Source organism: Puntigrus tetrazona, chromosome 6, assembly GCF_018831695.1.
Source record: "Puntigrus tetrazona isolate hp1 chromosome 6, ASM1883169v1, whole genome shotgun sequence".
NCBI lineage: Eukaryota > Metazoa > Chordata > Actinopteri > Cypriniformes > Cyprinidae > Puntigrus > Puntigrus tetrazona.
The window spans coordinates 6,916,014-7,424,516 of NC_056704.1; the positions used below are offsets into that span (position 1 = coordinate 6,916,014).

At 38.0% G+C, this 508,503-nt stretch overlaps 21 protein-coding genes and 1 pseudogene across 57 annotated transcripts; 8 read left to right on the forward strand and 14 right to left on the reverse strand.

Moving 5' to 3' along the window:
- Nucleotides 1-28,054: 28,054 nt before the first annotated feature.
- On the forward strand, nucleotides 28,055-43,956 carry tmtops2a (teleost multiple tissue opsin 2a). Its single transcript, XM_043243016.1, has 4 exons — nucleotides 28,055-28,930; nucleotides 39,020-39,345; nucleotides 39,881-40,114; nucleotides 43,667-43,956. The coding sequence occupies exons 1-4, from the start codon at nucleotides 28,561-28,563 to the stop codon at nucleotides 43,850-43,852; spliced, it is 1,116 nt and encodes a 371-aa protein (XP_043098951.1). The 5' UTR covers nucleotides 28,055-28,560; the 3' UTR covers nucleotides 43,853-43,956.
- On the reverse strand, nucleotides 40,119-55,600 carry st6gal2b (ST6 beta-galactosamide alpha-2,6-sialyltranferase 2b). Of its 3 annotated transcripts, none has more exons than XM_043243011.1 (7): nucleotides 55,301-55,600; nucleotides 51,149-51,292; nucleotides 49,705-50,460; nucleotides 47,495-47,592; nucleotides 47,289-47,390; nucleotides 46,782-46,956; nucleotides 40,119-41,428 (listed from the first exon to the last, which is right to left on the reverse strand). In XM_043243011.1, the coding sequence occupies exons 3-7, from the start codon at nucleotides 50,453-50,455 to the stop codon at nucleotides 41,181-41,183; spliced, it is 1,374 nt and encodes a 457-aa protein (XP_043098946.1). In that variant the 5' UTR covers nucleotides 50,456-50,460; nucleotides 51,149-51,292; nucleotides 55,301-55,600; the 3' UTR covers nucleotides 40,119-41,180. The 3 variants fall into 3 exon arrangements, with proteins under 3 accessions (XP_043098946.1, XP_043098945.1, XP_043098944.1); XM_043243010.1 differs by having other exon boundaries at nucleotides 51,086-51,292; nucleotides 55,301-55,599; XM_043243009.1 differs by lacking the exon at nucleotides 51,149-51,292 and having other exon boundaries at nucleotides 55,301-55,597.
- Nucleotides 55,601-67,231: 11,631 nt separating this feature from the next.
- On the reverse strand, nucleotides 67,232-94,482 carry lrrfip1b (leucine rich repeat (in FLII) interacting protein 1b). 19 transcript variants are annotated; one of them, XM_043242219.1, is made up of 22 exons: nucleotides 93,837-94,477; nucleotides 82,382-82,468; nucleotides 81,441-81,458; nucleotides 81,104-81,151; nucleotides 80,578-80,622; nucleotides 79,305-79,355; nucleotides 78,646-78,711; nucleotides 77,797-77,841; nucleotides 76,652-76,717; nucleotides 75,308-75,385; nucleotides 74,988-75,017; nucleotides 74,792-74,917; nucleotides 74,539-74,709; nucleotides 73,744-73,836; nucleotides 73,515-73,607; nucleotides 73,210-73,302; nucleotides 72,905-73,049; nucleotides 70,555-70,604; nucleotides 70,309-70,426; nucleotides 70,070-70,149; nucleotides 69,758-69,862; nucleotides 67,232-68,930 (listed from the first exon to the last, which is right to left on the reverse strand). In XM_043242219.1, exons 1-22 carry the CDS (start codon nucleotides 93,924-93,926, stop codon nucleotides 68,820-68,822), a joined length of 1,809 nt encoding a protein of 602 aa, XP_043098154.1. In that variant the 5' UTR covers nucleotides 93,927-94,477; the 3' UTR covers nucleotides 67,232-68,819. The 19 variants fall into 19 exon arrangements, with proteins under 19 accessions (XP_043098154.1, XP_043098156.1, XP_043098160.1 ...); XM_043242221.1 differs by lacking the exon at nucleotides 80,578-80,622 and having other exon boundaries at nucleotides 93,837-94,478; XM_043242225.1 differs by lacking the exon at nucleotides 73,210-73,302 and having other exon boundaries at nucleotides 93,837-94,478.
- Nucleotides 94,483-94,869: 387 nt separating this feature from the next.
- mlpha (melanophilin a) lies at nucleotides 94,870-103,902 on the reverse strand. Of its 2 annotated transcripts, XM_043241363.1 has the most exons (15): nucleotides 103,777-103,902; nucleotides 103,010-103,137; nucleotides 101,468-101,689; nucleotides 101,236-101,348; nucleotides 99,936-99,977; nucleotides 99,716-99,777; nucleotides 99,357-99,446; nucleotides 99,158-99,272; nucleotides 98,313-98,509; nucleotides 97,512-97,595; nucleotides 97,142-97,360; nucleotides 96,509-96,679; nucleotides 96,189-96,353; nucleotides 95,933-96,004; nucleotides 94,870-95,829 (listed from the first exon to the last, which is right to left on the reverse strand). In XM_043241363.1, exons 2-15 carry the CDS (start codon nucleotides 103,117-103,119, stop codon nucleotides 95,776-95,778), a joined length of 1,716 nt encoding a protein of 571 aa, XP_043097298.1. In that variant the 5' UTR covers nucleotides 103,120-103,137; nucleotides 103,777-103,902; the 3' UTR covers nucleotides 94,870-95,775. The 2 variants fall into 2 exon arrangements, with proteins under 2 accessions (XP_043097298.1, XP_043097299.1); XM_043241364.1 differs by lacking the exon at nucleotides 96,509-96,679.
- A 5,757-nt stretch (nucleotides 103,903-109,659) lies between these two features.
- Nucleotides 109,660-111,264, reverse strand: trim63a (tripartite motif containing 63a). The gene has a single exon (XM_043243025.1). The coding sequence runs from the start codon at nucleotides 111,141-111,143 to the stop codon at nucleotides 110,103-110,105; it is 1,041 nt and encodes a 346-aa protein (XP_043098960.1). The 5' UTR covers nucleotides 111,144-111,264; the 3' UTR covers nucleotides 109,660-110,102.
- A 23,906-nt stretch (nucleotides 111,265-135,170) lies between these two features.
- Nucleotides 135,171-139,833, reverse strand: ackr3b (atypical chemokine receptor 3b). Its single transcript, XM_043242416.1, has 2 exons — nucleotides 139,663-139,833; nucleotides 135,171-137,036 (listed from the first exon to the last, which is right to left on the reverse strand). Exon 2 carries the CDS (start codon nucleotides 136,986-136,988, stop codon nucleotides 135,900-135,902), a length of 1,089 nt encoding a protein of 362 aa, XP_043098351.1. The 5' UTR covers nucleotides 136,989-137,036; nucleotides 139,663-139,833; the 3' UTR covers nucleotides 135,171-135,899.
- A 418-nt stretch (nucleotides 139,834-140,251) lies between these two features.
- iqca1 (IQ motif containing with AAA domain 1) lies at nucleotides 140,252-172,438 on the forward strand. 2 transcript variants are annotated; one of them, XM_043241237.1, is made up of 19 exons: nucleotides 140,252-142,047; nucleotides 143,357-143,684; nucleotides 143,940-144,059; nucleotides 144,181-144,360; nucleotides 146,520-146,591; nucleotides 146,760-146,962; nucleotides 149,907-149,991; nucleotides 150,154-150,303; nucleotides 152,495-152,570; nucleotides 159,049-159,155; nucleotides 159,466-159,564; nucleotides 161,652-161,719; nucleotides 162,074-162,156; nucleotides 163,853-163,960; nucleotides 168,819-169,018; nucleotides 170,581-170,667; nucleotides 171,348-171,525; nucleotides 171,636-171,874; nucleotides 171,978-172,438. In XM_043241237.1, the coding sequence occupies exons 1-19, from the start codon at nucleotides 142,037-142,039 to the stop codon at nucleotides 172,128-172,130; spliced, it is 2,547 nt and encodes an 848-aa protein (XP_043097172.1). In that variant the 5' UTR covers nucleotides 140,252-142,036; the 3' UTR covers nucleotides 172,131-172,438. The 2 variants fall into 2 exon arrangements, with proteins under 2 accessions (XP_043097172.1, XP_043097173.1); XM_043241238.1 differs by lacking the exons at nucleotides 171,636-171,874; nucleotides 171,978-172,438 and having other exon boundaries at nucleotides 170,581-170,711; nucleotides 171,348-171,501.
- Nucleotides 172,439-185,068: 12,630 nt separating this feature from the next.
- Nucleotides 185,069-187,943, forward strand: gbx2 (gastrulation brain homeobox 2). Its single transcript, XM_043242443.1, has 2 exons — nucleotides 185,069-185,933; nucleotides 186,772-187,943. Exons 1-2 carry the CDS (start codon nucleotides 185,423-185,425, stop codon nucleotides 187,287-187,289), a joined length of 1,029 nt encoding a protein of 342 aa, XP_043098378.1. The 5' UTR covers nucleotides 185,069-185,422; the 3' UTR covers nucleotides 187,290-187,943.
- Nucleotides 187,944-192,148: 4,205 nt separating this feature from the next.
- agap1 (ArfGAP with GTPase domain, ankyrin repeat and PH domain 1) lies at nucleotides 192,149-329,166 on the reverse strand. Of its 4 annotated transcripts, none has more exons than XM_043241590.1 (19): nucleotides 328,013-329,166; nucleotides 261,581-261,639; nucleotides 260,891-260,978; nucleotides 258,232-258,246; nucleotides 255,130-255,215; nucleotides 254,219-254,360; nucleotides 252,858-252,992; nucleotides 243,728-243,855; nucleotides 243,287-243,442; nucleotides 242,135-242,227; nucleotides 229,448-229,552; nucleotides 226,746-226,911; nucleotides 224,898-225,059; nucleotides 220,319-220,480; nucleotides 210,425-210,579; nucleotides 209,574-209,664; nucleotides 209,125-209,347; nucleotides 196,246-196,501; nucleotides 192,149-195,134 (listed from the first exon to the last, which is right to left on the reverse strand). In XM_043241590.1, the coding sequence occupies exons 1-19, from the start codon at nucleotides 328,173-328,175 to the stop codon at nucleotides 194,928-194,930; spliced, it is 2,592 nt and encodes an 863-aa protein (XP_043097525.1). In that variant the 5' UTR covers nucleotides 328,176-329,166; the 3' UTR covers nucleotides 192,149-194,927. The 4 variants fall into 4 exon arrangements, with proteins under 4 accessions (XP_043097525.1, XP_043097523.1, XP_043097526.1 ...); XM_043241588.1 differs by lacking the exon at nucleotides 328,013-329,166 and adding an exon at nucleotides 291,506-293,351; XM_043241591.1 differs by lacking the exon at nucleotides 258,232-258,246.
- A 1,076-nt stretch (nucleotides 329,167-330,242) lies between these two features.
- On the reverse strand, nucleotides 330,243-332,103 carry faimb (Fas apoptotic inhibitory molecule b). Its single transcript, XM_043241867.1, has 4 exons — nucleotides 331,671-332,103; nucleotides 331,127-331,355; nucleotides 330,854-330,903; nucleotides 330,243-330,646 (listed from the first exon to the last, which is right to left on the reverse strand). The coding sequence occupies exons 1-4, from the start codon at nucleotides 331,782-331,784 to the stop codon at nucleotides 330,497-330,499; spliced, it is 543 nt and encodes a 180-aa protein (XP_043097802.1). The 5' UTR covers nucleotides 331,785-332,103; the 3' UTR covers nucleotides 330,243-330,496.
- A 339-nt stretch (nucleotides 332,104-332,442) lies between these two features.
- ccdc80l1 (coiled-coil domain containing 80 like 1) lies at nucleotides 332,443-337,887 on the forward strand. The gene is made up of 7 exons (XM_043241860.1): nucleotides 332,443-334,573; nucleotides 335,143-335,299; nucleotides 335,392-335,528; nucleotides 335,651-335,802; nucleotides 335,896-335,999; nucleotides 337,207-337,290; nucleotides 337,375-337,887. The coding sequence occupies exons 1-7, from the start codon at nucleotides 332,888-332,890 to the stop codon at nucleotides 337,659-337,661; spliced, it is 2,607 nt and encodes an 868-aa protein (XP_043097795.1). The 5' UTR covers nucleotides 332,443-332,887; the 3' UTR covers nucleotides 337,662-337,887.
- Nucleotides 337,888-338,850: 963 nt separating this feature from the next.
- slc19a2 (solute carrier family 19 member 2) lies at nucleotides 338,851-344,758 on the reverse strand. Of its 2 annotated transcripts, none has more exons than XM_043241865.1 (6): nucleotides 344,514-344,758; nucleotides 343,321-343,887; nucleotides 341,580-341,817; nucleotides 341,102-341,294; nucleotides 340,071-340,212; nucleotides 338,851-339,991 (listed from the first exon to the last, which is right to left on the reverse strand). In XM_043241865.1, the coding sequence occupies exons 1-6, from the start codon at nucleotides 344,640-344,642 to the stop codon at nucleotides 339,857-339,859; spliced, it is 1,404 nt and encodes a 467-aa protein (XP_043097800.1). In that variant the 5' UTR covers nucleotides 344,643-344,758; the 3' UTR covers nucleotides 338,851-339,856. The 2 variants fall into 2 exon arrangements, with proteins under 2 accessions (XP_043097800.1, XP_043097801.1); XM_043241866.1 differs by having other exon boundaries at nucleotides 344,492-344,628.
- A 151-nt stretch (nucleotides 344,759-344,909) lies between these two features.
- On the forward strand, nucleotides 344,910-350,926 carry zgc:161969 (uncharacterized protein LOC569044 homolog). Of its 4 annotated transcripts, none has more exons than XM_043241862.1 (4): nucleotides 344,910-345,381; nucleotides 345,659-345,855; nucleotides 347,915-348,175; nucleotides 348,724-350,926. In XM_043241862.1, the coding sequence occupies exons 2-4, from the start codon at nucleotides 345,688-345,690 to the stop codon at nucleotides 350,482-350,484; spliced, it is 2,190 nt and encodes a 729-aa protein (XP_043097797.1). In that variant the 5' UTR covers nucleotides 344,910-345,381; nucleotides 345,659-345,687; the 3' UTR covers nucleotides 350,485-350,926. The 4 variants fall into 4 exon arrangements, with proteins under 4 accessions (XP_043097797.1, XP_043097796.1, XP_043097799.1 ...); XM_043241861.1 differs by lacking the exon at nucleotides 344,910-345,381 and adding an exon at nucleotides 345,429-345,578; XM_043241863.1 differs by lacking the exons at nucleotides 344,910-345,381; nucleotides 345,659-345,855 and adding an exon at nucleotides 345,898-346,268.
- Nucleotides 350,927-353,257: 2,331 nt separating this feature from the next.
- On the reverse strand, nucleotides 353,258-356,464 carry psmb3 (proteasome 20S subunit beta 3). The gene is made up of 6 exons (XM_043242920.1): nucleotides 356,315-356,464; nucleotides 355,531-355,715; nucleotides 355,319-355,426; nucleotides 353,714-353,891; nucleotides 353,531-353,625; nucleotides 353,258-353,431 (listed from the first exon to the last, which is right to left on the reverse strand). Exons 1-6 carry the CDS (start codon nucleotides 356,315-356,317, stop codon nucleotides 353,383-353,385), a joined length of 618 nt encoding a protein of 205 aa, XP_043098855.1. The 5' UTR covers nucleotides 356,318-356,464; the 3' UTR covers nucleotides 353,258-353,382.
- Nucleotides 356,465-356,577: 113 nt separating this feature from the next.
- si:ch73-193c12.2 (vicilin-like seed storage protein At2g18540) lies at nucleotides 356,578-358,287 on the forward strand. 2 transcript variants are annotated; one of them, XM_043242918.1, is made up of 4 exons: nucleotides 356,578-356,748; nucleotides 356,929-357,022; nucleotides 357,114-357,201; nucleotides 357,715-358,287. In XM_043242918.1, the coding sequence occupies exons 1-4, from the start codon at nucleotides 356,733-356,735 to the stop codon at nucleotides 358,222-358,224; spliced, it is 708 nt and encodes a 235-aa protein (XP_043098853.1). In that variant the 5' UTR covers nucleotides 356,578-356,732; the 3' UTR covers nucleotides 358,225-358,287. The 2 variants fall into 2 exon arrangements, with proteins under 2 accessions (XP_043098853.1, XP_043098854.1); XM_043242919.1 differs by lacking the exon at nucleotides 356,578-356,748 and adding an exon at nucleotides 356,804-356,856.
- Nucleotides 358,288-358,826: 539 nt separating this feature from the next.
- LOC122346787 (protein unc-80 homolog) lies at nucleotides 358,827-398,761 on the reverse strand. The gene is given in 93 exon segments (XM_043241644.1): nucleotides 358,827-359,312; nucleotides 359,315-359,606; nucleotides 360,800-361,017; nucleotides 361,679-361,796; nucleotides 361,877-361,958; nucleotides 362,667-362,723; nucleotides 362,900-362,951; nucleotides 362,954-363,046; nucleotides 364,075-364,254; nucleotides 364,815-364,980; nucleotides 365,403-365,587; nucleotides 365,704-365,910; nucleotides 365,994-366,117; nucleotides 367,003-367,128; nucleotides 367,206-367,246; nucleotides 367,249-367,328; nucleotides 369,162-369,392; nucleotides 369,483-369,618; nucleotides 369,621-369,659; nucleotides 369,662-369,699; nucleotides 370,309-370,401; nucleotides 370,511-370,681; nucleotides 371,075-371,142; nucleotides 371,145-371,181; nucleotides 371,278-371,408; nucleotides 371,516-371,650; nucleotides 371,734-371,990; nucleotides 372,572-372,661; nucleotides 372,664-372,781; nucleotides 372,990-373,091; nucleotides 373,202-373,291; nucleotides 373,382-373,476; nucleotides 373,566-373,640; nucleotides 373,643-373,748; nucleotides 374,219-374,305; nucleotides 374,397-374,497; nucleotides 374,588-374,731; nucleotides 374,888-375,019; nucleotides 375,583-375,769; nucleotides 375,875-376,006; nucleotides 376,118-376,299; nucleotides 376,487-376,625; nucleotides 376,724-376,831; nucleotides 377,917-378,117; nucleotides 378,192-378,290; nucleotides 379,061-379,148; nucleotides 379,150-379,211; nucleotides 379,214-379,281; nucleotides 379,366-379,416; nucleotides 379,419-379,545; nucleotides 380,431-380,441; nucleotides 380,657-380,781; nucleotides 380,911-380,942; nucleotides 380,944-381,024; nucleotides 381,026-381,130; nucleotides 382,275-382,318; nucleotides 382,321-382,357; nucleotides 382,359-382,403; nucleotides 382,405-382,468; nucleotides 382,943-383,064; nucleotides 383,883-383,992; nucleotides 384,863-384,971; nucleotides 384,973-385,020; nucleotides 385,023-385,071; nucleotides 386,641-386,713; nucleotides 387,194-387,208; nucleotides 388,188-388,238; nucleotides 390,299-390,530; nucleotides 391,885-392,009; nucleotides 392,246-392,403; nucleotides 392,405-392,464; nucleotides 392,576-392,630; nucleotides 392,633-392,679; nucleotides 392,681-392,706; nucleotides 393,495-393,544; nucleotides 393,547-393,592; nucleotides 393,594-393,668; nucleotides 394,600-394,699; nucleotides 394,701-394,728; nucleotides 394,864-394,912; nucleotides 394,915-394,931; nucleotides 395,058-395,112; nucleotides 395,114-395,181; nucleotides 395,612-395,633; nucleotides 395,635-395,789; nucleotides 395,792-395,827; nucleotides 395,830-395,895; nucleotides 395,991-396,002; nucleotides 396,005-396,040; nucleotides 396,043-396,142; nucleotides 397,874-397,921; nucleotides 398,318-398,416; nucleotides 398,708-398,761. Coding segments are annotated over 93 exon segments (8,919 nt in total). The 3' UTR covers nucleotides 358,827-359,274.
- Nucleotides 398,762-400,933: 2,172 nt separating this feature from the next.
- On the reverse strand, nucleotides 400,934-413,552 carry nomo (nodal modulator). The gene is given in 54 exon segments (XM_043241290.1): nucleotides 400,934-400,963; nucleotides 400,966-401,030; nucleotides 401,033-401,066; nucleotides 401,157-401,249; nucleotides 401,694-401,746; nucleotides 401,749-401,810; nucleotides 401,937-402,034; nucleotides 402,112-402,125; nucleotides 402,128-402,221; nucleotides 402,319-402,330; nucleotides 402,332-402,404; nucleotides 402,521-402,587; nucleotides 402,590-402,631; nucleotides 402,634-402,653; nucleotides 403,139-403,213; nucleotides 403,215-403,264; nucleotides 403,512-403,573; nucleotides 403,576-403,620; nucleotides 403,728-403,757; nucleotides 403,760-403,858; nucleotides 404,079-404,121; nucleotides 404,124-404,207; nucleotides 404,210-404,241; nucleotides 404,658-404,735; nucleotides 404,894-404,973; nucleotides 404,975-405,032; nucleotides 405,035-405,096; nucleotides 405,214-405,287; nucleotides 405,289-405,310; nucleotides 405,451-405,526; nucleotides 405,610-405,684; nucleotides 405,801-405,867; nucleotides 405,869-405,939; nucleotides 406,532-406,663; nucleotides 406,752-406,930; nucleotides 406,966-406,996; nucleotides 406,999-407,060; nucleotides 407,062-407,137; nucleotides 407,260-407,331; nucleotides 407,334-407,394; nucleotides 407,396-407,418; nucleotides 407,543-407,648; nucleotides 407,800-407,889; nucleotides 408,663-408,694; nucleotides 408,697-408,799; nucleotides 408,961-409,085; nucleotides 409,088-409,112; nucleotides 409,273-409,345; nucleotides 409,677-409,783; nucleotides 409,863-409,876; nucleotides 409,879-409,962; nucleotides 410,133-410,178; nucleotides 412,875-412,964; nucleotides 413,393-413,552. Coding segments are annotated over 54 exon segments (3,609 nt in total). The 5' UTR covers nucleotides 413,531-413,552.
- A 3,457-nt stretch (nucleotides 413,553-417,009) lies between these two features.
- On the reverse strand, nucleotides 417,010-421,875 carry LOC122347322 (poly(rC)-binding protein 3). Its single transcript, XM_043242505.1, is given in 14 exon segments — nucleotides 417,010-417,064; nucleotides 417,572-417,620; nucleotides 417,623-417,740; nucleotides 418,116-418,168; nucleotides 418,523-418,601; nucleotides 418,871-418,912; nucleotides 419,840-419,916; nucleotides 419,919-419,985; nucleotides 420,643-420,771; nucleotides 420,958-421,089; nucleotides 421,189-421,305; nucleotides 421,388-421,417; nucleotides 421,527-421,550; nucleotides 421,801-421,875. Coding segments are annotated over 14 exon segments (1,047 nt in total).
- Nucleotides 421,876-433,248: 11,373 nt separating this feature from the next.
- Nucleotides 433,249-439,536, forward strand: slc19a1 (solute carrier family 19 member 1). 2 transcript variants are annotated; one of them, XM_043241849.1, is made up of 6 exons: nucleotides 433,249-433,418; nucleotides 433,665-434,207; nucleotides 435,275-436,055; nucleotides 437,531-437,723; nucleotides 438,011-438,152; nucleotides 438,343-439,536. In XM_043241849.1, the coding sequence occupies exons 2-6, from the start codon at nucleotides 433,935-433,937 to the stop codon at nucleotides 438,541-438,543; spliced, it is 1,590 nt and encodes a 529-aa protein (XP_043097784.1). In that variant the 5' UTR covers nucleotides 433,249-433,418; nucleotides 433,665-433,934; the 3' UTR covers nucleotides 438,544-439,536. The 2 variants fall into 2 exon arrangements, with proteins under 2 accessions (XP_043097784.1, XP_043097785.1); XM_043241850.1 differs by lacking the exon at nucleotides 433,249-433,418 and adding an exon at nucleotides 433,435-433,558.
- A 798-nt stretch (nucleotides 439,537-440,334) lies between these two features.
- Nucleotides 440,335-466,792, reverse strand: col18a1b (collagen type XVIII alpha 1 chain b). 6 transcript variants are annotated; one of them, XM_043241848.1, is made up of 41 exons: nucleotides 466,617-466,792; nucleotides 454,842-455,374; nucleotides 454,566-454,661; nucleotides 454,363-454,419; nucleotides 453,457-453,529; nucleotides 452,324-452,370; nucleotides 452,068-452,094; nucleotides 451,757-451,942; nucleotides 451,636-451,662; nucleotides 451,478-451,540; nucleotides 451,073-451,156; nucleotides 450,745-450,780; nucleotides 450,369-450,512; nucleotides 450,221-450,274; nucleotides 450,084-450,128; nucleotides 449,848-449,910; nucleotides 449,099-449,218; nucleotides 448,922-448,990; nucleotides 448,820-448,846; nucleotides 448,613-448,711; nucleotides 448,504-448,539; nucleotides 448,270-448,353; nucleotides 448,137-448,169; nucleotides 447,964-447,999; nucleotides 447,692-447,751; nucleotides 447,364-447,432; nucleotides 447,130-447,183; nucleotides 445,377-445,448; nucleotides 445,238-445,303; nucleotides 445,067-445,100; nucleotides 444,848-444,901; nucleotides 444,692-444,726; nucleotides 444,479-444,592; nucleotides 444,208-444,373; nucleotides 444,003-444,076; nucleotides 443,787-443,915; nucleotides 442,809-442,841; nucleotides 442,328-442,681; nucleotides 441,633-441,830; nucleotides 441,415-441,530; nucleotides 440,335-441,337 (listed from the first exon to the last, which is right to left on the reverse strand). In XM_043241848.1, the coding sequence occupies exons 1-41, from the start codon at nucleotides 466,693-466,695 to the stop codon at nucleotides 441,133-441,135; spliced, it is 3,951 nt and encodes a 1,316-aa protein (XP_043097783.1). In that variant the 5' UTR covers nucleotides 466,696-466,792; the 3' UTR covers nucleotides 440,335-441,132. The 6 variants fall into 6 exon arrangements, with proteins under 6 accessions (XP_043097783.1, XP_043097782.1, XP_043097781.1 ...); XM_043241847.1 differs by having other exon boundaries at nucleotides 454,842-455,377; XM_043241846.1 differs by lacking the exon at nucleotides 466,617-466,792 and adding an exon at nucleotides 460,297-460,724.
- Nucleotides 466,793-469,705: 2,913 nt separating this feature from the next.
- Nucleotides 469,706-472,286, reverse strand: LOC122346455 (tensin-1-like). Its single transcript, XM_043241072.1, has 4 exons — nucleotides 472,099-472,286; nucleotides 471,493-471,561; nucleotides 471,341-471,370; nucleotides 469,706-471,251 (listed from the first exon to the last, which is right to left on the reverse strand). The coding sequence occupies exons 1-4, from the start codon at nucleotides 472,233-472,235 to the stop codon at nucleotides 471,110-471,112; spliced, it is 378 nt and encodes a 125-aa protein (XP_043097007.1). The 5' UTR covers nucleotides 472,236-472,286; the 3' UTR covers nucleotides 469,706-471,109.
- A 32,907-nt stretch (nucleotides 472,287-505,193) lies between these two features.
- LOC122346788 lies at nucleotides 505,194-506,700 on the forward strand (annotated as a pseudogene).
- Nucleotides 506,701-508,503: the final 1,803 nt, after the last annotated feature.

Sequence of the window (508,503 nt, forward strand, 5' to 3'; positions counted from 1 at the left end):
CTCGAACGTTTTATTAAATTTTTGGCTGTTATAATTCATTTTTATAATGAATTGTATAATGAATTGTAATTGAAATTATAATGAATTATATAATCCAACCCTATTCAGCATATTTATCTGTATGATGCAACAACGTTGTCTTTAAACACAACTAAACCATCAGAAACTAGAATACTCATGAGCTGTTAAGCATACTTACAGTTAGCCAATGCATGTGCTGAAGTTGAGTTTCAAATATGACAAATTAATACTAAACCTTCAGCTTTAGTGAATAGCTTTATTACTTTAGAAAGTCTCAGGCTAGTTCCTAGAGATGGTAGCCTTATTCCTAACCTTGTGTGTTGAAGAAAAAGCAAAATTATCATAAAATGTTTGATCACAGCAAACTGAGGACAAACCTGCAAAGAAAGTATACATCAAAGACTTGACCTGATGAACGGAGTAAAACATTTAAATGTACAGTATATAAGAAGAATGCAAGGCGAGCATGGCCTTCATGTTTAGACGATCTTGCCGAATGCCACTTTTGACCAAGAAGAGCACAAAAGGTGGCTTGAACGCAGCTAAAGAGCAGAAGGTCAGACACGGAGGAGAACCGGTTTTGTTAAGGGACGTTTTACTGTTATAGAAGTGGAGATTGTGGACCGTATGAAGGGGACATCGTGGATTTGGCAAGAGTTTAGATGCCTCTGGTGCAAAAGACTTAACGTAATGATCAACGGACTTTCCTGCAGTGACAATCGTACCAAAAAAATGTGTCGAATCTGCTTATGCTTGGTTCAGGTTAAGTCTCCAGATTTACATCCCGTTTACATTAGTGCGTCTTCGTTTCAAAACGGCTTTTTATAATGATTTATACTGGCGTTTTTACACTACACAGCCGAAAACAGTGCTCACGCGTTCAGCGCCACACATCCGTTTCTCACGCAGAAAAACGTCCCTGTTGTGTATTTGGCCTTTAACTTCCGGTGTGTCTGTTTAAAACTGCTCCAGACAGCGCTCGTCACTGGCGGATTGATGTAGACGGTCAATCAAATCAAAGAAGTGCGCGGGGCTTACCGTTACAGCGCGACATACCGTGGGACGTTTAAACCGTGCGTAAGATTGTTTAACGACAACAAAAACTAAAAACACCTAATGAAAACACTATTTCGTGAAACTGAAATAATAAAATTACCAAATATTTAAAATAAATTAAAACAGAGGAAACAGAAACTAACAACAATGACCTAAATTCAAACTGAAATAAAATAATAACTAACAAAAATAAATACGCGTTTTTGTGTGGTTTTGTTATGACCTTAAATATGCAGGCTGTGTGTGGCGCTTTAGGAAATATCTGCAAATATGGCATGTGTAATGGGTTTATAAACGTCTTGGGTCAAGGGGTTGAATAATTTTTGATTGTAACTGTATACATTTTCCACATGAAATGTTCTCCACGTAAAGAACTGACACGCATACAGACGACACTGTATTCTTAAAAAAAAAAAAAAAAAGTTTTCTTTAGTCTGTGAATTTTTTGGACAGTGAGGCCTTTACTTTAACAAGGGGTTCTTTCAGCTGTGGAGAGAAGTGTGAGGATCTCCTGCAAACAAAAAGAGTACAGAGTAAACAGAAACAAAAAGAAATGTAAGGTATGACCTGAAAGGTCCATGTGAAAAATCAAATAACACCGCTCAGCCATGACAAAGATCTGGGCACCAGACACACCGCAGTCTCCAGGAACAGATGCTGCAGGTAATCTCCAGGCATGATGCAAAGATTCATTTCCGTGCTTTCTTTAATATATTTTTCCTTTCAAAATGTTCTATGTTTAAGGAACCTCTTTGAAGTTTGACAAAGAGGGTGAAAAATAATTGCCTATTGCTTTCAGTGGGTGACCATGTTTAGTCTGTGCTTCTCACTTTCCTGTGTTTGGTTTGGCTCTGTCTCAGGTAAGAAAAGCTGACAATTTGGGCATACATCACTTTTTAAGTTTGAGTGGTCGCGATTTTTAATGCAGACCTAAATTATTATCTTATGTTCACAAAGTCTGCGTTCGTTTGGTTGGAATTACAAGTAAAACTAGAAATCATTTTAATAGACTGAAGCGTTTTCTACTATTATCTGTGTTGAAATACTTCAGAAATAACAATTTTGAGAGAAATTATATTTTATATTTTCAGGATTTATCATAAATACAATGTTCAAAATAACATTTAATTTAAATGTACAAATGTTTCTAAAAATTTATTTTACTGTCACTTTTGAGAAGAAATTGAATGCGATTTTTGCTAAATAAAGTTTACATTTCTTTTAAAAATACTTATTGACTCCAAAATGATAAATAATGGGTATCTTACGACCATTAATCACCTTTGTAATATCACGATGTTTAGTTATAATTTCTAAGCCTGCAATTATAAGTGTATTCTAAGACTTTACTATAATTCATGTAACTTGGCGTACCATCATTAATAATCGCAGCATTAGTAATAACGCATTATAATACATATACTGTGGTTATAACTTGTTTTTGATTAACAGTAAAATGAATGTTATATTCAGTTATAATGGATTATAGTTCCGTAGTTATAATGTAATTCTTCATGTTTCTCAAATGTATATTGCACAATATATTTTCTGTATGAAGCTAGTTTGAGCTAGTTTAAGTTACTGATGACTCTGTTGCAGCCAAACAATGTAATATAGTTTGTTGATGTTACAGTAAAATACTTTTAGTAAAAGGTATAGAAATTATTAGCGCATTTGCTGCTTTTGAGGTGGGATACTGCTAGCGTCATTACAATTTATCATCTGATGATACAATATGTTTTTGTAAGGCATTATACACGCATTATAACGATCAGAAATATTCTTATAATGCATTGATATAAAAAGCTTTTCTGAAATATTGCTTTTCGCTCTCAGAGCTGTTACATTCATTTATTTTGTTATTTACTGCGATAGCTCTTGTGACTATGAAATTGCAAAGATGGTTGAAATAATGCAAAAACAGCTAAAGGGTTGCTAACATATTCTGGTTTTGTCCCACATGCTGAAAACTGGCAGAAGGGGTTGAGAACAGACAATAGCTCAGACTGCAAGTTTAGCAGTAAGCTGTGAATACAGAATCTGTAACGTACAAGGATGACAGATGAATGGAAGCTTATGAATAATGTGATATCCTTGGCATTAATCAAGACCTTCCGCTCTGTATATATGCATATACTCTCTATGCATACTCTTGAAAATATTACATTTTCAGAATAAAATGACCTAATTGATTTGTCTTTAGAAGCGGTACTGGTGAAATGATTAGTCTTAAATGCAGTAATTTAACATGTCATATCACTGCTGTCACTTTCCACCAGATATGCTACCTTCCATTTCAACTTACTTACACCTTACTTAGAATGTACTTAAATCGATTGGTTTCTAACCTTTTTATATTTTTAAGATGTATTCATTAACTTTGTCCGTCTGTTTGTTTTCCTTACAGAGGCAGCGGAAAATAAGGTGAGTTTAAATTGTCTTTATAAATGATCATTCTTAGAATTATTTTATTTAAAATCCACTGGAGAGGGACTCTAGTCTAAGAAAGGGCATCATTTAGATGGCTTTTCAATCTATTTAATTATGAAACACTTTATAATAACCTTTTAGACTATGTAAAAATAGTCACGTTTTGGATGAAATCAAAAATGTACAAAACTGTTATATAAGATTAAACGTCATATTTGATTTGCTGAGCTTCTTAGTTCATAGCCATCTCACAGACACACGCATTAATGAAATAAAACAGTCTGAATCTGTAGTTACATAGTCTAAAACTTCGGTCTGCTTTCATGTAAGGCGCAGAAGCATTTCTATTGGCCCGATGTAACTGGCATTGCTCAGCCAATCAAAACCGCGGCATTATGTTATGCCGCGGAACTGGGATCGCCGTTTTCTTTCCGTAGTCTCTTGCATGAGATGCGACATAAATCACTTTGTCTTTAAATAAACCTAACCAATTGTAAGCAAATTCGAGAATTCCTCCCAGGACTCCATCTTGACCTCTCTCTCTCTCTCGTGCCAGCCTCTTAGCTTTGCCACAGCTGAATCAAAGGGAAAAAAGGAGCGTGCCTAACTGAAGTAGCTGTCATCTTCAGACTTTTTTCGCCTGGATTGAGCTGCATTCTCCACGCTGGCTATGACAAGATTGAGGAGGTGGCCAGAACCTACTGGGCTCACTTCCCTTCCGCCAACCGCCTGGGTTACGACCCTCCGCTCCAGAAGAATTAATGCCATCTGAGTGGGGTCGACAGTCTTTTCTATTTAGCGTGGCAGTTTGAAGTTAAAAGTTGTTAAAAATGACGTAAAACCCCTTATGCATCCAAAATTGTTAAAGTAACTTGCTCACAAACTCTTTACAGTCAACATACTTTCTCCAGAGTACTCAAGTACACTCTGGTTTGTGTGAATGAAATCAAAATATACCAGTGTAAATGTGTGCTGCTGGGTGTGCTGTTATCAGTGGGAATGCGGCCAGGTGCACAGACCAACCTCTGGTGAGGGTCAGCCCCCCTCAGGACAAGTACAGTACATTACAGGAACTCGGTCTGAATGTAACTAATTCCTCCGGTACACTGGAGCATGTAAGAAAGAGAAACTTTGAAAATGCCAAAGAAATAACATGCCACAAATGTTTCAGTGATTCTCTTTTAATTTTGGATATTTTTGATTTTGTCGGTTAAAAGGTTTCATGCATTTTATAAGGATGAAAAAGAAGTTACCAGATTTAAACATCTATCTTGTGAAGTGAAAAGCTGTGAGTAATAAAGCAAGTCCATCCATATACCTGTGGTTTTGATGTGAGAGGACAACAGGTGGGCATTTTTTCACTGGAGCAAATGTTATTGTGGAATTATTATCTGATATTTTGACTAGTAGATTCATTTGCATTAGTGGTCTGATTGGTTACTTTATTGTATTTATTATTTTTGAAGTTTAATACGTTAGAATATATTAATCTAGGCTAATGTTTTATATTAATATTTGATTTATAAACACATATTAAGCAATGTTAATGTAGCATTGATTAGAAGTGAACAAAAGCGTCGATTCATAGTTAAAATGCATGCTCATAAATGTTATTGTAAAAAGATAAACATTTTACAACACGGAAGATCAGAAAAATATGATTCATTTATGTCATAATTTGATAAAGAATGAAATCTACTAACTTTATTAAATGAATAACATCTGGTGCATTTTAGAAATCTGCTTTGTTATGTAACAGATGGCTTGAAAACCTACAGTTTTGTTTGTATATTCACATGCATAAACATCGCTCACACGGCTACTGCCACAGTTACTATACGTCTGGCTCCCTGTGAAATAGCCACCATGCCAGCCGATGTCCTGCAGTGCGTGCACTTAAAACTGCGGCCAGGGGTGAGTTAGAGAGAAAGAAAGAAGATGTTTATTACATCTGGAAATCTGTCTCCCTCCCAGGATGTGTTTGCTGCTTCTGCCTTCAGACTCGCCCTCTGGAAGCATAAAATAAGATTATCAGAACTTGCATTACATCATTAAATTCAACAATCTGTTTGCTGGGCGAATGTCAGTTTATGAACCAGAGTTTGCAAATATCCCTGATGTTAATAAATAACGCTGTTTACGCTTATGATTATCGTCCTTACAGCAAGGTGCGAAGGTTAATGCTTTTGATCGGTGTACAACATCACTCACGCTGTGGTATGTGTGAGGGCAGGGGTTTCTGTTAGCTCTTCCTGTACATTCCTCCACAAGCTATAACAGGTCGCCAGCAAAATGTTTGCCTGCCGGTCAGGATGGCGCCTCGGCGTTCGTCTCATCCCCTGACCGAATCCTTTCCAGCGCTCAGTGCAGCCACATCTGATAAATTACAGCATGTGTCGCTCCACAGCCTCTGTGTTCAAGCTGTCCTTCTCATAAGCGTCCTGTCTCTCTGCTCACCCTCAGGTATCAATTACAGATTTCTGTAGTACTTGAGGCTTTCACGCCACTTTTCAAGGCTTCACAGTTAATGCGGGGGCAAAGCCTTGTAAATAGGATTTTATATGGTGACATCAAACTAAAAGCACAAGTCTAAAGCATTGAAACTTTTTAAGCATGTGTAACAGTGACTCAGGTTGATTAAAAAGAAATGCAAATGTTTAGTTAAATGTTAATATTAATTAACATTTGCTTAATTTAATGCAGTAAAATACAAAGGAATGCTTTATTTTGAAACAAATTGAATACATTTAAACATTTCATTGTTCGTTCGTGACCTGTTTACAGTGAATTTTGTAGGAAATCAGATTTTCTTTTTTAAATAGAAATATTTTTAGAATGCACAGAACCATTAAGACGGCGTCAAGCTGCAAATATATATTAAATTGAATTGAAAAGCATAAACAGGTAAAAGTATAAACTGTTGTTAGACTAAAGCAAAAATCTCCAGTCACATGGAGTTGCATTCTACATTGAATGAGTGTTCAGCAATTTGTACAAGGAATCTCTTTGCATCCTTCACATGTTTTTTATAATATTTTAGCAGGCATTACAAAAACATGCATTTTGAGTTATGGGTGAGACATTTTACTCTCTTCCAGAAAACAAGTACAAACTGGAGCACTTTAGCCAAATATTTTGTCAATCAGAAGGGGCCCCTGATTCCCCAGGGCCCTAAGGACACTGCCTGACTTATTGTTATAGGTCAGCCTCTGCGTGTGATTTGGTTTGTTTTGTGACCGTTCTCAAGTCACAAAATATACTGACTAGTCCAGTTTTAATTAGTTTGTTGTTGACAGTATGTATGCACCAAGTTCCCAGAAGTTTGGACGATATAGTTTAATTATTGTGAGGCAACATTTACAAAATGTAAAACTTAATTTATGTCAGTTTATTGTGTGTGTGTGTGTGAGAGCGTTTTGTACATCCCACAAGCGTTTGTACATCCCCATGAATTCCTAGCTCGTAGACAGTTTTCAAGCACAATAATAAATAAAATGGGAAGTAAAGTTTCAGAAGTCAACTGTATAAAATAGATATTACAGATAATAGCAGTCTGTTTGCTTGTTTTTAGGTGGTTCTGGGTCACGAGGTAGGCTACAGAGGATCCTCATGAAACGAGAGGGTGAATGATATCGGCCTTTCATTATATATCATTTAGTAATATATGATCTATATCTCCCCTCTCTTTCATAATCACCCATCATACCAATCAAACCAATAGTTTTGGTCATTTACTATAAATTTTTAGTATAGTCTGATGCCCTCCATCTTTTCATCCGTCCATGCCAACGTCAGAATCTACTCATCGCTTCTGACCTCCAAAACTGACAGAGTGACGGCTGATATGACCAAGGGAAATAACGTGGGTGTTATAAACAAAAGACATCACTGATATTTATAACACGAGTGTGGAAGCTTTGGGCTGTAGATCAGGTCACAGTCTCTGCGTGTCATCGTCAAGAGAAGATAATTGGACAGTGGTTCTGTCCCTTAGGGCTGTTATCATCCTCTGTGCTTAAAATATGCTTCTCTTTTACACTGATAGGGGACCAGCCCTTCTGGTCTGTTGAAGAGTAAAATAGTTTTGAATTACACAGTATGGCCTTGATTTTTCTTCTATCTTTTCCATAGCAAAGAGCGGGAGAAGCAGGTCTAAGCACAGATCTGCAGTGTGCGGTCAAGGCTAAAGAGAAGTTTCTTTCAGTTTTGCGCAGGTCTAAGAGAAATGTATGGGACGGAGCACGCCACAATCAGCTTAGTGGATCAGCAGTTCATGTACATGAGACTCTGACGAAGCAGTGAGTAAAAGCTGCAGTGTGATTAGTACGGTGTGCTATTGTTATTGATGCACAATACAACACTGGCTCGACTTACACCTGTGTCCTGCTGGAGCGCGGCACTGCTCTTGCATGTCGTGTGGTTGTCTTTCTTCTCTGAAAGGCCTGTTCATGCAAAAATTAACTGAATTTGAATTAATTTGATTAGCTGCATTTGTGGATGTTTGTTTCTGGTCACGTGCCAGTGCAACTTATAAACTATAGCTTGGTGGCCTCGAATGGAATCTAAAAACAGAGGCATTTGCCATTTTTACTGAGAGTCTGAACAGGCGAATCTAATTGTATAAAAACACCTATATGCTCTTCCCTTTTTTTCTATAAGAGTCTGTATGTACATATGCTGAAGCTTCTCAAACTAAGCAAAATATTTTTATTTTATTTTATTTTTCTAAATTTAGAACAAATTTTCCTTAACTATTATGAGGCACATGCCTTGTCATAGCAACGCTTGATACTTCCTGTTTCCACTTTGCATCGTGCCTAACGACGCCGCTAAGCTATGATTGATTCACAATAGAGACACAGCCTCTCATTCCTTATTGCTTACATAAGACGAAATTAAGTCCGTGGTACCTATCCTTACCATATCCTTTGAAAATGGACAGGAAAAAAGAATACTTATGCTGATAATTACCAATACTTAAAATTCTTCATTTTGATATATGAGTAAATAATGAGTATATAGATAAATAATGAAGTAATTTCATTTTTGTGTGAACTATCCCTTTAACGCTGTAATTTTAGTTATTATTTTATCTATTCATTTTGGTTTCTTTAATCGAAATCTGTCGTTTTCCCCTCTGAGGCTAAATCTGAGCCCCTGACCGTCCGCTGTCTCATTTCACCATTATGTATTTCAGAGACTTGAGACTGATCTCTCCTATTGGATGGACCAAGCCAGATCAAATGACCAGGGTCGGCAGCATCATCATGATGAAGCACCTGTAGATCCAGCAGGATCCCGGTTCCTGAACTACGGGGCCAATGTCAATTATGATTACTATTAAAACCCCTAGAACTAAAACCCTAGACTGTTGCCTGACTTGTAAATCCACTTTATTGCTTTAAGCCATGTACATATCTGAAATAGTATCTTCTGCAGATTAACATATTTATTATGATTATGCAATCGCTTTAGTGGAAAAAGCAAATCAAAATAGATAGAGGAGATAAAATACAACAGTAAGATTGCTTTTTCCTGTTTGTATTCTATGATGTATTACATCCTGACTGTATTGTAAATATAATGGTAGCTTGGAAGTGGCTACATCTTAAATAAAACTTAAATTGATGTAACAGATATTGTGACTCTGACACACTTGCACAGTACAGGCTGAAGTTATGTACAAAAGGATATGAATATTGATAAACATGACTCATTTTAATCTGCACAATGAATGGGATCCTGATTAGCAGAGAGAGATTTCATGACTCAGCTTTCATGAATGGTAGAGGGGACAGAAATCTAATTTAAGAACTACTAATGACTAGAAGACAATAGTCAAAAACTACTGTCCTCCAGAATTCAGTTAATCACAAACATCAGACACAAGTTCTGTCCCACTTTTAGGGACTGCATCTGTGTGAAGTCTGCAGTCTAAGACCAAATGCAGTGGCTGATGATGACATGATTTTTATTATTTTTTGGAGTGAAAATACTACATCACACTTTTAAATGCAAGCAAAGTGCAGCCTTGTTGAAAAAAAAAAAAATCTTATTATAGACAAACTGTAGTATAAACAAACCAAAATATATGACGTATCAGTCATATGGTGCTCCAAACATCCTGTAGACTTATCTACATTTCTTTAATTCCTCAAAATTAATGTACACTATATTGCTAAGAGTATTCACAAAGTATTCATCCAAATAATCGAATCGCTGTTCCAATCACTTCCACGACCACAGGTGTATCAAATCAAGCACCTAGGTATGTTTTTACAAACATTTGTGAAAGAATGGGTCTCTCTCAGGAGCTCAGTGAATTCCACCGTGGAACTGTCATAGGCTGCCACCTGTAGAAATTTTCTCCATCCTAAATATTCCCCAGTCAACTGTCAGCTGTTTTATAAGAACGTGGAAGTGTTTGGGAACAGCAGCAACTCAGCCACATAAACTGACAGAGCTGGTTCAGTAGATGCTGATGGGCATAAAGTAAGAGGTTGCCAACTTTCTGCAGAGTGAATCGCTACAGACCTCCAAACTTCATGTGGCCTTCAGATGCACTGAACAGTGTGCAGAGAGCTTTATGGAATTGGTTTCTATAGCTGAGCAGCTGCTTCCCAGCCACACATCATCAAGTGCAATGCAAAGCATCGGACACCAGTGGTGTAAAGACCACCGCCACTGGACTCTGTGGAGATGCGTTCTCTGGGTGGCGAATCACGCTTCTCTATCTCGCAATCTGAGGAGAACCTTACTTGTCTGACTGTATTGTACCATGTGTAAAGTTTGGTAGAGGGGATTATGGTGTGGGGTTGTTTTTCAGGAGCTGGCTTGACTCCCTTAGTTCCAGTGAATGTTCAGCATACCAAGACATTTTGGACAATTCCATGCTCCCAACTTTGTGGGAACATTTTGGAGCCTAGCCCCTTCCTCTTTCAATGCACCAGTGCACCAAGAAGACAGAGTCTGGTGTGGATGAACTTGACTGGCCTGCACAGAGTCCTGACCTCAACCCCACAGAACACCTTTGGGATGAATTAGAAGCGGAGACTGAGAGCCAGGACTTCTGTCCAACATCAGTGTGTGACTTCACAAATGTGCTTCTGAAACTCCTAAACCTTGTGGACAGCCTTCCCAGAAGAGTTGAAGCTGTTGTAGCTGCAAAAGAGTGGGCGACGTCATATTGATTAGAAATGGGTTGTCACTTAAGTTCCTATGCAAGTCAAGGCAGGTGAGCAAATACTTTTAGCAATATAGTGTATAAACTCACACACTGGTCAAAACTTTAAATGTTTTGTGATCAAGAAGAATAACCAATAACAGATGCTATTACTCTGTATGCCAGGCTCTGAAAGTTATTGTTGTTCAGATTTGGTAGGTCTGGTTGAGTTGTTACAGGTTAAAAATCAAGGCCCATAGTTTCATTCCGTCAGACAACAGACAATAAAAAACAGTCAGAATCAGGCCTTTTTTTCATCTTGTTTTTCACACCAGAAGACAAAATTAAACAGTGAAATGTATTACAGATGTTTTAAACAAGAGAATGTTTTGTTTACATTTTCCATGTTGCATTGACATTCCACAATTATTATCCTTATTAGACCAGAACAAAAAAAGAGCTTATAAGACTATTGATAAACAGCAGACAAAATACATTTGTATCACACTGCCTGATACTGCTTTATATGTAAAATAGCATTTGTTATTACAGTAATTATCCCAGTCGTAAGGTCCTTTATCATGTGTGAATCAGAAGAACATGCACACAGGAAACCGTGTTTTTTATGCTTGAAAGTGTGAGCGTGCAGATGTCAGTGTGCGTAAACCTCAGGGTTGAAGTACAAGACTACAGTGGATCAGAGCCCTGGTTTAGTTGCCATCTTGATGTTATTGCTTCAGAATCCTTCATTTATATCCAGCTCTCTGAACTAATACCGTTGGTTTCTCTCTTTAACGCTGAGAGATTTGTTATATAACACTGCTACAAATACCAGTGCATTTGAAGATCAAACACACCTGTGGAAACCCTATTTGACAAAATTTCAAACAAAAAATATTGCTCAGGCATTATTATTACATCCAGACGTACTCCATTACCCTTTTGGCCATGTTTAACGTTAGTCTTTGTATGTATTCGTATCATCTGGTGTTATCTTAAGTTCTCTATGTATCTTTCTCTTTACCTTTATGCCACATTTTAGTCATTGATTTCCAGTTGAGTCGTCAAGATGTTGCTACAAAATGATTCCAATGTGTTTTGCATGAAAAAACGCGCACCATTATGTCATGGTTTTGTGGCTGAGAAATTAATTCTTCTCTTTAATTCTTCTGAGCAGCACACATTAGTCAGATGAGCTGGAAGAAACCTTGTCTGTTGTCTTGGCTCTTGAGATATCTTCTGTTTTGTGATTTAAAAAGCGATAATGTTCAATAATTCAGTGTCGTCTTTATTAGAGTGATGGAAGTGTGGACTTTAACATAACGAAGGCTTTGCTAACCTTCAACAGGGAAATGGTGATTGCAGCCCAAAGGCAGCGCTCTCTTCATAGTGCTGGAATCAATTACTGTCAACTCACATCTACAGAATGCTTTTTCAGCCCAAAGACTTGAACTTGTGCAGGCATTAATGAACCTGAGTAGATTCTGTTGCTTAATAGTCCCAATTGAGGCTTTGACTTCAGTTAGCTTGACTCAAGATAAACTGAATTTAACCAAAATCACTTGCATTGTCTGTTCACGCAAGTGCAGTCGGGTTGAGCCAAACAATAATAGGAAAAAGAAATCCATCCAAGGATGCGAAGAGTTATGATTTAGAGAGAATTAGCCTTAGACGCAACTGAGTTTGAATCAGATTTTTTTTTTTTAAATCCAGTTCTTGTCCTGCTCCCAAGTTACATTTAATCTCAGGCATCTATTTTTAAACAAAAATGATAAAATATTCAGAAACTCCAAATAAAGTTCTTAATGTATATTTAATAGGCTTATAATTTACATGGTGTCTTTGTTATTAGGTCTGGCTGGCTCCTTTACTAGATTATGGGACCTGGCTTTCAGAATAGGGACAAGTCAAGTTCTAATAAGTCAGAATGCATTTATGATATTGATAATGTCATCATATACACATAATAGGTTGTTGTTATCATTGCACATTAGTACAACATGCTAAGGTACAGATGTATCATTGTTTGCGCTATATTTGTTTAACACATCTAACTAACATACTATTTAAACATTTCTTTTGCTATTTACAACATATATCACTAATTACACTCAGTGTGCTTTTTACTTTAGCAGTGTTTTGCTGCTTAGTCTCAAGATCATTATCAAAATCAACTAAAGACTGTCTACATCAAAACAACTTTGAAGGATCACGCCTCTTATAAAAAAAAAAAAAAAGCATAATAATCACTGAACTCTACAGAAGCAGGAAACGCATTACTTTAGGTGAATTATTTAAAAAAATGCAAATTATTGCATGTGCATGATGCACAAACTTCCTTGAGTGTCATGCGGTAAAAATACTGATGGATGGTGCATGTAATCAAGGTAAAGACTGTCGTGCATTAGGCACCCTTCAGTCTGTTATTACTTATGCACAAATATGTATTCAAGTATTTGTCAAAATTCGTAGTAGTTCATCATAACATGTCGAGTAAGGTCAGCAAACTCAAAGGTCTTGTTCTGTCAAAAACTTAACCTCCAAAATCTCTGCACGGCCTTCCTAGTTAGAAACGCAAGGTAGAGTACAGCTTTCATTTTTCTTCACATTTCATAATGGACGTGCCTTCACTATTATCATTATCAAACCACACAACATGCTGTAAAGGAGGGTGTGATTGTGGTGTGATGTAGCCAATCACAGGCGGTTCATTGAAAGTTATGCAAAGTTATCACCCGTTTGAAAAAGTTGAAAAATGTATATTTTTGCAGATATTACACAAAAACATATTGGTGCAAACAACTTTGCAAATTGTAATGTTGGAATCTTTAATATTCTGAAATTAATCATTTATTATTTAATTATTTGAAAGCAAATTTAAAAAAAAAGGTAAGCTGTAGGCAATTAGTTGATTTGGTGGTTTCTGAAGAAATGGTTAAAAATCCCACTAACGACGCATACAATTAAACTTGAGATATGTTATGGACATTAAGATTGTCTATATTTTTGACTTTTACATCATGTTTCTACAGCTTTCGATCTCCTGCAGCTGACTTAACCGAATCGCGCTAAAATGATATTCTCTGCGCACCTATAGAGCAAAGTGAGAGATCCTGCGGTCTGGTCAATTTGAAAGCACTCCCTGCCTCTTCTCACACGCTGAGATCAGAGGAATGTGTGACACACAGACTGAGAGTGTCTCTGGAGCCTGCTTTTCTATGACATTGGCGAAGAAACGCAGTATCCTATAAGATATGAAAGAGATTATCGCACACGAGCCCGACAGTCGGCAGCTAATATGTACATTATCCGCTTGTTACATGGCTGTTTTGCAATAAAAGCAAATAATCAGATGCAGTTAAAACATTTGAATTCAAAGCTTCCACGAAAGAAATTGCTAGCACGCAAGCAGCAAATTCTAACTAGATGGAAATTTCAGGGATAAGGTGCAGTCATAGCGCTTACCACACAACATTTCACCACAAAATAATATAACACAAATTTAAGACAAAGTCAGTGATTCTGATATTAGAGGTCATTAGGATAGTTTAGACAAAACTAAATCAATTTAAGTAGATTCATGGAAAAAGTTACCTAGTTTAAACAAGTTCCCCTGACATTTTAATGTTGTGTATGCAGTACCCGGAAACATCGACATCAGACTTCTCCCAAATTCTGGTGTGAAGAATAACAGCTCCTCTCTGTAATGCAAAAGCCATGTTCTGGATCCCCGCTGTCACTAGACATGCCAGCATGCCGTCATCTCCGGCCTTTAGATGGATTCATGGAAAGGTAACAGTTGATAGAAACACACTGGCATGTCCTCAGGGAGCTTGCGGCAGGTGAACGTGTAGTAAACTCCTTCACATCTCTCATGCTCTGATAATGTCAGTGACGGTGTAAATCAACACTTTCCATGTCCTTAATAAACAGACAAACAAACAATATATATCTAAACATAAAATATTTTTCTTTCTTTTATTGTTTACATGCAAACTCTAGTTGCAACTGTAGAAGAAATGGAATATATTTTTGAGATTAAAATAACAGATACAGTCATTTTATTATTATTATTATTATTATTATTAATTTTAATTGACAATAAATGTATACACTGAGCACTTTCAGATTTCAAACTTTGCAGGATGCTTTTATTCACTTCAGTTACACACTGCATGGAAGACTCCAAATTCTCCAAAATGTATAAAGGGCCTTTTAAAAAGGGAAATGAATACTGATACAGGTGTTTCAACTGTTCTGGGATGGATTTTTACTTTGGGGATTTACTCCATCCAGACACAAGAGCATCTATAATGTCAGGCGATGAGTTTGAAAGGCATTCCAATTTATTCTAAAGGTTTTCTCTCTCTAAGGAGTACTTTGATGGAGTAAGCAGTTGTCTGATATTTATTCATTGTGTTTCATATCGACAGTGTTAGAAATGTAAGAACGTCATTATGATTTTAAAAAACATTGATAAATGTTATCGCGGGTAATGGGTTTAGGACACACTCTAAGAAAGGTACATAAAATATGACAGCAACATTTTTCCTACGGATTTCTCTCCAATCCAGGTAAATGATACATTGACAAATCGAGAAGACTTATCCATTAAAGTGAAAGCAAATTTCTCTGTATTTTTCGAGGCACATTTATATTGACATTCAAGCCGTTTTGCAGATGTTCTTACTCAGAGCACCTTAGAAAAACCGCTTTAGTTTCACACTATCGCATGTATGCAGAAAAGGCCTTTCTTTACACATATGAAAGTAATGCATAATACAAAAAAACAAGCCATAAGCATACTTTTGTGTGACATGTAATTGTCCTTTACATTACTGAATTGCATTGCAGACACAAAATAATGTGTTTCAATTGATTAAAATTTCAATTGATGGGTCTGTCGAATATGTGAATTACTGCACACGTTGTTAAAGATGTTATATGCACAATATGACCATCTGAAATAACTGCTATCGATTGGTGCACGTATTGTTTTCTCCCCGTTTCTTTGCCTTTTGTTGTCCCTATTTTTCTTAGCTCAGTATACAGTGGTAACTGTTTATGTACCCACGCTTCTCTTGAAATGTTTGTGTAAAGTAGCAGCTTTCTTGTTGGCACCATAAGAACGCTACTTTGACAAGGGCTTATTATTTCGATGAGTAAAAAATCTATTGCGATGGGGTTTATATTCTCACTCTTTTGGCCAGACCAACAAGTAAAGGAATCAAAAAAAACTGAAAAAAAAATACAAAATACAGATCTCTAACCACCATGTCCGACTCTGTCAAAAACAGAGGGTTTTTTTTTCTATTTTTCCAACCAGGCCAAAAATGCAGCACAATTTTCCCTTTGTCTAGATTCAGAGCTATCCTGACTCTCGTTTGAGGAAAGCCTAGATACATTCAGCTAGACAGAAATTTAGATTACTGGTATTGTTTAAGGTTTAAAAGGATTGAAATCGTCGGGATTGAAATTATCGTCATGTTGAGAGCTTTTGGTGATGAAGAAGGCTTATGTGTGTGGGATTAGTTGTTCACATTTTATACATTAAAATTCATGAGCCAGTAATGGTTACTGTAATGGAACCATTAGGCGTCATTAGAAAATCACAAAGAGCACATGCAGATATTTTTTATTATTTATTATAATGGACTGTTATGCAAAGATTACTACATAGTATTATGCAATTACATGTAGTCCTATGCTGACTGGGTGCACACATTATTAATACGTGTTTAAATAGTTTGAGCGGATGTCAGGTTTGATTAATGGTCGGCGCCATATATTTCCCATTTTTAAATAAACCGCTACTAGGACGTTCAGTTTAGCTGCACAACAGGGTGATTGCTTATTTATCACAATTATTCAAAACGAGCTTACAATGGACACTAAACAGAGTGCTGAACCCTCAGAATAAAAATATGAAGAGTTATTAATAAATTCTGTCAGGTTCTGGTTGCTGTTTTTACAGTGAAGCGGTGCTGTTTGTTTATCTGTAGATGTAAGAGAAAATAAAGTGGATGCTACGGTGTTCAGTGCAACTCCATTTAACTTATAAAATCTCAAACTGAGAAAAGAAACTTTATTTCCTATCACACTGTTTTTAATGTACACAGTTTGAAACATAGCACTTTCCACATTATTTTACCCAAAGTGCAGGTCAAGAGATAGCTGCAATGTAATAAAAAGGGCAAAACCATCACATTGTTCTGAATGCATTTGGACCTTTGTTTGATTGAAGTGACTCATAACTTACTGATTTAGTAAATGTATTTGCATCATGTCATAGGAGTCAGGACAATCTTTCATATTAAGAAAACGGAAAATGATTTATTTAAACTATACACGTGCTAACTGAAGGCTACATCAGTGAGTATATATATATATATATATATGTTTGAGATGCCAGTAGTGCACATCTTTCATTTCTGAACAAAGAAAATCACAGATTAAAATATAATAACAGACGGTGACGAGTTTGAAATAGCTTTGAAATAGCATCTTTTGAAAGTTAAAATTAACTGTCTGCTTTTAGAACAAAAAAAGAAAAAGATTTTCTAAAGGGGCGCCTGAAATAAATTATCCATTATCCAAACGCTGATTCTTTGATCTGATGGTATACATCCTTACATATAAAACAACACATCTCCATAAAACACACCTCAGAGCTTCTGGCTATGAGTGGAATAACCATGAGTTCTTCAAAGGCTTCAACCATTTCTACCGAGAGACCATGCAGCCCGTGTACCCTGAGGACAAATCTATAGCTATTCATTACCTGTTCTGTGAGAGATAACGTACAAGTCTAGTCCATCATTGCATATGCATTATTCTGTGTAGCAAATCAAGCAGCATCATTAATATGCAAATGCTTTTGCCTAAAAAGAATACATAGTTTTTTGTGATGATATAATGTTAATATCCTGAGTTTAATTATACCATCATACATACCTGTCACGATTAGTAGTATGTGCTTCGCATTTTCCTAGATCACCGAATATCCCTGGGAGAGGAACTGTCATCATCTCATGTAAACCTCTTCTTTTCTTCCGTTCGCAATCTGTTCAATAAATACGTGTTTGGGCTCAGCCTGGCTCCTATCCTGACAGCAGTGTATTAACTTTTTTTCTTTCATAATATCAGCTTGACTGTAATGTAACTACTTTCAATTATGGTCTTGCAGCTTGTCTTAGTATATTTTGAAATAACCTTGAAAGGAGACAATAATTAGAAGTCCATACAGTTTCACCAAATACAAAAGATCTCTGACTTTGCCAGTGGTACCAAGCAACTGAATGAACTAATCAATTTTCACTAAAAAATAGTTATTTAACAGACATTTTAATTCATTCTTATTTGCTAATAAGCTAAAACAATTTTTTCATACGTCCTTGAAAATAAATGGGAATTGTGTAAATGAACAGGAAAAATAAATGACCTTACTAACCCTTTGATCAAAAAGCATGACTGAACTTCCTTTACTGCAGACTGAAAAAGGGCTTTGTAAGCCCAAACTATTTCATAAATGGCACATTTGTCTCCCTTTAGCATAATAAAAGCATATCTTTCTACTTGAATATTACATGACCTGAATATTACATGATTATTACATGAATAAAACACACACACAAATGGAAGAGAAGAGAAGAAAAGTCCAACTTGAAAAATATTGATGAATTATTGGCACCTTGTCAAAATTGTAAAATTTCAAGCATGTGATGCTCCTGTAATTTGTACTTAGACACACCTGTGGCAAGTGACAGGTCTTTTGGGTTGAAAACATTAATAATGAACCAAATAATTATGTGGGCTATCTGGGTTAAAGCAACAGTTAGTCTCCCAAAAGCGTGCTTTCGAATTCGAGCTCCTGCAAATATTGGACGCACTGCAACCTGTAAATGAATAAAATCACGGTAATATTTACTGTATTACCAAACCAATTTGCCTCAGCCCTCAGGAGATATTGCACATATGGGAGAGCTACTTTCACTTCAGGCCAAAGTACGCCATATGATGCACATGTCCATTACAGCTGTGCCAAATATTCATCATCAGCCACAACTGTGTCCTGGAATGTGTCAATTTAGCAAAGTGACCCCGTTATAATTGTCAGCGTAGATTCCTATCAGATGAGCACAACGAGACTTGCCAAAGTCACCCTGTCAAAATGTGAGTGAGAAACCAGAAATATCTTCTCCGAGCTGGATGCAGCTTGGCAGTGTTTCGCAGAAAAATAAGAGGTTCAAGATGACGCCAAGCTCAATTAAAGCTCATCCTACTCCCTGCGGTTGGATGGCTCCGACTGCGTTAGCGTGGGGGCAGGAGCAGCACTGGTGCCTGTGCAAGCGGGGGATCATCTGTATGGTATCACTAGGTTATATAATATCTCTTAGACTCAGCAAGCAGCCATACGATTTCCATCCCCCATGCCATCACCTCACACTTCACACCTCTGTCTTACGTTGTGAATTTATTAATGTGCGCTTATTAATTCCTTTTCAGGAAGTTCACATAGCGTATAAACGGTGTACTGTCAGAGAAAGTTATAAGCCCGTCTTTCTCAAAATCTACTAGAAAGGGCTTCTGAAAAAGCACACAGTATCGCCAACAAATCGTTTTCCCCCCTTGCACATCACAAAGCAGAGTGTTCTGAATATTTCTTTTGGGAAATCGTGTTCCCAGAAGTTGCAGAGGGCAGAGTGCACGGGAGCTTCGAGAACTTTTGGCTTATCTGCTGTTTTGAAGCACCGGGAGGGACCGTGTGTGTCTTCGGTCCAACTGAGCGTAGCATTCTGGGCGGCACCCAGCTGCATCCCCCAAGCAATTGAATTAGCCAACATATTTCTGCCCTCACACTCTTCCCGTAGCAGATCGTGAAGGCAAGCGTGAAAAAGAGTGAACCAGCTATAAAAGAAACCACACATCAGGCTATTTTAATCATTCTTATAAAGGGATTTATCGAGGTATATAAAAGAATCCTTAAATTGCCTCAGAAAAGCGTATTTTTAATTAGAGAAAACAATGTCTTAGTGGCTTTCCTAAAGCACCTGTTACACATCGTGCTCTTTTGTTTTCTTTGTGTTTTGTTGCTTTTGCTGACGCGTATTTCTTTCAGAGCTGTGAATTAATTGTATGGGCTCTTTCAGAATAAACTACATCCCTGTGAAGTAAGGGGATTAAATAAAAGTGGTTTAAGAGATCATTCTTGAATTTCAGACATCTGTGACAAGATTTACGAAACAGATTAGCATGAGACTGCAATCCCAAAACAGCACAGACGGGAACGTGAAGCTGTGCAGGTGATTTACTGACAATGTGAAAATGAAGGAACACGGATTAAGCCAGATCATAAATACCACCAAAAGCAGTGCAAATTAGAGCAGGGTTGATGATAATCAGGTGCGGGCACTAACAGCACAGACATGCTTAAGACATGCTTTTGGCGACATTAAATACCCTGATATGTGTTTTGCTTCTGTGTCTTTATAGTGCAAGCTAAAAATGTGTAACATTTTCTACAATATTTTGGACTTCAGCCCTCTCAGGTTGCTCTCAGAGTTCCTTTGAACCCTCCACTTCCCCCAGCTCCACCTGTCTAGATTTGCTGTGTTACCAAATGTATTTTATAAGCATTACATCCTCAAAGCAGCTTGATCTGCAGCAGCATGTGGTTCAGATTTAATTTTTAAACCCTCTTGGAACAGTACAAATAAACGAACAGACAGATAAATGTGCAGGTTTTACATTTCCAAAATGCAAATGTTACATACTGTGTACTTGCTGATATTTGGTGAGCCAAGAAGCAGTCCTTGGATAGCAATGAACAAAATAGGGCAATTCAATACATCAAGGTACCACGTGTTTACAGAAAATTGTGACAGCCAGACATGATCTTCAATTCGTGGCAGACTTCAATCAATGGACCTAACATTTAAATGTCAGTTTCTCCACGACTGAAACTAGCTAACATGACGTGAGTGTGCTGATTTGGTCTTGTTATGTTGTGCTATTGTCAGCAGAAAGAAATTCATAAGAAATTCCTAGAAATGACAGGCCAGAGACCCGCCTTGCAGAGGGTCTGGAACACAGCGGGGTTCTGAGGAGATGTCGGGAAAGATCAGCAACTGGGTGCCAGCTAGACTCTGTGCGCTCTCCTTACGGTCACATCCAGATGATATGATGGACAGCCATGCCAAATTAGTCAAATTATCATACTGCACTAATGATAGTGGTGAAGTGATGGAAAAGGTCCTTTGGCCATAAGACCTATGAATGTATCGATGACGCATTTTACATGTAATAAAATGCTCTTGATTGTAATTAGAGACAGCAAGAAAGAGTTTATGTTTCTGATTATCGCACAGTGTTTTGTCTTGACGCAAGATTTGTTCTGCTTATTAGAGTCTGACATAGAAAAACAACACCGGGACTACATAGAGACAGCAGATTCCACTTTACACAAAAGACTGGATAGAACAACTCCCCATGAGGTGACTGATCACGGACACACAGGGTTTGGGTAATTCAGTTGATTCTGTCCTTTTGGGCCGTTTTGTTCACATTAAAGTCGTAAATGAGCCCCACACAAACATATTTCGGAGTATTTCCCAAATTCATGTAGAATAAACTTAAAAGTAAAATAAATGATATTGTTTGTAATGGAGCGTGTCACGGTTAGTATCGCCAAATACTATCAAGAGCATCGGCAATACAAATACCTTTCTTAAAGGAATAGTTTGCCCCCAAAATGACAATTTTGTCATCATTTACCCACCAAGTTTTTTTATTATGTTTTTTCATGAAGTCACTATTGACTCCCATGGATATACAATGGAAGTTAATGGAGATAGTTAGGAAACGGTTTGATTACCAGCATTCTTCCAAATATATTCTTATGTTTAACATTAGAAAAAAATGTACACGCTTGGGAACAACATGACTCCTAATGATGACAAATTACACTTTTCGCTTTAAATCAATTTTTGTTTTCAGCATTTGAGGATAAACAGCTGATTGTAGGTGATCAGTTGTTCAAAAATATATTTTAATCATATATTTGAATTGCAACTTTTTGCAAGCAAACAGTAAATTATTAGTCTACTGTTTTTGTTTAGCATTATATATACATCCCATAAATATTATAATAAATATTTTATAGCTTTCTCTTTGTTTATGATTATTACCTCCAAATGTGTCTCTGCCTCTGTCATTACTGTCTTTGCTCTTCTGTTTGAATATTTATTTGAGATATTTATTTAACTTTTAAGAATATTTTACCCATTTGTTCATCAAAATTTAAATACTTAAGTAAATGCACATTAAATGCAAACTTTGAAATGCAATCTTTAAAATCATAAAATAATTGTTATTTACACCGCTGTCATTAACAAAACAGATTGCTAAAACATACAAATACATCAAAATGCACTGGTGGGAATTTGTATTATATATATATATATATATATATATATATATATATATATATATATATATATATATATATATATATATATATATATATATATATATATATATATAATTTTATTTATTTATTTTATGTTTGTTTGTTTTTGTTTGGAAAAGATGGAAAAAGAGTGTAATACCAGAAAAGGCAGAAAAAGCAGACTCCAAACTAACTTATTGTGGGCACAAACAAAGAAACTCCAACTGAAACATGAATGAGTGCATTTTTAGATATGTAATCTCAGAATAAAGATTGTATTATTGTATCTCTGCAGCATCTTTACAGGCAACTCCATAGTCTCTTGATTGTTTGGCCAAAAACAAAAAAATATTTATGCTGATTCATGCTTGACAGGATGATTTTAATGAGTATAGTCAAAGGAATTTCATTAAACCTCATCAGTACCACAACTGCAAAATACACCAAACATTTGTTAAAGTGACAAACAAGTTAATAGGAAACAGACCAATTCTATAATCATTTATGCAAAAATGGGCTTCATTATTTCGTGAGTGTATATTGGTGTCCTCAGCTGTGTTGTTCCTAAGGAGTGGAAGCCTCGTGACGGCTAATTAAGAATTAACATGATTGATGATTTATTATCCTTGTCAGGATACTCAAAATGTCTCTATATACTTCTAACCTGAAGCATACACCAAGCGGCCTGTTTTCAAATGTAGGACAGGCTTGTCTTTGGATCCTCCGAGCATTTAAAGAATAAGCAACCTTGGTCAGAGTATGATAGAAATGACTTAATTTCCTTTGTAGCATATCACAAGAACCTGAAAAAGTCTCTCTGAAAATCAAAACACATGCAGCATCAACAAATTTGGATGGCTGCTTTTGTCCAGGTGGTTCTGGGTAAGACCGCCAGGTGTGACCTAGTTATCCCTTTAGCTATATTTGATAGACCAAAGAACATGGATCAAAGGAGCAAAAATGATTTCCTTAAATAAACTGCTTTTACGGCTACATGTGCATCCACTTCTCTGCCCACTGGCAAATCCCAACATCCTACCAAGTCTACCGCCTCAGGCCCTCCAAATGTTTCATGTAGACTCAACCTATAGGTTCAACTCATTTTGCTGAATAATTCAAATGGAATATATTTCCCCATATCTGTTAGAAACATTTATGCCTTCAGATCTTTGCACAGTACGCCTTAAAAATAAAGGTGCTTAAAAAGTGCTTTGCTATTATTGCGATGTGCCCAGGACCAGGCTTGAGAAACACACGCCATAGTAGAACTATTTTTCTTCCACAAAGATCAGTCATTGACTCTTTAAAGAACCACTTCTTTTGCCACAAAGAACCTTTTGTGAAACAGAAATGTTCTTTTCCTTCGCACCATGAAGCATCTTTATTTTTAAGAGTGCATGAATGACATCCTCATGTAGTGTGTGTGTGTGTGTGTGTGTGTGTGTCAGAAAACTGCATTATGTGTTACAGAAGGGCAAACAAATATCTGAAAATCCCCAAAATGATTAACATCTTTCCATCCACGGTGTCTATAGTTTCACGCCAATACCAAAGTATCGTCAAGTAATTATTTATATCTTCTTTGAAACTGTAAATGATTTTTTTGTTATTACTTCTTCGCAACCTACAGCAACAGGGAAAAGCAAAACACTATTGTGCCTAATTGTAGGCTACAGTAGAAACAGGAGAAGATTTTTTTTTTTTTTTGACGTTATGCTGGCCTCGAGGATATCTATAAATAAAAAGTCTGAGGGCAGATATCTCAGGTGTTTTATTATGAAAGAAAACTTTGCTGTAGTGACAAGAAGCCTTTATTATAAGTAAAATAAATTCCTGGTCATGCTACCATGACATAAAGTGACACTGACATCTTATCGCAAAATTCACTTAAAATGTAATATAACGGCGTTCAGGGTTTCTGGTATGAACGCTTCTTTACTTTTCCAATATAGTTGGGTCAGCTAGGTTCATGGTCATCTGTGGCTGCCTGTAGACACTCTTTGTGCTTCCTAGTAGTGTGAATCTTTATTTGTTTGCAGGATCTTGCATCTCTGATGGTGAACCGATCCCTCGCCGAGCTTCCACAGAGATTCATTTTAATTAGCCTTCAGCACACGGGTCACAGAGTTCCTGAAGATTTGGATTTAAACCCCAGGAGCCGTTGGCAAGGCAGGACACTTCAGGGACTCAAAGAATGTCTTGATTTGATATCAAGACAAGTTCAGCCGGCTAATCAAACAACTTTTAAATGACACCCTGAGATGTAACAGCTGTGTAACAACATTGTAGGGATATTCTATCCAAACCAACGATGATTACTTATAATCATGACACAAATAGGTCTTCCATTCATTCAATATAAAAACATAGTCATCTGAAGAGATGTGTTCTGAATGTCTGTAATTCTGAATAATTTTGTGCAGCTTGATTGTAATACATGTTGTCCCCTTTCAGAAAAACGTGTGGCTTATATCACCCAAAGGACAGTAATAATATTCATTAACAAAACAAAAAATGGCAATTTTCTCTATTTTCATTATGTTAAAAGAAAAATATAATAGTTATAATAATAATAAATTAGCACGTTAACGCATGCGATTATTTTTTCAGCTATACATGTTTAACGCAATTACGCAACAAAAATAACCTATAATAACTACATGATGTGATGTCTATTAATCTTTTATAGCTTTAAGGATCTATCTATATTTAATTTAGAATGTGTTTGATAGCTTCAAGTTCATTTTCTGTATATTTCTGCATGTAAACATGAAATGTATTATAATAGGTTTATATGTGAAGGGTGTTTCACTTAAATATGAAGTTCTTTTTTAAGTCTAAATGTTAAGATTTAATTATACTGTAATGTTGAATGGCTATAGTCAGCGGTTAAATAAATGGAGAGGGGGTTGTATAGATAATTGTTTTATGTGAAGGTTGCTTTAAGTTCACTTAAACTATAAGTTATTTTAAATAAAATTGATGACTTTGCAATATTTAGTGGCTAATCAATGATTAAATAGCTTTTAGGGGGAAAAACTATTCCAGCATCAGAGCAAAAAGATGCCATCATACAAATATTAAAAATGTACTGTCTTTATGTTGTTTGCACATTTATTTAAATATTGAATGTATTGCTGTATAAAAGTATATTTAAAAACTTTTCTGTTAGTTGGGAATGATAATTATTGATTGCAATTCATTTCTAATAAATATAAGCAATTAACTAGTATGTTTATATATATATATATATATATATATATATATATATATATATATATATATATATATATATATATATATATATATATATATGTGTGTGTGTGTGTGTGTGTGTGTTATTGTGTCATCTGTTGGTCACCCAGTAGAAACTGACAATGGAATAATCTCTGTAAAGGAATATGTTTGCCAGCTCTTCATATTTCAGTTCTCATCGACCTCAACATAATACCGCTGGAGATATATGAATACGTCGATACACAGTTCACTTAAAGGGTCGATACCCCAATATCCTCTCTCGTTTGAGTCATGACAGGTTCTGCTGTCACCCTCAAGACATGAGCCACCCCCTCACACACTCTGGTTGAGCAACAATCTGAGAAAAACGGTTTCACCTCAACCTCAACCTTCGTTCCTGCTAGCAACTTCCCTGTTGAAAAAAAGCAGCATATGCTGGTTAGGTACATTTCGAAGCATAGCTACTGGTTTAAGCTGGTCACAAGCGAATAAAGCTGGTTATAAACTGGTTATGAGCTGGTCCTTCAAGAGGGATGGAATAAGTGTACCTAAAATTTATTTTCAGGAATACAATAGAAAAAAAACAGATCTATAACATCATCATTTCATTTTTTATTGTTTGAAAAGTTCATGATGGTCATATGTACACTTGGTCATGTTGTTTATCTCTTTGATTTTGTGTAAAAGCCAGCTAAAGCACGCACATCAATCTCAAATGGGTGCTCGACTAAAAGATGCGAAACCAACTCTTAAATGTAAAGTTGGCAACAAAAATTTTAAAAAGCATTTGCATAGTATGTGATCATCGTTGAAGAGCCTGTGTGCTCAATGCAAAGGTTTTTTAAATAAATATGGATTTTGTTTGTCTCATAGATTAAATCACAGTCTGTGTCTACTCTGTGTTTCTGCTCTTTTCTTTTTTTTTTTAAAGGTTTTACAACATTATATCTTCCAATAATAATATTATTTATCTGAAAAAAAATCTGCCTTTACCTTTTTCTTTGACAGTTAAAATAACTTTTATTTATTTATTTATATATTAGTTATGGAATTGTATCATTTGTTGTTTCTTGTGATTGTGACCTAATTTCTTTATTTCTATAACTCATATCTATAGTTGTGTCTGTCACAACTGAATTTATATCTCACAATGTTACTTTATTTCTTGCCTTTTTTGGCCTTTTTATGTGGAGGAAGCTTCCATTAGTTAGGGGATAAACTACACTGCACAAACAGACAGTACAGAACTTTGGTTTCTTAAAAAAATGAAAAAAAAAAACTTTTTGTGTTTTATGAAGGGTTTACTGCAGCATTTTATTGCGGCTACAAATGTTAACAAACTATGTGATGTTCTTATTATCATTATAGTCACAACCATCTGGCAATTAAAATGTGCTTAAAACAAAGTTCATTCAGTTTTCAAGTAAATTAGATTCTGTAAGAAGAAGTTAGAAGCTCATACATCGAGAAAATCTTAATCTTAACCTGTCAGGTGACTGACCTGCAGCACATTTTCTCAACTGAGTTCAGATCTGTGTGTCTTGCTACAGGATCCTGTCATCAGTTTCCTGATATTTGTTAAAACCATGCAACCTTTTGCATTTTTGACCTTTTGGTCTGATTTGGTTATACTCACTCCACACGCTATATGATCATAAGTGCTACAGAGAGACTCGTTAATAGACCTCTCTCTGATCATCTCAAATGTCAGACCTTTTATAATATGACGTCGTTGTCATATTGTCTCCCTTTCAGATGTCTGTGAGTCACGGCAGTGAGAAATCTTAAGGGTTGCTTTCACATGCAGAAAACCTGGTGAAAATTCTTAATCCTAATTATATGTTGCAACAATGCGATCTTTGTGGTCGCGTAAATAATTGAATCAACATTTCTGATACAGAGGTTACCTTTTTCTATCGAGGCAGCCTTGCTTTACAGGCGCCATGTGTGTGCTATGCTCTGTGGTGATGTTGCATATGTATGGCTGATGTCTGCATGTCAAACAGTTAACAAGGATAATCAATGCGTTATGAATTTAGAGGCCTTGAGTAAAACAGTTCAGCTTTATGTATGGAAAAATTTGCCAGAGCATGACTAAACAGACAGGGTCACGGTGAGCATAAATCCATGTATTAAGTATTCGGTATGTGATAAAATGACAGAACACGGTAACGAAACTTATATTCTTCAGAATATCAAGAGCCTCCGAAGTTGTACAGTTTAAGAAGAAACTTCAATATCTGATTTTCATGTATGTTTGTAATAAAATATATGTAATGAAAGTTAACAATGCGACGCAATTGAGAAGAACACTCAAGTTGGCCTTTGGTGATGCATCTTTTGTAACATATAGCACAAAAAATTTTGTAGTTATTAGTAAAATGCGCTATGCTTTTATTATTTAGAAATTAACCAACAATTAAGGACCAATATTCTCTCATCACCGCTGCTGCTACATGTATAATACAATGTGCAAATAATAAAAAAATAGAATTTGTGAATTCAAGCACATAATGAAACCATAGAAACTATTGTGATTGTTGTTATAATTACAGTAAAATGCCTGTATGCAAATAGTATATCATTGTAACGTAAAGCTTTACGCATGGTGATCATTTATGGAGTGTCTACGTCACTTATAGTCCTCTCAAGGCTTGTAGCACACACACACACACACACACACACACACACACACAGTCGCGCGCTCTTCTCTCGAGATGCGCAAATGAACGCGTCAGCAGCAGGACTTTCTCTCAGAAAGGACGACTCTTCGTTAGCTTTAATGTTTACGTGCACATGTCTTATTCACTTAAGGTCACGCCAAGATAAGATGAACAGTCTTTATGAGGAGAGACTTTGACTCAATGCCGTTGTTCAGTCTGCACAAGTGTTTGATTTCCTAGTCGGCTTGCTTTCTCATCGCCGTTAGTGACGGGCTCGAATCTGCGTCGCGACCGAAATCACCGGCAGATGAAGCATAACCTGCACGTTTGTTCACGATGGACCTGGAGGCTTTTCGTTTGGGCTGCTAAACCCAGAAACTTTATTCTCGCGCCGAAAGACACGTGTGAAGATTCGACAGCAACATTAGAAGCATGAAGTGAAACTCTTCCCAGAAGTTCTGGTGAATGGCTCGGCGCGGGGAAGCTCCGAAAGACTCCCGGAGCGTGCAATAAAAGCCACATCAGCTGAACGGTGCTGGGTGAAGATGTTTCCCGAAGAAGCTAATTTCAGTTACACTTCAAACGGCACGGACGAGGACTTGCTCTCGGCTCTGGGCGACGACTGGAGCGACACTCCGGCCGAGAAACTGTCACGGACGGGACATAATGTGGTCGCCTGTATTTTGGGATCTATTTTGCTATTCGGGATCCTGAACAATTTCGTCGTGCTCGTTCTGTTTTGTAAATTCAAGACCCTGCGGACTCCTGTGAACATGCTCCTGCTCAACATCAGTGTGAGCGACATGCTGGTCTGTCTGTTCGGGACCACGCTCAGCTTCGCGGCCAGCATCCGGGGCAGGTGGCTCGTGGGGAAACACGGCTGCATGTGGTACGGCTTCGTCAACTCGTGCTTCGGTGAGTTTGGACATTTGAAACAAAGAATGCAAGGTGCGCTGAGGTATGGTCACTGGGAACCTATCTATCTATCTATCTATCTATCTATCTATCTATCTATCTATCTATCTATCTATCTATCTGTCCGTCCGTCCATCCATCTATCCATCCATCCATCCATCCATCTATCTATCTATCTATCTATCTATCTATCTATCTATCTATCTATCTATCTATCTATCTATCTATCTATCTATCTATCTATCTATCTATCTATCTATCTATCTATGCTCAGAACTGAGATCACCACTCTCTCGTGATTCTTAAAGAAGAACGTTTTTTCTCTAGAAAAGCTGCACTGTGCACAAAAAAGTTATTTTAATAAAACGGTATCCTCGCCAGGTCTGCATTCGTTTGATACAGTAACATTTAAACTATAGACTGTATCATTTAACATAACATTTCAAGTCATTTCAGCGTCTTTACTTCAGTCACGTGACTCTTCAGAAATCATTTTAACGTTCTGACGTTCTTTGCTGCTCGGAAACAGTTATTATTAGTAATGAAGACAGCTGCAGAGTTTTTCATCAAACTGTCACTCAGTCACACATTCACAGTGATCACAAAATGTGCATAAAATAGACTTAATAGACTAGACTCAAATAGTAGGCTCAATATACTTATATATATACTTATATATATATATATACACCTTGGGTTGTAAGGCACTGATGACGGTGCATTTTTATCGTTGTATCAATAAGCGATTAAGATTTTTAGACCCCTTTAACCTACCCCAAACCCCAAACCTTTCCATTTTTAGCAAATATAAAATGATATAAAACACAATTGACCGAAAAACAAACTATTTTCGTAACAAGAAACATTGTTATAGTTGCTAATCCCACTCCTACCTCTAAACCTAAACATAACTACCTCTGCAATTACGATCATTTACTTTTCAAAAGCAGTACCAATAGTAACTCAAATGATGTCTTGCAGCTGCAGGAATACAGTAGGTAAGGTGCAGAGCAGAATTAATGTTGTAAATTGCTGAAAATATTATTCAGATTATTTCCGATCCTCTTTTGAGCTTGTGAAGAGGGCAAGACGCACCTCAGAAGAAACACTGCAGATCACAAATGAATGCTGGTGAGACCCAATGAGCGCTTGATCATCCTGCCTTTGACTATCCTGTCGCTTGAAGCGGCAACATTTGAATTCCTACCAAGCTAGTCAGTTTACAGCCGTTTACAGTCACTGGACTCCCTGTGATCACCGAATTAAGAATAAAGGCTTAAATTTGGGTCTGTTTATAGCGGTTGTATGGATTCGGAGGATTTGGATTTCAGCGCACTAATAAAATAGTTTCAGTTTGTAGTTATGTTGCGTTTTGGTATATTTTATAGTTCTGTTGTCTGAGAAAAGGCTTTTGTGGCCCATGGCAAGTAGATATTAAATGACAAATAAAGAAATTATATTTAGTAAAAGGGTTTACAGTGGAGTCTTGTTTAGCATTATAAATATCATATTGTTACTATTTCTTATCAAGCAAAGTTTAATAATGCAAATGGTGAAAATATCGTCACTGTTGTACGTTTTAATGCCTGTAAAACCGTAAGTAAATGTATGTTTTATAAAAACACTTTTTACGTCAAATGCATACAAATTTTAAGGAGATGATGTTGGCAGAACAGGTCATGCAGAATATGTGCTTTAGAAGTGCTTCTAAAACATGCATGTAAATAAGCAACTAACGGTGAGCACTGGCCCTTAACTCATGTGTTTCCATAAAGTTTTTTTATTTGTACGCATTTACAAATGAGGACATCATCAACATAAGGTTTTGTCCAATTTAGCTCACGTCTGAGTACAAATTTGGTAAAATATGGTTGTGGTATTTCTCTTTTTTTCTCCCATACACTTTATGTATCCTCTTTGGACTTTGAAAAATTATTTTTAAAAAGTCCCTTTTGAACCACCCCTCTGTAAATCACTCTGTAATTGCTGAAAAGTATCTTAGATTTAAGTTTCAGATGGATTAATGTAGCCGTTTAATCATGCAGGAGCTAATACATGTTGAATTATCTTCAGGAGATCATCCCTGGAGTGCAATAAATATTTTATAAAGCATTTACGTGTAAAGTTAAAAATGTACTGCATGTTTAATTTACTCGCAGTCCTTGGGAAGTTGGAAAAACATCTGCCGAAGTGTATTTGTGAAACACAAGACTGCAGATGCAACTAAATGTGCAGGGAACTTTTTTTTGCGTGTGTGTGTCCTTCTTTTTTCTGTCCATGTCACACCATTCAGAAGTGTATATACGACTTGCATTATCATGTAGTTATCAATCAAATTTGCCCCATGTTGAATTTTTAAGGCCTGTCCTGCGTCATAGAGGTAATAATAAACTATCAGATACACATTTTTTTATAGAGCAGCAAAGATGACAGGGATATGAAGTAGCCACCCTGGTCTCATATATGTACACCGCTTTATGTTTCACTGCAGTCTTAAAGAGAAAACACAGGTTTAATATGTGAACCATCACACGTTGACATAGGTAAGTATTGCTGTGTTTTTATTATTTTGCTTCGGTTGCATATTGCAACGGTTCAGAATTCAAATATCCAAGGACTGTCGCTAAAAGTTAATACTCTATCATGCTAAACCTACCCGACAGTGTTAACAAATGCAAAACTGATATTAAAAGGCATTTGTTGCTGCAATTGTGTTATTTTCGAACATGAATTGTTTCTCAAACTGTTTTTGACCTTTCCAGTGCAACGCCTAAGCTAGCGAGTAAACCTACCGTCTATGAAAACCCATAGATACGAAGCTGGATGTGTGTGATGCTAATGTTCAAGAGCACCAGTTTGCAAATCTCCCAAAATATCAATATTGTTTTGAAGTCGTAACAAAACACTGTTCAAGTAATTGTGCGAAAATTAAGCTTTATTAATCGAAACTCTGTAAATTTGTGTGAAAAGAATAAAAGGTGTCAGAGTTTTACTGCCTCTAGTGTTCATTTCTTTTGCACTGATGTACTTATTAGTGCTCATATCGTGGCTTGCTAAGAAGTGCACCTAGATGTGTTAGTGCCATGAGACCAGGTAGCACGTAGCCTATAGTCAAACTGTGTAATAAAGCTTGACCATTTAATTCTCGCATTACATTCCCATTAACTCGTGAATTAGAAAATCTAGCAGTTGTCATACGCTCTTATAATGTGAAAGCATGCTCATCTGTATGTGTGAGACCAGGCTAGAGAACCGCATGTATCCATGTTAATCTCAAATTGAGCTTATTTCTTGTCTTCACTCAAGCATGTTGGGTCTAAATCCTTATGAGCAGAGTATCCTCTTAAGCGCAGATAAACATGATTAAACAGCTTTGAAGATAAGAACATGCTGTCCTGTTAGAAGAGAGGCCTGAGGAGTGATTTGGGAACATTAGGGAATTGATTGCATAACTCACCTCTTCCCACGTAAAGCCGGGGCAGAGGAACTTCAGATCCGAGGCCAAGAAGTAGCTCAGGATCAGTCCTCGTGACAAAAGCACTTTCAGAGAATATGTGAATCCATCTTTTAATTGGAAATCATCAACAGATGATTGATGCTGAGAGAATATTTCCTCTCCAGAATTATAATAATGACAATTAAGGTCTTCAACGGACGATATTATGCATTATCCTGACACCCACCTGGTTCCTATTTCTGATCAATCTCTCATTTACTCAATTAGTAATTGCAATGTGGCAGATTATCAAATTTGATCTGCAAAACATTGTAATTACTTCATCTTCCACTCATTAAGAATGAGGAATGTGTCCAACTCTGTCCAGTCCACTGTTTCTCAGCACAGAAGGAAGTTATTTTGCGTGATTCACTTCTTCCGAATCATTACTATTAGTGAATTGAAGAAGAAGTTGGAAAACACTATGTATACAAACCAATGTGTTTTTGATTGTGACGACAAACGAAATTGATAAACCAATTATAAACCAATATTAAATAACAGCATAACGGACTGTTTTGTACATCTAGTTTTATGAAATAACAGGCCAGTAAGAACAATAAGATACCAAATACAAAAAAGACACTTGTGAAAATGGGTGAATGATGTTAGGGACCCTCAAACTGTTGAAGTAGAAGGACTTTGTTCAAACTATTTAGAACTGCTGCTGCAAACTAAGCTTGAAGACTCTCTAATTTCACAAAGCCACACAAAAATCATGATCATAAAACCTGCATAGACGGAGTACAAAAATGTACTTCAATCGGCTCAATCATCTGACTACAATCAAACTACTATTGAAAAGTGAGAGTCAGATTCCCCCCACAGCATATAAAACAGTTGGCGGATGTTCTGATGTTCATCCAAAAGTTTAATAGTTGTGAATCATAAGAAAGTTGAAAGCTGTATTAAAGTCAAATGGTATTAAAACACCTTAATAAAGTAATATTACCAGATGCTCACATAATTTGCAGGTGTTTCAAATACTCAACCCGTGTACATTGTATATGTTATTTAATGTCTAGGAGGCCGCCATTATGATAATGGGTCATATCTTTATGAATAAATATGCATACACACACATATAATCTGCAGGTTTTACATGTATTAGGTATACATTATACATATATTCATACACCATTATTTAAAACATCAACAGAGCTCTGCATATGAAAGCTGTGATTTTTTGTGACGTGCCGTTGCTTTGTGTTCCACAACGGCACAAAGCATTGTAGCGTAGCACGAATAAAACGAACGAACGGAAATAATGAATAATGAATGTAGGGGTCATGATGTTAACTGTGATGGGATAAATGACAGTTTACAGTGAGTGCTCAAAGGTATGTAGTTCACCATCAAGCTTTATGTTCACAACATGTGGCAGATAAAATATAAAGGATAGCAAACAATTGTTTTTAGATCAATTCTAATGATTCATATAACTTAAAAGTATAGATTTAGGGTGTATATAGCAAATAAATAATTGAGGAACTCATTGTCAAGCTGGTTAACAATAATGAACAATATATGAGCTCATATTTTGGTAATATAATTGTAAAAGTGGCTGATAAGACCAGAGGTGTGCAGATCCAAGTACAAGGCTTTATTACGAAACATGGACTAAAAGCAGGCAGAGTCAAAACAGGTACATAGGAGGAAACCAATGAGTAGTCTGAAAAACAAGCGAGGGTCAGCCCATGGCAAACGTAATCCAATGGGGCAAAACAGAGCAATGATCCAAACGAGGTACGAACAGGGTCCAAGACGGCAGGCAAAGAGTAAATCCAAATACCTGACGGGAATCCGAACACGGGAATCTAACAAGGCAAAACTGTGACTAGAACTTGAAACTGGGAATGGCTTTGTAGAGTCAAGATGGCTAGGAAAGTAATGTATGCTTGACCAGGGCTGTCCAAACTCAGTCCTTGAGGGCCTGCGTCCTGCAGAGTTTAGCTCCAAATTTCCTCAACGCACCTGCCAGAAAGCTTCTAGTATAACTAGTAAGACCTTGATTAGCTTCAGGTGTGTTTAATTAGGGTTGGAGCTAAACTCTGGCCCTCCAGGACTGAGTTTGGACAGCCCTGTGCTCAGGAACTGAGTTGATCTTGACTAAAGAGGATAAAAAGTTAACTAACAATGTGGGCAAGGAACAGGGAAAACAGAAACAATGGGGAACAAACAATTCAAAATAAGAGTCCACAAACACCAAACCCAGGGAACATAGACTGAAATCGTGATAATAATACATAAATGAGAGCAGCAACTGGTCTTTATATTCTTACTTCTTCATATTTCTTTTCTTATTTTCTTATATTTCTGTTAGAGATTTCCAGATTTTGTATCCATGGTATTGACACTTTCCTTGTGGAAGCTCTTAGAACACTATTCAGTGGAGTCTATGAATATAAAAGCATCCAGTTATGATGACACTGTTTATTAATCACTCTGAGACTCATTCAGATAGTAGCATTCAATCCCCTGTGAAGGGAGCAGCCAGTTGTTTGCTACTTAATGAACTCATCTGTGTTTTCATTATGTAACTTTACAATGAATATAAAGTCCTTTGTAGTGCAAGCGACTGAATGATTATATTTAGGCACAATGTTTTATTTTTGCTCTTTGGAATATGATTTGGGACACAAAAGGCTTTGTTAAAAAGAGATATTAGAGGAGAATTCTGACAGGTTCAACAACAGGAAAGCAACAGTAACTGAAATAGCCACACACTGCTGTGCAGAAGAGCTTCCTTGAATTGAACACGTTACGTTTTGAAGCGGATGGCCTATAGCTGAGGACCCATGTGAGCCCCCCTCCAGTACTTCGGGTTGCTCCGACTTCAACTAATCGGAGAAACTGTTAATTAAAAATTAAATCTGCTTGAGGGGGTCGACATACAAAGCTTGAGCTGTAAGAAAAGTGATCTTTCATCTTCCTCTCAGTTCCGTCAAATCAGAGTCATGGATCACTGTGGAATTACCTTATAAGATTTCAGATAGAAATGCTCTCTAGGGCAAAACCAAAACTAATTGGATAGCAAATCAAGATGTTTGTGCATTTGTAGAGAGAGACCTTTTATATTTTCCATTGTTTCACATGCATGTGGTTTTTGCAGTTATTTAAATCAGACTTACATTTTTTTGTCTAAAAATAAAAAGCCCCCCTAGGTGCTTCTAGCTGTGATGAGTATGATCTAGTCAATAAAACATTTCAGAGTCTCTTTTTAGTTGACTAAATCTTGCTATGAAAGAGATACTATTTAAAATGTCATGAACAGGAATAAAATATAAGCCATTATTTAGTACTAAAGGTGACATATTGGTGGTCAGATGAGGTCATCTATTCAATGTTTGTTATCCAGTCCCTCTATTTGTTTTGCAGAGTTTCTACGACTTTTCAAACCCCCTACAACTGATATGCAAATGCTGAAGTAGCCGTACCATATACTGTTGAACCTGACGCTATCATCCCTGACTTTGTGTATACTGCATGTAAGTAGTTGAGAACCCCAAAGGGCTAAAGAAAGACCAATAATAGTAGGGAGAAAGTAAACATGGGTAGTATAAATTTTCTCATGTATTTCTCCGGAAAGCTTAACCCTAAAGTTTACAAACTACTAAATGTACTAAATGTACAATTGGAGCTTAATAAATGTTCTGAGTTTAATACAAGTTCATCTTAGTTCCTTCCTTTTAATCTGACTGGCCAAGCAGCATTTCAAGATCATCAGTATTTAGTTCACTGTTTACTGCTCGTATCACTCCGCTCCATTCCACATACAGTAAGCAGTTAGTGGGGGGAATTTTACTGTAACCATATCACAGCAATGCAGTAAGTCTTTAAAGGGTTGGTTTTACAAAATGAAATAAAGTTAGGCAGTGTTTTCCTCACCTTAAAGCTTCCTAGGTGTATGTGATTTTCTTCTTTCAAACAAATCCACTGGGGGTTATATTAAAAACTGTTCAGACCCCTCTAAAATATGGGACTAAGCAGGTATTTGCTGTATAAACTTCAAAAGACGTTAAGCAAAGTCTGTAATAAAATGTCACGGCTCGAGGGTGAAAAAAGGCCTCCTGCTGCGAATCCCGCTGTCTGTAGTATGAGGAAGCAGTTCCGGCGCGTGACGTAAGATGCGTTGCATGATTAGTGACATGCACAGAGAGAGAACAAAACAAAATGTCACGAATTACAAGCACAAAATGAGGATTTGTAAAGAAAAATGTTGGAGGGTTTCGATATAAGCAAATAGGACACTGGTTTTCCTTTGCTAAAGTAAGGAAATGTTGTTCGCTTTGTTCCAGCATTTCCCAGAAACACCAAATCCAACTCTAAACCTACCCAATCGTCTTAACAAATGCAAAACTGATGAAAAAAAAGGCATTTGTTGATGCAACCATGACATTTTAACTTCCTTTTACAGATGTGAATTGTCGAACCATAGTTACACAGGATCCAAACCGGACCTCCTCACCTCTCAATTACCAAACAAACATATCTAAACAGACATAGATGTCTAAGAAAACCAATTTTAATATTGCTTTGAACATGATATTCTTCAAGTAGAGTCTTACTGCCAATTTTTTTTTTTTTTTTGAAATTGCAGTAATATGTACTTATTGGTACATATTTCGTTTCATGCTAAAAAGTGCACCAAGGCGTGTATATGCCATGAGAGCAGGAAGTACAGCTGTACAGACAGCACAGACATACACCAGAGCTGAGCAGTGTCTGGTTCTACTCAGGAACACACTCAAGATATGAAAATTACCCCGTAATCCCCTGCTGGGTGTTTCTGCAGTGCAAATATGTTCGGCTCTAGTCTTGTGTGAGGTTTATTGCAAACACAGTGACAAATGTGACAGCTTAAGATTCTGTCAACAGACTCAAATATTAGCAGATTTGCAAAGATCTTTATTAAGACAGGCCCTTGCATACTTAAGGGGAAAAAACAGAGGAACGGTTTATGTGCCCTTCGTAAATCTTTTGAATTAATGTTCATAATAAATTTTAAAATATCTGAATTTTAGAGACAAATCTGTTTTCGGACTGATATGAATGAACTTATTTGCATACACATCTCACATTTGCCTTTTGAACAACATCAGAGAATGAGTCTTGCTTAAAGGCATTTTCATTAAAAAAAAAAAAAAAAAAAAAGGTTGTGGTAGGTCTCCCTTCATGCTGTGCTTCTTGAAATAGCTATGCACCTGGGAGTCATTTATAATTTTTGTTTTGAAAATTGTAACATTGCTTTGACATTAAGTGCTTCCTTCCCATGGGACCAGTGAGAGTAGTAATGCAGATTGTATTTTTATTCCCTGTAATCATTCCCTCAAATTAGCAATTTATGTTTTTGTCAAGCAATAAACATACAGAAATAAATTTAGACAAACAGACATTTAAAATAAATCACTTGTGTTGTCAGACTGGTGCTGGTTTACTAACATTTATTATCATTTATAAAGGTCAAGAGTTCATTTATGTGGATTAGGATTTAACTTTAGGGTGTAGGAATGAATGAATGAATGAATACATAGGCTACATGCATACATATATGTGGCATTTATAATATTGGCATTACATTATATTGGTTCTAGTTTTTTAAGATTAAGAAATAAAGACAAGCATTAATGTAAAAGGCGCAAAAATGTTTATTAAAATATTACTTCCTTAAAATTAAAACTTAGAAATCTAGTCTTTTTGTTTTATCTTTATAGAATGTTTATTACATTTTTTTAAATATTGTCTACAAAACCTTAAAAATCAAAATGTTAATTAACAAATGTTACAATAATTATTATCGCTTGTTTTTATTACGATAATTATTATCGCACAATAAAAAAATAAATGCTAAATAAATAATTATTAATTCTAAGCTATCTTAAAGTAATAGTTCACCCGAAAATTTAAATTACGGCATATTTTCCTCACCCCCAAGCCATCCTAGGTGTATATGACTTTCTTCTTTGAGAAAAATACAAATAGATTTTTTTAAAAATGCCCTGCCCCCTCCGATCTTGGTAATGCTGGTGGATGGTGGCCATGATTTTTAAGCTCCATTGTTTTACTAATTTTAGTTCTAGTATAACATTATAATAATATTCATAGTTTAGCTTTTTTTTTTTTTTTTTTTTTTTTTTTTTTTTTTTAAGAATAAATCTAATGCATAATTGACATTTGGGGCTTGCTATATCAAAGCAATAAAGCAATGCAGTTGCTTTAAACTATCATATAAAACATCAATTAGAGATAATAGTAATTAATAACCGTTTCAAGACCATTAAGATTCTAATTAATTTAAATTCTAATTAATTAATTTGTTAAATAATAAACAACATCCCATTGAAGGCCATTTAAATTCCTCGAGTGCAACATTAAGACCAATAATAACAGTACAATACCATTAAAACATTTAAAATCAAACATGGCATTCTAAATTTTCTTATATATTTCTCTGGGCAACATAGAACACACTCATGGAACTTTCTGGTTCATTTGCATTTATTCTATTCTTTACATAACGTCGCGGCTCTGCAGTTTAATGGCGAGTGTGAACATATACTATATTGTAACTTCTTCTCTTTTTTTTAATGCAGGGATTGTATCATTGATCTCTCTGGCCATCCTTTCGTACGATCGTTACAGCACTTTAACCGTTTACAACAAGAGGGCCCCAGACTACAGCAAACCCCTGTTGGCCGTCGGGGGCTCCTGGCTCTACTCTCTGTTCTGGACGGTTCCCCCCTTGCTGGGCTGGAGCAGCTATGGACTGGAAGGGGCAGGAACCAGCTGTTCGGTGACATGGACGGCCAACACCCCGCAGTCACATTCCTATATCATCTGTCTGTTCATTTTCTGTTTGGGAATCCCCGTGCTGGTCATGGTGTACTGTTACAGCCGGCTCCTCTGTGCTGTCAAACAGGTATGCTCAATCACCAAGTAAATGTTACACTTTAATCATGCGTGTACGATTTCAACAGAGCTTAAACAAGTCAGATTTCTCAGCTCAAGACCACCGCCCCGCAGCACTGTTTCCAATCCCGTCTGGAACGAAACAACGACTCACTGACTTGTCAAGCCTAAACTAGGTCAATATCTCTGACTCCAGATAAAGTTTAAAGCTCCCCAGATGATGTTTTATTAAATTAGAAAAACCAGCGCTGTTATGCACTGTTAAAAAAGGATGTGACCTCATGAAAAATAGTGAAAATTCGGTTTTTAGATTCAACATACATAAAATATCGGTGCGTTATATTCGGTTTATCTCAGTTTATCTCTTTCACGTACACTACACTACACGTATACAATCTTTATAAATATCAATATTATCAGGAATATCAATATTCCTTAACCTGACAAGTCAGTGGTTCCTCTAAACCAGATGGTGGGTTCTTTTATTCTGAATCATCTGCCGGGGAAAACAAAAAATATAATTTAACGTATGCGTTTATCCTCAGGTGGGGCGCATCAGGAAGACGGCGGCACGGCGGAGAGAGTACCACATTTTATTTATGGTCATCACTACAGTGGTGTGCTACCTTTTGTGCTGGATGCCTTATGGGGTTGTCGCTATGATGGCTACGTTTGGACGTCCCGGGATCATCTCACCCATAGCGAGCGTGGTGCCGTCCCTCCTGGCCAAAAGCAGCACAGTCATCAACCCTGTGATTTACATCCTTATGAACAAACAGGTTAGACCTTTCCAACTTTTTAATGAGCTCTAAATCGTCTTTTCATATACACCGAACCGGCATGGGCGCACTAAAAGTTAACAGTTCTTCCTCAAATACGTTTCTGTTGATTTCATCGCTTAACCCAACATCTAGATCAAATCACCAGCCTGTAAGAGGTACAAGGTCAAGTACAAAACTGATTGTAAGAAAAGATAAATAACACTAAACTCCATTTACGATGTTCTTTAAACAGTAATAGCAGTTAGGTATTGGTACAGACACCGTCAAAATATAATGCACATTTTGAAATACATTTACTAAATTTTTACTAAAGCACAAAAAAATATAAAAAGATTAATAGAAATGAAGATCGGTTTTAAGCTTTTGGAAGCTAGACACTGTCTGAGTAGTTCACATTCATATTGCAAAATAAATAATTTATAAAACACCTTTAAAATTACAGATTTTTTCTTTAGTTAAACTGTAATGATCTTGGTGCTATGGAACAGTAACAGCTTTGAATTGTCATCTAACCAATGAAAACCACAACAGCACATTTAGACATCTTTTTCCATCCCAACTCACTCTATACCACATTGAATTTTTTTTTTAAAAGGTAATTGTCCTTTTTATATACAAAATGCGAGCAGCTTTAAATGACAGTGATTTCTAAAAAAATCCCAACATTTTGGAAACGTAAAACTTGTTATTCGATCTTTTTTCTATGATATATTTAGAAGACAAACTAGAATTTGATTCCTCTCAGGAAACGGTGTAAGCGTATATTTACCATCCACTTTCAGCACCTCTTCCAAGTATATCAAGAGTTTATTTCAAAACTCTCTTTTTGTCCCGCTACGATCTCTGAATTGAGGTCATTTTAAGGTCAACTGAACATTTCTGACAAGTTTTTCAATGTCTCTCAGCATAAGGATCTTAAGATGATCAGACTTTTGAAATGCGGTTAACTACAATTCCTCATGTCTCGTTACAGTTAGGGTAAAACCCCTATTAAATGATGATGTTCATACAGTCTTGAAGACCCGTCCATCTTTTTACGCTACTGTACATTTGAGTCTGTAAATCACAGTGGACAGTTGATCTTACTGAATCCCGGCAGTGTGACCTTTCCCTTTTTCTTGAGGTCCTCCTCAGAAGCTGTGCTTATCCGCTTGATATGCAGTTTCTCGTAAAGCAGAGGGTGGTATGCCCCAAATGTGCAGGCTGCGTCGTAATACTTCTCGTGGTAATGGCACAGATGACTCTGTCTCGTGGAAGGGATGTACTCGTACACATGAACCTCCTCACAAAAGTTCATCATCATGACTATACCTGTCGAACACACACGCAAAGATATAGTTGATATATTCATTGATAAGGTCAATGGTCTTGTGTGAGGAACCCATCCGTAGTCATTTTTGAAAATTGTGTCTGCCATAGATTTTATGAGAGGTTATTAGAGAAGTCGCCAATTTGTGAGTCAGTCATTCTTTTGACTTGGATCTTTTCAGTGAACCCAATCTGAATGATCCATTCATGAATCATCCTTGTATCAAAAACTTATAAATCACACAATATATTGCACTGTGCACTGTGAAAAAAACTCTTATACTCATCAAGGCTGTATTTATCTGATGAACATATGATAAAAAAAAAAATCTGAAAATACAACTTAAAATAACTGTTTTCTATTTGAATATTTTTTTAATGTAACTTATTTCTGTAATTATTGTAGAAATAATAATTGTAATTATAATTTCTCTATTTTATAACTGATAATAACTGAGCAAAACCCCAAAAAAATAGGAACCTTTCATAAACCGTATTAGAGGGACTTTAAATAAAAATGGTTATTTTAAAATGCAATACAATTTCACAATATATTTTTTTACTGTATTTTTAATCAAATAAATGCAGCCTTGGTAGGCAAAGTAGAAATCAAAATATGAATAATGGCATAACTTTTATCTGGTAGTGCATACGTACATAACTTAAACATGTATAAGACTTTTGTTTGTGTGAGTGAAAACATTAACTAGTACATTCACAGAAAAAAAGCCATAAAGATCCGGAATGACATAATTGTGAGTAAATGAAACAAACTCCTCAAAGATCTTATTTGAATCTGATGAGAAATTCACACATTCTGTCTGCTGTCTTTACTGTGGTCTATTGTTGGCCACCTCTCTGAATTGTTGTATTTTTGTTTTCCATCAAGACTGTCATATGCCCGTAGGCTGACAACATAGACGGGCTGAAAGCACCCTGCCGAGATCAGAGTTATCTCCATGCATACACGCACACATGCTGGTCATACACGCATCAAATACACGCTGTTTAGTCGCACTTCAATGTAAATGGCCAATCAGAGGCCTATGGGCCGAGACAAAACCAACCACAAATCGAGTCTCACAAGTCATGCACACCTTGGGATGGCAAATCACCTAAGACGGTTTGTTTGTTCAGTGTCCACGGTTATAGGTGCCATGGCAACAAAATGGTCCATTTATATTGACTAACATCAACCCAGCAGCTATCATTTGAGAACCAGCCTGCAGGGTGTGCATCATTTACTGCAGTTCAGGACATGCTACATGGACTTTTCACTGAACTCAATTTAATTGGCATCCTTAGGCATACTACAGAAGCTGTGAAGAGATGATCACATGACACATACATCTAGGTTTGAATGTAAACAGCTATTTCTGCACATAACACATAAGTGACATATCATCTGAACGATGAAGAAGCAATCAATCAAAAGTTCTATCAAAACGGTTAATTATTACTGGGTCAATGACATGACCCTTATTTTTTGTCATATATATATATATATATATATATATATATATATATATATATATATATATATATATATATATATATATATATATATATATATATATTATTTTATTTTTATTTTTTTGGTTCAGAAATACATAAAAAGAAATACACTTCATAAATGTAATGTTTGTTCTTTCTGGATTAGAATTGATTTTTAAAATAAATCTTTAACCAGTTGGCTTAATTAATATTAGCTACAACCAGTACAGAAAATAAAATAGGAAATGATATCATAGAGAAGACACATGCAATCCCTCAAGACCAACGGTCAAGGTAAATTAATTTAATGTCTTTAATTTTCAAATAATTTGAACTTTTATGATGCAACAACGTCAGTTTAGGTTGTAAAATCAGAAGTCACATAGTGTGAATTTAAAAAAAAATTAAAATAAAATAGTAATTAATGCGTGAATAATCCTTGTAAACTATATTTAAAATTATTTTATGAAAATAACAAAGATGTGTACACTTACATTTATTTGAGCATAAAGAAAATCTACTTTTGACTTGATGGTTACACCACGTTTTATACGTAATTAAACAATTAAAACATTTTAACTAGATTTTTACAGTATTTTTTCTTGCATGGCATTGAGGTACTCTCAAAAGAATACAGGATGCGCTCAGGTATAAGCTAAGAAATCTTTCACATGTGCTAAACTGAAATAGCTCTGTATCTTTTGCGTCTCAGAAAATGCTAGGGCTAATGTATTGTGTTCTGTGTAGTTTTATAGGTGTTTCCTCATCCTGTTTCACTGCAAACACAGCTCTCTAGAGAATGGACAGTCCTCTATGCCTTCAAGAACTACTGGCATCCAGCTCAACCGAAGGGCTTATAGCAACACAGTGGCTGGCAATGCACCTCCATCCATTGGTCTCCAAAACGACTGCAGCACCCCGGTCTCGGGCTGAACCAATCCACACAAAAATCACAATTTGATGTTCCAGCCCCATTCTAAACTGCATACTGTCCCAAATGATGCCAAGACAGAAATCATCCGTGTAGTGTTGTTGAGTGCCTAAAAATCAAAAGCTGAAAATCAGGACTGTAGCAAAGTGATCTCTATAGTCGTCTTTGTGATGACAAAACTGTTGTCTATCCGAACACATGCCATTTTAAGTAAGTATTTGTATGTGACGTATCGATATAAATGTTACAAAGAGCGAGAACAGTGCAGGCAGCCACTGGTGACTTGTTAAAATGGATGTTTAGGTCATGTACTGGTGCATTGCTTCTGAATGTGCTTACCCTCATGTTGTCTGTATGTTCCCAACCCACTTAAGACCAGGCCTGAACAAGAGTCTGAATAAATCTGTGAATTTAAAGGAAGCTGGAAATCTGGTAAAATCCCCAACACATGACTGCTTTGTACTCTTTCTCTGCTCTGCTTCTGATCTCACTATTACCTGCCGGAGCCCAAGCCCGGTGACATTTGGATCATTAGTCATATCATTGCGTCAAATGACAGTATTTCTAAACTTGGTCGCTGGCGGTAATGATAAAGAAAGATTTTCAAAAAACTGAAATGACCAAAAACCACCGACTCTCTTTGTCATTCCAAACTTTTAATAATTGACGTAACTTAACCAATTTAAGTTGGCCAAATTCAGTATAATGGCAATATATTTAAATAATAATAATTTCCCGGATTTGGTGTAAAACACTTAAAAAGCTCATCGTTGCTTTCCTGTCAACCATTAGTAATTTTCAGTACTATCTAAAAGGTACTATCTAAATGAAAACTGTATCATTAATCACTTGCCCGCATGTCTCTCCAACCAAAGCTTTGTTCGTCTTCGAAACACAATTTAAGATATTCTGGAGGAATACCGGGGGCCTTTTGACTGTCCCATTAAACTGTTAAGTAATAAGCTCTTCAATGCCATCTCTGGTTCAATTAGAATATTATGAAGCGATGAGAATACTTTTTGCATGCAAAAAAATAAAAACACCAACTTTATTCAAAAAAATGGTCTCCTCTATCTCTCTGCGTCTCTCCACATCGTTTTAAAGAGTATGCTCTTCTGTGTCAGCCGCGACACACGGATACACTGTTTTTGTTCCAATTAAACTGTAAATATACATAGAAAAATGTATACTCGTTTCGTGGACGACAGAGTGTGCATAGTTTGCATCCACAATGGCGCTACTTTTTATTTTCTTTGCATGCAAAGAGTATTCTCATCGTTTTATAACAATCAGATTGAACCACCGATGGCCTTAACAGTGTTCATTACTTGGCAGTCAAAAGATTTGAATTAATCACTATCAGTCTAGCATAGAAGCCTTTAGATGTAGTAGGAAGGATGCATGATACATCATCGTGCTGGGCGGTACACCGGATTATACCAAGTACCAGTGTTTATATTTATATTTTAAAAATTCATATCATAAGAAAAATAAACACTGTTATTCGGTATGAAACCAGCTTAACTTTGAAAAATCCAGTGATATACATTTTTGGTCACATTGCCCAGCATTAATACACCAGTATACCCCCTCGTCATCTTTTTTTGAAAAAGGTGGTTGCTAAAAAGTGAATAAAAGGGACTACAGTTTGTGAGGGACATTAAACCCCATCACACCAAAGAGTTAAACTCACACACTTCTAATGACTCACTTGCAAACAGAATTGTTTACTACATAAAGACTTTAGTCAAAGCTTACTGGTTGGTAATGTTGAAATCATTTTGGGATGTATTTTGTTCTTGTTTTCTAGTCTACGTTAAAAGTTTTACTTCTGGCAACAGCGTTTAGGCTTAACAATTCATAATGTAGTTGTGTTCGTTTGTGAAGATTATTATCATGAGAAAAATACGTAAGAAACTAGAGTTTAATTTTTGCAATAATCCAAAAGCAAATGGACAGGTCCTCCTCATTTTAAGGCAACCAAAAAGTAAATGTTGTCCCACGCCATCACTGCGGCACTTTATTGTGAAGCACCCTATCTCATTTTGTTATCCAAAGAAGACAGTCATGGAACAAGATTAGGGAGGAATACATGATGCGAGTTTGGTATAACAATTCCTATATGTCAAAACCAAAACGGCGCGTTAAAGATACAATCCACAGTCGCTCCTTCAAAACAATGAATGGCAAAAAGAGCACTTTTTGTAGTGCTCTCTTACTAGCAGATACTGGATTGTGCCCTAGATAGCACATTTGATGGGTTTAACAAAGTTGACTGTCTGTTTGAGAACCATCCACTTAAACCTTCAGTCGTACAAAAAACAAAAAAAAAGTCTGCAACATTTTTGTTTGTCTCTTTCAAATATTGAGTTTTAAGCCAAACCTTCATTTAGTCATTAATATTCAGCAGTGCACTCAAAAGGCAAGGGAGATAACAAGAAAGAGTGTGCATGTGTGTGTTAGCGCGCACATTCATTGGCTCTTTGCTGCCATAAGCGCTCAGTTAGCCAGTCAGTCACTGGCTTGCGGCAAGGTAAGCATCCTCTAGAAATGTTACGGAGAGTTTGCCTCCCTGATTGAAATAATCCTGTCATGCCCCCGAACTAGCATCTATCAAATTCGTATCACCTAACACATTTGAGCATTTGCACACACACATATCCTATGCTTTTCAGTTAAAAATGTATTCAAGAGGACCGGCGAGTACAAAAAAACACGATTATCATTTGGAAGCCGGCAGATTCCTTGGAAAAACAAGGCAGAGGAACATTTGATCTTGCTTAAATTAGGGTCGAATATGCGCGTCAGCTGCACAGCATGGCAAATCTCTCAAAATTGCTGTCACGACATGCGGCACAACAATTTTCCCGAGCGCAAAAGTGGCTAGATTGCGCGTCTGTGTGTGCTTGTGTTAACATTAAAGACACTCACCGATAAATCCTGAGGAAGGAGGGTTGGGTTGAATGTTCTCTCTCGTGTTGCTTTGAACAATATCCCAGAGTTTCCAGATGAATGAAGGATGTAAGATATAAAAAGGCTGTTCGGGGAAATTCTTCCGGTGCATTATGTATGGCGTAAACAGGTCATAATCGGGTTGCGTGTACCACTGTGGGTATTGAGAAAACAGGAACAATTTTTAGGTTGAATATAAAATACTTAAGAGTCGCCATGCCGAGAAAATTATACAAGCGAAATTGAAAGGGTTAGTTGACACCAAAGTGAAAATTCTGTCATTCCTCATGTCTTTCCAAACCTTTGTTCATCTTCAGAACACAAATTAAGACGTTTTTGCTATCTGACCCTGCACAGACAGCAACGCAACAGATAGCGCTCAGATTTCATTAAAAATATCTTAATTTGCCTTCCAAAGCTAAACGAAGGTACAGCGACATGAGGGTGAGCTAATTCTTTTAACGGGGCTGACTCTGAATCTGATACCTTGCGGAGATCAATGTTATAAGGAGCAGGATCCCAGGCTACCAAGGTGATGTTCTTATAAAGCAAACTGCTGCTGAAGTTGTGTTTGGGGTTTGCTAGAATCTGATAAACGAGAAGAAAACATGGCTATTTAGACCTTGCAGAGTGGGGAATGAGTCAGAGAGTGAAGGTTCGTGTCCGGGTGCGTTAATGCAAATGAGTCTAACCTGAGAGTTCATGATTCGAATGGTTGTCTTGCTGCCCACGTCCTTTTCATAGCCCTTGCACGGTGCAGCATTGAAACGCAGCACTGCATCATGGGAATCTAGAAAGGCAAAAACCAGCAACGGCCAAGTTTTAAAAGGAGAACAGAGGTTGATATTTTATGACAACATGCTTGAATAGCATTTTTATAGTTGTGACTCAGAACAATATGCTTTTTCAGGTAGAAAATTAAAACTGCACAATCATTATTGAACACACAAAATTCTCAAATCATTATTTTGATTAAGGAATATTTTAATACGTGGCATGAATTTACATATCAACTGTGAAATCTACCTTTATTATATAACTGACTCTGGAGTTAACGTATTAAACGTTGATATTAATAATTTTCGCAAACATTATTCTGTTAAGAAGTTTTTGGATTACACTGTAAACATTTTATTTTTTACCTGTCTTTTGTTTGTAATTATAGTGAATGTTCTAGTAGTTTCTGAGTAAAAGTGTATCCTACACCATTTTTTTTTCAGTGCATAAAATACAAAAAACAGGCGTTTCTTTCATTAGACATTTTATACAAAACTGCAATTATTGTTAGTTTTTCCTATCCATTTTAAAATTATTATTGTTGTTTAAAAAAAACTCATTAAATGAATCTGTCTGCAAAATGTGTAAAATATATAAAGTGTCATAAAAGTGTTATGGCCCAACTAAAATAATAAGATATTGCTCCCTCTGGTGTTTGTAAGGTAACTGCTACAATAATAAACTCACAGAAGGCTAATCAACAATTATATTGGGTTTTACCTCTGATATATCCCTAGTAAACCAAGTATTTGGGTATTAATTGGCCTGAATGATCAGAGAATCTGTCCACGGTGCATTATGATATCTTCCAACAATGTCTTTTTACATGCAAAACATTCAATCCCCACTAGATGGAAGCAAAAGGCAATTCACTCACATTTGTTCAGTAACCATTTAATCCAGACTCGCTTCCCAAACTTTTGCTTCATTAATACAAGTGTGAGTCTATTAAAATAAACATTTCAACAAAGAAAGCTAGGAATTTTTTAATAAATAAAAAAAAACTATGAATGCTACAAAAACCGCCGCTGTATGTGTAAGACATATGACAAAACTTTCCTAAATAAAAGGTCCTAAAAGACTCGCATAAATAAACAAAAACATGCAAAGACATGTTGTGGCTTCCAGCAGCAGCGCTTTGGTTATTTCTGACAATGAAGCAGGTCACTGCTATTCAAGGGCTTCTAGAGAGCTGGGAGAACTTCTCCAGTGCTTATCTGCCATTGGCTGTCAGCTGTGGTATTCATGTTCCAACACATTCAACAATCAGGCCTTGTGCATCAATGTCTCTATTCAAAAGCAGACCAAATCAAGGTCTAACGAGGGGGGGAAAAAGAGTGCTGATGAATTGAGTGGAAGAAATGGAACGAGGGAATGAAAGTAAAAGCAAGTGAGTGAGAAAGAGAGAGCAACGCTCCAAACAAGACAAGAAAGTGCCTGTTTGGATACTAAAAAGTCTGAAAAAAACAAATTAACGCAAACTTTGTGCAACTGGACACGTAATGACCAGATTTTTTATTTTAAATTCAGTTTTTCAATATTTTAACTTTAAATAATATATTAATAAATCAATTCCATTACTAAAAAATAAATTCCACGATTGTAACAGCACAGATAAAATAAAATAGTTTTTATTATGTGAATTAGTGCAAAAATGGATCAATGAATCGATGCGGGTCAAGTAAAATGACACGATCCTTCAGAATCCAGTCTAATTTTCTGATCTGGTGCTCGGTTATTATCAATTTATGGTTAATACTATATTTTTATTTTAATGCATCCTTGCTAAAATAGTAGTATTAATTAATTTTCTCATACTCAAACCAAACTTTTGAATGTTAGCGTATCGGAGTTTCACCAAATTGTACATGAAAAACCTTTTTATTCTTTTCCACTATGACAACAGCAAGAAATGTTTCTCCAGCACCAAACAGAAGAGACAGAAGACTGGAGAAAAAGCTGCTTAAAAAACGTTGTAATTACAGCTGCTAAGCTAAAATGCCTAAAATATATTGCAAGAAAACATTTAGCTTATTATAACAATATTTGACAGTATTACTGTTTTTACATGGTGAACGTAAGACTTCTTTATTCCGAATTTCTGACCACAGTATGTCCAACTCACCAATTTCACGTCCCAATGATGAATTCAGTATTGCCCCTGCTGAAGTCACCACGGCACATGTTGTGTACATCTGCTCCAATTTAGAAGAAGCCAGCTGATCAAAACCTAGATGAGCAAAGGGCTGTTCAGATCCATCCAGAGTCCTGAGTTGGGCTTGCCGTTTCATCTGACACAGCATCTCCTCTTTACTCTTGTTTGCCTTTCGTTGGCCTTTGTAGAGAACATTGTGCTTATTAGAGTGAACGTGGTCCCTCAAGGCTCGCTGTAGTCGATAGCTTAGCATTTTAGAGGACACCTGACCCTTCCACAGACCACGAACCACCGACCAGTCGTTGGAAAAATATTCATCGCTGTAGTCGCTTTTAGGTAGCTTCCTTAAGTACCTCATAGCTCTTGGACGACGTTTACCGAAATTCCTGAAATACTCTTCTCTAGAGCGAGGAGGTTGAAACACTTGCCGGTGCTGGACAGGACCCTTTCTGTCTGCATACAGACGCCAGCGGGAATTATGGGATGCCATGATAGCCCGGGAACTACGCTGAACGTAGTTTGAGTGTTGAGATTCGGAGTTGAACCTGGCAATTCTATAGGGCTGGTTCATCTGGGAGTCAGTGAAGTAGGTAAAGACAGCGAGGAAGAACAGCATCCAGAGCAGCAGGACCAGCAGCAGAAGCTGAGCCAGCTGCTTCGTGACATGCCTGAAGCCCGGCGATAGAGAGTCCTGGACTCCCATCACCCTGTTCCTCAACATTCACCCTGGAGGGAGACAGACATGGGTGACACTTCATATGTGCGCTGAAAAAACTGGCAACCTGCAGCAATTTCATTTCTTGCTTTTAAAGGTGCTATATGTAGGATTGACCACAGGTGGTTGAACTACGTATTGCTGTTCTAAGCCAGCTTTCTAGCTAAAATTATAACCTAAATAACTGACGCTGGCTTGGAAGAGCCAGAATACATTTTTTTTAAAAACTCTGGCTGTGTTCGTCTGAAAGAATGAAGTCAGATACACCTAGGATAGCTTCGGGGTGAGTAAAATATGGGGTGATTTTCATTTTCGATTTAACTATTTTTTTAAGCTGGACGTGTGCTAGTCCTAAGCACTAGTTTCTAGTCGTCCCGTTCAGGACCAGCTTGAACCAGTTTATACCAGCTGCCTTATCCAGCATATGTTTTTTCAGCAGGGTGCCGAAGCTGTGCCAAAACTAGCACAGCTTTGGCAAAACTTCCACAGTTTAGGAAGCCAATCTGACACTAGTATCTCTAGTTAAACTGGTAAAATACACTCATTTTCAATCAGCTTTTGATTGTTACAGTGTGGGTGGTAAAGGTATACGTTTTATTAAAATTTGAATGATATTTCTGTGTTACCTCAACTTACCTGCACCAAGATATCCCTGTTTATCTGTCAGCAAAATGCATCATCTGGCATAATATTACGTACTTTAACATTTCTGTATCCCCGCTGTCTTATTTAGCCGAAGTCATTATGGATGTTGAATGTTGAAGTATCTCTTCTTTTTTTATCGCTTCCCTTTTTTTGTTGTGTAGTACTTTTATTCAAATCTCCATCAGAAATGAATTATGCCTTTAAGAGATTAATACAGTAAATGCAAGACAATTTTTGCTGCTCACAAAGATAAATGGAAAAAAAATCCATGAAATTGGCATTCATTAAACTGAAATATGCAATAAATATGAATTTAACAACATTACAAGTAACATACAAGCCTAATAAACATAACTGATAACAAACGAACCATGAAGAAAAAAAACATAAAATTCTAACAAAATTTGAAAAGCGACGCAGGGAATTCTGGGAATGTCCGTTTACGGTTTTCACTGTAAATTTGACAGAATTTACCATTAACCATTTTACAGGTTTTTACCGTAGCATTATCATTTTTTTTCCGTTAAAATCATGGCCATTTTTTGCAGTGTCGAGCAAAATAACACTGACACAAAAGTGTGAGTGCGTGCATTTTTGTATGGGTATGGTGACAAAAATATTTTTTTAAATAGCACTATTTAAAACTGGTCTAGAAATAGTGAACAGAGCGTGACAGATCCAGAGATAACAGATAACATCTACAGTAAAAACAAGTTAAAGACCATGATAAAATGAAAGAAATATCCATATTAAAAGCTTAAGACTGACCAGTGATGTATTATTCTTTCTGAATTATGAAATACATTCATCAGCGCCTCTCATAAATCCACATATCCTCTTCTATCACTGTTAAAATTTAATTCAGCAGTTAATTTGAACCTTCTGCTTTATTTAGTTTTTTGTCGCTTCATTCTGCTTCAAAGAGACCCTTTCTTCCTGGCTGCCTTAGTGCTGATATCTGAATGTTTAGAATGATGCAGAGCCCACTTAAAATAAAGGATCATTTAAAAAAAAAACATATCCACTTCCTTTTGCTCCTCGTGAGCGTTAACACCTGCCCGACAGAGTCGATTTTTTCCTCTCTGTACTTTACATGTATTTTCTGTCAAATCACACCCCTTTCATTCTCAGAGAAATCTTCTTCACACAATAAAGGAATCAATTTGACACGCTGAAAATTGCTCTTGTTCACAGTTTATTCAGATCAGAGTTAAAGAAGAGCGCTGCAATATGCAGAGCAGATTAAACCTGGCAGTAATAACACCAGTGTCGATACCTTTTTTTTGGTTCTAAAACATATAATATGCTCATCTGTGGATATTTTTGAGAGCCCAACACTCGCTGTTTTCGCTGACCTTGAAGAGATTTCACAGAAATAACCTGTCCTGTGCTCATCCCGGTAATATCACTGAGATATTACAAGAACAACAGCTCTCGCTAACTCACAATAGCATAAATAACAGAGGTCAAATTACGGACTACTCAGTGCAGCTGCAATCTCCGACTACCACGTATATGTACACGTATACACTGGTTCGCAGAAAGAAATGGATGCCTGAAGTTCTGGGTCAGTTCTAGTTTTTAATTGCTGCTATTTCTTAGAACCGACAGCCAGACACTGCTAGCTGCTTTCACACAGCAGGGGGACCTGACCATCATTATACACAAAACAGCAGACCACAGAGAAGAGCTAAGGCTGCAGACAACCAACAAAGTATAACATTTCAAAACCTTGTTATCATTTCATTTTCAGAGGCTTAATTTAGATAACCTACTCAATGTGGGGAAGGTACGTTAAATGCAGTTGCTGAAACGTCTCTGAAAGCGCTTCAAAGCTGAAAAGACATCTGATGGTCAAATGAAACATTTTATTTTCAAATGACTGCGCATGCAAAGGAATCGTAGATGTCTTTAAAGGAATAGGGATTCCTTTGTTTAATGATTGCTGAACAGTGTCTTATACATGCAACCTTTCTAAGTTACAAAAAGACACGGCAAAGCTCCCTCAGACCAGAAAGACAAGTTTAATTTAAAACCAGTGTTAAATGAGAAAAGGGCGAAAGGTTACACATACGCTAGGTAGAAAAGCCTGGGGTCAAAGTGTCTTTTTACTATTGAAAGGGGTTTTAAATGATACAGAGGAAATCGGGGGGTTTACTGATGCTATTGTTCTAACCGCCATGTGCTAGCATATACGTATAGCGTGTTTTCTTTATTATCACTCTTTAAAGGTCAGAAATTGACCAGGGCTCGGGGGGAAAAAATACTTGATGGATTGCCATTACGGTACCGAAGGAAGTTTGGTTAGCTTAGAATGATGTGTCAATGAGATACACTATGTTTAAATCCCTTGCGTTAGTAAAAAGAAATGAGTTTGGAAATAAGCAGAGTACACCAAAAGAAGCATTAACCAACACATCCCCCCCGCCCCGCGGGACTGAACTGTTCGAGATTGTAGTTATACAGCCAGCCATGCGGAAAATGAATTCGTTCAGTCAAACTTTCTAGCTAGCAGAAAACGGAGAAAAGTTCAGTTAGGAAAAGTTAAGCTTCCTAGCGGCACGGGTGTGGCGTGTGTTTAAGCCTTACAGATGAACATTGTGCCTCTGAGCAGGTATCTAATAGATCGGATATCATTTATGCAAAACGTGCTGTCGCATGTACTTGTTTCAGCTTTTTGAATGATGGTCAAGGAACCCATGGGGTTAGGATATAGTTAAATGTGCTGCAGTATAGGGGAACTTCACAAGAGAGCGTCTCCATTCATATATCATCTCCTGTTTAAATATTCCTTTAATGCAAAGAGCCCTCGCTAATCATAGATTTAAACACCCAGGGGCTTCCTACACACACACACACACACACACACACACACACACACACACACACGCTACACACAGATACAAACACTTTGTAAGGCTTAAAGTGTGGGAGTCAGGTGCAGGTTTCCAGCTTTGTGCAGGAAAAAATAACTAGTGCAGTGGCATCACTACAGATATGCAAATTTTATTAAGTATACAAATTATTTTAGAAAAGCACCCGAGTAGCTACCTGGTGTTAGGTGCCTTGCTCATTGGCACGAGGTGAAGGAGAAATAATCTCAAGGTTATTTAATCTGCAAGCTTTCTGTTTTGAACCCGAGATCTGAACCATTAGACTACAGTACCACCGTCACGAATTAACAGATATAAATAATTTCACCTGCTCTCTCTTAGTCCTTTACGCTTGGCCTGCGCCCAATACCACTGAGAGAAACAAACGCCTACGCCAGCAAAGGCAGTTCACTGTGGAGGAGAATTTTAAACCAGCCGAGCTTTTAAACACATTTAAGTAAACCGGCCAAGATAAAAAAATAAAAATAAAACAACGACGGCGAGAAAAGCTTTCTCGAGCCAAACGGCTGGTTTGTGCGCGACAGATCTTTGGCGAAAAAGAAAAATGAACGAATGGAGACAGAATAAGGGCACATTTTGACGGGTAGTATGCAGAGAAACAAAACTAGTGCTGTCAGATGAGGAACAAATAAAGCGGTTTAACGATGTTGTATGGTCATAATGGATAGTCTTTTTTTTAGATCTTTTTTCTGAACCTATTCAACTGATTTGATGGTTTGTCTAAAACCAGGGTAGAAGACTAAACCTCTATATACGCACACTAGTACAGTCGGATTTATACTAAGTCGGAGTACTTTTCAGCCACATTTACAGAATGCAATTTTTACACAAATATCAGAGCACAAATCAGATGCAAACATAAGCCGGTTGATTAATATCAGTATGTAATGGCTAATGGTGGTATAGTGTGCTGCCCAGAGACAGAGACGGATGCCCTACTGTATGTACAGTATAATAACAAATCAAAGAAGAGGCGCGTGATAGTGCGGTAGGGTAGCCTAGTTCATTTTAAATGCAGTTACTTATCTTCATTCTCAACTGATTTATCTATAAGTAATTCAATTAGACAGGTCAGCATAACCGAATCGCTACCTAAATCGATTAGCCAAACATTATTTACAATGACAGGTAATTTTCAAAGTGAAAGTAGGCTATTGAACTCAAGCGTGTTAACACATATCCGGACGTAAACTCCTGACCCGACTCTCGTTTAAAATGCCTCTGACATAGAATCACCTCAAAAAAGGTCAGAGATATTTCTCGTGGCGTACAAGCAAACGTACACAGGTAAAAATGTGTAGTGTGTACTCACTGCAGCTGTAGACAGTTCTCGACGAGCGGCTGCATTCAACCGCTCTCTCCCTCCAGCACGCGCGCGTAATAAACTAAATAAACCGCGATAAACGTCCACCCGTCGACATGCGCTACATTAAAACGCGTTTCCGTTGCCGTTTCCTCGCTAGATAACCGGAGCCGAGTTTTTCTGTCTCTGTCATTACTTTAATCTTTGTCAGGTTTGTTACGCGGGATGTTATTGTCTCATGTCACGCTCTCCAAACTCTGGGACGAGATCTAATGAGTGCGTACTACGAAGAAGAGAGGACTAACCGGATTCACCCGCCTTCAGAGTGTTTTCCCACGCCATTCATTTTTAATAAAATGTAATCCTTAGAACTAACGTTCCCAAGACGTTCTAGCGTCTTTCACCCAGGACATATTGTTTAATGTATTATGCTAATGGTGGACGTTTGTTTCTTTATGCGTTCATATTCACTGAGGAAACGATGCAGACTTCCTAATTAAGAATTAATAGGCTACGTCTTTTCCTTTTCTCTGCTTTTTTTCTCTTTAGTACACATACTGTTGTTTATATTCCAAAAATAATCTAAAATAAAACAATCTGTTAATAATAGAAGGATTGCAAGAAGAATGCCACTTTTTTTTAGGTAAAAATAGTATATAAAAGTTTGACCTTGAGAGGACTTTTAGTTAGTCCCCATAATGTAGTGAATACCTTACTCTCTCTCTCTCTCTCTCTCTCTCTCTCTCTCTCTCTCTCTCTCTCTCTCTCTCTCTCTCTCTCTCTCTCTCTCTCTCTCTCTCTCTCTCTCTCTCTGTCTCTCTCTCTCTCTCTCTCTCTCTCTCTCTCTCTGTCTCTCTCTCTCTCTCTCTCTCTCTCTCTCTCTCTCTCTCTCTCTCTCTCTCTCTCTCTCTCTCTCTCTCTCTCTCTCTCTCTCTCTCTCTCTCTCTCTCTCTCTCTCTCTCTCTCTCTCTCTCTCTCTCTCTCTCTCTCTCTCTCTCTCTCTCTCTCTCTCTCTCTCTCTCTCTCTCTCTCTCTCTCTCTCTCTCTCTCTCTCTCTCTCTCTCTCTCTCTCTCTCTCTCTCTCTCTCTCTCTCTCTCTCTCTCTCTCTCTCTCTCTCTCTCTCTCTCTCTCTCTCTCTCTCTCTCTCTCTCTGTCTCTCTCTCTGTCTCTCTCTCTCTCTCTCTCTCTCTCTCTCTCTCTCTCTCTCTCTCTCTCTCTCTCTCTCTCTCTCTCTCTCTCTCTCTCTCTCTCTCTCTCTCTCTCTCTCTCTCTGTCTCTGTCTCTCTGTCTCTCTCTGTCTCTGTCTGTCTCTCTCTGTCTCTCTCTCTCTCTCTCTCTCTCTCTCTCTCTCTCTCTCTCTCTCTCTCTCTCTCTCTCTCTCTCTCTCTCTCTCTCTCTCTCTCTCTCTCTCTCTCTGTCTCTCTCTCTCTCTCTATCTCTCTCTCTCTCTCTCTCTCTCTCTCTGTCTCTCTCTCTCTCTCTCTCTCTCTCTCTCTCTCTCTCTCTCTCTCTCTCTCTCTCTCTCTCTCTCTCGTCTCTCTCTCTCTCTCTCTCTCTCTCTCTCTCTCTCTCTCTCTCTCTCTCTCTCTCTCTCTCTCTCTCTCTCTCTCTCTCTCTCTCTCTCTCTCTCTCTCTCTCTCTCTCTCTCTCTCTGTCTCTCTCTCTCTCTCTCTCTCTCTCTCTCTCTCTCTCTCTCTCTCTCTCTGTCCTTCTACTTGTCCTCTTAAAGTAGATAGCTAACGTTCACAAACGTAATGTTCTTTGTAAAATCACAAGAATGTTACTAAATCAGATATTTAGTCAGAAAGCAAAAGACCTTTAGGGTATGCCGCGGGAAGTAGAAAGAAAAGTGTGTTATGCTACAGTCGGCTGAAACTGCATCGATCTCTCTTTGACTATGCGACTTCAAAAGCCTATTTTAAGGACATGTGGCACCTTATGAATCAAAAAATCTGAAATGACTTCACATAAATTCACAGCATTAAATCTACTGACAGAAACATGTGAAAAAATGACATAAATGGGTGTTCTGTGAGCTCTTACTTATGGCATATTCATAATATTAGTACCCTTAAATTAATTTGAAGTGTATTTTTTTTATATAAAATGTCATTTTTTACTGTGCGTGCATAATCTTTTATATCAAATTCTTACATTTTATCACTAATAATAAAAAAGTACAACAATTGTTATCAGTCACATGGAATGGATATCAACAAAATCACAAATCACAAAGATATCCCCGGGCACTCTCTATTTTGCATTCCTTCAAACTGGTTTATCAAATCTGCATCAGGTCTTTATAAGATAGACTTACCATAGCTATTGACATAAAAGCAGACTTCTGATCCTTGTGTGAGATATGACTTGGCACTGTTGGGAAGCGGTGAGCAAAATTCAACAAGTCCAACACTCTTGTTGATCTTGGAATGACATTCCAACCAGATTCGAGGGATAATTTTTCAGAAAATAGGCTCATGATCAGGGTTAGGTGCTTTTTAATCAGTTAATAAGCTATCATTTCCCACTGATTTTAGTAATACATTTTGGGTAGGGTTAGGTTTAGGGGTAGGGATTGGAATAAGTTTATATTTTTTTGCCTCTTCATCTCCATCTTTGTTTTAAAACCTGGAATTGCAGTTCCTTGCGTGGGTTGTACTCTGGCACGGATGAATTTGAAGCTGTTTTGAGGTGAAGGTGTAGTTGTGAACGCACTGGTGTGAATCCTGTACTCAGTAATCACACAATGCCTATGTCTTGGAATATATGACACAAATAAGAACAAGTAACAAGTCTGCTACGCAGGAAAAAAGCATTACCATTAATCGCGCTTCCAATGGTTTTTAAATCTAACGATCACTCATCTCATATCACACCAAACTCTGCCAATAACTTTAATCGTTATGCTTTACTCTCAAATTGTTCATGTTAACAACATTAGCATTGGCTACGAGGTGTGTATCAGCGTGTAGATTTCAATTTATGTCTGTCACATCATTCGAATTTCATATTAAGAAATTCTTTTAACCCAAATAATGTTTCAAAGGCTGTCTGTATTCGGCCTGTAATAGGCTATAATTAAAGAATGCAGATTCTCACAGACAAGCCTATACTTGCCGGGACAGCTTCTTTATGTTTACAGACGTGATAATGACCAGTGTTTTTTTCCCTCAAAAGCCTGTTCATACCACTCAAATTAGAAAGCACTATTAAGCTATAAGCTAACCATTGTGAACCGGGCTAAAGTAAGGTGATAGTTCGAAACACTGGCTGGTTATGTGCTTTCTTGAATAATGATTCTGGATCATTTTTAACAGAAAACAGTTTATATTAAGCTGTTCTCTATGCTTTGCAGTGTAATTTGACGGTGCGCGGTGAAGAGTCAGAACACTGGGTGAACATGCTGTATGCGAGGACTATTAGCTAGCTTTTGATTAATCATTTACTTTTAAGTTAGCTTTTAGGTTTTAAAAATTCAGTTCCTAAAGAAATGTTCTTGTCGGTAGAGGCAATAGAACTGAATGCACCACAGCTACAGATGAACGATTTAAGAAAAGTGTTATAAATCTTGGAGAAAAGCAGTCACAAAATTTTTTTTCAGTAATGGCTATCCAATCTAAATCTCAGGAACGTCAAATAAAGCAATAAGCCCCTTTAAGCCATTGTTTACAGTGAATTTAAAACAGCTCTGCCTCATTTCTGTCATGATTATGTTTTGTTTGTGTTTTCTTTAGCTCTGTATTTGGCTCAAGGTTCCCGTTATTAATTAGTTTGATTTGAAAATTCAGAAAATAACACCTGTTTCTCAATTAGGTTCTTTGCTTTGTATATTCAATTGGTCTTGGTAAGTTCTCATTCACCAAATATTGTGTGTGTAGGTAATATTATGTGTGGGTTGGTAAATACAGTTTATATTTATTTGGCTATTCCTGCTTGCCTTCATTATCGTGCTTGCTTGCAACTATCACCACGGCCTAAATGTGACAGTGTCATGCCTAACAAAGCCCCTTAGCTGTTCTAAATTCACTGTAAACCACAGCTTCACTTCAGTGTTTTTGTAAAAATGGTTGGCATGTGCTTACACCGCCCATTAAGTCAACATTCACAAGTATGACATCGGAAAAAAAATAGTCCGCTTTGTGTTGTGCCTAACAATGCCCTTTAGCTGTGACTTATTCACAATACAGCATGGCCTCTGGTACCTTATTGCCTACTTAAAGGGTTACCCAACCCCAAAATGATCATGTTGTTATGAATCACTTGCCCCAATGTTGTTTCAAACCATAAAAGCTTTTTTTTGTCTACAATTTAGGATATTTTGAATGTAATCCGGGATACTGAAAAAATTCTCCAGAACTGTTCGCAAAGCTTACGATTAAATTTCATGCTTGAAATCACAAATGAAATGTGACAACAACTGTTTCATACATATTGTTTATTGTGCTCAAATACCATCCAGTGTTTCTATAGAAACCGGGACTTGTAACAGCAGCTGCAGTGACACGCTAACATACCAATTAGAGATTGGCTGAGAGTTGCATTCTTCCCAATTCAAAACTATATGAGAGACATGTCTTGGGGATTCTACAGACTCCAACAACAAAAAAGTTGCCCAGCTGTATTCTAGCAGAAATCTAAAAACACATCTCTTCCATCTTTATTTGACCCTCTAACTCTAGCACTCTCTATTCTAACTCTATTTTATCCAAGTTTATATATATACATCTTGAAATTACAGACATATCAATGCATGTGCACTAGCCCAGTGTGGTAGTAGTCTAGTTATTAATCTAGACTACTACCACACCATCTCCCTGCATGCTAAAAAAACTATTAACACGGAACATTTTACTTCCTCTAAAATGTTTTTTTCTATATCAAATGCATTTGTTTTCTTGCATTTTTATGTAAATAATTCTGATGTGAAATGTTGGTTTTGTTTTTCCAGCGGGTTAGTCAGTTTACACCTGCTCCCAACCACATACACATAAATGCTTTCGAGTTGTTTTATACATGCAACATCACACTATATATTGTCACGGTACGTATATAAGTGTGTGGGATAATTGACAAGACCTACACATAATGACACAGTTAAGGGGGGACAGAAACTGTGTCAAGGAACGAAAAATGAAAACAAACTCAAAAGTCCATAAAGGGTGACATATATACTGTATATAAGTAATATCACACAGTAGCAGTGCCATATCAGAATCGTGTCACTCGTATAGTTTTGAATGGGGAAAGTGCAATGCTCAATATGGCCACTCTATGGACCAAAGCCTTCTGAAGAAGTATAGTAACAGTCAATGCTCAAAGACGTGTGCTAAGGACTACACATGCGCACTGCCTGGTCTAGTCTGAGAAATACGTTTTTTAAGGCTATTTGAGCAAAATAACCAAAATATGAATTTCCAATATGAAATTTAATCATGAGCTTTGCGAACAGTTCTAGAGAATCTGAGGTTTCCCCGTTCAAATAGGTGCACTTGGATGTCCAAAGGCGTTACAAAAATGGCCGCCAAGTGACATGACTTGCCTTAAAGGGACTTTGGCCATATGGTTGTATATCGTCACATGGTTGTCGGTCATCACAGCGTGCAGATATACAGTCATATCACACGGCTATGAGTGAGACATGAGCAATAAAACCAAGTAGAAGTGTGATATGGCTGGGATTCGGCTGTAGGTAATCCTTTACTACCCTCTGGTGCAATGTATTCTGAGGAAATATCAAGACATCAAATTCTGCTTATCTCTTTTACCATTTTCTTTGTGTTCACATACTGTAGCATCAACAACTGTTCGATGGATAAGGTTGTTAATGCTGACTGTCACGACATGTACAGAGTTTGACAACAGCCAGTGCTCCCCGCAGAAATCTGACCTCATCATCATCCAGTCTGTCTGGAAACTAAGACTGACTACACTGTGGGAATGTCTCAAAGATGCCTCAAGAAACCTATTTTCAGTGCTGCAGTACTGTTAAAAATTTGAGGCACTTGTGTGAAACCGCCGTAAAATAAGGATGCTATCAAAAAAAAGTTGTTTCGTTGTCTTTAAAGCAGCTTTAGCCTATCACTGTAAAGGACGATTCTTTCTATTACTTAAAGCATTGCAATTAAAATGCTTTTCATATGAGATGTGCATTAAGCGCGGACATGCTAACGGTTGCTGAGTGCGATGTTTATCACCACGACAACTGTCCACCTTGGCTCTCTGTTCAGTGAGCTGCGCTTTCACTTAAAACACAGATATGCTGTTTTTTTTAAGTATTGCCGAAATAACAGCACAACTATTAAATTTTTAAATTAGGATTAAAATCTTGGACGGCATAGCTATGAGAGTTTTGTGGTCTTAATGGGGCGCATTTCAATCATTGTTACACATTCATCCCGTTCTCTTACACAGTAAATGAAAACAGATTTATTTATTTACTTTGAAAATTGTGCAAGAGTGTTAATTTAGTCCAGCAGTATATATGATGTCTAAATGAGACTGCGGTTATTCCTAGTTAAATATTTTGCTCTAATGGCTCTCATATCATTCCAGGCACATACTAAGATCATGCTTAAGCAGAAGTGTCAGCACGGGACTATTTAAATGAAGAGTTCACCCAAAAATAAAATTAACGCCATAAACTTTTTAGTAAACTACCCCCAAGCCATACTTTTTTCTTTCAGATGAACACGGTCTGTGAACATTTTTTTTATTTACTCAGAAATGTATTTAAATGAATTAAAATGTAATACTTGATAGAGCTCTTATCATTATAGTCCTCCACGTCTGCTGCATTCTCCACACTCTGGCATTTTGATAATACCTAGAATATCAAAATCAAACTTTTCCTATTTTCCTGTTTAGCACCCAAACTCTGAAACAATCTCCTTAACACAGTCCGTATCCAGATCAGAGAGTGGAGACCGCTATACAGGGGCCATGACAACTAGATGAGGCTTTCACTGGCCATCTGGCACAAAACCTCAGCAAAGACCACGATGACAAACATCGTTCATCAAGTCTCCTGACTCAACCTGCTTTGCGAGGTTTATTCTCCTTTTCGGCTTTGGCTTGCTTATTTGACTTCATTTACACTTATACACTTCATTTTTGGAAATATTAACAACTTGAGTGCAGAGACACTATCTGGAGGCAACTGACCGGAGCTGGATGATGATGACGACGTCGCTGAATCAACAATGAACTTTGACTGAAATATTGACTGTTTACTTTTGTTCTCTTTTTAGAGCTGCTTCACTGCATTGCTGAATGTTGTTTGCATTTTTTTTACTGTTTAACAATGTAAAACTGCTTTGACACAATCTGTATTGTATGAAGTGTGTGTATATATTATATATATATATATATATATATATATATATATATATATATATATATATTTTTAAAGGTGCATTGACTTGCTTTTGAAAAAAATTCTGCTAATTTTGTGTGCTGTTTTAAGTGAATACACAAATACAATAAGTTACTTATTAACTCAGGAAAACAGGTTTCCTCTATTCAATTAAGTAGAACTCACACTTTAATCTATTTAAGTTAGTTCAACTTAATGTGCTGTGGTGATGTTTTCTTTTTTGTATTTGTATATATAATGTAACTCAAAACTGTCAAGTTCACTGAACTTTTTTCCTATATTTAAGAATTTAACAGGTTTTAAGTAAAGTCGACTGATCGCTTTTTACATTGTAGGTGCACTTGGACACAGAGGTTTTTTTAGGTACCCTTGCAGGTAGGTTTCTTGAAACATCTTGGATACCCTCGCACAGTTCTTCTGCATTTAGTCTATCTCAGTTTGTTCTGTTTCTTTGTGTTATTCCAGACAGATGGATGATGATGAGATCAGATCTCTGTGTGGCACGCTGGCTGTTGTCAGATTTGCAAACAAAAATTACACTGGATTATTACAATTGTTTGGAAATGTAAACTGAATTTCTACTGACACCCTAGAGGAAAAGATAGAACAAACTGACTTAAAACTATTTTTTTGCTGCAGGTGAAAATACGGTGTTCTAATAATTTAGCCCACTGTATTTCAAGCAAACCAAAGCTCATATAATAGTTGCATTTTTACCAAGCAAACAGAAACATTATAAATTTAAAAGCTGATAAGAGTGCACTAAAGGGAGGCAAATTTAGTCAAATAAACCATTTTGGTTACCATTGACTTTTCGTTGTATGTACTGTTCTACACTGAACACATCTGATGATTTTTAAGTAAATAAATAGATGTGCTACAGAAGAAAACTCAGTACAAAGACGGGTTCTCCATTTCCTGCTACTCCCTTCTGCTTATTAGGAAACTAGAAAAGGATGTTCAGGCAGGCGACATCACGGGAACACTGGGGAGTGTGGCACACAGCTGTCCTGTGCAACTCACCATGTACAGCCCATTAACAATGCTCTACCAGAATGTGCTTTCTTTCTGCCTGCTGTCATCCAAATGGGTCAGTACAGCTGGTGCCCACAGTCCCCACGATGGCTTTGAAGGCTCCGTGCACGGTTGAATTCTCACTGGACCAATTACAGAATCTGGTTGGTCGTGTTCATGCCTGGAGCCAACGTGCCGCTTGGTGTATTTTAAGTGTAAGCATTATGCAAATTCTACTGGAAGTTGAATAGCACTGTGAAGGAAGAGTGTGTCAGGAACACACTGTTTTCCGCCAGTTCGAAAATCAGGCCACAGACATGCTTTTTCATAGTCTGCTCACAGATTGGCTTGAAAGCTTGTATTTGTGAGCAATTTTGCGGTCGGGTCTGATGGGGCATGATAGTTCACAAGAAGCATGGTTACTTTGAACGCATGGTCTTCCAAATACAAGTAACTGAAAGTTACACGCAGACGCCACTGCCTGTTCTTATTAGATTATCTCTAACAAACAATGTGCAACAAACACATTTATATGAGCTCTCAAAGACTTACACCTGACTTACGTGTGTGTGTGTGTGTGTGTGTGTGTCATAAAATATGTTTATTTATAATCTATGGAGCGATTTTCCAATTTAATATAATGTAAGGAAGCATGAACAGAACGTCTGAAAATTTATATAAAAATATATATACATGTAAAAATCAAACAGTTGTGAGATGTAAGGTCGCAAATGAAGAAAAAGAAAGTATTAATTATGACGAAAAACAAAACTGATTTTAACTTTTATAACGCATGAGAAGAAACCCACTCAAAAAAAATAATTTTTAACAAATAAAAATTAAGCCATAACTCTGACAGGACATTAATAAATCATGGAAAAAGGAATCTTAGTTTATATATATATATATATATATATATATATATATATATATATATATATATATATATATATATATATATATATATATATATATATATATTAAATCACCAAGCCTATTGTATTAATTATTAACCTTACAATAACGTTTTTATGCTTTTCCACTATGTCTGAGCAGAGAAGCTTAGTTCATATGTAGGCGTGATTCTGTTTGCTCGGTTTCTGGATATTTGTTCAAACATTTAAGTGTCTGATAATAAACTACCGAACAGCTGAAATGTGAATGTATTGCTCTTAACTTTCGAAGAAACAGGATGCCAAACGTTTCTTGGTACTTGTCAAAGGTAAACAAAAAAGACATAACTTGACATTAGCATGGCTTAACTGGACAATCAGGTTTAAGTCTGAAAAAATAAGTTTGTTGGAAAATACTGTATGCAATTGTGGAAAGCAATACGGGCATAAACAGTTTTTCTAGATATGATTTTTGTTTAGCCCACGATTATCACAGTCCTAAAGAATGTTTAAAGACACGCCGATGTTAACTGTCTGCTCGCAAACATGAAAGAATTCTTAAATGTGGAAAAACAATTGTTTCAGTGAAGCATATGTTGCTTTAACTGGGTGTGTGTGTGTGTGTGTGTGTGTGTGTGTTTCTCTTTGTGACTCATCAGTGTCGGGGCTTACGTAAAATGTAATAATAGAGATGTACAAAGGCCATTTGCTGTTGATTCAAACAATTAAATCATTGTCACTTTAGTTTGCCTTGGGCCATCTGATTGGCTCCTGATAATGTTCCTGCTTTTTTTTATTGTGTTTTGGATTTGTACACGAACAATTTCCAACCAGAATAGCTTTTTCTGCCATGACAATATACGATAGCAGAACTAAGGTAAAGATCGTGTGCTTTCATCATTCAAATTGCATAGACTTGCAAAGCAGCATGTCATCGTCAAACAGAGGGAAAACCCTAAGGCACAACAGTGTTAACTTGCAGGTATGGTTGTGTATATACAGTATGATGTTCTTTTGGAAAAGATAAAGAAAAACCCGCGACTGTAGTGGAAATTGTATTTCCATTTACCCTAAAACACAGTAAAACACCTGCATAAAAATACTGAAAAACACACTACAACGATTCCTTTTAGCCGCCCGTCTTTTTTCCCTTGTGTGTTGCTCTGAACTAGATCATTTTTTACAACTATTTAATTTTTTTTTCATTTTACCTGTGTGGAAGAACAGCAAAAATAAACCATGCACAAATATGCTGTTTACGAAAAAATCTCTTTAAATAAAAAGTCCAAAATCATGTTCCGTCGTCACTCATTGCAATGGATATATTATATATTCATGTAAAAATGAAGTGACATGCTTGTTCTGACCTGTGCTGTAACTATTAAAATATATAAAAGAAAAAAAGAGATCATGCTAAACTTTAATTATTAAAAACTTCTTGCTGACGCTAGTGTGAAATATTAATGAAAATGTTGAATTACAAGTGACAATCAGTGTTTCGTGTCGCCGAATGATCCTTGTTCTAAATATACATGCAGCGTTTTGGTATGTGAACTGTTTAGCGCTGAATGACGTATTAGCGCATGTCTTCTCTAAAACATGGTAAACATATTTGAAGAATGTTCACAAAAATAAAAATAAACAGAACATTGTTTTGAAGCTTGAAAACACTTTTGTCTTTAACCCAAATGTCTACATAGGGTGTATTTACTGTAGGTATAATTTATGTAAAGTATAGATCTGCAACAAATCTTGGATCATCTTACATGATACATGCATCATTATTATTAGTTCATGTATCTGATGTGTGTGTACCTGGTATTATAGGGATTATAGGGGTATTATATATATACACGTTATAGGGACCTAATGTCCCCACAAGGATAGGAATGCCAGTACATTTTGACCATTTTTTAGGTCCCACGAGGAAACAAGCTTATAAAACATACATGAAAATATCAGTAGTTTCCTGTAAGGTGTAGGTTTAGGTGTAGGTTTGGTGTAGGACAATACATACATTCTGTACAGTATAAAAACCATTACGCCCATAAAACATGGAAACACAGCGTGTGTGTGTGTGTAAACGTTCATCCTGCATAACCCTATCACAGTTATCATAATTATCATAGTTGTCGTTCCACATTCAGCGGTGCTCTTCTGACTTGAATTCCTGACATTTTCATTTGCTGTTGCTATTAATATATTTTCGATGGTTTCATCATCAAAGGACAGGCCTGCTGTGCAATTTTCTCTTCATTAGAGCTGTGCTGTCTCTATAGAAGAGAAGTTAAATCTCCAGGGGCCAGTATTCAGCTGTCTTTGTGTGTGAGGGCCAGCATATCTAAAAGACTTCAGAAGACTCGTTCTGGGCTTTTCTCTTCCTTTTTGTAATTCTCTCCTTCTCTTTTTTCACACGAACAGATATATTTCGCAGGACAGATAACGCAAATGATTATTACCACATTAGTTTAACAAAGAAAACTACACTGAATGTGCTATAAATGGAAAAGAAAAAAATATGCTAACAATATGGCTGAAAATCACTACTGCCCTCTGCTGTTCAAAGGCATGCTACTTTATGTTAAAAGGGAGCACTTCCATTCTTCAAATCTTGTTTGCTTGCCCTTAAAGTATAAATGAAACATTTCAATTATGCAATATGAAGTTATTGCATGAGTTTATTTCTTGCTATGCCATGTCATACAGAAGAGTTGTTATACAGGTAAACAATGTATTTGGTGTGCGTCTGCTATTTCCAAAGTCGTTTATTTAGAGACAGCATGTTCACGTTCGCTGGCTGTAAACGAGGTGGTGCATTGTCTCCAATGGTAGCAGAACCCAGGGAAGGGATACAAGTCAAAGTCACAATCAGCAAAACAGACTCATCTCCTCGCCAGACACAGCATCCTGACAGTCCTTATTATAGCTGTTTTCATAACGATGCGCATCTGAACGTTTCTGTGTAGATACACACTTAAAAAGCGTTACTGCGAAACAATTCCTTTTTTTCTTTTTAATAAAAAAAAGCCACGTTCGTTTGTATGAACCCCAAACGCATCGAGATTACTGTTACACTTAAAAGGAGTTAAATGGCATTAGTGAAAGTGCTACAACGATCAGCTTTAAAAAAAAAAAAAAAGAAAAGAAAGAGCTGCTATCTCATTTATTGTGTGGACTCGGCATGTTTTCAAAAGCAAGACTCAGATTACAGATTGCATCATTAAAGGCTGGTGACATCTCAAATGTCCATTTAGCCCTCAGATGATACAGCTGCACCGTGATCTGAGATTAAACTGGACAGGAAACAGTATCGATGATCAGCTGTGCTCAGTCTGTCTAACTCTACTAACCGTAATACAACGACCAGGACTAGCGTAGGGTTTTATACAAGGGAAGTAAACCTGCATGTTTAACAAAACACAAGTATTTTCATCATTTGGCCCACTGGACATGTGAGAAGAAAAAAAAGAAGAAAAGTTGAGCGCTTTCATAAAGCAAACAAGAAAAATAAGTGCAGCCACCGAGAACATTCGCTCACAATGATTCAAATCCTTCAAAGCCTGGCTTATACCCAAATACGCTCCGTAAAAATTATAATAACCGTTATTGCCTTATTTTTTTTTTGTAGTCCTAATCTAGTTATTCGGGATGTTGACAGAACGTCGGCAACATTATGAAGTATTCGTCCACTTTATTTAGGTATGGACCGATGCGAAAACGCACGCGCTCACACACACACGAATTCGGCGTGAAACAAAACGGACATTATAGCAATAAGTCGTTGATAGCTTCAACTATTCCCCATATGCGCAAAAAAATCCAAGAGCGCACACAAGTGTCTCCGCATGAGAACATACATTCAATCATAGTCACCTAATTTTGATACAGATATGTTTCCGCGTAACAAAACTTGAATACTGATGCAGGGATAAAGTGCATGGTCTAAGATTAATGAAAGTTCCCCTCACCACTGCTTTACTGTTACTGTGCCCAGCCTGTGCTGAGTTGACACAGAAAAACACATTTCGAGAGCTCACCGAGGGCCTGAATTCTGCTAATTCAAACCGAATGAGCCTCAGTAAGAATTAGTTTTTTGATATGTCCTCCGCTTGGAATCCCGCTAGCAAACAAATGAAGGTTGACGTTCGTGCCTGTACTTTTTAAAGTCTGAGTTAGCGTGATTATGATTGGGCTAGTTTGGTACGATCTTGATAGTTTTAGTGTAATATTGGTGCCAGTGGGTGATGGTCACTGCTGTGCCAGAAGAGCGCTCCGGTTGGCCTTCATCTTCTCCAGTCTCTTCGTAAGGTGGCTGTTGCTTGCTTCCAGCTCATCGATGCGGTCAAGCGCGGACCTCAGCTAAAAAATAAATGCAGCACTTGTTACGTCACACTCAATAAAAAAATATTAAATACACAACCTTAATAAGATCTCTGAATATCAAGTGTCAGATACTATTTGAACTGACTTTAATTAAGTTTACTGTTGTCCTCTTTCATTACCAACACAATGTTTAATACTGTAAAGCTGTTTTGACACCATCTGTATTGAATATTGAGCTATATAAATAAAAGGGGACTTGACTGTTTGGACATTAGTATTTGACAAAATTAGTATTATATCACATTCTCACCAATGGATCCTTTGCGACGAATGGGTGCCGTTAAAATAAGAGTTCACAGAACTTTTCGCCCCAAAACTGTAAATTATTCCCTAATTTAATGGTTTTATATACCTTTCTTCTTTCAGACGAATCATGAATGGCACCCAGGTTTTTGAAGCTCCAAAAAACACGTCCATCCATCATAAAGTTTTTAGTTTTTGTCAAAAAAGATTAAACTCAAGTCCTACGGATTACTTGTGCATTATTGTTATGTTTCAATCAAATGTTTAAACTCTAATTCTGACGGCACCCATTCACTGCAGATGATCCCCTGGTGAATTACTCCCCATCTGTCATCTATATCTTGGATGGCCTGAGGGTGAGCAGATTTTCAGCAACTGTTCTTTTAACCGTTTCTGTCTGCTCAGTTCATTCGTCATTTGACCAAAGGTAGTTTTTCAGATGCGCTTTGCTTAATTTATAAGGTGTATTTAATTGTTTTCACAGCTATAAAATGTACTCAATACGGAAAGTGCAAAAATGTTGCAGTTGCAGTGGGTTCCTTTAAAAACAAATAGTGTACCTCTCTCTGCAACTTGCGTTTCTCCACTTTTAATTCATCTTCCACTTTCTCCGCAGCCTCAGCTGACGTCTTATAGCGGCTCACCTGACCCTCCAGGCGAATGATCTGCCACATTACAGAGATCATAGGTTATGCATCAAACAATGCCAGATTTCTTGTGGAACTGTTTGCAACACAATAGGAACAAAATTAATTAATTAATTACACTTTAAAAAAGAGAACATTATTCACTACTGATGATGAAATTGCATGCACGAGCACGCTCTGTACTTTATAAAGTCTTTATAAAGTAATAATTATATCAGTGATTACGTTTTGTTCAAGTGCTGTGACTTCTTGCTCAGACTTGACCAGCTTGAATTTCAGGTCACTTATCTGCCTATTAGCATCTCCTGTAAAAAAAACAACAACAAACACACACACACACACACACACACACACACACACACACACACAGAAAGCATAATTAGATTTGAGAGCTCAAATGAAAACTTTACATCACAAACCAGCCTTAGTCAAGACGGTGAATGAAATGTAAAGGTGTATCTTACTCTGCAGATCTAAAATATGGGGGTCCAGACCATTCTGTAGGTCGTCTTCATCTGTGCTTCCTGTTTCTTCTGTCCCATTCTTTTGTTTCTGCTCTGCAATGGCTTTATATTTCCGCACCTGCTCATTCACATGCAGATTAGTCACGCTAACAAAGTCCCTATGACAGGAGTTTCACAATTCTCTCGCAATATCAATTATACGCATGACAATGATTCACCCGAAAAACATGAAATGACAAAACTCACCTGGTCGAGCAAACTCTCTCTCTCTTCCACCAGCTTCCTCAATCTGATCTCTGAAAGTTGCAAATAAAAAGTATTTACAACACATGAGCCACATAAAAGAACACACACACATATATATATATATATATAATTTAACACAATTATATATATTTAACACATCTTTGTGTAACACAAGATGATGTAGGCACTAAAAAAATAATAATAAAATTTATTTTGTAGCATAAAGTATAGAAATTGGAGTGTTCAGTTTAACATTATAATTTATTACAGAATTAATTATAAATCATATTATAATGCAGTTTACATGACAATAAATATATGACTAAATTGCAAAATATATTGCTGTGAAATGATAAGGAAATAAACAATGTATTCATTTATTAAGCTATTTTTAATACATTTAATGATCAGCATATAATGTAATTATACCTAATATACCTAATTTTATTTATTTATTCATGTATCATTGTGTATTAATAGAAAATGTGTATATTGGGATAGTATTAATTATGATAATTATCATGGCTTTTATTACATTTGTATGTGTGTTTGAACAAAACATTTCTTTTGCTTTTTATTTAGCTTTTTATTTGTGATGAGCACACGATGACAATTACAGCATTGGTAAACATGAAAAAGTGTACATTCTTCCAAAGCGCAATACATTGTTTCTCTTTTATGAGAAAAAAAAAGATTTTTTTTGCTTTTTAATTTCAAAATATTGAATGAATTCGAACAGCTTCTGCATGTCTCGGTCGGTCTCATTTGCATATTGCAACATTACATCATAACATCAATTTTTTTTTAATGACACTGAAATAAACATCACCAGTCAAAATAACTCCTACGACACAAAGCAGCTAAAGATCCTCTTCATCTTAAGCTTGGTCTTGAAGCACGTCTGTGTTTTATTTTCTATATTAAGTCCACTCGCGGTAGCTATTATTTCTTTTATCGGTTCACATCTATGCATATGTCCATCATCCCATGCAACGGCTTCCTCACAACTATCAAGAAAGAACGCTGTGCCCTTGTTCTCTACCGGCATGCTATATGTGTCCTCCACAAACTGTAACTCTGGCACAGCTTCTGTCTCTTGCTGGTTCCTGGATTGAGCCTCATTGTCTCCTGCGGTATTAAAAATATCCACTTCATTAGACTCTGCGGGTTTAAACATAGATCTTCAGAGGTTTTAATGCCAGCATTGATTTCTATGCAGTCATTTTTCTCTGCTTGACTGGTTTGTGGTTCATATACTGTAATTTCAGATATTATCTGATTTTAAGGTTTAAATAATCATAGTGGCACATTAGGTGGAGTTTCTGCATTGGAATCGATGTATTGTTTTATCTTCTGACCTGTTTCGTTTGGTTTGAACCGTAAATCAGTTCAGATATCATTGCATCAACTTGCAGTCCTCTCCCTTTTCATTTATTTTTTGGGAGGTATATTCAGTAAACATTAGATTAGGAAAGAAACGGTTTCCCTCCAACAACTGTGCAGTCTCTCCGTAGTCTTTAAGCAATCTCTGACTCGTTTTTGAAGCTCTGTCCGTAACATTTCTAAGACTGAGGTGAAACACCTCTTTATCGGATTGAAAAAGTGGATCACAATTATGATTCCATTAAAACAATAATTGAATTGTGTTAAGGAAATGGTTGATTTTTGTATTGAATTAAATTCTGATCAGTCATGAGAGAATTTTAGCATAACAGATGTGTGAAAAAAAAGGAGAAAAGGGGAGCAAAGCGAAAACAAACAGGCAGTTTAATATCTACAAAAGTTTTGCAGTTTTAATACTTTTTATACATTTTCAGAGTTTTAGATTTTTTATTGATTTCAACATAGTTTAAAATTAAGTTAATGATGAGTGGTATAATTTAAAGATGTCTAATAGTTAAGGTTTTTTTTGTTTTTATTGCCACCTAGTGGCATTTTCATGTTCAATGTTTAATAAAGTATCGAAAACCGACAATTTCATTTTACTTATTTTAGAAGAAAATGCATAAACATATATATATATATATATATATATATATATATATATATATATATATATATATATATATATATATATATATAATTATAATTATTATTTTCCAGGGTTTATTTTGTTAGTTATTTAACCTTTATTTTATTTAACGCAAATGTATTCATTTTTGCTTAGCTTTTCTCTCGTTTCTTTTAGTTTTTGCATTTCTTGCAGCATGTTTGTAATGGTTTCTAGAGGCTTAGATAAAACATGCAGCAAAAAGTACACTCTCAGAAATAAAAAAAAAAAAATTACAATATCAACATGATTAGATTATGAGTGAAAAACCCATAAAAATCTAGTAAGCATTTCTCTTACCTAGCATGCTGTCTCCGGTCACAGTGGCCGTGTGAGAGTCTTGACTCAGTCGGCAGGCTTTTTCCGCCTCGGCACGCACATCAATCGTCCTGTCTGCTAACTCCCCATTGGCCGTCGCATCAGATCCCAGCATGATGCCATGTTTCTGTGAAAACAAATACAATCTGATGTCAAGCTCCCGTTTATCCCAATACTTTTTGACGGTCCGTTATATTTTTATGGTTCTTATGGTGAAAACAATCATGCTAAATGTAACGACTGCTATATCTCGGCTGTGATTGCCGGTGTTTCTTCTATATCTCTACCTTTAGAGCATCCCTAAGCCGGCAAACCTCGTCCCTGAGTGTCTCCCGTTCATCATGGATAATGTCTGAATATTCCTTCTGCCTCTCTAAGGCCTTAATGCCACCATCCACAAAAGTGAACAATCAAGGAAGGGAAGAAGAAAGGAGTAAAGGAAACACGTAAGGTTTGGAAAGACTACAAGGGACAGTATCGAGCATTCAAGTTAATAAGTTAATGAGTTAATAAGTATCAAGGGTTAAATGCAAAAAGAAAGAATCATTTTAACGTGATACGATTAATGAATGGCCATGGAAGCTTATTGTACCAGGATCTTTTTATCTTTCCATTCCAACGTTTCTTGCAGGTCAGCGATCTCTCTAACATAGTCCGCCTGCTTTCCGTGAGACTGTTTGGCTTCCTGAGCCCGAGCAAGGGAAAACAAGGATAGGTCAAAGAATGTTAAGAGGAAAACGTGAGAGAAGACAACAGAATAAGCTCAAAATGCTGGGAGGAGAAGAATCAGAGGAGCTCTGAATATTCCTGGTGGTGCTCACCGTCAGCAGCTCCTCACTCTGCTTCAGGGTTTCCTTCATCTCCTCAAACTGGAACTTCATGACGTCGTGGGCCCGATGCTCTCGCTCGAAGTCCTAACACACATTAAACGGAAAAAAACACACACATAATAGATGAAGCATGCACTAAAGATTGAATTTCTGACTATTCACAGATATTTGAACAGTGAGCACTATCTATTCTATGATTTCTCAGAATTAAAGGAGCGCTGTATACTCTGACTTCACAGTGATCATCTTTAGTTTATTTCTTGTGTATAAGCAATCTGCTTATCATTGCGTGATGCTCACATTACGTCTGTGTGTATTTTAATTGTTGATATCTTTGTGTGCCCTCCTCTGATAACCAATATTCTAATAAACCTCCATAACAGTTTATGAAATACTATACCTTTTCATGATATAACAGAAAACACAACCACATAGTTTAGTTATAATAAAGGGGTCTGATAAGAGTCTTTTATCTATTATTATTCTTGTATGTCAAAACTTGCAGCATTAATAATACATTTTTTTGGTTATAGGTTCTAAACAACATCATTTTCATTTCATTATTCTAATTCTTCATGAAATGGGTAAAATCATCTTAGGTATCTCATATGGAATTTGGTCAAAATTAATTATTTATTTATTTGTACATGCTTAAATATGCTATATACTTGGTTATGACTATATCAGTTTCTTGTTTTGTAACCGAACAAAAATGAAACAGTTATGCATTTGCAAAAGGGTCAGTTATTCCTTAACAAAACGATTTCATCACTTGACAGGACTTACTCTGGCCTTCTCCTCACAATCTCTGCGTGTCTCACACAGAAGTTCCTCCAGCTCCATCAGGGTGTCTCTCAGTGTGTCCACCTGATACATCAGGTTTGTTTTCTCATTGTCCAGCTGAGCATTGGACACCATTGCCTTACGGTATTTCTCCTCCACCTCCACCAGGGAGTCCTACAAAACAAAAATGAGGAAACGACATAAAGGCCACGGTCATTATAATACAACACCATGTACAACGAATGCAACTAATCACCTTCATTTCCCGTATGGAGGCCTCGGTGTCCGCTGAAATGGAGGTATCACAGCTTCCTCTTCGTGATAAACCTCCACCCAGGGATGCTAGAGTTGCAGCAGAGAGGGTGGAGGCTGTCCTGGACCCCTGAGGATGTAGTTGAAATATTTACTTATCTATTCTATTCACTTGCAAATCTATTCAACATCCTACTCACCTTTTCCAGGAAATCTGACCTTTCCTCCACCTGTGTAAAAAAAATAACAAGAAACGTGTTCAGTAGACGCTACGTTCAGATGTCTAAATTAAATAATAAAATGCTCAAGATTTAAAACAATACCATTTAAAGAAATATTCCATGCTTTAACCACTCATAAACAAGATTCATGCTAAGTCCACATATGCTGAAGATTTTAGTGAAAGAAACAGGATACGCAGAGGAAGAAGAGAGCAGGTCGGGTTTTGCTATGGATGGCAGACATGACCTTGAAACTGCAGAACTAAAAGCTTGATCAGTTATAGAAAAGGGAAGCTCACCACTGGACTGGCACGGGCTGAACTCGCCCTAGAAGAGGCTCTGGAACTTGAGCCCAGAAAGCCATTGTAGTCTGAAGGCTGACCAGAATGCATAGAGAAAAATGGGATGAGGAGTAGATGTTAGCGGGAAGAGAGCATAAGGGAAAATCTATAGGATCTGACAAGGATAAACAAAGTCTCAGAAACACTACCATTCAAAAGTTCGGGGTTAGTCAGATTTTTAATGATCTTGAATAAAGTTTGATCAAAAATGCAGTACAAACGGAAATACTGTAAAAATTAGAATTTAATATACTGTAAAATGTCATTTATTCCTGTGATGGCACAGTTGTTATTTTAGCAGCACGGTGCTTCGTGCTGATCTCGTCCTAAGCGTTGTTTTTTAAAGTGCCCCTATGGATTAAAAAAAAGACTAATCTAAAAAATCTAAATGAATGAAAACATACTGCAAAATTTAAAAAAAAAAATGAAAGTGCACCAAATATAAAGTTATTGTCTCTCAAAAGAAAAAGTTGAGTCTGGATCACTGAAACGAGTCATTTTTAAAACAAGTCCCAAGCTGTTTAATGTTGACATCGTGTGCCCACAGACCTGGGAAAACATTTTTGAGCTGAATGAAAAGATGAAAGATGAGAGGTGCCGCTTTCGGAGTGTTAAAATATCACAAGACTGCTTTCAGTGAAATCGCTAAATTAGCGAAAGGGCTTGGAAAACGAATCGTTGAGCGAACCGCTTGGTAGTCGTTAAACAAATAAGGTCAAAATACAAGCATATTATAAGAAAATGAAAGTGTTTTTTGTCATTTCATGCATGTTGCTTGGAACTCACAAAACCAAAATATGAACCTTTCATAACCCATATTAGGGGCACTTTAATATTTTTTGTTTGTTTTTAACGTCCTTACTGTCACTTTTGATCAATTTAATCCTCCCTTGCCGAAAACAGCATTTCTTTTGAACAGCAGAGTAAAACCAAACCGAAACACACACTGACATACACACAGCGTTAGCGGGTTTCTGTGCAAAGGAGAGTCAGTCTTTCTCACTGGTAAACGACCATACTTTGACCGCACAAACGACAGAAAGAAAATCAATCCAAGATGATTAACCATGCTTTACATACAGTATATACGCCAACTCCAATCTCGTTACTAAGGGAAAAACGGCAGAGTGGAGGTGCCCAAACTTTCCTCCGAGAAACGTCAAGACAAACAAAGACACAAACAACACCTAGTCAAGCCCGTGGTCTGAAAACAGAACCATGCAAGACGCTCAACAGGCCCAGAGTAGCATTGGGTGTCAGGTCATGCCGCGGTCAGAGAGATAGGTAAAGATCGGGTCTTACGCCTCTAGCGCTGGAGCCACTGAAACGTCTAGTGGCAGAGTATGAACTCTCTTCATGCAGTGACCCCTGCAGACAGAACAGAGCACCTCACCATACTACATTCACCTCACACACGAGATATCTCTCACACATAACCACGAGAAACACAACGAACACTGTGTGCATCCAAAACGGGTTCACCACCATGAAATGAGATCTAACAGGGCTGCCGACAATCAGAGGAGATGCACTTTAAACACGTCAAGGACAGGAAACGCTCACTACATACAGAAAGCTTCTTTGCGTGTTTACAGAACGTTAACACGTTAGCCATCAGCCTTAATACGCTCTGATGTGCTCTGAGCACTTATGGAATGACTAAATAAAGAGTCGATTGCTGCGTTAGATGTCTGAGTAAGAGGCTTTGGAAGCCAGAGACTCGTCAACACATGTGCAACCAAAGAAGTTCTGTGTATTAGGTTACTAAACTGCATGCAGGTCGCACGAGGGACTGAACACAGACAAACACACGTCTCTAAATAAGAGAGTTTAACCAAAAATGAAACTTCTGTTAGAGCATTTTGCTCTAAAGGTTTCCCGTACATAAAGCTAGAGACGGAGATATCTATGAATCAATGTTAGAATGTCCAAGCGGCTCTTTTCTACAATGGAAATCATTAAAATAGCTTTTTTTTGTAATTGCACTGTAATACATTATAAGCAGTTAGCACACTGAATATCATACTACAGTTAAAATTATAATCAGGCACTTGACATGTCCTTTAACACATTAAAGCATGAAAAACAGCTTTCTGAAGCATGATCTAAATCTAAGTCAGTATCTATTTTTCTATTTTACAGAGAAAGTGTGAAACAGTCATGTTTAATAAAGTCATGTATGATATTATTCATATTTGAAGTACACTAAAAGAACAATACTTCCATTGGATAGAAAAGAAAAGATTGAACATTCTACTAGATCTCTCCTTTCGTGTTCCACACAAAAAAGAAGGCAATGCGGGTTTCAGTGACGACAGAATTTCTATTTTTGGATGAACTATATCTTTATGTTTGTTCGTATACGTGCCATGTATTCACCAAATAGAAACAGAGTGAACAAATGATCTGCATGTAAAGTTGCATGCAGATGACAACTGGAAACAAACCCTGTGACTTCTCGAACGGGGGGTTTCACTAAAAAGCACAGAGGGCTAAAAACAAACAGAGAGAGGAGGAAGAAATATGTGTATATATATATATATACTGTATATATGTGCTCAACACATTGCATTTCAATACTACACGTTCAAGTAAAACAAATCAACTATCCCTTAAATAAATATCAGATTTTCTTTTATATTACAACATCGAATCCCACCAGACAGAGACCACAATAATGACAGCTCACTTTTGCAGCTGCCTCGGTTAGGGTTTTCTATTCATTCCATTTCCTTTTCAAAAGTCATTTAAAAAAATACTTATTCCAAATAAATCAGCTCCCATATTAATCAGAGCAGTACAATATTTTATTGTAATTTTTAACTATATACCAGTCTGTGTATTTACATTTGCATGTAAATATTAGCTACATTCATTTAAAAACACAATTCAGAAATTCACCAATAGAATATCATCTTGCCACATCTGTCAGTTTTTAACACGCTATTTGAGTTTCACTAGTATTTGATGCCACATTTACCATTGTTTTATGAATTTTTACAGCTGAAATTGAGAATTTATGCATTTTTGTTTTACCGCTTTCAATGCTTATATCATCACTTGATAGATTTTTTAATCGAAAATTTAAATTAAATTAAATAATTAACAAAAAGGTCTGGCTATGGATGGTTTATTTGTGGTTCACTGACATTTGCTTAAAAACAAATGTTCCTGTGACTGAGGAAGGGAAAGCGGTCAAAACGAAGAAAGGGTTATAAGACAAAACAATGAAAAAGAGAACTAATTCTAAAGAAAGGAATAAAGAGGGATTGTTAGGGATCGTGAGAGGGACAGACCCGTCCATTTTGTAGTCTGGCTGAAGGCAGACTGCTGGTGCTGCTGCAGAGATCTGCGTGGTTGCCCTACGGTAAGCAGAGGAGGACAAAAGGACAATGTGAGAATGAGAAAAGGAGAAAAAAACCAAAAAAAAACACGAAAGCAGCTGAGGTGACAGACTGTCTCACAAGTGTGAATGAATGAATGAAAGAGGACAGGAGCAGTGACAGTGCTCTTTGTGCAAAATGCAGTTCTTGATTCATAAATCGATAATTAATTCCAATTAATTCATGCTTAATGATCTAATCAAATTGTTTCAAATAAGCAACTTTTAAGTCTGCATAACTTCAGTGTTTTGAGCAAAGACACAGACGCTTGACAGGTATAAATAAAAAAAAGCAAGACCACGCAAGCCGTTCATAACCACCATGGTTTTCCGTGCATGGATGATGCCAGAAACATTTGTCATTTAATTGTTAGAACATTAAAACTAACTGAAAACTGCTCTTATATTGTTACTAAATTATAGTTTTTCAACTTTCCCTTTCTATTACGTGAAGCTAGAACCTTCAAATGAGTCACCACTGAACTACTACCCTTCATTTTGAGTGGTAAACACTAGAAACTGGAATCAATGATACAATGTTTGTCATCCGAATGACATCAGAAGTCAACTAACCCTCAGACTGCCCCGACTCCCAACTGACATCCGCTCCTCATCGTCTGATATCTGACAGGAAGAGAAAGAAAACAGGGAGTTGAGTAAAAGCATGTTCAGAATTACTCTGTTTACATAAATGTGTAACTTGTACCCCCTATAAGATATAATTAGATGAATAGGTTACAACATGCATTTTTTTAGCAGTTGAAAAAAGGAAAACAAATGTAATTCATTTTTTTAGTTTTTTGCGTGAGTGTGCATTTTCTGGACAAATCTGTGACGGACAAATCTGACAAAACCTTTTAAAGATTTATTTCAACAACAAATTATTTTCGAATAAACTAGCTCGTTCTGTTGTCAATTACTGTACATTTTGAGCACAGATTCAGACTTCTTGTTTAGTTTAGTAGAACATGTGTCCTCCGATCATTCAAAATAAAAAAAAATTAAAATACAATAAAATAAAAAAACATAATCAAACAGTCCTAGGTTATTGTAACTATATGGAAATTATAGATTGCAATTTAGTTTTTTGCTCTTTTTAACCTGTTGTCATGACGAAAATGCACCTGTGTACATATATGTTGTCTAATGTCTAAAAGACTATTTTCTTCCCCGGAAACAGATGACGTTGGTTTGAACACATCCCCACAGTTCTGACTTCAAATGTCATTTAAGTGGCGATATAACTTAAGTATGCTCCATAACATACAATATTACGTTTTAAAATGTCATATTAACTTCACTACACCTAAACCTACGAGACAGGAACAAAACTTTACGTGACATAAAAACGCAATCGGAATCATGCCGTTTTAGCTTGTTTTTTAATCTCTCGTCTTTTAGCTTTTAGAGTCGCGTTTTCACCAAATTCGTACCCAAGGGTTCTGCATCCTAAGTGAGCGAGCTTTTTCACATCCGGGAAAGCTAAACGTGGAGCTCTAATCATAACATTGTTATCAAAAGCAATTATAAGTGCTCACTGTTTTATCACCTCTAGCGTTCATTTCTGTTGGAAACTGCAGTGATATGTGCTTATTGGTACGTGTTTTGCAGCTTGCGGAAAAAAAAATTCCACAGGACATTTCGTCACAACATCGGGTACGTCTTCTATGACGTAATTAAGGTGAATAATGAGATCGCAGTTTTTAGGTGACGGACATCTGAGGGCTAAACAGCACACTACAAAACTGAACAAACAGGGGAAAAAAGAAGCAGCAAGTAAGAGCGTGGTGTTAAATAAAAAGGGAACGAAACAGAAGGACGACAAGCGGAAGGGAGAGATACAGACCGAGGTGTGCCTCCGAGAGTGGCGGGAATACCGCTCACTGTCCTCCTGAAAAGCAGAGCAGGAAAATAGGACAGAAAGCAGGAAGTTTTAGGTCAGAAGGCCACGTGATTATCAAACACAGCAAAAACTGAACAAAGCATGCACTCAGAGATTACGCTGTCTGTCGTATGAGGGTTTATTACAGGGCTCAGACAGGGTGTCTGGAGGGGTGGGAGGGGAGGGTTGAGTACTTTAAGATGTGGGTCACGCGACCGCCCTATAATCCTGCTGTATGTTATGACCACCTCTGCTAAGCCCTAACATGTCAGATGGGCCTCCTGCCCCCCACTGCTCCAGCAAAGCCTGTGAAATGAGGATCAGACACAGACGGCCTAAGAGACATGCAACATCAACCAATCACATTTCATTCTCTGGAGGACATTACGACGGTCAGCTGCATTCGGGACCTGTGCTGTGTGAACTTTCTAATGCAAATTCTATCTTTGGTCTACTGCATGCGGCAGTGTGGTATAGTGACGGGTCATACCATCCACTGTTCAATATGGCCCCACTTGCTGTCCAGCCCATAGTATTTCTGGTGCAGAGAGGAGGAGAGCAAGACGATCAAATGAGGAAGGGTTATGAAAGTATCAGGAAGGAATATGAGGATATTAAAAACAGGTTTGAAAGAAAACATGGTTTGAGTGTGGGACTGGTCCTGCGTTTTGTTCTTCGGTCTTTGGTTATGGTTTTGTTAACTGATGTTTATAAAAGTAAAAGTTGCACAGATGTAAAGTGATGCAAAATACTACAGCTTATAATTCTAATAATCAAATCTGAGTAATGTTAGAAAGAAATGAAGAGTAAGGAGGGACAGATCTTACCTTTTGCGCTTGATATATCTAATAAACAGTGATGAGACCAGGGTGAAGAGAAAGCAAGAAAGAAAGTAAGACAGGAAAAGTAAGATATAAAAAGCTTATAGAAGAGTATAGAAAGTTCATATTTACATAAATCAGAACAGCCATAAAGAACAAAGCTCTGACTATTTTTTTAGCGTAGTCTGGTTTTTAATCTGTACAGAAACAAAAACATTGACTTTTATTAGATTACCATATATATATATATATATATATATATATATATATATATATATATATATATATATATATATATATATATACAATTTAAAATGTAATTTACATATGTTTAAATAGAAAACAGTTAGTTGCAAAAATATTTAGTTGCAAAAATATATTTCACAATATTACTGTGCTTTTTATCAATAAATGCAGACTAGGTGAACAAAAGAGACTTTTTCAATTATAAAAAAAATCTTATTTCCAATCCTGAATTGGGTAGTGTATCTAGCGCATATTCTAAATGACGACCCTAAACACTCTACCTATTTAGTCACGAGTATTATCAAAAGAGCTATTCTTAAATATATAACCTTAAAACACCAAAAAGGTCACTTGACATAAATACTAAATGGATACATAAAGTACATAAAAATGAACTAAATAAATAATACACCCCCAATGCATGTGAAACTGACATAAGCCATACTGGGTTTATAAACACAAGCCGATACGTATATGATATATACATTCATTTTACATTTTCTGTTTACTGAATAGCTACTTTCTAAGGTAAACACCAGCACACACACACACACACACACACACACACCCTATGTATTCCTAAGCTCTTTTCTCTGCTGTAAAATACTTATCATCTTATGTAGAACCTTGCAGGCCGTTCTGCAGATCCTAAGAATAAACAGTCAAACAGTAACAGCCTGCCAAACTGATTATCTCCTTACCTCTTTCTGTTGCCTCTCCAATTCCTTCATACGGATTTCTCGAGCTTCTGCCCGGGCTGCCCGTTTAGCTGCCAGCCTTGCCTCTGCCTGGTGGAAAGATACAGAGAAAGAGAGCGCTTCAGAACCATAAATCACAAATCACATCAAATATACAAAACTATGAACATCGGGTCTATTTGCTGTACCAGTGTGAGTGAGGAAGGCAGAGTGAGCGCTGTATGCAAAGGAAAAGCTAAAGCTGAAGTTGAAGAGAGTTCTTGGAGTCAGATCAAATGAAGTAATTCACAGGCTTCCATTGATTAATCCATTATACCGTAGTTTTAATCTAATCATTGACTTCAGCTGCAGATGAAAGCCAGTTTTGATGGGGCGGAAAGCCTATGGAAATGAGCACTGATCAGCAGCAAAACTAGAAGATTAAGAATCGTTAGAAATGATTGTTCTCCCTGTCAAGAATGCTTTATCTGTGGAAAAAAAAACTATGGCAGTGCAGAGAAAGTATAATAAGTATAATTTTGTAAGCATAAAAAAGGGTCATTAATAAATTGTAATATCATAAGCTGTAAACACAAACAAAGACAGTGAATTAAGACACACACACACACACACAAAGAGTGCCAGGAAGGAACAGCTCACTCACTGCCATTTCCGGTCAACATGTGAAACCCAAAGGATAACAGAAAAAAGGCTGCTCAGCAACCCAACTGACGTAAAACATCGTACCGGCTTACAAGCTGTCATCATAAAAACGCCATTGTTAAGAGGTCCGTTTTCTACAGCTGAGACATTTTTCGTTTTTTAATTTTGCATTTTTTTTGTCCTTGTCCTTAAACATAGTTTTTCTAATATTACCATGAAATGCACCATAAGTTTGTTTTCATCACAGCTTCTGTAACGTCTGTGTCATAAATGTCTCTTTAATTTCAATGGCAACAAGCTCTTGGCAGCCAATAATTTGCTGTAGAAAACAAAGCTATATTTATCACTCTTGCAAGTGAACCCATATTTAACGTGAACCTGTATCATACTCTTTGTTCTTTGAATGAAATGTCACTTGAAAATAGCTCCTTGTTTAAAAGATATTACACTGTTTACTACACTGTTTGTTCCTCTGCTGTCATAAACCAAATACAATTTGTATTAAATCATAATATTTTTATAATACTGTACAAATCTATATGAATGTTGTTATGTCAGTGTTGCTCAGTGCCGTATTTACTTATCCAAATAAGATAAATATAGTTTTTTTCATAACAATGATCAAAAAAGTAGCATTTGACTGTATTAGGTTTGGGGTGTAAAGTATGTCTTGGCAAGTCATTTAAACAGGTTGGTAAGTATGTTTTTGCTATGGAAACTATATGATAATGTATGACTCACTAGGGGGCAGTGTTTTCAATGTATTGCTCGTAAAATAGTGAACAAATGACACAAGCATTTCCTACAAAAACAAGAGAGACAGAGAGAGAGAGAGAGAGAGAGAGAGAGAGAGAGAGAGAGAGAGAGAGAGAGAGAGAGAGAGAGAGAGAGAGAGAGAGAGAGAGAGAGAGAGAGAGAGAGAGAGAGAGAGAGAGAGAGAGAGAGAGAGAGAGAGAGAGAGAGAGAGAGAGAGAGAGAGAGAGAGAGAGAGAGAGAGAGAGAGAGAGAGAGAGAGAGAGAGAGAGAGAGAGAGAGAGAGAGAGAGAGAGAGAGAGAGAGAGAGAGAGAGAGAGAGAGAGAGAGAGAGAGAGAGAGAGAGAGAGAGAGAGAGAGAGAGAGAGAGAGAGAGAGAGAGAGAGAGAGAGAGAGAGAGAGAGAGAGAGAGAGAGAGAGAGAGAGAGAGAGAGAGAGAGAGAGAGAGAGAGAGAGAGAGAGAGAGAGAGAGAGAGAGAGAGAGAGAGAGAGAGAGAGAGAGAGAGAGAGAGAGAGAGAGAGAGAGAGAGAGAGAGAGAGAGAGAGAGAGAGAGAGAGAGAGAGAGAGAGAGAGAGAGAGAGAGAGAGAGAGAGAGAGAGAGAGAGAGAGAGAGAGAGAGAGAGAGAGAGAGAGAGAGAGAGAGAGAGAGAGAGAGAGAGAGAGAGAGAGAGAGAGAGAGAGAGAGAGAGAGAGAGAGAGAGAGAGAGAGAGAGAGAGAGAGAGAGAGAGAGAGAGAGAGAGAGAGAGAGAGAGAGAGAGAGAGAGAGAGAGAGAGAGAGAGAGAGAGAGAGAGAGAGAGAGAGAGAGAGAGAGAGAGAGAGAGAGAGAGAGAGAGAGAGAGAGAGAGAGAGAGAGAGAGAGAGAGAGAGAGAGAGAGAGAGAGAGAGAGAGAGAGAGAGAGAGAGAGAGAGAGACAGAGAGAGACAGAGAGAGAGAGAGAGAGAGAGAGAGAGAGAGACAGAGAGAGAGAGAGAGAGAGAGAGAGAGAGAGAGAGAGAGAGAGAGAGAGAGAGAGAGAGAGAGAGAGAGAGAGAGTAGTAGTACTACACTATATAGTTGTGGTAGTTATTGGTCTAGAAGAGGGGTGTTTAAGATAAGTATAGTAACAGTATAAAATAAGTAAACATATTTTCTAATCTAACCTAAAAAAAGTTTTCTCTGTTGTCTGCAGTTTCTTTGCACATCCATACGGAGAGCGTGTATAATAACAAGCTCATGGTCGGAATAACAAGCTTGCCAAGCGACACAAACGGACTGTTAGAAAGCCGCTGGGTCCTTTGTCTGAACCAGTCACAACTCATTGAATGAGGGGCTTCAGACAAGCCTCTGCCCTAGATCCTGCCAGCCACGTCCACCGGCCTGTCAACAGCACGGGGAGAACCGGAGAGTTCACGCTGATCAGCAGAGATACTCCCACAAGCTAGCGGCTATCACAGACTGGCAGGATGAAGGAAAGAGAAATGACAGAAAAACACTGCTGAAATAAAAATCGGGTAACTTTATGTGTAAATGATTTTCAGACTGAGAATAGTTCATACGATGTGCAAAATTGTCTGCCTAGCAACAGGAAAAACACTATTAAAAATAATATTAATACTGAAGTGGCATTGTTTTTAAGGTCTGTTCAGTCCAGTAAGCATGTGCAATAAACATTCAAATTTGAAATACATATATTTTTTATTCTTATATACTACAAATACATTTACATTTATACCCTGAAACTGTGCTTTTGCTACGCTAAACTGGTATAATTTAAATCTATATTGATTTATAACTATAATTAACGACTAAACTGAAACAATTCATTTTGTACTTGTAATTTTAAAGTAGTCCCAAATAGTACTATTACTTTAAGTATCTTGCAAATATGTTAACAGATTTGAACTAAAATAAAAGCATTTATAAATATGTTACTTTTTTTACTGTGGTGGCAAGTAAGCTTTAAAAAGAAGACAAAATAGCGTTTTTATTCTAGTCGAAGGTGCAGTATAACCTAGAGCTAATTTCACATATACTACACAATCAATATATGGCATAAATATAACAAAGAAAGCAACTGTATATAGCGTACCTAATCTGAAAACTAGGATTTAAAGATACAGTGTAGGATTTAAAGATTACCTAAACAATATCATGTGACTTCAAAACAATATTAATATGCTTCATAACTATGGGTTGTCGTGGGGGTTTTTGTCTGTAGCTCAGAATGCACAGCGATGTACTTGAAAGGAGATGAGCTCCGGTTTGACTCCCGTGTAATGACGGTTCAACAAAACAGCTCAAATCTGCATAAAGTGTAGGGAATATTTCCAACATGGTGAAGCATTACCTTTTATCAACAGTCCCCGGATATTTAACGTAGTAAACACAGCATTATCTACCTATATCAATGCAATAAAAAATGTGCCAGGGTTCACATATTAAACTTGTGTTTTATCACCACTCAGTGGATATTTCTCTTTGAACTATGGCAATAAGTGCACTAAGGCACATAAAAACAGTGCTGCACAAAAAGTGTACGTATTTTTATGAGACGAGGTTGGCTAATGTTTACAGAGAGGTAAATAGCATTCTCTCCCTGAAACAGATAAAAAAAAACTGAGAATGAGAGCTAAAACATTCAGGCGCTAACAATCTCGACACTGTCAAAATAAAAGTCCTGCTTCAGAAACATTGGCCAAACAGAAAAACATACCGGCTGTTGCCAATCATTTTCAAAGGCCAAATAGCGGATGACATATCAGCCACACTTTTTGTTTTATTGTGGTATTATAATGTTAATAATCCAAGTGAAATATGGTCATCATCAGTATTAACAGAAATTACTAACTCAGTCCATAGGTTTGTGTTAAACAACAGTTTTAGGCTGAAGAAGCGAATAGCCATCCGACATTAAAAAAGAAACGAAACCCAACCACAGCCAGAGCAATGTAATTCCAAGAGTTTCCATTCCAGAATGTCTGCTGAAACACCACACCAGTGAAAGAGTCACAGACTAAACGCATCCACATGCCAGTGGACTCCACAGGTCCAAACCCTTTGATCAGTGACTCAGCATGAGACACATGTGCATGCGATAAACCGGTCCTAGAATCGTGTGCATTCTCTACTTCCGACCTTTTGTTGTTTTTGTGTGTTAGTGCAGATCTAAATTGTAGAGAAATAACATTATTACCGCTAATGCATTATTCAGCTTCTTTAATTATGAAAGGCTCCAGCCTCACTTACTGTCGCAGCTGGCATACATGAATGATTTCTAATGCACTAAATCTTCTCTCAGATATACTCAACTGAGAAAAAAAAAAAATGAAAGCAGTCAGTATCGCACTGGGTTTTCGTCCCTGGCCAGATTCCCTCAGAGGGCAAGCTATATTTTGAGCTTTAATGTTTAGTTTCTGGTTTCGTTAAACACCGCTCTGTAAAAACAGGCTACAAGTCACTGCTATTAGAGGGATTTGAGGTTCTGTGAGGAGAAGACAGAGTGCCTGTCCTAGATCAAGCAAGAGCGTGGCAGAGTCTGACAGATGTTCTTTTCCTCCTCAGCTGTCAGGACCTCACAGACCTCCCTATGGAACCATAAGGAACTAGATTCTTTCTGCGCCAGGAAAGAGATCAACTCTGCGAACTCACAAAAGAGCAAAGGGACAATTCAGTGTTACAGTTCCATTTAATAGTTATATTTATATACATATATATAGTTATATATATATATATATATATATATATATATATATATATATATATATATATAATTTAATTTTTTTATCATTTACTACCATTTTTGATTATATATTTTATTTATTTTTTTTTTATATATATATTTTTTATCATTACGTGAGGCATGACTCATCAATCAAAAATGGTAGTAAAGACCCTGATACGGAAAACAAATCTCAATTTAAAATAAATTCTGCTCTTCTAAACTTCTCTTTAGAATCCTGTTTTTTTAAAGGAGATATTTTAAATCAGCAAACTACATCATGAAATAATAAAAGCTATGCTATGCATAACAGGAATAAATAACAAATAAATAGCATTAAAATATTTTATAATACAGTTTCCAGTTACGTCCGATTCAAAATTAAAATTGTAAAATGATACTTTTTTTCCCAAATTGGCAGAAATATTCTTATAAATATCTATATGGCACAAAAAGAATCTAAATAATCCAATATAACAAATAATTAACATTTATTTTACTTTTTTAAATGATTTGTGTAGTCTAGAGCCCGGCTTCTACCACTAACACAATGCTGCTTATCATATTTTGCTGCGTGAAGCAACATATCTGTCATAATCCGACATACCACATAAGCAGTATTAGAAAGAGGTTAATCTTCACAGATTAAAGAGCAATCATTCAACTACTTGCACTTACAAGACGAGCTTGTACTTGGCATAAACTGTGCTCTCGGGACTGTTGGTGCGTCCATTTGCATGTGCAAATCTCTTCCAGTCATTCAAAGAGCTCCAAGGAGGGAGAGAGGTATAATTGGTTCAAAATGCCACAGTGGAACTCATGAATATCTGAGATCAAACTCATGATTTGGCAACCCCACGTGAATTAACTTTACCTCACAATCCGCTGCAGGCAGACCAGCTCAGAACAGACTGTCTTCCAATTAGACAATCCAATAACAAAATCGCATAGCCTTGATACACTCTCGATCTATTTCTAGAGAACTCCTAGCATGGCGATATTGAGTCAGTTTGATGCGCAGCGCACACGGCAGAAATAAAGCAGGCAGTTGTGTTTCAGGCCCAGCACATTTTGACTTATACTCTAGGCGTCTTTGGAGACCATGAGCACACATAGGATTAGGCTCCAAAGCAAACAAAGCCTGCACCTCATAGCCATATTTAACATATGTGGCTTGGAGCAAGATTGCAAATTGAACTTTGCATAGGGACTGATGGAACAAACAACAAGAGAGTACCTCCTCCTCCACAGTCTTGCGGAGGGGTTAATTTGAATATCAAGTATGCTGAGTCACACTTCACCCAGATCACAAATAAGTGTGTGTGTGTGTGTGTGTTTGCATTTACGTGGACTGGAAATGGATTGAATCAGCAATACAGATTAAAATACTGTTTTTGTTAAGAAAATGCAAGTGGATATAAAAACACTAGGGAGATTAATAAACTGTTTTGTGTGTGGTATTTTTAGATTTTTTTATGAATCTAAAACTGTCATGTGTTCTGTTATTTATTTATTATTTTATAATATAACTTTACACCACGAAGATGTACACATCTTAAAAAATAAATAAAAATTTAGAAAAAAAAAAGCATTTTTACAATTTTCATTCTTTTTATTATTAATTTGATATCAAGTGTTGCACCATTTTACAATATCAATTAACCTCGGCATGTCATGGAAAGTTTAAGATATTAACTACACGGTAAGTGTGTTCGGTAGCTCACAGAGAGTATGAAGACATACTTGAGTGTTGCACAAAAAAGTACACAGAGGTACATATTTTTATGAGAACAGCTTGAAAAAAAAACATTGATTAATTGAATTTTAAAGACACCTAGATCGCAGTAGTCAGTAGAACCCAGAACTGGCTTTCAAGATGGGAAATTGAACTGAGCAATAGGCATTTAGCTCTGAAGTTGTCACCTTATTTGTGGGTAATTCTGTTAGTAAATGAGATACTGAAACAGCCTATTTAATACTTAAACAAAAGCGTTTTGACAGTGATTCTGAATAAATATAATGTTCAGTTATGGGGAATGAGTTGTTTTTGTTTTCTAGGTGACAGTGTGGGAGATTAGACGGTCACAGTCGAGTGGCTCCAGACTAATCTGCTCTTAGAGCGCAATGCAGGCCTATAACGCATCACTTCCTGTCTGCTCCTCACCTCAGTTTACCCAGCAACTTAATCGCAGGCTTACTGCAACCTCCCCTCACAGGCACGCTCGCAATGGCCTACAACATCAGCTTTGCCTCGCACTGCACCAGAGAGAGCAGAATAGGCTGATATATGACCCCGCATGACTAACAGAAAAACTGCCTCTGCATTCCTGGCACTTCACACTGGAGGTCTTTCTCTGTTAAACTGTCATCGGTAGCCCTGAAAGGGAATACATTTCAGATGACTGTGGAGTTGCAAAGAAAGCGGCCAAAGTGATGCACAGTAGTGAGGCTCCTAGAGGGGCGATTAACACAGGATGTTGTGGAGAGGCTTAAAGGATGCAGGTCAGTGGGTGGTGGCTGGCCAATCTGTTGCTGCAGTGAGGCAGGGGTTAAATGCTCTTCTGCTACTAGGTCAGCTAAATTCCCTCCTCCGGCCAGCCAAAAACTGCACCTTTTCCTCCATAACCCCAACCGTTCTACAATAGTAATAAGTTGTAAATGCCATCCTGGTCTACCTCCAAATCCACGCTTCGCTAATGTAATGCCGCATTAACTGTCCTGTAAAGGTTCGCTTGAGCCAGCATCAGTGCTTCTGCAAAGTGGGCGGTCGCGAGATCCCTGAAATATCCAATTGGACGTTCTGCCGTCTCACAGGCACACGAGCCATGGCAGGTCTGCAAGACCATAAGTACATATCAAGAGCGCCATTTGGAACAAATCCTAAGACGAACAGCCTTAAAGGCTTTCTGCTTCCTGTCTCAGGAGTCGGAAAATACAAGGGCAGTAAGTGGAAAAAGAGACGAATGTGAACGGAGTCCAAAGTTCCAATGCACTCCACATGCTGTGACTGAGGTAGATGTTAAAAATTGGATCAAGAGATGTGATTTCTGCTTCTGTGCAACTAAGATATATGGTAAAGACATTCTACTTGGAAAGAAGTCGGTCACTGAGTTCGAATAATATCCACTTGATGATCCACTTGCTCTATTCTTCTCTAACTATGAGTAGTGTAGGACATGGATTGTAGCCAACACTAGACCTCTGGAGTAAGATGGGCCCCCAGAACTGATAAAGAATGTGGTATGTGTTACTTTTTGTTTAATTGAACGCTTATTGTAATTTATATTATTTATGCTTTAGCCTCTTCTTTATGTTTACAGACGTGACGTAATGACTCGAACATATTATTACAAGCTAACCATTGTATATCTGGCTAAAGTAAGGCTATAGTTTTGAACACAGGCTGTTTATGTATTTGCTCAAATATTGATTTTGGATCATTTTTAACCAAAAAAAAAGTTACAGACTACAGCTTTAAGTTTAAATTAGTGAAATCATTATGTTACAATTTAAATAAAAATGACTCCATAATTTACTCACTCTCAGGCCATCCTAAGTGTATATGACTTTTAGAGTTATATCAATAAAATATCCTGACTCGTCCAAGCTTTATAATGGCTGTGAAGACATTGTGAAGTGAATTGATGCATTTAAAAATAAAATCCATATTTTAAACGTTTAAAAAATGATGTGTTCATGATAGAGTGGCATTCCAGCACATGACGCAGAATGTAGGTATTGGCTTTTCTTAAAAATATCAAAAGATATTTTATTGGAAAACGGAAAATCTTTTTTGACATTCCTCAATTGTATAGAACTTTTAGTTGTTTTTACAAGTCACAGAGCCAAATAGTTTATTGGCTGTCCCCTCTCCCCAGCACCCAATAAAGAACCTTTGAGCCTTTCCGTGCTAGTTCACTTCACAGACTGTAATATGACGCACAAGACCAAAGCATCACTGTACATTAAAACAGAGATTGAACAGCTAAGGTGCATGCTGCAAAAAACTCTATTAACACATTATAACATTACTAAGCTAAATAAAAACTGAATTAACTATAAAATGCGTGGGAAAGACTATGAAAAGACTTTCACAAGACTGCCATGGCAAACACTAAAGTGCCATTCAGGTCACATTGAAATAAAGTCTCCACCCCAACCCCGCCGCTGCTGCAAACAAACAGAGGAAAGAAAGGTGCTCAGGTTTCTACAGAGATTGGCTGTTCTGTAATGCATTTCCTTGGCATGGCTGTTCCCTAATGCGTGGTGTATGAAAAAAGCTCAGCTGGCAGAGATGCTGATTATACTCATTACGGATGAACCTTGTGAGTCCTACATAACTGTCTGACTGGCCCAGCATCTTAATGACCCCATATCACCCTGCACACCTACTTCATGTCTTAACTGAGCAGTCTAATAGGATGCTACGTGATTGCGCCAAGGTGCACGTTTAAAAGATTAGTTCAACCAAACATTATTTCTGAAATAGAATTTTATTTTCTCCACTTTTTTTAATTAATTATAATGATATTATTATATTATTATCAGTCTAGTGATGAAATTATTCAGGTTTTGTGAATTGGATAAAGTGAATCACTGGAAAGATCAGACTTGAGTGCATTCATAAATCATTTTAGAGCCAGAAAGAAACTTGAACCGAGGTGTTTCTGAATTAGACGAGCAGGGTGGATGTGACTTACATTTCTGCTTGTAACTGGAAAACGGTGCACAAACCAACATGGACAACATTAATATTATTTACGTTGCAATTGTGGAGTACATTGAGCTTATTTTACTGAAAATAATATTTCAAGAACTCACTTTTGGCGTTTGAATAAAGTAATAAGCCCTAAAAAGCCATGGTTTACACTGAATTTATAACAGCTAAGGAGCATTGTTAGGACACCACACAAAGCAGTGACTAAAGCTGTTATAAATTCACTGTAAACCACGGCTTCCTGGGGCTTATTGCTTATTATTTTAAAACTGCTTGGAGTGCGGCTCGACCAATCAGTATCAAGGTCTGGAACTAAGAATGAACAATGAATGCCAGATAATGTAAAATAATGTAATGAACCAAGGCAACATTTACATTTTTGATTGAACTACTACTTTAACTTTATTCTCCCTTTGGCATTATGGCCGATTGTGCCGTTTCCGTGGGAAAGCAGAACAAAAAGAAAGGAAAACATCTGAGGATGTAGAGTAAGTTCTACTCTTTAGGGACTGATTCATCCTGTGAGAGGGGTGGTGAGTTTAATAGTGGGTGGGTACAGAGTTTTACAAGAACACAAGGACCAGAGGGCAAATGATGCAAAGCATCATTACTTTTTCCGTCCCTTTGCTGGAGCTGGAGACTAAATGTCCGTGATGTACTTCCATACCATACCCTGAGAGTTTGCCTATTAAAGGCACCAGCATCAAGATAACGTCAAGGTCAAATAAAAGAAAGAAGCATGTTAGTAAAAAATTGTGGATTCTTCATCTTCAGTGAGGAAATGCTTTCCAGATGTGGCCAGCTGATCCAAAAGGTATTTAAGTGAACCAAAGAACCTTAACATTGCTGTAAAAACTCAAACCTTTCGAAACATAGAATAAAGAGCCTTCAAATATCAATACAACTATATTAAATAACTGCTTAACAGTCATACTACTAATAAATGGGTGCAATATCTCCTGCAGCGTTTATTTTCTGCAGTCATGACACACAATCCCAAAGCCGTCTGCTTTTCATTAAGAACTGAAAACCGATTTCAGGACGATGCTGGGTCGCATGTGGCAGACCGTTTAAGCGATCAGCACGATCTGAGCTCCGCGCGTTTTAAAATACATCCTTGAGGCTATTCGGGCCATTTACTGGGCGTGATGTGCCGCATCAGAGCCGCTTCTGACGTCAGCAGTCTGGGTCCTTCTCTCGGCTCTTTCGTTTGATCTCTGCTTCGTGACGTCACGCCGCTGCGCAGGTATCTAAACGCGAGGATGCTGTCGCTGCGGAGGGACAAACGTTCGTTTACCGCTATAATTAACCTAGAGCTAGTCTTTCCGTCATGTAGGTCACGCTAGCAACAAAGCCCTGATTCAGACTGCGACGAATAATGTGTTTTTGTCATTCACGAGCGCTTTGTAACCGGGAGGGGAAGGGGCACAATGTTTCCCATTCACGTTATTAAAGGACGCCAGCGTCATCACATCCGTGTTCATTTTTTCTGCATGCAACCGACAAAACCCCTTTCGTTATTCAGAAAGACCTTTGGGGATTCCCATTGAGACTTACGTTTGAATAAGTCCAGCAGCTGGAGAAAAAAGACGACATTTTGCGCAGCACGATAGAGCTAGGTCTACGGGAGCACGTGAAATCTTACCTCGCGAGCTATTTGACTGAGAGCATCATCCTCCGCCGATAGTTTCTCTCGGTTGGGAATTCTTTTCCTCCCCGTTACTTGCGATGCCATTTTAAATTCCCTTATACTCTGACACAAACCTCTACAGAAAACGACCTCGCCGAACTGAAGTGCTGTCCAGTTGCGTGTATGTCAAAGAGCACCATTCAAAGTGTCGTGGTCGTAAGCGAACAACATTAATAAACGGTTATATTGTAACCACGAGCAAAAATATGTGGAGCACTAGGACACGTCCTCCCTTTGGTCCCCCATCGTCTCCATAAACCGCGTGAATATCTGGCGGGAGCCTGTTGCACATTCAAACGACACATCGATATGTCAAAACATCACGGAAGGAACGGAAGATGACAGTTCGCTGGTTCGCCGTGAGCGCGACAGACCGCGGGCACTCCTGAGAAGATAGCCGGTCATCCCTTAATATCCCCTCCTGCGTTAGTTCGGTACGTCAAACCAAACGAAAGAAGAATAAAGTCATAGGTCCGGAGCTGCATTTGTTCTAGGGCGAATCGAAGCCGGATAACGAGCGGCCCAAGGATGAGAGACACAGCAGCCCAGCGCCACACGGTCTGATCTCAGCCTGCGCTGGACGCTGCGCGAGAAGTGGGCGGGGACGTGTGGGCGGGGCCTGACCTCTGCGTTTTAATTATTTCCATCTTGTTCCTTTTTAGAGCAAGTTCGCAATTTTTTTGTATCATTATTCTTTTTTTTCGAATATTACAATGAATAGAATTCATGCAATGCCATCTATCTATCTATCTATCTATCTATCTATCTATCTATCTATCTATCTATCTATCTATCTATCTACCTGCATGCCTGTCTATCTATATGTCTGTCTGTCTAATTTCTGAACCTTATTCCTATTTGATTATATAGAACCATTATTATTAGACACGCTGTTTCTGGGCTGGTGCATTAGCTCCATCTAGTGTCTTTATTAGACAGCTACATTTATACAACATTTATTAACATTTATGTTGCTAATGGTGCGTCGTTTCATATCATCATTTTCATGGTCTTTATATAAAAAAAAAGAGCCACATTTTTTGATGTTTCACTTTTATTATGTGTCATTTGCGTTGTTTTACCGCTTTATTCAGCCTAATAATGTAATCTCATAATTCTAACTATAATCTAATATATATTAAATTCTGTTTACTTGAAGAATAGAATATTCCCAAATACATGGTTTGTGCCGTTTAGGATTGAACGCCTTCTCCTCTAGAGGGCAGCACGCGAATGCAGCAAAGAGGAGAAGTCTTGGCTCGTTAGCATCCAACGGCTATCCCCTTCTTGTAATGGTGCCTCAAACTTTGGGTTGCATTATCTATATAAAAAATAATATCTGATAATGTTCAGAAGACAAAAGCCCTCCTGAAAAAGATGCTCTCTTAGCCTCGGCCAGCTGTTATTTAAAGCTAGTTAACAGACTGGGTGACCAGCAAACCAGAGTTTACTTGTGCAAATTAATATCTTTCTTCAAGCAGGAAAAGCATGACAAAGAAGTTGTTTTACAATGTATTTTCTAAGGGTACATTTGAGTGTTAGATGTTTAATTTAACATTTATAGCTTGATTAAACAACCTTTTTTATTTATAAAATGTCACGTTTTTTCTTGACATGAATACTTGTTTGACACATGTTTACTGTAAACGTTTTTATTATTTTACTAATACTGATTTTAGCTAGATTGGCATTTGATTAACTTGCTTAATACAATTTACACAAGACAAAGGGTTTACTAGTATTAAGTCAAGATCGGTGTCAAAAATCTTGAACACATCGTGAAGTAAAATACTAATTTATAGGCACAGATATCAAGTGTCAGATAACATATCCACAGATATCACAACAGGAAATATGCAACGTGTTACAGAGGCGAACATGATGTCCTTTACACTTAATAGTGTACCCTGTCTTGGGAAAACTTCCTTTTTTGTTGTATACTCAGTGCCTGAAAGAAAATATTCACAAAAACACACAATGAGTTTAAATCTGAATGAAAACTGGGAATATAAATGTAATTTTACTAAGATTATTTGTTTAGATCAGATCACCTTTTTCTTGGCTTTATCAAATGATAATCCTTTAGTACTTAAAGCAGCTATCTTGCCCTCAATGTCTGAGACCTGATAAAATAAATAGATAGATAGATAGATAGATAGATAGATAGATAGATAGATAGATAGATAGATAGATAGATAGATAGATAGATGATAGACAGACAGACAGACAGACAGACAGATAGATAGATAGATAGATAGACAGATAGAAAGACAGATAGATAGATAGACAGATAGATAAACATCTCACCTCACTTTCTGTGCTCTGAACTTTGGCAGCTGCCACAGCAACCTGGTCCTCCAGTTCAGAGAGCTCTGAATCAGTTAATGGGCCTCCGTAGTGATTCTTGGCATTCTGCTCAATCATTTGCAACTTTCTAGCCATATCAAAGGACTTCCCTGCAGTCATGTACACCTGCAGTGAAAAGAAAAGAAGAGAAAGAAGAGTTGAACAAATGTCTTAAACACTCAAGTGATCTAAAACCGCTTGTTCAGGCCATTGATAACCCAAGTGACTAATCTCTCTCCTTCACACAAACATAACAATATCTATTAGAGGGACAATCTTACATTTTCCTCAAGTTCCCTGTATGCATCATCAGCCTGCTTAAGCTCTGTGGCCGCTAACTGAAGTCTGTCATTAGGATTTGAGGGGGCCAACTCGTTCATAGCGCTTTCTGTGGCATTAATTGTTCTTAGAATCTCAGTTGTGATGTCGCATAGGGCCGCCGCGGTGGATCTCTGAAAGCAATTAACCGAGAGAAGCCTAATCAGCATTAAAACCCTAAAAAACGACTGTAGTCAGGTATTAACATGGCTAAGGTTATAGCTAAATGAGTGTAAGTGTTGCTAATGCTTTATGGCCTTAAAATAAGACAATGATTAGTTAATAACCAATGGGTACCAGGAACTTCTTTCAGTTGTTTTTATTTTGTTTTTATTTGGATATGGTAATAAAGACTTAGCTTTTTAGGGTTATTAATAAAGTATTTGTGCTCTGGCATTCTATAAAATATTTTAAGGATAATATGGGAGCTTGTGGTAAGTTGCATCACTTTTAAAACCCACTTGTATTCCACTGAGATACCTGAATCTGCATTAATTGATCTACTGACAAAACATTAGATCATCGGGAAAACCTTACCTTGCACAAAGACTGCATTTTTTGGCCTCTGTAGATGTGTGTGTTGTCTGAGTCCTCACCTTTTGTGCTTCGGTGGGCATCTCATCGCTGGATGAACTCAAGGGTTCTTGGGATACTGGGGCCACTGGAGCCTGAACCCCCCTCACAGCGGACCCTTTGGACTGAGGAGGTCTCTTCGGCTCTTCCTCATCAGAGGAAAGCGCCTTGTCACTCATCAGCTCATCTAGTTTTCTCCTCAGCTTCTCCTCCTCCATCTGTCCTGCCGTGGGGTGGACAGGCTACAGACATACAAAATAAGCAGCCTACTTAACATTAAAATCATAATATGGACCTTCAGCCCAAAATATTTTTCATATGGAGGGCAGCTCTGCCATAACAAGATGTTCTGGAATAAATAAAAGTGCATCTGTTTTGAGACTCTGTTCATACCTGATCTGAAGGCAAGGTAATTTTCTCTTCCAGTCGATTTAAAAGACTCTCAATGGCAGACATTCTTTTGCTGAGTTCATTGATCTATCTCAGAGCAACAGGTAAAAGAAAAAAGAAAGAAAACAAAGATGGACACAAGGTACGCAAAGAAAGAAACCGTCTGAATGTAAATCATCAATTGTACTCATGAGAGAAATTTACACTAATCAAACCTGCAATCATTTATTAAAAGGTGCTTTTAAAAAATGCATTACTGATCAAATATCAAGTTTTTTTTCTGTAAATACCTTAATTTTTTAAGATTCTCATATTCACCAAGGATACATTTAGTTGATAAAACACATTTAAAATAATGTTTGTCACTTTTAATTTATTATAAAAAGTCATTTGTGTTGGCAAAGCTGGCAAAGCAGTCTTTGTTGTCACGGGATCCCACAGAAATCATTGTAATATGTTAATGTGGTGTTCAAGTCACATTTCTTTTTATTGTCTCATCAGGTTAAGAACTGCTGCACTGCTTATTATTTTGTAAAATGCATGATATAGTTTTATATTGTTCTATGAATGAAAAGAACAGAACAGCGTTTATTTGAACTGCAATTAGATGCGTTCTTACTGAATAAAAACATAATGGAATAAAGATTCAACAATTTTAACTGTTTAAAGTCGTGTACACCCAAATGAGGTGCAAGAACCAAATCATATCAATACCTGACATGACCTGCTGAAAGTGGCTCATTTTACCTCAGATACATAACTATATTTCAAACAGAAAGAAAGTCAGTTGATCTGCGATCATACCGGTGGGGCGCTCTGATGAATGTTTTCCTGAGAGGATGCTCGACTGCGGCGGCGTGAGGGCAGCTGATAGACGGGGTAACGGATCATATCCTCCTCCTCTGAAGTGTCCAGATAGATCTGGCGCGGGGCCACAGAGGAGTTGATTTTAGAGAGAGAGCGAGCACGTACCATTCTGTGTTCAGAGTATATGCCATCATCTAAAACACAAAAAATGAAGCAAATGGGTTAATCTGTTCATTGCTGTTTAAAACTGAAACTCCGTCAGAGGTCCCCTGGAGACTCTCCAGAATAGTGCATCTATACACAACTAACACACTAATTAAACAGGTGCTAAAATGTAATATTTTAAGACTACAAGATGTGTAGTAGTTAACGTCTTAACCTTTTAATCTACTCCGATTACCCACATTATGACCCCATGTGTTATGTCATCAAAAATGCATTAAAACAGTTTTTAAAAATGTTGGGTCCTTATGGCGTGAATAATATTATTATGTTTACAATATATTTAAATACATTTGACTGTAAATGTAATTTAAATATTTGATGTTTAAGTAAAATACATACAAAATATAAAAAATACATTCTCTGAAGTTTTTTAAAAACACAATTATTTTACTGGTGTACTACTTCAAAGACGCAGGCAATATTAATAGTTTTTCTGTGTAATTATAATATTTTGTGCAATCCTTTTACAAGAAAATCAAAAATCCCGTTATAACATGAAACCCCAGAGTTTTTTTAACGCTGTTCAGCAGAAGATTGTGTGAAAATGTGAATTTGCGAGAGAAGGAGTAAAAAGAATAAGCAAAGAAAGAAATGAGAGCCAACAGAACGTGCTTAACCTGGGCGCGAGAACCTGTCGAGGCTTTTCCTGCGGTTCATGCGATGATTGTGGTGATGGTACATGTCAGAGTTGTACTCTATATCGTTTCGCTGACCTCTGTCTTCATGGATGTACTGGAGAAGACGGAAAAGTGTGTATGATGCCCGAGTGGCCATTTAAAGCGTGGATGTTAATAGCAATGCGAGTCCTCTCAGTACCTGGACAGACTGTCTGCGAGAGTGAGCGCTATAGTCGTCCATGTCAAGATCCATGGGGTGGACAGAGAGAAGACGCTTAGTCTTTCGCATCTAAAAATAAGTTCATATTAGCTTACATGAGATATGAATGACAAAGTGCTTGATTAAGACAGCTTTGCGATTGTTATTGCACACTTTAAAATATTCTCAATCTGCCTCTAGACAATGATTGTAATATATATATATATATATATACTTGCATTTCATAGGGTACTGAACCCCTTACACACTACACAAATACTATATTGTGCACTAAAATAATGAGCCACTGAGTTAAGTATTGAAACATCAAATCAAATGCATTACACAATTTAGTCTACCTGCTTATACCGTTGAGCTTCAGTTACATCCAGATGTTCATCTTCATGCCCGTTATACGCATCTAAGAATGAAACATATTGCATATTACAATGGTACGCTATAGAAAGGGATTTAATAGCTTAAATACTGAGAAACGTTAACAATCTCAGTTTTGCTCTGAGACAGCTGTTTTTTTTTCCCGTAGATTTTTCTTCTTCGTGAATGTGTTTGTGTACTCACTGCGCACATCAGGCATGCTCTGTGTGTCATCATCACGGTGACCTAACAAAAAAAGTTTGAGTTCTGGTTTGCAAATGTAGCTAGGTCTCATGAAAATGTGTATAAACAGTACATCCAATAAAAATGATACGATTATTGATGAGCTTTGTCACATGTGTGACAACCAAGTCTTCGGCGTTTATATAATATGCAGATTTCACATGCATATGATATGAAGTCTGTTGCATATGACACACAGTTTTCACGTGCATACGATACTCATCTAACCCACAAGCCTACCCATCATGTAGCATGTACTCGCCAAAATCTATGTATCATTTTTAATTTAGAGTGCTGTCTATTCATATTCATGAGACAGGGTAGCTAAATAAGAACACAAGAAGAAACATGACCATGTTTTAGCTATTTTTAACTAATTAAACATTTGAGTAATTCGCTGTCATACACAATACCACAATAAAATGAATAATGAACAAACATGTTGAACCTACAAAGTCATAAACATAGAACATTAACATTTTCCCAGCTGTAAACAGTTGGCACTTCAACCTTGGGGTAAATAATATACACCTCTGTTTGCGCATTCATCCAAGGTTTCTAATTTTTCTGTTTAACATGTCCCGTCGTGCAAGTCCATAAACAACATCAGCAAGTTCTGCATTGCCCCAGACGCAGCATGTGACCCAGTTCTGGCCTCAGCACTTGGGACACAGCCTCTAGACAGAGTTCTTTGAATTCAACTGACTGATAAACAAATCCTCTTGGTAACTAAATACACACATGGGCCTAGCCGTTGCTGTCTCTTGCTGTGTTTCAGGCTTTACTCTGTTAAACTGATCATTGTCGATCATTCTGATTAAGCTGATGAGAGCAACGGTTTTAGAAATGTGTTGATAGTCAAAATATATATTTTATGCATTATGCTGAAATTATGCGGGCAGACAATACATTTTTGCTCTCATTCATTTAGTAGCAACTATACAGGCGAAACAAAAAAAAAATCAGTTGAAATTAATATTTCATGGTGAGCAGCTATCTAATAAGTGGGATAATGTACAGTTAGAATGTCATTATTGCAAAATAAACTCCTTCAGGGTGATATAAGAGCCCTCTATTGCGAGGACTAGTCATCACGCCAAGGTTTATTTTACATTAACGACCAGATGACTGTATATTATCTCTTCTTAACACTCACTTGCTTGCATAACCACTTAAAATGACTGGTGATACTAAAACATGATGACGTGACAGCTTGTATGAGCACAATACAGGTTATCAGGAAGCTTTATTTAGCGCTCACCCTCTTCGTTTAATCTCTTGTACAGTGACCTCATCACTTTCGCGCTGCCAAAGCGCTTGAAGCGAGAGCGGACGTTGTCATGGTACCACCCCAAGGTTCCGATTTTCAGGACCCTGCAAAAACAAACAAAGATTTCATATCAGTGATTCGTTATACACCTAAACGTATAGCGTGTAAGCTGTATACTTTTACACTTTTTTTTTTGTTATCTGATGTTGTAACTTTTTCTAACCTGGACATGCGGCAGGGGTCGCATACCCAGCCGCGCTCCTTTTTGTTGTAGCGGCTGCAGGTCTTGCAGGTGAAAAGTTTACAGTCGATACACTGCCGCTTGCTGTTCACCAGGAACTTAAAGGGCTGCAGACAGCGGATGCAGTGAGAGTCCGCCAGGTTGGACTGAGATCCCAGGAGCTCCCTCTTTGATTCTTCCTTATCAATCTTGGATTTAAGCTCCCTGCGGTGTCATACAAACAAACCAACAAACAAATTACTGCTGCTGAAATAAGCTTTGTGGTTTTAATTGTAGAGAATTAGGTTGCTTTCTGAAGGTTTGTCTCAGCCTTAAACTAAAACTAATATATACTAATGTTTAATATTAATCGTTAGCTTTAACAAAGCTGCATAGCTTCTGATCCCGTTCCCTGTTAAGGATGCATAATATATCTGTATCGCATTTCATAAACCAATTTAGGGATTTATTTTAAATCATCTATGATATGTTATTTATTAATACTTATGTTTTAAAATTTAAATTATATGGTATATTTTCTTTTTTCTCTTTTAGTATTGTTTTATTTACTTTTATTACTTGTTTGCATTGTTATCATTACTTGTTTGTGTATTATAAATTTTTTTAAAGCCTTAAAGGTGTTAAAATGTGTGCAAAAATACATGCAATTAATAATAATAACAACTCTTTCCTGCATTTGTTTTCACCTTTTTAACTAACTCTTTTACAAACAATCTTTTTTTAAATATATTGTATTTTTTTTCATCTAATGTCATGATGCCTAAACTTACTTGTAACATTCAAAAAGTCTGATAATAGTTTTTAAATATCCATGTTTGCTTCATTTAAACAAAACATTACAACGTTACTTTGTATTATGCATAACAATTAAATAAAATAATTATCAAATATTACTCTAGGATTATCAGCCCTGCCAGTCAAGACTCACATTGACCTTTAATGTGAACATCGTGAATGCAATGCTTTCAAAAAGTCATGCAAGTTCCACTGAATTTTCCAGTATATTAACCATAATATACCATCAAAATTAGCACCGGAAGATATAATGAATGTTTTTAAAACAGCCTGATCAAGAATTAGCTTGAATATAAGCCAACTATAACCGTCCTTGCCAACAAATGGAAAGAACATCATCTTTCAAATAACAATTCAACAGCCACACAGAGAGCTCCTTGTACAAAAAGAATAGAGCTCTGGGGCATCATGTTTTCCCAGCCTGTGGAATGGTGTGATCAGGCCTTGTGACTGTACCATGATCATCATCATGTCTTTACAACAGCAGCCTTTCACACAACCTTGGTCCGCTAGCATTATAGTTTAGAGTATCATATATAGACAAATAGCAAAGAAATGATGCAACTGTGAATTCGGACCTTACAGTACACTAAACCTCCTGTCTTTGGGAGCCATTGTTGGCTGTCTCCACCGACCGATTACTAACATTAACCGTTAACCAACGTTAAATCGTGTCAGATTTGTCTCTGCTGTAATATAACGTTTGATCATGTAAATTAAATTCCCTACCCAAGCCTCTCCTCTTCCTTTTTCCTAAGGACGAAGTCTCTCTGAATGACTTCCCACACATGTTTGGCCTCCTCTTCTGTTAGCCTGGACAGGTCCAACTTCGTGTCCATGTTCGGAGCTTAGTTGATCTTTTTTTTAAACAAAATGAACAGTAAATATGACATATATAAGAAGTCTAAGGATAACACGATTCTTCAAATCATTCATTCCGCCTTCGAGGTAACATGTTTCTAATATGAGCTAGCAGAACATGCAGCATGATCATATGAAGCACTGCAATCATAATCATAATCTGAAGTCCATTCATTGGGTGTGACTGTTTTCATAACTAAAACACATGTACAACGTAAATAAGCACTTCTCTCAATAATTAAAATGAAGTTATGAAATTCCATTCAAGTGCAGCATCATAAACAAACAAGCATTCTGAAGACTTTCTTTAAATATCAATGATGGAACAACACCACTCCTGTGTGTAAATGTGGTACTAGTCTCATTCTCATTAACAGTGCATTGATTGCCAAAGCATTCATGATGTGATCACGTAATAATTTTAGCCAGCGTGCTATGAGTAGCCTAACCTAGGAATTTGCGTTAGAATTGAATGCAAAATCACAGCAAACACGCATTCTTCACATTCATTACTTTAATGGCAGCAAGAAAAACTGATTTTATATCATTAAAATTATTTACTTATTAAAAAGTTCAAAAGTAGACTTTACGCTAACAGGAATAACTTCATAAGTGATCGTGAAGATTTAGTTTACCTTGCTTGCAGACAAGTAGCTGCTCTTGCCAAGTCTCTCGGGATGAGGCAGATAATGGGAGGATAGTCAGAGGTATGGCAATCGTAATCACATGTCTGGTTTTTCAAATGAAATGTTGTGGCAGAGAAGCTCCACCCTTTCCTTGTTTGAAATAAACAGAATAATCATTATTTGATTTTATAAGTTGTTGTATTTTTTGCTTGCTTTTTTCATTTCTTTTTCCTATTAATTCAGTAATTTTATGGTACGGTAAAAAGCTGGATGAATGTTAGACTATTTACGTTACTTTAGTTTTATTAACTTACTTGATTTAATTTAGCTTGTCTTTAAATCTTGCCTTTAAATTAAAACATTTTAAAGTAATTGTATTGTGTTTCATACAACAGACAGACAACAGCACTATGACTTTTGACTATTTCTCTCTGAAGTGTTGTAAATTAATTTATTTTATTTTATTGGAAGTTACATTGTTAACACAACAGGCAAGTATATTAGAGAAATTTGAGGTACGGCAATGTTCTTCTCAGACATTAAAATAAAGTATGTATTGTCAGTAAAGCTCATCAGTTCTTGCACATCAAGCCAGCACGCTTAATATGCTGACTGTATTTCATTTGCTCTCTCTGTGCAAGCGGTGTGGAAGAGGAGTAAAGGGCATAAGCCCATGGATAATAAACCCATGGGTATTAATAAACCATTCTATAAAAGCTGAATGACCCCCCAAAAATTATAATAATAATTTGACACCATGTTTAATCCAAAATAAAAATCAAGAGGTTTTTTTTTTCCTTTTGCAATATTCCCTGAATTTGATGTTTTATAATAACTTTCCTGTGACTTTGATAACTAAAGGTGCACCCTAGTTTCTCTGAGGCATATGGCAGGATGACAGAGTGAATGTTTCTATTTACTGTACACCCATCTACAGGCAATGTCTGTGGCGGCTAAAAATGAATGTGGGATAGCTTTACACTTCATAGAGCTGTCTTAGATGTGCACTCTGCAGCACCTCAGTAAGGTTTCATACCTTTCACTCTGAGCAAAATGACGCAGCAGTTTCTATCCTTGTGTTTAGCAGATAAACAAAACATGTTGCACACGCTGTGTCAGTCTTAGTGGTTATCAGAAAAGCCCCTCTTAGTAGCAGTGGCTCAGGCAAAAAAAGATAATTCAGAAATAATCAGGTTTTCTTTACATTGTAGGTTAGGAGGCTGGGTTAGAGAGTGCCCTTTAGTGCATTGGGGCTAGATTATGAGCGGGCTGATTCATTACTCTAAAATTAGCCCCCATGTACTGCCCTGGCCTTGGGTTCTGGCTAGGGGAAGTCCTGCTCTTATTTAGGGAAACATTGCTGAGCTTTCAGTGACTTTTCTAATGTACCAAATGGATCTTTGCACACACTGGTGTTTCACTTTTACACTGTAAAGTGGAGGTTTATTAACAGTAAATCTGCTAATATCATGTATCATGTCACAATATTGAAGGTAACAATTTGTATGACGTATAGTTAAGTTCACTCAAAATGAATGTTTAAAATATAAATTTAGCAACCAATATGATAAATCCCAAAGGTCACATATTTGAGCTTTACGATTATTCACTATTATAAAGTAAATGTAAAATACATTATTTAATAAAATACCTTATTTAAAAGTTATTTAGTCAGGGACAGAGTGCAAGTATTATTAATAATTAATATTTCTATTCTAGTGAGATCATATATGACCAAGAAGGTGCAATGAGTGCATTGCTACACTTTTATTATCTATATTCCGTTAATTTATTTAAAATGACGATTAATGTTGTTTATAAATCTTGTAAGAGCACCTTTAAATTATTTTGTTTTGGAGCTGAGAAGAAGGTCTTGACACACATGCACACACTTTATCTCGTGCCGACCTGGCCTCCAGTCTGTTAGAAACATGAAAGCTGAGCCTCAAGCTAAACAGATAAATATACATGACAGACATGCACAATGCTATTCACGGCAGCTTGGGCCAACATACTCGGAAATTTTTAAATCAAGAGGTCAACCCTGCCAACAGCTGTTATATTCTTTTGTTTAAAACCATATTTTTGTCTTTAAACAGACACAGAATTGTTATTGTTATTTAATTCAGTGTAAAATACTCAAATAGTTTTTTTTTTTATTACTGACGAGTATTATTTTGGGGTATGTGTACTTTATTATAGTACTGTTTAAACAGACTACTTGTACTTTTTTAAATTATATATTACAAAATCTTCATTTTATGTTCAGCTATTTTTAAAGCTTTTATTAGAGAGTGGATCCAGTGGCAATATAATGATATTCTGATTAATATTTAGAAGTCAATGCTAAATAATGAATCAAATTAGTCACAATACTAATATATAAATATTTGATAAGAATAAATGGCTAAATAAACTATTAAAGAGTCATTATTCACGTTGAATATACAACACACAAGAGTGGCTTTTAAATATTGGCTAGTTAATATTGAAGGTGAATTATGTCTCTCCTCATTAATTGTTCCTGTCACGAATCCGGATCATGAACCACTGTTTATCCTCCACCAGAGGTCAACCGCTTACTACATGGATGCTAGCACTACACTACTGTTAGACTTCAATTCCCATCATCCACTGCACTAACACATTCACGTAATGAATACCTTAGACCATCTCACATTGGATGCCGAGTATTGTCTAGCATGTATCACTGTTTCAGCTGATAGCTACCTTACAGAACCATTTCTTGTTTCCTTAGCCTTGTTAGTTTTCTGATCTGCTTTCCCCTGTGTTTTGATTCTCGCCTGTGTACCTCGGATTCTTCTCTTGTCGAGTCGCCTGGATTATGTTCGTACCTCAATTGGACTCTTTGCTGTTTGTGGATTTACTTTCTTTGCCTCACTTCCTGAATTAGGTTAGCTGTTGATTGACCCTGGTATGTTTTTTGGACTGTGTTTGTATCTTGTTCTCAATGTACCTGTTTGTCTACTCCCTTGACCCCGCCTGTTTTGACCATGATTTTTAAATAAAGCTTGCGAATGGATTTGAATATCTTTTGTCTTGCTAGTTCCATAACAGAATACTTGGAGAAACAAGGATCCAGCAGCTTTTGTGAGTGTTCCAGGCCAATCATTTGAGTGTTCCAGGCCAATCGTTGACCCAGTGGATCAGCTACTACATCTTCAGCAAGCAGATTCTTCAATTGAGGACTATGTTCGGCAGGTTTGTGAGTTGCCTAATCATGTTCCGTTTGATGAAGTCTTTTTAAAGAACATTTTCTGTTTTTGACTGAATGAGCCTGTGAAATCATGGTTTCCTGGAGAGGATCCGTTAGGCCAGAGAAGCCTGAATCTGAGCTTCATCTAGTCACATCTATACTTCCTGAGTCAAGTCAAGTAGCCGCTGATCTTCAGGACTCCAGTTAAGTCACAACTGATCTACTTGAGTCAAGTCAAGTTAGAGCAGATCTTCACGAGCCAAGCCAAGACAAAGTTGAGACACTTCACATAACCACTGAGTCTCTTTACATCTCTGATGATCATCCAGATGACTTCATTAATCTTCTGGAGTCAAGTCAGGTCATCGCTGATCTGTCACGGCTGTGGAGGTTGTTTGTAAACCCGCATACCTGCTCTGACGCAGATACAGAGGTTTCTTATGATCTTTTTCCTTTTCCTGACCTGGCTACCGGAGCTGTTTATGAACTCTTGTTCAGGCCCAAACCATCCATGGAGGCCAATTTTGAACAAATGTCCTATCCCGAACTAGCTAAATAGACTATCTTAGAACTTTCAGCCTGGTCTGTCATTACCAAGGAGACTATTTCTGAACTCTCGCCCAGTTCTGAACCATCTATGTTGTCAGTGACCTTACTGATGACCCTATTGACTCACATTATAAATACCTTGGACTTTCTACCATTGGTTTCAGCTGATGGCTACCTTACAGAGCCATTCCTTGTTTTCTTAGCCTTGTCAGTTTTCCTAGCCTGCTTTTCCCTGTGTTTTGATTCTGCAAATGGATCCGAATGCCTTTCATCTTGTTAGCTCCATAACACTTTCCCGGTTTTTGTGGACTCTTATTTTGAAGTGTTTGCTCCAGATCCTTCCCCTTGTTACCTGTATATCTAAAATCCATTCAGTTCCTGTTCAAGCTGCAAAACATTTGTCTAGCGTTTAGCACTCTCCTAGTGTTAGCTGCTTTATGGAGCTAAAGCCATCTCTTTTTTTCATAGTTTTGTGTCCATTCCTGGTTTTCTTATTATTTTCTTGTCCTGTCTGTTTTCCTGTTGTTAGACTATTTTGGATTAACGCTTTGCCTGCCATTTCAGACCATGCTTGCACCTGTCTGGACTTTTGCTTGAATGCTGGATTCTTTTTTTTTTTTGCTGTTTACTGTCATTTGACCCGGTCTGTATTTTGACCATGTCTGTTAATAAAAGCTTGTTGTTTGGATTACCATCTTTCCTAGCCATCTTCCCTGTGTGGTGGTGCAGTTTTGGTAGTGTTTCAGTGTTATCTTTGTACATCCCATACAGTTGCATTATATGCAGAGAGATTTGGTTTTTTAATCTTTCTTTGTATTCATTTTTAGGTTTAGGGTTTGAAGAATGAAGCATCCCTTTAAAGGCTGTATTTTTTGTTCGTTCCACCTTGCTACAATTTCTTTTATTTATTTCTTTTATTTTATTTTTTGCTTCTCACTTTGCATTGAGAGGATGGTTCAACGTTGAAGAATCTGTTCTTTTTTTTAATTAAGTACAATATAAAGTTAGTTGTTTTTTTTTTTACTTTTACTCAAATTTGTTTTGGCTAGATACTTGTACTTAAATTGAGCAGTTTTCTGTACTTTCAGAGAGTATCTGTACTTTCAGTGGTCTGAATTTGTTAATGAATGTATTATAGTCTTACATGCTGAGTAAGACACTGGGGATGCCCAGTCTTTATATTGTATTGCATGTTAGATCTTGTTTATAAGAAGGTATTGGTAGTAAACTGACAAGTCAGCGTTTACTAAAAGACAAAAAAGAGGAGGGTCTACACACATTACTTTGACTAGTTATACACAAAACATCTATTGAAAACATACATATATGAATACATATTAATAATTTGAGTAAATATTAATGATTAAAACAAGTTTATGTGGACAGGTCAGCAGTAAAAACACACAGCAGTCAATTATTTTTGCTTTGTAGTCCATTGAACATTTAACATCAAATGCCACATGATAGATGTGTTGACAGGCTTTGGCATGGCTAGAGGTGCCATTACAGTAAAGGTTAAACATTATCTCTTTACCTCTCCAGCCTTTATCTCAGCATCAGCAATTATTAAAATAAATAAATGCAAAATATATTGTAAAAAAATATTTCCAGGTCAAACGGTGATGGTGATCAGAGATTTTTAAAAATAAGCAGTTGTTGACTAAAATAACATAATATTGTTCAATCTGTGCTTAAAATGTACATTCTGTTTATATAGACATATAATGGCACTGCTTGGTTACATGTACAGCATTGTTATATCCCCTATCAAGTGTTAGGGTTTGTTTTAGGACCATAGCAACTATGTCTGTATCTGACAGCAGAGTCAGTGTTAACCTCTGTCCCATAACTTCGTCAAACATGCCTGTAAGCAGCTGTAATTGTCGGGGTCGGAAACATGAGGCCTGTAGCTCACTGTGAGTCTATTCCTGGAGTTCTGTGGCTTCTCTCATTCTCACCATGCTAAAATAGCCACCCACTTTAGCTGTGTAGAGCCATGCCTCACAAGGATAGGTTGGAGAGAATGCAGATATAGCAACCCAGTTGAAAGATGTAAAATGGCAAGAATTTTAAGGTCATCTGAAGGTGTGTGCACCTCGAGAAATGAATGCAGTAATTTAAATAAATGACGCTTTTTTGCAAGTCCTTTATTTCCACTGAATTATCCAATGAAAATGAACATTACATTACAGTTCATTAGTCAAGTGCATTGTTTAATATTTCAAGTATTCAAACATTTGTATCTCACATGACACTCTAGAGTTAGCAGAGCTGTATTCTACAGCTTATAAATCTAGCTTTAATTTTGCAAACGAAACATAAACGTCTATTTTCTACCAAAATATAAAAAAGCATAATTCAATATGAACATCCATATCAATAAAAAAGTACAAAAGTCAAGTGGAAAAGACATTACAAATGGTGCAATTTGTACAATTTGTACTAAAACTGCTTTAAGATTGCACTTCCCTTGTCTCACAGTTATCAAAAGCAGCTAGATTATTGTCCTTATCATGAAGGTTTCTACTGTCATCTCTTTTTCCCAACTAAGTCCTTTTTCTTCTCCCTTTTATTCTTCCTCTTCTTCTTCCTCCTCCTCCTCTTCTTCATCCTCATCATCATCTCCACCAACTCCAAAGTCCATTTTTGCAAGCATGGCCTCTACGTCTTCCGTGAAGAGCGTGAAGTGGTCCATACTCTCGAAGCCGGGCTCTGGCCTCTGTAGATGGGAGTTCTTGGATGCATCTTTGGCTTCTGTGAGCAGCTTCTTGGCAGCAATGAGGAACTCTGCCGTATTGCTGTTGTCCATGGTCTGGGAGGCTTTGTCCATCAGCTTGATGCTGGCCTGCAGCTGTTCGTTGTACTGCTGGATTAGCGATCTCACCAGAGCCACCTTCTCATCCTGTTCTAGAGTGATCTGCTCCAGGAGATGGCTTTTGCGGTCTTCTAGGATGGCATAAAGTAGGTCAAACTTCTCCCCCAACTTCTGCTTCTGCGCTTGGCTGTTTTCTTCCACCGTTTTGCAGGTTTCCTCCATCTGTGTCAACATTGCTTGCAAGCAGCTGTTGCTGGCGCCTAGCAGGTCGATTGAATTTTTAAGTTCAGACTTCTGGGCCTCATAAACACCTTTTAGAGTGGAAACTTCACAGTCTTTGTGCTGACCGAATACTTTGCACATGGAGCAAGTCGGTGTCTGGCAGGTTACACAGTAGATGTTAATTTTTTCATCTTCGTGTACCTCGCACATAGGTTCTTTTGTTTCTTTGGATTTCAAAGGAGGTTCTAGGGCATTACCTCCTTTCTCCAACTGCTGCTTGTAGATGTCGATGATGTTCTCCACCAAAAGGTTCCTCTGCAGACCGTAGACACCGTGGCGGTCAAGCACCACTTCAAATCGGCAGGTAGGGCATCGGAAGATGCCTCCAGAGAAGTGGTATGGGTTTTTGGAGTCGTAGAGGTCACTGGCACAGCTGCGGCACAGATTGTGCTGGCATGGAAGAATGACAACCGGCTTTGTGAACATGTCCAAGCAGATGGGGCAGCTCAGCTGTTTCTCCAGGCTCTCCATGGGACTCGGAGCTCGGACTATTTGACCCGTTTGGATGTCCATTGCTGTGGTTTGAGGTAGAGTCCGTATAACCTTCACAGCTTTGCCTTTGGTTGAGCTTGAGCTTTTTCTGGTCGTCTCTGCCTTTACTGAGGTTAATTTGATCTGTCGGGGCTGGACACACTCAGGGTTTATATACCGGCCGGCTGCCTGTGACACTTGATCTGTGAGGCGGCTGGGACAGGATTTCTCCCACCACTTGTTTGTGTGGCTTGATTCGGAGAAACACGCAGCCCTCCAACACAACCCACTAAAGAACAAGTCACATGCCAAACTTAGCAACACCGACCCCCTCCCTTTCCAAGCTCTCCATCTGTGGGAGAACGTGTAGGCGAATCACACAGTCAGGCCAAACAACCCCCACGTGATAACTGTTGGCATGTAGACATCCAGACATTCAGAACTTCCCAGACTGCAAAACAACATGGAAGATCAATTGCCATATTATGATATGATTTGATAGCTACACTTTTATTGTTTCCTAAGAGCATTTAAATCAGCTGTTGTACGGTATGTGAGAAATTCAAAAGGATTTTTAGCACAACTGAGCAAGGGGTGAGTTGTGCAACACATAATCTGTTTTAGCCTCCATTGTCCATCACCTGTTTTTCCTGATGGCCGCTTGCCATCAATATCTGTCTCGCTGGTTCTGGAAGAGATATCAGAGCATCAGACTTTCCACCTCGTGGAAGCCCTTCATGCCCCCATGACTGGGTGTTTCACAATTTTAGCACAGTGAATTTGTAAACAAACAGTCATGTGGTCGACGGCCATGCCACCCCTCGACAGCGACTTGAGCAATATCACGCTGAAAGTGTCATTGTCTCCTCCTGGAGATGGGCTTCAAAATAAACAAGGATCACTGTAGAAAGTAGTAGACCATATTTATGTCAGTCACGACTGTTGCTTCATCGCCTCTCTCACATGAGTGCTGAAACAACATGTTCAGACCGGTATGTGCCCATCAGAGGTTGAAGCAAAATGTATCATCAAAGAAAATACAGGAGAGATGTTTTCAGGCAGCTGTTGTGTATTTATTTCAATTTTTTTGAAAAAAGCTTTTGATTAAAAGTGGCAAACAGTAAAAGTATGTGGTTAATATTATAATTTATCAGCTTCAGATGTACAATCATGTAGTCTTCACTGCATGTTAGTATCAGAAAAATGTTTGTTCACCAAATAAATACCATGTCGTATGATGTTTTGCAACCAACATCAGAAGTAAAAAAAAATTTTGTTATTATCAACTATCAACTACATCATTATCGACCTGAAAAAGCGCATAATTAATGCTAATTATTCTATATAATAAATACTATAATTGTAGATGGAAGGAAGGAGGACACCCTCATGACTGATATTGATATTTAATGAATCATTAAATTATATGACATTAAAACTTTTTTGAAAATCAAGAAACAATAAGATTAAATATCACTAACACTTACATTCTTGATCCAGCTATCAGAACTAGTTGTCAGGTAATTGTTGTCATTTTGCTGAGCTGGTTCAGATCTGTTTAATTAGTTTGACACCTCTGATCTAGATCTTCACGTAACCTTTATGAAAAGTCACAGAGGACAGTTTGCTGGCCTTGCCACCAGTGTACATCATCCATGTAAATATAAACAAGCGTGTGAGCCAGCTGCAAACTGACACCTGCAGGGATGCTTATGCAACTCATAGACACAACTCATTAAATTTTGTTTTGCAAGATGTACTTATACTTCTAGTGTTCATGTGGCTCACTGGATGTAACTGGGGGTTGTTTTTGATATGCATGTTTTGGCAGTGACGCATGTTCCTGGAATGCGGTGTCTTGGTTCAACGTGAGGTTAGAATTTCAGAAACTAGATCAAATCACCATTCATTTTCTTGTCAGGGGTAATTCTAAGAAATTTTTAAAGTGACATCTGTGTTAATCCAATTCAGTTAGCAAGTGTGGTGACTATGATGACATATCCAGCTTTTTTGGATATCCAGCTTTTTTTTTCAATTTAATATCTTGAAAGCAGTCTGACCTTATAAAAAGAAAATCTATGAAAATCTTATAAGAAAAGTTTTATAAAGATCGCATTGAATATATATATTTTTTTAAATTAAAAAAAGATGTTTTTTTAAAAAAACAGTTTTTATTCTGTTATTTAATAATTCTATGCTGTAAAATAAAATTATGATATGGTTAAAAATATCTCAAAATTTAAATCTAGCACCCCTGTGATCAGTGGTAGTCTAATGTAGTCATTTATGACTTTAATATATATATATATTAAAACGATAATTCATATCACATATCAGAATAAGAATAACACATAAGAGGAATTTGTTTTAGTGACAGAAGCTCTTGACTTAATTTACTTAATTTAAGTTAATATGTATATATTTTAACAACATTAATTAAAAAAAAATACATTTAATTAACATGTTAAGGTCCACTTGGGCTCAAGTGCGCTGTATAATCGAAAAGCTTCCACTAGGTGGCATAATATACCTTTTTTTTTTAACACCTCAGTTTAGCTGTAGTTATTGGTATTTTTAAGTTTACAGCTATGGTATGGTATAAATGGGTTTAGGTTATCAGAGATTCTAAAAATAAATGGACATTAATTACAAAAATAAGCATGCATCTATGAATTAGAATTTTCCTCTGTTGCCTGTTTTTTAAAAGGCCGGGGCGAAAAAGTGTTGTCTCTCCAACAAATGTTTTTTCTTCAGTGTATGTGATCACTGGAGACCCATTATTTGTTTGGGGGCGGCAATCAAAGATAACTGATGAATGTACATTTCCTGACTGGAGCCAGCTTGGCCCCTATCAACAAAACCATCTTTGTGTCCCATAAGTCTACAATATGAGACCATTGTGGCTGTGTGTACAAGATACACAATGATTTGAATGACTTCTAGCAAGCCAGTGCTGATGTGATCACGCTGTAAGGCTGTGCAGAATCCCGCTCCTTGTGAGACGTGCCGGCCACGACATGGCGTGCAGACCAGATTCCTGTTCTTGACAGTGTGTTTAACTTCCGCCATTCAAAGAATGGCCATAAATTCAGTGTGTTTTCTACAATGGCGCAGTCAACAACAAAGTTGATAGCGGTTACAGTGATATCTTTTCACAGCGCATATATAAAACGTAATGTGTTCTTTCTGTTAAAGCCACGAAAGATTGCTTCTTGTTCTAATGTCGCCTTTCATTTAATCTTTGAGGTCATTTAAAGATACACGTAAATATGCACTTTTTACAGCATCAATGGGTTAGATGACCTAAAAATGACCTAAAAAATGATAAAAGAGGGTTTAAAACAATACGAGGGTGCGTAATTAATGAGAGAATGTTCATTTTTGGGTGAACTATTCCTTTAAGAAAATGAAAAAAATTGGTTTGTGGAAAAAAAGTTTCTTTTTCTTTTCTTTTTAAGACTGTTATTCCTGCAGGTTCTCAGATCTGTTGATCTTCTCTTTTTGGCAAGGAGGGGGTTAAAGTGTTATCTTGCTAAGTTCAGACCAGGTCACCAAAGGTCAGCTTCCCATTGCTGCTAAGATTTTCTGTCACCTCCTGACAGCTGTTAATAAGGGAACATTAAGCCAAAACGTCAGTTACAATTTAGTCTAATAAACTTAAAAAAAAAATAGTTTGGCAAGTTTTATATTTTTTACATTACTAAATATTAGATTTTAGATTTATATTTTATATTGCTACATTACTACATTCAAAGCATTACGCATGCTTTAAATCACATTATTGTGGTGCCATGCAACTGTATCTCTGTCTGCCTGCATTCTGAAAGACCACAAATGTTTAAAGGTAAAAAAAAAAAGTTAATTAAAGGAATACTTCTTTGTGCTTCTGAGAAAAGACACACATGTCGGGAGTCACAGAATGGAGGAATGTGTGAGGGAAGATGTCCAGACGAGGACCGTGGTTTTGCCCTCTATAAATCTCTGTCTGGATTAATCATTGTTCTAGTGGTTTCCACAACCACACTGAACCCATGCAGGCTTCTCTCATCACCTATATACTTAAATCATCCCACTGGAATATAGACTAATGGGAACCTTCTGGGACTATTAGAAATGTTAGGTTTCATCCAGATAAAGTTAAAAGCAAAAGACACCATATGGTCCACATAAAAATCTACAGGTGTTTGGGTCTGCTTGTCTCTTAGGGAGTAAAACTGGGTTTAAAAGAAATGTAGTACACTTTCAGTTACGTTCAGTGAAAACATCAATAAATAAAGCTTATTTATGTAAACTTATCAGCAATCAGGACTTAAATAACGCTTTTACTATTTACATTTATAGTTTAAGACAGTAAAAAACAAATCTGCGCAGCTTACATATGTTTATTATAACTTGCAATGTACATATTCTAATATTTTGTGCTTGTGTTACATATTTCTAGAGTTTATCCTTGCCACTGTTACTTTCCCAATGGGGATTTGTGCAGTATTATCTCTAAAGCTGGTTGGGAACAATATTTATTGTGAAAAGCGCTATATAAATAAATTGATTTTTTTTTCTCTGGTTTGGTTTATAGACTAACAATATTATGTCATAATTGGTAGAGAATTATATACCATTTGCAAAGCAAATATTATCCATATGTAATTGTTATAATTTCTTTTGGATTTAGTACAATGACAATATAAAAATGAAATATTTAATTTACCATTTTAAGAACTTATACAGTAAAAATAGGTTATGATACATCAAAATCTGTAGCAGAGTTTCATCTTTCAAGGGGATCTTCATGTTAGGAGGTCTCTGGAATCAAAATTTGGAAACCCATCAAAATGCACAGTACCTAATGGTCGAGTCATCATATCAGGAACTTTGATCTCCGAGACATTTTCCGTGTTTATTTGTTCAACTGAAGGATTTCTGAACTGAAAAGATTGCCAAGGACAATGAGGCAGGAATTCCCAGCTGAGCCATGTCTCTGTTTAGCTGCATTGCGCCCAATGGGAGTGCGTGAGAAAATAAAGCTGGGTGGTATTGTTCATTGCCATAATTTCCCTAAGTTTGATCACTCACCTCTATTTTAGAAGCCCTCTGCCCATTCTATCACCAGCATTAGGAGTGACCGTGTGCTCATGGCTTTGTCTGGATGCTGGCGTACATGCAGATATGGCCGCTTTCCACATAACCGTCCAACATGCACCTAAAATAGAGACTTTTTTGAGGTCACGGGTGGAGTGTATTGTGGTTTCAATGAAGTGCCAGTCATTTCTTCAGTCAAGACTCCAGAAGGTTTAAGTTTGCAGTAAAAACACAAAGACACAATGAGTATAAATTTGGCCGTATTACTTCATTCAAAATGTTCTTAATACACATATAGACTGCTGCATTTTAGCCTGGCACCAGTAAAGGAGCACAGTCAGATTGTGATATTTCAGTCTGAGAATAGTTTTGTGTCCACAGACCAGGACTGAGGCTTGACCTTTAAATATGATTATAAGATAACAAAAGAAATGGAGTTGAAGGAATCTGTGGATGCGGAAAAGGAAATGGCTCAAAAGAAAAGGGATAGTAAGGGAGGGTATCCATCATATCCATCAACATCATTCACCACGGTGGAAGAGTGGAACACTGTCACTCTAAACAGGAAGAGGTGGTCAGATTAAAAAGAGATTACTGACGTCTCTGCACCCCCTCAGTAAAAGAAAAAAGACACACCAGTGTAAACAAAAGATTAGCCTAGCATGCAGTATTTTCGGTTAAAGGCATTATTCACTGAACACCATTAGATTTTAAATAAAAGTGCTGTTTACAGATCTGTCAGGCCTAATGCAAATTCTCTTGGTCTTTTACTATATTTACGATCCAGGATGGAGGTATACACTGACGTAATAGTCTACACAACACTCTAACAGTATCTGCTTGACTATGGGCTTTGCTATTGTTCTTAGAAGTATTTGCTAGATGGATTAAGGGGTCCTGGTGGGCTTCCTTTCTTTTTCTCAGTTTCGTTTGCAGCCTTAATAAGTTCTCTTTGACATTTATTGTGGTGGTGAAAATTTACTTTTAACAGGTTTTAGGCTTAAACCCATACAGAGAGTGGTTGCGGTGTGACAGGCATTATTGGTTTATGATGTCACTGGAAAGTTGTAGTTGTGTCACGATGTCTTCTGAGATCTGCTGCCTTCATCCAAGAACGCTTGGAGCTCAGCCACACTTTTGCACAGCGCATTTAGTTTTGAGCCCTATCAGTCACATCAAAACTCAAGATTCATTGGTCTGGTTTAATCTGTTTTCTGTTTTGATTTTGTTCCTGCTTGAAATGTAACTCAAGGAATTCCGGAATAAAAAAATGGTTTTTTTTAAGTCTATCAAAGATTGCATGATTTGTCAAAGCGTGGTTCAGATTATCAGTTTTTCCCATGGCTGTCCAAAAGAACATAAGCTCTGCTCTGAGGGACAGCTGTAGAGTTAGATTTTCCCCAAATAGCCATAAAATTACCCAAAGTGTAGCTTGACCTCTATGTTGCTTTACCCTGGTCAGCTCCGTCAGATGGATTCATGGACCCCAGGCAGAGTCTCTAATTGAATCTGGAGCAGGTCCAGATAGTCACAATATAGATCAAAACAAGTATGGGATATCTATGCTTCACATTTATTTGCTTTTCTTTAGTCTTTAAGCAGCTTCTTATCCAAGCGCTCCCATCTCAGATGGAGTGTCGTTGAGATGTTGTTTTAAGACCAGTCCGTACCAACGATAACCTCTTTCAGGTGATAAAATTTACTCACTGATTACCAAGTGCTTATCACAAATCCCTTTCATTTGTTATGTCACAAGATTAAATAGAGGGCATCGGGCTGTATTTCCCTTTCCCAGTACACAGAATAACTAAAATAGGTTTAGCATTTCCTCAGCTTGTCTCCTTGTATTTATTAATGGGGCCTCGTAAGTGAACTGGAAAAGTGACTTATGAGTTAATAATGGGTTTTCAAAAAGCACTGCATAACTCGAATTTATTCTTACCCGACTATGTTGGGCACTCTTTGGGGATATTAATGACATAAATGAATCAAGCTTTCAACTAAAATATAATTAATGGTGTCTTATTCATCTTTTCATCAAAACATCTTAAGCGCTCCGCAGTGCTTGAGGTGCAATTATTCACCGAAAGCCTCCCCACATGATTCCAAGGTTGTAGCTCTTCTAATTGGGATGTTTTGTATCTGAGAAGGAAGCGGGTCAGTGCGGGGTCAACAGTGCTGCAATTAAACCATTTTCTGTAGGTCAGCGCACAGACGGTGGACCAAAGCCGTAGTTCAAGGGTGTATTGCTGGTATGCACCACAAGCAAGCGCTCCTCAAGACGTGCTTATTTGTGAAGTGTCTTTTCTCCATCCAAGCGTCTTTGAACTATGTCGGGGGAGGATGAAGCCAGACTCTAAATATAATAGCAAGGAAGTGCTTTATGATCTCGCTGATTGAATCTAAGCCCGTTTGTTTGCTGATTCTTATCTGCTCAAAGATGTGGCAATGGTCGTCTGGTCAGTGGGAGAGAAGGACAGGAGAGTATTTATGCCTCCACATCCCTTTTTTAGACTTAACGCTCTTTTCAGCACATGGCGCCGCAAAGTGAAGCACACAGTTTTTACCTTGTTTATCTCACTCGCTTTAGTCTAAAAGGCAGGAGGTCTGAACCTTCATTATGACCGTGTTTTATAGAGAGGCCTGGACTTGTTTGCTATTATCTGTCCGTGGTATTCTAAACAGAGGGGAATTCTGCGCTACGGCACTGGCTTTATTCCACAGAAGATGCTCTAATTATCCCTAGTTGTAATCATGATGTATCCTAAACACAAAAGCCGAATATTTGTTTCTTTTTGATTACACGAGGTTCATACAATATTAGAATAAAGAATATTTTCAGAAGGCTGTCAGCCACAAACAGGGCCAGACATAGAGTGGAACAAATCTTCCTTTGACTTTATTTATTTGTTTGCCCTTAAACCAAATTGTTTTTTGGCCAAAGCCCTGAAAGAAGAGATTCATGCAAGTTTCACAAAGAAACTTTTGGCACTGTCATTCAGATTTTGAAACAGTGACCTACATAGACTCTTTCTTTAATTTAAAGTGTTATTCCATGCAAAAAAAAGTCGGTTCTGTAATCATTTATGCACCCCCGAAAGATATTGTCTCTGTTTTATTGTCCTCGAAACAATGAGTCCTATATCTTACAGCAAATAAAAAACGTACGTTACAGCTCTCTTGTAAGTAATAATCATACTTACAAATGTGTACAGTGCTTGCTGTTCATGCAATCAGCAGACAGGAATCTCTATAATGTATGGTCAGTGAATGTAAATGCATGCACATACATTTAAGCATCCAAGTTTGCACATAATCAAACTATTAATAATGAATGGAGGGAAATGAGACCTTTGACCTCGTCTTCTACCTAATGTGGCCCCTAGCAGAATGTAGCTTTTTGGCAGCAAACATTAAACGGGATTTAGGCTCTCTTGTGAGACTACTGATCGAGAGGGTAGCAGAAGAAGTGATCCACAAATGTTCTGAAACCAGCATTCCATCTTTAATCCACGGGAGATTTAGTGCTTAAAAACAGGTGTGCATATCAACATATCTTCAATATGGATTTCTGTGTTATTTTGTTCCATGTACCGTAAAATTCTTCCATGACCTCAAATGAATAATGCAAACCAGAAGAAAGCATAAAGGCAGATTAACATCTTCCCCACTGTATCCACTTGGCTGACGTTTCGTTAGCATTACATTTTATTAGAATATTAGACCCTCCCTCGCTTTACAGACGAATTAGCTGTCAAAGTAAAACTCAGCTTTGATGAACAGATTAACCAACAGTATGAAGCAAGATTCTTAAAACTCTTGTCTTCTCAGTGATTTACAATCCTGTGAATTTGTGTATTGAAACTACCCAAATTACATAAGCAAAACAAAGTTTTTGGTCTATCTACTCTTATTTAGTTAGTTAGTTGTCTGGTTGGTTAGTTGGTTGCTAAATGAAATAATATCCCTATATCCTAAAGCCTTTGTTTTAGTGATTTCAGCATAGTTTATATACTGTTATTGTTTTTGTTAATATTTTTATTTCATTTTATATTTTCTGTTTTCATAAAAAAAAAAAAAAATCCATTGATTCAATCATTCATTAGTTTTAGTTTGCCTTGGATCAGCCAAATGAACCAGATGTAAATCAACTGTAAATTGAGTAAATGAGTAAACTTAAACTAAATCCAAAAAAAGGAATACTGTGATCCACGCTATTCACAAAAAGAGAGAGAAGGAAAATGACGCGGCCTGCTTAAATTTAGCTTTTGTCTCCTTTTGTTTGTTGAAGTAGATAAAGCATCCGTGATTGACAGCTGTCCACGTCTCTGTCTGTCAAAAGTAATAAAGCACCCACAGGATTTGTCTGAAATGGCCAGATCCTCGGTGCCTGAAGTCTATATAGTAGATCAGGAGGTCAGGATTAAATACAGTAGACTGACAGCTAAGCTACCTTTATCCCAGCGTTCGGCTTCTTTTTGAGTGTTCCCAGTGGCCTCTGGTCTTTTTTATGTCTTTGGGACTAATATTTACTCAATTTTGGAACTTCGCCAGAGGAAGGAACGCCAAGGAAGGAACCTTGAGTACAACTTCAAACATCGTAACTGTTGAGAGACGTCCGCAGGCTGTAAACCCATATTAAACCTGACACAAACACACACACTGAGTCAGATGTGTTTGGCTGAAACTGACAGGTCAGCGTGACTGAAACCAACACAGAGTGGGTTTGTTCTTAAGCGCTATTAGGAAAAGTGTTTTTGGTTACGTGAATGGCAGTGTGGTCCGGCATCATCTTTGGCGAATGCAATCTGACCCAGAGTAGCAGGGAGGGATGTTGTTTCAGTAAATACGGTGCTTTATCGGGTTCCTTTCTGGTGAGGGATGGACAGGTTATGCCATGGAATACGTAAGCCTGTGTGGGTGTGAAGATGAATGGGGTTTGCATGGCCTGGAGTCAAAGGCTTTTTATAGATGCATAGCGCTGCAAGGGCTGGTGGGTAAAGCAGACAGTTATGAATGGGTCTGACTAAGACCCCATTAGCAAAGAGTTATTAATTACAGCACGTGATAACAGATGAATGAGGGAAACTTATTGAATATTGCGCTGGGAAAAATAACCCTGTTTAATCTTCATCATTTGTACAATCTGGTTTCTTTGATTTACAGGTTCTGAAACCAGAAAGGGAAAAATCAGAAAACTGCAATCAAACTCTTGAAATATTCCATATGGTGAGTACGGAAGCGTGCATTTTAATGACAGAAAAAATATACAGATGTGATGAAGTCCAGAAAAAAATACTTTAATTGAAACACAAGATATTCTACACTTCTTTCTCTCTCGAATTCATTGCTTTCCCAGTCGATTTGAACTTTGGACCAAACTAATGAACATGAGAGATAAATTCATTGAATTTGTCATTGAGGAATGTACTTATTAAGGTCACATCAATCTCTCCTACAGCTGTAATTTGATCCACCATCTTTTTGTTACCAGACCAGGACACAAAACAGTTCTTTGCAGATTGGGAAGATTTGAGAACGGAAAAACACAGATTGCAATATATATTTTTCTCCACAGAATGTACTGTATATTGTAGTATTATATGTTATAACAAATATCAGATATACCAGCATCAAGCGAAACAAACATATATGACATTAAAAAGTTCAGAAAATTATGCTACATGCTTTTTTTGTTGTTGTTGATATCTGGTCTGAAACATGCTAAATGATTGTTAAATAAAGTGCCTATTGTTTGTGCATATCAGGTTTAGAACATCTGAGGTTTTATATAATAAATGTATTTAATAGCTTTATGCCAAATATAAACAACAGATTATCTATATAAACACGAATGTCACTTATCACAGACATAACCTATTTTGTACTGACAGATAAAACACATCGAATGGTGAATGATCACCTCCTTGTGATGCAGTTTGTGGTTTGTTGATTTGTTATTACTAATCTATTACTATGTCAGTTAATTAAGACACCATTAATAAAGTATAACTTGTGCAGAATGAAAGTTGTTGAATGTTGAACTCATTGAATGAATATAAATAAAACTAAATGAATGCATGCCTCTATTGTAAAAGTCCAGAATAAAATGTCGAGATGATGCTTGCTTTTATTCTTACTTTGCATTTACGTGTATCAGAACCTTTTGTCCACACAATTATTACCTTCCCATAAAGAAACAGCATTTGTATCCATGTCTACAGTCTGCGCTGTGCAATAGATACTGTGGCATTTATTTAATGAAATCATTTAGAACCAATAAACCGTCTGTGCATATTAATTCTAAAGAGCAATTCGCTCTGTAAAACTCTACAGAGCTCGCCAAGTTCAATATATGTTGTGGTGTGTGCAGTTCCACAGCAATCAAAACACAGTCTTAAATTTCTTTAAATGTTTTATACATCCCTGTTCGCCTAACGCACGTGTCTTTTGGCCGACTGCATGTTAAATTGCTTTAGGTTGCCCTGGGTCAGGATCCTGCAGAGAGTTGCGTGTTTCACTTAATTGTATAACTGTAACACAATACAAGGAAGTCGTTTCTGCGGCGGAAAATATTTCATCCATATCAACACATCAAGCATCAGAATCACAGCCATTTAAACCAGAAGCTTTTACCCTTTAATGGTTTTCCCTTATGTTAACATGTCATGTCTAAGTTCATCACATTTGAGCCTGCTGCAATGAGTCACAGAGTTTTCATGGTTTAAGTAATATGTCATGAAACAACCACTTCGCCCACATGTTCGAGAGCCTCTTGAGGGTGCCTGTCCTTCAAAGGATCGTGCGGTAAAGAGACAGCTGTAAATTCATTGTGGTTCCAGCAGTGGGAACGACCGGGGATCAGACGTTTGATCTTGTTCGTGTCTGTCTTGCAGCGTTCGAGTGGAAGCGGAGGCCGGGTGCCTCGCAGTTCATTTTCCAAGCATTGAGAGAAAGTCAGAGTTGATTGCCGTGACTTGCAGCAGAGTGGTGAAGGAGCTCTCTGTTTCTCAGCAGCAAGACCACAATGCCCAGCAGTATCCCTGTGGCAAGCCATAAGGGAACATGTATGGAAGGTTCAGAGGAGAACCGAATACAGGTCACTTTCCCTCAGTGTATGAGATTAAGCTTCGGGCCTCCCTCTCCTCTCTATCTGGCACTTTTTTGGCTCTGGCTACCATGAGCCTTTGATCTTACTCTCAATGGACCGCAGACTGCTGCCAACAGAGGGGCATGGTAGGCTATTATAATCAAATCTAATCTAGCCCCGTCTAACAGCAGAGATGGAATGATATATTTAGACTGTGAACATAAGTAATGAATTTGTGCTGTGGGGTACGAGGGAGAAGTAAGGAAAAAAGCTAATCAAGCGTTAGATGTTTTGGCAGGGCTTCACCAGCGAGGAGATTCAGTGAAGTATTGCTCACTCATTTGAAAATGATTAAGTGGATTCTGATGTTTGGTGTGGAGAGGGAAAAAGAAGGGAGAAATCCTGCTTCCGTCCAGAAAGAAAATACAATTCAAAAATAATTTGGGGTCAGTTTGAGGTCGGTACTTTTTTTTCTTTTTTTTTTTTGGAAAGAAGTTAATGATTTATTCAGCACGCATGTATTAAAAGGCGATGCTTACAAGATTTTAAAGAAATATATCTCAAATAAATGATATTCTTTGTCATTTTCTATCGAAATGTAAAAATAACATTTTCTACCACAAATATTAGGAAGCACAGCGACTTTTGATGACAATACGAAGTGTCACTTGACCACAAAATCAGCTTATTAGAATGATTTTTCAAGGCTTAATTCAACATTGCCATCATAGGAATAAAATACATTTTTTAAATGTATGTATTGTACGTCAGTAAATGTGTGTAAAAATATTTTACAGTATTACTGTATTTTTGACCAAACAAATCTAAAAATAGCAGTAATTTTGAGTTTAGGAGAAAGAGTTTAGGAGTAGGGTTAGGGTAAGGGGACAGAATATACAATTTGTACAGTATAAAAATTATTACACCTTTGGAAGGTCCCTATAACACATGGAAACTCAACATGATTATGGATGGCCATCATATTTCCTGTTGTAGAAAATAATTAATAATCCAATAATTAAATACATATTCATTGCATGTCTTAATTACGTATTCTTGGCACTGCAGGGATGGCACAGAGCAGACTTCATTTGGCAGAGTAAAGAACACTTTTGAGATACGAAAGAATTTGCCGTATCCCCAGACCCCTGCATTATTCTGTAGGAAATGTGAAGATCTCAGAGGTGCTCTGTCAACATGCAGCAGGGTTGCTGAAAGACCTATTTGTTAGGCGGTGACAGTATCAGTGGGCTCATATCATGTTTGCATATTTGTCTCTGTTTGACAGCAGCCCACAAAAGAGGGAGGCCTGGGGTTAAATCCTGACGCATTGAGCTTCCTCGAACAAGAGGAGTGTGGAGTGACATGTTTCAGACCCCCATACATCACTCTCTTTCTGTCACACATTTTTCGTTGTCCCCAACTCTCTCTTTCTCCAGCTTTCTTTATCTCAGAGTTTCTGTCACAAGCTTTGATCAACATATTCCTTCTGTATTAAATTCACTTTTTTTATCCCCCATTTTCGTTGTAATTTTCTGTATAATGCACACATCTTTCACTGATCTTCTCTTATTGTTCTCAGTTTGTCCAACAGCTGGTGTCGTGCTCTGTCCATAACTGTATATGTTCAAGGGACAGCCATTCTCTCTCCCTCTCTTTCTGTCTGTCTTTTTGTCTGTCCTTACATTCACGCAAAAAATAACACTGCAGCAGGTGATGAGAGCTCTGCTTCATCTCGTCCTCCAGCTTAACGGCCATCTGTGGCCTCCTGAAAAGACTCCACTGAATAAACAAGTCTCATTGCCTTCTCCTCAAAGGCTCCATTTGCTCTTATATTACAGGCCACCTATAAAATGCCCTGTAGGGTGTAGGCCGTTCTGTCTATTTAACCAGTTTCCCTTAGTAACAGTGTCAATCGCACCATACATCTGACTGCAGGGTGAAATATGATAATTGTATAGAGAAGTAACTAAATAGAGAAGGCTTTTCAGATAATAGCATTTGTGGAGTGTCTGGGTCTCGGTTCAGACCTTTTCAATGCAGCTCTATTCTAGGATAGCATATATTGACATTCTTACTTATACACACTCTTCAAATATGTTACTTTCTGAAAAATCCAACAAAAGACACTTTACACTTAAAAGGGTGTGTGTGTGTGTGTGTGTGTGTGTGTGTGTGTGTGTGTGTGTTTTAGTGAAGTCTCTTTTACATAGAAAAGCTGCATTTGTTTAATAGTAAAGTAGCAATGTTGTTAAATAGTATGGAATAAAATATGAACTGTTTTATGCTTTATATTGGAATATATAATAAAATGTCATGTTAATCCTGTTATTGCATTGAAATGTTTATTCATTAAATCCTGGAAAATCCGGTTTTACTATTTCCGCAAAAATAATGAGCGGGGAAATATATTGATTAATTAAATAATTATTATCAAAGAACCATTATTAATAATTTAGCATGTTCTTAATAACTGCAATAACTGCACATCAAATCAGCATATTAGAATGGTTTCTGAAGGCTCGTGTGACATTGAAGATTACAATATTATTAAACATGTTACAATATTATTGTTTTTACTGTATTTTTGATCAAGTAAATGCAGCTTTGATGAGCATTAAGATACTTATTTCTCTTGAACTCAGACTGAACTAGAATAAGGCCTCGTGTATGAGACAGATGTTTAAGTGCAGGACTCCTTAATAATCTTGTTTGGTAATAATAGTGATGAAGGTGATGTCTGTATTGCGGATTCCTTTTAAAACTCTTCCTTATCCATCACAGACAGAGAAAGCGAGAGCCTCATTTCCCCTCCCACTGCACTTCTGCCCTGATAGATGGGTTCCTGCCACCCTACAGTCGAGCTGCCTGATCAAACCAAGTTTAAAAGAGAAGCACCAGAATGGTGAACCTGTCAGCCAACTCCTCACTCCATATGCAACCATTAATAACATTAATAGCACCACAAATTAAGCTGGAAGTACCTTAATGCTTCTGCAGTTAAAAAAAATTATATCTGTGTTAAATGAAAGTTTAGGAGGAGCTTGTTGATCTAGTCCTGTAAAACACAACATAAGTGGCTGCTAAGCTAGTTCACTATCTCCATGGCCATCACCACTCCCAACGCTACCTTACCAAGCATAATAACTAACTTTAATTTAGTTATTATACTTAATAAGCAGTTAATTAAGTTAATTAAGACTCTCCTTTACATACAGTACAGCAGGCTAAATCTGTTAAGCTCTCTCATTCTCATTCTTAAGGATTAGATGGACCAGGGTTATTACAGTTTTAAAGAAGGATTTGTTTTTCAGTCTGTTACTTTAGTGTAGTGTTTGGTACTTTTCCCTCTGTTTTATAGATTTTAAATGTGGAATTTAGCTGTGGAACTTGCTAACTTGCACATTATTAGTAAAGGCGATATGCAAAGATTCATAAAAAAAAACAAAAAAACTTATACTCAACTCCTCCCACGATAGTTGATTGACCGTAGCTCCGCCCTGAGTGAGCTGTCATCAGTCCGCCATTGTTAAATGTGTGTCTCAGAATAAAGAGATATAATGCAAGTCAATGAGGCGTCTTGATGTTGGAAGTAATAATGTATATGTAGCGGTCGTCATTTAGCATTTAGCCTTTAGCAAGTTGCTGAAGACATGGAATATTAGTTTTAATTTTGTTTTTAGACCCTAAAGAGTCATATCAACTAAAATGGTATCTGATGACCCCTTTCAGAGTGCCTCTTTTGAGAGACTGGGAAAAGTGACTTACAAATGAAATCTTATGGAACGTGCTTTGACATACTTATTTGCACTTCTCTGAGCAAATGAAACAGACAGCAAAAGCAAATGCTGTGTCTTCTCCATTTCTGCGAAAAAAAATGCTATTTCTTTTTTCTGCCCTGCTGTTCTGTCTCTGTGTGTGTGTGTGTGTGTGTGTTTGTGTGCATAAGTGCACGTGTATGTGCTCTCACCCCACCATCTCGGAGTCGTTTAGTCTGGGTCTCACTGTGTAGAATGGAGGATGGGGCAGTTTGTGTGCCGTGGAGCATGTCTTAAAGCTGACCCTCAGCGTCTCTCATGAAGGAATGCGTAGGCTCCCTGCTCCGCTAATCCAACACCTGCCTTTAGTAAACCCAGCCTGGGCCTGACCACAGACCTCCCAGGTTAGTCAACCCCTCTCTCAACACTCAGGTGAGGTCTGCACAGCCACTGAAGGACTTGCATTCATCCGTCTTAAAAAAGAAACCTTGCATATGAGCTCAGAGATTTTTGTAGTGGAAATCGAGGGATACGTTTTCCTGATAGGGTTTTAGGGAACACATCAATCACGTGTAATGTCATTATTTCTGAACGCGTCAGCCAATACTGTAAAAACAATTGTAAAGCAAAACATTCGCTCTGGCTTTTAGTTCTTTTTAAAGACATATTTCTCCCTCTGGTTCTTTTTCATTTGCTTTGAATGAGCTTAGCTGACTTACATATATTCAAGCGATATTAGCCTTTCAAGACTGCGCCAACCAGCAAGAGCTGTTTGAGTTACCCCAGAATGCAGTTTAACCAAATGTTATTCAAACTAATTCTTGTGGGAATGCATTTCATGCAAGCAAACTTTTCACTTACCTTTTGCCACTGGTTTGATTAACTGTTTCCTTTTAGATCCCAGCGTGTTTGCTTGACTCTCTTAATAAAGTCACACAGTACATAGGAGTTTAAGGCCTGCAAGTTGTATTCTTTATAAAACTTGATCTAACAAGTCATGAAACTAATCCATGTTCTGCCATGTTAACACTAACACTATGAAGCCCTGTGCATTAAACGGTTATTCTTAAGGAAAGTAATGAAAGAATAATGAAAGAATCATCAATTCATAATGAAAGAATAATGAACTATAAATAACTATCTAATGTTGTATTATTTCTTGAATATTCACAAGAACAGTTTTTTTTTTCTTTCTATTCTGTCACAGATGGTACATGGTTGGTACCTTAAAGGTACATATTAGTACTTAATTTGAACTTATTAGGTATATTATAAATGTAAAAAAGTGGAGTTAATATGCTTTTCATTGTGTGTTATAAATAATTATACTCTTAAAAGATTTAATTACAAATAAGTAAATATTATAATGTATTATAGTTGTTGTTATGGTTATTCATGAGATGTTATATCATTCTAAACATTATAAGTTTTTAGTTTTTTTGTTTTGTTTTGTTTTTTATATTCATTATGCATTTATCATAATGCCTCAATGATTCCCTTATAATGTATTATAAATGCAGGCTTTATGAAAAGTTAGTTTATTTTGAAGAGTGTCGGTAAATTTGGTTGGTAAGTATTTTTGGCCATTGGGCTTACAGGTTTGCAATGATATAACTGGAAGTGAATGCTGTCAGTTTTTTTTTCCTTGCCACATAGTGGAATCTCAGTGATTGCCTGTTAAAGTGAAAGAGGGTTTCAGGATGTCATAGATGGGATATTGTGGCTTTTCATAGCTGTAGGCTGATCCTAAATATAAAAAGAACAGGAAGAAAATGGGAAACCAAGATCGAGAGTGCAGGAAAGAGAAAGAATAAGGTGTCCAGGTGCTAGGATTTGGTGTTGAATGTCCACAGAGTGCTCGGGGCAACAGATTTCTCACACCTGATCCGAGGTGTAGTCTCCTCAGAGTATCAGTCTGCTAGTTCTGTCTCTAGTACAAGGTCATTCAGCAGCAGCTGTGTCACATTTATTGACCGCGTGTCTCAATTTAGAATAGTAACAATTTTAAAAAAGATTGTTATTCCTTATGCAGCATATACCTGTAAATTACTGTCATTTCCTTCTTACTCTGGAATGTAAAAGTTACCTAAAAACCAAATGAGGCAGTTGAGCAGAGTAGCCTGTGCGCTTTTATTAGCATAGATAGAGCGTTGTGGTAAGCTAAAAAGTTAAGGTTTTCATCCTTTTAGCTACGGTATTAGCTGTGGAAATGGAATTGAATGTTATTTTAATGTCTTGTAAATATTTTACACAAGCAAAACATGTATTTTAACCTTTTCGAACCGTTTCAATCCTAATCGTTGTAAAAGTTTATTAATTAGCATTAGCAATTCGAATCTGTGGCTCTGTGGAACTTTGTCAAGTTTTGCCAAGCAGCGCCAACACAGGTCAAGGTCAAAACCCTGCTCTTTAATCACATCCCACACTGTTTTGAATGAAATGCGCCCACACTTTTCACACCGCTTCTCTCTTTTTTTTTCTTATCACGCTGCCTCTCACCGTGCCAGTGATTTAGCGAAGCGTTAGAAAGTAGTTCTTAATGGCTTCGCATACAGTCCTGCACACTTGGCGTAGGCTGGATAGCTACAATGGCCTCACAATTGCCCACTGCTCTAAACATGAGTCTCACCACAGCTAAATGCTGATAAGCCGGCCTGAGCTGCAGCTAGACCTGATGAGAGACAAATAGTCCCTGATAACGAAGTGGAATCCAGACAAAAGCAACCATCCCCCCTTCTTACAACGAGGGCCAGAAAAGTAAGAGAAGATTTTAAGAAAAGCAACACGCCACTGAGGAACCGTTGAACCTGAATAAGCCAGTTTAACTGGCCTTATAGGAGATTTGGTGGTGTAATGTTTCCCTAATGCTATGTGACAGTGAACAAGAGAGAGCGTTGTAATGAGATATGTAAGAAACTAAATGTGTTACATGCGTCATTAAGTATGAAACTTTCACCTCTATCTCTTTCTGTCTTGAAACAGTTTGTCCTTTAGGACACTGAGTGTTCCGTTAGTGAGTAACACACCGGGAAGGGTACAACAGTGTAAGTAGTATCACATGAACTTTAAAGCTGTCTCCTCAAATGACTGTAATGCTTGTGAAAGCAGAAGTCTGAGGGTTTGATACTTGGCCAAAATGTTATTTATGGACAAGGATGTGCGTAAAATTTAGCCAGTGGGCCCTTCCAAGTTAGTATGTGAGCTTTTCAGCATTTACCGCTTACTGAATCATCTCTCTGATGTAACGCATGATATTTTTTTTTAAATAATGCAAAGAAATGTGTGGGGCCAAATATAATATTTATCAGAAAAATTGCCTCCTCAAAAAAGAAAGAAATATGTAGTAGTATAATGTGAAATTTGACTTACGTGAAGTATTAATTACAGGATAAGTATGGAAACAATGAACAATAGTTATTGCTAAATGATCAAGATACCTTTTTTAATTGTTTATTAACTGATAATAAATTACCCATGTTTATTTATGCTTAAAATGTTTAATTACAGAAGATATAAATGCTGTATTGTTCATCTCATCATCATATTGGATTAGCTATTTTGCTGTTGCTGATATATTGAAGCTTACTGAAATCTTGTTTTATGAAATATGTTACATATACAGATCAGTGGCCCTCAATAGACACTTTTGGTCTATTATTACTATTTCTGAATATTCCTGAGACCGAGCTAGTTTTTGCCTCTGTAGTGGACTCTATATTTTAGTGTATTTCTCTGAGACTTCACATGTCACAATTTTAAGCCTTTATGGAGCACATTCAGGGCTTTACATGGAGATGTTTCACCATGACAACGCCTTCTTCTAGGTCTTTAGAGACGGCTAAAATGAATTTAGTGGGGAACAAATGACATATTTATGGAAATATGATTGATCAAATCTAAAAGAATTCAATTTGTTTGTCTTAAAGCAACATCTCAGGAAAATGTTAAAAGAATTTCAGTCCAAATATGACTTTCTGTTATGAAACAGGAAACCATTTTATACATGTCCACTGACACCAGGACTAAAAGCATGCTTATTGTGCATTTTGAGAGAAAAATGTGTATAAATACAATTGTGTTTAATGGGAAAACAAGTTTAGAGAAATCTGTTCACACATAAAACAAAACAGTATATAAAAAATGTTGTTAAATATTTTATAACATAATTAAAAATCGGCCTTGAACAAAGTTTGGCGTAAAAAAATCCTGAAACCTGAAACCTTTTACATTGAAAGAAAAATAGTTCTAGTAAATATAATATGAATAGAACATAATTATTAAAAACAAATCATTTTATTTTTATATCTAAACAATGTAATTACATGAAAAAATCCTTAATTAAAAAAACTTTTTTTCTGGGTCTCAGAACATACAAAATATCAATTGGCATCTGCAAACAATACGGGCTTTTCAGTAAACTAACTTTTCTAAGCCACTTGCTTTTAACCAGCTGGTCTCAATGTAATTTTCACGAAAGAATAAAGTCAGTTCCTATCTAAATACCCACATGTGTATTAACAATGGGAAAGTCCAAGACTTTTTGTCTTCACTTCTTCATATTTTAAAAAACGGTTGTCAGCATTGATAATAATAAGAAACATTGTTAATAACTGAGCAACAATGATTAATGATAATAACTGAGCACCGAATTAGCATATTTAAAAAACATTTTTAAAAAGCTCTATAATTCCAGACTTTAGACCGGAAATATTTATATAGATGTCCATGCATCCGATCCTGGCTGTCTAAGTGTGCGATGGTGGATTTACTGTCCATTGTACCGCATTATAAGATCATTTCAATATGAATGAAATCCGTGGCTGCATTTAAACCATGCAGTGAAACAGAAAAACCTCTCACTATGCCTTGCGCTTTCAGAAAACAAATGCGCCGTGTCTTCGAGGCCTTTCCCTCACGCTAAAATTCAGCCGTGTTTTTTTTTCCTGCCAAAGGCCCAAGCTCCAGGATGCGGGTCTCCTGTGAACTCTTTTTCTCCACACAATACCAGCAGTGCCCCAGCCCTTCACTCAGACTCAGACTCCTCCCACACGTCTGTCAGCGTGTATACCTCCAGGCACATACTCAGAGGAACAGCACCGGAGCTTAAAGCCTGTCGCTTATACTCGCTTGCGTTATGAATGCTGAGTAATTCACATGAAATGGTTACGTGCAGAACTGCTCCTTAAATTAATGCCTTAGCGTGTTTCATGCTGCTGTGTAGCTGCTTGGTCCAATTTTTATTCTGTTTTCGAATATGAGATCGCCCAAGCACGTCAGACAGCATGTCAGAATCATAGCCAAGCGTGTTGGTGCACATAATCGCTCAAAGTGTGAAGGAATTCTAATGTCAACATCCAGAATCAGGAGTTTTCTACCATTTCTTGCTGCGATTTTCATTTTCAAGACATTAACATTTTTCTGCTAGTGAAATCTATCAATGTAGCAGAAGGTTATTATTGTATGAAAGGTTAAAAGTGTTGGGGAAGAGAAATGACTCTCATTTGTTTCCACATCCACTGCCTAAAAACCCTAGGGGGGAACAGTGTCTCGCTCTTTTTTCTCTGTCTGTCTCTTTTTCCACTTCTCTTTAATCTATTTCTTCGTTCGCCCGAGTCCTCCTTTAATATATCTAAACGCGATGAAAGCTCACCGATACCGCGGTTACATGCAAATTTTGTACAAATAACCGAGGAAAGGAAATTGTGTCATGTCCTTTTTTGTGTGTTGCTGTAAGTGTACTTGATGCCCAGAGAAAAAAATGATTCACTGTAATAAATCTCTCCCCATCATTGTTCTTCTGCCAAAACAACCCTTCTCCTTTCAGCGAAGACTGTCGTAAGAAAATAATCATGTGGATCTCCTTTTTCCGCTTTTGCCCGCATCCTTCCAGATTCGGCTGTCCCCTTCGTCTCCCAACTGTGATTGGTTCAGAATCTCGGCTCAATCTGACAGATCTCGACCCGCACACAGACCATGTGAAATTGAACTTGCGGTCTCATTACCAAACAAAGGAACTGAATTGCGAGTTAGTGCAGTGTTACAGGCTAAACACAGTGAGATGGTTGAATGGCCCATTAGCTTCTCTCACAGGGTGGTTCCCAGCAGGGTTTATTAATGACCTTAGAGTGCTAATGACCTTTCAGTCTTCACTTTCTCTCTACCTGTAAACCGATCCACCGAAAGCAACTCTATTGTCTGATTCTCAGGGCTCTCTGTATCAGTCTCTCTGTCTCACTTGTGCCATTCTCTTTGGCACGGTGTTAGCATTGCCACCTTTCTCCGATTAAGAATGGCCCTGGGAATATAGCAGATGATAAATCACAATACTGACACGAAAACGTACACAATTAGAATCAGTCTGACATTTGGAGAGGCGTTCTCAGCGGGAACTGAACTGACTGTACCTATGCATTCTCGTTTATTTCTCTATAATAGATAATGGATCTATAAAATGTATTTTTCAGAGCAGATAAACTGCATTTACTCAGCAAATATCTAGCCCATTTAAAGAAGCTATAAAGGATTTATTATAAAGTGTTGCACATTAGCGCCTTTGGTCAAACTGCCATATTCACTGTTATTATCTATCTTTACAGATATTGAAATCACAGCTTGGACTAAATACAGCTGTCTTTCAGGAGGATGTGAAAGAAAGTTCACTGGGATTCTATTTAGAGGTAATTTATTTGCTCTGACAGTTTATGAAATCATTTAAATAAGGTATGTGGTACAGTGGGCTCTGAAAGATGCGTCGTGACCAGAAAAATGTGTTTAGCAACAAAAACCTTCTGTCTTTTAATTAAATGCAGTAAGTAATACTTTCTAAATCACAGGTTTGAACGCACATGGCAAACGGGTCAGGTTATGTGTCTATATTTCCTTTGATTCAGGGGATTCCCAAGTCATAATGCTCTCCTTCAAATACATTTAAGTGTTTGTGAAAATCATAAATAGGTGCTTCATAAAAAAAAAAAAATTAAGGGAGAGAATAAGCCTTATTATTTTCTGAGGACTTTCCAAGAGAACGGTAATAATGCCTTCTCTAATTTGCACTGTCTAGAAACCCAGTCTCGGGGAACAACGGCAGGGTATATTTGAAACAAACACCTGGAACTTCTTCAGAACTACAAAGGAGAAGCACAGAAAACGAGGCTCCTAGAACAGTTGGTATGGATTAAACAAACCTCCCTTCTCTTTGAGCTGAGCTCACTAAAGATACAGAATGAGCTTGACCTCCCTGGAGATTTAAGTACACACAAACGCATACACAACCATACCCGTATGAACCATCCCCATGGGCTCAGTAAGTAATGTCTGTTCATCACGCCGATATAAGCCATATGGGCAGTTTTCCACTAAAAATGATTTGTACATTTCTTTTACTTTGATAATATGTAGGTCTGAATGTGGGCTTTAGCTAAATAAAAAAAAAAAAAATGCATAGGGTGTTTTAGAAATGAATGCAAATTCACAAAATATAATTAATTGAGAATTTAAAGTAAGGTTTATGTATATATTATGATGGAATCCATGATAATAATCTTGTTTTCATTTTCTACATTTACTAATAAATTTGTAACATTTAAAGTTGTATAGCATTTGTTAATGTATTATGAAAAAAGTTGAAGTTTAACATAAAGAGTTTACATGAAAATACTAAGCTAAAAAAAAATGTATGCATTGTCCGTTGCCAGTTCATTCACTTTAAAACAGTGTTTTGGCCTAAAAAATGCAAACTTGTTTAAAAATAAAAAAGGGATTCAAAGAGCACGTTTTGACTCATTAGTCTCTGTGTTAACTACAAAAAAAAAATTTGTAACATTTCTGTGAATTTGTGTGATTATGCACAATAATCTGTGAACATGGATCATTTTGACAAAATCTGTATGAAGAAAAAGAAGCTAAATTGTCATTTAAATATACCCTTAACAAATTCTAGTGCATTTAATAATGTCATCAAATTAAACCAAAATGTAAAGTATTACTAATATTGTATATGAAAAGTAGTGTATGACTTCCAGATGTATTGTAAAACATATAACGCATAACAGTTAAAGTTAATAATTAAATTAATGCTTAAAATGTGTTCATGGGTTCATTTGTAATACATCCAAAAAAAAAACATAGTTAAGACAATTCTGAGAAGATTGATACATCTTTTAATGGCACATTTTTATATGTCAGACAATACTTCAAAACACGTAGCATGTACACAGAGTATATAAATATAATTTTATTTACAAAACATTTACAAATGCTGCTAGCATTGTTCTAGAAAGGTACAACTGATCAAAAAAAAATCATTTTTCACAAGCATAGCATGAAGCATGACATCAATTTACAATAGCTATATCTAATCTTGATTTGGACTTGTTTCTCTCCACACTTTCCAGTTGTTTCCAGTTGTTTTCAATATACCCCTCCATTTGACCAGACGTAACATAACTGTACGTTAATGTGTATGTAAATATGACTTATAGTTTAAGCATGTTGGAGTCTTTCCAGCAGATGTAGGAAAGCCACAGATAAGCGGAGAAAGGGTTATACGAGTCTCTCTGTGGCTCCAGGACCGGAACGGAGCCTTTTCCACCAATTTCTAGAGTTACTACGCTTACATGCGCTTACAAATCAAATCATTACAAGTGCTTTCTCAATACATCTACAACTGTCATAAAATTGTACAAAAGGCATAAACATTCATCTGTTTATAAAGGTAACCAAACTGTACGTATACAAAGTTGTTTCACTATTTTACAAGCATTTAATTTGGTAAAGCCTCAAGAGCAAGACGTCCAGAGAGATTTACAAGACTGTTCCCTGTTTGTCTCCGAGATTACAAGTTTGGTGTTGATCGGCGGCGCCACAGAATGTTCATAATGGTCCCTGGTTCTCCACAGCCGAGTATTCTGTCTCAGACACACGTGAGGCATCGATAAGCCTAGCGAGGCCAGTTTTGGTAGAGTACTTGAAGATGAAAGCTTTCATCAGGTCGTAGCGGTAGTTCTTGTTGATGAAGTTGTAGATGATGGGGTTCACGCAGCAATGAAGGAGAGAGAACCACTGGGTGAGATTCAGCGCTGCATAGAGAGCGTTCTCCAGTGTGCAGTTGAAGGGAAGCACGTTGAGGAAGGTTAGAGTGTCAAGCAGCAGAGCTCCATGGTAGGGAAGCCAACACACTAGGAAGACCACAATGTAGGTGAAGATGAGACGACGGCTGATACGGCGTTCCTGGTCAGCTGAGGGTTGGATAGTACCGGCCAAGAGGATGTAGAACACAGCTATGATAGGGAAGGGGATGGCAAAGCCGAGCATGAAGAAGCTCATTTGGATTCCAACTGTCCACTCCTTAATACTGTCCACCGGGTACACTGGTTTACATATGATGCTGTCCGAATGGCTGGATTTCTCCGCCTGGAGGAAGTATGTTTCGGGGAGGGCGGCAAAGAACGCCAGCAGCCAAACGCCAACACAGATTAGCTGCCTGGTCCTTCTCTTCCTCTGACTGGGACCGTCTCCGAAAAGTTTCACAGACAGGTAGCGGTCCACACTCATACATGTAAGGAAAAAGATACTGCTGAAGAGGTTGACACTGAAGATCAGGTGTGTAATTTTGCACATGGCATCACCGAAAGGCCAGTGGCCGAGCTGAAGCAGAGAACTAATGGAGACCGGCAGAGTGGCCACTACGCAGAGGTCAGCGATGGCAAGGTTGAGGATATACAGGTGAGTTTCGTATCGTTTCCTTTCAGTTCGCACGTTCACCCACACCACCAGAGCGTTGGCGGCGAGGCCGATGATGAAGAGGAAGATGTAGAGAATAGAGAGGGCATAGAGCAGAGCCCTCTGGCTGAAGGTGCTGTGACACACTTCCACATGGGAGACATTATCGTCAAGGGTTGAGAAGTTCAGATCACCCAGTACGTCCAGAATGTCATTAAAGTCGTTCACGTTCACACTCATCTTGGCACGTCTTTGTTATTACCGCTTTTTGGACACAATGGCAGTGACCTGGAAAAAATAAATAAACAATTACATGTAGGCAGACAAAAATTAACACGAATAGGGTCTAATTAAAGGGACAGAAAAAATGTATAACAATGAAAGTTTATTTATAAAACACGCATAATCTGAAACACATCTCGAAAACACAGGGTCTCTTGTCGGAGGGAAGGACCTTGTACTGGATAAGGGGTTGTGGGGGGTTCATTGCATGGGTTTATTTCCCAGAGTTACTGGGTTGTACTAAATATATGAATTTAGTATCACAAAATCGAAGATGGAAGAGTTAATAACAAACAAGAATAAAGGTACACGTATATTGTATTCATACTTTTTTGTATTCATGAATTAATGTCATATGGTGTAACCATCAAGTAAAAATTAAGAGCATATTTTGAATACTTGTGATGGTATACATACTAATTATTATTTTACTAAGGGGTAAAAAAAACTTTTGTTCACAAATAATGTATAATTTTTTAAGAGTCGCACCATATGACATTTTACAATGCATTACAATTGACATAACATCATGAACATCTGCAAATGATTTTGCAGACAACATTTTTTACAAATTGTTAAAAATTAGCTTTAGTGTTACTTTATTGTGTGTAATATTATCAATCTAAATTAATTAAAAAGGCAATAGTGCTTCATTGCTCAAAGGCTGTGTCGTACTGCTCTGCTGAACATAAGGACTAGATTCCCAGCAGCAAAACTTGTTGGCAGACCTCAGCTATCATGCAATGACCCAGTGAATAACTAAACAGATATCCATGGAAAATGGGAGGCTTTTTCCCTATACAAAAAGTTCAACATAACCAATGGGCCATGCAATAGAGTACAATGATAGAGAACAGAGTGCAATGCCTCTGGAGGCATTAGAGAGACTGATGCCTGTTAGAAGAGAGACAAGTCATAGACAGAAGAGAGGAGGATGGGCGGTGGCTGCTCCCTCTGCGACACAGAGGGGTGAAAGGTTCTTTTCTTAAAATTATATGCTCAGCTTGAGTGCTGAATGCCAGGCTTTGAACTGACAAAAGCTAAAGAGAACACAAAACAGCCACACTGGCGCTATGTCAAAGTTTTTCATTTACACATTCCCAAACACACATCCCTAATCACACAGTTTTGATCTTCAATCCTCAGGGCTTGCATAATAATAATAAAAGCATTGGACCGTTTAAGTACGCTTTTAAAAATTTGTGCGGTGAAGCAGAAATGATAAACACAGTTACGCTCTTACTTAATCTGTCATTTCTAAAGTGAACACGGAAAAATACGTTTAATATAAACAAACCATCCATTTCCAGTTGGCCTGTCGTGTTTTGCTAAAGAACCATCAAGTGATAGAATTTGTTTAGGCTTGTTTATTTTTATTCCAAATCAACCCGCTGTTTTGACCCTGGAACACAGTTAGCGGCTGACCTTAATATCATTAAAGGAAATATGAGAAGTGGCACAGCTGCTCTTAATGCATTCTGTGATCCTTACATGCAAAGATCTTCTAAAACAAAGACAGAGCTGGACATCATTAGATTACGGAGACAAAAAGGCCAGCGAAGCCTCTGACCGGACTTAGCTGCAATTGAAAAAATCAGGTGTCATAAAATGTGATGGTCCGTTACATACGGCCTCAAGCACCACCATGACGTCCCCCAGCCTTGTTGTAAAGCTATTGCATTTACACTGCTCAAACACAGCAGCCCCCTCACCTGATCTTACGGCCCCAGGCAGCAAGCACACTTGCCCGCACAAAGAGTTAGCTCTGAGGACACAGAGACTCTCCGTCCAGTGCCCTCCTTCCCCCTCTCTCCCCGTCTCTCTCACTTGAAGTCTCTAAGTTCCACTGAAACTCAGTATTGTTTCACTCCAAGCATTTTGCAAGGAATCGTCGGTCATGGTTAAAGCATGCAATCTTCACTGTAAGCATTATTGCGTGGAAAACAACTATTCAATGAGCAAAACAAATCCCATGAAAGTAAAATGCTGCAAAAAAAAAAGGTAGCTCATAATAATAAGTCAGTTGCAGAAGCGAATATTGCCCATCACCGAAACCACCTTTGGTCCTAAATTCCAGTAAAATTCACATGCAATTTTAAAATTGAACAAAACGCGACTTCTCCATACCTCAACCAACAAACAACCTCATTTTGTAGCATGAATGGATTCACAGGAACCAAGAAAACAGACCGAAAGGGTATCGAAACAAAGTGTTCCTCTACCTGGCCCCTTTACACAAGACGCAAGAGCGCACGTGCTTAAAATATGGATTTAAAGTGTTCTCTAATGTGCAACAACGTTCATTTTATGTCAAATGAAATACAAATGGACATTGCTATTAAAGGGACAAATCCGCGGGATGAAACAACTGCTAATCCACACCTCCAACCGAGAGTTTCGACTCGCGTTAAAAAGTGCTTTTTAAGTACCTTAACTTAAATCAGAGCAAATTGCGTGAGGCTATAAAGTCAATATTAAAACTGATAACTTATAACACCTTTTACGATTAGTTTGAACTGTTCGGAGATCATTAGGTACGGTCCGATGCGCGCACGAAAAGGCTGCGTTTAAAGACCAAAACCTCGCGCGCAGACACGCGCGCACGCAAACAAGACGTGGAAAACAGACTTACAATACTTGCGGTGTGTTCTGGTTCTCCTGGACTTCGGTAGCGAGATTCTGACGCCTGGAGAAGATGTCAACGTCTCGTGGTTATCCGTGCGAGAGGATGGCGTGATTGTTCCTCTGCGCTCCGACAGCACTTGCTGATATAGCGCCGCGAGTAACGCCTCCCGAGGCCGATCGGAAAAGTGAATCACTCAAGTTTCTGTCCAACAACAATGTGAGTGGAGGACGTGCGACACATCGGATTTCCACTCCCTGTTTAAATAGCGATATAAACAAAAAGGCTGTTCGACTTTCAGAATAAGCTTTTGTGTTTTTGTTTGAGTTGTTTAGAAAAAAAATATTCAGGAGTGAAATGTTCTGTATGTTCAAACAGTCTCCAGATTTTTATGTGAGTAAAGCATTTTAGATTTGCACTTTTCATTCACGAATACTGTAACAACAAATATATTATATTGCTAGCATTCCTTTTAAAAAGTTATATAAGTTACACATTTCTAAGAGAATGTAGGCTACCAACTGGTTTATTAATGACTAATTATAAAATAAGTATTCAAATATCATAATAATTTGTCGTAATGTCATATGACTTAGTGCTTCATGTTAAAGTCTCACTTAAGTTGTAACTTGCGACTTGCTGTTTGTTAGTAGCAGGTGAATTTTGCTTTGTTATTTTTCCTGTCCCACGACTGTATTATTCTTTTTGCATCCTCTTGGCAATCCCACAAAGACTTCCAGGCAGTCTGCTAAATTTAACCACAAGGAAGCTCACCTGTTCTGAATCTTCAGCTGGCCTCTGTTTAGCTTTATATTTTCTGGCTAAGGGCCAGCGCCTATTGTGTGTGATATGGAAAAGTGGAAACCCAAATAAAACATTCTCAACGTTATCAATGCAATCTTAATAGGATAAATTGTTTAGAATTACGGATTGAACGAAGCAGAAGCAGTAGTGCATTGATTCAACGTAATTTGGCTTCCTACCGATGGAAAGAGATAAGCTAGATGAATGCAACTGTAACCACAACGTTACATGGAAAATGTTGTGTTGCCAGCATTATTTTTTGACTGATCAATGCAAACATATCAACTGAGACTGTACAACTGCCAAAACAATAAACGTAAATTGTGTAGCTGACCCTTAAATGGGATTTAACACGTACACATGCAAGGACTTTCCAGAATAACAGCTCCCACATTAAAGGCAACTTCACCAACATTTGATTGTTCAATGGTCTCCGTTTGAAGACCACGCAGGGTGGAAACCATCAGGTCTTTTTGTGAGAAGCATGCATTGAAATCCAGCAGTCGAAAAACATTTGGTTTTGGTTAGGGGCGTAGTCTGGTAAACCGAGACATGTTCCAAATTAAAGATTGTTAAAATGGTCCTTCCATCTTATTAGGTTTCCACTGGAGTCCATACTATGTCTGCAGGAAAGGAAATAAAAGGTTTTCACAAAATAACGCTGGTTTTGGATTCAATTCTTTCTCTCTATAAAACGAAAACATCACAAACGGTTTTATTAACAAATTGCTATCAGCAGCCCGATGCTGTTCGCATCCCATCACAGATTGAAGCCTGTATAAAGGGAGCACTTTAGAAACCTCCATCCATGGCGGGACCACCAGCAAAGTAGGAGACAAGGACAAATGATGCGTCCATTGATAAATAAGTTGCACGTTGCTTTTCCACAGTCTGCGTTTGCATACCTACCTGCCCACGTGGTCTTTCGGCTATAGAATTCAAACAATGTGTGGCAGACCAGACATACGACAAAAAAAGGAACAGCTCGCTCTGCTTCCAACTTGACAGCAATTATTTCAAAACGTGCTGCGTCAGAAGACTTTTCCAAACTGCTTTGTTAACAAACGGCCAAACCTGCATTCATGCATTGAATGAGCCGAGCTACGCAAGCGTGGCGTCGCGTCGCGTCGCGTTGTGTTGCGCAGCGGGATGCCAAACAAGAGCTTGTTAGTAACAGAGGCTTGACGTGCTCGAGGCTTATCGGATAAGATAAGGAAACGACGAAAACGAGCGGCTGGTGCATTCATTATGCGTCAGAATCGCGTTATGCGTTATAGTTGATAGAGTATTGTATTCCGTTTTTGACCAGTCGCCTCTGTGCCCCCTTTTTTCAGAAGCAGTGAAGAGGCTTTGATCTGGTTGCCATGGCAGCTGTCAGAAGCGCAGAGCAAAACCGCAGCCTGCCTGGCGCGAGACTTGTCCAACTCTAGTTAGAAATGCTTAACTGATGAATTCTAATCGAGACTTGCTGCTTGGACGGTTTACCTCGCTTCGTTTAACCATTTCGGTTTCGAAAGCGGCGGCTTGCAATTGTGGCATCCCTCTGATATTCAGAAACTAGCGCGTGGAATCGCTAAGGATGTCGCAGAGGTGAGTAATAACCGTGCTTTGCGCACTCCAATGCAAAAGGGGAATGCTGACGTGACGCCAAGAACGTGTTTATAATTAACTAAAAACGCGTAATGTCTGTGTGAGAAAGTGAATATTTGTTACAGCTATTAACTCAGGCTTGATTTTGTAACAAGGTAACGTGCAACATTTCTATGAGCAAAAAAAAAGAAAGTTTCAAAAGAAGAAAAGAGTTATAGTAAGAACGCCTACTAGGAGAAAGTCTACATTGTATTGCAGTTCCTATGGCAACACAGAGCCAAACTACTGACAACCAGCAGTATTTTTGTGCTCAAATCGGAGCTATTCAAATCAGCTTTCGTGTAGGTGGAAGTATGTTATTTTCAGTCATCCTACACCATTAGTTTTCTAAAGATGACCATTCGATTTAGTAGTACTGCATGTGTAAAGTGCTTCTCATCATTCGCTGTCTTCTGTGGACATTCGTTAGTTTCTGCAGATTTGTGGTGAACTGTAGTATTTCCTCCTTTGTTGTCTGCCATATTTAAGATATCTCTAAGAGGCGCCTCTCTATTTTATTGTAAATGTTCTTTTACAACCACCCTTCTAACCTCCTCCCCCACAGCTCCTCCCCAGCCCCCCCCCCCTTCCGCTCTAACTATCCCGTCCCCTCCTTTGATTTTGCCATCCCTACAATTTGAGTAGCTCTTGGCAGTGCTAATGCCCAGAGGGGAACAATACTGTATGGGCCCATCAGAATAAGAAAAGAAGGTGGTTTCACCCTCGCCATGAACTCTTTCAACCATCACAAAAGGAGCACCCACACGCAAGGGAGTCAAAGAGGTCAGAGGACATCTGTGGAATTCATGTGTATTCAACTTTAGAAAACGAGGAACGGAGAAATAATGTTTGTCAGGGGATTTCTTCTATTATGTGGCCTAATATGCTGACTTACAGTGAATTCAGTGTGCGTTCTGTGGTTTTCCACATTTAGGTTGCACAGTCAGACACTGGGGCTAATTTTGGCCTGAGGGCCTAAAAACCGAGGGTCGGGAAAACTTCCCCAGAGGGCAGGTGCTCTCTACAGGTGTAATTAGGCCTGTTAACAAGCACTACTGCAGATTTACACGTCTCCGCTGATTTCATTTCAAAGACGGATTGCTGTGGAAGGCCATGGAGTTTTTAAATATGGAAAATCCTATATAAATTGGCATGCATAACAAACGTAATCAAACGTAACGCTATCCATACACTAATAAAGTGACAGCAGAAATAAAACGTACAATTTACGGGGTTATTATCATAAATATAATCTTTTTCCTCTACCCAGTGCATATGGCCAAATGTGGGATGCTGCCCAGGGAGCTTTGGAGGACCTTTTGGAGGATGAATATCCCACAATGCAGCTCCATCCTCAAAAGGACCGTCTTCAGGTCTTTCAGACGCTGGCAACTTTCTACCTGCGCTACCTGAAGATATTCCGTGCCCTGGAGGAGGTTTATGATCAGATTGTTCACCCCCAAAAGAGGCGCGTTGTGCACCAGGTTCTTGAGGGGGTGATGGGACGACTTGTAGAGCTGAAGAACGAGATGGTAGAGCTGGAGTACTCAGAGTTTCACTACTTTGATGACATGTTGCAGGATTTCAAAATGACACCTGTGAGTGAGATAACATGGGAATGTTTTGGTCTCTTGTGGTTGTACATTCAGAGCAGAGGGCCTGAAGGGAATTAGGAGATTTGGGTTTGGGGAAGATTTAGCTGCTCAATGTCAAAGTGGATTTTAGTGAGCTAAGCCTCTTGTTTTTCTCTGAATTTAGTGGAAACTAATTGGGGTCACTAGTGCACTAGTTTTACATATGACCTTCTCTATTCAGGGCTGTAATAGCTGAAAATGGTTTGACTCTCGTTTTAGGAGGATCTTGAGGTGCCTATTCCACGCTATTTTGTGAGGGAGAAGATGAGGGCACTGAAAGAGAGAGAAAAGATGTTGGCTCATATTTTGGCTAAAGGAGGACGTCAGGAACATAAAACTGTGAGTGTGTCACAGTCAATGAAATATAAAAGCTCTCCATACAAATGCATGTCATGCAAGTCAAACAATAATAGCTGTGCAAAGTACTGGATGTATGTGATTCTGGTGTCTGGTTAAGCAGGTACCAGTTCAGTCCATGTCTGTGGAGCGGGCTGTGTGGCTGCTGCAGGTCAGTGAGCGAGCTCGGCAGGGAAGACTGAGAGCTCACTTCATGAAGACAATTCGGCAGGAGGAACAAAGAAGACTTCAGGGTAACTCTAGCATGCTGGACCCTAACCAGGCAGCCACCTGCATTCAGAAGGTATCAGACATCACTGCATCAACTGATGCATTGCATAGATGGGTTTCATACTGCCAAAATAAATAAATGATGTGGGAAAATGTTAGGCAATAAAAGGAAATATTTCACTTAAAATGGTTTGCCTTTCATTACTTACTCACCCTCAAGTCATTCCAAAATCTGCATCTTTCAAGAACTCTGAAGCTCTACGTGCAATTAATCATTGTTTTAACTGGTATATATATCCAAGAATTGTTAAACAAACTAATTTTGCAAGCTTAAAAGTTTAGTAAAAGCAGTGATAACTGTCAGACAGTGATAAATATCTTTTGTGTTGCTGATTTTACAACTTTCTGTTATTACATTACTGTTAGTTAGTAATTCTGTTGTGATGTTAAAGGCTCGTATTTTTTACATTCGTCACTGTTCTTGAGATTTTGTGCATTAAGTGCTGAGGCGTATTTATATTAGAATCACTTTAAATTATATTCTAAATATCATTGCTTTGTATTGTGATTGCTCTTTCAGAAACAAAGATGGCACAGTTCGCTTTATATGTGAAAAGTTCTATAAAACCAACAATCTCACGACAAATTCGTATGTATATTACTAATTTGTGTTAATTCGTACACATTTTTTGTACAATTTGTCTGAAACCCCAGAGACGGATAGGTTTAGGGCTATATCTGTTTTATATATAATAACTATATTTGGTTAATCTCTGTTTTCGGTTATAGTGTTACTAACTGAAAGTCTGATGAACAAGACATTTGTAGTTGTTCAATTCACATTTTCACACTGACTAAACAAAGTAGCATTACTTAGGGGAATTACGACAATCGTTAGAGAATTTAAAAACATGAGTGCATCATATTGCCCTTAATTTTTAACCTTTATTTATTTATTGGTTGGTGAACATTTCTCACAGGTCTCACAGGTATTCATGAATGAACATTAGGACTACACATTCAGTGTCGTCAGAGTATGCCAACTGGCTGTTGAGGAAGTAAATAAAAAACAATTATGGACCTGAAGATTACATCGTAACATTGCATCAATAAATATATAACTAAATAAATAATAAGTGCCTGCTGCCCTACCTGTGAATGAACTCAAATGCTGTAGAGGTCAGGCCATCTCCTATCACAGTCATCAGTTGTCACATTTGACGTGAAGCCCACTCACAAAGGACTACGAATGACATGCGATCCCACCCAAGCATAAAAGATATATGTCCAACTCATCTGTGGGAATAATGTGCTTGTAGGCCCTTTGGCAGCAAGAGGGAGATTAGCATTGTAGTGTTGAGAGATGGGAAAAGGAAAGCATTCCTGAATTTTAGGTGTTTTTTTTCAGTACCGTCTTAATCATGAAATCTGAGCTCATGTATCCTGACGTCTTTTTGAGTGAGTGTTCGCTACGGTTGTTGAACCCAGACATAGATGTAGCCTGAAAGAGATAGCAGATATGATTTCGGAGCTCTGAAGTTTTTGCTGTGCAGGTGTGAAACTGACATTGAGTGAAAAGGTACAGAAAAGCATAGCCGGAGCTCCTCGTGGGTAGCTCATGGGTAATTCACTTTCAAAAAAAGCTCATACAACAAGCATTTTGTGCTGTGGAGTGAATGCGATTACAGGAGGTGATGAACAGAGATTTTGGGCTCTCACACTGCAAGGCTGTTTTCATACGGACTAATCCTCCCTTCGCTCTTATTCTGTAGCTCACAGCAGATTTCTGTGCTGTGAAACCCTGGAAACATAATCCTCTCTCTTCAGTTGGCCGTTGCTGTCTTAGCATAATTGTCGTTCAAAATAAAAAGGAGGATTTATTAAAAAAACACAAAAAAATTCCCTGCCTGCATTTATAAGTTGTGAGCTGAGTCTTGAGATTGATTTGCCATAGTTGTTGGGGTTATCTAAATACAAACCTCCCCACATCTTCAATGACAAAATAAATGATCAAAATCAGTTTGCTAGAATTTCAGTTGCTTTCAGTACATTCCTCTCTTTCAAAAGTCCACAGTGAATGCAAGAAGACGGCAGATTGTTTCTCACTAGATAACACAAGAGCAGAAGAATGTACTTGATGTCAAAGTGACTATGATAGTATCATTTCTGGTATGTGTCCTCACTTTTCCACCTTTCTTGCTATTATGATGTGTTTTTCGCTCTGTCTTCTAGGTTTGGCGGGGGTATAGAGACAGGAGGAGGATCAACAAGGAGTGTCTAGAGGAGATGATATTTTTGGGAATGGTAAACACCGGGATGCTCTGCCAGTTTTAAGTGAAAAGTGAAAGTCTTTTCTTGAATTTGTTGTTTTGTGCATATCTCCTGCTATTTTCGATCACACCACATTCTGAACTTTATGTACCCTTTGTTGTCAGTTTTTCCATCATTTGTCTCCTGGTGCCCTGTTTCCAGATACCAGCCCAGCAAACGACCCCCAGCCCCTTTCAATTGCATGCCCAGCAGGTGGAAAGCAGGAGGCATTGTGTGCAGGAGGAACATGAGGCTGAGTACCAGAGGGAACTGGTCAACATCAAAGAGTCGGTGTGGTCTGTCGATGGGCCAGATATTAAAGAGAGTCTGCAAGAACAAATACGCCAGTGGTTTCTTGAGTGTCGGTAAGCCATACACAAAATTTATGAATACACAGCAGGGTTACAGTTTTCACATTGTTTTTGTCCTGTCTATTAATTTATTGAGGAAAAATGCAATTCATACATTTGCGTTGCATGAATACATTTCTTGTGAAGGGAATGTATTTTTTTTATATGTGGGATTTATAAGTTAGTCAAATATTAGGTCAGGTAAAGAAGAAAAAAATTAGATTTTTAAAAATTACCCCTTGATAAGAGCAGATCATTTATTATAATAAAGTAATAATAATAATAATAATAATAATGTGCGTGTGTGTGTAATAAAAAAAGGACATTCTGCACAGTTCCTACTGACTATATGTCAAGGTAATAAAATAAATAATAATTATTTTAAAAAATTGCCTTTGAATGACCTTAAAAAAGGAAAAATTAAAAATGTTTGCTCACGATTTTAACCTGTAACAAAAAGTTTTTAATTTTTACTGGACACATTTTTGTAAAACTGTAAAACGGTAAGTTTTTTTTTAAAACCACATAAAACAAACTTGGTACGTATGTTTTAAACTAAAAGACCTGTATTTTTCTTTATTATGGACAGTACTATAGAAAGGTGTAAGTAATTGCACCAAACTGTTGCAAAATTTCGAAACTATTTTTTCCACCTATGAAAAAAAATGGCTTTTTGTTCCTTGGCATTCCTCCATTACTTTCTCAGAATCTCTTGAACTAATCACTTCTATGCAATCTTCTACCTCTTAGACTTCCCCCAATGTCTCCTTTTGCTAATCTGCTAATTTCCTTACACACTCTCAAGAGCTTTTGCTTGCATCTCCGTCCACTCAATCCATTATTTCACTCTAATTGTAAAGTACATTCCTGGTCTTTCGTCTCTTCCTTTTCTACAGAGGCTGGAATGTAAGCAGTCAAAGCGATGGTCACTTTTACCAGGGGCTGTTTATGCTTAGCTAATGCATGTGCTATTTTCAAGTGTGTAGAGTGAGACTGGGCTGATTAGTGCATTCCAGCCTGATTTACGGCCTGCCACTGCATGCTGCTGCCCATTAATGTGGAGACAACAGTCATAAGTCATCTCAGTCGGACAACACAATGTTGTGTGTGTGTTGTGGGGGGGTTCAGTAGCTTTGTCTATGGTTAGTGGCCCCTTTCTCTGGCCCCTTCCAATGACCTTGGTGGGCCCCTGCTGGTTGTATAAGGGATGTGTGGGATACCAGGTCAAGACCTGCAAGGTGAAGTATGTTGGTGTGGTTTCCATGTGCTGATGAAGTGGAAGAGTGAAAGGTGAAGTATTTGAACAGCCAAACAGATATATGCTGCAAAACATATAAGCACTTTATTATTACAATTTTCATCATGCTAACAAAATTCAGTTTATGGTTTGGAATCAGTATGATTTCTCTACCTGGTCTCATGGCATAATCATACCTCGGTGCAGTTTTTAGCAAGAGAAATAAATACATTCTAATATATTGCAGCAGTTTTCAAACGAAATCAACATTAGAGGCAGTAAAACTCCAAATCCTTTTACTGCTTTTCACACAAATTTACACAGTTTCGATTAATAAGGCATAATTTTTGCACCATTACTTGATTTTATGTTATGACTTCAAAACAAAATGCTGGGATATTTTAAAACTGATGGTCTTGGAACATTAGTATCACACATATCCAGCTTCTTATCTATGGGTTTTTATAGATAGCAGGTTTGTTCTGTAGCTCACGGAGTATCAGAGATGTACTTGAGAGGCAGGGAGCACCGGTTTGAATCTCAACAAAACAGTTTAACTCTGTGTAAAAGTTGAAATAGCACGGTTGCATCAGGAAATGCCATTTTATATCAGTTTTGCATTTCTTAACACTATTGGGTAGGTTTACGGTTTAGGGTATAGGGCATATTTCCAACAAGATAGAGCATTAACTTTTAGCAACAGTCCACGGATATTCCAGTTTTGAACCACTGCTAAACATACCTATATCAACATAACATAAATGTGCCAGAGTTCACGTACAGAACCTGTGTTTTAGCACCACTCAGTGGAAATTTGCCTTTGAATCTGCAGTGAAACACGCAGCAAGGCATGTAAAAATAGTATATATTCAATTTTCCAATACCTTTGTGTTTGAAATATTCTGATTCACCTTGTAGGTGGTTCAATGACATAACACTTCAACAAAGATCTGTATGGGAAAATGGAAAAAAATACAACATCACTGAACAATTGCGTGGGCACTAATGCACTCTGCACTGAGGTAGCTCAGCACTTTCATTGTACAGTCCCTTTATTTAGGTGTCGAATAAAAAACATGCTTGGATTATTCAGAACGAAGTGAATCTATTTTTCTTCAAGTGAACAGATTTAGTTGAAATTCAATCCACTGCATTACAGTAGTTCAGCTTTCAGCATGAGCTACCACATTGGAAGCGAGTTTTAGCAGTGTGCTACTGATTAAGTTAGCTAGAGCTCTCTGACTGACGCTTTTACCCTGTTATTCTAAACCTGCCCCAGCTCCCCGGAGAGTCAGCGCTGGACCTGGCTAATGTATCCTCCCCATGTGTGAAGTTCACAGTTCAAATATGATGGATTTGCCTTTGTTCATGCGATCTGCTCTGTTTAGCTATATGCTCACACAGAAAATGAAGTATGTGTTACCTCATCTTTAAAAAATCTTTAAGGAAAATTGTGTTTTTCACGTAGAGTTCTTCTCATATATTTTACTTTTTGGGAGTGAAATTTAAAAAAACTAAAAAAGGTTTATAGGTAATAGGTTTCTGTGTAGACCTTAGTTTCTCAATATAAATTTTAAATTCATCCTCTGTGCATTTCAGCTGTTAAAAACAATCTAGAATGTCACCTTAAGTTCAAAATGTAATTAAATTTCTAAATACACATATAATATAATACGCTTTTTAATTAAATATTAAATTGCATTATTGCTTTTGTGTGTTTAGAGATGCCACAGGGAAGTTCCCCGACCTCCCAAGTCCCGAGGATGGAGGGTCTGCGTCTATATTTGCTCAGAAGACACCAGAACAGGTTACTATCAGTCTGCTGCATCCATCCAGACGCTATCCATCATATATTTGCTAATAAATATTATTTGATTTCATAAGGATTTTGATTGGTACTTTTTTAGATACAGAATAACATTTTTCATTCATGCTTGTTTAAGAATGTTAACATGTCGTGTTTTTGAAGGTTGCTGCTGAATTTGCTGCTAAAGAGGAAGAGAAGGAGAAGAATAAAAAGTCAAAAAGAGAGAAAGACAAAAAAGGGAATGACCGCAAAGAGAAGAAGAAAGGGAAGAAAGGGAAGATGAAAGGAAAAAAGGGGAAAGGAGATACAGAGGTGGGGCCATGCCTTGATTAAAACGTATCACTATTGCACACAAATCAATAAAGTATTTTTAAAGTATCTGTATCTGCAGAATTAAATCAGCTGATGTTGCACGAATTTGAGTGTCCAGTGACTCAGATTACCTTTGTGGTCACGTCCACTCACAGTGAACCAGACTTGGTTGAACTGCATAGTGCTGACTTTAGGTGAAGAATTTGATTACAGACCACTTTGTTTTCCATTGTACATTCTCATTTAGTGTTACCTTGGCCGATGTCTTAAGTTCAGGCAGGTTCTTATAACCTTATTTGCATTTCAGTCAGATGAAATCAGAGTTATAGGCGTTCCTTTCAGCATCTGTGCTAGACAGTTTCATTTCACCGATTTCCCTGAGGCAAGAAGGCCTGAAGTTTCCAGCTATTAAGTTAAAAGAGTCATAGATGAGAGAATTATGACTTATCATAGCAGCACTTGCATCATTCCATCTTAGAAAAAGACGTTTAACATACTCAGTACGCTCATATTGTCACGCATAATTGCGCATCGCAAATGTCTAGAGAACTGTAACATCCTTGCCAGTGTTCTGTTCAGGGTAGATTAAAATTAGGAATGCTGGGGATATTAGTTTGTTAAACTCATCGACAGTCTCCGGAAATATCTGTGATTTCAGCAAGGCGTTCCAGCTTTGTTCCAACTAGATTTGACAGCATTCTTGATAACCTCTTGCTCTCCCTATTCAGAACTCTTCCTCTTGTTAAACATAGATATAGCTTCTGTTTTCTGTACCACGACATCCAGACTTCCTGTGTTCCAATATTTTATTTTCACAAAGAGTTAAGATAAACTAGACAAGCGATGTTTTGAACCTTACTGGTGGCAGGCAGCAGTCTTTCGTGTTTAAGTCCAAAGTGATTTAGGTTCATGTGAGGTTTAATGTTCTCTGAGCTGACCTCTGAACGTCATATGCTGACCAGTGGCTACTGTGAGGCAGTCAAGCGATTAAAATGCCCGCTCATGCTGATTGGCTGCGTTCCGGAGTTTTAGAATGAAGCCTTTGTTCTTGCTTTCCTTCATAAGAGCACCTGTAATCCTCATTGGAGACCCGAACCACTGATATCTGCTCACAATGAGGCGAAAGACCAATCTGACCTTTTTCAAAGGCTCACATCCTGTTTGAAAGCTGAGCCTTTCAATAGTTAATTAAGGAATTTTTGTCAGAGCTCTTATGTTGGCCTAGTTCAGGCCTAGTTTAAATTTTCAAGTGCCACTCAAAGGCTGCTTGTTAAAGATCAACTAAGGCACTACCAAATACATAGTTGTGCAAAGAATGTTTTTAAATCTGTGATTAGTAACGGATTTCCACCACTATTCAAACTTATTTGATAAAAACAACATGACTAAAGGAGATATATTTTGAATAATATAAAACATGCAGGTTGAAAATCTTTAAAAAAAACAATTTATCAGAAAATAAAAGAAACACATTTTTAAAACCTTGATTTTTTGATCCCTATAACTGACTAAATCAATTGAACCTGGCAAATAAATCCTTTTTGCACATAAATCCTTTTGACCTGGCCACAGGTTTATTTGATATAATCTGCTAGATCCATTTGGAAGTTCTGTCTAATGCCACATGAATAATCATAAATCACAGCTCCCAGGCTCTTAAGTACCTTTCATATTTTCAGATGGATTTGTGTCTCTTTTGGGGGTCATTAGCCGCTAATGGAGAAATGTGTTTAAAGAAAGACGGCCCATAAAATATACAGCATGCATTTGGCTTACTCTTTCTGAAAATGCTGTACTCCCAAGCAGACGCACTCTGCGGTTTCGAGTGTGTGCTTGTGACACGCAAGCCAAACATTCGCGTGAGTATGTGAGGACGTTGATTTACTTTTAATGCGCGACCCCTAGTTGAGAGAAAGGAAAACAGGAGGCACCGTAAATCACGCTCGCGGCATCGCGTTCAGCCCCCGCTGTGTATTCACATCATTAAAATGCCAGTGCTGAGGGTGACCCCGCAACAGAGCAGTGCGCCCTGGGAAGAGCCTTGATCGCTCATGTGCGATCTCTGCGTCTCTGATATATCCATAACTTGACTTTACTTCTGAGAACTTGTCTATGTGAAGTTCGTATACAGAAAAACAGTGATGCTGTTCTTGTGAAAGACCCACCCTAATACAAACTGCCTGTTTTGTAGGAAGAAGAGAAGGGATGGAAGATGACTCCCAGTAACTTCCTTCCTACAGTAGTCGAGGGAGCCAAACTGTACAAAGGTAAGCAGGAGATGACGGCAAAAGGGTGCAGTCTGCGCGTCCGTCATCGAAAATTAATGCAGCTTTTCCCTGACCAAATGACTGATTCTCAACAATGTCAACAGTGTTTGTGTGAGGTCAACGAGCGAGTGAGCTTTCATCACAATTGTGACATGAGATGTGTCTGGAATACGTCTAAGTAACCAATAATGATAGGGCTTTGTCAGATTCTCAGGTCAAGACCAGTCCAGATGGTTCCCCACCCCACTTGGAACTTTTTTCCTCAACGTTTTTCTCTACGTCTTTCTCCTTCCCCCTTCTTTTGTGACTACAGATTCGTTTTCTTGCCCTCTCATTAAAACCTAGTCTTTTGACGCCACATTGAAGTCCAGCTCCTCCTCGTTCTATAATCAACAGCAGTTGTCTGTCAATCCCCCGTTGCCTCGGTTTCATGACAAGAACTGTTTTTACAGGCCCATATATCTCAATATTTGTTTGTAGGCGTATATCCAGTTCTCTCCAAAAAACTGACACTATAAAACTACTGATAAATTTAAAGTAAAAAACTGGCAGTTGCAGAATGCCAGACACTCAGTAAAAATATGGTGTTTAGAGGATGCTTTTGGATGCTTGTATATTTTATGAGTCATGACGGTTTAGATCAGCCCTGAGAAAGAGTAAACTGACATAAAGTTCAAAAATTTGCCGCATTATACACTATATAAGCTCTGCTATAAGTAGCCAACATACTCTGATGACAACAATTATATTAAATGGCAAAATCATATAGCACAAATTGGACCTTGGATTATATGAAAGCATATATCACAGTCACGGTTTAGGGTTTGGGTAAAAGGTTAGGCTTTATGTTTGAATTTGAAACAGTACTGTCAATGAAAAAAAATGTAATTAAAAAAAAAAATTTGTAAGCAAATATAAAATCAGTTTATAAATCATAGCAAATAATCATTTATTGTGAACAACAATATTAAGATGTTCTCACTAGAAAAAAATGAAGTTAATAAAGGAAATTCGATCTTTTTTATTGTTTCTTTACTACAGACCTATGGTACCAATATACGCTATGTTTTAATCAAACAATAAAAATATTGTTGTTGTCTTACATTTTCACTGTAAACTAAATCGTTTTTTTTTAATTAGTAATTTTTACTTCCAAAAAAACAGTTTTCATATATATTTCCAGTTTTTATTATAGTCTGTTATTCAGCTCAGACGTGAATTTTATAGATATCATAGAGTTTGTATAAAATATATATAAAAATATTAGAGTTATATAAAAATATTAGCATTTTAATTCAACAGTCCCCTTCACACAAATGGTTTTTGCCACATTTTACATCCAACCTACCTGGTGCTTCACTTGTGTATTATTTTGCATGGCGCAGCGTGTGTTTAGGTACAATGATTCAACCTCAGCATTGCCTGAAGAACAGCAAATCAATCAAATCACCCCCCAAACCTTGTGACAAGACAAGCATGTTAATGACTGAGACACTACTTCCTGTTAGTCTAGAGGTTTAAGGTCTCTCAACAGGAAATGAGAAGACTGGACTGCACTTCTGTGGTTAAATGATCCATGAAGACAGGGTATAGAGCTAGATCTCAGATCTTCCGGAACCATTGAACGTTTCTGTGCATGTCTGTGAACGTTTGTGTCAGTAGGGAGCAGGTGAACCAGAGGTCTGCGAAAACACATTCTAAACATGTCATTCTAGTATGTCCAGGATAGATTGCTATGACAACATCCTGCTCTGTTGCCTGTGTTCAGTGATTAGAGAACTTCTATCAACAAACTGCTTTGTATATCACACACACTTTTAGCTGTGGTCCGGTCCATTACCAACCATCTCTAGGGTCAGCTACAGATTTATCTTCTACTTTTACTACAACACACTCATTTATTTTCGGTTACCTGAGAGAGGTGTGAGGTATTTTTTAAAGTCAACATCTGATAAGGAAAATGTCTTTTTAAAGTCACTGAATCTTACATTTATCTCGCAGCTGTGCATTTGGCTTGTAACTCTGAATGAGTCCATCATTCTTCAAAGAACATAGAGATTCACTAAAGCGGATCATCCACTTTACATCTGCTGAAGTTCTCTGTGTTCTAAGCCCCTCCACATGTATTCATCACGAGGCGCGTTGACGTCAAGTCACGTCAGTTCTATCATCTACAAGTCTTTGATCTACAGGTCTTTCCCTTTAAACCATCAAACTGCGGTGTGATTGTAATATTAATACAATCTATGCATTGAGAAAGACTGATTTATAGCATAAAATGACGTATTGTGTGATGAACAACTATATAATACAGTACAAGTAAGTTCGATACAAGTAAAGCTCACTTCAGACTGACGGTCTGACGGAGAGCTGCACTGCAACGTGAACTAAGCTGCAGTTTCTGGGTAACAGCTGCAGTACACTGGCACGGATACTGCTGCAGTTTTCATATTTCGCTATACACAGTTGCTTTTTCAGTAACCTACCATATGCTGCGGCTTCATTGACGCTGTCATTGCTGCTGTTGTAGCCAAGCAGTTATATTTTGCTATTTTATAATGTACATTGTTTTATTGTACATACCCAGATCTGCCCCGCGTCATACACATTTCAAGTTCAAGTATGTAAATTCAAAACTTCAGTTTTGCAGCACAAGTGCGGCGATTTGGATGCTGTAGAAGGGAATCTTTCAGTACCGCTGTTGTAATGCTGTACTTTGGACTGGAAAATCTTCAGCTGTAAACTTGCAGGAAGCAATTATATGCCCAGTCAAAGCTGCTTAATTCTTTTCGTTAGGATTTTTCCTCTAAACATCACCTTGCTCTGTCTACGGAGCAAAGGGTTACATTCCTGAGGAATGAAGCTTAAAGGTGTAATGAAAAGCAGAGATCAGAGCTTACCTCCCAAATATTTGACACGGTTGAGTGAATAGTGATCCATCTCACAGCGTGTTGCTTATGTCTGCAATAACCATCAGCTAAATTGCTGTCATCAGCATCGTCCATAGAATACAATTACATTAAATGATGAAACTGTCAAATGTTAGTGAAATGTTGCTGGTTTTTGTTATTTGCATCGTCTCCCTTTTGTATAAAGATGTGTGTGTAAATGTGCACTTGTTGCGTAGGCCTACTTTAAATCTTAAAAACTGTATGCAGATGCAAAAAAAGTGCCCTTTGCTTTACATAACATTTTAAATAATTGTTTTAATCTTTTATCCTTTTTGTTCTGCGTTAACTAACAAAGTAACTGTAGTGCAATATTGCTTTTTAAATATTTTAACAGAAATGATACTGTACTAAAGTATACTTTGGTTCACCCTAAATGCGGGTCAAGAACTTGAAGTGTATTTAAAAGATGACAGAATAATAATGAACCCCAAAGAGGTGTAAGTCATACACTGCAAGAAATAAGTGTAATTTTAACTGTATAATCTTATAAAAATGCTATGAAAAATTCAGATTTTCCCAGAATTCCCTGCATAAGCATGTTGCTTAAATAATCATGTTGCTTACATTTGGGATTGATATTTTTATTACATTTTAATTTCACAGACACTTCATTTAGTTATTCGAAACTTGTGTGGTGAACAGCGAAGTGAACAGCCATTCTGAGCTCCTAAAAGATTTGTATGATATGTTCAGCAGACAAACATGTTTAAGTCCATGTCCTACATCCGGCCTGTCAGACAGCTAATTAGAGCCGAGGGTCTTGGCTGCGCGAGTTAATCGGCAGCACACTGTTTTATCAGCTGTCTGTAATTGGGATATGATCATGTGGTGGGTTTATTTAGTTGTAATGAGGCGGAAAGGTGAACACCATATTTACCCAGAATCAGACAATAACCAGCATGATCTCTAGAGGGACAAGCTCTGTTGGAAAAGTCACCCGCACTGCAGTTGAGAATGGCTTATAGCGAAGCCAAGGAAGTCATTTGTAGTGCTCAGGTTAAGACTGAAATTGCCTGTTTGGACTTGTCTGGCGCTTGCTTCCCTCTCGCTCCCTTTTTCCCCCTTTCCCTTCCTGCATCCCAATGTCACGGTGCACTTGCTGGATGTGACCGATGCATTGCATTTTAGTCTCTTGGCAGAGAGAGCCGCGTTAAGGAAGTGTCTGTTTCTTGCTTTTAGCTGAATGACCGTAACAAACAGGCAAAACAGGCCGGCAGAAAGAAAGCTACTCCGTCTCCGCAGACTGACCGGCATACAAATCTTCACAAATGGTACAAAAGACCATACCATGAAGATAAGTGGCCAGTATGGAGCCTGTTGGAGGAGATACAGCTGACCACCCTCCAGCCCTGAAGTGTTTTTACATTCAGTCTCCATATGGTGGGGTGGCAAATGTGTTATATATACACACCATGTTCAGTCAGAGCAGATGTGTGTGGCCACCCCCCGTCCACAAAACTGGCCACCATGGCAAAAGTTGTTTTGCTGCGTTTCTGTTCATCCACAGTAGTGTCTGTTCTTCTTGCACCGTGTGGGGTTGAAGCATTCTCAGAGGGCTTCGGTGCCAATAAAGAAGGTTTAAAAAGCTGACCCCTAACAGTCGTGTGTTTTCAGTGGAGTTAGGTGGATGTTGTCTTTAAACAAACAGGCCAGGCTGCGTGAATGCATCCCTCTGAAGGAGTGAGGCAATTATGTGGATCGTATTGCCCCGGGATGTTTGGAAAATGTGACTTTGAAAAGGAGGCTTTGTGGACGACAGTTTGACCTCTGACCTCAGCAACAGATCTCATTTCAAAGTTTGATGCTTATTTTTAGGTTTCACCAGACTGAGCTTTAAAATCAGCGGCCTTTGACCTCTGCGTGAACTTGACAGCACTGATTATTAGAGCTGTGTGTAATTCAGAATTTAGTCAGCATTTGAACCGAACTGGTGGCAGGAAGTATAATTGAAATTACACACAATTTGGAATTTCCTGAATTGCAATTCTAAGAAATTTTAACAAATGTTCGTCCACCCTCGATTGTAATTCTGTCTGCAAAGCTCCTGACAAACCAAACCAACAATAAAGAACGAGCAGCGATGAAAGCTTACTGTGTTGTTGCCTCATGTCAGCTAAGCCAAAAATTTGCACTTGAACACACAGCAAAGACCGACAGTGCCAACAGCCAACTCAGCAGGAGGCAGCAGTCAACGTTCGTTATTCAAAAAGTGCAACCAAATTTTGAAATCCAGATATACAAAACAAAGCAGCTCTTACCGTTTTGAATATCAGTGCACCAATGGTCAAAAATTCACCAACATGGTCCAGTATCGATGCTGTAGAATAGCAAGCTTCAAAACTTGAGCTGACAGACGGTCAGTTTTCCAACTTTAGCCTTCTGCTTGGTGTGTCACTTAAAACTTTCTAAAAATGTGTATATCAGGAAAAAAAGTCGTCAAGTTGTCGCTGTAGTTTGGATCTTGTTTTGTCATGGGCCCTGTAAAACTTTCTTCGTTTTGACAATGATTGCTCCCCAGAGGTCAATGAGTGTTGACATTTAGAACTGTCCATTTTAAACTCCTGCTAACCGACTTCTTCAAATTCTGTGTGCAGCAGCACTGACCTGACAGCTCAGGGTTTCATTATTGTAGACAATTCAAATTACGTTTAGACAGGAACACCGATATGTACAGATATGTATACATTATTGCTCAGTAATTATATTTTATTCATTTTTAAACAAAAAATGAAGGGGTCTGTACTGTAGCTTTAAATTCACATGTGAATTCCAGTACTAGTTATGTTTTGATTTTTAAAGGCACACTAGTGTTTATGAGACTTATGTAGTTACATAAGTGTTCGGTGTAGCTCAAACAGTAGGGCATTTTTATCATAACTGATAACAATGTTTTTGTTGAATTCAGCTGCTTTGGTTACAGGCATCTACCAAAAGTACAAATATTTTTTAACACTTTCACAAACATTTGTCCTGTCAAGTTTAGATTAATTTTTCTGTTTATTTCCGTGCATCTGTGTGATATGCAAATGGATAAAACAAGGAAAAACAACTTCAGACTCATTGTGAAGTCAGAACCTGCCTTTCAGTCCAGATCCAGTTTCCAAATCAACCTGGCATACTGCCTTTAAGCCGGGACAGGAAGTGGGTGGAAAATGGACTTCCTGTCAGGATGTGGCTCGTGAGAGCGCAGCACGGAGTACAATCGTATGCTACGTTCTCACCCAGACTACAGCACCTGTGCTTCCTCTACGCGGGAGCTCTGACTGAGGCTCAACAGCCCTCTCTCAGAATTGTTTCCTCCTTTACACAGAGTGCTGACTGATGTTCTCCTGGCTTTACTTTGATGCTTTGTGTCCAACTCAGATTTGTTTTCACATGTCAGAAAGTGTCTATATGTTCTGCTCTTTAGATGAATGTAACGTCAAACATTATGCCGTTTTCCTAATGGTTTGATTATATTTTCCCTGCCGTTGCCATGCGTTTTATTTAAATATATACTTACCCTGTGGATTTGTTTTGTGTTGCAGAGGTTTGGCATAACCGTGAAGAAAAACAGAACTTCCTTCAACGTTTTGATGCTCAGTTGGTGCGTGAGGAGAAGAGATTGGAAGTTGAAGAGGAGCTCAGAGTTCAGGTGGGAGCAGAGCTGTCATCGGGGGGGAACCAGGGGCCTGTGATGAAGGAGGCCTAGTAAACACATATTAAACCTTTCGAAAGTATGAGGAATGGGGCCCTCAGCTTCATAATTTTGTCTTGTACCCCTGTGAATTCAAGCCCTGGTTGGGAGTAAAGAAATCAACACTCTCTCGGCACTACATTTTATAAAAGTCATAACACTCTATGAAAGCAAAACACCTCAGCTCCTTCACCTCCCTTGTGGCCTGACTAATTCCTTGCATTTTTTGACTTTTTTCATCTTTGGTTTTATCTTTCTCAATCTTCAGGTGGATGAACTGATGAGGCAGGAACTGAAGAACCTCAAGCTGGTGGTGGATAGAGACAAGGGAAAGAAAAAGAAAAAAGTCAAGAAAAGTAGTAAAAAGGTGAATGGCATGCATACTTCCTTAGATAAGACCTTAAGCAGATTCTAAATGCCCTGGGTGAGTGACAGTGTACAGATGCGGATGGTGACTGCTCTGTAAACCCCTGTAATGTGTCGTTTAGTCTAGATGGATGCAGATCTTGAGATGTACTCTCAGCCGTCTGTTTATGCACCTTGTGTGAGGGGCCCTGGGGTCATACAGTGATTTGCCCTTATGACCAGGAATGTGGGCTGGACTGAGAATTAGTAAAGGTGTCTTGCCCTCGTCGGCTTGTGTTTTGAGAGGGCCCCTTTTTCCCACCTTCTCTACCACACACACACACACACACATAAGCAATATATGTCTGGCGAAACAAAGACATATATGCCTGGGTACACTCACACACACAAGAATGTTAAATGTGACTTATTGACACTGGCATTTAAATATGCTTCCATAAAATCCTAAATCCAGAAACAGTGCTATCAGAATGTTGCTACGTTACGACTTACTACATCACAACGGTCCATACTACACATTCAAAGTGCACACAATAAACATGAATTATTATCCTAGCAATATCTATACAGAATAATAAACATGGACAGAGATAAATGTGAATGTGTGCGTGGCTGTTTAACTGTGACCTGTAAATACATGTGACTATATAGGTAATAAATCCATCTCTGTATTTCCTGCAATTAGTCAGTATTGTGTCTTTTTCAAAACAAGGCGATGAGAAAAAGGCCTCATCGCATGCCTGCACAAGAGCTAGAATTCCTCAAGAACATATTTGGCACTCTGCTTGAGATGTTTTACGCTGAGAGGTTTTGACAGCTAAATCGGTCACAGACGCTGTCTGTCTGATGTGTGTAATTTATACACAAAGATGTTTTATCATTTATCATCCTGCAAATTCAGGCACACGCAAAGCACATTCAGCTCTGTTGGCATAAGGCTGAATTCCATTTTCTCATAAGGTTGGTGTACAATGAACCTTACTGGAATTTAGGAAAACATTCAGTGAATTTTGGAAGCCATGCAATTTGGGTAAAGCAAATTAAACATTATGCAACAGGGAGGGTTTGTTTGTTAAGTGAACATGCGACGCCCAACTTGAGCTAACGCTAGCAGGAGTTCGCTCCGTCTGTTATATAATTGCAGGCATCCGTGTGTTTTAGGAGAAAGCTACTGACTTCTCCGTTCGCAGGGTGTTTTCGATCCTAATATCATTGACTCACAAACTCAGTCCTGCCAAGAAATGATCTAAAGTTCTCCATAAAAAATGTTTTGGGGGGAATCACAGTACAATCAGTCCAGTGGCTTCTGAGAAAAGGCAGTGGAAATGTTCTATTCCTCACCCAGTAAATATTTATAACGTTTGGTAAAGTATCATCTGAGAAAATACCTGGCTGCTTGTCCTGCTAGTCTGGTTCGTTTGTGGTTTGTAAAAGTCCTGAATTACAGCAGGTTCCAGGGTGTCTCCGGCAAAGCTGCATAAAAACGGTTATAATAACTTTTGGCACTCCAGCGGTTAATAAACAGAACTACGTGTGTGTTGTGGAAGAATATTTTAGCTGGAACTACTTCTCTCAGTTTATGTCTATGACGAATCACACAGTTACTGGGCTACTCCACAGCTGTACCAACCCAAATCAGTCTAAACAGTCTGAATATAAAACACTTATTACAGGTGTACTTTCTGAATAATCAGGAAAACACACACGTCTAGTGACACACAGTGTAATCGATCTGTCTGTTAAGTGAAGTCACCAGATGTTTTTCAGGATTTCTTCATTTTAGGTGCAAGCACATATGCCACACATCTGTATTACAATTTTTCATTGAAGGGTCAGAAGATTTAATATGCTGAAACAGACATGTACATATTCCTTGCTGTTAAAAGAAAAATAAACGTCCTTTACAGTCTGACACTAATCTAAGCACGCTTTGATTCACATTATGACTTATTTCAGTCTATTTTAATACGAACCAGAAACATTAATACTGATACTGTCATGTGACAAAATATTTTACTACCCTTCGTGATTCATAATTATTTTCGTATCTCGTTGTTCATAACTAAAAACATATTTTCTTCGCTTTAGAAAAAAAAGAAGGGGCGGAAGGCTGGAAAGAAGAAGAAAAAGAAAGAGAAGGATCTCACAGCTGAAAGGTTGGAATAACCGAACCGTTTTAAAATGCAATGTCTGTTTCACAAGAACATCGTAATGTGGTTTAATCATTGCTAAAAGAGCACATTTGACCCCTGCCACTGAGAGATGTGGATTATATGTTAGACACCAGTTCACTGAGAGAGTTTTGCAAGGGAAGGATTGTGTCTTTGGAAAGTGCTCAGGGTTTGGAGCTCAGGGGGTGACTGGCGGACATCCATGTGGAGCAGAAGAATTGAACGCTGTGATGTAATAGAAGGTTGCGTCAGATACAAAGCATGACTGATCAGGTTATCCTCTTGTTTGTAATGCTCTTTCTCTTGTACTTTCTGTCTCTGTTTTTGTTTTCCCTCTAGGACCATAGAATCTCTGTATGAGGAGCTCGTAATGGAAGGCGTCATAATCAGGCCAAAGAACATAAAGTTGTCAGATTACATTGGTAAAAACCAAACACAATCACATCACTTCTTTCTAGTCTCAGGCATTTCGTAATTACCACAAAACTGGTTTCATTTGGTCAGATCTGCATTGAATCAAATGATAGTTCCAAAGCCGTTTGACTTCCTTTATTATGGTTCCTGATTTTTTTGGGCCTGTGTGGCACAGATCAGATATGACCCACGAACATGTAAGAAGGAGAAAACACGTGGATTCCAACGTTCTCAGATCAGTTTCAGGCCTCATTCAATTGTGGAAATAACTGACACGTTTGCATCTGTGATGTTGTGGACAGATCGGATACTGTGCTTCCCTGTCAATGCAAGTTGTACGTCATTGAAAAAGAGACAGTGGCAAATGACTCAAGTGAATCAACTCAAGTGAACACAAACTGCCATTGTGTTGTTTAGCCAAATGCATAGTGTAATTGTATTGGATATGGATCACTTTAAAAAAGATGATGTAAACTGTCATCAAAGGAATCTGAATAGTGCATCAAGAACTGAAGCGTAAATGTGTAAATAGTATTTATGGATGAACTATCCCTGCTTAACCTAAACTATAATACCTAAATTAAAAAAACATATATTTAATTCCGTTTTGAATATGTAACATTTCACTTGTAAGAACAAATTATTCTAATTGAATAGTCTATAAATGGTGTATATACTTCTATGAAGAAATATAATAGAATTAGCAAAGTTAAGCACAATTAAATAAATGGATACGTTTGTTTTCTTGGATGATTTATTATAAAAACTATTTAAAAAAATTAAACTGTCATTTTATTTTCTGTAACATTTATTATCATTATTATTATTACTACTACTACTACTATTGGAAAATCAGATCTTATGTCTCTATCGATGGTACCAGAAAAGACTAGATCTTGGTTTGGCAAAACAAGTTGAAGGCCTCTTAAGAATCATTGCCTCCCCTCAGTTTCCTGGCACAGTGTAAGCCCACATGAAGAGAGAGACTCTTGTCCCAGTTCAATGGCTGTGGTCACACTTTTTGACTGCCTCTGAAGTCATTTGCTTACTAAACATTTCAGTATTTCTGCTGATTATTCTTGGAAATAATTAGTATAAATCACATAAATCACCAAATCGCATAAAGTATATAAAGTCCATCTCAAACTTTAAAGTGAGAGTTTATTGTACATTGAGAGGTCTTTCCTAAAACAGCTTGCAAAAACAGCTTTGAGTGGTTTTCATGTGTTACTATTTCTTAAGCACACTGAAATCAGAGTTAACTCAGTCGCATAGCAGCTTAAATGATGTTTTATGATGCAATGCAATGGCCAGAGATTCTAAAGTGACTTGATCACAGACACGTGCGCAGTGCTGAATCACATCCCTGTGAACGTGTGTGTATCACAATGGAGTTTATGACTCATCAACGGTTCAGTGTAGCAGCCTAATGTTGCTTTAAAACGGCACAAAATATGAAGCCTTAACATTTTGTTTCTGTTTAGTGTTTTCTTAGAGGAACAGGGTGTGGCGTTTCAAGTATAGAAACCAAATCGACTGTTATGTGGTGGAATAACTTTGTTACTCTAACAGTGTTTTTTTACATTCCATGGAAACCAGGGTTGTAACAGTGACGCGATTCAATGCTGGCAAGCAGCCATTTATGTCTGATGTTTGAAAACATATGTAAAGCAGTCTGGCAAATGCTTTTCCTTGTCTCTCCAGGCGAATATAGTTACCTGGGCACAACATTGCGGCAAGCAGATATTGAGCCCATGCCATCTCTGTCTGATGTGAGACAGCTCATGGCTCTGTATGGCGTCCTGCCTCTGGGTGAGTGTAACCAGCTCTGACTAGTCAGGCCTAGGCAACACTGCATCTCTTCATTTTAGTCATTTTAAAACTGCACAAAACACCTGGTGTCTGGTGCTACTCTGGTGATCTCACTACAATGATATGTTGTGCTGGTCTGCAAAATGAGAGATAAATATTTCTAAATAAATATTTATGTATTAATAGGCTATAAACATTTATACCCACAGTCTAGCAATTTTTTGCATTCCAAAGAACATTAGCCTTGTAAAACATAACAATTCATTAATACGTTAGTCCAAAGTATGTTTTAATTGCTACCATGTATTGCAATGTTATTGCAACAGTTAGCCCTTTTTTATTCATTCACTCATTCATTCATTCATTTTCATTAAGAACATACAGTCTGAGAATTAAGTTGCTCATGTATTACAACCTAGTTTTTATGTATTTCTTTCAAATATGAACAAAGCTAAACCGAATGCTTTATAAAGCAGCAAACAGCTTAACACTATAATGTCGAAGAGGTCTTTTAAGGGTAAAAATGTCACCATTGCGCTTAAGAACTTCTAGGGAACTTTATAGTCGCATAAATTTTTCAGGAGCAGTACTATCAGATACATGCACACATTTAGATATGTGTGTGTGTGTGTGTGTGTGTGTGTGTGTGTGTGTGAGCAGGTAACAGAATGCACTCTGTCTGCCCTTGTGAACTGTACTTGACCCTAATAAGCAGCTCACGGTCTTTTGTAACTTTCTCTGGAGCGAATGCTTCATTGCCATAGCAATGTCTGGTGTCCCGTATCACAGTATCAACACCAACATTCATGCCATACCACTCGCTTCTCATTTAATAACCCACCCTGGCTCAGAGAGATCAGCACAGGGATGAGGCGGATCATACACACTCCGTCCTGATGGGCTGTAACCTTAACAACACTTTGCAGGGAGAGTTAGGCTCCCCCTCAGTGATTCATGTCCCTAGGCAGAAAAGGGTTACCACACAAACAGAGTTCAGTGCTAAAACAGCAGCGGCAAAACAATCACACACAGGAGTCAGGACGTCTATATCCCTAAAGAGCTCTGTGGTATAAGAGAGTCAGAGGTCTCTCCAGAGGCCCCTCATTGCGGCATTCCCAGTGGAGAGTAACAGATCGTCTACACTGCAGGTACAAACCTGGATAGCTCCCGGTACAGCAAAAGCAGAGCAAACTAAATCAACGTTTTACCTCACCCCTACAAGCTCGCTTTCATCTGCCATCTTTGATAGCCATGGCCGAGATCTCACAATCTAATGAACAATCAATGCGTATGGAACCCCACACAAGTCCTCATTTTTTTCTTTCCTGATTTTTCTTCACACTAGAATATGCATCACAATATGGGGAAAAAATAAGTTTAGTTGTGACTTCACAAAGGTAGAGAAAAATCTTCACAATTCTTTACCATTGCTGTCAAAGACTGTGGCTCATGAAACTTAGCGGTGTTATTACTTTGTAATAATATACTAACACAATATCTGGTCAGTTTGACTGTTGAATGTGGTTTATGCATTTACAAAACTGGCTTTACAATTAAAGTATTAAGTATTATTCTATAAAACAAAATGATAAGCGTAAACCAACATTAGAGGAAATCATTCTGGTCTTAGCTTGCTAAAAAAGAGGGACAAAGAGAGAGAGGAAAGGTTAATCCTAAAATGAATTACCCACTTTCTCAATTCCTTCTCAGTTCTAACGAGACATAAATGTGTGTTTGATATGTATCCAGCCTTGGCCTGAGGTATCAAGCATTGTTAGAGCTACCCACCAGGTTTCATTTTCTTCCATTCATTTTTTTGTTCTTGTGTTATTACCTACCCATCCCTAGAAATAGAATAACTCAAACCGTTTTACTGGGCGGACCGGAGTAAATCTGATTTGAGCATATTAAATATGGCAGTGGTTGTCTGTGACAGTGTGAAACGTGTCATTTAGAGCAACCGCTTTGTAGTGGGTCGTAGAAAAGCGCAGGTTTCTCACAGTGTCCCTCACTGAGCTTGTCCGTGAACCATTTTATACTTGATAAACTTTGCAGATATTTTGAGGCCAAATTGACTTCCTCTACAGCACAATGGTCCTTTTAAAAGAGCTGTCGGGGGAGATTGGGAAGTGTAATTTCGTTTTGAATAATCATGTTTAAAACGGTGCTAGGGAAGTGTACACACATTCATTCACTCATTCACATAAACACAGGCTGCGCTCCATTCTGCACTTTTACAATGAGCAATAACAGTAAGAACTTCCCTGGTGATGGTGGAGTCCATACAAGTCCAGCGCACAGCAATGGATGGCTAATACGTTCCTTTGAGAGACACATTTCCTCAAGGGGGCGTTTACTGGGCTCTCTTTTTAACTCTCTTTTAAACCACACGCAAAACAAAGGATGTTTATTTAACCTGGACCGTTAGGATAGAAAGTTATTTTTTTTAAATGATTAATTCTGAGGATTCATACCTAAACAAAAGAACCTACAGCCTTTATAAATATTTTCCTAAATTCTTATTCAGCTTACAAAAACAACTGCGATCCAACCTCACTATCCAGTTGAAACAACTGAGCCTTGTTTGCGCCTGTCTGGTGAAACGTCATTTAGGTACTGTATCTCGATAGCTAAGCTTAATTCATTACCTTAGAAGCATTTCTTCACTTTAAACTTTGTATAATGAAAAAAAAAACGTTGTCAAAAGTAAAGCATTACAAACTCATCCTTTTTTTAATGCTTAAAATAGTCCACAGAAAGAAGTAGGCCTATTATACCACTTGATTGTGATTTTAGATATTTTGCTCGAATTTGAAATTAAATTCTGGTAATATTTAGGATAGGATTTCAATTAGGATGCATGCAATACTCGGCTAGGGGGAGATTTTTCTGTGTGCATCGCCCCCTGCTGCTTACAGATTTTAAAGGAATAGTTCACCCAAAAATTAAAGCTCATTCAAGATGTAGCTTTTTTTAAAAAAAACGAATTCTGAGAAATTTAGCACTACATAATTTACTCACCAAAAATCACAATAATAAATGAGTAGCGTACATGATTACAGCTCATTAATTAATGCCTTGTGGGGTGAAAAGCAGTGTGAGAAACAAATCCATCATTCAATTTTAAACCATCGACTCTGGCCAAAATATGAGTACTGATAGACTTATAAATGATGTTTGATCTGCATGTGCATATTTCTCTCCTGATTTAAATTAAACTACTTTTCTTTTCTTACTTTTTACTCATACAGCGTAAATAAGGGTTTAAATGTACAGTTTCGTGATGGATTTGTTTCTTACAAGCGCACAGCTTGATACAAACATTAACTGATGGACTGGAACCACGTTTATTGCTCGTGGATTATTGTGGTATATATTTTTTCATCAGCTCTCATTCTGACAGCACCCATTTACCACGTATAGTAGAATCCATTAGTGAGCAAGCGATGTGATGCAAAAATCTGTTTTGATGAAGAAACAAATTCATCTGCAATATCGTGGATTGCCTTCACGGGTAAGTACATTTTCAGCAAACTTTCTTTTCTGCGTGAACTATTCCTTGAAAGGCCAACGGTTTCTGGTACTGAGATGTCAAAGAGAGCTGGAAATGTAAGGAAAAATACAGAATATGAGCGAGTATCGCTACAGTTCTTCCTATGCTCTCCATGCCTGCCTCTTATCTTAGGGCAGGTTACACATGCTTCTTTTCACTTCAAGGAGTAGTCCACCCAAAAGACTCTCCTTCATATCACTCCAAACCCATATTCATCCGTGGAGCACAAAAGAATAATTTTAAAAAATGATAATGCTCTTTCTATTCACTTACAATAAATATGAACTGAGACATTCAGGATACAAAAAGAATGTTAAGAATAGGCTATAGAAAGTAAAAGCATTCCCTACTGTAATATTTACCAAAACTTTGTGTGATGACCAAACAGAAATGTGAGTTTTATTAATTCCCCTCTGGCATTTAACATTTTTGATTATTCCAATATGTTAACTAATCAGTTCATTCATTAAAAAGCTCCAACTCAGACATTGCTACTTCTATCATGAACACAGCAAGAACAGATGGGGGCATGCCAAGATTTTCTGTGAATAATGACTTACTTAATAAAATGTTGTCAAATACGGACCAGCGGTATAGATTTACAGTGCTTTTGGGACTCATTGAGAACGGAGACGTGATATTGCGCAGCACCTGTTACGTGCAAGCGTTCCATCTGTGCGGACGTGTTTGTTTGTGTGTGTGTGTGTGTGTGTGTGTGTGGCCGGATGTTTATGTGTGCGCTGGTAGCCATGTGTTTGCGTACGTACATCTGTGTGGTCTCACATTAATGCCCGCTCACTGCATCCTGAACTCAGTCCAGCCCAAGCCCTTTTACCACGGCATCCATCAGAAGGATCTAACACCACCTGCGTCTTAGCCCTAGAGAGCCATTAATGTATTGTTCTTCTATTACTGAGCACCGGCAGCCAGAGAAATCAACCTTTGCTGACACAGACTTCCTAATCAAATGTGTATAGAGTTCGCAGGATAGTTCCTCCCTGTCTTTAGATATAAATTAACGATTGGGTGAGGTGTATTAGAGTTTAAACAGCTGGAGTCAAAGGGGATTTTGCTTCTTTGTTACAACAATATTATATCGCAAATTATCTCGCAATGCTCTTGAGACGACTTTTAAACAATTGCTCTTATTCCACTGGTGTGTGCAGATGGTTATCTGATATACTGTATTTGTGCAGAATAATGTCAGTAATATTAACGATGATAAAAGCGTGAGAGGTCAAGATCGACGATGGGAATATAGAAAAAGGATAGAACGCTCACTGCTCCCTCTTTTGGTCTCCATAGGCTCTCAGTGCGTCCATGAAAGAGGGCCCCTGATCCGGGCTCTGCTGCTTACGGGGCCGGCAGGTGTTGGGAAGCAGATGTTGGTCCATGCCCTGTGCACCGAGACTGGGGCGAACCTATTTGACCTCTCCCCCGCGACGCTAGCTGGCAAATATCCAGGCAAAAGCGGACTGCAGTACCTCCTTCACGTGGTCTTCAAGGTGAGGAGAAATCATTTGAGGCCTCTCTCTAAAAACCTTGTGGGAATATAGAAAGCCAAGATTCCAATGTCGAAACCCCATAAGCTTCTTTAAGCTCCGCGTGTCAGGAAAACCGATAGAATCAACACATGTGATTGATTGCGGTGCATGTACTGTAGCTTCGCGTCAGGATTCATGCATCTTCTAAAATGGAGTGAGACTTCGGGCTTTGCGTGATGTTTTTCTGTTTATGAGAAATATTCTGGCATGGCTTCCAAACATAAACACTAATGCAAATGGAAAAACGTTCCTCTCTGTGTCATTATGGTAACAAAATACTTTTAAAAAGACGCTGTTTACTTGATGCTTAACATTTCAAGAAGTGTTTAGCACTGTGCATAAGTAAACTCGCGTGGTTAACCTAGAAGGCCAAAGCTGTATCCCCACATTACCTTTAGTATTAAAGCTTTAGTAATGAATCGCTGAGCATAGATAGCTCATATAAATAAAGCGCTGTGAAATTGGCCACCAGGATAGTTTATTGTGGCCGTATTTGTGTTCATAAGAGAGGGAAATACCAGGCTTGGAAATTCTACTTGAAGAACTGTTCCTGAGAGCATCTGGCACAGCAGATAAACAAGGCAGGATGATGAAGGGGGATCCTGAGATTCTGTGCTCAGCATTGTGTTGGATGGTGGTCTTTCAGCACCTCTCCTAATGCACGCTGGGAATAAAACCAGGTGCCAACATGACTTCCTGCTCACTTAGCATTTTTTGAGATGATTCACTTCTCCAAACTTTCCTTACAAACAGTAGATGAAGGGAGCGCTGTTCCTTCTAATCTGTTTTTGCCTGCATACACTGATGTTGCTGCCGCGGAGACCAGAACAAATCCCACTAAAACAAATCCGCAAATCCAGAAGGTTAAACTGAAAAATCTGTGGGAAAAAAATGAGCTAGTGATTTTTGAATTAGAGCTAAATGAACGAGCAGCGTTTCAACCGGAGTCAGTGCCCGTATCTGTTTGATTTTCATTATGGAACTGAATCAGAGAAATCTTGTGTGAAAATATGCAGCGCTGATTAATTCGCTACGGACTGCATCGTGAAACAGAAGCCTACAGAGATTTTCATAGCAGTGCTAAAAAGAGTTCTAACATACTGACAATTTCCAAACGCATAAAAGCCAACAAAGGCCATATTTTGAATCGGAAATCAAGACAGAAGGCAGAAACATCCTACTATGGCATACTAACACATATGTATATATATATGTATATACACACATACAGCATGTATTTCTTTAATCAAAAACAATGAAAATTTGAGGGAACATAGTTTATGCATGTATGAGGTTTACAGAAAACGTTTTTAATCAGTAGTGAACAGGACGCACTTTTTTTAATAAAACATGCAGTCACCTCACTAATGTGGTACCATGTGTTTTGGGGGCAGTGTTGATTACAGTCGGTGCTGTTTCTTCTCTGGCTGATAAGTGATTGTTTGTGAGTGAAAGAGCTGATGATTGTTTGCTCTGCTGTACCGTTTGGCCCGCGCTGGAGGAACACTGTGGTGTTTTGGCAGGTGGCTCGGCAGCTGCAGCCCTCGGTCATTTGGATCGGCGATGCTGAGAAAACATTCTACAAGAAAGTTCCAAAGCTGGAGAAAGAGGTTTGTCTACCAGCGGGAAGAGAACATGTCAGCTTATACTCACAGTCAGTAGAACAAGCGCTTACTAAATAAACAAATACCTTTCAGTCCATCCCAGCATACAACTCTAATACCAGACCATCAGCTGTGATATTCTTCTTCATTTGTTTAGTCCTTCATTCACCGTCATCCAAGGCATGCAAACTCGTTTGTAAAAACGTTGTCAATGTGAGAAGGTGGCCTCTGCTGACCTCCTGTGGTTAAAGATGAAGATACACTGTGGTCATTTTTGTAGTACTGTAGCTATGACATATTTTTTTAGGCCAAGCTGGAAATAAGCATCACCCTGATTTTTCCACAGGCTTTTGGATTATTAAGGAAAATAAGCTCTGTCACCACCAAAACTTTACAATTTCTACATGTTTTGTTCATGATCACATACGAACACCAAAAAATGGATTTTAAAGCCTAAATACACATTTGTGACGTAATGAACTATATATCCCCAAAATAAAATGTAAAAACATATACTTATGCTAACCACAGACATTGTTTCAGGCATTTAACCAAAATCCATTAAAAAAAACCTCTTGACTTTAAGACAATGGAATCAGAAGTGCTGTAATGTTGACTCATTTTGAGGTTTTGGCCTAAAAAAAATATCCCTCCATCAGCTTTTTCTTCATCCTGTTCATTTCTAGATGGAACCCAAAAGACTAAAGAAAAACCTGCCGAAGGTCCTGAAATCTATTAAACCAGAGGACCGTGTGTTAGTGGTGGGGACAACTCGTAGACCTTTTGATGCAGACATAAAACCTTTCTGCAAAGTTTACAAGAAGATCATTTTGATCCCTAGACCAGATTACGCTTCAAGATTTAGTAAGTAAACACCTGTATATTTCACGTAAATGCCGACATATATTTCAATTTGCATTGTAGGCACATTATATGAATTTAAGAGGTGGCAAATGTATTTTTTTAATGTTCAGCTCTGTGGAAGGAGCTGCTCCAAGCAGGTGGTGCTCAGCTGGACCCTAAGCTGGATCTGAGCTCTCTAGCTAAAGTAACAGATGGTTACACTCAGGGTCACATCCTTCAGGCGATCCAAACTGTCCTGAACTCTCACCGCCTCAACCAGCAGACCAAGAGACCCCTAACTGCAGTGGAGTTCATCCCCCCTCTCGCAAGACAAGATCCTGTCTACAAAGAAGAGGAAGAAGCCTTTAAGGTCAGCTTTTTGTGACGATTTCTGGACGGGTGCATGTGTTGAACGCAGCTATATTTATAAGAGGGCTGAGCGTACATTATGTCTGTGTTTTCTGTATTGACAGGCATGGTACAGCCGGACCCCTCTGGGGAAGAAACGAGCGCGAGCTGCCAAGGCCAGCGAGCAGGAGGGTCACAAGAAAGGGAAAACTAAAGGAGGAAAGTCACAAAAGAAAGAAAAGAAAGGAAAGACTAAAAAGAGAAAGAAAAAGAAGTGAAAATGGACACTTTTGTGCTCATCCAATCAGAGCCTATATCACATAGTGCCCCAGTTTCTCTTCTGGCCAGCAGAGGGCATGATAACACCTCCCAAACAGTCTACTTGAATCTACCAGTACTGTGTGCTCAGTCCATTTCTTTTTTGTTCAACAAGTACATTTTGTGGAGTGTTTTTTGTTTGACTTTGGTTCTCATCTGTGTGTTTTCTATCAGCATTGTGTATCTTCTCTACAGTTGTACTGTTGGATAATTATGATTTTTCAGACTTGAATAAAGGACTTTGCATTAGTACTACTATGCTGCTGTAGTTCACTGCTGTAAATTTGGCATTTTTATGAATTAAATAGTTTTCTAGGAGAAAAAAAAATAAGGTTTGGTTATATAGTTTTGCAATAAGAATTATTAGGACATCAAGTAACAAAACTGGGTGTATTGTTTAATATCTATTTTGCGGTACTTGTTTTAATAATGTGATTTGACCTGAAGCCAGAGAGCCATTAAAGGATAACCTTGAAGGGCAATTTGTTTTTAGAGAAAAACAGCATACCTTTCATGCAAAAACATTTTCAAACAAAGCATTTCATTAAAATATAGTTTATCAAATTTTAGCAGTTAATTTTATTATATAGTAGATTTAATATTTATACTCACTGTATACTCACTCACGTTTACTCACTCTTATGACAGTCCAAACATATGTAGAAAATTCCACTGTATTTTTTTGTCCATACAGCGGAAGTCAAAGGGTTATTGTGTACTGTTACTGTGTATCGTATAATATAAAGAAAGTTCTGTTTGGAATGAAATGAGGGAGAGAAAATTAAATTAAAATTAGTTTTTATGGGTGCAAAACACAAGCTATATGAAACTAAAGAATCCTACGTGACCGTACGGAGCTTACTGGCCCATGTGATCTTCAGACATACTGTGTCTGCCAGCAGGGCTGCAGTGCGACATCTCTGCCCAGGTCTCACAGTATTTAGTGTTCAACGCTTTGCCAAGCAGCTGACCCACTTCCCTTCCTCCTTTAGACTCCTCTTCCCATGGGAGCAGATGTCTGTTTTAAATTCCTTCATTCTCAGTAATCTGTGTGCTACCCCTTGTCTGCAACATAATCAACTCCCTCACTACTTCTCCCAGGTCATTCTTGGTATCTTCCTCTTACCTCTGTGTGTGTGTGTGTGTGTGTGTGTGTTTTGGCTTGCCTTGTTCTATCTTTATCCCACACTTTGACTCTGAATCTACCAGATCCCCTCCTCCTTCTCACCAGGTTTATAGGGCATGACAAACATAGTCACCTCAATGTGCTCTTTGTAGCTTCAGCTCACATCTAATTGAATTAATCAGAAATGTGTGTGTGTGTGTGTGTGTGTGTGTGTGTGTGTGTGTGTGTGTGTGTGTGTGTGTGTGTGTGTCTTCTAACCCAAAGAACAAAAAAAAGAGCCCTAGAGCTGGGTGACATGTTAAGAGGAGTATGTTTTTTTTTCTTGAATTGCTCATTTAAATAGGAGATGTTATGCACGTGCCCATGTGCACTGGCTTATATTTGCACACCTAATTACTGAAAATAAAAAGATGATTTGAAGTCGTCTTTTCCTGCAGTGCTCTTCATACTGTTTTTAATTAAATGCCTCGTTTGACTGTGCATTATCCTCATAGGTCATTTCCCCTACACATTTCTCCCCTTCAGGAGCGCTAATAATTAAACATTATTCAAATTGGATTAGTCAGATGCATCTTTTTGTCTCTCTGAGACCTGAGCTCAGACCTTTCTCGCCCCGTGGCCGTTGCTGTAAAATAAAGTACAGCAACTCCCTCATTTCAAGGAGCCTTTTAAACATTGTTTTGCAATTACTATTTATTTCCCTGTCCTGTGGCTTCGGGGGTCCCGGGCTTTCTTATGCAGGGCTGCCTTTCCTGCAGCAAGCGGTGACCTCTGAGCTACTGTTTATAGTGATGCAGCCTGCCTGGGTCTTTACAACTTTAGCAACCCTAGGTTTGGCCTAGGGGCTGATGGGTGAGACAGAGTCATTAAGAAGTTGTCCCTGATTTAATGGAGATTGTTAAAGTGAGCCTTCAAAAAGGCCAGATGACAGGAGATAACTGGGAAACTGACCCACAGGATAGCCTCTGTTAAGCTGTCACATTTGACTACATCCCTTTGAGCTGAGTGCACATGCATACACATGCATATGAGCTAGTGTACTGGTTCTTTTTATATGTAAAAAATTATTTATACTTTATACTTTATACTTTATACTTTAATATATATATATATATATATATATATATATATATATATATATATATATATATATATATATATATATATATAAATATATATAAAATTTACATTCAAACTGAATACCGAAACTTGAACAAAATGCTAACAAATCCGTGGACGTCTTTTTAGTTTTTGTTTAATGATGTGTCAAATGTTCTCTATAGGTGAAAGACCTGAACTGCAGGCAGGCAATTTCAGCACCCAGTCTATTTTACTACGAAGCCATACTGTGGTCTTCCTCAGAACACTTTTCCGCTTTGAAACAGTTCATTCTAAATGAGTCTTGGCCCACAGGACACGATGGTGCTGCTGGACTGTGTTCACGTATGTTTAGTGAGCATCTGCAGACGGCACGGTGGATTGCGTTTACAAACAGTAGTTTCTGGAGGTATTCCTGGGCCCATTCCTGGGCCATTCAATTACAAAATCACGCCAATGAGTGATGCAGCGCAGTCTGAGGGCCCGAGGACCACAAGCATCCATGCATTATACACTGTAGATTATGAGATTTGCAAAGTCTTTGCTGCTTAACGTTGAGAAGCATTGTTTTTAAACAAATTCCACAATCTTTTAATGCACTCAGATTGAAGAGCCATCTTTATTTCTGAGAGACTCTGCCTCTCTAAGACATCTCTTTTATAGCTAATCATGTAACAGGCCTGATGTCAATTAACTTAATTAGCTGCTAGATGTTCTCCCAGCTGAATCTTTTTAAAAAATTCTTGCTTTTATTTTGAGACCTAATGAACCTGTTAGGTGGATAAAAATGTAAAATTTCTCCATTTAAACATTTGTTCTTTATGTTCTGTTGTGTATAACATATTGGCTCAGTCTTTTGAGTCAGGTCTTATTTATTTAAATTTAAAAAGCATCCCAACATTTCCGGAATTGTATATATGTATAGACTTATGATAAAATGGCTGTTGAAATTGTTGTTTTGTTATTAAAGGAATAAATTGCATTTTAAAATAATAAAATTGTAATAATATTCCACAATTTTACTTTTAATTTTTACTTTTTTGTTTGGCCAACTTCTTATGTGAACTGCAGTTATGTAAAGTGACATACGTAAAAATCTAAGGTAAATAAACTAAATTTAATGATCTATGTTCCTGCTGTGTCCCAAACCAGTTTAAGAGGTAGGGATTGGGTCTATATTTTTGGACAGCAATGTTGATAATAAGAATAGTCTCTTATAAACTATACAGAGATCACATTTTTATCACAGATTTACATTTGTTTATTAATATGATCACGTGTAAATGACATGTACATGCATTTTGACGTTCCAGGGTCAACAAAACAGGTCTACAGTATAGGTATAAACGATGCGATAATTCACAATTTAATTTTTCTTAATTTTTTGTAAAGAGCTACTGATCTGCTAAATGCTGTCATCTGGAAGTGTGGAAAATGAGATACTATAGTAGCTTATAAGCTTATTATCCTTCCATTTGTTGGTCCAGAGATTTTTCAGGGTGCTAGATGGCGGACCTATGAATTAGCATCATGATATAAATAACGGCCTATTGATCTAATGGTAGTAAATTCGAGAGGTTTGGGCTTTAAACCTGCTGCTTTTGCGTATGTGGTGGCCTTACAGCGGGTGACATCGATGTCGTGGCGGTCTCAGCCTCATATGAATACTTCCTTTAAAAAGGCAGCTAACCGTGAGCTTCAGGAGCTCTCAGCGGGGTGGAGAGAAACCACAGTCACCTCCTTTCTGGAATAATTACGGAGAAGAGAGAGAAAGAACAATTAGCCAGCTGGGTATTATAAAACAAAGCAATTAATGTTATGCTAATTAGCCCAACATCGTGTAATTCCTTATGATTCGCTAATCATTTGTTAATTAGTCTGACTTTTTCATGCAGCAAATCAAGAGTGATTAATTCGAACATGTTCTAATATTTAAAAAATGCCATCGCGGAGCTGCACAGCGCGAGCTTAATTCGGCTTCGACCTGTTTTACACAGTGTTTGCATGCTGCGGTTTTCCACAGATGCAATAGGAGCCCTCTGAACTCACCTAAACCTTTCTAGGATTCGGGTCAGTCGTGTGGATGAGAAGCCTGGCTGTTCAGGCACTTCAGATAATCATTACTCAAACAAGGGCTTACCTGGGGAGGGGAACAGACCGGTTACGCCTTTATAAATACTTTAAAAGGTCAGCTAACGTCTGTATGACGGAGCTGTTTATGCTGCTAGCGACTCAGTCCCACAGTGAGAGTGACAGGGTAGGCAGTGCTACTTACACAGAGGGGCTGCTGAACCAGGTGAGTGAGCAATTAAAGTCCAGGTGTGCTTCATCTCAATTACACCACTGCCCTGCCACTTAATGACCAGCCAGCCTGCCCCGGTCAGAAGCTCCAGCAGGGGAATCTGGGAAATCACAGGCCACTGCTGCCGCCTTTCTGGACAGGGGTGGAGAAGCCCTAACATGACTGTTTTACGTCCTTGAGAAACAGAAGTGCAAGTGATTATCCGCATAGCTCTTTACTGAAGTCTACGTTTTCTTTTTTTGCCAGGTCAAAGCCTCACATCATTAGATCGTAAGAGACTAAGGGTATGTTTACATGACAACTATGTGCTAAAAAACGGTTTCACGTGCAGTTTTCAAAAACTGCCACCTTTTTCAAATGCATTTTCAGGCCCTCAAAATGAAGACCAAAATACACATTATTATAGATGAGCTATATCGACATGTTTTTAATACATTTTTTTTGTTTATATGTGTAATATTTAGCAAGAATGTACACAATTGTCCATAATTACGAAACAAAATCAGATAAATACACATTTCTGTGGTCAAATTTATATCACATCAGCAGCCGATGAGCTTGCTGCGCAGCGTTCAAATTCTTGCCCATTGCTTTTACTTAATTATTCATTTAATTTACGTGAATTATTAATTGCAATAATAATTCTAAATATTACAGCTTTTTCTGTATTTTTTATCAAATAAATCCAAAAATCTTCCAAATCTTACATTAATAAAATATCAGGGAACTATTAGGTGTTGCATTACACCTGATTTTAAAATAGACCCATGCAATTTTACAACAACGTTCCTGTACACACACCGTTTGTTTTTCTCTATCCTGAGGTTAAGGTCCCTCCATGCAGGGCCATATTTTTTGTGAGTACAGTCCTCAAGGACATCAGTTAACATAGGGAACGTAGATGCATAATTCTGACCTGAGTGGCATATTGGTGCTCTGAATGTATTCCACCCCTGAGCTCCCTCGTGATCAAGATCAAGGCACTGTAACCTTGAAGATCTGTTATTAAGATCATGGAAACATTATAGAACCCAATCTGACACAGTGACCTTGCCAACCACAGCCATTCAGAATCCACACCTCCTTGTCATCAGAGCTACATTAGAAAAACCCATAACACTCACACACCAGCACTTACACACACGGTTACACACATATTCTCATATGTTTCCAAGCAAATGTTCATACACACACAAAAAAAAAGCATAACTCACCATAGTAAGAAAGAGGTGATAAAGGGATGATACATGTCTCCATAAAGCAGCTACAGCATTTAGATGGTCTTTCAGATGAAATCATTATTAAAGAGCACGAGGGCAAGAGGGAAGAATGTCCTTTATATTACATGTGCAGACATGCTAAAGAAGCCAATATGTCTTTATTAGCAGACCCAGACTGAATCTGTGGCTATAGAAAGCTCTGCTGATTCCCATGGAATTGCTCGTTATTTACAAACTTCTACAGTTCTTCCCACAGGAGCGTGTCCACAACAAATAAAAAAACATGTTCAATCTATTTAAATAGGCAAAACAATCACACAAGCGACGTGAAATGACCTGCCCAACTCAATCCAAGTAGCTGAAAAACACATCTCTCCCATCTTTATTTGACCCTGTAAATCTAGGACTCTCTATTCTAATTCTATTTGTCTTTTCTTTTTTTTTTTATCGGTCTGTTTTTTTTTAACAAAAGCAAAAAAAAAAAAAAAAAAAGCTGAGGCTTATAGCGTTTGAATATAATTGCTGTAATTATAAAAATTATAGTATAATTAATCTAAGTTTCATATTGCATTTCATATAATCATTAACACTAAATTATTTACCCAAAATGAAAAATTCTGCCATTACAGTTTTATTTACCCTTCTCTTACTAAAGGTCTTTATGACCTTTATATACACTATTACAAATTATATTTTTGAATAAAACAGATTTGGTTTCCATTGCCTTCCATTATATGGACAAAAACCACTGAGACATACCTTCAAATATTTTCTTCCTTTCTTTCTTTCTTTCTTTCTTTCTTATGTTTCACTTCCACAAAAGACAGAAAGTCATATAGGTTTAAACAACATGAAATTTTAATTACTTCATTTTAATTAAGAATTTCAGGTATTAAGTGAATTATCCGTTTATCATATTAAAAACGTTATTTTAAAATAGCCTATATAAAATATTTTTCTTGGTAAAAAAAATTGCTTTGTCATGAAAAATGATGTGTACTTTAAGATTCAGACATGAGAATCTGCGGAGGTCTTATCTCAGTTCTTGTTTCTGTATGTTGCTGACCTTTCATGACTTTTCATGACAGACAAGGATTATCAGATACTGAAGGAAGTTTTTTTTTTTGACCGATCTATTATAATTAAAAGATTAACCGGCTCATAAAAATGATATTTTTAGTAAGTATTTTTCTTTATTGTGATCTTAGTTCTAGCACTGTATTTCATGAAAAGAAAAAATCTAAATGAATTTAAAAACACGATCATTATGTATGAACTGAATTTTGAGTGTATTTTTGACTAAATAAAAAGATTTGGCCGCAGAAAAAGTGTCATAACCCTTGAAAACCTACAAGAAACAAATAGCTTTGTGTGTGTGTGGGTCACTACGTGTTCAGGAGGACTGTTTTAGCGGCTAGAGGTTTGGGTGCTATAGTCAGAATTAATTAGCAAAGAAAGACTCATTAAAAGCTCTGGAGGTCTGAGCTAACCGTGGCCCTCTCCTCGTAATGATGCTGGATCCACCATCTTTGAAGGCGCTTCACACTATATCAAACAGATGTCTGCACAGGGTTAACTCAACAGCTGACTTCGTCTCTCTCTTTGTCGTAGTCTGAATCTTGTTGTCTATTTCATTTGGGAGAAAACTGATCTATTTCCTCTGATGAATAAAGGTGGATTCGTAGGTCGCCTGCAGTTCTTCGTTCTTCCTACCTCTGAAGATGTGGCACTAAGGTTGCTCTGAAATCCATCAAAGCGCTTTCTCAGAGTCGCCAAAAACCGCACCACGAAGCAACCGTTATTCAAAAACAATTTTTAACGTTTTAAAAGAGTGCGTTGACTTTCGTTTCGACATCTGAGGCTTTTAAAGTTCATATTTCACGCAGACCTGGAAGAACATTGTACAGATAAGTTATAATGAGTGCCGTGCTTTTCACGAGTCAAGGAGCGCATGAACACTTCACGTCTTGTCTAGCCAAGCAATAACAAGACAAACTGACTGCTCTTTAACTCAACTGTGTCTGTTTTAACGTAACAGCTTCGGTTATTTATTTACTTGTTTATTTGGACAATCATTTACGGGGGCTGTTACGCGTATTGTACGTAACGAATGTCCTTCGGGACGTGTCGGAGAGCCGTTTGAGGTTGAACTCTCGGGAAACCTAATTTCAACACGCTGAATGTTGACCGTCTGGGCAGCTGATCCCGTGCATGTCTTCAGCCAGAATGGCTTCAATTCAGCTTGTTAAAGGGAGAATTTGATGTCTAGTCGTGGAGCGGGGCGTCTGGTTCTGAGAGGTCTTGCGGAGAGCGAAGGCCTGCTGATGCTTTTGAAATGACTGTAATTAAGGCACATCTGGATTTCTCTTTCATGAGCGTTTAAAAGTTGCTCGTGATTGACGTCTGCTAGTTTTAAGCGGAGTTGATGGTAGGGGCACGACAATGGAGGAAAGTTCTCGTTTCTGTTCTTAATCTAATTCTATCTTTAACATGTAGAAATTGTGTTCATGTGAGAGTTTATATTGCTGTATTAGTTTATGTGACTCTATAACTTTAGTTTATAAACATATTTTCTACATATTTTACCTGGACGCGTTGAACATGGTTTAGGTTACTGTATTTTTCTCATGACCTGCAGGCGGCGCTGTGGATCAGTCTGACTCATTGAAACAGTCTTTCTCTGTACTGTACTATAGTTAGGGAGAAGTGTTGTAACACATTATTATTCAGTAATCTGTAGTATGCAAAAAGTATGCATTTGAAATAATCTTCTTATAATTATCCGGTTAAAAACACAGTTTATTCATTCACAAAGTGGAGGCGTGTACAATGTCCCTTTCGAAAATTAATTTATTGTGGACACGTTTACTTTTTTGTTATGTAGTTTTCCATTATTATCCTATTCTTTCTTTTCATTTTAAGCTTATTAACTCAAAAAAGACATCAGTAGCGAATGCAGTTGGGCAATAATAAAAACGAAATGCATAAAACAATGACTCGAAATACGACAGCGAATGTGTGGGTAGTGTGTTTAAAGAAGCACTGTGGCAAATCAAGTACACCGGAAAGGGATTCAACCCTCCTCATCTGCTTTCTTTAAAAGAAAAATGAAACATTGTGTGAATCATTGATTAACATGAGCACACAGCAACTTATAATGGTATGGTTTTACAACTTTCTTTGCACAAAAAAAGTTGGCTAAAATACAAAAAAAAGTGCTAAAACATGAGGCAGCATGCTGTCAATACGTTCAGTGACTGGGCTGAATGAGCTGGCATGTTTACGGCGGTCTTTTATAGACGCACTTAGTCGCAGTATTGATTTCCTTGAGCGGTACAAGACTGCATGTGTGAGGTGCTTTTGGCTGAATGATGGTGACAGTATCAGAATGTTGCTTTTGAGGATTTGTAAAGCCATTCTCTGCTGCGGTGCGCTCCAGTGTGTGTGGGGTGCTAATCCTGTGCTATCATTGTGCTTGCCCCTGTTGTTCATCTGTCTTGAACGTGCCCTGGGGGTGCAAAGCACTGATGCCTCACCTCATTTCCTCGCTTTAATAAAGCAAGATGAATTGGACCATGCACTTGTGTCGTGGTGTGATCCCTTTAATGTGAGTCGTATTAAAATTGGAATAATGGTTTAAATCGCACTTTATTGTAGGTATGCTGTGTTGAGCTTTGCGTCTATTTACCGAGTATACCTTCAGATATAAATGTAAAATCAAGCGGCAGTCTGAAGCGATGTAAAGCGCATGCTTAGCGTAGTCGTGACACTGACCTGCCTTCACTCCATTCAGACCGGCCTGCCAATGCTTGGAATATTGCTTTTGGAATATTTTATTTTTGATTGATGTAGAACGATATGAAACAATGTCAAGGCAAGTTTGATAAAATGGTACAAGGATTAAAAATGAATTATTTAAAAAAATACTTTGTCGCCCAAAAACACAAAATTGCAACATATACATCACAGCACTTTCTGAGCCTTGTAAAAAAACAGATAATATAATATCGATTTTAATATAAATGACGTGAAGGGTTACTTAAGTGTGTTTAAAGGATGTACACTTTCACGACTGTTTCTCAACACGCTTTTAATAGAAAAGACATCAAGGTATATTTTATTTGACCATAAATGACCATCAGTGCATCAATTACATTTTAAAAAACATATGACTAATAACGATATTTTTGGCCCATGTACAAGTACAATTAAATGCATTAATTGCAGTTTTAACTATAATACATTTGCATTTAATATGTCAGATAATATGCAGCTAAGTGTCCAAATACGTTACATTAATTATGCACTCGAGCATATTATTTAAAATAATAGAATTTCTGATATGAGTATTTCTGCTGCTTATGCCTGTTTGTCTGTTTGCACTTTCATGATTATCTTCATTTCCGTTTTAGTGAAATCAGTACGGCTGCTTTTAGAACCTGGAAGTACAGAGTTGGAAACAAAAAGACGAGCTCTGACCGAAAAAATGCCACTAAAAAGCTGTTCACAGAAGAAGCAGATGCGAAATACCTGTAGTGTAACTAATTGTTTGTGTAATTGGGAAGGACTGGATTTGATGTGAATGATGTGTAGAGTGTGCTCACGATATTCATTAAAGCAGCTCTGTTGCACTGTACTTGTGCTGAAAGCTAAAGTTCAAATTGTTTAAACGAACGCTAAATTAAGCACGTTACATACAACGTACTAAGCAAACGCGCTGTGTCTTTTTTCTCCATCAGTGTTCAATAAATCGATTTTTCTTTGAACATTTACTTCTTAACTTCCTTAAGGGGGCTTTTAGCCTTGCAGCCCACTCATCAGCGAGTGGCTCAAGTTTTCCTGCGAGCGTATGGAACGTAGAGCGGCCCTAAACTCAGTAGTTATCGACCGGCAATACCGTTGAGCCCCGAGGACCGGTTGACTGAGATAGATCAATCTTTTGTGCTCAGCCTGAGCCTCGGGGAGAAGTCACGCATGGCCAGCCCTTGAATGGGCCTGATCTCCTATCATCAAGGGATCAGTTAAAGGTTAATCAATCGATTTCAAATAGATCTCATAATTTGAAATCGAAGGTCAGGCTTTTAATGGCCCGTTTGTCTGTGACCAAAACAATTTGAGAGCAAATTAAACATATATATATATATACGAAAGTGTTGGAGCCTATGCCCTTTCCTAATGCGACCGGATCAGAGAGAGGGAAACAGCGACTCGTGTTTTCATTGGGAGAGGCGAACTGTGCCGAATAAATTATAGCTGACATTTGGATCTTGATGAAAAGGTTGAGCCTGAGACACAGTAGCTAAATAATGTTGAATGGTCAAACGCTGCAGGCAACATTTCAAAATCCATTTCCCCTGCAAAACTGCACTGAGTAGCAATAAGAGGTCTTTAATTGGTTTGCCCACTGAGTAAACCTTTCTTAGATGCGGGGCGTTTTCTCCAGTCCTCCATCAGTCAGCCGCACAATTAAAAGCATGCATATCGGCCTTTTTCTCCGCGTCCCGTCGCCGCGCGGTTGCAGTTACTGTCCCGTTCGGAAGCTCTTCAGGGCCCGTCTGTGTTTCTGGGCCTTCTTAATTTAGCCCACGGTGCAACGCTCCCCCTCGCTTCTACATAATGGATGATTCTGCACTCCACCATGCAGGAAAGGTTTAATTAAATCATATTCCAATCATAATCCATGTTGTTAATTAAACTAGATAATTTATAAGTACAAAAGAGGGTATTTATTAGCTGCTCTGCGGTGCCGGTATCAGAAAGCGCCCCCCATCCCCCATCCTCTCCCTGTACTATCGATGCCTTCACATGATTGATAACGGAACGGTGACTGCTGTACTATTTGTCTAATGGTGGTGCAATTAAATCCCCTTGTAAATGACCCATGCCTCATTTCATCCTAATCTATGGAATTTTGATTGAATTTGTCAGCGTTAATTGAAAAATACTGCTATTTAATGTCTGCATCGCAGTTGAGTATCAGCCTGCCTTTAATGAGACCGTGTCCTTGTGACCCTGGGGAGGGGGTGAGGGGATCGCCCTTGATTTGTCGCGGAGGCAGGGGTGGGGGTGAGGGGTCAAGGTTTTTAGGGTGCACGAGGGGAAGGAAGGTCCCCAAAGATTAGGACTAATCACCTCCGTGAACACAGAAAACGGACGCATTCCTTTTAATTATGTGGGACAAATGATGCGCACATGACCAAAGACTTTACAAACACGGAGACACATTTATTGATCAGCAATCCCGCTGAATAATTCATGCTTTAATCCCCCTCAAAAAAAAAAAAAACATTGACAATTTCATTATTATTATGTTTACTCGTGGTTTTAGCTAGCTTGCCTATTTATGCGTTGCATTATGCTGTAACATCAGAGTTATACTTCATGCTTTCAGTCTCGGGTTACGCTTTGGCTTCATGGAGCGCAGATGGAATCGCTTTGAAATATGTTTAATACGTTTACGTATGTGAGAAATACAGTGTGTGTGTGTGTGTGTGTGTGTGTGTGTGTGTGTGTGTGTGTGTGTGTGGGGGGTATTGTATGAAAGGACATCTTGTGATGACTGACTGCTATAAAGGGCACAGGATCATGTCATTATGAGCAGGCCAATGCCAGTGTCATCTGTGTGTCAGAAAGGATGCTATTCCTATCAAAGGATGTTGAAAACATTCATATATAATAGCTTTGAGAAAGTTGAGTATAGGCTGTTTGTTAACTAAAATTACAAATATGTAAGGTTTTACCATTTGAATGCTTTATTAATCCTATTTGAAGCTGACATTTATCGGTTTGTGTGCTTTTTCTTTTATTTATTTACAGATTGACATCACCCAGTGCGTGCAAACGCTGGCCGAAGGGTACTTTTCATTAAGTGGAATCTAGGCAAACAAATGCAATTGCGGTGCCAAAATAGACATCAGATCACATCTCGCGCGGATCTTGTTTTGACTGTTTTTGAACGTGAGACCGTGTTGGTGACGTTCTCATTTAAGAGACGGCGGCGCGGCGCTCGCGGCTCCGGAGCGTCAGGACGGGTCCACACGAAAGCTGGCCAATAGCAGGCGCGGAGCCGCGGTGGGCGTGGCCGGAGCGCGCGGTGGAGACGCTTAAACCGAAGGAGCGTAATTCAAACTCGCACTTCAGTAGACGATCACAGCTGATGCTGCGGGGAGCGATTTATTGCGACTTCCGTCGAGTCGAAATGAAACGCGGCCAAGCAGAAGGGACAAGGACGCTGAAATAACTCAAAGGAGGACGGTAAAGCTCATCTGAGATGCTCGACCAGAGATTTCTCGGCAAGGGGATTTGCGTCCGGTGTGTGCGTCTCCGCTCCTTTAACGAAAAACACGGTTTGCCTCTGAGCTAAGTCGAAACAGATGCGCCGGTCGTTCACGGGATTATTTATCAGTGTCAGTGTATGACACCGTGCAGCGGTGACATTCTCATCTGAGAAGCACGGGGAGACTCCCGCAAACTTCAGGACTTCACAAACTGTCTATATAAGATCATATGAGTGCAGCTTTCAGTTCCCCGTTCATGATGATGCAGCGTCCGGTGGGAAGCACCACCGCATTCAGCATTGACTCGCTCATCGGAGGTCCACCGCAGCCCAGTCCGGGACATTTCGTGTACACGGGCTATCCCATGTTCATGCCCTATCGGTCGGTGGTGCTGCCTCCGCCTCCTCCGCCACCTCCTCCAGCTCTCCCGCAGAGCGGTCTCCCCGCGACCCACCCGCACCACCCGATCCCGGGCTTGCCCAGCGGCTTCTGCTCCAGCCTGGCGCAGGGCATGGCGCTCACATCCACGCTGATGGCCACCTTACCCGGCGGCTTCTCCACGTCGCCATCCCAGCAGCACCAGGACGCGGCGAGGAAGCTCGGCTCTCAGTCCATTCATGCCATGTTCGATAAATCTCAGGATATCCGTTTGGACGGAGAGGATGGGAAAACGTTCCCAACGAAAGAATCGGCGACCCTTCCTTCATTTCACGACTCGCAGTCCGTGCACACCTCCACAGGTGAGACCGAAACGCATTTAAAAACATAAAGGCTAATAAATACGTATCCGGTTATTATTATTTTTTTTTTAATTAAGTGTTAAAATATCGATTATTGCAATTATTTATTAATCTACGTTTTAACGTGTCACGTGTTTTATTTTGCTTTCTAGAAACAAATCGTGCAGGCTAGTCTTGGTATGATTAACCGGCATGCTTTACGCTGAAATTAATTTTGTCATTTAAATTCAATTTACCCAGTCGCACCGATGAGGGACAGAAATAATTATGTAAAAGATTGTGGCTTAAAGAATTTTAGCGCAACGCACGTGAATAATCAAGTTTTCGGGGAATGGCGCCCGAGGCCAAGCAGCCATCAATGACTAAATTAGCTCGTTTTAATTGAAGGATCGGAGGACCAGCGGTGTTTAAATGTCCATAAAACTGTAAGCAAAATTCACCGTGGCCTGGATCATTTCTATGTATTCAGAATAAAGTGTAGCCTGTGACCGAGACGTAAAGAAAATGCGCATTAGCTATCGGATAGTTTTTTTAAATACGTGATATTTTCAGAAAAAAAATATAAATAAGATGCAAAGGCAAATCATCTAAAGAGACGACTTTTAAGCCGGTTTCAGAGTCTTGTTTCGAGGTGTACAAACAGCCTTCCTAAGGGATCCATCACCGTGCGTAATTGCGCGTAAAAGTGGCCGCAATAAACAGGAAGAACGTGTCGCGAGATAATATTCTCATGAAGACACAGCTCGTTTTCCCAACCGCACTACACGGAAGCAATAAACACGACTCCCAGCCTTAGGCGGTTCACAAATTAAATATGCTTTTTATTTCATCCCCATAGCGCGAGGTCACAACAAAGACGACGCGAAGGAGGACGAGTGCCACAGGAAAGACGAGAGCTTCTCCATGGACAGTGATTTAGATTACAGCTCCGACGATAACGGGCCCGGGAACGCCATGTGTCAGAAAGAAGACGGAGACGCCGGCGGAGGAATGGACGATGGCATCCACGGCGGGAACGGGGCCGGGAACACCACGTCCACCGGGAAAAACCGGAGAAGGAGAACCGCTTTTACGAGCGAGCAGCTCTTAGAACTGGAGAAGGAGTTTCACTGTAAGAAATATCTATCCCTCACAGAACGCTCACAGATCGCCCATGCCTTAAAGCTCAGCGAGGTGCAGGTCAAGATCTGGTTTCAGAATCGAAGGGCCAAGTGGAAACGGGTCAAAGCGGGCAACGTGAACTCCAAAACCGGAGAGCCCTCCAGAAACCCCAAAATTGTGGTTCCCATTCCGGTGCATGTCAGTCGGTTTGCGATACGCAGCCAACACCAACAGTTAGAACAGGCCAGACCTTGATAGGCTGGGGTTAGATACTGGAGGACTAAGAGACAGATCAGCGAAGGCTAAACAAGGCTAAAACCGTTCTCGAGGAACCCAGGACACGCAGATAGTTTGTGCTATATATACATACATATATATATATATAGTTCAAACGAGGAAAAAGAAGCAACAGACTCGACTCAAACGAAAAGTTCAGACTAAGACCTCATTCTGGAAGAAAGTGCAGTTTTATCCCCTACTTCGGACCAAACCACGAACGACTTTTAGTTGAGGAAACCCCACAGTGTATTTCTGTTTAGTTTCGTGTGACTGTCCGGTTCTTGTGTTTTTGGCGGAGATTAATATTATCCTAAAAGGAGCACTTCTGGTCTCTGCTGAAGAACGCGATGTAATTCAATTAATAGCGAAATTAACACCAACTGTTAAATACGTGCTCTTTATTTTTTTAATGGTAAATAGTCTTAATTTTATTTAGGTTTTTTTCGTTTGTTTGTTTGTTTTCTTGCATTATTTCTTCCACTTTATTTCTGTAACCTTTCAAGACGTCACGGGCACGCTGCTAATTTATTTAATATTGTGAGGAAGAAAAAAAAAACTTGCTAACGTTTCATGAGTTTACTGACTTCAGAATATTGTGTGGATTAAAGCTGGACCATAAACAATTGTAAAGAAATTTGTCTTTATTTCCCCGAAACGCCTCACTTCGTTCACTTAAGCGCGCGCGGAGGACAACAACAGTATCTTCCTGCAAAATCTCAAATACAGCCGTGTTTGACTTTTTAAACTTTTTTTTCTACAACGTTCGTCTATTTTGTCCTGTATCGTCGAAACGGCGTTTAACAATAACAACAAAAATAATAGGTCTGATGATGATTATTATTATTGTCGTTACTACTACTCTTATTAGGCTATTATTACTAATAATCGTACTGTTTTACGGCATGCGTCCGTTCCGCGCAGTTCCCGCCGTGTTCTTAGAGATGATGTGAAATGATTTGACAGGATGAATAGATTCAGGGTCAGGCTGCTCGTCACCGGAAGAGAAGGAACGCGCTTATTCGGTCCACACGGCGCCTGTCGGGAAAGCTCGAGACGCGGATGTAAATCAAACGAGTTTATACGAGTAAACAGTGTAAGACACTCCTTACAACACAACAATCTCATTTACACTTCACAGCTGCGGACACTTCTTTAGCCCCTTCACGTCGTGCTTTTAAATCTGTTTCTATAAAATAAAACAATGACTTAATACAAGTACTATGCTTTATCTATCCATACATATTGCTGCCGTATATATTTCGCGTTTGCTTCTGCATAAAAGCTCGACGAAATATTTTAACTTTTTTTTTTTTTTTTTTTTCTTCCAAGTTCAAATTTCGAGTTTAGAATTTTTTTTAACGAAAACAAAAATCCACTTGCGTCAGTTAAGACCTTGTATGTCCGAACTCTACGGATTCGGCGTATTATTTATTGAAATATAATTCATGTGTGTAAGATTTTTGATGCGATTTTTAAGAACGTTTTTACGCAAGCAGAAATTGGTAAGTACTTGAGGAAAAAAGAAAGATTCTTAAGAGTGTGCATGTTATCTAATTAATTGCTTTATAAATTTAGAGACGATAAAAACAAAGTGGTAATGCAAACAATGTATAATAATCTGCTAAATCATTACGTATTAAGTACATGATTTTTTTTGTAGTTGTGTGTACCTTTGTAAATGGAGAGTAAACTGTAATGTGAGAAAAAGTTATTAATACTGCATCGGTTTGCAGGCTGAAGTTTCATTATTGAACTGGAATACGCATTTGTCTTACCAGAGGAATTGAATTATTGTTAGTAGTAGATTTATTGTTGTGTAACGCAATAGATCAGACATCATCAGCGCCTCATCATTACTGACACACACACACACACACACACACACACACACACAGTAAAACAATTGAAATGTGCCGGTCTGGTTGATGTGCATTCATGTATTATGAGAAACAGGAAACCTGGACAGAAAGACATTTCTAGAGGAACAGTGATGAGACACAGAGAGAAAGAGAGATCTGACAATTGCCTTAACTCTAATGAATTTTTTTGCAAATTGTAATCAAGGCTGGCCGTGGTGTCTGACAGATAGATGGCCCCGGGGGGGACTGGCTCGGGCCTCAGCATGTCCCTCCTGCACTAAATGAACCTGACGGAGACACTCTAACACACACACAGGCGCTGGGAACCTTCTCTCACATTCATATTAAACAACAAAGTCACGAGAGGAGGACGAATATGCTTTTTTTTTTTTACATTTGACTTTTTTCGGTGTTTGCCTTAAATTTGAATTACAGCAAATGTAATGTGATTATAAAGATTGTTTTTTTTTATTATTTATAGATCTGAATATTTACAGAAAACCTGTACAAAACAACCGTGTCTGTCGTTTGTGTGACATTTAGATCATTTAAGACAAGTTTATAGATTTATAGATGTTGATTTTTGCTTTTTTTTCTCTCATAAATATAATTAGGCCAATAATACGCTAAAATCCCAACATTATTACTCTACAGTAACGTGTGCAACTGCTGGTAATAATTAATTTGATAGCATTAAGAGCATTAAGCGGTCAGTTGGCGTATGTGGTGAGACGTAACACCAAGAAACAATGATGAAAACACTACATATGTATATATCATATCTCTGTGAAATATAAAAGAGGACAAAAAATATGAAACACTGGATTATAGTAAATCCTGATGATGTCAATGGATAGAAAAGGCATTATCCAATCATTGTGGAGAGTTTTTTCTATATTTTGAATAAAGGTGAAATGAACACGGGGCACAACCATGTCATTTCAAATTCCCTTTTTTTTTTTTTTTTTTTTTGGCTGTCAAATATAGCAGCACATCACTCGCCGCGATTTACACTGAATCGTCCAATTTAGACACAGATTTATTAACTGCTGCAGTTCTGGGATGGTCTCAAAGTTTGGCACACATTTGACAGATGTTAAGAAGCTGTGACAGCGCTCCCATCTACGCCAGCTCTTTCTCTCTGAACATTTGGATTATCATCACAACACGATGGTGCAGCTCACGCCTCATTTCAGGGCTTCTCTAGCATTTCTAATGCCATTATTGTGTGTTTGAGAGGAGCGCGCGCACACACACACACACACACACATCATGATAGATGAACAGCTCTGTTAATGCACTGAACCAGTGCTTTGCCTCATTGGATTTCTAAGTGGAACTGATTTATGATGAGAGATGATCAGAGTAGATCTGGACAAGATGCTTCAGGGTTTCGTGGTTCTGGTCCACCACTGACATTTTAAGGATTCATTTCCCGCGGCTCCTTCAGCCCGTCAGCCTTCAATAGCTTACGAGCTGTAAATGTTTGTGAAAGGAATTATAAGAAAACAAACAGGCTTCCTGTCACTAACTCATAATCGCGCTCCCGCTTCCCCTCTCGAGCACGAAACATTTCCTCTTTCTATAGATTGCTCTTTTTTTCTCCTCTGCCTTTCTGCCTTGTCTAATCTCTTTAATTACATCTGTTTTCCTGGGCCGCTCAGGCCTCTTTTGTCCTCCCGGTCAGGGGCCTTTTGTGGGGGCAGAATCGAGCCCTGCATCCCCTCTTTGGAGGCTTTGTGGAGCTGCGGCTCTCTTCCTGAGAGGGAGAGGATGAGAAGGGGATTAGAGGATCTTTATCTCATTAGAGACACAGAGAGCCGGCAGGGTCCGGCTTTAACGCCTTCATCTGCACCGCGGAGGACCCAAACACACCTACCTGAACATTTTCACAAAAACACAGCTGAACTGTATTTGAGAAAAATATTTAAATATTATGAATAAATGGTAGATTTGAATGTTAATCTAGCTATGTTTAAAAGGGAGACACCGCAGGCTATTTTGTTCATGCACCTGCTAAGTTTGAGATTTTAGTTTTTTAGTGAAGTGTTAAGCGTTTCTTTTAGAGCACTCAAAATGAGTTTTGAGACATAAATCTACTCTTACACACAGCAAACTTTTCGTTTTTATTCCTGCCTAGATTCGGAAGGTTTTTACAAAGGGATTTGTACTTTCTTTGATTATATACAAGATTTTACTCCCCTTAAAAACTAAAATGTGACTAGAATGAGATAGTAAAATATTTACAGAGGGAATTTAGTGTGTTTTAAACAATAAAAAAATAAAAAATTAAAAAAATTAATCCAGCGTTTCGATTTTTGTACTAGAAATGTATGCAAATTAGTACATGGTTTAATAAATAATGACTAATTTTCATATTTAAGCCTAACATTTTAGAAAACAAATGAGATTTTATATTATTACAGTCATTGTGTAAACATTTGATATTTAAATATTACATGAAGTACTTGCCAACAGTTTGGAAACACATTTTGAAATTATAATTATTTCACATCGTTTCACATTTTAATGAAGTCTGGTGATGTATTTGATCAAAAATAAAGTAAAACAGTAATATTGTAAAATATCATTATTTTTTCTATTTTACTATTTTTAAATGTGTGTGATACAAACCTGAATTTTCAGCACCATTACTCATCTTGAGTGAAATCATTCTAATATGCTGAATATGAATATATTTTATTGTACATAGCCTACTGATACCGTGTAAATATAGAAGTATATAAATGTAACATTTTATTTCCTTGTTACACAAGTACTTACTATAGCATTAGCACAAAATTTAGCATAATTACATGCAATAACCCTAAACCAAACCCTCATTTTAAACCTAACCCTATGTAAGTACATGTTAATTATTATTATTGAGTACTTCAATTTATATTTACACTGTAACAGGAACACAAATATCGATAAATACAACAAAATAAAAGGGTAAAAAAGAAAAAGAGAACATTATATTAAGAAGCTTTTTATTGAAAAGAGACACATACAGTATAAGACTCTGCATCAGGTATAATTTTTCAACACAGTACTGTACAGCTGACACAAACTCAATATAATAACAATAATAATTAGAAATACAACACCGATAATTCGAATCAGAATGATAGTTGTGATGCCAATGGACTGAATAAAGGAACAAATGCAAAACCCAAGTAGTGTGAGAGAGCTCCTCCCCTTTGAGATTAGCATATTCATAAATAATTAAACGGGTGTCTCGGGTTCCAACGTAACATGGAGACTGTCATTGAAATGAGGTAACAAACACAAACAAAAACAAGGTAAAAACACTACGCTTTCTCCATTTTTACATCTATTTACACAAAGCGATGACTGGCGAATGGAAACGAAAAAAAAAAAAAAAAAAACAAGGATATGTTCGAGCAACTCGGAGCGTACTGATAAAGCCCCCTTCAAGCCTGCATTATTTCGCTCGCAAGGGGTGACGTGATGCTTTGGTTGCCGTTACGGTATTGGTGGGATTTTTGTCTGTTTTGCTCATTCATGCTTGCTTTATCGTTACAGACGGACAGATGATCCAAAGGAGAAGAATCACTGAAGAAGCAGATGGGAGGACAGACAGAAAATAAAGAAGAAGAAGTCGATAAAAAGTATTTTTTCATATTACGATGGCAGACTCTTTAGTGTCACCTGTCAAGGGTACGGTCATTTTATGAAGACGAAGACGTTTACACAAGGAAGAGAACATTTACATCCATTCATGCAAAAAGATCAAAAACAACTGTTTTTCCACAGAAAGGATTCAGAGTGGACATTATATCGTGGGTTCTTCACGACAAGTGATCTGTGTTCTGTAGTGCATTTAGTCATAAATAATGGTTATTGTGGTAAAGCCTCTAAAGGCCTGCTACGTCATATATATATACACAAGGCGAAAACTGCCCCCTTACGAGCTGAAAATCAACATACCTCCAGGTTTCTCTCTTACTTCCTATAACCACGTCCTTCGCTAAAGCTTTTCAACTCTCGCCGCTTGCTAGTTAAAGATTCTCTACACAGTCCCAAACGTCTATCAACTAGCTTAAAGACTTTCCAGATCGTTTGTATTTTGCGGAACATACATCCTGCGACGCATCTTCTCCCGTCTCCAACCCTAAGCCAAGTACCTTCACGTTTCTACTACCTAGTGAGGAGCACGATCAATGGGAGATTAAATGATCAAAGCCCATCAAAATATGGAATAAGTCCATATCAAAGCCTTCGTGGGATCTTTTGTAATGATATATATACGCCCTGAGACAGTCTTACATCGGCTTTACGTCTCTCAAGAAAAACAGCAGCTCAGACCGCTGTGGTGACGTCCAAAACGCGTGTGTCTACCTGGCTGAATTTTGACTTCGTATTGCTTTAATAGTCGTTATAAAGGAGGAAAACTAAGAGAGAGGGAGCAGGAAGAGTGAACTGGACTCAAACAGGCACACTTGCACTGAAACGAGAAGTGGGTGAGGTAAAAATATATAATAGCGCCTTTTCTCAGGGGGAGAGTTTTCTTGAAATACTTTTCTATATATTACACTACTTAGAGAAACAACAGAACGAGAGAGAGAGAGTATGTACAGATCAGGAATGAAGACCCGGAGAGCCCTTCTCTCCTTTGAGATACGAGGTTCAGGAACAGACGGAGATGACCTGAGAGAGGCACGTCGCTGCATGAAAGCGTCTTCAGTCTTTGCACGATTTCCTGATATTCTGTGGAGATTTTAATGATGAACACTCGAGCTTCAGTCCTGCACTTCTGATGATTTAACTTCTGAAATGTGGTTCATCAGAACCCGTGTCCGCACGCTTCACTGTGAGCCGATCGATGGGAGACACGTAAGGCTAGATTCACGTACTAGAAGATTATCCTGCTAAATAAAAGCTGGTGAAAATAAAAATGCAATTCCCTTTTACTTTTGAGAAACACTTGTTTTTACGAATTTTCCATTGGTCCACAAATAAGCACTTAGACAAATGCTACTCAACAATGTTAAAAAAAAACAGTTTAAAAGACCGTGTCTGATTCTAACTTCAAACCTAGGACTCAATATTTGGGTGTTTTCCAAAAACTGTCATTACATCCTTTCATATTCCTTTTAAAACGGACATGCTGACGTAAAACGGTAAGAACATTTGCGAAGAGAAGTCTGAGAGAATGAGATCAAACAGAAAAATCAGTGTCAAAGCGGTGAGATGGAAGTCCAGACACACATGGTGTGACGTTCTCTGGTTCTTCCGGGTCACTTTGAAGATCCGGCGTAAAAGTATCCCATGCCGCCCCATCATCTCCTGTCTTGCTTTGTCATGTATTAAGAAACATGAACGCTGATGTAACCCGCTCATGTAACTCACACTCTATTCTCCCATCATGCATTGGTAGCTTAAACTGGTGCAGTCAGAAAAACCAAAGTCCAATGCAGTGCAGCGAGACATTAGATGTGGGACACTCTCCCAAAATGAACAACAAAAAAGTGGATGACGCGTGATTGGCCGAGCCCTTGCCATGTGGGACTGTAAAGTCAGGCAAACACAGCAGCTCTGCTCGTGCTTCTTCTTCGTCGTCGTCATCAGTGTCGGGGTCTTTCCCTTGAGTCTGGTATAGTCTCATGATTCTGATGTAGTGGTGGAGCTGTACATATGAAGGGGTGTGTGTGTGTGTGTGTGTGTGTGTGTGTGTGTAGGGAGGGAGTGCTGACCAGAATACATGTTTGTGTGTATGTGAGTCTACTTCTCATATAACTGCACTGTTCATGCTGCTGCAGCTGTTATTGCGGTTATTGTTCCTGCGTGACAGGTTAGGGGTGGCCATGAGCGGGTAACGCTCATCAGGACAGCCGTACTGCAGGAGGACGTCCATACACTCCTGACTGTTAGCCTGCCGTGCGTAAGCCAAAGCCGTATTGCCGTGAGCATCCCGTGCCATGATGTCAACGCCGTACTAGATAGAGAGAGAGAGAGAGAGAATACTATTATTATGATCCTAAAGTCAGAAAATGATGTTTAAATAAATGGAAATTATATATTTAGAGTAAAACTGTGAATAGAGAGAGAAAGGCCTAAGAGCAAAAACAGGATAGATGTGGAAAGTTACTTTTAAAAGCGATGCATTCAAATAATTTTTAATTCAGTAATTGCATTAATGTACAAAGTAGAATGTAATGCTCTTCTGGGCTTGTTCTGCTTGTATATTCTCAATAATAAAAAATATTATTTTTGGCACATGTAAAAGCCATTTCACACCAAAAGTAAAAGGAGTAAGCCTCAGGCTAAAGGAAATGTAAATTCATTTATTAACATTTAATTATTGCAGGTTTGCATCCTCTTTTGAATTTTCATTGAAGTTTTTATTCATTTCGAGGAATGCTACATCTGGTTTTATTCAAGTGACACATAAATGCATGTTTATATTTAGACTACTGTAAAAAACTACTGTATTTACACGCTAAGCCTCTGCGCGCACTGAAGGTTTTACTTGAGAACAGGAGAGTCGATAAAAGGAAAAAAACTGAATTTACAAGCTTTCTTAGGATAGGAGGATATTTGGCAAAATACTGAGAAAATTAAGTTGCCCAAATGAAGTTCTTAGCAATACATATTAATGAAAAATTTGATTTTAATATATTTATGGCAGGAAATTTACAAAATACCTTCATGGAACATGATCATCATCCTAATGATGATGAGGAAAAACTTAAGGTTTAGTGGTCCAGGGTCACAATTAGAGCTTTGAGAAGCAGGAGGGTGACATTTTGGGTCAAATGGAGATCGTTTCTGTGAACTCTTTCTACTGGCAAAAGTATACTGTCAGCCATGAGTATACACCTTTTTATACACTATTAAAATAAGTACAAAGAGTCCTATCAAAGTAGGCGAAAATGTTTTTTTTTTATTAAGAATTTTATTTAAGGCCTTCCTTTAAAGTTGGTGAAATGTCACGTACACCTTTCCTGGTTCTCACCTCTAGATCTGTTGGGTAATAGTGTTTACTCAAAACCCACACCTTGGCCACTAGTTTGTAGTGTGTTTTAAAAGAAGAGCCAAGTTCTTACCCATATGAGCAGTTGCGTGATCACAACATTCCCCTTGCGGCAGGCCAGGTGTAGGGCTGTCCGGCCATCACCTTCCCCACAGGTTTCGTTGACCTCATCTCTGGAGCCGTGGGCCAGCAGTATGACCACGAAGCGCAGGTCTTCCTCCGCTGTGGCCCGCAGTAACTGCTGTCCCAAAGTCAGCTCTGTGCACGTCAGCGATGCCAAAAACAACTTCTGCTCATATTTGGCTCTGATCCAGCGCTCACGTTCCTCTCTGCAAGCACACACACACACACACACAGAAACCAGATTTAGGCTCAGGCCTGAATTAATGCTGGGCTGTCAACACATGGTTTACACCGGTGGCATGTTTTGATCTGGCTCTCATTCCAACTGACATTTAAAATTTGATGGGATTCGTGTACAGCTTTTTGATTTCGTTCCCAGTCCTGCGCCAAACATTTACTAGCTCTCACATCTCTATCACACACAGCAGCACCTAGACCTTAATACACCAGAAAAAAATATTATAGTGAGACTACATAACCACAGAAACTATATAACCACAGGAGACATTCTGAACGGTTGCTGTGTGTCTCACTTTAAGGCCACAATTCACATCAAAGGTCTTTTTTTGCTCCTCGGTTAGGGGTAGGGATGAGCAATAAGGTTATTAAAAAAAGCAGTTGATATCGATAATTATCATCATAAATCTGCATCTCTTTCAAGTTTAGATATTTAAAAGCAGATTTGTGCTCTCTCAATTTTTCTTAAAATAAATATCTTAACAGCAAACATTTATTGGTAAACACTATACAATAAAGTTAATTACTTATCATTATCAAATTAATTTCAGCATTTACTAAGGCATTATTAAATTGTAATAAGTGGTGTTTTTTAACATTAGTTGAGCTAACATGAATAAGCAATGAATTATTGTATTTTCATTGACTAACATTAAATAGTGTAACAAATACACCGGTTATTATTTGTTCATGTTAGTTTATACACTAACTAATGTTAACAAATAACACCTTATTGTGAAGTGTTACCAATGTATTTATTATTTTTGACGATTTGACAGTTAATAAAGCATCTGATCTTAGCGTTATGGATATTTTGTCACATCATGTTTAATTACTTAATCAGGGTTTGAATTTAACCTCGTCACCCACCAGCTTATTTGTCTTAAATTACCAGGCATTCATAAATTGTCTTAGTATTTTTTTTATGAAATAGACCAACAGTTTAAATAAAGAGTTTCAATTAGAACTACAATTAAGTTTTTATGATAGCGCAGCTCTTTACTTGTATTAGCGCAAAAAGTTTATCTTTCAAACTCCGAAAATCAACTCCAAACTATGGTTTATCTTGATTTTTTGACCGGTTTGATTCTTCTTGTAATTCAGAACCTTAAGGACGAACAGGTTCAACAAAAAATAAACAGAGAAAGCAAGCGATACACTGAAGTCTCTGATTGAAGCGGTATAAAAGTGTTTGTTTGACATTGTAACAGTGAGCAGGAGAGGGCCATCAGCAATCGTTGGATCGTTTACAGCATCCCCTCCTCAAACTGTGCTATGATAGCACTTAATCTCTGTTAATCCCCGCAGAGTAAACAGCCTTTCTCAGACAACTCGGGATTAGTTCAGCTTCAGATCCTATCTGAGGGGCAGAGGGAGTTCTGATACCCCCGAGGAGGGGAAGGGAGTTGGGCAGAGGATATTGAGCTGTTCCCTAAAACACAGCTGCTCCTCAGGGAGTCCAAGCCCATGAGACCAGAGAAAAGACATCCTACCGTCACAATTCCTCCCAAAAAAAAGGAGCATCTGGACAGGAACAATGTGGACCGTCGATGATCACAGACGTGAAGACAAAAAATGTTCTTAAACACCAGTGGACTGGCTTCTATTTTCAGGTTTTGATCAACAGATCTTGCATTAGACACACTTAATTTGATATAAATGAAAAACTATTTGTGATGGATAAGTATAGTCTAGGACTGTTTCATCATCTGAATGATCTCCACAATTCAGGAAAAAGATGCACAAATGTACCATGGACTGTACTTCTAATTTCTCTCCAATATAAGTAGACAAGAAGTCCAATATCATCATCTTCTTCTCCTATTTCTTCTATATTTTTTTTTAATGAGCATTATATCGTCAAGTGGCCTTAAAAAAAGCTACTAGGGCAGTGGTTGTTAACAGAGGTCCTAAAATGTCTAAATGTTTAAATCAAAATGATTTAAATGTAGTTATATAATTGGCATATTATCATTATTACTATCAATATCGAAAGAATTTTAATTATTAATTGAAGCACCAAGGATGTATATCTGGTCTCAAATGAAGTCTTGGATTAAAAAAGATTTTAAAAATTGCACTAGCGTCTGATTATTGTAAGTGCATTAAAAACCTCTAATTACATTTTATAATAAAACTGACTGCAAATATTAGGCTTAAAATGATGATAAATTCACCAGTTTATTGAATTCCAAGCTGATATGGCCTATCCACCGCTCAACGGCACAGCCAAGCAAGATGAACTCAACTGTGTCTCAAAGGGTTAAACTCAGACACCCTGATTACAAATTAGCCATGTATGGATGTCAAGGGCCAGAGTGCAGAGGAGATAACATTTTATCAGAGAGGCAGATGGATAAAAATAGGTAATCAATAGCCCAGGGGATCGATGGTTTAGTGACATCCTTCTTAATCAAAGCAGCAAAGCCATGCTGACGGACCTGAACCCCCCACAGCACACTCAAAGATTTTCTGTCGGAGGTCACAGCTAGCCTCACGCCTCACAGTCACACACACACACACACACACACACACACACACACACACAGACACGGCACACATGGAAGAGAAGCAATCACCTGTTGATGCCAAGCTAAAGTCAGGCCTTAGACTGTAAGCATAATGTCTGCTTTACTTTGCTTTACTTTGACACTGAAGATCAAAGGAAGGGGCGGTCCAAGCAATTTGCAAAACCACCAGTTTGCTTTCTTATGAGACAAGCTCTGCTCCTTTTTTTTTTTTTTTTAAAAGGGTACACACACACACACACACACACACACACGATCATTCAGAAATCAAATATACTGGATTGGAGCTCAGTAAATAATTCTTATCAATGATTAATTTTGTTAATAACGTTGAAAATGATAATGTGTTTGCGGTTTGTGAAAACTGTGATACTATTTTCTTACGGGATTCTTTGATTAAAAGAAAGTTCAAAAGAAAAGGATTTAATTGAAACTGAAATCTTAACATAAATGTCTTTTCTGTCACTTTTGATCAATTTAATGCATACTTGCTAAATCAAGTTCATTTTATCCCCTTTATTTTTCCTTTTAACCTTACTTATGTACGGCATTTTAGCATGGTTTCCACAAAAATATTAAGCAGTAAAAATGTTCGACATTGCTAATAATATTAAAACATGATTTCTGGAAGATTATGTCAGCCACTCAAGACTGAGGTAAGGGCTGCTGAAAGACTTGAAATTCATCCAGACCAATTATACAGCACTCAAATGCAGACAGTATCAAGAAACTTAAACAGAACTTCCAGCATTGATCATTTGATTCACAGTAGGACCACTAGAAAAAAAACACAGGAGGGATGAAAGAGCAGGAAGAAGACACGGAGAAGAGAGGAGTAGAGAAAAGCCTCAGCTTCTGTGGGAAAGTTGAAGAATTTTATTAACTGTGTGTGTTTTGAGAGGGGGTCTAGCAGCACGGAATGTCCCGGGTGCTGCTGGTCAGTCCAGGGTGAGTGAGAGGGCTGGCACGAGGGCCACGGACCACAGCCCCCACACAAAGCATCCTGGGAGCCGTGGAGGAGGGAGATAGAGGAGGGGAAACCGAGAGGAAGAGGCTCGGCAGGGTCTCCCCACTGCCCCTCTGCCTCTCTGTGTCTAGAGGAAATGTGGAGCACTTCACTGCCCTCTGAAACGCATGCCTTCCCCATTTAGCAGCGTTGCCAAGGCCCAAGGCTGTCTAATGGGGAAAAAAAACTAAACATTTTTGCAGATAACCACTTAAGAAAAATTATAGATAAAAGTAGCTAAAAGCTTTTGGTTTTACTTCCTGTTTAACCTATAAACCTTGAGGAAGACAACTGCATTTAGTGTTTGATTGTCTCTCTAAACCCGCATGAACGTAAATGGAGTGTAAAGGGGCAACAAAAGGCAAAAAAATGGCTCAGAAGTCATGGTGACAAGTGTTAAGGGAGAGGATGGACGATTGAACAAACCCCCTCCACACACAGGAGAAAATAGGTCACCTGCTGCCTCCTATTCCTGTCTTAAAGCCCACCCTACCACTTTAATTTACACACACAAAAAAAAACCTGTACAAAACAGCTACCCTGTCTTTGTATGCCAAATTAACAAATAAAGTCAAGCAACAATTCTGTCTGATGACAAGATAATCGCATACAAATGTGAAAAATAATAGAGCAAATGATACCCAGGGGTCAGATCAGGAGAAGCTTACCACCTGGTGTCAGTAGGAAAGGGTAACCAGGGCATGGGCACACATTATTACCTCATCTGAATCTAGGGGAATGTGTCCTTACATAGGAAGAGGGCTAATTGAATTAATTAGCAACTCTGTTCCACGACCGTGTATCATTGTGTGTGTGTGTGTGTGTGTGTGTGTGTAGACATACTGGGGAAAAATGCTGCTAGCAGACTGCAGGTTTCAGAAGTTTAATTAAGAATTACTAGCCATGCACGTTAGATCCAAAATGGTTACCTGTAACAATACAACCAGTCTGAATCCAAAGTAAAGTGTGCAGAAAAATGACTGTGACAACCACAATGTCACAAAGTCAATAATAAATAACACTGCATACGATAAAAACATCTGTAAAATTAGTTTAAAATACTTGTGCAGAGTACTCTTTCTATTCATATAGGTTTCTTCACAATTTCTTCTTAATTAATCTAAATATGTAACACAGTATGACCAGTAAACCAAAAGCAATAACATATTTTAGATCCACCTTCAATCCCTTTTCTTTGTCGTCATTTTAATTAACTACAAAAAAAGTATAAACAAGTACCATATCACATTTTAAAAAAGTTACATTATCTGATATTTAAAAATACTACAAAAGCATCTTCTATTATGATATCAGGACATTAAGTCCATCATCATTCAAGTGTTTGAAATAAAACATATTTCATAAGAACGAAAGCATTTTATTACAAAAGCGGTGCATTGAAGCCAATGCACAAAATTTAATGCATTCTGAATTAATTAACAAATTGATAAGTAATTTATTTATTTATATTTAAAGTACATTGTGTGATCGACTATGCTACAGTAAAAAGTAAAAATGCTTTAAAACATCAAAAAAAACAAACAAACAAACCCAACTTCATTTTAATATGTAATGAAAGTTTAATTATAGTAACACTAACTGTAATTTTGGATGCAGGCTACGGTGTTTGTAAAGCTGTGTTCGTGGCAAACATCTGCTTGCGTGACGGCTTCATTAAAGTGTGCTGCGTTGCTGTTTTGGGACGTTTACCTGAGGGGAAGGCGGGGGATGAGACGGTAGCTTCACCGCTGCTGGAATGCAACAGGCCGGGTCACAGGGGAATTATCGGGAGTCTACATCAATCCCTTGTCAGAACGGTTTCCTGTTTGTGAGTGTGTATGCTCTTTGTGTTCTCCCTGGATGATCACTTTGTGGGCTTGTGTTTACCCACTTGCCAGCGCTTCCTGTCCAGCTCAAAGCCAGCGGCTGTTTACCCAACACTGACAGGCGTCCGCTAATGCAGCCGCCCGTGACAGGACAGCCCTCCAGCTGCCACTGGCCCAAGAGATCCCCCACCCCAAACACACACACACCTCTGAACTTCTGTGAGAGTTCAGAGAGACCACATATCGGACGCTAACTACCTTGCTTGAATGAGATCACCGATTTCAGGTAGTACGGAGTAAAACAGAAGAAAGAGAAATTCATAGAAAGGAGATCGACGCTGATGCTCTTTTCTTTCAGGCTAATTATACCACTAATTCAGCTCATTAGTGCCCTACTGACTCACAGGTAATGAACTCTGACAGGCTAAATCTGTCAAACAGACAGCGCTGCACATTTACCTGCGCATGCGCATACATCTATGCCCATTAATCTGAGTGCGTTAACCCTTACTTAAAGACACGCATGCCTGCCTTAAATCTTTACATGTCTCAAATACATCTCTTGTGACCAATCAACGATCAGATTTTGTTACCTTACTTTCACATGGCACTGTCTCGCCACATGTGGAAGTCTTCCGTGAGGAAGGTTGTTCCAAAGTTTTAAATGTGTTGCTTTGCTTTGAACGCAAAGTTTAAACTCATGTTTTAGTGCAGAAATATGTTTCAGTGGACTACATTGGAGAGGGATTTCACAAAAAGCGAAAGGGTTTTACATCAAAGCAAATGGACCACCAATAAAATGTCTGCCAATGATTCTCGAACTCGCCATTTTCTGCAAAACATACAAGAAATAAACTTCGCTGACAGACAGCATTCACAGGGTGAATAAGGCCAAAAATGGGCAATTTTACTCTAAGAGCTGCTCTGTTCCCGCTCCCCCCACCCCCTTTTCTAACAAGAAAAAAACAAGGGCCTGAAATCAATTATCCTCTCCAGCCTAGTCGTTAGCTGCCCTTGGATAGACACAGATAATTAAGCTCAGCGCTTCTTTTAATATTACGGCCACTTAGCGATTCTGATTCTGACTGAGCTCTGGCCTGCGCTACACTCAAATCAGTCCCACTGGAGGCAATGGGCCACACTCATATGAGGTTCCATTAACTGGATCAGAACGCTTCAGTGGCAGCATGCAAATGGGGGCCAAAGGGCAAAGAGAGATGAAAAAAAGCGTGTGTGAGATAGAAAGAGACAAAAAAGAAATGTGCTAAGCATCAGTAAAACAGCACAGGGCTTTATCTTTGAGTATCTGTACTCGATATGCTCCCACAAGCTCCATGTGTGGCAGAAAAGAAAGGGCGGGAACTGGTTGTGACACCGCTGGATTAAAAGGCAAGTTTCCTGCACAAGAACTCTTTGACGAACTGACGTACTTGTCAACCTGTCGTGCGAACGGATTTAACGCTTCAAAAAGAGGTATTTAAAAAAAATTATGAAACATGACATTTATTCATAGCTTTTACTGTCCTGAATAAAAAATACCCATGAAAAGGCCACACGGGCAGAGCAAGGGAGAGGGAGAGACAAAGCCACGCAAATATATACACATTATTTATTCTGTATTAAATTGGCTGAAAAGGTAGATGATGTGATGATTCAGGCATTAAATGCCCTCTTGCTTCATATTATCTGTCCTCCTCATAATATGCTGCGCTCTGATTGGCTCTTGTCAGCCAGTTTAATGTCAATAGTAAATTGGAAGGCTTGTTAACCTAGTTGGGACATGATTACGGGCAATGGTAGGCAGTCATGTAAAAAATAATGTCTATTAGCCTAATCTAATCAAGAAGTCCTTTTACAGATGAATTAGAACGGGGCAGCCAATTATTTGAAACATTTGTGCAGCGCTTTCTGTCAGTGAAAGAAAAAAAAAGAGACAGCAACACCGAGAGCTGTTTAACATGCAGGCCGCGAGTTGGCTCATATCACCGGTCTTCTCGGATTGAAGAGGTCAGAGGCTGACCATCACAGGATCAGCTAGTTAATGCTGAAGAAATGGACCTCCGTGAACGTCTGACGCCATTGACGGCGAACCGCTGGTGAACGGGAAGAGAAGTAAATGACAGAAACAAGGTTTCGAATCTTGAAATGTGATTTTTCCTCTTTCCTTTCCCGCAAAGAGAAAGTTCAGCGAGTAAGTGGCTCATGGGACATTAATAGCACATCGCTCTCCGTCTACGTCTGGATTTGAGGAAGAATGAAACCCAGCAGGTCTCCCCGGCTCACCCCCCTCATCCTAGTCCCCAGGGCCCAATCTGATCTCAGCTTTGGGGACGCACACCTGCACCCCGGCCCAGATTAAGAGCCGGGTCTAATTTGAAATCTGTTAGCTCTGCCCTTTCAGAGACCGATATCTGGCCATAAAGAGGCTCTTTTTTATCCACTTACTTCTGAATTATTATAGGCCAGGCATTGCTCATGATGACGCATGTGGCTACGGCAGTCAGGCGGTGTGTGGAGCTCAATATCTCAGCTGTCTGATGGAGGTAAAACCCCTCTAGAACAGACTACACTCATGTAGAACACAAAGTCTTCACTCAAAGTCCTTTTTTATAATGATATCTATTGTGTAATAGAGGTGTCGCAATATAGTTTTATTGATGATAACCGTGATATTTAAAAATGAAATACTGAGACCATGTTAATGCTATACACATACAATAATACCATAAAAAGTCCCACATAGCAGGTGAAGATACTGCTCCTGAATGCTGGTTGACACCAGTCATAAAATAGATGATCACACATCGAGCAGGAACCGCTGCTGCATCGAATCACTTCAGAGAAAGTGACAGACAAAAGCGAGAAACTCAATGTGAAAAAAATTTCATAAAATGAATAAAAAAGTTTGTAAGTTGGTTATTTTGCTATTCTTGATTTATTTAGCATTTTGAAGCTTAAATGCATATTTTACCCAAAAATAAAAATTCTGTCATTAATTACTTAAACCTGTAAGATCTTCATTCATCTTTGGAACCCAAATTAGAACATTTTTGATGAAATCCGAGAGTTTTCTAACTCTTCCACAGGCAGCAAGGATCATTATACAATTAAGGACCAGAAACGCAGTAAAGAATTCGTTCAAATAATCCATTTGACAAAGGTTCAACCATAACTTAACATAAGCTATTAAAATATATTTGGCGTGAAAAGCGCACAAAAATGATGACTGAAGAAATGATTTGTTTCCTCTGAGTATCACATGCATAAACAACATTGTTCTGTTACGCTTTGATCTGAACGCAAACAATGTATCTGCGCACATACATTGCATACGTTATTTCTCCAAAATGGTACTATAGGGTGATGCAGAGAAGATTAACTGTTGAATTAAGTCTTTTTTTTTCTTTGCGCACAAAAAACGTTCCCGTAGCTTCGTAATGTTTTTAAGCTTTGATCACATTGGATGGTCAGAGAGCGCTCATAATGCATCGAAAATATTTTAAATTGTGTACCAATGATGAACGAAGGTCTTACAGGTATAGACAATGAGGGTAATTAATGACCAAATTTTCTTCTTTTTTTTTATCCCTTTATATACTCTATTGTCTCAATAATCTCAATAATCATGCAGTGAACTTTAGTCTCATTGCAAAAGCCCTACTGTGTAAAAACGTTTTGCGCCATTACACCCAGATAACATGGAAAAACAAGTATATCACTAACATTCACTTGGAACAAAGGGGTGTGTGAAACACGTCTGCGATGTATTTCACACTTAAAGATATTCACGCTTGGTGACAGGCTGTGAAACGTCAGAGTGTTGCTGAGGGTTGGCAGTGTGAGATGCCAGCGAGCGCCACCCTCCCAATAAGTCACCACGAGGCGCAATTAGCAGAGCTGTCACTCCTACCCTGCCTGGGCCGCTAATACAGACCGGCATGGAGTGTGTGAGGCAGGGGAGTGTGTGAGTGGGGGCTCTGGTGTCCATGGCAGCACCACACTAATTAAAAAAATGAGACTGCAACATGGCCTAGCTGCCACCAAAGAGCACTCATGCCAAAACCTATCGCCTACAAAACAGTGTGTGTGTGTGTGTGTGTGTCAAACAGTCCCAAAAATAAGCCCATAGCGGTGTCTTTGAGCGACCTCATAGACTGTTAAAGGCAGTGAAGGTGTGAATTTATCACAGGCAGTAAAAGGTTAATGGGTATGTTTAGAGATTCTCTCGGGCTCTATCATACATAACGGCAAAGCAGCCTACGAGGCAACAGAAAGAAACTTTCCATTTCCTTTGAAGTAAACGGTTAAACACAGAAAACTGTTTTTTGGCTAAATAATCACATTTTTTTTTTTTTAACCAATCCATCTAGGTCTTAAAAGCTACAACTTTTTTATAGATTAGCAGAAATCAGCCCTAATTGTCATGCTTGGACGATTTGGCTTAACCAAAAAGTAACGTTAGGTGTGTTTTAAATTATGAAGCAATAGGGAAAATTGCATGTACAAGGAAAAACCTTAATGCTGACAAAACTGGTAAACGATACGGTATTGATAGATCTGTGCATCTATAGTCAAATTGGTTTAGCCACTTTAGCCATATAACGCTTTTAAGTTCTTAAAAAAACAAAAAAAAAAACAACTTTTTCTGTGTGAATGTCCTCTAAGAATTTTTTTTACCATTACTTTTGACAATTTTGGCCATGCTGTTTATATCCATACAACTGCATCCATGTAGGGTACATTATTACGAACGGCTAACATACAGCACCTTGAACTCAATTCTTGACATTCTTTCAAACAGCAGTTAACGGAGGAAGAAGCAGAGCTTGTCGAGGCTAAATGCTAAACAAAACTGTATAGACACAGCTTGGTCAAGAAGAAAAAGGGGAAAAGAGAGAGGCTGACAACAGCCTCTAATTTCTCTTGTCAGATTCAGGTGGGCTGTCTGAGTGTGATCAGTCCCAAACATAATTCCAGCCTGCGGAACGAGGGATGATACATGCGGAGACAGAGGTGTGGAAGACAGCGTCTCTCTTCCTCCTTACCTCCTCACACCCCCCAAACAGACCCCTAATTGAAAGACGAGAGTAGCCCAGACCTTGACAGGCGGGAGGTCAGTCTAATTGCTGCTGGCCATATTTAACATTAAGATAATCAGCCCATTAATTACCCTTTGGATCATTAAATCAGTCGCTTGCAAAATGAAATTTCGAGCTCTATTACTCACTTGAGAGACCACGAGGGAGGGTTTTCATTTATCAGCCACCAATCCTGGATGCAGAGCGCACACACACCAATGCCCGAGCTGTTACCAGGACACAAGCTCGCTGAATATCAGCATTTAGCGTCAAGACAACACTTCAGAGTCTCTATGCTGAGACATGCTAATCGAAAAGACCATAGATTTCATACATAGCCAACACAAGTTATGCCAAAAACTCATTTATTTAGAGATATACGAATTAGATGTACAATGTAGTCTTTAAAAGTCTAATTCCACAAGATTCTCAGTAAAAGTATAACTAATTTTTTTACAGCTTTTATTGAGCTAAAACAATCACCTGATAAAATAAAAGCTGTAAAAAAAATGAGCTGTAAAATTAAATTACTACTCTTGAACCCTGCACTTCCCTCATGAAACTCTAGGGGTTCAAGAGGCTTGACTGGTTAATAAGATTTTGACAGAAATTGAAAAATTAAAAAAACAAAACAAAACAAAACAACTGTAAATAATAATACTTTACAAAATAATAATAATAATAATAATAATAATATTTTCTTTGATACATTTTTTTAAATTAAACTTTATTAATCTTAATTTTCAGCAGTCATTAGTATGAGTGATATTTCGAAAAATCAATTAGGTTGATTTGGTGCTCAAAAAACATTTCTTATCAATAGTTCAAAGTTTTCCAGTTTGTTATTGAAACTATATATTTGAAAAAAAAAAAAAAAATCCACCCAATTTATCTTGGTATGTGCAATGGCAGCATTACAAAAAAAATATATATTCTTGTACTGCCAAAAAATTTGCCCTTGAGGCGTTACCATATGTAATTTCATGTAGTGTGCAAATTATGTAGGCTAGTAGCCTATCCAGTCCTCACCAACAAAACAAACCCCATTTCTCGGAAAAAGAGTTTTCAAAAAATATTCTTGCGACATTTTGAAGTAACAACATAAAATGTCATGTGTACTGCTTTACCTTGTATTTTGACTGCTTAGTTTATAAATGTATTACACATCAACTATTAATGACACCAAGTAAAAGCCAGTTCCAATCAAAAACACGAAAGAATCAAACAGAATTCCACTTTATCTATTTTAGCAGGAGTATTGAGGATGAGTAGAGAGATGACTGCAGGACTGTGTCCAGTGACTGAGGTTAATTGAGATAATATTGACCCTCTCTGTAATCTCCTCTTCCCACTCAGGGGGCCACATGGCTTCACATACATAAATAAACAGCTACATGAGGAACTATAATCGCATTAGCACATCGACAACGGGCGGCAGAAAATGGCGGATCCATATCAAAGATTTTCGAGAGGAGGGGAGTAATTAAAAGGTGCTTCAGGTGACTAATGAGGCCGGCGTGGAATGGGAAGTCGATATTTTGGCGGCCAGCAGTCAGCACTAATTTGTTATGATGGCTGGTGGGACTAAAGCCTCTCTGCCGATAATTGCGCTGCTAAAGATGGAGGAGCAGAGCAAAGGAAAAAATCTGATTTTAGGTTTTCCACAGACCTCCACATGTTCCACGACTGCTGGACTGTTAAGAAAATAGTTTTAGGTCATGCAAAAGAGCGTTTTCTTTAGGGCTCCTGTGCATTTTCTACACTTTTATGTAGATTTTTACACTGACTGCATACATTTTTTATATAGAATTTTAAAATAATATTGCCACTTAACTAATTTATTTAGAATGAACATTATTTCAGCATTATATTCAATGTGTAGTACAGTCGTCTGTATAATAAATTTCTCTGGCGAAGTGCAAACCCACTTTCTGTCACACGCTCACTGCATGTACAGGTCTTGCTTACATGATGAGAAGAAACCTAAGATGCTTTATAACCTGTGAATACTCAGCCGCTTATATGACAACTGCTGTAACTGTGGTTTGATGAAGCACCTTGTTTACATGAAGCACAAATAATGACTAGAATGCAATTATTTTGAGAAAAGCGCATACATAGTTATTTGGAAGAGGAAATGATGTCAATGCGTACCTGGTGGCATCGGGGGCGGGCTTTAGGCGTCCTTGAGCATTGGCTTCCCACACACTATTAGCCAACTCATTGCCGATAGCCGACATGACCTTGATGAGCTCTAGAGGCCACTCGTCCAGGTCCAAAGAGCGGACACGAGACAGGTGAGTACCCAGGTTGCGATGAATGCCTGAACATTCTATACAGATTAAAGCCCCCAGGTTCAGACTGGCCCAGTCAGGGTCTAAAAAAACAGATAAACAGGAACAGAAACAAAGAAACACTCTTTCAGTTTATATACAGCATAACCACATACATATGAAACTTCTTTTTTGACAGAGAAGGCAATTCTGGATGATATATATATATATATATATATATATATATATATATATATATATATATATATATATATAGATCAGTACATCTTAACAAAATGCATGCAGATCTCAGTTTATAACAAAACTCACTCTGGGCTTCACAATCCACACAGCGCGTGTTTCCTCTCATGTTCCTGACAGACTGCAGAGCGATGGCTTCTGATTGGCTGCTCAGACGAGACTGTGGGGACATTCATGCAAGTTAAAGTTTATTTGAATGTTAATGACTTTTAAGGCACATTATGAAGCATCATTAGACAATTCTTGACTACACAGCAACATTTCACCCTGCATTTCATGCTGAAATGAGATTCAAAAGCGGGGAAAGAAGGGGAGCTAAATAAAAAGAATAAGAGGCACTCTGTACAAGGTCCAGGGAAATGCAATTTGCCCTGGCCTGAGGCATAAACACACAGTGGGTTGAGAGTTAAGACTGTAGCTGTGAAGCAGGAATGTAATACTGCAAAAGGGTAATATTAGAATGAAAGTAATTACAGTTTCTAAATGTGTGCAAGAACGTAAGCATGATACACATACTGTTCATATGTACATATATTTAGTCATAGAACAACGATGTGTTGAATTTTAATTATCTTTTGTGCATGATACAACATCAGCACTTTGATTAGAAAGTACGTCAGCAAATAAGGAGGAGAGGGAAATATATACATTATTATTATCATCATCATCATCGTTATAATTACGCAGTCATAAAACTGCTTTGGAATATGTATTGTAAAAAGCGTATATATCATATTGTTGGAAAACAAAAGATTCAAATTAAATGTAGCGGTGAGGCTTGTTGCCCTTTTTGAATTTTCCCATCCCTGTATAGAAGAGATGTATTTGGGTTACTCTATGTATAAATTGCATTTTTTGTGTCTTTTGCATATATTAATGGAAACTGTAAGTGATACATTTACTATGTGTAAAATCTCTACCTTTTGTTTGCTGCTTTCACAGGACTGTAGACTTGCCAGAATCTGGCTCTCAATGGCCTGAACCCATGCGTCCCGCTCCTCGTAGGACGTCGCCTCAAAATTCCAGGTCTGTCCCGTCAGAGAAACGATGATGAACTCAAAGTTGTCCTCTTGTTCTAGATCAGATAGGAGGAAAAAAGTCAAGATGATTACTAATCGACAGATACAACAACACAGCTTCTGAAGCAACTTTAACATTTTATGAGTTACAATTTTGTCAGTGCATCTTAATAAAATCATATGATGAACTCAGACACTTTGGTTGTACTGTTCAAGAACAAAATTCACAAGGTAGGATTCTCGCCCCCGTAGAGCACCTGTTAGCTGTGGGACACACTCCGTAACCCTTGACCCGGGGGGCTTGCCCCGTGACCCCTGTCAGGATATGCCACTAATTACAAACCAGACCAGAGTCCCGATCTTTCCAACTGTGCGGCTGGTCCTGTCCACAACGCTCCCTAGGCAAACTGACATATGGATCTGCTAACCAGGGCCCTGGTTAGGTTAATGGGCCAATCACGAGACAATTAGAAAAATGTGTGTGTGAGCGTGTGAGAGAGTGAGAGCGAGAGCCCCCTTTTCAAGAGTTTATCTCTGGAGCTAGAGTACGGAGAGATGGAAGGAGGTTATTTAACGGCACTGAGGGTCAACATTTGGAAAGTGTTAGGAACAAAAGGCCATTGACTGGGTGATCAGAGGGGACAGCAATGGAAGGGGCACGCAGATGGCTCGAACAGAGAACCGGCATTGAAGAGATGTGCTGGTGTGTCACAATCAAAGGGATCCCACCCGAAACACGATCTGAGGCAGAAAGAGATCACACACTTTACACGTTCTGTTTATAATTTACTCTGGAGGGGCAATTACATAATGAAGAAGTAATCAGGGAAGTAATAACCCTCCACACACACAAAAGAGGCATCCCTAAGGCCAAAATGCCACACGAAGTGGAAAACCCCACGCTCCCAATGGCATCCGCAAGGCCAATGAGAAACAGGAACAGGAAACAACCTGGAAACTCTGCCATTCTAGTATAAACTCTTCGACGTATTCTCCCATGGACAGCTGGCACCCCTGTAAGATAAACCTACACTAACAGTACGGAAAATTAAGATTTACCTGATGCTTTGGAAAGATTTTTTATGCTCAACAAGGACGATCAAAAATATTATTCTAATTTAAAATCCTTTTTTTCTATTTGAATATATCTTAAAATGTCATTGCAATTTCCAAAGCTGAACAGTTACTTGATCCCTTTGAAATCACTCTATCATGCTGATTTGTTGCTCAAGTAACATTTCCTATTAATATCCACGATATGATGGCAGCAGAAGCGACAAATTCGGGAGTCAACTGGCCCCACAAAGACGATTTTGCTCACACTTTGTGTATCCACAGTCTGAGATTTCTCTCACGCAGACACATCATTTATGTTCTACACATACATAAAAGGAGGCTGTCGGCTGCACCTTCTCAGCCCAGACACAGGCAATGCGATGCAACACACCAGTCAGCTTTAGTCACCACTAGTTCTTTGATGTTGGTTTGGTGCGTCTGGGCCTTAAGTGGGAAGGTCTTGCTAGAATAAGCTGTAATACAGACCGGATTTCATGCTGATAGTCTGATAGGCTCCGTGAATCAATCATTCAGATAAAAGCAAGTTAAAAACAAATTTGTCCATCGGATTCATAGCTTATTTGTTCTTCATTACATTAACAAGTCTTTAACCCTCATTTGTCTGTGAGACTTCTCTTCCAGCTATGCGATGTTCTGAGACAGCTCTTGGAATCGTCTCCCTGTGAGGCCATTTCACAAGTTTAATCAGCGGGAAATCTGTGCAGCCACACCATTTCCTCTCCTTCAGTCAATCACAGGCCTAATTGCACTCCTATCATACAAGTCATATCAAAGGTCCCGCAGGGCCACCGGCTGCCCTCACCGCTGTCAAAGAGCCTTGTGTTCAAATCCCCAAATTCCTCCCTTTATGGAAAGACATGCTTGGCAGTTGGGAGAGCTTAAACCTTTCTGGCCCAAGAAAAGAAACTGTAGGGAGAGAGATCTTTCCTGTTCTGGTTCAAAGGAACAAGCAAGACATTAGAAAATGTGCTCATTTACAGCAAAAGTCAAACTGGAAACATCAACAAAAAGTGGCTGGGGAGCCTGGGCCTATTATTTATTCATTTAAAGGTTTTTTTATTAACATTTGCAAGGTTTGGGGGCTGGTGGGATCACTGGAGCATCCCAGCCTAGATTGGACCCACCCTTCAAAGGCACCGGGCCCTCTGGGGTCAGCAGCAATGTTCTCACCCTAATTAAATCGCAGTGCTGTTGGGGAGAGGGCGGTATTTGACAATTATGAAAAGCAACAATGCAGAAAGACGATATTTGGAGGCAAATGTGAAGATTGGCTCCGCCTCCTCCCCTTAGCAAACAATTAATAAGAAAACAATTGTGTAATACAAAAACTGCGATGACAGGGCATCAGACTTGCCACCCCTCCCCTCTATTTCGCCCTTAAACTTTAAAACGGGGCAGCTATCATTCATCGGGCGCCTGGTACTGCTCTCAATATTCCACAAGCCACTAATAGGGCAATCATTATGTTTCGCACAATTTAGACTGAAAGTATCCAATCACTTTCAAGCTTTTCTGTTCTTGCGCTGCAATATTGCAGCGGCGAGGAAATATGTGAACTCTGACACAGGCAACCTTTACCGACAAACGGCACACAATCAACTCGGAAAAGCAAGAACGCAGCGTGAACAGAAATGAGGCAGGGGGTGTTACCTCCACGCGGCTCAGACGGCAGTGCTCGGGGGTACAGTGGAAGAGTTGAATGGTTGGAAACACAAATTAACCGAGCGAAATGTCAAAGCACACAGTATTGCTTTGTGACACAGGTCATTAATTCCCATATTATCCCCTCCCCTTTCAAGCATCCAGCATTAATAACCTGGCAAATATTATAGGAGTTATTCACATCCAGGGAAAAATGGGAACAAATAAATAAAGCAGGGGAGGGGTGGAGTCACGGGAAAGAGGGGCGTGGAAAGGGGATGGGGCCAAAGCGCACATGACACCTCCCACGATGAGTGCAATATCACTAAACGACATCATCCAATTCACTAAATCGTCGATACTCAAACACGACACTTCTACACCTACAAGCACGATTATAAAAGCAAAGCATCATTTTACAATTGCTTCATGCTCTAAAACACGTAAGTGGCGTGCAGGAAATGTTGTGGGGGGGTGAACGATCAGGGAGGACAGAAGGATCAAGCATATTCATGGGGTCTCACCGCACGTGTGAGGGGCTTGTCTTAAAGTAAAAGTGGGGTACGTCGACTTCCCCCTGGTCTGGTTTCTGGAGCTAGTTACCTTCAGCATTGGAGGCACTGCTGTAAATGTTGCGCAGACTACCGACGCGATTTAGTTTCCATGCCCTACGTTTGGCTGCATCCGACGACAGGCAGAGGAATAGGTGGAGAGAAAGAAAAAAAGACAAAAGAAACAAAACAAATGACAGGAGCGGAGAAAGTAGAAGAGCCACAAAGATAAATATTTGGGAAATGAACAGGAAGTGTCACATGAAGTGATATATAAATGACTGAGAAAGGAAGGGTGTAAACAAAGGAAGAACTGCAGTGAGCAGCGCAAATGTTCAAACTAACGAGAATTCTACAGAAATCTTTAATTGGCTAATGAAGTCACTGGGTTTGGAAACATATTGCATTAGTTTAAAAAGGCATAATAATGCACCGTTTGAGTGGAAAACTGCAAGACAAAACAGGTTATGTCCACGTTATCATGCAGAGTGGCTAAACGGAAAATAAAGATTAATTAATAAATGTGTGGATTTCATTAAAAGTAGAGTAAAAAGTGTTTTGTCAACTATGGCACTTTTAGTCCTGTAGAATAATGTGTCCACTAATGTGTCCCAATAGTACACGAGATCCCAAGATTCATTTATTGTAAAACTCCTAACACCATGCAATTCCAGCACACCAAATTATGCACTTTAAGAGCATTCTGAGTTGGAAATGACTAAAGATTTAGGTGACACACTGTAACATCAAATTTACAATCTGACTGGAAATCTTCACAAAATGACTGCTACTTACTTTTTTAGCAAAAATGGAAATACTTGAGCTGACATGTTTACAAGCTTTGAAAACATTTATGGATTGGTATTTGCACGTTTCATGATTGATGTTTAATTCACTGTGTGTTTGTTTATTTCACACAGTTTAAATGTAAAATTTGAAATATATTTTCAGCTTTTAAAACACAAAGTCTGGATCTGGGACACGGGTAAAGCAAACAAACCCCTTTAAAAAATCCAGAGAAAGTTTATTGTGACCAATATAACCAAAAGAAAATACTAACACGTTCTAAAATAATAAGATTAATGATAATTCTTAAAAAAAAAAAAAAAAAAAAAAAAAAGGGAAATCGGCTCCTTAAAACTAATTATTCTAAGATCACGTTGATAAGCAAAATCCATGTTAAAGAATATCACCGTGTTAATAGGTCTAGTCTGGTCTCTTTAAATAACTGCTGATTTCCCAGCTGTGCTGACGATTGACCTGAAGTCACTTCGGCTCGATCCACTCCGACTCTTTTCCCCTTAGGCCAAAGGGGACATTTGTTACACAACAGTAATCCTGGAAAAACAATTCCATCCAGTCCTTTCCATGCGCACAGCATCAGAGAGGGAAAAAAAACTACAATAACGTGGCCCGGAATCAAGCTATTTTCCACACAATAGACTGCATGCGACAGATTAACTGTGTCTTATTGTCTGCGTGCCACGCTTGGTCCCTCACACAAACCGTTCTTCGCCTACTAATAACATCAATTCCACAAATGCTGTCTCTTAACTTCTCTCTCTCTCTCATTTGTAGGTCTTAAACAACATTTCGAAATGGATTTGTTGCTAACAGGGCAACTTTTAGTTTAAGATACGAATGGTCTTTTTTCCATACCATTAGGAAGCCATAAGAGCACCTTCACTTTGTTCCTGTCAGTAACAGCTTTAATTAAACGTTACAGCCACGTGCCTGACCGACTCCAGCCGAGGACACCTGTGAGGCCTTCTGGAATGTCTTTCTCTTTCTGGCTGCTTCTTAAAACGTATCGCCTTCCTGAGGTATCCATGTCTTTGTGCGATCATCAAGGCATTCATGAGCCTCCCGCTGTCCCCGTGCAGTGCAGAGCCCACGCCGTCTGCCCGATCCGGTTTCAAAGGCTCTCACATTCTCCTGCTCTCATCAAACGTAGTAATTACTTAACAAGGGCCACTTAGGGCCCTACAGCTCAGCGGTAATTGATAAACTGTGATCGTCCGTGCAGTAAGTTTGCCATTTTGAGTGGTGGGCTTTCAGCGGCCCTCTGTGGGGGGGATGCGAGGAGTGTAAAAATGCACGGCATGCTGAGATCCATTGATCTTCAGAACGTGTCTGAGAAGACTTTGTCTCGGAGAAAAGTGGAGAGCAGGTGAGCTGAAATTAGAGAAAGACCCCTGAACTGCCATAATGTTAGCTGAGAATCATCAGCATGTTGAGATTGTGTGCGTTCAGGGACACTTTTCTAAAACGATGCTCCTAAAACAGTAACAACCAGAACTTAAAGACAACCGTACAATGTCTTTATGACAGCCCAATGAACCCACTGCTAATGTAACATTATTAAACTGACTTTAAAATGCAGCGTGTCATTTATACTGATGTTCGATATCAAAAGATCTTTGTGTCTATGATATTTTAAGAACACTTCGGATAAAGCTTAAGCTAAATAATAAAAGAAAAATACCCAAACCAGCTTATACCGTGTATAGCTGAATCTTACAGAAACATCTTATTTCGCCTCAAAATATAATTCATATATATTACGTGAAGAAAATGAAGCTAATTAAGCTTTTAAAGCACTGTGAGATGTTGATGAGAATTTAAAGGGACAGCGCAACCAAAAACAAGCATACTTCATGATAATATTCGAATATATGGACTTTCATTTTGTATAAGATCAAACAGACAGAAATCTAAGTCATAATTCCACGAGTGAACGATCAATGTGAACTTGTTTTGAACTGCATAAATTCGATTTTGTGAATTCAATCAATTAGGCTAGTAATTTTTTTTTTTACTCAATTCATTGAAAAAACTGAAAAAAAAAACATGACAAAATCAAATAGGCAGTTTTTATAGCTATTTTTTTAGCATTTTTTTAAACTCTCATTGAAGCATGATTAATTGTAAATGTATAGAAGAGAATGATCATTTTTTACACATTTTCCTTTAATCATTTAACATTTTTCACAGCATTATGTATTAAGCTTACGTATCAAACGCATTTAAATGCATAAACGCACAAACAACCGAACCGACCGTGATGCATGAAGACTCGATTCATTTACAAAATTGTATTAAAGCAATGAGAATGCAGAGGGAAATTGTGCATAAATCCAATGAAAATTATAACATACCAGCGCAAAAAAATCTTAATGGTCTTAAAATAAGTATCGCCACCTTTCGTTTTCATTATTCATTACCATATCATTTACCTATTTTGGAATAAAACATGACTCGTTTGTAACACATGCACTCTGTTTGAGCAGTAAGCATGTATGAGAGAACACATACACGTGTGTGTGTGAGTACGAGCGAGGTACCTGACCGTGACAGTATGTGTGTGTTATATAAAACACTACGAGCGCTGTACCTGGCTGGTGGAGCTCATGAATAACAGAGAGGCTGACAGCCTTATCCCTCAGCAGGCCCGCGGCGTGACAGCACTCCCCGGCCCCACGCACAAGTGCTTAATGGCTAAATTGGGAGACTGTTACTAATCGCTTATTGAATAATGAAAGTGACACAGCTGATAAAAGATTTCAATACTGTAGATTATTTATAATATTTCACTTAAGTGCCTGCCTGACGAATGGGGGCTGGGGAAGAGGCCCGGGCAGCGTCTGACAACGTTCAACCTTTTCAAAAAACGTGAATCAGGGCAAGACAAAGTGGCTCTCCAGGGTTAGGAAAAAGGAAAAGGAGGAGGGAGGATAGGGAAAGAGTGAAAGAAAGATAGTGATGGTGAGAAATAAAGAGGGGGTGAGTGAGGCACATTAATGTAACCCCATTTCTCATAGAGGACCCCTACAGGTCAGAAACCACAAGAAAAATCTCTTTTGTTTCAATGCTAAAAAATACGACTCCCTTTTCTGTACCTTTGCAAATACGAAATGTTTTAAAAATAGTAAAGGAAGAAATAGAATACGTTTTCATATAAACCCCAGAATATCAATCATAATAATCAAATTGTCATCAACAGACTATGTGTGTGTGTGGGTATGTGTGTTTTTGGTCATTTTTGGGTAAAGATATATTTTTTTTCGAATGGAATAACTGGAAAATAAAATATTAGGTTTAGAGATTTACCATCGAAGATTAAATAAAATCTTTAGAACAATGTTCATGTATTGGCCTCCTACAATCTTGGGACTCCTTACAATCAGGGTTCTCATTTCCCATGATTCCACTCTTCCATGACCACATGGTGGCACCATAGAGAGAATTAAGTGGAACAGATGGTCTCTCAAAACTCTCAAATGCTAACGTCATGGTAGAGATGGTGTATCAGATCAGTGGTTCTCAATTGGTTTTGCTACGACTCCCAGACTTTAAACTGAACATCAAATGGCAATCCAAGCAAGCAAAAAAGTAAAACAACAAAATCTATCAAATCAAACACTGCCATAAAAATTCACTAGGAGCATTTTAACACACGATGCCATTCAAAAGTTTGGGGTTGTAATCATTTATTTATTTATTTTTATGGAAGTCTCTTATGCTTACCATTTATGAAACGTTATTAGAATTTATAACACCTGTTTTCTGTGTCAATATATTTTGAAATGTAATTTATTTCTATAATGGCAAAGCTGAGTTTTTCCGCAGCCATTCCTCCATTCTCAGGTGTCACATGATCCTGTTTAATGCCGTTGTGGAAACAGGACACACATTTTTTGTAGTGTAAATGCTTATATTCTTAGCACAGATTTTTAGTAACATTACACACGTCTTTTTTGGCGAATTTTCATGCATTCTTGCTGAATAAAAGTATTCGCTTCTTTAAAAAGGAAGTGTATGATATATAATAATTTAAACCGCAGTTATAGCGCATGTTATCCGTGTTTAATTTAGTCTTGGCTTTGCTTATACATGATTCATTCTGTCAATCTTTGAGTCACAGAGATTTCCTTAGCTTTATCTTCTGTCCAGTAATCAATCCTTGGCCCATTTTTTGGGTCACAACCCCCTTAAACGAAAACCACCGAATGCATAAATATATAGTATTTGTAATGCTGCTTGAAATATGTTGATTGCATTGCATTCTGATACACACTGCGTGTGCCGTGCTGACGTGTATAAATACATGCACACATACTCTTCCCTCGCTGACAATATATTGGCCCCCTTTGGGAGAGGATCAATAAGGGTGATTGGGAACATTTTAAACAAGCAGTGATCCTGGGCTCTCAGGAGTCCGGGGCCACCCACACAAGCCCAGTCTAATTAATCACACTCTCTCTGAGGTGACACACACTCATCCATCATTCCTCTCTCACACGCACATACAAGACCACCTTACAACGCTTCAGAACTGTATTCTCACCCTGTCAAGAGGTTATCAACTACCATTCACACCAAGAGCTACACTTTGGTATGAACGCATACATAAACTGTAAAAATGCAGCAAGGCATAACCAAATTCTAAATATTAATTGTTCAAGTTTTTTTTAAGTTGCCAAATAAATAAATAAATGTCTAGGTCCATTTGTTTATCCAAATTTTTCAAATAATACAAGCTTGTCACTGGACACTTTTGATAAGTATTTTAAATATTATAACAGTTTTCTATTTTAAAATAGCATTTCTTTCTGTGACCAATTTTCATCATGGCTCCAGTCATAAGAAATCATTCTAATATGCTGTTCTTTTTTTCTTTTTGTTAAAGTCTTTGGTCTCACTTTTAATGAATGTATTCATTTTTACGCATTCTTGTGGAATTACATTTTTTTAATAATAATAATAATAATAATAAAATAAGTACTGACCCCAAACTTTTCAACAGTAGTGTGTTCCTGTGACCGAATGATCAAATAAATACAAATCTCTATCTCTTGTGTCAGAATCGAGGCTGCTGTGATGAGTGGAGTCTGCGTGTGTGTGTGTGTGTGTGTGTGTGTGTGAGAGTGACAGACGGCGTTTAACCGGCCTGTCTGTGTGAGTGTGTAATAATCACTCAGCATATTTCTCTTGCTCCACGCAGGCCTGTCAGCTGTCTGATCCATACTGACGGCAGGAAACATATTACACATCTGCTGCTCAGAAACATCTGTTCCACTGCACCGTCACAGCAGACACAACTTCGCTGCTTGCTTTTGTGTGCGCGTGACAGCAGCGATGCATGCAGCTTAGTGTTTGTATACATGCTGGTATACAGGAAGGCGTCTTGGATTATAACGAAATGTGCATAAACGCATGAATAAAAAGGCCTGCCTTTGTTACTTTTCTTTTAAATTAGATTACACTTTAGAATTCTATTAGTCTTGCAGTATAAGTGAAGTGTATTAGACAGCAATATTGACGAGATAAAAACCAGTCACTGTTCTTGTCTGGATGACTTTACCAGCTTTAATAATAGGTCTACTGTTTTACTGCATGTTTTTTTTTTGTCTTTTTTAAGCAAATTCTTAGGAACATGGTTGAATTTATGACGATCAGCAGAGATCTGAGCAGATCTGAGAGGGAGAGAAGACTACAGATGGAGCGGGACAGAGACCGGAAGTACCTTCTGCGGTTCCAGAGAAGCCGTCCACCTTGAAGTTGCTGGTACTCTTCTTCCTCCTGTGTTTTTTGCGGTTGGCGTGAGGTGATGGAGGTGGGTCCATCTTAGGACTGGTGGTACTGGATATGCTTGGACTGGAGCACACAGAATCTCCCAGACCCGTATCTGGACACAAAAAGAAGGAGGAGATGGCGTATGCGTATGGAATATCGTGGTGTCCGTTCTCGTTTGAACGATCGTTCGTGTGAGGGCCAGTTCTGACTGGCGTTTGGCTGGATTCTCCGGCTCAGGCTATCAGAAGGCTGCTTCACTTTTCATAAGCGGCACTGACAGCTGTGACTAGCGGCAGAATAAAATAACATTCAGTTCACATCAATATCAGGCGGAGTGAAAGCGCTGATGTGGGGAGGGGGGCTGGGAGGATGTTCGGGCTGGCACTGAGCATGCTCCCAGCGCCGTGCATCAGCAGACAGCCCCAAGGACGGCCGTAACTTATTTTACAATCGTTTAGTCTCAGCTCAAGTGGAAAACGTGACAACTTATCTCTGCTGACAAGATGCCATCCCAAAGTGAACAATTAACCACCTCGTTCTAACAGCCCCTTTGTCTGAGCTCTCTCTCACACACACACACACACACACACCTCAACGTCAAATACACCTTTTCCCTCTCGCTCGTATTCTCAAAAAGTCATTAATTCGTCTGCTGTAATTCTGGCAGACATTCAGTCACAGCCAGTTTGTTTTTAGGTTTCGTGTGAAAGAATATCCAGTTACTTTGGTGGAAAGAAGTATGACACTGACTGCAAATCATTGCATTTTAAAATATAATGAAATAAGCAACCGATAATTTCTCTTGGTGTGTGTATAAGAGGCTTCTTTCAAAAAAACAAACAAGTGCATTAATCAACAAGTTGGGTGGCATGACATCAGGGCGGCCAGGAACTTATCTTAAGGCGAGTCGAAACAAAAGTATGTACACCCCAGAGCACCTAAACACAGCAGCGCTAATCAAAGAGACACTCATTACTTCTGCTGCTGTTTGTCTCTCATTATTAAGCAAAAGAGAGGGAGGGTGAAGAATAGCCACAGAGGGAGGGACAGAGGGGATATTTTTATGTGCAACTGTCTGCTTGGAGCTAAGCATGCTCCAGGTAAAGAGACAGGGATGTCACTGCCTTTCCCATGCCCTCAAGACAACGTGGAGGGAGACAAAAAGACACAGAGCCCGATCACTGGAGGGGATCTTATCTCCTTTAAATGGACTTGGCTTTGTTTCCTCTGGAATAAAAGAGCTCATTACTGAGGCTGTGTTTCTCAAATGGCAGCCATGTCCAGTCAGAACGAGTCTGCTCTGATGCGATCCAACTCATTCAGACGGCGCACAGCCAAGCGTCAACCACTGTAGCTCTTTTTCAACTTTGACCCTCTTACAATTACACTTTAAAGGCGTCTGTAGTTTCAAATGATTTCCAGTTCATTTTGTATAAAAAGCACAAGGTTGTCAGTATGTGTTTAGTCGCAATAATTGCATTGTGGGAAATTAAAAAAGCAAGCTTACTTTTAGACCACAATTTGTTTTCAGCTGATTTGCAAAAAAAGAAAAAAAAAAAAGGTTAAACTAAATGAGTACAAATATTTCCAGATTTTTAGATATATAACAAATATATAATAAAAAAGTACCTTATGAAAATAACGAAAGCACTAAAATGTTAAATGTTTAATTTTAATGACGACAAGAAGTATTCAAAATGCATAATTTAACTTAATATAACGAAATATGTTCAAATACTCTAATTTAATAACGTTCCATAAACTCATTTTGTAAAAAAAAAAAAAAAATTGTTTTTTGTCACCCTTTGGATAAAAAGTAGTAAAATATCCAAGGATGCTAGCAGAAAAGATTTGGGTGATGTTTTTTTTTTCTGTCACTGGTCATAATTCATTATTTCATGCATAATTCTGTAAAAGAAGAAATAATTCACACCTTACACAAACAGTGGTAACTGGCTCAGAGGAAGACAGGAATCGTGTCTTTGTGACCGTTTCTGGTGATTACATGACAATAAAACTTATTTAGTGAGAAATATTTCAATACAGAATCCCAAACCTAGCAGGAAAAAAAAAGTCTTGGATTTCATTCAGCTATTATGAAAATATAATGCAACTTCCTGGTTAGAGATTAAACAAAGCAAAAGGCTAAACAAAAGGTTAGGGGTTGCTCAGCAGTCTCTCCCTCACAGCGCAAAGCCAGCAACGTCAGTTAATTACTTTGCTACCACTTATCTCTCTTCACTTCTCTCAGAAAAAAAGACAGGATCTCATTCCCGTCAGCTCCTGGGGGCAAGAGGTGACAAGCAATCAGTGTACGGCACTACCGTCATCCAGCCATCAGATCTGATCCAGTCAGGCCGTGGACAGACACATCATTAGGCCAGCAGAAAGGTTATTTTTAAGAGAGTCCTAGGGGGGAGCATACAAGCACTCACACAACCTCGTAACACAGCCCTCCGGAGCGCCACAGCGTCCGAACAAGCACTCTGAACATCACTGAACGATTCTCTCAACGGTGCCACTGCTCTAGTCACTAACACACACACACACACAATACTTCATAGGATCAACAAACACTAACAGTGTTATCTTTACTAAATGTTTTTACTATATTTTTTGAGCATTTTTGTTGTACTGTCAAACGAATAATTGCTATTATTTACATCCAAAATGAAGGATTGGTTTACATGTGTGCGTACTGTGTATATTTATTATGTATATATAAATACGTGCATGTATATGTTATATATTTAAGAAAAATATCTTGATTATATATTAAATATATTTATACATAATACAAATTATACTAATGTATAAATATATATAAAGATTTACTTGTATTTAGATTTATATAAATAGAAATTATATAAATATAAATTGTGTATTTCATTATATTATTCTATTTTTTTATATAACACTTTTTCCCTAAATATATACACGAATGTGTGTATTTAGATACATAAGCAGCACACTCATATACATCTTTATATATATATATATAAAAATTATATATATATATATATATATATATATATATATATATATATATATATATATATATATATATATATATATACACACACACACACACACACACATTTATCTTCCAAAACTGCTTCATTTCAGTACCGATTATTTTGCATGCAAATATCATTAATTAATTGATTAATTAATGTCGTGTTTTTCAGCATAGAAGTATTTTGTCTATTTTTTCATGCGTAAACGTTTTCTTAATTTTTTTGCCAATTTATGCAAAAACCACATTCAAAGTTATGCAAACAGCACATTCTCCTAACCAGCACTTGCTGAATGTAGATTATTAAACAGTTTATAGCGACACTGGTGATTTCCCTGTGGATTTTGAATTAAATGTGCTGTGTTTGATCTTGTAAATCAGATTTAATAATGATAAACTTTGTAACAGTCCTATGTTATTTAAAAACGGCAACAACAACAACAGCACAGTCCTACTGAAGTTATGTTGGCATGATTTTTTCTTCACCTAAACCAATTACTTACTACCAATGCTAAACTTTTGCAAAAACAGATAACTTCACTTTTAATTATTTTCAAAAATGTATGCATTCCAATAAATCTCAATCAAACTTCAGTTGAGCTATTTTAGGTAAAGAACAAAATATACACAAAAATACAGCTAAATATCACAATACCGTAATAAAAATTATGATTTTTGGAGAAAAAAAAAGTTGATGAACTCTTCAAAAGGCAATTGGTTGCAAATAAAGCATTCTAAAGCAATCAGCACCATAACCGAAATAAGTAATGAAATCTTTAGAGTCAGTTTAGAAGTTAAACTAGGTTCTTAACCAGGAATGTTGCAGCTTTGCTTATGTATGCTGTGTGAAACAGGTTTGAGGGGGACGGAACAAATTGTAAATTGACATTAAAAACCAAAACACGACTGTTTTGTGAAAAAGAATTAGAATAAAACAACTTTTAAAAGAAGTACTGTTGAAGTCGGAGAGTCTGTGGCTCAGCTGTGTGTGAGTAGCGTCCCGCTGCGGAGGCGTTTAAGTGTTTCACAGCTTTAATTGTTATCAGGGGTAAACACAGAGTGAACTACAGGCCTAAAACCACTCACACCGTGTCACCATGTCATCAGCACACGTAAAACATCGGGCCTGACAGCTGTCAGTTCAATAGTGACTTCTACGTGTATGCCCGTGGCTGTTTAGACACGAAAGATTTAATAAAAATAGCCAAGTATCAAATTCTCCGACAACAGAAAGGTGACGGACCGATAAACATCATCCTCCGAACATTTCATTTCTGCTAGCCGTCGACAGATGAGCCTTTGGTAATGTGGTTCTCCTGAGTGGCCATTACTTTAATAAACAGTTAAAGCAGCATTAGAGCTTGACACAAGGATCAATGAAAGGTGGAGCGGGTGTTATGTGTGTGTTTACCACTATAGGATAACAAATCACTGTTTAAGGATCTGTTCTCAGCTCTGAAGAAAAACCTTCAAGACCGTGGCGATGCACAGCCGTTGTGTGTCCTCCACCTACCCGTGCTGATTCCTGAGTTGGCGATGACCGTGGCATCACTCCATTGGTCAGCGCTGGACACAGAATATGAGCGTTGATGCATCCCATCCGGCCGGCTGTTAAACGACACCAGACTGATGCCACTCGCCATCTGAGATGCAGAAGAACTACTGGTCACAGAGCCTGTGGGAAATTAATGCACTATTAATATCATATAATACAATTTTCACCTTACTGATACCGACCAAAACTGCAATAATAGCGCTTCACCAATTTTTTGACTTCCAAGTATCATCTTTGTAGCAACTGCAATGCTTGTTAATAGTAGTAATAATAATACCTAGCACTCATGAACAAAACTTCTTGATTTGTTGTCATCAAGTCAATAAATAAGTGACATCAGATTACTCGAAGGTTAATTATCATCACCATTAAACTGCGAGAGAGGTTCGTCTGACTCACGTTTAAATTAAAGTGGACATCACAGGAAGTCGCGTCTAATCGCACTAATAAGATTTCACTACAAAAAAAAACGCAGTAGGGATATGATATGACAGACTCAAATATAAGGCTTCTGGGCTTCAGAAAAGAGCAAATCTAACAGTTTGTCAGATGACGGTAAACAAAATGTCGATGATACCGTTCGCTCTATCTAGCTAGTCACACACAAAACACTCAATGTAGTTTAAACAGAAAAAGAGGCTTCGGTAAATACTTCATTTTCTGGTTTTTAATATGTTGTTGTTGCAAAAAGGTGTACCCACGGGCCTCCACTGGCCCGTTGCAAACTCGACTGAATGAAATGTCATGACTCAATTTAATCTCCATTGTAGCGGATAAATCAGACGGCAGCACCTTTGGGTAAATGGCAAAAGCTGATCATACTTCAGGAGAGCCCTGATAAACTACATTTTTACATCAGTGGTCGTCTGGAGGAAAATAAACACTATGTATGTATGAGCGCAGAAAAGGGTCTACACACACGCACTCACGCACACACACACAGCACAAAAACAGCAGTGTGTGAAGATATGCTGTAATGGATTCGGTGCATAATTGGAGCTCTCGCAAAAAGAGATGTTAAGACCAAAGGAATAAAAGGTGCATGTGATCATGAAGCTGACCCAGCCCTACAGTCAAATACTTGACTTACAAAAGCTTGACTGCTGTACCACTGTGAATTATCTCTCTTTTCTCCTCTACCGCTCCCTCCCTCCTTCCCTCATTCTCTCTCTCTCTCCCTCTCATTAGTGCTCATTTCGGACTTGCCTGACTGGAGAACGAGCGCTGATTGCATTAATATTCATGACAATAATTAGTACATGTATTATGGGTCACTGAATATTCATGCTATTAGTTTGGTCCTCCTGGTGCTTTGTGTGTGTGTGTATGTGCCTGAGAAGGGTCTTTAACACTCCTTGGGGGGCTTAAGGATTGTTGATCCAATGAGCGTTGCACGAATAACTAAACAATAACTTAATTGTTTAATTCTCTACTAATGAAGACCGCTACCTAGTCCTATTACTTTGACATCAGGACACTCTTACCTAGATAACACATTGTAAGGACATGTTTTGTATAGTTTTTTTTAACATGTATTAACTATTAAATTTATATTGTTAGCTCATTTTTGTTACATTACTAAATTATATTAAATGATTGAAAAAAAAAATCATAAAACAAAAATCAAAGCAAAACAAAAGCATTAATGTACATATAGCGATAAATGGCCAGCATATATTTTATGTTAAATAAATTAAAAAAACATTTAATTATTACACTTTTTTTGTGATATTATTATCCAATTTTATTTAATAAAAAAGTCTGAACAAAACAGAAAAAAACTAAACAAAAGCACGATCGTGATACCTGGTGTCTGCCCAAGCTGCAGGTTGCTCATGTCCTTGGTCAACCCATTGGTTTTGGGACTGGGGGCCGCACATGTGGAGATGGCCCTGGGGGGCCTCTTCCCTGGAACCTTCACTGTAGTCCGTAGCAGGTCGATCTCCTTCCCATGAACATTCTGCATATAATCCTTCAGTAAAAAATGACAAAAGGATTACTACAACAGCAGCAGCAGACACTTCGGATGAAAAGTGTCTACTAAATTTATTTTGTCAGCACACAGTTAATTCTGCCCACCCTCCGGAGGTGAAGAAATCAATATTAATTCATTTGATATTCATGGTGCGGTGCACTTTGTATGCAGAAAACCAGCCTTTCAGAACACATGTAAAATCTTCCCGCGAGCTTCTTTTTCCTTTTCTGCGGATCACAGCATGCCGTCGCAGCATGTGTTTGGATTCTGACTGCGTTGTCTGGATTTGCGCGTGGCTTTGCTTGCGTTGATGATGAAAGTTACTCAATGCTAATAGGGATGCAATTACCAGCCGCAAGCTGTTGGCCCGCCACTCCTGAAGGGCTCTCCTGTGGCTTGTTAAACCGTGTTGAGAGCTCTTGGCTTTGAATTGCCCTTTTGTTGGCCTCTAGTGAGGGATGGACACGTTATGCTCTTGCTGTAAATTGCTCGGTGCTGCACACATACACAGAGATTCTCAGGTCTTTGTGTTATTTGATTGGCACTCAGCTGATGTATGGCAGTTCTGGGTGGTACGCTCTCGCTCTCAAAGCCTTGCCCCTGCTCATTAAGGCGAAAGACTCCACGAAGCTGCTCTATTGAAGAACATATGTTATTGCGTTCCATGTAGGACATACACTCCGGGGACTGGTCCATATGTAACTCTTGATTTAAAATAAAGGACGAGCAAGCCACTTGAGGGATTTAGTTAAGGGAGTTGAGTGCTCGAATGAGAACGGTTGATGAAAAGATCATCATCTGGCCACTTCAGGGGCAGATGTGCATTTAAAATTGATGCCCCACGTCGATGAATCTATCAGACTGCACTGCGCTAAAATCATAATCACGATGTTTAACAAAACTGCAAATTTAATCAACACAATAGTTATGTGCCTCAAAAAAAGATTCTATGAAGTTGTGGCGTGGTTGTAATGGATGTGTACATGGATGAGTTATTTGAGATTTTTTCCTCACTAATTAGGTTGCATCTATTGCCATCCTCTTAATCAGCTGCATTAATGTGATTTCTTTTTCACATAGTTGAGCAATTAAGAGCCCTGATTGAGTTTCATTCTATTAGCCTCCGCAAACACTCTAATTGATGCCTGTGTAGAAGACACCTGCTGATGAGAGGAACCTGTTCACGGCCAAAGGGAGGAGGGGGACCGTATACGATGACGCACACTTCCTCTAATTCACCCAGATGAGCTGGCTGGACTACAATTTGTCAACGCGTCAGGAAGGCATCTAACCAAGTGATGGGTTCAGAAAAACAACCTACATACAAATGACATATACACAGTTTACCAGAAACAAAGTATTTTTTGGAAAGTATAGTTAAACAGCAATTTCAAAGCTTCAAAAACTGAAGTGTTTGAGTGCACAAAAAACAATGATGAGACAAGAATGATGAGAAATTAGCGAAAATATTTTCACTTGTGCTCGAAAGATGAATAAATTGAATGACAAGGTGAGTAAATGATGACCATTTTCATTATTGGGCAAAGCATCCCTTTACTAGAACAGCAGCAACATTTCAGAATTTTATTATGATGGCCCATATCTTATAGTATAAAGTATAAGTATACCAAACAAAATTGTTTCACTTGATTTAATGAAAAATATCCCTTCAGTTATCCCATTTGGCATCAAGTCCAAGTCTCATCTTTACAAAATGAAAATGATTGAAATGATTGATCTCACGCTATGCTATTTATTTTCTTAACTTCTAGCATCCTGTATTCTAGAAATGTCTCTAAAGTAGGAAAATATTAACGACCTCACATATTATTTTAAGTGTTTGCTTATATAATTTTTTTTTGAATGGCTGGACCTCATATTACCCATCCTTTTAAGTAAAAAATGTCATAGATTTCATACACTCACTACTACGTGCTTCGTATGGTGAATTATTGGCTGTGGAGAACATGAAAAAGAATATAATTTCCATCTTGTTCATTTAAACCATAAAACTAAGCACAAGGTCTGACTACTTCCAGTCCATGCCTTCATCCATTCATTCTATATAGTATCTTTCATCTGCATCCGTGATGAGGTGTTTGGCAAATGACTTCGGGATTGGTTAGCGCTAACAATACGGTCTGATTATCACTCCAAAAAAAAAAAAAAATCCAGAGAGGGAAAACAACCAATAAAAGACGGCCATTTCCATTGGTGTGTTGGCAAACAGGTCGTCTGAGTTGGTGATTATGACAAGCCATTACAGCGTTATATTACACATCAACAACGTCAGCCCCGTGCAAACAGATGAGTCTGTAATTAAGATCGTGTCATCAGACACCATGCTTACTGAGGCGGACACGTTAATCCGTTAAACGTCAGTGAAAAGGACATAAAGAAAATCTGGATGTTACAGTGACGGGTGAACTGTGAATAATAACGACATTAACAGGGCAGGACCAATAAGGTGAGGAGAAAGGCAAATAATATACACACTGGCGGTGTGTGTGTGTGTGTGTGTGTTGGTACTCACATGGAGACTAGGATGATACGTGAGGACTCCGTTGTCACAAAGTGTGACGTATTTCTTCTTCCACTCTTTGTTCAGCGACTTGCCGCTTCTTTTCAGCAACATGCCCTGATACACAAAAACAGAAACGCAAAGTTTAATTCTCATCACGCAATAACAGCATTGTACAAAAAGAATTTATAGCATGAAAGAGGGCTAAAAATGTCCATGGTTCATAAAGTGTCCCCCAATATTCACACTTACAAACAATTATTTTGCACTCAAGTGGACAGACAGTTTATTTGCACACTTTGAGGAGAGCGAGAGAGAGAGAGAGAGAGAGAGAGAGAGAGAGAGAGAGAGAGAGAGAGAGAGAGAGAGAGAGAGAGAGAGAGAGAGGAAAAAAACGCACTGTGAGCTACACATGCAAATTCCCCTTGGAGTGTTAGCGAGCGCATTAGCACTATGACACGAGCACTAACCTTCCTCTCCTACGCACATCAGTGGCGGCTGACTGCCCGTTTAAGGGTCCGGCCGCCCACACCTCATTTCAGCCAAATTCATTAGGCAAGAAGGGAATAAAACTGTCCGCTGATTAGCAATTACGCTGCTGCGGCGGCGTGTCACTTCGCTGGACTTGTTAAACATTAACACGCAGACAGGACGGATAATAATAGATTTCTTGCTCTGGCTGCCACGAAGCGTGCAACACCAGAGCAGACAAGTTTCTGTCACTCGCTGCCTATTTCTCTTCTTGTTTTTCTTTCAGTCACTCCACAGCCTGAATTTTTAGAAAAAAAAAAAAAAAAAAAAAAAATGCCACGATCCCTAACTGTCACACACCGTTAAACTGGCCTAATTACGTGGTAATTGGTATCTAAACACAGTCTGAAGGAAAAAAACAGGCGGAAATGATCTAGCGAAAGGAGTGACAGTGAAGTGCATTTACAAGATGCTAAGAACTAAATAATAACCTTCACCTCGACTTTAAAATACTTTGTTTTTTTTCCTACAGCATATAACAAAAATAATTTTTTGGGGGGATGTAATACAGATTTTAAAAGTAATGTTTAATAATAAATGTATTTATAACACACACACACTTATATAAGTCGGTGCCAGACTTCTTTCTCCTGATGCATGTAAAATAAAAAGACAAAAAGCTTTGTCATGATTTTCATTACATTGTAACTGCAAAATGTAGTAATATATTTGTATGATTTTTTTTCTTATTTTGTATGTGATAAATGTTAACATTATATTTCAACTATGATTGCTATTATCTTATTTAGTGATGTTTAAAAAAAGGTTTTTACGCCACAGAGTTGGATGTAATGGGATTTGAATAAAATGAAGTTTGCAATCTGATTCTGAAAAAAATCTGAAAACAGAATCTGATTTTGTTTGTGTGTGTGTGTGTGTGTGTGTGTGTGTGTGTGTAGTGTATTGGATGCTTCAAATTTGCAATTGATTTTTGTGGAAAGCCACTTTAAAAACAAAACCTGAAGAGCTACTAAAGAGCTATATTAGAATAATGTTAAGAAATAGCAAAATAAAAACCTTATTTGGTGACATTTATCACTTTTTACCTTTTAACTCTAACACTCTCTATTCCGTCATATTTTTCTCTCAAGAACATTTTACCAATCCCAAACCACATCAATCTTAATAACTACTGCTTGTTTTGTTTTTAATAATTTATAAGTGATATATAATTGTCCAGGAAAAGACTGAAAGTCAAAAACACAAAATATTTTCTGTTACAAGATAAAATAAGCCAAGAAAGAGACTGAACTCAGACTAAATAATAAAATTATTAAATGCCCATGAGAAGTATGCAATATTAATGTAATAATTGAATTAGCAAAGCTAAAAAATGACCATCTGCCAGCACAATGCTCATTGGGTCAGCAGAGACAGAAAAAGAAAAAGAATTAAGTATTAATGTCAAGAATTAGGTGAGAAACAATCAGGAACCATTTAGACTCAGGCCCCATCATTTTCCAGAACTGCGACCTTTGTGGAGCCTCCACAAGTGTGACGTGTCAGCTTCTTAGAGATGTGGCTTGGGTACAAAATCCTAAAAAAAATGACCCTCACTTAATAAGACTAACATTTTTCAGATGCTTCATGGACAGATAGGTTGTGAGGGACTACTGAAGGACCAGCATCTTGAACCACTGTTTGAAGAATTTATCTTCCAGAATCTTGTAGTACGTTTTAGGAGCTCGTATTAGTCGATCTCTGCAAGGCCGATGTTTCAGTATAAGAGCATTCTATTCATTTACTATCTGCTCGTTTTTCTTTAAAAATATATTTATATGCATATATTTTTGATCACGTCCTCTAGTGTGACTTTCACATTATTTTATTTCATATATGTTGTTGAACTGCTCTGAGATCAGCCTGGCCTCAGGTGACATACTGTATATATTTGTTTTAAAATGATCTGGGTTTTAGGTAATGAGGCCTGTAACTGTTCTGAGATCAGTCTGGCCCTGGGTCATGGAGATATACGTGTGGGAGGATGTTCCCTCAGGTCAGTCTGCACGTCCGTACACCCTTAGACCCAGCGTTTAAGACAAGAGAAGAGCGCTTCCTGGGTGAAATAACAACAGGCTCTCCTGCTGAGTGGTAAACACAAGTTGACGAGCTTTTTAATTTCCTAACAAGGGTGCTGCCGCTAGCGGCCCATCTGTCACATAGGGTGAATATCCATTACTTCATTAACCAAGACTGAGATTTGTGTGTGTGTGTGTGTGTGTGTGTGTGTGAGTGAGAGAGAGAAAGAGAGAGAAAGAAGCTCAGGAGAAAAAAAAAAAAAGCAAAAATGAAAGAGGGAAAGAAAGATAGAAAGAGATGGACAGATTGAGAGAGAAAACAGAAGATGATCTTTTAATGATGGTGTGAGTGTGGGGTCTCTTCCAGGCATGTTGTGTTGGGCAGGTAGCTGCCTCGTCTGCTTTGGATCTAGGTATATTAATTTTACACATTCATCGGGAAGATGACAAGCGATCATTCAGCAGGAGAGGCTAATTGAACACCACGTCAATTCTCTGATGGGAGTAATCGCTCATTATTTAAGGCCCAGGCCGGTGACACCCTGCTTGCCTCTATTTTACCCTCCTCTGGTTGACAACCTGAAGGTCTTGTGATGTTGCAAACGGGGGCAAAAAAATAAATCTCGCACAGACATAACTACAGCACCTGAGGAAATCAGTGGAACATCAATAATATAGTGGTTAAATCATCCAATAAAGAGCAACACTAAAGTGCACAAACAAATGAGAAGGCTTTTCCAAAAACAAAAAAAAAGACAAACTGAATAAAATCTAACCATATTGGACTACTTCACAAAAAAAAAAAAAAAAACGACATAAAAACTATTAGACCTTTAAAAAACACTCCACCATGATTTAGCGAGGTTATAAACCAGCAAAGGACCAGAATAAACCAGCATCCCAGCTTCAAAACATAGCTAACCGAAATATGCAGTTTTTTTCAACAGGGATGTTTTAGCACATTACTACCATCACAAAAATTAAAAGCTATTTAAACCAGACAAACCTGTATACTACAGTTAAACCATAGTAACTACACAATAACTATGGTTTTGCTACACTAACCATGGTATTTGTCATAAAACTGCTTATACAAATGATAATCAATATGCCAAAAATCACGGTTACTACACATTTACTAATAAAACAATGGTTTAGGTCCAGAATGCCATACGCTGGTTGATCAGATTTGTAAAAATTGCAATTCCAATCAGTCTAAGCTGGGCGGTCATAGCTTGATCACTTTAGGCCACTTTATTTTTAACATTTTAAACAGCATTAGAGTAAATAGTAGATCAGTATACGTTGGCATTGTCGAGTCAACATAAGAAAACAAAACAAAGGCAGAAAATGTATATTCTCTATCTTGAAGCAAAGAGCCGGAACAGGGTAAGCGTCAATTACAAATAAACTTCACGAACAAACAAAAGCCTCTAATCTGTGCGCTCTTCCATTAAAAGATGTGCCGATGGGCTCTTATCAGTGCGTTATCCTCTTCTTTCAGCTCTTCTCATTTCTTCCATTCTTCTACAACAAAGGGAGAGGTTAACCAGGAGATGAATGCGGACCGTGGCACGGGTGTGGACAGAGTCAGTATGGTGGACAGGATCCGTCTCCTATGAGCCCTCACCGGACAGCCGCTTAACAAAAGCTTGGGTGTTTGCCCACGCTGGCCTTATTGTTCTTGGGCGCTCCAGAGAGAAGGGTGCTAAATTAAGTGTGTCATCCCAACACTGACTCGCCTCCGGCCCTGTCACTGTGAGTGACTGTGTGTGTGTGTGTGTGTGTACGAGGGACGTGGGGCCACGTGAGTGACATGGCGTGAAAGCTGGAGGTCTTCTATCGCTACGGCCATCTGATCTGGCCGGTGCAGGCAGCGAGAGGACACGCCTCCCCAAAAGACATTTATCATTTACCGACAGCCAGCTCTTGCGCACATTCTCTCACGCTGACAAACACACCTGAATCAGACCAGAAACGAGAATACGTCATTAAATAAAAATGAGCGTAGAATTATCCGTGTTTTATAGCACAGGGGTACTTAAACAGGTTACAGAGATACATAAAGATTTTAACTTTGCTAAAGCTATATAACAGATTACAACCTAAAATTACAATGAATGATTAATATTTGAAATAGTCATGTGGTGCAACCAAACAAATATATATATATATATATAGGACAAAATCTGATGGAAATGATTGCCCTAGCTAATATAAACAGTTTTTTTTAAATAAATATAGTACACCTGTTCTGTATGGACAATATATTGAGTGGAAGAAGGATGAATTATGAATGTGAGGGACATATTGTATCATACAGATTATAATCTCTATATTCGTAAGAAATTTTGTCCGACAACGAAAGCTGAAAAAGAATCATTTTCTCAAACCTATGTCTTTGTAACTACACACATGGCCATGTTAAATAATGCTCAGGAGCCCAGGTTTGATGAACAGACAGTAAAAACGGTAATGTGAGGTTCATCGTGGCTCTCAGTTTTAAACAATAACACGTCAAGGTCATCAAGAAGCTTAATGAGTGGTTTCAACACTCCCATGAAAGCTTAAACCAATCGAAGCCAATGGATACTGGCAACAAGAGATTAGCCAAATCCAAACAGAGAGCCCTGATTGATGTTTGTGTATTTGGTTAAATTATTTTCAAGCTAAAATTATACAGGGAAAGGGAGAGGAAAAAAAAAAAAAAATCTAATTTGCGGGAGGTTAGTGTGCATGACAAAAATGCCATCTTGGCCAAAATGGCTCGGAGCAGCGACAACCTTTCCCTGGGAAATGATATTTTTCCAATCCCACAGAAGGCGGATCATGTCACACTCGTTAAAGGCTTGATAGCAGGTCTTTAATATTCACCGTCTTAATTAGGGCTGCAGTTAATTTCATTAAATTCTTTCGGTGCTAAATGAAGCAGATTATGAGACATCTTTTATTGCGAAGCGTGAAATTACAGCCTGCCCGCTGCCAATGGCAGGGCCAAGCTAATGAATTACAGGGTAAATAACACCCGAATTAACCATCCAATTTAACTCCTTACAAAGCACCCCTGCTCTGAGGGGGCAGAACTTCGTCAAACGTGCACAGCTCAGTGCTCATCTACGCACCAGAACATGCAATTACAACCATGATACTAATTTCCCTTTATGATGAGGAGAGATGTTTGAGTGCCATTGTATTTCCTAAACGGAAATTTTAAGAGAGCAATGCACAGTAAAACGTAATGTGTGAAGATTTTCACTTTGCGCCACCAAACGTGGAAAAAGGTCAAAATATTGAATTTTGAGCTTTGAGAAGACATCGATGTGGATAGTCAAAAAAAAAAATCAGACACTGGCAGAAAACAACTGTGATGAAAGACAATAGTAGTACCTATGGTCATTAATATAAAACACTAAAAACTACAGATGTTATTTTTGGTTTATATTTGAAACCAAATGATTTTCAATCAGTGATTCCTGAACAAATGACCATTTTGTTCTTCCTAGAGATTCAAGAACATACAGCACAACCAATGTAGCATGCTCCTCGAATCAAATAACCAATACCTATCTGACTGGGCAGATTCTTTTAAATGAATCAAAAACATTTCCAATGACTTCTGATCCAGTGAAAGCAAAAAATACATTATGCTTAATGTATCTACTTTGCGAGAATTAAAATCAGAGATACTGGTGTATGGTAAAAAAGATACACATTATGGTTTCATCAACAGTATTTGATACAAATACAAAAAAGGTGTTACCATGTACCATTATTATTCAGAACTGAAATTGGCAAAATAAAGCAATAATATCGATTTTATTTTTAAACAACTGGGCTAAAAATTAATACCACAAACCAGTAGGTACAACATTGACATGAAGATGACTCTTCTGCAGATATTAGCCTTGCTGCAACCATTTAGACGAAAATTAATTTGTATTAAAGCTTGTGTCAAAATGCCTTTCCACAGTTAACAAAGATGTGTGCGTGCACGGTAATCGGCTAATTAAGAATGTGGAACAGATGTCGGCAGACTCCGGGCTGCACAGGGTCAGTAAACAAAGCTGGCGATCATTAGAGTAACATTAGTTTCTGAACAAAGCTATAAACAACTCTATCACACTAAACTATTTTTACAGACGATCCAAAGAGCTCGCCAAGTTTCAACAGAGTTTCAGCATAATAATCACGGTTCGGCGTGACCTCTGACAAATTTAAATGAGCCATTTAAAAAAAAAAAAAAAAAACACTAACAGCCATTAAAATGACCACCAGTCAAAACAAACAACTTAATATAGTCATAATATACCATAGATGTCAAAACAACCAGGATCTCTGCGGTGATTGGACAAACAGTCGTATTAAGAATAAGGCAAAGGGTCAAAGGAGGCTGTGATTGGCAGAGGTAAGAGTTGTCATGGCAAATTCAGGTGACACATCTGACCTCCCTACACCCACTCGGAGGGCTCCGAGAGGCCGGTTTGAAGCCCTCCATAGGGAGACGGCGGTGAAAACGCTCCTCTTTAGCCATCTAATTGCTGGAGAGTGCGAGCCCACCCCAGCCTCATTACTGTCCACCGAGCCGTCTGCGTGTTTTAATGAGGAGCATGTTCTAATGAAGGCGTTTTTACAAAGGTTTTATTGTAGCTGAGAGCCATGTTGAGAGCGTAACCTTCAGCTCAGGAGTCAGGACAATAACCTTCGTAATGAGATCACAGCGAATGGCAAATAAACTGCGACAAGGACTAAAAAAGAATAAAACTAGCATGCGCGCACACGCAGTAAAAAAAAAAAACAACTGAATTAGTTCACGCCTTTTTTATATCTTTGTTTTTGTGAATTTCTGGGATTAAGAAGAACTAGGTGTCGAAGTAACACCCACAGAAATCCACCAAGCCCTTTTCTTGTTCTTCAGTTGTACTTTTCCAACCAATGTTTAAATGAAGAAGAAAAAAAAATTCTTTAAAATTATTCAAAAGTCCTTTACACTTAAGGCCCTGATATACTCATGCAGTTCTTTATTCTTTACTTAGGGGCAAGTTTAAAACACCTGAGCAGGTATTCTGTTAGCCATTACCTGACACCACCAGCAAAGCTGGGCATGGCATTTAGTTGAATGTGCAAATGTGTGCTGTCCACTTAATGAAAATGTTAATAAAAAAAATGTTTGTTAATACAAATGTCTTTACTTTTCTGAATGCCACCCAAAATTGTCATCAGTCAGGATGGACAGAGAGCAGCTTCAAGGGATCATTCTGACTTTTTTGGTAACTATTACCTCATTATTTTAAGCAGGAATCAAACCTTACGAGGGGCAACATACTCCCCTTTACCTACTGCGGAGAAGAGCGATTAGAAGAAATTTTAGACGTCTACTAATACTAACTCTTACTTCCTGTTTGGTTGAATGTCTAAAGTAAACAATCTAAATGATGTCACACCAGTTTACGGTTAGATTTCACTAGAAGTACATACACTGCCTTAAAACCAAGTTTATTTAAAAACTTTTCACAGAAGAACCATCATTGCGAAACCCTCCTTTTGTAAACTTTATCTTTTAAGAGGGTTGAGTGGAACACAATATCCAAAGCATCAAGAGCAATCGATTTTGTTCAAGACTCATCCGTGTGTGAGTAACTCACTAACAATTATGGCCATACCTCCAAGGAACATCTGAACGATAAATCTAATGCACTCAGACATCTGCCAAAGAGATTACAAGTTAACGTTCTTCATCAACAGCCGAGCCGGTGATGATGTTCAGCTGAGAGCCAGTGCACGAGAGTTCAGGCCAGTCATTAATGCAGTGCCGTAAGTGAGGGATTTCCAGCAAAATCTGTAAAATCCACTTTCCTGGACCAAAAGTGGCCAGTGAGGAGGTGTTAATGTGAGGCAGGTAGACTCGGAAGTGAACATGCCCGCACACGCTAATTGGAGAGCAGGTCTAACGCCCAGCAGCCTGCTGCGGCCAGTGAGAGGGAAGGAGGCAGATCGAGAGAGACGCGAGCACGTAAGAGGAAAGACCAGAGGGAATTATCAAATCAATTAACATCCAATTCCTAAATGAAGATCTGCCCCGTGCCTCTGAGCGCAAGCTGCTCGGCTGCGTTATCGTCTGTGAGGGGACGCGCCCGGGCCGCTTTCATACTGTTGGTGAAACACTCATCGCCTAAATGTAGCGCCCAATTAGATGGGAAATGCCACTGCAGCAGATGCAGTCACCGATCTGATGGAGGGATTCTGGACAGCGGCTCCACTGCTTGTGTCTCTATACATCCATTTCTGGCTGGGGAGGCTGGGGACCTTCTGATGTGTCATGGATCAAATTGATATTTTCAAGTAAACAAAGTTTAATTAAAGGACAAATGGGCACGCAGAATGAGCTACTAGAGAATTCTGCAGAACTCAACACACATCTTTCACACATTTCTACAGCATCTAGAAATGCACAATAAAAAAAAAACAATAAAAAAATGATAAAATACAAGTAAAATCTAAATTCTGATATGGCTTGATATAATTATTGAAAGGTCTTGCTTCAATTCAACCACTATTTGTTTTACAATATAAAATTAATACCTGTATTGCACAATAAAATTAAACTTTTTTTCATTCATGTTGATTGGGTTACTGCATGATAACTGCATGATTTTTTTTACCTGGATATCAGAGCAATAAAAGTTGATCACATTGCAGTTCAAATCCCAGTTGCAGCACATAAAAAAGTCACACTTTATTTTAAAGGTTTAGTACTTTACATTAACTACAAACGTTTACAACCATTAACTACAAACTCCTATTTTGTTGCTTATTTATAGTTATTAAGGTAGTTGTAGCATATAAAATATGGTCATACAGAATACATGTGTTTTTTAAGTAATAATAAACCGCCAACATGTTAATTATGGGCAAATAAGCAATTAGTTAACTAGTTAAGATAATGTGCTAATACTAATGTGCTATCTGAAAAAAAATTACACACACACACACACATATATATATATACACACACATATACATATATACATATACATATATATTATACATACACATACATACATACACACACACACACACACACACACACACACACACACACATCTCAAGCAATATGATTTTCACCCCAAAATGTGCCGCCTTTCTTAAATTTCCAAAAAGTTAGCAAAGAAAATGCAAAAAAGTCGGCAGCACCATGAATCTAAAGCACTAGCGAGTGAACAAAAGACAGCAGGGAGAACTGAAACACTGCATAGACTGGTGAGCTCTGATTGATCTCCTCAAGAGATGAGCTTCTGATCAGCACAAGAGTGTGTGCGTGTACGAGTAAGTGCGGGGCAGGCTCTGTCTGACACCAGGGAAATTAATCCCTCATTTATGTACCTGCAGTGTCAAGAGGCTGAGAGATGCTTCAGAGATATGGCTCTGCGCCAGGCCCCCCCCGTGCGACACGCTCGCCCTCCGTTAATGCTTCACTATACTGAAGGCTCTCTAATATTTATAACAGTAAAAATAAAACTTTTTTTCGTATCCTATATACAAATAGTGCACGCGATGAGAACTCCCTACTGTAACCAAGCGATAAATGCGATCTATCTAAATGGCTCGGTCTGAAGTAGTAGAACGCGGTTGATCTCTCTTGAGAATACGCGTTATAGTCTTGATCGCTCTTGGCGTCGCACATACAAATTAGCCGCAGCGCAAGCCCAGTCGGAAGAGAGTCAGATCATAGTTAAAACCGCATGCTGCTCTCTCCTCCGCACAGCTGCCTGCTACAGCTCAGCCTTCCCATCTGCCACTAGCGCGGCGCCCTGCTCTCAGCACCGCTGTAGCCGGGCCAGCCTCATTTCTTCTTCATTAACCGCCACTGACTTTAACAGGATTTATGCAAATAGAGCCGCAGGAGGTGAGAGATCACTGCTGGCAGCATTAGAACTCGCTTGTGTGCCTCGATAAAGAAGTACCTCCAAAGTCCCTTTCAGGCAATTCGCTCAGCGGCCATCTTGGTAATACTCCTAGGCAGCTATTCTCCATGTAGGTAACAATAGGCATGCATCTGCTTGAAAAGTGGTTTCAAGATCAGGTTTCTACTTTACAGAGCAGCAATAAATCTGGCAACAATTTCAATTCGATTAATGGCACGACTGCGAAGATACAATAATGAAATAAGTGTAACAATTACATTCTAAAAAACTGTTTGGACCTCGATTTTTAAAACACGTTTCCTCTTCTCAATAGTGGACGCTCATATTTATTAACAAGTGTGTGATAAATTTAGTGTTCTATTGCTCAAATCAAGGGAAGGAAATTGCTTTAGCTTAAATTTTGCCATGAAGTCTATTGTATGACATATAAAAGACAATAAATGGAAAAGGAAAAATTTCTGTAAATTTATTCAAAAACATGTGCCAAGTTCTTGAAAATGTACTCTTTGTATTCATGTTAGTTTATTATGATTTTGAAAAAGATATATATATATATATATATATATATATATATATATATATATATATATATATATATATATATATATATATATACACACACACACATATATACATGTATATATGTATCAATAAATTAATGTATTGTGTTTTATTCAAAACATAAAACACAGTACATTTATTTTTACAGAAAATGTAATTACCATGTGAATATGCTATGCTATATTTCCCTACACCTCATACATTACTGTTAAGCGTTTTGTGGAAACTTTCTTATAGGATTCTTTAATGATTGGAAAGTTAAAAATATTTTCTTATTTCTTTTCTAAGATTACAAATGTCTTTACTGTTACCTTGGATCAGTTCAATGCATCCTTGTGGAGTAAAAGTATCAATTAAAAAAACTTGTTAAAATGTAAACATTATAGCATGAGGGTCTTTGGGGGTTCTCTATATGATATACATATAGGGTGCATTATTTCATATAAGATGTTATTTCCTGCAGACAAACGTTTTGCTTTGCTAAAATTTCTTTAAGAAAATAATAAAATATTACACCAAGCTTCTTATTTCTTTTCAAAAACGGCTAAACTTGAACTATTCTATACACACACACACACTTGAGAGGTATGTTATGTGACGACACATGAGCTGAATATGAATATTTTTTTAATTGAAATAATAGATCTAATTTAATGTCATTTAATAGATTCACAGCACATATTTTGACATCTTTATTATGATTGCACTAATTGACTTCAATATATACAATGCCAGTGAGGATGCTGTGAATTCTCCAATGTCTAATTTACAGAAAAGAGGGCCGTTTCATTGCCTGGGTGTCTGGTATAAATGTCCCTGCCTCCTACAGAGCCTCTCGATGCGAACGCGTCGCACACATCCGAAAGGTCTTCATCTGCGCTCTTGAACGCCAGCTGTGCTGCACGGTGGACGACGGAAGCGCTGCTCCGCTGTGGCACGCTAATAAACACAGATCTCACTTAAAGGCAGCTTTAATCAGAGATGCAATTTGTTCATTAGAAAATTACAAACAAGGCCACGGCGCTGACATGAGAGGGCACGATTAGTGCCGCTAATTACCTGATTCTTTCACTCCAGCTGAGATGCGCCGAGAATGATCTCGCCCCCCCACCCCCACGCTAGCTCCTTTACTCTCTAGCTACGCACTCTTGTTTGCGACAAATTAAGGCCAAGTCAAACAATCTCTCCCACGGTGCAATGGAGGGGGGTCTTCTTCACATCACTTTCTGTTTCTTATTCACCCCTCCCCACGCGCACCGCTCGTTCGCGACCCAATCCGAGCTTTCCGGGGAGGGCTGATGGGAAATACGGGCCCGTATGCAGATTGGTAGACTGCACTTCATTAGGGCCCTCTTAGCTTTTTTTCTATCCCCTCGTTTGACAGGGAAAAAGAAGGTGGGAGAGTGAGATGGGGTAGGGGTTTTGGCTGGGGGGGGTGCGTAGAGGAGAGAAAAATCCCTTCCCACTTCTTATCCTAATGATCTCATTTCAGCACACGGGAGAGCCTGGCTCTAATTGATGTCAAGTGCGTGCTTTCACTGTTAATCAAGGAGATGGCATCAAACGGGCTTTGTGTGGGTCTGAGTACTGATCTGAGGCCCCTTCGTCCACAATACGCCGCTGTTGGACTCCAATTATACCAGTCCAGACGGCCGGCCAGACCCTACCTGTTTAATTGGGATAGCGCGGCCACTTCCAATGCTGTCTGCGCGGCCATCCATCCCTTTCTTCTCCCTGTCTGGTTCGCTTCCCTTCCGAGACTGTGGGGGAGAAGACATCATTTTAGTCAAAGGCGAGCTTCCTGCTAATTGAGCCTGACTTCAGACTAGATCCAGTTTGGAGTGCAGGGCACACACATGACTTCAAAAGTCAAGGGGGTGTGGGAGGGGTCATCTTGACCTTGACGTGACCCCACCCCCACAACTTCTTGAAAGCAAGACATGCGGTACATGTGCTGGATGTGTACTACTAAGCAGCATACAAAACCAGAAGAACGACAGGCTTTACCGATCATATCAAATATGAAATGGATAGATTGAAGTAGTCAGTTGGAAATCGTCAAGTGAATAAAAGTAAAATAATACATGACCTAGAAGATGCTGACGAATGTTGTATTGATTGGATTAAAAAAAACATTCAAGAACAAATACTGAGAAACGTTACAATTTAATGAGCCTTTCTTTAAAATTGTATTTTATCGTTACCGTTATAATTGATTTGATCCTTAAGAAATATTTCTTCTTCTTATAATGTTGACTACAGTAGTGCTCCTTGCTATTTTTGTGGAAAAGAGAAAGTTCAAAAGCACAATATTTTACAATATTCTAAACTGTATTTTTTAATCACCTTAAGGCACCCTAGCAAAATAAAAGTATTTATTTAAAAATTTACTTAAAATGAAGCAAACTATTAACTATTAAGAATGGTAGTGTAAATAAATATTAGTGCCGGGCAACAATTAATTGTGTCTAAATTGTTGTATACACACAACGCACACACACACACACACACACACACACACACACACACACACACACACACACACACACACACACACACACACACACACACACACACACACACACACATATATTACATAAAAACTTTTTAAACTTCTTAATCTCAAATTAATCATTGCCCAGCACTAATAAATATAAATAGTTATTTTTCAATTGAACATTTCTCAAATGTATAAATTTATGTATTGTATTCCTTTGGTACAAGTAACAAACCGACTGCTGTTACTGCGGCAATTTTAACTAATGCACTAATTACTAAATTCAATCACGCCCATATGTCTAATAGGAGAACGAACTGACCGTAAAGAGGTTGGAGCGCCGCTTGGACTGTTTGCGGACTGGCGTAGGGGTGTTGGCAGTTTGGGGTACATCGATACGTAGTTCCTTCTGACTGGTACTGGGAGTGGATGGCACGGAAGAAGAGTAATCGCTCAAACTGCCTCCACCATTGCTGGTCTGCGACACACACAACAAAGCAAGAAAATAATCTCACGTTACAAAGAAACGCCACAAGCCTCCAGTTCTTCTGAGCTTCTGTAAGCCTCTCTAAGCTTGGCTGCACAAACACAGGCTCACTTGTACACTGCTAATGAGAAATCAATGAGGATTGAGCCATGTGGAAGAGGATTACTGTCTGCTTGGTTGGGGGGGGGGTTGACAAAGAGGTGCTTTTGGGGAGCAAACAAAAATTGCCTCTACACGACGATCTAAAAGGTATGTTTTTAAATGCGGGACACTCACCTGGCTGATGTGCACTGCGGAAACGGGCGCTGCGCAGACGGAGGAGTGGCTTGGAGAATTAGGCAGTGACTTACAGGGTCCGATCGACAGCTGCTGTTTCTTCCGGGTCGCGACTATTTTCTGAGCCACTGCAATGACAGAGAAGTTGAAAAGGTTAGGGGGGATTTGTGCGTTACGGAGTAAGACCCACGGCAGAAAACTGTTGCAGTAAACGCAGCGCCAGTTCAGTCTATAGTCGGACGGGTAAAGTGGTGCACTTCATTACCCCTCATGAGAGTGTGTATGGAATCACTAACCCAAGCCGCCCCTAATTCGCCCATCACTCTCCTCCACAGGCCGGCGCTCGCCCCGCTCTCAAAGCCTCCAAGGCCCATTATTTCAACATTTTCCCTCCCTCGTCCATTTCTCTTTTCCCTCGGTGCTCTGCCCGCGCCAGGAAAAGGGCGGCGTCAGTCAATCGCTCGCCTCTGTCGCTATCGATCGCTTGACGGCCCCTGTGGCAATCTGCACCCGGCCCGCCGAGAGATGTTCTAGCGCTTCGTCATCTCGCGGCTAACGACATTGATCCCATCATGTGCAGAGAAGCTTACGGAGAACAGCTCATTCTTTAACCCATAAATCCCTTAAAACAGACACGTGCGGGGGAAAGAAGAGTAGAGAGTGGCTTTTTATTCCCTCTCCGAACTCAACAGTTACTCTTAAGTTGCGAACTGTCAACTCAAAATTGAAATTCTCTGATTAAACGCTTGTAATAGTGTTTAGATTGGTTTTCCCATGAGCCTCAAACATTCGCCCTCTGGTGTTCAGAAACTTCCTCAATCCTTTAAACTGAAGTGGCTCTCAGGAGTCAGGAGGGAGTTAACGGTCCAAGTGCCCAGAACTCAATTACTCCAGCTCCCAATAAATAGGGCCGGCTCTCATCCCGCTGTAAATGAAGTCATTGTTTTAATTGGACCTATTAAACGTCTGAGTTTTAATGATGATTCCGTCATAAACATTTACCTTCAGGTGAGAGAGCACTGTCCAAGGGCAAACGCCATGCTACTCGGCTAAAAAAAGTCTCTCGGCGCAGTACTCGCGTGCTCTCCCTGTCCCATCTGCCGCTCCAGCAGAAATGCCGTGCAGCTGTGTTTATTTAGACTCATCGTGACACGCTACCACGCTAATCGGCTAATTATAATCATAAACGAGCATCTCCTCTCATTTGAAAGGAAAGAGAGTAAAGAGAAGCAGCAACAGCGCTGACGAAAGCGGTTAAGGGGCGATGACGAATATGAGTGTCCACAATAGAGAGAGAAAAAAAAAACAGAGGTCAAAACACGTTTTTTTAGAAATGCAATCTTTGATGTGAAATGGTTCGGCAAAATCCTTTATAATAGCATTTTCAAAAAAATGTTTAAAGGCAACGACAAAAATGAAAGACGATACCTGGAATGGGTGAATAAAGATCTTCATTATTTCCAAACCAGTGACTATAACGTAAAACCTTTTCTTTCACAAATACAATGAATTCTGAATTAATAAATATTATATTTTTGGGGAGGTGTAGCACGGGACATGTTATAACGTAACCCCCCCAAAAAAACGCAAAAAAAAAAAACTACTTCTACAGCATTTAGTAATCTTAGGTAATGCCAAATTTAGCCTTTACTGGTGCATTACTAAAACCACAAGTTGTGTTTATTAACATTAGTTGATAACTGAGCTAAATTGAATTAAAGAATGATTGTATTTAACATTAGCAAAAGAAAAAAAAAAATACTGCAATAAATATATTGTTCATAGTTTGTACATGTTAGTTAATACAATGTTAACAAATGACACTATTGTAAAGTGTTACTAACATTTTAGTCTATTTAAACACATTTGTGAGGGTCATTTTCTATATATATTTATTCATTTTTGTGGGGAGGGGTTATGTTTCTGCATGTCGGTTGCACCAGACTTCAGGTCAGACTGCATGACTTTGAATTCATGAATAAGGCTTTTTTTCCTTCATTATGATATCAGAGTTTAATTCAGAAATAAAAAAATATGGCATTACGGCAAATACAAGGCAACACTGTATTCAAGTCGTTCTGCATGTTACATTCATAGACAGGAATTTAATAGATCCATACAAAAAAAAAAAAAAAAAGAGCAAAAGAGCTATGTTAATAGCAATGCAGCTCACAAAACCCACAGTGGCCTCCATGAAAACACTTACCAGTGACTCTGTTATTACCCAGAATCTTTTAGAGAGCTTTATAATGACCATTCGTAATAAGTCAAGCCATTTAAGTATTATTGGACAATAGCACTGCAGGAGCATGGAGGTGGTGAGAGATATATGTCCACAGATCCCTCTCCAGACACCCCTGCTGTATTTTACTTTAAGTGTTAAGAGCAGTTATGATAAGACTGGGTTAAATATTTAAACTGCACAGCTAATACAATTTAACTTTGACTATCAATCTTGGCTCCCCTGTGAGAGGCAGCCATTTATCCTGCCGGAAACATTTCCCGTTTGATCAGATTTATAGCAGGTGGCCTGAACGGCGCAGACAGGAGAAACAGAAGCGTAGGCATCAGAGAGCAGGAACATCCACCCCACTGGAGCTACACTTCTTTGTAGAGATTCAGAGAACTGCGGCTAGTATTAAAGCCACTAACAATACGTCCAGCTGTATAAAACACTGGTGACATTTGCTTTAGCAAAATATCATGTTAGAATACGTTTTACTGCGATCGGGACGAAGTGGATATCGACAGCCGGGTTTCAATCCATACATACAAACTGGAGATATCTGAATATTTAATTTTGAATATCAAACTATTTGGTAAACAGAAATGTGCATAAACTATGAAGGAAACACACTTACATTAAAATACATTTTGTTATTTTAATCAGACGAAAATATAATCTGACCTACAGTATTTTTTTGTCAAAACACAATTTATTGCATTTTTCATTTACATTTAAATAAACCCGAAAATTAAAAAAGATGAAGAAAAAAGTCTATTGTAAGTCATACAGATTCAAAAAAGGGTTAATTTTGTGAATGTAATTTATGAGCATTACATTTTTTATATTTTAATTCGATTTTATTTAGCTTGAAGTGAAAATGACATACTCTTGAACACAAGATGCTGCTTTATTTTTGCAAAAATTATATTTTTAACTTGTGAAAACATGATACTGATACTGTGTTGAACAATATCTCTCTCTTTATGTATATGTGTGTGTGTGTGTGTGTGTGTGTTCTGCACATCTGTTGATTTGATCATCATCAATCGCACTAATAATCCACAGCCATTACCTTGCTCTGAATTATTGGTCATGTTGCTATTTATTTATTCGCTCAATAATATTTGGCCAAGGTCAACAGATCACAGAACCCTGCTGAACAAAGACCTGGACCTCAGGTTGTGACCTCTCTACTAAACGCTGAGCCGATACAACAGACTGACCTTTATTCTCGACCCCCCAGAGAGAAATAAGAGGAAAAGAGACTACACAGCGCATACGAAGGATGGACTGAACAGGTGAGTCGGACTAAATAAAGACACAGGTACGTTCATTAGGCTGCTGTCAGAGTGCTTAGAAGCAATGTGCTATAAATATTAGCTAATGAGTCGGTGGAGAGCAGGGCAGATGAGCCGCCTGCCAGGAATCTTGTATAAAGGTCAAAGAGCTCCTGCACTTACCGTTCGGTAATTAGACCTGCTATACAAGACACAGACTCGTATCCACACAAAACACAACCGTGCAGGGAATTAAAGCCACAGGTGTAACAGTGATAGTTATGACATGCTGACAGCTTATTTCACTTGGTATCCGTCACAAATGTACACACAAGCACTGATACGTTTAGACAGCCTCGACTCCTGACTGGGTTCTCAGACAGATGCAAGCCTTAATAGAAATAATATGATAGATATGACAGAAATAAATAGACTGTTCCATCACTAGTTTCCAAACCTATTAATATATAATAGATAAAAAATATATATCTTTTATTTTCTTTGAAGAATAACCACACAAATATCCTACTGATACATTACGAGTACATTACCAAAAATATTATTTAATTTGTTTTCCCTCAAATACAACATTACTACAGTGAGACTTGATCTCAGTGTAGTAAACGGACATATTTCTGAGGGATTCCTTATACAGTATGAGCAACGAGATTACATGTACATATGATAAGGTGAGGGCATTAATAATTTGAGATTTAACAAAACACATTTTTTAGTGAATCTGAAAGTGGTGGTGTCATGGTTGCATGCAATCTATTGCTTTTCTTCATCTATTGGGCTTCACTATCAAATTCACTAAGACCCCAATTATTTTATTTTCATATAAGCTCTAATAAAGAGAGCCGCTTAAATCAATAGAAGCGAAAATTGTGATAATTAGTCAAATCTGATTTATCGTGCAGTCCTAGTATTAGGTATCATAAGCTAACAACGTACAACATTTTTACAGCATTTATTATATCTAAATGAAGTCATTTTAGTAAAGATATCATTACTTTTTACAAGACGCCCTTAAATAAAAAAAAAGTACCAGTTTCCATCAAAACATTTCTAAACAAATTTTTTTGTACACCAAATGAGCATACCAGAATTATTTATGAAGTATCACTAAGAACTGGAGTAATTAAAAAACGGGCATTTTAAATAGTAGCATTTGAGAATATAATTTTTTTTCTGCATTTTAGCTTAAATAAATTCCCACTGACTGCCAGTAATGAACAGTCCAGGTCCAGAGAAGAACGAAAGACATCGTCAGAGTACTGTGTACGCAGATGCGTCTTCTACGTTTATTTATGATTTGATTTGAACGAAGGCAGTGAATCTGTGTGTCGTTGCTGACACAGAACAGCGTATGCCGTTTGCGTCCGGCGGACACTCTCCAAAATGGCGCTACAATGCTGAATTATTGAATAAAGCTGTTATTTTTTCCATACCAAACGTATTCTCGTAGCCTCGTAGCGTTACAGTCGTCCCACCGATAGCAGACGGCGGATCAGGACCGATTCTGACGACGTCTTTCATATTTTCTGGCAGTCAATGAGACAGTCACAAGGCCTCACGGTTTTCATCCAAAATATCTTAAATCGTGTTCTGAGGATGAGCGGAGCTTTCACGGGTTTGGAGCGATTGATAACGAATTTTCATTTTGAGCCGCGTTAACCTTTTAAAGTAATGGCCAAACCGTAGAGAGAGATAGGATATGAATAAAGACGTTGTGAGAGAGAGAGGAAGTGCATAGCAGACCTCGTTAGATGTTAGCGTACGCTAACAAAGCTCTACATCCTCACTCTGACATTGTGACAAGTCGGCTAGCGTGAGGGGAAGAAACGGGGAGGGGGGGTAATTAGGATAATTAAATTAGCACGCTGATGGACGCAGGCTGGGGAGCTGTCAGGACCCCTTCACCTCTACCCAAGAACCACACACACACACACACACACACTCTGCAGGCGTAGAAACACACTCTCAGAGCTGCGGACTGGATTTAAACAAGTAGGCACCTATAAGAAAGAACAAAACCACGCATAGACACGTGACCTACTGGAGTAAACCCTCAGCTGACCCGGACCAAATAAATTGCCTCACTTTATTTCTCCACTGGCCATCTCGTAAACACTTTGTTACATAAATCTAATGCAGATAACTACTGCACCAATTATTTTTAATGGTTAATGTTCTTGTTATTTGCGTGTTGGCATCTCTGTGATTCTGGGAAAGCAGTGCAACTCGCTCGTCTGCATTATTTGATTCATGGCAATTCAGGTCATTATATTACTGAATGCTCAACCAAAGACAATTATCATTTATTAGAGGCAAAAGGCCACGAGGAGCCGGAGCCCTGTTCTTAAACATGAGCAAACTTGTATATATAGACTTTTGTCCCATTAGGAATTATGAATTTGAGAGAGTAATAATTGATTGTGACAGAAAGTAACCCAGGGTGATCAAACATGCATAAGACTGCGTTGCAAATCAATGGGAATCATGCTTTAAAAAAAAAAAAATCTATTTTCCTGATAAACTGCACTTTCATTAATACTCCACTGAATCTCTCAAATCAATCGAGAAAACTAACAAAGCAGAACTGCTTCAAGAAAAACGCTCTTGGTATTTACAACGATAACGGATCACATTTTATTTCATGTTCAAAAATGTGGCAAAAAAATATTTTTAGGAAAAAAAATAAAACCGCCATGATTTTAATATATATATATATATATATACACACATATACACACACACACACACACACACACACACACACACACACACACACACATTCAGTCAGTCAATTTCTAAGCAAGTTGAATAAAGTTTTGATAAAACATCTATATTATATTGCAGTTTTATTATGATTAATTATGCTGTTTTTTTATTATATATTTTTACTAAAGCCAGTCTCTCATTTAATTTCTAAAATGCCATTTTTCATGTGAAAATGATTATGGAGCCAAACAGACTTCAGATCCGTTCACGCCGTTTCTACTTCGAGACGATCAACTTAAATATCTGCTATTGTCCAGTTATCTCACAAATTCATACAGAGCCTGTAAATCTGCATTGAGCCAATGATTAAAACTTTAATTATGGTCACATGTGTAGTAATGACAGCTCATGCATAGCTCAAACGCAAAAATAGGCCCAAATCAGGCAAACAAAATGACATGAATCCGTGCACGCGCACACACACACACACACACACACACACACACACACACACGCGCACGCACACACACGCACAAAACACACCTCTGGGCAGTTGCTATGCTATCGATGCAACACAAAACATTAAAATAATCATTTTGCTACTCATCAATAAATTCCACTACAGTGGATAATTAGAATGCATGATTAATTGAAGATAATGAAATGAGAGATGCGAGGAGACAGCGTCAGTAATGATCAGGAATTTAGCCTTTTCTTGCTCTCATTTAGTGCTACTGATGAGCTTGGCCATCATAAAGACATGCACCCACTCCTTTTACACACACACACACACACAGTTAAATTACAGCAGTCTTGGCTGCAGCCAACAGTGTAATAATTAAGAAGATAATAGCTGAGCGTTTAGAGTGTAAATCTCCCTCCTGGATGGAGCTCTGAACCCCTCGAAGAGCGCCGTACATCTGCCATGTGTGCAAATACACCCGGCACGTAACGCCACATGCAAACCACCCCGCTGTACACACAAACGACAAACACTCACTAAAAATCAATATGAAAAATCACGCGGCCTTAGCGAAAGGTTAGAAAAGTGTCATTTGAATTAAATTATTGCATTTGATTTCCATTTCTTTTCACAAGGTTTTCTCATGTTTCTTCATGTCTATATAATGAATGCTTGTTTCTGTTAGCATCCCTTCCAGAGGCCCTATCCGTATCCAGCTCTCATGATAGATCACACTCGCCCAGGTTCAGCCATTCTTTTTTGTGTGTGTTCCTCGCTGGGGGATAGTAGTAGTTACATTCAAACAAATCTTTGGGAAATAACCTGAAGCTTCGTTTATGAGGGCTGACACTCGTAATGAAGCGTTTATCGATACATGTCTGTGTCTTTACTGCCGCTGTGTGTCGTTGACAACGTCATGTTTCAAGTGGCAAATGAAAGTGAGAAATGAGTACAATTCAAAATAACTGCTTTATGGTTCATGTGTTGAGAAGCGGGTATTACTCCAGTGTTTAGTGTCACGTGATCATTCAGAAATCAATCTAACATGTGACCCTGTGCCACAAGACCGGTCCTAAGAGTCATTTTCATCTGAAATAAATGAGCTTGTACTGATGAAGTATGGTTTGTTAGGATAGTGCAATATTTGACTAAGATACAACTATTCAAATAAATAAATAATATCCAAATGAAGTTTTTAGCAATGCTTGTTACGAATAATATTTAGTGTTGATATATTCACGGTACAAAATATCATGGATCTTAATGATATCTCAATGTCCTTTGGCAAACTGAAAAACAGATCATCTTCACCAATACAATGTATTTTGTCTATTTCTACAAATATACCATAAAAACAGTACTTATGACTGGTTTTGTGGTCTCGTATTTAACTTGGTGCTCATTTTTTACCCTTATTATCAACATTAAAACAGTTGTGCTTAAAATTTGTGTGAAAACGATGATACATTATGCTTACAGAATTCTACGATGAATGGGGAAAAAAACTGCATTCTACATTGCCACTTTCTCTCTTTTTTCCCAAAAACATCTGACATTGTTCATTTATAACATGAAGATCAGTATACTGTATACTAAGTATACTGTTTATTCTGATGAATTAGTTATAAAACTAACACTTCATCAGTGAATTCATTTCTTGGGTATTTCTTTCATTTTACCTTTGCAATTGCAAAAGTTTAAAACTTTATTGCATATGCAGTTTACACAATACGCCCCCGAAAAGATATTTAAGCCACAAAGCACTTATATTTAAGAACGTAAATATACATGTCTTGTTAAACCTCACAATATGACACTGAACATTGCTCAAATGGCACCCAGCGTCAGTAAGAACATACTATGAACACCATTCCAATTTTCCAAATGTCCAAGAGACCTGCCATACTTTTTCAAAAATAATAAAATCTTATGAAACGAGTCCCATTTCTTACAGTCTTGTGCCCCCTAGTGGAGCAAAAGCAGCTAACATCTCCATCCTCACTTTCTCTCTCCTAGATTACAGTGTTTTTAACAGCAAGCACACCTGCAATGGTTAACGGAGCTCGGAAACCTTACTTCTCAAAGGCTCTCTCTATAGCACACAGAGCAATGCAAGTGGAGATGGGCCATTTAGCCTGTAATTAAGAGCTGATTAAGCCAGATTGGGCCGGCTATTCAACAGCAAAGTCACCTTGCACTTTCTGCCTCCCGTTCCTTACGTAACCCACATAATGCGCAACTAACGGTTACCCAAGCATGAACTACGATGAATCCGATCTTACAGAGGTGACACACAACTGAAGAATGTTGGACTTCAGGCGCCTCTGACGACCTTGTGTTTGTTTAACTCAACTTCGCCGGTAAACTCAAACTCTTTTTTCAGAGCGCGCACGTGAAGCTCACGCTTGAAACGCTTCAGGACAGCGTGAAGAGACTTACCGTCTTGAAAGACGCGCTCCACATTGAGGCCGTAGGTGGCGCAGGTCTCATAGTACGTGCACCTCTTCAGGTCGTTGGACAGTTTGCGAGCGCGGGTGTCGTCGATCACACGAGGGTTAGCTGCACTGATCGCGTCTGTGAAAGGTCGCAGCGAGAAACAGGAAAGAATAACATTAATAGTGTTTTAAGGAGATCGTTTTGTCAAAAGCGAGAGAATTCAAATCCATCTAAATATCTTGTGGATATATTTAAGAACAAGGGAAGGAGTAGATGAGCTTTAGCTCTAATCTTCCATTGATTAGAGTGTGTCTCCCTCTAGTGATCATGCACTGAAAACACTAGAGGTATGAAGGGGGTTTTCATGCATTCTGGATATTTTAATAAATGTATCAGTGTTTAAATGTTCATGAACAGTAAGGGTTATTTATTTTTAACAAATTAATACTTGCATTAAAAGTGACAGGCATTTATAATAATATACATGCTGTTTATGTTTATCTTCACAAAAACATTAAGCAGCTTTAAAACAAAGTTCTTAAGCACCACATTAGCATATTAGAAGAATTTCTTATGGATGAGGATACTGCAAGTAATAGTTTCTGAAAATTCAGCTGCGCGTGACAGTAATAAATGATGTTTTCAAATATATTAAAATAGAAAACAGTTCTTTCAATTTGCAATATTTTAGAAAATTATTGGTATGATTGTACAATTTATTGTATTTATTTACTTATTGTAATTTGGACTTTTTTTTCTCTGTATTGCCTAATACAGACAGGGTTTTTTCAGAACTGTGAGACAGTTATAAATTTCAGTTCTGAGGGGAAAATGACGTCTGCAGAACTGTTCTGACTTAACTTGCAATTGTGATTTATAACTTCAGATTTGTGAGATATAAACTTGCAATTCTAAAAATAAATAAATAAATAAAATAAAGTTTTTAATCCTGATTCTTATTTTCCCTGCAACTGCGAGTTAAATTCTGAGAAGAAAAAAATCTGAGCTGCACTTTTATATCTAGTAATTCTGACAACTATGACTTTTTATCTTACAATTCTGAATTATGAGATAAAGTCACGATTACCTCAGAGACTCAAAACATAAATATATATATATATATATATATATATATATATATATATATATATATATCTAAAAAATATCTTAATCAAAATAGCTGATCGACAATTAATGTGTAAAAATCACCGATTACAATAATCCCTGAAATATTGAATAGATCTGTGCCTAGTGCTCAAGCTGTACTGTATTTAGAACGTTTAGAAATCGCTGGAGAATATGGCCTTGATTTCTGAGTGGGACTCGCTGCCATATGGTACATGCTTGTTTCCCTCTCTCCTTACCCTGAGTTCCCACAAGCACCAGGGGCACCTCTGCTGTGTTGCGGTAGTTGGCCATGCGACTGTAGTAGTGGTACACCGTCTGAAAGCTGATCTCATCCTCCAGACTGAACACAAAAATCACCGCATCCACCCACAAAGCAAACTGAGAAAGAAAGATTGAGAAAATGAGAAAGAGAAACATTATTATTATTATTATTAAAAAAAGAACGTCTTTGTTTAAAATAGGCTAAACATATTTCATAAATCTTATGTCTTATACTGTATTTCATCATTTTCCAATGCAATTATTGTGAATGTGAGCTTAGATGAAGGGGTCCTGAAAAGTACAGTGTTAATGAAACCTTGAATATTTTTCGCTTTTATTAACACATTAGCATATCTTTTTCAATATCTTTTAATGTATAAAAAGGGTTATTGTATTAATATCATCTATAAAGACATCCTGCAAAACAGAGATAGATAGATAGATAGAGAGACAGAGCAGGATGTTATTAGAGAGAAAAATAATACAATATTCCTTTTTAGACTGAAGAATACTGAAAGAATAAGGATTTATTTTCACAGATTTTTTTTAAAAGGCCATGACAACATGTTGGCTAAGTGAATACTGTACATGGAACAAGCAATGCTCACAGGATTTATGATTCATTCTGGGAATATCCATAAGAAGTGCAGTGAAACAATTCTGTCAGCTCGAAAAGATTGACTCCGTTCAATGGGACTCGCCATAAAATTCTTATTTCACAGACCATGAGAAAGTTGCCACATGAGACTTCCTGTTTGCATTTTATGACTAACAGAGAATCAGTTTGTCTAAATAAATAAATCAGCCTCATGCAAACCCTGTTACATCATGGTTTCCACTCAAAACTAGTGTACTGTTACAGCTCCTCGGTGTCTGCACTACCTACCTGAGCCTCCGGAGGTCCCCCTTCATCCCTGATGAGGAGGAGGTAGCTCTGGCCATCCACTACGATCTCCTTTTTAAAGCGTCCTCCTGTCCAACAAAAGCAGCCAGTCAGTTTAAAGCGTCTGATGATTCCCACACATTCACTACTTCTACATGAGATGATCGGTGGACTGTTGATTGAAATGGAAACAAAGAAGGGTATGTGTATAATTTACATATTTTCTAATTATTTTGGGGGGAAATAATTAGTTCTACAAATCAGAGTTCAGAACTATTATATATTACACAAAAATATTAAATCAATGATGTGCACAGATTTACTTTCTAGGATTCACTGCAAGGTTTGACAGCTGTTCTTTCTGTGGAAACACTTACAGCAAAAGAATTGAGTTTTAGAATTCAGTAGAACTGACTGTTGTATGAATCAAAATCAGACTGCTTAGAACTAGAATAAAATTTGCTCTCAATGCCTAGAGACAGACACACATTATGAATTTTGTCAGTAGTTTAAAAATCGATCACTTTTTTTTGTTTATTCAGTAGTTATAAGCAAATTGCTGGATTCATGCGGTTCATTTAAAAACATTTTTTTGTAAGAATTGTTTAAACATTATTTGTAAATGTAACAATTAAACTGGATTTTTTCATTAGGTTTCAATTGTTCATTCCTTTTAATTCTATCCCTGCTATTTACAATTTCATATACTGATTTAATCTAATTCATTATATAACAAATAACTCCTACGATAAAAAAAACAAAGGATCTGTGAATATTGTGCTAGACAATGAAGGGCCAAATATTATTACTGTGAGCATTTGTCACAATATGATATGAAGAGTTTATTTGCAAAAACGGATAACTATGTTTTATTATATTTTAATGTGTTAGCTGTATTTTTGTTTTTTTTTCCTTAAAAAAAAAAAATTCATTAAAGTGTCTTATCTACACTTTTTTTTCTGGCCTTCTTAGGGTTTTTTTCAAGAGAAAGACGAATAATGCCTCAGAAAAGTATTTGAACCCAAAAACTAATTAAGTGTTGCTGCTGTAATTAGTTTTCCAAACATCCTAACAGCTAACGATGGCTGGAGAGGGACAGGTCAAAACGGCACGGCGCTCGGAGATCAGAGGACAGACCTCTCTCTCTCTCTTTCTCTCCACAGAAGAGGGGAGGGTGATTGTTGGTTGGTCTGCAAAAGAGGATCAGAGGGGATTCCTGGAGATGTTAGAGGGTCTTAACCTTATCGCAGCTCTACACTGCTAATCAGCTTGTGTGCCAAAGACCTGAGACAGCTTTGCATTTGCTTTCACAGCCTGAAAGGACATTCCATGGTCATCTGGGGACATGAGTTAAACTCTTACCCTTCACCTCTCACCTCAACTGTGTATCCCCACGATAACCAACAAAGACCATAAATCATACAGAGAGAGATTTGGGAAGGACTGATAACTGGTTTGATCTCTATACGCTATTTTACTTGATAATACTTTGAGGTTTATCAGAACTAAGAAAAAAAAACTAAGTAAATAACCAACTTAGAAATAACTTAAAGTGACTTAAAAGCAAAACAAAACAAAAATTAATAAGATAAAAAATTAAAGCATATATTCATATTTTAGTTTGTTTTTCTCATAGTACTTATTGTTAAAAGCTCTCCAAAAATCATTTAATAATTGTATATATATATATAAAAAAATTATATACCTGTGTGCAGTTTGAATATTTATTATGTATATATAAATACATACACATGCATGTACGTATTTAAGAAAAAGTGTTATGTTTATATATTACATATATTTAATTATGATATAATTAATATGAATCTAAATATTTTTGAAATATATGCTGTATGTGCGTGTCTTTTTGTATACATAATAAATATACACAGCACACACATATGTATATGCATATTTTGGATGGAATTAATCATTGTCAGCACTATTATAAATTTGTTCCATTTCCCTTTTTCCCATCTTTTCTTCATGATGTCACACTATTTTTCATATTTGAGGGTCCTTAACAAAAAGTTTAAAACCCCTTAATTTAGTTACAGCTGTGAAAAGCACAAATATAGCAGGTATTATATTTTAGTCCTGCGTACCTTCAGAATTAGAGACCGCTGCAAAAATCATTAAATCACCTCTAATAATAAAACAGCTCTTTCACTGGTGAGCAGATATATATTCATATCTTCATAATAATACAGCATCACTGGCATTATCACAGCATAGGCAGCACTGTTTTAAGAGATGCATAATGGTTGTAGAGCACATCTACTGTAACCCGACTGAGATGAACACATTGTCTCTCGCCTGCGTGATCTCCAACAGCTTCATCCCTCGTCTCGAATGTTTAAACTCCGCTCCTACTCAGCCGAGCCAAACGTGTGGACGATAATACGAACGCCAAAGTTCATGTGCTTTACAAAAATTCGCCGGGTTTGGTTGAAAACGAAGAGTGGGCGAGCGGGTACGGCATTTACGCTGGAGGGCATGGCAAGCTTTTCTTTTAATGATACGCTTTGTCTGTTTGCATTACGAAGGACGAGGAAGCGGAGGAGCATCGTGACAGATAATACTCAGCATGTAGTCTGGACGCAGATATTTATATATTTGAGAGAGAGAAGTGCACGGTGAGTGAAAGACACACACCCATTGGTTAATTACACTCTGGGTTCCTTCTCCACAAAGTTAACCTCAGCTGAGAAGCTACTCTCAGAAACACGGTTTTTGGTAAAACGCCCCGTATGTAATATTCCATGACCTGTAATGCTCAGTGCGTTGGTGTCATTGAGGAAATGAATGAAATGGAAGATGACAAAACTACAGTGGCATCAAGAGAGGAGTAGAGTGGAACCTCCTGTTCTGTGGCTTGATTCGCTCAAAGCTTTGAGACGAGTACAGAGAAGCCAAGTGAAAGGGGAATCTACTCTGCTCGGAGATTTTAACCATGACCCGCATCGTCTAAGCAGAAAAAAGAAGAATATGCTGTTTAACAAGCCATAGAGGAGGAAGTCCACCTTCTCAACTCTCTTGTTCTACGACAGACCTTCCCCAAGAAGAACATGACGTGACATTGTGAGAAAGAGAGCAAATAGTTACCTGCATCCACGTCGGCTAGTTAAAGAAGCGGCCGAGGAAAGAGAGAATAAACAAAACTCAAATCAAAAAGCAGCCAAGCTAAACATGCACAGTCAGATAAGAAATTAAACACGGCTGGACGAAGAGAGAGAGAGTAAGAATGAGAGAGAGAAATAAGCATAACTTTCATCCATTCATCGCAAGCTTATGTGTGTCTGTGGGTCACGAGGATGTCGTATCCGAACAGACATGTCTAGCCCCGAGGACACGGTCGGGTCAATGTAGCTGATTTACAGTAGGGTAATGAAAAGGGCACATACTATCACACATGCTCACAGTATTGAGGTCAGCAACGTAACACTCCTAAATCGATTTGTTCATTCAAAAATAGATTACAATTTTAAAATACAGTGACTTAAATACATCTCTTTTATGAAGAATGTGTTTACTTATTTTTTTTTTAGGACATCAAAAGTACATGTTAGGATAATACACCATAATTGAGAAAAAAAAACTAATTAAGAAAAAATAATTTGTTTTTATATAAATTCTTAAAATGATTAGTTGTTCGGCTATTCTATTATTATTAAGATTGAATTATTTCTATATTTTTGGAGGAAAAAAAATGATCTCGTTAAATTCGTATTAATAATTACAAATATTTTTGTGCACCAATTTAAAGTTGTGTAGTGTGTAGAGACACACTAAAGCCTTGTACACACTGGCATGATTATTGAGCATCTAATTGCATCTTTGTGTTCATACTTGAGTGATTTTCGCTGGTGATGAGCCGAGTGAACGTTTAAATTCACTCACTGACATTAGATGGCGCTTAACGAAAAACAGAAATACCCCGGTACACATCGGATCCTATTTGCCCTGCAATTCCTCTCCTTACCAACCTCTGAAAAGTCCTTTGTGTTCAGTTACCAATGAGACCTTCTTGCCTAAATGCATCTTCTTCTTTGATCAGTGGACAGCATATATTAGCATATAAAACCAACACGAATGCAAAGATTTCTAAGAACTTGTCTTAAACTAGATTTTTTTTTAGTGTAGAAATGGTTCACTATTGTCAACTAGTTCATCCAGATTTTACGGTTTGCAACTAGTTTATCAAGATCTCACTTAGAAAAAGGTTCAAAGTCTAAATTTGATATTTGACATTGATAAAAGTGTTATTTTTCACGCCAGAGGGGCTGGTCTGCACAATTGCACCAAACTGTTGATCCCAGTAGAGCTGCATTTCTAAATCAAACATGGCTGTGGCGGCATAAGCAAAAAAAAAAAAAAAAAAACTGCTTAAGTTACCCATATGGGGTGCTGGGTTTTGAAATGGTAAAGGCTGGGTCTGTATCGAGACCTCAAGGCCTGCAGGGATTTTTCTTTCTTCTTGCGTAAACATACAAACGCAGTCACACAGTCGGCCTTGTGATAATATCTCTTAATGAGCTCTGAGAATGTGTCTATTCATGTAGCATGTGCGATAGAAGGGGGAGACGGTGCAAAACCCACGCGGCCGACTGCTTTCATTGCAGATCGCGCTGTAAAAATCTGCTCCGGCCCTACTTAGTGGTTTTGAGGTTGGGGTTACTCTACCAAAGCTAGGAAACACTATTTTTAAACCCAGAATAGTGAAACTTCAAAAACGAAAAGTAGGAAAACATTTCATGCGGTAGTTTTACTGGAATGTAAATTTGGAAATTTCAATCACAGCTTTCTGTTGCTGAAATGTGACGTAACGCCGCTCCCAATCGGAGTTTTGCAGCGCTTTTAACATCAGATGACGTGCTGGCCTCGAACGTGAAAGATTTAGCCGTGTCGCTTGAGCTTAGCAAGACACACACTTCAATGGTCTCTGATGTCGCGCTAAGTTTCCTTTGGCACTCTGTGCTATAATCCACTGCGGCAAACAGGCAATTGACATTTCTGGGGAATTTTTTTTCCTGCAGGGCGATTTCCTGGTTGACCGCTGGTATGCAGTGGCTTGAGTTTTATACGGTAAAGTGCAAAGGAGAGGACGAGACATGATTAGTGCCCGTCGGCCCGCTAACTGCCCTCTTCGGTGACCTCATGCTCTCTGCGGGACCCCCAGGCACTCAGATTACTGCAGTTAAGCACAATTGTACTAAATGTTGCTTAAACTAATTGAGGTCTTTTGAGAAAAGCCTTGATTTTTAAGTGAATACCTAAACTTTACGAACCCTGGTCCGTGAGGGAGTCATCTGAAAGGTCAGTTTAACATGACTACATAATAATAGTTATAACGGACATGAAATATTGACACGGGGAGCTTTTGAAAGCAGATCCGCGCTCGGGGAAGAGAGCATATTGTGGTGGTCTGGCTGTGTGCCTCGAATGTTCTCAATTATACATGGGGAGTATAGCACAGTCCTCCGGCACGACTGAACTGTACTAACGTACTAACAGCAGGTGTGCGGAGAGAGAGAGAGAGAGAGTAAGAGGAGGAGAGAAAATTAAGAAGTGTATGCACGCTATGCCTCGGAAGTACTGAAAAGACAAGAACGTTAACTGTATTTACACATAACTTCAAGAGTTAAACGGGATCTAAGAACAGAAGGACACGTATACGCCTTAAAGTTTTTCAAATGCATTAAAAAGTGAGTAATGATTCTTTGAATGATTCTCCGAGTATCACCCATTTGACAGGAAAACCTACCTTCAGGGCTTTCTTCCTGCACGTACGTCCCTGTCAGGTACCTGTGCACCAGCGCAGATTTTCCACTGGCCAAGTTACCCACAATGCCCTACACACACAAACACACAAACCGAATCAATAGTGGTCCCTTAAGTGATATTTTGGCATGTAAATAAACAGTGCCTCAGCTTAGACCTGAAGCAAGTCAGATTACACCATGGTCTGTCTGACCAAGTCAGATTAATTACAATTTTATGTGAATTTTTTTTTTACGTGATTAATCACTATTAAATGTTTGACATCATTATTCTAAAGCTAATTCAATATCAAAAAACTATAAAGTTATTACTAAAATGATAAAACACATTATTAATAATTATAACATTTAAAGAATCCTAATAAAGTTCTGCACTGTTATTTATTTATTTATTTTATTATGGATTCAACTAATTCTATGCATGCATTGATATATGTTGGTCGTTTAATGGTAAAACTTTTCATACGCAACGGTTTCATCGTAGAATGCTATCAAACAAGAAATCATTTAGGAATGAGATGGAGGAAAAGAAGCTGTCCAACGACACAAACCTCATTATGTATGTTATTAGCGGACCAACAAAGTAGTGTAAAAATTGCAATGCAACACTAATTTAAGGTAATTAAATGATGCAAATGTAATCTTGCAGTAGTTACATCAGTGACAGGACTCACCACTTTGAGCTCTGGTACAGACCGACTGAGTGTCCACTCCTGACTGTTGACAAAGGCATCTGTAACAGAGAAAGAGAGTGATCATTACAAACGTGGTCATGCCCTTCGGTTCTTTATTTAGTTCTTATTTAGTCTTATTTACAGAGCAGTTCTAGATGAGTGGCTCACTGATCAATACAAACAGCGGAGGAAAAGACATAGTCGAGTCAAACAGACAAAGTTCCATTTCCATTTCACTCTTAAAATATCTACAACTCTAAAACTACACTACAAACCAAAACATGTCTTTTCAGCAGTGCGGATGATCAAATATGTGTTAATTAGGGCCCGTGGTGCCTAAACACAGCCCCCACGTTCACAACACGTTTCACATTACAATAGAACAATAGTGGCTGCAGGTGCACCGTGGGCTCAAGCGCTCGGAGGACATCTAAGAGAGCAGCAAATAAGCCGGCAAATCCATGACTCCAGAAGAGCTGTTAAGTTTACGGTGAGAGTCGGATCGTGAAACTCAATTACGGAGGACTTTTAGTGCAACTCAAGTCAGGCCACCTTTATTTATCACGCTTTTAACAATACAGATGGTCAAAGCAGCTTTACTAATTAAAACAGCGTGTCAATAGAACAATATTAAACAATACACTTTTAGTTAAAAGGCATCGCTGAATTCAATGATGTCATCAACCAGCTCAGTTGAGTTTAAACGGTTTCTGTGCAATCTATCAAATCCAACCGCCAACTTCGCCTTTGTCTTTCGGCAACAAACAATGACACCTCTAGTTTGCAAGCTGGGACACAAATATAGGCAAAACTCATGTACCGTGTGCCATCCTTAAGACTGCACATTCGTAACTAATCGGGGCGATCTTCATAGGCTGCAACGGCCCTCCAGAAAACTCTATTCATGAGGAAGTCTAATTTGGAGTAAATTTCCAGGCCTAAAAAGTACACCAAATGAACAGAATCCTAAATATTAGCTCTGAAGTATTTTATCGAGTAAGAATGGTAAAGTCGTGAATTTAGATTTGGAGTCAGAAAGGTTGATGTTACATAAAGATGCTATCAATGTGATTATTTAGCATACGAATAGATATCACAAACAGCATAAAGCATCTCATTAGCAGAAAAACACACTGTATACATAAATACTGTGTAAAATATTCTGAAATAGGTTGCATTATAATCAAAACTTTGATGAAATCTTATCCTATTTACAAACTTATATTTGTCTAAACTATTGCCTCATCCAAAATTTGGCCCAAACAAAGCATGTCACTTTTACAAACGGTTTTTACATTAAGAGAGTGCATGTGATGTCCTAAATGTTGTTTAGGCATGAGGCTTATTAGATTTTGGGACCCTTATTCTTTATTTTCTCCATCTCCATGCACAAAGCAATGCATGCTTTGCTTCCATCTTCTGCTCACCGATGTCAGATAACAACAGTCTATAATTTCTCAAGAGACCCATACTAAACACACGCTAATGCTAACATATATGCATAACCCTTGGGGATTGCCACCACTGCCACTTTCTGAAAGGCTAGCAGATGAAGAATATGAAGGAAACAAGAGCCTTTGGGGGGTTGTTTCATATATTCCATGGGGTGACCCTGAAAAGGCCACGGTGCCTGAGATCTCAGGAAGGTTAACACAATCCGCTACCCACATAGAAAGCACATATAAAACCCAACTGGGTATTAAAGAAAGAAATAAGAATTGACTGAACCACTGATGCACTAATCCCATATAAATCATACTGTTTGGAAAAACCTGACTTATTTGAGACCTCAGATCTCTTTTCTCTATTAGGCACTTCACGCGCAGATGGAACCAATCAACGCAGTGCTATGACAGCTGTCTGTGATACTGCCACTCATTCAAAATGACAATCTGTAACATCACAGGAGACATGATGGGAGTGACAGATCGGTAATGAACCATTACAGCTACAGCCCTTGTCAGTCTTGCTTCACCTCTTCAATTGAAATAGACTTGCTGGATTATTTTTCATTATGAAAGTCGATAGCACGCCTGATTGTAAAACTGCAACCTCGATAAAAACAGTGATGAAAGACATTGCAAGAGCTTTAGTGTGAAGCTACTATTATACTTGAGTAGAATTCTCTGAATAAAAAAAAAATATCGAAGGTTCTAGATATTTGTGTTTGAAGAGAGCTCAATAACTACGAGTACTGTGTGACATCAGCCTTTATTTCATCTAAAAAAATGAAGGCAGTAAAGATGAAACTAAAACACCCAGTCATTATCCTTGCTCTTCATCCGCAGCTCTGAGGAGAGACAATGCAGAGCCTGCTTCTCATGGGAACGCATGCATGTCTGGAGTTTAATGTCTGAATGACTGACTCCAAACAACTGAAACATTTTGCTTTGATGAGAACCCAGTTGATTTTTGCAGTAAAAAAAAAAATGGATCATGGCTCAGCTACAAGGAGTGATGGGCCTAGTTAATATTTAGTCATCTTTATATTACATGGCTCAAGTGTCCCAATTCTGATTTTCTCCTCACGTGTGAAATGTGTGGATATGGCCCACAATATGTAAGAAAAAAAAACATATGGATGCTGATATTATCAAATCGGTTTTAGACATTATTTGTTTGTGGAAATTAATCTAGTATGAATGAGGCTACATGCATAAGCAAAGAGATATATTCCCGTCTATGAGTGTCGTACATCATTGAAAAAGCAAGGGTGGCAAATGTTGTCAACTCATGTGGATGCTTTTTCAGGTCAGTATTACTACCTTGGGTTGTTTTACCAAGTGTACGGTGTAAACACATAGAACTAGGCATAAAGACCTGCAGTGTCAAGTATTTGAGATTACTGCCCAATAATCATGTCTGCTTAATTAAGATGAACATAAATAGAAAACGAACCTGTTTCCTTCAGAAGAGCTGCTTATATAAAGTACATGAACTGAACAAATTTTGCCCAACTGATGCTTTTTCAACTTAACTGAACTGAATAAAGACACAATTATCTTCTGTAAAGAGTTATTAATTTTCTTTCATAATTAAGGTATTTTACGACACTTGTGTTCTGTTTTCTGTTTTGTCTCCAGTTTAGTTTTTTTGTGAAATTTGAGTGTGTGTTTTAGGTAAACAGTATTTCTTTTCACGTCAGCATTTCTATGTTGTAGACATTTCATGTATTAACACTGAATTGTATTATGTTTATGACTCTGGACCACTGATGTATAGTTTAATAGGATATGATATGAAAAATTAAGTTTTAAGATACTTATAGTGGGAAGTTTACAAAATCTAAACATTCAAATATTTTTGGCATAAAAGAAAAATGGATCATTTTTATCCATACAATGTATTTTTGGCTACTGCTACAAATAGTTTTGTGGTCCAGGGTCACATATATTAGAATTAGCCTACATCATCACCAGGTAATGAAAAACTTTTCAACCGCTATTAAGCATTATCTTTAAAAAACTGATAAAAAAGCAAAACATTACTGAAAAAAAAAAAAAAGATAAAATGACATTCTGTAGCTGAAAAATAAAAAGCCTATTTTTATTACATTTATTTTTTTAATGATACAGATGATACAGTTAATTAACTTTTTTTGGGCCTAAAATGCTAAAAGGAAAAAAAAATAAAAATAAATAATAATAATAATAAAATAACTAGAAAACTGATCATGTCAACATTTCTATTGCATATTTTGAAATTCATACCTCAGCTTTAAGTAAAGTAATTACATAAACTCACAGTTGCTTTACAAATTCGACTGTCATATTGTCACGTTTTTGTCACCGAATGTCTTAGAAGGCATAAAAACCAACTTTAAAATGGGGAGCAGTCGAGATATTCCAGCAGGTGGGCTAAAGTGGGGTGTCTGTGCGCTTTGTGGGAAGCTCATGTGTCTTATTTAAATGCTCTTATGCATCTGTTTATATGTGTATGTAGAGTAAGAGTCTCATTTCAGCCGGTTTCCCATGACCTGCCTGGACCCTCCACCCCCTCGCTGTGAGCTGACCGACTACAGAAGCGCACTTCCACCACCCACTCTACGTGTCGGGCAAAAAAATGACGACGTGATGGAAAAAACAGTGAAATTAGAAAAAAATAGGACATTTACAGGAAGTCCCTCAATTTACAATAGTTCTGCATAATGTTACCAGGGTCAGTGTCCTGGTGTCCGCGATGGCCTGACCCAGATTGCCTCCTTTTATTCTGCTCAGCTCTCATGCTTAGGATTTACCCTCATTTTAAGAACTTGCAGCTTTCAGAGAGTTCCCTGAATCATTAAAATCCCACACATCCAATGTAAGCATCCTGAGGGGACTTGAAGAACTAGGCCAACACCAGTCCAAAAATCGACACCACGAGGCTCCATGAGAGATTCAATTAGGATTTATGAAAGCGGAACTAACACGCAAAGCGCAATAATGAACGTGTCGGGTAGCTTGCAACAATTAACCATTACGCAGCGCTCAAAGGCGCACTTGGCGCAAGTCACAACTCCCAAGGACATCCATCATCATTCGGTCAGGATGTAAATCTCTCCGTGTCATGAAGCGGCTTTTCCTCTACTGCAGAACAGCGAGAGCGTGTAATTCCTTTAAATGAGACGTCTGGTATGAGATCCGAGTTGCTTGATTATATCTGGTCTCAACTATATTCATCTGCAGCCAAAATCTTGACAGTCATCAAAGTCTGATGGAATTTTGTAGTTCACTCTGTCTAAGAACTGGCCTCCACAGCATTCCCTGCGTCGCTTTTCACATCAGGCCCATCATAAATTTGTGTTTGAAGAGAACAGCGAAATACTGACAAGAACATCTTACTACTGAGTTGTTCTTTGGAGCTGTGACCAGTGAAGTCTATTTCATGAGTAGAAGACCGCTATGAGCTGCTGCTTTTAAAGTATTGTTCAAAAGTCTTAAGAATTTCTATTTCTAGTTGAAATCAGACTGATGAATCTGGCACCATCATTTACCCACCCTCATATCTTTTTAAAATTGCCTGTAGAGTATGAAGTATGTTTAAATGCAACCAATTCTGCAGCTAAATTTTGCAGTATAGCGATAAATGACTTTTTAAAACTTTCAAAACAAGCAGCCGTCATGATGTGAAAACTGTTTAATAACTGTTAACCCCCCCCAATATTTTTCTGTTTCTATTCTATTATTGTTTTTTGTGTTTTTTTCTGGATTCAGTTTTAATGTTTAGAATATATTTTAGAAATTAATAATTAATCGAATAATAAAAAGTATTAATAATTAATCGAAATAACGAAATGTGTACAATTTAGCAATAATATATTAAAAGTTTAATAAAATACAAAAAATAATAAACAATTTTATGATCCCCCAATCATTTTATGATTCTGTGTTTTGCATTTAAACGTTTCTTTATTCCATTTCAATGGTTTAATTCAGTTTTTATAATCAATAACACCTAATAATGTTTAATTCAATTTAATTCATAAAACCAAACGTAATCAGCAGTCTTCTAATATTTACTAAATGCCTAATTGTAAATGTACTAACTGTACATTTTTAGGGTGAACTATTCCTTTAAGATCTTAGGCAGTCTCACAATTGAGGATGTTCTTTTGGAGCTTAACGCTAGTCTGCATCTGTCCGATTGAATACGAAGCTGCAAAGTAAATGCTAACGCGAGTTCGGGTCAAGACAGGCCGTATTAAAAATGAAAACGAGGAACTGCCTCGCACATAAGGCTTGCCCGACTGCTTCGAGACCGTTCTAAAGCACACAGTGAGAGGCGGCTACAGTAAGTGCATGTGGAGCCTCAGTTCAATTCAATTAGCTCTGAATGCTGCCAGAAACATGACTTACTGCTTTACACTCTGATCATTTGATGGAGGATATTGGAGAACCCTCCTCCTCCCTCCGTTTCACTGTCGCTTTACACTCCTCATCTCGAGCTCTCTCATCTCATTCCCACCTCACCCCATCGTTCCCTCCAGACACTGAGAACAGCATGTTTCATCTCCTCATTCACTGCAGCTCCCAAAATAGCTTCATGAACACAAAGCCGCATTTCCCAGCAGTTTTTTGTGAAAACACACACACTAAGAGACACACGCCACACTAGCTCAAATTACTACGGTTCGCTTTATCTCCGATTTCTACTATTAACCAGCATCTTTAATAGGGTTGGGTATTGTTCGAATCTGATCAGTTCCGATTCTGCTTATCTAATCCCAATGCATTTAAAAAGAAGTTAAACATTTAGATATCAAACATCTTAACCTTGTGTCTCGCTGCTGAAAACCATGAACAAAAAAAATAAAAAATCTGGTTACGTAAAACACGGATTTGATTAAGAGCTGTTTGTATGCAAAATAGTTCTCTCATAATTGTGAAGAAAAAAATATTAGAAAACTAAAAAAAATTGCATTGAATTTATGAACGGAATGATTCAATGACTCGCTCAGGATTTACTTGTTTCATTACTGGATGAATCAGTGTTTTTGAGCGAATCTCTTAAATGACTGATTCAAAGACAAATACAATTTTAATAGCCTCTTTTTCGCCACCTAAAAGTAAACTAGCGCACACAGGAGTTGATGTTCGATTTCCAAGCCTAATCTTCAACAAAAGAAAGCAGCAAATAATTGTATTCCTGCATTATGCGTGTATGTTCATCTGACTGCTAATCACTGACCCTGACAGAGCAAATGGAAAAAATCCAGCCCGTCAGCTCCCTGCTGCTCCTCTGACACACTGGGCTGCATTGTTGCCCCTCTGTTGGGCTGCACTGGGGCTACTGATGGCTCACCAATGTGCCACTGCTCCCTGGACATCACTCTGAAACAGGATGTTGTTACAGCTGCTTCCTGTTTTCCTAGGAGGTGCCTCAAGTTTCCATCTTCCCCAGTGATCCCAGTGCGGCAGGGTCGCTGTGGTACCAGTTCATTGACCTGCATGCTGAAGTCACTGCTTTGGCCGAATCAATATGCCGCCCCACACGAATTGAACCAGGTCTCATTGACACGCGAGGACCATGTGTGATCGTGACAGTGACGTCTAAAGCCGTTCAAATGCTGATTCCTGGCAGAAAACAGATCAATCTATAGTGCTTGGCATACTGTTCATTTAAAAACACAAGTAGTAAATTGGCAAAAGTAAATCAGTAAATTTAAACTCTATTTAAATCCTGTGAATAACAGCTTAAATTGAATCTGGTCATCATACAAAGCTATTTAGTTTTTTTTTTTAGATCAAATAAATCTTCATTTATTTTCTGGAGATGAGTGTAACTGTCCCGAAATCCCTGTCCAAAGTTTTTACAGGTTCAATAAAAAAAAATTTAAAAAAATTGGATCAGGTTCGAATTTCTGCATTTTCGCATCTCTAGCAAGCATTTTGATAGGAAAGGATGGCAAGTTTAAAAAACAATTATGGAAATTTGTCAATGTGAAAGGATTTTTAAAGGGAATTTTCTTATCAAAATGCATGCATGTGAAAACGTACAAAAAGTGTTTTATGACTGATGAAAGTTTCGAATGCAGTTCATGAACGATCGGAGGATGAGGATGAGGATGTAGAATGACATATGGATGAGTAAACGATGAGCGAACAAACATGTTAAATTGCATTAAATCCTGAATATTCCTTTAACCACAAAAGGTCCAACACTTTTAAATCAATTGTCTAAAACCATTTATTTTTAGCTTCCTGAGTGCCAACCATATGCTATCCTGCAACGCACCAGGCTTCGTGAGTTTCCTGACTCAGTAAGACACTCCTCATGAACATAAACCTGCTACACACATGTGCACATCACGTGCTGAGACAGCAGAAGAAAAGCTGAGTCTGTGTCCTAGATTTTACAAGCTACATAAGGTGAACATGTAAGCTCCGTGCTTTAAACGTATCCACACATACTGTGACAATGGAAGGTCTATTACCCTCACAATGACTTTCTGGGTGTCACCTCCGCAAAGGCAGCAGGAGATAAGAGCGTTTAGCAGAATGTGTCTGCTCTTCATCAAAATGACACGGAGAAAGAGAGAGAGGATTGGAAAAGAAAAGACACAGCAAGTTAGTGATGGAATAAGCAGAGGTGATATTTCCACGTTGTGGTAGATAGATTATCCAAGCGTTGAACAGTTAAACGTGTTTTGTGTCCTGACTGCCTCTGTTTGTTCCACACACGGCCTCTTCTCTCCCAGGTTTGAGTGTGTACATATCACCACAGTATTCCCAAAACAGCCGAACGGTGTTTTGTTTCTGTGCAAAAATTTTAACTTGCATGATATGAATAAATTACTAGGAATTAGCTTTTTTTTTTTTTTTTTGTAAAGGGTGAATTTTCACTGGTGTTTGCACACACAAGAAAAAACACAGCATCCTGCATTATGTACCCATATGCATTACCCATTAATGCATTTAGAAATAAAAAACAAAGTCAAAATAGTGGGACAAGACCTAATCTATGTTTTAAATATATCACATGTACAGCCACAGTACACAAGATGCGCTGACTGAAACCAACAAGGATCTGATGTGGTTACAGAAAATTAAAGTCACAAAATTGCCTCTATTTGGTTATTATAGACACTTGTTCTAATTTTATTACGTTCAGCTAAACAGCCTATAGACAATTTTTAGACAATCTCCTCTTGGAGGCTGCACAGAGCAAAGCACACTCAGTGTATAACCAAGACGGTTCGCTTGTGTTACAATGAACAGGAGAAATTAAAAAGCTCTAGTTTGCGATATCTTTCAAAACACCCGACTTCCAATTAAAAGAACCGCCAATAATAAAAGAACCAATAATGGCTCGTTTAATCTGAACTGTACTTGCATGATTGGAAATAGCAAACTGAATACGTTCCCAAGACGGCCCCTGAATGAACTGACTCCTTAAATGGAACTTTTATCAGTTTATAGACATTGAATTACTAACAAAGACTCTGACCAACTTTTAAGCGTTTGCTTTGGAGACTTTTGCAATGAACATCTGCGATGAAGGTTTAGGTTTGCGATAGAAGGGTTAAACAAAGGGATGCATCCAAGGAACAACGTAAATATAATGTGTTTCCCACTTCCTGTGCAGTGTTTACATTCTCTATATAGACTTCCCTCCATTTGCGTCTGTGATGTGGTCCGCTGAAAACATGGCAGCACCACTGTAAGGGAAAAAAAGAGAAGGAAAAACAGCCGTATTGCCATAATTCTGTCTCCGCCAGCCCGAGCCGCTGGCACAGTTTCTACAGCTCTCCTTCCGCTTTTTTCTTTCCCTGCTGCTGCTATTATTATACTGCGGCCACCTTTGAGTCAGCGCTGTCAAGGAGAACAGACTGAACAGAACACAAGAAATGTACTAAGAAGCACACACCAACAAAGCACCTGATTCAGGAACAAACACGCCGAACCACACAAGGAAATCATTTTAAGCTTATCTGAATTCCAAATGCTGAATGCAAATATTAACCGGCTCCACTTGTGCAAGAGCTGCGTTGACAGGGATCTCTCTAGCGTGTGCACGACCGTACTCCAAACGTTTTTATTCTAAGGAGGTTTTCTTATTAAAGTACCATAGAAAAGTTAGCAGTGGCAATTCTCTATATAAATGAGACAACCTACATCAGCAGACTGGGGAAAAGTTGGCTGTGCAGCCTTAAAAAGAGGATGTTAGCAGGATTTGGGAACTATCCAAGCTTACCTGTCAAGATGGAGCTCAGCGCCTGTACAGTATCTCAAGAGTTTTCTTACAATCCTCCCTGTGGTTATTCCTATGTTATCTGAAAAAGCGAGTCAATTCCCCGCCAAGCGGTTTACTACAGGTAGTCCCGTCCTAAAGTTCACGTCATCTGTTGAGCCAGAACATGTCAGACTACTCCAAAATGTGGCGAGTGTTTACACACTTGGTGTAAACCTAAAAAAATGACTGGGTTTAGCCAGAAGCGAAAATCTGTGCTCTTCAAAACCGTAAGACAGTTGTTTATCTTCAAAACGCAAATGCAGATATGTTTAAATGCAAGCTAATATATCTCAGCCCCTCCACGGAAAGTCAGCTCCTTAAAAAATGTTCGAGCATCAAAGCGTCGAGCTCAAACATTTGCGTGACACACGAGAACAAATCCCATTGGTTTTCACACATCAATCCTGCACATTTGAATGTTAGATTTATTCTCCAATATATTTAATGTTTACGTTTTTATTTCTAGTGCTCTTAGTTTCTTAAATGCACCCTTAAGAATAAAGGTGCTTCACGATGCCATAGATGAAAGAAGCTTTTTTGTTAGTTCCGTAAAGAAACGTTAACATCTGAAGATCCTTTTTGTTTCACGATTCGTCTAAAACAGTTAACCGTAAATATTGTGCAACCATAACGGTTTCAACTTTATTTGCTCTGTTTAAGTCCCTCGAAGCTGTGGTTTACAGGGAATTTATAACGGCTATAGGGGTTTAAGCACTCCACTATGTTTTTGGCTCTTCGGGGCTCAGATATAGCTTTATTATATTCTTCATATTTCATGATCTCTTCATTTAAAAAGAAAATAACTACAATTACATTATGCGCCGAAAATGTTTTGTAATGTAATAAAATATCATGTTATCCACGGTAACGACTTATGTCGCACGTCTATCGTTCATCTGGGTGATCGTATCTCTTCACCACTCTGACATCACATATTCGTTCAGTTTGTTTACAAATTCGAGGAACGGCTGGAGCCAGACATGAACATTTAAATGGGGTTTTTTGCACACGAACCACACAGATCTCAAGTCAGAGACTGCCAAAATAAAACTCAACCCACACGAGTCATACTTCAGAGTAACTTGTCAAGTAGAGGTCAGAGTTCCTAATACGTCCGTGTGTTTTCAGAGCTTCATCAGAGTTACGTACAATAGAATTTCAGGCCCTTCAGCGCAAGAACGCTGCATCTCTCTCCTAACCTTAATGAGGTAAAAAGCCACCCACGTTCAACGCACCACTACTTGCAGGAAAGACTATTATCATGGTTACAGTCGAGATATCATTACAGCTGACACAGTCGGTGTGCCATTATTACAGAAGATCTGATGAGCGCTTGATAAACGAGGCACACGCAAAACGCTTCTCCACCCCTCATTGTTTTGACTGAAAGCAAGACAATGGATAAAAAACAAGCAGCAGTGACAGAATGACAATGGGAGAGTGCGCAAGCAAGATGAATAAGACGAAACAAACCAGTCAGCCCTGTAAACGTGGTCGGAATGTCCTCGTAACTAGAGCGATCTGGAAATAACATTGCAGCGGGATCGAACCGTACGCTGCATGCTGCAATTTACACCGCAATTAAGCTGTCAGGAGGAGTGCTATTTAACACAACAAGATCAAAAGGGTTTCCTGGACAAAACAAAGAAAATAGGAAACGTAATGAGACACAGCGGCGTTATGAAGGGTTTAGCAGCTGTAAATGTCCATAATCAAACACAAACACCAGCGGAGCTCACAACAATGCAGACTACGTGCACAGGCAAACGCGTGCATAGGCTCCACCGCGATGTCGGGAAACAAACACAAGCGGTTTAAGAAAAGACAGCAAGGACGCTTGGCAGCCTCCAAACTACCCGTCGCGGTGTTGCAGCTTCAAAACAAAGACGACCGCGGGTCTGATGCTCCGCTGGGGTTCACACAACAGCGGTCCAACTCAGCGGTGTGCTGCTTCCACAGAGGTGTTGTTGACTTGCAGCCTTTAGGTCAGACCACACGCACAAGAGCTTCCACCGCTGTGTTATTTAAACTGCCTGAAACATTGCCATGAGGTTTTGGTCCCTTGTCAGGCAGAACCATTAATTGAAAAAGTGATCAAGATTGCAATTATAATTTTAATCATGAAAAGAGTGGATAACAGGGCTCCATTAAGGTCTACATTAGCTGCTTCATTGTTTTCTATTTACATTTACACATTCGTCCAAAGCAAAGTTTGTGGTACGTAAGGTTAAAATAATAAATGCTGTTTTTTATCTTTCCATTAATCCCAAAAAAAACATAATACTAACAATAAATAATATCTAATAGAAAACCATATTTTAAAATATTTTTAATTATTGCTATAATCAAATGCAGCCTTTCACCCACATTTTTGAATGGTAGTGTACCATTTATGTGTTTTTCAGCAGTTGAGGATTAAAATTAATCACAATAGGTCTTTTGAGCGTGAATGTGACGGAATCAGAAATCATCCATAACGGCAAAGGCCAACGTGAATAAATTAATATCTGTGCCTTTTACGTGTCGCAAACAAGAACGCAACTGATCAGGGTCAGGTAAACCCGAACCAAGCTGATTTCAGAGGAATTCATTAAGATGACTTGCCACTAAAAACATTTGCTCTAAGGAAGCATCTGAACACTGATTTTTGAATCAAATTGCGCAAAACTCTTACGATAGTCCGTAAGCACCTGACGCGACGATACATAAACTGCTTGCATGCTCTCCTACGGGTTCCTGCGTGTCATCACTCGTTGATGACAGCATTAATACAATCCACAGTAATGGCAGGAATCTGAGAGGCTGGTGGGAAGGTCTGTGAGCAGGGCCAAGATGCCAGGCGCCATTTCCGCACCGCTGCTCCGTGCCAGCCTGCGGTGTCTAATGGCAAGATGAAAGCTACATGATCAGAAGAGGACACTAATGAAGCGAAATGAAAATTAAAAAATCATGAAGTTGAGTAATACGTAACTATACCAGTATGTGGCAATATAAAACGTAGTGTCCTTTTTCTTCATTTTAGGCAGGCAAGGAATTAATGCTCAGAAAAACAAAACAATGCCTACAGGCTCTAAAACAAAGCAGAACAGCCATGGCATTAATCATCAAGAACAGACACACTGCTGTCAAGAGCAATCACACTCCCAGGGACCGAAGGAACAGATTGACTGTTCCTTGAGTGAGGTGAAGAGGTGAGGGGCGGGGGTGCAAAATGGGGTTTTCCAAGAAAAGCAACAATGGCAATCCGACACATCCTCAGACGGCACACTTAAACACAGAGAGCCTCTCGTCCTCGATTTAGAGATGGCTTCGTCCGCCAAGACAAAACAGGTGGAGGAGCGAGGACTATGATCCGACACATGAGAACCTCAGCAGATGTAGTAGGTCATCCAGATATTGTTCACCTGAAGTACATGAATACTGCATAGATTGCATGGATTAGTGATAAATAAGATACTATCGTACAGAAAAGGAAAATTCTTCCAAAAAAACCTCTTGTTTTCCAAATGTGTTTTGAAATGTTTGCTTTGTACTATACATTTTTTACCCACAACCTTCTCCTAAAAAGGTCATTTTATTAATAGAGTAGCGTCTCGCTACTCGTTTTATTGGATCTCACTGCTGCATTTGACACTATAGATCATAATATTCTCCTGGAGCGTTTAAACACCGCTGGTGTACAGGGACAGGCTTTAAAGTGGTTTAAATCATACCTATCAGACCGTTATCAATTTGTAGATATAAACGGAGACCGCTCTACTACAATGCCCGTAAAGTGTGGTGTGCCTCAAGGATCAGTTCTAGGCCCCTTACTGTTCTCGATATACATGCTGCCCCTGGGGAACATTATTAGGAAGCACAGGGTTAATTTCCACTGTTATGCAGATGACACACAGCTATACATTTCATCTAAGCCTGATAAGTTATCAGAAATGTCTAAATTAACAGAGTGTGTTAAAGACATAAAAGACTGGATGACTAGAAATTTTCTTCTATTAAACTCTAATAAAACAGAGGTGCTCCTTATCGGACCAAATTCATGTTTGCAGCAAATTTCTGAGCTCAAACTACAATTAGATGGATGTGATATAAACGTTACTCCGACAGTTAAAGACTTGGGTGTGATATTGGACAGCAACCTGTCCTTCAACACCATATCACTCATGTTACAAAATCTGCCTACTTTCATCTTAGAAATATTGCTAAACTCAGACACATGCTCTCTCTCTCAGATGCAGAAAAGCTAGTTCATGCATTCATGACATCTAGACTGGATTACTGTAATGCCCTGCTCGCTGGTTGTCCAGCATCTTCAATAAACAAGCTTCAGTTAGTGCAGAACGCAGCCGCTCGAGTTCTTACCAGGACAAGGAAATATGATCACATAACCCCAGTTTTATCCTCTCTCTGCTGGCTGCCTGTTCATTTCGGATTGATTACAAAGTACTGTTACTGACCTACAAGGCTCTAAATGGTTTAGCCCCCATTTATCTGACCAGCCTTCTGTCTCGCTACAACCCGTCACGCTCTCTAAGATCTCAAAACTCAGGGCTCCTGGTAGTTCCACGTATAGCAAAGTCTACTAAAGGTGGTCGAGCGTTTTTCACATTTGGCACCTAAACTTTGGAATAACCTTCCTGCTAATGTTCGGGATCAGACACACTCTCTCAGTTTAAGTCTAGGCTAAAGACATATCTTTTAGCAAAGCATACTCGTAAAGATTAACAGAAACCTATGCTACAGTACATCGTGATTCCCAATAGTATGAATGGCCGCTACTCTAATTATCCTTTTGTCTCCACCTCGGGATGTACATCCCGAGGCATCTAGTTACCGAGCCTCTCCAGTGGACCCAGTGAGGAGATGACCTTCCTGCGATGACGTCGAGGAAAACTCAACCTTCTGTCTGGACTAAATCTATCTTGGACTTTCTACATTGTAATACATCCAGCTGTTTTGTAACGCATCCTGTTGTGTGGTGACTTGCTTATGTCTGTGGAACGATTTGCTTTTGTCTTGTAATAATTTGCTTTTGTGAAGCTGCTTTGGAACAATAGCCATTGTAAAAAGCGCTATACAAATAAACTTGAATTGAATTGAATTGAATTAATACTTTATATTAATATCCAAATTATAGGATATGAAAACACTGACTTTGACGCGCAGTCATGAAACAATGTACTCATTGCGCGCATGATCTGCATTTTCAATACATTTTTTAAATAAATGCATAGACAAAAACGTGCATACGTCACGTACTATTTGCTTGACAAACTGCTTTTTACTTATCATACTTTACGTTTTTGGAGCGCCGTACATAGTGATGTGTATACTCATAAATACTCTACATATTTAGAGGTGGGGATTAGGAAACAAGACTTAACAATTACACAGAGTAACAGAAAAAAATATAAAAGAAGTATAAATGCGGGTCGAGACAAAAAGTATCCGGGTGGAGACAGACCCCTGCTGGGGTCTCGGGCCGAACCTCGACTCCCAAATTAATGAAAATATTAAACAAAACTTTAATTGCTCTGTGTGCCGAGAAACATTATCAATTTTACTGCACGCTGCATACATAATGAGATGCGTATACACACACGCTGTTGTGTGGGTGAGGGTCGGGCCCCATATCCTGAGGGCAGCTCGTGCTTCAGAAGGCAGTGGGGGGAGGTGTGCGTGTCTGACGGTGGGTTAACGAGAGACTGACGATGACAAATAGTCACTGGCTTCTCATAAATGGCATCAAACCCATAACCACTCATTCATTCGTCCCCCTCTCCCTGTCAAACCCCGCAGGGCTGCTATTCATTTCTCATTCTGTTCTCAGCACAGGGGTTAAGAGATCGCTGCTGTTTATACATAAACGAAAACATAATTTCGCCCGAATACCCAAATAATAAACATCCTCCACCATATGCAAATAAGCAACTCCCTTCTTCACGCATTCGCAATTAAGCGCCCCCCATATCAAACGGCGTCGCCAATGAAGCTCTTCCAACAAAGAGCCCACGAATTAGTTTCAATCAAAGCAATTAAGGCCAACTTCATCATCTCAATGAAACGATAGCAGTTTTCACAGTCAGGATTCATACTCCTGTTCAAAGGGAGAATGTTTTTTTTTGGTGACTAGGCCGTGTCCAAGTAACTAGTCTGACGGGTTATTTTACATAGACTCCAAGATAAACATCAGAACATTTGGGGAAAGCCCTCAATAACTCGCAATGCCCTTTAAACTGGTGACTTGCTCTTTTTAGGCTCCATAAAAATGAAGTAAACGGCAAACATTTGACATTTCTGTTCAAAATGTGTTTGTAAGTAACAACACTTGAGCGTACAACATCAAACGGTGGATAATACCACTATGAATATTCATGTTTGCTTAAGACCTGCCACACACGTGCGCCACACGCTACGTTTCCGGCTGACCTCTTGTTTCCCAGCGTCTGCCGAAAGCGAGACTTATCGCCATGAAAAGCTTTCATCAGTTAGCCGCCTGCAGCCGTTGATCTGGCCTATTGTCAGCTAAACAATAGCCAAACAAACAGTGGATAACACCAGCCTCAAGAGTCACTCCGCAGCACCCAGAGAAGAGAAGGGAGGCAGGGCCATCCTTCAGTTAATTGTGAGATCCCCCAAACAGAGAGGAAACGCTCACGGGTCATTGAAACCGCACTGGAACACCCTCCAGAATAAACCCATCCCCCACATTTCTGTTATCGGGTCTCATCATTATCTGAGTGTCTTTTTCTTCGGATGCTCTGCAAAATTCAGGCGCTGGATTTATAAAGGTTTATGAATTCATTCTCATCAATCAGTCACACTGAGTGTTTGCATTCGCCAGCTGTTTGCTATCAATTGTGGTGTGTGGTTTTGCGCACGCTGTTGATTGACAGCCCATGGAGGGCAACCAGGGTAGGAAGCCAGCTGTATCTAAAAATCACAGCAACACAGAAGAACCCTTTCATTGGTTGTCCTTGCAAGCCTTGCTGACCACCAAGATCAGAAATAAACCAGAGTTTGGTGGCAAAAACAGCAGCCAAAATGAATAAAATTGCCAATTGCCAACTTTATTTCTATTGTTTAAATCATTTCTAGGCCCGTCTAGTTTTTGTTTAGCATGGGTTTAGCACATCTGCAGAAACCTGTGTCAGATATCTATATTTGCAGTCTCAGAGGCCAGTATCGTTTAATGTGTACCTATGAGTTGTGAAAAGTGAAAAAGTTGTGAGCCCTTGCAAACACAGCAGTTTTACCTTATCATAAAGAAGCAGCCATGAATGACCTGGTAAATTCTGCTGGAAATCATGTAAACCTGAGCTATTATTGGCAATCGAAAAACATGGGCGTCTGTAAACTTGGCGCTTTAAAAAAGCGTGATGCTGAACTGTCATAAACCAAAGAAACTAAATTAAAGACAACCTTTATTTCAGCAAGATTGTGTTGAAAAAATGACCTCGTACATGTTAGCTATTCAATCAAAGAAAATTCTGTCATTAATTACTCACCCTCACGTTGTTCCAAACCCAAACCCTTTGTTTATCTTCGAATCACAAAATAAGATATTTTTGATGAAATTGAAGAGCTATCTGACTCTCCATAGACGGCAAAACAAATGTTCCCATGTCCAGAAATGTAGAGTTAGTAAATACATCGGTGAAACAGGCATACAGTCTCAAATACATCATGTGACATCAGTAGCTCAGCTTCAGTTTTATGAAGCTACAAGAAGACGTCCCCCAAATTAAGTTATCCACCATTTTGAAGATTACTAAAGAAATATTTGGCGTAATCAGCGTTGCTTGCGTTCGGTACATGAACGTCCCAGTGATTTATGTGCAGCTGTTCGAGGAAAAGTGAGCTGGACAGTGCAGTTACAATATTATAAGAAAAAAGATCATAATGAAATTAGCCTACATTTATTTTAATATAAAATCTTTCAACACACATCATTACATATAATCACAAGTTCACAACTTGTGTATATTTTAGTGAAAAGGCCTTATATTTGTATATTTTACATTTCTATGCTGCTCTGTTAATTCTGCTAAACATTCATTAAAACTAAAATTGAAACCAAACTATATACAAATCAAATAAAAATAACTAAGCTAAAACAAAAATATTAATGAAACTAATAAAAACTAAACTGAATTCAATAGAAAATTTGAAAACTATATTAAAATAAATGTAATAACATTGGTTGTGATACTCTCTAAAACGCAGCATCAAGGACATCATTTGGGGAAAGAAGAATAGTTAGGTAATTTGTTATTTTTGTTTTCTTTGTGCAAAGAAAAAAAGTCTTGGGAAAAGTCTGGGAAGATTTCAGTTGTGTTTCTGTCTGTGGAGGGACAGATATCTCTTTGATTTAATAATAAAAATAAATTATTTGGCTTCCGAAGATGAATGAAGGTCTTACCGGTTTGGAACAAAATGACTAATTAATTACAGATTTTTTCTTATTTTGAGGTATAGCCCTTTAAGTATATCAGGGTATTAAGACAAGAAGGCTCAATGAGCATTTGTTCTGTATTAGTACAATACAGAAAAGTCTTCATGCAGACCATGTTCTCCTGGCAAAAGGCATTGACTGCAAAGATGCTTCTGAAGAAGCAAGTGAATCATTCATGAGAGTCATAAAAGCACTTTAAAAAAGTCGTCCAGTGGAAATGCTTCTTGTACAGAAGGGGCCATTGTGAGCACTGATTGTGAGCGGGCAGACATCAAGACATCTGCTAGTGACCAATCAGGGTCACTGTGACCATAATCTACCAGGCACAGATCCAGAACCTAGCATGAAAAGCTTGCAGATAGAGACACCAGCCAAGGACAGGAGGAAAGGCACCAGGAGAATGAGGGGAAAAAAAAAAAGCTACAGGATGGATGGTGTCGGAAATGCTTGGCTCAGTGGAAAGCCAGTGGCGCTTTGGGAATTAATGCACAGAGAATTAGCTCATTGGCAGGATTTAAAGGGGCATGATGACAGAGAAGGGAATTTACACACATAACACTCACCTGTACAAGCAGGAATAACCTGACTGCAGCTTCAAAGAGGATGTGACCTCTTCAGAAGGTGAACAAAAACACATGAAGTGAGCAATATCAGCCCAGACACTTAAATACAATGGAAGAAGTGTTCCCTGCTACATCCTGAGCAATTGGCCAGGGTAAAACCCATAGCCTTTGCTTACACTTAGAGGCCAAAGGCCATTTACTCCCCAAGCTCACTTTCACTTCCCATTGAATCTTGTACAAAGTTGAACATTCTAGCCTTCTAAACTAAACTCCATCGACCGGCGCCGCTTCTCTATTGCTGAATCTTCAGCTGCACAACAGCAATAGAAATTGCTAGGTGAGTGGTGAATGTTTGCAGCCTGTATTGAATCTGATGCCTTGAAAACAAAATGACAGCAAGAAACGTCTTTTCTCTGCCAAGTTGTCCTGAAAGGACGCATGCAAAACACACCAAAAAAAACATAATACAACAGAAATGACAGTTATGGGATGTGATTTAAAAGCATACTGTATGACCATAAATGTGATCTTTTCATAAATTGATCAAAATATGAAAAATTTACTTAGCTTTTATTTTAATTATAATTCAATTGCTGTCCACCTTCACCGTTAGCCACAACAAACATTTTAAGATCTGATTACAAACTTTAATTAATTAACTAATCCAGAACTTTCTCGTTCTCTGTTCCTGGCTGGTGGAACGATCTTCCCGTACATATCCGGAATGCTGGATCTCTGTCAATCTTTAGAAACTGCTGAAAACTCACATCTTTCAGCAATACCTGACCTCATCATAAAAAAAAAAAAAAAAAAAAAAAAAAAAAAATAAAAATACTCTCACTCTCACTGTCTCTGTCTCTCTTCTTATCCCCTTGTTTATTCCTTCCCTTCTGGCATGTACTAATTTGAACACTCCCTGTGACTGGGTGTTATAAGCACTTACACTGTCTGTTTGTCTCTCTAAAAAATGAATCGCTGTTGTACTCTCAATTGTAAGTCGCTTTGGATAAAAGCGTCTGCAAAATGACTAAATGTAAATGTAAATGTAAATGTAATTACAGGGCCTTGCTTTGGAACGGCATTTGATTGCAGTTCACGAAACACTTCATGAATCAGTTTCAGACAGGAAGTCAACCTCACCGAGACAGGCAGATGACAAAGTCTGAACAGTAAGTGCACAAAACCAAAAGGCAAGACGGGACCCTGAAGATAAACAGAATATTGTAAAACTATTGCAAGTTTTTTCAAGCCGATTGTCTCTTGTGTTTCCTACGGTTATCATGCTCATCGACTGCCTGAACAGGTGACACCTGCAGCAAAGCAAAGATACGCCAACTGCTCTCCCACACACAGAGCTGTGAATTCCTAACACCACACAAGATGTTTTTCCTTCTGATCCCACTTCTGGATGTTAGCCACAGAAATGCTTGGGTGCTGCTATCGGTTTTATGCAGCTGCAACACTCTGGGAAAACATGCAGATGTGGCCTAATTCCTTGGCACTGGTGCCCTGGCAAGCACTTATAGGGATGCAGAACATGAGCGTGAGAGGTGGCAGACCACAGCTGTCCTTCACTGTAGAGGTGACAGACATAATGCTGGGTAACTGTGGCGCCACGGTGGTGCGATCAGAAGAGAGACAGAGCTTGTGCGTGATGATCCAGTAAAATAAAAGTGATGACACAACCTCTACTTTGCTATATAATAAAAACGGCAAAAAGCTAAAGTTTGGTCACAAAAGTAAGAATACTCCACTCTCTGATTTGATCAACACTAATCATCCAAAGCACAAATTAACTAGGTCTCTACCTTTATATGAGGATGGTTGGATGGACGGTTGGTTAACAAAATAATATTCAATTATTTGTATTTACACCTTCAATTTAAAAGTTATGTAAAGAAAAAAAATATTCTAATTTAAACGCAATGTAAAATAAGCATTAAGTATATGATTATGATATGATTTCTTCGGCTCTGTGAAATGCTCAATGCAGTTAAGCTGCTGGAACTGCTGCTACAAATTCACGTATATTTTTCTTCTAGGATGACGATGCGAACAACTGTCTTGGTCTTTTCAACTCTATCTCTATTTTCCAAACTTTTGGCCAGCCAAATCTCAGCTGGTACACCCAGGAGAGCTTCCCCCACCTCCAGTTTCACATTCCCAGGCCAAATCTCACCGCTCTGTCCCTCGCTTCCTTTATTTTCCATTTCAAGCACAGATAACAGGACACAGAACAAGCAAACACCAATGGAAAAGACATAACAAAAAAAAACACCTAAATACAAGAGTATTCCACTACGACCCCTCACACCACCCACACGCACAGACAGACAGATGGGCAAAAACTCATTCAAATCCCAGAGCCTAGTAAAGCAGTGAGCAGAAGAGCAGTTCCTATGCAAAACAGCAACTGACATATCCTACATTTCTATTGCCTTTACTGACACAGTAATTACAGTAACATGTACACAATAAGTGCACCGTGCCAAAATATTCATTTAAATGCAAGTACATAGTAGTTAAAGCCACCTAACATAAAGTGGGATCGATGAACCTTATTGTAAAGTGTCACTACTTTCTACTTCACCCACTTAAAAAACTCTTAATCAATTAAAATATGCTATGCATTCATGAAAAATGACGCTCAAGTAATGCAAATCAGAAAAACGTCATTAAAACAATTAAAATGACTAAAGATAAAAATAATAAAGATCCTTTAAAATACTGAATGCTGTAGAAAAACCTGTACTAAAATCATCTAGTTTAGGTATTCACAGGTGATACTTTTAATGTATTGAATAGATACATTTAGTGCTTGCTGCTTGTGTTCACTGGGGAGCTCATTTACTGGCTCGTACTCTGTCATTTATTAGAGTGGGTCATGTTGCTGAATAATGAATGCAAGTAATACGTGGGTGGTCATTTGTTATTGCGCACACTGTTTGTGATGTAAATACAATTACGCTATCTGATTGTTTAGCACCACACTTTTTATACTACTATAGACAAAAAAAAGTAGAAAATCTTGTTTTGCATGAAGCACCACAATCGTCTTCCCCTCATTCTGCTCCGAGACACCATCTGGACCTCTGACTGTCTTCACGATCTTCAGAAGAGGTGTGTAAGTGCTGACCGAAAACAAAAGTGTTTTGAGGTCAGATGGGGGACAACACCAAGTCTGCCCGATTCATCTAGTAGAGGAACTGAACCCATCGCTATCACAGTCGCCTGTACCCACATCAGCCGCTGAGGCTCTCACACGTTCACGATACGAAACAATGCAATGCTCCGGCTAATGATCACGACGATGGTTCACTAAGAACGCTGCAAAACTCCCTTCCGCTGTTTAGCATCTGGTTTCCTCCGAACATGTGGCACAGCTCTCATTTATCCTCTCCCTCAGACACAAACACACACACACACACACACACACACTGACCTTAATACCAGCTTGGATCACATCAGAGTCTCCGAGAGTATAAACACGGAGATAGTAGAATGTAATCTGCTTCCAAACACTCAGTAGTCGTCATAAAGCTGCCAGGTTGCCTGCTCTATCTTCACGCGGATCTCTCAGTATCTCGCGCACACTAGCAGGTGTGTGTTCAGACACAGCGTGTGTTTAATGGGATCGTGCGGTGGCGTCTGGGGCTAATGAACCTAAGAATGGGATGCGTTTGTAATCTGTGAAGACCCTGCTGATCTATATACTAGACATTTAATTACCCTAAATGACAGAGAAAGAAACGTCGCATGCAAAAACTTACAGCACCACCCGTGTAGTGTGATCCACAAGAAAAGACACAAGGGCTCATGACTTAAAGGGTGTATTCAATCTAGCAGATACTTCACTAAGAAAATTCACAGAATCATTCAGAACGCAGACATCCTTACTGAAGTGCGATGTCCTGATCTTTACTTTCATTCTTCAATTTAAGCATTTTGAGAAAACTATAATATTTCGATTGTGTGGAACTGACCATCACTTCAAAGCTGGGCAAAAGTAAATGCATCCGAGGGCGCGTTACAGGCTACACGACGCATTATAGCAAAATATGACCGGCACTAATGCAACACGAATAGCCAGGTGAGTAGCAGATTATCTCTTCAACAAGTCAATGCACACACGCCAAGTCACAAATGAAGTAGTCGCAGATGCTCAACGCATTCGTCTTCGTTAAAAGTAGTGAGACCATTATCTTACCAGTGCTGATGCTGCTCACTCTTATGTTGTGGTTTTTGATCTTAAAATTTGCTTTTGATGAATAAACCGTAGCGTGTATCTGTTGCTTTCGTTGACGTGAACCGTACTCAATTTGCATATAGAGCTGGAATTAAGGATCTGTATGCATTTTACTGAGGCACAAGTGTAAAAGGAATCGTTTTCATAAGATTCCATTAAAATGGGTATATGTGCTCAACGGCTTTTCTTTTATTAATTCTGGATATTTGAAGGTATTGTATTACACTGCATTACATCTATACATTGCTCTGTTTGGCTAACAGGCGTCAAACATTTATTAGGACAGATCTCCCAGTCTTAGTCTCTTTCAGTTTGGTGTCTTTGTTTAAAAGTTCAGTCTATACTAATTGAAAGGCAAATGCTGCTAAAAGCTTTTTTACATGCTAATAAATATTTAACACCATGAACTTGACAGTTACAGTGTTTACTTTTTTATTTGTGTTTTTAACAACTTCTTAAACTAAATATATATTCAAATACTAGCGTTTAGCAAATTTGTATAATTTGCTTATTTTATCGGTTGCACTTTATTTTACATTAAGTGTACTTGCATGTACTTAAAGTGCACTTAAGAAAGTACTGGTAATATAAGGTGACTACACGTACGGTTTTTACTTTTAATAAATATACAATAAATATATAGCATTGTACATAGGACTGTGAAATAACTAGCTTACTCAACTTGATTAAACTGAAATAATGTCTAATTAACGTGAGCAAATATTATGCATGAAGCCAAATTTTCAGAAATATAAAATGTACGGTAGTCCAAGGGAATATTCTGTGTGAGAAGAGTGTATGCAGCGCTGCAGGTTTCTATTTTTGTGTTCTCTTCATCCCTCATCAGAGAAAATACCATATAGTTAGTGAAGGCTTGTAAGCACGTGTGTGTGTGTGTGTGTGTATTTGTGTAGTACCCATGCTCCACTGGTCAGGTCAGTATTATCGCCTAAAGCTATAACAGTCTTTCTCCCTCTGTCACAAAACAATACACACGCTGCTACTGTAAGAATGCGCATCACTGAAGCGCACGCAGAATCCAAACGCTCGTTGTGTAAACCTTGCTCCAACTTTCCGTGACCACCTTCAAATCTGAAGAAGCCAGACCGCAAAAGGTAAGACGCATTAACTACTTCATTAAACTTTAAAGTAGAAGGTTTCGAAGGATTCCGTGCCTAACAGCGACTGCTTCAACTAGCACATGGTGCAAACAGGCAGAGGCTGACCTACAAAACGCAGACTGCGGGATGAGTGCATCTGAGTTTCAGACACGGTCCACTCCACCCCCCATCCCTGTTCGCTCGGTTAGGGCTCGTTATTTTTACACAGCACTGCTTCCGCAGTGGTACGAAGCCAGGAGTGGCCGCAAAGGACTACTGCAAAGATATGCACACACACTTAATCTACGATCACAACTGCTAGCGGTGAACCCAGCCAGACCCTCTTATTAAAAAAAAAAACTCTCATAAAGATAATTATGTGGCTTTTTAGGTGTTGCATAAGCAAGATTTTCTTTCTGCTACTCCAAGTTGTTCTACGCTTTCTCTATGCAGTAAAAGCAGCATGTGTCAACAACTAACTTCTCAGAACACTGACCCTCGCGCAAAATAATTCATTCCTTCAAGCTTAATCCTTCTCTTTTACGTCCTCCTCGCAAGCCACATGGGAAACAAAAGTCACATTTAGTTTGTCCCCGCTGTGTCTTTGTTCTGGAGTGGATGTTCTACAGCACACTGGAGCGATGACAGCTGCATGGATACAGTACAACTCAACAATCCACGTCTGGCTGCAATCCACAGCCAGATTTCTTTCGCATTACGGTCTCTTTTCTTCAGAACATATCTCGTTAAAAAAATATATTAAATAAAAACCATAACCAAATGGTTTTCATGACTTTCGCTTCTGTTAACGGTTCCATAGTGTGCGTTCTTCCACCGATGCGGACAGGAGACGACCATACTGAAATATTTAAACTGTGTTTCCTGCCCTACTATTCAGCAGCACCATAAAACAGTGCAACCAGTGTAGACCAACTCTCCGATGAATGACTCTTAAGGCCCATTCAAAGCAATACTGATGTTCAGTGAGATCAACATTTAAGGCTGCTCAATACAAAAATAACATGCAATCAATTTTTTTTCCCTAATATTTCTTTCTATTGGACTGTAAAAAGGCCAAGCGAAAAAAAAGATTCACACTCATTACATGCCCCAACGAAATTCAGTTCAAAAATGTAGGCCTAAATACGCTCTGACTTTATTTTCTCTGCCAAGTGGATGTCAGAAACGAGAAGCTACTCTTCTGTACAGCTATATTTCAGCTTCCCCATATGCATTACCTACCGTCTGAGAGAGAATTTTGCATTTTCTGCAGACTAGAATTTTTTTTTTGCTTTGATTCAAACAGACATCTCGCGCACAGAAATCTCATGTTGGAGCGAACAGGAGACAAAAACATACAGCACAGCCAGATTCCCGAATGAATTCCTCAAAAGCCGGTTCTTTTTAATGCATATTAAATTGAAATCTAAAATAACTGCGGAAGGCAGTACATGCAGTAATAATAAATAATTTTATTTAAGCTTACTCCTACTGAAAGAATCAATAATGACATTTTTAAGGAATCAGAATTGTCATTTTTTTCTTTGTGTGTTAGTGTGCATTATTGAATAAAGTACAAAAAAGGGTGACATTAAAGGGATAGTTCACCCAAAAATAAAAATTCTGCCATTAACTACTCACCACTAAGGTTCATCTACTGAACACATAATGATATTTTTGATACATTTCTGAGAGCCTTCCACTAATGTCACATGGACTAATTTGCTGTTATTTTTAGCACCTTTCTGGGCCTTGAATGTGTACGGACCTTCTATTGAGGATCAGAAAGCTCTTGGAAATTTTCATTTGTTTTTGGATGATGAACAAAGGTTGGGTTTGAAATGACATGAGCATGAACTACCCTAAGATATCAGCAGAGTAAGAAAATGTTCACACACAACAGACTTTTCTTACTTTGCTATTTATATTTCTCTATGTAAAAATGCACTAGATTGATGCCTTTGACTGTTGACTTCGTGCCTTGCATCTTTTGCAGCATCTCACACGAGTACTGCGTTTTCATAATGCAGTATGAAGTTCTAAAAAGTGCGACTTTTGAAAAACAAGAACTTTTTCCAACTGAATGGCCCATGAGATATTAATAGTGTTAAAAAAAATGCAATATTTAAACGCTTCTTAAAGCAAAATCCAAAACAGTGTGTGACTCAGTGTCACTGGCAAAAAAAGACCATCCTACTTCTATGTGTGAGTGTATGCGACAGTCTGCTTCCCTTCCACTCTCAGACACTAGTCCCATGAGAAGCTCCAGCTCTGCTCTTATCACATCCAGCGTGTCACAGTTCCACATGCAACCGACGTTACTTCTGCATGGCTGTAGATGTAGGTCACGCAACCCCACCCACCTACTTACACCTGACACCAATAGACGGCTGCTTCTGAGGGTGGGGCAGAAAGTCACAGTTCAGCCAGACCCTCCAGTCAATTCAAAAAAGAATAAATTCACCCTACCAACGACAAACACCTGAGCAAAACAATGAAACAGACACCCTTGTGATTGCACTGTTCCAGAGGAAGCTGAGAGTAAGTTCTATTTAAACACCACCCAGTGACTCAAACGTAAAAAACACTGCCGCCTCCATTACTTCCTCTAGCCACTTCAACTCAACAGCGTCAATGATATGGCCTTATACGACTTCTGCTTTTCATAAGCAATACATTTTGTTGGAACCTAAAGCCTGTTCACACAAAGGACGATAACTATAATTGAATTATCTTCTGTTAAGTGCACGTGTGTCTACTGCATGAAATGATCAAGCTTGTCATATGAGGATGGATTCTGATTGGCTTTCAATATTTGTATCGTCCATTAGCTGGAAATTAGTTCTGAAAATTATATCGTTTCTCTGTGCCTTTATCGTTATAGCGGTGGTGTGGACTCTGCTATTCTTTTTTAGAATTTGTAGAACTACATCTAGTTTATCTTTATAGTTGTCATGCTTGGTGTGACTAAGCCTTAAAAAAATGCAGATCTTTTTTAAAGTCCAGCCATGTTTGCTGCTTCTCCAATTCAGCCATTCCAATAGAAATCTGTGCTGTTTTTAAATGAAAGTGACAAACACAGATTTTCAGTGTTGCGCAAATCAACAGAAAGCTGCCTCGTTTGAAATTGACTACTGTGTTCATACATCTCTACACTTCACTTCATTTTGCACACTCAAGTGACTTTTACATGTTACAGGTCACCTATGGGGGGTCCAAAAAAAAGAAAAAAGCGATAAACATGTAAAATTGAATCCAGTCATGAAAGACATATGGGATATAACTGAATTTCACTTTATATAATTTATGTACACTGAATAATGTATGTTATTTTAATATTGAATTTTGGTGGCCATAATTATAGTCCACCTGAAATTTTTAAAGAAGGGTGTACAGTAGAGAGCTGCCAAGGCACTGCTCATGGAAAACTCAGGCAAAAATTGTTCAAAAGAAAAATTGGTTACAATACAGGTCCCAAAATACTTAAAACAAAATCGAATAACGAGTCATGTTTACATTAATCTTAACCCCGCCTCCAGCAGCAAGGGGGCGGGAACAGTATACTGATGCTCAGCCCTTTCTTTTTGCCCCTCAAATGAAGATCGCAAAAGAACTTTGTTTGATGTTTTGCCATTAGTGCACATTATATCATTAATTCAGGTCTTATCTTTACATGCTCGCAGATATGTACAGTTGTATAGCCTGGTATGTCCGGTACAGATCAAACCAAAAGAACGCAGTTGTGCGTGTTATTTATTTTCCGTCTCTGAACTACAGCCAAAAAACTGCAACACTGACTATAACAAGTCACAGGCATCCTTTGAGTGAATAACCCAAACTAAAACCTAGAGTTCTGTAAACCGATGTCTAAAAGTTGCAATAAAAACCAAAACGGCTCTTTTACTTCATTAATACACATTTCCCCTCTTATTACGAATAATTCCTTGCTACACACTCAAGCTATAGGACAGCAAGTACACTCAGAGGACATCAGCTGCCTATAAACAAATCCATATGTGGGTCCCATCTGGGAATATACCCTGCAGGACTAAATAACGCTGACTTTGCAGTGCCATCTCACATCCTGCTCGCACAGAGCCAAAAGAATGGAAGTCATAGGCTGCTGGCTAACACAGCGATGCTAACTGAACTGAACTGAACTAATGACTCCAAGGTTGCATAGCGAGGAAACGTCAGAGCTAATCTGAGTCATGAAACAGGCAACCATCTAAAAATAAACCTCCAAAGGAGGCAGGTGTGTACTAACGCCTAACGTAGTTATGCTATAAGCAAAACTTTAAACCATTCTAGAAATGCAATCAATCAGAATTTGATTGGTTTACAATCATTCATGTGAAAAAAAAAAAATAATAATAATAATCTAAAAACTAAAATCCCTAAAAACCAACTACATTGTTGAATAAAATGTGTTTGCAGGGAATGCATGTGACTTGTAAGGGTCTTGGTGAGTCATGTGCAAAGCGCTGAGAAAGTACTGTTATTAATGTTTACATTTTTATAACGGTATTTAAATTGTCAGCCCTGAATTACCCAATTAAGATTAATTTTTAATAGATTGGATTGAATAAAGCATCACTAAACACTTCCAGGTAAAGCTGCTCATTTAGAAGGAAACATGACACTGCTCTAATGTAAGATCGTTATCTAATTGGCAAGAAGGCATTTCTTCAGTAGAGTCAGGAATGCCTCCGGAATCTGAGGAATGTGGAAACAGCTAATCAGCTAAGGTGCTGTCTCAACCCACAGACACTAAAGGTTTTACTACAAGCCGTGTCAGGGGCATTAGCACTGACCTGATCATTAACACCGTCCTGAAATAATCCCTCTGCTGAGCAACTCTCACAAACTTGGAAAACTACTTCCAATTTAATCAAGACTGCGTCACCATTATACCGTGAGCAGTGTTGTTAATATCCTATCTAAGATTATTATATTATTTAACCAGGAAAAAAAGTGTACGACCCAAAGCAGTTGTTTGCCACCTGGGGGTTAGTATTTTTTGGATTGTCAAAATGAAATGTCTTAAGTCTTTTATTATTTCACTTTATATTTCCTGGCAAACGTACCAAATGTGGCATTACGGTTTCATAACAACACAATAATTTAATCTGGATTTAATTATTTTAACTTTACTTTTTTACGCTAAGGTTCATACACCTAACACTGATGGAGTAGATGGAAGCTCCACTGGTGAGTACAGGCATAGATGGAGGCAACCTGTGGTTTTTTGAGAGTGTGCTGACCTTACAGCCAGTAGACAGCGTGTGGTAATTCATTCAAATCTCTATGAAACTCTACACAGTATCTACAGCAGCTCTACATTACCATACTAGTGACAGGAGAGGGTGGTGGCCTTAACAGAAGACCTGCTATCACCGCTAACACCGACAGTGAGATAATGGATCCAAAACGAGAGGAAAAAGGCGGCTGTGTGAATAGTGCGATCCACTTATATTAACTCTAAACTTCCAAAAGAAAACATGAGTGGGAGAAACTGTCACTCTGACATTGTGCAGTACCAGCAAAATGCACGAAGCAGGCTAACAGAACGGATACGGCACTTAATGAGGGTTTTAACATTCGCCGTTCAAGAATGTAAACACTCACCGTTGAGAACGAGGCTGCCAGCTCCCAGAATAACCTGCGAGAGCGCAGCATAATGAAACACAAACACAGGCGGGCTGCAAAGTGGGAACTAAACATCACCTTCCTGTCCAAAACAAACACGCATCCTCTTACCCCCGTCCTAAGACCGCAATAGCAAACAGAGCATCCTCCTGCCTTATAACAAAACAAAAAAAAAAGAGCAAAGATAACAGCTATTACCGTCTGGTTGGCAACCGTTAACGCTTTCGGTGCTCGACTGCGAGTAGCTCATTTCTGATCTCCGCTGACTTCCCAGAAGGCCGTTCTTCCGGAGAGCCCGGTTGCTGGGACTGCTAAGTGGAGTGGACGTCCCATCTCGCTTTGAGAAGATACCGCTGAAGAACCGAATGAGTTTACGTTCCTGCCCGCTCGACCGAGAGCCTGTCCCTCTAATGAAACCCTCCTTGTCCATCAAGGATTTATCCGACAGTTTGAGCAGGTCACTGTTGTCCAGCGTTCGATTCTTGCCTTTCATCCTCTCCCTGCGGCCCAGTTCGGTCACAGAATCAGTTTTGCTTAGAACCTCGCCCACATCCAAGGTGTTTCGCTTCTCTGTGGACTCCGACTCGGTGAAAGCCATGTTTTGTAGAACCACACCGGCTTGACTGTTCTCTCCATCGCGGCCAATGCAGCCCGAGCTGCTGTGGTGCTTCTCCTTGGAAAGCGCCCGTATGCGGATCAACTCTCCACCCGTCCAGTGCCGAAAGCTGAAACTTCGCCGCAGCAGACTCGGGTGCCTCTTCGCCGGAGGGGTTTCGGGCGCAGGTTTGGGAGACTTCCCATTCCCTTTAGCCAGCAAAGACGAGATGCAGCTCTCTTTGGCCGTTCTGCCACCCTTGGCTTCCTCGGGGGTCTCGTCTGTCCACGCGCTGACCGGTTCCTCTGTGCTCCGAGAAGCCTTGAGGATCTTCTTTCGAATGCCTGCGTTTTCTCCGTTAGCGGCAGCCGTGCCGATGATTTCTCCACGCTCGGAATCGCGTTTCAATCCGTCACCTTCAGCAACATCTTCTGCCTTTTTGTGCTCTAGCGCCCCATTTTCAACGACTTTGCTCTGCCCATTCTCTGGCAGGACGCACTTTTCATTCAGTTCCTTGTCTTTGTGTAAATGCTGCGCCCTCCTCGAGATCTTCAACCTGCCCAGCTCCAGATGCCCAGTGCTGAACGTCCTGAAGTTCCTCATGTACGAGTGTGCAGAGAATTCGTCCGTCTCGTCCTCCACCTCCTTCAGTTCTTCCAGCGGGGAGCCGCGCGGAGGGTCAGCGGCCCCCTCCCGCCGGTACGCGCTCACTTTAGGGTTCTCCAGCCGCCGGTGCGCCGAGCCTCCGCCGTCCTGCAGGGTTTCCTTTTTCACCAGTGTCAAAGATATCCTGTATACGGTTTTTCTTTGTGGCGTACCCCGCTCCATCCTTTCCGGGTAATTACCATCAAGTAAGTACATTCTTCAGAAACCCAATCCGAGAAAATTCATTCAAGTTAAATATGTTCCTAGCGCGATTTAACCCACAGCTGGTGATTTCCAGAGCGCGTATCAATATAAATAAATAGAATAATGCTTAAAGTTGATTTACCTTTGCTGTGCCGGTGCGTTTTTTTAGACTGTCATTGGACTATTTGCGCTTTCTAAAAATCCTGAAAGAGTCCCGTCAAGTCGCACAGCCCGTCCTCATATTTACACAGCATTTACTGAAAAGTAAAGTCCGGCTTCAGATTCCCGTTTCCCGCAGCGAGGCTTGTTTGTCTGGGGGGAAATGTTATTGCAACACTGTCCACGCTCTTCTTCTTTAGGAGGTCTTCCCTATTGTGCCCCGCATCCCCCGCCGCGCAGCCAGCTTGCTCTTTTGCACCGTATCGGGCGCGCCTTTGTTTCCCGCCGCTGTGCGTTCCTGCTCTCATTCAAACGTACCGTGCAAGACCCGAAGCCTCGCTGTATTCAAAACGATAGTCCCGGGAAACGAGACGGACAGCCGCGGGAGCTACGGATCCATACCCGTCTCTCTCCTCTATCTGCCCCGTGTGCTCCGTACACACACAAATCATCCAGCCGGAGCCCAAGGAAAACCCGGAGCGGATTCCACGAGACGCGTTTTGAACCAGCGCTGTTACATGCGACTTGCATCATTTATTTAGATTCTCATGCGGGGGAAAATGTGCATTAAATCAATGTGAAACACAATCACGCATTAGTGACCAACAACTCACCTAAAGCCGTTATTACCATCGATTCCTATAGTAAATGTTTAGTATCGGCGCCTGAGAGAAATATCAAACTCGCGTGAGGGTAAGCCTCAAAAGGCATAAATAGGTTATTAAGCAATAAACCTAAACTGTGGCACAAAAGTAGTTTTACATAAACGTAACTGCAACTCGGGCGTGTGTATTTGCTTAGGTGTGACAAGATAAACACAGCCTAGTAGTGTGAAGTGAATCCATTCCGCTGAGTGATCCGCTCCAGGACTTGTCGTTCTCCAGCGGACGCGCGGGGGTGGGCTTCCCGTGTCTGTCCGTCAAACCCTTTAAACCCACCCGGGCTCACAGGACGGAGAAGAAACGCGCTACAATCCACCAAGTACTTTGTTTGCGCACGTGTAATCGTTTAAACTGCCTATATTCACGAATACCGCGAGCTGCTGTTTTGTTTAATTGACGCTTCAGCATTTATTAATAAAAAAAGCACGACTGTGTGTGAAAAGGAGGTGGAAATAGGTGCCACGGGCTTTCTGTGAATGAGATTCAGCTCAAACATTTGCATTAGGCTTTAATTTATCAGTAGTTATTATTAATATTATTGTTAAAATAGTTGACTGCACTAATGCGCGTCTACTAAATTAAAATCTACAGCTCCCTCCATGCCAGAGTATGATGTGACAGTATTTAAGGATTAATTTCATAAGCGGTCAGAACACACTTGGGGTCGAGCAGAGCACTTTCATCTGGCCTCCGGCCACCTCTCCATCTCCCCCTTCTCTCCATAAGGAGGGAGGTGTGGGTGTTGAGGATTACCCCCCTTATCTTGCCGCTCAAATCCCTGTGTCTTCCTTTCGCCTTCAACTACGGCCTGACATTTGTGGGATCGTTACAAAGATTTGGGCGGATTAGAAAAGGCTCATTAGGATCCGTTCTGTACAGCTTTTCTCAGCATCACCTCTCCCCTGCCCTCCCCCGTAACTCCATCGCTCTTCATCTACTCAAAGACCTCAACTCACTTTCCTCAATAGTTCATGATACAGATACAAGTTGGAAAACCTGTTGTGTGAAACCCTAACAGTTATTAATAATATGCTCATGACTGGAATATGGTTGCCATTTCAACTTCAAAGAAATTAATTGGCATGACTGTTATACATACAAACCTAAATAAACACACACACACACACACATATATACATATATACATATATACATATACATATATATAAAAAACACAACAAAAAAGAATTGCCAATAAAGCCAAAAATACTTTTGACATTTCTTATTGAAATTTGTCTTAAGATACCAGTTATCATGCTGATATTCTTTTATTATATAATTTTATAAATCATCTTTTTATTCCACAGGAACAGGAAAAAATAAATAATTGAATTGCGTCATAGAAACACCAAATGTGTCCCGATTCCTTCAATTCCACTCTGATTGCACATAAAGCTTTAAACCGCTGCGCCAGAGTATAAGAAAATCAGTTTAGGCAAATTACACACCTCTGTACGTGACGCTGACCGACTTCAAACGTGCCTCGTCCTTTCATCACAGCCACAGGACTGTCATAAAGAGATGCAAGCTTAAGCCTGGGTATGCACTACACGCTCTTGATGCGGCACATCGCCCTTCACGTGTTCTATCATCAATGTGACTGCATGACTTCATACCTCCTGAATACTTCAACACAAAGAATGGAATAGAAAGCATGCACGCCCCACGTTACATATGAAATATAAAACACAGAGCCTGCGCAGAGAGGTAATGGCGAGAGCGTCAAGCGTGTTTCCACGTTCCATATAACATTCATGTCTGTGCATATTTTTGCATGCAGCTGAATAAAAAGGACGTTGAAGTACAGTTATTTTGAACGGCATGTGGCCCCGCTGGGCGACCCGGGAGCCTGGCTGATTGCAGAAAAATCCTCCAGTGTAAGACTTCCCACTGCACGCCATGAAATGGGAGCAGAGCCGTATGAGCTGGTTACAAACACCACGATTTTGCCTAACGTGTCTTCAAAACACACGTGTTCTCTCAAACTTTTAGAAAAGCCTCAAGCTATGCCTAATTCAACTGCACCGGTAATGATACACTCAAGACATTTTACACGGATTCAAAGATGTGGAAATCGGTTTCTTATCTGAATTCACAAACTGCGCTATTCAAATTAAAAAAAAAAAAAAAAAACCTCTTGCTCATAAATTTAGAGCACTAGAAAAAGGAGCTGTATATCTGTTTCAAAGTGAATATTAATTCTGGAAGTATTCTGGACCTGTCTTCGCTTTGCTTTTTTATTCATGGCCAAGACAGACACAGGAATCTGATAATTGCAGGCCGGACCGTGAAAGCTGCTCTAATGAAATGATGTTTAAGAGCCCTGGTCTGAAGAAAACCTACCTTGTGAGGAACCACCTGTCTTCTCAGCAGACCCAAAGAGCCTTGGACAACCAATATACTACCAACTAAATTCTCACACATTTTACCGTAAACCAAACCACAATTGTTTGAATAGCAAAACCAATAACCAACACATGGTCAATATTAAAAACCTATTCTAATAAATAAAACTATTGAATTAAAAATTAATATTGATGCGGAAGCAGGATTTTCTCACAAAAATCGGATGGGTAGCACAATCTAAAAATAAATGTAATTAATATATATTTATGCGACCAAAATGCTGACCATTTAAATACGAAAATATAAAATGAGATGATTACCTTAAAAAATCCATCATGAAGCAGCAGCCTATAGGTGTATACAGTCATAAAGGTATATAGTTCGGCACATTTTTACAGAATTCAGAAAAGAGCACACTTCAGGAACACAGCGTGACATGGATGTCCAGTATCAACTTAACCTACTCGAGGAAGAGAGGATCTCTCAGCAACGTAGGTGGACGGACAGAGAGAAAGTAAAGAGGAAGAGAGAGAAGAGCAGTGAGGGTTGTACAGCAGAAACATGCTGACTTTAGCAGGTGTTCTCTGGCCCATTTGCTGCACTTGGAAGAGCTGGCGAGACTCACGGGGGAGAGACTTTCATCTGAGATAAAAGGCTCGAGGTAAAAAAAAAAAAAAAAAAAAAAAAAAAAAAAACCCTGTTTATTGCTGCGGTCCGGTGGCAGGGTGTCGACAGGGCCGTGATTGGCGCGTTTCATCACTCCTGAACCACGTAAGATCCCCGATACGGACCACAGAGCTTCACAGGTGCAGAATCTCTGATCCGCATTATTAGCTAAAGCTCAGAGGGGAAAACCACCACGGCTCTCGATGGGAGAGAGCGAGAGAACAAGGGTCTAGTCCACGTCTTCATCGCAGTTTTACCTGACATGGAGAATCCAGGCTGAAAGAAAGGCGCTGAGATAACAGAGATTCTCTAGTGTTACACGACTCGTTTCTTCTTAAGAACAGGACCTGAGTGAAAGATTTACCTTCGAAACTGAGGAAGGCTAGCTATTTAAACAGAAACTCTACAAAGTAATCATGATCGGACACTTTTCCCTGCTTAGCGCTTTGCGTAAATAATATTTCTTCGCATAAATAAGCATTATGTTTTTACAAAAAATAAAAATATATAAATAGTTAAATATGAAATACAAATGAAGTCCGAATTGATTTATTATTTTAAAAAAATGTTTACAAATTAAATGATATTTCTTAAATACAGAAATAAATGTTGTATATAATATATATATATATATATATATATATATATATATATATATATATATATATATATATTTATATTTATTTATTTATTTATTTATTTTTATTATTTTTATTTAATAAAGAAATATATGAAAACGGTAATTATATTGGTTACAGATTGTGAATCTGACTCCAAAAAACAAACCAAACAAAAAAATAACAATATTTTATTTTTTATTTTTTTAAAGGTAAGTTAACTGTCCACTGAAATCCTTGTAGGTTTACACCACCTGCTGGCACAGTGAGGAAGCCTTAGACAGAACCAGAATGCAATGTGTGTCATGACCTGATTACACCAGTATTTTGATTCTATAAAAAGAAGGAAAGCACCCAGAGTTCACTGGCCGTGGCTTAGAAAGAATGTGTGTTTGCTATGGAAAAGCAATCAAAATGTGTCAGCGCAGCTGTATATTTTTGCCAGAAGACGCAATAAAGAGGTAATTCCATGCAAAACGTGACCTCCACCGCCCCACTGTCAGATGAATACCAGTCTTACAGACGCTGAACTTCAACCCAATGCAAAGGTTCGACACATCAAGCAGCCCGTCAGTCGTATGACAGTCACACAGGCCACTTTTCCTGAGGGCAGATTTTACTTCCGGACCCTTCATCAACCTCGACACCACCGCCTAGAAACTTAAACAAAATGGCGCCGAGAGATCCTACGTTAGCGCTTTTGCGGGTCACTGCTAAAATGGAGATCAGAAAACTAGCAAAGCCAAAAGGGAATTGACACTGCAGTGGAATATAAAAGACACTCTCGTGCTCTTTCTACGTTGGAAAACGCAGCCTCGGTTGCAGCTTCCCTCCTACGCATCACACACTCTCCGCATTGCATTAAATATGAATCGCAGCCCTGCGCTCGGCTTTTCTGTGTCAGCTCGTGTAAAACCGTTCAAAAACTTTAAATGGTGCTTGTTTAGACATTAAAAGACCGTTATGAAGGCACCGGCAGGGCTGCGATGGAGCCGATGCGGGGATGCTGGGATAGGGGGGTTTGAACACTGAATAAGGTGCATTTGAGCAGCTTTCCCGCTCTCTTTGATGAGAAGGGAGATTGAAAGAGCGAAGCATCACGCTGCCTTTCATCCCCCCCCCCCGTGAGGCGGTGGAAAATGGGTCAGTTAGCAGAGAGAACAGACCCCTGCTGGAACACACACACACACACACACAGGCATATGGGCACAAATGTAGCTACATACACAATTCATACAAAAGCACAAAAAATGCAAGAGGACTAGATTCATGTAAAGCTTCACTAAGCTATAAATAGTCACAGAGGAGATGAGAACATGATACTAAAGGAAATGCAAATAATACTATATTACTGTGGAAAAAATTGATAGAGCTAAACATGACAGATAATATTAAAACAGGGAAATGAGATAACACAGAGGAAAGGAAAAGCAGGTGGTAACATACATAAAGAAACAGATACACGTATAGAAACATCTGAACATCAGATCACTTGACAAGAGCAGCAGATATAACTAACATTCCCAAAAAGCTGCATGTACATTTGCTTAAAGATATGGGCATAGAGAGATTCATCATATATATATACACACACACATTATATATTCTGCTTCCATTTAATGTAGATGTTTAATAATTAAAAATAGCAGTGCTCCATTCTCTCTCTTTTGAAACTGATATATTTGTAATACTTTATCTGCCAGCAATTTCTGTTAACTTGCATAAACTCTCACAATGTCTCTGCACAAAAAATTTAAAAATTTAATTATTGCTTATGATGCTAGACAAGAATATATATCGACTTACATATTGAAGAATTATTATATTGATATTGAGGGAGTGTTTTAATGCAGCTTCACCGTATTAAACCTGGACGTGTAGTAGTGCTTTAATTTAGATTAGGGTAACAGGATTTAATTATTTTGACAATAATGGTATTAAATTTAAAAACAAACATAATTTATTTAAATCAATTATTTATTAGTTACACTTCAAAAATACTTAATAAATTGGAATTAGAATTTACTTAATTATATTTATGAATGCTGAAGTCACCCCGTGGTGCCCTGAAAAATACTCAGGCTCTCTAGACGGCAAAAAAAAACAAGACAAACAAATACATAAAATCTCTTACCTTTGAGGATCACAACAAGGACACCAATGTGACATAAAAGACAAAGAAAAACACTCATTAGTAACGGTCTGCGATTTCTTTACTACATTATACTGTGAATAAAACATTTACAAAGCAACTTTTAAGACACCTCTTTCTTGCCAGGCAAGGTTAAAAGGTCAAGCTGGGGCTTGATATAGCAATCAAATGTGTTTGGCCCTGTTTAGAGCATCTTTAAGGTCATCTCAAGGGCTTCATACTAGCATTTGCGTCATGTTATTACATACGACCATTAATTATTCATGAGCCGTGTAGATTCAGTGCGGCATTTAGCACACACACATTACATATTCATGAGCAGGTGGAGCGAGGGCTGGAGTTCAGAGGCCAAGTTTACAAATTCATGCTCTCACAGCAAGAGTGCGTATTACGGCGCGATCTGATCCCGCTCTGCTTATCCAGCAAGTAGAATCAGTGTAAATGTACTATATGGCACATTCCAAATGCGTCCGTAATCTTATCAGAACTGCACAGCCGCAACGCCAACTAAAGTGGGGCAGGAACAGTATGCCATTTCCTATCAGACTGGCAGTACAAGCAGCAGCTGAGCCAGGACCCCCTGGGCATCCCTGCAGTGCTCCTGCCTTCATCCAGCCTTAATCACCCTTCACAGATCACACCATATGCTCATTCTCTCTCAAGCTGCCTTCCAACAACAACCTGCCTATAAAAAACATCCAGAAGTCACTCCTCAAGGTTCACGTTCAACCTCGGCTGTACACTGCCAAAGTACTGACTCAGCTCTGAGGGTCTAGAAATAGCATCTCGTGCGAGCTTACAGACATAAAGGAGATATGGTGTCGACCCAATGATTAAAGGGCTGAACAATTCATTCAAATAAAATTGAAACTGCAATATGGCATTTTAATTTGAAAGGCTGGTTCACACCAAGAATGAGAACTATAAAGTAGTGCTGTCAAATCGCATGCAAAATAAATGTGTTTGTTACATAATATAGCTATGAATGTGTATGGTGTATATTTATACATTCTCACAACATATATTTTGAAAATATTTACATGTTTTACATTACTTGCTTATATTTAATATTTGTATAAATGTTTTGCAGAGAGAGAGAGAGAGAGAGAGAGAGAGAGAGAGAGAGAGAGAGAGACAGAGAGAGAGAGAGAGAGAGAGAGAGAGAGAGAGAGAGAGAGAGAGAGAGAGAGAGAGAGAGAGAGAGAGAGAGAGAGAGAGAGAGAGAGAGAGAGAGAGAGAGAGAGAGAGAGAGAGAGAGAGAGAGAGAGAGAGAGAGAGAGAGAGAGAGAGAGAGAGAGAGAGAGAGAGAGAGAGAGAGAGAGAGAGAGAGAGAGAGAGAGAGAGAGAGAGAGAGAGAGAGAGAGAGAGAGAGAGAGAGACAGAGAGAGAGAGAGAGAGAGAGAGAGAGAGAGAGAGAGAGAGAGAGAGAGAGAGAGAGAGAGAGAGAGAGAGAGAGAGAGAGAGAGAGAGAGAGAGAGAGAGAGAGAGAGAGAGAGAGAGAGAGAGAGAGAGAGAGAGAGAGAGAGAGAGAGAGAGAGAGAGAGAGAGAGAGAGAGAGAGAGAGAGAGAGAGAGAGAGAGAGAGAGAGAGAGAGAGAGAGAGAGAGAGAGAGAGAGAGAGAGAGAGAGAGAGAGAGAGAGAGAGAGAGAGAGAGAGAGAGAGAGAGAGAGAGAGAGAGAGAGAGAGAGAGAGAGAGAGAGAGAGAGAGAGAGAGAGAGAGAGAGAGAGAGAGAGAGAGAGAGAGAGAGAGAGAGAGAGAGAGAGAGAGAGAGAGAGAGAGAGAGAGAGAGAGAGAGAGAGAGAGAGAGAGAGAGAGAGAGAGAGAGAGAGAGAGAGAGAGAGAGAGAGAGAGAGAGAGAGAGAGAGAGAGAGAGAGAGAGAGAGAGAGAGAGAGAGAGAGAGAGAGAGAGAGAGAGAGAGAGAGAGAGAGAGAGAGAGAGAGAGAGAGAGAGAGAGAGAGAGAGAGAGAGAGAGAGAGAGAGAGAGAGAGAGAGAGAGAGAGAGAGAGAGAGACAGAGACAGAGAGAGAGAGAGAGAGAGAGAGAGAGAGAGAGAGAGAGAGAGAGAGAGAGAGAGAGAGAGAGAGAGAGAGAGAGAGAGAGAGAGACAGAGAGAGACAGAGAGCAGAGAGAGAGAGAGAGAGAGAGAGAGAGAGAGAGAGAGAGAGAGAGAGAGAGAGAGAGAGAGAGAGAGAGAGAGAGAGAGAGAGAGAGAGAGAGAGAGAGAGAGAGAGAGAGAGAGAGAGAGAGAGAGAGAGAGAGAGAGAGAGAGAGAGAGAGAGAGAGAGAGAGAGAGAGAGAGAGAGAGAGAGAGAGAGAGAGACAGAGACAGAGAGAGAGAGAGAGAGAGACAGAGAGAGAGAGAGAGAGACAGAGAGAGAGAGAGAGAGAGACAGAGACAGAGAGAGAGACAGAGAGAGAGAGAGAGAGAGAGAGAGAGAGAGAGAGAGAGAGAGAGAGAGAGAGAGACAGAGAGAGAGAGAGAGACAGAGAGAGAGAGAGATAGATGAGATGTAATTAACATTGTATATACATTGTATTTATATATACACGTGTCTATGTTTATGTAAACAAATTTTGGATGCGATTAATCATTTCACAGCACTATTATAAAGATATTGAGGGTCAGCGAATGATATCATCTGTTTATTAAGTGCATGCTCATTTTACTGCTTTTGGATCCCGTTACAGCAGGATGGATTCTGATTGGTTATCAATGTTTCTATCATTCTTCAGCTGAAAATGCCTTTCCTTGTGTTTGCACTAATAAATGCTGCCTGCTGCAATCACCAACAAAACATTTTTACATAGTCTATAGTTTTATATTTTTGTATAGTCAAATATAATTCTAGAAATATAGTGATGTCATTTTCAGTCTATAACGCTAAAATGAACTAACTAATATTAATAGTAATGCCGCAGAAGTATTGTTCGTTGGCTAATGTTGTTAAATAACGAACCTTATTGTAAAATGTTATCTAATAACTAATTTTAGTTTTGCTTTTAATTACTGTTAACAAAAAAAATTTGTAATGCTAAACTGAAATCACCGAAACGATATTAATCAAATCAAATGACAGCACAGCTATCTGTGAGGACAAAAGCTCCTCAGTCCAGTCCGCCGCAGGTCACCTCAATATGCTGGTGCCATCTAGCTGTCGCTACGCAACACAGCTCAGAGTCACAGATGTTAGGAACAAAAGCCAAGCATCAATTCATCTTCTTTAAGTCCATCTGGACTGCAGTTGCCCAACTTCCTTCTGTCAACAGATAGATGGCAAGCATTACCAATCTAGCAATAACGTTTCAGATTCGGGCTTGTGTATGGAAACATGTCTGTGTGGAGCCTATAATTACGCTGCGTCCTGCGGCACTGCTGCTTATTCCATCCGAAAACGTCAACGTTACTGAGAACACAACTTGCCTCATACCGTATCTGAGATGGAAAACAACCGTTTTAACTAAATCTCTTGTTAAATAGTGTTACTAACTCAGTTACAATAACTGTCTTTGAATGCAAATACATCTTAATCATTTTCATTTGAAATATAAGTTAAAATAATAATATCATTTATAAATATAACATTTTGAGGGAGGTTGTACGTTCAATCAGCAATATTTATTTCAGATTTTGGGGAAAACCTAACATGCTAGTCATAAATAGTTACTTTGTGTATCCTTATGTCAGTAGTAAAGAAGTGTATATATATATATATATATATATATATATATATATATATATATATATATATATATATATATATATATATATATATATATATATATATATATATATAAAAAAAGAACGTGTGGGCAGTTTTGGTTAAACGATGTCTTGAAGGAGGGGTTGGTAAGTGGCCAATTGGCTGATGATTTGAATCAGGTGAGTTATATCACAGACTTCTAAAATTTGGCAAACACGGGTCTAAATTAGTCAGCGTAAAGAGTGGAGACTCATTCTTTTTTGTACAAAAGTGAACAGTATTGGCTAGAAAACTACACGTGTTCAAGATAAGAGAGAGCGCAAACACAAAAAACATGGAGGGAGGAGAGAGGCAGCGAGAGGAAGTGCTTGGTGTTCAGAAAAACAGGACATTAAGTTGGCTGGACTCCATCAGATTCCTTTAGAACACAGGAAGCCTTTCAAGATGTCAGCAATGCTAGTTGGCAGCAGAGTTTTTCTCAAATATATATATATTTTATTTCATATTATAAGATGTGATACAGCAGCCAAAGGTATGCTATGAATCTGAATCTTGTAGTGTTATTATTAGATCAATAAAAGGTAAACACATGCAACTACACAGCACTTATGAGCGGCTTACAACCTAGAACCTACTGACTAAACCCATTCTTAAGAACAACGGAACCAACTAATTAAGAACTGCCTTACAAAAAACATTCAGACCAGCAAATTTACCCCCAAATGTTGCCCCAAATAGTCAAACAGTTATCTGAACAAATAATGTCATATTGTTGAAATGTTAAGGCCATGCGAGTTCCCAGCATGCATTGCGGCATGAACAAATTATGCAGTCATTGTTATAGGATGAATGTTTTGCTTTTTGCTAATTTCATTCAAACTTTTTTTGTAGTTGTTTTATCATTATTGTTAGTTATTTGTTGCACTGTGATGTAAAGAGGTTATTTTTTTTACATTTGTTGATTGCCATAGTTTATACAGTTGAGGCCCAGATTACGTTCAACCCCTCACGTCAATTTTATTTTTGGATATCTTAGTCTTGTAAGTTGTCCTACAAACAAAGAAAATGTTCTCCATGGATGTTTGTCATATGTAAACAAACAACGTCCAAGAAACAAAAAAAAACAAAAAATAAATAGGTCAAGATTTAAGATAATAAACCGTGTTAGCTGAACAAATCAGACATGTGACTTGACTCAGAGACTTGAGTTGAGTGAACAATTTGGACCAATGTTAAGTAAACTCAATAAAGCCGAGCAAGCACCTTACAAAGTCAACTTTTCATTTTCTACATTGTAGTCTCTAGTTACTGCTCTCAACTTCGTGGCCTAGTTTGAGAAAGAGCTTACAAATGGCTGGTACACAAGTTATAAGACTTTAAAAGGAAATGCCTTGGATATATCTCAAAGAAATTCTCATCTCAAAAGGTCCTTTTCACATTCTTTTAGGGAAAAAAAAGAAGCAAAAATACAATGACATCCACTGTGTTAAGACCCCTCGGCATCAGCGGTCCCAGAAGCCCAACACCCACAGAGAGTAAGTGACTTCCATTCTCATTAAGTAGCTGTCAGTCTCAGAATTGCACCAATGTTTGCTACATAAACACAACCAACAAATGCACAACGGGAGTACTTGACAGTGTGAGTGTGAGAAATAAGACAGCTCCAGAACGAAGAAGGGATGGTAAAGGGGAAGAACAGCAGGAGAGACTTAGAGGGCAAGGAAGGGTAAAGGTGTCAGATATTCTATTTGCCAGAGAGAGAAAATGTAATAAAGCAGAGGGGCTGTCAGTGACGGGAAGAACAGCATCCTATGTAAACACACACACACACACACACACACACACACACACACCTGCCCTGGAGACATCATTAGAAGCCTAGGAGAGACAGTATTATTCACCGTCTAAGTGCGCAACTTCAACAATTGAACTGAATTGGTCTCTCTTAGAAATATATTAAAAACAGACTGAAGCCAAAACAACAGTTCTCAAAGAGATTTTGAACAATGAAGATCAAATGGCATTAAAATAGTGGAAAAATATAAAGAAGAGCTACACCAAAAAGGTAACAAAGTGTGTGTTTTATCACTTTATGGGGATCAAATACCAGCAATAACAGAAAAAAATGATTTGCTGAAAGTCTAACAAATACAGAAAGTTTCCTGTAAGGGGTACGTATACATTAAGCATATGGAATGTTTGTAAATGCATGTGTGCTTTCATGTGTGTGTGAACATTATCGCTCCCGCCTCTGGGTCACCATCGAAACGCGACTGAAGTACAAAGCCTTTAATTTACATAATAATACTTAAGCGTTCAGATACGTTAATACTTAAGCATCTCAAATATAAAAATATTATGAAATATTTGGATTTGTGCCGAAAGAGAGTGATAGGATACACACTGTCTGTAAATCTCACACCAAAAACAATGGCCTCTGATACCTTAAAAAAAACAAAAAAAACATACCACTTATGCATTAACGAGATCTCAGAAATCTCATATCAAAAGTATCCTTCCTCAGAGGATCATTTATAAGAACAACAAGTGTTTCATAATCAATTTACACCGCCATTAAACATTAACGCTACAACATTTGGGACCAGAAAACCTACCAGATACATGCACGCACGCTGATATTTTCAGTGCACCAACAAATTTGGGCTAATAATTGCAAATTGGCTTCTTAGGCAGCGTTGGCCAGCGCCCCTCTCTCCACAGTAGGACCCCTTAAGCAGCGGTGTATCAACAAGGGAGATGTGGCGCCGTCTTCGAGCAAGCACAGATAATGAGAGACCCACAGACTGACTCAGCAGGCAGAATAATGCATGTAAACACCAGAAAGGAGTCAGATTCCACTTCAAAACAACCACATGCACTTTGTGTTTTCTAAAGCAGAAAGCTGCACAACAAGCGTGCACACACACACACACACACACACAAACTTAAAAGAGCAGCGAGTGTTGATCAAACGGCGAGAGAAACAAACCCTGGAACCCATATATATATATATATATATATATATATATATATATATATATCTTTGCACGTGAAAAGCAAGTATTCTTATTAGTATAGATGTTGATATCTGTTCATGAAGCTATTAAAGCCCACTGCTGCCACAGAGTGGTGTGAATGTGACACTACGCTTTAGAACAGAGGCCGCTTTTGTGCTGCGTATTTTGAAGGCCACATATCTCATTTGTATTCACACTGACAGAGTGTCCTTACATGTCTATAAATAAACCCATGAAGACACACGAAGGAATGAGAGGGTGCTGATTTCATATTATGAGACATTTCGAAAATGTGAAGCCGCAGTAATAAAGACTTGTCACCATAAAACACGCACTGTGAAATTAGGTGAAACTTGACAAAAATCATTCTACTTTGATGAATTGGTTTTAAGTAACATTTGTCTCCGTTTAAAACTATGGTTTCACTTAATATGTTTGTTAAAACAATGTTTATTTTAAATAGAGGTCTTTAGAAAACGTATGCCTTTTCTGTCACTTACGACACTTAAAATATGAAAAAGGTATAGATTTTTTTCCTAGAAATGTGTGTATGTTATAGTCAGAATTACAAGATATACACACTAATATTTTTTTACCAGTTTTTTGACCAGATGTGCATTATTTTCTAATAATTCAATAACCAGCCATTAATAAATCCTAATACTATATTATAGGGTATTATAATGAGTGCCAATTCATCATGCTCAAAATCATATTAAATAAAGAATTTTGGTTTACATAAGACGTGTATGCGTACTGTGCATATTTATTATGTGTATACATAAACACACAAAACTCAATTATATATTTTGAAAATATTTACATACATTTATACTCATATTTTGCACTATTTACTTACTACATAAACAACATTTCTCAAACATACATGAATGTGTTTGTATTTATATATGCATAAATATACATATATAAACTAAAACTTTCATTTAGTTTGCCATTAATCATTTAATTGTTCGACAGCGCTAAATCCAACATAACCTAATGTAATATAATAGCAGAATTTCTTAAAGGCATATAGGAGCAAACAATAAATCTACATTTTATACACACACACACAAAGCCATCACCACGTCAGAAAGGGCTCAAACGGCGCGAGGTTACAAAAGACTGTTTTTGTTCTCGTTTCTATTCTTAGGGATGGACAGAGTGATGTCAGGGGGAGATAGACGGCAGACCATGAGCATCAAGTTAGTTACGAGCACTAAGGAAGAGCTGCTCCTGACCCTGCTTCTATTCTTCTCGTGTGTAAACTCGAAATTCATCTGTTACACGAATACAAATGAATGCAAATTATAATTGGATTCAAAATCGGCAAACCTGCTTGCATGCATGATGACTTGAATTCTTCTTCTTTGTAGGAAAATTAATGTCAGAGAGATCACTGTTTAATGACATTTTTCATATATTATGATATCAACATGTGAAAACGGATACCTCTAACTATTGCAAAAGCAGATAACTTTGCATTTCATGTTCTAGGGTTAAAAAAAATGTTTTGTTTCAAAAAAAAAAAAAAATGATAATCTTCAAACGTCTGAAAGACAAAATCACTGTAATTAGCTGTCAATAACGCAATATTCTAATATATGCTATACCATTGATAAAAAATGGGTTGTGAACAAAAAGGTTCATTCTTGGCTGGTTAGAGTGACCTTCTAGCAAATGTTGCAACTAAACCTTCCACCGCTTGGTTATTCAAAAATTGTTTTTAAGAAAAACATATTCAGCTAATATCAGTAGTATAGACGTGTTTCTAGAGTCGGCGTCGTCATCACATCATTTCCCTTCAGCTCCAGCACCATTAGTCATGTAGCGACGGCCTTAAAAACTTCCTATAAGCAAAGACAGCAGTTTCTGAAAGCACTCTTGAGCAGGAGGTATTGATTTACTTTGCTTTGAGCAGCATGTAATATTGATTTTAAAATTCAAGCCTGAACTTTTCATTTATGCTAATCGCCATGGACTGCTTTACGCGTTCATGCAAATGATACATTTATTTAGGTAGCTGACGTTTCAATGGTGTAAAAGAATAAAAAAAAAAAAAAAAAGTTTGAAGATGCTATTTTTAACTCTCCGTTCACAGTACATTAACAATAAAGACATAGTTCTAGAAATCCTTCTCAGTGTTGAAGAATACAACTACAATGATAAAGACAGAGAAATTAAATCGTTGGAATCATCTTTAGATTCAGATTTAGAGTCCAATGTTCAGTTTGTGAATTGTCCATTTCTAATTGTAAACCGAGTTGCAAAGTCTACATAGAACATTAGAATGTGAGTATTTGCAATATTACAATATTACAGTAAAGCAACAAGTAAAATATTAAATCAATGCACAGGACAAGCACAACATAATTAATATTAATGAGCTTAGCCCACAACCACCCAATCAGACCAGGATGTGTGATGATAAACAGAGATTCTAAAAACACCAGTAAAGCTAGACAGCAAGCATGCGGTTCTTAACACTGTATAGAGCCTCAACAAACTTCTGAGAGGGCCCACGGTATGAGATACATATCGATGCTATCGGTTTCTATTACGAAAGCAAACGACTTTGTCAAAATCAGCACAGAAATACAGAAAATCTTGAAAATGCTTAGATGTCCTGGGATTCTTGGGTTAAAAAAAAAGCCAAGCAGTGAGCTAAAGCCTGCATCTGTGTGAGATGTGCAATCACTATTTCATGAATTCACTAGAAACACGTTTTTTTTGGGCAAGAATAGCGACTGAATGGTGATTTGGCAAAATATTGATTGCACATCTTTCACTGCAGGCTTTAGTTCACTGCTACCCGAGGAACCCACGATATCCAACACAGCATACAAAGCATTTTCAAGATTTTCTGCATTTCTGTGCCGATTTTGACAAAGTCGTTTGCTTTCAGAAGAGAGGGTCTCATTTAGCGCAGTGAAACAGCACAGGGTTCTGTGAGCCCCGAAAGGAGAATAATCCCGGGTCTGTGCGTGCAGCTAACCTACGTCTCCTGGGAGGAAGAACAGCCAGATGCGATTTGCAGCATAATTCAATTGCATACTGTATTTTAGGTCACAAAGGGCGACTAAACTCATTCCTCCACGCGGATCTCCAAAGCGCTCGAGACGGCCCCCTTCTCCATTCCTCTCAACAACTTAGGCTCTATTTCTTTCCTAAGGTGAAAACCACGATGTGTATCTAGCAAACAATGTGCCATTTCATCATTTCCCGCAGACAAGAGAAGAACGGGACAAATGAGAAGGAAAAGAAAACGAAGTTAGCGTGTTAACACCAAAGCACCGCGCCTCCGGTAAGTCTATTCGGTTTGCTAACAAAAACCGGGATAAAATCACTTCCTGATTCTTTTGCATCTACTCATGTGCAGACCAGAATGATGTGGGCAGAATTCAGTTATTCCAGGGTGAAATAGAAATGCAGAGCTGGTCAGCAAATCGAGTTAAAGGAACACGATGAATGTGACGCAGCTTTAATGCATCTGTCGGAGAGGCAGGGAACTGGACTGAGATTTTCTTTGGAGGAGGAGGAGGAGGAGATGTCAACCTCCACGTCTGTATAGCTTTAAAAAAAAAAAAAAAAAAAAACAGTCATCGGGGCTCAAATTGGATCATATCACATAATGGCCTTGACGTCACTGAAACCATTTCTTTCCGACCGAACAGCCTCCGGTCTCCCTGCTTGATCATACGGCCCTTTTATGACGAGCACAAAGAAAAAATGTCTGCGATTTAACAACATTCACACCAAGAACAGATTGAATATCTATTAAAGCGGGAGTGAAAATCATAAAAGATGAAGCAATGCACCCTTCGGCATCAGAAGCAAGATCAACACTCCTTTTATGCTGTGAAATTTAATCATCAAGGTCGAAAGCGAAGGAAAACATGATGTTTATTATTATTGAAATGTTTCTTAAAACACGAAAAAAGGCTCTCTTCTGGTCGCAACGTAGTACGTAGCGATGCACCACTTTTTCCACTTACTGAACCAGTTACAATAATCAAATTTCACTGAGCTGTTCACTACTGTGTGTTTAACACGCGCTAACTACACGCTATTTTTTAAGCATGACGGAAGAACCTAAACGACTGAATAAATTATATTGTTAAAGTGACGTGATCAAATATAGGCGCGCTAATGCAGCGAACATGGCTGCGGTGTGAAAACATTTTAAAAAGTGTCTGAGAAACACGCTACAACCCTTACAAGCGTCAACAGCGAGAGACGTGTATCTGCTCATCCTGTTAATACAGTCATTTATTATAAAATGTTATCCTATCTCATAGCGCAGCGTCACATGATGATTTTGATGTACATGGAGGAATGTTTTCAGTACATGTATCTCCAGCAACGTTTATGAGCATATTTTCTTACTGGACAAAAAGTTTACCCTACTCAAATTATTTTTTTATGTACATTTTTTACATTGCATGTGCATCTTTTTTATGCGATATTCCAACATGCACATTAAAATAGGCAGATGGAAGCATACATAAGAAGACGTTATATTACATTATATGAGATGACAAAAACTACCACACAAATAAATATTTTTTTTATATTAATACAGAGTTTTTTTTAATCATAGTTCTAGTTTAACATAATAATAAAATACGTATTTTGAATTGTTTTTTTATAATTTAAAGAAGAACATTTGAGGCTTAGTACTATAGAAAAGCAATAAAAGTTTTCAATTTAAATGTTTTCAGCTTATTTTCATAAAAAATATGACATGAAGTTGCTTTAAACAGTGATACAAACATCAATGTAAATTGTGTTAAATCGCAATTACAGTTTCACGCGAATAATCGACAGTTATGATTTGTCATAACCATGCAGCCCCACCATACATTTAATAGTATTTTACTGTAAAACTACAACAGCGTTATTAAGGGAAATAACTAATGTTTTTACCCCTGCATATTAGACAGAAGCCATTAAAAATGCTTTAAACAAAATACAGTATTCCAATAAATACAGATAATTATGACTCAAAAGAATTGCAGCTACTAGCACAGACGTGCCGGGCTTCATTCCACAATCCATTGCCTAGGATTTTAGGCAGTGAACATACCATGTGACAGGCATCAGTGTCGGTGCCAAAGTGATGGCTGCCTCTATGCGTGTATAATTTATAGTCACAGTTTGTCCCCCTTGATCACTGATCGCTGCGGTATGACAGACAGACGGGCGAGTGGGAGACGCTGTCAAACTACAGACAATCGCATGGCGCAGAAAACTGCAGCGAGCAAGAGATGGAAGCTCAGCGGGGAAAGATGACACAGAGAACAACTGGATGACTGCATCGAAAGGGGAGATGACATCATCCTGCGTCACCAGACAGCTCGCACGCCCCCTCCATCAAAAGTGAGTCACTGTTGTTCCTGAGAAAACTCTCGCACGGTCAGCAAAGAGATGGCAGCCAGAAGAGTGGAGACGGAGAGGAGAGGAAGGGAGTTTTGGATCTCCAAATCGCAGAGCGCTGGGAATTTTACACAACCCTTTTTGGCTGTGAGAAAAAATAAATAAAAGAGAGAGAGAACAGGACCTGAAACGTTCTAAAAGTATGGGGCCAAACTCGCCCTCAATGCCACGTTTGGAGAGGGGGGTATCATTTTTACACCTGCTGTTTTATTAAGTCTGTTTTGTTCACGTTCTTCTTTTTTTCCACCTTCAAACCAAACTTCCGATTTCAGGCGGTGAACTTTAAATCCCATCTGGCTATGGCGTGCTTTAACAACACGTCCCGTAAAGTTTAAGAATTAGGTCAAAAGCCAAAAATAAGTCTAACTGTTCGAACACATTCGACCACATGAGTGTCTATACTACCAAAGCAATCTGCTCTGATGCATATTCAACAACCCTTGGAAGAGGTCCAAGTATCTAGCCCTGTCCGTTTATAATCGGACTGATCTTAAAGGTGCTCTGTGTAAATTCTAACGCCGTCTAGCGGTGAGATTTGCGACTTGCACCCAACGAATCGTTGCCCCTCTCGTCTGCGATGTTTGTAGATACAAACAGCTCCTTCTTAGTTAATATAATCCCAACGGTTCGTTGTGTAAGGTCTTTGTACCCCTCAAAACATAGTTACATACATTATATTCCATTTCTGTCAATATATGATCCTACATATTACACACTGCACCTTTAATACTGGGAGTAAACAGGGCCAGGTTTGAAAAGTAATGCCACAGAATGTAAGGGAACTGTGCCTGTTGAGAATATGGATCAACATCCTCTGTTTTAGCCTATAAATATTTATTAGCAAATAACAGCGGTAGGTCCGATTATGATAAAAGGACACAAAGGGTTACAAACAGAAAAATTCTAAGAACAATAGACGGAAAAGTAGAAGCACTCAAATATGAGGAAGATATTACAAATTATGTTTTGATCTTCCTCATTTTTCGCACAGACCAATGACTATGGGAAGTTAAAATGCTAATTTCATGAGAAAAAAATGGTCTATTAATAGCTATTTGATTTGTTCATGATAGTTACTAGACAGTTCTTGTGATGTCTCCGCTCTTCCCACACTTTACACAACTTTACACACCCATTCCTTGAGTCTCTTCTTCAAACACGAGGTGTAAACTACGAGATTTAACATTTTACATTCCACACTTGGGATCTGAAATGTGATCATTAACATAAATGACCGTGCAGGCTGTGTGACTGCTTTATTCAGTGCTTCCCTGTAATCGTACTCAAAGGAAAAACTTACCATTCCTTAAAATATCTTTTGAGTTTGAGCATTGCTTCGACCCTCATATTAGCTAAAGACAGCATTAGCTAAAGCTTTCAGCTTTCTCCTTTGTCAAAAGTGTTTAACGCTGACTACATTTTAAACGGCATCGACCCTTAAACGCAGTGTTGCAATTACAAGGGAAACCGGGGATGTGAAAAAATGCTGTATAAAGGGAAATATTTTCCTAGAATCTATTGAAAGTGAATCTGAAACGCATAATCAAAACATTTCGAACATGTCTAGAGCCAAATATAGTCATTAAACCATTAAATGAAACGGTACTTGGGACAAAATATACATATCAGATACCTTTAATGTAGCATAAATGTATATTTCAGTGTAATTAGCCACTTCCCTGCGAGCATTCTTTGACTAGCTTATGTTAGGCTAGCTACATCTCTTCCACGGCGAGATTTTAAGACCTTTAGGTTGCCGTTTTGCTCCAATTTCATTTTAAATATTACTACTTCTGAAGGACGTACAATAACACACATTCTGGATGTCACTCGGATTGTCTGTACGGTGTAATGAACGGTTTGTTCTCAAAATATTACCATTGTTCAAAATAAGTTCTGAACCCTTCCACTCAATTTTACTCAAATGACGTAATCAAACGCTATGAGGACGCTGCATGTATATTCGATAAAACATCACTGCTCAGATGGAGCATACACAGGGTAGTCAGCTTTGTAATAAGAGAGTGGCCTAGTTTCGCCACACCTCGCTTGTTGCTTTGTGTAAGACGCACCATCTGCATGTCTAAATAATATTTCCGTCTCATTCCATTAGTTGTTACACGTAGGCTAACAAAACACTTTGCAAACGGAGCAGCTTATTATTGATTCCTACACATATAAATACTCATGGCGAAGGCGCCTAATTTGCTTTGGGAATAATAGTGGCATGAAACCGGATACTGTACATTCGCACTGGACGCAAGCATCCAATGAGCTGCTGAAGTGCAAATACCCATAATGCTGTGCAAAAATGCAGACCCCGGCCTAGAGGGAGAGGCTCAAGTCTACTCCCTAAGCACCACTTTGGAACATTAACACTAATACCACTGAGAGCTTTGAGAAGAGCTACTACTCGCAGTGAGATTGTACTGATAACAGGCAGCGCTAATGTCTTCCTGAGAAGCTCTGCAAGCACAGAGGAGGACAGATGTTTCGGCAACGTTCACTAAAAATGAAAGGGGATTAACTTTACTAAAACGTGGAGGGGATTCAAACTTTTGGTGGATAGTCTTAAACGTCAAATGTAAAACAATAGTATCACGTATTTAGTGCTTTTAATTAATTAATTGTGATTGATTGCATCCAAAATAAAAGTTTTTGTTTACATAATGTGTGCGTAGTATTTAAAAAGTTTTGAAAATACTGACTTGTATTTACATGTACATATTTATATTAACATAACTGATATTATTCAGTTTTCATTTTTTTTTTATTAAACATTTTTTTTTAAATAAATACATGCATTTGTGTGCATCTATAAAAAAAAAAAAAAAAAAACACTATATATGATATGGTGTTGTAAATACATGGCAGCTTTCACTGGCCAAGGCCCACCCATTAGGCCATTTGACCAACATATTAAACAACCAATCACAGTTTGTTTCGTTTCAGCGTCACGTTTTGTGGAAATGTCGCCACAATGACAGATCGGAATGTTAAGGAACGTGACACGCGTTGGAAATCCTGTATAATTCATCCAATCCAACGACAGCTTTGAAATCCCTGAAGTGTTTCCACTTTTGTGTGCCATGTGCATCAGACGTTTAGCCAACGTTCCGTGGGCTTTACGGCTGAGACAGTATAAGATACGACTATAAATAATACCACGCCATAAGTTTGGACACTAAGGTTGGGTCATTCAAAAAGGAAAAAATAAATGAATAAAAAGCTGTTCTCATTGGAAATCTATCACTACAAGAAGAACAAAAATCAATGTAGTAAAAAAAAAAAAAAAAAAAAAAAAAAGTATAATAGCCTGATATATATAATATGATAAATAACTAGTAAAAGTATCATTGCATTTTATTATAATATATATATAGATATATATATATATATAGATATATATACACATATATATATACACATATATATATATATATACACATACATATATATATATATACACATATATATATATATACACATATATATATACATACATACACACACACACATACAGACTCAACTCCATATAATAATGACTTTTTTTTCTTTTATATTCTCTTTATCTCTACTTTTACATAGTTTATTGATCTCCAAATCAAACAATCTGTATTAAATCTATTAAATTTACTCTAAATTTAGAGTACTTGAATTACGTCACACACTGTACATGCAAAATTACACAAAGCATTAATATGAATTTGCAAGTGCGTTTGAATTTTGACCGCAATGTGCTTGCCATCGACTTGACGGAGACTGCACTTTTCACACTCATTGCATACATCATACACAGTGGGCACGGCAGCCTCCAACTTAAACGCAGGCTCTTTCTGGCAATACACCACATTCGGTGTTTACATGAAATATAAATAAACCCGGATCATTTCACTTGCAAACTGCTTTTCTCCACATCAAAGTTTTGGCTTATCAGATCAGATTTCGGCTCATATTTTCAGCCAAATGTTTTTCTTTTCACCGAGCCTTTAAGAAACGTATACTGTATATACAAGCTCAATTGCACACCTTCAACCGGAGGCCTTCCTTATCATAATTACGTGCTGTCACGGTGTCTTTAGACGAGAAGATGGCTATCATTACATGGCACGTCCTTCGCTTCATTAAAACACATTAAACAGCCTCAACGAAAACCTAGATGTGCAACTGAAATATCCAGCTTCCCCCTCAGGCCTCCCACGCACGAGAAACAATTGCGGCAGATTTTTGGCACGCAACTTATCTATTGTTAAAATGTCTGCGGGAAGTTGTGATACTGTGATAACACCGTCACACCGCTGGATCTCTTTTCAACACAAGACCGCCGTTGTTGCGCCGAATCACGTTGCGGCCCTTTTGTGTGGAAACTCCTCAAGCACGCTTGACTATAGCTAGAACGAGCGAAGTAAAAAGAGAGGTTGGAGCGTTTGGTGCAGTTCCCAGTCAGTGGGGATGACCCAGAACTACCGCCACCCGCTGGCAGCTGCATCCACAGGGGTTAATTAACCCAGCAACCATGGCAACTCCAGCACACCTGAGCGCTGGCTGTGTGTGTGTGTGTGTGTGTGTGTGTGTGTGTGTGTGTGTGTGTGTGTGTTTTTGCACACTCATCCCTCTCAGTGCCAGCTTGTCCACGCTAAACGGCTTAAATAGAAATTCTATATTCCGATGCCAAGGGAGCAAGTCTACAGCTGACAAAACAGAATTTCCAGAAACGGCCTACATCTCTAACTACAGATGAGATGGATTAGAGCAGGCTTTGCCTCGCGTTACATTATTTACATTTCTTTTTACCTGAGCGGCTTCGTTTACTGAACCCAACAACTTATCGCGCTGATGGAAAACACAAGCCTCTGCCAGCGGTTCCCTCACTCTTGTAATTCAGACGCCAGCAACACGCTGAGACAAGAGCGTGACCTCTGTAGGTCACGAGTATTTTTGGACAGACCTGGAAAAAGCCAAAAGTTGACTGAAAGGGGTACCACTTCATTAGTTAACTCTAATAGTTAACTAAGAATAAACAGTACTTTTACAGCATTTATTCATCTTAGTTCTGTTCATTTCATCATATACTAATGCATTATTATAATTCGTTCAAATTAAACTACCACGAATTAACAATGAACAACTGTATATATTAAATAACATGAATAAATGCATTGTTCGTTGTTTTTTTTCCATGTTTGTGAATACATTAACTAAACATACATTAACTCAACTTATTAACTCTAGGGGAGTTGTAGAATGAGCCAAAATGATTTCCAAAAAACTGGATTGTTCCTTTAAATTCTGATTGGGTCAAGCTGAATTAAACAGTCTGGGAGGACCTGGGCAGTAAACCGATGAGTTTGCACCGACTTACAGCAAGACACATATGCTTCACCCACTGGCATATAAGCCCAAAAATAAAAATAGTGAATAAATAACAGGACTGGGACGATACATGCTCTAAATAAATGTATAACGCTTGCTAGTTCCAGGTGACAACCATTATGAATGAACTGCCAGTGTGAGGCAGCTCATGAATCACTTTTAACCTCTCATGAACAACTGTGTCATTCTATGACTGGAAGTTATTACTGTCATTCACGACCTTGCTGCAGGGTTCACGTAAGGTTCCCGAGATTTCAAGGAGTAGCTCGCTCCGTCATCATTTACTGACCCTCATGCTTTGCACAACTGTTCTTTTGAATGCAGATATGTCTGTGATCTTTTTTCCTAAAATAAAGACGAAAAATTAGGTCAATAAGTTTCAAGCCCCATACAAGTATAGCTTAAAATTACCCATGCAAGTTATCCGCACAACACTGAAAAGTGAGAATTGAATGCAAGGCTGATAAAAACATTAGCTTCAGAGTCATAGGTAACAAATTTAAAATATTTTCCTGAATATAAAGAGTATGTTCGTTCATTAATATACTTCTAAATAATTACACTATTACTAGGCTATTGGCAGACGATGATTTCAGTGAGTAAATTTAATTTAGAGATGAACCACTAATTTGAATCCTTGTCGTTTTATCTCACAAAACGTGTATTGTATTGTGCCGGCTCCTGGTGGAAACAGTTAGGAAACTTTAAGGGAAAAAAAAAAATGGAAGAAAACCTGAATGTTCCATCTTTACAAGTCGTGCGAAGGTTAAAATAAAGTCAGACGTATTCATTCAGCGATCTGGGTTGCAGTTAGCACACATTCTCGAGGTGTAGCAGAAGAAATTAATTACTCTTCATACTGAAAGCGGGGTCTAGGACTGGCAGATGGTGACCTAATACAAGAGGACGGTCCTGAAGGAAAGTGCCATTGATTTTCTTCTTCCTTTCTAAACAGGGGCCAGATGGGAGCAGTGCCTCTTATTGACGCAACACTTCCACTTTCAATGCCAATTCAGCCAGTGAGCTTCACCCATTGTGAGGAGGCAACCCCGAGATGTACGGCCAGAGCTCAGATAATCCGTTTGTTTCCTTACAAAGGTGGGGGATGGGTGGTTGCAGATGGCCTGATTGCAGACGCAAACGTTTAATTCCAAAAGCCCAGGTAACGTTGCGCTTTGAACGTAATGCTAAAATTAGCAGGAGCTGTAAGCAAGCAACTAGTATTCCCTACTCTGACTGAGGGAGGCTTCCCCAAAAATATTAAGATAAATTCCCCACCTATAGTATGATAAATCCTAGGCAACCGAGGAATTATATTCTGTTTGAATACTGTATTAGTTAATATGGGACACAACATCAGCTTTTCTCATTATGGGAATTCCTAGAGAAGAAACAAAGCATCGTTTTTCTAATGTCTTTAAGACAGAATGTTATTTTTAAATGTACAACAGATGCAGAAGTGTTATTATTTTAAGGCCAAGTGACATTTAAAAGAATAAGGGGGAATTCCAGAGAAAGAAAAAACTCAAACAAATCTAATTTCCCAGTTCACCTCCCCCCTAAAGGTGGGGTTTATGTTTTTAAAACACTACAAGCTGTGCAAAATCTGTATTTAAAAGCATTTAAAAATAAAGAGCTGAAGAAGTTTCATTTTAAAGTCAATGACATGGCACTCGTTAATTTATATATATAAAAAAAAGAAAAAAAGTTACATTTCAGAATAAAAATTTATTCATATGTTTTTTTTTGGTTCTTATGACATAATGAAGAAAAAGGCATAAATATTCAGCATACTACTTAAGTTATAACAAAAATGAGCAAAAGTAGATCATTTAAAATCATTATTATTTAGATTTCTTTTTTTTTTTATACGCTTCACTATAAATATTACTCGAAAAACCATCCGTCTGTCAAAGTCATGTGGTAAATCATGTGGTTATTTTTGCTGCCTGGTTATGCCACATGACATTTTTACTGTAATCCAATTCTAGCTATTCTTCAACGGTGTAAAAGACAGTAATTAAAATATACTTCTGAAAAACAATGTGTTATTGTAACGAGACTAAGACTAAGTGACTGACAGCAATGCCACCGGGACAGGTTGCAGCTGGAGGACATCCACTCGACCCACAACAGAGCGATCAATGCTGGGGAAGTGACATCACACCCCTGGAGACATTGATGGGGGGAAGCAGAACAGCGAGCAGCAGGAAGGCCATGGCTCAGGAGGCTATTTTTGCCTCTCTGAGATCTGAATCAGAGGACCACTATTGTTTTGGTTGGTGTCTGTCCCCTGACCAGTAGGATGAGCAATATCAAGAGAACGAGAGCTGCTACTTCTGCTGCCATTTCAAACTCTGACTGTCTTTAAATACAGAAACGCAGCGTCCTGCCTCCAGTCATGCAAATAAGCCTTTTCCACCTTTATGCTACTTTATATGTGGGCCAGAGAACCTATTAAACTCAACCAAATCAAAATTTCATGCGTTCTTCCAAATATGTGAACAGATTCCCAATAAAGCGGTTTGATTAATCAAAACGTAATGGAAATCTAAACTACTTGTTTCATTATAAAATGATTGAGTGGTCTACTTGCATAATATTTAAACCCACCAAATTGTGCTTTATCATAAATATTTCACATTAGATTAAATAAACACATCAATTTTCATTAATATTTGATTAAACGTTCTAAATAATTAAAGAACTGCTGACCAGACTGGACAAACATGGATAAACCCTTTCAGTAGTTTCTAGAACCTATTCTACGTTTAACCTTGAAAAAGTGTGTTACTTTCTTCTCCCCGCCTGGGTAAAGTTTGTGAATTAAAAGGATCAGTTCCAAGCACAGAACATTCAGTTAATGCTTTTTATATGAGTTTCGATGTGTTTTTAGCTTAGTGTGTTCATTAAAAATGAATAAACAAAACAATTCTTTACAAGCCCTCTTGACCAAAAAAATAATAATTATGTATTACAATTACACATGGACAATCAAATATCTTCTGAAGAAGCTCTCAAGACGTTTTAACTTAACATTCAAAATATAGAACATACATTTAATTTAATCATTTATTCATTTCACAATTCTTATCAATCTTCATGAGTTTCATTGCCAGATTTTTTTTTGTTTTTTTTTAAGAAGTCTCTTTAAAGGGCTTCTCAAAAGTAATTTTGCATCAAACTGCCAGGCAAAAGCAAAGAAAACTTATTTTAATGAATAAAAATTCACCTGAAGAACATCAGAATTAACTGACAAGGTCTAAAAAGCGGTCAGTTCAGCAAGTTGAAAAATACCGCATTTAGTAAAAACACACAGAAGAGTCGTTTGCAAAACTGAATTCTTCAAACTGTATACTGTATTGATAAATATAATGCATCCTTACGTTACCTAAAAATTCAGCCATTTAAAAAACATCGATTGCAAAATGGTAGTATATAACGTAGACGGCTTTATTAGGGTCACTTCCTTTACGGTCATGGGGGATTCTGACTGCAGTGGTGTCTGTTTGCAGCTGTCCCAACATCCCTGATGACACGCTCGCCCACAAAACACTGCACCACATCGACACCGCCAGATCTAAATCTCTGACTTGCAAATGAGGTCATGTCAAAACAACACGTGAATGACATCTGGGAAAGAAACTGCCATTTGCAACCGTTTAAGCCCAATAAAAAGGAAGAGGACAAGGGGACCGAGCAATTGCGTCGGCATATGAGGTCATCTAACAGGTAGATCACATGGTGCGGCGTTACAAAGAGAACACGGCTTTGGCTGTCTGGGTGAGCTGCTCTTCTGACAAGAGATACAAACCCAACCCAACAGCGGAGTGCGCAAGTATGCAGAGGACAAAATGACAACAAAGCCCTGTGTCTCTAGAGGCATTACATCACCAGCGTCCCCATATTAGATTCATTGCGACGGTCTGGTATTTCCTCAATGATGATCTTCAGGAGACATTAGTGACAAGGTTTCAAAGAGCCTCCGCTTCTCTAAACAACATCAAGTGCAACCTAGATCTCAAACATCAATGCAACTCGGCAAACATTCATTGCATTTTTGATACACAGGAGCAAATCTGCAAAACATTCTTGATGGTTGAGATGATGTCTAAGGGCGTGTTCACACCGGGAAAGTCCGCTAGTTCACTTGCTTTCACGCTGCCTCTTTAACAAGTGCACTAGAAATGGTTAATAAAACCGCACGTGTGCTAAGGTCATCCATTCATTGGACAGAAATGATTCGGTAGGGGAAAACAGGAAGTGCAAAAACATGCTAATCAGATATTACGCAGAACAATTTTTATTCTTTTACTGGTGTTATCAGATACTAAACGCAATATGTAGAAACGTATGACCATCAATGTCACACAATGTCTATAGATATAAAATACTTTAAGCATATCACATTATTAGTTTAAACATTTAACTTGGATAAATGTGTGCTATTAGGAGCATAACCAGCGGTTTGTGCAGAGAGCGGAAGCAAGCGCGCTTCAGGACAACTGAAATATGGCAGAATTGTTGCTTATAAAAGTATAGAAGTAAAGAATAAAACACAGCTGGGAACTGTAAAGGGTCCATTTTTATTTGTGTGCACAAAATAGGATGTGCTCGTTCTTGAACAGGACCAAAACTCTGTGATTTCCTCACAGACATGATGAATATCTATAGAAAACTTTGAATTACTACAAAACAAAATAACATCCAAAACGAATTCATTATGTTATCTGTATTACAGTTAAAAACTACTAGATTTAAGCTATCGAAACACGCACCAGAATTTGATTTCTGTAGTCGCACCTGCCCAAAAGGTCCACACCAAAGAGTTAGTTTCAAACCAAACAAGGATATAAACCTGCTAACAAATTACCAAGTTTAATCTTAATAAAATCAACACATTTTATTTGTTAAATACTGTTAAAAACTGCTTGTATTATAGTGCAAATTTCAAGTAAAACGTTTTGGTTTCTTAAGAAAATCTATTTTTACATCAAGTAAAAACCTTTTTTTCAAATGTCATTAAGTTAACGATTCCTAAACATGGTTGCTATTTTGAGGAGTTGCGCCACATGACGTGATAAAGTGAAATAATATTTTTACGTGCAGCCATCAAAACCTGCAGGAGTCGTATCTACTACATAACTTAATGTTTTAGATCTTTTTCACAGCTGCACAACATCATTTTGCTACAGAAGATACAATTTCTTCAAATATTATATAGTAAAGCTATTTTTGGTATATAGCGAAATGGTTTTGTAAGCTATACTAATAAAAGATGACTATTATTTTAATTTTCACACTACTACTTTCATACTATTTTATGTATTTCTGACCAAATGAATACAGCCACAAGCAATGAGCGTCAGGTCACGACACAATAATTCTGATCATGAGTTGCATGGAGTAGAGCGATCTATAACAAATACACAATTGACATAATTTTCACTTTGTCTGCAGCAAGGTGGAACTAAAATTTGGTGATCAGCATAACCACATGGTAAGTTAAAAACAAGAGGAACCAAGTGACTTCCATTTAGATGGCCTGCCAATGGATTTCCCCACCAAACTGGATGAACAGGTGGATCCTCCCCCATCTAGTAAGAATACATCACTTTCAAACAATCCAACACAAGTGACTCTTTTTATCAAAAAAACGTCGTAATACCCGACACTTCCTTCAGTGTCAAATGTCCTCTGAGAACTAGGTTAGTCTTTATGAGTAGGATGGGCTAAAAGAGTTTCCCATTACTGCTCAAACCGCCACAGAGTGACGGGGGACAATATTTTTCACTTCCAGTTTCACAAGGATAAAGACATAACAACTTGAGCGTTGCCTTGATGTCACAGCAGAAAAGATTGTTGCCCATTTCTCAGTAATGCGTTTCTGGATAGCGCAGCAAATGACGAGGGAGTTACTCATTACATGTAACAACACTGGAAGATCTTTTCATTTAACCTGTCTTTTAAGTTCCCACATCTTGATCTTTCCGATTATCTGGCTTCTGGTCTATTATCCGAGAAGAATGCAGCAACAAATGCGAGGCTCAACCAGGAATGAGACAACAATTCTGAATCACACAACACATTTTTCAGAGGCCACAGGTGCACAGGTCTGCTGAAAGGATGACAATGTGGAGAGATAAAAGCAGTAAGAGAGAGACGAGGGTGTTGTTTTCGCTTTAGACTGGAAAGAACAAATCGCTATTCAGCTGAGAACTTTTGCTCGCTCGCCACCCACACTGAGAAAGAGAATGATAAACCGAGGGAGTGAGAGGGAAAGAGATGGAGAGAGAGAGAGAGAGAGCGATCTCGACTGGAGACTCTTTACAGCTTTGCCTGTGGCAGTGTTTCATCCTTTTCCTTTGAAAGTGACTTAGAAGAGCTCAACTTCCTCTATAGCCTTCTACCACTGCCAAAGAAAAAAAGGCCCTTGGGAATGACCCATCATGCTACTGATGTTTTGTCCCACTCACTAACCCCAAAAGATGTATCTCGGTTCTGAAAGCAAATAAACACCCTGAAACAACATCTCCTACATAAAATTATGTGTGAGCCAGTGAAGGTTAAGCCCTTAAAACACACACACACACACGCTAAATACACTATAAGCAAAATTAAAGAACTCATCTTTGCAAACAAAATAGAGCTCTAAAGTGCTTCATGGCTCCACCACCTCTGACATGGTAATCTTTTTCCATTCATTTCTTCTGTACAATCCGTGGAGATTAGAAGAAAGTAAAAACACGAACACACTGAAAAGCCGATTTATAGCAGAAGCTGTAGTTGTAATTCTAATTGAAAGAGACACTGTTTTGTCACGCTTAAAACACGGTAGAACAATATACGCTCCTCAGGCGGTTTGAACTTAAACCTCTATCAAAGAACAAACAAGAACTTTGCCTGGAATATACAGGGGCTTTCGAACTAGAGGAGCTTTTTCACAGTTCCTGAAATTATTGGCGGAAGTGCATTTTTGGAGGAAACTAGGAACGTATTTAGCTGTAGGAAGGAAATGAGCTCCTACTTCAGTGCAGAATCTAGAACAGTTCTATAAAAACGAGCCATGCAGTACGATGACTGGCCAAATGTATCAGTACAGCTCACTTTTGGAGGGTCTTCCACTGGGTACAGTACCACCTCGGCTGAGGTTGTTACCAAAATGTGATGTGTAAACCCTGCTGAACACTGATTGGCCAAAGAAAATCATCACTATTAAACATGCGACACAAGAAACCAGACCTGCTAGATTTAAATCAGCAAAGTCAGCGAAGGATCGATTGCAACGTTTGTACGTAACAGGACTGCACGAAAAATTATAGCTCCTTTGTCATTTTAACTATGATTATTAATTACGATTATCACAATTTACACGAAGTGTTGTTTATTTCAATTGTTTGAAGCAACTGCATGCCGTAGTTTTACATAAACATGAAAAAACTTGATTTTCTATAGCATTACGCATTAAATGTCAATTATATTGATGGATTGGTTTACTATGAATGGTATTATAATATTATACTAAAATAAAAAATAAAACAATGAAAAACCCCTCATTGAAACCTTTAGCAAGAAAAAAAACACATCTTAAGCACAAAGAATAACATTAATGGACATAAGTTTGACCGATTAATTGCCACTTTGAAAGATCACAGCCCTAGCAGCCCTAGCGTGTAACCTTCACATGTAACACAGCATCAATGGTCGTTCCTGCTGCCGGTGCTAATGCTACCAGGAAAACAACCCAAGTGGGAAATTGGTTGTCTAGGACCCATCATGCTGACTAGTTCCTAAAACGTAGTTCGTAGAATTACGTGGTGCAAAAGATCCTCATCAGGGGCTTTAGAAGTGCTGCAACAGCCTTCATCCACAACTAAATAAAAAGCCCCTCAGGGCAGACCCATCATGCTACTGAACATACACGGTTAGAGAATCATAACCCCGAAAGATGGAACATCTTGGTTTTGTGAACAGCAAATAAACACCTCGAAAAAAAAAAACTGCTCCTGGATAAAAACTGTGTGGGAACCAATGAAGGTCAAGCAATCTACAATCTACTTACTCTCATAACTAGAAGAGACAGTTACTGCCCCTAATCTGCCACTTTATTGTTTGTGTTCAGAACCCCACTGAGCCATTTAATACAACTGTACTGGCAGCTTGTTAATCCCTGAACCCAGTCTAGACTTAGCAGGCTCTTCAGCATATGGCCTCTGCATATGTTGCCCCGTTCCTCTCTCCTGGCCTCAGTCTCTATGGCTGTGCTTCAGGGCCTTCTAATTAAATATAAACAGATATATGGTCTCCTTGCAGCCATTTCTCTGGTTAGCGTTCTACTGAACCAAATGTTCAGTGCAATTTAAGCAGAACGCTGACCACAGAGGCTAACAGCTCTAAAAACGCATAAGAGATGGCCAAACTCTTTAATGCATCAGACAGACTGGCCATAAAAGCGGAGTATGACACAGCAGTAGGATGCGAGATGGAATATTAAATACGGACGCTTCTGACAACCGGTGCAGCTCAGTCGCTGTCATACTGCGGGCGACACATGCTCCTCCATGTGCAATTAACAAACTAGATGGGGCTACTGCGACTGCGACTGCGTCTCCTTAATGGCACCCTCCAGACAGATTCGATGGGAGGGGCTGTGGTGCCCGACATCTGCATGATGCTGTGACCTCTCTTTTGGAGGGGGTGCGATGCTTAGCGCAGTTACCTTAGCACAATGACACCGGCCATTACAGCTGCCAGACATTTCATAGCTAAGGAGAGACCTGTCCTGCCTTGCAAAAATGGCCATTATTAGTTGGAGGCTCTTGACAGAATTTTACCAGACACACAATGAGCTCAAAATCAATTTTTATTATGCTATATTTGGGCTGTTTCTGCTACATTTATTGACAAAATAGGCAAACCGGGACCACGGTCAAATATATATTTTATACTTGGACACAGAGTCCTGTCTTGCCATAAAATGTATCCATTTGTTATAATAAATAATTGGTACAACCATTGAAGTGAAATGGCTTGATGCATATATTTTATAACTGACTGAGCATTATCGGTCTAAAAACTCCAAGCAATATGAATTTAGGTCAAAGTTTTCAAAAGTTATATCAAATCCAAAATGAAAAGGAACAAATCGGAATAACAGTATGCCTACACGAAGCCCAGAGCATTTCTCCGACAAATCAATAAGAAATCAAACCAACCTCGTTTACTGTAAACGACTGCGCACATGGTTTCTGAATTTTAGATTTTCCAAAGGTTTTATCCAGCAGACATATACTCACACAAAAAAAATTTTCACGCACAAGCCACACTATTCATTCTTATAAATGTCATGCCCTTTATGCGAGAAACAGGGAGGCTAAAGTGTCGCCCAGATGCGTGTCTCTCTGAGATCACAAACATGCTCTGCATAGAGAGCGATCTGCTTAGGCTCACACCAACCCTTATGTGTCAGCGGGCGTCTTGTGTGAAATTAAGCAAAGTGACTACTGTGCGCACCAATGTAAATGCTGCGCCGGTCTAATATCTGAAGACAGACTCGCTTCTGATCACAGGGCGTGTTAAGTATGGGTTTTCAGCTCAGATTTGCCATCTGTTAAACTGGGAGGTCGGCGAGAAGTTAATGAAAGTGGCTTTAAAAAGTCGACAATTAATCCACAAAATACTTAAACTAAACGCTGATTTTACTGCAAACCCTTTTTTTGGGATATTGAGAACTTCAATTCGTTGTTAGGTAACGCGAATAGTAAAACGCTTTTGTGCAGAAGTCAATCATTTTGTTTTGGCCACAAAAAAAAATAATAAAAATAAAAATCAAGTTCTGCTTTTAGAAGGCCAACATTGACTCCCGGCCACAAAATCCAACGTAACATATTGGCGTCTTTAAATGGATTTTAAGTAACTATACAAAAGACTGTAAAAGATTCACCACGAATCGACTCCACTAAGCAGTAAGAATCAGGAGTTAGACAGGCAGGCCGGGGTCTGTAAAGGGGGTGTGTGTTGGTGGTAGTGACAGGTTTGTCTCCATCATGCGCGTGTCTCAGCAAGTCAAGAACCATTTTAAACGCAGCCTACATTTTACTTTCATTGAAAAGGGGTCAAAGATTCGTGCATCCACTCATCTCTGACGGACACATGTCACTGAGCACACGCAGAGCCGAGGAAAACATTCACTGCAATCTAGTGGAACACCGAGCTAAACCTGCTAAAACAGCCGATAGATATTGTAAATAGCACGTGTGCGTGATTACCAGAATTATATTAAAACAAAGAGACAGAGCTATTAAAACCTCACAGCAGCCCCAACACTCTCCCAAAAGCTTCGTGCAAACCATACATCTAAACCTCAACCTCTAAAAGATTGAGCGAAAGCTGGACTTAACAAATATTTAACGCAGAAAACGGTACGAACCATGTTTAAGAGCAGAAGACGTTTAATTCTTATGAATGACAACGAGGCTGTGATCAGCACAGGCCCGTCAAAGGTGCTGCTTCGCAATTGTTCCTCAAAAGACAACACAGCTATTGTTAGGTTTAGATGTATGGCGCACCTAACAGTTTCACGTAGTGGAAAACCAAACATGGTTCCTGCACGGCAAAAACATGTGGTTTAAAGTTTGACTCAAGCCTCTCGCAATTACACTACGACTAAATTCGAAACCTTGAAGGTCTCAAGGACAAGGAAATGGTTTAAAGAACAAATATAACCAGAGTTTAACTACAACAACCAATAAAACAACAGGGGAAAAAAAAAAAAAAGATTTACTACCTTTCATCTTTAGAAGCCAAAGGTCCAAACTCTTTCTGAGATTCATAAGAGTCATGCTCTCGAGAAAGAGAGAGTACTGATAATCATAATTTGGAGTGTCTCGATTTGTAACGAAATTACTCATTACGTAATATAATCCTAATTATGTGTTTTTGTAAAATGACACTGGGAGTGGACACACATTTTAAAACGCAGGTTTGTCGTCCCGTCCCATCTTCGCCATAGCAACCAGAGCTTCCGCCAAACTCGGCATTGCTCACAAACTAACCTGAACTAAAAGCTAAACGAATAAACGACCGCAGCATTAGAAGGCTCTCTGAAGGCTCTCTGCGGGCTGCCCTCACCTTCAATGGCAATGACGTGCTCTCGGATCTGATTCTGCAGCAGAGGATCCTCCACGCGCTCCAGCAGCTCGTAGATCGAGTAGATGTTCGGATGGACGGACTCGAACCTCTGAATCTCAGCTCTGATCGCGGCCGAGTTCGCCAGGTGTTGCTGATAATTCATGTCTGCAACGCGATCTCCTCCGGTGGAACCCGATAGGCAATTATCTAAAGAGTGTTTGCAGATGATTTAGGGACACCGATACGCTGTAAACACAGGAGGGAGATCAGATGTCCACATGAGGTCCGCGATCGGCTCCGAAGGTTTCGTTCGAAACAAACAAACAAACAAAAAAACGTTCCCAAATGTACGGACGAGATCGCAGACGTCAGAACAACTTGTGAAAATGTTTAAGCGCGAAATCAAACTAACATCCAGCGGCGGCTTTGATATCAGCGCGTGTGATATTTGAGTGTGTGTGTGTATTACAACAGAAGTCCAGACGCTGAAGGGAGATCTGCAGCTGTCCGGATCTGAAATCCCAGGACGCAGTCATATGCCCCATATCCTCATAAATACAGCACGAAAACACAGAAGCTCCCCTAAATCGCCACGCATCGTCACTACGGACTATAACAGGCAACAGCAGGCCATCTCGGGTCTACAGTCCGAGGCGAGAAGAGTCCACATGGTCGCCTCCGGCTGTGTGCTTCAGACACACTGCCCAGTTTCAGCGGCAAAAAGGGCCGAGTCGAAGATTAGTCATTCAAATACAAACTCGCCGAGAAACTAGTTCGCGCAAACGAGCTGGACACGGTACGTGTGCTGTGTTCCAGGCACAGTCAAGTCGCTCTCCGCTGTTGTTCACTTCGGCTCATGCTGACATTACAGCCGCTGAACTACTTTCTGCGGTCGCGATGCAAAACCACAAAAACCGCTGATGTGCGTCAACCTCAAAGAGACGACGCCGCCGGGGAGCTTTTCGGCTATCGATCTTGTTTTATCCGCAAAGATGGGTGCATTCCCTTTCCTCCCGCACTGAGGTCCGTCCCGTCTGTATCCTCTCAAACATCATTGCGCCTGCTCCTTCCTTTGGACGTTTCCTACTGGAAAAACGTCGGAGCTTAGGAGCCGTCGTCCAGGTCGTAGCTGCGCTAGTTCTTGCGCAGTCTGTTGTTATTAAAACGCATACAGGTCGCCACACGCTGGATGGGGGCGCTGTAGGGCGCACTTATCTTACTTTGAACACATGGTGTCCGATTAGTGGGCCCCGTGGAAACCTTTGGAATGAATTGCTGATTTTAAGTCTTATGATAACGTGGGCGTGAGCTAACCCGTGTATCAAATAAAGGTTAAACATATGCGAAATACAAGTTTTACTGGTGAAGTGACAAGCAGGCTAAGGTGGAGCATTTTATTTTCTTGCACACATTCACATGTGTATACATACACACACACACACACATACATATATATATATATATATATATATATATATATATATATATATATATATATATATATATATATATATATATATATATATATATATATATATATATATATATTTTTTTTTTTTTTTTTAATTCCAAACAGTATTTTACATACAACAGCTTATTTTGTATAAAACACAAAACTTGTTCACACTTCATATATGCTACCCTATACCATAAAGCTAATGTATAATGTAATAAAACTAAAAGTGTAAATTTTCTAAATAAATAGCTTTTCATTGATGTATGGTTCACTAGGATATGACCATATTTGGCTATAGTAGTATTTGAAAATTTGTAATCTGAGAGTGCAAAACAAAAAAAACTGAGAAACTCATCTTTAAAGTCATCTAAATAAAGTCCTTAGCAATGCACATTACAAAAAAAAAGATGTATTTACAGTAGGAAAATGTCCAAATATCTTAATGCAATGTGATCTTTACTTAATATCCTAATTATTTTTCTCATAAAAGACACATACATCGCTGGCTATTGCTACGAATATATCTGGTTGATATATGACTTATCGTGTGACTGGTTTTGAGGTCCAGGGTCACATATGTGCGCCTCAGATTGTCTATTCTATTTAAAATTGCGTTTTGAAAATTTTGTTTAATCATTTAATAACTGGTGACAGACAAAGCAGAAGACGCTGACATAAAGGTAAAAGTCTAGGCATGTTACCACAAGGTTCTAAATTTAGCCTTTCGAAATAAAAAAATAATTTTAACTCCACACATCCGAAACATTTCTGTGTCAACGCATCCATTTATTAACAAACAGACACTTTGATATTCAGCATAATGCAACATCATAAACACCGATAGCCAAGCAATTCATTAAACATGTTTTTGAGGTGCTTTAACATCCATGCAACAAATGAATGAACAAAATAACATCACACTGGATCCACTGGAGAAAAAAAACTAGTTCAGTGCCATCTGTATCTAATTCTGATAAACTAGACTGTTGCTAAATGTCTTGCACAGCTGAATTCCATTAGCCTCCGTTTTACTCAATGGCCTCTTCTATCCTGATCCCATCCACCAGCAGGGAATGGACTATTCCGTTTCGTTTCCTTCCACTGCTTGTTGCTTTAATGCAGCATTCGTGGTTCTCCACGGCGAAGTGTGTCTCGCTTCCATTCTCTGTAAACTCCCCCTGCCCAAGGAAATCAACACAAACACAGGCCTATAACTAAACAAGCACCGGTCGTGGGAAAGACGTGATACGAAGAAGATGGTGTTAAGTTCTTCCACGGTGCTCACACAAATACACCATTAGCCGACTTGACTCAGACTTAAATAAACAATGGACCAACGTGGATCTTTCATACACCCACAGCCATGCAGTATTAAAATAACTTACCGTCGTCTCCAGCTTCCGTCCGTTGCACCATACATCCATGGTGTCTTTCTCTAGTCAAACAGAAATAAGAACAGTAGTTTGCTAGTAGTGTTTTACAGTTTAAAGTCTGTGTAATTTAGTCAAGACGTTTTCACATATTTTTGATGCCCCAGACCTGATGAGAGAACATATATAAATTTATTCTATAAGTTCACTTTTACAAGGTTTTCTGCTGACCCTGGACCTGGACGCTAAAGTACATCATAGATTGAGCTGGATGTTGGTGTGTCTTACCTAGAACGATCCTGTAATCGGCAGCACCCAGTTTCAGCACCCATGTTTTGGACATTTTTGATCGGTTTTCCAAAAAAGTCTGGAGATTTTTTCCATTGATTTCCAGTGTGTACTCATAGGAAAACCCAGTGATTGCCTCGATAGAGATGGTCGCTTTTGTATCTGTGCTCCCAACAGGGAACGTTTCTTTGCCCACCAGTTTAAACATCCAGTCCCTCCTCAGCACCTCCTTCAAAAGTGAATGAGACTTTGTTAATTATTTAGCATTATCTTATTCATATAACATCTGCTCTCTACGTCACATATCATTTTAATTCTAATAACATAACATACATATTGCACCTTATCTTATTATCATTACCTTAATGTAAAATTCAATAATAATAATAATAATGCAGACTTGAAATATGAAACTTTGTATGTGAAATAGGCATACACACCGTGTTTATAAAAATATAAGACAGCTATTTAATCTAATCTAACATAAGTGCAATAGGATACCTAGGCTTAGATTTTAATCTGGAACATACTGACTGCTTCTCACCTTCCCATTAATGTAAATGACCCTTTTCCCTGTCGTTGTCCCATGTTCAAACTCAATTCGGTAAAGCCCATCACACAGGGACACGTCCCAGGCTCCCACAATGTCTCCGGACATGCTGTATTAAGAGCCACACCAACCGCTCTATACTATTTTTAATTCTATGTAATGTTTGAGCTTCCGCTTGATCATAGCAGCGGTCCACATTATGCCGGACTGCTGATTAAATCTCTATATTATTGCGTCTGCCATCTTATGCTCGATCAGCAACGAGTGCATTAGCGTAAGAGGCTTAACTCATCAAGGCAGAGGAGAGTGTCCGAGGAGACAGTTATTTTCACTGCGATTGCTTTTAAATAGACATTAGGTCTAGGAGTAAAAATCCTCAAATCTGTTTTTCACTCGTTAAAAAGCGCGGATGTTTTCGATGCCAATAGATGGCAGTCTTCTCTCTCTCTCTCGCCCTTTAAATTAATTAATTAAATAAATAAATAAATACAGATTTATTTTAACCTGAAACAGAAAACCGATGATGCAAAAACGCATGGTTATGTAGGTTTTGCGTTAAATAAACGTATTTTTTTATACTAAATATAAAAATGAAATACGTGCAAGACTGTTTAATGCAACGTTAAAGCTGTGCAAAGATTGTGTGGCATATGTATGTAACATATTAGCGAGTCACGCTATTATCATATCAAAAGCGAGTGGGCGTGGTCAGAGCGGCTGTGAGCCCCGCTTGTTCAGAAGCTCTTCCAGATTTCAGAGAGTTGAGCAGCACTGAGACGATGATCGTGAGTGACTTCACACCGTTGTTTAAAGGATACTAACTGAAAAAAGTGTTGTGGAGTTTTGCTTGTTTTTACTGGAAAGTACTGGACGTAACTGAATATTATAATGAGGGAATTTATACGGAATAATGCATTTCCCTCAGGCATTTGACAAACTCATTCGCTTTGGATTATGACATTATTTTTTTTTTCTACGAAGACGAGTTGGAATTACTGTTAGTCGTTTCTTCACAGGCGTTTTATTAAGTATTGTTCCGTCTTTGTTAACTATTAGTAATTTTTTATCCGTTTGCTTGTCACTGTTGATAGTTTGCGACTCGCTGCTGTTACGCAAAAAATTACGCAAAAACCATCTGCGAACCTACTCGCCTATCCAATGTCATAATTCTGGAGCGATTTGTATTCATATGCAGTAGCGGTATAATTGCGATGAAAAATCTTCAGGTACATGTCATTCTGTTGACTCTGACGTGGGTTCAGGCGTCTGACTTGAAGCCTTCAGTGGTCCTGAATTACACAGGGGCAGAAGAAGACACTTCTGTCAAAAAGTACGCAAATGATAAACAATCATACAGAAGATCTGCAGGGTTGTCCACTTCCAGGAACACAGATGCACTCAGGAAGCCTCAGAATGATCAGAACGTGTCCTCGCGACCCCCAGCCAGGAGGCTCCAGAAAGGACAAAGACCAGTTCCACACAGGAAACCCAGCGTAACTGACAGCAGTCCTACTCAAGAAGCTAATCTTCAATCTGCTCCACTGGGCGCCTCTAGCTCCATTAACGTCCTGGCTGGCTTTGCAGGTAAAAACCGCGTGTTGGTCATTTCGGCTCCCAACGACTCCGATGGCTATTACAGGTTAATGATGAGCTTGCTCAAGCCTGACGTTTACTGCGAGATGGCGGACAGACACATGCAGCAGATCGTGATGTTTCACGAAAAGGGGAAGATGGGAGGCAAGGTGAGGCGAGTTAGCAATCAGGGATCTCTGGTGGAGGAACCGCTGGATCCAGCCTTGGTGCCGAGGCTGATGGGCTTCCTGAAGTTGGAAGATGGTAAGTTTGGAATGGTGCTTCTAAGAAAAACCCTTCAGGTTGAGGAAAGATACCCATACCCTGTTCAGCTGGAGGCAATTTACGAAGCCGTAGACCAGGCACCGATGCGTAGACTGGAAAAGGCCAGGCAAAAGGGCTTTGTGCAAAAGTGCAAGACCGCTGGCGTTGAGGGCCAGGTGGTGCAGTCTGGTGGCTCGAATGCCGTTGGTTTGCAACCACAGGTGAACATGGCGGAAAACACAAGGCGACACAAGGTAAAAGCGGTCCCTCAGCCCACTCAGGCACAAATATCAACTACCATCAGTACAACTACAATAACTACAACCACAAAACGTACAACGACTACCTTGAAAACCACAACCTCAAAACCTCCAACTACAACTACTATAACAACCTCAGCACCCACCACCACAATTTTACCCTCAACAACAACTACTACTATTACTACAAATATACCAACCACGGTGGAGCGAATGAATCCACACACAACCATACCCTGGCAGACATCTGTTCCCAATATCTCTGAACGTGCCTACCGCCCCTCACCACGAAACCGTCTGAGAGACGCAACTACTCATCTCTCTGTTACCTCAAACTTCTACAAACAACGTAAAGAAAAATTCCTAGACCACGCGCAAAAGGTTTCAACGGTTTCAGGCAGCCTCGCCAACACAACCGTCTATGCGAAGCCCAAGGACAAACTGCCTGTGGTGAAACACGGATGGAGTAAAAAGCTTAGTCAGCACAGCGGAGAACGTGACACGCAGAGGCCCGCTGCTAATAAAACAGGGACAGGACTTATGACCACCCAAAAGGGAAAAACTAAACCTGACAGCGCCGACAGGAGGAGGAAGATGGATAGACCTCAGAAGCCTTTAAAGAAGATACCCGAAGGGAAAAAAGACTCAAAAGTGACCAAGGAGACCAATGTCAGTGTTCAAAACAAAAAGGCACAAAAGCCAGATGTCTTTGAAGAAAGCGCTGTTGTGGATCAGGCAGCGAATCCCAGGAAAACGTTAGAAACTTTTTTGAGTTATTTTCAGAGAAGACGGCGACTCATGGTATGTATCGCATCAGTGAGACGCATGAAAAAGTAATATAGAGATAGCTCTGGGTTCAACAAGGACTTTACCATGCCCAATAGATAAGTACTATAGCTATATACACATTACATAAATTGTTTTCTAAGACAGTTGCAGACATGGAATTCTATTAAGAAATGTGTAGGACTTTTATCTATCCCTGCAAAAAATAACATTAGATGGAAAAATATCTGTAATGTAACTTCAAATAGTACATGTAAAAATGATATTAATGACAAATTTGACATATTAAATAAAAAAAATTGAAAGAAATGTAAACTTATCCAATTATAGAACCCCTGTAAATATTCTGCATGTAGGATTCCATTAAGAACCTTCAACTTCTATAGTGTAAAAAAGTTCACTAAAAAGGAAAACAAAAATGCGAAACCCTTTTTTGAACGTTTATTTTCCGAAGCAGTGATATACATGTAAGGCTTCAAATTGCATTATTGCTCATTTAAAAATTATATAAAAAATGTTCGGTTTGTAAAAGCACTTTAAAACTGTTTAGTGTCTGTTAATCTTCTCGTTTTTAATATCTGCAGATAATAACTGCTCCAGATGAGCAGAATCATATGTACGGTGAACAGAGGGACGAGTACCTGGAGCAGGTTTGTGATATGGCCCTGCGAAAAATTTCCATCATCAGCATCTTTGGGACCCTCACAAACAGTACAATGAAGATTGAACATTACCAGACAGGTCGGTGCTGCTTACTGCGTTTGTTTGCAACATGTCCTATAAAAAATGTGTTCATTTAGACCATTATTATTATTATTATTGTCGTGTAACAGAACAGGATAAGCCCTTGCGGGGCCTGCCGGACAGTGACCTCATCAACCAGGACCTCATCACAGCATTTCGGAAGCATTTTGGGATGATTTATAATGATTTCAACATGGTGTTGACTGATTTTGACGTGAAAGTCAAGGTGTGTAGTAAAAAAAAAAAAATTCAGTGTATATGAGACAATGTAAATATAATCAGAATGAAAACGTAATCATTTCTGACCTAATTTTATACCATGAAATTATGCATTCCTTGTTTCCACAGCAACGATATGAAGTGCCCATTGTCATGAAAGCGGTGTTTGACTACATCGACACACTGTCAACCCGCATTAAAGAAATAGAACAGCAGAGGGAACTGGCAGTTATGTGCAAGAAAGAAGATAAATCAAGATCCCTCGAGGACTTCCTATCTAGGTTTGAAATTACAGTTAATATATATATATATATAATGCATTAACATAAAGAATTTGCTCATCCAAATGCCTTTTCATTCAAATATCTCTCAAGATTCCGTTGGAGGCGGAGACTGTTTGTAATATCCACCCCTACTGATGAAGAATGGGCCTATCAGCAACAACTTTACACCATTAACAGCCAAGCCTGCAATCTGGGTGAGATCATTTGTGTAGCAGTGCTATTTAAGAACATCTTCCATCTTCTACATACTTCCAACAAACACGTGCTTTTAAATGTAAACATACTACTAGTGCTATTTACCTTAGACGAATCCAAAAGAACGAGACAAAGAGAAACGTTTAATTGAAATATTTACCTGACATGCTAAATACACTATAAAACCAAATATGCAGGATTTCTTTTCTGCATTAAACATAATGTCCATTAAAAGTTGTTTCAGTCAGTGGAGTCACATTGGGTTCCTAAACGGACTGAATTGTTCGCAGTATCAGAAGTTGCATAAAACCAGCCCATCTGAATACGTACTAGACTGAGAAATTGCAGGAAAGTTGAGATTATATGGCAGTCAAATGATTAATATGAGGACTATGCTATGAAATATATACAGAAAGCTCTAAGAGCTTCGCTGTATCAACACCATTCTCCATTGTTTATGGAACTTGGGGAAAATAGACATGTTTTTGTTCTCTGAAATTCCATTTATAAAAATTTTTGGGGTCCATTCCAGTGAACACCCTATGAAATAATGTCAATAGCTGTCATTTTTATGGACATTCCAATCAAAACGGCATGATTTAACAAAACTAGCGCTAAGTGCAATATACCCTGGATGTCTGACCTTCAGAAAAAAAACCCCAAAAAAACTAACGTTAAAAAACTATTTTCACATTTTGGTCAGAGTCAGATTCTCCAGAGATCTTCCTGCTCATAGACATGCACACATGTTATTGGTAGTTCTTTTAATCTGATCCAGCTCTCATCTGCACGAGAGCCCTCAATCACAAATGCCTCTGAGGAACGGCACCAATAAAAATAGGATGACGCAGTCCTTTTATAGCTCTTTTGTTGGCTATTTTGGAGGTAGGAACATTGTTAAGAATCTTACTCTACATTCTTTAAAGTCCACGAGGACCTGTGGATGTTTGGGTCCTGCATAGCGATCCAACAGAGACCACTTCCTCCCTGGGGTTTGACAGCTTGATTGATGCCCTCATAAAAGAAGGCCTGTTTTAGAACAAAAAACAACAACGGACATCTTTAATGTAGATCACATGCATGTTTCAGAGAACCTCTCATGTATATAGGATGAGTCATCGTTGGAAATGGCAGAGTCATTTTTTTTTACATCCGTTAATCTTTCTAGGCAGCAATGAATTTTCCTAAATTGTTTTTAATTCGCAGGTCTGCGTCATATATCTCTATTGAAACTGGTTGGAAAAACGCTGGACGACATGAGCGGAGTCCTGGAGCTTTATCCCATAAACGGTGAGATTGTTTTGCATTGAGCAAAACTCTTTTATGGTCCCTGCACTTCGTTTGTTGCTGGAAACTGTGGGCTTTGCATTGCAGGAAGTGCATCGGTGGACCGTGAGGACCTGTCTGCCTCGCTGGTGCAGGACGTTAGGAACTACTTCCAGATCAGCCAAGAGTACTTCTCCATGCTGCTTGTCGGGAAAGACGGCAATGTGAAATCCTGGTATCCCTCCCCTATGTGGTCCATGTCAATCATTTACGAGCTGATCGACTCCATGCAGCTTCGCAGGCAGGAGATGGCCATCCAGCAGTCTCTGGGCATGCGCTGCCCCGACGATGACTACAGTCATCATGAGGGCTATCACCGTGGTTACGGATATTAAGAACAGAAGGGAATGTCTCAGAGCCTGTGCACTCTCTACTAGGAAAAGCAGGAATAGTTTCAAATGTGTTCGTACTAACTACGGCTTTATTTTTCTGTTGTAGCTGATGTTTAGATTGGCTCTTGATGATTGCAAATCGCTGTTGATGATTTTGATGACTTTTTATAATTGCATGCGGGTTATTAGGCTGTGCGTTTACGAATGAACTAATAAACTTTGAATTCCAATAAAGGGAAAATAAAAAACTAAAGTGATTTGTTAATGTTTGTATTTTTGCTTTTCAGTGAATCCGAGAGATGCAAAAACTTACATTAGACTGAAGTCCTAAGACGTTTTGTATTTTGGGAACTCGGCTGTTTTAGACGAATATTCTTCTATCTGGAATTTCTTTACTGTCCTCTACTGGACATTTTGGCACAGTGTAGAGTGTCTTGTAGAGCCCATACTTTATAGACAGCATGTAGTTTTGTAAGAGGGCTACAAACCATTTTGTACTCACTGATTCAAAATTTTCTGTGGAAAAAAAAATTGCATATTATATATATGAAGCTAAGCAAAAAACACAGAACCATATTTTTTTTCAGTGATCCGGTCTTTTATTTAAATTTTACAAAAAACATTATACTTAAAAAAAAAAAAAAAAAAAAAAAAAGTTCTGCCTTTGCATCCAACATCATAGAGCACGCCACACATAAAACCACCCAAAATACTAATGTTTCTCTCACACACAATACTCACACAACCCCATTTTGGTCTCAAATTTCCATAATCCTTTACAACATGACTGAAATATTGCTAGAGATTACAAATGACACTTTGTTATAATGTTGGCACATTCATTAATTATACAGTATATAAGACAATCATGTTATTGCTGTAAAAATACACATTTCAAGTCGCATTTCTAATGAAGGTTGAAAATTCAAGAAAATATATCATCACAGTATTATTACAAATAAATTAAATGCTGCATATTTCTAAAAAAAAGCTTTGACTGTAACATTGTTCTTTATCGTTAAACCATAAAGATCTAAAGATATTTGCCAAGCTGAAAAAGCAAATATGCTTCAATAGATGTAACTGTATCTGTAGTAACTATATCAAGTATTACCATTTAATTATAGACAAATCCTAATAATTCAATTCTGTTGTGCGTAATCAGATAAATCCAGGACTACCGAGAGCAGTATTCAGTAAGCACACAAAAGCCTTCATCTTTATTTGTAAATTCAGTGCCTTTTTTAAATAAATGCATTAAATAAGATGGTAACACTTTTTTTCCAAGGACCAATTGTCATTATTAATTAAAACACTGGCTGATATAAGAATGTATTGGATCACTTGATCCTACCTATCCCTAAACTTAACTACCTTACTAAATATTAATAAGCAGCAAATAAAAACTTGGGACAGAAATAGTAGTAAAAATAAAGTGCGGCCAATAAAAGAGATGGAATGACCAACAAAACTAAGGCCACTTATACTTTTAGATATTTTATCATTTAAGGCCAGCAGCGCAGCAAGATAAACCGTTGCAAAGTTATACAACATTAGTTTTGTTCCTCGGATTTGATTGATAACAAGAATGTCTGTTTGATTTGGTCAATTAATCTTTTTTTCCAACAAAATCATACTACTTTTGGGTTGCACAAAGAGGAAAAACGATGGTTTCATCGCTTCTTTCGGAGCTACTTTTCTCGACAGACCACAAATAAAGAAACGAAATGTTATATACCATCATCTTTTTTCCTGATAAAACAGTTGTATAAAAATATCACAATCACATTTGTGCTGTCGTGTGTGTGAAAAAAGATCATTTGTAGTGGAAGTACCATAACTCTGCTAATGTTTCAGCGGTAAAACAAAAAAAGACGGCCGATTTTAACAAGCGCTTATAAAGTTCATAATATTCATAACATGATAGTGTTGGCTTAAAAAGTCAGCCTACTTATTCTGACCTGCTTCGATTCAACTAACAGTGAAGTAAGGCATCATAATGATGTGAATGAAACATTAAAACAAGTGCATTTCGTTCTACAACAACTTACAGTGTATAACTATTAACTGTTATCAAAAATCACCAGTGCTTTTATAACCTTCAAAACTGAGTCTCTGAATTTGAGATGCTGCATTCTCTTTAGAAGCAGTTATTTTGACCTATCCATTGAGTTGAACGGAAGATTTGTTTTTTTTTTTCAAGCCTCTGGAATCGTTTCTGTTGAGGGCAATTCATTCTGTCCTTCAGGCCCCCTTCTTTTAAACCACTTATACAGCCAGGCAATCAAGAATATCACAGCTATTACAGCAAAGTAACTTGCATAGATCAGAAACTGTGGAAAAAAATTGCACAATGTTAGCTTTATTCATTAGTGATCCACATTCATGATGAGCTAAGTACATGTAGTTTACCTGTAGAAAAATGTCCAGGCCTAGACCGGCAGAATCTACTACGATCACGGTAAGAGTCGTCTGCAGTAAGAGTGCGATGAAAGTATTTACTCCAAAAACTAAAGCGTATCTTCTCATGCTTAGGTTAGCAGCTATCTGATACCTGCAATATAAAAATATTTTTTTAAGAAACAAAGTAGCAATTTTATAAGTGCATAGGAAGCTGACTGAAAGAGCTAATGGTAAGTAGGCATGGAACCATTTACTGAGTTTGGGCTCTCGGATTGATTTCTGAAATCATAGCTTCTTGTCGAAATTACCACCAGAGTTAATGCAAAATTCCAATTCTTGGTACATTGCCCCATTTTGGGGATGTTTCATCTTGGTTTTGCATTTCAAGGAATGCATCAAAATGGTCCTGTAGCCAGAAAGGCTGCAGTGTAGCGGGTCTCTCGGTACGCATATCTTACTTTTAAATTAATCCTTCAGAATTTGATGCTTTGTATCAACACGATTTGATATCTTTGAATGGCCTATGTAACTGACATAATACATATTTACTTGACTGATAATGAATACATCAGATATTACTCTGTTTTACTCAGTAATTACTGACAATCGAATGAACGAGTAAATGATATAAAGAGTTCCAAATCAGAAGAATCATTAAAAACAGACAAACAACCGATTTGCATTTCAACCTAAATTTGAGGTTATCATAACATGTCGGATTAATAATAAAATGGAAGTAAGATTTGAATTTAACCTAAAATGTAATAACTTTTTACGTGCTGATGAGACCAAACACGCAGGAAACCACCATTGGACACCTTCCTAGGGCCAATTCGTGGAGCTTAGGTGACTAAATGTAAATCATCAGGTTCATCAGCGTGCAGGTGAACAGCTTGTGATATCATTTCGACAGATGGACATAAAAAAGCCACTGTTGTAAGGTCAAATACAACAATTTCTCAGCACTGAGAAAAATAACAAATATTCGGCTTACAATGAATTTAGAAAGAAAATGGATAGAGACTGACAGCTTTACTTACGTTGCTATGGTGATAAGAAGCATGTAGGTAGCTCTGAAGAGCATGTAGGAAGTGTAGCAAACCCAGATATTTCTGATGGTGTCCATGAGGTACACACACGCTGCTATTACCACAGAGAAAACACAGAGAGCAAGCTCTCCCCACACTGCCCAGGACACTTTTAGAAAGCCTACAGCAAATGCTGTTAAAGCGCCTGGGGGGAAAAACAGTGAATTAATGAACATTTTAACTCTAAACTCAATTAATATCATTAGAACTTTGCAATTCTGAAGGAATTCAAGAAACTGTGTGACATATTGTGACGTACATTGTGAAGAAAAATAAGTTAAATAACTTAATGAAGATAAAACCAAAATTTTTTTTTTTGTTTGTTTAATCCTGTGGTGTAAATGGTCTTCCATAGATATAATATATTCTGTGTTGCCTATACTTTTAAGAATGGGAATATAACAAAATTCAGTAAAACAGAAGGCCATACCAAGCAAGGTAGAAACGGTCTCCACGTATCCATTGTAGATCTCAAAGTCATTGGAAGGCAAGATTTTCTGCCACAGCGCTTGAGCATAATTAATCACCTGGAGGTAACCACACGTGGATAAAGCCCACCACACTGACCAGGCCAACAGGGTAGAGCAGGAGTAACACTCAAGGAAGTCTGACCACAGCGTTTTTAAAACCTCCAGGAATCCACTACTGCTAATATTCTTCTTGAGAGTCTGAAAGTCAAACCAAGTCAAAGACACACATGCATGCGTCACAATCAGTACCTGCCCATTTAGTAGCCTTTTAAGGCCAGTATTAAAGGGATAGTTCATCAAAACAAAGTACAATTATGTCATCATTTACTCTCCCCCATGTTTTTCCCAACACATAAGACTTTTAATTTAAATGAAACTTGTTAATTGTTAAATTGAATCGTTTTTTTACCTCCACTGAAAGTTAACCAAAACTAAATATTTGTCATATAAAGCACTCGTGTACCATATGGATTGATTTTACGTAGAGGTCGCCGGATGTATGTGTTTTGCCTATTAATCGGCACCGATAGGTGATTCCCAGAACTATGGGTTATCAACAAAAATCTACGCTGATAGTTTTTCCGCTGCTGGAGTGACTATGAAGGGTGCATTGTTATACAGTGCACACGTCTTCATGTCAATATAAAGTCATTAATATGTGGAGTGGATGCTGCATTGTAGAAAGAACAGCAGTACGTTTGCCGACAAGTCTGAGAGGACGGTAGCAGTACCTCAAGAGGTTCAATTAATGGGGCAAGAATACACCCAAGTCTGAGCCAAGTGTTTAATGTCATGGTTGTTACCGTAAAAAAAGACCTGATCCTGAGAGCTATTTGTTAGAGCCTGTCATTGATTAAGAGTCCGGTCGGCTCACTAGCTAAGGACATAAAAGCATGAACAACATCTCCAGAACTGCTCTGCACTTCAGGAGCCTTTCGCCTTTAAATGTGCAGTACTGCTACTACTAAAGTTATTTTTAAGTTATATCATCCTGCTGTTTTGTAATGCATCCTGTTGTGTGGTGACTTGCTTATGTCTGTGGAATGATTTGCTTTTGTTATGTAATAATTTGCTTTTGTGAAGCTGCTTTGGAACAATAGCCATTGTAAAAAGCGCTATACAAATAAACTTGAATTGAATTGAATTGAATTTATATAAAAATAAACGTTTTCCATGTTTTAATTTGAATAGTAAATTCCATTTGCTAAAAATAAAGTTGGATTTTCAATAATTTAAAAGATGTTTTATGCATTTGATAACTAGATAACACTGAATTTCTGAGGGAAAAGTAAGGTGCACATGATGAGGATGGTTCTACCTCCAACGCCATTCTTATTTAATATCCATTTTAAAAACTAGCAGTCAATTAATCGGTTGTCGGCAAGTGCAGTCCAACCTAGCTATCAGTATTGGTACAATTCAGTATCAGTCAACCTCTAATTATCAACTTTTTGAGAGCTTTCATGATCTGAATAATCAAATGGAGGAAGAGAAACCACTTAGGTTTCATTAAAAATACCCTAATGTTTGTTTTGAAGATTAACAGAAGTCTTACACACACAGAGAAGCACGTGTACATATGTATTTGTGCGTGTGTGTGTAAAAATACAGAACGTATAACGTATGTATATATTATATACGACTTCTGTTAATTATTTTTCTTTCTCTGCTCAGTTAAAACAAAACAAAAACACTACCCACCGTTTTTTCGTTTGCACTAAGCTGTATTTTGGACTCTGGATCCTCTGGTTTCTCGATCAGCTGACTGCCGTTAATGGGCTCCAAAGCTCCTTCATCCTGAGAGCAGCTCTCTCTGTGATGAAAGAACAGGCTCTTACTGGGCATGGGTAGGAACCAAGGGGCAACAAAGGCTATGCAGGAGGACACCAGTGTGATGACGCCCAAGTAAAACAGAGGCACCTGGGCTACAGACACCAGAATCTGTCCAATGAGCGAGCCGATCGCTGAGCCCAACAGTGTGACACTGCGACAAAAACCGGTCGCCCTCTGATAATGAGATGGCTCCACCACACTGTAGATGTAGGAGTAGTAGGCAACTTCAGTGGCAGTTGCCAGACCGAAAAAGAACTCCAATAACTGCATGGCTTTCACACTCTGGGCCTTCAAGAGCAAAGCATAGGTCACGATGAAGCTGGCCGCCTGGACAATCAGCACAGGTTTGTACCGGACGTAATCTGTGGCCAGGAAAACCGGGAAAAGCAGCACGAGGTAGGAATACGTCCAAAAAGGATAGATCTCACTCACGACCTGTAGTAAAAGTGGAAGTAGCCGGTCAACAATAAATAAGACAAAAAATCATTTTAAATAAAACTAATAAAAATTCTAAAAAAAAAAAAGAGTTCAGCTTCAATTTAAAAGCTAATTATTTGTCAAAACATCATTAGAGGATTAAGTTATTATTAAAAATTACTGCCCTAATTAATATCTTATGAACTGATTAATCTTAGAGGCTTACTGATCTTATGTCAGGAGGGTCTGCAGGGATTCTGTTATTAGTTCCTGCTTCTTTTTTATTTATTTTTCTATTTAGAAATCATATTGGTTCCCTAAAAATTCTTGTGACGCAGATTTAGCACTTAATACAGGATTTTTGAAAAGATGAAACTTCTAGGATTAAACGAGCCGGTAGATTCCTTTCACGGTGTTGCACGTGGGTGCGCTCTTACAACCAAGTATATACTTCAATATATATATATATTAATTACATTTTTTTCTATGTATGTAGATTCTTTCAAAGCGTGCGAGGAATAACAGAATATATAGAAAATATATAAATATTGACATTTATTATTTTCTTAATAATTTATCTTATACGCTTTAGGTATCTGACATCACTTCCCCGTATACTTACATCACCCTTCAAGCACATTTACCTCTGTCTCCGTCAGGTTTTTCTCAGGTCCCATCAAAAACGGGGTTAGAAAGGGTTCCAGTGGTCTGTGGCTGCAGAAAAACCCATAAATACATAGCAGGATGGTGGGGTAAAGCCATGGCTCAGACATACTCGCTTGCGCCAAGTGACCTTCTTGCTACGAACAACGCAGGAACATTTTGCAATAAAGCTCTCCCTCAACGATTTAAACTCAAGTCAAAAGGACAAGCGGCGCGGGAGAGTGACGTCATGTGACGAGCCAATGAGAGCGCGTTCTGTTGACACGCCCCTCTCAGGCGCATAGCTCTGTGCAGGGAATGAATGTTTTTTTTTTTTTTTATGGGACACCTCAAGGAAGTGTCTTACCCTTTGTCATCATGATTCATGAAATATTTCGTGTCAATATTGCCAAATCATTGTTTCCAGATGATAAGGCTAGGCAAGAAAATTGAGAAATAGACTAGTGGTGTCATATTTCATTTTTGACACAAATAAAAATGGACAGTGTGTTAAACCTTTGGTTAATTCTCAATGAGAATGTTTGTAGATGAATCCTAAAATGCTTTTGGTGCAGAATTTACTTACAGTGTCGTAAATATTAAGTAACTGACTTACCAACGTTAAAAGTGGACACACGAGCCTACCTGATGTGGTTTAAGGCTATATTTAAAAAAAAAAAAGAAATATCCATTTAAGCCGGATACCAGAAAATAAGTCAATGACAGCTTTTAGCGTAAGCCTCAAGACTGTTAGTTTTATAATGGTTACTTTTCTGAAAGCCCTCGACGACAAAACGTTTCATTTCGGGTGCAACTTTGAAATGAGAAACGAGATAAATGTTCCGGAGGTGAACGCACGAGTCTGAGAAGGTACAGTGTCCTGGCCGCATGCGGGCAGAAGGGGGCGCTAATGAGCTGTTTCAGTTTGCCCCGCGCCGGAAACAGCAAAAAGAAGAGAGAAGAATCTGTTCCATAGGAAATGCGCCTCTGTTGTTCGATAGTAACGGATACGTTATTTGGATTACGTAATTAGATTACAAAAATAAAGAGTCTGCAAATAGAATATGGTACATTTTATTTTTTTATTACACGATTACACATAAAATAGTAAGTGTAATTTACTGTTTTTGTTCGTACGTTTTATAAGAGCTGTCCGCGCCGGAGCCTCGTGTGAAGATGGAGCGGTCTCGTTCAGCCTTTGACCACTGGATGCACAAACACCACTTCACGTTCAGGGACACAAGAGGGAGAAACATTACTGTTCAGTGCAACCTCTGCCTCCCGAAGATCAACATCTTGTCCACTGCGAGGGACTCGACGTCTAATCTAAAGAAGCATTTGGAGGTAAGGTACAGTTGCACGTTTTCTTAACACTCGTCGGTTGCTTTGTTTTTAATCGTGTATTTCAGTTTGTGGAGAAACTATGCAAAAATAAATATTTTGGTAGATTCCAGGTGCGATGCTGAAAAAAAGCTTTCGTTACACACCTAGTGTCAGTCCAAGAAAATAATATACGGTTGTATTTAGTGTCTCATGGACACGCGCGGGCACTGCTTTTCACTTTATTTGATTGTCTGGCGAAGTTTTAAGCAAAACGTGGGATAGACGGTCAACAAAGTGGGAGTGGTTTTGAGGTGATAGTAAACATTCGTGTTATGGACAGCTGTACGGTAGAGTGTTTAATTGGGTTTGCTGTCAACGTTTATAGTGATATCCAACCATAGAAATAAAAAGCTTTATGTGATCGATTGGTGCAGGTGAGCAGGAGTGTTTCTGTTTTTTTTTTTTTAAATAACTCGTGTTCCGCAAACTCTTGAATTAAACTGACGACATTATAATGATTAAAATATAACACGTTAGTAATATTAATTTGCTAGGGGGGGATGTTGTTATTAATGTCATTCGTGGTCACTTGGGTATGATTGGTAATGAGTCTCATGGTTTGTTTATTGAGCTTTGCAGTAAGAAAAATGGCGCTTATGTCATTATTATAGGTGATTCGGCAACGACATCTTACTCGATGCTTGTTAACTAAAGTATAAAACTATCTAAACATGCATGCTCTGTAGATTTACAGTTAAAAAGAAGCAATTGCTCGCCTGAGAAAATGGCGGACGGCGGCGGTTGCCATGGTGGCTCGGTCCAGTCGACTGAGTTGAGGCGGGTTTAGCGAAGTGTTTCACTTTATGACAAGTGTTCGAAATCACTAATGTTTCATATCTAGTGAATTTCATATAGCCTGCTACACTAAAAGGAGCGTATGCAGAGCGACTTCACACAACGATGTCGTGTGGGGGACGGGGCTCGAAAATACTTCACTGAAGGGATGGATGCTGAGGGGAAAATTGACTCGGAAGTCAAAAACACGCTTTAGTGAAAGTAAAAAAAAAAGTGCAGTTTTAATTTGGCGTTAAGAATTGGAAACAGAAGTCACCCAGCAGCAAGCGAAAAATGGGAGAGAAGTTTGTTGTTTAAGCTGTTTGAATTATTTTCTTAATGCGACGTGAATTGATTTCATAAAATGTTCTGTCAGACAGACATGGAAAGGTTTTGTTGTTTTGTTAACAGAAGAAAGAAGTACAGTGGGACACAAACACGTTCTTAAAGGCCCTACATCTACCTCTGAAAGACAAACTTCAAAATGAATTGCCATGAACTGTGTGTTTATTATAATTAAAACATACCGTTTTGACATTTAAAGACACTTTCTGTGATGTCAGTTCAGTGCATGTGGTTGTTTTTTGTCGTCGTTACTGAGAATACTGATATGCAACTAGCTATATTAATCAGCATAAGATGTAATTAATTTAATACAGTTATTTTGATTGAAAGCCATATTTCTGTAAAAGTAATAAACTTGTGACTGCAAAAATCTGTTTCACACTTTTAAATTATTATTTTTTTTAACGATTCAGGCCATTTGGACCTTTGAATCAAAATGACAGTTATGTTACAAATGTAGTGCTGGCTTATTTGCTTATAATTAGTTGTGTGTTATTAATAGCCTAGTTGTAAAAGCTCTCTAACCATTAGTTCAAAGTGTATGCAGTTAGCAGGGTTCCCCTCTCAATTCATGATGCTGTCTACGTTGCTTAGCCACTCGTACCGGTATGCAGGTTTGCACCGGTATGACAGCTGAACTTCTGTACGACCCGGTTTAGGACGTGTTTTTTCATAATAGTATGACGATAATTAAAATTCATCAACGCACTTTATCTGTTCCAACTAGCAATGTAATGGTATGATGATTTTACGGTACACGGCTTTAAATGGTAGCATAAGTTAAGACTTGTATTTTCAATAAAACCAAAGTAAATAAACAATTTTCCATCTAATCTACGTTTAATTAAAAGATAATCCTAAAAAAATGTCTAAATTGCGCCTTTCTCCTTTTTCATTTAAGTGTCACTCACCTTGCCAGATGCGCAAACGGCAGAACACCGAAATGTCGGAGCCTGAGCCTCTTTTTCTCCCACCAAAGCGGCTGAAATCAGCCGTATGGGAGTATTTTGGGTATTTAAAAGACCCAGGAGGCACCATCATTGTTGATGGTTATCCAGTTTGTAGATTGTGTCGGAAAAAAGTGTCGGCTCGGACAGGCAACACTTCAAACATGGCACACCATCTTCGTGACCACCACCCCAAGGAATTTGCAAAGATGAATGTAAGTGAAAATACTGTGAATTGCTAATAAATAAAAGATAATAAACTATGGATCGCCTTTTATATTTTTTTTGTGTTTTTTGACGTTTACATATGCAGGCCGAATTCTTTATGCGAAAGAAAGAAAGAAAAAAACGACCCAAAAAGTACCGTGAGGGAAAAAAACGGCAATAAGAACCTAATGTAACACATGATTATACCGTTTTCATTGTACCGTGATTTCATACCTTTACACTCCTAGTTGAATTTGCCTCAAAGCCACTGTCCCACTGTATCCAAGGTTTTAAAGGGATAAAAATAAAATGATTTACTGATCCTTCAGGTTGTTCAGAACCTGCAAGTTATTGTCTTTTGTGAAACACGAAAAAGGCATATAGAAAATGTCAATAGAAAGTCATTCATTCGTTATTGATTTCAAACCTGGAAAATGTTCATGATGAATGAATGAAACTTTTTAGGGCACAAACGTATTATTTAATATCTTAACATGCCTTGGTTTCACCTCGTTTAGCACAGAAAATAACCATCTTGTTTTTCTTCGTCCTACAGAGAAAGCATTCTGTGGTGTGTAGGAGAAGGATAAGGGATGCGCCGAGCGTTGATGCACCAAGCAGTGATGGACCAAGCAATTACGTGCCAAGCAGTTATGGACCAAGTGTTCCAGAAAATCAAACGGCTGAATCATTGTCTGAAACGAAGGAAGCTAAGATTGATCCCACCAACGTTTATCATCAAACATCACAATCGAGGCTAAACACCCTGGTTTTTAATTTTATCGTGGAGGATGTGCAACCCATTTCAATTCTAGAGCAACCTGGCTTCAGGAAGTTGATTGAAGCTTTAAGCAGGGGCAAAAAAGTCATGTGTCGAAATGCTTTTATCACCAGGCTTGAAGTAGCGTTCAGTAAAATGAAAGGGGAGCTAAAAGCGAAACTCGACAAAGTGCAGACATTATGTACAACGGCTGATGTATGGTCAGTGCAGGACAGAAGTTATTTTGGAATGACTTGCCACTGGCTTGAGGACAGTCTTGAAAGGAAGTCGGCTGCTCTTGCCTGCACGAGAATCCCCATCAGCTACACCTGTGAAACCATTATCGCTAAAATTCAAGAAATTCATTCTTCTTATAACATCGAGAGCAAAGTTCAGGCCACCGTCACTGACAATGGTAACAATTTCGTGAAAGCCTTCAAAGAGTTCTCTTCAGAGGATGACCAAGAAGTGGAGCAAAGTCGTTTTGAGGATTTGGGCAGTATTCTTTGCGATGGAGAAATGGGTGGAGACTTCTTTCTGAGTTACTTCTTACCACCCCACCAACGGTGTGCTTCTCAAACGCTGAACTTGATAGCGTCGAAGGATCTAGCGGATGCCGTCTCTAAGGGACAGGCGGGTAAGCTGCACAGCGGTGCCATTGAAAAATGCGCCGCAATATGGCACAAAGCCCAATCGTCCACCGAAGCTGCTGATTCAATTGAATCCATTGCAAAAATGAATTTCACAGTTCCTTGTTTGAATCAGTGGAGCTCAGAATACTACGCCATCAACAAGCTGATGTCGCTTAGCGATTCACAGCTTAACGAACTGTCCGAAGTCTTGGGTTTTCCACATTTTACGCCTGATGAAACCGCGTATCTCACGGAATATACGGACGTCTTCAAACCAGTGGCTTTTGCTCTTGACCTTCTGCACGGGGAAGAAAAGTGCTTCCTTGGCATTGTGATACCAACGTTGTTGACTCTTAAAAGGAAGCTCGAGGAGAAGGCAGCAAACACCCGCCTTTTCTCCAAGGTCATTGACAGCACCGTCAAAGCAATCGACTCCCGCTTCAAGCAGGTTTTTGAAAGTTCTGATGCCAGGTTGGCCACAGCCACCATGCCACAATTTCGACTCTGGTGGTTACCAGAAGACGAGAGGGAGAGTCTCCGAGCGCAGTTGATCACTGAAGTTTTACAGGTCGACCAAGGGACTGAAGAAGCAGAGAGCAACGGAGGCTCTGTTCATGAGGATGAATTCTTCTCGTATGGACCTGGAAGTTCTGGCAACAAAGGTGGAAAGAGGGAAGCAGCGGAAGAGGTGTGGCTGTATCTCCAGGGCACAAACAAGGATCTGAAATGCTTAAATGAATTTCCAGGCGTGAAAAAAGTGTTCATCAAGTTCAATACAACTCTACCCTCAAGTGCCCCAGTGCAGCAGCTCTTCAGCAACGGGAGCAATATCGTGACCCCAAAAGGACATCACCTCTCAGACCAACATTTCGAGCATGTACTCCTTTTACGTTACAACAGCAAAATCACCACTGCTTTGGAATAATTTCAGGGGTAACGCTGCTGATGTTTATTGTAAATAGATGATTTTTATTTTACATGTAGGATATACTGTATGTTCTCTCCCTTTCCCCAAATGATCACAAAGTTATTCCATACGAAAGCATGTGCCACCTCAAAGTTTTGGTAAACATTTATTTCTTAGTAAACATGCAAACAAAAGAAATTTGTTACTTTTTAGACTAGTGTTTCTAGAACTGTGCAAATAACATGTTAATCATGGATGCATCTAAATGTATAATGATTAGTTCTTCCTCTAAATTATGATTTGATGTTAAGAGCTGTGGTTCAGTGCTTAAAAATGCAGAACTGTAAACACATGTTAAAGCACCAGGTTGCTTTATTTAACAACCATAAACAAAATGCATCACTTGGTGGAAAAACTGTCCATTTTGATTCTTGTTACTAATAAATGTATATTTTGAACATTTGGTCTCTCATTTTATGGTTTCTTTTTAGTCAAACCCCACTAATGTAGTCTTATTTTGAGTAGTCTTTATTTTGAAGAAATTCGTTTAGCTACAGTAAGCTGTCACGCAGGAAGACTACAGTCATACAGACCGACCGTGATAACCAAGAGCTTCATAAAATCATTCAGGATTGACCGTCATATTCATATTCTAGTGTCAAGAGAACAAAGGTATGCCATATATCAGTCTTTTCAGTCACTGCATTATTTTCCTCCCTTCTGTCTTCAGGTTTTTTTTTGTATTCTGATGTAAATAAATAACAAGACAACGTATACTGTGGCATTATGAAATATACACGTCCATAATATTGCTGAATAGGAGGAGTTTACTCTTGGTTTATTGAAAGTCATTTGTTAACGCTTTTAGATTTCCTTTTAAAACATTGATGGTTGAAGGGCAAGTAATGACACTTAATTGTACCCAGTTTTTGAAAATGCATATTATTGTGTGTGAAACCTTTGCTGATTTTTTTTTTTTTACAGTAAACAAAAAATATTTCCTTAAAAGACTGGGAATACAAATTATTCTTAACTTTTTTTTGTCTACATTTCAAAGAATGTTTTGTGAATGTGGCTCCTGATGCTGATCTGAATCAAAAACTACCAGTTGATTTTGTATTTTAAAAAAAGGTTACAATTAATTTAGATTCCCCAAGTCATTTTAAGGATGTCTTTTTCTTAAGTGTTCTTTAGACAAAACTTAATGTTGAAAAAAATCTAGGACAAAAAAGTTGGACTGACCTCTGACTTATCTTAAATCCCAAATTGTAGGAATGACTTTCATAAAAATGAATGTCAAAACAGTATTTTTTAAATTATATAGTATAATTATAATACATATAATTAGAGATAAATTCACAGTTCATCTTTCAGCAATACTGAAACATGCACCAAATGCACAAGCAGCTCAAAGGTAAAGTATTGTCAGGCGCAAGAAAAACCCCCAGATGATTTATTTAAAACACCTGTTTTTATACAATTTATCTAATGATGTTTCTGATGTAGAGTATCATGCAAGACAATGTAAAACTATTCATATTTAGTCTTCAAACATCAATTATGAGTCATACAGCCAGGTCCATATACAGTATATTTAGACAGGCACAATGTTTTGTTATTTTAGCTGCTGACCAAAACATATTGACCTCACTGTTAAATAGTGAATATAGGCTTAAGGTGTTGTAGACCTTTTTGGAGTTTTAACTTAGGTGTCGATGTCCTTAAGAATATATATATATGTGTGGTATACGTAACAGAAACCACGTCAATGTGTTTACAGCCACTTTCTCAGGAGCTCTGTCAAAACAAGGTCCATTTGGCCCGACTCTCTTCTGATTGGCCTGTTTTTCTGAGTGACTCACGGTCAGATATAAAGACGAAAACACAATTATGTCTCTGCTAGCTGGATGCAAAACAAAGGGAAGACTGCTCTTTCAAAGCAGCAACTTGTAATGTTAAGTGCCAGAATGGACGTGATACAGCCTCTAAGTAGAAATGTGATCATATACCCGATGTTTCTGTCTACGACAGCTGTCCTTTGACTCTTTAGTTTGCATAATGACTGGATGGACACGGCGAGTCTGTGCTCACTACACACGTGAGATCTTTCACACCACAAACTGATCACCTCTGAACAACTACATGAAATGAGCAGAGGTTCAACAGCTAAGTTGGCCTTTTAGCTCTTGATTTTGAATTTGTTATAAAATGATTGTAACATTTTTTAAAAAGATTTTTTAAAAAATGCATCAAAAGAGTGTTTAAACTATTAGTTGTCACTGTCAATCCTAGCAATGACTGACTCAACAATTTAGTGGATTTTTTTTTTACATGTGAACATTTAGTCCTTCTATACAAACAAAGCTCTTCTTTAAATGGTCAATGGATTATGTAGATCTGCACAATCAAATTGTTTTGTCTCTGATTATATTAGATCTCTAAACTAGCAAGAGATGTCTGTGATTGGGTTTCTTCATGTATCCCCGCTCCGGCACACTTGTTGCTGGTAGCATTGACTTCTACATTATCACTGGCTATCATCGACTGTTTGGTCACGGACAACTTAAAGGTGAGTGAAGGATTTGTACTTTTGAGTGAACTAGTCCAGTCACGAAATTCAGTTTTAACTCGGGGTTTTTTCTTTGTTCACGTGTTTTTATAAAAAATTCAAAAGTTCAAAATTAAATCTGCAATAAGCATTTAGAAAATAGAAATGTTTCTTGCCGTCTTTAAAATGCCAAGAAATCACATCACATCTTTTAAATACATCTACGACCACATAACTAGCAAGTGAGTAAATATCAGAAATGTTTATTGAACAATTCAATCTTGGTGATGACAAATGGAACGAGGCAAATTCTATTCGAGTACAAAAAAATGGGGTTGCAGGAGAGGAAACAGCAGTAGTATTTGTCTTTAGTCCATCCTGGCCTTCAGGGTACGTGTGGTTATCTTATCCTTCTCACTGTAACAAAAAAAGGATTCAAAATGCTAATTAAAATCAGTTAAATAAAAGTGAATGATTGTCATACAAGAGGTTGATGACACTTGAAGATATACTTACATGACATGAACGACGACTCCCATTCCAGACACCGCATCTCGGTCAACGGCGTTCAGCATGGCCTGGGAGATGGTCTCAAATAGATCCTCTGCTTTCTAGAGAACACGATCAAAAGCAATGAGATGACCAGACCTAGAGCACAAATCACAATACAGACACGTGCTCTTGTTTCCCTCCGCCTACCATGTCAGGTTCCCACAGTGACTCGCACATGCCGTACATCTGCTCTGAGCAAGTTCCACTCACAACAAAGTCTTCCGTCACCATCGGGCATCCGATGAGGTCGAGGGAACAGATGAAGGGTTCAAAGGTCTTTGGGTCCAGACCAGCGATCACGGGCTCAATATAGTATGGCCCAAACCTGAGACAGAGACGTGACAGATTGGGGATATTCTGTTGAGCAACGCTGCAGGGAACAGTGCTAAATATTACACATCAGGGCAGTGTCTCTGTTCCTGGAAAAAACATCAACAGTACACATTTTCCAAACTCTTTCTATCGTACCACAGCGGATTCAACCCATCAGCTCCTTAGTAGAGACATCCAAGGTCTAAAATAAACCGTTAAAAATGTGTACTGCTGGTGTGCCTCAGAAACGGTTGAAAACCCTTTGGTTGGCTGGACGACCGACGACCTCTGATTAGCTGACTTTGACAATGTTCAGTGTTTTCTCAGCAGGTCTACAAGTACTGTGAACATTAGACTTGGCAGTACGGTATCTGCCTTTAAACCGGTTATACCGGTACTATGCCGTGGTCACACAAAACTGATACAGACATCGTGATGTTCAGAATGTCACAGCCTTTTTTTTTTTTTATATAATAATTTAACATTTACTACAGCCGAATTGTAAAAACATGTATTTTACTGTACTCTACTGTGCTGCCACCCTGAAGATAAATACTCTTTAAAACCTGAACCTGGGAAGGCAGTTTGGTTGGACTAAACACTACAAAATGTGAAATTGGAACAGTTGGGTTGCAAAAGTAAAAACAGTATTTATTTTCTTAAAGTTGGGTTTTAGCATTTTTGAATCCATGCAGCCGATCTCCAAAAATAACCAGAGTTTTGATATTTTTGGCTATGTAAAACTTGCCTCTTTTATAGTTACATGGTGTACTAAGACTGGTGGAAAGAGGAGAATCCCAATTTTCTAGGCTGACTTGACTAGTAACTATACTCTCATTCTGGAATAATAATCAAGGAAGTTTGTTGCCGTAACATGGTAAAACAGCCAGACCCTCTCGCTTGCACAGGAAGTGTGTCTTTTTCCCCCGGCGCTGCGTGATGTCAGATACAGTTCCTAGTCATATCAGGTTAGAAAATTGCACCTTTTCATTTTCCGCTGGTCTTACTACATGATATAACTACAGAAGAGTCGAGTTTTAAATAGGAAAAATATCCAAACTCTTTGCTCATTTTTGGAGCATGATGCTACCGGTCTAATTGGATTCAATGATCTATGCTAAGCTAAGCTAAAAGTGCTAATCGCCAGACCCGGAGATAAAACTCGACTTATTAACTCAGGGGGAGTTAGAGAATGAGCTTCCTTAGCTCTTAAATACCGCATCTGAATATGACTATTTACAAAAATAAGACGAACTACTACTACTGTCAAAAGTCTGAAGTGTGTTTTTACTATCCTACGGAAGTGAAGCGACAACTGATGCTTGTAGATCTAGAGAAAGTAACATAATGACAGATCATACGTCCAAATTTCATATACTATATAGCATTCATAACATTATGACTTTTAAAACTAGCAGGTACAGAAATGATTTTTTTTACCTCCTCTCATACAGAAGGTTAGACACCATGCTCATGAAGGTCTTGGGCTTGATCTGACGACCTTCCTTCAGCTCATACAAGTTCAAGCGGAACTTCAGCCTCTGAGATCTAAAACGACAGAGAACGGTAAAAAATACACACACAAGGTATTTAAAAAGAAATACGCAGAGCGTTGTGTAATATCATTGTAACGCATGGGACCGTATTCTTACACTGTCTGTACATCTGTGGCAAGGCCGGCCAAACCGATGTAGAGTCTATCTCCCATGGGGAAGATTTTCTGGAAGTCGGTGGTGACCAGCTGCGCCTGGACGCCAAACCTCCGGTCTGATGCTATGGCCACACATTCCTTACCACGCATCGCCATGACGGCACCTCCATTATATGACATGATAGACTGAGGGAAGAAGATAGAAAGACTTGAAAAGCTTTCTATCCGGTCTGACTAGACATACACAAGAATCACTTACAAAACAGGATAAGAGACATTTGATAGAGAAAAGTCATAAAATACATTTTCAAACAAGATACAATAGAGATAGTTTCATAATACAATATCATGACTACATTATTTTGCATGACTGTATTATGACTATATTATCCAATTGTTATCCAACTCTAAAACTCTTTAAAGGCTAACACTTTTGATCAAAAAGAGTTTTGTGATTATGAAAACAATGATATAAAATATGTACACACATGACTGATAACATCATTCATATTTAGCCCGAAGGCAACACTTAGTTTCGTTTTAATTATGACCGATTTAAATCATTTACCTCAGCAGTACACACGCCATGTAACTAAAGTTTATTATGCACGCGGGGTGCATTTAATCACTATATATTAAAAAGCAATATGAGCTGCAAGTCAGGACAAATAACTTTATAAGTACTTTCGCTTGGAAAGATGAGATGGCAGACGAGCTAACGTTACGGCGCTAATATAGACGGTTACGTTCAACAGACGCTTAGTTCTTCAAAGGCGTTCACTTACCATGACTGAAAATGTAAAAAGCAGGCCCCGATGTGAAAACTATGTATATGATTTGATTATGTTGTGCTGGAAAGCCGTAGACCGGGTTACACACGGTGACTACACACTTTCTTTCAAGCGCTGCTAGTCGTTCCTGCTGCTCACGTCACTTCCGACCGCCGGGGGACAGTACAGCGCCCCCGCTGGATAAACAATTAACAGCACCTGCTGGAAAATAATAGTGATTTAAAAAAACATATAGACATTAAAACCGTTTTCTCCCGTCGCGTGGTTGAATGTGCGGTTCACTTTAAGCGGAAAACAATAAACGTGTTGTAATTTACGATAGGGGGCGGTAGCGCGCTGTAACTCAGTATTACCCAGCAGGAGAAGAAAACAATGCTAAACAAAAAAAATATATATAAAATGAGCTCGGAGGATGGAGTCTTTTAAATGCAAGTAACACGTTTTACAGTTTATAATAGCCTGGGTTTTTTTTTTTATACCTTCCTCACTTCTCAAAACGTAATTCTGCTACAGTAACGGCATGCTCGTACGACAATGTGTGTGATTCATTTCATTTTTGAGCGGCGGTCGAAGGCAAATGTGTTTACCAGTCGTTTCTGTGCGTTTAGGGACCGATGCCAACACGACAGATCTGATCGTATGGAGAGTCAGTAACGACAGCCTGTTTACAGGCAGGAGAAATGCAGCCATCAAAGCCTTTGAGTGAGTAAAACCAGCCTCGGCTTTACTGGGTGCTGTTACGATGGCCTGTCGTGTGAGGTGTGTTTGATGGCCTTCATCTGTCAACCTACAGGCTGTACGTCAAAGAGAAACAGCTGGCGGGGAAAGTGACGCCTGCGTGGGTCCGAAAGAAGTGGGAGAACCTGAAACAGAAGTATAAGGTGATGCATCTCTTTAATCTTTACTTAGTATTTATTATTTATTATCTTGCTTGCAAAGACATCCGATACAGTATAAATATTAATTCATTACTTTGCTTAATTATTATAATTTTTTTATCTGGAACTGTTTCTGCAGATTTTTTGTTTACTGTTATTAATATTTTTTTTTTTTAGAACTATAAAGTCAAAGTTGCTAACTGCTATACATAAAAAAACACAGACATAAATTAATCTAAAAATTAAATTAATAAAAAATATTTTTAGTGTAATATTTAATTATTCATAGTTTATGTTTATTATAATACTTTATAATTTGATTTATTTTAAATGTTTATTTACTTAAAAAAATTTTTCTGATGCTGCAAATTTCTTAAAAAAAAAAAGTTGTTTTAAAACCGTATGAAACGCTTGAATATAAAGAGTACATTTCTAAGGACATAGTAGACGATTTAAATGAGGTTTTAGGGCTAAATATTGTTTTTAATTCACAGCCATTTTGATCATTTACTGCAGGACCTCAAAAGCCTCAGCATGGTCGGGGGAGACGCGTCAGTTGCAACCTGGAAGTGGTTTGCGATCATGGATGGAGCACTGAGTGGCGAGACCCCTCTCAACCGTTTCATCACGCCCGTCCAAGTGTCCTCATCTGCTCAGGACGCTCCTCCCATCAAGCAGAGAAAGGATGAGGACTGGTCGACAGCCCTGTGGGAGATGGAAAGGAGACAGGAGGAACGAGAGAGGCAAGCTTCAGAGAGAGAGGACGAGAGAGACAGACGAGCTGCAGCAAGAGAAGAAGAGCGAGACAGACGGGCTGCGGAGAGAGAAGAAGTGAGAGAGAGACAGGCGCTGGAGAGGGAAAGAGAACTCTTTGCCAGACAGGAACGTTGGGAGAAGGAGATGATGGCTAGAGAAGAAAGGCAGGAAAGGGACTACAGAGAAAGAGAGGAGAGGAGAGAAAGAGAAGCTGCCGCTAGAGAAGAAAGGCTTTTTAAGCTTCTTGAGTCATTTATGGCCAATAAGTAAAACTGTGACCGATACATTCCAAGAATTGCTTATTTTCTACAAATAAACTCTTTTGCATTGCCATCATGTGTCTAGTTCTTTTAAATAAATAAAAATAGCTGTATCATTCAAATTAGAATGTATTAAATCAAACAAATTAAAATAATAATCAAGATTAAATAATAATTAAGTTATTATGAAATAAAACATAACAAAAAGCCCAAACATGACGGGATTAAATTATTTATTATTGAACAAATTCAACAGACACCAACACATCAGACGAAAATGAGTATACACACACAGAAAAAACAGATACCTGCTGAGCTTTTACATTCTCAGTACAAGGGTGAGAGACATTCTATTAATAATACTCTAGTGACTACTTTAACACAGAATGTTATGTAGAAGAAATCTGAAAAAAAAAAAAAGTTTACAGTGTATTTTAGAGTCAGTTTAAGCATCAGTTGAATTACGCCCAACACCCAACATAATCAGGAAAAGAGCTGGGAAGATGCTATTTAAATATATATTTATATATTTTCTTATTTTGTTCCTTCTGAAATTTGGCAGGTGCTTTGAATTAGCCTTTGCAAACAAATATATGGCAAAAATTCGCACCAATATGATACAAGCGTCTTTGTATTTCTGAAAATAAAGCATTTATAGTATTTATTCTAAATATCCATTTTCATATAATCCTCTAAATAAATACTTTAATAGATGACAAATATTTAGAATACATCTATATAATGTTTTTATTGTTTTTTAGAATTTTCACACAATGCTAATATTTGATTTCAAATCACGTCATTTATATCATTAAAGACTGAAGGGTACATTAACGTTGATTGGCTTTATTGGTGTGTAGGATTACGCACAGTGCTTCATAAACATGTCTATTAATTGCAAAGGATGTCCCGTGATAGCTTAATATGCTTTAACTCGAGCCGAGCTTCCAAAAACCAACGGGAAAAAAAAATTCAAGTTTAAGCCATTCGAGAAATCCGATCCCAGGATTCTTTTTCCACGTCCTGTTAAACTAGCGCGGCCTCCTGAAGCTGGACGTTCTCACACATGAGACTCGTCCAGATCCAGGTCTACGGGGACAGGGGAGAGGAGAGAGAGCGGGGTGAGAGCAGCGAGGTCAGGAGTGGGTTCTCCGTGCCGCGCTCCTCTCCTACGCTAGGGGAGGTGTCCGTGTTCTGCAGAAGCCCAGTGGTCTCTTCGTCCTCGGGACTTTCTCTGATCTGGGTCGGGGTCAGTCGGGACGGTGTGCTCAGGATGGGGAGGGGAGGAGGAAGAGGGGAGCAGGCTCTAGAAGTGGAGCTTGAGGCAGCAGAGGGGGTTGGAGAAAGACTGCTCCTTACACTCCCCTGATCTTTCCTGTCTTTATTCTCATACTAAGGGGAGCAAATGAAGCAAGTGTTATATAAGCAGTCACACTCAGAGGTACAAATGGCTACATTCACCTTTAAAGACATGATGTCTCCTCTCAGCACTCACACACGGCGCCCAGACATACATTATAAAGAAGCTCAGATCCAGCTAACAGGGACATTCTCAGAAGTTCTCTCAAAGTTATATGGTCTTAATAAACTTCTTTAACTGTTAGCACAAAAACATGAGCTATACGTGGAATCTTTGTGTGAACCAAGTTTGTCTAATATGTCAGTACTTATTTCAGACTGTTTTAAATGTAACATTCCCATATTGTTTTGCCAAATTATCAAAGTTGTTCGCTTGAAGAGTTACTCCACCCCAAAATGGAAATTTTGTCATTAATTGTGTTTTTCGAAATCTTTGAAAGCTTTGTTCGTCTTTGGAAGACAATTTAAGCTATTTTAGCTAAAAAAACCAGGAGGCTTGTGACTGTCCCATTGACTTAATTAAGTAATGAACACTGTCAAGACCCAGAAAAGTATGAAAGACTTCATCGAATTAGTCCATGTGCCATCTGTGGGCCAATCTGTATTTTATAAAGCATCAAGAATACTTTCTGTATGCAAAGAAAATAAAAATAATGACATTTATCGTACAATTTGTCTCCTCTGCGTCAATGTAGAGTCAGTTTGGAGAGTATCTGCTGGATGCAAACACAAGGATAAGCTTTCTGTGTGTATTTGATTTGAATGAAAACAGCAGATTTCTTCTGGCACTGGTGACACAGAACAGAGTACACTATTTGCTCTATTTATCTCCAAAATGTCACTACATTGACACAGAGAGATCCAGCGGAGACAAACTGTAGAATAAATGTTGTCATTTTTATTTTATTTTCATACAAAAAGTATTCTTGTAGCTTCATAATGTTGTGGAATCACTGATGGCACGTGGACTATTCTGATGATGTCTTTCATACTTTTCTGGACCCTGACATTTACTTGGCAGTCAAAGGGACAGTCACAAGCCTCCTGGAATTCTTTTGAAATTTCTTAAATTGTGTTCCCGAAGACGAAGAATCAACATGGGGGTAAGTGATTAAATGGAGTAACCCTTTATCGATTACATAGAAAGAAATATAAGCTGCATATAAACTTAAGCATGTGTTTAAGCAACAACTCTGCAAGCTTTCATTCAAACCAAGTGCTCTTACGACTGACACTGGGTAAAATCAGACCTGTGGCCAAGCTGGTTTGTGCTGGGCCGTTTTGATGCTAGGTGATGAGGACTCTGATGGAGCATGGCTCAGCCTCCCGACCTCTGTGACCCCTGGTAAGCCACCGCTGTGGCTGGGAGTGGCAGTGGGAGATCTGCCAGCCGCTTCCTGTTGGGTCTCGGTGAAAGTAACAGACCTCTTTTGGTCACCGTGAGCTGAGGAAAGGACGAGGGATTAATTAGACTACAGAAATGAATTAGGATACATGATTACTTTTTGCAATTTTCTGTGAATCAAATTGATCACATTGGTTTTGTTAGACTGTAAGAACCTGTCTGCTTCTCTTAGTGGTCGTCCGAGCTGCTGTAAATAACCATTTAGTATGTGGCTTTCTAAGGCCACTAAAACCAAACTTTATAAACCAAATGGCCTACTCCCGGTGGCAGAAGGACTTTTAATATTAGTTCTAAAGGATCTGTCTTTGCTAGAAAGTCTTTGCTGGTTTTGATAAAACATTGCAAAATATTGTTGTCTCAAAATGACTATTTGGTGGATTTTAGTAATGTACACTTAATATTTCAAAGATTGCTTACTCTATTCGACTAAAATATATATTTTGAATACTGATGTGTAATTATTTTTGTTTATTATTATTCTAATAATGTAATTAATTTGTGTATATTACATTAATACATTTCTTATTTATTGTACTAGGCATTAAAACATCCAGCAAAGAAAACTTAAATGGTTGTCTATAAACAAAATATATGTTTTTTGTTATCAATAATTTACTAATAATGAAACACGCGCATTTATATATTATATTATACAAGCTGAAACTCATTTTTTAAATGTAATTACACAAAGACCACACACCCCTATCGAGTGGTTTACTCTTAGGCTGAATGCTCCTGCGGGTTGTAGAGAGTCTGGCTCCCTGCCGTCCACGAGACTCGTCCTGCACCCTCTGTATAGACAGCAGGGGTCGTCGTAGCTACAAGAGACAGTGCCTCAATTTTATGCTTTGACATAATACACCGAATGCAAAAATGAGGCTGTGTTTTGAACGCTCACCTGCCTAAGTCCTCTCTTACGACCGAGAGGTGGCTGGATGAGAAGATTCTGCTGTCCTGGTTCACTCTGCACGCTGGCAACCCTGCAGAATAAAACCAAAAGGACAGACACACAAACAAAGCTGATGAGCTCGGACTGCCCGAAGAGCTGAACACAATCCCTGTTAAATACTCCTGATTAATTGGAGAGTTAAAAGGAAATGTGTCCCATCCACAAATCCCCATCAGTCCATAGCCCTCCACCAATCAAACACAGGGACAGGGACGAATCAATAAAGCATGAATCGCAGGCCAGAACCTGCAATGTCATCCACAAAAACAAAGGGAATAGAGAAGGTGGTATAGCAGTGTGAGCAAGTGGATGTGAACTAAGCCATTTTTGTAAAGAAATTAGTCAGATTCACCTGATGCCAGATCAGAATAAAGACATTTATTCATGTCTAATTGTCTAGATTACACCTGCTAGACCATACTCCCCAGCCCCACAGATTGGTCCCCCAGAGAGGAACTCCAATTTGAGCAGCAAAAGCCTGAAACATGAGTGGACACCATGACACCATGAGGCTCACTGGAGATGACATGAGCACAAAGTGATAAAACGTAGACGGGCATCATTGTCCCTAGCCAAGAGAGAGAGAAGGACAGCAAGAAATAGTGGCTTGGAGTGGATGAGAAGAGAAAGAGAGAGATCCTAGTGAGGAATCAAGTTGGATGTGATGAACAGGGAAGGCAGGCCCAGCCCTGGCACACAGACGGTGAGACACTGCACACACAGGGCCGTGACACTGTACCTAGACAGGTTACCCTCCTCCAGAAGCCCCTGGGATTCATCTAGCACATTGGGTTCACTGTAGAATTGGGCAGGGAACAAGATTAGGGGAATAATAAGAGAAACATGCAAACCCCCCAGCTGTAGATCAGCCCCCTCTTAAAGGGAAAGATATGGTAAGATTGGATAAATAAGGTTGTTATAGAAGTTTTTGGTCCAAATGAGTTTCAGTTGGGAAGAAGGTTGTTTGTTTACCTGTGACTGGGCAGCATGGTGCTCATGCCTGGTTCGGGCTGAGTGGCAGCCGACCCGTGGCGTGACTGGAGAAACGCCGCTGGGAAATGAGCCTGGGGAGGAAAGCTTCGTGCTCACTTACCACGCTAGGGATGCTGATGGAGTCATCTGAAAGAGACAGAGTAAGCATTATTATGGTTCATTCAACAATGACATGATAAAATTCCTCAGCAATAAAACCCATCAATTTTATATGAAACTTACATTGCTGTATATAATCAGTGTTATAAGTAATAATAATTTATGAATCTCTAGATAATGCAGATCTTAGCAACAATATAATTTACTACATGGCACAATGAGATTTTTAACATTTAAATAGTCTGGTTTAGTATTTGCTGTCAGTTGGTCATGCAGTTTTCTCAGTTGCTCTGAAACCCTCCACCTTCCCCATCTTTACCTGTTTAGATCAAAAATATATGTATTCTACAAAATGTATGTATGTCCATTCATGGATTCACACTGTTTATACATCATGTATGTCACCTATATACTTATGAACAGATGGTCAGATCTTTTAAATGAGCAGGTTTATAAAGAAAGTGATGTCATTTGGTATGACATAAGGGCAGTGCTGGGGAAAGTTACTTATAAAAGTAATACATTACAATTTTGCATTACTCCCTAAAAATGAACTAATTACGTTACTTAGTTACTTTTTATGGAAAGTAATAAAAAAAAGAAGAGTTATATACTTTTGCATTACTTTTTAAATGAAGGAGGGCTTGATTGCTTCTTTCATATCTTTGACGTCAAGAAAAATAATAATAAATAATCTTTTTTCTTAAGAAGAATTAATGCATGTTGACATTTAGTCTAGAACTGCAGTAGCACCATGTTCACAGCACACACAACGCCTCTGTACGTCCGATTTCTTCCAACATGGGGACAGGAGACTTGTCAGTAAATAAATGGGAAAAAAAGTAACTTGACGTTACTTTTTTTGAAAAAGTAACTCAGATATTTTTTCGTAAATTAAAAAGTAATGCGCTACTTTACTAGTTACATGAAAAAACTAACATCATTACGTAACTTGCGTTACTTGTAACACGTTACTCCCAACACTGCATGAGGGTGAGTAAACAATGATGGAATTGAAATGTTTTGAGAGGAACCAAAGAGGATAAATCACACACTTTCCTCCTCCTCCTCATCGGTACGGCTGAGTGTGTCTTGGGAAGGCTGGCGTGAGGGTTGGCTCTCCTGCTCCCAGACAGTTCCTGTACCGGTGTTGGAGCGGGACATGGTGGCTAGACTCAACCTGTATGCAGAGGTGGACGTGCCAACAGTACTGATGGAAGTCTTTCCTTGGTAAGCTGAAAAACAGGGAGAAATAAAGTCAAATTCATTTTCGAGGAACGTCTGTTCACTCAGTGGCCATTTGCAATACATCTGAGGAGCTCATACAAGATCAACTCCTATCTAAATAAATATCTAGAAATACGAATCCTGAAATCTAAAAAACTGCTTGTTGAACTCACAATTAAATGACACATCTCAAATCAGCAACAACATCTGAAATTAACTGCTCCATGAATGATGTTTCTCGTGATCAAATAGTATTAAAAGTGTTTTTTTTTCAGACTAGACCAATGCGCATGTGTAGCTGTAACATGCTGTGAATGCATTGGCTGCTCTAGCCTCAGGTTTCTATAGGAAACTGAATTTCAGTGATGCAACGACTTTCATTTAGAATGAACTTTCTTTCTATGACTATAGTATTTGATAAAGTCTCTACTAATGAGCTAAAGAGACATGCAAAATGCGCTCTGTTGGCAAGATTCAGGAAAGGTTGCAACTGCATTAACCAATCGTTAAGGATGACTTGGGACTAACAATGTGTGACCAGATTTACTGGGAGATAGCCAGTTCTCACCGGAGCCGCTGTGCACCGCCTCTTTCAGAATCTTGAGCTCGTTGCTGAACTCAGCAAACAGAGAGCTTTTACAGAGGGACCGTGGGATGAAACGACGCTCTAGTTGCTCTGCAATATGGTGACGGGCCGTGATCTCCTCCTGAGACTCAGCTGGTTGGGTCAAAAGCTGAAAGTAAAGACATGAAGACTTGTTCATGAATTTCAACCTCACAGAGCTGGTAGAAAAGGACCATAGACAGAAACATATCAGCGACTGACAATATTCTGAATTGTTTTAATTATAAGCAACATTATGACAGTTCATGGTGTGATCTGATACTGGTCAAGAGACTCACTTCATACACTACAATATTCCATAGTGATGTTTTTCCAGTTGTCAGATTCTATTTAATTTAAAATAATTAAATAAGTAGCATTTAATGCAGCAAGAAATAGGTAGCAATTAGTGCAGCAACAGTACATGTGTTATTTACTGCCGCCCTTTGAAGCCACCCTTCAAGCTGTCAACATTGGTTATTAAAAAAACGAATCGGTCAACCATTAATAGAGAATTCAAAAAGGAAGTACATATCCTCAAAATCTGCCCACCTTGCATTGTATGAAAGGGCGCAACAGAATGAAGATTGGAATTCTTGTGCGCACTATGAAGTCAATAAAATCCCAGAAAGCCAGACCGCCAACTTTACGCAGGGCCATTTCTTTGACCTGCAGACTCAACTTGTACCACTGATTACCCAACTGTCGCTCAAAGCAGACTAAGACCACCTTCAGAGCTAGAAGGAGCAGATAAAAAAATTATATATATAAAAGGTAAAGACATTTTATACATATTATACTTATGTAAAAAGTCTTATGTCACACTACTGATTCATCTCCGGGGCTCTAGTACCAAGATAAGCTGCTTGGCTGGTGGATTCAGCCAGTCCCTCTCTACGCAGGTCTTTCCCAGTGTCCCCCGGGGTGGAGCAGTGGGCAGGGGATGCATCCAGAACAAAGTTCTTACTACGGGAAGTGCTGATAATGCGTGGAGGTAGCAGGATGTTAATGACTGTCTGCAGAAGTAGAAATACCTCTGGTTGCTCCAGATGAGGACTATCTGTAATGTAAAAATATAACCCATTGTAAATGACACCCAGTGGCATTACGACTTTGAGGTTTTGTTTGTTCTCTAAGGCAGACCTTTACTCCCTGAGCCCACAGTCAATACAAATGGAATCAAGAGGTTAAGCAGCATCCCCTCTCGTCTCTCCTGATTGGTGAAGGGGGAGATCACGTGACTGAGTGGGAAGTCATCCTTTAATGCCTAGAATTGGAGAAAGACATTAAACATATGGCCAAAAATATATCAATGAACTGAAATGAATATTAGAAATAGAGTGGGGAAAACCTGAATGCCTGTTAGCATTTTAGCATTTCCGATCCAACATACCAAAGTCAATGGGTCTTTCTGAATGGTTAAATGTCCTTAAATGAGATCCGTGGTTCACTGTTTTATGACATAAAACAGACCAGCTACACCCCATTTGTGATTAGTTTTAAAGACGGTTGCTAACAAGCTGCTAAAGACGCTGTCAGAGACATTAAACGTTATCACGCCGAACAGTTTATTAATTTACAGTATTTTACAATTTTAGTGTACTTTATAGTACAATTAATTGTAGAATCTCCAGTTAATAGTTTCCCACATTTTATATTGTTATTCAACAATGTTTTTCTTTTTTTTTTTTTTTACCCCAAACTGCCACACAAGTGTACCTACCCTAACAAAACGACAGCTGAAATGTAGTACTTTATTCACTAATATAAATTTAATCTTCCAATATCAAAAAACTTGCTCTCTCTGCTGTTATTTAATAGACTAAATGCACAAAAATGTATTGAATAGTACATAGAGAATCATTTTTAATTAAAATATTCTTATTCAAGGATTTATTGACTTTTAATGTACCTTAGTTCGAGATGATACAGAAATACATGCTTTCATATGTCTTTGCTTCATTTACACACTCTACTATTTATTACATTTCAGTTTTAATTTGGATCTAGCTTTGTATTTATTCCAGTTTACATAAAAAGATCCATGTAGCGTGGATTAAAATTAATATAAAGACCATGCTAACAGCTGATCGGTATAAAGAGTGACGTCATAGTTCCCCACTCTATAGCTATAGAAAGAAACTGATTATACCTGGATCTGCATGGCAACCAAACGCACAACTGCTGTACTGAAGGGAAGAGGAGGAGACAGGTATGGGCTCAAATGCAACAAGGGAAGTCCATCTGCCACACTAGACGGCCCCACAACCCCCATCACCTAAACACATACACCTTTATTTAAACAAATATACATCACACAAAGGATCTCATCTGCAACAGGTGTTTGGGACTCACCAGGTTGACACAAACGTTGATTAGAGATCTCAGGTGAGGAGGAAGGAAATGATTGGCTGCCGATTAAGTGTCAAACATATCCCTTCGATCAGACTGCTAGCTGCCTCCCACTCTACCTGCCGCCTGCAAAATAACACACAGACATATTCATCTTACACACTTTCAAAAGTTGGACATCAACAAGGCATCATAAAATAGGTTTTCTGTTTATTAAAGAGCACCCAAAGTGGAATTTTCCAGAAAGAAAAATGCATTTTAATACATTATATGTCAAATGTTTTAAATCATTTAGACTGATGATTTTGAATTTTATTTAATTAAAAAGCAGTAAAAGGAACAATATTATTAATTACTTTTACAGCAAAGACTTTTTCTTTTTGTTTGCCGGAAAATTGTAAAGCACAATTTTGCATGCCCAATAACATTTTAGTTCCCAATCACACTAAATTTGTGCATGTGCTTCTTCTTCTAGAAATGTTACCCTACTGACTCCGTAATGAATCCTTTTTGCCGCTGGACAAAAACAATCTTGATACTGAAGGATAAAGCCTACATTAAATAGTACTTTAGGTAAAATACTTTAAGTTGTACGATTCTGATAAATGACATATTACTGTCTAATTTGTTTAAAAGTAGTTTGCAAAAGTGCATTGTAGACAATATTTCACTAACATAAGCAAGCTTACAAAAGCAAAATATATATTTGTTGCTTTACAACATTTAGTCAACTTTACTTTGAAATCATAATGAGACAATGGAAAACTACTGGTGGAATGCTGCCACACAGATAATATTTTTTTCCACCCAATTAATAAGGAGATTTTTTCTTATTAAAACAACATATTTTCTTATTAAAATTAACTTGTTAAAATTACATATTTTCTCCTAAAAACATAATAACAACACATTATGTCATAAAAACTGTATGTTTTTCATTATAATAGATGTATGCTACATTATGTGAGTGAGCTGAGCAATTGTCCACGCAGCTGTCACCACAGTCTGACATAAACAAGGCTGCTAAGGTTTATTGAAATACACTGTTTTAAATGTATTTTAATCATTTTAATTGTAGCGCACGTTTAATCTTGAATCTGTCTACAATATAGTGTGATCCAATAACGGCACTCAGCGCCATGACTCTGATCAGATCAAAACAGATATTTTGAATAATACCAGAGAAAAGAAATGTAAATGTATGCTTTATTTTTAGACTTCCACAACAACAAGGAAACGTTTCAAATTGCTTTTGTAAAATATCAGAGTTCACTTTCTGGTGCTCCTAGTTATGTCTAAAGGTCTACATAAAATAATAAACTTGAAAAAATGTGTTCATTTCAATTGCAGAGCCTAAATAAAACAAGATGTACAGTTAAAACAAATATTAAAGCATAAGGTTAAGCCTACCAAAAATGCTTGATTTGCGGTTTTCAAACATAACTAAATAAATAAATAATAATAATAATAATTATTATTATTAGAACATTTCTTAATTTCTTTTTGTTCATATTGCGATTTGTTTTTAAATCAAACTTCATTCAAATAAAGAAATATTCCAAGTCCAGTGTTCTGATCTGATCATTACTCTGAGTGCAGTTATAGGATCACACTATATTGTAGACAGATTAGAGATTAAGCGTGCGCTACAATTACAATCATTAAAATACGTTTAAAACAGTGTATTTCAATAAACTTCAGCAGCGTGCAGATCCTTGTTTATGTTCAGACTAGTCTGACAGCAGAAAATATGTCATTTTAACATAAGAAAAGATGTTTTAACATGAAAAGATCTCAATATTATGACACAATGGAGTGGACAGAATTTTCTATGTGGCAGCATTGTGTCACTGCAGAAAATAAAGCACAACACCAAAGCACAAAAGCGGCAGCTGGCCATCACATCTCAGAGCTCCAGCAATATAGACAGAAACACAGATGTTGGAGGGCTAGACATACCTGGTGCACAGAACCTGAGGGTGAACGCACCTGAGTGTGGGCATCTTATGAATCTTGTTAAACATGCGGTCCAGCCTCTTCAGAATGAGGATGAGGGCGGGACGAATGGCCTCTGCTGACCAATCGGTGATGGGTAACATTTCCGTGATGTAACGGCGCAGTCCTCTGCTTTCCATGGTCTGCGTGTCGTACGGGGCCAATTTGAGAAGGGAGTGGGCGATTTCTGCCAATCTGTAAGACATGTAGGAAATGTATGCTATGACTTAGTTGCTCTATTGTGCAACTAGATGTTCAAACTTCTTTGAGTAGCTTTTGTTTCACCTCATATGAGACTTGATATCCAGCAGCTCTAGAGCGGTGACTCTGGGTTCTCCTGCCACGTTTTGTAGGATTTTGAGACGAGGACCACAGTGCTTGTAGAACTCTGTGCAGATGTTAAGCAGAGACTCGCGAGGCGGCGGAACTCTTCACGGGCATTACGCTCATCCAGTTCCTCCTCAGTATACCCTGACCCTCCTCCAGAAGGTGTAGGTTATCCCTGCAGAGAGCCAAATCAGAGCACGTTGTACTGTTATTTGCAAATCATATCAATATGCAAACCAAATGTGTTCATTTTCTGTTAAATTGTTTTGCTACAGTAACAATATATAGTAGGTGTCAGTATAATGCCAAGTGACCAAGCTGGGATGAAGAGTATATGATGGGTTAAATGATCAAGACATAAAATACTCCATTAAATTGACCCAAATGTGTGCATTTAAAAGAATATGTTCAATTCTTGAAATGCTGCTGCTAAATGTATTGTGAAAATATCTGTAAAACATATGACCTATTATCTATATTATCTATTTTTCTTTTTTCATAAATTTCCTGCCAGAAAGAACCAGGCAACTCAGAATGTATGTCATACAATAGGCTTTAAAACCTTTAAAAAAAAAAGGTGGGCCAGTTGAGAAGGGAAAGGGACCGTTTCTATACATCAACTATAGAATTTTGTCAAAAGTCACAAAAATAGATACTGATTCAATAAAGCAACAGCATTTTCCACTGCAAACACTGATGCTGACCACAAACATTGTACTGTACTTCATACAAACATTTTGTAGGGTACTGACACTGGAAATGAACACGTTATATTTGCCCTGACCTGGTGTTTGGTCCTCCAGACATGGTGTGGTTGGCTGTAGTTGCTCCCTTGTGGCCTTGATCACATCGACTCATCTGAGGTGCAGTCATAGGTCTATGAATTAAAAATCAAACAAAACAAAATAAATTATACATGACACCGTGAATATCTAGGATTCTAGGACAGAATGTAATTACAGTACAGGCTGTGTTCTAGGACTGACCGTGTCAATGCCTCAACGCTGTAGAGCAGAGCCTGCAAAGAAGTGGCCAGAGCAGCTATAGCAGCGATCTCATCCCTCGCCGCAGACGCAGACTCCAGAGTCTGTGTGTTACCCTTCATCTTCTGCAGGTAACACGGAACTAAAGCCTCAAGAACCATCAGCATTTGCAAACTGACGAGAGAAACAGAGATGTTCTACCTTGGAAACTGAACTTTCCCTACTCAAACATAAAGAGTCTATTGTAGTGTGAAATACACTTTATAGCTTTTCACATACAGTCACTTTCTGATTTTGCAAAAACTGGTCATCATGCATCATACATATATATATATATATATATATATATATATATATATATATATATATATATATATATATATATATATATGATATATGTATATATTGAAAGGTAATGTCTATACCATAATCTACACCAGGTACACTAAAAAGGAAAAATAAGCATGCAAGCATATCTAATATTGGACAACATATGTCTACTATTAATTACACCAGTATATATTGTCAATTCCTAAAGAATTTGATTGAAAGCTGCAAGGTACAAACCTGCAGTAGGATTCTGGGGCATAAGCAACCACTGTGACACAGAGCTTTATAGCTTCGCTGATTGAGAAAACGCCAGGTCCTCATTACCATAGCAAAAATCTGAAAAAGAAACCCAAAACAATAGCAAAAGTCTCATCATATAAAACACAAGCATGAGGGTACATCTAAGCTATGCATCCTCCTGTGAGAATTTTGCCCAGAGGCGGAGAGGTTTCTCGGCCTTCACCAGCTCCAGAGCATCCAAGGAATCTGCAGTCTCTCCCTCCAAAGATACCAGCAGGTCGAAAAGACACTGTGAAGACACTCCTTTTGATAAACCAGTACTAGTGCGAGTCTGTAAGAAAAAAAGGCATGCCGTAAATGCAATGTTTAATAATGCTGTAATAGCACTGTAATAACACCATCTGTGAACCTATGATCATTAAAGCTCAGCGTTCTTACAGTGAACTCCAGCAGTGGGGCCACACTAGCGAAGAGCTGCAATATGAAAGGTTTGCGGTGGAGGATATAGAACTGCCTGCAGCAAAATTCAATCCCTCGACGCAACAGTGGGTTGCTCTCATAATCTGCGTATGTCTTCAGCAGATCACAAAACAGAATAAGCATCATAAAACATGAAGTGATACCGAAGAAAAATGACTCTTATGACTGTGGATAACCTGGAGCATAGTAGGAAGGATCCATTGATAGCCACTGAGGGAGAAGAGGTGGTTGAAGTGTACAGCTGTGTTGATGGCTGTGGCGCTGTATTGCCTGAGGAGGGCGCTATCCTCGGGGTGTAGGAGCAGGGCACCGTTAAACACATTCAGAAATAGCATAATCTCATCACCCCAAGGGTATTAAGCTGGGCATGCCCAGAAACATCTCCTCAGGAGTTTGATCCATAGGACCTTATGTAAAGTGTCCAAACCAAAAGCTCTTTGCCTGGGAAGGGGAAAATATATATTGATTTATCAATTGATTATATTATTGATTATATAATACAGGGGGTGAAGGGTCATAGATTCTTGCAACTGGCTGTGTTAAATTAATCTAGCAGTTGCCATACTATGGCTGTTTGAATGCTAGTTTAAATGTAATAATGTTTCAAATTTCTATAAAGGTAAATAACTAAATTGTAGTCATTTTATTATTTCTATTATAAACCTGAGTCATCTTAGGAGACAGTCATAAAGAATGTGTAGAAATAAATTAACTCCAAGCAGCTAAAAGACACTTGTAGTTTTATGGCAGTATTTTACAGGAAATTTGTTCATTTCATGGTTTGAATCAACTACTTAACAGTTAACACAGTGATATTTATAGAGTTTTAAATTATTCTGTTGTTTAAAATGGAGTTCAATAATTTAAGAGATTCGATAATTAATCTCTTCAGTTTAACGTTGACATGAAATTAAAGAAAGCGAACTTGAACTGATATCTTCACGTAACATTGTAAAATGGTTGAAATCATCCAACTTTTGATGAACTGACACTGGTTAGACAGTTAGTCAAGACTATTATCCATTTTAAAAAGGATCGTCTTACCTAGAGGCTCGTTGAAGAGCGTGAACTCAGCATCAATGGCAGAGCGAGGAAATGACGGAGTCGCAGAAGATCTTCCTGAAGCATGGAGACATGCGATTGTTTGTGCATAGCAGGCATACGCTGGGTAAGTGAGATGATAAACAGAACTCGGCCAATCTCTTCCAACTTTCTTGAAAACACCTGCAAAAACATAAAAAAACTTGTTTATTTGTACCATATCTTCTTAAATGACCTAAACAGTCATCAAAGTCATCAGTAAGGATCCAACAATGGATCATAATTCTAAAGTCACTTTTTCTACAAAAACACATTATGTGAGCTATCCTAAGGTTGTTCAGTAAAAACACTTTCTCAGTTAATGCTAAAATAAAAAAAAAACTCCTGAAACCTGTTTCTGAATGAGCTCCTGGCCCTTTTCTGGAAGCATATGAACCAGGTTGAGTTGAGGAGACACTGATCTTCTGAAAGGGTAGATGTCTCGCACATAGGTCTGATGTAGAGAGTCATGCCAAGTTTTAGTCAACATATAAACAATCTGGTTTACTTTAAAGGACATCTAAGAGTATCTAACTTTTTTGCAGATCTGTTTAGAAAACCCACCTTGGCATAGTGTATAAGGTTCCAACGCTTATCCATCAAAAAATAGTTAGCAGATCGAGCCTCTGGAATATTGAAGAATTCTAAACACTCCTGGCGTGGAAACAAGTAATAAGGAATAGGATGTTATATTGTCAAAATATAGCAAACTAATGATAACATATTTACAGCTATAGCAATGACCTTCAATAGGGCTTCAAACTGGGTGTCTTCATGCACTGGTAATTGGGTGGGAATGTCACACTCGTTCTGTCCATGAACCACCAGGGTTTTGGTTCCTAGGCGCACAATCAGAGAAGCAGTTATAAACATGAAAAAGACACTGGTTAACTTATTATCTGTATGGAGTAATGCTGAAATATGCAACCTGGCATGGAGGCAGTAACTAGAAGCTTGACCTCACACTGTTCTTTCTTCATAGTCTGTTTAAGATCTTTGAAAAGAGCCCCTCCACATAACCCACAATCTCCCACAGAAAGGTCAAAGTGGCTGATATGGCATCCATGCCCCACTCACAAGGAGTCCTTACAAAGTACATGATCAAGCCCACCTTAGAAAAAAAGACAAAAATAAGAGATTACACATGTCAAGTTTGACATGTAGATCTGCAGAATTAGATCGCTGTATCTCCATCATTTACTTTTAAAAGAATAGTTCTTGATTAATGTGTTTTAAGAAAATTTAAATTATTCATTTTATGACATTTTGTATCAATTTCATTCAATGCAGGGACAGATACGTCCAAGGATTCATAAAACCATCATTTTGTTTTTAAGAGTAACCTAAGCCTGAAGGGTTTGGATTGACACGAGAATTAATAAAAAAAATTTTTATTTATTCAATTTAAAGACAATTTGGGGTAGTTTAAAACAAAGTCAAATTAAACCACAAAACCATATAACTTTAAAAATTGTTTCTTTTGAAAAAAGCTCTCTACACTCAAATAACCTTAGATAAGTTCTTTTACGACACTAAGAAAACTATTCCTGAAATCCAAAATATATGTATTTTTTGTCTCACCAGATAATTGAAAAGAATGTGCGAGGTCTGTGCAGGCAAATCCCCAATGTTAAGAAGCAGTTTTCTCAGCATGTACATCAGCTCATCCTGAGAAAAATAATCAACACATATGTTTCATCTTGTAACCGCACATTCATCTTTTCTTCTCTTAAAAGCATGACTTATTTAGTGACCTTACCTGTCTATTACTGACTGTCAGTTTCTCCAAGAAATGTCTAAGAACTAAAGCTGGATCTTCGATCAGGCAATTCCACAAAACCTGCTGTGCAACAGCACATACTGTGAAACACAAATCAAAGAAACAAATTAGTATGAGGGTCTAAAAGAGAGTGGGTAAAAGTTTTTTTATTATTCTTCTTTGCCACTCACCTGCAACTCCGTCTTCCCGGACTTCTCCATCTTCCATCAGGTGCACAATGGGCAACACAGCAGCACAGATGCATGGTGGAAAAACAGACTGGGGTGGCTGCAGCATGTGATGTGTTGGTGTGAGTTCTGTTGTGTTCTCATCATCTTGTAAGGTAAAAAAAAACCACATTTATAAAACAAATTCATTGACGGTCAATGTATGTAAGATTTTGTAATCTGTCTCCAAAAAATGTTCATAGTGAACAGGTCAGTGAAAACAGCACTATGTGATCATCATATATTATTTTGACTATATTTTACCTTCAGCACTGACCACTGAGCGCACTGACCACACAGACCCCCTGCGGAAGGAGTAGTTTCTGTGGGAGTTACTGGAGGCGCAAGAAGGGCTGACGGACAGACGACGTGAAGTCAAGTTCACCACATCTTCTACTGACAGAGAAGAGGACACCAGAAATCGTACTTGCACATAGCTCATCTCAATGAACATGTTCTGAAAGCCCATGAGGTGTTTCAGGGTTGATCATTAGGGTTAAAGCGAAATCAATATTTCACAATCACATCCTGACGACCTTCACTTAAAGAGGTCACACCATTCATTTCCCCCCTGAAATCTAATATATATGTTAATATGTGTGTATGTGTTTTTATCTTTTATTAATGACAACTTTCCACCTTCTTTCTGACACAAGCCATTTAAGATTTACATGGAAGTGTTATGCACCAAAAACCTGCCACAAAATATTAATGTCACTAATTAACCAAAATACATTAATTTATACCAACTCTATAATAATAGTACTTAATAGCAAATCTGATTGGATATGTATTGTATAGCAAATTAAGCTTTTTTTTCCAGCTTAGTTACAATCAGCGCTCTTTTGCACCATGTTTTGAATTATGGAAAGTTACGAATGTAGCTGTTTTCATAGTAAAAATTAATTTGGAAAGTTTAAGGAAATTATTGTGACTAGTAGAGCACAGAAATGACACACCTTCCTCTTCCTGCTCAGGCGGGGGGCTACATGTGGGCTCATAGCAGGCCTCCTGAGCGATAGGGATGGCCGTGATGATGCTTGCCTCACGACCAAGCCTCCTCTTCTCCTCCTCCTGCTGCATGTTCTTCAGGATGTGTTCTGCCCTTTGGTGAGAACGGGATACTGCTCGTGCTGAGAACGATTTCTGAAATGCGTGCGCGGAAGAGGAAAATATCTAATGTAAAATTTGAGCATGATCATTTTGCTTTATGGCAATTAGGTTTTAATGCAGTAGATCCCAAAAACCTACAGACTGATCTTCACTGATTGCATCCGGAACAGTGCCTGCATTAACAGGAACCCATGGAGGGTCAAATATAGGCACACAGGGCATTCCTAGGATTGGTGAGGGCAGCGTGAAGTTTATGCTAGGTGGAGGAATCTATGAAACAACATCCACACAGAGAGGTAAAATTATATCAGTGATATAATGATTGAATACAAATATCAGAGTACAATATGCAGGTATATTGTAAAAATCAACTTCACCCACCTTAAAAATCTGTTGAGCCCCCTCTTCCATTCGAGGCCACACTTGGTACCGGAATCTCCAAACAGTGTAGAATTTCAAAATGGAGTTAATTCTCTGACATGCTTCCTGATGCTGAAACTCGGCCATCATCATTTCGGTTACTCCATCGGGCACCTTCACAGCGCACAGCAGGAACAGGGCAGCTGTGTGTTTGCATGATAATGATTATGAACACAGAGAAACCTTCTGAGAAATAGATGGATGGAAATAGACTGCACATGTTTTACAATATGTAAAAAAAGTGCAGAAAAAAGCCCTGTGCAAAAAACTGCATTAACTAGCTAATGGCTAGATTGTCCAGCAGGGAAGGAATACATTAGTTAGACAGACCTGCAGCTGCAGCCATATGTTCATCCACACTCAGCAGGAGCTCCCATGCTGCAGGCAAAATATCTCCATACATATCCTCAGTCAGGATAGGTGCTGCTTTTATAAGCAAGGACAAAGGGGCTGGAGATAGACTCATTACCTATAGGGATAGAACATAGTACACCTAACAGAACTAACACACAGTCTTTGTAACAATAGCAATAGCTTGTAATGCAGTAGTGAATAGTAAGGAGAGACCTGGTTGCGGATGTACTTTAGCATTCCGGTGTCTTTTTTTCCCTCAGCACTGCTGTCAGTGGGGCGTCTCTTCATGGATGGAGTCCGGAGGCAAGATTTGTCTGAACACTGAAAAAAAAAAAAAATTGTACTTCTGTCATGACAACTCTCAGAGGGATTGGCGTGGTCATTTTCATGGCAATGTTAATGTATTTGTTCTTGGTGGAATAGATCTGCTACTCTGCTGTGACAGAGAAAGTACAAAGACTTGATACTGTCAATCATCTAAAAGAAATACAGCTGCTGCTAATATGAAATACGTGAAATAATATATGAATCCCTGCACTGCAGATCTATACCGGTGGAGCTGGGGAAGGTGGAGGTTTTCTTAAGCATGCTGCCAGTTGCTACAGCAAGCACTAGTCATATATTTTAATTTTGAGCAGAGAGCTCTATCAGACTGTGCTCATTTAGAAGGGCTCATTTAGGTCGCACCTAGATGCCTTTAGTCAACACATACTGTACAGTGTATTTTAATGAGGCTTAAAAGATGCCAGTAAAAGTAGCATTTTGATTCCATTTTGAAACTTGATGAGTTATTATTTTATTAAGTGCCTCATTTAGAAACAAAGCAAGTGAAAGGGCCACTGAATCATTCGCTTAACTGATTGTTCAAAGCACAGATTCATTTAGCAGCTAAAAACCACTGAGTGTAGACTGGAGATGTACAATGGTTCTGTTGAGGCTTTCAAAATTTTTTGCTGGCAAGACCTGGCAATATCATATCTAAAATGTGTGCTAATTGTGTTAATATTTATTAAATAAAAAGCAGTACTGCTGGTGTAATTTTGCATAACTATATTGCATGTTAAAATACAAAAACATCAACACTTGGGTCATTTTTGCACCCAAATATTGAATTTCCTTCAGAATACAGCATGTTGTTCTACACCAATTGCCTGGCACACAGCACTGAACCCCTGTTCTATTATGATATTTAGACAAAAACTGAAAAAAGAATAAGAAAACAATATGCTGCGTGCTTGTGCATGTTTTAGAGTTTTGAGAGGGGACAAATAACTAATGGTGCATTGTGTCCACTCAATATTGAAACAAAAATAAAAAAAAGCTAATTTTATGTTTCTATTATTTTGCTTTGGGCCATCTTGAACACTGATATTGTACTACAGAAACACTGAATATTATTTAACCACCTCTTTGCTCTTCTTGGCACGGCCACTGATATTGCCGGTAGTGCTGTTCTCTTTCAGACTGTCTACTGTCTCTCCGTATAGAAGTTTGATGGCGCGGACGAGCCGAGCACAAGAGCGACTGTGGTGCTGATAGCAGCGAGGGTGGCAGAAATCCACATGAGTGCAGATGAAACTCTGCTGGTTGCACAGCAGAATCATGATCTGGAAATTGAGAAAGAGGATTGTATCAGACACATTTATTCCACACTGGTAAAAATCTGAGTGCTGGTACTGACATGTAGCCAGGACATGTTGCGATGGTAGTTGTCCTCCACACCCCCCGTGCTGCCAGGACCCTCAGGTTCAATGCTTGGTTCGCTTCAGCACTCCAAGGGCTCCTAAACATAATAATCAATTAAATTTATGTCGTCAATTTTAGTTTACTGCATAACTGTTAGTAACGTGTATAAAAGCCATACATAAACATACTTGTCTGGTATATCTATTTGTGGCAATGACGAAATTTATGTTTTAGTTTTGGAAGTGGGCATTTGTTTTAGATGTACTGCTTTGACATTATACTTTTCATATAGCAGACTTGTGATATCTAAAATAATATGTCAATCAAGCTAAAAGGTACATAGAAAAGGTTTTAACTTGACTCAGAAATATAATTATATATATATATAAAAAAATCACTTTTATTTATTTATTTAGAAATTGGATACCTCCTTTAGCTTATACAATGCATATAAAAACATTTTAGCATTTTTTAAGCAGCAGTAAAAACCTTTTAAATAGCTCAATGTTACTCTTGACAAGTTAGAATTCCTGAGAAAAATTCAATGAAATAATTGCAAAATAGCCATCCAGATTGAAGTCAAAAACACACTTTGAATATTTTATGACACTTAACTTCACAAATGGACCATTAAGTTATAATTTGTACATTTAGTTTTGTTTCATACTTTATTCTTGTGTTTTCTGGGTTAATCTACTAATTCTGTCCTATAATTCATCAAGGCTACTTATTCATTTGTAATTTTTTGCCATTATGCATGTCTCTCCAAATAAGGTTTGGAAGCTTTGGTCAGCTCCCTAATTATGACATTACAAATTTAATGAAGTCTAGCCAAAATAAATTCATATAGGGCTGGAGAAGGACTGTCTGACCTATATCAGTGACAGTATCTCTACTCTGGGAGAGCAGCCGTTCCGATTCTGCGTCATTCTCAGACTCAGAGTCCTGTCTGACATCTTAGTGCTTTTCAGACTCCTGCTCTGCGGATAGAAGACAAAGATCCTCCTTTCTTTACTCCTGGAAACTCCTTGCTCCTTTAATTTGCAGCAACCGAGAACCACCAATGCGTATCTTCCTAATTGGAGCTGGGAAAGACTAAAAAAAAAGAAAGGTAAATCAGACTTCAGCCTTGTGCAAGCATGTTGACAATTATTCCTTTTTCATTTTACCCAGTGGCTCTTGTGATGATTTCTTTTCCTCACAGCCAGTGTCAGACTTGAGGTGTGACTGCTGCTGTTCAGAGAATCGTGTCCATCCTCATCATCCAGGATTCCTGCAAAGCTGATCTTCCTCTCATAGCGGTGACGGCCTAGTTCAGGGTCCAGACGCAAACGACAGCTCTCTAAATCCTATGGAAGCCAAAAGACAAGCCTGTTGTATGTATTCTTTTCCTGTGCAATTTAAGACCAGCTAATTCTTCAATCATAACTCAAACATACTGAAAATACAGCAAGGTTTTAACAAGATATCTATTTGATTCCATTCCTAATTAATGAAGTAAATTATTTTCTTGGTCACTGCAGTTCATCATCCTGCAATGTACAACTGAATACAAATATTTATCCTAATGAAAGATGCACAGAAGATACTTATGAAAATGCAAGTTTTCTGCGCATTAAATATACATTTTAGGCAATATTTCTGTTTAGCTTTATCTTTTCAGTTATGATACTGCTTTAACTCAACCCTTTCTAATAAAGTTAGTAAGATAATAGTTTTGGCTTTATAAATTAAAAATAACATAAAAATCATTTAAAAGGGTCATATGATGCAATTTCAAGACTTCCTTTCTTTTTCGTGTGGGCTTCTTATTTTCATAACATCGCTTCAAATGTTTATGCAAAGAAAGAAGTTGGAACTATAATTCTGAGGAAGTGTTACTATGCCGCCGGGTGCCATGAAAATTACAGCATTCTTACTCACACCCAAGCCATGCTGGTTGTATGACTTTCTTCTTCAGAGACGAACACATTCCTTGAGTGTTTTTAAATATATCCTGCCTCTTCAAACTTGGTAATGCTGGTATAGCGCGATTTTGAAGTCTGCAACTCCAGAACATGTTCACAAATACCCCAGCATAAAACTAACCTATATACCTTTGGGGTTATCACAAGTCCTCTAAAGCAGATCGGATGAGATTTTTGTAACACAAATATATATTAAAATGCCTGAATTTTCATTTTGGGTGAACTATTCTTTTAATCTTGTCTGAGGAAGGCAATACCAAAACTGACCACAAGGGGCTCTGTTGGGCCCAAGACAAGGAAAGGTCTCGCAGGAAAGTGGTGATCTTCCAGCTGCTGACAAGCAGCCATCTTCAGATAGCGCAGTGGACATCCACACTTGTGGATTGACCGTTCGTTGGAAAGATTCATAAAAAACCCCAGCTAAATGCTCAATTATTATATTGAATTGAAAAGTCCAACGCCTGTTTTTTATCAGCATTCAGCCCAATTTTACCGTCATCCAGATAATCTTCCTCATCCTCCTTTTTTGCTCTTCTCTTGCTCTTCATCAGAGATAAACCCAAGATAGCGGCTGGACTCTCACTGTCTGAGTGGCAAATTTCACTCAGCCGAAAGTGCCTATCGCTTTTCGGTGATAAATATAATAGATGAAGACAAATACCATATATGAGTTTCTCAAAAATTATAAAACAATGTTTTCTGCAGGAAAGACTAAATTTGAAGTAATGCCAGCATGTCGTGACTCACATCTCCCCCCACTGGTAAAAGTGTTTTGCTGCTGCTCCACTGGAGCTGTGTTTCTTTTTGTTTCACTACAGGCGATCGCCCTCTTAGATAGTCCTCTTTAGTGATGTCATGGTGATCCTTTCATCCACTTCCGGGCTGGAAGTAACATGCAAGTTACAGCGATGCACAAAAATCCAGGCACACCCAGGAAAAGCGAGGCCCTTGCCACAACGGGTGCTTTCTCAGAACAAATTTAGCAAAATGAACAAAAATATTTGGTTCCATTTTTCTGAAAATAAAGACTAATTGTTGACCTTGGATTAAAGATACAGGATGTAAAACGAAGTGTATACTTTTTAAAAATTGATGATCATGGTAAATTGTGGTTATTTTGTTTTTTATGGGAAACATGTTGGGCGGTAGATTCTGAAGTGCAGTACTAAATGAAAATATGATTCCTTTAGAAACAATATTAACAATATCCTGCAAGGAGTATGAAAACTTCTGTGAACTGTATATCATAAGGCACTAACAAATTACATAAACATGACAAAATGCACATTTAAGACTGGGATACACTATACAACCTTGAAACTAATTAACAAATTTTTAAAACACTATAGGCAATATAGACTTACTGCCTTTGTTTAGCATCATATCGTCACACATTCTGGCATAATAGACTAAACATAGACTAATTGTATGATCACACCCAATTACACTTTCAAGACATTCTGAACTACGCATTCTTGCTAAAAATTGACTAAAAATATCAAATATGTTTGAGATTTCGCAAAATCCATCAATTTTCATGAATAAAGGAATTTTTGTTATATTTGTATCCCTGACCACAAAATGTCATAAGTAGTGCACTGGTATATTTGTAGCATTAGCCAAAACACATTATGTGGATTAAAAATGACGATTTTTCTTTATGACAAAACCATTATAAAGTAAAGAATGTTCCATTTAGATATTGTATACATTTCCTAACTTAATTATATTAAAATGCATTTTTGGATGAGTAATATGCAATTTGAAGGACTTCATTTATACAACACGGCAATTTAGATATTTTTGTACCTTCCGATTGCAGACATTCAAATAGTTGTGTCTAAATATTAAATAAATACTAAATGTCCTACCTCAACAAACCATACATCAGTGGAAAGGTTATTTTTTCTCAGCTGGATTATGTATAAATCTTATTTTCAAAAAAAATTACCCTTATGACTGGTTTTGGGGGTCCAAGGTCACATTTAATCTCTTCCAGTAAATAGAGATATATTACCTCTGTACATATTGCATGTAAATATAGTAATATTATGTTTCAGAAGCAATGTGACACCATTTTATATATAAAAACAGGAAGAAACAGAACTGACCAGGTCCAGTGCTGCTGCTAAAATCGCACCGCATGGTTCCTTAGTCTACAGCAGTTCAACAGGAACTGAAATCTCTTCATGCCCCCGTCTGATTGCACCTAGATTAACAATGTTCTTATTCTTCATGGCCTTCCTGACTGGCAAGCCAAGCGCTCCTGAATCCATGGCAACCTTGTCGGGGTACAGAATGGTGTCAGTGAAAGGAGAGAACTTCTTGCATGAACAGCTGAAAATAGCTTATGAAATATGCATCTGGTGATATCGAATGAGCATGCAAGTCTGTTTTTGGCACTAGTCTGAAAACAACAAGCAATATTTCAAGATCTGCAAATCAAAACTATGACTTCTGAACCGAATAAATATCTAAAAACGATTAACTATTAACTTGGAGAGCTGGAAGGTTCACGACAATCCTGACAAAGCTGTGGACGTGGTCATGGTGCCAGGTCATAGGTCAGGGAGAACCACAGTCCCTCTCTTCCAGCGGATGACTTGACAAAGATGGACAAACACACAGAGAGCTGGCATGGAAGATGGTAGAGAGGTACCAGAAGCACAAGACAGGCCGGCACGGGCACACAAACAACAAACAGAGCGAACTGTGTGGACGGGGTGGGGAAGGCACCCTGCGGATTCACTACATCTTTTCTTTCTTCTTGTGTGGTGAAGCTTGAAGCGCCCTCTTCCGACCAGACCGCCATTTACCGAGCCGCTTGAAGACTCCTCCTCTTCCTCTCGCCATACTGAGAAGCGCTATCTCCGGACAGCTTACTGCACTGGTGAATCTTGACTCGAAATGTACAGAAAAGACTTGAATCAAGGACGCCCTGGCTCAATAGCTCTGCATCAATGACTGCTGTCTGGGTCGTGGAAAGTTCAGCTTATTCCTGCCAGAAAGAAATCAGGTGAGAAGAAAATGATTGTACTGGAAAATGAACACACAGTAACATAGGCATGTTTTCGTGAGACAAATATAACCCCTTTTCCCCTTGTGTGTGCATATACTGTAGATATAGTACAATTATTATGAATTCATTTTACTTTGCTTCATTTATCTGTGTTTATAGTTTACTTATTAAAGCTGACCTATCACTTTAACCTTTTGTTGTTAGAAATAAATGTAATGTTAAAAATTAACGAGAGTTGTGTGCATGGTTTGCATTTTTTTAGTTACTTTATAATGTACTGTGAATTTAAAAATAAATTCAAAATATGAACAACAACTATACTAGTCTACATGTAATTAGATAAATCAAATGATAATCTTTTACCACCAAAAGCAGTTCATACTTAATAACGACGAATAAACACATCTTTGATAAGCAAAATTACAATGGTAAAGGCATTTTTGACTCAGATTCATTTTAATTTTATAAATATAACCACATGCATCCGAAAGCATGTGTTTACTTGATGATCGAACAACCAAATTTATGAACCTATATGAACCAACATGGATAATATTATATTACATGGATAATAATACAGAACTTGCAGATGTGTTCTAAACTACATTTTTTGTATTATCTTGAACACTCTTATTTGTCATTGACCATCTTAATCTTAATTTAACCTTACTAATCAGTAAATCCAGAGATTTGCCCTCACCTTTGGAGCGCTCTGTCTGATAAAGGACAGTCTGTCCACAGAGCTGATGTCCAGTAGGTCCTCCACCCCATCAGCCAGACCAGAAAGAGAGGAGCGTTTCAGCCAGTTTCCTGTTCCACAAGTGAAATGGTTACATGAAACAAAGTTAGTTTAGCCCTCTTGTTACTGGAGATTTATTCAGGTTTGCACTCAAAAATTTCTTTTAAACGGAAGTGCAAACAAGCCAAAAGGAATGTGCGAGGAAAGATTTCATGCTGGTGGCCTGGCTCATACCGCATAAACACACAAAAATATACAAATAACTCATACACTCACAGTACAAAAAGCATTACAAATAAATAAACCTTTGAATGCATTGTTGTTCGTGAACTAAAAAGCTTTCATTATGACACTGTATGATGGAGGCTGCATTACTAAAACACAACACACATAATGCAACACGGAGAGTGAGTGGGATGGCGAACTTTCCTATGGCATGCTGGTGACAAAAGAAAGAACAGAGATAAGGAATGATTTTTCATAACATTCAGGTCCCTAACACAACAGGAAACAAATTACAGCTCAAGTTAAAATAGAGTTTATTGGCTTATCTCAAGTCCTAATATTAACTTTACACCCTGATGTGCAAGCATTACAATATGCATACGGTTGTGTTCAACCAAGAACTACAGAAGTCTACCTATGTGTTGCATGGACATTAACACATAATCCATATCTTCATATTAGAGAGAAAATGAATCCTAAAGAACCATCCATGTATGGAAATTATACATTTGTAGATATTATGTTACAGGTAAAAAGTCACTTCATATGGAATATTATGAAACCTGAATCTAGTTATACTTGTGTAATTAAAGAAATTTAGAAACAGGGTAGTCAAGGGCATGAAGTGAACATAATGAAGATGGTAATTAGGTGCATTGTATGGAAAAACCAAGGACAGACAATATGTTTGTAAATCATTTTTCTACAAAACCAACCTATGGGCAGTTTGAGTTTCTTACAGAGTGAAATCCTTCTGGAGCTTGGACGCGAGCGACGGTTCGTAGTGCCGAGTGGGCGGTGGTGCACTCTGGACGTATCCTGCTCTGGATTGGCTGCTTGTATCACTGGCAGCGCTCTGAGATTTGAACATCTTTCCTCCAAAAAGTCTTTCCTTCCTAAAAGCGCTCCTGGGATTTGCTCGTCACTGAAAGACAAACAACAAACACATACACTCAGTCCATGTGATTTAGGTAATACAACATTTTCAACTGTTCAAATTGATAAACAGATAAATGTTATGAAGTGCTAAATAGCTACATGGATAGCTACAGTCGTGTCACGCCCAGAAAACTTATGCATGTACTTTTTGCTGATGATGGCTTATGTCCTCCTTTCGCCTGTTTTTAGTGGTGCTGAGTTCAGCCATTCAGAAGGGCACCCAGAGCCACGCGCACGAAGACATTTCCATGGGACTCTCGATAAACTGTACCAGCTGACGTCACAATACAGGCCCTGGTTTTTGTGTTTAGATACGAGAGAAAGCCGGAGTGTGAATGTGTGAAAAGAGAAACATGGAAACAGAAACTCTATTTATCAGATATTTATTCTTTTTCTGCACAGTAATTATCAGCTATTAATTTTTCCACACAGAAGCACTCAAAATGAAACTAGTGCTAAAACTGTCTCAGGCAGAACGCAAGGCATTAAGAAAAATCTCTGTTCATATGATAGCGAATTATGCATAACTGATAATGTCTAATGACTCTATCACCTTTTCTATTTTTCTAAATATTTTACTACAGTCTACTTAACTGATTACCATTTGCACGCATCAGCTATTAATATAGTGTGGCGACAAAGCAGCACTTCAAGCCGAATACACCTAATTATTGCTGATCAACTGCAAACAGCAGCTAAATTAATTCATGTGCATGTACAGCTATCTTGACGTTCTTTTTGTAGATTTAGAGGAAAAAGGTGTGCCTTTTTTTAATTTGTGATTTGATAATTTTGTATTCTGTGCCTTTAACTTTACATCCCACAGTATGACGTAGTCATGATTTTTAAAGAAATAGGGACAATTTTATTTTTCTATCGTGACTTACATCTGATTAAACTGAAGAATACTGGAAAAAAACAAGTGAAGAAAGTATTGGTAAAATAACTAAATACAATCTGTCTAATTTTTAGGTTAGAAACTTGCTTACCAAATCACAGCAGCAAAATTATGTATAAATTGGTATAAAACTACTTATAAAACATACTGTTTGACAATTTGATTTGCTGCACACAACACTGAACGCTATTTTCTCCTTGTACAAGCAGGCATATAAAGGTCAGACAGAAAAACCCAATACTTACCAACAGTGATATTTTGGGCAAATGTTATCTTACAAAACACATTGAGGCCTGGTTTTGATGTTTCAAAACTAAATGGAAAAGTTCTTCCTCCACTGCAGCTTTATTAAGTAAAAATACAAAAAGCATCTACAAGATCTACTCCAAAGAGTAATTGTGACATTCATTTCAGGTCCACTTATTATCAATCGTGCTTTTCCATGAGAGCTGGAAAATGCATGCTTGAATTATTTTATGGTTGTCATTGTACAATTCTAGCCGTGTGTTAGCAGAATCTTCTACCAAATGTAAACTCAAGACCAAACATTTGCCAGCTGATGAGTTAAATGCAGCCTCTCACCAGGTTCTCAGAACTGTGAAGCTCATGTGTAGTGGAGGCACATCTCGTGATGAGAGACGGAACATGCAGCCTCACCACCACAGTCTCCATGCTCTGGGCCACAGAGACTTGTCTCCTCCAGGGTGAAGTTGTTCTCGGCCAGCCTTGTCTGCACACAAACAAGTCATCTCAGAGGAAACACCAGACCTGGCCATGTCTGGGCAAAATCACTGAGGCTCAGCCATAAGTGCCAACAATAAGGGGAAGCAGGAAGCATTGATGTTACAAGATGAAAAGGGGAAAATCAACAGCATGTGATGTGATAGAAAACCTAAAAAGTGATTTAAAAGTGGGTTTTGAAGGTTTGCATACATGTGCTGACTGTGGCCTGAGAGATAGTAATAGACCAAAACAATCATAATGCGTTTGATTTTTATTGCAATGCTGAGTTTATTTAGCTGGATCTTATAAAGCCGGTTTTAGATTGTTTATTCTGCAGTTTGGGCACTGTTTAGCTCTACTACAGGCGAGCATCACCTGATACATTGTGAGGAGTGCAGAATGTGGGTGTAATGCCTAGTTTTGGCAGTAAATTTAGATATTGTGTATCTACCGATGTTCTTTTATTCGCTCTCCTGACTCCTCTCACCTGCACTGCTGTATTCTGCAAGAGAAAAGATGGTGCAACATTGGTGTCAGGCCAGCACAGACATGTACTGTAAGTCAGGAAACACTACAACTCATTCCAAAACACACATCCACGCACAGACGCGCACACACAGACATGCAGACAACCTAAAAAAACTAATAAAAAAAGATAGGGCCAAAACATAGGGATGATTATTTTTATAACACTCACTCATGTTCACTAACTTGCTAAAATCATCGAATACAGCTTTGTCTTGTTGTTTTATTCACAGAATTGAAAAATACAAACAAATGAGAATTGGCACTGTCAATATGATGTTTGGCAAGTCTGCTGAAAGCGCTGAGTGATGAGGGACTGGGGTACAAACAGTGGAGTTTGGACAGACAGTGACAGGAAGAAGGAAAGGAAGAAAGTACTACTGGCAGACATGAAGGCAAAGAAGACAGAAGAGGCCATGAGCTAGAAACGAATGACATTAAAAAAATGTAGAGACGATCTGTATTTCCAGCTTGTTTTGTAGCATTTGTTTATGTTTTCTATTTAATACTTTGTGTAATGTATTTTAATGCATTTTGAAGGCTTTACGGTATGTAATATCAGTTATAATCGCTGGCATGTCCGCTCCTGCTATTAAATAAGCATTTTGATGTTGATAGATGTACCCACCTAAACCGCAGGGATTCACTGTAATCTAATTCAGTGTGAAGAAGCTAATTAGCACACCTTCTGAAAGAGAACTAAATGATTCTGGCTCACATATTAGGTGTTATGATCTGTTCTGATTGTTCATTATAAAGCTACATTTTCGTTGTTTATCTGAGACACTGATATGACACAGATATATCCAGATACCTGGATATATGGAATGTGACAGCCACAGTGTTCATAAGGAAAAGCTACTCACCTTGTCTACTAAAAGAAAATGACACTTAACTGCACAGTCAGCAGGTAATTTTTGGATAATATTGAACAGAAATTGAATCAGGTACTGTACCACCTGCTTTAACCTGAACGGGCTTGGTTTCATCATAATGACTGGCAGGAACTGACGGAAAGTAATTACACACAAAAATTGTGTAAAAAAATATGTTTAAAAAAATATTTAGAAAACAACTGCTCTGCGGCAAACTTAAAGGCCAAATAGTACTGCCCCTTCCACATTACGCCATTTTGCCAAGAGGGCTCACAGGCATGCGCGAGTAGAATGCTCAAACGAGCGTAAACGAAGTAGTCGGTGTCGTGTCCGTGACACCCGCGACTGAATACTTTGAAAGCTAGCGGACGCGGAAGTTACGCGCGAGACGGAACGAACGCGAAAGTAAAGTATACCGCCGGCCCTAGGGTCTGCTCTGCACACTCGACGATAAAGCCGACTGTTGAAAACTGCTTCTGGAATTTGCGCCAGCATCGCCATAAATAGAACGCGCGGCAAGCAGTTTTGTGTGGGAGGTTTGTTAGCCGCGCGTCAGGTGTGGACACTCTTTTAAACTATCGCGAGGATATCGTCACACGCCTACTACTTATTAAGCTTAAAAAGCTAAACTGTCAACAAAATAAATGGTCCTGGCCAGTATAATATTAATCTATACATTTAAATGAGTTATTTAACATGATTAGCTACTGCGTAAAATGTAACTTCATCTATTTTCTCTTTCAGCCCTTTATGTCTCTACCGTTAGTTGTTCTTCCAAGCAATGGTTTCATTTTCTTAAGCTTAGCCATCTATCAAAGCTTTATCCTCAACATATTTATAATACTCTTCCAGTTTTGAGTCACCAATGAGCTATTCTAAGTTGGTAAGGAAACAGATGACCAGTTATACAAGAGACATGAAAATAGCAACGTATCTTGCCATGGACAACAATCTCATAAAATATACTTTTGAGAGTTATTATTTACCAATCAGAAGTATTTCAGAGCTGTTTATTCATTAAACGCTTGAATGAATCTCACAGAACCCTAGAGTAAAATTTTGTTTACTTACACCAATTATCAAAGGTTTTGAATAAATTAAGATGTTTACCAAAGCTGCATTTATTCGGATCAAGTCAAAACAGTAGCGATTGTGATTGTGAACATAAAATAATGAATTCAGCTTTAACATAACTGGATTAAATACAGTTATGTTAAATTGGCAATATTTCATAATAGTAGTTCTGTATTTTTAATAAAATAAATGCAATCTGATGAGCATACTGCAACTTTAAAACATTCTAAAAATCTTAATTAGTCCAAATTTTGACTGGTAATGTTTTATTGTTTTAAATTTCTCACTGAAAGTATTCTAAGTTTTAAATACAAGTTCGATACACAGCTCTATAATCATACTATAATGAAATTGATCTTCTCTTTTTAGAAAAGACAAATCCATCTCTATTACTGATGCATGAAATGAGGCTCATGGATATCTTGATTTACAAAGGGATTAAAAACTATGCCTGGCATAAAGCAAAGACATGCACTTAATAAGTGCAGCTCTGCCCTCTTACTGTCAGTGATTGGCTCCATGCAGAACTTTCAAGTAGGCTGCAGGAACTCACAATGCTGTTATTTTAATCCTTTATTAACATATTCTTTCATAAACTGTCAAAACTGCACCTTATCCAGCTGCAAAGGTGAGAAGTCAAACAATTCTGCGCCAAAAACAGGACAGATACATAGGGTCATTCACCTTGTTGGAGACAACTGCCCTGCAATATATATATATATATATGCATTATCATGCAGGTTCGAAAGAGATCAGTGGTTAAACCATAACCCCTAAAAAAGTAAAGGCGTTGAATCTGAATCTGTACTGTGAACTGATATTTTAAGTGTACACACATAGACCTGCATCCATATGGTTCCGCGAAAGTCACTTGATGGCCTTTCACTCACAACCGCACGCAGACAGCCGAAAGTGATTTAACTTATCTTAATGAGCATGGGTGAGAGCCAATCCCAGAGTGCTGAGTGAAGTGTCTCCCATCCTGCTGATGATTTAAAAATGCATGAACATCTACTCTGATAATTACTTCCTCGCATATCATCTGCCAGCAGATATATTACCTGGTTGTCCTTGTTTGTTCTTATATCATCTCTAAGCTCTCCACTGCCTCCCTCCACCCCTCCTCTCCATCTCTCCACCACCTCCATTCGGCGCGCCCAGCTCTCCTGCCGCCCCGAGCTCCACCTCGCCCTGACTGGCTCTCCTTTGACGCTCGCTCTTGTCCTCGTGGGTTTGGAGGCTTTTTATCACACTGGGCACCACCCCCAGCTGAAGGAGGCATCTGGATGATGTTGGAGAGCTACGTCGCAACCGAGAACTGATGTCATGGGTGAGTACGGCATACAGGGCCTGCAGAATAGCCTTAAACAACACACTACTCACTACTCATATTATAGTTGCAGTCAGATCTAATCATATTTTTCCTGGGGTGAACTCAATTTAAAATAACTTAAATCTAAATACTATCAGTAAAAAGTTTGAAATACTGTAATTATTTTATTATGTTTAATAGTCTTTTATGCATTTTTGGATAAATAAATATGCTTTCAAAATGATTAATTGCAAAAATAAAAGTTATGTTTGCATAATATATGTGTTCTGTGTATATTTATTATGTGCATATATAAATAAACACACATACAGAATATATGTGGAGAATAGTTACATGTATGTACATATGGTCTATATTTATATTCATTTAATTTATATTATAACTATCTAAATCATAACTATCATAACATATTTTATGAAATTGTTTTGCGATTCATCGTACTAATAATTTGACATTAAAACAATAATATTGTGAAATATTAGTCATGATTATTGAACACCTGTTAAGTATTCTAATTTGTTTTAAAATATTTATAATCTGCATTTGTTTAGAATACATTCTAATATGCTGATTTGTTACCCAAGAAACATTTATTATTATTAATGTTAAAAAGCAGTTAGGTTAAGCTTTTTGTGGAAACTTGTGACAATAATTACTTTTTAAATGTTTAAAATTTTTATTTAGCAATAATAAGTGACTAATGACACACCCTAGATTTTTGATTCAAGCCTGAAAAATATTTTACCAGAAAAACTACTAAAACTATGCACTCAAATTAAAATAAATTATGAAGAGCCTTTATTTAACAATATGCAATCCTAACTTATTTAAAACTTTGACCGGAAGTGTATAAGCTTAATTTGTCACTCATGCTCGGCTCACTCATGAGTGTCCAGCATTTGCCATTTTTCAGAATGAAGTTGTTAGTGCCCTCAATAGTTTCCTCGGTCCTCTAGCGATGTGTAATTGATGCAGGAGTCTGTCAGACTGGGAAGGTTGAGCAGGCCAGCTGCTCACACGGCATCTCAGGGATGGGAATGGGGTTACACAGCTTAATGCTCAGAAGAAATCTGTGTAGCCTACATTAAATAGCCACAGTTGTGTTAAATGTAGCCATGGTGATGGTGGAGATCTGGAACTAACTGGAGAAAGAAGTCAATGAGTCAAAATCACAAATGATTATTATCCATCCAAATTTATTTGTACGTTTATTTCTTCTTCTAAAATGTTCAGCTTAACCCATTAGCATCTCACTGTAGCCCGCAGATTGAAAAATCCCTGTTGCATTTTTATCATCTTATTAATTCCAACAAAGATTAACTGCAATGGATTCATAATTGTTACCGGTGATTGTGTTATATATTTGCTTACCAATCTCTTTGATGTAGTTTTGTTCGCTGTGACTGTTGAGAAACGAAAAGTTGTGTGGAGGAAATGTTTTGCTCCAAGACTGTCCACATCTCCGGCAGTATCTGAGCTTCCACGACGGGTTAATCCTTCAACGCAACGAAAAAGCCACAATATGGCAATACTTCAAATAATCTCAAAGTGTATATGATTTGGAGTAAAGTACAAATGTAAGGTTCATTGATTCATTTAAACTATTAAAGCACTGAATGCCAAAATAAATCTTGGGATAAATAAAATAGAATTTGGGAAATCGGGCCCAATTGTTGTCTACAAAAACAGCATATAGGACAAAAATAAAATGGATTCAGAGGGTCCAACATACCATGATAGTGGGAAGGCCAACCCCCTCGGTCCACAGTGTGCGCGGTCGTTTCCCAGCCGTCCAGAGAAGCCCGAACCAGAAGGTGCTGCAATGCGGTGGGTGAGACATCCAGGTGATCCTCGTGGCATCAGGGTGTTAGTACACCCATTCGACGCCGTCAGTTTCCCAGTATGGTGAATGATAGAGCCTTTTCTCTCGATCTTCTTCTCGGTTTTTAAACTTAAAAAGACGAAACAAAGTGAGACAAATGAAATGCAGATAACTGCAATAAAATGCAAAAATCAAGTAACCTAGCATGTGATTTTTATTAGAGGTTTTTACAAAATATACCTTTTGAATATGTTCATGCCCATCTCAGTGGAGAGGTCAGGGACTGCTGGTCTCTGAGGTTGGTAACTGATACTTTAGAGAAGGTCTCAGAGCTAAAGACCTGCTTTCTCATTACATTTCAAAGTCATATCCTTAGAAAATGGCAAAGCAAAAACAGGGTATCAAAGGTATGCATTTTTTACAGAATTTTGTTTTACAGAAAAGTTTTAAAGTTGTGAACTTTATCTAATGTGTAAGATTGCCCAGCATTCCTGCCATCATTAGTAACATCTTATTTTTATTACTGACAGGCAAAATTAGTTAGACCATGTCCAACATGCAGGCACATACAAAAGCATTTAAATCATCCACATCGGGCTGATCTTATTATCTCACACAACACCGCTTCATCAACAAAAATACAATAGTAGAATTTTTAATAAATACCAGTGTTATGTTCCTTTACTTCACGCTCTGTGCCTTGCTCTGTGCTTTGTCCATAGTAATTTCTGTTCCTGCTATTACTGATCATGTTCCTGTTACAAGTCCTGCTTTTCATTTCCTTTGTTCGTTGTCGTGTGTGTGTTTCTCCTACAATTTTCAGAGGTCATTTGTGATTTAAAAAAAGAATTAGTACCACATCTGTATTTTTTATCACTATGGGTCTATATTTCAAAATATATAATCTGGTATTAGATATTAAATTGTGCAAGTAAATTATTCTTTATTTTTACATTAAGATTACTTTGCCACCATCTTCCACTTGTTTTATGTTGTTCACATTTTTCCAGATTGTGACGGTAATGATCGGGCTACGCTGATTATCATGACCGAGTATAAAATAATAACCCTGGCCCTTCACCAGAACCTAATACACCGCCCATTATCATCTGAAACTGCTATGTAAACACACAGTCAGCCAACTGATGGTGACTGTTACCTGTGTTTTGTGAGTACACAAAGAAGGTAGCGCCACCATGGAACTGCCGCGGGCCGCGGTAAGGGGGTATGAGGCTCAGGCTGGCGCTCAGGCTTCTCTCCCCCTGCAGTATCTGACGAGTCGCTGCAGGTAGTATATGAGGCCCAGTGCACACCCTCTTCTCCGCCCAGTGAGCTGCATCGGGCAACGCAGCACTGCAACATGTCAAAATAGGTGGCACACTTGCTCGCTGTGATACAGAGATGCACCGGGACTGAGAAACTTTCAGCGAAAAGAAAGAGAGAGAGATTTGTTACAGAAAATGATGGTCAGAAACAAGTTCAGACTGAGATTGCTTCAGAATGGTTGCCTGGCAACTGCAGTGCGAACGTGCAGGCACAGACTAACGCTGTGACAGATGGGATCTGGAGACTGTTTATCTAGCTAACATAGGACTGAAAGCCAGATAAAAACTCTAAACTAGTTGAGGAAGAGTGTAATAAAAATATAAAAGGATATAAAGAGGTTTTACATGGTATAAATTAAAGTTCAGAAAGACAGCATTTATCTGAAATACAATTCAATTGTAACATCAAATCTTGTAATATCAAATCAATAATTAAATCTTATCATCAAAACTTAAGGCATCCTTGCTAAATAAAAGTATTCATTTCTGTACCCCACCCCCAATACACAATAAAAAAATTATAATAAAATAATTTAAAAAATATAGTTTAATAGCAAATTATCATATTAGAATGATTTCAAGGATCATGAAACTTAAATCAGTAGTAATGATGCTGAATATTTAATAAAATTGTGATCACAGGAATAATGTCTGCTTTTGCTGAATTGTGGACCAAATGAGTGCAGGCTTGGTGGGGCAGAAGAGACTTTTAATAACAAACAAAAAGTACTGTAAAAGTATTATTATTTCATGATAGCTATTGCATTAACTGATCAATGATTTATGCAAACTTATTATAAAATTGTGCCATTTTATGTCAGACCACAAGTCTTACTACGATTTCTTCCTATACTGACAAACGATGTTTTCCTCAATTCAAAAACAGATTGATAAACAGGATCGCGCTTCCATGCACCACCTGTATGTAGAAACACTCACTTCTTTTGGTTGTGAAAATCCTTTCTCAAAGGCTCAGGACCCTCCTTCTCCACAGAGCTGCCACTGGCGACAGCTCTGCCCTGTCACCGAGGGGGAGGAGGGAGTCTGGCTGGGCTGATTCACATACCACTGAAAGCCCAGATAGAGGAAATCACATGACTTCGCCGAACAATGATGTGTTAATGCGCTACGAGTAAATTAATATACGCCAGACTAATGAGCTAATAAGGTCGTGCAGCTGCAAATCACAGTCTGAATACTCACTGCAGGGCAATGGGTTACTGGTATCAAGGAGACTACACTGGTTATTCACACTGGAGAGTTCCTCTTAGCTGTGGAGAATATAGCAGAGATAGCTGAATGTATCTGCACATAAAAGATAGATTTGTGTTTGGGTTTAACGTTGGTAAACACAGCACAATTAAATAGAGATAGAGATAGAATGACAGAAATCTGACCTGTAAATAAATGTTACGCCATGGGTTTGGATAAGGAAGAAAAAGCAGGAACATCAAGGATTTGCAAGTTCTAACATTATTACAACAACAAGTCCACCAGCCAGCTGAAAGGTGAGGTTCGACTCTGCCAAATGCAAAATTATAGATCATTTTTTGCAGATTAAGCAATTAATAAATTAGTATTTACAAAATGAAAACAAAGAAAATGTATATAGTTAGTATATTACACTATAATAATTACAATATGCTTTATTTTAAATTCATATTTTAAAAAAGAATTAACATTTACAACAAGTTGAAATTAAACTAGCTGTACATTGATGTTCAACAGGCTGTAATGAAACTCACTTGCCAACTCTCATTTCTAGTGAAAATCAAATGACAAATCATGAAAACTGGCATTAAAATTAACGCACAATAACACTGATGTACAATTCTTAAGATGGCAAAGCAGGAACTTCCATGAACCTCTCAAACTGGCCTTGTGCCAGAATAGTTGAAGAAAAAATATATATATATATATACATATATATATTAACAGAAAAAGCTCCAACCTTTGATCCGGTTAATGAGGGGGCGCTAAGAGAAACACAAAGAGCTCCAGCACAGGCTAAATGCCCTGTGGTAGAGTTTGAATGGCATATTCATTTTCTTCGGTTGTGCTGCCATTGCGTCTGTGAGACCCCTGGTTGGGCTGAAGGTAGGCACTACTGCTACCACTGCTGCCCCCGACCACCGTCCCAGGCCAGGCTCCTGGTGGCACTGGGTCGCTCCAGAAGCATCCAGTGCAGAGTATGAAGGAGTTTAGTTTCAGCCACCCCAAGTTTATCCTGGTGTCCTGGTGAAGAGATTGTGACATGCTGATCAATAAAATTAACTACAAAATGAATTCGCCCCAAACGCACCTAAGACATAGAAATGGCAGAGCCCTACCCAGCTTGTTATGTTCGAGAGAAGGATGGCAGTGCAGTGGAGAACATGAGCAGAGCGGCCTGGACCAGCTCCCAGCGAGATGCTCTGGATGGCTTCAGTGAGGGCTGAGAGAGGCCGCGGAGCTTGTTCCTCCACCAGCACCCGCCGAATGACTATATCGCAGGATAGCATGAGACGTGAATCCTCAAGAGCACTTACTCAATGGTTACTTTTTTGTTACAGTATTATTTAGATACAAGAAAGAAGCACTGTCAGTTATATGGCAATAATTAATACTAAACCAATAATAATAAAATAATAATAATAATTACTATTATTATTACTAACAGAACTGAATGATTTGTTTTTATTTCTTAATGGAAGAAAACTCTGTCAATGGAACAAAATATTCACAATTAAATTATGATTAACAGTCTTGAAAGACAGGGTTGTAAATACTTTATAAAAAGCAAATCCTTAGTTCACTACTTTAACCTCAGTTTAAAAACAAATAAAATAAAATAAACACTTAAGGAAGATAAACACTGTATTATGTATTTTAACAGTAAACTGCTGTAAGAGTACTCAAGTAAAATCTGGTAATTGAGGAATGGTGTAATGCTCCTCATTATGTAGAAAATTGGAATAAATGTAACAACATTTTTAAAGTAATATAACTTCACAAAAATACTATAAATTTAATTTTGAAATTAAAAAGGTATATAAATTTACAGTAAAAATTGTTTTTCTTAGCTCTTTTCTTACCAGCTACAAAGACATTGCTTCATGTCCTATGTAATGTATGTCGTCACACATGATGTACTACCATTATGCCATTTTTGTATTTATGTCTATAGAGGCTTACAGTATTAGGCCTACAAATGTAAATTAGTTGATTTTATATATATATATATATATATATATATATATATATATATATATATATATATATATATATGTGTGTGTGTGTGTGTGTGTGTGTGTGTGTGGCTTTTTCTTTTTTTTTGTTTGCCTGAATATTAGCACAAAATATGTCCAGCAATGAAACGGTTATTAGTAAAAAAATATTATATATATATATATATATATATATATATATATATATATATATATATATATATATATATATATTTTTTTTTTTTTTTTTTTTTTTTTTTTTCTCAATTGTAAATGTTACAGGAATGATAACGGATTGTATTTAACACCCTATTATGTTTCTTTCAAACTAATTACTTTATAGGAAATCTATAATGCTTCTTGTATACTCTACAAAATGGATAAAATTATGAAAATGTTGGTTTTATTAACACTTAATACTCATCTTATATCAAAGCATGGTTGTTTCTTAAGCAGTGACACCACAAGATTTAGTGTTCCAATGACGTATCAGAATATTTAAATCTGACTCTTTATATTCTCACTGCTATTTGTTTTAGTACAGTAATTGTTCGATTCAGTGTATTTAACACTTATAACGACTACAAATTCAGGTGTTCTTCAACACGGTCGGATCTTTTCACTCCGTCGGCTAAATATTTATATAATATTTCATTATGATACATTATATTTCCTGCGGCATTGTAGGTCATGTGTGAAAGTGCAATCCTCTGCTTATACGAGCGTTTTGAAACGTTAAAAAAGTGGGGCGTTTTAGCAGCTCAGCAAACACAAATGTAGTTTCATGTATACAAGTAATACAAGGTTTTATTTTTTTATGCACTCTCGTTTAGTCCCGCTTCTCAAGAATGACTGAGCTATTTGTGCGGTATTTGAATAGGACGGTGTATTAAGCTTAAATCAGTTAACACTAGCTAGCATATGTGTATTTAGGCTTCTAGCCTGTGAGATGGAGGAAAGATCATTCACAGGTGAAGGTGTTCGCTTCTGATTATTAACACACTCACCACACAGGAGGCTTCTGTACTGCTTCCTAACTTCGGCCGCAAAACGCGCTGTAAAAGACACATTTTCATTTAGTTTCTGCATCATAAACTGTATGAAATAATAAAGCCGCACTCGAGCTGGCAAGGACACCCGGTTTTTCAACCCAAACTGAACCGCGGCGAGCTCCGGCTGAGGACCCGACAGCACGATTTGCTCTCCGAAGGGGAAACATCTCCGGTGCAATATCCCGCGAATTTGTTCAGGGTTTCATGGTCAAACACAGAAGGTGCGGCGGTGTGTGAAAAGATGACGCACGAGACACCAGCGCGACAGAAATCCACACTCAGAGACCGGTACGAGGGGACGCATACGAATACCGAGAGGCACGCCGTTTGCGGAGCCATCTACGAGGGAAACCGACTAATCACTCGCAGAAACACCTGTTATGCCACGACTAAAATCACTGACCTGGTCTGTCTCCATAGGAAGGTCTGATCGGAAACGGATCCCCGGCAGTTTTCCTGGTCGCCGTCATCCAGGCTCTTTCTTTCACCATTTTTGACCTGCTGGATTCAAGGGTGCAGGCGGGCTGCTCAGAGACGGATTTGATTCACGGCATCACTGATGTTTTACATCGGAGCGTAAAATGGCTGCAGGTGTTGACTTGTGTCGACACCAATTCCCGTGGAGCGGGAAGGAGAGATCGGACGCACTTGTCAATTAAGACGCGCTGACCACCGGCTTCAAGAGACGGATTCAAATACGTAATCAATGAGATGGAGCGACGGACCACCTCCGGGTCTTAAAGATTCGGAAACATTTCAGCGTAACCGTTCATACTGCATCATTAGTACCCGAAGCGGTGGCGATTCAGCCCTCAAAATCTCCGCTACTACGAGCGCTGCCATAGTAATAATACATAAATCAAATATAAGACGACAGGAACCATGTAAGAAGTTCCCAGTTTCTTTCTTTTTGATAACAGTGCTGTAGAACACCAAACTAAAGTTCAGAAATAATAACAATAACTGTAGTAGTAGTAGTAGTAGTAGTAATAATAACTATAGCAATTAATTACCATAAGGATACAGGCTATTATTCATGCAGAACAAAAGTGCCAATAAAAGCACAAGTGAATTGTAAATGCACAGTTATTTGTATTCATACTGCGATAAATATAAAGGTAAAATGAAGGTAACGCTTTATTTTCAAAGCGTTCTTATTCACGTTACGTGTACTTTTATAACAACAACAAAAACCTTTACTGCATTATTATATGCAAGTAACCCTATGCCACACCGTGACCATATGATACTAATGTTACTATTACTCAGAACTAACATGTATAATTACACTGTAACAAGGATCCCTTAAAATAAGGTGTAACCTAAAGAAACATGAGCCTTTCATTGTGTGTATGACATGTGTGTGTATATATATATATATATATATATATATATATATATATATATATATATATATATATATATATATATATATATATATATAAAGTTTTTATACACAAGTATAATACACATAGCCTATACATGTTTCATAAACTGCAGTTCAGAAGAAGTTAACCAATAACACATAATCCCTATTTAATAATACATCAGACAAGAATAAAACTTTGTGTTCATGTTGTAAACATAAACATAAACGGTTTTCCCATATACACATCACCGGCCAGATGGGAATGGCTATTTTTCCCTGTAATCCCTGATTTCCGTCAACATTTCAGGCTGATTAGTTGGAGATACTTTGATCTATCCTATTTCCTAAGAAAACCAAAATAGATCATATATAACTTTTACTATTATATAGCATAATTTACATGCATTTTCTTTTTACTGTTATTTTTATGAATTTATATTACAAGTATTGTCTGTATAAATGATGTATAATATTTAATCTAGTATGACATTACAAAAATACATTTAAAATATTTCAAATGTTCTTAAATCTCAGATACATGAGATGACTTTATCTAAACAACAAATGTCCATAACACAATAGAATAATTTCCAAAACACTTTATTATTTGTTTTTCCTCTAACCACAGATTTTATCAAATGATGATCATATATGAGCGCATGATGGAATGAATATGTACTGAACCCATCAAATGGTAGCAGCAAGTCATTTTACCTTTAAGGAACTAGAAACACTTGAAACATTTTTTTAAGGTTTTAGTTGTTTTTGTAGCATTTCAGGAGTAACAAAATCATATAAAATGAATTTAGTGGGTCAAATGTTTGATTAATCTCTATATTTTAAAATGTAGGAGTGCTTAAGTTTTGCAAATTACAACTTAGATCTACAAATTCTAGTAGTTTTATAAAAAACAAAACAAAAATCTGAACTGATATTAATTGAGGTGGTTCAATAAAATCTAGTCATTCAGGCTACTAATCAATTACTTGAGTTAATACTCTTCATACTACTGATAATTAAAAACAAACAAAAAAACTCACACATTTGAGAGTTTCTTAAATCAATACCATCCTCCTGAGCAGTCTCTCCCAAACACCAAATATTAGTGCTGCTCAAGCGATTAACTGTTCCCAAAATTTAAGTTTTTGTTTACATAATATATTTGTGTACTGTAGATATTTATTATGTATATATAAAGACACTCACAAGCAGCATATACATGTATCTACATGTGTTCACGATACATTTATATAAATGATATCATATGTAAATATATAAATGCATGTATGTGTATTTGTATATACATAATATCCATAATACACACACACATAGATAATGTAAACAGAAACTTCTCTTAGAAAGCGTTAATCATTTTGCTTGCACTAATAAATACAATCTCAAGACATATTCACATGCTAAGGACTACCAAAATATAAGGATCTGTGCAGCCCAGGACACCACAGTAAAAAAAAAAAAAAAAAAAAAAAAGCAATAGGTCTTCTGAGATTCAGCAAGAATAAATATGTCCAAAAATATACACTGTTTTTATGATAGAATTTTTCCGATCAGACCGACCATGGTCTTATGTGTGTCTGACACTGGGTAACGCTTGTGAGATCTGAATGCAGTAACTGGCAGCCCTCATCTCATGTACGTCTTGTTTTTGGCCTTTTTTGATTGGCGTTTGGCTTCTGTCCACTGAGATTCCTTCCCCGCCGGCCTGAGCAAGTCCTCGAACTCCTGGATCTGGCTGACCAGCTGCAGAAGCAGTGGGATCACCTGGGAACAACACTGTATTGTCATCTACACAGCGCCATTAGGCTTTGGTAGAAAGTCAATGCTTGATTCTGAAAGAAAAGAAATCGGTACCCGCTCGTGATTATAGGCGGCAAGCAATAGAAGTAATGTGGCGGTAGAGGCGATAGAAAGATCCTGGGCAACATCCTGATCTGGTATTTTCCTCTGGAAAAGACAAACAAATTGTTATCCTGGATTGAATCTAAGAACTAAGGATTTAAAAGACAATAACTAATATATTCACTATCGACAATAAACTAAATTGAACTGGATGATGACTGTTGGCTTGTGCATGTAGAGCTGCTTTAAGCGCCAGAATAGAACTTGCTTAATAATTGATGAACTCGGCACCACTGGCGCTGTTGAAATGAATCACCACCGAACTGATTTGAGCTGAATAGCATCACCACTGTTTTCTGATATGCTTACAGCTGTTCATTTATTTATTCATGCGCGTGTCGTTACAATCTATATTGTACCAAGTACTATACAAATGTATGTAACTTTAGAGAAGAGTTTAAACTCTGCACAACTTTTAAATGCGCAGCGGACGAGATGATCCATTAGCACAGATTTTGACCACTGGATGTAAAAAAAGGATTTATTTACCTTGGGGTTAAAGGTTAGTGTTACATGTTTGTGGTAAGCAGAAGGCGTGACAGGACTTGTGGGAGTTTGAAGTCATACTGGGAGCGAGAGAGTGGCGTGTGTAGCATCAAGACATAGCTCAAAAAAAGACAAGAAGATGCCTCAACCAACCCATTCTTCAGATTAAATCAAAGTATGGGCATTAATAAATAGGAATACAGTTAAACATAAAAATAGGGAGTCGTTTAGAGGAACAAAGAGTACCTCTCCATCACGTGGCAGGAAAAGTGGAAGAACAAGGGACTGGCCAAGAGACACGCTCTGGAAGGGATTGTGAGGTTGTCACTCTTGTAGAGCTTCACCTTTAGAGAGGAGGGACAAGCGGTGGCTTCAACACACGTAATCAAATGAGTGAAGCGTTTTAAATCAGAGCACCTACCCAGAGAGTCGGAGATGCTCAGGAGAAGTGATGACATTTCCACTCAGGTCAAACTGGTTGATCTGTCTGAAGGCGATTATGTTTACTCCTTCAATATCGGTGTTTCCCACCTAAAACCAGCGCAAAAATAAAAACATTAAATGGAAACTTTAAACAAAATGTGTTAAAAAAAAAAAAAAAAAAAAAAAAAAAAGAGAAAACACTCACGTCAATGGTTTGTGTGGCGGTAAGCTCTCTCGATGTGATCGTTTCCTTCTCCTCTCAGCTGAATGTTGTAGTTACAGGCTGGCAGACATTGACATGGAAGAAACACAGGCTTTGTTGAGAATCGTAAAATGTGTGTTCTTGTGAAATTTTAATCAGTCTTTACGGCTTTTCTAAACATCTTTCTCCAGTAGTCTTACCCATGAAGCCTCTGAGTCTAAAGCGTCCCTCTTCATCAGTGACCGTGTCCTCACTGTACATGCCACACTCTTCCTGCCCACTGCCTCCTGGCGACCCCTGCTCGCATCGCCTCCTATGACTGCACTGTTCCATAGCAGCTGAGACCGTCAATAAGAAGAAGAAATAAATAAATGATTCCTGAAAGATTGTGTGGCGCTTGAGGTGTTCTGATACGCGTATTCGTGTTGAACCATTTAGTATGAGGTTTGGTATACATTACACAATCGACGATTATTGGAATAAGCCGATTACATTTGAGGAAAAAGAGCTTCAGTTGTTTGAAATATAATGTTCTCAAGTGTCATTGTGCTCCAAACAAGACAACCCAATCAACATGACAAGCGTGCTGCCTGCTCAGAAAGTGTCAAAAGTAAGGCAATAATTAAGCATTTGGCATTTCCAGTTAATTTAAGGCTGTTACATAGTTTTTTATTAGGCCTATTATTATTATCATAAAAATAGGAATAAATGAAATTTCATTTCTTTTGATCAATTTGTGCACTTGGTGTACATACTGTATACATATAATATAACTGGAAAACTAAGCATTTTAACAGGCAGTGCTTATATTAACATTGCTGACCTATAAGCTGTTTTGAAGCCAGCGATGGGAATATGGAGGACCTGTCCTTCTTCTACTGTAATCATTTGTGCTGAGGCTCCAGCGGAACTCCTTCATCATGGGCTTGAAATAGTACTGGCCAGGACTCTGCGATAAGAGATGGAGAAATGAGAGACAACTTCTACTTCATTTAAAACAATGCGTTCTGCTTGTACTCATACGTATGCACTGTTTTTATAACAGGTAAACATTTAAAATGAGAGTTTACGTTGTATGGGCAAAGAACAAAGTCAAAGGTTTTGCAACAGCACAAGGTGGATCATTACAGAAGAACGAATGTGTTTAACTCATCAGAAGATGACCATAGCGACTAAGGGGGCTGAGAAGACTGTACCAGGTTGTTGAAGGTGAGAAGGCCAGTGTCTTGAGTGAGCATGTTTGAGCGGAAGTGGCCCCACTGAGAGACAGCAGAACCCCAGAGAGAGGACACATCCATCTGCTGCCTTTATCTGAGGGCAAGAGACAAAATGCAAACCAAATGTACCGTTTGATTGATAAAAGGAAAACACTTGTGAAAGTTCAAGGTGATGAGAAGCCATTAATGCAACACTGACCTCAAAAGTGACTCCTGCGAGGGCAACGCCTTGAAGTCTCCTGTGCTTCCCTCCACTGCAGTCAGGACAAAGCCCTCTTTACTGGCACTGATGTCATACAGAGAGTCACTATGTAGGGTCCACACTGGTTTCAAAGGAAAAAGCAATACATTCATTTATTTGTTTAGAATGTTTTAGTGGATTTAAGATTTCAGCTAATGACTACACTTTATTTCCAAATAGGCCAACAGTCATTCACGTTTGCATATTTATAAACCATGCTTTTAAGCTAATATGCATTATTAAATACGCAGTTATGAGAGAGGTGTTAAATAAATGAACGCGGTATGTTTGTGATTCAGTGAGATACCTGTAGGTTCCGGCTTCATCGGTGAGGACTGTAATGAGAGGGAGTTTGCGGCTCCTTTCTCCTTAATGGAGATTTCCACACCCTCCAGTGTAGGTGACACACTCCCCGTGAGGAACAGTCCTGCTGCGTGCCTGCGATCTCCACCATCTGACCGGGCAGTTCTCTGTTAAATAAGGTCAATCATTGTGTATCAGTTTCAAATATAAACTGAAGTAAAACTGAAAACCCCATTTTCTGACTGATGCTAGCGACTCCTTTCAAGAAGTCATTATAGTTAAAGATAAGCGGACGTCTGGTGCATTCAAGTTACAAATGGCAGCACCTGGTCTTATTGTAGAAATGAGGTGGATACTTTGCCTGGGAGTGTCTATGGCTTTGCATTGTTTCAGACTTCAAGAGTTAATTCTACCTAGTATTCATATATTTACATATTACTATGGATTGCCGTATGATGCTTGACAAATATTTATTGCATACTTTGTGTGAACAGAAGTTGTTAGTAATTTGTTCCATAATTATCGTGAGGTCCTAGACAGAACATGCATCTATTAGTAAAAATAAAATAATTGCCTCTAACCTCCAGTGATTGTAGCCTCTACTTCAGGAGGGTAAAACAGAAATTCTTTGGATGAAGGTGTGACTGTGATCTTCTCCCAGCCCTAAAATAACCAACAGAGATATAAAACGAGGACCATGAAATTTGTAACTGATAGGAGAAGACAACGTTATATATGTTCTTAGAAACAAATATTGTGAAATCTTGTTCAAACACAAACACGAGAGCAAAAACGCTAGCAAACATTCTCCAAAAATCATACCGTGCCCAGTATGAGAATTCATAGTGGAAAGGCTCATGGAGTTCATCCGGTTTCTCTTCCACAGGGGGCTGTTCTGTCTCCTCTTTCTTCCCTCTCCTTCTTACGGGAAGCTATTTCCAGAAGCTGCTGCTCCATCGCTGCTCCTCATTTGAGCGCAGGGGCCCCAGAACCAAAGCAGGCTCACTCTCAATGGAAGATCTGCCCAAATGAAACAAAACCACCAGGTGTATTGAAATCAACAGCCAGGACTCAAAACAAACAAGATATATTTAACATTTTGAGAGACACATAATGCCAGTGCTTTGCCTCACTCACTTGATGGTGACAGTGACATCCAGCATCTTATCAGTGGTGATAAGTCCTGTCATGTGGTGTCTCACAGCAGTTAGAGGTTAAGATGCTTGGGGCAGACCTGTGGAACAAAGTTGAAAATCAACAAAGTGGATAAGACTTCATTTAATATTAACACAGCAAGCACATACTGCGAAGCAGTAAAGGTAGAAAGCTGTTGCGGCTACTTTAATTGGAATAAAATGTGCACCAGCCACATACGTGTTGTAGGTGTAGTAATCTTGTTCGAATTGGTGACAGGAGCGTGGAGTCACTTTATAAACACCTTCGATTAAAAAGAAATATGTTAAGATCTTTAAGCTTTGCCAGATGTAATTACCTTGCAAACTATAGGAAAGGCTGAGCTCACCCGGCGGACAGGCAGAAAGCGATTGACTCCTTTGGACAGATTGTAAATGCCAACGTTCTCTGGTGAGCTGCCATCTTCAGAAAAATTCCTAAGATTATCGAAAAGTAGCATCACCATCAGCATTACCATTTTAGACTTGGAACAGCTGATTATGGCAACTATTCGATCAGTCATCTTTAAGTATTGAATGTTTCGGTCCTCACCAGGGTTATAGCATGGGACAGTGAGCAGCGAAGCAAGTATCCAGTTTGTCTGAACTCCACTCCCTCTCGCATTTGAGTCAAGTACATCGATCTCTACTGACTTCTGCTTCCAGCACCACTCCTCTTGGGTGATAGACACTGTGATGTGCAGAGCTTGTTAATTTTCTTGGTAAAAAAACCCTTTTCTCATGAATTTAAGTTTTACACTGCTGAAATCCTGCACAGTTTAGCTCAGTATGTTTAGTTTATGAAATACAGCAATTCAATAAACTTTCAAAAAGTATAACAAATTATAATAAAGTAAGACGAAAACCTATATTAATTTATCGTTCAGATATCTTTCAAGTTATAAATACAGAAAACATTGTACTACAAAATTCAAATAAAATTATTTTTATATTTTGTTAATATAAGACCAAAACCAAATGCTGGCAATTTTTTTACTACCGTTCAAAGGTTTGCTGATGATATGTTTTGCCAATGTTTTATATGTTTTTCAGTATTTAGTGCAACACAATCCTTCAGAAATTGATTTTGTGCTCAAACAACATCTCTGACTGTTAGCACAGTTGAAAAGCGGTTGTGGTACTTAATTTTTATTTTTTTGCTGGATGCTTTTTAAAAAATCTTACTGACTAAAAACTTTTGCCTGATAGTATATCTATTTAATACCATTATGATAACCATCTCTATTGCTCATTAAAATCAAAAGCGTGTAAAGTGTGCTTACCTTTGTACTTTCCGGGTAACACGTTATTGAAAGTGAAGCTGAGAGTTTCACTGCTGCCAGACAACTGGAGGTTTTGCCTGTCTCCTTGTCTGCTCACAGGCTGAAGGGTGACTGTCAGATCTCCACATGCCACTGATGGGACAATTCGATCCCAGTGAGGCAAAGGCAGAAAGCACACAATTGAATTTGACAGCGGACATGAAGAAAAAAAAACGCTTACCAAGACAGGACACAGAGCCAGAAACAGATGCTATGAACTGAGTGAAGACAAGGTCAGTAATAGGGACGATCCACAAGTGAGATATCGAGAAGTGCGGCTGAAGAGCAAGTCCAGCCTTCACATCACTTTCAGGAGGGTCACCTGTATAAAACAAAACATCTAAATGAATGTGCAAATCACTAACCAGTTAAATAACAGCATTAATTCTCATTACCTGAGCACGCTGTAGTCTCCTGGTTTAACAGAAAGCAGAACACTCCGTGGCTGTCACTTTCAACAGTACGGAAAAAGCCCTGATCCTGTCTCTGAGTCGAGACTAACTCTGTAGTGCCCAAGCTGTTTAACGGTTTCAGGAAGGCAGGTGACTGAGATGTGACCACACTGCGCTAAACCTGAAAGCGGCAGTGGAGCAGAGATTTCAAAATCGGACGTCTGAAGCTAGGCGACAGACACCTCAAGCCTTCGATTATCTTCTAAAAACAGCTTTCTGGGGAGAATTCTTGGCTACATACTCACCCTGCAGTGATGATGTCTGGCAGCTGAGGGGTGCTGGGAGCAATCTTCACAGTGACTGGCTCAAGAACATCAGCTCCTTGTGCGTGTTAATAGTATAAGTGCCTGTGGTCATATTTTCCAATCTGAGCAGAACCATCGTCTTTAGTTTCCACTGTGAAAAAGATCAAGGAGGAGGCAAAATGTGTTAATTTAGCATAAACTTATTAATTAAGCATGAATTGTGGAGTAATTTGTACATGCCTAATGATGTTAAATTCAAGTGTATCATCACTTACCTGTAATTTGGTTGTTAAGTGTTACTACAGCATCTGCGACACCTTCTCCATTGGGGCTATTCAGAACTCTGCCCATCACAGAGAATCCCATGACACGAAATATTGGCTGAGAGACAATAAAGAGAATAGTTTAGGCTGCTGGCGAGACCAGCCGTTTAAAATTCCCAAAATGAATACGGTCCAACCCAAATTGTCAATTAAGGTGTTGGGTCATGTCTCCAAATCTGTGAGGACAGGTCAGAAATTGAGAAGCTCACCTCCAACGTTAAACTGCTGTGTTCTACTTTGAAATCCATGCGAGAAGGAGCAACATCGAATGTGATTCTCTCCCCTCTGTAATATGGGACCTACAATTCAAGAAGAGACAAGCTAAAAAAGACTCATAAAGAGATAAATGAAGCGTAGATATAAATTAAAGTAGAACCAGAAAGTAATGAAATACAGGCATATCAGAAAGTTGTACAGCCATATCAGATTTGTCAACAAAATATGTATATCGCCAACAAAAATGGACAGTTAATTGCAATAATCAGTAGAAATTTGCATGCAAGACAAGAACTAATATAACCATAACTCCATATTGGATTTGATGGGGCCTAAAAGCTGCACCTGACTGTATGGATTATACTGCAGCTTGCCAAAACAGCAGCATTAGAAGGTCTTATTAATTTGGAACATATTTTAATAGGCAGTCAAAACTTATATCTCGCCAAGTCCTTGGATCCTTTAAAACTCTTTAAGAACTTTAAAAATCAATTCTTAACTGAAAGGCCAAACCATGAAAATGATATAAAACTGATATAATGACACCTCCTTTTCTCCACCTGAAGTATTCGGTTGAATTTTTGCATCATGTGTGGTTTATCAATATATAAGCCAGATTTCAATAGTTTCAATCAAGGAGAGAAAATAAAAGCATGAATGAATCATTTTAATTAAATTAACTATTTCAGAAATTTATTTAAAATGTCCAAAGTGCAAAAGAAAGCTATAATTTGAACCAACAATAAGCATGCTCTTCTCACAATAAGAAACCATGTATTATTTCTTTGTCAATTCTATATATAATGTTAGTACACGTGAACAAATAATATAAAGGTTGGTGACAGTACATCCTTACCACTGTATATTCGCCACTGGGAAGGCAGGGAATGAGAAAGTACCATCCTCACGAGACTGGGAACTGCACAAAAACACAAGCGCGGTCACTATGACTACAGCTCCATCCACAGGGGCCACACTGCAGCCACTGATATCCTAAATAAATAATGCATTTGTTTAAAGTCTACTGGATAACAGATGACGAATCTGTGCACATTTATAAATATCATCAAATTACACAAATGGCATTCATCCAAAGCTATTTTGTGCGGATCACGTGTTTGTGGTCGGGCTATGGATCTAATAAAACCTTTTACCTCCTGTGTTACGCTGGCAGAGTAAAGGAGGAAGCCGACTCCTTTCATGGGTTCACTGTCACTCTGCACCTCTCCAGAGACATCGTAACCCTTTACCACAAGAGGAGCTGCGGGGGGCGTTTTTCGTTTGACACAACCACAGCAGTTGAGCTCTGTGAGGGAATTAAAATAAGTGAACCAAGTTTACATTTACATTTAAATGAGATGATTTTTATATGTGAACTAGCAAAAGTGTAGTGGCATGAAAATCCTTCTTCTTGAGTGTTGACACATTCGTCACTGAGAAATATGTTTTGTTTGTACTATATACACCTGCTCAAGGGTCCATGAGGCGTGAGTGGCGGTGATGTCATAACTTCCCGGAAGCACCTTGAGGAAAGTATACCTGCGAACAAGCAACATAAACAAGGGTGCATTTCACGGTGTGGTATTAATGGAGAATTAATATTACTTTGAAATAATCGTTAAAGAGAGAGTCTGGGGTTTTACAACCAAAAGCGACACAATCGTTGGTATGGTATCTTCTCAGAATTTTATTTTCTGAACTGTTTATTTCAAGTTGTGTTGCAGTAAAGGGTTTCTATTACATATTTCAGTAAGAGACATAACACCGGGGATCCTTTAAGAACCTGAGAATTTGGCGTGACCAATAAAGATGTCGAAGAAATTTTGCATGCCACGAATTCTAGTTTGCCCACTAGGCGATATCTACTCACTGGCCTCCAGCTTGTGTGAGGACACTTTGAAGGACATCAGCTTCTCCTGCTTTTCTCAAACTTACTTCAACCCCTGCAGGTCCCAACAAATGCCCTTTACTTAATATCTAAAGCGAAAAAGAAATTAGTTTTGTTTTTAACCTTACAAAAGATCTGTATTACAAAGTGGGTAAATGTTCAACTTACAGTTCCGAGGACCGAAAACCGGTAAAAACAAAGTTGATATCTTGTTCTTTAGTGCAGATGTCTGTAATTCCATCCACATGCAGGTCCACAGTTGTTGGCTCTGCATTCAGACAAATTATAACACAATACATGGCGTGAAAAGTGAGTCCACCTCAGTGAACCCTGGACTGATCAAGAGCAGATTACAGTATACAAGAACACTGAAATTGAATTATTCACGATTTTATCGTATAATATAACCACCACTTGATATGTGAAATCATTCCTTACAAAAGCTCCATCCTGATGGTGGTTCTATCTTTATAACAAAATCACCCTGTAAAAGATTGTAATCCGTATTAACACAAACAAATACAAAACCCACCAGATCAAATATTGCGAAAAGCAGGACTCGCTAATTTCATATTTTATATTTAAATTTTCATTTTATATACAGGCACGTGGACAAAATTGTTGGTACCCTTCGGTCAATGAAAGAAAAAGTCACAATGGTCACAGAAATAACTGTTATCTGACAAAAGTAATAATAAATAAAAATTCTATAAATGTTAACCAATGAAAGTCAGACATTGTTTTTCAACCATGCTTCAACAGAATTATTTAAAAAAATAAACTCACGAAACAGGCATGGACAAAAATGATGGTACCCCTAGAAAACACTGAAAATAATGTGACCAAAGGGACATGTTAATTCAAAGGTGTGTCCACTAATTAGCATCACAGGTGTCTACAACCTTGTAATCAGCCATTGGGCCTATATATATGGCTCCAGGTAATCACTGTGTTGTTTGGTGATATGGTGTGTACCACACTCGACATGGACCAGAGGAAGCAAAGGAAAGAGTTGTCTCAAGAGATCAGAAAGAAAATTATAGACAAGCATGTTAAAGGTAAAGGCTATAAGACCATCTCCAAGCAACTAGATGTTCCTGTGACTACAGTTGCACATATTATTCAGAAGTTTAAGATCCATGGGACTGTAGCCAACCTCCTGGGCGTGGCGCGGGAGGAAAATTGATGACAAATCTAAGAGAGCGGATAATCCGAATGGTAACAAAAAGAGCCTAGAAAGACTTCTAAAGAGATTCAAGGTGAACTTCATGCTCAAGGAACATCAGTGTCAGATCGCACCATCCGTCGTTGTTTGAGCCAAAGTGGACTACATGGGAGGCGACCAAGGAGGACACCATTGTTGAAAGCGAATCATAAAAAGCAAGACTGGAATATGCCAAACTACATGTTGACAAGCCACAAAGCTTCTGGGAGAATGTCCTGTGGACAGATGAGACAAAATCGAAGTTTTGCCAAGGCACATCAGCTGTATGTTCACAGACGAAAAAATGAAGCATATCAAGAAAAGAACACTGTCCCTACTGTGAAACATGGAGGAGGCTCTGTTATGTTCTGGGGCTGCTTTGCTGCGTCTGGCACAGGGTGTCTTGAATCTGTGCAGGGTACAATGAAATCTCAAGACTATCAAGGAATTCTAGAGAGAAATGTACTAGCCAGTGTCAGAAAGCTTGGTCTCAGTGCAGGTCATGGGTCTTGCAACAGGACAATGACCCAAAACACACCGCTAAAAACACCCAAGAATGGCTAAGAGGAAAAAATTGGACTATTGTAAAGTGGCCTTCTATGAGCCCTGACCTCAATCCTATTGAGCATCTTTGGAAGGAGCTGAAACATGCAGTCTGGAAAAGGCACCCTTCAAACCGGACACAACTGGAGCAGTTTGCTCATGAGAGTGGGCCAAAATACCTGCTGAGAGGTGCAGAAGTCTCATTGACAGTTACAGGAAGCGTTTGATTGCAGTGATTGCCTCAAAAGGTTGCGCAACAAAATATTAAGTTAGGGTACCATCATTTTTGTCAGGTCTGTTTCATGAGTTTATTTTTTTAATAATTCTGTTGAAGCATGGTTGAAAAACAATGTCTGACTTTCATTGGTTAACATTTATAGAATTTTATTTATTATTACTTTTGTCAGATTAAAGTTATTTCTGTGACCATTGTGAGTTTTTCTTTCATTGACCAAAGGGTACCAACAATTTTGTCCACGTCTGTATATATCAGACATTGTGACACTCTTCAAAGTGACTGAGCCTGGAAAGCGCCTCTCTGATTAAGGTGAAGCTGCTGGTGTAAGGATGAAACACTGCATCGCAAGAGCCTGATAGGCTGTCCCAGTCCACTTAACTCTGGTTCCAGTTAAAAATAGACAGACATGTCAAAGATGAATTTTGCCCCAATTTACACCATCAGATAAAGCTTGCAGCAATTTGCAAGTAATATGCCAATACATGATTAGTTTAAACTCCCCAGGAAATCTACAAAATTCGCAGATTAGGGTTGTACAATATATAAAATGTCATAATACATCGAACTAAGGGTTGTGATTTGTATTACACTTTCTTTTAATAGAGAAATCAATAAAAGTTTGTGTAGATAAAAATACAAACATTGTATTTCACATGTTTTTATAGTATTTAATTAGTGCACTGTTTGCAGCCCTTGGATAGACTGGATAAATGTGTTTTGTCAGTTACGTATAGAACATAAAACCATGCCTTTATCAGATTAATTCATTTATTAAAGAAAGGATTATCAAAATGCTTTTGGTTGCAATCACTCTAGCCTTTGTATATGCGGTAATGGCTACATTTAAGAATAATTTGAAACAATTATAAATAAGTCATACGGAAAAGGAAGTGGAAGGTATGGAAGTGTGTTCTGTACTGTTTGATTAGCAATAATGTAAGATTATACTTCATTCAGAAAATAATTTTTACTTGGCTCTTTGCCCACAATAGAAAACATTCATTTTGAATGCATTATTATATCATTGCTTAATAAATATATATATATATACACACATATACACACTGTAGCCCTACCATAAGTAAAGCTACCTTAATGTGTGGTGAAAGGTCTTCCTAGAAAGACACAAATTGCACTAAACATTGTAAAATGACCTTGGATGTGTGACAGCCCATTCATTCCTGAATTACAGTACCTTGTCATAGAGAGGGATCATGAAGTAACCATTGATTGGTGCACAGTCAGTCTGATATTTCAGAGAGCCCTGTTTAGTGTAAAGTTTGATCTGTAAAGAAGAACAAACACATACTACACGTTGGTCATCATTAACACACTTTAAACTGACCTTATAAAAAGACAAAGGAAATGCGTAAAAATACCACGAACTAAATGGACTGCCCGTCTAACTGTATGCCATTTATTTAAAAGTTCCAGTGAACACTTTGAGCGAGGCAATGCTAATTAACAATATTAAGCATGCTTGGTCAAATCGTGTGTTTTGCTGACAATGCTTGACAGTTGGTTAGGAAGCTGTCATGCAACCTGCTACATTCACGACGGACGGATCACCAGATTATGCGATCTACAACCTATAAGCGTAACTGTTTAGGACAGCAGATGATATATATATCGGAGCATCGGTTCAGTTCCGGAACGTCATGCGCTAGCTAGCCAGCTAATCATTTTTAAACCAGAACTCTGAAGTCTTCTTACCTCAATGACAGAGTAGTTAATTTCCACATCTGACTTAACAAAGCCCCCGCAGCCTACCAAAATATCATCAGTACCATTCACAAATGTCACGTACAGGAAAGATAAAATAAGAATCGTTAGCTCCTTAATTCCACCCATCGTGCAGCGCTGGTGAAGCGTACTGACGTACGCCGCACATGGTTCAGATGACTTCAGCCAATCACTTTAATGGCAAATCTTTTTTGCCTCAATCCTATTGGTCAGTCACGACGGGTGTCTATATTAGTTGTTTTCATTGGCTGTTCAAGGCGTGCAACTCGAAAACCTGTAAATCAAGGTTAATTAAACTTTAATTTTCTTTGCTTTGTTTGAAGCGTAATTGGATTATTATATATCTCTGCAATTGCAAGAAAGCAGCGTGCCGAGCTAATATATCCACATGCTAATACAAACATTAACAATAGGTGGTGCAATTGGGTTTATAACAGACCAGATAAAGAGATAGAGAGAGAGAGACTCGGCATTAGCACATGACTTATAGATATAGATATAGACCATAGATATAAATACATGTTTATGAGTACGACTTTTGTACTACAAGACAAAGTAAAGACGAATAAGAGGAAAACATTTTCTGGCGGGCAAACATATTAGGAAATGGTTTGCAAAATACACATAGAAAATATTTTGGAGAATGTCTGTATGAAATATCCCCACAAGCAGGAGTTAATTAAATCTTTAAAAAGACAGAAGGTATGATTTAATTTTAATTAGAATTTAAATACTTTCACCCCGACATATTGTGCAGTGTGGCTGCTGACATTACTCAACTTTGCAAAAGAAAAAAATAATGATGTATGGGTAAGTGTATGTAAAATCATGTATGGGTTTTTGTTTTATATTCATTGCAAAAACAATTTCTGAATATCAGCACAAGTGCGCTAGCACTAACGTGCAGAAACAACAAAGCGTTCTGTTCCTTGCATTAATCTGATGTTGAAAGAATCGAGTGATCCGATGATTCAGCCGTGCTTTCAGAGGAGCGCAGTCATTCTCCCGAAATACGACCCAAAACTACTAATATCGCATACTCACAGTTTTATTACCATTTATTTATCCACGACAGACCTAAACCAGCAAAAAATGCCCAGAATTCCTTTTTTTTAAATAAGCCATTTTTATATGAAATAAAACCCTTTAAAAATTGGACAAATGTTGCAATTGTAGAATTCGACCACTGCCCACAAAGACAATAAAGGATATTTTTGGACAGAAATGTGCGGACCTGTCCCCATGAGTGCATTTATTTAGCTGAACATTATCTTTAATCGCTTTACCAGTACATCGACAAAAGGAACATTAACACTTCAGCTGGCGTGTCTTAATTATATTATAATATTATATACGTGATAAAAGATTTCGAGTTCTTTACACTGATTTTCTTCTTTATAATCATTGGTAGGCAACACAGGGTGGCAGTGTTTAGCACTGAGTGCTCCTCTTCTCCCAGCTGTCACAGACGCATGCTCCAGTTATCTTCTGAATGCTCTGTGAAATCACACATTAAAATCCCACCAAATGGGCTACCCTTACTGATATAACCTGACAAACAGCTTTCCTTTCATTCTGTTCTAAGATGGACAACGCATCCTTGTCACATGCTGCACACAGCAACTAATTATACGATAAGAATTTATCATTTAAATTGAGAATACTGGCACAATTAACATGGTTTACTGTACACTATACATTAGTCAAGGTAATCCTGATAATGGCAAATGTCTGTATTTCAGAATCGTTTCATTTCTGCAGTACGAGCCCTCTTGTAAAGCACAGAGTTTGAGTGAATAAGCTATTCTAATCTCCTTTAAGTGAAAAAAACTACTTTCAAGGAATATGAACAGCATGTGAGATCAAGCGACTTTATTGACAATAAAAATAATATGAAAATGAAAGCATTCTGTAAGTCAAACCATGAGTCATTCAGCAGCAAACACAGAAACCAGTGTTTCTTGGTGGGAAATATTAGACTGTAATCACATGCGTTTCTGGTTTTAAATAAAATAAGCACATTAGTTTAATAAAAGTACAGTGTCACTCATTTTGGTGTTATAACCTGTTATATGAGATACCGTGCTGTAGACTGCCAACAGTGTTAAGACATTCAAAATTGCAATGCTTGTAGATTCATACCCTGTTATTAAAGGGTATGAATATACAGAAGCCCATATGTCAATGGAGCCACTAGAAATGACATAAACAGATACATATTGACTTACGTGAACTCACTGGATTCCTACTAAGAATTGCAATGCAGTAAAATGACATTTTATGTCACATAAATCATCACATAAAATCTTGAATATAAGCGAACACCAAAATTCATACGAGAAATAATCATACATTACGTTTTTAACTCATCAAAGCCCATTTCTTTGATATAAATAATAAACATTCTGAACAGAGAACTGTCAACACGGAGCATACACGGCAGATATACAACTTGTGAATCCAACTCACAATGTGATCGCTAGCTACTGAGACAAGTTTGAAAAGAAAACCTAAAGAGCTCGGCGTGTGTTTTATACTGTAGGCTGTTCATCCATCTGGATCTGGGTGTACATTTGACAAGCTAAACAGCAAATGACGTGTTAAAAAGTCACATCATTACATTCAAATCAACATCTACTACTTGCTTCCTTCCTGTATCATCACAGTTGCATTGCCAGAAAGTGTCAGTTCTTCTGTGGTCCACTGTTGAATTGGTTAATCTTACTTTTGTCTAGACTACTTATGTCTGACACCTTCAGATATTTACATTATTGCAGTGCACAACACAGCATTAAACAGAGATGTAAACAAAGCACATTGCTTTATAAAACCATTACAATTACTTGAAGCACGGTCAACATCAATAATGTTTAGCCAAGTTAAACAATCAGGTCTTTTTTGAAAGGCTGAAAAATCATTAAATCACACAGGACGAGGTCACCTGGTTTGCAATCGTGCAAAGACAATTGCTTCAGGACCTGAAGAAAGAAAACGGATATCATGCGCCGTATGAAATATATATTTTGTTACAAATCATAAACCGGCAATAAATCTATACAAGTGCCACCATTATTAAACAGGATTCTCTTTTTCTGAACCGCCTGTTTTACCATTTACTGAACTTAAAAGAAGCATATTTTATTACAATTTATTGCTCACGTTACATGTATGATAACTTGAATACATTTTTAAAGTACTGTAAAATATCGAGAAAGCATTTAAATAAATAAGAGCAATGACAACTGCTAGACATTCAGCATGCTAATTTTCTTCGCTAAAACTATATCTAATTAATAAGACAATGCATCATATTTTTGTACACAGACACAATTCCAAAATTGCCTAAATACAGGTTGCTTACTAGAATGCTTTTTACTGCAGAGACCTTCGGTGCAGACAATAAATACAGTTTACAGAGAAGCCCCCGTTGGGTGAAGCTTTGTTTTGTTTTTCTGTTAATCTATGGAATTAATACGTTGAACTGGCTTTATTACACTACATGTAGTTCAGCAATCTGCATCGTTTCCCAGATGAGGCCCAAAAAGCAATTTAAAAATGTCTTAGATGAACAGAGCATATCTACGACTTCAGGAGGTTGTCATGGTTGAAGGGTCAGTCCACATGGCTGCCACATCTCTGAACCTGCAGAAAGTAGCATTGTGTTAGCGTGCACCACGCTCGGAGTCAATAGCCGGGTTTCCATCCAAAGTTGTGATTTTAAGTTCATTGGAATATTTCATAGCACATAAGCACAGAAATTTGGCAGAACTCTAGTGCGATGCTTCAAAAGCGCACATAAAAACAGGGTGATGGAAACATAGCTAATCACAAGTGTTCACAAGAAACTATTTTAAAGGCTCTTCTGTTTAAAAAGGTCAGGTTTTTGGTATACATTTAATATTTTTCCCTAATACTCAATCAAAACAAACTCAAAAATAGGTACATAGGAAAAACAGGCCAACAACATTGTTAAATCCAAAATATTACGCACACTATCAGTCTATGCTAAATATAGAAATGTATTATTACAAGTACAACCGATGTTTCTATCCACTGACCTTCAACTTTAAAAAATATTTTTTCACTAATAAATTATTTGTATAGTATTTACATGCACCGTTACATATTATAGCTTGCTTTGAATCCCACCTGGCATTTATAAGGTACTGTGCCAGGCTGATGTTGGCAGGTGTTCCGTAATGGTGATCTGACGGTCTGATGACCCCTCCATGGCATTAGCGATTTTGATTTGAGCTCCAGACATTTGACGGATTTCATTAATTTTGGTGCCTTGGCGTCCGATTATGCAGCCTATTAGCTGAAACATACAGACAGATAGAAGTCAGTCTGGAAAATCAATAGCTCTCTCCATAAACGCTTAATCCACCCCGAAATGAACATTTTGTCATTAATTACCATGTTGTTCCAAACCCGTAAAAAGCTTCACTTGGTGCTGAATCTTTAAAAAAGTTTTTTTCTACAAAAGTGTTCTTACAGCGTCATAATAGTAAGCTTCGATCAATGATGGCAGATCAAGTTGTTTGGGAGTCAATGGGACAGTTGCAAGCTTAATTAAAGCTTTTACGGGTTTGGAACAACATAGAGTGACAAAATTTTCATTTTGGGGTGGAGTAACCCTTTAAATTCAATACAACCGCCCAGTGCATTACTGAAGACAAAGAAAGCTGCTCACATCATTTGGAATGGTGAGTTCATGAGTACTGGCCTGTGAACTGGCATCCACACCTAGAAACAGAAACACAGCCAAAGAACTGAGAAACGCATAGAGCAATTAGTTTTTCACAATATTAACCATTTTAAAACTGTACATATAAAATATATTCATGGTGTAGGACGTTTCCTGATATCATGTCTTTACCTGCTCATTTAAGGAATGTTTCTATACACTCTCAGGTACAAAAGCTGCCGCTGGGTGGTATCTTTTTAAAAGGTAGCTACTAATGTGTCACTTAGGAACTAATGCATATTTTAGGTATTAATATGCAACCCATCCAGGGGAGAAAAGTGAAAGACAAAAGTGAATGAAAGACCTACAGGTATATAGTGAAGGGTGTGTAGCGGGAGGGTTGGAGTGCGTACCAGGGAAAGCGGGGGTGGTCTGTCCGAGGGAGGTAAAGGGGGTTTGCTGCATAGCCAGCTGATGGAGCTTTGTCAACTGCTGGGGAAGGGAGGAGGGTCAGTACACCTAAAGTTATGATTAAATAAAGGAATCCTGCTTGGACCTTTACAAACTCATCTAGACACTAACAAGGGGAAGCTGTGAGAAATCTCATATACAACTGTCTTTTATTAAAAACACAAAAAAAAATCTATTTAGCAGTTGTATAATTTTTAATAAAGCAAGTCATGAAAAAGAAAAAAAAACAAAGGTTAACAAGAAGGCTACACTAAAGAGGGAGAAAGGATTAGACGGTACTTTGTACTCACGTCTGGGTGTGGGATGGCGTATTGTCCCTGTATAGTGTAGGCCTAAGAGAGACGGACAGATTCTTTTATGTACACAGAGAGGGCAATACACATATAATTATGTGCATGTATTAGTTTATTGAATTGCTGTAATTATGTTTAATAATAATCAAATATTGCAAGTGGAACAGCATGTCCATTAAGTGAAAACAGCTTCGTTTTGGTTTGCTCAGTCTATTTCAACTATCTGTCTGGATTCCAAAATGCATTTGTCCACACAATATTATTTGTATATTACATTTTATGATTCTGCACAATGCATTCGCTTATGGGTGGGAATGCATTTCCTTTCATCTGTTTTATCCAGTTAATAAATTAATTTATTACACTTCACTAACTGATTGAATAGCATTTGGCTTTGTGCGTGAACTGAATTGCTGTTGATGAAAATTCAACTGGCTTTTGTCTTTCTGTAAACTGTAAAAATAACCTTGAAATTAACAGTAAAAGACTGTTAAAACGCTACAGTAAAAACCTTCCGGACTGGAACACGGAAGCACGCAAACAGAAGTCTGAATCCTTCGTGGCTGATCGGTTACTCAGGAAAATGGTGGATATAAGGTGAAAAACTGGACTGCATTTTATGGTAGTTATAGTAGTTAATAGTGAAATTACAGCATGCAAATGTAAATTTAAGTTAAAACCTAAAATGTCGCTAAACAACAGCTGCCATTTACTGTACATTTTACAGATTTGTTTGGTATTAAATGAATTGCATTTAAAATATAACAGCATTTTTTTTAATTGTAATTCATTAAGTTTTACATTTATCACTTCAAGAGATATTACATATCATAGCACTTAAGGTGAGAAATTATCTGACTAAATTGCTCACCTCCAACCAGTCTACTTTTATATAATAGTGCTACTGTATGTTTGCATGTACTGTACTGTATGTCTGTACCTAATGTGCATATTGACCATACTCACAGGCAGAGGCTGATGCTGCAGTAACAGGCTGAGGTTGGCTGTGGCTGGTGCTGTCAGAGTGTCTGCTCTTACCTGGCCCCAGAGAAGATGACTGGTGCCGTGGCGGGCTTTGGCCTGTATGGAATTGTGGCACCTTTGGGTGGGGACTGGCAAAGTGAAGTTCAAATAAAGATAGAAAAGATGAAAATGAAGAAAAAGCAAGGAAAACTATAACAGAACAGAAGGTAATGCATGCAGTAGATGCTGTTTTGGTTACCAAAACGAGACGGTCAGTGAGGTTTGACATTAGTTGATGCTTGAGGTTTATGTTGCAGTATTTGATATATACATCCTGTGTATGCATGCGCTGATCAGTGTTTGGATTTGATCTGAATGTGGATATAGTGTTTTCTACATGGATATCGGGATTTCTATCCGTTCATTATATTAGCCTTTTGTTGTAGCTTGAGAGTCGCCCACAAGGCCGTAACCATGTCTTGACATTTGGAAGGTATCAATTTCAATAAAAACTATGTGTTTTTGAAGTAACTAAATTCAGCTGGATGATTAACACACGCACATAGGCCTATCATCTCTATCTGTACCTGTCTTGAAATGGGCATAATTGAGCAACCCCAACTTCTTTGATTTGAATGGCTAACAAGAGTACTGTGTAAAGGAGGGCAGAGTAACAATTTCAAATATTTGGGGACATTTGGTCATTTCTAAATATTAGTTGGGACTCGGTGCCCCCTCAGTGTCTATGGTGGTTATGGTCCTAGTGAACTGTACCTTAAAGCAATTGGCATTTCTCTATTCCTTACCTCCAACATGACCACACAGATCTGCTTCACACACTGGATAATGGCCTCTGGAGCACCTGAGATAGTGACTGCCCGTTCAGTAGAATTAGGCAACATGTCTCCAGCCACTTGCACTTGAGCCCCTGTAGACTGGAGAACGATCACCACACATTCAGCCGGGATCGAAACCCTTACTTTTCGTTTAATCCATGTAAAAGCGTTTTGCTGTTGTCGTTGAGTAGCAATGACTAATTGCTTTTAAATAATTGTGCATTAAATAATTACTGCACTTTATGAAATATGTGGATCATAAAGAAATTCTAAGATTGAACAGACCTCCCTCATCTCCTTGATCTTGGAGCCTCCTTTCCCAATTAGAGAGCCACATTGACTGGCCGGCACCACCAAGCGCAAAGTCACTGGAGGCTTACTAGTAGCCTGGCTATTGCTCATAGAGTTAATGATATCCTATGTAGGACCAAAACATGAATTATTATTACCGTTACAATTTCAAATGATTTCTTTTGGGGTTTTACTAATATTTTTAATTAGAAAAAGGTCTCATACTTCCTCAAACTTGTATGCGATCATGGCGAAGGCCTTGAATATGGCATCTGTGGGTCCTGTGATGGTAACTATTCGTTCTGGGCAATTCCCCTCTGAAATATTTATGCGTGCATTACTCTGTAGAAACAGATTGCATTGTTTGTTAATAAACATGGTACACTTATCATCAGCAACTTATATGACTTGTAATGTTACTTACATCCTCGCATCTTTTCACAGTTTCCCCTTTCTGTACACAATAAATACAGTTTTGATTAAATGCATATGTTAATGATTGTACAATTAAAAAAAAAGAGACATTTACAAACAAGCACGTCTGAATGTGGGTTTTTTTTTACCTTGCCTATAATGCTGCCAACCTCCTGCAATATAAAAATGATAATGTGTTTATTGTAGTAACAAACGTACAATTCATTTATTATTGCACAATCTAGCTAACACATGGGTGCATAACACAGATCACAGATTTTATCATTTAAAATGTTTTCTGTGATTGGTTCTTTATAAAATATAGTACTATGTCCACAATCTGTTGTTTGACTGGTGAAATGATTTCCGTAGTGCAGTAAATTATGTATGTGAAAGGTTTACATGAGAACCATGTTCTTTCACCTTGCCGTGCATGAGGAGTCTGATAGTCAGAGTGACATTGAGACCTCCTTCAGACTGAACTTTGTTGGGCTCCATGGTGAGGATTTAGGACTGGTTGAATTAGTTAGGATCTCACAGGAGCAGTTAAGGAATGCAGGGGCCGGTGGTCACCACACAGTCACCTAGACGTTTGAAAGAAGCCAAAAAAAAAAAAAAGATGAAAGGTTTACAATTGTTTTTATTTTAAAACAAAAGCAGATTAAAATGTACTATTATACTGTACAACCCAGCAAGTTAGGATTTTTAAGGAATTGGTTCAAACTCTATCCATTAAGGTCTGAAAACCAATAATGTGTAGTGTGTACCTATTTTATTTGAGCGCACTGAAAAAGTATACTTCTTAAAGGGGACATTGGGTACAAAATTCACTTGGGGTTCACACATGGGGTTTGCATATAAATGTGTCTTAGCAGTGAGTGAAAACAATCACCCTACAATGATAAAAATCCATTCACTCTTTTTTAATCACTAAAAAACCTAAACAGTCTCAATTATGAAACGGTTTGGATTTTTTACGGCCAAGCCACTACCACTGATCATATTTCCACCCTCAGACCCGTGTCTGTAGTGACAACAGTGTCTCGTATTTGGGTGTAGTGGAAGTGTCTTCATTTTCTACTGACATCGAGCATGCACTGAATTAGTTTTTGATTGATGGTAATGTTGGCGTGAACCCTGGCATGTTTTTATTACGTTGATATAGGCGGTCCAGAATTGAAATATCTTTGGACTGTTGCTGCATCTTGATGAAAATATGCCCTGCACCAAATCTAACTATAAACCTACCTGATAGTGAAAACTGATATAAAAAAGCATTTGTTGATGCATCAGTGCCATTCAATTTCCTTTTACGCAGGAAGTTTTTTTTTACAGTTTGTCGAATCGTAGCTACACAGGATTCAACCCGATGCTCCCTGAGCTACCGGAGAAACCCATGGATATGAAGCTGGATATGTGTGATGCTAAAGCTCAAAAACAGCAGTTTTCAAGTATCCATGTCACATCTTTGGACTCTGTGTTGCTGTTTTCTTGTCCACGTGCTCTGTGTGCCCTACTTTTCGTTTCAGTTAATTGTATCATTGTCTTCAGGTGTGTCTCATTAATTTAGTCATTTCCTTTGTGTATTTAGGTCCAGTTTGTTTCCGTTGAGTTTGTCCGATCGTCGTCTTTAATATGTGTAACTAAATTTAAAAGGTGTCAGAGTTTTACTGCCTCATGTTTTTTTGGAAACTGCAGTGATATGTACTTTGTACGTATTTCGTGTGTCTCGCTAATAAGTGCATCAAGATGCGTTCATGCCATGAGACCCGGTAGCAAGTAGGGTTGCAACAACTAATGACTAAAATCGATTATTATCGATAATGAAAATAATCGACAACGATTCTCATTATCGATTAGTCGGGTCTGCCCACAGTGCACGTCTGATTTCAGCCTGGACATGTCAAATTCCAGCATTGAGTAACGCATTGATATGGACAAAATCAATCTATAATAGTGAAGGAAACAGAATGGGATGCTGAAGGGAGAATTACGTGAACAAACTGCTCAAACCATGAGAATAAACTTTAATGTAATGGCTTGCCCTGTCAGGCGCTTTGGCAGATTGCGCGTTCAGCTCAAAATTCTAGGTTTATGGTCATATCTTTTAAATGTCACAAATTCACGCGAGCATTTCCATTTTTGCATAAAGGTCCGTCCTGATAGCAAGTCTTTACTGAATGAGCGCCCGGCGAACAGAGGAGTAAACTATAAACTGCTGAAATATCTGTTGTTGAATATTAAATTAAGGTATGAAGGTCAACACGTTGTGCACGTATTTTATGAGGAACAGTATGTACAGCATGTAATTATGAATATAAATATTAGACATTTGATAAACACCTTTTATAAGATAAAAGTGACTGTGAAGAAATTACTCTTACCCGTTGTTTGTTTTCGTCCTTATTATATTCACTATTGTTTTATTATTAAATAGTGTTTAATTGTAATAATTAATAAAGTTTAAGAATTGTAAACAGTAATAATGATTACCAAAATATATTTTTAGGAGGTTAAATATGCGTAAATATCTTTAGAAAAAGTAGTTGGCTATTTGTAGTGATATAATTATCGCTCTTAGTCAAAAGTACATAAACAATGCCAGCAAGAATATATATAATAATCGTTACTTGCAGCCCTAGTAGCAAGTAAATGTGTTTAATTTGTTTATTATGCTCTTGAAAGCATAAAATACAGGATATAGTAGTTACTAATTAAAGGATTGTGTGCATTACAGTAATGTCATCAGCCGGTCAGAGATTATCAGCATGTCGGGACATCCTTTTCTTGTGGCTGCATCATTACACTGCTGAGATGACTGGTGCAAATAAACAATTAATATGAATAACATGCTTTTATTAAATAAGAGCGAATAGACTGTTAAAACAAACACATTAACGTGCAATAAATTGCATGTCAAAAAGTGTTTGAATGTTGCTCTGCCCATCACAGACCAGCAGGCAGAGGTAACAGGGCACAGAGAGAGACGGATGAGATCTACAGCCAGATGTCCTCCAATCTCCCACAGGACACCAGATTACATAAAGACTTTAATCCAGATTAACAACATCCAGGGGTTGATGTCTAGTCCTAACAGCAAAAATAATCTACAGAAATCCGGTACGATCGTGCCAGGCCTAGAAGACCAGAAGCTGACGGCAAATAAATAAACATCCTGGGTTATATAAAAAGAAGAGGTTGGAAGATGTAGAAACGGTTCACATCTTGATCTGTTCATTTTTCAAAAGCTCAAGAAATTTGTGATTAAAACAAATCTTAAAAGCTCAAGAGCACGAACAGAATATACATTTTTTTGAAGAAGAGAAGTAATGTTAACGGTGGGATGAGCCATTAATCACGAGGGAGGATTATACACTAGACCCTTTCATGAGGGCCAATCAGGCTGAAACAGATGGCATTATTTTGCGCCAAGGGGATCATAGATGAATTGGGTCTGATTCTGAAATACCTTTGCATCCATAATGTCTAAGAGGAAAGAGAGTGTGCACAGGAGCTTTGCTTTGGCATTGTTATGTCTAATTAGAGTTTCACTTCTGTCTGATGTGAGGAGGTTGTGTAGAAACCAAAATGGTCACATATGGCACCGTTTGAGGCATGTTTGCCTCAAATTGTAAATTCTTTCTCCTTTTCAAATTGTTTCTACACAAGCTGATACACAAACGTCTATACATTAATACAGACGTTTAAACAATGCTAAATCCGGGTTTCTTGTTTTCATTAATAACAATAAGTCAGTTATGTTGCAGATCTCGGGGACTGAATCACGCCGATGCACCAAAGCAACGATTTTTTCAATTAGTTCTCTAGTTTTGCTGCTTGAGTCATACAAAGCTTTCATGCCTATAACCATTGTGTTTGTGACGACAGCTTGCTCATGGAGAATTCATGGTGGAAAAATGTCATTGCTTCTGATAGCTGGGATGAAGTTGTCTGTAACTGCTGGTCTGGGATAAGTTTCATAAAGCCAAAGATTAGTGAAATGCAAAAGCCGAGTCTACGTCAGTGATTGCAGACTGATTAACTTACAAAAAAATGATGTATATATTCTAGATTTAAATACAGTTTATTTTAGAACTACCTTCCTCTATGAAGTTTTTTTCCCAAAGTATATTATTTTTTTCCCCGACGCATTTACATCCAACCCAAAAGGTAAATTGAAAAGATCAGGGGTGATTTATTTTTTGGTTCTTTCAAGCCAGCAAGATCATGCTTTGTATGATATTTCTTTGTTAGATACTACTGCACATATTATTAGGTAATGGCATTTGTATCACTGAATACACAGTTATAATTTATTCAAAATTCAACCGTGTAGAGTCTACTCTAGCCACTGATGTACTTACAGTATACAGGTGGTACAATACACATTACCTGAGGTGCTGTGCCCTACACATTACAGTATGTCCACAGTTTAAGCACCCCCTCTAATTTCAGAAGCATCAACAGTCACTTTGGCCTATGCGCAGCATTGTAAGAGCAGCATTGCTCATGACATCTGATTGGGAAAGTGGGTCAAGCTTTCTACTAAAGAGCTTCTGGCCTCTTCCTCTGTAGCGGCTATCAAATTAAGCACGCTTTGTGCATGACTGAGCAATGCTCAGAAAAAGCTCCCCCCGTTTCCATTGCGCATCTCTGCACGGCACTCAATGTAGAAAAATGAATTGTTAGAAGAGGGTCTTCCCTCTCTGCACTGCGACTGAGGTTTTAGATCCAATAAAGAGTGACGTCTCTTATTTAAACCTACTGAGGCGTGAACTGCATTACATACAGAAAGAAGATATTAACAATGAATCCATTAAAGAGAGACCACTTTATTTGTATTGTGAACATGTCCATTTTTATTTGTTTTTAGTAACTGGCTGACTTGCAAGCAAGACATATGAAGAGAGATTATTATTATTTTTGGTATTTAGTGTCTCAGATCATCGTTTTAATTATTGTCCTATAATATCATGTCGCATTCTGGTAACAAATATTATTTTTTAGTACGCAGAATTTCATAGGAATAAACACAAGATTATTGTGACTGAGCATAAACTGAAAACATTTAGGAGCTAATAAAGTTAATAAACCCCTACTTGTTAGATTGAATTTCAAGAAGAGTCACAAGTAAATCAAATAATGTTCTCAAACCTGTGATTAAGCCAAGAAATATAACATTTATTTTTGCAGACAAATATTTCAAAGGTGGTTCTGAAAAGAAGGACCGTCTGTGCTGCAAACGAACTGCAATGAAATTAACTAGATGTCATTTTTTTATGTAAATGTTGCATTTTCATGGATTGTCAAAATGTCTTTTAAAAAATATAAATCCCCTAAAGAACCACATATCCTGAATCATCCTAGTATATCTAAGAGCATGAATCGATATCGCTGTTTTATGAGGATGATAATCAGGATAATGACTGTGCCGATATTTTCAGTTCTGATGAAAGTCAGTTTTGTGGAGCAGTGCCACCTTAACTCTCTGTCACACACGAAGACGGTGCAGATATCCACACACAGGTCTTGTGGTAATCGGCCAATAATTCAATTATCTTACAGAAGCTCAGTTTAACGTACACATTGTTGTGCTGACAGCAGTGAGGAAGAAATTAAGGACATCTAATTGACCAATTTTCCCAAGAGATAGCCACACTTTCTACGAACGCGCATTGTTCTTTTGTATTTGTTTAATTAGGTGTAGTGACTCATTTAGGAATGTCTTTGAAAATCAAATCCAACCATTTCCGAACAATGTCCAGCAATGTTTAAACAATAGTTGTGGCGATTCGTGAATTAATGATATGTTTGACCGCGGTCGGCCTAGGAAACTAAACTAGTTTCAAAGCAAATACGTTGAAGGTATTGTAGATCAGCGTCTAGACTAAAATTTTGTAGTGCTATTTATAGCATGATCAACCAGAATTATGTATAACGTCAACATGTACGGTATATTTTTGTTTTCAATCAAAAGTAGTACAAATATGCAATAAGAATTTACAATTATCCATTTCCTTTAAAAATTTAAACGCATATGATAATAGATATCCAAAGCAAAACATCCTTCTGAAACATTCTCAGAAAAGAATAAAAACAGAAGATTGAAAAGAGGCTTTACCTTTGGTGCTACTGCGAACAGATGGCCACCACTTTCGATGTTTGCGAAAAGATTAATAAAAACAGGACGACGGGCAAAGGGGAAATTATTTTACCCTATCTTCTAAGTTAACTCAGATTGAAAGGTGGCATCCAATTGGCTAGAAGATGGAGTCATGTGAACACAATGTCACAACACGTGACTTTCTCACGAAATGGAATGATGGCAACAACGCAACTGGACCGAAGCGTTTTTGGGGTTTGATTTGATCTTCGGACAGTGTTGTGAAATGCTGAAAGCGGGTCAGGAGACCATGGGCGCAGGGGCACAGGGGTTTCCCCTCCTGCGAGATATCCAAATCTGTCCAATCAAACACCCTGGCGATTCAGCAAAAACAATTGGATGGTGCTCATCTGTGTCATTCGTGTTCTTTACCCTGAGGGTGTCCCGGTTATGATAATAGATATTTACTCTTAGAATGAGTAACAAATCTCCTAATCACCTCCTGCCCCACATCCCCAAACAAAGCAGTGTTTCAAATCAAAGGAGTATAACAGGTACCAACTTAATTTGCAACAAGGACCACTTCCTTGATTAAAATTGAGAGGGTATTTACATCTTTACATTCTATAGCACACAGGGATGAATTAAGGCTGTGCATTATGTTATGTCGTTGCCCCAGTGTACCCTACAACACTTTCAATTCTGTGCTCCAGCCAGCCCAGAATTACAATGAGCTTTAGCATTCTCCTCCATGGATTAAGTGACCCAGAGCAAATCCATGGCAATGTTAGGACAGTTGTGGAGGATTATGCTTCAGTCATTATGACTGAAGTGCTCTGTTCAGACAGTCATTGTATATCATAATGTGTTTTGTTTCCTAATTTATTGTAATTGCTCCAAAACCAAGTGATTGTAGTTTTTTCTTTGGGATTTTCCTTAAGCTCTTTCGTATGCATGCTCACACTAGTTTTATTAATATAAAATTGCAAGTTTTTTTAATGTTAGACTTTTGAGAAACTTTACAAATTTGTTTCTGATGTTCGGTTGCAGAGCATAATCGAGGGTGATACGCAGCCTGCTGTCTATTCAATGGCCCCTGGGAAGATGACACAAATAGAGCATTAAATTTGTTCCACATTGAAATAGGCAATGCAGCGAAGCTCAGACTGTTGTGAAGAGAAAAGCTGCCCAATCAAAAGAAATAAAGTTCATGTTAAGGCATCTTTGGTGTAATCTGCCATGCAATCACTTTCCAACCCCTTCCTCTTCAGAAATATGATGCTAAGCCTGTATCTGGACTGAATGACAACTCGGACGCCCAACCCTGGGTCAAAATAGGGATTTATATCTGATTATCGCTGCAAATTTAGAACGGTATCTTTTGAGGTTTATTATAACTTTATACTTTTCGATACCTAAAAATGATGCATTTTAATGAACAAAATTTTGGTGTGTGCATTTGTTTGATTTGAAGTAGGGGAAACCAGGGAGGTATGTGACCATTTTTCTTAACCTGCAACATTCACATTCACAAGCAACGACACCTTCACATGGCACGCTTCCTCCAACTGAAACATGACAAACACAGCTCTTATGGGTTTATAAATGTGAAAAAAAAAAAAAAAATTCTAAAAAATTGATTATACTTTCAATAAAATGTCCAACATATTAGGAACACTTTTAACTTGAAATTTAGCTTACCTGTCAAGAATAAACTAATTCATTGTAACAAATGAAACATGAACATTCCATCAAATTTCTCTAGCTAATGGTTTACCTCTTCTGTCTCTGTATATACTGGCAGGTTTTCAAATTTGGGTTTGAACTTCTGTACATATCTATGAGCTAAACATTTCTGGCTCGGCCTGTTGCGATAACCATGCCCCAGACTCTTGCTCTTGGCTTGGCAAAGATATGCATATATATGCATATGGCAGGTATAACACATATCCAATGATTGGATGAACATTTTTGGATACTGATTTGGATACTGTTCTCTGAGGTCCACTCATAATGTTATCGATATTATTACATTAAAAAGCATCACAATTTAGAAGTAACAAGCTATTTTTTGCAGTGTTTTCCACCCCCTTCATCAGGATGCTGAATAGGTGAGGTGTGGCAGACTCTAATGTAAATGTGTACTGCTATTATTGGCTAATAAAACATGGAAAACCATGTTTCCAGCATCTGTAAAACTGTGTTTTTCCATCTCAATTACGACCTATGCCTACATCATCTAATGCAGAAATATTAATTCATGCGTTTATGACCTCGAGGTTAGATTATTGTAATGCTTTATTGGGTGGTTGTTCTGCACGCTTAATAAACAAACTTCAGCTAGTCCAAAACACAGCAGCCAGAGTCCTTACTAGAACTAGGAAGTATGATCACATTAGCCGGTTCTGTCAACACTGCACTGGCTCCTATCAAACATCGGATAGATTTTAAAATCTTATTAATTACCTATAAAGCCCTGAATGGTTTAGCTCCTTAATAATTGAGCAAGCTCTTTTCACATTATAGCATGTCCACTGCGTTCTCAAAACTCTGGCCGTTTGATAATACCTAAAATATCAAAATCGACTGCAGGCGTAAGAAGAATGGCATCTACGCTAATATTAGTCTTGTTTCTTTCTCAATCTGTTTTCACAGTTTGTATCCAGACTAGATGGTGGATCAGCACACAGAGATTATGTTCATCAGAGACCAGAACACCTAGATGCGCCGTCGACAGATCACCAGATCCTGATGCACACACACACACACACACACACACACACACACACACACACACACACACACACACACACACACACACACACACACACACACACTAAGTCATGTACACTATCTGACACAGCTGCAATTAAAACTGAACTGGAGGTTAAGTGCTGGGCGTCCGGCCAGAGGAGAACTGGCCCCAACTGAGTCTGGTTTCTCCCAAGGTTTTTTTCTCCATTCTGTATGCATGGGGTTTTGTTTCCTTGCCGCTGTCATCTCTGGCATACTTGGTTGGGGACACTTAACTTCTAGCAATGACCGTCGAATTGATTACAGAGACCATCTCTGTGTTTAATAACAAATTGGTCACTCTTGTCATTATACATCCCTGTCATTGTATTCTTCTACTTTATACTGTACAGTGCTTTGATACAATCTAAATAAAAATACAATAAAAATGACTGATTGATTGATAATAGTTGTGTTTGACAGCATACAAGTAAGTAATAGGTCTGCTGCACTATGATCTGACCAACTAAGGAAAAAGCAATATAATAAGCAGGTGTTGATCTTATGTGAAAGCAGTGCTTATTATTATTACATCATACAGTAGAGTAGAACATAACAAAAAGTGTAAGTGTTTTCAGACTAATAATACCAAGTTTTGAGTTCTGAAACTTAAGATGTTTTTATAGTACAACTTTTTCCATATCAAAAGGTCAAGGGAATTTTGGTTTTCAGTTAATGCCCCTTTTTAAATTAGCGATTGCTATCAGGATGTGAAGCAATTAAAGCCAAGGCAGGCTTTTATTGCTAGTATATTTATAATAAATAAGTTGAAAAAAATGTTTGAATGAATTTGTATTACGTGGGCTAACAACGAAAAAGCAACATAGTGTTTATGTGTGTGTGTGTGTGTGTGTGTATGCATGTTAGTCAAATATACTTGTGTCGGTCCTCAGCTTTTATACAGTCTTATTTTCTGCAGGTAAATTGGATGAATGCATGACAAGTCAGCATAGTCTTTATCGCACTACCCATGCCGTATTGCCCCGAGCAAGGAGAACAGCGTCTATTCAGTCATCGACAGGCCCTGGTACACATTATTTCAGTGATCTGATGGGCCCAGAGAGGCGTGAAGGACAGAGAAACATCCTATAGGCAAACTCAATACACAGTACAGGCCAAACTCTAAAGTGGTGTTATAAAATAGTCTATATTGACTACATTGTAATTAGCAAAACAGATTTATTTCACTAATGAAAATATACTTCAACCTGATGAGTATTGATTTTTTTGAACATGTAGTGGTACAGGCATGCCATTTCATAACCACTGTTTTAAAACAACAGAGACAGTAGTGAGGACAGTGAGCCTGATGCTTATGAAAGTAAGAAAAAGTGGAAATTCTCCAGTTTTAAGGTTTAAACCAGTTCAGGTTTTAAGGTGAAATCCTTAAAAAAGAAGAAGAAGAAAAAAGAAGATAAGAATAACTTTTAACTAGTAATATTTCAATAATACTGGACCTTGCTAAACTAAGGATAATTAGATTTTTATGAGATGACGTCAGGCTTTACAGGATCTTCTAAACAGGATTTGATTGTGATTCATAGTTTTTATGCTTGTTTTTAACACCAAAATATGTGCAGTAGAGTAATTTATATACACCATTGGGCTAACATTAAAGAATCACGTGTCCACCTGAACAGCTAGAGGCTGCAGTTCCTTTAGGAACCCTTTAGGAACTCACCCCAACATTATTCTCAGAGGAGCAAAAGACAACTTCTTAAAGTCTTTGCACTTCTGACCTGGACAGTGGACCATAATGCATGAGCACCGTAGAAAACACATGACATGCTGTTTAAAGTAATATGCTAAATAATTTCATTGAAGCGATTAATAGTTTTGCTTTGAATTGATGTCAGCCATTGGCTTTTGGAAATAGTTTGTTGTTGATGCAATTACAAAGCAGGGGTGTGAAATGTACAGGACAATTGTTGGCACCTGAATTAATTTTACTGTTAATGACTCAATATCATAATCTCACTCCTTTGCTAAACTTTAACCTGGCCCACAAAAGCAGGTTCCACGGAGTACATGGTGCTTCACAGCATTCCAACAATGAAAACTGAGCACCCACCTCAGGTCTCACTATGTTTAAGGAGATCCTCTAATGGTGCTCAGATATATTTATCTTACGCGCCATCTGTTGGTAATACATCCTAAAACAACGTATGAACAACAAGAACTACAAATCACAAGGACCAGACCTTCTTCCATACCGTGCTAGGAGCGCCCTCCTTTGGCCAAGCATCACAGCACAGCACGCGAGATAACGTTCGCATTTTGTTAGCGTTTTTCTCTTTTAGGTGCAAGCCTAGAGCGATGGGTTCTCGAAGAAAAGGGTTCTATCTCCAGTGCTTATAACAGACCCGTTGGAATGCATGTGTTACGTTGTGGCGGAAAAACCCCAGCAGCTTATGTTTTGATGTATTACTCTGTATAGAATTCATGTTGCAGATAACAAATCGGTATTTCGAATTAGCCTAAACAATTTAATACCATGTCTGAACAGCAAAAATAAATCTATTGTATATATACTGGAATTGAGCATCAAACTCCCCAGAGACACTCAACATCGGCTCACTTTAGTCGTTCAGTTGAATCGAGATTGAATCGTTCTGAATGAATCATTTAGACCGGTTTTGTCAAACGTTCCATGTGAGTGGTCGTATAAGAGATTCTTTTAAAGAACGATTCGTTCATCAGCTTAAGATAAACATCCGGCGCGCATGCGCAGAGCGCGGGTCATTGGGCGCGCGCGCAACTGCAGGCGTTTGTCTCGTGGATTTTAGTCTGAACTGCTTTCAGTGACATATCTGGAACGTCTGGTTATCCCATACCCATGGGTTAAAGTCTGTCGCGTTGTTGTCGCTTAAATAACTTGCACTATAATGTTTTAACTAGCGTAGGTTATAGCTCACCGTCAGCCTCAGCAAGAAAGGATTAAATTTGTCCACAGGAAAGCAACAGGCAAGTTTAAAACGAGACTATTTGATCCGTACGTGAATATCGTTGTTGTGCGCAAACAACATTAAGAGACTCCGAGACGTTGTTATCCATCAACAAGCAGAAGTAGTCATGAGATGCGTGGAGCTGACTTTGCACTGTTAGACATTTAGCTGCGGATACATGCGAGTTCAGAACATTTACAGTAAGTTCATGTGCGTTAGGTACAAGAGCACATGTTTGACTTACACTTTGCTATAAGTGTTCTGATAGAGATGTCAGTTTGATAAAGTTAAGTGTTTCTCATTTAGTATAAGACACCAGAGCGAGAAAATTTCAGACTAGGTGTGAATGTTTCTTTATTTTGTTAATTATGTATAGCAATGCTCATTAGGGTACATTTTTGCCATATAACAATTTGATTATCTTTGTTCTTTTTTTTTTTTTACAGGATCAAAATATGCGGTCTAGTAAGGTAGTCATTTTTAATCATTGACACTGTTGGACAGAGGTGAATGCTTACACGCAGAAAATGTCAGCTCGTAGCTGTTTAACACATCTCAGCACCCAGTAGTTAACACCACACATGCCTTAGGATTTACTGGCTCATGCAGTCGCTGGTTTGTCGCCGTTCTGTGAACACTGCGAAGCCTTCAGCTGTTAACTTTGAGGATCGACATCATTAAACAGTTCAGCTTTACACCGTCGTTATTGCTGTAACATGGTTGAAATGATTCCATGCAACGAAAGGACAGAGGACGTTAAGGAGGACACGAGGACTGATGGCAATGGACACACCGTGGAAAATGTGGCTCCAGAGCTGGTCAGCAACGAAACCAAGGAAGATCCGGAAACCCAAATGCAGAAGACCAGAACCTGGATCTGGTCGGTGGTTTATCTTTGTTTCTATGGTTTCATGGTGCAGCTGAAGCCCGGAGAGCCATTTATCACACCGTACCTGCTCAGCACAGAGAAGAACTTCACTAGTCAACAGGTGTGGTGCTATTCTACTTTTACTCAAAAAACCCCACTGCATATTTCGAATATGAACTCATTCAATCTTGATGAATTATAAAGCAGTGTTTTTAAAAATGTAGGCGTATGTGTTTCTTTGTTGTCAACATGTGACTCTGTGTGAGTTTTCAAACTCTGACACAGCGACTGGGGTCTGGCAAGCCATGTGAATGTGGTCAGAGTTCACATTCCTCCAAAGTGGGTCAGATTTGCTTTGAGGAAGGACTGAAACGATCGTGCTGACTTTATTATATGCGGATTCATCAACTTTGCGATTACTTTTTTTGTTGACGCTTGCAAAAACCTCAAATTAGTATGCAATTGATGGATCTTATCAGGCTCTAACAGGGTGTTCTTAATCATAAAACTAGTCAGCCACACACCAGTATTTTCCGCTGTTAAATACTGCAAAATAGATTACACTAAGTGCCTGCTTTGGCTTCTCTTTGGCCCAGTGTTTGCTTCATGGATAAAAGAAACGTCTGTTTAAGCCCACGTTCTCTTTCACGTTAAATATTTTTATTACAGTGTATTGATCTCTTTATTTTCGCAGCCAATATTTAGCCTGACGCTTTGAAATTTGCATTAAATAAAATGATTAATTGATTGCAGTCAGTTACAATTAAACGAAGTACAAAGGACAATGCTGTATAATAGTCATAAATTAATGTTTTGTGAATTATTGTTGATGTAGCAATGCTATCCAATATAACACAAATCCTCATATTGTGAATGATGCTGTGACCTGCATGTTTTTGTCACCCCAAAGACTCACTTTTCAAGTGGACTAAAATCCACATTTTAATAATTATATAAAGTATTATCTGGGATACCATGTGTTCTCAATGTGCGCTACTCTCATTTCTGATGGAATATAGAAGGGCTGGTTTATCTTTTTTCACAATGCTCATGTTTTACATTTAAAGTATTCATTATCTAACATTTTGCACTGTACATTCCTAGTGGTGGAGGTAAATGCATTATTGTTATTGACTGCACGTTGCAATTATGTCTGCTTTTTATAATGTCTTTCTCTGGTTTTTATAGGTCACCAATGAAATTAACCCAGTCCTCACATATTCCTATATGGCCGTGCTGGTGCCTGTCTTTCTACTGACCGATTACCTACGATACAAACCTGTGCTGATCGTTCAGAGCATGAGTCATGTTTCCATTTGGCTCTTGCTGCTTTTAGGGAGCTCGTTGCTGGAGATGCAGTTTATGGAGTTCTTTTATGGCATCACCATGGCTGCCCGCGTGGCGTACTCCTCGTACATTTTCTCGCTCGTACCTGCGACTGTTTATCAGCGTGTCGCCAGCTATTCCCGCTCTTCTGTGCTCATGGGAGTCTTCACGAGCTCTGTGCTGGGGCAGATATGCTTGTCACTAGGAGATGTATCATACAGGACGTTAAGTGCGATCTCTCTGGGGTTTGTCACTTTTGGGTTGCTCTTGTCCTTCTGCCTGCCGTGGCCTAAACGTAGCTTGTTTTTCAACCAAGCGCGACTGGAAGAGGAAAGGAGAGAAGCTGCTCAATCGGAATTGGCCAGAATGAAGCCTGAAGAAAAAGATGGCAGTGTGGCAGCACAAGGCAGTAACCCCAAATACCCCTCCTGGACGAATTCAGTGTTTGTTGAGATGTTGAAGGAGTTAAAAAACGTAGTGAAAGTACCCAGTTTAAGGCTTTGGAGCTTGTGGTGGGTGTTCAACTCTACTGGTTATTATTTAGTATTATTCTATGTGCACATCCTGTGGAATAAAGTCTACCCTGCCACAGAGAACAAACATGTTTACAACGGAGCTGTTGAAGCTGCTTCTACCTTATTAGGTAAGATGTGTTGTAGCTGCTACGTTTTTTTTTTTTTTTTTTGTAAAATAATAAAAAAAAAATCCTTTATAATCTCAACCACAGAATCAAATTTTAAATAAGTAGCACTTACTCTGATTTCATAAGCAAATAAATATACAGGCTCATGGCAGACGTGCATACAAGAGATTAATTAAGTCACTTAAAGACTGATTTAAGAATGGTAATGGATTTAGATATAACCTATATACAATAAGTTGTGTATGTGACCCTGCCACAGCAAAAAAAACATTTGGTTAATAGTGAATATTGACCTATTGTACATACCATTGCTCCTGATGTAAGCAAGATATAATCACTTTAAGTGGTGTTAAAAAATACAGAAATATGTATTGCGCCGAGAAGATTGTCTGTTCGTTCACACAGGCATGAACAGCTGTGTTTAACGGGTTCTTTATTGATGAGCTTCACTGATCAAGGAATGCGGCACGGTCACTTTGATTGACAGCGTTGATGTAGACATCGGAATTTAAAATGCAAGAGGAATTGTGATTTGTATTTGAGTTTTGTCAGGCTCATAGCTTGTAAGACATGAGAAATACACATTCAATTTGAAAATAGTCTGTAAAATCCTTCCATAACACTGGATCACAAAACCAGTCATAAGTTGCATGGATATATTTATAGCAATAGCCAACAATACACTGCATGTGTCAGAATTGAGAACTTTTTTTGCACCCTCAGATTCCAGATAATTGGAAAAAATTTCTCTCAACCACATATTGTCCTCTTCTAACATCAATTGAAAGCTTATTTAAATTAAAATAATATTTATGATTTTTACATGTAATAAAAAAAAAATTGATTTTGTGGTCCAGGGGCACATTACACTTTAGTCGACAAACTACAGTAATAGATTTTTTTGGATGTTGTTACAGTTTAAAGTTGGTCTTGCTGTCTCACTTTGCAAATATATAAATGTAAAATAAAAGCTATTTATTAGTTATTGGCCAAAGCATGAAAAATTAATCTGCATACTTTTACTGGCCAGAATTTCAGTTTTGCAATGTCCTAATTAGATTTAACAGGTCACTGTGACCTTTTTAATAGGATTTTGAAGTTTGATCTCCACACGAGTCAAAATAATTAAGATTTACGTCATACAAGATGGTTTACTATTTGGCAAGAACAAGCAAAGTTCACGTTCTTCAGCCTTTGAGCTTTGGCATGAGACATGCTTGGAAAAGCGCATAACAACATATAAATCAGGATTGCTTAATTCTTATTGGAGTTTCTTACAAGTAAACCCAAAGACCTTTATTAGTTGATTCATGTGCGCTTAATCAGAGTTGGAGCTAAACACAACAGGAAAGTGGCTCTTCAGAATTGGGAATGAGGAACCCTAGCATAAATGTTTGCAAAAACTGCTTCATGAACAGATGTTGATCAGCACTGCATGAGTATTACTTGACAATCACACTTCATGTGCTCTATAGGTGCAATCACATCTTTTGCGGCTGGCTATGTGAAAATTCGATGGAATCTTTGGTCTGAGCTTGTGATTGGACTGATCACTGCAGCACAGGCCGGTCTACTGCTTCTCATGGGTATCACAGATGACATCTGGGTTTGCTATGTGGCATATGCCTTTTTCAGAGGCTTCTACCAGTTCCTGGTACCAATCGCTATGTGAGTTACATAAACCTATTGATTCTGTATTATTATTTAAAAGATTTTTAAATGACTTATCTTATTAAATAACACTGGCGCACATTGCATTCGGTGTTTCAAAGGCACCGTTTTAAAAACCGACGTGTATGCACCTGTGAAAACATTAGATTATTTCACGGAGAGCAAGAACTTTGCTTTGTTGTATTTGCCCCATGAGGAGCTTTTGATGGAACTAAAACTAACAAAAAGAAAATGAACGCATCGGTTCTCTGCATTTTTGACTAATCTGGTGTTTTTCTTCTCAGTTTCCAGATTGCCTCCTCTCTCACTAAAGAACTGTGTGCTTTAGTGTTTGGAGTAAACACTTTTCTTGGAACAGTTCTGAAAACGATCATCACTATCATCGTGGCAGATAAGAGGGGATTGGCTTTGAATGTTCATTCTCAGGTGTGTAAGTTTCTAGATTAACCTCGGTTAATAGTTAGACAGAAAAACAGGACCAGTTATGGATACCTTTAACTTGTTAATAGAAGAGAAAAGTACGGTAATGTTACAGTGCAGAAGGTTTCCCTTTATATCGTAACATTACATTGCAGAAAGATTTTGGCCTGATTCTGTTTCCTTTCTTCTCTTGCAGTTTTTTGTTTATTTCTTTTACTTCGCTCTGTTGACTGTGATCTATCTGGGCTGTAGTGCCTTTGTCATCACATGTCACTACCGCAATCAGAGAGCACAGGAGGAGACCACGGAAGTAGCTAGAGCCACTGAACTTAATCCCATGACAACCATGGAGGGTGAAGACACAATGGCACAAAATGGAACCAATGTTAAGACATGAGATTCAAAGAAATTGTGCCTACAAGTGGAGTTCCTCCAACTCTCCAACTGTTACTTCAAAATCAGAACATTTTATTTTATGTACGAGTAGCCTTTGTTTTATTATTTTATTTTTGTCAGGAGTAGCGTTAGGTATTTTTTAAAACGTCATCAAATTCTAATTCGATTTTGTGGAAAGCAAATCTAAGTATTGAGGTTGTTTTTAGGATGTGATGCCAATGTAGTCTCAGATCGAGATGTTGTCAGATCTTTAATTTTATTGTTTGTATGTCATTTCATATGGTTGTCTTTGTTAGGGTGAACAAAGAAAGTCAAATCATTTTTGTAAGGAATATTTGGAAGCCAAACACGGCAAGTTTGGTTTCCTCGCCTCTGATAGGATTACTTTTTGACTTCAGTATACTGTGAAGGCAGAAGTATTATTTGCCGCTAATAATTGAAATGGAAATAATTACTACTGTACAGCCTTTAGATCAAGGTCTCTAATTTGATTATCACGGAATGGTGATATTTATGTCCTTATATCTGATTGCTGTCTAGTGGCAGCTGGGTAGGGTTGGGTGATTTTATTAATTTATTTTGTAACTCCTGGATAGCTCAAAATGGGTTTCTGCTCACCAGTAAGCAGGAGTAGATAATGGAAAACAGTGTTGCTGCTAACGCGGAGGGATAACAGAATGTTATGGAACAGGGATGGGAAATCGCTTCATAAACACTTCAGTCTGCATTGCTTGATGACAAATATTTGCCATTGTAAAAGAAGCAAAATATGCAAATGACCATGTTTTGATGGAAACGCAAGTTACTCAGTGTTAAGTTTATAGAACGTCTATAAAAGAAATGTCACACACAAATCGAATGTTCACATGGCACTTGCTTAGTTCTACTGTATTTTAAAATAATTACTGGGTTTTTTTATAGTGTGATCATATTAGGAATTCCAGACAATGTCTAATTACAAATAAATTGTTAGCAATAAAGTCATTTTCATTTATGTTTCATTCGTATTTTAATTTTTCTAAAATTCCAGTTGTTTTAAAGCAGAAATTAGATGAACGTTTGCCTACATATCCTACAGCACCCAATAAGCTGTTGTCATTTTTCCAAAAAGTTCCAAATATTGTATGAATCTCTTTGTTCTGCTGATATTTTGAAAAAAGTGTGTAACCAGGCTGTTTTGGGTCATCATTGACTTCCATAGTATTTATTTTTCCAACTATGAATGTCAAAGGAGAGCCAAAACAGCCTGCTTGCAAAGTCTTCAGAACAAAGAAATTTAGACAGATTTGGAAGTAAATGACAACAGGAAAATTGCCAGTGTAGAAATGATAAAATTAAGCTGATGGGATCACATTTGCTGGAACTGGACCAGTGTTCAATGTTTAATGTTTATTTTGACTGCTGCAAACTTTGCTTTAAATATCACTTTATTTGCTCTTTATACAAGATTGCTGGTATAGTCCAGCAGCACTGAGAGCTTTCACTATTTATATGACCGTTATGTTTGTCTGCGTAGCGGATGGAAACATCATTCCAGCTTACAAATTTCCTTTGGTGTATTATGAGCAAATCATTCATTTAAAAGCACAAATTCATTCTTAAAACTGATGGTTCATCTTGCTTTGACTTTTTATTGATGGAGCAAAATACGGTAACTAGCAATGTTTGTATGCTATACACTACCGTTAAAATATTTGGGTTAGGACCAATATAAAGCAATTGACTTTTTATTTCCCAAATAGATATCACAAAATTTTTAGAAGTGAAGCAACCAGTGATGAGTAAACGATAGAGGTTGTAATTGTTTATTAAGTGCCATTGAATTACAGTAAAAATAAAAGTAATGTCTTTGATATTTTTAGCGGCCACATTTGAAGTCTAAAAGTACAGAGCTGCAACTCTTAAAGATTCCATTCAGGTTATGTGTAAAAACCAAGCCGAAATAAATAATACAAAAACAACGATTTCCTTATTTTTATTAATAGTCGTCATCTTTCTATAGAGAAAGTCAACCAGTCGTTTTGCATTACATCATGGAATGTTTGACGTTACTGACTTGCAAAGTATAAAAATGTAGAAAGGTTACATAGATACGTTTACATAAAATCAAATACAAACGTCAATGAAAACGGTTATGACAACAAAGCAGTTTAAAGAGAATTAGTTATTAAAATTTAGAATGTAGCCTTTGGCAATATATTGTGAAGGCACTTGCGAATGTCCATTTTAAAATAAGCTGTATTTTCTTGCCTGAGGCTGTTCTATACTGCCCTGTATTCGTGAACATACAATATGTACATTTTTGTTACAAACAAATAAAAATAAAACAGTGATTTTACCCCTGAATTTAGCTTTAATCAAATTTAATGCTCAAGTATTTCATTAAGACAAAATGTGTTTGTTCTAAGGCATGTGATGTAAAACGCAAAGTATATCGTTGTTTTGAAACAAATGGGTGTTCCACAGCAGTTAATACATAAAAAAATTAAATCTAAAATTCATGTCAATGAACACACAATATAGCCATCCATCATAAAACAGTGTGACGGTTTGTCACAAAAGTTTCATTTTTTGGTGTGAAAATTTTGGTTCACTCAGCAATGTAGCTGTTCTCGATGCACAGTACGATAAAGGAGCTGCTGCAGCCACGCGTGAGCTGCTGAAGTAGGTAGCCTTCCTGGAGAGAGGACGCCATGCCGGTGACAGCATGACTACCTGTTCGCCATGTTTCACAGTAGCTGTCCGTCTGCCTGCTTCCTTGAGTGCTTGATCCGTGCCACACCATCTTCTCTGGCCTATTAAAATGGTTATGGAGACAGTCAGACTAATCAGCTCTGTTAAGGTTTCGTGGATGCGTGTTAGGCCTACTCACCAGGCGTCGTCATCGAGAACATCTCTCCCGTCAAATGAATAGATGCGTACGTTATCATTCATCTTGCCCTCTGAGCCACTAAAGATGGCTTCCCAACTGCTGAATAATTCCTCGTCCTGTGAACATATTAAACAGCTCTGTAAAAAAACTATTTACAGTAAGAGACTATATTCTGTAAAACAATAGTGTTGTGTATGGACAAAAGACAAGGATCGTACTTGAAGATTGACTATGGGTAACAGTTCCCTGTTGTTCTGCCGAACGATACTGTATAGATCCTGTAACCTGGATGACAGGAAAGCCCTGAACGTTCCTTTGAGCCCAATAGCTTGGGCCTGCAAGTAGCACAGGTGATCTACACCTTTAATACCCTGCATGTCGCCCAGCTTTGGTGAGTTGAGAGCAATCAGGTGCAGCTAGGGTGACAAAAGGTATACGTTACTTATTAAAAAAGTAGTTGACATTACGATAAGATTACAAATAATTGAAAGTATGCAAAAGGACATCACCCGACATTCTGGACTTTCTATTAACAAATTGTCAGTTTTGAAGAATACAAACAATACTTTCAAGTATTTTACAATACTTATTTGAAAACAATGTTTATTTGAGTGGTGCACATCACCTGCATGTTTAAATATATGATGTAAATCACGTGATGGCCGAATATGATAATTTTACCTTGAGGCATGAGTAGAATAATGTCACCATCTTTTATTTTCTATTTTTATACCCAAATTTTCAGAATGCTTGTTATTATGAGCAAGCCTTTCAGCAAGTCCAAGTATGATTGTTTACAATATACCGCAGATTACTTCCAACTATAATTAGTTGCAAATTCGTCATGGGGTGTAGGAAATAGATGAACTGACTTGCACACAATTATACCTCATTTAAATGATAAGGTACTTACTGCACGGCCTGATGTGTGTGTGTGAGCTGGAAGCATAGCTTCCTGAATGACAGGCCTATGGTGGTGTGTACGTTCATATCTGCTGTCAGGATAGCCAGAATGATCCGGGTGGCTGCTGGGAATGTGCTTTCTGGAATCAGGATGGTGCTGGTAAGTTGAATCGACTGATGGAGAGTGTCGTGGATCAGTTGGAGAATAGTAATGTGGAAATGTATATCTATGGTGTGGGTCATATGATGGCTGGAGTCTGGGATCAAGTGGCACGGGGTACTGGGCCCCTGGATGTGGAGGGCCTTGTTGGGGAGAGGTTGTGGGGTAGTCCTGAGGGTACTCAACCACTTCCATCTGGTTGTCCTAGAAATGCAGGCATTTCAGTAGGAATCCGTGTGACCTTTTTTGCCATTGATTTGTATCTTATCTATTACACAAGGGTTTATGAATTGCTTAATTATAAAAATACTGCACATTCTATGTTACTCACCAGACCCTTGGGGAATGGGGTGTATTCACCAAGCTGAAATGAAACAATCAGGAAAGTCAGGCATAATTATGTTCTCAGCAAATATCTATCTATCTATCTATCTAAAATATATAACGATCTTACCTCTAAATTTAACTACTTTAGAAATTTAGTACCTGGATTACAGTTGTTATTGTGAATTATAGTAAACGTTTTTTCTGTTTTTGTAAATCTGTGAAAAAGGTAGTTACAATTTCTTGTTTGTAAATCAATTACATAACTGCTCTTTTAACTTTTGGGTGTGCTTTTGTGGCTTTCAAGTCAAATGTAATGTTGCCCCTCAGTTTTTTGCCACCGAGAATCTGAATGACCCTCGTTTGAGATTTGTGTATCTGCAAAACCCAATCAGGTGTTTTCCCAATTAGTGGCTATTTTCAAAGGGTGTTTTCAACCACTACTGATTTGAACATGTCCATTGATTGAGAAATGCTGCTAGCATTCTATTCATTCACACATGTGGTGTGTAAAAATTCACAAAAACGTGGTCCAAGGTATTGTACTGTAATACTGTAATAAAATATATATACTGTAAAAAAAAGAAAAAAAAAAAGTTGAGCCAATTTAAAATTAAAATTAAATTAACTTCTACATATTTTTGTAGGAGTTTTCTATGTTGAGAAAACTCAAAATCTGCTCAATCTGGTTGCCTTAATATTTTAGGTTGGCTCACCTTTTTTTAGCTTAGGTAAATTAAGAGTTTTGATATTTTTGATATCATTTTTCGAATGTGAATCTACTTATTTAATTAGATTCAATGATCTATGCTAAAAGTACGATCGCCAGACCCGATCGGCTGAATGGCTTCAAAAATGGTAAAACTCAAATTATTAACTGAGTTGAATGAGGAGAATGAGCCTATTTCTAAAAAAAGTGGAGTGTTTAACCTTAAAGTTTATACCCTTCTTACATAAAAAATGTGAAACAATATTAGACAGTTACCATGATTTCTCTGATGCCATCATGTACTCTCATATAAAGTTCTCTGTTGTCTTTTACATAGATTAGCGTGCCTTCTGGATACCGGATAGTTGTTGCAGCCATGGTGTCAACAGACCTCAAAACCATAACCTAAGGAAAGAAGAACAGACCAACTAACTAGGAAAGATGTTGATGTGCCTATAGATAGTAGAGTGTTGCAGTACAGTATGAACTCACCCCAGTTAAATGTCCAGAATGTCCTGGGGGTCCAGGGGGTCCAGGAGGTCCAGGAGGCCCAGGAATACTGATTGCTAAAGGATCAAGGTGTTAAAAAAAAAAAGTAACTGACAGAATGTAAATTAGATCAGGACATAAAACAAATCTGGATCCCTCGGCACCCAAAATATCTTTTACATGAGAGGCTGTGTGTAAATGTTCTTACTTTGTGAGGGTCGGTGTACACCTGGCAGCAATGCTCCCGGTGATCCAGGTGGACCTGGTGGGCCAGGACTACCTGGGCGACCATCATAACCGATTCCTGGGGCTCCAGGAGGCCCTGGGGGCCCTGGACGTCCTGGTGGTCCACTAATAGATTCTCCTCTAGGGCCCTAAAGTGAAAAAAACAAAACAAACAAACAAAATGTTTAGTCAACAGGAAGAAAGAATGGTTGACTCAGATTCTAAAAAGTATCGTTTCATGTGTGTGCTATTACCGGGGGTCCAGGTCTTCCGGGTAGAACTTGTGCTCCACTATGATGAGGGTCATAGTAACCTGCTCCTGGCTCTCCCTTCTCTCCTTTAGGACCGAACTCCCCTTTCATCTCATTCTACATCATAACATATTACAAAATCAACTACAATTTCTATGTGTTGCACATATTAAGCAGAATGTAGCAGGAAACCTGTATAAATTTAAATTATCATACCTTAAATGCATAAATGTCAAAGGTCGTCGTAAGACCTATGACAGACAATGACGACATTCAAATTATGTTCACATTTTGTAGTTTAGGGAAAAAAAGATATTCACTGTTGTTGAATGCTATTTCAGCTGTTTCTGATAAAGGCTTTTTGTATCATACCTGGCAAGCCAGGGATGCCAGGTGCTCCTCTTTCACCCTTGTCCCCTTTGATAGCTGAGGCATTGAATTTTGAGATATATTTACATTTATTCAGTTAGCAGATGCTTTTATCCAAAATAAACATACAAATTCTTATGCAAATATTAATGCTAAACTAAACTGTAATGTGATAACACTAGATAATGATTGGAAAATGACCAATCCCAGTTATTTACTCACCATAGGGAAATCTCGAGCTACCGTCGTCATAACCCTTAAATAATTTTAATGAAATAAAAAATAAATAAGTATATATACACATTGTGAGGCAGTACAAATTATATTTTTTATAACAAATAAACCCACAAGATATTAGGCACTTGTATATTTTTACAAACATTAATTACTCACGTCATATCGTCCCACAGAAACCGGGGGTCCTGGAGGACCAGGCGGCCCAGGCGGCCCAGGGGGGCCCTAAAACCAATTTAAAATCTGTAGTATTGTATATAGTATAATGTGCACTTCTGTAGTAACAATCAAAACTTACCTGATAGCCATAACCATATCCTCCACCTGAATCGCCTTTCTGTCCTTTTTTACCATTTAGTCCAGGACGACCCTTTTGATTAAGAATATTGCATGATCAGGAATATCTAAAATTATTATATTAAAAATAATATTATATAAATAAATAATAAAACGATGAGGTGGACTCTGTGTTGTTGTTTTTGCCGTGTGCCACGTGCCTGTGTGACCTACTTTTAGTTAATGTCTTATCGTCTTCAGCTGTGTCTAGTTCATTTAGTAATGTCCTGTGTATTTAAGCCCTTCGTCTATAATGCGTGTGGTTTTTGTTCTGGCTGTCTGTCCGCCTGCCCGCCTGCCCGTTGGAAACTATATTGTTATTTCTGTTAATTTGTAGAAGATTAAAACTGTTTAAGTTTATTTTACTCGTCGAGTGCTTCCTCTCGCAAACCACACACGTGTCAGATTCAATTTTTTTAAAAATTGACAATTATAAATAAGATACAACATGTATTTTTTTACTGCAATAAGATATCAATAAGAGTTAAAAGCATACACCATATTGCTCAACATTGTGACTAAATGACTGCTAATTAATTTAGTAAAAGTTTTTACTTGTCCACAGTGCCAGAAAATCTTCAGTGACCTCAGAAATAGACATTCACCAAAACAATAATAGCTTGTACTATTTCCTAAATCAATCAATTCTATATATTAAACATATTTAAAAAGATCGTCTGTGTCGATAATCTGTTGACTTTTGTGTTATATGTTATATTATGATTTTTTTAATTATTAGTTATATTGAGCTTTTTATGCCATATATAATCCACTCAGAATTTGAATAGAACAGTTTTATTTTTTATGGTGTTTTCATGGGTCTGTGAGTGAAATCTCCAAAAGAGCTTTATGAACACATGATGAACCACCAAAGTATCATTTAAGATCTCATGTGCATTTGAGCAAAGAGATTTTTATCTTTTAGGCTTAAGAATGAATATGTATTTTAAAATGGGAATACAACAAATTTAATGTTTTATATATTTACGCAATTTAATTGTGATGCAATAAAGTTACTTTAGTAGGTCTAAATAAGGTAATAAAGTTCTTTCAGTTTTTTAAAAAAGTTAAATTTTTGTTAAACATTTGTTAAAACAAATTACAAATCTGCTATAGGCCTAGGCTATATGAGACAAAACAGAAGTTTTGCAATTTTTTACGGTATTTAGAACAAAGGAGAATAAAAACCAGATAACAGAGCCTACAAGCAGCTGTAAAATGATAGTACAAATTTGTATATAGAAATCATATAATAAAACACAAATTATAGATTGATAGCGTACATAGACTAACATATAAAAAAGTCGAACCAAAACAAATGTATTTAAAAGAAAAGTCTATTCGGCACGAATACAAATGTAACAAAACTCAGTGTAGACATGTTTGCAGTTTTTATTTTATTTTTTACTATTATTTAAGGGATATATATATATTTAATTTAGGTCTATATGAACAGAAGCTCTTTATATTAAGTAGATCATTCCCATGGATTTAGCATGTAATTACTCTGATGTTACGTAGAAGTGTCTTTACATAGTAGGCTGGTGTCCAGAATGTTACACCGTAGAGGACAGTACCTGAGGTGTACCGAGTACACTTGCTTTACAGCGGTGCACCAAATCCACCAACTAAAGAGCCAACTCTATGCTAAGTCTATGCTAAAGTGTTTCTGTAGAAAAGGTTAAATGATGTTGGATTTGATTATAGTTACTTACTGGTCTGCCTGGTAATCCTATTTCTCCTTTTGGTCCGGAAGGCCCAACTGGTCCCTAATGTGGAAATAAATACAGGCTACCAACATATCTACAACGTGTACTCTTAAACATCAGCAGCATTAATAATGACCAATGCATTTTTTAAATATTATATCAATTGTGTGACAATGCTATGCATGCTTAAAAGTCCTGATCTAAACTCATCTATCTGAATGAAAGCCGCAGATCTCTCACCAGCTGTCCATCCGTGGAAATGGGGTTACCACTGGAGTCTATGATCAGGCCAGGTTCACCCTTTTGACCCTAAAGGAAAAAGAAAAGTTTTTTCTACTGACAACATTTCTCATCAACAATTCCAAACGTACTGTTTTTAGAGAGTTTATTTTTTTTAGAATATGAAAACCTGTTAAAATCACAAAAAGAGGCCGTATTTTCAGACATCTTGTACTTCATGCTTCATACTTTCTTATAGAAATTTTTGATGAAAAGGTTAGAATGTTTGGTGGCATACCCCTGATTTTTAATTGATTTTCTAAAGTGTGCTGTCGTAATAAAGTTTTACCTTGATAGAGTCTCCTGGAAGTCCAGCTTCCCCCCGATCACCTTTTGGACCAATCGGTCCCTTTAAAGATATATAAAAATACATTATAAGCAATGCATGTATAAGAAATTCATTTTATATTTCACTTGTAGATCTTGGCACCAAACAAGCTGGGAGAGTGCGATAATTGGTCTTTTAAGTTTCAAATTTACATTTAATTGAAAAGGTAAGGATGCTATATCAGATGCGGTAGAATCTGATGTCAACAACATTACAAGTCATTAAAAACTTACAGGGAATCCTGCCTGACCAGCTATACCAGGTGCACCCTATTAAAACAAGAAATGTTTTGACTGTGTTCTATATGCATTATTATGCAGTAGAGATATGCAAATAGTAACTCATAATTACACATGGTATCATTAACAAAGAGATATCATGACAATTATTTATCAGTTCCTATCACCTGTGGTCCAGGGGTTCCATATTCTTTATTTGTCTGAAAATAAACGTCATTTAAGTCATTGTTTGATGTAGGAGCAGTCAAATGTTACAGAGTTATACAATATCTTAAGGGTTTACTCTATGATAACACTTACACTGCCATTATTATAGATCATTTGTCCTGGAGGACCTGGTGGCCCTGGAGGCCCTGGGGGCCCTACTGCACGGCCAGCATCACCCTAAAGGCAAACGTATTATTATAAATCTATTGCTCAGACCCACAGAAAATTGCAGGGTTGAACAGGATTGAATATACTGTTGCCGAAGGCTGAGTGAACCAGCAATAGAGAGCTGACATCTAAGCTAAGTGTCTCCAAAGGAATACTTACTTTTTCACCTTTCCATCCTCTTTCGCCCTTTAACCCCTGTAAAAAAAGAAATTATTTAAAATTATACTATTTTCAAAGAGGATCTTCCTGCTAGTCACCTTTTACTCACTATTTTTCCCGGAAAGCCATCTAACCCTGGAAAACCCTCTCGTCCTCTTTGACCTTCTTCACCTTTCTGACCTAAAATACCCGGTAAACCAGATTTTCCCTGCAGAGTTTAAAGAAAAGAGAATGAACTTTTCTCACTGGTAGGTGTAATGTACATTTAATTGGTATGTTGGATATCACATCATAAACATAAAAGTCATAGTCTCACTGGTAGTCCAGGTATCCCCTGAGGTCCCTTTAGGGGAAAAAAACAACAACCATGAGGTGGAATAAGACTGTGTTGCTGTGATGATAATGTAACAGAGGTTACCTGTGGACCTGGTAGCCCCATGACTCCTGGAATGTATTGAAGATCAACTTCTTTTTCTTTCCCATCAGTCTGAAAACACAGTGGCAGATCAAGTTCTAGTCCTCCTAGAGGCACAACGTCCTACGATTGCACTGAGATTAAAAGAAGGTGCTGAACTTCAAAGATTAAGTAACTTACAGTTATTCTGAAAGCTGGTCCGGGGGGCCCTGGTGGTCCTGGAGGTCCTTGAGGTCCCATAGGCCCAGGTGGCCCCTCCATACCTTCTGGCCCTGAGATTCCTGAAGAACCCTGGGGACCCTAAAGAGAAGGGGATGAGAAAGTGTTAAGTTGAATGTCTTTAGTTGAGTAAATTGAAGTTTTAGTCATGAAATTAGCTCTTATGGGTAATATGGAAGGTTATTGGGGATCTTATTGTAATCTTAAGCTTAAAGATCAGATAAAAACATCTATTAGACACTGCATGGTTTATGGGTTCACTTAATCAATAAGCCATACTAAAGCCTCATTTGCTAAAATCACATAACTTAGCCAGTTTTATATATGCACTCTGAACAACTGGTTCAAAACAAGCTAATTGCAAAGTTTTGAAGCTTCGTGAAGCAGTGTTTTGAATGCATTCATTAAGAACAGCCGTATCAGCGGTGTATAAATATCAAAGGCAATAATAAAAGCTATTTCAGAGAGATGTCACAAAGTACAGTAAATAGAACGCACAAAAACAGTGTAATGCAGGTTATGTGAGCAGTCGTTGTGAAAATAAATGCACGAAAATGACAAGCAAGCCTCACTCCAGAGCTAAAAAAAATTCTGGTGATGAAAAGTTATTTGTAGTAAACTAAAAATAACACTTTCATTCATCAGTCAAGTTCTTGTGACACACCAAACCCAATGCAGTTAGTTTGTAGTCATGCATGGTTTTAGGATACCTGTGCCCCACTAGTCTCCCAGGAAGGAAACCAATTGGAGAAAAAAGAGGAAGCAGAGCTTTGCTACAGGGAGAAAAAATATATAGTGAAGATTAACTTTCCCGTAAAAAAAAGCCCTATAGATAGAAATGTCTATGATATATGTGAATGTTTAACTTTAGGTTATATTTTAGTATTCTGTGATCATATCTTTGCATTTAATTAATTATACTTTATGATAGCATCATATGTCTTACCTTTTCCCCTGCACCTCCAGTCATGCCAAGATCACCACAGTCTCCCTAAAACAAATAGTTTGATTTCATTTCAACACCATGTCTATTAAAATCATAAAAAAATTATAATAATATCATTTTAAAATAATCATATTTACCTTTTGGCCTGGAGGACCAGGAGGACCAGGCTTTCCAGGCCGACCTGGGAGCCCCTGAGTCATAAGAAGAGAATAAACAGAACACAAACAAAATTCTGATAAATGTTTTAAAATAAATGGGATTAATGAAGAGAGGACAGCTTCTTACAGGACGCCCAGGGAACCCATTTTGTCCAGGGAGACCAGTAGGGCCAGCTTCTACTTCTGATTGGGTTGGCCAGTCAGGTCCTGGGGGCCCAGGTGGTCCAGGAAGCCCAGGAGGCCCAGGTAGACCAGGATGACAACATGAATGCTGAAAAGATGAGAAAATATTGAAATATTTAGTATAATGAGTAAAAAATGCAATTAGTTTATTTGACATATTGCCATCAAAATGGTCAATGCTTTATATAATAGGGATTTATAGTATAGTATAATACATATACACTACAAAAACATAAATAAATAAATAATAATAATAAGAAAAATGTTTTCAATTTATGCTTGTGGTCTTAGGCATAGATTAACTGATTGTTAAAACATACCGGTCCAGATCCAGAACCCTCCATATCCATAAATGTCTGAAGGGAGAACATTACAACAGGTTTCATGGAAGTTTCCATACTGTAACAACTGCTAATTTCAGCAAAAAGAAACTCAAGAAAACATCTTTTAAAGATTAAACTGTTCACATCACCATGACTTTGTTTTTTGTGTCACTACAAAAATGTTGGTGAAGTTCAGAAAACTATAACACATAACGCTCACATGAATTGTGTCAAACTTGTGAATGTGCCCATAATTCATAAAATCCTTTTACCGTATGCACATTTTATCATCACGCACACCTGTACTAGATGTATTCATACTCACAGTCTTGTCTGAGATTGAGGGTCCAGGTGGTCCAGGTGGCCCAGGTGGGCCTCTAGGGCCTAGATGTCCTTCCCCTTTCTGTCCCTAGAGATACAAAAAATCACAGTTTTATTTACTGGTCCATGCAAAAATAGTAATTTTCCCATTGCTTCTAAAACTTCAGACCCTTCATATATGTATATTACATACATACAACAATGTTCTTTGTTTATTTGTTTTTTTACCTCTAAGATGACTTCAATTTTACTATATAGTAATGACTAATAATGCCTCATTAATTGCATTAGTTTTTTTTTTTTTTTTTTTTTTAATCTCAAAGCACAACAGACTGCACTAGTTTGCACACACACACTACTGGTTTAACATGTAAGGCCAATGATAATAATTTATAAGCAGTAGACCCACCTTCTGTCCTTTAGATCCTGTTGTACCAGGCAGTCCTTGAAAACCTCGAGGTCCTTCAGGGCCCTGAATAATAACACCAAACAACAATGAAGAAGCAATGAACAATTTTTTTTTAATTATTCAAACACTGTCCAAAAAAGTCTGTCCAGAAAACTCACAGGTTTGCCATCCTGCCCTGGTTCACCCTATAAAACATCCAAATTATGTTTTTTTATGACAACTTATTGAAAAATGTCAATCTAATAGTAGTAATGAAAGGCTTAGGTGTATGTTACTTACTGGCTCCCCCTGTGGACCCTCTGGACCTGGTTGACCCATTGGACCCTCTACCTTCTTCACATTTATATTCTCTGCGTGTACCACTTCTGTTACTGGACCCTGGGGTCCAGCCGGTCCAGCCGGACCAGGTGGTCCTGGAGGCCCTCGATCACCTTTGGGGCCAGGATATCCAGACCCAGTACTACCCTATACAGACAAAAATGGGCAATGTGTTAATCAGCCTTAACGAGAAGACATCATCCAATCACAGCACTGGTGAAGGTGTGTGTGTGTGTGTGTGTGTGTACACCATTAAAATAACTCTTCTTTACCTTCAATTCTTTTTCTCCACGATTGCCCTGGGGAAGCAAAAGAGCACAAGATTGTAAAAAGAAAGGAATGCTGTCACACCTGATTAGGACACAGCGTAAGGTAAATGAATGTATGATTTACTATGTAAATTGCATATCCTCATCCAGTAAAAAACATCATCTGTTTTAGACATTATAGTCAGCTGTCTGTTAGCATACCATTGACGCAACAATCATTTAATACATTTAATTATAAAGAACCCAAAGCAAACTGTACCTTCACTTCACTTGTGCTGGAGAGAGTGGCTGAACTACGGTTTGGCTCTGTGAACGTCAAAGCAGCATTTCATGTTAAAATAAAGACAAGGGCCAGTATTCACAAAACAGTGCTTTAATCGGTATCCAAGAAGTGTTTATATATTATATATATAAGAAACCTCCAAACCGTAGTTGTGAGTGGGTATTAGTGACTTAAAAATTCTTTTCACTTTTCTAAATTTAGAACTGACACTCCCTTTATTTTTAAGAATTTGTCCTAAATCAGCAAGTTAGGAGCTACTTTTAGCCTTAAGATGTTTTTGAATACAGTCCTTTAAAATGGACTGTTTGGAGGCAGATTAGTGCCATCTGCTGGGAGTAATAAAAGTAAAAAAAAAAAAAATTATATTGTAGTTGTTTTCAGCCATAAATACATTATTATTATTATTATTTACTCCAATCAAACCTGAACACAGAAAATTACATTTTGTTACACATGTAACATGATTGGGATTATATGAATCAATTTTTGTTTCTGTATCATGTTGATACAGCCACACCGCACATCTGTGTGTGTATATCCATGTATATAATGTATATAAATTGAAAACATGTTGATCAGGCAATTTTTTTGTTAGAATTAGACCTGCAGCAAACAGTTGCTCTGAAACATGAAAACAGATATACTGTGAAATATTATTTAATTGTAAAATATATATTTTAAATAATCATTTTGTATGTTTTCTGTGATGGCAAAGCTTCATTTTTTAATTAAGATTGTTTATTGACATTATTGGTTCCATGAAGAACCTTGCACACGAGGTCCTGTATAAATACTGTCCACAAGATGGCATTACAGCATTTTCACTGCGTTCAGTTTGAATCGATTTCTGCCTGCATGCCTGTTTTTATTTTGTCAGCTTGTCAGCATTTTTATAGGTTGACCAAAGTTAAGAGATTACATCATTTCCCATTTTTATTTATTTATTTATTTATTTTTTATATCAAAGTTAACAGTTCCCTGTGTAAGTGAACATTAATTACACTTTCTAAAAACATTCTAGAAATTCAGCTCTGTGAAGCTCCAGGTTCTTCTTGTCTTAAATTAATAATAATAAAAAAAAAACTGGGCCAAATAACAATTGCACAGACCTGTATATTTCTGATGTTCATCTGTGTCCAACTTAGGCTTACGTCCAGTTGAAGCTGGTTGAGGAGGCAGGGCCTGCAGAAAAAAAAAGAAATAAAAAAAACCCACACTTAACCCACACTGTTTCTTTAAGACACGAGTAATTAACTTTGAGTAAAAATTTGTAAAAAAAAAATTAATTTTAATAATCCAACAATTCAATACATTGAAGTTGTTTCTATGCCACTAAAATCAAGTCAACCGACAATGAATATGAATATGAATAATTCCTCAAACAACAGACACAAAGCAGAATTAAACAAAACAACCTCTCCTTCTTGAAATTCTGGAATTACAAGAACAAGTGACCCATCTTTCCTAACCACAATGAATATTAGAAAATTATACACTTTGAAAGCACTAACAATAATACTAATGCGTCACTTCATCTATCATAAGTAATTATCCAAAACATTACAAAAACCTTAACATTTACAATTATGAAAATATATTTAAGCTCTTAGCAGGTATGAAAAAATAATAGTTACTCGTTATATTACGTGTACCAATTATGTTCATGTTGAATCGCAAAACACAGGAGTAGGATATACTACAGTTTTGGTGGAAGAGGTTGAAGGGGTAGAAGGCGGATCAGCTTTCAATCAGTTTCCTGTCCTTTGTCCTTATTCATTAATGACAATATTGTGAAGTGTAGTATTTTAGGTTAACATCCGACAGACGCAGCGCGGTGCAATATGCCAGAAGCAGTCTTGCAGTAAGGACTGTAAATATCAATATACAACCACAAATATAATCGATACACATTAAACACTTTTGCTTTTCCACCAAGAGTTTTTTGTTAGAAGGGTTTGCCAGAACACTGTATTTTTGTCAGATAAACACAATAACTAACGTCCAAAAATACCTACTAAATTAAGATTCATATTGGTTCCGCCATCTGTTCCACTTCCATTTTCTCCAGAACCCTAAAAATAACGAGAAGCAAGCATTACCATAGTTTTTTCCACATTGGCATTTAGTCAGTAAGCCATCAAGATACTCAGTCATTTCTGTCTGTGTATCATAAGCAATGCATGAAAAAGCCACAGTAGTAAGATTATTTGTAGCTTACGTCATAGTCATCATAATCATCATCGTCGTCGGCATCATTACAATGACGCTCTGCAGCTCGTGGGTTTCCGACCACCCTTAACTCTGAGATCATGCCCTAAAAAACAGTTAACATCAGTCAACATATCAGTGTATGAACATACAGGTCATTCCAGATGATTCTAATAGAAGGATGGATGTAAGTTATACCAGATTGGTCTGGGTTAATAGTTTGTTATCGCCAGAAACGGACCTTTAAATAAAGTGTGACTAACATGGAGAGTGCTTTTAGACATACTTGATATTTGTCTGGGTCATCAGTTCCACTTTGTCCTACAAAGATCTTGGAGCGTGCTTCCAGCTCCAAGTCATCGGGTGAGCGCTCAAAGTTTACCACCTTGGGCTCCGATTCACAGTCCTCGTAGAAAGACACCCGGTCCAGGCTAACAGCGAGAGAGAAGCGGCTCCACTCTTGCGGCTTGTGTTCCACCTCAAAGCTGGCCACCTCTTGAGATGTAGATGAACTGGGCTCTGTGTAATAAAAAATAACCTTTCTTTTGCCATCCTTCACTGCTGAGAGCTTGACCCCGACGTACATGATCTTTTCTTTGGAATCGGTGATGGAGAAGAGGACTCCAGCGTCTTCAGAGCTGGGCTTCACATGGAAGACAAGAGAGAAGTCTCGGAAGAAGGGTGTGGGAAGGTGGGCACGTGCCATCTGTTTTGTGTTGGTATCCTTTGTAAAGAGGTAAACAGTTTGTTCGTTTATAACCCTGGTGATGCCTTCAGGCGGAGGGTTTCCAATTAGCTGCAGCAGGGAGATTCCACTCTCTGCTATGATACAAAAAATAACGGAAATCAGTACAATAGTTCAAATGAATATATTTGGTGATGTTACATAAAAAATACATTAAGTCAAAATGCCTAAAATAGCTTATATAAAGGGCCAGTTATTATATAATATTTGCAATACATGCAATGTAAAATTGCACCGTTCAAGAAAGTCAACTGGTTCAGCCTCATAAATCAACATGCTGCATCCTCTAGGGACTGACAAAAATGGTGACTGGTGATTATTAGCATGTCTGCAGAACCTAGGGGAAAACACAGTGGAATAATTTGTCACAGTGTACATTACAGTAAGTCCTGAGAGAATCTTACTAAATTTAGCATGCTAAATATGTGAAATTTCACTTTCTCAGGGTTGATGAGCGAGGCCATTTTCAGATCAGAAATGTAAAGGTCTAGGTCTTGTAAAAACCTTAGTGTAAATGTTGTTACTAGGTCACCCTTGTGAAAAATATTAGTTTGCATTCATACTAAATAGAATTGGTTACTTGGTTTTGACTCATTTAAACGTGACTTAAGTCTATCATGCAATGCAGTGTGTAATATTTAATGACTGTAGTGTAATTTCTGTATTGTACAAATTCATACGGACATACAGTGCTAGTCAGCACATCAACACAAGTGTTTTAGCATAACATATTATTATCAAATATTATACATATAATATGATCAAATCAATGATGATTTCAAATTTGCTATAAGGTAAAACTATTAATTTGCAGTTATTACAAAGCGCACTGTTTAAAGTGTAATTGTGTTGCAAAGTGTGTCATGACCATGTTGCTCTCTTAATGAAAGCGCAAGCTATTTTTCCTCATTATGCATAAGCTCTCCTAAAATTGACTTTTAATTGTTTTTTAAAACTTTTACAACTTTTATACAATAAACAAAACATTTTCTGTATAATTTACTGAAAAATGTGGCAGTTTGGGTTCTATTAGTTCTATTATCTGCAAGTACAGTGTTTTTAAAATATAAGATTGGAAATTCAAGTGCACATTTAAAACAGTAAGTCTTTTTTTCACAAGGGCAACAGCTCTGAATTGTTATAAAATAAACACCTATTAATCCCTTATCTTAATCATACCAACCATTACTCCAACATATGTTACTGTGTATCAAGAGGTTTTCTCTACATTCTGCATCTATAGTTACTTCTGTATAAACTGTTGTGAATTCTTGAATGAAGAAAGATGGTCAGGCTGAACCAGGCTAACACTTCTGACTGTGGGAACGGCATGTCTAATTCTAGGCTCATGTTTCAACGGCAGTGGAAGCTTAGTGGCTTTTCCATACTACACCATGATTCTCATTTGACATGGCTGTCCGGTCGCTCACCCACTCAGCCAGCATTCATTTCGTTCCTGTCTTGTGCTGTCACCCTCTTTCAAAACACTCATAAGGGGGATTCTGGGAGTTTAGCTGGCCCCTTATTTAGTCCAGATGTGTCCATTCTAAACATCAGCTCTAATACAGTCCAATTGTAAATCATAATAAAGGTGGAGACACTGGAACCACCATAAAGTTCAGGCTGCAAATAACACTATGAGTGAGAGAGCATCATGACATTGCATTACCATTCAAAAAATAATTTCTCATAAAGCCATGACCCATAAATGCTACTAAAGTAAATGATGAAAACTTCTAATCAATGCACAGCTTAAAGGGTTGCTTCCACTGAAATGAAAATTTGCTCATTAAGCACTTACGCCTATGTCACTTTAAATCCGTAAAAGCTATGTTCGTCTTCAGAACACAATTTAACAGTTAAACAATTTTAAGTCTTACTCTCCAAAATTCTGCTACTTTGCTGAATTGTTGAATGAACAATTCTTTCCATATGTATCAACGTTTTCTCATAGCTATCTATAATTAAACAATAAATAACATGCAGTACTGCAGCACATGTGAACATGCTGATGAATAAATCGTCCCTTGGGCACCAGTGTTTGGCCAACTGTTCCAGACACTCTCCCACATGCATCCTACAGCTGTGATAAGACATGATTAAACAAAATACAATTTTGGGAGTTATAACCAAATAACAAAATGTTATGCAAGTAACACTATAAACATAAAAACTACAGAATGTTAATTACAATGCCTTAAATGAATTATCTTTATATATTTTTTTCTAGTCTACTGACAGCTGGATAGGTAAATGAATGAGATTGAAACCGGAGGACCCTGTTAACTGATACCTCCTTGGTTCCCAAGAGACCTAATTAAGATAAACTTTCCCTTCAAAAAAATATCTGAGCCCCTGCTTCCCAATATGAAACAGCTGCCAATTATAATAATGCATCTCTTTTTAAACACCATCGAACAACTTATACTGAATAAATTGGGGTTAATTAAGAGGAACGCTAACATACTGAATGCAAAATAGCCTAAATCCAAGGCACTAAAACGACTGGATACATGTTAAATGATAAAGTCTGGGTTCAGTACCAGATGTGTAAAAGAAGAACCCCTCTTACAGCATGGTTTACACGATACACTTTAATATGTTCTTTGGCAGTTGCTTGCATCTGGTTTTCACGGTGCTTTCTCCAAGACCACAGTGATAGATCAAAAGGCCATCCTTATTAATTACCATCACAGTGCAGTCCAAGAACTGGTCATAAATACGAAAGGTCATTAAATGATCAAAGAAGACTTTGTGTAAGATAAGAATTGCTCTCCCCCACAACAGATCTTCACAACTGTCTTCACAATGAATCCTTTTTTCTATCAGTCTCCAACGTTTCTTGCACATCATCTCAAAAAAGAGAGAAAAAGTCCCTCATAACTGAAAATAAAACCACTTAAATTGCTGCTGTGTGTCTCGTCACACATTTTCAGAGGGAACCTTGTTATAACCAGCATGCAAAGAAAGAGCTTTGTCTTATTAATAACACAGAGACACAATAACCTGCTTCTTTGTCCAAGCATTACTCTCCAACAAACGTGGCTGAGGTCATCCACCACGACAAATATGCATGTACTGTAGATGCTGACCATACTGGATAGTGTTTAATAAGAATGCTGATTCAGCATAGTGAAAATTTGTAACACTTTATTTTATAGTTACACCTATAAGTTGCTTATTAACATGCATATAACTAGGATATTAGACATTTATTGGTGGTAATTAAGCGCATTTTCTACTAATTAATTAATTAATTCTATATGACCTTATTCTACATCCCCAATCTATCTAATAAACTTTACTGCCTTAACTTTTAATTAAATTAAGAATTTATTGAGGAAAAAAGTTGTAGTTAATAGTTAACAGTCTTACCTATTCTAAAGTGTTATCAAAAAATGTATTGTATTGTGATAGATGATTGAGCCACTCATAATTGAGTTTTCATGTGATGAATGCAAGTAGGTCATTGACACCATTTTGCATCTTGATGTGGTTACCAGCTTGGAAAATGCTTGGAGGACATTAGCATTGCTTTTACTGTGAAAATCATCCTGTTGATTAAAGCGCAGGAGTCTCTAGTTACAGACATAAAACAAAAGCATTGCTTGAAGAACAAGCACTCTAGGACCACATGCTAAACATCATAATGAATGACCTGATGGATTATTATTACTACATTAACATTTGACTGTAGACCCTCATGGTCTCATCTGATCTCTAAAGCTAAGCAAGGTTTGGCTTGGTCTGTATTTAAACAGGAGATGCGATTTGCTCATGAGAACTGACCTCAGTGGATAAACACTGGTTATAACCTAATTCTCCTAATTCCCTACATTCTTTTTATTCACAAATTGCACAGTGTGTTTCTAGCTTGATTTATGGTGCATACACACATCATCTGATTCTTATTCTTTCGACTTGTTCTCAACTACGCAAGATCAAGTTATAATAAAAAAGACCGCAAGACTTCTGTATTTTTTTGCAAACCTGCAAATCTACATTTGACACTAAATTAACAAAACAAAAATGTAGTGCACATGTGTTAATGAATAATTATTTCTGACTGAAAATGCTTGCACTCAGAGTTTACACACAAAAATGAACTACAGGTTAAAGAACAGTCTGTCAAAATGAAAATGTTTAGAATGAAGGTGCAATTAGTATCCATGCATGCATGTAATTCCAACGGATTCACACTGAGCCACGCATGCAGACGTAGACCTCACATCACAGCAGATGTGCATAAGTAAACCTTCTGCTGGTTAGCGTATACCCAGGTACTAAGTGTTGGTCTGAGCCCTGGCAAAGCGATAGCAGAGCAGAGCAACCGCTGACAGAGACAGTGGCATTTGTCTCTCACGGTAGACAGCATACCAATAAAAAACACATACCGACAAGACAAGTGGCACAAGTTTGAGATGCATCACGGTTTTACCTTTGTGGTTACTAACGGTTAGGCATGACTGACTGGGCTCTGGTCCCTCGGGGAGGGTGTGGCAGGCCACAGGCAGGCCCCTCTCCTGTAGGACTGTCCAGCAGCTGTCCAGCAGCACCTCACAGAAAGTCCTGCAGGGTAGCAGGGCTATCCCAGGTCTCTCAGAGGGCTGATGGCATCTTGGTGCCAGTAGTAGGCAAAAAAACCATTCCAAACCATAGTGGCAGCCTGAACGCAGGAGCCAACCCCATTCATTTAACACAGCTACCACATCCTCTGCCCGGGTGTGGTTAAAAAAATTAGGTACAGAAAATGTGACTTCACCATCAGATAAACAGAAAGGCCAGTCAGAGCCTCTTGATAAGCAGTTTGTGGAATCCTCAGTAAAAGGGGAAGTGCTAATTATGCTAATCCTGCTGTCAGTGACCCTTGTCCCTGTAAGGTTGGTCGCTGTCGTTTGGCCTTCCTGAGCCAAATCCATTCCTAAGCCTGACCCAATGGCATCAAAATTGACATTTATTTTATGTTCGACATCTTCTGATAAAGACTTATCATTACCCGTTTTAGAATGGCGAAGCTTCGAGGAGATGACAGGTGTTCTCACTGTGGCATTGTTATTCACAGTTGAGTTCTGGTCCCAGTTCTTCACAGATCCTTGGATCCCTCTTGCAGCATCTGTTTCTTCCAACCCTACATCAGAAATTTTCTTCTCCTTACCGGTCGTTTCACCAACAAAACTGCCATTGTCCACCGTGGGTGCGTTTGTGGCAGGTGGACTGTTCCACCAAAAGGCATTAAGAGGACCCACGTACAGAATCAACAGGAGAGACAAGCCCCAGCTGAACCTCATTTTTGCACATGCACTAGTCCTTCTGTTGCTTGAGTCATTCAGAACAAGCTATCAGGCAAGTCTTGCAAAAGTAGTCAAACCAAGAGTGCAATGTAAGACGAGTTATCTTTTCCTTCTCTTAGCTCATTGTAACAGGGGGAGAGACAGACAGAAGGCGTGTTCTCTTTAATATAAGTTGGACCTCATTGGCCACTTCTACTTTTGCCCTCCAAAATGTGAGAAATACTCAACCTCCCTTCTGTGTCCCAATAGACCCCGCTTCGAGAACACAGATGTGCAGCCTCAGTTTTCCTAATGGCCCTCTTTTGAGAATAAAATATATGGACCCCTTAAAAATATTTAATACTTGTTTGTTTGCAAAACTTCGATGCCCATTTCATTGCAATTTCAGTTTTAACAAATGACTATCATTAAAATAAACAGTTAATCTGCATATATATATACTCTATAATGGAATAAATTTACTTAAAGCAACTGTATGTCAGTTTTTTTTTTTATCATAATATAATTTTCAGAAAATAGTCTTTCTAAAGGTACTTTGACGTCTAATAAGTTTATCACTACTAAATGCCTGTTCTGGGAATATGCAAGTTTGGTAAGTGGGCACAAAATTCCATTGAAAAAGATCAATTGCATGTGCATGTGTAAAACAAATGCATGTACAGCTAAAGTAATTACAGCAGTGATACATTTACAAAAGTGAATTTGATTGTAGAGGGATCAAATTTCAGAAAAATTGCTTTATAACAATTCATGCAGTTCTTTCTTCAAAACAAGACTTTTTGAAGAACGTGTGGCTCCAAACAACATTAGACCGTTTTGACTCTAATTGTAGATATCCTTTAAAAGCTGTGTGGCACCATAAATTATGTATTTGAATATTTTCTTTAAATGACCGTGTGTGATCTTTAGTATCATCATTACTAAAGCAACTGCACAAAACAGCACTGCAGTTATACCCAGCATTTTACCCAGCATTTCTTCTCAGTCCCTCAGTAGTTGTACTGAGAGCTCATTGTACATCTGTTCGTGCCAGCGGGGTGGTTTGGCGTGGGTCTGAGTGACAGACAAACAGCAGCTGACAGCATATCTGATCTGGTGGATGTCTCAGCCTACGTACGTGTGGAAACCCATAACCTCATCATTGTGAAAGGCAGTTTTCCCACATTCTGATCCTGACAATGCTTGAACCTCCTCTGCTCAAGATCTCAACTGTCTGTCCGGCTGTTCACTCCACATATGCTCTCAGCTCACCCTGATCACACCATGGGTACTTGGCCCTCTAACAATCTCTTTGTCTATTACACTTGCTCCGTGACACGCTCACAGTTCCTGTTCCTGTGTCTACACGCAAACTTTGAAATTAGCATGACACATTCACAGTATCTTCCAGGCTAGTTCACACCGCCAGGGTGTTGCCAACAGGGAAAACACCCTGGCCCAATAAAACCTAGCAAATGTGTTATTTAGACTTCTGGCAGTACAAATTAGTCTTCGAATTAAATTAAAAGTATAATAAAAACAAATATATTGCAATGCTGCTGATGATAGTGATAACATAGTAAAACAAGATAAAAAATATACAATTGTAGCACAGATATAAGAAAAATCATTTTAATTTTCACAATTTTCAACCAGTAATACATTTGCCATCAGGGGTTTCATGCATAGATTCATTTGACTTTATAAAAAAACTTCCAATTTTTACAAAAGAACAATTTTTCTTCCACAGATAAAAACCTATTTTTTTCTGGCACAAAGTCACAATGACAGGAAATTTAAATGTAATACAAATTTTTTGGTTTTGGCAAATTGCATGGTTAGCATACTCATTTAGAAATGTCCAAATTTAATTATTGGCTATTAAATGATGTTGAATCTGTGCGTGCGAACAATAAGAATAAGGATATACTCCATTCCACAACTCAGTCGTAATATCCTCCCTAACGTCCTCTGATTCTCACAAACTTGGAATGAAAAAGCATGTTGGGATCAGAGCAGGGGCATCCGCTGGGCAGACAAACACCCAGGGGGGCAGACATGAGACCCGTGCTGGATGAGTTTATCCCACTCTGAGGTATTATTAATAAAGCACTCAATGTTTATAAAGGCAGAGAAGGTCAGCAGCCTATTCCATAATTCACTATAAAACAATACTGGATTTCTAGATTTGACATCCACATGTCAAACACTGACCCTTCTGCATAGCCGCGAGCAGCAATTACTGGAGTTCAAGCGCTTTAAGTACTGAAATATATAAGCAAAAATACATATTACATATTATTTAGCAAGTCTGTAACCTCCAAAATGATTTAACAAAAAGCATTTTGGTGACTTACCATATAGTAATATGATGCTTTTAAAACATCTGAAACTTGTCTCTCTGAAACTTTGCACGCTTGTTTAGAGTCACCTGTTGGATGTGCTCACCAAGTTTTGAGTATTTGTTTAGGCTTTCAGGTATATTGGGACAGGCCAGTTTTTGATAATTATAGACATTGAATGTCCAGAGTTTTTTTTCAAACTGAGCGACTCCAACGCTAGTGGTTTTTCACAGCTTCTCAATGCTTTAAAAATGATTCGATTGACTTCAGTGGTTCTAGAGGCAAAGTTGTTGTGTGAGTGTGAGTACTGCCATCCCTCCAAGTTTAAAGCCTCTACGACTTACGGTTTGGTCAGCATGATCAATTTTACGTCCAAATCGCTCATCCACGACCATTCTAACTATGCCCTTGAACCCCTAGTAATAATAAAAATCATAATATGCATGCATTAACCAATGAACACAAAGCTGTAATCACCATCTTCATGTCTCTAAATGCTGGGAAAACCACTGGATAGGCTGTTTCATAATTGACTTGTAGATTGGCATAGCGGTGTTATGTAAATGCTCATCAAATAACGCTTGACGCAACATGAACAGCTGTCTTAGAGGCCTATGCGTATACTGAGTTTATATCCTCATAATCCTGTTCAGCTGGACGGCTTCTCTTAGGGTTACGGAGTACACAGAGAGACCACACTTGAAGACCAGATTGCACATACTTATTTAAAAGTACACTCAGTAATAAAGAAACAAATAATACTTTCGAAAACTTCGTTTAAAATCATGCACTCAATAAAATGGCACTTCCGTTTGCGGAATGAATTATTCAAGGTTGCCCGTGAAAGAACATTTTTTCTAGACACATCCTGAGATTATGAAGCACACGTTTGTAGACTGATTGGGAAAAAAATAAATATAGATTTCAACAAATGTCAGATTATGCACTGCCGTGCTGACTACAGATCTGTATAAATTATTCATGGGATTTGGTACAATTGAAAATGTATTTCACAGATGGTCATAAATATGGCAGCTATGAAGAAAAAGTCACATGACCGAAACAGATGCGCATACAATACCTTTACTGTTTATAAGAACACTGCATTCCACGGGGTGAGGGGTAGGGACATGTATCTATCTACAATCTATACTAACAGTGTTTGTAGCGATTGCAGTTGTTGTTAAATGTAATACGGGTTTTGTAGAGGCTTTATGTTTATGCACTCCACTGAAATATGCACCAATATGGAGACCGTATCTTAACGAAGTAGCTAAAATAAGGAGTAGCTAGTCAAACTTTATGTTAAAAGTAAATGGGAATGTGGTGGGAAAAAAATAAATACCCCTGAAAAGTGTGGTTTAATTCCAGTTAATGTTTCCCATTAACATCACACACACATGCGGACAGATTTTATAGAAAAGAATCACAAATATCTTAAGGTCAGCCAATTAATGTTTTAAAGAGCCATTAATCGTACACAATTAAATTACCTTAAAGGATTTGCTTAGCTAAGATTTGAAAGCAGCATCACTTTACATAACTACTTTTGCATTTATTTATTTGTATTTATTTTTTTATCCTGACAATCACATTTGCTCTAAACAAAGAGTGGATTCTGGTATTGACCGCATTCTCTGAGCTACCTTTACCCATGAGATTTTGTGTTTGTTTGAAAAAGGGAATCTCCAAAGGAAACAGGCATACATCCTAGCAGTAAAATCAGTACAGGAAACCTAAATTAAGGATATGAATGCACACTCTATTGTAAAAGTGCTGAGTCTAAAACAATAATTGCACAACATGCCGGGCATAGTCTGACCTTATAATTTTGAAAATGACCTTAAACATCTTTTGTAAACACAAAACAAAAAGTGATGACAATTTGATAGTCAGAGACATTGCGTTTGCTCCTTGGCTTAGAAAGTGCACCATCTGCTGGTAATAAAATCACAAACCTGTCCCAGGGACCCCCAGCCACCACATATCAAGCGGTGAGTACCAGAAGGGAGAAAGACACATTTTGGGCAAAATGAAGATATGTATATCAAATGAGTGAGCTCTTCTACTAGCAAAAGTAGTGTCATCCATGAGTGTACAAATTTGTAGTTTTAAAAAATGTAAAGTCAGATCAAAGTATGACATATAAAGTATACATAAAGATATATAAGGTTTGGTGAAATGTCACTTACGCCTTTCTGGTTCCCACTCCTATTATTTTGTATGTCCACACACAGTTTTATAGACAACCAAAACTTTATAATGTTCTGCACAGTGATTTTAATTTTTTAATATAACCTTTTAGCTTTTAAGTCAAATCTAACAAAATATTTTGATGATATAAAAGACTCTATCCTTTCTTCGCAGGTCGGATGAATCTAACTTAATTCATTTAAAAAACATGCTAATTGCTGAATTCCCAGAAAGAACCGCAATACCCATAATCCCAGGAGAGCCCCATCAACTGAGAGAGGTCATGGTTAAAAGAGAAAACTGCCATATGTTATTATTGTGTGTTCAACTTTTTAGTTTCAAATCAATGTTTGAAATGTAAACATACAATTAGTTGTCTATGGTCAATTATTTTGCTGGATGCATTACAACAATAAACAGATTGAAAACATATCAGAAAATCTGCCTTGAAAAATCTTATCTACCGACTATCAACTTTGTCGCATCCAGTTTTTATCATGTATGCCTTTATGCCAGAGTGGGATTTTGTCAGAGTGAGGTAATGGAATGAATGTTCCATATCATTCACAATGCAGCATTCATCAGAATCAGACCAGAAGGACACAGAGGCACAATCCCTCCTTTACAATTAAAACCAAAGTGACTCAAGTGAACCGAAAGAAAAAAGAATACCCAAAGGCAGTATGGCAGCGTTTGTGATCTAAATATGATACATTAAAACAGGCATCAATTTCCACTGAAATCATGCATTCTATGCACTTTACACTGTGCATGTTCAAATTATTTTTTACATTCAAATCAATGAAAAGCTCCAATAGTCATGCCTTAATGAAAGAGGGTTCTGTCCTTACTAAAAAGTATTCGCAACAATTAACACACATTGTGTGGACATCCAAAAAAAAACTTGGTGAAACAAGCCTTGTATCTTCCTTGCAAAGCTTTATGGAGGCCAACAATGACCACAACAGGAAAACAGTGTTCCCTGTTGATACCTTTTAGTGGATTTGCTTTTCCAGCAGTGGAATGGCAAATTGCAACTACATTTATACATTAAGTTTATAATAACACTCGGAAGGTCTTAAGACCATGGGAAGTCTACAAAAGCTGAAGCACCTATTATTATATAGACTATGCATAAACTAGCATATTTACAAGTTTGAAAGACATTAAAGGACAGCTACGTTACATTTCACAAAACCTTTTTCATACTGCAAGCAATATAATTGAAACTTTGTTAAACTGTAGACTTAAATAATAAAAAGGAAACCTTAGGATGTAAATCTATCGAATTTTTTATTTTTTAAACTTAAGCATGCACGTAGGTTAACCACTAAGGTATAATATTGCACATATCGATATTTGAAGAGGATAATTAGCTAATTTTCTAACACAGAAAACCGCCGACGCTACAAAAAAAATAATTCATTCACAGTGATAATTGTACAAATGCCATTTCAACAAAAAACTTATAACTGCAACATTTGAACAAGAAGAACAAGCGATTCTGATACCTGCTCGCTGAGCTTCCGATACTTTCTCCATCAGCACAAGGAAAAACGATAATCCCAATATAAACCAAAGAGACTGCATTTTTGTCACGTGCTTCTATTTCTTCAACAGCTCATCTGAAAGCGTATGAAAATTAAAAAACAGCATCGGTGGAGAAGTAATGCATGCTCAATAATCACTAATAGCGCTGTAAGACAGAAGGAGGGGCTTGAATGTAAACCTTGAGCGCATCTCTTGACTTGATGTTCATTCAGCCCGGAGGGACAGTACTGTAGAGACTCATTCAGCCTACCTGGGCCCTAACAGGCTACGTGTGCATTATAAAAACGTAGCGACTATAGTCATTACAACAAAACTTTTCGTTTTAAAGATAAAATACAAAATGGTTTGTTCACGGCGACACCGTTTATTTCTTTACGTGTTAATTCGCTTGCTTGCTGCTCTTCGGCTTTGCTAATATTTCTTTACCGTAATAGTTTGTTTTTGTATGGATGTCATTCCCCTCCAGTGCTCAGCTGTACAGTAAGGTGCAGAAGTAATAGAACATGACTGTAATCTTTAGGGTATCTGCTCTGACAAGTTATGGGCATCTCTACCTTCTCCACATACATTCCTTTACGTTTAATCTGGTTAGGGTCTTGAGTAATGTGCTCTAAAAAAAAAAAAAAATAAAAAAATATATAAATATATATATATATATATATATATATATATATATATATATATATATATATATATAATGTTAGAATGTTTTTAGAGAGGCATATTTAATAAATGGTTAGAAAAGATCTTTTAAAACGGTTAGAAGTAAGAACATTAGGATTAAGTTAAATATTAATTAAATATTAATTAATTATTGTTTTCAGCGAATGAAAGACTTATTAGGTGCAAAATATTTGAACCAAACGCTGCACAAAACTCCGGATCAAGTGGGACATGTTCCTGGATCAACATCTGTGTTGAAGAACTTTTTTTTAGAGCTTTTGTTTTGATTGATAGGTTTGCAATCAGTGTTTGGTGCTTGTACATCAGTGTTCCTCTGATCTTATGGATTACTCAAGGTTAAGGTTAGGATTACGTGTAGGGATATGGTCAAGACTAAATTTTTGGATTAAAATTTTGTTCCAGGGTCAACAATATGTTTACCTAGGAACATATCTGACTACAGAATCAGGACGTGCACAGAGTTACACTGAAAGTAAGTCACAAAAATTTAAACCTAGAATGTTCTAGCGCTGGCTTATTCATGATCCAGTATGGTTGCTAAGCTAATATGGGTGGTTGCTGGGCAAGCTAAGCACCCATTAGACACTGGCTTCTTGAAAAGAGACAACTTCATGTGTGATGTTTCATTGATGAAATATAGTTATATATAATATATTTATGCTGCCATATGGTTGATGTGGTTAGACAGGATGACACTAATAGACTGGACGCTCGATCAAATCAAAAGAGCCAGGTTTCTGTGTTATGGACAGTTCATTTATATCTATGGTTGCTAGGGCATGGCAGGATATTTGTCAGGCTGCTCACTACTCAAATATACCAATTAGTCAAAAACAAAGTCACAAAAGTTTTGTTTTCAATACTGTCTTGTCTGCACAAATTATTTATGGGTTCAGTAAGAATAAGAAATGGCCCAAATGTTGCATGAGTAATGTATTAAAAAGCAGTCATAGAACTTTCAAATAACCTCTGAAAATGATAACAAAAGGCTTTCTCCTGACAGAAAATGTCAGTATAACAAATCAAATTTGAAAAATAAAATAAAAAAATTATGACACTGAAATTGTACAATAGTAAAGAAATATGCACAGGACATTAGGAATGCAATAAATAAATCTGGAAAAACTTACCATTAGAGAAGATGTTGGAAAATTGATACATACTTTAATTGAGATGAGCGTGTCACTGAGGTCCAGTTGATCCTGAAGGTGAATGGGGTCCAGGTTGGCCACCTTTCACAACAGACTTAGGAAACCATATCTGTATGGTCGTGTCTTTTGTGCACAGGATTGGAATAGAAATGACTGAAGCTAGAGAATTGAAAATCATGCAGAACTTTGTTTACTGTCATCAGTAATCCTTCTCTTAACTTATTTGATTATATATACACTGAATCAGGAACTCCATTGGCTAGGTCATGTTGCATTCCTCAATTATATGAATTATGATGTTTTCATGAAAAGTTTTCAGGGAAATTTTTAAATACAGGGCCAATTTAGATTTTTTTCCAGGTACCTTTCAGAGGGCTATCCTTTCGTGCCTGTGAATAGAAAATGATCTAAATCTAAACACTCATAGCTGTCCAGTTAGAGGGTGGTTTCAGAGATTGTGTTGTTTAAGGCTGCACTGTGCAACTGAAATATTTTCCAATCTAATGCCGTGGTTTAACCTGGTCCTTAATGTGAAACACTGCCATCTGCTGAGAAACAGCACTACAAACTGATTATTATCATTATTGTAATAATGCAGAATGACAGCAAGGTACTGGACACCTCCTTTAGTGTATTTCAAGATGATCACCATTTACCAAATGGTTCACTTTATGATTTTTTTCTTTTTTCTTTTCTATTGCACATGGTGTCAAATTGCTCCTTTTTGACCATTTGGAAGTAGACAAAATCTACTTTAAACCCCACAATTTCTCTCATTTCATCCATGATTGCTCTCCTTAAAACAGTGGAACGTGTTGCAGCTCCAGAACCTACATTTCAAACAGTAAAACCTGACAGTAAATACTGCACTGCCAACACATTTTAGGTGAACTGCTTTGACTTTCTACTCATGGCTTACTTAAGTGTACCACCATTGTCTTAAGTTTTAGAGAAATCTATAATAAAACACTTTTCATCCTGTCAGTTACTTTAGATGATTGTTTTTAAACTTTAGCCCCATCTATGATTATAAAGCACTTAATGATGGAGAACAGAGAATAAATACTGTAACAACCCAATCATTGACAGGATGGAACGTGCATTACACTAAATTCTATATACTTTTGGCAAACATATTGTTGCATTGCCTCTTTTACATTTCCACAGAAAACAGCAAATAAATGACCTCTCTTTGACCAATAACATAATCCATATCAATCCAGGAGCTATTTTAATCACACACATAATGGCAGCACTCATGGCAAATTTCTATACATATATTAATTGGTGTTTTTTTTTTTATAATCTAAAATATTTTTTTTCGGTTTCTTCCACATTCATGCCTTTTCATTCTAAATCACCTAACACAGTGACACAGTGAACACACATTCAAATAAAGACAAAAACCGTAACATACATTTTACATCAAGAGCTTCTCAAAACCTGATTTTGATATTTTAGCTAAAATAATTTCTTTTTAACTTTTAAGTCAAGTTTTTTTTTTTTTTCTGTAGACTATACACTATATTTTAATATTAGTTACCCATGAGTAATACTGCAACAAAAATAAATATTCATTAAATGTCATGGTTTGTCGTAATACATTTTAAAGACAAGTACAAAATGGATCTACCCATGCACTCAAACAGTATGCAACAAAATGTTGTCTTATTATCGTCACTGACTGGGGCAAAGCTGTGAATGGGATGTTGAGCACAGTTCAGAAAAAGCTAAACATCTACTACCACAGCCAGGACATTTGTGGGTAGAGCCAGTGTTCTTTACTATCCGTATGAATAGAATCTCAGCATAAAGTTTCCAGTGACTGCAGTGTAGTTGCTATTTCCATGTCCACAGGCAAGTGTAGCAAGTCTTTATGTGGTGAACAATTTGGCAAGGTGATTTTCTGCCATTTTTTGGACCACATTTTTTTTTTCCATTTGTTTCAACAGATTTGGTCTGTTATTTAAAGTGAAAAGCTAAGTTCTGCAAAACGCTTTTCTGAGTAACAGCAGAGCAAACTAATGTCCTCTGAATTCAGAGAAAATGACTTACTCTTGTGATTCTTGCAAGCAAACATGCAAAATGGCTTCTTCATACTTTTCACAGGAGGACACAGAAAGAAGAATTTGGAGTTTTAGACTTGTCTGATCTTAACTTTTTTTTTTTTTTTACAAAATAAAAAGAAAATATTCGTCAGACACAATTTTTTTCCTGAACTCTACCTTTGGTTGTTCAATCACAAAATTGGCATTTTCTCTAAATAATATTTTATATTTGTATTTTTTTATTGTAAAGTCCTGCCTCCCGATAAAGAAGGCCAGAGGGACAATCTTTATCCCTTTCATTTACACTTACTACAGTACTTTAACCCTGACGTAGTCTTAATCTGCTTTTTTTCAGCACGATTTTCACTCAAAAAAAACAGCATCGTTTTCAAATCTTCACAAAGAAGAAAGAGTAAGAGCCCAACCACCAGAGTTACTCAACAAAAAGAAAGTAATAATGTATGTAGAAAGAATAATCCACTCTGGAAAAATAAGATAAGTATAACCAAATCCTCTTTGGTGAGAAAATTCAGATTCATGGAGAAACCAAGATGGTTGCTAGAAGATCGCTCAAGGTTTCTGGGTGTTCAGCATGACTTTGGAGACAAAATGGACAATGGTTGAAGCAGGCTGGTCTGGTTCCAGCTCAGCAAACAGATGAGTCACATTGTCAGTCGTGCTTCCTTGTTTTCGAGCCACAAACCCAAAAATTCTGCATTGTAAACCAGAGTAAAGTCTTATTAGTCATCTTTCAGTGTATTTAACGAAATTATTGTCATTTTTTTAATATGGTGTACTCACTTTGCTACACCACCCTCTGCTTTATTCCACCTGTGAAAACAATGGGATATGAAGCACTTGAATTTAATGTAAAAGTATATTTCTAAAATGCAAACATGTAGTACATGGACCGTTTAGATAAGCAAACTAAAATACCTAAACAAAATACTTACTTTCTGTCTTGTGGGTCCAAATTGCAGTAAGTGATCATGTTGATTGGGTAATGACGACGAAAAAAAATCCTACAAGGAAAGTTTGGTTATTCCAAAGTCACAAAAGATCAGCAAAGGGATAGTTCACCCAAAAATGAAAATTACTCCATGATTTGCACACCTTCACGAATATTCTTCTTTTAGACTAATACAATAGGAGATTGGCTCTTCCTCTTCTGCAAGAATGCCACTATACTTAGGACAGTTAGAGGAAGCTAGAGATTACAGTTATAAATAAGGATATTTATCTTACACAACTGCATAGATTCACCTTTGAAGACCTTTATTAACCTCCAGGAGCCATGTGTTGATTTTTATGATGTATGGATGCAGTTTTTCAGGGTTCAGAATCTTAAACCCATTCATTATAAGGCTTGGAAGAGCCAAGGTGTTATATATATATAATCTATATAATATATATAGCCACAGTTGTATTTGTCTATAAGAGGAAAGTCATATATACCTAGGACGGCTTGAGGATGAGTAATTTTCAATTTTGGGTGAACTGTCCCTTTAGCAGTTATGTCTATGTAAAATGTTAAAGTGAAATATATTACATCCACTCACTTCCTCTGATTGTCAGTGAGTGTGATGCCCTGTGTGGACACTTTGAAGTGGACAATGGTTGCTGTGGGAGAGGATCTGGCAGCAAGAGTTTCAGTGATGGCTTTGGCCACAGCCTGAGGACCAGTCAGCGATTCCATATCCACGGAGTTTATGTACAAAACATTACATGCTGTGAGAAAAAGATAAAATAACTGTGAAATAATAACTGGTCTCAAATCATAGCTATTATTTAAGGCAAGTGAACTGCTGTGACCTTATGTTGAGGACTACTTTGAGGTGCACATAGTGAGTAGTTGATTTTCATTGCCAGTATTTACTATAAAATTAGCATGCAAACAGTAACAAAAAGAGCACGCGTTTGTTACATCGTTCGCAGGTTTAGTGAGGTCCAGCGAATGGCATTTGCCAGCAACGAGAAAGTAAATAGCAAGCTTACTTCAGCCTCCTCGCTTTAATAAATTACGCTTGTTGTTGTTCAATTCGTTCACAAAGAAAATACATGAAGACAAGTGTAGTTCAGTCAGAATACAAACAAAAGGGCACTCCACAGCATACAATTACAGCACAAATATTTGCACAATAGCTAATAGCACTTCACTTGGACAGGTTACGTAGACAGAGTGGATGGCATGTTGATAAAGACACCCTTAAACAGCAGCAGAACACATGGACAGTTTAGCAGTAATGTATGAAGACAGAGACTACTTCACTAGCGCACAATTTTACCTCTTTTTTGTCAGTACGTGTTGCTGGGGCAATCCCTTGTGCCTGCTCGGTTTTCAATCGAAGTAAATGCACAATTTGCTTGTGATAGCCGCAAGAATAAAGATAATGCACGAAGTTCTATTTAGTGATGACAATAAAGTTATTGTTTTCTAGCAGAAACAGTACGTTGAGAGGAGACATGGCCGTTATGCCTTCCGAAAGAGCCAGCCCGGTCGACAATGCCTGGTTCATTTATCTTTTAAGAAACATAATGGCTGGAACACAAAGAGTAAATGAGCGAGGTTTTAGTAGTAACGCATTACAAAAGTACCATATAATTACAGTACGCATTACAGCTGTAATGAAATATAACGCACATTAACACTTTCTTTGCAATATTATTTGGTACATTTTCAAATTACGCAACAAATACACTTGGACCTGAAATAATGTACTGATCAACATAAGACGCATTTTCAGTTTCAACTGGTTTACTTGTGTTAGGTCATAGACTCGCGGGTTGAAGCCAGGATGGAGCGAACATGTGCAGATTCAGTCGGCGACAAAGTTTAGCTACAATGAATGCCGTTGAACAAACCATAGATAACTGTTGCTAAGATGCTGCATGTTGTTTGTTACAATGCCATTACAATAGCCAGACGGTAGAAAGATAAAAACGCTGCATGTAGCGCTTTACCTCAAATTACGTATAGGTGCAGTAGAGGTGAATATATTTTGTGATTTCAATTGATGCATGTTGAATAACTTGTTTTTTGAGATTTATTTTGGCTTGTTATCAAGCAACATTATTAGAAATCTCGGCCTGCGTCTATTTAAAACATAAAATCATAAAATAACTTCGTCATTTTCGTTAGTATTTGATACATCCACATGGCAACACTGCAGTTAACATTACAAACTGTGTCAGCGTATTGACAGCGGCTCGACTTACACTTGCTTGGCTCACTTCAGAGAGAATCAGCGCATCGTCGCATCACCTTACCCACTCTTCTGGAGATTTCGACACTGTACTTGATATTTTGAATAGTTTAATATTACTCTATGATCTGAGGTTCATCTGCTGAAAAGAACAAATGATCAACTATTCAGTCAATCATTTGTTCTTTTTCAGCAGATGGACCTCCAGATATAAGAATTAATATTAAATTTGTTCAAGATACATCCAAATTTTGGTACAAACCAGAAATCTCCAGAGAACAAGGTAAGAGATTTGATGCCGATGATCACACTTGGTTCTCTCTAAATCTGAGTGGAGCCAAACTCGTCTATCATAAGTCAGGCCATATCAATACACTATTTTGAACATGAATGTAGCTGCAGTGTTGTGCCATAGTAGGGATGTATCAATGCCTAGCAGAGTTATTTTTATGATTTTATGTTTTAAATAGGCCTGTTAAGGGATTTCTAAAAAAAATAATGTGCCAACTAATTAATAAAATAAATCTAAAAAAAACTAAATTAATTAACATGCATCAATTTAAGAATCTAAAATATACTCACACCTCTACAGCACCTATACATTAATTTTAGGTAAAACCTTCTATGCAACGTTTTTATCTTTCTACCATCTGGCGATAATTCTGAAAGAAAACAAGCATTGTGTATAGTAACATGTGCAACGTGTTATTTTAGCAAATAGTTTGCTCTGTAAGTTTTATTCAACAGCATTAATTTGAACATGGTAGCCTAAATTTTATACCTCGACTGAATCTGCACGTTTATTTTAGGTGTTCATGCTCCATCCACGTCTTTGAATACGCTCTGTAATGTATTCTTCAACCACTTAGGTCTATGACCCTGCTAGAATTACATTTTAAAACCAGTTAGGGCTAGAAATGCATCCTAATATTTACAATTCAATTGAGAACCACATTATTTCGGGTCAAAATGTGTTGTTGCAATGCGCGTTACTGAGAATGTATTACCAAAATAGTATTACCAAAAGTGTGTTAGTAATGCGTTATATTACTGCATTACAGCAAAAAGTAATGTATTACTGTATGTTTTACTTTTGTAATGTGTTACTGCCAAAACTGATGCCTAGTCATGCATTTACTCTTTTATGTGTTCCAGCCATTTGTATTCTTAAAGATCGTGAACCAGGAGCATTTGTCATTCGAGACAGTAACTCTTTCAGAGGAGCATATGGCTTGGCCATGAAAGTAGCCTCTCCTCCTCCAACAGTGCAGCAGAACAAGAAAGGTAATATAACTACATTCATTGTGCTAATCATCACTAAATAGAACTTCATTCTCATTTATCTTTAATTCTTACTTTGAAGCTGGAGACATCACAAATGAGTTGGTACGACACTTCTTGATTGAAACCAGTGCCAAGGGCGTGAGACTTAAGGGTTGCCCAAACGAGCCGTACTTTGGTAAAAAAAAAAAAAAAAAAAAATTGGTACGCTTGGAATAGTAGTCTCCTGTCTTCCATACGTTAGCTTGCTAAAACTTGTCCATTGTGGTTGTATATGTTTAAGGGTGTCTTTCGGCTCTTGTATATCAACATGCCATCACACCTCTGGCTCTTCCATGCAAGCTTATGATCCCTACAAGAGGTGAGAATGCTATTATTAGCTATTATTACCCATTCATTGTGCTGTAATTGGCCTCTTTTCAATAGGTACCCTTTTTGTTTGTATTCCCTAATCACTGACTGAACTACACTTGTCCTCATGTGTAACCTTTTTGTGAACAGATCCAAACGAGGAGGCCTTGGAGCTAGCCACGCCAACAAGTTCAACCATGGATTTATTAAAGAAGGGAGCAGGTAAGCCTTTATTTTACTTTCCTCGTTGCTTTTTGTAAATCTCATTCATCTCCTAATTTCTCTTCAATTTTCTACAACTTCAGGACCTCCTAAGCCTACTGAAGATTTTTACGGTAAATATGGCACGTTAACTCTTTTTGTTACTGTTTGCATGCTAATTTTATAGTAAATACTGGCAATGAAAATCAACTACTCACTATGTGCACCTCAAAGTAGTCCTCAACATAAGGTCACAGCAGTTCACTTGCCTTTAAATAATAGCTATGATTTGAGACCAGTATTATTTCACAGTTATTTTATCTTTTCTCACAGCATGTAAATGTTTTGTACATAACTCCGTGGATATGGAATCGACTGGTCTCGTGGCTGTGGCCAAAGCCATCACTGAAACTCTTGCTGCCAGATCCTCTCCCACAGCAACCATTGTCCACTTCAAAGTGTCCACACAGGGCATCACACTCACTGACAATCAGAGGAAGTGAGTGGATGCAATATATTTCACTTTAACATTTTACATAGACATAACTGCCAAAGGGACAGTTCACCCAAAATTGAAAATTACTCATCCTCAAGCCGTCTTAGGTATATATGACTTTCCTCTTATAGACAAATACAACTGTGGCTATATATACAGTAGATTATATATATATATATAACACTCTTGGCTCTTCCAAGCCTTATACGAATGGGTTTAAGATTTTGAACCCTGGAAAAACTGCATCCATACATCATAAAAATCAACATGGCTCCTGGAGGTTAACAAAGGTCTTCAAAGGTGAATCTATGCAGTTGTGTAGGCCATCCCTATTTATAACTGTAATCTCTAGCTCTCTCTAACTGTCCTAAGTATAGTGCATTCTTGCAGAAGAGGAAGAGCCAATCTCCCATTGTATTAGTCTAAAAGAAGAATATTCGTGAAGGTGTGCAAACTCATGGAGTAATTTTCATTTTTGGGTGAACTATCCTTTGCTGTCTTAAATAGATCTTTGTGACTTTGGAATAACCAAACTTGATTTTCCTTTGTAGGATTTTTCGCCGTCATTACCCAATCAACATGATCACTTACTGCAATTTGGACCCACAAGACAGAAAGTAAGTATTTGTTTAGGTATTTTGCCTGTTTATCTAAACGGTCCATGTAATTATGTTTGCATTTTAGAAATATATTTTATACAAATTCAAGTGCTTCATATCCCATTGTTTTCTTACAGGTGGAATAAACAGAGGGTGCGAGTAAAAGTGAGTACAACCATATTAAATAAATGACAATAATTTCTAAATACACTGAAAGATGACTAATAAGACTTTATCTGGTTTACAATGCAGAATTTTGGTTTGTGGTTCGAAAACAAGGAAGCACGACTGACAATGTGTGACTCATCTGTTTAGCTGAGCTGAACCAGACCAGCCTGCTTCAACCATTGTCCATTTTGTCTCCAAAGTCATGCTGAACACCCAGAAACCTTTGAGCGATCTTCTCTTAGCAACCATCTTGGTTTTCTCCATGAATCTGAATTCTCTCACCAAAGAGGATTTGGTTATAATTTTATCTTATTTTTCCAGAGTGGATTATTCTTTCTACATACATTATTACTTTCTTTGTTGAGTAACTCTGGTGGTTGGGCTTCACTCTTTCTTCTTTGTGAAGATTTAGAAAACGATGCTGTTTTTTTATGAAAATGGCTGAAAAAGCAGATTAAGACTAGTCATTCAGTTAAAGTACTGTAGTAAGTGTAAAATGAAAGGGGATAAAGATTGTCCCTCTGGCCTTCTTTATCGAGGCAGGACTTTACAATAAAAATACAAATATAAAATATTATTTAGAGAAAATGCCAATTTTGTGATTGAACAACCAAAGTGTAGAGTTCAGGAAAAATTGTGTTCGATTTTAATATTTTCTTTTTATTTTGTAAAAAAGAAAAAGTTAAGATCAGACAAGTCTAAAACTCCAAATTCTTTTTCTTCTTGTGTCCTCCTGTGAAAAGTATGAAGAAGCCATTTTACGTTTGCTTACAAGAATCACAAGAGTAAGCTATTTTCTGAATTCAGAGGACATTAGTTTGCTCTGTTGTTACTCAGAAAGCTGCCAGAACTTAGCTTTTCACTTTAAATAACAGACCAAATCTGCTGAAACAAATGTGGGAAAAATGTGGTCCAAAAATGGCAGAAAATCACCTTGCCAAATTGTTCACTACATAAAGACTTGCTACACTTGCCTGTGACATGGAAATAGCAACTACACTGCAGTCACTGGAAACTTTATGCTGAGATCTCTATATCCATACGGGATAGTAAAGAACACTGGCTCTACCCACAAATGTCCTGGCTGTGGTAGTAGATGCTTAGCTTTTTCTGAACTGTGCTCAACATCCTATCTACAGCTTCTATCTCAGTCAGTGATTTCACTATAAGACAACATTTTGTTGCATACCAGCTGGAGTGCATGGGTAGATCCGACGCGTGAATTTGTCTTTAAAATGTATTACGACAAACCATGACATTTAATGAATATTTATTTTTGTTGCAGTATTACTCATGGGTAACTAATATTAAAATATAGTGTATATAGTCACAGAAAAGTGAAAAAAAAAACTTGACTTAAAAGTTAAAAGTGAAATTATTATTTTAGCTAAAAATATCAAAATCAGGTTTTGGAGAAGTTTCTCTTGATGTAAAATGGCAAGCTACTGCTTTTGTCTTTATTTGAATGTGTGTTCACTGTGTCACTGTGTTAGGTGATTTAGGAATGAAAAGCATGAATGTGGAAGAAACTGAAAAAATATTTTAGATTATAAAAACACCAATTAATATGTGTATAGAAATTCTGCTATGAGTGCCACATTATGTGTGTGATTAAAATAGCTCCTGGATTGATATGATTAGGCATGGTCAAAGAGAGGTCATTTATTTGCTGGTTTTCAGAAATGTAAAGAGGCAATGCAATAATATGTTTTAAGTAAAAGTATATAGAATTAGCTGTGACGCCTGCTCCATCCTGTCACTTACTGCTGTTACAGCATTTATTCCTCTGTCTCCATCATTAAGTGCTTTATAATCATAGATGGGGCAAAAGTTTAAAAACAATAATCTGTGCTAACTGACAGGATGAAAAGTGTTTTATTATAGATTTCTCTAAAACTTAAGACAATGGTGGTACACTTCAAGCAAGCCATGAGAAAGTCAAAGCAGTTCACCTAAAAATGCTGGCAGCAGTATTTACTGTCAGGTTTTACTGTTTGAAATGTAGGTTCTGGAGCTGCAACACGCTCCACTGTTTTAAGGAGAGCATCATGATGAAATGAGAGAAATTGTGATAAAGTAGATTTTGTCTACTTTCTCTCGAATGGTCAAAAGGAGCAATTTGACACCATGTGCAATAGAAAGAAAAAAAGAAAAATCATAAAGTGAACCATTGGTAAAATGGTGATCATCTTGAAATACACTAAAGGAGGTGTCCAGTACCTTGCTGTCATTCTGTACATACAGTAATGGTAATAATCAGTTTGTAGTGCTGTTTCTCAGCAGATGGCAGTGTTTCACATTAAGGACCAGGTTAAACCACGCCATTAGATTGAAAATATTTCAGCTGCATTGTGATCAGTGCAGCCTTAAACAACACAGTCTCTGAAACCACCCTCTAACTGGACAGCTGGGTGAGTGTTTAGATTTAGATCATTTTCATTCACAGGCACAAAAGGATAGCTCCTCTGAAAGGTACCTGAAAAAATCTGCTGGTTCTGTATTTAAAACTTTCATGAAAACATCATAATTCATATAATTGAGGAATGCAACATGACCTAGCCAATGGAGTTCTGATTCAGTGTATATATAATCAACAAGTTAAGAGAAGGGATTACTGATGACAGCAAACAAAGTTCTTATGATTTTCAATTTTCTACTTTTAGTCATTTCTATTCCAATCCTGTGCACAAGACACGACTCATACAGATATGGTTTCTGTTCGTTGTGAAAGGTACAACCTGACCCCATTCACCAGGATCAACTGACCTCAGTGACACGCCCATCTCACTATCTCAATTAAAGTATGTATCAATTTTCCAACATCTTCTAATGGGTAAGTTTTTTCCAGATTTATTTATTGCATTCCTAATGTCCTGTGTATATTTCTTTACTATTGTACAAATTGCGTTCACTTCTTTTTATTTTATTTTTTCAAATTTTATTTGTTATAATTGACATTTCTGTCAGGAGAAAGCCTTTGTTATCATTTTTAGAGGTTATTTGAAAGTTTAATCACTGCTTTTAATACATTACCTATGCAAACATTTGGGGCTTCATTTCTTATTCTTACTGAACCTATAAATAATTTGTGCAGACAAGACAGTATTGGAAAACTAAACCTTTAAAGCTACAAACACAGACTTTGTATGTGACTATGTTTTTGACTAATTGGTATGTTTGAGTAGTGAGCAACATGACAAATATCCAGCCATGCCCTTAGCAACTATAGATATAAATTAACTGTCCATAACACAGCCTGGCTCCTTTGATTTGGCCAAGCGCTCCAGCTCCATGAAGTGTCATCCCGTCTAACCACATCAAATCCATATATGGCAGCATAAATATATTATATATAACTATATTTCATCAATGAAACATCACACATGAAGTTGTCTCTTTTCGTTGAAGCCAGCTTAGCTTCTGCCTGGCAACCACCCATATTAGCTTAGCAACCATACTGATCATGAATAAGCCAGCTTAGAACATTCTAGGCTTTAAATTTTTGTGACTTACTGCAGTGTAACTCTGTGCACGTCCTGATTCTAGAAGTCAGATATGTTCCTAGGTAAACATATTGTTAATTCCTGGAACAAAATTTTAATCCAAAAATTTAGTCTTGACTCATATCCTCACACGTAATCCTAACCTTAACCATGAGTAATCCATAAGCATCAGAGGAACACTGATGTACAGCACCAAACGCTGATTGCAAACCTATCAATCAAAACAAAAGCTTTCTAAAAAGTTCTTCAACACAGATGCTGATCCAGGAACATGTCCCACTTGATCCTGAGTTTCTTTTGTGCAGCATTTGGTTCAAATATTTTGCACCTAATAGTCTTTCTATTCACTGAGAACAATAATTAATTAATATTTAATTAATATTTAACTTAATCGTAATGTTCTTTACTTCTAAATCAAGCTTTAAAAGACCTTTCTAACCATTTATTAAATATGCTTCTCTAAAAACATTCTAACATTATATATATATATATATATATATATATATATATATATTTATATATATATATTTATTTTTATTTTTATTTATTTATTTTTTTTTTTAGAGTACATTACTCAAGACTCCCAACTAGATTAAACGTAAAGGAATGTATGTGGAGAAGGTAGAGATGCCCATAACTTGTCAGAGCAGATACCCTAAAGATTACAGTCATGTTCTATTACTTGCACTAATACAGCTGAGTACTGAGGGGAATGACATCCATACAAAAACAAACTATTACGGTAAAGAAAGATTAGCAGCCGAAGAGCAGCAAGTAAGCTTAATTAACACGTAAAGAAATAAACGGTGTCGCCGTGATTTCCTGCAGATTTTATCTTTAAAACGAAAAGTTTTGTTGTAATGACTATAGTCGCTATTTGTGTTATTCACATTTAACGTTTTTTATAATGCACATGAAGCCTGTTAGGCCCAGGTAGGGGCTGAATGAGTCTCTACAGTACTGTCCTCTGGGCTGAATGGACATCAAGTCAAGAGACGCTCAAGGCTTACATTCAAGCCCCCTCCTTCTGGGTCTTACAGCGCTATTATGATTATTGGAGTATGCATTACTTCCACTGATGCTGTTTTTTAATTTTCATACGCTTTCAGATGAGTTGTTGAAGAAATAGAAGCACGTGACAAAAATGCAGTCTCTTTGGTTTATAGCTGGGATTATCGTTTACCTGTGCTGATGGAGAAAGTATCGAAGCTCAGCGAGCAGGTATCAGAATCGTTTGTTCTTCTTGTGGTTCAAATGTTGCAGTTATAAGTTTTTTGTTGAAATGGCATTTGTACAATTATCACTGTGAATGAATTTTTTTTTTTTTTTTTGTAGCGTCATGGTTTTCTGTGTTAGAAAATTAGCTAATTATCCTTCAGATATCGATATGTGCAATATTATACCCAGTGGTTAACCTACGTGCATGCTTAAGTTTAAAAAAATAAAAAATTCGATAGATTTACATCCCAAGGTTTCCTTTTATTATTTAAGCCCAATGTTTAACAAAGTTTAAATTATTTCGTTTACAGTATGAAAAAGGTTTTATGAAATGTAACGAGCTGTCCTTTATGTCTTTCAAACTTATAAATATGCTAGTTTATGAAGCAATGTCTATATAATAACAGGTGCTTCAGCTTTTGTGAGACTTCCTGGTCTTAAGACCTTCCCGAAAGGTTATTATAAACTTGTATAATGTATAAATGTAGTTGCACTCTACATTCCACTGCTGGAAAAGAAAATCCACTAAAAGGCATCAACAGGAACACTGTTTTCCTGTTGTGGCTGTTGGCTCCCATAAAGCTTTGCAAGGAAGATACAAGGCTTGTTTCACCAAGTTTTTTGATGTCCACACAATGTGTTAATTGTTACTAATACTTTTTAGTAAGGACAGAACTCTATTTCATTAAGGCATGACTATTGAGCTTTTCATTGATTTGAATGTAAAAATAATTTGAACACGACAGTGTAAAGTATGAGAATGCATGATTTCAGTGGAAATCGCATGCCCGTTTTAATGTATCGCATTTAGATCACAAACGCTGCCATGCTGCCTTTGGGTATTGTTTTTCTTTCGGTTCACTTGAGTCACTTTGGTTTTAATTGTAAAGGAGGGATTGTGCCTGTGTCCTTCTGGTCTGATTCTGATGAATGCTGTATTGTGAATGATATAAACATTCATTCCATTACTCACCTGACAAAATCCCACTCTGGCATAAAAGGCATACATGATAAAACTGATGCGATAAAAGTTGATAGTCGGTAGATAAGATTTTTCAAGGCAGATTTTCTGATACAGCCAATCTGTTTATTGTTGTAATGCATCCAGCAAAAATAATTGACCAGACAACTAATTGTAGTGTTTACATTTCAAACATTGATTTGAAACTAAAAAAGTTGAAGTCACACAATAATAACATATGGCAGTTTTCACTTTTAACCATGACCTCTCTCAGTTGATGGAGCTTCCCTGGGATTATGGGTATTGTGGTTCTTTCTGGGAATTCAGTACTAGCATATGTTTTTTAAATGAATTAAGTTAGATTCATCCTGACCTATGAAGAAAGGATAGAGTCTTTTATATCATCAAAATATTTTGTTAGATTTGACTTAAAAGCTAAAAAGGTTATATTAAAAATTGAATTCACTGTGCAGAACATTATAAAGTTTTAAGGTCTATAAAACTGTGTGTGGACATACAAAATAATAGAGGGGGAACGTGAAAGGCGAAGTGACATTCACTAAACTTCATATATGTTTATGTATACTTTATATGTCATACTTTGATCTGATTTTTGTGCGCTCATTTCAATTTTTTAAATTACAAATTTGTACCTCATGGATGACAATTACTTTGCTAGTAGAAAGAGCTCATTCATGTGATATACATATCTTCATTTTGGCCCAAAATGTGTCTTTCTCCCTTCTGGTACTCTCACTGCTTGATATGAGGTGTGGTTGTGGGTCCCTGGGACAGGTTTGTGATTTTATTACCAGCAGATGGTGCACTGCCAAGGAGCAAACTGCAAATGTCTCTGACTATCAAACTGTCATCACTTTTGTTTTGTGTTTGCAAAAGATGTTTAAGGTCATTTTCAAAATTATAAGGTCAGACTATGCCCGGCATGTTGTGCAATTATTGTTTTAGACTCAGCACTTTTACAATAGGTGCATTCATATCCTTAATTTAGGTTTCCTGTAAATTACTCTTACTGCTAGGATGTATGCCTGTTTATTTCTCTTTCTTTTTCAAACAAAACACAAAATCTCAAGTGGTAAAGGTATTTGAGAATGCGGTTAATACCAAAATTCACTCTTTGTTTAGTGGTTGTTTGTGATAAAAAATAAATACAAATAAATAAATGCAAAAGTAAAGTGTAAAGTGATGCTGCTTTCTCAACCTTAGCTCAGCAAATCCTTAAGGTAATTTAATTGTGTAATACACGGATCTTTAAAACACACTGGCTGACCTAAGATATTTGTGACTTTTCTATAAAATCTGTCCAAGATGTGTGTGATGTTAATGGGAAACTGGAATCAAACCATGCTTTCAGGGCATTTATTTTTTTCCACCACATTCCCATTTACTTCTAACATAAAGTTTGACTAGCTAATTATTTTAGCTACTTCGTTAAGATACGGTTCCATATTGGTGCATATTTCAGTGGAGTGCATAAACATAAAGCCTCTACAAAACCTGTATTACATTTAACAACAACTGCAATCACAAACACTGTTAGTATAGACTGTAGATAGATACAGTACATGTCCTCACCCTCACCCCGTGGAATGCAGTGTTCTATAAATAGTGAAGTATTATGCATCTGTTCTCTGGTCATGTGACTTTTCTTCATAGCTGCTATATTTATGACCATCTGTAGCATATTTTCAATTGTACCAAATCCTATGAATAATTTATACAGATTCGTAGTTTCACGTGTAGTGATAATCTGACATTTGCTGAAATCTATATTTATTTTTTTCCCAATCAGTTCACAAACGTGCTTCATAATCTCAGGATGTGTCTAGAAAATGTTCTTCATCGGCAACTTTGAATAATTCACCACAAACGGAGTACAATTTATTATGCATGGATTTTAAACGGAGTTTTCAAAGTATTATTTGTTTCTTTATTACTATGTGTACTTTTAAAAATAAGTATGTGCAATCTGGTCTTCGGGCTGGTTCTGTGTACTCCGCAACCCTAAGAGAAGCTGTCCAGCTGAACAGGATTAAGGCGACAGGAACTCAGTATACGCATAGGCTCTAAGACAGCTGTTCATGTTGCGTCAAGCGTCATTTGATGAGCATTTACATAACGCCGCTATGCCAATCTGCAAGCCAATTATGAACAGCCTATCCAGTGGTTTTCCCAGCATTTAGAGACATGAAGATGGTGGATTACAGCTTTGTGTTCATTGGTTAATGCATGCATATTATGATTTTTATTATTACTAGCCCAAGTGGGCATAGTTAGAATGGTCGGGATGAGCTGGACGGACGTAAATTGATCACGCAGGACCAAACCGTGAAGCTCCGGGAGAGGCTTTAAACTTGGAGGGATGGTAGTACTTACACTCACACAACAACTTTGCTCTAGAACCACCTTCGAGGTCAATCAAATCCTTTTTAAATCATTGAGAAGGTGGGAAAACCACTCAGCGTTTGAGTCGCCACAGTTTGAAAACTCTGACATTCAATGTCTATAATTATCAAAACTGGCCTGTCCCAATATACCTGAAAGCCTAAACAAATACTCAAAACTTGGTGAGCACATCCAACAGGTGACTCTAAACAAGCGCGCAAAGTTTCAGGAGACAAGTTTCAGATGTTTTAAAAGCATCCTATTACTATATGGTAAGTCACTCTCCAATAGCCAAAATGCTTGTTAAATCATTTGGAGGTTACAGACTTGCTAAATAATATGTAATATGTGGCTTTGCTTATATACTTTAGTACTTAAAGCGCCTTGAACTCCAGTGCAGTTGCTGCTCGCGGCTAAGTGCAGAGGTCAGTGTTTGACATGTGGATGTCAAATCTAGAATCCAGTATTGTTTTATAGTGAATTATGGAATAGGCTGTTGACCTTTCTCTGCCTTTATAAACATTGAGTGCTTTATTAATAATACCTCAGAGTGGATAAACTCATCCAGCACGGTCTCATGTCTGCCCCCTGGGTGTTTGTCTGCCCAGCGGATGCCCCTGCTCTGATCCCAACATGCTTTTACATTCCAAGTTTGTGAGAACTGAGGACGTTAGAGATATTACGCAACTGAGTTGTGGAATGGAGTATATCCTTATTCTTATTGTTCAGACGCACAGATTCAACACATCATTTAATAGCCAATGACTGTCCAATAATTAAAATTGAAGATTTCTAAATGAGTATGCTAACTATGCAATTTTGCCAAAACTAAAAGGTGATTTTGTATTACATTTTAAATTTCCTGTCATTAGACTTTGGCACAGAAAAAATAGGTTTTTATCTGTGGAAGAAAAAATTGTTCTCTTTTTGTGTACCCAAAGTTTTTTTTTTTATAAAGTCAAATGAATCTATGTATGGAAACCTCGATGGCAAATGTATTACTGGTTGAAAATGGTGAAAATTAAAGTGATTTTTCTTATATCTGTGCTACAATTGTATATTTTTATCTTGTTTTACTATGTTATCACTATCATCAGCAGTATTGCAATATATTTGTTTTTATTATACTGTTTATTTAATTTTAAGCACTAATTTGTACTGCCAGAAGTCTAAATAACACATTTGCTAGGTTTTATTGGGCCAGGTGTTTTCCCTGTTAGCAACACCTGGCGGTGTGAACTAGCCTGGAAGATACTGTGAATGTCATGCTAATTTCAAAGTTTATGTAAAAAGACAGGAACTGTGAGAGCGCGTTACGAGCAAGGGTAATAGACAAAGAGATTGTTAGAGGCCAAGTACCCATGGTGTGATCAGGGTGAGCTGGAGAGCATGCGGGAGGAACAGCCGGACAGACAGTTGAGATCTTGAGCAGAGGAGGTTCAAGCATTTTTCACCAGAAATGGGAAAACTGCCTTCACAATGATGAGAGGTTATGGTTTCTACACGTACGTGCAGGCTGAGACATCCACCAGATCAGATATGCTGTCAGCTGCTGTTTGTCTGTCACTCAGACCCACTGCCAAACCACCTGGCACGAACAGACGATAATGAGCTCAGCACAACTACTGAGGACTGGAGAAGAAATGCTGCAAATGCTGGGTATAACTGCAGTGCTGTTTGTGCAGTTGCTTTAGTAATGATGATACTGGAAGATCACACACACGGTCATTTAAAGAAAATATTCAAATACATAATTCATGGTGCCACACAGCTTTTAAAGGAGGGTCTACACTCAGAGTCAAAACGGTCTAATGTTGTTTTGGAGCCACACATTCTTCAAAAGTCTTGTTTGAAGAGAACTGCATGAATTGTTAAGTGAAGCAATTTTTTCTTGAAAATGTGATCCTCTACAATCAAATTCACTTTGTAAATGTATCACTGTTGTAATTATTTAGAGCTGTACATGCATTTGTTTTACACATGCACATGCAATTGATCCTTTTCTATGGAATTTGTGCCCACTTACCAAACTCTATTTTCCCAGAACAGGCATTTAGTAGTGATAAACTTATTAGACATCAAAGTGCCTTTAGAACACTATTTCGAAAATTATATTATGATATATTATGAAAAAAATGACATTATACAGTTGCTTTAAGTAAATTTATTCCATTATAGAGTATATATATATGCAGATTAACTATTTTAATGATAGTCATTTGTTAAAACTGAAAATTGCAATGAAATGGGCATCGAAGTTTTGCAAACAAAACAAGTATTAAATATTTTTAAGGGGTCCATATTTTATTCTCAAAAAGAGGGGCCATTAGGAAAACTGAGGCTGCACATCCGTGTTCTCAAGCGGGTCTATTGGGACACAGAAGGGAGGTTGAGCATTTCTCACATTTTGAGGGCAAAAGTAGAAGTGGCCAATGAGGCCCAACTTATATTAAAGAGAACACGCCTTCTGTCTGTTCTCCTGTTACAATGAGCTAAGAGAAGGAAAAGATAACTCATCTTACTGCAGTCTCGGTTTGACTACTTTTGCAAGACTTGCCTGATAGCATGTTCTGAAATGACTCAAGCAACAGAAGGACTAGTATGCAAAATGAGGTTCAGCTGGGCTTGTCTCTCCTCTGTTGATTCTGTACGTGGGTCCTTAATGCCTTTGGTGAATAGTCCACCTGCTACAAACGCACCCACGGACAATGGCAGTTTTGTTGGTGAAACGACCGGCAAGGAGGAGAAAATTTCTGATGTAGGGTTGGAAGAAACAGATGCTGCAAGAGGGATCCAAGGATCTGTAAAGAACTGGGACCAGAACTCAACTGTGAATAAATGCCACAGTGAGAACACCTGTCATCTCCTGAAGCCTGCCATTCTAAAACGGGTAATGATAAGTCTTTATCAGAAGATGTCACATAAAATAAATGTCAATTTTGATGCCATTGGGCTGTGTTTAGGAAGGGGATTTGGCTCAGGAAAGCCAAACGACAGCGACCAACCTTACAGGAAAAGTGGGTCACTGACAGCAGATTACATAATTAGCACTTCCCCTTTTACTGAGGATTCCACAAACTGTTTATCAAGAGGCTCTGACTGGGCCTTTCTGTTTATCTGATGGTGAAGCTACATTTTCTGTACTCCATTCTTAACCACACCCGGCAGCAGGATGTAGCTGTGTTAAATGAATGGGGCTGGCTCCTGCAGTTCAGGCTGCCACTATGGTTTGGAATGGTTTTTTTGCCTACTACTGCACCAAGATGCCATCAGCCCTCTGAGAGACTCTGGGATAGCCCTGCTACCCTGCAGGACTTTCTGTGAGGTGCTGCTGGACAGCTGCTGGACAGTCCTACAGGAGGGGCCTGCCTGTGGCCTGCCACACCCTCCCGAGGACCAGAGCCCAGCCAGTCATGCCTCTAACCGTTAGTAACCACAAAGGTAAACCGCGATGCATCTCAAACTTGTGCCGCTTGTCTTGTCGGTATGTGTTTTTATTGGTATGCTGTCTAACGAGAGACAAATGCCAATTGTTCGTCAGCGGTTGCTCTGCTCTGCTATCGCTTAAGCAGGGCTCAGACCAACACTTAGTACCTGGGCATACGCTTAACCAGCAGAAGGTTTACTTATGCACATCTGCCGTGATGTGAGGTCTAATGCCCAGACGGCGTGGCTCATGTGAACTGTTGGAATTACATGCATGCATGGATACCACTGAGGACCTTCATTCTAAACATTTTCATTTTGACAGACTGTTCTTTAACCTGTAGTTCATATTTGTGTGCAAACTCTGAGTGCAAGCATTTTCAGTCAGAAATAATTATTCATTAACACATGTGCACTTCATTTGTTTCTTAATTTAGTGTCAAATGTAGATTTGCAGGTTTACAAAAATACAGAAGTCTTATGTCTTTTTTATTATAACTTGATCTTATGTAGTTGAGAACAAGTCGAAAGAATAAGAATCAGATGACGTGTGTGTATGCACCATAAATCAAGCTAGAAACACACTGTGACAATGAAAAAGGATGCAGGGAAATTAGGAGAATTAGGTTAGAACCAGTGTTTATCCACTGAGGTCAGTTCTTCATGAGCAAATCATCCTGTTTAAATACAGACCAAGCCAAACCTTTGCTTAGCTTTGTAGAGACTGATGAGACCAGTCAAACGTTAATGTAGTAATAATAATCCATCAGGTCATTCATTGTGATGTTTAGCATGTGGTCCTAGAGTGCTTGTTCTTCAAGCAATGCTTTGTTTTATGTCTGTAATCAGAGACTCCTGCGCTTTAATCAACAGGATGGATTTTCACAGGTGCTAAATGCTAATGTCCTCCAAGCATTTTTCCAAGCTGGTAAACTACATCAAGATGCAAAATGGTACACGACTCACTTGCATTCATCACATGAAAACTCAATTATGAGTGGCTCCATCATCTATCACAATACAATACATTTTTGGTAACACTTAGAATAGGTAAGACTGTTAACTATTAACTACAACTTTTTCTCAATAAATTTAATTTAATTAAAAGTTAAGGCAGTAAAGTTTATTAGATAGATTGGGGATGTAGAATAAGGTCATATAGAATTAATTAATTATAGAAAATACGCTTAATTACCACCAATAAATGTCTAATATCCTAGTTATATGCATGTTAATAAGCAATTTATAGGTGTAACTATAAACAAAGTGTTACAAATTTTCACTTATGCTGAATCAGCATTCTGGCTAAACACTATCCAGTATGGTCAGCATCTACAGTACATGCATATTTCTGTGAGTCGTGTAAGTGCATGACCTCAGCCACGTTTGTTGAGAGTAATGCTTGGAGCCAAAGAAGCAGGTTATTGTAAGGTCTCTGTGTTATTAATACATAAAAGCTCTTTTCTTTGCATGCTGGTTATATCATGTTCTTCGAAAATGTGTGACTAGACACACAGCAGCAATTTAAGTGGCTTTATTTTCTCAGTTATGAGGACTTTTTCTTTTTGAGATGATGTGCAAGAAACGTTGAGACTGATAGAAAAAGGATTCATTGTGAAGACAGTTGTGAAGATCTGCTGTGGGGAGAGCACTCATCTTACGCACAAAGTCTTTGATCATTTAACGACCTTTCAGATTTATGCGACTCAGTTCTGGACTGCACTGTGATGGTAATTAATATGATGGCCTTTGATCTATCACTGTGGTCTTGGAGAAAGCACCGTGAACCAGACGTACAAGCAACTGCCAAAGAACATATTAAAGTGTATCGCAACCATGCTGTAAGAGGGTTCTTCTTTACACATCTGGTACTGAACCAGACTTTACTATTTAAATATGTAACCAGTCGTTTTAGTGCCTTTGGATTTAGGCTATTTTGCATTCAGTATGTTAGCTGCCTCTTAATTAACCCCAATTTATTCAGTATGTTGTCTTGATGGTGTTTAAAAGAGATGCATTATTATAATTGCAGCTGTTTTCATATTGGTACTTTGGAGTTACCTTTTGTCTTATCTCTTGGGAAGCAGGGGTCAGATATTTTTTGCATGGAAAGTTTATCTTTAATTAGTCTCTGGGGAAACTAAGAGGTATCAGTTAACAGGGTCTCCTCCGTTTCAATCTTCATTCATTTACTCATCCAGCTGTCAGTAGACTAGAAAAAATATATAAAGATACTCTTTTAAGGCATTGTAACTAACACTTGCAGCTTTTATGTTTATAGTGTTACTTGCATAAGATTTGGTTATTTTGTTGTAACTCACAAAATTGTATTTTTGTTTAATCATGTCTATCACAGCTGTAGGATGCATGTGGAGATCGTGCTCAACAGTTGGCCAAACACTGGTGCCTAAGGACGATTTATTCATCATAATCACATGTGCTGGGCAGTACTGCATGTTATTTGGTATTGTTTAATTATAGATAGCTGTGAGAAAACGCTGATACATATGGAAAGAATTGTTCATCCAACAATTCAGCAAAGTAGCAGAATTTTGGAAAGTAAGACGAAATTGTTTAATTGTTAAAATTGTGTTCTGGAAGACGAACATAGCTTTTACGATTTAAAGTGACATTTCATTTCATTTCAGTGGAAGTAACCTTGCTGTGCATTGATTGTAGAAGTTTTCACTACTTACTTTAGTAGCATTGCGGCCGCGGCTTTATGAGAAATTATTTTTGAATGGTAATGCAAATGTCATGATGCTCTCTCACCTACAGTGTTATTTGCAGCCTGAACTTTGCGGGTGGTTCCAGTGTCTCCACCTTTATTATGATTTACAATTGACTGTATTAGAGCTGATGTTTAGAATGGACACATCTGACCAAATAAGGGCCAGCTAAACTCCCAGAATCCCCCCTTATGAGTGTTTTGAAAGAGGGTAGACAGCACAAGACAGGAACGAAATGAATGCTGGCTGAGTGGGTGAGCGACCGGACAGCCATGTCAAATGAGAATCATGGTGGTACGGAAAGCCACTAAGCTTCCACTGCTGCTGAAACATGAGCCTAGAATTAGACATGCCGTTCCCACAGTCAGGTGTTAGCCTGGTCTAGCCTGACCATCTTTCTCTAAATTCAAGAATTCACAACAGTTTATACAGAAGTAACTATAGATGCAGAATGTAGAGAAACCTCTTGATACACAGTAACATATGTTGGAGTAATGGTTGGTATGATTAAGATATGAATTAATAGGTGTTTATTTTATAATAATTCAGAGCTGTTGCCCTTGTGAAAAAGAGACTTCTGTTTTAAATGTGCACTTGAATTTCCAATCTTATATTTTAAAAACACTGTACTTGCAGATAATAGAACTATTAGAACTCAAACTGCTACATTTTTCAAATTATACAGAAAATGTTTTGTTTATTGTATAAAAGTTAAAAGTTTTAAAAACAATTAAAAGTCAATTTTAGGAGAGCTTATGCATAATGAGGAAAATAGCTTAAGGCTTCATTAAGAGAGCAACATGGTTTGACACACTTTACAACACACCATACTTTAAACAGTGCATTGTAATAACTGCAAATTAATAGTTTTACCTTATAGCAAATTTGAAATCATCATTGATTTGATCATATGTATAATATTTGATAATAATATTATGCTAAAACACTTAGTTGATGTGCTGACTAGCACTGTATGTCCAGGCATGAATTTGTACAATATGAATGCACCACAGCCACAAATATTATTAATGCACAAAGATAGACTGTCACGTTTAAATGAGTCAAAACCAAGTAACCAATCGTATTTAATATGAATGCAAACTAATATTTTTCACAAGGGTGACTCCAGTAACAACATTTACACTAAGGTTTTACAAGACCTAGACCTTTACATTTCTGATCTGAAAATGGCCTTCATTTCATCAACCCTGAGAAAGTGAAATTTCATATATTTAGTGCATGCTAAATTTAGTAAGATTCTCTCAGACTTAATGTAATGTACACTGTGACAAATTATTCACTGTGTTTTCCCTAGGTTCTGCAGACATGCTAATAATCACCAGTCATCATTTTGTCGGTCCCTAGAGGATGGCATGTTGATTTATGAGGCTGGAACCAGTTGACTTTCTGAACGGTGCAATTTTACATTGTACGTATTGCAAATATTATATAACAACTGGCCCTTTATATAAGCTATTTTAGGCATTTTGACTTAATGTATTTTTTTATGTAACATCACCAAATATATTCATTTGAACTATTGTACTGATTTCCAAGTATTTTTGTATCAGCAGAGTGAACTTCCTGCTGCAGCTAATTGGAAACCTCCGCCTGAAGGCATCACCAGGGTTATAAAACGAACAAACCGTTTTACCTCTTTACAAAGGATAACAACACAAAACAGATGGCACGTGTACACCTTCTCACACCCTTCTTCCGACTTCTCTGTCTTCCAGTGTAGTCAGCTCTGAAGACGTTTGAGTCCTCTTCTCCATCACTGACCAAAAGAAAGATCATGTACGGCCTGGTCAAGCTTCTCAGCAGTGAAGGATGGCAAAAGAAAAGGTTATTTTTATTACACAGAGCCCAGTTCATCTACATCTCAAGAGGTGGCCAGCTTTTGAGGTGGAACACAAGCCGCAAGAGGAGCCGCTTTCTCGTTAGCCTGACCGTGGGTGTCTTTCTACGGTGACTGTGAATCGAGCCTAAGGTGGTAACTTTGAGCGCTGAATTCACGACTTGGAGAGCTGGAAGTACGCTTCCAAGATCTTTAGACAAAGTGGAACTGATGACTCCAGACAAACATCAAGTATGTCTAAAAGCACTCTCCATGTTAGTCACACTTTTATTTAAAGGTCCATTTGGCGTATAACAAACTATTAACCCAGACTAATTCTGGTATAACTTACATCCATCCTTCTTCTGCATAGGAATCATCTGGAATGACCTGTATGTTCATACACTGATATGTTGGACTCTGATGTTGATATTGACCTGTTTTAGGCATGATCTCTGAGTTGCGGTATCGGAAACCCATCGAAGCTGTGTGAGCCGCCATTGTAATGATGTCAATGACGCACGATGATTATGATGACTATGACGCAAGCTACAAATAATCTTACCACTGTGGCTTTTTATGCATTGGTTAATGCTAAAGGCACAGAAAATGATCATATCTTGATGGCTTACTGACTAAATGCTAATGTGGAAAAAACTATGTGTAATGCTTGGTCATTATTTTTTAGGTTCTGGAGAAAATGGAAGTGGAAATAGATGGAGAACCAATATGAATCTTAATTTAGTAGGTATTTTTGGACGTTAGTTATTGTGTTTATCTGACAAAATACAGTGTTCTGGCAAACCTCAACAAAAAAAACTTTGGTGGAAAAGCAAAAGCTGTCGTGTATTGATTATATTTGTGGTTGCATATTGATATTTACAGTCCTTACTGCAAGACTGCTTCTGGCATATTGCACTCACTAAGGCCTGTCTGATGTTAAATCAAAATACACACTTCACAATATTGTCATTAATGAATAATACGTGCGACATTGCTATTAACTAACAGGAAACTGATTGAAAAGCTGATCCATTTCTCAGCCCTTCACCTCTTCCACCAAAACTGTAGTATATCCTACTCCTGTGTTTTATATCTAACATGAACATAATTGGTACACGTAATATAATCCAGTAACTATTATTTTTCATACCTGCTAAGAGCTTAAATATATTTTCATAATTGTAAATGTTAAGGTTTTTGTAATGTTTTGGATAATTACTATGATAGATGAGCAATTCATTAGTATTATTAGTGCTTTCAAAGTGTATAATTTTTTCTAATATTCATTGTGGTTAGAAAGATGGGTTTCAATGGTTCTTGTAATTCCAGAATTCAAGCAGCTGAGAGTTGTTTTGTTTAATTTCTGCTTTGTGTCTGTTTGAGGAAACCTCTCAGCAGGCCTATAATCTCCTACTTCACTGGTTATATTCATTGTCGGTTGGTTTGATTTTTAGTGGCATAGAAAGAACTTCAATGTATTGAATTGTTGGATTGTTGTAAAATAAAAATTTTTTTTACTAATTTACTCAATTGATCACTGTCTTAAAGAAACCAGATAATCATACAAGTGTGCTTTATTTTTTTCTGCAGGCCCTGCCTCTCAACCAGCTTCAACTGGATCGCGTGCTCAAGTTGGACACAGATGAACATCAGAAATATAGGTCTGTGCAAATTAAGTTATTTGGCCCAGTTTTTTTACATGACTGGCACAAGAAGAACCTGAGCTTCAGAGCTGAATTTCTGGGAATGTTTTTAGAAAGTAACGATGTTCACTTACACAGGAACTGTTAACTTTGATATCAAAAATAAATAAATAAATAAATAAAAATGGGAAATGATGTAATTCTTAACTTTATCAACCTATAAAAATGCTGACAAGCTGACAAAATAAACAGGCATGCAGGCAGAAATCGATTCAAACTGAACGCAGGAAATGCTGTAATGCCATCTTGGTGGACAGTATTTTATACAGGACCTGTGTGCAAGGTTCTATGAACCTTAAAGGTCTTTCATGGAACCAAATGATGTCATTAACAATTTTTTGCCATCACAGAAACATAAAATGATTATTAAATATATATTTTACAATTTAAACAATACTATGAATGACTTGTTTTGTCAGATAACTGCTTCTGTTGCAGGTCTAATTCTAACAAAAAATTGCCTGGATCAACATGTTTCAATTTATATAAGACAGATATGTGGATATACACACAGACAAAGGGTGTGGCTGCATCAATGTTATACAGAAACAAAAATGATTCATATAATCCCCAATCATGTTGCATGTAACAAAATGTAAATTTTCTGCTCAGTTTGACTGAGTAAATAATAATAATAATGTATTTATATTGAAAACAACTACAATAGTTACATTTTTTTTACTTTTATAACTCCCAGCAGATGGCACTAATTGCCTCCAAACAGCCTTATTTAAAGGACTGTCTTCACAAAACATCTATGCTGCAGAGTTCTAACTTGCTGATTTAGACAACTTAAAAATAAAGGGAGGTCGCTCTAAATTTAGAAAAGTGAAAAGGATTTTTAAGTCACTAATACCCACTCACAACTACGGTTTGGAGGTTTCTTATATATAATATATAACACTTTTATACTGACAAAGCACTGTTTTGTGAATAATGTCTTTGTCTTTATTTTTTAACATGAAATGCTGCTTTGATCGTTCACAGAGCCAAACCGTAGTTCAGCCACACTCTCCAGCACAAGGAAGTGGAAGGTACAGTTTGTTTAGTCTTCATAATCAAATGTATTAAATGATTGTTACACAATGGTATGCTAACAGACAGCTGACTATAATGTCTAAAACAGATGTTTTTACTGATGAGGATATGCAATTTACATAGTAAAATCATACATTCATTTACCTTACGCTGTGTCCTAATCAGGTGTGACAGGATTCTTTCTTTTACAATCTTGTGCTCTTTTTGTTTCAGGCAACGTAGAGAAAAGAATTGAAGGCAGCAAGATATTTTAATGGTGTGCACACACACACACACAATAATACCTTTCACCAGTGCTGTGATTGGATGATGTCTTCTTGTTATGCTGACACATTGCCCATTTTTTGTCTGTATAGGGTAGTACTGTCTGGATATCCTGGCCTCAAAGGTGATCGAGGTCTAGACCACCTGGTTGGACCGGCTGACCTCAGGGTCCAGTAACAGAAGTGGTACACACAGAGAATATAAACTGAATAGGGTAGAGGGTCCAATGGGTCAATCCAGGTCCAGGTGGTCCACAGGGGAGCAGCAAGCAACATACACCTAAGCCTTCATTACTGTTAGATTGAAACTTTTCAATAAGTTGTCATAAAAACATAATTTGACATGTTTTATAGGGGTGAACGAGGCAGGATGGCAAACCTGTGAGTTTTCTGGACAGATCTTTTTGACAGTGTTTGAATACTCTTAAAAAATGTGGCTCATTGGTTCTTCATTGTTGTTTGTGTTATTATTCAGGGCCCTGAAGGACCTCGAGGTTTTCAAGGACTGTCTGGTACAACAGGATCTAAAGGACAGAAGGTGGGTCTACTGCTTATAAATTATTATCATTGGCCTTACATAAGTAAAACAGTAGTGTGTGTGTGCAAACTAGTGCAGTCTGTTGTGCTTTGGAGATTAAAAAAAAAAAAACCTAATGCACTAATGAGGCATTAGTCACATGAGAGCAGTAAAATCTGGAAGTCATCTTAGAGGCAAAAACAAATAATACGGTTGAAGGCATGTAATATACATGTATGAAGGGTCTGAAGGTTTAGAAGCAATGAAAATTACTATTTTGGCATGTGGACTTTTTGTATCTCTAGGGACAGAAAGGATGATAGCTCAGCCCTAGAGGCCCACCTGGGCCACCTGGACCACCTGGACCTCAATCTCAGACAAAGATCAGAGGTGAATACATCTAGTACAGGTGTGTGTTTTGAAGATAAAATGTGCATACAGTAAAAGGGATTTTATGAATTATAAGATTCATGTTTGACACAATTCATGTGAGCATGATGTGGTTATAGTTTTCTGAACTTCACCAACATTTTTAGCATACAAAAACAAAGTCATGGTGATGTGAACAGTTTAGACACCTTAAAAGATGTTTTCTGAGTTTCTTTTTGCTGAAATTAGTAGTTGTTACAGTATGGAAACCTATGAAACCTGCTGTAATGTTCTCCTTCAGACATTTATGATATGGGAGGGTTCTGATCTGGACCTGGTATGTTTAAATAAATCAGTTAATCTTATGCCTAAGACCACAAGCACAAATTAAAAACATTTTTCTATTATTATTATTTATTTATTTATTTATTTATGTTTTTGTAGTGTATATGTATTATACTATACTATAAATCCCTATTATATAAAGCATTGACAATTTGAGGTACATAAAATAAACTAATTGCATTTTTACTCATTATACTCAAATATTTCAATATTTTCTCATCTTTTCAGCATTCATGTTGTCATCCTGGTCTACCTGGGCTCTCCTGGACTACCTGGGCTCCCCAGGACCTGACTACAACCCAATCAGAAGTGCAGGCTTGGCCCTACTGGTCTCCCTTGGACAAATGTGTTCCTGGGCCCCGTACAGTTTTTCGTCCCTCTTTTCATTAATCCCATTTATTTTAAAACATTTATCAGAATTTTGTTTGTGTTCTGTTTATTCTCTTCTTATGACTCAGGCTCCCAGGTCGGCTCAAAAGTTTGGTCCTCCTGGTCCTCCAGGCCAAAAGGTAAATATTAAAATGATTATTTTAAAATGACATCATTATAATTTTTTAATGATTTTAATAGACCTGGTGTTGAAATGAAATCAAACAATTTGTTTTAGGGAGACTGTGGTGATCTGGTACACTGGAGGTGCAGGGGAAAAGGTAAGACATGATGTTATCATGTTTAATAAATTAAATGCAAAGATGGATCACAGAATACTAAAATATAACTTCAAGTCAAACATTCATATATATCATAGACATTTCATCTATAGGCTTTTTTACGGGAAAGACTCATCATATATTTTTCCTGTAGCAAGCTCTGCTTTCCTCTTTTCTCCAATTGGTTTCCTTCCTGGGAGACTAGTGGGGTACAGGTATCCTAAAAACCATGCATGACTACAAACTTAACCGCATTGGGTCGGTGTGTCACAAGAACTTGACTGATGAATGAAAGTGTTATTTTTAGTTTACTACAAATAACTTTTCATCACTCAGAATTTCATCAATCAGCTCTGGAGTGAGTTTGTTTATTGTTTTGCAGCATTTATTTTCACAACGACTGTCACATAACCTGCATTACACTAAGTTTTTTAAAAGCGCTGGGACACTGTGGTAATTTAGACATCTCTCTGAAATAGCTTTATTATTGCTCTTTGATATTGATGCCACAACCGCTGATAATGGCTGTTCTTAATGAATGCATTCAAAACACTGCTCATTTAAGCTTCAAAACTTTGCATTAGCTTGTTTTGAACCAGTTGTTCAGAGGCATATATAAAATTGGCAAAAGTGATTTTAGCAATGAGGCTTTAGTATGGCTTATTGATTGCGTGAACCCATAAACCATGCAGTCTAATAGGATGTTTTTATCTGATCTTTTAAGCTAAGATTACACAAGATCCCCAATAACCTTCCATATTACCCATAAGAGCTAATTTCATGACTAAAATCAATTTACTCTCCAACTAAAGACATTCAACTTAACACTTTCATTCCTTCTCTTTAGGTCCCCAGGTTCTTCAGGAATCTCAGGGCCAGAAGGTATGGAGGGGCCACCTGGACCTATGGGACCTCGCGACCTCCAGGACCAGGGCCCCCCGACCAGCTTTCAGAATAACTGTGTTACTTAATCTTTGTGTTCAGCACCTTCTTTAATCTCAGGACTATCGCAAGGGTCAAAAATGTGGCACCTAGGACTTGTGCCTCTAGGAGGACTAGAACTTGATCTGCCACTGTGTTTTCAGACTGGATGGGAAAGAAAAAGAAGTTGATTCCTCAATACATTCCCAGGAGCATGGGGCTACCAGGTCCACAGGTAACTAAACTTCCTGTTATATTGTCATCACAGCAACACTGCCTTATTCCACCATGGTTGTTGTTTTTTTTTCCTAAAGGGACCTCAGATACCTGGACTACCAGAAGTGAGACTACATGACTTTTACATTTGGCGATATCCAACATACCAATTAAATGTACATTATACCTACCAGTGAGAAAAGTTCATTCTCTTTCTTTAAACCTGCAGGAAAATCTGGTTTACCGGCATTTTAGGTCAGAAAGGTGAAGAAGGTCAAAGAGGACGGTGAGGGTTTTCTAGGGTTAGATGGCTTCTCCTCGGGAAAAAGTCATTAGGTGAGTAAAAGGTGACTAGCAGGAAGATTTGAAAATAGTATAATTTTAAATAATTTCTTTTACAGGGGTTAAAGGGCGCAAAGAGGATGGAAAGGTGAAAGTAAGTATTCCTTGGAGACACTTAGCTTAGATGTCAGCTCTCATTGCTGGTTCACTCAGCCTTCAGCAACAGCATATTCAATCCTGTTCAACCCTGCAATTTTCTGTGGGTCTGAGCAATAGATTTATAATAACACGCTTGTCTTCTAGGGTGATGCTGGTCGCGGCAGTAGGCCGCCCTCAGGGCCTCCAGGCTACTCAGGTCCTCCAGGACAAATGATCTATATTAATGGCAGTGTAAGTAAGTATCAGCAGAGTAAACCCTTAAGATATTGTACAACTCTGTAACATTTGACTGCTCCTTTACATCAAACAACAATGACTTAAAATGACATTTATTTTCAGACAAATAAAGAATATGGAAGCCCTGACCACAGGTGATAGGAACTGATAAATAATTGTCATGATATCCTCTTTGTTAATGATACCATGTGTAATTATGAGTTACTTCCTTGCATATCATCTCTACTGCATAATAATGCATGTAGAACACAGTCAAAACATTGTTTTACTTTGTTTTAATAGGGTACACCTGGTATAGCTGGTCAGGCAGGATTCCCACAGTTTTTAATGGCTTGTAATGTTGTTGTGTCTTGTAAGGATAACATCAAATTCTGATATAGCATCCTTTATCTTTTCAATTAAATGTAAATTTGAAACTTAAAAGACCAACTATCGATTCTCCCAGCTTGTTTAGTGCCAAGATCTACAAGTGAAATATAAAAATGAATTTCTATACATGCATTGCTTATAATGTATTTTTATATGACTTTAAAGGGACCAATTGGTCCAAAAGGTGATCGGGGAAGCTGGACTTCCAGGAGACTCCTATCAAGGTAAAACTTTATTATTTATTGCACTTTAGAAAATCAATTAAAAATCAGGGTGTATAATTAAATGATTCAACTTTTCATCAAAAATTTCCATAAGAAAGTATGAAGCATGAAGTACAAGATGTCTGGAAATACGTCTCTTTTTGTGATTTTAACAGGTTTTCATATTCTAAAAAATAAACTCCAAAAAACAGTATGCTTGGAATTGTTGATGAGAAATGTTGTCAGTAGAAAAACCTTTTTCCTTTAGGGTCAAAAAAGGGTGAACCTGGCCTTGATCATAGACTCAGTGAAACCCATTTCCAATGAGCTGGACAGTTGGTGAGAGATCTATGGCTTTCTCTGTCCAGATAGATGAGTTTAGATCAGGACTTTACATGCATAGCATTGTCACACAATTGATATAATATTTAAAAATGCATTGGTCATTATTAATGCTGCTGATGTTTAAGAGTACACGCCAGAGATATGTTGCAGTCTATTTATTTCACATTAGGGACCAGCTGGCCTTCCGACCAAAAGGAGAAATAGGATTACCAGGCAGACCAGTAAGTAACTATAATCAAATCCAACATCATTTAACCTTTCTACAGAAACACTTTAGCATAGACTTAGCATAGAGTTGGCTCTTTAGTTGGTGGATTTGGTGCACCGCTGTAAAGCAAGGTACTGTACACCCTGTGAACTGTCCTCACGGTGTAACATTTCTGACACCAGCCTACTATGCAAAGACACTTCTACGTAACATCAGAGTAATTACATGCTAAATCCATGGGAATGGTCTACTTCATATAAAGAGCTTCTGTTCATATAGGCTTCAAAGTAAATATATATATATATCCCTTTAAATAATAGTAAAAAATAAAATAAAACTGCAAACATAGTTCACACTGAGTTTTTGTTTCATTTGTATTCGTGTTTAATAGGACTTCTAGTGCATTTCAGTTTCTTTTTAAATACATTTGTTTTGGTTCTCGACTTCTTTATATGTTAGTTCACGCACGCTATCCATCTATAATTTGTTTTATTTTATGATTTGTATATACAACAATTATATTTATAATTTTATATTGCTTGTAGGCTCTGTTATCTGGTTTTTATTCTCCTTGTTCTAAATACATCAGAAAATTGCAAAACTTCTGTTTTGTCTCATATAGCCTAGGCCTATAGTGCAGATTTGTAATTTGTTTTAACAAATGTTTATTTAACAAAAATTTAACTTCTTTTTTAAAAAAAACTGAAAGAACTTTTTATTACCTTTTATTTAGACCTTACTAAAGTAACTTTATTGCATTACAATTAAATTCATGCGTGAATATATAAAACATTAAATTTGTTGTATCCAAATTTTAAAATACAAATTCATTCTCTTAAGCCTAAAAAGATAAAAACTCTTTGCTCAAATGCACATGAGACTTTAAATCATATTTTTTGGTGGTTCATCATGTGTTCATAAAGCTCTTTGGAGATTTCACTACAGACCCATGAAAACACCATAAAAATAAAACTGTCTTCTATTCAAATTCTGAGTGGATTATATATACATAAAAGCCCAATATAACTACACAATTAAAAAAATCATAATATAACATATAACACAAAGTCAACAGGATTATCGACATACAGACTATCTTTTTAAATATGTTTAATATATAGAATTGATTGATTTAGGAATAGTACAAGCTATTATTATTTTGTGAATGTCTATTTTGAGGTCACTGAAGATTTTCTGGCACTGTGACAAGTAAAAACTTTTACTAAATTAATTAGCAGTCATTTAGTCACAATGTTGAGCAATATGGGCGTAGTTTAACTCCTTATTGATATCTTATTGCAGTAAAAATACATGTTGTGGTATTTATAATTGTCAATTTTTAAAAAAATTGAATCTGACACGTGTGGTGGCGCGTAGAGGAAGCACTGACGAAAAGTAAAATAAACTAAACAGTTTTAATCTTCTACAAACTAACAGAAATAACAATATCGTTTCCAAACGGGCAGGCGGGCAGACAGACAGCCAGAACAAAACCACACGATTATACCTAAGGGCTTAAATACACAGGACATTACTAAATGAACTAGACACAGCTGAAGACGAGCAAGACATTAACTAAAAAGTAGGTCACACAGGCACATGGCACAATGACAAAAACAACAACACAGAGTCCAATTCTATCATTTTATTATTTATTTATATAATATTATTTTTAATATAATAATTCTTAGATATTCCTGATCATGCAATATTCTTAATCAAAAAGGGTCAGTCTCTGGACTAAATGGTAAAAAGGACAGAAAGGTGATTCAGGTGGAGGATATGGTTATGGCTATCAGGTAAGTTTTGGATTGTTACTACTGAAGTGCACATTATACTATATACAAAACTACAGATTTTAAATTATTTTAGGGGCTCCCCTGGGCCGCCTGGGCCGCTCTGGTCCTCCAGGACTCTGCTCTGGGGACGAGTATGACGGGAGTAATTAATGTTTGTAAAAATATACAAGTGCCTAATATCTTGTGGGTTTATTTGTTATAAAAATATAATTTGTAATTGGTCACAATGTGTATATATACTTATTTATTTTTATTTCATTAATTTAAGGGTTATGATGACGGTAGCTCAAGATTTCTATGGTGAGTAAATAACTGATTGGCATTTTCCAACTCATATCTAGCATTACATTACAGTTTAGTTTAGCATTAATATTTGCATAAGAATTTGTATGTTACTTTGGATAAAAAGCATATATATAATATATCTCAAAAATTCAATGCCTCAGCTATCAAAGGGACAAGGGTGAAAGAGGAGCACCTGGCATCCTGGTTTGCCAGGTATGATACAAAAGCCTTTATCAGAAACAGCTGAAATAACATTCAACAACAGTGAATATCTTTTTTCCCTAAACTACAAAAATGTGAACATAATTTGAATGTCGTCATTGTTCGTCATAGGTTCCTACGACGATCTTTGACATTTATGCATTTAAGGTATGATTATTTAAATCTATACAGGTTTCTGCTACATTCTGGCTTAATATGTGCAACACATGAAATTGTACTCTGATTTTGTAATATGTTATGATGTAGAATGAGACAAAGGGGGAGTTCGGTCCTAAAGGAGAGAAGGAGAGCCAGGAGCAGGTTACTAAGTGACCTCATCATAGTGGAGTTACGTTCTACCTGAAGACCTTGGACCCTGCACAGCACAGACATCAAACTATGCTTTTAGAATCTGAGACAACCTATTCTTTCTTCCTGTTGACTAAACATTTTGTTTGTTTGTTTTGTTTACCTTAGGCCCTAGAGGAGACTCCATAGTGGACCACCAGGACATCCAGGGCTCCCAGGGCCTCCTGGAGCCCCAGGAATCGGTGCCATGATGGCCGCCAGGTAGTCCTGGGCCCCACCAGGTCCACCTGGATCACCGAGCATTGCTGGTACACCACCTCACAAAGTAAGAATATTTACACACAGCCTCTCACATGTAAAAGATATTTTGGGTGCTATGATCCAGATTTGTTTTATGTCCTGATCTAATTCTACACTGTCTGTTGCATTTTTTTTTTAACACCTTGATCCTTTAGCAATCAGTATTCCTGGGCCTCCCTAACCTCCTGGACCCCTGGACCCCTGGTGACATTCTGGACATTTAACTGGGGTGAGTCTACACGGTACTGCAAACACTCCATCATCTATAGGCAAGCACATCAACATCTTCCTAGTTAGTTGGTCTCAATTTCTTCTTTCCTTAGGTTAAGGTTTTGAGGTTGTTGGACAATTCATGGCTGCAACAACTATCCTGCATCCAGAAGTAATGCTTAATCTATGTAAAAGACAACAGAGAACTTTATATGAGTACATGATGGCATCAGAGAAATCATGGTAACTGTCTAATACGTTTCACATTTTTATGTAAGGTTGTAAACTTTGCTGCTAAACACTCCACTTTTTTGGAAATAGGCTCATTCTCCAACTACCCAGAGTTAATAATTTGAGTTTTACCGCTTTTTAGCCATTCAGCCGATTTCCGGTCTACGCGACGTATTTCTTTAGTATAGATCATTGAATCTAATTATATAAGTAGATTCACATTAGAAAAATGATATCAAAATATCAAAACTCTTAATTCTTAATCAAGCTAAAAAAAAAGGTGAGCCAAATCCTAAAAATATTAAGGCAAACTAGATTGAGCAGATTTTTGAGTTTTTCAATATAGAACACTTACAAAAATATGGAAGTTAATTTAATTTAATTTTAAATTGGCTCAACTTTTTTTTTGCAGTGCATATATTACATTACAGTATTACAGTAAAGTTACTCTTGGACCACGTTAGAATTTACACACCACATGTGAATGAATAGAATCTCAGCAGCATTTCTCAATCTCAATGGACATGTTCAAATCAGTAGTGGTTGAAAGTGGTTGAAAACACCTTGGAAAATAGAAAGGCCACTAATTGGAAAACACCTACTGGGTTTTAGATACACAAATCTCAAACTAGGTCATTCAGATTCTCAGTGGCAAAAACTGAGGGGCAACATTACATTTCACTTGAAAGCCACAAAAGCACACCCAAAAGTTAAAAGAACAGTTATGTAATTGATTTACAAACAAGAAATCAGAATTCATCTTTTTTCACAGATTTACAAAAACAGAAAAACATTTACTATAATTCACAAATAACAACTGTAATCCAGGTACTAAATTTCTAGCAGTTAAATTTAGAGGTAAAATCGTTATATATTTTAGATAGATAGATAGATAGATATTTGCTGAGAACATAATTATGCCTGACTTTCCTGATTGTTTCATTTCAGCTTGGTGAACATGACCCCATTCCCCTAAGGGTCTGGTGAGTAAACATAGAATGCAGTGCTTTATAATTAAGCAATCTGTGAACCCCATGTAATAGATAAGATACAAATCAATGGCAAAAGGTCACATCGGATTCCTACTGAAATGCCTGCATTTCTAGGACAACCAGATGGAAGCAGTGGAGCTTCCACAAGTGGTTGAGTACCCTTGTGACTACCCCACAACCTCTCCCCTAACAAGGTTCTCCACATCCAGGAGCCCAGCACTCGTACAGTTGATCCCAGACTCAGCCATCATATGACCCACACCATAGATATACATTTCCACATTACTATTCTCCAACTGATCTACCTGCACACTTCCATCAGTCGATTCAACTTACCAGCACTCATCCTGATTCCAGAAAGCATTCTAGCAGCCACCTCGGATCATTCTGGCTATCCTGGACAGCAGATATGAACGCACACACCACCATAGGCCTGTCATTCAGGAAGCTATGCTTCCAGCTCACACACACACATCAGGCCGCAGTAAGTACCTTATCATTTAAATGAGGTATAATTGTGTGCAAGTCACCATCTATTTCTACACCCCATGACGAATTTGCAACTAATTATAGTTGAAGTAATTCATGTATATTGTAAACAATCATACTTGGACTTGCTGAAAGGCTTGCTCTGCAATAACAAGTATTCTGAAAATTTGGGTATAAAAATAGAAAATAAAAGATGGTGACATTATTCTACTCATGCCTCAATAAGGTAAAATTATCATATTCAAGCCATCACGTGATTTACATCATATATTTAAGTTACGCAGGTGATGTGCACCACTCAAATAAACATTGTTTTCAAATAAGTATTGTAAAATACTTGAAAGTATTGTTTGTATTCTTCAAAACTGACACTCGGTTAATACAAAGTCCAGAAATGTCAAGATGTCCTTGCATAATTTCAATTATTTGTAATCTTATCGAATGTCAACTACTTTTTAATATGTAACGATACCTTTGTCACCCTAGCTGCACCTGGATTGTTTCAACTCACCAAAGCTACACATGCAGGGTAATAAAGGTGTGGATCACCTGTGTTACTTGCAGCCCAAGCTATTGGGCTCAAAGGAACGCTCAGGGCTTTTTGTCATCCAGGTTACAGGATCTATACAGTATCGCTGGGCAGAACAACAGGAACTGTTACCTATAGTCAACCTTCAAGTACGATCCTGGTTCGGCCCATACACAACACACTCTCATTGTTTTACAGCATATAGTCTCTTACTGTTAATACAGTTTTTTGCAGAGCTGTTTAATATGTTCACAGGACGAGGAATTATTCAGCAGTTGGTGCTTCATCTTTAGTGGCTCAGAAGGCAAGATGAATGATAACGACGATCTATTCATTTTGACGGGGAGAGATGTTCTCGATGACGACGCCCGTGAGTAGCCTAACACGCATCCACGAACCTGAACAGAGTTGGGATTAGCCTGACTGTCTCCATAACCATTTTAATAGGCCAGAGAAGATGGTGTGGCACGGATCAAGCACTCATGAAGCAGGCAGACGGACAGCTACTGTGAAACATGGCGCACAGGTAGTCATGCTGTCACCGCATGGCTTCTCTCCAGGAAGGCTAACATTTCAGCAGCTCACGCAGGCTGCAGCAGCTCTTTATCGTGATTGTGCATCGAGAACAGTTACATTGCTGAGTGAACCAAAATTTTCACACCAAAAATGAAACTTTTGTGACAAACCGTCACAATTGTTTTATGATGGATGGCTATATTGTGTGTTCATGTGGGACATGAATTTTAGATTTAATTTTTTTTTATGTATTAACTGCTGTGGAACACCCATTTGTTTCAAAACAACGACATACTTTGCGCTTACATCACACATGCCTTAGAACAAACACATTTTGTCTTAATGAAATACTCTATTACTAAATCTGATTAAAGCTAAATTCAGGGTAAAATCACTGTTTATTTTATTTGTTTGTAACAAAAATGTACATATTGTATGTTCACAAATACAGGGCAGTATAGAACAGCCTCAGGCAAGAAAATACAGCTTATTTTAAAACGGACTTCGGCAAGGCTACATTCTAAATTGTAATAACTAATTCTCTTTAAACTGCTTTGTTGTCATAACCGCTTTCATTGACGTTTGTATTTGATTTTATGTAAACGATCTATGTAACCTTTCTACATTTTTATACTTTGCAAGTCAGTAACGCCAAACATTCCATGATGTAATGCAAACGACTGGTTGACTTTTCTATAGAAAGATGACGACTATTAATAAAAAATAAGGAAATCATTGTTTTTGCATATTTATTTCCGCTTGGTTTCTACACATAACCTGAATGGAATCTTTAAGAGTTGCAGCTCTGTACTTTTAGACTTCAAATGCCGCTAAAAATATCAAAGACATTACTTTTATTTTTACTGTAATTCAATGGCACTTAATAAAACAATTACAACCTCTATCGCTTACTCTCATCACTGGTTGTTTACCTCTAAAATTTTGTGATATCTATTTGAGAAATAAAAAGTCAATTGCTTTATATTGGTCCTAACCCTAATATTTTGATGTTAGTGTACAGCATACAAACATAGTTACTAGTTGCTAGTTACCAAGATTTTGCCCACTCAATAAAAAGTCAAAGCAAGATGAACCATCAGTTTTAAGAGAATGAATTTGTGCTTTTAAATGAATGATTTGCTCATATTACACCAAAGGAAATTTGTAAGCTGGAATGATGTCGCATCCGCTACGCAGACAAACATAACGGTCATATAAATAGAAAGCTCAGTGCTGCTGGACTTTACTAGCAATCTTGTATAAAGAGCAAATAAAGTGATATTTAAAGCAAAGTTTGCAGCAGTCAAAATAAACATTAAACATTGAACACTGGTCCAATCTCCAGCAAATGTGATCCCATCAGCTTAATTTTATCATTTCTACACTGGCAATTTTCCTGTTGTCATTTATCAAATCTGTCTAAATTTCTTGTTCTAAAGATTAGAAGCAAGCTGTTTTGGCCTCTTGACACCCTGGTAGTTGGTGCAAATACTATAAAAGTCAACATGACCCAAAACAGCCTGGTTACAAACTTTTTGCAAAACATCAACGGAACAAAGAGATTCATACACGAACTTTTTAGTTGTAGGATACGAGGCAAACGCTCATCTAATTTCTGCTTTAAAACAACTGGAATTTTTAGAAAAATTTAAATACGAATGAAACACATAAATGAAAATGACTTTATTGCTAACAATTCTATTTGTAATTAGACATTGTCTGGAATTCCTAATATGATCACACTATAAAAAAACCTGTGCAATTATTTTAAAATACAGTAGAATCTACAAGTGCCATGTGAACATTCGATTTTGTGTGACATTTCTTTTATAGACGTTCTATGTGCACACTGAGTAACTTGGCGCTTTCCATCAAAATATGGTATTCTTGTATATTTTG

Excerpts from the sequence above, each read along its gene's own strand:
- faimb (XM_043241867.1), bottom strand. The coding sequence starts at position 331,784 with ATGTCCGGAGACATTGTGGGAGCCTGGGACGTGTCCCTGTGTGATGGG. Across the intron at positions 331,356-331,670 it reads TCATTTACATTAATGGGAAG|GAGGTGCTGAGGAGGGACTG; the intron begins GTGAGAAGCAGT and ends TCACTTTTGAAG. Across the intron at positions 330,904-331,126 it reads CGATTACAGGATCGTTCTAG|AGAAAGACACCATGGATGTA; the intron begins GTAAGACACACC and ends CTGTTTGACTAG.
- agap1 (XM_043241588.1), bottom strand. The coding sequence starts at position 292,763 with ATGTACTTACTTGATGGTAATTACCCGGAAAGGATGGAGCGGGGTACG. Across the intron at positions 225,060-226,745 it reads GCAGCTTGGGCAGACACCAG|GCTCTGTGACCAGTAGTTCT; the intron begins GTATCACGATCG and ends AATTTCCCACAG. Across the intron at positions 209,665-210,424 it reads GTGAAAGCAGCAAACAAAAG|TCTCGTCTGAGCAGCCAATC; the intron begins GTAGAGATTTTA and ends ATGTCCCCACAG.
- mlpha (XM_043241363.1), bottom strand. The coding sequence starts at position 103,119 with ATGGACACGAAGTTGGACCTGTCCAGGCTAACAGAAGAGGAGGCCAAA. Across the intron at positions 98,510-99,157 it reads CGACAGGTTCTCGCGCCCAG|ATGATGGCATATACTCTGAA; the intron begins GTTAAGCACGTT and ends TTTGTGTTTTAG. Across the intron at positions 96,354-96,508 it reads ACAGGGAACTTGAGGAAAAT|GTGTACATGACTGCAGGGAA; the intron begins GTAAGATTGTCC and ends TTTTCACTGCAG.
- ackr3b (XM_043242416.1), bottom strand. The coding sequence starts at position 136,988 with ATGAGTGTGAACGTGAACGACTTTAATGACATTCTGGACGTACTGGGT.
- gbx2 (XM_043242443.1), top strand. The coding sequence starts at position 185,423 with ATGAGTGCAGCTTTCAGTTCCCCGTTCATGATGATGCAGCGTCCGGTG. Across the intron at positions 185,934-186,771 it reads GTCCGTGCACACCTCCACAG|CGCGAGGTCACAACAAAGAC; the intron begins GTGAGACCGAAA and ends TCATCCCCATAG.
- st6gal2b (XM_043243011.1), bottom strand. The coding sequence starts at position 50,455 with ATGTTGAGGAACAGGGTGATGGGAGTCCAGGACTCTCTATCGCCGGGC. Across the intron at positions 47,391-47,494 it reads TTCGAATCATGAACTCTCAG|ATTCTAGCAAACCCCAAACA; the intron begins GTTAGACTCATT and ends CTCGTTTATCAG. Across the intron at positions 41,429-46,781 it reads TCCTTCCTCAGGATTTATCG|GTATAGTCATGATGATGAAC; the intron begins GTGAGTGTCTTT and ends TGTGTTCGACAG.
- iqca1 (XM_043241237.1), top strand. Across the intron at positions 144,060-144,180 it reads GACGTCAGGAACATAAAACT|GTACCAGTTCAGTCCATGTC; the intron begins GTGAGTGTGTCA and ends CTGGTTAAGCAG. Across the intron at positions 150,304-152,494 it reads AGGGGAAAGGAGATACAGAG|GAAGAAGAGAAGGGATGGAA; the intron begins GTGGGGCCATGC and ends CCTGTTTTGTAG.
- tmtops2a (XM_043243016.1), top strand. The coding sequence starts at position 28,561 with ATGTTTCCCGAAGAAGCTAATTTCAGTTACACTTCAAACGGCACGGAC. Across the intron at positions 28,931-39,019 it reads CTTCGTCAACTCGTGCTTCG|GGATTGTATCATTGATCTCT; the intron begins GTGAGTTTGGAC and ends TTTTTAATGCAG. Across the intron at positions 39,346-39,880 it reads TCCTCTGTGCTGTCAAACAG|GTGGGGCGCATCAGGAAGAC; the intron begins GTATGCTCAATC and ends GTTTATCCTCAG.
- si:ch73-193c12.2 (XM_043242918.1), top strand. Across the intron at positions 357,023-357,113 it reads GCAGCCATCAAAGCCTTTGA|GCTGTACGTCAAAGAGAAAC; the intron begins GTGAGTAAAACC and ends GTCAACCTACAG. Across the intron at positions 357,202-357,714 it reads ACCTGAAACAGAAGTATAAG|GACCTCAAAAGCCTCAGCAT; the intron begins GTGATGCATCTC and ends CATTTACTGCAG.
- LOC122346455 (XM_043241072.1), bottom strand. The coding sequence starts at position 472,235 with ATGGAATCGCTGACTGGTCCTCAGGCTGTGGCCAAAGCCATCACTGAA. Across the intron at positions 471,562-472,098 it reads CTCACTGACAATCAGAGGAA|GATTTTTTTTCGTCGTCATT; the intron begins GTGAGTGGATGT and ends CTTTCCTTGTAG. Across the intron at positions 471,252-471,340 it reads GCAGAGGGTGGTGTAGCAAA|AATTTTTGGGTTTGTGGCTC; the intron begins GTGAGTACACCA and ends TTTACAATGCAG.
- ccdc80l1 (XM_043241860.1), top strand. The coding sequence starts at position 332,888 with ATGAAAAATCTTCAGGTACATGTCATTCTGTTGACTCTGACGTGGGTT. Across the intron at positions 334,574-335,142 it reads AGAGAAGACGGCGACTCATG|ATAATAACTGCTCCAGATGA; the intron begins GTATGTATCGCA and ends TAATATCTGCAG. Across the intron at positions 337,291-337,374 it reads GGAGCTTTATCCCATAAACG|GAAGTGCATCGGTGGACCGT; the intron begins GTGAGATTGTTT and ends TTTGCATTGCAG.
- col18a1b (XM_043241843.1), bottom strand. The coding sequence starts at position 460,219 with ATGGATTTGGCTCAGGAAGGCCAAACGACAGCGACCAACCTTACAGGG. Across the intron at positions 454,420-454,565 it reads ATGATTATGATGACTATGAC|GGTTCTGGAGAAAATGGAAG; the intron begins GTAAGCTACAAA and ends CGTTATTTTTAG. Across the intron at positions 452,371-453,456 it reads TGAACATCAGAAATATACAG|AGCCAAACCGTAGTTCAGCC; the intron begins GTCTGTGCAATT and ends TGACGTTCACAG.
- lrrfip1b (XM_043242219.1), bottom strand. The coding sequence starts at position 93,926 with ATGGCATCGCAAGTAACGGGGAGGAAAAGAATTCCCAACCGAGAGAAA. Across the intron at positions 73,050-73,209 it reads GGCTTAGGGATGCTCTAAAG|AAACATGGCATCATGCTGGG; the intron begins GTAGAGATATAG and ends TTGTTTTCACAG. Across the intron at positions 69,863-70,069 it reads TCACAGCACTTGAACAAAAC|ATCATTCGCCTGGAGGGTCA; the intron begins GTAATCACTGAT and ends GTAATGTGGCAG.
- slc19a2 (XM_043241865.1), bottom strand. The coding sequence starts at position 344,642 with ATGTCTGAGCCATGGCTTTACCCCACCATCCTGCTATGTATTTATGGG. Across the intron at positions 341,295-341,579 it reads GACCGTTTCTACCTTGCTTG|GCGCTTTAACAGCATTTGCT; the intron begins GTATGGCCTTCT and ends TTTTCCCCCCAG. Across the intron at positions 340,213-341,101 it reads CTTCTTATCACCATAGCAAC|GTATCAGATAGCTGCTAACC; the intron begins GTAAGTAAAGCT and ends TTTATATTGCAG.
- psmb3 (XM_043242920.1), bottom strand. Across the intron at positions 353,626-353,713 it reads CACTGTGGGAACCTGACATG|AAAGCAGAGGATCTATTTGA; the intron begins GTAGGCGGAGGG and ends CGTGTTCTCTAG. Across the intron at positions 353,432-353,530 it reads GGAGTCGTCGTTCATGTCAT|TGAGAAGGATAAGATAACCA; the intron begins GTAAGTATATCT and ends TTTTTGTTACAG.
- trim63a (XM_043243025.1), bottom strand. The coding sequence starts at position 111,143 with ATGGACATCCAAACGGGTCAAATAGTCCGAGCTCCGAGTCCCATGGAG.
- zgc:161969 (XM_043241862.1), top strand. The coding sequence starts at position 345,688 with ATGGAGCGGTCTCGTTCAGCCTTTGACCACTGGATGCACAAACACCAC. Across the intron at positions 345,856-347,914 it reads ATCTAAAGAAGCATTTGGAG|TGTCACTCACCTTGCCAGAT; the intron begins GTAAGGTACAGT and ends TTTTCATTTAAG. Across the intron at positions 348,176-348,723 it reads AGGAATTTGCAAAGATGAAT|AGAAAGCATTCTGTGGTGTG; the intron begins GTAAGTGAAAAT and ends TTCGTCCTACAG.
- slc19a1 (XM_043241849.1), top strand. The coding sequence starts at position 433,935 with ATGGTTGAAATGATTCCATGCAACGAAAGGACAGAGGACGTTAAGGAG. Across the intron at positions 434,208-435,274 it reads AGAACTTCACTAGTCAACAG|GTCACCAATGAAATTAACCC; the intron begins GTGTGGTGCTAT and ends TGGTTTTTATAG. Across the intron at positions 437,724-438,010 it reads TTCCTGGTACCAATCGCTAT|TTTCCAGATTGCCTCCTCTC; the intron begins GTGAGTTACATA and ends TTTTCTTCTCAG.